This window comes from Acomys minous, assembly GCF_964271855.1.
Source record: "Acomys minous genome assembly, chromosome: 7".
Lineage (NCBI taxonomy): Eukaryota > Metazoa > Chordata > Mammalia > Rodentia > Muridae > Acomys > Acomys minous.
Genome location: NC_140488.1, coordinates 73,767,653 through 74,336,544, shown reverse-complemented (window position 1 = coordinate 74,336,544; position 568,892 = coordinate 73,767,653). Strand labels below are relative to the sequence as shown.

Below are 568,892 nucleotides of genomic sequence, written 5' to 3'. Positions count from 1 at the left end.
AGGAAGGGAGGACGTTTCCCAGAGCAGCATGCCACCTCTTTTCTTTCCTAATTTGGGGATGGTTGGATTTGTCCTAGCATTGGTGGCTATGTATATAAAAAAATCATTATGGGTTTATAATGAGCCCAAAGTCATCTGGAATGTCCGTATGGTGTCCAGACCAGATGGAGCTGGTCAGGAGCATGCTCAGGAACTGAGAAATAACATGACAAATCAGCGTTTGGCAGCTGAGATTGTGTGGAGCAAACCAGCAGCACAGCTGATAGGACAACAGGCTAGCAGGAATATTGGGAGTTCCATCTGGTGACAGAGCAAGAAAAGCTGGGCCCTAGGGCAGGGTCTGGGGTGGCTGGGGGGTGGGGGGGAGAAGACTCTTTGAGGAGAGAGCAGAGGTCTAAAGCCACACAATGGGGAAGTGAAGGGCAGTCCTGTTGTCAGGTGTGGAGAACTTTGAAGCCACACTGCCTGTTCCCTGCTCAACCATCTCTCTCCCAGGGTTGTGCCTGCTTTTACAGACCCACCTCAAAGTGAGTGCTCTGAAGAAGATATTAGCACTCTTAAAATGATTGTGTGTGGGTTGTTGTTGTTGTTTGTTTTTGGTTCTTTTTTAACATTTAATTTATTTTATGTGCCTTGGTGTGGGGGCGTCAGATCACCTAGAACTAGAGTTAGACAGTTGTGAGCTGCCATGTGGGTGCTGGGAATTGAACCCAGGTCCTTTGGAAGAGCAGACAGGATTCTTAACCACTGAGCTATCCCTCCAGCCCCGGTTTTTGGTTCTTTTGAGATAATGTCATTCTGTAGCCCAACCTGGCTTTGAACTCACAGGAACCTTCCTGGCTGAGCTTCCTGAGTGCTGGGATTATCGGAGTGTACCATTATACACAACATTTGGCAGGAGGGTGGGCTGTTCACTGTCCTTGAAATGGGCAAACTGATGTATTCATCCAGCTAAAAACAAGTGGAATTCTACGTATTTTTCATGAGGCTGAATGCAGAGGGACTTATGCCCATGTGGTGGAAGAGGCAAGTAACAGAATCTTCTATATACTTTGGTACCACCTAAATACATGGTACATCACCGCATGAAGCAATAGTGTGCATGCACCAGTGCCAGGTAGTGGAAGCCAGGACTAAGTTTTCTTAGGGTCTTGCTAGGTGACACTGGCTGGACAAGAACTCAGCAGGCTGGCTATAAGCACAGGGATCTTTCTGCCTCTACTTCCTGAGTGCTAGAATTAAAGTTGTGGGCTACCATGCCTGTCTTAAATATGGTTTTTTAAAAAATGTTTTTTAAATGTGATTTTTTTTTGAGACAGGGTCTTGCTGTATAGCCCAGACTAGCTTTGAATTCATGGTCCTAACTGCCTTGGCTTCCTGAGTGCTGACATTAGAGGCTTGAGTCACCACACATTGGGTTGACGCTCAGGTTTCAAGCAAATTGCTCCACCAATTCAGTTCAAACTTATTGACGTGACATGCACCTGCCAAAACTTAATGCCCTTCTCTTCCTATGGATAGATGGGACACTTCTCTGAAATAGCTCGCCCCCTGCAGGGCTCAGGTCACAGGGAACTGAGGTCTTGGAGGAGGTCACGAGCTGTGTGAAAGGAGGGGACCAAGAAGATCCCTGAGGCCAGGCCACTCAGGATATATAGGACTTGGCACTTGACTGTCTGTCGGCTCAGATAAGACAGACACCTGGGAAACACCACAGAATCTCTTTGGTGCCCACAAAGACCATGGTTTCCCCATGGCTGTCTGTGACTTATGCAGATAAGAACAATAACTGCAAAGTCTGTAGACTTGTTCATTTTCAAGGACATAGTCTGCCGTTGTGTTCCTCATCTCATTTTTGGCATTAAAGGCGACTTTTGCTTTATGAACGAAGTGGTGGTGAAAACAGATGCTCATTTTAGTTAGAAATACCGTGTGTTGGCAGAAGCTGGCAATCCAGTGTGTGTCTTCCTGGTGGCCACTGAAATATTACTGCTCTATATGAAGTGTAAAGGTCTACGGACCCCTAGTCTCCTTCCTGGGCCTTAGTCTCCTCATTTGTCTAGGGAAGATGTTCCGCGTCTTCCCAGGTTGCTGCTGGGAGGGAGGGCAGACTGAAGGTCAGGTGTACAGAGCCTTCCTTTCTAAGGCCTGACAAGCTGATGTCAGAATCATGTCCTGACAGACCAGGACAGACAGAGCTTGAGTGACTTGCACAACTGTCAGGCAATTGGCAGCTTGTCTGGACTCCAGGCCTAGTTCCCACCCTATCCTACCTCTGTGATCTCAGTCAGATCAGAACCATACCCAGGCAGTGCCCTCAGCACAGTTGCTCTAAGATGAACTGAAATAACCACAGGCTCAGGCAGCTAGCACTGGGCCAAGGGCTTAGCACAGGTGCAGCTAAGATCCCTAAGTGAGTACAATATAGGCCTTAGAACCAGAGCCTCTTAGAACCTTCCATGCCAAGAGAGCCCGCGATAGAGGGTAGTAGCTTATGGTACACGGAACTGTGGCTGTGGCCAGGGCCAGAGGGCTAGTCCTCCATAAAAGTGATTGCTCCCTGGAGGGAGCTCTGCCAGTTCTAGCCAAATTCCTTGGCTATCCAGCTATGTGACCCTGGGAAAGCATTTCCTCTCTCTGCCTCAGTTTCTTTGTCTGAAGAGTGGGTCTAAGGATAGCATGTGTGTGGTGGGGCTGCCCTGTGGCCTGTACACCATAGGTGTGGAAACTATGTGGCAAAGATGGGTATTCAGTTAGTAGCTCATTCCTCTTCTTCTGGTGTCAAACCAGCTCCCAGGCCTCAGAACTGCAGCGCTGGCCTTCAGCTGTCGTGTGTAGCCGAGATACTCTCGAAGGCTCCTGTGTCACAGAGCTGAGCCAAGCCATCACCTGGCCTTCTAATTTGGTCATTTTCCATCCCAAGAGTAGGCCAGAGCCAACTACCTAGCCCAGAGCTCCAAGCCTGTGTTCCGGTCTCTGGGCCCTCCCTCTTCTGCTGCAGAGAGGGCCGAGGAGGAAGTTAGTCACAGTGAAGCTGCCTGGGGCCCCAGCAGTGGTCAAGGTGTGAAATGTGCACCTGGCTCTTCTTTGCCTCCCCTCCCCCTGTTGTTTTTCGTTCTTTCACACCTCTGAGCTGTGGTTTGTGGAGATAGGAGGCTGGGAGAGAGACACTTTTGTGCCCAGTCCCTCACAGGAAGGAGCACCCCTACACCAGGAACAAGGGCCATTTCTTTTTCTCCTCTAGCCTGCTGCTTCACACACTAGGCCCCCTAGCTGAGCTTCCAACTCAGCTACCAGCCTCAGGCTGTCACGAGAAATCAAAGCCCGTCTCTGGGCATCCATCTCTCAAACTCCTAGGTCTGGAGGCTATCTTCCCTTGGCCTCCAGTTTCCCAAGGGAAGGAGCACTTGAGCTACAAGGAGGGAGACCCAGGAATGGGAGACCCAGGGACGATGGGGATATTGGGTGGTGTGTGTCCAGGGTCCTGTCCTTTCTCCATAATACCACATCCCTCCTGGGATTCCAACCTGTTCGAACTGTGCTAGGGCCCAGGGACTGAGTGGGTCAGGCATTTGGCAGCTGTGCCAGGACTGCCTCTGGCTCGGGAGCTGGGTGAGCCCCAGCAGGGTGATAAGAACATCTGCCGTTTATTGTTCATTTTATTTTGGGTGCTGTTATAAGCAGTTTGCCGTTGCTATTGTGTCAGGTTTGATATAAAGTCTACGTAACCCAGGCTGGCTTCACACCACTGTTAGGTTGCAAACCCTCTAAAATGGCACTGATGTCCCAAAATGACAGTCTGGGCTCAGCTCAGGCTGGACTCTGGCTTGCTGGTGGATAGACAAAAAGCTTACATTCAGCATTCCTCAGAAACCAATGGGGCATCTGATTCCCTATTAGCACGTACCTGTAAACACGCACGAACCCACACTAGCTTTCTGGTCCATCTCACCTCCCCCACTGCTAGCGTAAACCTCCTGGTTGTTCTGGCTTGCACACCTTCCTCCCTGCAGCTACTACCCCTTTATAACTAGCAAGGCATTTTCTACCTTTTTGCTACTCTTGCTGTCCCTGAGAGGTAGCCATAGCAGTGTTGGATTCCCCCCAAGACACTTTTGGCTGTTCTCTGGCTCCCAAGAGGTAGCAATGACAGCTTTGAACCTCCCCAAAGAAACCTTTCTTTTCTCCATGCATAGAGTGGTCAAGTTAAGTGGTTTCACTGTGCCCTCACTTACAACCACCTAGCTGGCTGGCTCAAGACATATGTTGTTGTTGGTGGTGGTGGTGTTTTTTTTTTTTTAAACCAAAAACATAGTTTGTAATCCTGTATGTGCGATTTCCTTTTCTCACTGGTGGTAAGGGACTTCTTCCCATGTCTTCAGTCTTCCCTGCCTTTATATTCTGCCTCATTTGAACTCTCTGAACTGTTGGAAAATGACTCAACTAATCAAAACTAATGACCCACAATCCCAGCCACGCATGGCAGTAGCCTTGGCGACCCTGTGCATGGTGCTGCAGCGCTAGCTCTGCCTCCTGTATCTGCGCTCATAATTTCTCCATCCAGGCAGGAAGTCATCTGCATAGACACAGGCATTAGGGCTGTGTCTGCCAGAGCCCCGCTGTCCCTGTGAGGCCACGTGCTCCACAGTAAGTCCTAGGATTGCAAATCAGATTGAATTGTGTCACTGGCTCTGCCATTTACCAGCGGCACCACCATGCGTAGGTTCTTTCATATCCCCATGCCTTATTTTTGCTCTCTGGGTTGAAAGAGAAAAATATACTGTCTGTCTGTGTCAAGGCACTCAGAACAGTTGCCTGGCAGTCTGCCTTCTCACTGGTGATGGCTGCTCGGCTTCCTACCAGGACTGAACACTCCCAGTGAAACAGCTTCATTTGCCTTGAGGAACCACACGCTGGAAAATCAAAGCCTTGGTTGTAGGCTCAATTTTCTTAACAAATATATTTTATTACGAACTTATTAACCAAGCGTACATCACTTATAACCCGACTAACCTAAACAATAGGAAAAGAGGATTAAAGAATACAATAACAAAACCAGAGGGATATCAGTTCCGAGGAATGATTCTCCTGGCGCAAGCAGCAGGATTTCTTCTGCTGGAACCTGGAGCAACCAGAAGCCGAAACCTCAGCAGGCGCCAGGAGCCCCTAAGCCTTCCCTTGAGTGATTCTCTCTAGGAGCGTCTCGAAGTGGCGATGAACAGCCAAAACTATCCAAAGGCTCCGCCTCTTGTTTTTGGCTCACTTACATATTTCCTTCTAGAGTCTGTTCACAGATCTTTTCAGCTGGCAACAATTAAGCTCCTGCACGAGGTGGTTTGCCTTCTAGTGGATTAACCTCACCTGTTCTCTCACAAGACCATTCCCCAATTCCACACTTGGGATCATAACAAAAACAGGTTTATCTCTCTTTCATCTCCCCTTTCTATTAAATAAAATAAGCTATATACAGCAAAATAAGAATTATCCATTAAGTCACATTTACAAGGACCAGTCCATTTGTAGTTAACAATTTTTAAGAAATTATTCCATTATCCTATGCTACTGATTTTTATCCTAATGTTTAAAGTTTTTTCTTTTCTTTTTTTAAAAAAACTAAACTTATATTAATACTGTGGCTATCTAGTCTTCAACCCCATCAGAGACCCCAGAAAGAGAAACTATCTAATATGAAGGAAGTGCAGGCAAACAACTTCCAAAAGTATTGACAGGACAGAGAGCTGACTGTCTGAATTTTCACAAGTTCCTCTCTATTGTCAGGGCATCTAGTCTTCAGGCAGCCAGGCCAAGGCATCTAACAGATTGCTTCTGGACTGTCACAAGTTTCTCTCCATCGTAGGTGCATCTTGCCTTCATCCTGCCAGTCCAAAGTATCTCACAGACTGCTCTGAGGCAGGAACCCTGAAGGACTGGCCCACCTTGCAAATCTTGGTCTTCTATGAGTTTTGGGACTGTAAAGGCCTTTGGCCTTGGAGCTTGAGTTCCATCTTGAATTTCCATGCCCAAGTTTATGGGTAATGGGATGGGCACTCCTTCCAGCCAGGGTCCCTGACTGGAAGGTCAACTAGATGCTGAGCATAAAGGCAGAGCCCAGAAACTTGGCCTTGCCCCTGGGCACAAGATTTAAAAGGAACTTGAGAGAAAGCCCAAGAGACCTCAACTATAGACAAAGAACTAGCAACTAAGAATACTGGGTGTGGGAGAAAATCAGAGTATACCAACTGGTACCAACCAATACCAATTGGTCAGCCCTGAAATCATACATACAAGTAGTATTATACAGACAGAAAAGGTTGTACTTATGTAGTTAGGAATATATGTACATACACATATACATGACCACAATGAAAAAAAAAGAGAGGCCATGAATTTGAAAGAGCAGAAGGGTGGGTATTCATTGGAGGGTTTTGAGACACAAAGGGCAAGAGGGAAATACTCTCATTATATTATAATTTTAAAAAAATTAAACTACTAAAAAAAACCTTGAAGAGACATCAGATCAAAAGCATACACTCCTCTGTGGCTCCCAAGAGTTTGTCACTCACAGAATTCCAGGTCAATTGCTGGTTTAGCCAAAATGTCCAGAGGTGAGTGGACAGATGGATGGTAACAATAATATTCATCAGTAACATTTATGTAATATTTATCATGTGCCAGCTACTGTTTGAGGCACCTACACCCCCTGCCCCCACACACACCTGTCTTCAGAAAAGCTCAAGGTGTGTTCTGTTTCTTTAAAGACAGGAAACGAGCCGGGTGTGGTGGCACACGCCTTTAATCCCAGCACTTGGGAGGCAGAGGCAGGTGCCTCTCTGTGAGTTCGATGCCAGCCTGGTCTACAAAGAGAGTCCAGGACAGCCAAGGCTACACAGAGAAACCCTGTCTCAAACAACAAACAAACAAGACAGGAAACAAGCTCTAAGAAATTAATTTGCAAGATCCACAGGAAACAAATATCAGAACCAGGATTTCAAGCCAGGCTGGCTTTAAAATCCATCCCTACCCAGACTGTTCAGCTCTGACCAGGGAACACATTTCATCTCGTGAATACTTGATTTGAAATTCAACAGGATATGAAAGGTTTTATGTGAAGTTAAGGAAGAACAGGGAACACTGACAGCTGTGCCTGACATGGGGTGCTGGGGCATGGCTCACCATACAAATCCCCAAAGGGGGCCAGGGCAAAGCAATCCAAAGCAGTCCCCTCCTGGAAGCTGGAGCACCCCTCCCGAGTTCTACAATTAGAGGACCGAATAGTAAGAACAAGAGGCTCTGGAGTGGGAACCCGGAGGTGGTTACCAAGGAAACCAGCAGTGTGGTGAAGCTCAAAACTCAGCCAGGCTGGTTGGGGGATGGGACAGAAAAAAGGAAATTATACTATTAAAACCTCAAGTTGTTTTGGAAGATGGCTTAGGACAGCCTCCCCCTATTCCTCCATACACCTGGTGGAATTCAGATTAATTTTTAGCTTCTTTGCTAGTGAAAAGAATAGTGATCTCCCACAGCTGCCCAGAGTATTTCTAAATCAGGATAGCTTTATGATCTAGCTAAGAAAGGGCTTGCCTGGGAAGAGGAGTAGGAAGGCAGAGCGTGGTGGGTGTACATCTTTAATCCTAGCACTTTGGAGGTGGCCACATGATCAGAAATTCAAGGCTCTCTTCAGATACTCAGTGAGTTTGAGGCTAGCCTGGAATCAAATGAGGCCCTATCTCAGACTCCTCTAACCCCAAGAAAAAAGAAAAGGGGGCTAGAAAAGCAGGAAGTGGGGGAGAGAAAAGGAGAGAAACGTGAGGTGGGTGTGATGGGCTACACCTGTGATCCTAGCACTCTAGAGGCCAAAGATGGGGTTTGCCAGTTCTAGGCCAGCATGAGTTACATGGCCCAGTTTAGAGGGAGGTAGGGATAGGGAGTTTGGGAGGCTGTTAACTGAATCAAGAGTGACAGGGCGAGGGGAGGGAAGAGAAACTGTAATTAGGATGTAATATATGAGAGAAGACTATAAAAGAAAAAGAAAACAAAAAGAGTGACAGGGAAGGAAGACAAGGTGTTTTTCAGCTAAATCCATAGGACCGTGATTGAGCCCCAGCCTGGTCTGCCTTTAGTGGGTGGATCTCCATGCACACATAAAATAAATAATGAATAGCAAATAAAGTAAAAACAATGGGGCTAGGGATAGAGTAGAGCTTAGGAACTGAACAACTTGAAAATGCAAATGATCCTACAATTAATTGTCAAGCTGGCTGCAGAATGGGCGAGAGAGGGCTGGGTATTGACTAAGCTCTGCTGATTCTTTTCACGTGTCAAGGACCAAGACCACCGCATACAAAGATGTGGAGAGGCAATTATGCCCGATGGAGAGTAATGACTACACTGTGCTTCTGGGTCATTCAGCCTTAGGTTGGCTGGGCTTGGTGGCTCTCAAGAGCTCTCCAGGTAATTGTCATGCACATGGAGAGCAGAAAACCACTAGGCAATAGTGGCCTACCAATGACAATCTTACAACAGCTGTTAATGCAGATTATCTTTAAGAGTAGTAACAAAGTTCATAATGTTGACATCAATAATTAACCCTCTTGACCTTCTCAGTGGGCAAATAATGAGGGTAAAAGACCTAGAAGCGGTGGCTGCTGTTGAGAAAAGGTGCTCAGCTGTAGGTGCAGCAATGGGCATATGCTTCCGCCTGAGCCCCAACAGACAGGAACTATAGAGGGGAATAGGTTTGAGATTATTTAAGCCATAACCAGAGGACAGAAGCCATTCTCAGTTTCTTCCCAGCTTGCCTGCAGCAGCATTATAGTTTGTGGAACCTATAACACATCTGTCTAATTAGCCAGGAGAGTTACCAGCACGGTGAGAAGTCTTTTTCTGGGAAACAGTGCTTCTTCTGGCCCTGAGGTAAGATAGAAAGAGAGGGAAAGAAGTCCTGCACCCTGGGGTCTAGTCTCTTTTCCCTGCTGACAGTCAGGCTTAAGTATGGAGAGGGTGTACATTTTCATAGACATCTCAAACAAAAACAACAAATGAAGTGTATTTGCAATTCTGGTTGATTCCAGAGGCAGTAGGCTCATGTGTTTGAAAACTTGAACCTTAGTTGGTAGAACTGCTTGAGAAGGATTAGGAGGTGTGGCCTTGTTGTGGGAGGTGTGTCACTGGGAGTGGGCTTTGAGGTTTCAAAACACTCACCCCTACCTTGCATGCGCTTTCTGTCTCCTGCTTGAGGATAAAGATGTGAGCTCTCAGCTATTCCTGCTTTCATGACTTTGCTCCACCACCATGGACTCGAACTCCCTGAAACTATAAACCTAATTAAATGCTTTCTTTTATATTTTGTCTTGGCCATAGTGTTTTTTTCCATAACAATAAAAAAGTAACCATAACACAAGTTGGTGGTGGTGTTCATTTGTTTATTTATGTTTTTGTGGTAGTGTGGTGTGGGAACTAGAAAAGCAGTTGAATCTAGAAAAGTAGTTGAGTGCTATAAGCAGAGCTTAATGGGCCATCATAATAGGAGCTTGAAAGACAGTAGTGATGAGCACCATGTGGACTATGGAGGCCCAGCTCAACAGACCACAGGGAGGAATATTAGCAGCTGTGTTGGAGACCATTCTTGGGATATTTTAGCAAAGAGTGTGGCTTCTTTCTTCCCTTGTCCTAAGGATTTGCCTGAAACGAAATTGAAAAGTAATGGACTAATTTCTTTGGGAGAGGAGATTTCAAGACAGCCTAATAGTGACTCTGTGACATGGTTACTAGTAATCATTCTTATGCAGGTCTACAATGAAAAAGAGCAAAGCAATAAAGAGCAAGCCAATAAGCAGCTCCTCTCTGGCCTCTACCTCACTTCCTGCCCTAGCTTCCATGGATGATGGACTGTAAGCTTTAAGACGAAATAAACCCTTCTCTTCCACAGCTGATTTTAGACATGGTGTTTTATCACAGCAATAAAAATCTGAAGATATTTACCTAGGACCAAAAGGTTTGGGACTTTGTTTTACCCCATTAGCACTCCTCCCTCATGCCTAAATCTAAGCAGTGTACCCCATAATGTACCTTGCAATTTTATTTCTATAAGCCAGACATAGTGGCTTTGCTTTAGCTTTAAACCTTGCAAAGCGTATCCTTTAAACAACACAACTCAGAAAGCCACAGAATCATTGTAAAACCAGCCAAGCGTGACTCTCTCTAGAATCCTGCGTCTATGCTTTTCATGTGCATTAAACTGTCTTTAGCTCTTCCTTCTCTCCCCTCCCTTTTCCCCTCCTTAGATGTAAAGCCTGTACTTGCCCTTATCTTAATAACGGATTAGCTTTGCTTCCCTCTGGCTTACCCTGATATTCTTGTCTGCCTCCTAGGCAAGGCATAGTTTTGCCAAATGGAGAGCCCTGAGCAGGAGGGGAACTCCTTAGGCTATTGGTGGCATGGAGGCTCAAAGCTGCTCTTACCCCAAACCTTGGCTTTCCTGTAGTTCCCTATCCTTGAGTCAGAGATCCTGACTAGGGCTGGGGAAAGAATGAAGAAATGACAGGAATACAGGCACAGAAAAGCTGGGCACCATAGTTGGGAGAAGCCACAGCACCCCAGAAGCTTAGCATGTTTACTACATACCCTGAACAAAGAAGCAGGGCTTAGGGCTCACAGCTGCACAAGGAGGCATGCTTAGTTACTCTCAGTAGCACAGTCTGTAGAGGAGCCGACTTCAAGCTATACACATCCAGGAAAAGAGAACGATGGAGGACATTTTTCGCACACCAGCTACCAATGTTCACACTCAAATCCCCAGGGAATGCTTTGCCATCACTCTGAGCGTCACTTTGGGGGAAGGGGTGGGGACCAGGGGAGGCCGCGCCATTTTCCTGTGTATGTGTCTGAGGCTTCAGTCTTTGACATGGCTGTGTCCGTGTAAACAGCACACAGTCACTCAGGGCTTCATTGGCTCCCCCTTCTCTGCCGTTCTTACTTCTTACATGTTCAGCATGGATCTTCACACTTAGTCCAGGGGTGATTCGCTGCAAATGGAACACCAGACTGTGATGATAAGGAGGAAGACCAAGACAGCTGCTGCACCCAACAATAACAGTAGGCTATTTTAGCAGGACTGAAGCTGCGAAGCTCATCAAGGATTGTTTTGGCAATATTAGCAGGAGAAACCATTCTGGTCATAAGCCTTTTGCTTTTCTAGGATGTGCTGACATTAACTGGGTCACACCCGCTTTATTATTGTGGATCTAAGCACCCAGGAGGCGGGTCCCAATTAATTCTCAATTACATTTCCTCTCATTATTATTATAGGAGCTGCTGCCACACATGTGTGTGACATATGAAATGCTGTCTATGTTGCAGGGCTAAAACCTGCCCCAAACAGTTGGGTGGAGCCCACTGGGACTCTGGATGGTTAGAAAAATGCACACACACACACACACACACACACACACACACACACACACACACAACACACCCAAAACCCCATAGGGAGTCACTAGTATAAACAGATGTCAAAGTGTATGGCCAGGTCACTGAAAACCATAGGCTCAGCATCTTCTCCTTGACCTGCATGGATACAATTACCAGACAAATTAGGAACAGAGCCACTAGGTTATTTGAATCGGGTTCTTTAAAAATTGCATAACATTTAAAACTACTAAGATTTTCCCCCTTTGGCTACATGCCTCTTGCTATTGGCCTCCTCCTCTCCTTCAGCACACTGCTACCCTCATGGTGCTGAGGCAGCAAGCTAGGGATGACCATCTCCTTGCTGTGCAGGTTCCTATTTCTTTCTCCCCCACACTGGGCTTGCAGCCCTGCCTTCCACCACCTGCACGCTGCTCAGTTTGTTTTTTTTTTTAAACCAAATATAACACTTTGAAAGCAGTTAAACGGAAAGTGAAAATAGGAACATGCTTGAATCCCTCAGCTGTGTGTCCAGCCCTTAGTTTTTCCTCCCCTTTTTCATTTATTTCCAGTATCCAAATTTATCACCCCCTTCCCTGGAAAGCAAGGGTAGGCCTCCAAGAACCAATGAAGCTGAAATGCTGTCAATCCACTTCCAGAGTCTCTCAAAATGTCCCCCACAACTACCGATGTCTGGATCCTACCGGTTCCCCACATCTCTAAGCACTAACGTGTAGCTGCAGATCTCTGAATTCTACTCGTCCAAAGGCTTTTACAGCTGACAAACTGAAGTCCGTGCCCTCTTTCATCTTTTGTTCCTTTATCCTTATTTCTTTCTTAGGTGGCTGTTTCCTCCCTTCTCTTTATTTTCTCACTTCTTACAGGAGTGCTCCCTTGTCTGACCAATCCAAGTTCCCTGTAGTCAGTGTCCACAGTCCTTGTCCCTCTTTGGGTTCCACTTTGTCATGCTCTGCACAGCTCTAGGGACCGACTTAACAGGGACGTTGAGGGAATGATGAGAGCACAGATGCATGTAGAAAATCTAGGACCAGGTAGTCTGGGCTCTTAGACGGAGAAGCCATGGCAGCCTTGAAGCCCAGCATGTTTATTGAACAGAGACTTGCGGGGGGGGGGGGTCACTATACACAGCTGAAAAAGGAGACAGAGTTTGTGGTACACAGCCAGATCTAGGGGTCAGGTTTAGCTAACCTTGGTAGCTAGTCGCTCTTGGGGGGGGGGGCGGGGAAATCAGTTTTCAGGTGATAAACATCTAAGAGGAGAAAGCTATGGTGACATGTCCTATACACATTGTAAACATCCACCACAGACCAGGGGAAGGCTTTGACATGCTCATGGTTCTGACACATTAGTCATTGACGTCACTGTGCCCACAACAATATACACTTACCCAGGACTTCACTTGCTCCCTATACTGGAGCAATTTGAATTCTTTACGGTCTCTGTTACACTGCCTATGTCTGGAGCCACTGATGTTGCGGAAGCTTGGTCATCAACTGGAGACACAGGGCCAGAAGAGGTGCAGACTTAGGGAACCTGCAAAGAGCTCCCAAGAGTTTCTGGAAAAGAGGGAGGGGGGAGGGCACTGAGAAAAGAACACAGGGTCTTATACGTGCTAGGTAAGTATATGCTCTGTCAGCCCAGTTCTTGGCATTTTGTTTTCTTTTATTGTTGTTTTTCAGATATTCTGTAGTTCAGGCTGACCTCAAACTCTCAGCGATTCTCCTGCCTTAGGCTTCCAGGTATTGGGACTGGAGGCATGAGTCCTTGTGCCTGGCTTTTGCCATTTTTATTTTTGGTTTGTATTTGCTTGGCTGGTTTTTGCGATAGAGTTTCACTATGTAGTCCCAGCTGGCCTGGACTTAGATTTTGTAGACCAAGCTGGCTTTGAGTTCAAAGAGTTCCTCCTGCCCCTGTCTCCCAAATGTTGGTATTGAAGGCATGCAGCATCATGCATAGCCCTTGTTTTTTGTTTCTTTTTGTTTTTGAGACAAGGTCTCATATAGCTCAGGGAGGCCTCAAATTCATGATGGTAGTCAAGTTGACCTGGAACTTCTGATCCTCACATACTGAATGCTGGGATTCCAGGCAGGTGCCACCCCACCTAGTTTTATGTGGTGCTGGGTGGGTTCAAACTCTGGGCTTCCTGAAAGCTAGGCAGTGTACGAACTGAGCATTAACACTGCATGCGTGTGTGTGTGTGTGTGTGTGTGTGTGTGTGTGTGTGTGTGTGTGTGTATGTGTGTGTTTTGTATATAGGCATATGTGCCTGTGTGTACTGGGGAGAAGCAGGGCGCAGAGGAGGATGTCAGGTGTCCTTTATAGCTTCCTGCCTTACTCCTTTAAGATCTGGAGCTAGGCTTGTAGCCAGTAAGGCCCAGTGAGCCTCCTGTTTTCACACCCCCACAGCACTGTCTTCATTTTTAGCTTTTTATGTGAGTTCTAGGGATTTGAACTCAAGTCATCATGTTTGTCAAGCAAACACTCTTAACTGCTGGGTGGTTTTTTTGTTTTTGTTTTTGTTTTTGTTTTTCCAGCCCTTGGGTTTTTTGGTTTTTTGTTCTCTTTTTCGTTTTGGACCAGGCTGGCCTCAAACTCATGATCCTCCTTAGCCTCCTAAGTGCTGGGATTGCATACACATACCACAAACCATCCTTGCCTTTGCCCCCATGCCGCAGGGCCTCTTGCTCAGGCTAGCCTCAAATTTATTATGTAGCTGAGGATGACCTTGAACTTCTGATCCTCAGGTCTCTTCTTCCCAAGTGCTGGGTGACAGGCATGTGCCGTCAAACCCAACTCTTTTCATTCCCTTCCTCAGTTTTGTTCAAGAAAAACAAAGCCCTTTGTCTCGCTCAGGGGTCAGCAGCTTCTGTTCTGCTTTGCCCCAGGAGAACCCCGACAGTCCAGCCACGGCAGCGAGGGGCTGCAGAGGCTCTTCAATAGCTTCCCTCTTTGGGAGAAGGTGACCTTTAGGATAGGCCAAATGGAAAGCAGTCAGTGTCCACTTCGAGTTCAAGCTGAGTGTCCTGGGCCCTCACAAAGGGCTCATTTAACCTTTCTGAGGTTGTCGCTTCCAAAGGAGTAGAGCCAGTTTTCCTTATCTGGAGAGTATTCATACCAAGATCCCCACTGGTGCCTGGAACTCCAGAAGCTACTCAGCCCCATGTGTACTATATTTCTATACACATATACCTGTGATAAAGTTAAATTTATAAACTAAATACATTAAGCATGATAAGGAACAAATAGAGCAATTGTACTGATGTACTGTAATAAAAGTTATGTGGATAGTTTCTCTCACACAAGCTTATTGTAATTTTCCAGTAAGTTAAGGAAGGGTTCTAGGTTATCACTTCGGCATATCTAAACTCCCAGCACCACTGCTCTGTGCTCAGAAACTAGAGCCTAGCCTGGCCTAGTGCGGGTCTAACCTCAGTTACTCAAGAGACCGAGGCAGGATGTCTCCTGGGAGTCTGTGGCCAGTCTAGCTGCATGCTGAGTCCCAGGTCAGCCTGAGCCCCAGAGAAATAACAACAGCAATAAGAATAATAAAGGTTGGCAACATGGTGGCTGCCACCTGAGTAACCGGATGAATGCACTGCATGGATTCCCCTGTGAAGATGCGGCTCATGTGCTCAGCAAGGCGGAGTGGCATGAGATTTTTATTACACTACTCTGCCGGGACACAATTTAAAAATTTTAAATTAATTCCTAGTATAACAAGGGGAAAAGGCCAGTAGAAAACCTGTGAATTATTTCTGGAATTTTCATTTTTATATTTTCAGACTGAGTTTGGTTGTAGATAATAGAAATCAAAGAAAGCAAAACTAGGGGTGATTACGGCCCTTTTTTTTTCTCCCCTGAATTAAATTCTGGGTTTTTCTAGCCACTGGCTTCCTACTTCTCTCAGCTGCCTAGGAAGGTAAGGCAGGCAGATTGTTTTATTCATTTAAAAGTATTTCATTATTTTATGTGTATGAATACTTCACAGGTGTGTATGCAATATGAATGCCTGCTGTTTGCAGAAGTGGAAGATGTCAGATCCCCTGGGACTGGAGTTATGGGCAGGTGTGAGCTTCTACATGGATGCTGGGAATTGAACCCTGGTCTTCTGGACAAGCAGCCAGTGCACCTAACCATGGAGCCAACTCCTTTTTATTCCTTAATTTTTGATTGTCAGAAAATATGCATGACATGGGACTTACCATAGTAAAGACTTCTTAGACTCACAGACACACTTTGTGATATCAATGCTTTCTGTTCTTGTAGAATATTGTACTTACCAGCTGGGCGGTACTGGTGGCGCACGCCTTTAATCCCAGTACTCGAGAGGCAGAGGCAGGCTGATCGCTGTGAGTTCAAGGTCAGCCTGGTCTACAGAGCAAGATCCAGGACAGCCAAGGCCACACAGAGAAACCCTGTCTGGAAAAGGAAAACCAAACCAAACAAAACCAAACAAAAAATAACCAAAATAAGAATAGTGCACTTACCTCCAAGTCCAAAGTCAAACCATTTCAGTATATCTTGGACATGACATGGGATAAAGGGTTCAGAGTTGCTTTTTCTAAACTTTAAAATTCTTGATGATTTGGAATAACTTAAATATCAGGAAGAATACACTAGTACATTTTATACCTTATTCTTGCCTACACCTGGGAAGTAGGACAAAGAATAAAATGAGAAGGTCAGTGGCGCAAGTACATTGCCCCGCCGTGAAGCCGTAATCACTGTCCAGTATGAGAATGCTGAAATTCCACATGCATTCAACACTAATTCTTTACACTGGGCATGGTGGCGCATGCTTGTAGTGCCAGGACCGAGGAAGGAGGTTGGAGCAGGAGAATTGCCCATGAATTTGAGAACAACCCATGTTACACAAAGACTGCCAAGCCAGCCTTCGCTGCTGAGTGAGATCCTGTCTTAAAAAAGAAAAAAGAAAAAAAAAAAAGCTAGATATGGTAGTGGAACATGGTTGTAATTTTAGCAGGAGGAAGAAGATCAGGGACTCTCTGCCAGCCTTGGTTACATACTGACATCTAGTCCAACCTAAGCCATATGAGACCCTATTTAAAACAAAACAAGACAAAACAAAAACAGGAGCTGAGGTTGTGGTTCAGGTGGTAGAGTGCTCGTGTAACAAGTGCAAAGTCCATAGCACCGTATAAAACAGGCCTGGTGCTGCAAGCCTGTACGAGCAGCACTTGGGAGGCGGGAGCTCGAGGATCAGAAAGAAGTTCAAGGACATCCTCTCTTGCCTCTAACTTTGAGACAGGATATGTCCTGTCTCAAAACCAGAACCCTGTCACGGTCTTTCACACTTCTGGCCTCTGTCAACCACCATTCAACTTTCTGTCTTACGAATTTGACTGTTCTGGGTATTTTCTTCTGCAGTGCTGGAGATCATACTTAGCGCTTCCCACACCGAAGGCTGGTGTTCTACCACCGAACTTCAACTCTAGGCCTCTGGGCACTTCTTCCACGTGGCACTTGTCCATTTTCATCTGGTTTCTTTCACTTGGTATCATGTCCTTCAGTCTCATTCATGCTGCGGCACATGCCAAAAGTTCCTTTCATTTTGAGGCTTAATCTTCTTCTTCTTCTTCTTCTTTGGTTTTTCAAGACAGGGTCTCTCTGTGTAGCCTTGGCAGTCCTGGACTCGCTTTGTAGACCAGGCTGACCTCGAACTCACAGCAATCCGCCTGTCTCTGCCTCCCTAGTGCTGGGATTAAAGGTGTGCACCACCATGCCCAGCTTATAATGTTGTTAATATGCACTTGTTTGTGTGTTCATTCTTTCAGGGTATGCTTGGGGCAATGAATGGCTTTTATCACTGAGCTACATCCTCAAAAATAGCTTCACTTTTGTTTATGGAGTTATTCATCAGTGGACATTCAGGCTGCTTCCATCTCTTGGCTATCAAAAATAGTCCTGGGGCCAGGGTGATGGCTTAGTGGTTAAGAGGATGTGCTGCTCTTCTAGAGGACTAGAATTTGGTTTCTGGGGCCCACATGGCACAGCTCACACTTGCTCCAGGTCCAGAGGATTTGACCACATGAGGTATACATTCATTCAGACACACATAAATAAAAATAAAAACAAAATCTTGAAAAAAGGAATGTTGGGCCTGGGGGTGTAGCTCAGTGGTACAGCACTTGCCTAGCACATTTGAAGCCCTGGTTTCGAGCCCCAGCATTAGCTAGGTGTGGCAGCACATGCCTGTAATCCCAGAGCTTAAGATGCTGAGGCCAAGTGCTATGAATTTGAGGCCAGCCTAGGATACAGGACAATGCTCTGTCTCCAAACAACGGCAAGGGGCTGGAGAGAGGGCTCACTTGTGAAGCACTTGCTGCTCTTTCAGAGGACCCAAACTCAGTTCCTAGCACCCAGGCCAAGGGGCTCACAACTGCCTGCAACTCTAGCTCCAGGTGGATCTCTGTGAGTTCAAGGCCAGCCTGTTCTACATAGCGATCTCCTGGACAGCCAGGACAACATAGAAAGACCTTGTCTCAAAAAAAAAAAAAAAAAAAAAACCAAAACAAAAACCAAAACAACAACAACAACAAAACAAAACAAAACAAAATAAAACAACACTCAAAAGGCTGAGTTGAGGCATGATTTTAAGGTCAGCCTGTCTCAGAACAAGCACCTACTCCCAAATCCTCAGTACTGAAAATAGAGAAACATTACAGTGAGCAATAAGCAGGGATTATTGCTCTGGAGGTGTGTGTGTGTGTGTGTGTGTGTGTGTGTGTGTGTGTGTGTGTGTGTGTGACACAGCAAGTAGACATTTTGGGCTGGGATTCCCATGTGTATTTCACATAGATCCTACTTGTCAATTGGGTGACGTGGCCTCCAAAGATACACTTGTCCCATTCCTCACTGGTCCACCTTTCATAGCCCTCCATGTCCTGTGAGCTGGCTGTCCCAAGCTCTGGGACAGTGAGGTGTAGCCAGGCCCTGAGTAGAAGCAGGCCTGAGTTCCTCTGCTTAGATGCCATTTGTGTCCTTTTCGGACCAAAGCACAGAGCAGAAGGAAGATGGTGCCCTGCTTCCTGGGGAATTTCAGACACCTTGGCTCCCGATAGAACAGGCCTATTTTCCTTTCTGTTTTTAGAGGCGATGAGCAAACCCAGGGCCTTGTGCTTGCTAAACAAGTGCTCTACCACAGAGCAGAACCCTAGCCCCAGGGCCGACTTGTTTTTCAAGGAGTATCTCCTCTACAGCCCCCAAGGAAGAGAGGCAATTAATTCCTGCTTGGAATTTTCTGTGCTGACTTCTTCCAAGCTGTCTGGTTCTCATTCTTGCATCCTTCCCAGATGCTCCCTGGCATGCTGAAAGCAAGGACCTCACTAAGATTAGCATGCCAAGTGTGGTGTGGTGGCACACATCGCTTAAGCCCAGCACTGGGAGGCAGTAGGCCAGTGATCTCTGTGTTTAAGGCCAGCCTGGTCTACAGAGTGAGTTCCAAGGCAGCTACATAGTGAAGCCCTGTCTCCAAAAATTAATTAGTTAATTAAAATAGAAAAATATGGGCTGGAGAGATGGCTCAGAGGTTAAGAGCACTGGCTGTTCTTCCAGAGGACCTGAGTTCAATTCCTAGCACCCACATGGCAGCTCACAACTGTCTATAACTCCAGTTTCAGGGACTTGGTACCCTCACGCAGACATACATTCAGGCAAAAACACCAATGCACATAAAACAAAAGAAATATTTTTTTTAATTAAAAAAAGAGAAAAGAGAGAAGAAAAAAGAAAAGGCCTTCACATCTAAGCGAATGAGACAGGTTCCAAGGGCCACCCGATTCTTCTGTCCTGCCTTTCTGAAGTTCCAGTCCCTCCAAAAAGAACAAAAGTTAGAGGCAGCGAAATTCCTTCAGGACTGGCATCTTCAGCTAAAAGCTGAAACTGATGTGTAGGCTGTGCCACAAGGCAGGTGGTGCAGCTCCTAAGCTGAGGTACATAGGAAGGAGTGGGAAGCTGGAGTTCCCCTTTCTCCAAGAGGACTTGTGAGTGCTCAGTGTGGAGCCTGGAGGGAGCAGAATATCCCAAGAAAATGCTTCCCTGCAGAGAGATTGAACAGTGGGGTACCTAGCTCACTGCAGTCAGATTGATGTAAAAAGCTCTCATGTGCTGACTCGTGGTGGGGTGCCTGTAGATAATAGGTATTTTAAACCCAGAAGAGGGGATTTTGCAAATTTCTGCAATAAAGAAATGATAATGTTTAGGCACTGAATACATTTAGCCTGATTTAAACAGAATGATACATGAAAACGTTCCATGGTTGCATGTGCATGGTGGTTCATGTGTCTAATCCCAGAACCCAGGAGGTAGAGGGAGGATGATCATAACTCCAAGGTCAGCCTCGGCTATGTGTTGAGTTCAGTGCCAACCTGGATTTCATGAAACCTTAAGAGAAAGTGCTTCCACGCAGACCCAGGCTGGTAGCTGGGCAGACAGTACTTGCAGCTCCTGAGGAGCAGCAACTGAGGCTGACCTTGGCTCCACATGAACTTACACACTTACAGGCCCCCCCCTTCTCCCTCTCTCTCTCTCTCTCTCTCTCTCTCTCTCTCTCTCTCTCTCTCAAGAAAAATAGAATCTCTTCCTTTTTTGGATCTATTTCTTTTATATGTATGAGTGTTTTTTAAACGAATGGGTTTTGTTTTCTATGTATGAGTGCTTTGCTCAAATGTAAATGTATGCCTGTATACCACATGCCCGCCTGGTGTTCAAGGAGGTCAGACGAGGGCAACAGATCCCCTCTAATTGGAGTTACAGATAGCTGTGAGTCACCCTGTGGGCGCTGGGAACTGAAATTGCATCCTGTGCAAGGGTAACAGGTGCTCTGAATCATTGAGCCATCTCTCCAGGCCCCCATACAAATATTTGCTAAAGTTAGACTGCAGCCAGCTATGGTGGAACGTGCCTGTAATCAATCACTAGCCGAGGGAGGAGGACCAAGAGTTCTAGGTCAGCCTGTGCTGGATGATTTTAAGGACAACCTGGGTTCTCCATGAGTTCTGTCTCAGAACAGCAAGAGAGAGAAAGAGAGAAAAAAAAGCAATGGCCACTATTGCTGTTTTCCTTTCTTTTTTTAAAGATTTATTATTATGTATACAGTGCTCTGTCTGCATGTATATCAGGCCATATCACATTATAGGTGGTTGTGAGCCACCATGTGGTTGCTGGGACTTGAACTCAGGACCTCTGGAAGAGCAGCCAGTGCTCTTAACCACTGAGCCATCTCTCCAGCCCTATTGCTATTTTCTGGTGTTGTATCAGTTTTAATTATCCATAGACTGAGGCCTAGTTTTTCTTCTTGTATTTTCCCTTTTCTCCTCATACTGTACTAAAATAAAGCTTGCTTGCCTCAACGGATGAATACATCCTGGCTAGGAAGAGAAAACAGGAGACTGTAGGTTGCATGTTTCCTACTCGTACTCCCAAAGAGGCTCTTGGTTTGTTTAAGGAGATGAACTGGAAGCAGCCAGCCTCCCAACCAACTGACAGATTCCTTTAGCTTTTGGCCAAAACAGTAACGAAACAGGGCAATAAGACCTTTAGCAGAAATTTATGAATAACAGTGACAGTTTATTAGCAGATGTGCCTCTGCCCTGTGTGCACTCCCACCCACATGCCCGGCCCTGTGGAAGATTCAGAGACCCACGCTTGACATCAGGAAGGCAGGAATGACTCAGGCTGAATTTCCCCACACTCCACTGAGATAGGGTACAGTTAAAGTGATTGAAAAACCTAATGTGCTAGCTAGTTTTAGGTCAACCTGACACAAGCTAGAGTTATCTGAGTGGAGGGGACCTCATTGAGAAATGCCTCCATAAGATCCGGCTGTAAGAAAGCCTCTAGGGCATTTTCTTAGTTAGTGATCAGTGGGGGAAGGGCCTAGCTCCTTGTGGGTGATGTTATCCCTGGGTTGGTGGTCACAGGCTGAGCAAGCCACGAGGAGCAACCCTCTATGGCCTCTGAATCAACTCCTGCCTCCAGAGTCATGCCTTGTCTTGACTTCTTTTGATGGTGAACTGTGATGTAAACCAAATATGCTCTTTCCTCCCCCCAAGATACTTTGGTCATGGTGTTCCATTGTAGCAATAGAAACCCTAACTAAGACACCTAGCCAAGGGAGGCATGGCTAGAATAGCCATGTTTATGACTTGGTATGCACTACAAAGAGGCACATGCTTGGGGGTTGTTGAAAGGCTTGGGCACAGGAAGGAAGGTGGAGCAGAGCTTTGCTGGAGGCTTGGGAAATTATGGTTTCAAATGAAGCCTCTGTGTTTTTAATCTATGTCAGAGAAGACAGTCTCTATTCAGGAGGAGTCTATAGCTCACAGCATTATGAGAAGCCCAAGAGAGGTGACAAATAGTTGCTCTTTTTTACAATAAAGATTAGTTTTGGTGTGTGTGTGTGTGTGTGTGTGTGTGTGTGTGTGTGTGTGTGTGTGTACAAGTGCCCCAGCAGGACAGACAAGGGTGTGAGATCCCCTGGAGTGAGACTTATTGTAGTTGTGAACCACCTGACTCCCATACTGGTCTTCTGGAAGCTTGGACCTCCACACACATGCCATGCACATGCATACCCACACATTAGTGTGGTGCGTGAGTGTATGTGTAAAGAAAGTTTTTGTTTGTTTTTTGAGAAATAACTTAGGTGGGTAGGGATGGGGAGAGGATCTTGAAGGACTTGGAGGGGAAGTAAAGGATCAAAATACATTTACATCTAAAAATTGTTTTAAATGAAAAAATGAAGTGGGCTGGAGAGATGGCTCAGCGGTTAAGAGCACTGACTGCTCCTCCAGAGGACCTGGGTTCAATTCCCAGCACACACACGGCAGCTCACAACTGTCTGTAACTCCAGTTCCATGGGATTCAACATCCTCACACAGACAAACATGCAAGCAAAACACCAATGCACATAAAATAAAAATAAATAAAATATGTGAATGCTTAAAATAAGAAAGAAACCCTCACTCAGGAGGCAGAGAGAGGCAGGCAGATCTCTGTGAGTTCTAGGCCAGCCTGGTCTACAGAGCGAGTTCTAAGACAGCCAGGCTATACAGAGAAACCCTGTCTCAAAAAAAAGTCGTGAGAGAGAGAGAGAGAGAGAGAGAGAGAGAGAGAGAGAGAGAGAGAGAGAGAGAATCTTTACTTGGGAGCTGCAGAGCAGGCTATCACCCCGCTGTTCAGGGGGCTGAGGCAGGAGGAGCGCATGTTCAAGGCCAATTTGGACAATTTAGTAAAACACTTATTTTCAAAATAAAAACTGAAAAGAGAGCTGAGGCTGGATGTGGTGATTTTCACCTTTAACTCCAGGATTCAGAAGGCAGAGGCCGGCAGATTTGTGTGACTCCTAGGCCAGCTATACTACGTAGGAAAATCCTGCCCAAAACAATAAAAAAAAAAAAGTAAAAAGAAAAAAGAAAGAAACAGAGGGCTGGTGATGTGAATGTAGTTCAGTGTCCAAGGTCCTTATCCCTATTGCTGCAAACACAAAACAAAAACAAAAACAAACAAACAAAAAAACCCAACAACCAACCAAGCAAGCAAGCAAAAATAAAATAAAATAAAAACAAAAAACAAAACAATGCGCCCCCCCACCCCCCCGGCCCAGCTTTAGTCATGTTGTGGTGCAGAAGGTTGAGGGTGGTATATCACAAATTCAAGGTTTTGCCTGACTACCTAGCATGACCCTGTTTCCAAAAACAAAAACAAGCACACAACAGCTCTTCTGTACGTCTGCTCAAAGCTTCAGAGCAACTAGCAGTCTCTAGGAAACAGGTGCAGCTGCTGTGACTCAGCCGCCTCAAAGGCAGAAGTGCCCAGAAGCATAGCACAAGATTGTCCTTCGACAGCCTCCCTCCTCGAGAGTGAGAGCTGTCCATGATCCAAGCCCCAGTGGGCAGCGTCTCCTACCTGATTTTCCGGGTCCCCATCCTGCCTTGCCAGGGAAAGATTGCTTAGAACACAGGTCCACGTATATCACATCCCAGGTCAAAATTCTCTAGGATTTTCCAATGCCCTGGTGACAGCGCCCCTCTTTCCAAATGTGGTTTTTTTTTTTTCACCAAATGTGTCAGTAGGTTGATCCAGGTGCCTCTGTTGTACCTGCTGTTCCCTTCTGCTTAGGCCCTAACTGCTAGGAATCTCTTCCTTTCAGAAACTGGCCTCGAGCCCCCCAGTGCAGTAGTAGTCATTTGTCTTTGGACTTCTCTAGGACAGGATAGAATAGAAATTGGTGTATCGTCCTGTAAGTCTCTTTAGGGTTCCTCCACCTCCACTCAATGAATCACTTCTGGCTGGCATCTCCCCAGAGTCTGTGTGAAGCTGTGACACATGAAGCGAAAGAGCTCTGTGAATCACCTTGCTGCACAACAAGCCCCCAAAGGACCATTTTAGAGAAAAAATGACATGAAAATGTTAAGTCCTGCCAGACACGATGGCATCCGCCTATAATCTCAGCAATCTAGAAACAGAAACAAGAAGCCAGTGACTTTGAGGCCACCCTGGGCTACATAGCAAGAGCTTGCTTTAAAAAAGATGAAGTCACTAATTTAGGAACTGAACGGGTACAGATGAAATCTTCCTTACTCCCTTAACCAATGTAAATTTAAACTAACTTCGTGTTTAATCACACACAGGACACTGTCCACTCTGCGCGTCGTCTTTTCACCTCATCCCTACGATGCTCCTCAGGGATGGCAAAGCAGAGCCAGGCAAGCATAGGAGACAATTTGGCCTGGGCCCCTATTTGGTTTGGTTATGTGTGCTACCACCCTTTTGTACTAATGTACCCGGCAGCTCTTCACACACTCCTCTCCAAACTGCACCTAGCAACAGCAGCATCCCTTTGGCGCCCACCTGCATCTGCCTACACACCCTCTGGCCTATGAACAACAATATAGATTTCTCTACTAGTAACAACCAGACTTAGACAGTCTCAGGTTTATTCCTGATGCGCTCAGGTACAGGGCTAGAAGGGCTGATCCGTCCTGAAGTGGTTTAGGATACATAAGAAGCACGGCAAACAAACTATGTCCTTTGAGTGAAATTTTAGAGGGAGTATATCCTATTTACCATGCTCTGCTTAGACACAAGTGGGCATGCAAATGATGAAAATCAGACACATTACGGGAAAGGACATGCCCAGCAGGAAAAAAAATGACTATCTGATGTAATCTAGCAATCAAAATGGAGAACCACCCCAAACATTCCCCTTAGCAATCAGCTCTTTCTCTTGAACTCCATAAAGGGACACCTGAGCTCAAATTTCCACTCCAGCACTTCTTAGCTTCCTGACATGCGGGCACTTACGCTTTCCATCCTGTTTCCAAAGTATGCAATGAGGATTACAAGAAACCTTCTAACTGTCCCTTTCTGTCTCAGTAAATTCCATTTTGACTGTCATTCAGCCTCCTACAGCTTGACTTGACTCCAGGGCGGTGCCACCTCTACTTAACTGTGGTTTCATTTTCAAGATGGTATGTGTGGAAAGCCTCTTTTCTGAGCTTAGCCCTCCCACAAGTTCCTTCACTTCTCTTCTGCCCACCAAATCCACCCTTGTCTTCACGGTTCACTTCTAGCCCTACAAAAGCCGTCTTTGTTACGCCAGAAGGTCTTGTCTCCAGCTGCCCCGTTGCCAAGCCAGAAGCTGTGGCCAGCTTCATCAAGGTGCACTCGGCCACCTGGCATTCCCTACAGTCCTCACTGCTCTCCAGGCCTGGATAGCCCTGTTCTCACTGTCTAGGCTTGCAAATTTGTGAGTGAAAAAGTTATTTCCTCCTATAGGGTCACCTTTATCATCAGAGAAGCTCCCTGCCTCTCTCCAGCCTTCTCCTGCTGTGGCTGAGGAGTCCTCAGTGACTGTCAGCCCAGCTCCCAACCCCCAGTGCCTGCTCCAGGCTTGCTTCGGAGACCATCATCCATCTTTTGTCTCCGACCCTTTCTCCGCCATCTTCTTCCCTTTGACACTGAATACACTCAGAGCGCCTTCATTCTTAAACTGCCTTCTCAGCGCTCCACTCCAGACAAGAGTCTATGGCTGACTCATCTCTCCTTTAACTTCAAAGACTAGTCTCCACGGCTTCTCGACCTACTTATTGCCTGCTCATTTTTTTTCCCTTTTGTGGCTTTGAAAAAGAGTCTATTTGCTATGTAGTTGAGACTGGCCCTGTACTTCAAACAGCCCTGTACTTCAGATGAATCTCTTACCTCCACCTCCAGAGTGCTGGGATTAAGCCATGCGTCACCATGGTACCTGACCTGCTCACTTATTTATTTATTTTTCTATTACATTTTTTTTTTTTAGGCCAGCAAAATTGCTCAGCAAGTTAAAGCCTCCAAGCCCAACAACCCATCACACCCACTCCTTCTATTACTGTTCTTTTTCTATCCTTTTCTCTATCTCTAGCATTTTCTCTTATATTTTTATATTCTTTACCCTCTTCCTTCTGCATATGAGAGAAAACAAGCCCAAGGCCCTGAAAATCCCCCTGCTGCAGCCTCCATGTGTGGAGATTACAGGTGTGAGCCACTATGCCCAGGCAAATATACTTTTGTTTTGTTTTTAGATATTGAACCCAGGGACTCAAGCATGCCAGGAAATAGCTCTACCAACTGCCTGCACCCCCACCCCCACCCCACCCCCACTCCATGATGTATGTAGCTTTGATTTGAATTTTCCCAATGGGGCTGTGTGACAGACAAATGCATTTCATGTGTATACTGATCACCTGTTTGCCCTCATTTGAAGAGTGTTGACTTCCACTGGCTATTTTGTTTGTATTGTTTACTATTTCCTTTAGATATTTTTAATTCTCTATTACTATTGTTAATACTGGGGATTGACTCTAGGCCCTTAAATCTTCCAGGCAAGTGATATACCACGGTGCTGGATCCCCTAGCCTTCTTTTTGCTTTTGATTTTAGGACATGGTCTTAAATCTCAAACCAAGGGTCTAGGCAGCCTTTGAGCTTTCAATTTTCCTGCTTTAGGCCCCCCAAGTAGCTCGGATAACAGGCTTGTGCCATCATAACTGGCTTTTAAAAGATTAGTAAATATAAACTGCCTTCAGGTGAGTATCTGGAAAATATTTTTTTTTCCATTCTGTAGGTTGTCTCTTCAATTTGCTGTTTCTTTTGCTGCGCAGGAGCATTTCAGTGATCACATAGACCAGGCTGGCCTCAAACTCACTAGGTAGCTGAGGCTGGCCTTCCTTGAATTGATCCTTCTGCCTCCACTCCCCAGTGCTGGAATTATAGGTGTGTGTCACCACACGGGGCTCTATAAAACACACACACACACACACACACACACACACACACACACGGGGGGGGGGGGAGAGAGAGAGAGAGAGAGAGAGAGAGAGAGAGAGAGAGAGAGAGAGAGAGGGGGGAACTTTTTGGAATAGGATCTATATCTGCTTCCTGTGCCCCTCACTGGCCTCCAATATACACTGTAGCTGATAATGACCTTGAACTTCTGATTCTCCAGCTTCGACTTCCCAAGTGCTGGGTAACAAGTATGAGCCACTGTGCCCGCTTCATGCAATGCTGGTGACCGAACTCTGTGTTCCTGCATTCTAGCCAAACACTACCCACTGACCTACATCACCAGATGGTCTGTAGTATATTTAAGTTAGATATTGACACTGCCTGTATTGCTAATTTAGCTCAGGATTACTTTGGCTACTCCCAATCTTTTATTTTCATATTAATTATCCTGGTTTTATATACAAGGCATACGCACATGCTTACTTGCTCACTATCACAGAGCTAGCACATGGTAGCATCAGACTCTGTTATGCAAGTACAGACACATGCTATATAACAGTGTTTTGATCAACAATGGATCTCCTGTATGACACTGTTCCCATTAGATTTCTATGCCTAATGATGCTGTCGCCCTCCTAGTTTGTGGAAGTGTTTACTTTGATGATTGCACAATGCCCAAATTGCGTAATGACACACGCCTCAGAATGGATCCTGATCACGAGGCAACACATGACTGTACCAGGAAATACAGTCACGATAACAAATATGCCGCACAATTCTGAGGAGCAAAGAGAAAACAGATTTGTATACACACCGTAGGCACATCTAAGTAAAAGAAAAGCTAAAAAGCTCAGAGTCTGAAAATTGCCTGAGGACACTCATCAGTGAAAAACAAGATCGCCTATGATTTTTCTGGAGCCCAGCAGGTTCCACAGCTCTGACTCTTTGTGGCTTGCAGGGCCTATGTTAGTTTGCTGGGGTACCATAGTAAAATACCACAGGCTGGATGAATTAAGCAACAGAAGTTAATTTTCTTACAATGATCAAGCAAATTTGGTTCCCGGTGAAGACCTCCTTCCTGGCTTATGGGTGGTCGTCTCCTCTCTCCCTCCCATCGCCGCGCCTCCAAGAGTTTGTTCTGGAACTCTGGATCCTCCTGGCACCACCTCTCAATGTTGGGACTACAGGCTGTGTACCACCCGCAGTCTGGTATTTCTCCTTATGCCAGTCCTATTGAATCCAGGTCCCTGCCCTCATCAATGACTTTTTAAAAAGCTCTGTCGCCCCTGAGAAGTTAGGCTTTCCACAGTTAGATTTTGGAGACAGACTTTGACCATAAAGGGACCTCTTTGAGACGCCCCCGAAAGCTCTGCACACGATCCCCAGGAGACTCCTGCAGCACCTCCGACACCTGTACAGAATTTCAGGAAGTTCACAGGCCCCAGCTTAGGCCTCCGCCTTAGGCCCATCTTCCTCTTTTCACAGATGCAGAAACGAAGGTTCCGAAAGGGGAAATGAGCTGCAGTGGGTCAGAAAGGAAGCGGCTCTCCTGATTCTCCATCCTGTGCTAGCTTCCCTCACCCTGTCATATTTTAAGCCTGCCAAGAACTTTAGACTAGTGGGAGCCAAGCATACCTGGGCGAGGAGTAAAGCGAGTGGCTGCTTCTGTAGCCGGGACAGTCCCCAGAGTAAACCAGGTGTCAGCTAGTGGACAACACTAACTTTGCTGTTGGTCAGCACAGGGCTTGAGTGTGAGTGGATGAACTGGCTTCTTTGCACCAAAGTTTCGCTCCAGAGCTGAAGCCCTCCTGGCTGATGGTCTGGCACACATCTACAGCATCTTACCCAACATCTTACAGCAGAGAGGCTCTAAGCGGTCAAGGCCATCCAGTGCTACATAGTGAGATACTGTCTCCAAAAAAATGTGGAAAGCAATAAAGGAAGACACTTGGCATAAACCCCTGGCCTCCACGGGTGCATGCACATATATGCATGTAAGCATACATCTGCACATGTAAAAATAAAACAGCAAATCAGAGCCAGGCATGGTGGCACAGAGGCAGGTGGATTGGGAGTTCAAAGTCTTCATCCGTATACTCAAGGCCAGCTTGGGCTACAAAAGATTCTGAAAACAGGGAGAAGGGCAGTTCCAAGGTCAACCAACAAATTGTCTTCTGATCACATAATAGAATATTTAGTAAAAAAAAAAAAAAAAAAGAGAGTGTAGTTTAAAGGGATGAGAAACCTTCAGGAAGAACCTGAAAATACCATTAAAATATTTAACTACTCGTTTAAAATATCTACACAAATGGTTCTTTATTTGTGCCCCGCTGCCCATTCTGAAGCTAGCTCAATTTCTTTCTATTTCAAAAGAAATCTTACTTGTGTGTATGTGTGCTCACAGTGTGTGTACGGAGGTCAGGCCTCTGCTCCACCTGTAAGTACTGGAGATGGAACTCAGGTGAGCAGGTTTGTGTTGCCAGTACCCTTACCCACTGAGCAACCTTGCTGCCCTTTCCCTTTTTTTGGAGGGGGGGGGGCATAGAATCTCATGTATCCCAGATTCCCAGACTGGTCTCAAACTCACTGTGTAGCTGAAGATGACCATGGACTTCTGATTCCTGCCCCCACCCCCGAGCCTCTACCTCCGGAGAGCTGAGGTTACCGAGGTGCACTACCACTTGCAGTTTATGCGGTCCTGGGGATCCAATTGAGATCTTCATGTACCCTGGGCAAGCACCCTAACCAACCGAGGCACACTCCTAGCTCTCGGTAGCTCTGTTTCTAAAAGATGGGGGGTGGGGGGGGGGAGAGAGAGAATGAAGTGGTAATAGGAAATGGTATTTCTCTTTAGGCAAAAGGGGATGGTCCCAGAGAACCACTTTTTATTTCATCAGCTGAATTAATAAGTAATCAGATTTTCTTTCTACTTTCCCTGTTAATGTCACAAATCAGCGTGGGGCCTTCACTCACAACACTGACAGCAAAAGCAGGAGAGACTCACTGTGGGCCTGCTCTGGAAGCTGATATGCCTCTAGCTTTGTTCCCTATAAACAATAAAGCCTTGAAGGAGCAGCACAGCCTGCTGCTGTCTGAGGATGCCTCACCCCTTACCCAGGAAGCAGTAGGATCAGTTTCTGCATAGAGGGAACGAAAAGTTGTCGCAGGGGAAGTGGAAGTGCGAGGCTAGTGTTTTGAACTGTCAAAGGGGCAATCGAGATGCAGCATTAGAACAATGAGCACCGCTACTGCCACCGCCTTCCACTGTCGCCTTTAAATTGGCTCCAGTCAAACTCTCTACCCTCCTCCCCCCCCCCCCCGCAGCCGCCTGCTTTCCAAAGAACAGCCTAAGCGACACTTCCCCCTGCTGGTCATAGACGAGTATTACAAGGCTGACTGACTAGCCAGTGCAAGGCCCTGCTTTCAATACCCAGCACTGCACCCAAAACAATAACGAAAGGCTATTAAAATGTAGGTCACTTTAAAAAATTGACACAGGGGAAACTGATATTTTTCTTTTCTTTCTTTCTTTAATTATTAAATATTTTTATCTTTTTACATATACATTTATATTATTCATATATATACAATGAACTACCTACAGCAAGAAGAACCATGAAACAATCAGGAATTATATAAATGTTACATTCTTAGTTATTTGTCTATTTGTATTTGGCAGCCTTGAAGAAAACATCTTTCCTATCTTGGTGCATCTAAATTCTGAATGTAAATAAATATCTATCATAGCTCATCATTAACTTAAAACATCTATCTAGACCTAAAAACATCTTAACCGCTAAACAACTAAGCTTAATTGTAAAACTAAACTATCTGGTCTTCAACCCCATCAGAGACTTGAGAAGGAATAAAATTGATTGCCTGAGTAAACAGGGGATACAGGTTTTCAGCTTCCCAAATGAGAAGATGACAGAGGCAGTTCGCTACTTGAGCAGTCACCCAAAACCCTATATAACTTTGGAGCATTGTCTTCAGCCTTCTGGCCCAATATATATGATGAACATATTTGTGAGGCAGGAACTATTGAGGACTTCATTACCCTGTCTTGGCAAATTTTGGCCGTCGATTCTGCCTGCATCCAAGCTTGCCCTTTTTTAAGGCAGAATTCTGTCTGTGGTAGAAATGACATTTTTGCCCAGCGACTTGTTTACCACATTTGAAGCCATCTCCGTAAGGAGGTTCTTTGATGCTCATCATCCTCTTTGAGGTAGGCTGGGTGTTGCCAGGAGTTAAACTGTCTCATTGTCCATGAATCTTTAAAATAATAAAAACATCTTTAAATGCCGTATTCTGTATGTTTCTGAGGTTTTTGAAGATCTTATCTAACTATTTCACCTTATCTTTCTTTAGAATCACATCTGTTGCACCTAAGATGTATATTCTTGTGATAAAAATATACTAGTAATTGATATGACCATGATTTGATTAACTAACAATTAACTTGTACTTATCTTAAACAGCCTGCAATAGCACTTTAATTATAATATGTATTATAATTAAGTAATATGGGTATAATACCTCATATTAAAGTAGAAACATATATAATATGTATGAAGAATAATCTTACATTTGAATTCTATACCACTGTATCTAAAATTGAACTTATTTTGCATTTATATACAAAATTCTATACCAGTGAATTAAAAATAACCTTGTGAGTGACAAATAAGGCATTAAGTTTAGGAGTAGATTCACTAATATACTTTTTGTTCTGTCTTCCCTATATATTTCTATATTCCCCCTTCTTTCTTTTCAACCCTATCTCCAAACCTAAGAATGGAAGATAAAGGAAAAGAGAAACATCCCTGACTCCAACCTTATTTTCTCTCTAAGACCAATAATAACTTGTAACCAACTCCCATTGACAATAACCCTCTATAGCCCAAGAAAGCAACCAAAAACTTACCTGACCCCCTTAAAGGAAATGGGGTGTCATTATCTTAAGGTTTCTTCCAGCTGATTTGGAATGAATAATACCTTTGTGGGAACCCAAATAAAATTGTTCTGAAAACATATAATTTCTCACAAGGATTATACAGTCCTGAAATTATAAAAGTATAAGGTGTTCATGATGCACAGAACAATTAAGGCTGGTTTTCTGCTCTTTGTATGAGCAGGGGAAAAAAAGACATCTGTAAATCTTCATTCATGCCATGTGAAGAATGGCACCTAATAGTAATTCATAGGGGTTCTGTAGTCAACAAGAAGCATTGTCTATGCCTAGACATTCACGTTACAGCCAGTCTCAGAGCTAGTCCCATATAGTGAGATTAGCAATATAAGTTACCTGCTTGTTCTGCAGTTTTAATTCTTCTCATCCTGATTGTATCCCCCTCCCTCATCCCCTCCTGATCCCCCTTCCCTCCCTTAACCCCTCTCCTTCCCTCCCCTAGCCCTCAGAAAGGGGGGCCCTCCTCCCCTAACATCTGACCTCAGCCTATCAAGTCTCATCTGTACTACCTGTAACCTCTTCCTCTGTAGCCTGGCAAGGCTGTCTTGCCAGAGGGAAGTGATCAAAGTTTGGTGGCCAGAGTCCATGTCAGAAGTAGTCCCTACTCTCCACATTGTGGGACCCACAAGGAGACTGTGCTGCCTATCTACTACATCTGAGCAGAGCAGGTCCACATCATATATGGTCCTAGATATTTTTCTTTTCTTTTCTTTTTCTTTTTCTTTTTTTTTTCTTTTCTTTTTTTTCAGACACGGTCTCACTATGTAGCTATGGATGTCCTGGAACTCTGTAGACCAGGCTGGCCTCGAACTCACAGAGATCCACCTGTCTCTGCATACCCCTTCCCCCAAGTTCTGGGATTAACGCCGTGAGCCACTACAACTGGCATCTAGAAACTGATATTTCATGTAACAATATGTAATGATAAAATCAAATAAATGAACAATAATATTTATCATTTATTTGTGATAAAACATTCAAACCCTTTTTCTTCTAGCCTTTTTCAGTAATCACTATTAACTGCAGTTATGCTACTGTGGCACTAGAACTTACTTGTGCTATCTAGTGGTGGCATTGTACTGATTACGTAGTCTTTCCTTGTTGCGGGGTATGTGTTAGGGTCTCACTATGCAACTCAACCTGGCTAGGAGCCTGCTGCCCTCCTGAGTTCTGAGGTTACAAACATACAACCCTTAACACAGCTGAACCAGCTTATTATCTCTATCCCCTGTCATCTTGACTGTTCCCAAATTCTGGTAACCATTTTATTATTATTTTCTGATCAGATAAATTCATTTAGAATTCACATATGAGTAAGAACGATTGCATTTGTTTTTCTGTACCTGACTTATTTCATTTGACATAATTTTGGCTTTTTGTCCTTTATTAAAAAATAAAATTAGCAAGCCGGGCATGGTGGCACTTGCCTTTAATCCCAGCACTCGGGAGGCAGAGGCAGGTGGATCTCTGTGAATTCGAGGCCAGCCTGGTCTACAAAGTGAGTCCAGGACAGCCACGGCTACACAGAGAAACCCTGTCTCGAGAAACCAAAATAAATAAGTAAGTAAGTAAGTAAGTAAGTAAGTAAATAAATAAATAAATAAAATTAGCTAGGCAGTGAGGACTCATACCTTTAATCCCAAGCACTCAGGAGGCAGAGACAAGCAGATCACTGTGAGGTTGAGGACAATTTAGTCTACAAAGCAAGTTCCAGAACAGCTAAGGCTACATGAGAAACCATGTCTCAAAAAAAAACCATGGCTCCTTTTCTTGAGTGTGTGTTTTACTGCATGTATGTGTGTGTACCACGTGTGTACCCAGTGCCTCCAGAAGTCAAAAGAGGGCATTGGATCTCCTGTAACTGGAGTTAGGAATGGTTGCAAACTACCATTGTGGGTGCTGGGAATTGAACCCAGGTTCACTGCAAGAACAACAATTGCTCTCAACTGCTGAGCCATCTTTTTGGCCCCCTACATTTCTTTTTGTCAGATTCTTGGCTCTCTGTAACAGGGCCCCAGATCTTAGCACAACTGACTCCATGGTGGAAATAGCATTCAGACTGGAAAGCTCAGCACCACCTGCCAATCCATCCAAGCCCATGGTTCTGGAAAGTCTCTAGATGTACTAACCTTGCCTTTTGGCTGCTGCAGTCTGTTTCTGGCTAACTGTTCTTGTTAACTGAACTATGTCAACTGGTACATGGTTTTTGTGCTTAAAAGCTCACCCTGAGAATGGCTAGGCACTACACTGGGATCCAAAAGCAGTGTAGTCTGTAGACAGCTGATAAAGACTGTCTATTGGCTTAAGGCCATGTCTGAGCGGTCTTCTCTGGTGAGTACCCTACAACATTTCTACAGGTCCCACCAAGATCCGAGAGCAAGACTTCCACATTCCAGGAGTCTCAGGGCACCTTGGAGTGGGAAAGATTGGAGTGCTTAAGGAGCTCCTAGAGGTGTCCCTTTGGTCAGTTGTTGCCTAATGCTTCAGAAAGGTCTGACGCCTCCACCTCAAAAGGAAACAAGGCCTGTCACCTCCAGAGGCGAGTCTGGTTAAGGCAACTTCTGTTTTTGACACATAGGAGGGACTGGATGACACTGCTGATCCAGTGTCCAGAATCCAGGTGAGATGGCACTGGATCCCTCTGTCTGGTCAGGTGTACAGACACGTGGTGGTCACTCTGGTTGTCCTTTCTCTCTGTCTCTGTCTCTCTGTTTGTTTCTCTGTCTCTGTCTGTCTGTCTGTCTGTCTGTCTGTCTCTCTCTCTCTCTGTGTGTGTGTGTTTGGTTGGTTTTTCTTCCCAGCTCCATGCTCCAAGAATGATGACTCATGAGACTCAAAATATTATTTACAAATACCTAGGCCATATAGCTAGGCTTTTCTCAGACTAGCTCATATCTTAAAATAACCCATTAGACTAATCTAAGTTCTGCCAAGTGGCTGGTTACCTGATCTCAGGTTCAATGCGTCTCTCCTCTTCACAGCTTGCTGGCCCAGATTCTCCCTCTCCCCACTCTATCCTAGACTCCTTCCTGCCAGCCAGATAGCTCACCTCCTATTTCCTGCCTAAGTTATAGGCCATCAGATTTTTTTTATTGACAGGTGTTGCATCCATACAACACACAACATATCCTCTCAACATGTGTTTGTCTTTCTATGTGTTTGTCAGTTTTTTTTCCATTTTATTTTATTTTATTTTTTTAATTAATTTATTCATATTACATCTTGATTGTTAGCCCTTCCCCTGTTTCCTCCCATTCCTCCCTCCCTCCCACTTCCCCCCTTCTCCCCTCCCCTATGTCTGTGATTGAGGGAGACTTCTTCCCCCTATGTATGCTCTAAGATTATCGAGTCTCTTCTTGGTAACTTGCTATCCTTCTTCTGAGGAGAGGACATCCTATTGTGTCTTTAGGCGAGAGTAGCATGGAAGAATGGGGAAATAATAGGACCCACAGGGTCCTGGAAACCTACAAGAAGAACTTTATGACAGGTAGATCTGGGTCCTGGGGTCCTCCTCAAACTAAGGCACCAGCCAAGGAGAAATAGGCAGTAAACTTCGAACCCCTACCAAGACCTAGCCGACGAACACGATATTCTCCACTGTTGAGTGGAGAGTGAGATCTGATTCTCACGTGAACTCTGGTGCCCCTTTTCTGACCATGTCCCCTGGATGGGGAGGCCTGGTGTTTGTCAGTTTTGTTTCCCTGTATGGACCAGTGACTTTCTCTGGTATGAGACCCTCCTCTAACCTGACTTAAAATATGTACCTCCTCCTGTTGGGAACCTGAATCTTTTTGGCTCTGCCAGGTCATCTAGGGAAACAAACAAACAAACCAAAATAAAACACGACAAAAGCACCTGTCCCCTTCTAGGAGCAGGGGAGTGCTTGCTTGTTTTGTGCTTGACTCCGGATCACAGTCAGGTTTGGTCCCTGTGTGGAGGTAGATAGAGGCCTTGCCTCTCATCCAGGGCTCCCTGCGGTCTAAGGTGAATGCTCACAGGGAGGGGGAAATGCTTCTCTCAGATGGGCATCCCCTCCCCTTTGGGCCTACTCTAAACAGCCCCAGGGAAGGGGTAAAGTTCTCCTGGGCTGAGCCAGAAATAAAGAAAGTTCCACTCCTTTCTCTTTCATGATTTATGTCTCCTTGTTGACCAATGATCCATAAAAACCACCATTCTCTGAAAAAAAAAAAAAAAGGTAGAAAACTGCCCCTGGGCTGGGCAGAGGGGTCGCAGCCAGACAACACAGGCCAGACAGAATGGATTTTCCCTTCTGTTCAACACTGATTAAGGAGACTTCAAATTTCTTTTTCACTAGGTCCTTCCCCCCCATCCCCCGAGACAGGGTCTTTCTGTGTGGCCTTGGCTGTTCTAGACTCTCTTTGTAGACCAGGCTGGCTTCGAACTCACAGCAGTCTGCCTGCCTCTACGTCCCAAGTGCTGAGATTAAAGGCATGTGCCACCACCAGCTGACTCACTAGGTCCTTTTTAGAAGAAGAAGGCAGCTGTCTGTTGGTCTCAGACATTTTTTAAAAAGTTATAAAAGTAAAATAAAAAAAATAAAGGCATAAATAGGTCCTAGTAGCTGGAAGTAGATCAAAGGGTGTTTAACAATAGAGAACTGATTGGGACTTGATCTTTTGCATAAACTGAAAGCCACTGTCACCTTCTCTGGTGATGAAACACAGTTAGACATACAGATACACAGAAAAATGTTGGTGTTTTAGCCAGGTGTGCTGGCACATGCCTGTAATCCCAGCACTTAGAGAGGCAAAGGCAGAGGCAGATGTAGAGGCAGAGAGGCAGAGACAGAGGCAGAGAGGCAGAGACAGAGAAAAAGAGAGGCAGAGAGGCAGAGAGGGAGAGAGGTAGAGAGGCAGAGAGGCAGAGAGGCAGAGAGGCAGAGAGGCCGAGAGGCCGAGAGGCCGAGAGGCCGAGAGGCCGAGGCAGAGACAGAGGCAGAGAGGCAGAGAGGCAGAGAGGCAGAGAGGCAGAGACAGAGGCAGAAGCAGAGGCAGAGAGGCAGATGCAGAAAGGCAGAGAGGCAGATGCAGAGGGAGAGAGGGAGAGGCAGAAGCAGAGGGAGAAGCAGAGAGGCAGAGGCAGAAATGCAGAGGCTGAGAGACAGAGGCAGAGAGGCAGAGCTAGAGAGGAAAAGGCAGAGAGGAAGAGGTAGAGAGGTAAATGCAGAGAGGCAGAGGCAGAGAGGCAGAGGCAGAGAGGTAGAGGCAGGGGCAGAGAAGCTGAGAGGCAGAGGCAGAGAGGCAGAGAGGCAGAGAGGCAGAGAGGCAGAGGCAGGGGCAGGGGCAGGGGCAGAGAGGCTGAGAGGCAGAGGTAGAAAGGCAGAAATGTAGAGAGGCAGAGACACCTAGAGGCATAGGCAGGGAGGTAGTAGCAGAGGCAGAGAGGCAGATTCAGAGAGGCAGACAGGCAGAGAGGTAAAGGAAGAGAGGCAGAGAGGTAGAGGAAAAGAGGCAGAGAGGCACAGGCAGAGAGGCAGAGAGGCAGAGGCCTAGAGGCAGAGAGGCAGAGGCAGGGGCATAGAGGCAGAGAGGCAGAGAGGCAAAGGCCTAGAGGCAGAGGTAGAGGCAGAGAGGCCGAGGCAGGGGCAGAGAGGCAGATTCAGAGAGGCAAAGAGGCAGAGAGGTAAAGAAAGAGAGGCAGAGAGGCAGACGCAGAGAGGCAGAGAGGCAGAGATGCAGAGGCAGAGAGGCAGAGGCAGAAACAGAGAGGCAGACAGGTAGTGGCCTAGAGGCAGAGGCAGAGGCAGAGGCAGAGAGGCAGAGAGGTAGAGAGGCAGAAGCAGAGAGGCAGAGAGGAAGAGAAGAAGAGATGCAGAGAGGCAGAGAGGCAGAGGCAGAGAGGAAGAGAGGCAGAGAGGCAGAGAGGCAGAAAGGCAGGGGTAGAAGCAGAGAGACAGAGGCAGAAACAGAGGCAGAGAGGCAAATTTAGAGAGGCAGAGGGACAGAGAGCCAGAGAGGCAGAGATGCAGAGATTCAGACAGGCAGCGGCAGAGAGGCAGAGAGGCAGAGAAGCAGAGAGGCAGAGAGGAAGAGAGACAGAGAGGCAGAGAGGAAGAGAGGAAGAGAGGAAGAGAGACAGAGAGGCTGAGAGGAAGAGAGACAGAGAGGCAGAGAGGCAAAGGCAGAGAGGCAGAGAGGCAGAGGCAGAGAGGCAGAGAGGCAGAGAGGCAAAGGCAGAGAGGCAGAGAGGCAGAGAGGCAAAGGCAGAGAGGCAGAGAGGCAAAGGCAGAGAGGCAGAGAGGCAGAGAGGCAAAGGCAGAGAGGCAGAGAGGCAGAGAGGCAAAGGCAGAGAGGCAGAGAGGCAGAGAGGCAAAGGCAGAGAGGCAGAGAGGCAGAGGCAGAGAGGCAGAGGCAGAGAGGCAGAAGGGAGAGGCACAGACGCAGATTCAGAGAGGCAGCGAGGCAGGGGCAGAGAGGCAGAGAAGCAGAGGCAGAGAGGTAGAGAAAGAGGTGCAGAGAGGCAGAGAGACAGAGGCAGAGACACAGAGAGGCAGAGGCAGGGGCAGAGAGGCTGAGAGGCAGAGAGGCAGAGAGGCAGAGAGGCAGAGAGGGAGGAGCAGAGAGTCAGAGGCAGAGAGGGAGAGGCAGAAAGCCATAGGCAGAGGCAGAGAGGCTAAGCAGAGAGGCAAAGAGGCAGAGAGGCAGAGAGGTAGAGAGGCAGAGAGGCAGAGATGCAGAGTCAGAGAGGCAGAGGCAGAGATGCAGATGGCAGAGAGGCAGAGACAGAGAGTCAGAGAGTCAGAGAGTCAGAGAGGCAGAGGCAGGGGCAGAGAGGCTGAGAGGCAGAGACAGAAAGGCAGAAAGGTAGAGAGGCAGAGACGCCGAGAGGCAGAGGCAGAGAGGCAGACGCAGAGGCAGAGAGGCAGACGCAGAGGCAGAGAGGCAGAGAGGTAGAGGCAGAGAGGCAGAGAGGCAGAGAGGCAGAGGTGTAGAAAGGCAGAGGCAGAGAGGCAGAGGCAGAGAGGCAGAGAGGCAGAGTGTCCCGTCCAGCAGGACCAGTAATTACGGGGTCGCGAGGGGAGCCATACCTGAAAAGATGGGACGAGAAAGAAGGAGAGACCAAGTAGAACTCCTATCAAGGTCTGTTTATTGAATCGAAAGCAAAAGCTTATATAGGGTGGAAGCAGGAGCCAAGCAGTAGGGGAGGGGTCTGAGAATGCCTCCAGGTGATCTCAGCAGGGGAACATCCTGTGGTTCATCTTGAAACAATTCCTATCTTATTTTAGCTAATTATCTCTTGGAAAGTCCCGAGCCAACCCGGCTAAACAACATCTGCAGGGGGTAAAAGGAGGAAGTCTGCTAAACAACATCCGCAGAGGTCGAAAGGAGGAGGTTATGCAGAGGCTGAAATGAGGAAGTTTAGCTTTGGATTGGGGCATCAGAATTTTGCCTCAGCCAGTAGATTCTTTTAGCCTTGAATGACCCTGGGCTGGCTCCGGACATCTGCCCCTTCTTTATTAAATAGAAGCAGAGAGAGAGAGAGGCGGGGGGAGTAGAGGCCTGTGTAAGACCCCCTCCCCTGTGCACCCGCCATAGCAAGCATAGCAGCAGTAACGCTATCTTGCAAGGCAAGACTAGAATAATGGGTTCCCGGGATGAGATAAGGCCTGGAGCCCAGAGGAGAAAGATAAAAGCATGCTGAGATAACAGAAACAGTTTGTCCTTGTCAAACAAGATATTTATGGTCGGCCATCTGGCCCAGGGAATGGGTAAACTCCCCTGTTCCCATCTGATGACCGGACCATAACCTCGCTTCATGTCAAACAAGATATTTATGGACGACCACCTGGCCCAGAGAGCGGATAAACTCCCCTGTTCCCAGAGCCCATCTAATGACCGGGCTATAACCTCGCCTCATTTAAATTTACCAATCAGAGCCCTGTAACTATGCTTCTCGCTTCTGTAACCGCGCTTCCCGCCAAAATCCCTATAAGAAGACCCCCGAAAGAGCCGCTCGGCGCGCCAGCCTCTCCAGAGACTGAAACGCCCGGGTACCCGTCCCCTTAATAATAAAGCCTCTTGCGTGTTGCAACCGAAGCCTTGGTCTCGCTGGTTCTTGGTGGGGGTCTCCACGTTAAGACCGCCGAGTCGGGGGTCTTACAGCCTGACCCTCTTGAAGATGGGCGTTGCGTTAAGAGGTCACTGCATGGCCATTTTTTCAGGTCACACATGTCCCCAACCTCCCAGACGCATTTGCGGAGGACAGGAAAAGGATAGTAACATCCTTTATGCGCGTCAGCCTGTATGCAGTCAGGCGTGCTCCTCAGGAACCTACCGAGGTGTCTGGCATGGTTCCCTGCAGTACTTAGCCTCGCACCCTCTCAAGTGAACAATCGACTCAAGCCCTTAGGTCTCAGCTTGTTGAAGTCGAGGCCACTTTTAGCCGCATTATCAAGGACGGCACAGTCTTCTGCCTCAGGGTCAGGTGGTTCGAGCCTGTGGTAATGAACTTCCACATGGGTGGGTCCCTGTATGGCAGAGTCTATTTGGCGTTTGACAAAGTCAGTAATCTTTCTGAAAGCCCACGGTCCAAAAGATATTAGTAACAAGAACCCTATAAGAGGTCCCAGCAACGAAGGAAGGAGGGTAGTCAGAAGAGGGGAAGCAGAAAACCAGTTTTTATACCAGGATTCAGCTCTATCTCGCTCCCGCTTGCGATTTTCTAGACTTTCTCTGACCTTCCTCATGCTATCTTCTACGATCCCGGTTTTATCGGTATAGAAACAGCATTCTTCTTTGAGTGCTGCACATAATCCCCCTTGTTGTAAAAACAGCAAATCTAGCCCTCTCCTATTTTGCAGTACCACTTCTGCAAGGGAGGAAAGCGAATCTTTTAAAGCTGCCATAGCAACCTGTATTTCAGCAATATCCTTATTTATGGCTGCACTAAGCTGGTGATAGTTTTGATTGGAGATCACTAAAGATGAAATGCCCGTCCCGGCTCTGACAGCCCCGAGCCCCAGTAGAACCGCGATGGTTGCGGCTGTAATGGGCTCGCGTTTGACTCTGGATGGTGTACCCGGAGGAGTCCAGAAGTTGAGAAATTCATCTGTAGAATAAACTGTTAATCGAGGAAGTAGCTGAACAAGCACACAGTAATCATATTGTTGTAGGAAAGGCTGTACCACGATAAACGGGGTTAGGCCAGTGGAACATGCCAAATATGTATCATTTGGGGCTACCAGGTAGGTGGAGCCACCACTGACCTCAAGGGTCTGATTACACAGGGGAGAAATAACGGAGGGTAAACGCATCCTGGGTCCCCTGATGCAGAGCCCCAGGCCTGAGACTTGGGCCAGGGTCATGCCTTCCCTGGCCTCTGGGTTCCAGCGAACCAGGGAGGAGTCGTTAGTAGCAGTAAGATTGTCAAGGATAGCAACACCCTCATAAAAGGGTGGGGAAGCATGACAACATAACCAACAATCATCTGCAAGGTTGGGAGGAACAGAGTGCAGGGCAGACCAGGATTCATTAACCATGGTCAGGATAATATTAACAGAAGGTGAGGGACCGGGAGGTACGGTGGGTTGAAACAGGGTGGTATGGGGTGTACCAGTGGCTGTTGGGTGGTGTGAATCAGACCACAGGTTCTGTAAGACCTGATTTGGGCCAATGGCCACCGGTTTTGAATTGGGAATGGTCTTGAGTAGTTTAATTTTAAAAGTAAGGCCAGGATCATATCCAATTGTATATAACCTAAGTCCCCACGCTAGGCCTCGATTCTCCCATGTGGCTTTCTTTCCTTTGTCAGTGAAGGTAATCACAAGGGGGTTGCACCAATTACTACAGTCACGTGTGCCAGAGGGGTCAACTGTCTCTGGGAGATCCTTTCTTTTAACAGTTATATAATCCCAAGAAGATGAAGGTTTCCAATAGGTATCTCCCGTAGTCTCACATCCCCAAGCGGCACAGTAAAAGTCACTAGAGAAGCCGCATTTGTGACCAAGGGAGCGGTCTCTGTGTCCCCCGGGACACACATAAATGGGTATTTCTCCCAAAAAGTACCTGGGCACTTGTCCATCACATCCTGCTTGGACACCCTCAGGCCGAATATCCAGTGGCTTATCTTGGGGCATATAATGGGAGGGGGTTCCCCAGGCCTCACTGGCTCCCAAGGCCAGCATACATAAGTCCACTTCCTAAGTAAGCCAGGGTGTTTGATGAGTGATAGAGGAAGGAGTTAACGATGTCCCTTTCCCCAAATAAGAATAGGGTCAGGACCCTGCCACCGGGAGGTGAATAGATCTTTTCATAAGGCTTGAGTATAAGTCTGAGAGGTTGTACCATGCCATAAGTGATCCACTGCTGATCTGTGATTTTTGTCTAGGGTAAGGAAATTTAAGACAAAAAGTGCATGGCACAGAAGGGTTTTGTTATTGCCCAATGTGGGGAAGAGTGTTCCCCCTGTACCTTGTAATTTCAGCAGCATATTTTTAAGCGTTTGGTGAGCTCGCTCGACAATTCCCTGTCCCTGCGTGTTGTAGGGAATGCCAGTAATATGTTTGATGTTTAATTGGGCACAAATTTGTTTAAAACTGGCGCTGGTATATCCAGGTCCATTGTCTGTTTTGATAGTTCTGGGCTGTCCCATGACAGAGAGGCAGGTCAGTACATGGTTGATGACATTTTTAGTGGCCTCTCCTGTTTGAAGGGAGGCGTAAAGAAAGCCACTATACGTATCAATGGTAACATGGACATATTTTTGTTTTCCAAAAGAGGCAACATGGGTAACGTCCATTTGCCACAATTCGCCTGGGACCAGTCCTCGAGGGTTGACCCCGAAGTGGGCTTCGGGGAGAAAAGTCAAACAACTCTTGCAATTACGAACTATCTGTCTAGCCTGTTCTCTGGTAATTTTGAACCGCAACCTAAGGGTGTGGGCATTAAGATGGTGGAGCTCGTGGGCCTGTTGTGCTTGGGAAATTAGATCAGAGGGATAATCTTGAACCTGAATTGACCCGACCATCTGGGTGGCGGCATCGACTAACCGGTTTCCCTCGGCAAGAGGTCCAGGGAGTCCAGAATGAGCCCTAATATGTCCAACAAAAAAGGGTTTGGTGCGCCGATGGATAAGGCTTTGTAATGCCGCAAATAATGGGGCAGCGTTAGTGGTAGGTTTTATGTGAGGCACTGTTTCTAGCAAGGGGACTGAACAGGCAATGTAGGCGCTGTCGGTATATAGGTTAAAGGAATGGTCTGGGAGGGCTGTAAATACCTGTATTATAGCATATAACTCAACTAGCTGTGCCGAAAGAAAAGGGGAAGACACACGAGTGGTCACTACATCAATGGAATAAGCTGCTATACCATTAGAAGAACCATCTGTAAACACTAAATGAGCCTGGGAGATAGGGGATGATTTTGTACTTTTAGGGAAAATAATAGGCATTTTGTAAAGGAATTGAAGCAACCTATCGGGGGATAATGGTTATCGATTTTGCCTTGAAAATCTATGCAATTAATGGCCCAGATATCAGAATTGATAAATAGCCAATTAATCTGAGCTGGGGTATAGGGGAGGATCAAAATGTCGGGGTCTTTTCCAAAGGTTTTTCTCGATTGTAAGCGGCCATCCTTTATGAGCTAGGCCACCAGAGATGGGTAGGTGGCAAGAACCTTAGATGATTCCGAAGGGAGGTGTACCCAATAAAGGGGGGCGCCCTGCCAAAACACCCGTGGGCGTAAAAGGGGTGGGAAGGACAATGAATTGTAAGGGTTTAGTAGGGTCAAAAAAGGAGATAGTTTGGTTGTTAATGGCAGACTCAACGTGAGCTAGGGCAGCCTCAGCCTCTGGGGTAAGAGCTCGTTGAGAGGTGGGGTTAGAGTCTCCACGTAAAATGTCAAAAAGCGGTTTTAAATCCCCTGTAGTAAGTTTTAGATAGGGTCGTAGCCAATTAATATCACCTAAAAGGCGTTGGAAATCATTTAAGGTATGAAGGGAGTCTCTTCTAAGTTGCATTTTTTGGGATAGGACTTTATGAGGAAAGAGTTCAAATCCTAAAAATAAATGAGGAGGTTTTAATTGAATTTTTTCAGGAGATATTTGAAGGCCTAGTGCCTGAAGGCGACAGGTAAGCTGTTGTAAGGCATTATGTAGAAAGCGAATATCAGGGCCAGCTAGTAGTATGTCATCCATATAATGTATAAAACAAATGGAAGGCCAAGAGCCTCGAAGAGGATCAACAGCCTGTGCAACGAACTTTTGGCAAAGAGTAGGGCTATTTGCCATGCCTTGAGGGAGAACTCTCCATTGGTATCGTCGCATGGGGCCGGCAAAATTAGGAACTGGGAGGCTGAACGCAAAACGTTTACAGTCGTCTGGATGGAGAGGTATAGAGAAAAAACAGTCTTTGAGATCGATAACAATTTTATGATATCCTTTAGGAATTGCTACAGGTGACGGAAGGCCGGGTTGGAGGGCTCCCATAGGCATCATAGTTTCATTTATTTTTCTTAAATCTTGCAGGAGCCTCCATTTACCTGTTCTTTTTTGGATAACAAAAATAGGTGTATTCCAAGGGGAAGTGGAGGGTTCAATGTGGCTGGCAGACAACTGCTCCTGCACAAGCGTTGTGGCAGCCTGTAATTTAGGGGGTGTCAGGGGCCACTGGTCTACCCAGACAGGGGCATCACTTCTCCAAGAGATCTTATCTGCCTGGAGTGCAGGGGATACAGTAAAAAACAATCCTTAAGTCTAATATAAGTTTAAAAACTTACATCTTTGTAAGAAACTTAGCTTATCAGCAGATCATGCTCTGTGGAGATCAGGTTGGAATTTAAGAGTTCTGTCTCTGTTAATCTCCAAGTGTTAGGATTAAAGGTGTGCACCACCATGCCCTGTCACAGAGATCTGCTTGTCTCTGTCTCCCGAGGGCTGGGATTAAAGGCATGTGCCACCGTGACTTGTTTAATTGTTTTATTCTAATTTTAGTAAAAAATTTTTAAACATCTCAAACAAAAATTAATCAGGAAAACAAGAAAATTCTAAGTCCTAGGTAGTTAACTACATTTTCTAGCCTAGTTTAGAAATCTATCAGCCTCCTAGTTCCGCCTCTCCAAATAGCCACGTGTCTGTAGCCATCTCTGCTCTGTAGGAGTCAAGCCCACAGATAACTAGGAGCAGTGTCTGTAAAATTATCTGGCCCAAGGAAATATTAGCCCTGGACTTATTTAGTTAGTTAGATCTAAGCTGGAAACTCTCAGCTGTAAATGTTTGTTTCCAAGGACAAAACTTCTTTATATCTCTTATTTGAGAATCTAAAAATTTTTAGAAATATTTCAAGTAAACATTAAGCAAATAAACAAGAAAATTATAAACACCTTGTAGCTAAGGAATTTGGAATTAACTCTATTTGCTAGGCCAATTAGAAAAACTGTTAGTCACTTATAAGTAAAAAAATTAAGCAAGAAAATTCTAAGTTTTAGGCAATAAACTCTATTTCTTAGACTGTGCTTTTTCAACTTGTCACATGTTTGCAGCCATGCCTGTTCTGTAAGAGGCAAGCCCCACAGGCAGCCATTGTGCCTGGGTTCAGGCCCTGGAAAGGGCAGGTCTGCTCCTGCCTCAGAGGCAATACTCTTACTGCCTCATAGGCTGTGTGTGCCATGTTGTGCTGCACTGTTTTAGAAAATTGGCCAGCGAGTAAAGCTTAGCCCTCTTTCAAGACATAGAAAAATGAAACAGTATTTTAAAAAGTAAACAAATTTACAGACATAGACATAAAATTTGACATGACGATTATAAAGCAATATCCGAGTTCCCTGTGTCCTGAAGGACTGTTTGAATCTCTGTAAGAAAAGCTAATGCTTACAAGGGCTTTTTTAACTCTAACTCCTCTTTCCCTGAGAAAAATTTTAAGGTGGCGAATAAATTACGCCTCCTTTGAGAGACTTTAACCCATCTTATTGACAGAGATGAACACTTACCAAAGTGCGGAGAGATCCTGTGAGCGGCAGGCCCGCACCCGAGACGATCGGAGGTACTTTTGACCTCGGCGACCTCGGCGAGATACTTGACCGCGGCGTTTCTGAATTATTTCCCACGAAGGGTCTCTGTCGTGGTAGAGGGCTCGTACCTCGTGGCCACGTTGGGTGCCACTTGTCCCGTCCAGCAGGACCAGTAATTACGGGGTCGCGAGGGGAGCCATACCTGAAAAGATGGGACGAGAAAGAAGGAGGAGAGACCAAGTAGAACTCCTATCAAGGTCTGTTTATTGAATCGAAAGCAAAAGCTTATATAGGGTGGAAGCAGGAGCCAAGCAGTAGGGGAGGGGTCTGAGAATGTCTCCAGGTGATCTCAGCAGGGGAACATCCTGTGGTTCATCTTGAAACAATTCCTATCTTATTTTAGCTAATTATCTCTTGGAAAGTCCCGAGCCAACCCGGCTAAACAACATCTGCAGGGGGTAAAAGGAGGAAGTCTGCTAAACAACATCCGCAGAGGTCGAAAGGAGGAGGTTATGCAGAGGTCGAAAGGAGGAGGTTATGCAGAGGCTGAAATGAGGAAGTTTAGCTTTGGAATGGGGCATCAGAATTTTGCCTCAGCCAGTAGATTCTTTTAGCCTTGAATGACCCTGGGCTGGCTCCGGACATCAGAGAGGCAGAGTAAGAGAGGCAGAGGTAGAGAGGCAGAGATGCAGAGAGGCAGAGCAGCAGATTCAGAGAGGCAGAGAGGCAGAGAGGCAGAGGCCTAGAGGCAGAGAGGCAGAGAGGCAGAGAGGGACAGACAGAGAGGCAAAGAGGCAGGGGCAGAGCGGCAGAGAGGTAGAGAGGCAGAAGCAGAGAGGCAGAAAGGCATAGAGGCAGAGAGGCAGAGAGGCAGAGATGCATATTCAGAGAGGCAGAGAGGCAGAGCAGCATAGGCAGAGATGCAGAGAGGCAGAGGAAGAGAGGCAGAAAAGCAGAGGCAGAGAGGCAGAGGCAGAGAGGCAGAAACGCAGATAGGCAGAGATGGAGAGAGGTAGAGAGGCAGAGATGCAGGTACAGTGAGGCAGAGAGGCAGAGAGGCAGAGGCAGAGAGGCAGAGAGGCAGAGGCAGAGACGCAGGGGCAGAGAGGCAGAGGCATTGGCAGAGAGGCAGAGAGGCAGAGGCAGAGAGCCAGAGAGGCATAAAGGCAGATAGGCAGAGAGGCAGAGAGTGAGAGACCTAGAGAAGCAGAGAGGCAGGGACAGAGAGGCAGAGCAAGAGGCAGAGATGCAGAGGCAGAGAGACAGAGAGGCAGAGGCAGAGGTAGAGAGGCAGAAGCAGAGGCAGAGAGGCAGAGAGGCAGAGGGGCAGAGAGGCAGAGGCAGAGAGGCAGAGAGGCAGAGTGGCAGATGCAGAGAGGCAGAGAGGCAGAGGCAGAGGCAGAGAGGCAGAGGCAGAGAGGCAGAGAGGCCGATTCAGAGAGGCAGGAAGGCAGAGAGGCAGAGGCAGAGAGGCAGAGAGGCAGAGGCCTAGAGGCAAAGATAGAGGCAGAGAGGCAGAGGCAGGGGCAGAGAGGCAGAGAGGTAGAGACGCAGAAGCAGAGAGGCTGAAAGGCAGAGAGGCTGAAAGGCAGAGAGGCTGAAAGGCAGAGAGGCAGCAAGGCAGAGAGGCAGGGGCAGAGAGTCAGAGGCAGAGAGGGAGAGGTAGACAGCCATAGGGAGAGGCAGAGGCAGAGAGGCAGAGAGGTAGAGAGGCAGAAGCAGAGAGGCAGAAAGGCAGAGAGACAGAGAGGCAGCGAGGCAGAGAGCCAGCGAGGCAGAGAGGTAGGGGCAGAGAGTCAGAGGCAGAGAGGGAGAGGCAGAGAGGCAGAGAGGTAGAGAGGCATAGGTAGAGATGCAGGGAGGCAGAGGCAGAGATGCTGAGTCAGAGAGGCAGAATCAGAGAGGCAGAGGCAGAGGCAGAGAGGCAGGGGCAGAGAGGCAGAGGCAGAGAGGCTGAGAGGCAGAGGCACAAAGGCAGAATTGTAGAGAGGCAGAGATGCCTAGAGGCAGAGGCAGAGCGGCGGACGCAGAGGCAGAGAGGCAGATTCAGAGAGGCAGAGAGGCAGAGAGGCAGAGGCAGAGAGGCAGAGATGCAGAGGCAGAGAGGCAGAGAGGTAAAGAGGCAGAGATGCAGAGAGACAGAGAGGGAGATTCAGAGGGAAAGAGAGGGAGAGAAGCAGAGACAGAGAGGCAGAGAGGCAGAGGCAGAGAGGCAGAGGCAGAGGGAGAGAGGCAGATGCAGAAAGGCAGAGAGGCAGAGAGGCAGAGGCAGAGAGGCAGAGGCAGAGAGGCAGAGGCAGAGCAGAGAGGCAGAAGCAGAGGCAGAGAGGCAGATGCAGAAAGGCAGAGACAGAAGCAGAGGCAGAGGGGCAGATGCAGAAGGCAGAGAGGCAGATGCAGAGAGGCAGAGAAGCAGAGGCAGAGAGGCAGAGGCAGAGAGGCAGAGAGGCAGAGGCAGAGAGGCAGAGGCAGAGAGGCAGAGGCAGAGAGGCAGATGCAGAGGGAGAGACAGAGAGGCAGAGGGGCAGAGAGGCAGATTCAGAGAGGCAGAGAGGCAGATGCAGAAAGGCAGAGAGGCAGATTCAGAGAGGCAGAGAGCCAGAAAAGCAGAGGTAGAGAGGCAGAGGCAGAGGCAGAGAGGCAGAGGTAGAGGTAGAGGCAGAGGCAGAGAGGCAGAGAGGCAAAGAGGCAGAGAGGCAGAGGCAGAGAGGCAAAGAGGCAAAGAGGCAGAGAGGCAGAGAGGGCGATTCAGAGAGGCAGAGAGGCAGAGAGGCATAGGCAGAGATGCAGAGAGGCAGAGGCAGAGATGCTGAGGCAGAGAGGCAGAGGCAGAGAGGCAGATGCAGAGGGAGAGACAGAGAGGCAGAGGGGCAGAGAGGCAGATTCAGAGAGGCAGAGAGGCAGATGCAGAAAGGCCGAGAGGCAGATTCAGAGAGGCAGAGAGCCAGAAAAGCAGAGGTAGAGAGGCAGAGGCAGAGAGGCAGAGGTAGAGGCAGAGGCAGAGAGGCAGATGCAGAGAGGCAAAGAGGCAGAGAGGCAGAGGCAGAGAGGCAGAGAGGGCGATTCAGAGAGGCAGAGAGGCAGAGAGGCATAGGCAGAGATGCAGAGAGGCAGAGGCAGAGATGCTGAGGCAGAGAGGCAGAGGCAGAGAGGCAGAGGCAGAGAGACGGAAGCAGAAAGGCAGAGAGGCAGAGAGGCAGAGGCAGAGAGGCAGAGACAGAAAGGCAGAGAGGCAGAGAGGCCGATTCAGAGAGGCAGGAAGGCAGAGAGGCAGAGGCAGAGAGGCAGAGAGGCAGCGAGGCAGGGGCAGAGAGGCAGAGAAGCAGAGGCAGAGAGGCAGATGCAGAGGCAGAGAGGCCGAATCAGAGAGGCAGAGAGGTAGAGAAAGAGAGGCAGAGAGGTAGAGGGGCAGAGGTGCAGAGAGGCAGACGCAGAGAGGCAGAGAGGCAGAGAGGCAGAGAGGCAGAGAGGGAGGAGCAGAGAGTCAGAGGCAGAGAGGGAGAGGCAGAAAGCCATAGGCAGAGGCAGAGAGGCAAAGAGGCAGAGAGGCAGAGAGGTAGAGAGGCAGAGAGGTAGAGAGGCAGAGAGGCAGAGGCAGAGATGCAGAGTCAGAGAGGCAGAGAGTCAGAGAGTCAGAGAGTCAGAGAGTCAGAGAGGCAGAGGCAGGGGCAGAGAGGCTGAGAGGCAAAGACAGAAAGGCAGAAAGGTAGAGAGGCAGAGACGCCGAGAGGCAGAGGCAGAGAGGCAGAGGTAGAGAGGCAGAGATGCAGAGAGGCAGAGCAGCAGATTCAGAGTGGCAGAGAGGCAGAGAGGCAGAGAGGCAGAGAGGCAGAGAGGCATATTCAGAGAGGCAGAGAGGCAGAGCAGCATAGGCAGAGATGCAGAGAGGCAGAGGAAGAGAGGCAGAAAAGCAGAGGCAGAGAGGCAGAGAGGCAGAGAGGCAGAAACGCAGATAGGCAGAGATGGAGAGAGGTAGAGAGACAGAGATGCAGGTACAGTGAGGCAGAGAGGCAGAGAGGCAGAGGCAGAGAGGCAGGGGCAGAGAGGCAGAGAGGCAGAGGCAGAGAGGCAGAAAAGCAGAGAGGCAGAGAGGCAGAGAGGCAGAGAGGCAGAGAGGCAGGGGCAGAGAGGCAGAGGCATTGGCAGAGAGGCAGAGAGGCAGAGGCAGAGAGCCAGAGAGGCATAAAGGCAGATAGGCAGAGAGGCAGAGAGTGAGAGACCTAGAGAAGCAGAGAGGCAGGGACAGAGAGGCAGAGCAAGAGGCAGAGATGCAGAGGCAGAGAGACAGAGAGGCAGAGGCAGAGGTAGAGGCAGAGGCAGAGAGGCACAGAGACACAGAGGCACAGAGTCACAGAGGCACAGAGTCACAGAGGCACACAAGCAGAGAGGCAGAGGCAGAGGCAGAGAGGCAGAAGCAGAGGCAGAGAGGCAGAGAGGCAGAGGGGCAGAGAGGCAGAGGCAGAGAGGCAGAGAGGCAGAGTGGCAGATGCAGAGAGGCAGAGAGGCAGAGAGGCAGAGGCAGAGGCAGAGAGGCAGAGGCAGAGAGGCAGAGAGGCAGAGGCCTAGAGGCAAAGATAGAGGCAGAGAGGCAGAGGCAGGGGCAGAGAGGCAGAGAGGTAGAGACGCAGAAGCAGAGAGGCTGAAAGGCAGAGAGGCAGAGAGGCAGAGAGGCAGCAAGGCAGAGAGGCAGGGGCAGAGAGTCAGAGGCAGAGAGGGAGAGGTAGACAGCCATAGGGAGAGGCAGAGGCAGAGAGGCAGGGGCAGAGAGGCAGAGGCATTGTCAGAGAGGCAGAGAGGCAGAGGCAGAGAGCCAGAGAGGTAGAGAGGCAGAGGCAGAGAGGCAGAGGCAGGGGCAGAGAGGCTGAGAGGCAGAAGCACAAAGGCAGAAATGTAGAAAGGCAGAGACGCCTAGAGGCAGGGGCAGAGAGGCTGAGAGGCAGAAGCACAAAGGCAGAAATATAGAAAGGCAGAGACGCCTAGAGGCAGAGGCAGAGAGGCCGATGCAGAGGCAGAGAGGCAGATTCAGAGAGGCAGAGAGGTAGACGAAGAGAGGCAGAGAGGCAGAGAGGCAGAGGCAGATATGCAGAGGTGCAGAGCGGCAGATGCAGAGAGGCAGAGAGGCAGAGGGGCAGAGAGGTAGAGGCAGAGAGGCAGGGGCAGAGAGGCAGAGAGGTAGAGAGGCAGAAGCACAGAGGAAGAAAGGCAGAGAGGTAGAGATGCAGAGGCAGAGAGTCAGAGGGAGAGGGAGAAGCAGAGAGCCATAGGGAGAGGCAGAGAGGCAGAGAGGCAAAGGCAGAGAGGCAAAGATAGAGGCAGAGAGGCAGAGAGGCAAAGATAGAGGCAGAGAGGCAGAGAGGCAGAGGCAGAGGCAGAGGCAGAGAGGCTGAGAGGCAGAGACAGAAAGGCAGAGAGGCAGAGAGGCAGAGGCAGAGGCAGAGAGGCAGAAGCAGAGGCAGAGAGGCAGAGGCAGAGAGGCAGAGGCAGAGAGGCAGAGGCAGAGGCAGAGAGGCAGAAGCAGAGGCAGAGAGGCAGATGCAGAAAGGCAGAGAGGCAGATTCAGAGAGACAGAGAGGCAGAGAGGCATAGGCAGAGTGGCAGAGGCAGAGAGGCAGAGAGGCAGAGAGGCAGAGGCAGGGGCAGAGAGGCAGAGAGGCAGAGAGGTAGAGAAAGAGAGGCAGAGAGGCAGTGGCATAGATGCAGAGGCAGAGAGTCAGAGGCAGAGAGGGAGAGGCAGAGAGCCATAGGCAGAGGCAGAGAGTCAGGGAGGTAGAGAGGCACAGATGCAGAGAGACAGAGAGGCAGATTCAGAGGGAAAGAGAGGCAGAGAAGCATAGGCAGAGATACAGAAAGGCAGTGAGGCAGAGAGGCAGAGAGGCAGAGGCAGAGAGCCAGAGAGGCAGAAAGGCAGATAGGCAGAGGGGCAGAGAGGGAGAGACCTAGAGAGGCAGAGAGGCAGATGCAGAGAGACAGAGAGGCAGAGGCCCAGGCGGAGGCAGAGGTAGAGGCAGAGAGGCAGAGAGGCAGAGAGCCAGAGAGGCAGCGAGGCAGAGAGGCAGGGGCAGAGAGGGAGAGGCAGAGGAAGAGAGGCAGAGGTAGAGAGGCAGAGATGCAGAGGGGCAAAGGGGCAGATTCTGAGAGGCAGAGAGGCAGAGAGTTAGAGGCAGGGGCAGAGAGGCAGAGAAGTAGAGAGGCAGAAGCAGAAAGGCAGAGAGGCAGAGAGGCAGAAGCAGAGAGGGAGAGGCAGAGAGGCAGAGAGGCAGATTCAGAGAGACAGAGAGGCAGAGAGGCATAGGCAGAGATAAAGAGAGGCAGAGGCAGAGATGCTGAGTCAGAGAGGCAGAGTCAGAGAGGCAGAGGCAGAGAGGCAGAGAGGCAAAGAGGCAGAGAGGCAGAGGCAGGGGCAGAGAGGCTGAGAGGCAGAGGCAGAAAGGCAGAAATGTAGAGAGGCAGAGACGCATAGAGGCAGAGGCAGAGAGGCAGACGCAGAGGCAGAGAAGCAGATTCAGAGAGGCAGAGAGGCAGAGAGGTAGAAAAAGAGAGGCAGAGAGGCAGAGGCAGAGAGGCAGAGATGCAGAGGCTGAGAGGCAGAGGCATAGATGCAGAGGCAGAGAGTCATAGGCAGAGGCAGAGAGTCAGAGAGGTAGAGAGGCACAGATGCAGAGAGACAGAGAGGCAGATTCAGAGGGAAAGAGAGGCAGAGAAGCATAGGCAGAGATACAGAAAGGCAGTGAGGCAGAAAGGCAGAGAGGCAGAGGCAGAGAGCCAGAGAGGCAGAAAGGCAGATAGGCAGAGGGGCAGAGAGGGCGAGACCTAGAGAGGCAGAGAGGCAGATGCAGAGAGACAGAGAGGCAGAGGCCCAGGCGGAGGCAGAGGTAGAGGCAGAAATGCAGAGAGGCAGAGAGGCAGAGGCAGAGGCAGAGAGGCAGAGGCATAAGCAGAGTCAGAGGAGCAGATGCAGAGAGGCAGAGAGGCAGAGAGGCAGAGGCATAGCGGCAGATTCAGAGAGGCAGAGAGGCAGAGAGGCAGAGAGGCAGAGAGGCAGATGCAGAGATGCTGAGTCAGAGAGGCAGAGGTACAGAGGCAGAGGCAGAGAAGCAGAGGCATAGAGGCAGAGGCAGAGAGGCAGAGAGGCAGAGAGGCAGAGGCAGGGGCAGAGAGGCTGAGAGGCAGAGGTAGAGGCAGAGAGGCAGAGGCAGGGGCAGAGAGGCAGAGAGGTAGAGATGCAGAAGCAGATAGGCAGAAAGGCAGAGAGACAGAGAGGCAGAGAGGCAGAGAGGCAGAGGCAGAAAGGCAGAGAGGCAGAGAGGCCGAGGCAGGAAGGCAGAGAGGCAGAGGCAGAGTCAGAGAGGCAGATGCAGAAAGGCAGAGAGGCAGATTCAGAGAGGCAGAGAGCCAGAGAGGCAGAGCAGAGGGGCAGATGCAGAAGGCAGAGAGGCAGATGCAGAGAGGCAGAGAGGCAGAGGCAGAGAGGCAGAGAGGCAGAGGGGCAGAGAGGCAGATTCAGAGAGGCAGAGAGGCAGATTCAGACAGGCAGAGAGCCAGAGAGGCAGAGGTAGAGAGGCAGAGGCAGAGGCAGTGAGGCAGAGGCAGAGAGGCAGAGACAGAAGCAGAGGCAGAGAGGCAGATGCAGAGAGGCAGAGAGGCAGATTCAGAGAGGCAGAGAGGCTGAGTCAGAGAGACAGAGGCAGAGAGGCAAAGAGGCAGAGAGGCATAGGCAGAGAGGCAGAGAGGCAGAGAGGCTGAGTCAGAGAGACAGAGAGGCAGAGAGGCAGAGGCAGAGAGGCAGTGAGGCAGAGAGGCTGAGTCAGAGAGGCAGAGGCAGTGAGGCAGAGAGGCAGAGAGGCAGAGAGGGAAATTCAGAGAGGCAGAGAGGCAGAGAGGCATAGGCAGAGATGCAGAGAGGCAGAGGCAGAGATGCTGAGTCAGAGAGGCAGAGTCAGAGAGGCAGAGGCAGAGAGGCAGAGAGGCAGAGAGGCAGAGGCAGGGAGGCAGAGAGGCAGAGGCAGAAAGGCTGAGAGGCAGAGAGGCCTATTCAGAGAGGCAGGAAGGCAGAGAGAGAGAGGCAGAGGCCTAGAGGCAGAGGCCTAGAGGCAGAGAGGCAGAGGCAGGGGCAGAGAGGCAGAGAAGTAGAGAGGCAGAAGCAGAAAGGCAGAGAGGCAGAGAGGCAGAGGCAGAGAGGGAGAGGCAGAGAGGCAGAGAGGCAGATTCAGAGAGACAGAGAGGCAGAGAGGCATAGGCAGAGATACAGAGAGGCAGAGGCAGAGATGCTGAGTCAGAGAGGCAGAGTCGGAGAGGCAGAGGCAGAGAGGCAGAAGCAGAGAGGCAGAGAGGTAAAGAGGCAGAGAGGCAGAGAGGCAGGGGCAGGGGCAGAGAGGCTGAGAGGCAGAGGCAGAAAGGCAGAAATGTAGAGAGGCAGAGACGCATAGAGGCAGAGGCAGAGAGGCAGACGCAGAGGCAGAGAAGCAGATTCAGAGAGGCAGAGAGGCAGAGAGGTAGAGAAAGAGAGGCAGAGAGGCAGAGGCCGATAGGTAGAGGCAGAGAGGCAGAGATGCAGAGGCAGAGAGTCATAGGCAGAGGCAGAGAGTCAGAGAGGTAGAGAGGCACAGATGCAGAGAGACAGAGAGGCAGATTCAGAGGGAAAGAGAGGCAGAGAAGCATAGGCAGAGATACAGAAAGGCAGTGAGGCAGAAAGGCAGAGAGGCAGAGGCAGAGAGCCAGAGAGGCAGAAAGGCAGATAGGCAGAGGGGCAGAGAGGGAGAGACCTAGAGAGGCAGAGAGGCAGATGCAGAGAGACAGAGAGGCAGAGGCCCAGGCGGAGGCAGAGGTAGAGGCAGAAATGCAGAGAGGCAGAGAGGCAGAGGCAGAGGCAGAGAGGCAGAGGCAGAGAGGCAGAGGCATAAGCAGAGTCAGAGGAGCAGATTCAGAGAGGCAGAGGCAGAGCGGCAGTTTCAGAGAGGCAGACAGGCAGAGAGGCAGAGGCAGAGATGCTGAGTCAGAGAGGCAGAGGTACAGAGGCAGAGAGGCAGAGAGGCAGAGGCAGAGAGGCAGAGGCAGAGAGGCAGAGAGGCAGAGAGGTAGAGAGGCCAAGAGGTAGAGAGGCAGAAAGGCAGATTCAGAGAGACAGAGAGGCAGAGAGGCATAGGCAGTGATGCAGAGAGGCAGAGGCAGAGGCAGAGAGGCTGAGAGGCAGAGACAGAAAGGCAGAGAGGCAGAGAGGCCGATTCAGAGAGGCAGGTAGGCAGAGAGGCAGATGCAGAGAGGCAGAGAGGCAGAGAGGCAGATTCAGAGAGGCAGAGGCAGAGAGGCAGAGAGACAGAGGCAGAGAGCCAGAGAGGCAGCGGTAGAGAGGCAGAGGCAGAGAGGCAGAGACAGAAGCAGAGGCAGAGAGGCAGATGCAGAGGCAGAGAGGCAGATGCAGAGAGACAGAGAGGCAGAGGCCCAGGCGGAGGCAGAGGTAGAGGCAGAAATGCAGAGAGGCAGAGAGGCAGAGGCAGAGGCAGAGAGGCAGAGGCATAAGCAGAGTCAGAGGAGCAGATGCAGAGAGGCAGAGAGGCAGAGAGGCAGAGGCATAGCGGCAGATTCAGAGAGGCAGAGAGGCAGAGAGGCAGAAAGGCAGAGAGGCAGATGCAGAGATGCTGAGTCAGAGAGGCAGAGGTACAGAGGCAGAGGCAGAGAGGCAGAGGCAGGGGCAGAGAGGCTGAGAGGCAGAGGTAGAGGCAGAGAGGCAGAGGCAGGGGCAGAGAGGCAGAGAGGTAGAGATGCAGAAGCAGATAGGCAGAAAGGCAGAGAGACAGAGAGGCAGAGAGGCAGAGAGGCAGAGGCAGAGGCAGAAAGGCAGAGAGGCAGAGAGGCCGAGGCAGGAAGGCAGAGAGGCAGAGGCAGAGTCAGAGAGGCAGATGCAGAAAGGCAGAGAGGCAGATTCAGAGAGGCAGAGAGGCAGAGGCAGAGAGACAGAGGCAGAGAGGCAGAGAGGCAGAGAGGTAGAGGGGCAGATGCAGAAGGCAGAGAGGCAGATGCAGAGAGGCAGAGAGGCAGAGGCAGAGAGGCAGAGAGGCAGATTCAGACAGGCAGAGAGCCAGAGAGGCAGAGGTAGAGAGGCAGAGGCAGAGGCAGTGAGGCAGAGGCAGAGAGGCAGAGACAGAAGCAGAGGCAGAGAGGCAGATGCAGAGAGGCAGAGAGGCAGATTCAGAGAGGCAGAGAGGCTGAGTCAGAGAGACAGAGGCAGAGAGGCAAAGAGGCAGAGAGGCAGAGGCAGAGAGGCAGCCAGGCAGAGAGGCAGAGAGGCTGAGTCAGAGAGACAGAGAGGCAGAGAGGCAGAGGCAGAGAGGCAGTGAGGCAGAGAGGCAGAGAGGCAGAGAGGGAAATTCAGAGAGGCAGAGAGGCAGAGAGGCATAGGCAGAGATGCTGAGTCAGAGAGGCAGAGTCAGAGAGGCAGAGTCAGAGAGGCAGAGGCAGAGAGGCAGAGAGGCAGAGAGGCAGAGAGGTAAAGAGGCAGAGAGGCAGAGAGGCAGGGGCAGGGGCAGAGAGGCTGAGAGGCAGAGGCAGAAAGGCAGAAATGTAGAGAGGCAGAGACGCATAGAGGCAGAGGCAGAGAGGCAGACGCAGAGGCAGAGAAGCAGATTCAGAGAGGCAGAGAGGCAGAGAGGTAGAGAAAGAGAGGCAGAGAGGCAGAGGACGATAGGTAGAGGCAGAGAGGCAGAGATGCAGAGGCAGAGAGTCATAGGCAGAGGCAGAGAGTCAGAGAGGTAGAGAGGCACAGATGCAGAGAGACAGAGAGGCAGATTCAGAGGGAAAGAGAGGCAGAGAAGCATAGGCAGAGATACAGAAAGGCAGTGAGGCAGAAAGGCAGAGAGGCAGAGGCAGAGAGCCAGAGAGGCAGAAAGGCAGATAGGCAGAGGGGCAGAGAGGGAGAGACCTAGAGAGGCAGAGAGGCAGATGCAGAGAGACAGAGAGGCAGAGGCCCAGGCGGAGGCAGAGGTAGAGGCAGAAATGCAGAGAGGCAGAGAGGCAGAGGCAGAGGCAGAGAGGCAGAGGCAGAGAGGCAGAGGCATAAGCAGAGTCAGAGGAGCAGATTCAGAGAGGCAGAGGCAGAGCGGCAGTTTCAGAGAGGCAGACAGGCAGAGAGGCAGAGGCAGAGATGCTGAGTCAGAGAGGCAGAGGTACAGAGGCAGAGAGGCAGAGAGGCAGAGGCAGAGAGGCAGAGGCAGAGAGGCAGAGAGGCAGAGAGGTAGAGAGGCCAAGAGGTAGAGAGGCAGAAAGGCAGATTCAGAGAGACAGAGAGGCAGAGAGGCATAGGCAGTGATGCAGAGAGGCAGAGGCAGAGGCAGAGAGGCTGAGAGGCAGAGACAGAAAGGCAGAGAGGCAGAGAGGCCGATTCAGAGAGGCAGGTAGGCAGAGAGGCAGATGCAGAGAGGCAGAGAGGCAGAGAGGCAGATTCAGAGAGGCAGAGGCAGAGAGGCAGAGAGACAGAGGCAGAGAGCCAGAGAGGCAGCGGTAGAGAGGCAGAGGCAGAGAGGCAGAGACAGAAGCAGAGGCAGAGAGGCAGATGCAGAGGCAGAGAGGCAGATGCAGAGAGACAGAGAGGCAGAGGCCCAGGCGGAGGCAGAGGTAGAGGCAGAAATGCAGAGAGGCAGAGAGGCAGAGGCAGAGGCAGAGAGGCAGAGGCATAAGCAGAGTCAGAGGAGCAGATGCAGAGAGGCAGAGAGGCAGAGAGGCAGAGGCATAGCGGCAGATTCAGAGAGGCAGAGAGGCAGAGAGGCAGAAAGGCAGAGAGGCAGATGCAGAGATGCTGAGTCAGAGAGGCAGAGGTACAGAGGCAGAGGCAGAGAGGCAGAGGCAGGGGCAGAGAGGCTGAGAGGCAGAGGTAGAGGCAGAGAGGCAGAGGCAGGGGCAGAGAGGCAGAGAGGTAGAGATGCAGAAGCAGATAGGCAGAAAGGCAGAGAGACAGAGAGGCAGAGAGGCAGAGAGGCAGAGGCAGAGGCAGAAAGGCAGAGAGGCAGAGAGGCCGAGGCAGGAAGGCAGAGAGGCAGAGGCAGAGTCAGAGAGGCAGATGCAGAAAGGCAGAGAGGCAGATTCAGAGAGGCAGAGAGGCAGAGGCAGAGAGACAGAGGCAGAGAGGCAGAGAGGCAGAGAGGTAGAGGGGCAGATGCAGAAGGCAGAGAGGCAGATGCAGAGAGGCAGAGAGGCAGAGGCAGAGAGGCAGAGAGGCAGATTCAGACAGGCAGAGAGCCAGAGAGGCAGAGGTAGAGAGGCAGAGGCAGAGGCAGTGAGGCAGAGGCAGAGAGGCAGAGACAGAAGCAGAGGCAGAGAGGCAGATGCAGAGAGGCAGAGAGGCAGATTCAGAGAGGCAGAGAGGCTGAGTCAGAGAGACAGAGGCAGAGAGGCAAAGAGGCAGAGAGGCAGAGGCAGAGAGGCAGCCAGGCAGAGAGGCAGAGAGGCTGAGTCAGAGAGACAGAGAGGCAGAGAGGCAGAGGCAGAGAGGCAGTGAGGCAGAGAGGCAGAGAGGCAGAGAGGGAAATTCAGAGAGGCAGAGAGGCAGAGAGGCATAGGCAGAGATGCTGAGTCAGAGAGGCAGAGTCAGAGAGGCAGAGTCAGAGAGGCAGAGGCAGAGAGGCAGAGAGGCAGAGAGGCAGAGAGGCAGAGGCAGGGAGGCAGAGAGGCAGAGGCAGAAAGGCTGAGAGGCAGAGAGGCCTATTCAGAGAGGCAGGAAGGCAGAGAGGCAGAGGCAGAGAGGCAGAGGCCTAGAGGCAGAGGCCTAGAGGCAGAGAGGCAGAGGCAGGGGCAGAGAGGCAGAGAAGTAGAGAGGCAGAAGCAGAAAGGCAGAGAGGCAGAGAGGCAGAGGCAGAGAGGGAGAGGCAGAGAGGCAGAGAGGCAGATTCAGAGAGACAGAGAGGCAGAGAGGCATAGGCAGAGATACAGAGAGGCAGAGGCAGAGATGCTGAGTCAGAGAGGCAGAGTCGGAGAGGCAGAGGCAGAGAGGCAGAAGCAGAGAGGCAGAGAGGTAAAGAGGCAGAGAGGCAGAGAGGCAGAGGCAGGGGCAGAGAGGCTGAGAGGCAGAGGCAGAAAGGCAGAAATGTAGAGAGGCAGAGACGCATAGAGGCAGAGGCAGAGAGGCAGACGCAGAGGCAGAGAAGCAGATTCAGAGAGGCAGAGAGGCAGAGAGGTAGAGAAAGAGAGGCAGAGAGGCAGAGGCCGATAGGTAGAGGCAGAGAGGCAGAGATGCAGAGGCTGAGAGGCAGAGGCATAGATGCAGAGGCAGAGAGTCATAGGCAGAGGCAGAGAGTCAGAGAGGTAGAGAGGCACAGATGCAGAGAGACAGAGAGGCAGATTCAGAGGGAAAGAGAGGCAGAGAAGCATAGGCAGAGATACAGAAAGGCAGTGAGGCAGAAAGGCAGAGAGGCAGAGGCAGAGAGCCAGAGAGGCAGAAAGGCAGATAGGCAGAGGGGCAGAGAGGGAGAGACCTAGAGAGGCAGATGCAGAGAGACAGAGAGGCAGAGGCCCAGGCGGAGGCAGAGGTAGAGGCAGAAATGCAGAGAGGCAGAGAGGCAGAGGCAGAGGCAGAGAGGCAGAGGCAGAGAGGCAGAGGCATAAGCAGAGTCAGAGGAGCAGATTCAGAGAGGCAGAGAGGCAGAGAGGCAGAGAGGCAGAGAGGCAGAGGCAGAGCGGCAGTTTCAGAGAGGCAGAGAGGCAGAGAGGCAGAGGCAGAGATGCTGAGTCAGAGAGGCAGAGGTACAGAGGCAGAGAGGCAGAGAGGCAGAGGCAGAGAGGCAGAGGCAGAGAGGCAGAGAGGCAGAGAGGTAGAGAGGCCAAGAGGTAGAGAGGCAGAGAGGCATAGGCAGTGATGCAGAGAGGCAGAGGCAGAGGCAGAGAGGCTGAGAGGCAGAGACAGAAAGGCAGAGAGGCAGAGAGGCCGATTCAGAGAGGCAGGTAGGCAGAGAGGCAGATGCAGAGAGGCAGAGAGGCAGAGAGGCAGATTCAGAGAGGCAGAGAGGCAGAGGCAGAGAGACAGAGGCAGAGAGCCAGAGAGGCAGCGGTAGAGAGGCAGAGGCAGAGAGGCAGAGACAGAAGCAGAGGCAGAGAGGCAGATGCAGAGGCAGAGAGGCAGATGCAGAGAGACAGAGAGGCAGAGGCCCAGGCGGAGGCAGAGGTAGAGGCAGAAATGCAGAGAGGCAGAGAGGCAGAGGCAGAGAGACAGAGGCAGAGAGGCATAGGCAGAGAGGCAGAGGCAGAGAGGCAGATGCAGAGGGACAGACAGAGAGGCAGAGGGGCAGAGAGGCAGATTCAGAGAGGCAGAGAGGCAGATGCAGAAAGGCAGAGAGGCAGATTCAGAGAGCCAGAGAGCCAGAGAGGCAGAGGTAGCGAGGCAGAGGCAGAGAGCCAGAGAGCCAGAGAGGCAGAAGCAGAGAGGCAGAGACAGAAGCAGAGGCAGAGAGGCAGATGCAGAGGCAGAGAGGCAGATGCAGAGAGGCAGAGAGGCAGAGAGGCAGATTCAGAGAGGCAGAGAGGCAGAGGCAGAGAGACAGAGGCAGAGAGCCAGAGAGGCAGCGGTAGAGAGGCAGAGGCAGAGGCAGAGAGGCAGAGACAGAAGCAGAGGCAGAGAGGCAGATGCAGAGGCAGAGAGGCAGATGCAGAGAGACAGAGAGGCAGAGGCCCAGGCGGAGGCAGAGGTAGAGGCAGAAATGCAGAGAGGCAGAGAGGCAGAGGCAGAGGCAGAGAGGCAGAGGCATAAGCAGAGTCAGAGGAGCAGATGCAGAGAGGCAGAGAGGCAGAGAGGCAGAGGCATAGCGGCAGATTCAGAGAGGCAGAGAGGCAGAGAGGCAGAGAGGCAGAGAGGCAGATGCAGAGATGCTGAGTCAGAGAGGCAGAGGTACAGAGGCAGAGGCAGAGAAGCAGAGGCAGAGAGGCAGAGTGGCAGAGATGCAGAGAGGCAGAGAGGCAGAGGCCTAGAGGCAGAGGTAGAGGTGGAGACGCAGAAGCAGAGAGGGAGAGGCAGAGAGCCAGAGGGAGAGGCAGAGAGGCAGAGAGGTAGAGAGGCTGAGCGGCTGAGAGGCAGAGAGGCAGAAAGGCAGATTCAGAGAGACAGAGAGGCAGAGAGGCATAGGCAGAGGTGCAGAGAGGCAGAGGCAGAGATGCTGAGGCAGAGAGGCAGAGAGGCAGAGGCAGAGGCAGAGAGGCTGAGAGGCAGAGACAGAAAGGCAGAGAGGCAGAGAGGCCGATTCAGAGAAGCAGGAAGGCAGAGAGGCAGAGGCAGAGGCAGAGAGGCAGAAGCAGAGGCAGAGAGGCAGATGCAGAAAGGCAGAGAGGCAGATTCAGAGAGGAAGAGGGGCAGAGAGGCAGAGGCAGAGAGGCAGAGACAGAAGCAGAGCCAAAGGGGCAGATGCAGAAGGCAGAGAGGCAGATGCAGAGAGGCAGAGAGGCAGAGAGGCAGAAGCAGAGGCAAAGGTGGTGACACAGGCAGAGGCAGAAGCAGAGGGAGAGGCAGAGAGGAGGAGAGGAAGAGAGGCAGAGGCAGAAATGCAGAGGCCGAGAGACAGAGGCAGAGAGGCAGAGCTAGAGAGGAAGAGGCAGAGAGGAAGAGGCAGAGAGGTAAACACAGAGGCAGAGGCAGAGGCAGAGAGGCAGAGGTAGACATGAAGGGAGGCAGAGGCAGAGATGTTGAGTCAGAGAGGCAGAGTCAGAGAAGCAGAGGCAGAGAGGCAGAAGCAGGGAGGAAGAGGCCGAGGCAGAGAGGCAGAGGCAGAGAGGGCGATTCAGAGAGGCAGGAAGGCAGAGAGGCAGACAGGCAGAGAGGAAGAGGCAGAGAGGCAGAGGCCTAGAGGCAGAGGTAGAGGCAGAGAGGCAGAGGCAGGGGCAGAGAGGTAGAGACGCAGAAGCCGAGAGGCAGAAAGGCAGAGAGACAGAGAGGCAGAGAGGCAGCGAGGCAGCAAGGCAGGGGCAGAGAGTCAGAGGCAGAGAGGGAGAGGCAGAGAGCCATAGGGAGAGGCAGAGAGGCAGAGAGACAGAGAGGCAGAGAGGGAGAGAGGTAGAGAGGCCGAGAGACAGAGAGTCAGAGGGGCATAGGCAGAGATGCAGAGAGGCAGAGGCAGAGATGCTGAGTCAGAGAGGCAGAGGCAGAGAGGCAGAGGCAGAGAGGCAGAGACAGAAAGGCAGAGAGGCAGAGAGGCCGATTCAGAGAAGCAGGAAGGCAGAGAGGCAGAGGCAGAGGCAGAGAGGCAGAAGCAGAGGCAGAGAGGCAGATGTAGAAAGGCAGAGAGGCAGATTCAGAGAGGCAGAGAGCCAGAGAGGCAGAGATAGAAGCAGAGGTAGAGGGGCAGATGCAGAAGGCAGAGAAGCAGATGCAGAGAGGCAGAGAGGCAGATTCAGAGAGGCAGAGAGGCAGAGGCAGAGAGACAGAGGCAGAGAGGCAGAGAGGCAGAGGCAGAGAGGCAGATGCAGAGGGAGAGACAGAGAGGCAGAGAGGCAGAGAGGCAGAAGCAGAGGCAGAGAGGCAGATGCAGAAAGGCAGAGAGGCAGATTCAGAGAGGCAGAGAGGCAGAGGCAGAGAGGCAGAGAGGCAGAGGCAGAGAGGCAGAGACAGAAGCAGAGGCAGAGAGGCAGATGCAGAAGGCAGAGAGGCCGATGCAGAGAGGCAGAGAGGCAGATTCAGAGAGGCAGAGAGGCTGAGGCAGAGAGGCAGAGGCAGAGAGGCAGAGAGGCAGAGAGGCAGAGAGGCTGAGTCAGAGAGTCAGAGGCAGAGAGCAGAGGCAGAGAGGCAGTGAGGCAGAGAGGCAGAGAGGGCAATTCAGAGAGGCAGAGAGGCAGAGAGGCATAGGCAGAGATGCAGAGAGGCAGAGGCAGAGATGCTGAGTCAGAGAGGCAGAGGCAGAGAGGCAGAGGCAGAGAGGCAGAGAGGCAGAGGCAGAGAGGCAGAGGCAGAGAGGCAGAGAGGCAGAGGCAGAAAGGCAGAGAGGCAGAGAGGCCTATTCAGAGAGGCAGGAAGGCAGAGAGGCAGAGGCAGAGGCAGAGAGGCAGAGAGGCAGAGGCCTAGAGGCAGAGGTAGAGGCAGAGAGGCAGAGGCAGGGGCAGAGAGGCAGAGAGGTAGAAACGCAGAAGCAGAGTGGCAGAAAGGCAGAGAGACAGAGAGGCAGAGAGGCAGAGAGGCAGTGAGGCAGGGGCAGAGATTCAGAGGCAGAGAGGGAGAGGCAGAGAGCCATAGGGAGAGGTAGAGAGGCCGAGAGACAGAGAGGCAGAGAGGCATAGGCAGAGATGCAGAGAGGCAGAGGCAGAGATGCTGAGTCAGAGAGGCAGAGGCAGAGAGGCAGAGGCAGAGATACTGAGTCAGACAGGCAGAGGCAGAGAGGTAGAGGCAGAGAGGCAGAGGCAGAGAGGCAGAGAGGCAGAGGCAGAGAGGCAGAGGCAGAGAGGCAGAGAGGCAGAGGCAGAAAGGCAGAGAGGCAGAGAGGCCTATTCAGAGAGGCAGGAAGGCAGAGAGACAGAGGCAGAGGCAGAGAGGCAGAGAGGCAGAGGCCTAGAGGCAGAGGTAGAGGCAGAGAGGCAGAGGCAGGGGCAGAGAGGCAGAGAGGTAGAAACGCAGAAGCAGAGAGGCAGAACGGCAGAGAGACAGAGAGGCAGAGAGACAGAGAGGCAGAGAGGCAGAGAGGCAGGGGCAGAGAGTCAGAGGCAGAGAGGGAGAGGCAGAGAGCCATAGGGAGAGGCAGAGAGGCAGAGAGACAGAGAGGCAGAGAGGGAAAGAGGTAGAGAGGCCGAGAGACAGAGAGTCAGAGATGCATAGGCAGAGATGCAGAGAGGCAGATGCAGAGATGCTGAGTCAGAGAGGCAGAGGCAGAGAGGCAGAGGCAGAGAGGCAGAGACAGAAAGGCAGAGAGGCAGAGAGGCCGATTCAGAGAAGCAGGAAGGTAGAGAGGCAGAGGGAGAGGCAGAGAGGCAGAGGCAGAGGCAGAGAGGCAGATGTAGAAAGGCAGAGAGGCAGATTCAGAGAGGCAGAGAGCCAGAGAGGCAGAGATAGAAGCAGAGGTAGAGGGGCAGATGCAGAAGGCAGAGAAGCAGATGCAGAGAGGCAGAGAGGCAGATTCAGAGAGGCAGAGAGGTAGAGGCAGAGAGACAGAGGCAGAGAGGCAGAGAGGCAGAGGCAGAGAGGCTGAGTCAGAGAGGCAGAGGTAGAGAGGCAGTGAGGCAGAGAGGCAGAGAGGGCAATTCAGAGAGGCAGAGAGTCAGAGAGGCATAGGCAGAGATGCAGAGAGGCAGAGGCAGAGATGCTGAGGCAGAGAGGCAGAGGCAGAGAGGCAGAGGCAGAGAGGCAGAGACAGAAAGGCAGAGAGGCAGAGAGGCCGATTCAGAGAAGCAGGAAGGCAGAGAGGCAGAGGCAGAGGCAGAGAGGCAGATGTAGAAAGGCAGAGAGGCAGATTCAGAGAGGCAGAGAGCCAGAGAGGCAGAGATAGAAGCAGAGGTAGAGGGGCAGATGCAGAAGGCAGAGAAGCAGATGCAGAGAGGCAGAGAGGCAGATTCAGAGAGGCAGATTCAGAGAGGCAGAGAGACAGAGGCAGAGAGGCAGAGAGGCAGAGAGGCAGAGGCAGAGAGGCAGATGCAGAGGGAGAGACAGAGAGGCAGAGAGGCAGAGAGGGAGAAGCAGAGGCAGAGAGGCAGATGCAAAAAGGCAGAGAGGCAGATTCAGAGAGGCAGAGAGGCAGAGGCAGAGAGGCAGAGACAGAAGCAGAGGCAGAGAGGCAGATGCAGAAGGCAGAGAGGCAGATGCAGAGAGGCAGAGAGGCAGATTCAGAGAGGCAGAGAGGCAGAGGCAGAGAGACAGAGGCAGAGAGGCAGAGAGGCAGAGGCAGAGAGGCAGATGCAAAAAGGCAGAGAGGCAGATTCAGAGAGGCAGAGAGGCAGAGGTAGAGAGGCAGAGGCAGAGGCAGAGAGGCAGAGACAGAAGCAGAGGCAGAGAGGCAGATGCAGAAGGCAGAGAGGCAGATGCAGAGAGGCAGAGAGGCAGATTCAGAGAGGCAGAGAGGCTGAGGCAGAGAGACAGAGGCAGAGAGGCAGAGGCAGAGAGTCAGAGGCAGAGAGGCAGAGAGGCAGAGGCAGAAAGGCAGAGAGGCAGATTCAGAGAGGAAGAGGGGCAGAGAGGCAGAGGCAGAGAGGCAGAGACAGATGCAGAGGCAGAGGGGCAGATGCAGAAGGCAGAGAGGCAGATGCAGAGAGGCAAAGAGGCAGAGAGGCAGAAGCAGAGGCAAAGGTGGTAACACAGGCAGAGGCAGAAGCAGAGGGAGAGGCAGAGAGGAGGAGAGGAAGAGAGGCAGAGGCAGAAATGCAGAGGCCGAGAGACAGAGGCAGAGAGGCAGAGTCAGAGAAGCAGAGGCAGAGAGGCAGAAGCAGGGAGGAAGAGGCCGAGGCAGAGAGGCAGAGGCAGAGAGGGCGATTCAGAGAGGCAGGAAGGCAGAGAGGCAGACAGGCAGAGAGGAAGAGGCAGAGAGGCAGAGGCCTAGAGGCAGAGGTAGAGGCAGAGAGGCAGAGGCAGGGGCAGAGAGGCAGAGAGGTAGAGACGCAGAAGCCAAGAGGCAGAAAGGCAGAGAGACAGAGAGGCAGAGAGGCAGCGAGGCAGCAAGGCAGGGGCAGAGAGTCAGAGGCAGAGAGGGAGAGGCAGAGAGGCAGAGAGACAGAGAGGCAGAGAGGGAGAGAAGTAGAGAGGCCGAGAGACAGAGAGTCAGAGATGCATAGGCAGAGATGCAGAGAGGCAGATGCAGAGATGCTGAGTCAGAGAGGCAGAGGCAGAGAGGCAGAGGCAGAGAGGCAGAGACAGAAAGGCAGAGAGGCAGAGAGGCCGATTCAGAGAAGCAGGAAGGCAGAGAGCCAGAGGCAGAGGCAGAGAGGCAGATGTAGAAAGGCAGAGAGGCAGATTCAGAGAGGCAGAGAGCCAGAGAGGCAGAGATAGAAGCAGAGGTAGAGGGGCAGATGCAGAAGGCAGAGAAGCAGATGCAGAGAGGCAGAGAGGCAGAGGCAGAGAGGCAGAGAGGCAGAGGCAGAGAGACAGAGGCAGAGAGGCAGAGAGGCAGAGGCAGAGAGGCAGAGGCAGAGAGGCAGAGAGGCAGATGCAGAAAGGCAGAGAGGCAGATTCAGAGAGGCAGAGAGGCAGAGGTAGAGAGGCAGAGAGGCAGAGACAGAAGCAGAGGCAGAGAGGCAGATGCAGAAGGCAGAGAGGCCGATGCAGAGAGGCAGAGAGGCAGATTCAGAGAGGCAGAGAGGCTGAGGCAGAGAGACAGAGGCAGAGAGGCAAAGAGGCAGAGAGGCAGAGAGGCAGAGAGGCAGAGAGGCTGAGTCAGAGAGTCAGAGGCAGAGAGCAGAGGCAGAGAGGCAGTGAGGCAGAGAGGCAGAGAGGGCAATTCAGAGAGGCAGAGAGGCAGAGAGGCATAGGCAGAGATGCAGAGAGGCAGAGGCAGAGATGCTGAGTCAGAGAGGCAGAGGCAGAGAGGCAGAGGCAGAGAGGCAGAGAGGCAGAGGCAGAGAGGCAGAGAGGCAGAGAGGCCTATTCAGAGAGAGAGGAAGGCAGAGAGACAGAGACAGAGGCAGAGAGGCAGAGAGGCAGAGGCCTAGAGGCAGAGGTAGAGGCAGAGAGGCAGAGGCAGGGGCAGAGAGGCAGAGAGGTAGAAACGCAGAAGCAGAGAGGCAGAAAGACAGAGAGACAGAGAGACAGAGAGGCAGAGAGGCAGAGAGGCAGGGGCAGAGAGTCAGAGGCAGAGAGGGAGAGGCAGAGAGCCATAGGGAGAGGCAGAGAGGCCGAGAGACAGAGAGGCAGAGAGGCATAGGCAGAGATGCAGAGAGGCAGAGGCAGAGATGCTGAGTCAGAGAGGCAGAGGCAGAGAGGCAGAGGCAGAGAGGCAGAGACAGAAAGGCAGAGAGGCAGAGAGGCCGATTCAGAGAAGCAGGAAGGTAGAGAGGCAGAGGGAGAGGCAGAGAGGCAGAAGCAGAGGCAGAGAGGCAGATGTAGAAAGGCAGAGAGGCAGATTCAGAGAGGCAGAGAGCCAGAGAGGCAGAGATAGAAGCAGAGGTAGAGGGGCAGATGCAGAAGGCAGAGAAGCAGATGCAGAGAGGCAGAGAGGCAGATTCAGAGAGGCAGAGAGGTAGAGGCAGAGAGACAGAGGCAGAGAGGCAGAGAGGCAGAGGCAGAGAGGCTGAGTCAGAGAGGCAGAGGTAGAGAGGCAGTGAGGCAGAGAGGCAGAGAGGGCAATTCAGAGAGGCAGAGAGTCAGAGAGGCATAGGCAGAGATGCAGAGAGGCAGAGGCAGAGATGCTGAGTCAGAGAGGCAGAGGCAGAGAGGCAGAGGCAGAGAGGCTGAGTCAGAGAGGCAGAGGTAGAGAGGCAGTGAGGCAGAGAGGCAGAGAGGGCAATTCAGAGAGGCAGAGAGTCAGAGAGGCATAGGCAGAGATGCAGAGAGGCAGAGGCAGAGATGCTGAGTCAGAGAGGCAGAGGCAGAGAGGCAGAGGCAGAGAGGCAGAGAGGCAGAGAGGCAGAGATAGAAGCAGAGGTAGAGGGGCAGATGCAGAAGGCAGAGAAGCAGATGCAGAGAGGCAGAGAGGCAGATTCAGAGAGGCAGATTCAGAGAGGCAGAGAGACAGAGGCAGAGAGGCAGAGAGGCAGAGGCAGAGAGGCAGATGCAGAGGGAGAGACAGAGAGGCAGAGAGGCAGAGAGGGAGAAGCAGAGGCAGAGAGGCAGATGCAAAAAGGCAGAGAGGCAGATTCAGAGAGGCAGAGAGGCAGAGGCAGAGAGGCAGAGGCAGAGAGGCAGAGAGGCAGAGAGGCAGAGATAGAAGCAGAGGTAGAGGGGCAGATGCAGAAGGCAGAGAAGCAGATGCAGAGAGGCAGAGAGGCAGATTCAGAGAGGCAGATTCAGAGAGGCAGAGAGACAGAGGCAGAGAGGCAGAGAGGCAGAGGCAGAGAGGCAGATGCAGAGGGAGAGACAGAGAGGCAGAGAGGCAGAGAGGGAGAAGCAGAGGCAGAGAGGCAGATGCAAAAAGGCAGAGAGGCAGATTCAGAGAGGCAGAGAGGCAGAGGCAGAGAGGCAGAGACAGAAGCAGAGGCAGAGAGGCAGAGAGGCAGAGGCAGAGAGGCAGATGCAGAGGGAGAGACAGTGAGGCAGAGAGGTAGAGAGGCAGAGAGGGCAATTCAGAGAGGCAGAGAGTCAGAGAGGCATAGGCAGAGATGCAGAGAGGCAGAGGCAGAGATGCTGAGTCAGAGAGGCAGAGGCAGAGAGGCAGAGGCAGAGAGGCAGAGGCAGAGAGGCAGAGAGGCAGAGGCAGAGAGGCAGAGGCAGAGAGGCAGAGAGGCAGAGAGGGAGAGAGGTAGAGAGGCCAAGAGACAGAGAGTCAGAGAGGCATAGGCAGAGATGCAGAGAGGCAGAGGCAGAGATGCTGAGTCAGAGAGGCAGAGGCAGAGAGGCAGAGGCAGAGAGGCAGAGACAGAAAGGCAGAGAGGCAGAGAGGCCGATTAAGAGAAGCAGGAAGGTAGAGAGGCAGAGGGAGAGGCAGAGAGGCAGAGGCACATGCAGAGAGGCACATGTAGAAAGGCAGAGAGGCAGATTCAGAGAGGCAGAGAGCCAGAGAGGCAGAGATAGAAGCAGAGGTAGAGGGGCAGATGCAGAAGGCAGAGAAGCAGATGCAGAGAGGCAGAGAGGCAGATTCAGAGAGGCAGAGAGGCAGCGAGGCAGAGAGGCAGAGGCAGAGAGGGAGAGGCTGAGGAAGAGAGGCAGAGGTAGAGAGGCAGAGATACAGAGGGGCAAAGGGGCAGATTCTGAGAGGCAGAGAGGCAGAGAGGTAGAGGCAGAGAGGCCGGGGCCTAGAGGCAGAGGTAGAGGTAGAGAGGCAGAGGCAGGGGCAGAGAGGCAGAGAAGTAGAGAGGCAGAAGCAGAAAGGCAGAGAGGCAGAGAGGCAGAGGCAGAGAGGCAGAGGCAGATAGGCAGAGAGGCAGAGGCAGAAAGGCAGAGAGGCAGAGAGGCCTATTCAGAGAGGCAGGAAGGCAGAGAGGCAGAGGCAGAGGCAGAGAGGCAGAGGCAGAGGCCTAGAGGCAGAGGTAGAGGCAGAGAGGCAGGGGCCTAGAGGCAGAGGTAGAGGCAGAGAGGCAGAGGCAGGGGCAGAGAGGCAGAGAAGTAGAGAGGCAGAAGCAGAAAGGCAGAGAGACAGAGAGGCAGAGGCAGAGAGGCAGAGGCAGAGAGGCAGAGAGGCAGATTCAGAGAGACAGAGAGGCAGAGAGGCATAGGCAGAGATACAGAGAGGCAGAGTCAGAGAGGCAGAGGCAGAGAGGCAGAGAGGCAGAAGCAGAGAGGCAGAGAGGCAAAGAGGCAGAGAGGCAGAGAGGCAGAGGCAGGGGCAGAGAGGCTGAGAGGCCCAGGCAGAAAGGCAGAAATGTAGAGAGGCAGAGACGCCTAGAGGCAGACGCAGAGAGGCCGACACAGAGGCAGAGAAGCAGATTCAGAGAGGCAGAGAGGCAAAGAGGTAGAGGAAGAGAGGCAGAGAGGCAGAGGCAGAGAGGCAGTGAGGCAGAGGCTGAGAGGCAGAGGCAGAGAGGCAGTGAGGCAGAGGCCGAGAGGCAGAGGCAGAGAGGCAGAGGAAGAGAGGCAGAGAGGCAGAGAGCCAGAGAGGCAGAGGTAGAGAGGCAGAGGCAGAGGCAGAGAGGCAGAGACAGAAGCAAAGGCAGAGAGGCAGATGCAGAGGCAGAGAGGCAGATGCAGAGAGGCAGAGAGCCAGAGAGGCAGAGGTAGAGAGGCAGAGGCAGAGGCAGAGAGGCAGAGACAGAGAGGCAGAGACAGAAGCAGAGGCAGAGAGGCAGATGCAGAAGGCAGAGAGGCAGATGCAGAGAGGCAGAGAGGCAGATTCAGAGAGGCAGAGAGGCTGAGGCAGAGAGACAGAGGCAGAGAGGCAAAGAGGCAGAGAGGCAGAGGCAGAGAGGCAGCCAGGCAGAGAGGCAGAGAGGCTGAGTCAGAGAGGCAGATGCAGAGAGGCAGAGGCAGAGAGGCAGTGAGGCAGAGAGGCAGAGAGGGCAATTCAGAGAGGCAGAGAGGCAGAGAGGCATAGGCAGAGATGCAGAGAGGCAGAGGCAGAGATGCTGAGTCAGAGAGGCAGAGTCAGAGAGGCAGAGGCAGAGAGGCAGAAGCAGAGAGGCAGAGGCAGAGAGGCAGAGAGGCAGAGGCAGAAAGGCAGAGAGGCAGAGAGGCAGAGGCAGAGAGACAGAGGCAGAGAGGCAGAGAGGCAGAGGCAGAGAGACAGAGGCAGAGAGGCAGAGAGGCAGAGGCAGAGAGGCAGAGGCAGAGAGGCAGAGGCAGAGAGGCAGAGGCAGAGAGGCAGAGATGCAGAGGCAGAGATGCAGAGGCAGAGAGTCAGAGGCAGAGAGGGAGAGGCAGAGAGCCAAAAGCAGAGGCAGAGAGTCAGAGAGGTAGAGAGGTAGAGAGGCAGAGATGCAGAGAGACAGAGAGGCAGATTCAGAGGGAAAGAGAGGCAGAGAAGCATAGGCAGAGATACAGAAAAGCAGTGAGGCAGAGAGGCAGAGAGGCAGAGGCAGAGAGCCAGAGAGGCAGAAAGGCAGATAGGCAGAGGGGCAGAGAGGGCGAGACCTAGAGAGGCAGAGAGGCAGATGCAGAGAGACAGAGAGGCAGAGGCCCAGGCGGAGGCAGAGGTAGAGGCAGAGAGGCAGAGAGGCAGAGAGGCAGAGGCAGAGGCAGAGAGGCAGAGGCAGAGCGGCAGATTCAGAGAGGTAGAGAGGCAGAGAGGCAGAGGCAGAGATGCTGAGTCAGAGATGCAGAGAGGCATAGAGGCAGAGACGCAGAGGCATAGAGGCAGAGGCAGAGAGGCAGAGAGGCAGAGAGGCAGAGAGGCAGAGGCAGGGGCAGAGAGGCTGAGAGGCAGAGGCAGAAAGGCAGAAATGTAGAGATGCAGAGACACCTAGAGGCAGAGGCAGAGAGGCAGAGGCAGAGAGGCAGAGAGGCAGAGGAAGAGAGGCAGAGGTAGAGAGGCAGAGATGCAGAGGGGCAGAGAGGCAGAGACATAGAGGCAGATGCAGAGAGGCAGAGAGGCAGATTCAGAGAGGCAGAGAGGCAGAGAGGCCGAGAGGCAGAGGCAGAGAGGCCGAGAGGCTGAGAGGCAGAGGCAGAGAGGCAGAGGCAGAGAGGCAGAGAGGCAGAGAGGCAGAGGCAGGGGTAGAGAGGCTGAGAGGCAGATTCCGAGAGGCAGAGAGGCAGAGGCAGAGAGACAGAGGCAAAGAGGCAGAGAGGCAGAGAAGTAGAGAGGCTGAGTCAGAGAGGCAGAGGCAAAGAAGCAGAGCCAGAGAGACAGAGAGGCAGAGAGGGCGATTCAGAGAGGCAGAGAGGCAGAGAGGCATAGGCAGAGATGCAAAGAGGCAGAGGAAGATATGCTGAGTCAGAGAGGCAGAGTCAGAGAGGCAGAGGCAGAGAGGCAGAGAGGCAGAGGCAGAGAGGCAGAGGCAGAAAGGCAGAGAGGCAGAGAGGCTGATTCAGAGAGGCAGGAAGGCAGAGAGGCAGAGGCAGAGAAGCAGAGGCAGAGAGGCAGAGAGGCAGAGAGGCAGAGAGGCAGAGAGGCTGAGTCAGAGAGTCAGAGGCAGAGAGCAGAGGCAGAGAGGCAGTGAGGCAGAGAGGCAGAGAGGGCAATTCAGAGAGGCAGAGAGGCAGAGAGGCATAGGCAGAGATGCAGAGAGGCAGAGGAAGAGATGCTGAGTCAGAGAGGCAGAGGCAGAGAGGCAGAGGCAGAGAGGCAGAGGCAGAGAGGCAGAGAGGCAGAGGCAGAGAGGCAGAGGCAGAGAGGCAGAGAGGCAGAGAGGCCTATTCAGAGAGGCAGGAAGGCAGAGAGACAGAGGCAGAGGCAGAGAGGCAGAGAGGCAGAGGCCTAGAGGCAGAGGTAGAGGCAGAGAGGCAGAGGCAGGGGCAGAGAGGCAGAGAGGTAGAAACGCAGAAGCAGAGAGGCAGAAAGACAGAGAGACAGAGAGGCAGAGAGGCAGAGAGGCAGGGGCAGAGAGTCAGAGGCAGAGAGGGAGAGGCAGAGAGCCATAGGGAGAGGTAGAGAGGCCGAGAGACAGAGAGTCAGAGAGGCATAGGCAGAGATGCAGAGAGGCAGAGGCAGAGATGCTGAGTCAGAGAGGCAGAGGCAGAGAGGCAGAGGCAGAGAGGCAGAGACAGAAAGGCAGAGAGGCAGAGAGGCCGATTCAGAGAAGCAGGAAGGTAGAGAGGCAGAGGGAGAGGCAGAGAGGCAGAGGCAGAGGCAGAGAGGCAGATGTACAAAGGCAGAGAGGCAGAGAGCCAGAGAGGCAGAGATAGAAGCAGAGGTAGAGGGGCAGATGCAGAAGGCAGAGAAGCAGATGCAGAGAGGCAGAGAGGCAGATTCAGAGAGGCAGAGAGGTAGAGGCAGAGAGACAGAGGCAGAGAGGCAGAGGCAGAGAGGCTGAGTCAGAGAGGCAGAGGTAGAGAGGCAGTAAGGCAGAGAGGCAGAGAGGGCAATTCAGAGAGGCAGATTCAGAGAGGCAGAGAGACAGAGGCAGAGAGGCAGAGAGGCAGAGAGGCAGAGGCAGAGAGGCAGATGCAGAGGGAGAGACAGAGAGGCAGAGAGGCAGAGAGGGAGAAGCAGAGGCAGAGAGGCAGATGCAAAAAGGCAGAGAGGCAGATTCAGAGAGGCAGAGAGGCAGAGGCAGAGAGGCAGAGACAGAAGCAGAGGCAGAGAGGCAGATGCAGAAGGCAGAGAGGCAGATGCAGAGAGGCAGAGAGGCTGAGTCAGAGAGTCAGAGGCAGAGAGCAGAGGCAGAGAGGCAGTGAGGCAGAGAGGCAGAGAGGGCAATTCAGAGAGGCAGAGAGGCAGAGAGGCATAGGCAGAGATGCAGAGAGGCAGAGGCAGAGATGCTGAGTCAGAGAGGCAGAGGCAGAGAGGCAGAGGCAGAGAGGCAGAGGCAGAGAGGCAAAGAGGCAGAGGCAGAGAGGCAGAGGCAGAGAGGCAGAGAGGCAGAGGCAGAAAGGCAGAGAGGCAGATTCAGAGAGGAAGAGGGGCAGAGAGGCAGAGGCAGAGAGACAGAGACAGAAGCAGAGGCAGAGGGGCAGATGCAGAAGGCAGAGAGGCAGATGCAGAGAGGCAGAGAGGCAGAGAGGCAGAAGCAGAGGCAAAGGTGGTGACACAGGCAGAGGCAGAAGCAGAGGGAGAGGCAGAGAGGAGGAGAGGAAGAGAGGCAGAGGCAGAAATGCAGAGGCCGAGAGACAGAGGCCGAGAGGCAGAGAGGCAGAGGCAGAGAGGCAGAGGCAGAGAGGCAGAGAGGCAGAGGCAGAAAGGCAGAGAGGCAGAGAGGCCTATTCAGAGAGGCAGGAAGGCAGAGAGGCAGAGGCAGAGGCAGAGAGGCAGAGAGACAGAGGCAGAGAGGCAAAGAGGCAGAGAGGCAGAGGCAGAGAGGCAGAGAGGCAGAGAGGCTGAGTCAGAGAGTCAGAGGCAGAGAGCAGAGGCAGAGAGGCAGTGAGGCAGAGAGGCAGAGAGGGCAATTCAGAGAGGCAGAGAGGCAGAGAGGCAGAGAGGCATAGGCAGAGATGCAGAGAGGCAGAGGCAGAGATGCTGAGTCAGAGAGGCAGAGGCAGAGAGGCAGAGGCAGAGAGGCAGAGGCAGAGAGGCAGAGAGGCAGAGGCAGAGAGGCAGAGGCAGAGAGGCAGAGAGGCAGAGGCAGAAAGGCAGAGAGGCAGATTCAGAGAGGAAGAGGGGCAGAGAGGCAGAGGCAGAGAGGCAGAGACAGAAGCAGAGGCAGAGGGGCAGATGCAGAAGGCAGAGAGGCAGATGCAGAGAGGCAGAGAGGCAGAGAGGCAGAAGCAGAGGCAAAGGTGGTGACACAGGCAGAGGCAGAAGCAGAGGGAGAGGCAGAGAGGAGGAGAGGAAGAGAGGCAGAGGCAGAAATGCAGAGGCCGAGAGACAGAGGCCGAGAGGCAGAGAGGCAGAGGCAGAGAGGCAGAGGCAGAGAGGCAGAGAGGCAGAGGCAGAAAGGCAGAGAGGCAGAGAGGCCTATTCAGAGAGGCAGGAAGGCAGAGAGGCAGAGGCAGAGGCAGAGAGGCAGAGAGACAGAGGCAGAGAGGCAAAGAGGCAGAGAGGCAGAGGCAGAGAGGCAGAGAGGCAGAGAGGCTGAGTCAGAGAGTCAGAGGCAGAGAGCAGAGGCAGAGAGGCAGTGAGGCAGAGAGGCAGAGAGGGCAATTCAGAGAGGCAGAGAGGCAGAGAGGCAGAGAGGCATAGGCAGAGATGCAGAGAGGCAGAGGCAGAGATGCTTAGTCAGAGAGGCAGAGGCAGAGAGGCAGAGGCAGAGAGGCAGAGGCAGAGAGGCAGAGAGGCAGAGGCAGAGAGGCAGAGGCAGAGAGGCAGAGAGGCAGAGGCAGAAAGGCAGAGAGGCAGAGAGGCCTATTCAGAGAGGCAGGAAGGCAGAGAGGCAGAGGCAGAGGCAGAGAGGCAGAGAGGCAGAGGCCTAGAGGCAGAGGTAGAGGCAGAGAGGCAGAGGCAGGGGCAGAGAGGCAGAGAGGTAGAAATGCAGAAGCAGAGTGGCAGAAAGGCAGAGAGACAGAGAGGCAGAGAGGCAGAGGGGCAGTGAGGCAGGGGCAGAGAGTCAGAGGCAGAGAGTCAGAGGCAGAGAGCCATAGGGAGAGGCAGAGAGGCAGAGAGACAGAGAGGCAGAGAGGGAGAGAGGTAGAGAGGCCAAGAGGCAGAGAGGCAGAGAGGCATAGGCAGAGATGCAGAGAGGCAGAGGCAGAGATGCTGAGTCAGAGAGGCAGAGGCAGAGAGGCAGAGGCAGAGAGGCAGAGGCAGAGAGGCAGAGAGGCAGAGGCAGAGAGGCAGAGGCAGAGAGGCAGAGAGGCAGAGGCAGAAAGGCAGAGAGGCAGAGAGGCCTATTCAGAGAGGCAGGAAGGCAGAGAGGCAGAGGCAGAGGCAGAGAGGCAGAGAGGCAGAGGCCTAGAGGCAGAGGTAGAGGCAGAGAGGCAGAGGCAGGGGCAGAGAGGCAGAGAGGTAGAAATGCAGAAGCAGAGTGGCAGAAAGGCAGAGAGACAGAGAGGCAGAGAGGCAGAGAGGCAGTGAGGCAGGGGCAGAGAGTCAGAGGCAGAGAGTCAGAGGCAGAGAGCCATAGGGAGAGGCAGAGAGGCAGAGAGACAGAGAGGCAGAGAGGGAGAGAGGTAGAGAGGCCAAGAGACAGAGAGGCAGAGATGCAGAGAGGCAGAGGCAGAGATGCTGAGTCAGAGAGGCAGAGGCAGAGAGGCAGAGGCAGAGAGGCAGACACAGAAAGGCAGAGAGGCAGAGAGGCCGATTAAGAGAAGCAGGAAGGTAGAGAGGCAGAGGGAGAGGCAGAGAGGCAGAAGCACATGCAGAGAGGCAGATGTAGAAAGGCAGAGAGGCAGATTCAGAGAGGCAGAGAGCCAGAGAGGCAGAGATAGAAGCAGAGGTAGAGGGGCAGATGCAGAAGGCAGAGAAGCAGATGCAGAGAGGCAGAGAGGCAGATTCAGAGAGGCAGAGAGGCAGCGAGGCAGAGAGGCAGAGGCAGAGAGGGAGAGGCAGAGGAAGAGAGGCAGAGGTAGAGAGGCAGAGATACAGAGGGGCAAAGGGGCAGATTCTGAGAGGCAGAGAGGCAGAGAGGTAGAGTCAGAGAGGCCGGGGCCTAGAGGCAGAGGTAGAGGCAGAGAGGCAGAGGCAGGGGCAGAGAGGCAGAGAAGTAGAGAGGCAGAAGCAGAAAGGCAGAGAGGCAGAGAGGCAGAGGCAGAGAGGCAGAGGCAGATAGGCAGAGAGGCAGAGGCAGAAAGGCAGAGAGGCAGAGAGGCCTATTCAGAGAGGCAGGAAGGCAGAGAGGCAGAGGCAGAGGCAGAGAGGCAGAGGCAGAGGCCTAGAGGCAGAGGTAGAGGCAGAGAGGCAGAGGCAGGGGCAGAGAGGCAGAGAAGTCGAGAGGCAGAAGCGGAAAGGCAGAGAGACAGAGAGGCAGAGGCAGAGAGGCAGAGGCAGAGAGGCAGAGAGGCAGATTCAGAGAGACAGAGAGGCAGAGAGGCATAGGCAGAGATACAGAGAGGCAGAGTCAGAGAGGCAGAGGCAGAGAGGCAGAGAGGCAGAAGCAGAGAGGCAGAGAGGCAAAGAGGCAGAGAGGCAGAGAGGCAGAGGCAGGGGGAGAGAGGCTGAGAGGCCCAGGCAGAAAGGCAGAAATGTAGAGAGGCAGAGACGCCTAGAGGCAGACGCAGAGAGGCCGACACAGAGGCAGAGAAGCAGATTCAGAGAGGCAGAGAGGCAAAGAGGTAGAGGAAGAGAGGCAGAGAGGCAGAGGCAGAGAGGCAGTGAGGCAGAGGCTGAGAGGCAGAGGCAGAGAGGCAGTGAGGCAGAGGCCGAGAGGCAGAGGCAGAGAGGCAGAGGAAGAGAGGCAGAGGTAGAGAGGCAGAGATGTAGAGGGGCAGAGGGGCAGATTCAGAGAGGCAGAGAGGCAGAGACATAGAGGCAGAGGCAGAGAGGCAGAGAGGCAGAGGTAGAGAGGCCGAGAGGCTGAGAGGCAGAGGCAGAAAGGCAGAGAGGCAGAGAGGCAGAGAGGCAGAGGCCTAGAGGCAGAGGTAGAGGCAGAGAAGCAGAGGCAGGGGCAGAGAGGCAGAGAGGTAGAGACGCAGAAGCAGAGAGGCAGAAAGGCAGAGAGGCAGAGAGGCAGAGAGGCAGAGAGGCAGAGAGGCAGCGAGGCAGAGAGGTAGAGAGGCTGAGATGCAGAGAGGCAGAAAGGCAGATTCAGAGAGACAGAGAGGCAGAGAGGCATAGGCAGAGAGGCAGAGAGGCAGAGGCAGAGATGCAGAGAGGAAGAGGCAGCGATGCTGAGGCAGAGAGGCAGAGGCAGAGAGGCAGAGGCAGAGAGGCAGAGAGCCAGAGAGGCAGAGGTAGAGAGGCAGAGGCAGAGGCAGAGAGGCAGAGACAGAAGCAAAGGCAGAGAGGCAGATGCAGAGGCAGAGAGGCAGATGCAGAGAGGCAGAGAGCCAGAGAGGCAGAGGTAGAGAGGCAGAGGCAGAGGCAGAGAGGCAGAGACAGAGAGGCAGAGACAGAAGCAGAGGCAGAGAGGCAGATGCAGAAGGCAGAGAGGCAGATGCAGAGAGGCAGAGAGGCAGATTCAGAGAGGCAGAGAGGCTGAGGCAGAGAGACAGAGGCAGAGAGGCAAAGAGGCAGAGAGGCAGAGGCAGAGAGGCAGCCAGGCAGAGAGGCAGAGAGGCTGAGTCAGAGAGGCAGATGCAGAGAGGCAGAGGCAGAGAGGCAGTGAGGCAGAGAGGCAGAGAGGGCAATTCAGAGAGGCAGAGAGGCAGAGAGGCATAGGCAGAGATGCAGAGAGGCAGAGGCAGAGATGCTGAGTCAGAGAGGCAGAGTCAGAGAGGCAGAGGCAGAGAGGCAGAAGCAGAGAGGCAGAGGCAGAGAGGCAGAGAGGCAGAGGCAGAAAGGCAGAGAGGCAGAGAGGCCTATTCAGAGAGGCAGGAAGGCAGAGAGGCAGAGGCAGAGGCAGAGAGGCAGAGAGGCAGAGGCCTAGAGGCAGAGGTAGAGGCAGAGAGGCAGAGGCAGGGGCAGAGAGGCAGAGAGGTAGAGACGCAGAAGCAGAGAGGCAGAAAGGCAGAGAGACAGAGAGGCAGAGAGGCAGAGAGGCAGAGAGGCAGCGAGGCAGAGAGGGAGGGGCAGAGAGTCAGAGGCAGAGAGGGAGAGGCAGAGAGCCATAGGGAGAGGCAGAGAGGCAGAGAGACAGAGAGGCAGAGAGGGAAAGAGGTAGAGAGGCCGAGAGACAGAGAGTCAGAGAGGCATAGGCAGAGATGCAGAGAGGCAGAGGCAGAGATGCTGAGTCAGAGAGGCAGAGGCAGAGAGGCAGAGGCAGAGAGGCAGAGACAGAAAGGCAGAGAGGCAGAGAGGCCAATTCAGAGAAGCAGGAAGGCAGAGAGGCAGAGGCAGAGGCAGAGAGGCAGAAGCAGAGGCAGAGAGCCAGAGAGGCAGAGATAGAAACAGAGGTAGAGGGGCAGATGCAGAAGGCAGAGAAGCAGATGCAGAGAGGCAGAGAGGCAGATTCAGAGAGGCAGAGAGGCAGAGGCAGAGAGACAGAGGCAGAGAGGCAGAGAGGCAGAGGCAGAGAGGCAGAGGCAGAGAGGCAGAGGCAGAGAGGCAGAGGCAGAGAGGCAGAGATGCAGAGGCAGAGATGCAGAGGCAGAGAGTCAGAGGCAGAGAGGGAGACGCAGAGAGCCAAAAGCAGAGGCAGAGAGTCAGAGAGGTAGAGAGGTAGAGAGGCAGAGATGCAGAGAGACAGAGAGGCAGATTCAGAGGGAAAGAGAGGCAGAGAAGCATAGGCAGAGATACAGAAAAGCAGTGAGGCAGAGAGGCAGAGAGGCAGAGGCAGAGAGCCAGAGAGGCAGAAAGGCAGATAGGCAGAGGGGCAGAGAGGGCGAGACCTAGAGAGGCAGAGAGGCAGATGCAGAGAGACAGAGAGGCAGAGGCCCAGGCGGAGGCAGAGGTAGAGGCAGAGAGGCAGAGAGGCAGAGAGGCAGAGGCAGAGGCAGAGAGGCAGAGGCAGAGCGGCAGATTCAGAGAGGTAGAGAGGCAGAGAGGCAGAGGCAGAGATGCTGAGTCAGAGATGCAGAGAGGCATAGAGGCAGAGACGCAGAGGCATAGAGGCAGAGGCAGAGAGGCAGAGAGGCAGAGAGGCAGAGAGGCAGAGGCAGGGGCAGAGAGGCTGAGAGGCAGAGGCAGAAAGGCAGAAATGTAGAGATGCAGAGACACCTAGAGGCAGAGGCAGAGAGGCAGAGGCAGAGAGGCAGAGAGGCAGAGGAAGAGAGGCAGAGGTAGAGAGGCAGAGATGCAGAGGGGCAGAGAGGCAGAGACATAGAGGCAGATGCAGAGAGGCAGAGAGGCAGATTCAGAGAGGCAGAGAGGCAGAGAGGCCGAGAGGCAGAGGCAGAGAGGCCGAGAGGCTGAGAGGCAGAGGCAGAGAGGCAGAGGCAGAGAGGCAGAGAGGCAGAGGCAGGGGTAGAGAGGCTGAGAGGCAGATTCCGAGAGGCAGAGAGGCAGAGGCAGAGAGACAGAGGCAAAGAGGCAGAGAGGCAGAGAAGTAGAGAGGCTGAGTCAGAGAGGCAGAGGCAAAGAAGCAGAGCCAGAGAGGCAGAGAGGCAGAGAGGGCGATTCAGAGAGGCAGAGAGGCAGAGAGGCAGAGTCAGAGAGGCAGAGAGGCAGAGGCAGAGAGGCAGAGGCAGAAAGGCAGAGAGGCAGAGAGGCTGATTCAGAGAGGCAGGAAGGTAGAGAGGCAGAGGCAGAGAGGCAGAGGCAGAGAGGCCGAGGCCTAGAGACAGAGGTAGAGGCAGAGAGGCAGAGGCAGGGGCAGAGAGGCAGAGAGGTAGAGATGCAGAAGCCGAGAGGCAGAAAGACAGAGAGACAGAGAGGCAGAGAGGCAGAGAGGCAGCGAGGCAGAGAGGCAGAGGCAGAGAGTCAGAGGCAGAGAGGGAGAGGCAGAGAGCCATAGGGAGAGGCAGAGAGGCAGAGAGGCAGAGAGACAGAGAGGCAGAGAGACAGAGAGGCAGAGAGGCCGAGAGACAGAGAGTCAGAGAGGCATAGGCAGAGATGCAGAGAGGCAGAGGCAGAGATGCTGAGTCAGAGAGGCAGAGGCAGAGAGGCAGAGGCAGAGGCAGAGAGGCTGAGAGGCAGAGACAGAAAGGCAGAGAGGCAGAGAGGCCGATTCAGAGAAGCAGGAAGGCAGAGAGGCAGAGGCAGAGGCAGAGAGGTAGAAGCAGAGGCAGAGAGGCAGATGTAGAAAGGCAGAGAGGCAGATTCAGAGAGGCAGAGAGCCAGAGAGGCAGAGATAGAAGCAGAGGTAGAGGGGCAGATGCAGAAGGTAGAGAAGCAGATGCAGAGAGGCAGAGAGGCAGAGGCAGAGAGGCAGAGAGGTAGAGGGAGAGAGACAGAGGCAGAGAGGCAGAGAGGCAGAGGCAGAGAGGCAGAGAGGCCGATTCAGAGAGGCAGGAAGGCAGAAAGGCAGAGGCAGAGGCAGAGAGGCAGAGGCGGAGAGGCAGAGCCAGAGAGTCAGAGGCAGAGAGGCAGATGCAGAGGGAGAGACAGAGAGGCAGAGAGGCAGAGAGGCAGAAGCAGAGGCAGAGAGGCAGATGCAGAAAGGCAGAGAGGCAGATTCAGGGAGGCAGAGAGCCAGAGAGGCAGAGGTAGAGAGGCAGAGGCAGAGAGGCAGAGGCAGAGAGGCAGAGGCAGAGAGGCAGAGACAGAAGCAGAGGCAGAGAGGCAGATGCAGAAGGCAGAGAGGCAGATGCAGAGAGGGGGAGAGGCAGATTCAGAGCGGCAGAGAGGCTGAGGCAGAGAGACAGAGGCAGAGAGGCTGAGTCAGAAAGGCAGAGGCAGAGAGGCAGAGGCATAGAGGCAGTGAGGCAGAGAGGCAGAGGCAGAGAGGCAGAGAGGCAGAGAGGCTGAGTCAGAGAGTCAGAGGCAGAGAGCAGAGGCAGAGAGGCAGAGAGGGCAATTCAGAGAGGCAGAGAGGCAGAGAGGCATAGGCAGAGATGCAGAGAGGCAGAGGCAGAGATGCTGAGTCAGAGAGGCAGAGGCAGAGAGGCAGAGGCAGAGAGGCAGAGGCAGAGAGGCAGAGAGGCAGAGGCAGAAAGGCAGAGAGGCAGATTCAGAGAGGAAGAGGGGCAGAGAGGCAGAGGCAGAGAGGCAGAGACAGAAGCAGAGGCAGAGGGGCAGATGCAGAAGGCAGAGAGGCAGATGCAGAGAGGCAGAGAGGCAGAGAGGCAGAAGCAGAGGCAAAGGTGGTGACACAGGCAGAGGCAGAAGCCGAGGGAGAGGCAGAGAGGAGGAGAGGAAGAGAGGCAGAGGCAGAAATGCAGAGGCCGAGAGACAGAGGCCGAGAGGCAGAGAGGCAGAGGCAGAGAGGCAGAGGCAGAGAGGCAGAGAGGCAGAGGCAGAAAGGCAGAGAGGCAGAGAGGCCTATTCAGAGAGGCAGGAAGGCAGAGAGGCAGAGGCAGAGGCAGAGAGGCAGAGAGGCTGAGGCAGAGAGACAGAGGCAGAGAGGCAAAGAGGCAGAGAGGCAGAGGCAGAGAGGCAGAGAGGCAGAGAGGCAGAGAGGCTGAGTCAGAGAGTCAGAGGCAGAGAGCAGAGGCAGAGAGGCAGTGAGGCAGAGAGGCAGAGAGGGCAATTCAGAGAGGCAGAGAGGCAGAGAGGCATAGGCAGAGATGCAGAGAGGCAGAGGCAGAGATGCTGAGTCAGAGAGGCAGAGGCAGAGAGGCAGAGGCAGAGAGGCAGAGGCAGAGAGGCAGAGAGGCAGAGGCAGAGAGGCAGAGGCAGAGAGGCAGAGAGGCAGAGGCAGAAAGGCAGAGAGGCAGAGAGGCCTATTCAGAGAGGCAGGAAGGCAGAGAGGCAGAGGCAGAGGCAGAGAGGCAGAGAGGCAGAGGCCTAGAGGCAGAGGTAGAGGCAGAGAGGCAGAGGCAGGGGCAGAGAGGCAGAGAGGTAGAAATGCAGAAGCAGAGTGGCAGAAAGGCAGAGAGACAGAGAGGCAGAGAGGCAGAGAGGCAGTGAGGCAGGGGCAGAGAGTCAGAGGCAGAGAGTCAGAGGCAGAGAGCCATAGGGAGAGGCAGAGAGGCAGAGAGACAGAGAGGCAGAGAGGGAGAGAGGTAGAGAGGCCAAGAGACAGAGAGTCAGAGAGGCATAGGCAGAGATGCAGAGAGGCAGAGGCAGAGATGCTGAGTCAGAGAGGCAGAGGCAGAGAGGCAGAGGCAGAGAGGCAGACACAGAAAGGCAGAGAGGCAGAGAGGCCGATTAAGAGAAGCAGGAAGGTAGAGAGGCAGAGGGAGAGGCAGAGAGGCAGAAGCACATGCAGAGAGGCAGATGTAGAAAGGCAGAGAGGCAGATTCAGAGAGGCAGAGAGCCAGAGAGGCAGAGATAGAAGCAGAGGTAGAGGGGCAGATGCAGAAGGCAGAGAAGCAGATGCAGAGAGGCAGAGAGGCAGATTCAGAGAGGCAGAGAGGCAGCGAGGCAGAGAGGCAGAGGCAGAGAGGGAGAGGCAGAGGAAGAGAGGCAGAGGTAGAGAGGCAGAGATACAGAGGGGCAAAGGGGCAGATTCTGAGAGGCAGAGAGGCAGAGAGGTAGAGTCAGAGAGGCCGGGGCCTAGAGGCAGAGGTAGAGGCAGAGAGGCAGAGGCAGGGGCAGAGAGGCAGAGAAGTAGAGAGGCAGAAGCAGAAAGGCAGAGAGGCAGAGAGGCAGAGGCAGAGAGGCAGAGGCAGATAGGCAGAGAGGCAGAGGCAGAAAGGCAGAGAGGCAGAGAGACCTATTCAGAGAGGCAGGAAGGCAGAGAGGCAGAGGCAGAGGCAGAGAGGCAGAGGCAGAGGCCTAGAGGCAGAGGTAGAGGCAGAGAGGCAGAGGCAGGGGCAGAGAGGCAGAGAAGTAGAGAGGCAGAAGCGGAAAGGCAGAGAGACAGAGAGGCAGAGGCAGAGAGGCAGAGGCAGAGAGGCAGAGAGGCAGATTCAGAGAGACAGAGAGGCAGAGAGGCATAGGCAGAGATACAGAGAGGCAGAGTCAGAGAGGCAGAGGCAGAGAGGCAGAGAGGCAGAAGCAGAGAGGCAGAGAGGCAAAGAGGCAGAGAGGCAGAGAGGCAGAGGCAGGGGGAGAGAGGCTGAGAGGCCCAGGCAGAAAGGCAGAAATGTAGAGAGGCAGAGACGCCTAGAGGCAGACGCAGAGAGGCCGACACAGAGGCAGAGAAGCAGATTCAGAGAGGCAGAGAGGCAAAGAGGTAGAGGAAGAGAGGCAGAGAGGCAGAGGCAGAGAGGCAGTGAGGCAGAGGCTGAGAGGCAGAGGCAGAGAGGCAGTGAGGCAGAGGCCGAGAGGCAGAGGCAGAGAGGCAGAGGAAGAGAGGCAGAGGTAGAGAGGCAGAGATGTAGAGGGGCAGAGGGGCAGATTCAGAGAGGCAGAGAGGCAGAGACATAGAGGCAGAGGCAGAGAGGCAGAGAGGCAGAGGTAGAGAGGCCGAGAGGCTGAGAGGCAGAGGCAGAAAGGCAGAGAGGCAGAGAGGCCGATTCAGAGAGGCAGGAAGGCAGAGAGGCAGAGGCAGAGGCAGTGAGGCAGAGAGGCAGAGGCCTAGAGGCAGAGGTAGAGGCAGAGAAGCAGAGGCAGGGGCAGAGAGGCAGAGAGGTAGAGACGCAGAAGCAGAGAGGCAGAAAGGCAGAGAGGCAGAGAGGCAGAGAGGCAGAGAGGCAGAGAGGCAGCGAGGCAGAGAGGTAGAGAGGCTGAGATGCAGAGAGGCAGAAAGGCAGATTCAGAGAGACAGAGAGGCAGAGAGGCATAGGCAGAGAGGCAGAGAGGCAGAGGCAGAGATGCAGAGAGGAAGAGGCAGCGATGCTGAGGCAGAGAGGCAGAGGCAGAGAGGCAGAGGCAGAGAGGCAGAGAGCCAGAGAGGCAGAGGTAGAGAGGCAGAGGCAGAGGCAGAGGCAGAGAGGCAGAGACAGAAGCAAAGGCAGAGAGGCAGATGCAGAGGCAGAGAGGCAGATGCAGAGAGGCAGAGAGCCAGAGAGGCAGAGGTAGAGAGGCAGAGGCAGAGGCAGAGAGGCAGAGACAGAGAGGCAGAGACAGAAGCAGAGGCAGAGAGGCAGATGCAGAAGGCAGAGAGGCAGATGCAGAGAGGCAGAGAGGCAGATTCAGAGAGGCAGAGAGGCTGAGGCAGAGAGACAGAGGCAGAGAGGCAAAGAGGCAGAGAGGCAGAGGCAGAGAGGCAGCCAGGCAGAGAGGCAGAGAGGCTGAGTCAGAGAGGCAGATGCAGAGAGGCAGAGGCAGAGAGGCAGTGAGGCAGAGAGGCAGAGAGGGCAATTCAGAGAGGCAGAGATGCAGAGAGGCAGAGGCAGAGATGCTGAGTCAGAGAGGCAGAGTCAGAGAGGCAGAGGCAGAGAGGCAGAAGCAGAGAGGCAGAGGCAGAGAGGCAGAGAGGCAGAGGCAGAAAGGCAGAGAGGCAGAGAGGCCTATTCAGAGAGGCAGGAAGGCAGAGAGGCAGAGGCAGAGGCAGAGAGGCAGAGAGGCAGAGGCCTAGAGGCAGAGGTAGAGGCAGAGAGGCAGAGGCAGGGGCAGAGAGGCAGAGAGGTAGAGACGCAGAAGCAGAGAGGCAGAAAGGCAGAGAGACAGAGAGGCAGAGAGGCAGAGAGGCAGAGAGGCAGCGAGGCAGAGAGGGAGGGGCAGAGAGTCAGAGGCAGAGAGGGAGAGGCAGAGAGCCATAGGGAGAGGCAGAGAGGCAGAGAGACAGAGAGGCAGAGAGGGAAAGAGGTAGAGAGGCCGAGAGACAGAGAGTCAGAGAGGCATAGGCAGAGATGCAGAGAGGCAGAGGCAGAGATGCTGAGTCAGAGAGGCAGAGGCAGAGAGGCAGAGGCAGAGAGGCAGAGACAGAAAGGCAGAGAGGCAGAGAGGCCAATTCAGAGAAGCAGGAAGGCAGAGAGGCAGAGGCAGAGGCAGAGAGGCAGAAGCAGAGGCAGAGAGCCAGAGAGGCAGAGATAGAAACAGAGGTAGAGGGGCAGATGCAGAAGGCAGAGAAGCAGATGCAGAGAGGCAGAGAGGCAGATTCAGAGAGGCAGAGAGGCAGAGGCAGAGAGACAGAGGCAGAGAGGCAGAGAGGCAGAGGCAGAGAGCCAGAGAGGCAGAAAGGCAGATAGGCAGAGGGGCAGAGAGGGCGAGACCTAGAGAGGCAGAGAGGCAGATGCAGAGAGACAGAGAGGCAGAGGCCCAGGCGGAGGCAGAGGTAGAGGCAGAGAGGCAGAGAGGCAGAGAGGCAGAGGCAGAGGCAGAGAGGCAGAGGCAGAGCGGCAGATTCAGAGAGGTAGAGAGGCAGAGAGGCAGAGGCAGAGATGCTGAGTCAGAGATGCAGAGAGGCATAGAGGCAGAGACGCAGAGGCATAGAGGCAGAGGCAGAGAGGCAGAGAGGCAGAGAGGCAGAGAGGCAGAGGCAGGGGCAGAGAGGCTGAGAGGCAGAGGCAGAAAGGCAGAAATGTAGAGATGCAGAGACACCTAGAGGCAGAGGCAGAGAGGCAGAGGCAGAGAGGCAGAGAGGCAGAGGAAGAGAGGCAGAGGTAGAGAGGCAGAGATGCAGAGGGGCAGAGAGGCAGAGACATAGAGGCAGATGCAGAGAGGCAGAGAGGCAGATTCAGAGAGGCAGAGAGGCAGAGAGGCCGAGAGGCAGAGGCAGAGAGGCCGAGAGGCTGAGAGGCAGAGGCAGAGAGGCAGAGGCAGAGAGGCAGAGAGGCAGAGAGGCAGAGGCAGGGGTAGAGAGGCTGAGAGGCAGATTCCGAGAGGCAGAGAGGCAGAGGCAGAGAGACAGAGGCAAAGAGGCAGAGAGGCAGAGAAGTAGAGAGGCTGAGTCAGAGAGGCAGAGGCAAAGAAGCAGAGCCAGAGAGGCAGAGAGGCAGAGAGGGCGATTCAGAGAGGCAGAGAGGCAGAGAGGCATAGGCAGAGATGCAAAGAGGCAGAGGAAGATATGCTGAGTCAGAGAGGCAGAGTCAGAGAGGCAGAGTCAGAGAGGCAGAGAGGCAGAGGCAGAGAGGCAGAGGCAGAAAGGCAGAGAGGCAGAGAGGCTGATTCAGAGAGGCAGGAAGGCAGAGAGGCAGAGGCAGAGAGGCAGAGGCAGAGAGGCAGAGAGGCAGAGAGGCAGAGAGGCAGAGAGGCTGAGTCAGAGAGTCAGAGGCAGAGAGCAGAGGCAGAGAGGCAGTGAGGCAGAGAGGCAGAGAGGGCAATTCAGAGAGGCAGAGAGGCAGAGAGGCATAGGCAGAGATGCAGAGAGGCAGAGGAAGAGATGCTGAGTCAGAGAGGCAGAGGCAGAGAGGCAGAGGCAGAGAGGCAGAGGCAGAGAGGCAGAGAGGCAGAGGCAGAGAGGCAGAGGCAGAGAGGCAGAGAGGCAGAGAGGCCTATTCAGAGAGGCAGGAAGGCAGAGAGACAGAGGCAGAGGCAGAGAGGCAGAGAGGCAGAGGCCTAGAGGCAGAGGTAGAGGCAGAGAGGCAGAGGCAGGGGCAGAGAGGCAGAGAGGTAGAAACGCAGAAGCAGAGAGGCAGAAAGACAGAGAGACAGAGAGACAGAGAGGCAGAGAGGCAGAGAGGCAGGGGCAGAGAGTCAGAGGCAGAGAGGGAGAGGCAGAGAGCCATAGGGAGAGGCAGAGAGGCAGAGATGCTGAGTCAGAGAGGCAGAGAGGCAGAGAGGCAGAGACAGAAAGGCAGAGAGGCAGAGAGGCCGATTCAGAGAAGCAGGAAGGTAGAGAGGCAGAGGGAGAGGCAGAGAGGCAGAGGCAGAGGCAGAGAGGCAGATGTAGAAAGGCAGAGAGGCAGATTCAGAGAGGCAGAGAGCCAGAGAGGCAGAGATAGAAGCAGAGGTAGAGGGGCAGATGCAGAAGGCAGAGAAGCAGATGCATAGAGGCAGAGAGGCAGATTCAGAGAGGCAGAGAGGTAGAGGCAGAGAGACAGAGGCAGAGAGGCAGAGAGGCAGAGGCAGAGAGGCTGAGTCAGAGAGGCAGAGGTAGAGAGGCAGTGAGGCAGAGAGGCAGAGAGGGCAATTCAGAGAGGCAGAGAGTCAGAGAGGCATAGGCAGAGATGCAGAGAGGCAGAGGCAGAGATGCTGAGTCAGAGAGGCAGAGGCAGAGAGGCAGAGGCAGAGAGGCAGAGGCAGAGAGGCAGAGAGGCAGAGGCAGAGATGCTGATTCAGAGAGGCAGAGGCAGAGAGGCAGAGGCAGAGAGGCAGAGAGGCAGAGAGGCAGAGAGGCTGAGTCAGAGAGGCAGAGATAGAGAGGCAGTGAGGCAGAGAGGCAGAGAGTCAGAGAGGCATAGGCAGAGATGCAGAGAGGCAGAGGCAGAGATGCTGAGGCAGAGAGGCAGAGGCAGAGAGGCAGAGAGGCAGAGAGGCAGAGAGGCAGAGGCAGAAAGGCAGAGAGGCAGAGAGGCTGATTCAGAGAGGCAGGAAGGCAGAGAGGCAGAGGAGAGAGGCAGAGAGGCAGAGGCCTAGAGGCAGAGGTAGAGGTAGAGAGGCAGATGCAGGGGCAGAGAGGCAGAGAGGTAGAGACGCAGAAGCAGAGAGGGAGAGGCAGAGAGCCATAGGGAGAGGCAGAGAGGCAGAGAGGCAGAGAGGCAGAGACAGAAGCAGAGGCAGAGAGGCAGATGCAGAAGGCAGAGAGGCAGATGCAGAGAGGCAGAGAGGCAGATTCAGAGAGGCAGAGAGGCTGAGGCAGAGAGACAGAGGCAGAGAGGCAAAGAGGCAGAGAGGCAGAGGCAGAGAGGCAGCCAGGCAGAGAGGCAGAGAGGCTGAGTCAGAGAGTCAGAGGCAGAGAGCAGAGGCAGAGAGGCAGTGAGGCAGAGAGGCAGAGAGGGCAATTCAGAGAGGCAGAGAGGCAGAGAGGCATAGGCAGAGATGCAGAGAGGCAGAGGCAGAGATGCTGAGTCAGAGAGGCAGAGGCAGAGAGGTAGAGGCAGAGAGGCAGAGGCAGAGAGGCAGAGAGGCAGAGGCAGAGAGGCAGAGGCAGAGAGGCTGAGAGGCAGAGGCAGAAAGGCAGAGAGGCAGAGAGGCCTATTCAAAGAGGCAGGAAGGCAGAGAGACAGAGGCAGAGGCAGAGAGGCAGAGAGGCAGAGAGGCAGAGGCCTAGAGGCAGAGGTAGAGGCAGAGAGGCAGAGGCAGGGGCAGAGGGGCAGAGAGGTAGAGATGCAGAAGCCGAGAGGCAGAAAGGCAGAGAGACAGAGAGGCAGAGAGACAGAGAGGCAGAGAGGCAGAGAGGCAGGGGCAGAGAGTCAGAGGCAGAGAGGGAGAGGCAGAGAGCCATAGGGAGAGGCAGAGAGGCAGAGAGACAGAGAGGCAGAGAGGGAGAGAAGTAGAGAGGCCGAGAGACAGAGAGTCAGAGAGGCATAGGCAGAGATGCAGAGAGGCAGATGCAGAGATGCTGAGTCAGAGAGGCAGAGGCAGAGAGGCAGAGGCAGAGAGGCAGAGACAGAAAGGCAGAGAGGCAGAGAGGCCGATTCAGAGAAGCAGGAAGGTAGAGAGGCAGAGGGAGAGGCAGAGAGGCAGAGGCAGAGGCAGAGAGGCAGATGTACAAAGGCAGAGAGGCAGAGAGCCAGAGAGGCAGAGATAGAAGCAGAGGTAGAGGGGCAGATGCAGAAGGCAGAGAAGCAGATGCAGAGAGGCAGAGAGGCAGATTCAGAGAGGCAGAGAGGTAGAGGCAGAGAGACAGAGGCAGAGAGGCAGAGAGGCAGAGGCAGAGAGGCTGAGTCAGAGAGGCAGAGGTAGAGAGGCAGTGAGGCAGAGAGGCAGAGAGGGCAATTCAGAGAGGCAGAGAGTCAGAGAGGCATAGGCAGAGATGCAGAGAGGCAGAGGCAGAGATGCTGAGGCAGAGAGGCAGAGGCAGAGAGGCAGAGGCAGAGAGGCAGAGACAGAAAGGCAGAGAGGCAGAGGCAGAGGCAGAGAGGCAGAAGCAGAGGCAGAGAGGCAGATGTAGAAAGGCAGAGAGGCAGATTCAGAGAGGCAGAGAGCCAGAGAGGCAGAGATAGAAGCAGAGGTAGAGGGGCAGATGCAGAAGGCAGAGAAATAGATGCAGAGAGGCAGAGAGGCAGATTCAGAGAGGCAGAGAGGTAGAGGCAGAGAGACAGAGGCAGAGAGGCAGAGAGGCAGAGGCAGAGAGGCTGAGTCAGAGAGGCAGAGGTAGAGAGGCAGTGAGGCAGAGAGGTAGAGAGGCAGAGAGGGCAATTCAGAGAGGCAGAGAGTCAGAGAGGCATAGGCAGAGATGCAGAGAGGCAGAGGCAGAGATGCTGAGTCAGAGAGGCAGAGTCAGAGAGACAGAGGCAGAGAGGCAGAGAGGCAGAGAGGCAGAGATAGAAGCAGAGGTAGAGGGGCAGATGCAGAAGGCAGAGAAGCAGATGCAGAGAGGCAGAGAGGCAGATTCAGAGAGGCAGAGAGGCAGAGGCAGAGAGACAGAGGCAGAGAGGCAGAGAGGCAGAGGCAGAGAGGCAGATGCAGAGGGAGAGATAGTGAGGCAGAGAGGTAGAGAGGCAGAGAGGGCAATTCAGAGAGGCAGAGAGTCAGAGAGGCATAGGCAGAGATGCAGAGAGGCAGAGGCAGAGATGCTGATTCAGAGAGGCAGAGGCAGAGAGGCAGAGGCAGAGAGGCAGAGAGGCAGAGAGGCAGAGAGGCTGAGTCAGAGAGGCAGAGATAGAGAGGCAGTGAGGCAGAGAGGCAGAGAGGCAGAGAGGCATAGGCAGAGATGCAGAGAGGCAGAGGCAGAGATGCTGAGGCAGAGAGGCAGAGGCAGAGAGGCAGAGAGGCAGAGAGGCAGAGAGGCAGAGGCAGAAAGGCAGAGAGGCAGAGAGGCTGATTCAGAGAGGCAGGAAGGCAGAGAGGCAGAGGAGAGAGGCAGAGAGGCAGAGGCCTAGAGGCAGAGGTAGAGGTAGAGAGGCAGATGCAGGGGCAGAGAGGCAGAGAGGTAGAGACGCAGAAGCAGAGAGGGAGAGGCAGAGAGCCATAGGGAGAGGCAGAGAGGCAGAGAGGCAGAGAGGCAGAGACAGAAGCAGAGGCAGAGAGGCAGATGCAGAAGGCAGAGAGGCAGATGCAGAGAGGCAGAGAGGCAGATTCAGAGAGGCAGAGAGGCTGAGGCAGAGAGACAGAGGCAGAGAGGCAAAGAGGCAGAGAGGCAGAGGCAGAGAGGCAGCCAGGCAGAGAGGCAGAGAGGCTGAGTCAGAGAGTCAGAGGCAGAGAGCAGAGGCAGAGAGGCAGTGAGGCAGAGAGGCAGAGAGGGCAATTCAGAGAGGCAGAGAGGCAGAGAGGCATAGGCAGAGATGCAGAGAGGCAGAGGCAGAGATGCTGAGTCAGAGAGGCAGAGGCAGAGAGGTAGAGGCAGAGAGGCAGAGGCAGAGAGGCAGAGAGGCAGAGGCAGAGAGGCAGAGGCAGAGAGGCTGAGAGGCAGAGGCAGAAAGGCAGAGAGGCAGAGAGGCCTATTCAAAGAGGCAGGAAGGCAGAGAGACAGAGGCAGAGGCAGAGAGGCAGAGAGGCAGAGAGGCAGAGGCCTAGAGGCAGAGGTAGAGGCAGAGAGGCAGAGGCAGGGGCAGAGGGGCAGAGAGGTAGAGATGCAGAAGCCGAGAGGCAGAAAGGCAGAGAGACAGAGAGGCAGAGAGACAGAGAGGCAGAGAGGCAGAGAGGCAGGGGCAGAGAGTCAGAGGCAGAGAGGGAGAGGCAGAGAGCCATAGGGAGAGGCAGAGAGGCAGAGAGACAGAGAGGCAGAGAGGGAGAGAAGTAGAGAGGCCGAGAGACAGAGAGTCAGAGAGGCATAGGCAGAGATGCAGAGAGGCAGATGCAGAGATGCTGAGTCAGAGAGGCAGAGGCAGAGAGGCAGAGGCAGAGAGGCAGAGACAGAAAGGCAGAGAGGCAGAGAGGCCGATTCAGAGAAGCAGGAAGGTAGAGAGGCAGAGGGAGAGGCAGAGAGGCAGAGGCAGAGGCAGAGAGGCAGATGTACAAAGGCAGAGAGGCAGAGAGCCAGAGAGGCAGAGATAGAAGCAGAGGTAGAGGGGCAGATGCAGAAGGCAGAGAAGCAGATGCAGAGAGGCAGAGAGGCAGATTCAGAGAGGCAGAGAGGTAGAGGCAGAGAGACAGAGGCAGAGAGGCAGAGAGGCAGAGGCAGAGAGGCTGAGTCAGAGAGGCAGAGGTAGAGAGGCAGTGAGGCAGAGAGGCAGAGAGGGCAATTCAGAGAGGCAGAGAGTCAGAGAGGCATAGGCAGAGATGCAGAGAGGCAGAGGCAGAGATGCTGAGGCAGAGAGGCAGAGGCAGAGAGGCAGAGGCAGAGAGGCAGAGACAGAAAGGCAGAGAGGCAGAGAGGCCGATTCAGAGAAGCAGGAAGGCAGAGAGGCAGAGGCAGAGGCAGAGAGGCAGAAGCAGAGGCAGAGAGGCAGATGTAGAAAGGCAGAGAGGCAGATTCAGAGAGGCAGAGAGCCAGAGAGGCAGAGATAGAAGCAGAGGTAGAGGGGCAGATGCAGAAGGCAGAGAAATAGATGCAGAGAGGCAGAGAGGCAGATTCAGAGAGGCAGATTCAGAGAGGCAGAGAGACAGAGGCAGAGAGGCAGAGAGGCAGAGAGGCAGAGGCAGAGAGGCAGATGCAGAGGGAGAGACAGAGAGGCAGAGAGGCAGAGAGGGAGAAGCAGAGGCAGAGAGGCAGATGCAGAAGGCAGAGAGGCAGATTCAGAGAGTCAGAGAGGTAGAGGCAGAGAGGCAGAGACAGAAGCAGAGGCAGAGAGGCAGATGCAGAAGGCAGAGAGGCAGATGCAGAGAGGCAGAGAGGCTGAGTCAGAGAGTCAGAGGCAGAGAGCAGAGGCAGAGAGGCAGTGAGGCAGAGAGGCAGAGAGGGCAATTCAGAGAGGCAGAGAGTCAGAGAGGCATAGGCAGAGATGCAGAGAGGCAGAGGCAGAGATGCTGAGGCAGAGAGGCAGAGGCAGAGAGGCAGAGGCAGAGAGGCAGAGACAGAAAGGCAGAGAGGCAGAGAGGCCGATTCAGAGAAGCAGGAAGGCAGAGAGGCAGAGGCAGAGGCAGAGAGGCAGAAGCAGAGGCAGAGAGGCAGATGTAGAAAGGCAGAGAGGCAGATTCAGAGAGGCAGAGAGCCAGAGAGGCAGAGATAGAAGCAGAGGTAGAGGGGCAGATGCAGAAGGCAGAGAAATAGATGCAGAGAGGCAGAGAGGCAGATTCAGAGAGGCAGATTCAGAGAGGCAGAGAGACAGAGGCAGAGAGGCAGAGAGGCAGAGAGGCAGAGGCAGAGAGGCAGATGCAGAGGGAGAGACAGAGAGGCAGAGAGGCAGAGAGGGAGAAGCAGAGGCAGAGAGGCAGATGCAAAAAGGCAGAGAGGCAGATTCAGAGAGGCAGAGAGGCAGAGGCAGAGAGGCAGAGACAGAAGCAGAGGCAGAGAGGCAGATGCAGAAGGCAGAGAGGCAGATGCAGAGAGGCAGAGAGGCTGAGTCAGAGAGTCAGAGGCAGAGAGCAGAGGCAGAGAGGCAGTGAGGCAGAGAGGCAGAGAGGGCAATTCAGAGAGGCAGAGAGGCAGAGAGGCATAGGCAGAGATGCAGAGAGGCAGAGGCAGAGATGCTGAGTCAGAGAGGCAGAGGCAGAGAGGCAGAGGCAGAGAGGCAGAGGCAGAGAGGCAAAGAGGCAGAGGCAGAGAGGCAGAGGCAGAGAGGCAGAGAGGCAGAGGCAGAAAGGCAGAGAGGCAGATTCAGAGAGGAAGAGGGGCAGAGAGGCAGAGGCAGAGAGGCAGAGACAGAAGCAGAGGCAGAGGGGCAGATGCAGAAGGCAGAGAGGCAGATGCAGAGAGGCAGAGAGGCAGAGAGGCAGAAGCAGAGGCAAAGGTGGTGACACAGGCAGAGGCAGAAGCAGAGGGAGAGGCAGAGAGGAGGAGAGGAAGAGAGGCAGAGGCAGAAATGCAGAGGCCGAGAGACAGAGGCCGAGAGGCAGAGAGGCAGAGGCAGAGAGGCAGAGGCAGAGAGGCAGAGAGGCAGAGGCAGAAAGGCAGAGAGGCAGAGAGGCTGAGGCAGAGAGACAGAGGCAGAGAGGCAAAGAGGCAGAGAGGCAGAGGCAGAGAGGCAGAGAGGCAGAGAGGCAGAGAGGCTGAGTCAGAGAGTCAGAGGCAGAGAGCAGAGGCAGAGAGGCAGTGAGGCAGAGAGGCAGAGAGGGCAATTCAGAGAGGCAGAGAGGCAGAGAGGCATAGGCAGAGATGCAGAGAGGCAGAGGCAGAGATGCTGAGTCAGAGAGGCAGAGGCAGAGAGGCAGAGGCAGAGAGGCAGAGGCAGAGAGGCAGAGAGGCAGAGGCAGAGAGGCAGAGGCAGAGAGGCAGAGAGGCAGAGGCAGAAAGGCAGAGAGGCAGAGAGGCCTATTCAGAGAGGCAGGAAGGCAGAGAGGCAGAGGCAGAGGCAGAGAGGCAGAGAGGCAGAGGCCTAGAGGCAGAGGTAGAGGCAGAGAGGCAGAGGCAGGGGCAGAGAGGCAGAGAGGTAGAAATGCAGAAGCAGAGTGGCAGAAAGGCAGAGAGACAGAGAGGCAGAGAGGCAGAGAGGCAGTGAGGCAGGGGCAGAGAGTCAGAGGCAGAGAGTCAGAGGCAGAGAGCCATAGGGAGAGGCAGAGAGGCAGAGAGACAGAGAGGCAGAGAGGGAGAGAGGTAGAGAGGCCAAGAGACAGAGAGGCAGAGATGCAGAGAGGCAGAGGCAGAGATGCTGAGTCAGAGAGGCAGAGGCAGAGAGGCAGAGGCAGAGAGGCAGACACAGAAAGGCAGAGAGGCAGAGAGGCCGATTAAGAGAAGCAGGAAGGTAGAGAGGCAGAGGGAGAGGCAGAGAGGCAGAAGCACATGCAGAGAGGCAGATGTAGAAAGGCAGAGAGGCAGATTCAGAGAGGCAGAGAGCCAGAGAGGCAGAGATAGAAGCAGAGGTAGAGGGCAGATGCAGAAGGCAGAGAAGCAGATGCATAGAGGCAGAGAGGCAGATTCAGAGAGGCAGAGAGGTAGAGGCAGAGAGACAGAGGCAGAGAGGCAGAGAGGCAGAGGCAGAGAGGCTGAGTCAGAGAGGCAGAGGTAGAGAGGCAGTGAGGCAGAGAGGCAGAGAGGGCAATTCAGAGAGGCAGAGAGTCAGAGAGGCATAGGCAGAGATGCAGAGAGGCAGAGGCAGAGATGCTGAGTCAGAGAGGCAGAGGCAGAGAGGCAGAGGCAGAGAGGCAGAGGCAGAGAGGCAGAGAGGCAGAGGCAGAGATGCTGATTCAGAGAGGCAGAGGCAGAGAGGCAGAGGCAGAGAGGCAGAGAGGCAGAGAGGCAGAGAGGCTGAGTCAGAGAGGCAGAGATAGAGAGGCAGTGAGGCAGAGAGGCAGAGAGTCAGAGAGGCATAGGCAGAGATGCAGAGAGGCAGAGGCAGAGATGCTGAGGCAGAGAGGCAGAGGCAGAGAGGCAGAGAGGCAGAGAGGCAGAGAGGCAGAGGCAGAAAGGCAGAGAGGCAGAGAGGCTGATTCAGAGAGGCAGGAAGGCAGAGAGGCAGAGGAGAGAGGCAGAGAGGCAGAGGCCTAGAGGCAGAGGTAGAGGTAGAGAGGCAGATGCAGGGGCAGAGAGGCAGAGAGGTAGAGACGCAGAAGCAGAGAGGGAGAGGCAGAGAGCCATAGGGAGAGGCAGAGAGGCAGAGAGGCAGAGAGGCAGAGACAGAAGCAGAGGCAGAGAGGCAGATGCAGAAGGCAGAGAGGCAGATGCAGAGAGGCAGAGAGGCAGATTCAGAGAGGCAGAGAGGCTGAGGCAGAGAGACAGAGGCAGAGAGGCAAAGAGGCAGAGAGGCAGAGGCAGAGAGGCAGCCAGGCAGAGAGGCAGAGAGGCTGAGTCAGAGAGTCAGAGGCAGAGAGCAGAGGCAGAGAGGCAGTGAGGCAGAGAGGCAGAGAGGGCAATTCAGAGAGGCAGAGAGGCAGAGAGGCATAGGCAGAGATGCAGAGAGGCAGAGGCAGAGATGCTGAGTCAGAGAGGCAGAGGCAGAGAGGTAGAGGCAGAGAGGCAGAGGCAGAGAGGCAGAGAGGCAGAGGCAGAGAGGCAGAGGCAGAGAGGCTGAGAGGCAGAGGCAGAAAGGCAGAGAGGCAGAGAGGCCTATTCAAAGAGGCAGGAAGGCAGAGAGACAGAGGCAGAGGCAGAGAGGCAGAGAGGCAGAGAGGCAGAGGCCTAGAGGCAGAGGTAGAGGCAGAGAGGCAGAGGCAGGGGCAGAGGGGCAGAGAGGTAGAGATGCAGAAGCCGAGAGGCAGAAAGGCAGAGAGACAGAGAGGCAGAGAGACAGAGAGGCAGAGAGGCAGAGAGGCAGGGGCAGAGAGTCAGAGGCTGAGAGGGAGAGGCAGAGAGCCATAGGGAGAGGCAGAGAGGCAGAGAGACAGAGAGGCAGAGAGGGAGAGAAGTAGAGAGGCCGAGAGACAGAGAGTCAGAGAGGCATAGGCAGAGATGCAGAGAGGCAGATGCAGAGATGCTGAGTCAGAGAGGCAGAGGCAGAGAGGCAGAGGCAGAGAGGCAGAGACAGAAAGGCAGAGAGGCAGAGAGGCCGATTCAGAGAAGCAGGAAGGTAGAGAGGCAGAGGGAGAGGCAGAGAGGCAGAGGCAGAGGCAGAGAGGCAGATGTACAAAGGCAGAGAGGCAGAGAGCCAGAGAGGCAGAGATAGAAGCAGAGGTAGAGGGGCAGATGCAGAAGGCAGAGAAGCAGATGCAGAGAGGCAGAGAGGCAGATTCAGAGAGGCAGAGAGGTAGAGGCAGAGAGACAGAGGCAGAGAGGCAGAGAGGCAGAGGCAGAGAGGCTGAGTCAGAGAGGCAGAGGTAGAGAGGCAGTGAGGCAGAGAGGCAGAGAGGGCAATTCAGAGAGGCAGAGAGTCAGAGAGGCATAGGCAGAGATGCAGAGAGGCAGAGGCAGAGATGCTGAGGCAGAGAGGCAGAGGCAGAGAGGCAGAGACAGAAAGGCAGAGAGGCAGAGAGGCCGATTCAGAGAAGCAGGAAGGCAGAGAGGCAGAGGCAGAGGCAGAGAGGCAGAAGCAGAGGCAGAGAGGCAGATGTAGAAAGGCAGAGAGGCAGATTCAGAGAGGCAGAGAGCCAGAGAGGCAGAGATAGAAGCAGAGGTAGAGGGGCAGATGCAGAAGGCAGAGAAATAGATGCAGAGAGGCAGAGAGGCAGATTCAGAGAGGCAGATTCAGAGAGGCAGAGAGACAGAGGCAGAGAGGCAGAGAGGCAGAGAGGCAGAGGCAGAGAGGCAGATGCAGAGGGAGAGACAGAGAGGCAGAGAGGCAGAGAGGGAGAAGCAGAGGCAGAGAGGCAGATGCAGAAGGCAGAGAGGCAGATTCAGAGAGGCAGAGAGGCAGAGGCAGAGAGGCAGAGACAGAAGCAGAGGCAGAGAGGCAGATGCAGAAGGCAGAGAGGCAGATGCAGAGAGGCAGAGAGGCTGAGTCAGAGAGTCAGAGGCAGAGAGCAGAGGCAGAGAGGCAGTGAGGCAGAGAGGCAGAGAGGGCAATTCAGAGAGGCAGAGAGTCAGAGAGGCATAGGCAGAGATGCAGAGAGGCAGAGGCAGAGATGCTGAGGCAGAGAGGCAGAGGCAGAGAGGCAGAGGCAGAGAGGCAGAGACAGAAAGGCAGAGAGGCAGAGAGGCCGATTCAGAGAAGCAGGAAGGCAGAGAGGCAGAGGCAGAGGCAGAGAGGCAGAAGCAGAGGCAGAGAGGCAGATGTAGAAAGGCAGAGAGGCAGATTCAGAGAGGCAGAGAGCCAGAGAGGCAGAGATAGAAGCAGAGGTAGAGGGGCAGATGCAGAAGGCAGAGAAATAGATGCAGAGAGGCAGAGAGGCAGATTCAGAGAGGCAGATTCAGAGAGGCAGAGAGACAGAGGCAGAGAGGCAGAGAGGCAGAGAGGCAGAGGCAGAGAGGCAGATGCAGAGGGAGAGACAGAGAGGCAGAGAGGCAGAGAGGGAGAAGCAGAGGCAGAGAGGCAGATGCAAAAAGGCAGAGAGGCAGATTCAGAGAGGCAGAGAGGCAGAGGCAGAGAGGCAGAGACAGAAGCAGAGGCAGAGAGGCAGATGCAGAAGGCAGAGAGGCAGATGCAGAGAGGCAGAGAGGCTGAGTCAGAGAGTCAGAGGCAGAGAGCAGAGGCAGAGAGGCAGTGAGGCAGAGAGGCAGAGAGGGCAATTCAGAGAGGCAGAGAGGCAGAGAGGCATAGGCAGAGATGCAGAGAGGCAGAGGCAGAGATGCTGAGTCAGAGAGGCAGAGGCAGAGAGGCAGAGGCAGAGAGGCAGAGGCAGAGAGGCAAAGAGGCAGAGGCAGAGAGGCAGAGGCAGAGAGGCAGAGAGGCAGAGGCAGAAAGGCAGAGAGGCAGATTCAGAGAGGAAGAGGGGCAGAGAGGCAGAGGCAGAGAGGCAGAGACAGAAGCAGAGGCAGAGGGGCAGATGCAGAAGGCAGAGAGGCAGATGCAGAGAGGCAGAGAGGCAGAGAGGCAGAAGCAGAGGCAAAGGTGGTGACACAGGCAGAGGCAGAAGCAGAGGGAGAGGCAGAGAGGAGGAGAGGAAGAGAGGCAGAGGCAGAAATGCAGAGGCCGAGAGACAGAGGCCGAGAGGCAGAGAGGCAGAGGCAGAGAGGCAGAGGCAGAGAGGCAGAGAGGCAGAGGCAGAAAGGCAGAGAGGCAGAGAGGCTGAGGCAGAGAGACAGAGGCAGAGAGGCAAAGAGGCAGAGAGGCAGAGGCAGAGAGGCAGAGAGGCAGAGAGGCAGAGAGGCTGAGTCAGAGAGTCAGAGGCAGAGAGCAGAGGCAGAGAGGCAGTGAGGCAGAGAGGCAGAGAGGGCAATTCAGAGAGGCAGAGAGGCAGAGAGGCATAGGCAGAGATGCAGAGAGGCAGAGGCAGAGATGCTGAGTCAGAGAGGCAGAGGCAGAGAGGCAGAGGCAGAGAGGCAGAGGCAGAGAGGCAGAGAGGCAGAGGCAGAGAGGCAGAGGCAGAGAGGCAGAGAGGCAGAGGCAGAAAGGCAGAGAGGCAGAGAGGCCTATTCAGAGAGGCAGGAAGGCAGAGAGGCAGAGGCAGAGGCAGAGAGGCAGAGAGGCAGAGGCCTAGAGGCAGAGGTAGAGGCAGAGAGGCAGAGGCAGGGGCAGAGAGGCAGAGAGGTAGAAATGCAGAAGCAGAGTGGCAGAAAGGCAGAGAGACAGAGAGGCAGAGAGGCAGAGAGGCAGTGAGGCAGGGGCAGAGAGTCAGAGGCAGAGAGTCAGAGGCAGAGAGCCATAGGGAGAGGCAGAGAGGCAGAGAGACAGAGAGGCAGAGAGGGAGAGAGGTAGAGAGGCCAAGAGACAGAGAGGCAGAGATGCAGAGAGGCAGAGGCAGAGATGCTGAGTCAGAGAGGCAGAGGCAGAGAGGCAGAGGCAGAGAGGCAGACACAGAAAGGCAGAGAGGCAGAGAGGCCGATTAAGAGAAGCAGGAAGGTAGAGAGGCAGAGGGAGAGGCAGAGAGGCAGAAGCACATGCAGAGAGGCAGATGTAGAAAGGCAGAGAGGCAGATTCAGAGAGGCAGAGAGCCAGAGAGGCAGAGATAGAAGCAGAGGTAGAGGGGCAGATGCAGAAGGCAGAGAAGCAGATGCAGAGAGGCAGAGAGGCAGATTCAGAGAGGCAGAGAGGCAGCGAGGCAGAGAGGCAGAGGCAGAGAGGGAGAGGCAGAGGAAGAGAGGCAGAGGTAGAGAGGCAGAGATACAGAGGGGCAAAGGGGCAGATTCTGAGAGGCAGAGAGGCAGAGAGGTAGAGTCAGAGAGGCCGGGGCCTAGAGGCAGAGGTAGAGGCAGAGAGGCAGAGGCAGGGGCAGAGAGGCAGAGAAGTAGAGAGGCAGAAGCAGAAAGGCAGAGAGGCAGAGAGGCAGAGGCAGAGAGGCAGAGGCAGATAGGCAGAGAGGCAGAGGCAGAAAGGCAGAGAGGCAGAGAGGCCTATTCAGAGAGGCAGGAAGGCAGAGAGGCAGAGGCAGAGGCAGAGAGGCAGAGGCAGAGGCCTAGAGGCAGAGGTAGAGGCAGAGAGGCAGAGGCAGGGGCAGAGAGGCAGAGAAGTCGAGAGGCAGAAGCGGAAAGGCAGAGAGACAGAGAGGCAGAGGCAGAGAGGCAGAGGCAGAGAGGCAGAGAGGCAGATTCAGAGAGACAGAGAGGCAGAGAGGCATAGGCAGAGATACAGAGAGGCAGAGTCAGAGAGGCAGAGGCAGAGAGGCAGAGAGGCAGAAGCAGAGAGGCAGAGAGGCAAAGAGGCAGAGAGGCAGAGAGGCAGAGGTAGAGAGGCCGAGAGGCTGAGAGGCAGAGGCAGAAAGGCAGAGAGGCAGAGAGGCAGAGAGGCAGAGGCCTAGAGGCAGAGGTAGAGGCAGAGAAGCAGAGGCAGGGGCAGAGAGGCAGAGAGGTAGAGACGCAGAAGCAGAGAGGCAGAAAGGCAGAGAGGCAGAGAGGCAGAGAGGCAGAGAGGCAGAGAGGCAGCGAGGCAGAGAGGTAGAGAGGCTGAGATGCAGAGAGGCAGAAAGGCAGATTCAGAGAGACAGAGAGGCAGAGAGGCATAGGCAGAGAGGCAGAGAGGCAGAGGCAGAGATGCAGAGAGGAAGAGGCAGCGATGCTGAGGCAGAGAGGCAGAGGCAGAGAGGCAGAGGCAGAGAGGCAGAGAGCCAGAGAGGCAGAGGTAGAGAGGCAGAGGCAGAGGCAGAGAGGCAGAGACAGAAGCAAAGGCAGAGAGGCAGATGCAGAGGCAGAGAGGCAGATGCAGAGAGGCAGAGAGCCAGAGAGGCAGAGGTAGAGAGGCAGAGGCAGAGGCAGAGAGGCAGAGACAGAGAGGCAGAGACAGAAGCAGAGGCAGAGAGGCAGATGCAGAAGGCAGAGAGGCAGATGCAGAGAGGCAGAGAGGCAGATTCAGAGAGGCAGAGAGGCTGAGGCAGAGAGACAGAGGCAGAGAGGCAAAGAGGCAGAGAGGCAGAGGCAGAGAGGCAGCCAGGCAGAGAGGCAGAGAGGCTGAGTCAGAGAGGCAGATGCAGAGAGGCAGAGGCAGAGAGGCAGTGAGGCAGAGAGGCAGAGAGGGCAATTCAGAGAGGCAGAGAGGCAGAGAGGCATAGGCAGAGATGCAGAGAGGCAGAGGCAGAGATGCTGAGTCAGAGAGGCAGAGTCAGAGAGGCAGAGGCAGAGAGGCAGAAGCAGAGAGGCAGAGGCAGAGAGGCAGAGAGGCAGAGGCAGAAAGGCAGAGAGGCAGAGAGGCCTATTCAGAGAGGCAGGAAGGCAGAGAGGCAGAGGCAGAGGCAGAGAGGCAGAGAGGCAGAGGCCTAGAGGCAGAGGTAGAGGCAGAGAGGCAGAGGCAGGGGCAGAGAGGCAGAGAGGTAGAGACGCAGAAGCAGAGAGGCAGAAAGGCAGAGAGACAGAGAGGCAGAGAGGCAGAGAGGCAGAGAGGCAGCGAGGCAGAGAGGGAGGGGCAGAGAGTCAGAGGCAGAGAGGGAGAGGCAGAGAGCCATAGGGAGAGGCAGAGAGGCAGAGAGACAGAGAGGCAGAGAGGGAAAGAGGTAGAGAGGCCGAGAGACAGAGAGTCAGAGAGGCATAGGCAGAGATGCAGAGAGGCAGAGGCAGAGATGCTGAGTCAGAGAGGCAGAGGCAGAGAGGCAGAGGCAGAGAGGCAGAGACAGAAAGGCAGAGAGGCAGAGAGGCCAATTCAGAGAAGCAGGAAGGCAGAGAGGCAGAGGCAGAGGCAGAGAGGCAGAAGCAGAGGCAGAGAGCCAGAGAGGCAGAGATAGAAACAGAGGTAGAGGGGCAGATGCAGAAGGCAGAGAAGCAGATGCAGAGAGGCAGAGAGGCAGATTCAGAGAGGCAGAGAGGCAGAGGCAGAGAGACAGAGGCAGAGAGGCAGAGAGGCAGAGGCAGAGAGGCAGAGGCAGAGAGGCAGAGGCAGAGAGGCAGAGGCAGAGAGGCAGAGATGCAGAGGCAGAGATGCAGAGGCAGAGAGTCAGAGGCAGAGAGGGAGACGCAGAGAGCCAAAAGCAGAGGCAGAGAGTCAGAGAGGTAGAGAGGTAGAGAGGCAGAGATGCAGAGAGACAGAGAGGCAGATTCAGAGGGAAAGAGAGGCAGAGAAGCATAGGCAGAGATACAGAAAAGCAGTGAGGCAGAGAGGCAGAGAGGCAGAGGCAGAGAGCCAGAGAGGCAGAAAGGCAGATAGGCAGAGGGGCAGAGAGGGCGAGACCTAGAGAGGCAGAGAGGCAGATGCAGAGAGACAGAGAGGCAGAGGCCCAGGCGGAGGCAGAGGTAGAGGCAGAGAGGCAGAGAGGCAGAGAGGCAGAGGCAGAGGCAGAGAGGCAGAGGCAGAGCGGCAGATTCAGAGAGGTAGAGAGGCAGAGAGGCAGAGGCAGAGATGCTGAGTCAGAGATGCAGAGAGGCATAGAGGCAGAGACGCAGAGGCATAGAGGCAGAGGCAGAGAGGCAGAGAGGCAGAGAGGCAGAGAGGCAGAGGCAGGGGCAGAGAGGCTGAGAGGCAGAGGCAGAAAGGCAGAAATGTAGAGATGCAGAGACACCTAGAGGCAGAGGCAGAGAGGCAGAGGCAGAGAGGCAGAGAGGCAGAGGAAGAGAGGCAGAGGTAGAGAGGCAGAGATGCAGAGGGGCAGAGAGGCAGAGACATAGAGGCAGATGCAGAGAGGCAGAGAGGCAGATTCAGAGAGGCAGAGAGGCAGAGAGGCCGAGAGGCAGAGGCAGAGAGGCCGAGAGGCTGAGAGGCAGAGGCAGAGAGGCAGAGGCAGAGAGGCAGAGAGGCAGAGGCAGGGGTAGAGAGGCTGAGAGGCAGATTCCGAGAGGCAGAGAGGCAGAGGCAGAGAGACAGAGGCAAAGAGGCAGAGAGGCAGAGAAGTAGAGAGGCTGAGTCAGAGAGGCAGAGGCAAAGAAGCAGAGCCAGAGAGGCAGAGAGGCAGAGAGGGCGATTCAGAGAGGCAGAGAGGCAGAGAGGCAGAGTCAGAGAGGCAGAGAGGCAGAGGCAGAGAGGCAGAGGCAGAAAGGCAGAGAGGCAGAGAGGCTGATTCAGAGAGGCAGGAAGGTAGAGAGGCAGAGGCAGAGAGGCAGAGGCAGAGAGGCCGAGGCCTAGAGACAGAGGTAGAGGCAGAGAGGCAGAGGCAGGGGCAGAGAGGCAGAGAGGTAGAGATGCAGAAGCCGAGAGGCAGAAAGACAGAGAGACAGAGAGGCAGAGAGGCAGAGAGGCAGCGAGGCAGAGAGGCAGAGGCAGAGAGTCAGAGGCAGAGAGGGAGAGGCAGAGAGCCATAGGGAGAGGCAGAGAGGCAGAGAGGCAGAGAGACAGAGAGGCAGAGAGACAGAGAGGCAGAGAGGCCGAGAGACAGAGAGTCAGAGAGGCATAGGCAGAGATGCAGAGAGGCAGAGGCAGAGATGCTGAGTCAGAGAGGCAGAGGCAGAGAGGCAGAGGCAGAGGCAGAGAGGCTGAGAGGCAGAGACAGAAAGGCAGAGAGGCAGAGAGGCCGATTCAGAGAAGCAGGAAGGCAGAGAGGCAGAGGCAGAGGCAGAGAGGTAGAAGCAGAGGCAGAGAGGCAGATGTAGAAAGGCAGAGAGGCAGATTCAGAGAGGCAGAGAGCCAGAGAGGCAGAGATAGAAGCAGAGGTAGAGGGGCAGATGCAGAAGGTAGAGAAGCAGATGCAGAGAGGCAGAGAGGCAGAGGCAGAGAGGCAGAGAGGTAGAGGGAGAGAGACAGAGGCAGAGAGGCAGAGAGGCAGAGGCAGAGAGGCAGAGAGGCCGATTCAGAGAGGCAGGAAGGCAGAAAGGCAGAGGCAGAGGCAGAGAGGCAGAGGCGGAGAGGCAGAGCCAGAGAGTCAGAGGCAGAGAGGCAGATGCAGAGGGAGAGACAGAGAGGCAGAGAGGCAGAGAGGCAGAAGCAGAGGCAGAGAGGCAGATGCAGAAAGGCAGAGAGGCAGATTCAGGGAGGCAGAGAGCCAGAGAGGCAGAGGTAGAGAGGCAGAGGCAGAGAGGCAGAGGCAGAGAGGCAGAGGCAGAGAGGCAGAGACAGAAGCAGAGGCAGAGAGGCAGATGCAGAAGGCAGAGAGGCAGATGCAGAGAGGGGGAGAGGCAGATTCAGAGCGGCAGAGAGGCTGAGGCAGAGAGACAGAGGCAGAGAGGCTGAGTCAGAAAGGCAGAGGCAGAGAGGCAGAGGCATAGAGGCAGTGAGGCAGAGAGGCAGAGGCAGAGAGGCAGAGAGGCAGAGAGGCTGAGTCAGAGAGTCAGAGGCAGAGAGCAGAGGCAGAGAGGCAGAGAGGGCAATTCAGAGAGGCAGAGAGGCAGAGAGGCATAGGCAGAGATGCAGAGAGGCAGAGGCAGAGATGCTGAGTCAGAGAGGCAGAGGCAGAGAGGCAGAGGCAGAGAGGCAGAGGCAGAGAGGCAGAGAGGCAGAGGCAGAAAGGCAGAGAGGCAGATTCAGAGAGGAAGAGGGGCAGAGAGGCAGAGGCAGAGAGGCAGAGACAGAAGCAGAGGCAGAGGGGCAGATGCAGAAGGCAGAGAGGCAGATGCAGAGAGGCAGAGAGGCAGAGAGGCAGAAGCAGAGGCAAAGGTGGTGACACAGGCAGAGGCAGAAGCCGAGGGAGAGGCAGAGAGGAGGAGAGGAAGAGAGGCAGAGGCAGAAATGCAGAGGCCGAGAGACAGAGGCCGAGAGGCAGAGAGGCAGAGGCAGAGAGGCAGAGGCAGAGAGGCAGAGAGGCAGAGGCAGAAAGGCAGAGAGGCAGAGAGGCCTATTCAGAGAGGCAGGAAGGCAGAGAGGCAGAGGCAGAGGCAGAGAGGCAGAGAGGCTGAGGCAGAGAGACAGAGGCAGAGAGGCAAAGAGGCAGAGAGGCAGAGGCAGAGAGGCAGAGAGGCAGAGAGGCAGAGAGGCTGAGTCAGAGAGTCAGAGGCAGAGAGCAGAGGCAGAGAGGCAGTGAGGCAGAGAGGCAGAGAGGGCAATTCAGAGAGGCAGAGAGGCAGAGAGGCATAGGCAGAGATGCAGAGAGGCAGAGGCAGAGATGCTGAGTCAGAGAGGCAGAGGCAGAGAGGCAGAGGCAGAGAGGCAGAGGCAGAGAGGCAGAGAGGCAGAGGCAGAGAGGCAGAGGCAGAGAGGCAGAGAGGCAGAGGCAGAAAGGCAGAGAGGCAGAGAGGCCTATTCAGAGAGGCAGGAAGGCAGAGAGGCAGAGGCAGAGGCAGAGAGGCAGAGAGGCAGAGGCCTAGAGGCAGAGGTAGAGGCAGAGAGGCAGAGGCAGGGGCAGAGAGGCAGAGAGGTAGAAATGCAGAAGCAGAGTGGCAGAAAGGCAGAGAGACAGAGAGGCAGAGAGGCAGAGAGGCAGTGAGGCAGGGGCAGAGAGTCAGAGGCAGAGAGTCAGAGGCAGAGAGCCATAGGGAGAGGCAGAGAGGCAGAGAGACAGAGAGGCAGAGAGGGAGAGAGGTAGAGAGGCCAAGAGACAGAGAGGCAGAGATGCAGAGAGGCAGAGGCAGAGATGCTGAGTCAGAGAGGCAGAGGCAGAGAGGCAGAGGCAGAGAGGCAGACACAGAAAGGCAGAGAGGCAGAGAGGCCGATTAAGAGAAGCAGGAAGGTAGAGAGGCAGAGGGAGAGGCAGAGAGGCAGAAGCACATGCAGAGAGGCAGATGTAGAAAGGCAGAGAGGCAGATTCAGAGAGGCAGAGAGCCAGAGAGGCAGAGATAGAAGCAGAGGTAGAGGGCAGATGCAGAAGGCAGAGAAGCAGATGCATAGAGGCAGAGAGGCAGATTCAGAGAGGCAGAGAGGTAGAGGCAGAGAGACAGAGGCAGAGAGGCAGAGAGGCAGAGGCAGAGAGGCTGAGTCAGAGAGGCAGAGGTAGAGAGGCAGTGAGGCAGAGAGGCAGAGAGGGCAATTCAGAGAGGCAGAGAGTCAGAGAGGCATAGGCAGAGATGCAGAGAGGCAGAGGCAGAGATGCTGAGTCAGAGAGGCAGAGGCAGAGAGGCAGAGGCAGAGAGGCAGAGGCAGAGAGGCAGAGAGGCAGAGGCAGAGATGCTGATTCAGAGAGGCAGAGGCAGAGAGGCAGAGGCAGAGAGGCAGAGAGGCAGAGAGGCAGAGAGGCTGAGTCAGAGAGGCAGAGATAGAGAGGCAGTGAGGCAGAGAGGCAGAGAGTCAGAGAGGCATAGGCAGAGATGCAGAGAGGCAGAGGCAGAGATGCTGAGGCAGAGAGGCAGAGGCAGAGAGGCAGAGAGGCAGAGAGGCAGAGAGGCAGAGGCAGAAAGGCAGAGAGGCAGAGAGGCTGATTCAGAGAGGCAGGAAGGCAGAGAGGCAGAGGAGAGAGGCAGAGAGGCAGAGGCCTAGAGGCAGAGGTAGAGGTAGAGAGGCAGATGCAGGGGCAGAGAGGCAGAGAGGTAGAGACGCAGAAGCAGAGAGGGAGAGGCAGAGAGCCATAGGGAGAGGCAGAGAGGCAGAGAGGCAGAGAGGCAGAGACAGAAGCAGAGGCAGAGAGGCAGATGCAGAAGGCAGAGAGGCAGATGCAGAGAGGCAGAGAGGCAGATTCAGAGAGGCAGAGAGGCTGAGGCAGAGAGACAGAGGCAGAGAGGCAAAGAGGCAGAGAGGCAGAGGCAGAGAGGCAGCCAGGCAGAGAGGCAGAGAGGCTGAGTCAGAGAGTCAGAGGCAGAGAGCAGAGGCAGAGAGGCAGTGAGGCAGAGAGGCAGAGAGGGCAATTCAGAGAGGCAGAGAGGCAGAGAGGCATAGGCAGAGATGCAGAGAGGCAGAGGCAGAGATGCTGAGTCAGAGAGGCAGAGGCAGAGAGGTAGAGGCAGAGAGGCAGAGGCAGAGAGGCAGAGAGGCAGAGGCAGAGAGGCAGAGGCAGAGAGGCTGAGAGGCAGAGGCAGAAAGGCAGAGAGGCAGAGAGGCCTATTCAAAGAGGCAGGAAGGCAGAGAGACAGAGGCAGAGGCAGAGAGGCAGAGAGGCAGAGAGGCAGAGGCCTAGAGGCAGAGGTAGAGGCAGAGAGGCAGAGGCAGGGGCAGAGGGGCAGAGAGGTAGAGATGCAGAAGCCGAGAGGCAGAAAGGCAGAGAGACAGAGAGGCAGAGAGACAGAGAGGCAGAGAGGCAGAGAGGCAGGGGCAGAGAGTCAGAGGCTGAGAGGGAGAGGCAGAGAGCCATAGGGAGAGGCAGAGAGGCAGAGAGACAGAGAGGCAGAGAGGGAGAGAAGTAGAGAGGCCGAGAGACAGAGAGTCAGAGAGGCATAGGCAGAGATGCAGAGAGGCAGATGCAGAGATGCTGAGTCAGAGAGGCAGAGGCAGAGAGGCAGAGGCAGAGAGGCAGAGACAGAAAGGCAGAGAGGCAGAGAGGCCGATTCAGAGAAGCAGGAAGGTAGAGAGGCAGAGGGAGAGGCAGAGAGGCAGAGGCAGAGGCAGAGAGGCAGATGTACAAAGGCAGAGAGGCAGAGAGCCAGAGAGGCAGAGATAGAAGCAGAGGTAGAGGGGCAGATGCAGAAGGCAGAGAAGCAGATGCAGAGAGGCAGAGAGGCAGATTCAGAGAGGCAGAGAGGTAGAGGCAGAGAGACAGAGGCAGAGAGGCAGAGAGGCAGAGGCAGAGAGGCTGAGTCAGAGAGGCAGAGGTAGAGAGGCAGTGAGGCAGAGAGGCAGAGAGGGCAATTCAGAGAGGCAGAGAGTCAGAGAGGCATAGGCAGAGATGCAGAGAGGCAGAGGCAGAGATGCTGAGGCAGAGAGGCAGAGGCAGAGAGGCAGAGACAGAAAGGCAGAGAGGCAGAGAGGCCGATTCAGAGAAGCAGGAAGGCAGAGAGGCAGAGGCAGAGGCAGAGAGGCAGAAGCAGAGGCAGAGAGGCAGATGTAGAAAGGCAGAGAGGCAGATTCAGAGAGGCAGAGAGCCAGAGAGGCAGAGATAGAAGCAGAGGTAGAGGGGCAGATGCAGAAGGCAGAGAAATAGATGCAGAGAGGCAGAGAGGCAGATTCAGAGAGGCAGATTCAGAGAGGCAGAGAGACAGAGGCAGAGAGGCAGAGAGGCAGAGAGGCAGAGGCAGAGAGGCAGATGCAGAGGGAGAGACAGAGAGGCAGAGAGGCAGAGAGGGAGAAGCAGAGGCAGAGAGGCAGATGCAGAAGGCAGAGAGGCAGATTCAGAGAGGCAGAGAGGCAGAGGCAGAGAGGCAGAGACAGAAGCAGAGGCAGAGAGGCAGATGCAGAAGGCAGAGAGGCAGATGCAGAGAGGCAGAGAGGCTGAGTCAGAGAGTCAGAGGCAGAGAGCAGAGGCAGAGAGGCAGTGAGGCAGAGAGGCAGAGAGGGCAATTCAGAGAGGCAGAGAGTCAGAGAGGCATAGGCAGAGATGCAGAGAGGCAGAGGCAGAGATGCTGAGGCAGAGAGGCAGAGGCAGAGAGGCAGAGGCAGAGAGGCAGAGACAGAAAGGCAGAGAGGCAGAGAGGCCGATTCAGAGAAGCAGGAAGGCAGAGAGGCAGAGGCAGAGGCAGAGAGGCAGAAGCAGAGGCAGAGAGGCAGATGTAGAAAGGCAGAGAGGCAGATTCAGAGAGGCAGAGAGCCAGAGAGGCAGAGATAGAAGCAGAGGTAGAGGGGCAGATGCAGAAGGCAGAGAAATAGATGCAGAGAGGCAGAGAGGCAGATTCAGAGAGGCAGATTCAGAGAGGCAGAGAGACAGAGGCAGAGAGGCAGAGAGGCAGAGAGGCAGAGGCAGAGAGGCAGATGCAGAGGGAGAGACAGAGAGGCAGAGAGGCAGAGAGGGAGAAGCAGAGGCAGAGAGGCAGATGCAAAAAGGCAGAGAGGCAGATTCAGAGAGGCAGAGAGGCAGAGGCAGAGAGGCAGAGACAGAAGCAGAGGCAGAGAGGCAGATGCAGAAGGCAGAGAGGCAGATGCAGAGAGGCAGAGAGGCTGAGTCAGAGAGTCAGAGGCAGAGAGCAGAGGCAGAGAGGCAGTGAGGCAGAGAGGCAGAGAGGGCAATTCAGAGAGGCAGAGAGGCAGAGAGGCATAGGCAGAGATGCAGAGAGGCAGAGGCAGAGATGCTGAGTCAGAGAGGCAGAGGCAGAGAGGCAGAGGCAGAGAGGCAGAGGCAGAGAGGCAAAGAGGCAGAGGCAGAGAGGCAGAGGCAGAGAGGCAGAGAGGCAGAGGCAGAAAGGCAGAGAGGCAGATTCAGAGAGGAAGAGGGGCAGAGAGGCAGAGGCAGAGAGGCAGAGACAGAAGCAGAGGCAGAGGGGCAGATGCAGAAGGCAGAGAGGCAGATGCAGAGAGGCAGAGAGGCAGAGAGGCAGAAGCAGAGGCAAAGGTGGTGACACAGGCAGAGGCAGAAGCAGAGGGAGAGGCAGAGAGGAGGAGAGGAAGAGAGGCAGAGGCAGAAATGCAGAGGCCGAGAGACAGAGGCCGAGAGGCAGAGAGGCAGAGGCAGAGAGGCAGAGGCAGAGAGGCAGAGAGGCAGAGGCAGAAAGGCAGAGAGGCAGAGAGGCTGAGGCAGAGAGACAGAGGCAGAGAGGCAAAGAGGCAGAGAGGCAGAGGCAGAGAGGCAGAGAGGCAGAGAGGCAGAGAGGCTGAGTCAGAGAGTCAGAGGCAGAGAGCAGAGGCAGAGAGGCAGTGAGGCAGAGAGGCAGAGAGGGCAATTCAGAGAGGCAGAGAGGCAGAGAGGCATAGGCAGAGATGCAGAGAGGCAGAGGCAGAGATGCTGAGTCAGAGAGGCAGAGGCAGAGAGGCAGAGGCAGAGAGGCAGAGGCAGAGAGGCAGAGAGGCAGAGGCAGAGAGGCAGAGGCAGAGAGGCAGAGAGGCAGAGGCAGAAAGGCAGAGAGGCAGAGAGGCCTATTCAGAGAGGCAGGAAGGCAGAGAGGCAGAGGCAGAGGCAGAGAGGCAGAGAGGCAGAGGCCTAGAGGCAGAGGTAGAGGCAGAGAGGCAGAGGCAGGGGCAGAGAGGCAGAGAGGTAGAAATGCAGAAGCAGAGTGGCAGAAAGGCAGAGAGACAGAGAGGCAGAGAGGCAGAGAGGCAGTGAGGCAGGGGCAGAGAGTCAGAGGCAGAGAGTCAGAGGCAGAGAGCCATAGGGAGAGGCAGAGAGGCAGAGAGACAGAGAGGCAGAGAGGGAGAGAGGTAGAGAGGCCAAGAGACAGAGAGGCAGAGATGCAGAGAGGCAGAGGCAGAGATGCTGAGTCAGAGAGGCAGAGGCAGAGAGGCAGAGGCAGAGAGGCAGACACAGAAAGGCAGAGAGGCAGAGAGGCCGATTAAGAGAAGCAGGAAGGTAGAGAGGCAGAGGGAGAGGCAGAGAGGCAGAAGCACATGCAGAGAGGCAGATGTAGAAAGGCAGAGAGGCAGATTCAGAGAGGCAGAGAGCCAGAGAGGCAGAGATAGAAGCAGAGGTAGAGGGGCAGATGCAGAAGGCAGAGAAGCAGATGCAGAGAGGCAGAGAGGCAGATTCAGAGAGGCAGAGAGGCAGCGAGGCAGAGAGGCAGAGGCAGAGAGGGAGAGGCAGAGGAAGAGAGGCAGAGGTAGAGAGGCAGAGATACAGAGGGGCAAAGGGGCAGATTCTGAGAGGCAGAGAGGCAGAGAGGTAGAGTCAGAGAGGCCGGGGCCTAGAGGCAGAGGTAGAGGCAGAGAGGCAGAGGCAGGGGCAGAGAGGCAGAGAAGTAGAGAGGCAGAAGCAGAAAGGCAGAGAGGCAGAGAGGCAGAGGCAGAGAGGCAGAGGCAGATAGGCAGAGAGGCAGAGGCAGAAAGGCAGAGAGGCAGAGAGACCTATTCAGAGAGGCAGGAAGGCAGAGAGGCAGAGGCAGAGGCAGAGAGGCAGAGGCAGAGGCCTAGAGGCAGAGGTAGAGGCAGAGAGGCAGAGGCAGGGGCAGAGAGGCAGAGAAGTAGAGAGGCAGAAGCGGAAAGGCAGAGAGACAGAGAGGCAGAGGCAGAGAGGCAGAGGCAGAGAGGCAGAGAGGCAGATTCAGAGAGACAGAGAGGCAGAGAGGCATAGGCAGAGATACAGAGAGGCAGAGTCAGAGAGGCAGAGGCAGAGAGGCAGAGAGGCAGAAGCAGAGAGGCAGAGAGGCAAAGAGGCAGAGAGGCAGAGAGGCAGAGGCAGGGGGAGAGAGGCTGAGAGGCCCAGGCAGAAAGGCAGAAATGTAGAGAGGCAGAGACGCCTAGAGGCAGACGCAGAGAGGCCGACACAGAGGCAGAGAAGCAGATTCAGAGAGGCAGAGAGGCAAAGAGGTAGAGGAAGAGAGGCAGAGAGGCAGAGGCAGAGAGGCAGTGAGGCAGAGGCTGAGAGGCAGAGGCAGAGAGGCAGTGAGGCAGAGGCCGAGAGGCAGAGGCAGAGAGGCAGAGGAAGAGAGGCAGAGGTAGAGAGGCAGAGATGTAGAGGGGCAGAGGGGCAGATTCAGAGAGGCAGAGAGGCAGAGACATAGAGGCAGAGGCAGAGAGGCAGAGAGGCAGAGGTAGAGAGGCCGAGAGGCTGAGAGGCAGAGGCAGAAAGGCAGAGAGGCAGAGAGGCCGATTCAGAGAGGCAGGAAGGCAGAGAGGCAGAGGCAGAGGCAGTGAGGCAGAGAGGCAGAGGCCTAGAGGCAGAGGTAGAGGCAGAGAAGCAGAGGCAGGGGCAGAGAGGCAGAGAGGTAGAGACGCAGAAGCAGAGAGGCAGAAAGGCAGAGAGGCAGAGAGGCAGAGAGGCAGAGAGGCAGAGAGGCAGCGAGGCAGAGAGGTAGAGAGGCTGAGATGCAGAGAGGCAGAAAGGCAGATTCAGAGAGACAGAGAGGCAGAGAGGCATAGGCAGAGAGGCAGAGAGGCAGAGAGGCTGAGTCAGAGAGGCAGAGGCAGAGAGCAGAGGCAGAGAGGCAGTGAGGCAGAGAGGCAGAGAGGGCAATTCAGAGAGGCAGAGAGGCAGAGAGGCATAGGCAGAGATGCAGAGAGGCAGAGGCAGAGATGCTGAGTCAGAGAGGCAGAGGCAGAGAGGCAGAGGCAGAGAGGCAGAGGCAGAGAGGCAGAGAGGCAGAGGCAGAGAGGCAGAGGCAGAGAGGCAGAGAGGCAGAGGCAGAAAGGCAGAGAGGCAGAGAGGCCTATTCAGAGAGGCAGGAAGGCAGAGAGGCAGAGGCAGAGGCAGAGAGGCAGAGAGGCAGAGGCCTAGAGGCAGAGGTAGAGGCAGAGAGGCAGAGGCAGGGGCAGAGAGGCAGAGAGGTAGAAATGCAGAAGCAGAGTGGCAGAAAGGCAGAGAGACAGAGAGGCAGAGAGGCAGAGAGGCAGTGAGGCAGGGGCAGAGAGTCAGAGGCAGAGAGTCAGAGGCAGAGAGCCATAGGGAGAGGCAGAGAGGCAGAGAGACAGAGAGGCAGAGAGGGAGAGAGGTAGAGAGGCCAAGAGACAGAGAGTCAGAGAGGCATAGGCAGAGATGCAGAGAGGCAGAGGCAGAGATGCTGAGTCAGAGAGGCAGAGGCAGAGAGGCAGAGGCAGAGAGGCAGAGAGGCAGAGAGGCCGATTAAGAGAAGCAGGAAGGTAGAGAGGCAGAGGGAGAGGCAGAGAGGCAGAAGCAGAGGCAGAGAGGTAGATGTAGAAAGGCAGAGAGGCAGATTCAGAGAGGCAGAGAGCCAGAGAGGCAGAGATAGAAGCAGAGGTAGAGGGGCAGATGCAGAAGGCAGAGAAGCAGATGCAGAGAGGCAGAGAGGCAGATTCAGAGAGGCAGAGAGGCAGCGAGGCAGAGAGGCAGAGGCAGAGAGGGAGAGGCAGAGGAAGAGAGGCAGAGGTAGAGAGGCAGAGATACAGAGGGGCAAAGGGGCAGATTCTGAGAGGCAGAGAGGTAGAGTCAGAGAGGCCGGGGCCTAGAGGCAGAGGTAGAGGCAGAGAGGCAGAGGCAGAGGCCTAGAGGCAGAGGTAGAGGCAGAGAGGCAGAGGCAGGGGCAGAGAGGCAGAGAAGTAGAGAGGCAGAAGCGGAAAGGCAGAGAGACAGAGAGGCAGAGGCAGAGAGGCAGAGGCAGAGAGGCAGAGAGGCAGATTCAGAGAGACAGAGAGGCAGAGAGGCATAGGCAGAGATACAGAGAGGCAGAGAGGCAGAGAGGCAGAAGCAGAGAGGCAGAGAGGCAAAGAGGCAGAGAGGCAGAGAGGCAGAGGCAGGGGGAGAGAGGCTGAGAGGCCCAGGCAGAAAGGCAGAAATGTAGAGAGGCAGAGACGCCTAGAGGCAGACGCAGAGAGGCCGACACAGAGGCAGAGAAGCAGATTCAGAGAGGCAGAGAGGCAAAGAGGCAGAGGCAGAGAGGCAGTGAGGCAGAGGCTGAGAGGCAGAGGCAGAGAGGCAGTGAGGCAGAGGCCGAGAGGCAGAGGCAGAGAGGCAGAGGAAGAGAGGCAGAGGTAGAGAGGCAGAGATGTAGAGGGGCAGAGGGGCAGATTCAGAGAGGCAGAGAGGCAGAGACATAGAGGCAGAGGCAGAGAGGCAGAGAGGCAGAGGTAGAGAGGCCGAGAGGCTGAGAGGCAGAGGCAGAAAGGCAGAGAGGCAGAGAGGCCGATTCAGAGAGGCAGGAAGGCAGAGAGGCAGAGGCAGAGGCAGTGAGGCAGAGAGGCAGAGGCCTAGAGGCAGAGGTAGAGGCAGAGAAGCAGAGGCAGGGGCAGAGAGGCAGAGAGGTAGAGACGCAGAAGCAGAGAGGCAGAAAGGCAGAGAGGCAGAGAGGCAGAGAGGCAGAGAGGCAGAGAGGCAGCGAGGCAGAGAGGTAGAGAGGCTGAGATGCAGAGAGGCAGAAAGGCAGATTCAGAGAGACAGAGAGGCAGAGAGGCATAGGCAGAGAGGCAGAGAGGCAGAGGCAGAGATGCAGAGAGGAAGAGGCAGCGATGCTGAGGCAGAGAGGCAGAGGCAGAGAGGCAGAGGCAGAGAGGCAGAGAGCCAGAGAGGCAGAGGTAGAGAGGCAGAGGCAGAGGCAGAGAGGCAGAGACAGAAGCAAAGGCAGAGAGGCAGATGCAGAGGCAGAGAGGCAGATGCAGAGAGGCAGAGAGCCAGAGAGGCAGAGGTAGAGAGGCAGAGGCAGAGGCAGAGAGGCAGAGACAGAGAGGCAGAGACAGAAGCAGAGGCAGAGAGGCAGATGCAGAAGGCAGAGAGGCAGATTCAGAGAGGCAGAGAGGCTGAGGCAGAGAGACAGAGGCAGAGAGGCAAAGAGGCAGAGAGGCAGAGGCAGAGAGGCAGCCAGGCAGAGAGGCAGAGAGGCTGAGTCAGAGAGGCAGATGCAGAGAGGCAGAGGCAGAGAGGCAGTGAGGCAGAGAGGCAGAGAGGGCAATTCAGAGAGGCAGAGAGGCAGAGAGGCATAGGCAGAGATGCAGAGAGGCAGAGGCAGAGATGCTGAGTCAGAGAGGCAGAGTCAGAGAGGCAGAGGCAGAGAGGCAGAAGCAGAGAGGCAGAGGCAGAGAGGCAGAGAGGCAGAGGCAGAAAGGCAGAGAGGCAGAGAGGCCTATTCAGAGAGGCAGGAAGGCAGAGAGGCAGAGGCAGAGGCAGAGAGGCAGAGAGGCAGAGGCCTAGAGGCAGAGGTAGAGGCAGAGAGGCAGAGGCAGGGGCAGAGAGGCAGAGAGGTAGAGACGCAGAAGCAGAGAGGCAGAAAGGCAGAGAGACAGAGAGGCAGAGAGGCAGAGAGGCAGAGAGGCAGCGAGGCAGAGAGGGAGGGGCAGAGAGTCAGAGGCAGAGAGGGAGAGGCAGAGAGCCATAGGGAGAGGCAGAGAGGCAGAGAGACAGAGAGGCAGAGAGGGAAAGAGGTAGAGAGGCCGAGAGACAGAGAGTCAGAGAGGCATAGGCAGAGATGCAGAGAGGCAGAGGCAGAGATGCTGAGTCAGAGAGGCAGAGGCAGAGAGGCAGAGGCAGAGAGGCAGAGACAGAAAGGCAGAGAGGCAGAGAGGCCAATTCAGAGAAGCAGGAAGGCAGAGAGGCAGAGGCAGAGGCAGAGAGGCAGAAGCAGAGGCAGAGAGCCAGAGAGGCAGAGATAGAAACAGAGGTAGAGGGGCAGATGCAGAAGGCAGAGAAGCAGATGCAGAGAGGCAGAGAGGCAGATTCAGAGAGGCAGAGAGGCAGAGGCAGAGAGACAGAGGCAGAGAGGCAGAGAGGCAGAGGCAGAGAGGCAGAGGCAGAGAGGCCGAGGCAGAGAGGCAGAGGCAGAGAGGCAGAGAGGCAGAGGCAGAGAGTCAGAGGCAGAGAGGGAGACGCAGAGAGCCAAAAGCAGAGGCAGAGAGTCAGAGAGGTAGAGAGGTAGAGAGGCAGAGATGCAGAGAGACAGAGAGGCAGATTCAGAGGGAAAGAGAGGCAGAGAAGCATAGGCAGAGATACAGAAAAGCAGTGAGGCAGAGAGGCAGAGAGGCAGAGGCAGAGAGCCAGAGAGGCAGAAAGGCAGATAGGCAGAGGGGCAGAGAGGGCGAGACCTAGAGAGGCAGAGAGGCAGATGCAGAGAGACAGAGAGGCAGAGGCCCAGGCGGAGGCAGAGGTAGAGGCAGAGAGGCAGAGAGGCAGAGAGGCAGAGGCAGAGGCAGAGAGGCAGAGGCAGAGCGGCAGATTCAGAGAGGTAGAGAGGCAGAGAGGCAGAGGCAGAGATGCTGAGTCAGAGATGCAGAGAGGCATAGAGGCAGAGACGCAGAGGCATAGAGGCAGAGGCAGAGAGGCAGAGAGGCAGAGAGGCAGAGAGGCAGAGAGGCAGAGGCAGGGGCAGAGAGGCTGAGAGGCAGAGGCAGAAAGGCAGAAATGTAGAGATGCAGAGACACCTAGAGGCAGAGGCAGAGAGGCAGAGGCAGAGAGGCAGAGAGGCAGAGGAAGAGAGGCAGAGGTAGAGAGGCAGAGATGCAGAGGGGCAGAGAGGCAGAGACATAGAGGCAGATGCAGAGAGGCAGAGAGGCAGATTCAGAGAGGCAGAGAGGCAGAGAGGCCGAGAGGCAGAGGCAGAGAGGCCGAGAGGCTGAGAGGCAGAGGCAGAGAGGCAGAGGCAGAGAGGCAGAGAGGCAGAGAGGCAGAGGCAGGGGTAGAGAGGCTGAGAGGCAGATTCCGAGAGGCAGAGAGGCAGAGGCAGAGAGACAGAGGCAAAGAGGCAGAGAGGCAGAGAAGTAGAGAGGCTGAGTCAGAGAGGCAGAGGCAAAGAAGCAGAGCCAGAGAGGCAGAGAGGCAGAGAGGGCGATTCAGAGAGGCAGAGAGGCAGAGAGGCATAGGCAGAGATGCAAAGAGGCAGAGGAAGATATGCTGAGTCAGAGAGGCAGAGTCAGAGAGGCAGAGGCAGAGGCAGAGAGGCAGAGGCAGAGCGGCAGATTCAGAGAGGTAGAGAGGCAGAGAGGCAGAGGCAGAGATGCTGAGTCAGAGATGCAGAGAGGCATAGAGGCAGAGACGCAGAGGCATAGAGGCAGAGGCAGAGAGGCAGAGAGGCAGAGAGGCAGAGAGGCAGAGGCAGGGGCAGAGAGGCTGAGAGGCAGAGGCAGAAAGGCAGAAATGTAGAGATGCAGAGACACCTAGAGGCAGAGGCAGAGAGGCAGAGGCAGAGAGGCAGAGAGGCAGAGGAAGAGAGGCAGAGGTAGAGAGGCAGAGATGCAGAGGGGCAGAGAGGCAGAGACATAGAGGCAGATGCAGAGAGGCAGAGAGGCAGATTCAGAGAGGCAGAGAGGCAGAGAGGCCGAGAGGCAGAGGCAGAGAGGCCGAGAGGCTGAGAGGCAGAGGCAGAGAGGCAGAGGCAGAGAGGCAGAGAGGCAGAGGCAGGGGTAGAGAGGCTGAGAGGCAGATTCCGAGAGGCAGAGAGGCAGAGGCAGAGAGACAGAGGCAAAGAGGCAGAGAGGCAGAGAAGTAGAGAGGCTGAGTCAGAGAGGCAGAGGCAAAGAAGCAGAGCCAGAGAGGCAGAGAGGCAGAGAGGGCGATTCAGAGAGGCAGAGAGGCAGAGAGGCAGAGTCAGAGAGGCAGAGAGGCAGAGGCAGAGAGGCAGAGGCAGAAAGGCAGAGAGGCAGAGAGGCTGATTCAGAGAGGCAGGAAGGTAGAGAGGCAGAGGCAGAGAGGCAGAGGCAGAGAGGCCGAGGCCTAGAGACAGAGGTAGAGGCAGAGAGGCAGAGGCAGGGGCAGAGAGGCAGAGAGGTAGAGATGCAGAAGCCGAGAGGCAGAAAGACAGAGAGACAGAGAGGCAGAGAGGCAGAGAGGCAGCGAGGCAGAGAGGCAGAGGCAGAGAGTCAGAGGCAGAGAGGGAGAGGCAGAGAGCCATAGGGAGAGGCAGAGAGGCAGAGAGGCAGAGAGACAGAGAGGCAGAGAGACAGAGAGGCAGAGAGGCCGAGAGACAGAGAGTCAGAGAGGCATAGGCAGAGATGCAGAGAGGCAGAGGCAGAGATGCTGAGTCAGAGAGGCAGAGGCAGAGAGGCAGAGGCAGAGGCAGAGAGGCTGAGAGGCAGAGACAGAAAGGCAGAGAGGCAGAGAGGCCGATTCAGAGAAGCAGGAAGGCAGAGAGGCAGAGGCAGAGGCAGAGAGGTAGAAGCAGAGGCAGAGAGGCAGATGTAGAAAGGCAGAGAGGCAGATTCAGAGAGGCAGAGAGCCAGAGAGGCAGAGATAGAAGCAGAGGTAGAGGGGCAGATGCAGAAGGTAGAGAAGCAGATGCAGAGAGGCAGAGAGGCAGAGGCAGAGAGGCAGAGAGGTAGAGGGAGAGAGACAGATGCAGAGAGGCAGAGAGGCAGAGGCAGAGAGGCAGAGAGGTAGAGGGAGAGAGACAGAGGCAGAGAGGCAGAGAGGCAGAGGCAGAGAGGCAGAGAGGCCGATTCAGAGAGGCAGAGAGCCAGAGAGGCAGAGGCAGAGGCAGAGAGGCAGAGGCGGAGAGGCAGAGCCAGAGAGTCAGAGGCAGAGAGGCAGAGAGGCAGAAGCAGAGGCAGAGAGGCAGATGCAGAAAGGCAGAGAGGCAGATTCAGAGAGGCAGAGAGCCAGAGAGGCAGAGGTAGAGAGGCAGAGGCAGAGAGGCAGAGACAGAAGCAGAGGCAGAGAGGCAGATGCAGAAGGCAGAGAGGCAGATGCAGAGAGGCTGAGGCAGAGAGACAGAGGCAGAGAGGCTGAGTCAGAAAGGCAGAGGCAGAGAGGCAGAGGCATAGAGGCAGTGAGGCAGAGAGGCAGAGAGGGCAATCAGAGAGGCAGAGAGGCAGAGAGGCAGAGGCAGAGATGCAGAGAGGCAGAGGCAGAGATGCTGAGTCAGAGAGGCAGAGTCAGAGAGGCAGAGGCAGAGAGGCAGAGGTAGAGAGGCAGAGGCAGAGAGGCAGAGGCAGAGAGGCAGAGGCAGAAAGGCAGAGAGGCAGAGAGGCCGATTCAGAGAGGCAGGAAGGCAGAAAGGCAGAGGCAGAGGCAGAGAGGCAGAGAGGCAGAGGCAGAGAGGCAGAGGCAGAAAGGCAGAGAGGCAGAGAGGCCGATTCAGAGAGGCAGGAAGGCAGAAAGGCAGAGGCAGAGGCAGAGAGGCAGAGAGGCAGAGGCAGAGAGGCAGAGAGGCTGAGAGGCAGAGGCAGAGAGGCAGAGGCAGAGAGGCAGGGAGGCAGAGGCAGAAGCAGAGGCAGAAAGGCTGAGAGGCAGCGGCATCGGCAGAGGCAGAAACAGAGAGGCAGAGAAAGAGGCAGAGATAGAGAGTCAGAGGTATTGGCAGAGAGGCAGAGGCAGTTGTAGATTCAGAGGCAGAGGCAGTGAGGCAGAGCCAGAGAGGCTGAGGCAGAGGCAGAAGTAGAGGTAGAGGCAGAGGTAGAGGCAGAGAGGCAGAGGCAGAGGTAGTGGCAGAGACACAGGGAGGCTGAGACAGTCAGAGGTAGAGCGGCAAAGAGGCAGAGGCAGAGGCGGGCAATCTCTCTGAGTTCGAGGCCAGCCTGGTCTACAAAGTAAGTCCAGTACAACCAGGGCTACACTGGGAAACCCTTTCTCAACCATACCAAACCAAACTGAACTTTAAAAAAAGTTGATTTCTTACCCCCTGTCAGAAGAATATTAGTTAGCTGAGAATCCTGCTTCTAATCAAAACATACCAAGATTCCCAGGAGTTTGGTCCCAAACCAACCCCCAGGGGAAGGGCGTAATACCAAGCTCCCAAAATTAAACTACTTAGTTAAATTACCTCTGTCCAGATGGAACAATATCCAATGACCTCAGAAACCAAAAGGGAATTTGCAGTCCACATTGCCTGGCTTAAAGAGATAGGCCTCCTGGTGCCCTGCCAGTCATCCTGGACTATGCCCCTCTTCTCCTGCCTGTGAAGAAGCCTGGGACTCTTGATTCTCCTGAGTCTGGTTCCTTCAGAGAAACAGGTATTCACTGTCTTGGACCTGAAATATGTGCCCTTTAGCCTTCCATTGGAAGAGGTGAACCAACTCATATTTGCTTTAAATGCAGGCCCATCCATGGGCCAGGTTGCCTCCAAAGATTTAAATGCTGACCTCTTGCCCTTCCATCCAAGGTTTCTGGGGGAAAACAGATTATAAAAGGGCCACCAGGGGATGGCTGCCAGAGTGACAGACCTTGGGCTCCAGAATGTCCCCTAAGAAAGGTCAACTTTGTACATCAGAGACTCTTATCTTCATTAGCAGCTGAGGGGAGGCCAAAGGAGCCTGTCTCAGAGTAGGATTGCTGTCAGCATCCTTCAGATCCCAACTCCAGAGACGAAGGGACAGATTCCAGAGTTCCTGGGTGCAGTTAGGTATTCCTGCCTCTGGCTACCACAATTTGTGGAAATAGCAAGGCCTCAAAATATACCAGCACAAGGTTGAGAAGTGAGCCCCTAATCTGGATTGAGACTAAACAAAAGGCATTTGGGGTTTAAAAAAAAAAAAAACAGCTTTGGCTTCAGCTCCAGGCCCTGAATTTCTAGATGTCATCTGTTTGTCTATGAAACAAAAGACAAAAGGGGTTTTAACCCAAACTTTAGGGCCATGGAAATGCCCTGTGACATACCTGTCCAAATGACTGGACCCTGTCTAAGCTGTGGTGGCTTTGCTGCCAGTCTAATGAAAACAAAACAAAACAAGTGAACTCTGGGTTAGGCTCTTCCACTCACAATACTTCATGTCTTAGAGGCCTTCCTCCAAGGAGCACTAGAACACTGGCTGTCTAATGCATGTGTGACTCAGCCCCAGGCCCTAATCAATCCTGCTATTCTCTTGCTTGATGACAACCTACAAGTCCAGGACTGTTACACGAAATCAGGTACGTGGGAGCTGCAGTAGTTACTTTAACTGAAATGATCTGGGACCAAGCCAGGTACCCCAGCCCAAAAAGCAGAACTGCTCGATCTGACCTAGGCTCTCAGATAGGAAAAGGGAAAGTTCACCATCATATACATGGGCAGCCATCTCGCTTTTACTCCCATGCGTATCTGTGGTATGATCTATAGAGAAAGAGGACTTCTCAAGGGGGAAAAAAAAGGCTTGGCTTTCCTACAAGCTATTTGGCTTCCCCTATCAATTGCCGTCCTCCATCACCAGGCTGCTGACCTGGCTGCTTGACAAATGGTCCTAAGACCTATTGACATTCTGGTGACATAACCTGACTCAGTGTTGCCCAGGACTCCATGGTACAACCAAGAGGAAATAGAGGATGGAGATGGCTCAGCGGTTGAGAGCGTTGTCTACTCTTCCAGAGGTCCTGGGTTCAGTTCCTGACAAGCATATGTTGGCTCACAACCATCTATACCCTCTGATGCCCTCTTCTGGCATGCAGGTGTACATGCAGATAGAGCACTCATATACATAAAAAAAAAAAAAAAGAATGGACAGCTCAGACTCACACCAGATGAAGGACACCAGAGAGAAAGATGACTCTCTAGAAGCAACTGGCAAGATTCTGGGAACTAACTGACCTTTACCAGGCTACTCATCGGCAATCCATAAAACTTGCTGAGTTGCTCAGACCAAGGTATGTTATACCCAGTAGACTGGACAGCCTGGCACATCATGTCTCAGCCAGAAGCTGATTTACCTAAGTAAATCCCAAATAGAGAGTCCGTACACAGGAAGGGGGTCAGAATGAGAGCCAAACACCCCAGTGAACTGTGTGAAAACTGCCTTCCCGAGATCCAGCCTGCTGGGGGAGGACAAAAATACTTGCTAGTTTTTAAAGATGTTTTTTTCTTGGTGGGTAGAAGTGACCCCCATCCAGACTGGAACTGCTCAAATAGTAGTAACTGAAAAGTTCCTCCAGGGGGCAGTGGTGGTGCACATCTTTAATCCCAGCACTCGGGAGGCAGAGGCAGGCGGATCGTTGTGAGTTCAAGGCCAGCCTGGTCTACAAAGCGAGTCCAGGACAGCCAAGGCTACACAGAGAAAGCTTCTATCTTGGGGGGGAAAAAAGGATGGTACAAGGTGATTCTTTCCACTTGTACATCAGTGAAGGTAGCCGGCATTATGCCAGCGATCCACCACACTTAGGTCAAGAAAGCAGAAGCCGCAAATGTTGCTGACAAATGGACTGTCTCTGGACTATGAACCCATTGAAATTAAAGTTTGATTAGGCTTTGGGTCCTTCCACTCCCTGACCCTTTAGCTCCTCCTGAGTCTTGTGTTTTGCACTATGGATATGAATACAGGGTCATGATCCAACCCCTGCCCTCAGGTCTGGCCTGGAAACTGAAGAATACAGATGCAGGGAAGGCATTAGCTAGCGTGACCCCAGACCAGCAACCCGTATTCATCCCGACCTTTGTTCACTATGTCCACTTTAAGTGTCTGGTTGTACTGGAGAAAGGAGCGATATAAGAGTTTATCTTTTGAGATAGAAATACAGAGTTTACAATTCTATGCACGTCCTGTAGCTGAGCCCTTTAGTTGCCAGGAATAGGGTAGTTTCCATTGCAAAAAATGAGGTTGTAAAACAAAGGCTACCTAAAAACACACAGATGGTTATATAGAAAGAAATCACCTCCCAAGAAACACACAATAGGAAAATGTAATCCAACGGCCATACAAATTAAACATCTGGAAATTCTTTAAAAAAAAATATTCTGGCCTTTGGGAAACAGGAAAACCCTGTGGAATCAGACTCTATGCCACAGGATGGGACCCAGGGGACAGAGTTAATCATTCCCAGCCAGAAATCGGCCAGGATTGCTGGTTATATTAGACACCGAGCCCGATGCTACATAGGGAAGGGACTAAGCAGCCTGCTAGTCCACTGACTGACAAAACACTGGCATTGGGAGGAGCCCAGATCAAGGTCAGAGGACTCACAAGGACCAGAAAGTTGTCTAATACCCAAAACCTTTAACCTAGGCACCTTCTCTCATTCTGCCTGCTATTCTGCCTTATGGATTAACTCATCTTGACAACAGCAATCTTACTGCGCCCCTGAGACCACTTGGCAGGCATGTACAAATGGTTTGCCTTCATGGGCCTCTTCTGATTCTTTCCAAAGTAAGCAGACAGGTTGATCATTAAACGTTTCAGTTTCAGAGAGTCCTTAAAAATTGTGTTAAAGAGCCGGGTGTGGTGGTTGCACGCCTTTAATCCCAGCACTCAGGAGGCAGAGGCAGGTGGATCTCTGTGAGTTCGAGGCCAGCCTGGTCTACAAAGCAAGTCCAGGACAGCCAAGGCTAACACAGAGAAACCCTGTCTGGAAAAACCAAAAGAGAAAAGAAAATTGTGATAAAGATGCTGAAGTATAGCTCTCACAGTTGATGGCTTCTGTCGAGGAAACGGGGAAGGGCTCCAACGAGTATATGGGCAACACAAATTGGACTTGGTGGGTTTTTTGGAGGGTGAGTATAAGGATTAGGAATCAAATGCGATTGGGGTGCACGAAATTTCTAAATTAAAACCACGGCTAGATTTCCTTACAGAAATGGTCCTACAAAATTGGAGAGGCTTAGGTGTACTTCTCATGAGACAAAAGACAACTATGTATGGTTTGGGAAGAAACTTGTTTCTATCCTAACTGACTAGGAGTAATTAAAATATCTTTTCATGGTTGGGAAAAAGACTTCGAAAGAGACAAAGGCACAAATCAACAAATTGATACCAGCTCTCTTGGTTTTCCTGGCTAGCTAGTCTGCTATCAACACTGCTTGGGCTTTAATTCTCGTTCTCACTGGATAGATGGCAGGCCCCTGCATCTTAAAGTATACAGCCAATTATGTATCGGTTCAGTAAAATTAGTGCTCTTTAGAAGCAACTACATCTCTTTAGAGCAGGATGAGTCCATGATTTGACTCATGTACTAAGAGAAGTGAGGAATGTAACAGGGCCCTGGACCTTAGTAGGCTCCCAGACACTAGCACAACTGACTCCATAGTGGAAGTACCATTCAGGCTGTAAAACTCAGCACGTAGACCGCACCACCTTCCAAACATGAAGCAAAAACCTAATCCATCAAAAAGTCCATAGTCCTGGGAAAGTCTCTAAATATACTAACCTTGCTTTTTAGCTTCTATGGTTCTGTTTCTGGCTAACTGTTCTTGTTAACTGAAGTATGTCAAGCCAGGATATTTTCGTTTTGTTTTCTTTTCCTTTTTTTTTTTTTTTTTTTGAGACAGGCTCTCTCTGTAGCTCTGGCTGTCCCAGACTTGCTTTGTGGACCAGACTGTCCTTGAAGTCAGAGATCTTCCTGCCTCTGCCTCCTGAGTGCTGGGATTACAGGTGTGTGCCACCACTGTCAGTCAGAACATGACTTTTGCACTTAAAAAAAAACTCACCCTGAGAAAGGCTCAGTGTTACATTGAGATCCTGAACACCCAGTGTAGTTGCCTGCAAGCTAATAAGACTTTCTATTGGCTTAAACCCATGTCTGAGCAGTTTTCTCTGGTGTTCAGAACACCTTTGCCTCTACGAGTAAGTAGATGGGAAAATGAAAATTCTTTTTTGAGCTGCTGTACCCAAGAGTAACTCTTCTGGTGAGTTTTCAGCACAAAGTCATAATTATATTCTAAATGAAAATGTACCACTCATATGGGGCATATTCATTGGAAATTGAGGTTGATATTGCAGGCATCATCCTCATTTTACTTTAAAAATCTATAAGTATCTGAAGATAGTCAGTCCTGATGGCACATGCCTATAGTATCAGCACTTGGGAGGTAGAGGCAGGAGGATCAGGAGTTCAAGGCTAGTCTCAGTTATCTTATCAGTTTAAGGCTAGTGTAGAGTGACACTCCTGTCTCCCTCTCCCTCCCCCCCCCTCTCTCTCACACACACACACACACACACACACACACACACACACACACACACACAAATGCATGCATGTGCGTGCGAACACACACAAAACAACCAAACACAAAAAGGAAAATTATCCTTTATCTACAAATGACACAGCATTTTTAATTCTTAAAAAAGATTTATCTGTTTATTTATTATGTATACAGTGCTCTGTCTGCATGTACACGTGCAGGCCAGAAGAGGGCGCCAGATCTAATTATAGATCCTTCTGAGCCACCATGTGGTTGCTGGGAATTGAACTCAGGACCTCAGGAAGAGCAGTCAGTGTCCTTAACCTCTGAGCCATCTCTCTAGTCCCTGTGTTTTTAATATTGATGAGATCTTCTATGAAAAAGGTCATTTTACAGATGCTTTTGGTTATGAAATGTGCATATCTTACAGCGGTGTTGTTTACACTAGCACTACTTTTCTCATTATATTTTTTTCTTTTTGTGTGTATGTATGTGTGTGAGCATGTATTGCCACAGCACACGTGTAGAGACCAGGGGACTACTGTCAGGACTCAGATCTCTCTTTCCACTATATGGGTTCCAGAGACTGAATTCAGATCATCAGGCTTGGCAGCAAGTGCCTTTATCCTCTTTTTAAAAAAGATACTTTTAAAAAATTATTTATTTTTATTTTATGTGCATTAGTATTTTGTCTGCATGTATGTCTCTGAGTATCAGATCTTTCAGTTACAGACAGTTGTGAGCTGCCATGTGGGTGCTGGGAATTGAACCCAGGTCCTCTGGAAAAGCAGTCAGTGCTCTTAACCTCTGAGCCATCTCTCCAGCCCCATCTTTATCCTCTTGAGCCACCTCACCGGGCCTTCCTTGTCATGCCACTTGATAACCACTGGGCTATGAAAATGGGCCAATGTCTTGTACGATTAACTCCTGTTGTTCTGTGGGAGAGTACTTTGTATACCCCTGTCACTGATGCACTGTGACATACTAACAGCCCTACATGAATGGAGGCTCGCGATTTGCCTCAGTGTAGCCTAAACACTTGCTTGTTGGAGATGATGGCTTCTAGTACTCGAGTAGCCCTCTCAGGAGTCCTTTGCTTCCCATTAATACATTTAATGAGAAGTTAGAAAAAACAGCAAGGCTGGGAACAAGCTGAATGGTAGAATGCACCCACCCCGTGTGAGGGGCCCTGAGCTTGATCCCCAATACTACAAACAAAGAAAAAAAGAAAGAAGAGAGACCCAAAGCAATAGCTCAGGGAGGGAGGGAGGGAGGGAGGAGAGCACTATTGCTGAGTGTGGACACAAGTTCAAAACCTAAAGGAGTGCCAGCACATGTTGGTTGTTGTTTCAACCTGGAATGGCAGTTCCTGTTTGTAACCCCAGTACCGGAGAGGTTGAGGCAGGAGGATAGCTGTGGGTTCTGGGTAACAGGATGAAACTCTGTATCAACAAACAAACAAAAAGCAAGAAAGGAGAGATTAGTTGCTTGGACAAAAACAATGAAAGTGGCAAGAGGTTTGGTGAGATGCATGAAGAAAACAGGCAATTGAGAGGGCATGTTGAGGTACATCTATAATCTGACGACATGGGTGATAGCGGGGGCGTGCGGGGGGAATCAAAAGTTCATGCTTATTCTGGGCTGCATAGCAAGTTTGAAGCCAGCTTAGGCTCTGTGATACTGGGCCTTAAAGCAACAACAAAATAAATAAATATAATTTACAAAGAAAAAGAAAGCCAGAGCCAAAGGCAATAGCAGGAAACGAAAGGCCACAAAAAAAAAAAAATTACCACAAAGTATGCAGATAGTAAATTCAACAAGATACCCTGAGGGAACCGGATGCTCTCATGGTATCTATGCAAAATACAGTTGGTGCCTTTCTAAAAACAGAGGAAAAACTGTTCCTTTCCAACAGAGTAAGCTGGACACGCGCTCTGACCACATGGTAATAGCAGCACCAGGCACAAGGCAAAATCCTGTGTCAGGCAGGTGAGAAGAAAGCATGTTACCCATGTAGAAGGCCCCATTTGCTCATGACAGAGCAGTTACACTAACATACCAGGAGGGACTTTCTGCAAAATAATCACAATCGGTCTGCACAAATGTCCCTGTGCTGCAAAGTAAAACCAAATGAAAACAAGCAAATCAGTCATGGCCGCATTCTAGTTTAAAGGCTACTGAAGAGGTGCGGCGGGCAGACGCAGTGCATGGCCTTGCATTGGAAAGAGAGCTTTTAGGCAGCTGCTATGGGGGACAGTACTGAGACGATGAGAGAATGTTTCACGTGGTCACAGAGGGGCTAACTGGACTGTCTCAGTGCTAAGTAGTCAGTGTGATAATCGCATTAAAGCTTTGCAGCAAAACATTCTTTTTCTTGGGAGATATGTGCTGTCACATTTAGGAACAACGTAGCATACTGTCTGTGAGAACACAAATACCTCGGTAGAATGACAAAATGTGCACACACACAAAGCTGGGTGCACTAGAATTTTTTTGTAGTCAAAGTTACTTGGAAGGACAAGGGGAGAACATCGGCTGAAACCCAGGAGTCTGACATAAGATATTCAAATCTAAAACAGAAATGGAATGAGATAAAATTAAAGCAAAAAGCGGGGGGCTGGATAGTTGGCTCAGAGGTTAAGAACATATCACTGTTCTCTCTGAAGACCAGACTTTGATTCCCAGCATCCACATCGGGTGGCTCACAATTGCCTGTAACTCCAGCTCTGGAGGGGGGGGGATTGATCCAACATTTCTGGTCTCTGAGAGGCATCAGCATCCATATGCACGCGCACACACACACACACACACACACACACACACACACACACACACACACACACACACACTGCAGGCTTTCCTATCCTGGAGTTTTCCCCCACTGAGTTCTGACATATGACCCAGAAATAAATACGTTCACATCATACAAACTGCTGGAGACACGTGGACAGGAGGGTCACTCTCCAGCTCAAGTTATCAGATGGGAATGACCAGGATAGCGACTTTGACAAGAGACATGCCCCAAGGCAAGTGTACACTACTCATGACACAGAGGAAAAAAAATTCAAAGGGACTAACAGCAACCTGAATCCTACAAGATGCATTAGGGAAAAAATCCCAACTGAACGGAATTCATTCCAGGAATACAAACCTCCACTCAGAAATAAAATATTGTGCACATTTACACACTAGAAAAAACACTCTTCCTTTCAGAAAAGCTAAGTGAGGACATTTCAGTACTTATTTAAGATGTACTACTTACAGGTTTTGTTGTTGTTGTTGCTGTGTTAAGAAGTCAGAATGCGTGGGCTGGAGAGATGACTCAGCGGTTAAAGAACACTGTCTGATCTTCCAGAGGTCCTGAGTTCAATTCCCAGAAACCACAAGGTGGCTCACAACCATCTATAGTGAGATCTGGCGCCCTCTTCTGGCCTGCAGGTGTACATGCAGGCAGAGCACTGTCTACATAATAATAAATAAGTCTTTTTTAAAAAGGAAGTCAGAATGTGGAGATAACATTTGTTCACAGGTCGACAAGGCTTTGATACTTTAAAAACTTTTATATTTATGTGGATGGTGGGTGTTTGTCCGCATCCACATCTGTACACTAGATAGGTGTCGTATCCTCAGAGGCCAGAAGAAGCCATGGAATCCCCTAGGAACGGATTTACAGACAATTGCGAGTCACCCCTGTGGGTGCTGGGAATTGAGCCCAGGTCTTCTTAACAGTAAACTCATCTCTTCAGCCCCTGAGTTTGTTGTTGTTGTTGTTTCTTTTTAAAGACAGATCTTATGTTGCCCAGGCTGCCTTGAACTCGTCCACTAACTGAGGATGAGTGGGGACTGCTGGTTCTCCCGCTTCTCGCTCCCGAGTGCTGAGATTACAGGTGTGTGCCACCACCACTGCTTTGTGAAGTTTCAGGGGACAAACCAGGGCTTCCTTGTCCGCAAGGCAAGTGCTCTAGTAACTGAGTCACATCCCCAGCACTGGGCTGATTGTTTTGCTGTGTGTGTGTGTGGTGCATGCATGTATGTGTGAGTACTCCTGTGGAAGGGAGAAGCCAGTTTTCCCGTGACTGTTCTCCACTTTATGATTTTTTTAAATAAAGAAGTTGAATTTTTGCTATTTTAAGAGTGTGTGTGTGTGTGTGTGTCTGTCTGTGTGTCTGGCTATGGAATTGCAAATGTACATATGCTCGAGAGCGCGTGTGTGTGTGTGTGTGTGTGTGTGTGTGTGTGTGTGTGTGTGTGTGCTGCCAAAGCCAGAGGTGTCAAACCCCCTGGAACTGGAGTTGCAGGCAGTTGTGAGCTGCCTGATACGGGTGTTGGAAACTGAGCTGGGGTCCTCTGCAACGGCAGTACGTGCTCTTAAACCACTGAACCACCTCCCCAGCCCCCTCCATGTTAGTTTTCAATACTGTTTCTCTCACTGACCAAGGAGCTTGCCAATTAAATTATGCTAGTTTGCCAGAAAGCTCTGGGAATCCATCTGTTTTCAACGTCTTCCACCCAGCACTGTGGTTACAGATGTTTGTTGCCAATTCCTGCCTTTAACACAGGTGCTGCGGATCCAAACTCAGTTCTGCAAGAAAGCGCCATACACTCTTGGTCTCACTCTGTAGACCAGGCTGGCCTCAAACTCACAGAGATCTGCCAGCCTTTGCCTCCCAAGAGGTGGGATTAAAGGCGTGCGTCACCACTGCCCGGCCACTTTGCATGATTTTAAAAACAGGCTTTTCCACCTGGGATGCAGTTCAAGAAGGAGAAGGTTTACTGAGCATGCGAGAAGCACTGGCTAAGATGCCCAGCATGCAGCGAACATGGATGCAGTGAACACATGAATGTCCAGCACTTAGGATGGTCATCCTCCGCTACATTGTCATTGTTCATTGTCATCCTCCGCTACATAGGAAGTTCAACACCAGCCTGGGATACCTGAGATACTGAATAAACAAACAGGATGGGCCTGGAGAGATGGTTTAACAGTTAGGGGCACACAATGCTCTTGTAGTTCTTATTTCCAGCAATTATTCCTGGCAGCTCAAAACCACTTATAACTCCATGAGCTCCAAGAGCTCCAAGCCCCATGGGCCCCTAAGGTACTTGAAGTTACATCCACAAATATACCTTACATGATTTAAAAAATAAGAAAAAATAAAAAGAATTCACTTTATAGCTCAGACTAGTCATTAAATCATGATCGTCCTGCCTTAGCCTCCTAACTGATGATAACATAGGCCCCCACTACCAAGTCCAGACAAGTCTGCAAGATTTTAAAGCTCATACACTTAAAGAAACACACCAACCTCCCCTTCTGTGCAGTGTATCACACACAGGCAACAATATCCGGGAGCAGGATCAACCTGCAACCAGTGGCAAAGAAAATGATCTTATGGTTGGAGGTCACCACAACACGAGGAATAGTGTTACAGGGTGACAGCATTGGGAAGGTTAGGAACCATGGTATTACACTGTCAGAGGACACGGCAAGGTGAAAGGTCATGATTGCAAAGGAGGTCAGAGGTTCCCAGTCCCAGTGGGATGATGATACGGGATGCCCGGTGCCTGAGCACCAAGGGCAGGCACAAGCCCAGCCACCATGTAAGCCCTCACAGAGCCCAGTTGCAGCAGGAGGAAGGCAGAGCCTGGGTGCTCTCCAGAGCCAACCCTCTTCTGGCTGGAGAGGAGGCCTAGAAAGGGTGGGGAATGGAATCAAGGGACCCTTCCTGCCTCCTCCTTTCCAAGGAAGCCCCAACTCTGCTTCAGACCTGAGCCTGGGAATATGCCACTTCCTCCCCTAGAGGCAGCAGGTCCAGCCTGATGTCGCAGCAACAATACAGGGCAGCAATATCAGCCCGATGTCACAGCAACGATAAGGGCCAGGAGGATCAGACGATGTCGAAGCAACAATATGAGGCAGCAATATCAGCCTGATGTCCCAGCAACACTATGGGGCAGCAATATATCAGCTTGATGTCACAGCAACAATACAGGGCAGCAATATCAGCCTAATGTCACAGCAACAATACAGGGCAGCAGCAGGAGTGAATGAGGAGGAGAGAGGCTGTGTGCTCAGAGGGCAGGGGCAGGACTGGCAGGTCATTCTCACAGGGCTGTTGGTGTCTTGCCATGGCTTCTGCGTGCAGCTGCACTGGCGACAGTGGCCCTGAGCCTGCACTAACAGTGCCTGGTGCTGGAATGCGCCACAGCCAGGACTGACTTGTGCAAGCAGCCAGAAGCCCAGCTGCAGGGTCTGTCAGACTTGGCTGACAGGGCTCTAAGCCCTGCCACAGGTAGCCATGTGGCTCAGGGTGAAGGCCACATCCTGAGGAACCCAGGCCATCTTCTCGGGGATGGAGGGGCCGGGAAAGGGGGGGTGTCTCTGAGTAGATGGGTTGAGTCCCCAAATGTCCATGTCCATCCAGGCTCTGAGGTCTAATATCGTGTCCTACCCTATGTAGTGCACTGTCCCCCTAAGTTCATCGTACAGGGTCCTGGGGGGAAACCTTGAGACTGCGGGGCAGGGTGCTGCCATGCCTCACCCACTCTCCATAGGGAGGTGACACTCCTGGTTTGCCCTCTCGCCACACCCATCTCACATGGCTCTGCTTTGACTTAGAGTAAGCCAGCTCCCAGGAAAGTGCCTGCTTCAAAGATAGGCACCGCCCAGCTAATCTGAGAAATGCAGCTTGCATGTCACCCCCTCACCAAGACAGAACTTAAAACACTTCTATTTTCTTTCTTTCTTTCTTTTTCTATTTTAACATTTATTATGTACACAGTGCTCTGCCTGCATGTACACCTGCAGGCCAGAAGAGGGAACCAGATCTCATTATAGATGGTTGTGAGCCACCATGTGGTTGCTGGGAATTGAACTCAGAACCTCGGAAAAAGCCACCATGTGGTTGCTGGGAATTGAACTCAGGACCTCGGGAAGAGCAGTTAGTGCTCTCAACCGCTGAGCCACCTCTCCAGCCACCAACACTTCTATTTTTATTGCGTGTGTCTGTGTGACTGGTTTGTCTGCAGGTGTGCCTATGGCCCACGTGTGTGCTCTGTGCCCAAGGAGGCCAGAAGAGGGCCTCGGGTCCCGCGGGATTGGAGTTACAGATGCTTGTGGGGTGGATGAGGGTGGGTTCTGGGAATCAAACCCAGGTCCTCAGCAAGAGCAGCCAGGGAGTTTTAACTGCTGAGCCATCTCTCCAGCCATCTCTCTTTCAGGAGTCGGCCCAGGCTCCAAGAACCCTCAAGAAAGGATTTTTGGGAGTAGCACTCCAGGGCAGGATCCAGAGCCTACTTTGGCAACTACAACCTCCTGAGAGGCCTAATCCCAGCGACTTCAGTGACTTGCACTTCCTACCGGGCCATAAGCTCCTGCGGTTCAAGACCCAAACACCACCTCTAAGGAAAAGCTAGCCTCAACCTCACCAATGTGTGAGCACTGGATCCCCCACGGGCTCCTGCTGCCACTCACCGAGTCAGCACTTTCCACCCCAGGGACACATGCTGCTTGCACAGACTCACAGGCACGCACACACAGCCAGAGCAAGGGACACACCCTATGGGCCAAGATGGTTTCTCTTCACCAGCCCCCAACATCAAATGTGAAAGGGCACACCTCTCAGGAATGGGAGCTGGCAGAACCCACCCCTGCCCTGTCCCCTAGGTCCTGATCCTGCCTGGCATGTGGCCCTGGCTCAAGAATGGAAGCCATCCTGTCAATCAGGATGTGGGGCCCTGCAGGCAGTAGGGAAGACGGACCTGGGACACACAAGTGTCATGGTTGGAAACATTTGTGCCCCGCGGAGAGGGCGAGGAGGGGGCACTGTGCAAGGCCTTCCATGCCTGGGTGGATGCACCCATCATCTTACAAACCAAATGCACAGGCCAGCAAGATGGTTCGAGCCTGCAAACGTGACTTCACTCCTTGGAACCCACATAAAAATCTGGATGCCAAGTGCCGGGGAGATGGCTCAGGGGTCCAAAGCAGTGTGCTGCTGCTCTTCCAGAAGACAGGAGTTCACTTCCCAACACACGTGACAGGAGGCTCACAGGCTCCTGTAGCTCTGGCGTCAGGGGGATCCAATGACTCTGGTCTCCAATAGGACTTGCACTCACATGGAAACCCACAGCCCTAAGGCCCCACCCGGACCCCAAACACATACGCTCGCGATTAGAAATGATCTTTAAAAAAAAAAACAAACCTGCACCTGATAACACCCATGTGTAACCCCAGATTTCCTACAGTAGGGTCGGGGAAAGAGACAGGAGAGCACAGAAGCCATGGGGCCAGTTAGGCAGGCACACAAAGCACAGGGACAGAAACCAGGGACACCTCGCTTTAACTAGGCTGTAGACCTAGAGAGCTAGCTCCCAAATAAATGCCTGTGCCCTGACCTCCACACAGGTGTCATGGCACTGGAGGCCTTGCCCTCCTCCTCTCCCCACCCCTCTCCCTCCCTCCCTCTCCACAACTCTCCCTCCCACAGACACCCCAAGCTGTTTAAACCCAGAACTTCTCAAGTGGGGGCCAGATGAAGGCACTTGTCAGACCAGGACCCGGAAGACTTGGAGCTGCGGGTCCTAGTCCCTCACTTGCAGTGCCGTGGGAAGGCTCCCCTGTTGTCCCACGGACCCACTCAAGACTCACTTCACCAACAACCCAGAGGGCAGCAGGCACTTTTCCCTGCTCCTGACAGCACGGGTGGACACGACGCTTGCAGCTTCACTTACTCTACCAACCATGTAGCTGTGATCTTGGCCTCCACCCCTCCACTGCAAGCTCCAGAGGCAAATCAGGGGACTTGGCAACTCATTTCAAGGGGCAGAGGAGGGAGGGGTTACAACTCTGCAGGAGATCCAAGAGAAGAAGTGCAAATCCTAGGCCAGCACTCCCTGAGGGCACTGCCTCCCAGGGAGAGAATAATCCAGTCAGAGCCTGGGATTGGGGGAAGACCAGACAAGGAGAAAGGACTGCTGAACGCAAGGGACAGGAGACAGAAACACGGGTTTTATGAGACTGTCCCAGAGAAGGCAGTAGTCAGGGTAAGGGCAGGGTCTTTGACAAAGGGGAGGGGGGGATGCTGGCTGTGTCCCTAAGAACCCTGACCCAGCAGCACACCTGGCTAAGCTTGGGTGCATGGTGCCTGCTCAGAAGCGAGACCACATCCCACTCAACACCACTGCTCTTTTTTCCCTTTCCAAAAAATGCTTTATTCACCTTCTGAAAAGTTCACACACGAGAACTGTATGTGAGGAAGATGGAGCCGAGTGCAAGTGAGGACTGGTGCCCTTAGAGGGGTAGGGAAGGCACAGGTGCCTCATCGCCCACCAAAAGAGAAAGGGCACAACACAGTTAAAAAAAAAACACAAACAACTTAATGTGAAGCAGCTGTCACCAGGGCAGGCAGCGGGCAAAAACAGGGGCACAGGGCAGCTCTGGCTGTAGAGCAGAGGTTCTCAATCTGTGGACAGCGACCCCCACAGGCTCACATATCAGGTAATTATACTACAATTCCTAACAGTTGCAAAACTATAGTTCCGAACTAGCAACAAGAGAATTTTATGGGTGGGGTTAACAGAGCAGAGGGACCATATGAAGGGGCTGCAGCTTTAGCAGGTTGAGACCCCCTGCTGCAGAGTAACTGGAAGGAAGCCGGATCCTCGGGCTGTCCTCTGGCCTCTTCCTCAGGAACTCGGGGTCCAGCCTGTCAAGCAAAACCAGAGTCAGGCCAGGCCTGGCTTCCTCAACAGTCAGGAGGGTGGCAGGGGCCGTGGATAGCGCAACACTCACTTCAGAGATCCTGGAACTTTTCACTGAGGGCCTGCATGACCGCTGAAACACAGAGGTACAAGGGTGTACTCCAGACCGACACACGGGAACTCACTGGCCTGAGCCCCACCCCCTGTCCCACAGGAACTCCCAGCCAGCCCCCTCACTGTCCCCCATCCTAGGAGCCCCTGGACAGGCTCCCCCACCCATAAGCAAGCTCTGCATGGAAACGCTCTCTACAGGAGAACAGTGTGGTCAGGGGGTCCTCAAACGCTGGCCCACAGCAGTGCCGCCCCTACTTACAAAATAAACAAACAAACAAACACGAGACAACAAGCACCCAACGAGACACAGCTGCCAGGACTTCGAGGGACAGCAAAGGAGGACCATCTAACCGCCCAGAGAGGCAGGAGCCTGGGCAGCACAGCACATGGCAGAGCAGAGCCTCTTGGGGCAAGCCCCAGCAGCTAATGCACAGAGGGCTCCCAGCCTGGCCTGCTGGGTGTCACCTCCGCCATGAGCGCCCCACCATCAGCCCAGCACCATCACCTGCAGGCAGACACTAGCCCCCACCCCAGCCTCCCCCCCCCCACGCACTGTCCCCATAGCTTTGCTGCCCCAGGTCGCTCATACCTAGGCGTTCCTTCAGTTCCTCAATCTCATTCTGTAGCAGAAGACACTAGCCCAACAAAGGAAAAACAAGGGTTACCTCCGGGTCCTGGCCTCCTCCTCTCTGCTCCATCCACACTTGCTCTTTGTCCTCACAGAGCAAACCCCACACACGCACGCATGCACACGTGCGTGCGCACGCACACACCCCCCACCGCCCACTGCCCTGGGAAGACTGGCAAAGAACCTCGAACAGGAAGGAGTGCTCCGTGCACCGTGGGACAGGGGCTGGCACAGGAGGTCAGCTGTTGGGTTAACTTTGACACTCAGCTCGGGGTCTAGCTGGGGCCTGCATTTCTGAGAGCTGACAGAGCATTACCTGTTGGCAACCTGGTGATACTGATGCTGGATACTGCCTCTCTCCAGCTGAGAATGGCAGATGCACAAGTGGTTCCTGGTCACCTGAAACACAAAACACACACGCACACACACACACACACACACACACACACACACACACGCAGGGAATGGTGGGTGGGGGTGGGAGGACAGAGAGAACACACAGCATCTGGGCTTGAGAACCATGTGGGGAGGGACTGGTAGGGTCTAAAATGAGGCAGCAGAGCACCCTCTGCTGGCAGCAACTTGTACCTGGTAAGTTCTCAGCTCCACCTAGCTCTGTTTCTGCCCATACTGCAGCCCAGAGGTGGTCTAAGGGTGCTGTGAGCCCCCAAGACTGTGGCCCTGGGCCGAACCTGACAGGACTATCGCCGTGGCTAGCTCCACCATGGGAGCAGCTCAGTGCCTGAGCAGGCCTCACCAGAAAAATCTCTGGTGTGCTAAAAGCCACCCTCTGGAGGAGTAGGAGTTGTCCTGCCCTTTACAGAAAGTGCTGGAGCCCACAACCCTCCTTCCTTCACAGCATGACTCAAGGCCTGCCCTGCCCACACCCAGGCTCCTGGGGACTTCCTGCCTACCTAGACAAGGGAGCCAAAGAAACAAAGGCTGCAGTCCCCCCAAAGGAACAGAGCCTGGGGTTGCTTTCCTCTCCCCAGCTTTCCCCGCTGCTCCCAAACCCCAGAGTCTCACCAGCAGAAAAAGGTGCTCTGGGTCTCACACTTCTCTGGCTCAAAGACAAGAGCTGTGGGCTTCCTGGAACTGGAACTTGGGGTGCTCTGGTGCTGGCGTCTCCACTGCTCGTTTCTTCACGATGCACGCACCCGCAAGGCTGCTCTGCCCTGTGTGTTGGACCCTCACACAACACACTTCTTCCTGGGTATATGTTGTGGAGGGGCTGAGGGGCAAGCGGGGGAACAAAACGGAGGCTTTGTGAGGCTCGTCCCCGTCTGCGCTTTCTGTTCCTCAGTCAGCCTCAGGTCAAGAGGCAGCGCTCAGCCAGGAAGGAGCCCGCAGGCACTGCTGTGGCTTCTCTGGAGAAGAGCCACAGGTCCTGGCCTGGCTTCCTGGGGGAAGAGCTAGGGGGGAATCAGAAGCCCTTGGGACCCACTACACACCCCAGCTGTGCAGCCCACACTGGAGGGGCTCTCTGCACCCAAGTCACCCAAACTGGCAGCCAGGCCCAATTCCCACCTCAGCCTGCTTAGAGAGAGAGAGAGAGAGAGAGGAGATGCACAGGGAAGGGACCAGCAAACAGCATGTAACCAAGTCGCTCTTGACCGGGGGCCACCCTTTCGTACTACAAGGAAGGACCCAGTGCTCAGCACCCTACTCAGGATGAGTGTCCACTGGCAAACGTCCCAGGCAAGGCAGGGGCAGAGGGAGCAGGGGAAAGGGATGTGCTGGGGGAGAGAGTAGGGGAGGGGTGAGAGGAGAGAGGGTGGGGTCTACTCACTTGGGCCTGCAGGCCAGGATCTCTGGTTTGCTCATTATCTTCTTTGGCCCCTGCCTGGGTCTCTCTTGTCCTCCTTACCACAGATTTCTTGCACTCTTTGGGCCCGGAAGGCAGTGAGCATTTACTGGCCTTCCCTAGCAGGGCAACCCCCGAGATTGGGGGGAAAGTGGCTGGCTCTACAGGAGCTGACTTGAGTCTCTGGCCCCATGGTGGGAAGGTTCTCCCCAGGGGCCCTCTTGAGGCATCCCACTGAGTTGGCTTCTCCTGGGCTTGCTTCCTTCTAAGACAGGTCTTGTGCAAGGCACCTGAAGGGGCAGGGGCAGCAGGAGAGGCAGTGGTGGCGGTAGCAGTGGCCGTGGCAGCGGCAGCGCCAGCTGCAGGGCCAGCGGCAGCACCGTGAGCAGCTACTTGGTAACTAGGCCTGCTTCCTTCTTTGCCCCAAACCATACTTGGTTTTTTCTTCAACAAAGAGCTTTCTAGGTCTCCTGCAGCCTGCTTTTCTATGCCTGAGCTGTGGCCTCTTGGAGCAGTGGCCAGCAGAGACGGGGACACTTGCACATAACCTTCCCTGCCATGGACATTAGTGTGTCTGGCTGGGTCTTCCAGCTCCGTGAGGCTACTGGACCTGGCCTGGCCTCCTTCTTTGAGGCAAATGGTCACCCTCATCATTTGTATGTCACCCATCTCATCAGAAGACTCGTAGTCAGAGCACGTATATTGACTGTCATCACCCGTTAGTAGCTCACTTGGGGTACCTCTTCTTGGGGTCACCCAGCCTCTGCCCTGCCCCAGACCCCCGGGGTACAGTTGGCTAGCTGAGTACTGCTTCCCTTCCACAGAGGTCAGAGACCGAGTGCCTCTCCTGCTCGTGCCCGTGTCTGTGTCCCCCCAAATGCCCAAGGGCTCTGGAGTGCAGGTTTGGGGGGATGGGTGTCTATGGATAGCCCAGGCCTCCCGGTTGACCACGTGCTGCCCGAAGCGTGTGCCCTCTACGGTCATCTGCGGCACCAAGTCCAGACTGTCCCCCTTCTCATCCACCGGGGTTCCAGGCCGACCTTCGCAGCCCCAAATGACTGACCGTCCCTCCATTTCCTCGCTGTCCAGCCAGGAGTCATACTGGAAAGTTTGGGAGACAGGGAAACATGTGCTGTCCTCACTGCTCCGTCCCAGCCTCTCGTCAGGGCCTAGGCCGTGTCCCCTGGGGAATCCATGGCCAAAGCGGCGTCCTTCCGAGTGCCTCCCACTTTCGGACCCAAAATTGGTTCCCCGAAAAGACACCTCATCAGGAGAGCTCATGTTTCCAGTCCAGCAGGCGCAGTCTGAGGGGGGAAAAAAAAAACAAAACCTTGTCACCGCACTCTCAGCTAAGTCTTCGTGAAGGTAACGGCTACTGCCGCTCCGAGCGCCTCACGCCTCGGTTCAAATAACGCGAGACTTCGCCCGCGAGGTCCCGCCCCCCGCCCCGCCCTGGCCTCGTCTCACCATTCTCATTGGTCTGTCATTCAACTAGCCACCAACCAAGGCGCCTGCTGTTTGTCCGTTACTCGAGGCCCTAGCCAATAGAAACGAGGATGCTTAATTAAAGGGCAAGGATTTGAATCTGAGTGTGAGGATGTTTCGAGATTTACAAAGTCTCGCTAAATGGCGTATTCTCCAAAGGAAAGACTTGTGGCTTCTGTGGTGACAGGCTTGCTTTCTCAATAGTGACCTAGGGAGAATATCTTCCTGTGTATCTTCTGCTGGCAACATGAGTTGTCCTGATGAGGTATCAACCCATGAGACCTGTGATGAAGAGCACGCCCTTCCTCCTGGCGACATGAATTCCCGAGATCAGGAGTCTGTTCCTAAAGCTGAATTGGGCCAAGAGAGCAGGGAGCATTTAGGAGACCCCCCCTAAGCAGCCCCAGAGTTCCAGAGGGTCTGAGCCTCATCCAAGGTCCTCTGGATATTGGCGAGGGTGACGGCAGCCTCCCAGTCCCTGATAGCCGAGAGTTGGGGTCCAGGCCTAAGTTAGAAGCAACAGAGAAAAGAGAAGGTGTGCTTAGGGGTGCAGGATGCCAGAAGACTCCCCCTGAGGACCAAGAAGTGGTCAGCCTGGACTTCTTGCCCCAGCTCAGTATTGAGGCTATGGCTATAATGCCAGAGCTGACCAAGTTACAGACCAGAAGAGTCTGCAGGTACCTGTCTCCACAAACCTGTGCTGCTGAACTGGAGCATAGATGAAGGCTCCAACAGAGGGGCACTGTCCCAGAGTTGTATGGAAGGGTACAGGACTCTGCAGGCTCACTGTACTGCAGGAGCCTGGGGCGAGGCAGAGCCTGGGTGACCCCAATAAGACGCAACACAAGTAGGATGGTGAGCAGTGAAAGTGTCCAATGCCCCTCATCAAACCTTGTGTCATCTGATGAGTGCAGTGAGACACAGAGGATGAAGGTGACCAATAGCCTCAAAGAGGGAGGCCAGGCCAGGCCCAGTGGCCTCACAGAGCTGGAAGACACAGCCTGACACACAAATGTCCATGGCAGGGGAAGTTTTGTCCACGTGCCCCCCTCTGGACACTCATCCTGAGTAGGGTGCTGAGCACTGGGTCCTTCCTTGTAGTAAGAAAGGGTGCCCCTCCTTCAAGAGTACCTCTTTTACATGCTGGTTGCTGGTCCCTTCCCTGTGCATCTCCTCTCTCTCTCTCTCTCTAAGCAGGCTGAGGTGGGAATTGGGCCTGGCTGCCAGTTTGGGTGACTTGGGTGCAGAGAGCCCCTCCAGTGTGGGCTGCACAGCTGGGGTGTGTAGTGGGTCCCAAGGGCTTCTGATTCCCCCCTAGCTCTTCCCCCAGGAAGCCAGGCCAGGACCTGTGGCTCTTCTCCAGAGAAGCCACAGCAGTGCCTGCGGGCTCCTTCCTGGCTGAGCGCTGCCTCTTGACCTGAGGCTGACTGAGGAACAGAAAGCACAGACAGGGACGAGCCTCACAAAGCCTCCGTTTTGTTCCCCCGCTTGCCCCTCAGCCCCTCCACAACATATACCCAGGAAGAAGTGTGTTGTGTGAGGGTCCAACACACAGGGCAGAGCAGCCTTGCGGGTGCGTGCATCGTGAAGAAACGAGCAGTGGAGACGCCAGCACCAGAGCACCCCAAGTTCCAGTTCCAGGAAGCCCACAGCTCTTGTCTTTGAGCCAGAGAAGTGTGAGACCCAGAGCACCTTTTTCTGCTGGTGAGACTCTGGGGTTTGGGAGCAGCGGGGAAAGCTGGGGAGAGGAAAGCAACCCCAGGCTCTGTTCCTTTGGGGGGACTGCAGCCTTTGTTTCTTTGGCTCCCTTGTCTAGGTAGGCAGGAAGTCCCCAGGAGCCTGGGTGTGGGCAGGGCAGGCCTTGAGTCATGCTGTGAAGGAAGGAGGGTTGTGGGCTCCAGCACTTTCTGTAAAGGGCAGGACAACTCCTACTCCTCCAGAGGGTGGCTTTTAGCACACCAGAGATTTTTCTGGTGAGGCCTGCTCAGGCACTGAGCTGCTCCCATGGTGGAGCTAGCCACGGCGATAGTCCTGCCAGGTTCGGCCCAGGGCCACAGTCTTGGGGGCTCACAGCACCCTTAGACCACCTCTGGGCTGCAGTATGGGCAGAAACAGAGCTAGGTGGAGCTGAGAACTTACCAGGTACAAGTTGCTGCCAGCAGAGGGTGCTCTGCTGCCTCATTTTAGACCCTACCAGTCTCTCCCCACATGGTTCTCAAGCCCAGATGCTGTGTGTTCTCTCTGTCCTCCCACCCCCACCCACCATTCCCTGTGTGTGTGTGTGTGCGTGTGTGTTTTGTGTTTCAGGTGACCAGGAACCACTTGTGCATCTGCCATTCTCAGCTGGAGAGAGGCAGTATCCAGCATCAGTATCACCAGGTTGCCAACAGGTAATGCTCTGTCAGCTCTCAGAAATGCAGGCCCCAGCTAGACCCCGAGCTGAGTGTCAAAGTTAACCCAACAGCTGACCTCCTGTGCCAGCCCCTGTCCCACAGTGCACGGAGCACTCCTTCCTGTTCGAGGTTCTTTGCCAGTCTTCCCAGGGCAGTGGGCGGTGGGGGGTGTGTGCGTGCGCGCACATGTGTGCATGCGTGCATGTGTGGGGTTTGCTCTGTGAGGACAAAGAGCAGGTGTGGATGGAGCAGAGAGGAGGAGGCCAGGACCCGGAGGTAACCCTTGTTTTTCCTTTGTTGGGCTAGTGTCTTCTGCTACAGAATGAGATTGAGGAACTGAAGGAACGCCTAGGTATGAGCGACCTGGGGCAGCAAAGCTATGGGGACAGTGCGTGGGGGGGGGGAGGCTGAGGTGGGGGCTAGTGTCTGCCTGCAGGTGATGGTGCTGGGCTGATGGTGGGGCGCTCATGGCGGAGGTGACACCCAGCAGGCCAGGCTGGGAGCCCTCTGCGCATTAGCTGCTGGGGCTTGCCCCAAGAGGCTCTGCTCTGCCATGTGCTGTGCTGCCCAGGCTCCTGCCTCTCTGGGCGGTTAGATGGTCCTCCTTTGCTGTCCCTCAAAGTCCTGGCAGCTGTGTCTCGTTGGGTGCTTGTTGTCTCGTGTTTGTTTGTTTGTTTGTTTTGTAAGTAGGGGCGGCACTGCTGTGGGCCAGCGTTTGAGGACCCCCTGACCACACTGTTCTCCTGTAGAGAGCGTTTCCATGCAGAGCTTGCTTATGGGTGGGGGAGCCTGTCCAGGGGCTCCTAGGATGGGGGACAGTGAGGGGGCTGGCTGGGAGTTCGTGTGGGACAGAGGGTGGGGCTCAGGCCAGTGAGTTCCCGTGTGTCGGTCTGGAGTACACCCTTGTACCTCTGTGTTTCAGCGGTCATGCAGGCCCTCAGTGAAAAGTTCCAGGATCTCTGAAGTGAGTGTTGCGCTATCCACGGCCCCTGCCACCCTCCTGACTGTTGAGGAAGCCAGGCCTGGCCTGACTCTGGTTTTGCTTGACAGGCTGGACCCCGAGTTCCTGAGGAAGAGGCCAGAGGACAGCCCGAGGATCCTGCTTCCTTCCAGTTACTCTGCAGCAGGGGGTCTCAACCTGCTAAAGCTGCAGGCCCTTCATATGGTCCCTCTGCTCTGTTAACCCCACCCATAAAATTCTCTTGTTGCTAGTTCGGAGCTATAGTTTTGCAACTGTTAGGAATTGTAGTATAATTACCTGATATGTGAGCCTGTGGGGGTCGCTGTCCACAGATTGAGAACCTCTGCTCTACAGCCAGAGCTGCCCTGTGCCCCTGTTTTTGCCCGCTGCCTGCCCTGGTGACAGCTGCTTCACATTAAGTTGTTTGTGTTTTTTTTTACACTGTGTTGTGCCCTTTCTCTTTTGGTGGGCGATGAGGCACCTGTGCCTTCCCTACCCCTCTAAGGGCACCAGTCCTCACTTGCACTCGGCTCCATCTTCCTCACATACAGTTCTCGTGTGTGAACTTTTCAGAAGGTAAATAAAGCATTTTGTGGAAAGGGGAAAAAAGAGCAGTGGTGTTGAGTGGGATGTGGACTCGCTTCTGAGCAGGCACCATGCACCCAAGCTTAGCCAGGTGTGCTGCTGGGTCAGGGTTCTTAGGGACACAGCCAGCATCCCCCCCTCCCCTTTGTCAAAGACCCTGCCCTTACCCTGACTACTGCCTTCTCTGGGACAGTCTCATAAAACCCGTGTTTCTGTCTCCTGTCCCCTGCGTTCAGCAGTCCTTTCTCCTTGTCTGGTCTTCCCCCAATCCCAGGCTCTGACTGGATTATTCTCTCCCTGGGAGGCAGTGCCCTCAGGGAGTGCTGGCCTAGGATTTGCACTTCTTCTCTTGGATCTCCTGCAGAGTTGTACCCCCTCCCTCCTCTGCCCCTTGAAATGAGTTGCCAAGTCCCCTGATTTGCCTCTGGAGCTTGCAGTGGAGGGGTGGAGGCCAAGATCACAGCTACATGTTTGGTAGAGTAAGTGAAGCTGCAAGCGTCGTGTCCACCCGTGGTGTCGGGAGCAGGGAAAAGTGCCTGCTGCCCTCTGGGTTGTTGGTGAAGTGAGTCTTGAGTGGGTCCGTGGGACAACAGGGGAGCCTTCCCACGGCACTGCAAGTGAGGGTCTAGGACCCGCAGCTCCAAGTCTTCCGGGTCCTGGTCTGACAAGTGCCTTCATCTGGCCCCCACTTGAGAAGTTCTGGGTTTAAACAGCTTGGGGTGTCTGTGGCAGGGAGAGTTGTGGAGAGGGAGGGAGGGAGAGGAGGAGGGCAAGGCCTCCAGTGCCATGACACCTGTGTGGAGGTCAGGGCACAGGCATTTATTTGGGAGCTAGCTCTCTAGGTCTACAGCCTAGTTAAAGCGAGGTGTCCCTGGTTTCTGTCCCTGTGCTTTGTGTGCCTGCCTAACTGGCCCCATGGCTTCTGTGCTCTCCTGTCTCTTTCCCCGACCCTACTGTAGGAAATCTGGGGTTACACATGGGTGTTATCAGGTGCAGGCTTGTTTTTTTTTTTAAAGATCATTTCTAATCGCGAGCCTAAGTGTCTGGGGTCCGGGTGGGGGCTTAGGGCTGTGGGTTTCAATGTGAGTGCAGGTTCTATTGGAGACCAGAGTCATTGGATCCCCCTGACGCCAGAGCTACAGGAGCCTGTGAGCCTCCTGTCACGTGTGTTGGGAAGTGAACTCCTGTCTTCTGGAAGAGCAGCAGCACACTGCTTTGGACCCCTGAGCCATCTCCCCGGCACTTGGCATCCAGATTTTTTTGTGGGTTCCAAGGAGTGAAGTCACGTTTGCAGGCTCGAACCATCTTGCTGGCCTGTGCATTTGGTTTGTAAGATGATGGGTGCATCCACCCAGGCATGGAAGGCCTTGCACGGTGCCCCCTCCTCGCCCTCTCCGCGGGGCACAAATGTTTCCAACCATGACACTTGTGTGTCCCAGGTCCGTCTTCCCTACTGCCTGCAGGGCCCCACATCCTGATTGACAGGATGGCTTCCATTCTTGAGCCAGGGCCACATGCCAGGCAGGATCAGGACCTAGGGGACAGGGCAGGGGTGGGTTCTGCCAGCTCCCATTCCTGAGTGGTGTGCCCTTTCACATTTGATGTTGGGGGCTGGTGAAGAGAAACCATCTGGGCCCATAGGGTGTGTCCCTTGCTCTGGCTGTGTGTGCGTGCCTGTGAGTCTGTGCAAGCAGCGTGTGTCCCTGGGGTGGAAAGTGCTGACTCGGTGAGTGGCAGCAGGAGCCCGTGGGGGATCCAGTGCTCACACATTGGTGAGGTTGAGGCTAGCTTTTCCTTAGAGGTGGTGTTTGGGTCTTGAACCGCAGGAGCTTATGGCCCAGTAGGAAGTGCAAGTCACTGAAGTCGCTGGGATTAGGCCTCTCAGCAGGTTGTAGTAGTTGCCAAAGTAGGCTCTGGATCATGCCCTGGAGAGTGTACCCCCAAAAATCCTTTCTTGAGGGTTCTTGGAGCCTGGACCGTCTCCTGAAAGACAGATGGCTCAGCAGTTAAAACTCCCTGGCTGCTCTTGCTGAGGACCTGGGTTTGATTCCCAGAACCCACCCTCATCCACCCCACAAGCATCTGTAACTCTAGTCCCCTGGGACCCGAGGCCTTCTTCTGGCCTCCTTGGGCACAGAGCACACATGTGGACCATAGGCGCACCTGCAGACAAACCAGTCACACAGACACACGCAATAAAAATAGAAGTGTTGGTGGCTGGAGAGCTGGCTCAGTGGTTAAGAGCACTAACTGCTCTTCCCGAGGTCCTGAGTTCAAGTCCCAGCAACCACATGGTGGCTCACAACCATCTATAATGAGATCTGGTTCCCTCTTCTGGCCTGCAGGTATACATGCAGGCAGAGCACTGTGTACATAATAAATGTTAAAAAAGAAAAAAAAATAAAGAAAGAAAATAGAAGTGTTTTAAGTTCTGTCTTGGTGAGGGGGTGACATGAAAGCTGCATTTCTCAGATTAGCTGGGCGGTGTCTGTCTTTGAAGCAGGCACTTTCCTAGGAGCTGGCTTACTCTAAGTCAAAGCAGAGCCATGTGAGATGGGTGTGGCGAGAGGGCAACCAGGAGTGTCACCTCCCTGTGGAGAGTGGGTGAGGCATGGCAGCACCCTGCCCCACAGTCTCAAGGTTTCCCCCCAGGACCCTGTACGATGAACTTAGGGGGACAGTGCATACTACATAGGGTAGGACACGATAGTAGACCTCAGAGCCTGGATGGACATGGACATTTGGGGACTCAACCCATCTACTCAGAGACACCCCCCCTTTCCCGGCCCCTCCATCCCCGAGAAGATGGCCTGGGTTCCTCAGGATGTGGCCTTCACCCTGAGCCACATGGCTACCTGTGGCAGGGCTTAGAGCCCTCTCAACCAAGTCTGACAGACCCTGCAGCTGGGCTTCTGGCAGCTTGCACAAGTCAGTCCTGGCTGTGGCGCATTCCAGCACCAGGCACTGTTAGTGCAGGCTCAGGGCCACTGTCGCCAGTGCAGCTGCACGCAGAAGCCATGGCAAGACACCAACAGCCCTGTGAGAATGACCTGCCAGTCCTGCCCCTGCCCTCTGAGCACACAGCCTCTCTCCTCCTCATTCACTCCTGCTGCTGCCCTGTATTGTTGCTGTGACATCAGGCTGATATTGCTGCCTCATATTGTTGCTGCGACATCAGGCTGATCCTCCTGCCCCGTATTGTTGCTGTGACATCGGGCTGATATTGCTGCCCTGTATTGTTGCTGCGACATCAGGCTGGACCTGCTGCCTCTAGGGGAGGAAGTGGCATATTCCCAGGCTCAGGTCTGAAGCAGAGTTGGGGCCTCCTTGGAAAGGAGGAGGCAGGAAGGGTCCCTTGATTCCATTCCCCCCCCCCCCTTTCTAGGCCTCCTCTCCAGCCAGAAGAGGGTGGGCTCTGGAGAGCACCCAGGCTCTGCCTTCCTCCTGCTGCAACTGGGCTCTGTGAGGGCTTACATGGTGGCTGGGCTTGTGCCTGCCCTTGGTGCTCAGGCACCGGGCGGCCCCTAGCATCATCCCACTGGGACTGGGAACCTCTGACCTCCTTTGCAATCATGACCTTTCACCTTGCCGTGTCCTCTGACAGTGTAATACCATGGTTCCTAACCTTCCCAATGCTGTCACCCTGTAACACTATTCCTCATGTTGTGGTGACCTCCAACCATAAGATCATTTTCTTTGCTATTTCAGGACCGTCAGTTCACTACTGGTTTGAGTCTTAATATAAATATCAGTGTCTTAGGTGACCCTTGTGAAGAATGTAAAAAATTCCAACCTATAGACTGAAGGCCCCTGGTCCTACAATTTGATACTTGCTCAGAAATAATTGTCCACAGCATTATGTTGGTCATACTTGCATCTAAAAGTTAATGAAGAGTATAAGTAGAAATTTGTGAGTAATTTGGGTAATACATTGAATTGACAGTTTTCAAAATGAGAAATAAACGGATGATAAACATCTGAAAACTAGTTCAACTTCCTTGTCTTTCTGGTAAGTGCAAATTAAACTGCTTCGAGAGTTCGTCTGAGCCCTCTCAGAATGGGCTATATAAGAAAACTCAGGCTGACATGTATGGGTAGAAAGAACAACCCTTATTCAGTGTTGTTGGGAGTTAACTGATAATATCCACTCTGGAAGTCAGAATAACATTCCTCCCAGGAAGCTCCTCTAAAACTAGACCTGCCATTCGAGTCAGCTATACCACTCCTTGGTATACATGTGTGTGTGTGTGTGTGTGTGTGTGCATGTGCGTGCACACACACACACACACACACACACACACACACACACACACAATTTTCTCAATCTCTCTTTTTACCCTACAGGTTCTTTGCATATGCATCATGGCTTCCAGTTTAGTGTTTTTATGGGATTTGTGAATGTATGAATGAGTGGGTCTCTGTGTCTATATCTGTTTTGTGTGTGTGTGTGTGTGTGTGTGTGTGTGTGTGTGTGTGTGTGTGTGTGTGTGCTCGCCTGCCTTTTCTTGGGCTCTTCTTTCAGTGTGTTTGTTTTGTTTTATTCTGATGTGTTACTACTTTTTGTTCTATCTTATTTTATCTCATTATCTCTTAGAAGCCTGTTTGTTTTCTAATGAGAGACAGAAAAGGGGGTGCATCCTGAAGGGAGGGGAGAGGAGAGAAGGGGAAAGAAGGGGAAGAGAGGAGGTTCTGGGAGGGAAGGGAAGGGAAATTGTAATCAGGATATATCATGCAAAGAAAGAAAAAAGGGAAATAATGTATAACCATTAAAATCCAACTCCCACATTCCTTCGCCTGTAGCTTCTGGAACCACTATCCTATCTTCTGTTTCTCTTGAGTTTGACTCTTTGAGGTCCTTCATGTAAGTGAAATCATGCAGTATTTGGCTTTTTAAGCAATTTATGTGTGTATGCATCTGAGCACATGTGTGTAGTTATGCATGCCTATGTGTACATGGAAGCCATGAAAGGGAATTGTATCCTTTGTGGCTGGATATAGGCATTTTCAGGGTGCCTGGCTTGTGGCATAGCTGCTTGGATCCAAGCTGCAGACCTCATGACTGCACAGCGAATGCCCTTAACTACTGAACAATCTCTCCAGCCTTAGTATTGGTTGTTTTGAGTGACTAGGTCCCTGGCATAATATCCTCAAGGTTCATCCATGTATATAGCATGTGTAAGAAATCCCTTCTTAAGATTATGATGGGCGGATCTGGGCCCAGGGGTCCTGTTCAAACTATGGCACCAGCCAAGGACAATACGTACAGTAAACTTCGAACTCCTATCCAGATCTAGCCAATGGACAGGACATTCTCCACAGTTGAGTGGAGAGTGGGATATGACTTTCTCATGAACTCTGGTGCCCCATATTTGACCACGTCCCCTGGAGGGGGAGGCCTGGTGGCACTCAGAGGAAGGATAGCAGGCTACCCAGAAGAGACTTGATACCCTATGAGCATATATAGGGGGAGGAAGTCCCCCTCAGGAACAGTCATAGGGGAGGGGAGTAAGGGGAAAGCGGGAGGGAGGGAGGAATGGGAGGATACAAGGGATGGGATAGCAATTGAGATGTAATATGAATAAATTAATAAAATATATGAAAAAATGGCCATACCAAAAAAAAAATCCCTTCTTTCTTAAGTACAAGAAGATTTATTTGTAAAACAAAAGAATAGATCACATTTCTGTTCCTTACACAGCTCTCTCAAAGAATGCTGTTAAAAACAAAGCCATACAATTAATAAAAATTTAAAACTCTGTTTTTAAAAAACAATTTAATCTTCATTTAAATATATGTATGTCTCTGTGTGTGTGTGTCCTATGCATTCAGGGGCCCATGGAGGCCAGAAGAGGGTGCCTAATCCCCTGGAATTGTAGTTACAGGTATTTGTGAGCTGCCTTGTGAGTGCGGGGAAATAAACTCAGATCCTCTGGAAGATCAACAAATGCTCTGAGCCATCTCTCCAGCCCAGATACTTTGCTTTTTAAAAATACATACTTAAAAGCAGAATTTCTACACCAATATGGTAACCTTATCATTTAAAAATATTTTTAGGCCAGGCATGGTGGCACACATCCTTTAATCCCAGCACCCGGGAGGCAGAGGCAGGTGGATCTCTGTGAGTTCGAGGCCAGCCTGGTCTACAGAGTGAGTCCAGGGCAGCCAGGCCTACACAGAGAAACCCTGTCTTGAAAAAAATGTATTTTTTTTTAAATTTCTTGATGATTTTTATTTATATGTATGAGTGCTTTGCATATATGCAGTTGTGAGCTGATGTGTGGATGGTGGGACTCAAACTTGATCCCTCTGTAAGAGGAACAAGCGCCCTTAACCGCCAAGGCAACTCTCCGGGCCCTCACACTAGTACTTTTGAGCAAAGAAATTAATTTTATTTCTTGTTTTCGGTTTTCAGAGACAGGACTTCACTCTGACATCCAGACTAGCCCAAATCTCACTATGTAGCCCAGGTTTGCCTCAAACTTAAGGTAAACTTCTTGCCTCAGCTTTCTGAGTGCTTGGATTAGAGCCACCACATCCAGCACATTCTACTTTTTTTTTTTTTTTTTTTTTTTTTTTAGACAGGGACTTATTGTATAGTTGTCTGAGGCCTGACTCCTGAGTTCTGAGCATATTTTTTATTTAGAATATTTACTAATTTATTTGCTTATTTGGTTTTTGTTTGAGAAAGGGTTTCTCTGTATAGCCTTGGCTGTCCTGGACTCTATAGATCAGTCTGGCCTTGAACTCACAGTAATCCACCTGCCTCTGCCTCCCGACTTCTGGGATTAAAGGGGTGTGCCACCACCACCCAGCCTGGTTTGACTATTTATTTTTAATTAAAAAATAATTTATGTGTATAGGTATTTTGCCTGCATGTACATCTGTGCACCATGTATGTGCCTGGTGCCTGCAGAAACAAGAAGAGATTAGCAGATCCTCTGTAATTGGAATTACAGACAGCTGTAAGCCATGTGGGTGCTGGGAATTGAACCCCAGTTCTCTGGAAGAGCATCCAGTCCTCTTAACCATGGGGCCATCTCTCCAGTCTCTATTTTTGAAATGTGTTTTTAATGTGTATATGTGTGAATTTGTGTGAGTTTTTGTGCACACATGCATGCAGGACCCCTAAAAGGCCAGAAGAGGGCATTAGACTCTTTGGAAATGGATGTGGATTCTGGGACATAAACCCTATCTCTGCAAGCGGTAACTCTTCACTACTGAGCCATCTTTCCAGCCCCTACATTTTACTTTTTAAGTGCAAATATTTATATGTTATGTATAATATGTTCTGAAATATGCATACCCCATACAATTGATAAAATTGAGCTAATTGACATATTACCGTACAGATATGATTTATTTTTAATTAATTTTTTTTCATTTTTTGAGACAGGGTTTCTCTGTGTAGCCTTGGCTCTCCTGGACTTGCTTTGTAGACCAGGCTGGTCTCAAACTCACAGTGATCCGCCTGCCTCTGCCTCCCTGTGCTGGGATTAAAGGTGTGCACCACCATGCCCAGCTTTTTTTTTTTTTTTTAGTTTTTTTGAGACAAGGTTTCTCTGTGTGTAGCCCTAGTTGTCCTAGAATCACTCTTTAGACCAGGACGACCGCTAACTCACAGTCATCTGCCTGCCTCTGCCTGCCTCTGCCTCCTGAGTGCTGGGATTAAAGGTGGGAAAACTTAACAATCTCTCTTAGCACTTTTTATTTTTTATTTTATATTAAAAGTTTAAACTGATACACAAGACATATTATACATATTAATGAGATACCATATGATATTTCAATTCATATATACATTTTGTAATACATGAATCAGATTAAAAATACTGATTTACTAAAATAATGTTCTCATGATGAAAATATTCAAAATATTTTCCTTTAGTTTTTAAAAATCCACATGACAATGTTTTTCATTATGAACGGGTTTTCAAAATTATCTCCTAAATATCTCCCTACAGAGACAAAAACAAGTCTGTTGTTTAACATACTGGAAGTTGAAAAGTTGATCACTGCCTAGAGAAGGGAAAATTGTCTTGAAAACATCCTTCCCCAGGAGGCCAATTCATCACAGACCTCCAATAACATGGGCATGAACATGATAAATGTACTGTCCTTGATCTGAACTTTTATTCACTATCATTTGATAACTGTCTTTAGGTCCAGGTCTGTGAACATTTCTCACCAGCAATCATTAGCTGTCCAAGAAGACTTGCATCAGCATCTTCTGCAGTCTCAGGGAAACAGAGTACATGTTTCTTGGGTATCACCAGAAAAAGTGCTGGTATTTGAGGGCAAAGGTCATGGAAAGCAAGATACTTCTCGTCCTCAGAAATGATTTTCTTAGGAATTCCTTGCAGATGAACTTCCCAAACAGTGTGTTGTTACCCAGGCCAGGCAACCTGACCTTCGCTGTTATCATCTGTCATCTCAGGCTTCCCTGCGGCTCCCCAGGGACCAGGAGAGAAGTTCGCATTTAGCTGTTGAGATAGTCTACAATAATAGTTGTCAGCAGTCACCTGACTATGCAATAAAACACTAGAATTTTCTACTTCTATGTGTAGTTCCATATACATTTGTGCTAGTCAATAAAATTTTATTTAACAAATACCTTAAGTCATTTACAGAATAAAAGACTAATTTTGGCTTACGATTTCAGTACTCCGCTTTCAAATCACATGTGTTCCACAATCCCCCAACCCCGTAGGTCTCTTTCCCTCCCTAGCTCATGGGCCTTTTCTAGCTTCTGACTTCAACAGATATTTGAAGATACAAATCCAAAAAATTTAAAGCTAAGATTCACATATGGGAGAGAACATGAGGCGTTTTCTTTTTTTTTGGCTTGGGCCTAGCTCACAGCACTTAGTATAATATTTTCTAGGTCCATCAATTTTTCTCCCAAAATTTATAATTTTCCTTTTCTTTACAGTTGAGTAAAAGTCCAGTGAGTACTACATCTTCACTATCCATTTATCAGCAGAAGACATCTAGGCTGCTCTCACTTTCTAGCTGTTGTAAACAGGGCAGCAACGAGCTCAGACACGCAAATGTCCCCATAGAAGAATATGGAGTCCTTTAGGCATATGCCTATGCATTGTATAGCTGGATCATATAGTAATTCTATTTTTAGTTTTTTAAAGAAACCTTCCCACTGATTTCCATAGCTATGGTACCAATTACACTTCTACCAACAGTGGACAAATGTTTTATTTTCCTCATATCTTTGACAGCATTTGTTGTTATTTGCTTTGTTTGTTTCTATGATAGCCATTCTGACTGGGATGGGATGGAATTTCTTGTTTTTTAAATTATTTATTATGAGTGCTCTATCTGCATATACACCTGCAGGCCAGAAGAGGGCACCAGATCTCATTATTGATGGCTGTGAGCCACCATGTGGTTGCTGGGAATTGAACTCAGAATCTCTGGAAGAGCAGTTAGTGCTCTTAACCTCTGAGTCATCTCTCCAGTCCAGGACTGTTGGAGGTTGGTCTGATGTATTTTGATGCTAATTAATAAAAAGCCTTCCCACCTGGGCAGGGCAAATGAGATAGGTGCAGCTAAGGTTTCCAGGCTTAGAAAGACAGAGGAATCCTGGGAAGAGGAGAGACCTGAGGAGAGGGTCCTGAGAGAGAGGAAGGCTGCCATGGGTTAGGTGGAAGAAAAGCACGTGGTCGGCATGGATGAAAGATTCAGCCCAGATGAAGAACATTAACAAGTAATTGGATTATGGATGGGAGGTAGCTCGATAGAAATTATTAGAAGCGGATGGCATGGGTTGGGGCAGGGGTCCCATACCTGCCCTACTATGGGAAGTACTTTAGGGGATTAATATCTGCCTTGGCCCAGATTAACTAAGACTAATTTAAAATATAACAAATGTCTGTGTCTTGGCTGATTGCTAGCAGGTTTTACTGAGATAACAATAAGTATAGGCCTGATGATAAACAACTGTTAGGCCTTACTGTTAATTTAAAAACAACACAGGATGGAATTTCAAAGCAGCTTTAATTTGCATTTCTCTTATAGTTAACACTGTTGAACATTAAGAAAGTTATTAGCTATTCATATTTCTTCTTTTGACAACTCTGTTCAGTTCCAAAGCCAAGTTTTAAAATTGCTTTTGTTTGTTTTCTTAACTTTTTGTATATTCTAGGTACTAATCCTGTCAGGTAGATAGCTGGCATAGAATTTCTTCCATTGATGATTTCCTTTGCTTTTTAGTTTCACAAGATCCCACTGGTTAATTGGCTCTCTTTCCTGAATGATTAGAATCTTGTTCAGAAACTCCTTCCATTTCAGTTTTATTCAAAGTTTCAAGTCTTAGGCTGAGGTCCTTGATGCATTTAGGGTTGATTTTTTTTGAAGGATAAGAAATAAAGATTTAGTTTTATTATTATGCCTGTAGATACTCAGTTTTCCCAGCACCAGTTGATGAAGATGTGTCTTTCCTCTAGTGTGTATTTTTGGCATCTATAAGAAAAATTAGGTGAGTTTGTATGTGCATCTTCCCTGTTGTATCTGGAAAACATTGTTTCCTTGGTGTTGTCACCTACATATGGCTCTTAGACGCTTTCCTCCCCATCTTCCTTGAAGATCCCTGAGCCTTGAGCAGAGGAGGGGTGTGAGGTGAAGAATTGGGGGTGTCTGTGAATATGTTCAAAAATATATGGTATGAAATTCTCAAGGGATTAGCCAGAATGTTACTTAAAGAATTCAGGTGGCTGTCGTTGTGTGGCCCTGTATCTGGGTCCTGTAATCTACTCCATTAATCTCAGTGCTTGTTTTTGTGCTGGTCTGGACTCCTTCTCCAACAGTATTCCTTTTTCTCAGGATTGCTTTTTCCATCTAGGGTCTCTTGTTTTTCCGTATGGAGTTCAAGGGGTTTTTTTTGTGTGTGTGTGTGTGTGTGTGTGTGTGTGTGTGTGTGTGTGTGTGTGTGTGTGTGTGAAGAACGTAACTAGACCTTTTATTGGGATTTCACTGAATTTTCAGACTGCTTTTGTTGAGACAGTCATTGTCATAACACCGATTCTCCCAAGCATAGGAAGTCACTGCAGCCGATAGTGGGGTCCTAAATTTCCTTCTTCAGTGTTTTAAATGTTTCATTGTGCAGGGTTTTCAAATCCTTTGTTAGGTTTACTCAAAAGTTTTTTTGGTTTTGTTTTGCTTTGATGCTATTGTGAACGGGTTTGTATTCTAGTCTCTTTTGTGATTTGCAATTGGTATTTAGAGAAAACTAAATGGGGCTGGTTCTGGTAGCGCAGGCCAGTAGGATTTGCTGAAGGAGGAAGAGGCAGGAGGATCTGGAGTTCGAGGCCAGCTTGGGCTACACTTTTAGAGAACGCTAATGGGATTTGCGTGTTAATTTTGTATCTTGCCTCATTGTGGAACATGTTTAGCAATTCCAGAAGTTTTCTGGTGGAGTCTTTAGGGTCTCTTATTCATAGGATTATACCATCTGCATACAGAGATTCTACGGCTTCTTCCTTCCATCCTTTTAAAAAATTTATCCTCTTGTCTTATTGCTCTAGCTAAGATGCCTGCCTAGTACTATAGTGAATAAGAATTGAGAAAGTAAAAAAATAAAAAACAAAGAAGTGAGAAAGTACACACCCTTGTCTTGTTCTTGGTTTTCATGGAGCTGTTCTGAGTTTTCCCCATTTATTATAATGTTGGCTGTAGGTTTGTCAAATCTAACTTTTGTTATTTTGGCATATATTTCTTCTATTCTGAGTTTATTTAGAACTTTTAAATGTGAATTTGGATTTTGTTAAAACCTTTGTCTATGTGTATTGAGATGACCATATGTTTTCTGTCCTTTAGTCCATTTATGTACTTTATAATATTTATTGATTTGTATATAATGAAACAATCTCAGTATCTCTGAAATAATAGTTTTATCACAGTGAATACTCTGTTAATGTGTTCTTGAATTCTATTTCTAAGTATTTTGTTGAGGATTTTTTGCTTTTAAGTTTACTAATAAAATAGGTCTGTAATTTTTTGCTGAATTTTTATCTGCTTTTGGTATTGGTAATGTTAGCTTCAGAAAAAGTGTTTAGTAATGTCTTTTTTTTCTATTTTATGGAGTAGTTTCAGAAGCATTGGTGTTAGTTCTTCTTTGAAGGTCTGCTAAAATTCACCAATTAATCTCTCTGAACCTGACCTTTTATTAGTTTGGAGATTTTTAAGTTACTGCTTTAATTTCACTGGTTGTTATAGATCTGTTTTAAAATATTTATCTCATCGTGGTTTAATTTTAGCATGTCATATACATCAGAAATTGATCCATTTCTTTTAGATTTTCCACTCTAATGGGATTTATGTTTTCAAGGTAAGTTGTAATGGTGCTCTGGATGCTATTTGGTATCTGTTATAATGGCTCACTTTTCATTCCTAATTTTCTTAATTTGAGCCTTCTCTTTCTTTTGGCTAGTTTGGCCAAGGGTTTCCCAATTTTTCTTTTCTTTTCTTTTCTTTCTTTCTTTCTTTCTTTCTTTTTAAATCAATTCTTAGCCGGGCGGTGGTGGCCTATGTCTTTAATCCCAGAACTCAGGAGGCAGAGGCAGGTGGATTGCTGTGAGTTTGAGGCCAGCCTGGTCTATAAAGTGAGTCCAAGACAGTCAAGGTTACCCTGTCTCGAAAAACAAAAACAAAACAAAACAAAAAAAGAAGTCAATTCTTTGAGAATATAATACAATATATTTTGAGCATATTCACTTCTCCTATTACTTTTAGGTCCACCTTTTCTTTATCCACCCAACTTTGTGTTCTACTTAAAACAAACAACAAATCCCTCCAAAAGCATCAAGTGCAGTTTGTGCTGCCCATGCACTCTTGGATGTGTGGCCTTTTGCTGGAGCATGGTTGACTTATCACTCTTAAAGAAAACTAACTTTCCTGTCTCCAGTAGCTGTCAATTGTCAATAGCTCCTTAGCTAAGGGTAGCATTTAAAGTTCACCTCCCATCTGCGTGCTCAGTTTTGTTTGCCCTGAACTCATGTAGGTCATGTGATGCTGTTGAAAGTGCTGTGAGTTCATATATGCTGTTTTTTTGTGGTATGCAGAAAACAGTTTCTTTGTCATCATCCACTGCCCTGGCTCTTATACTCGTTTCACAACCTTTTCTATGATAATCTCTGAGCTTTGGAAAGAGGGGTGTATGGCACAGACATTCAATTTAGGATTGAGCACTCCACCATCTCTTAAGAGCTCCATGTTGGCCATATATGTATTTCTGTGTTAATCTCCATCTACTGCAAAAAGTATGGAAATAGAGGCCATTTTCCAAAACAATGTAAACAAAAATTTGCTAATCAACCGTACTATAATAAAACCCCTTCTAAAATATGCCCAGTATATAAAACATGTTTTCACTGGGCCAGTCAATATCACTCTAGGACTGATGAGAAATACAACTCAATTTTGAGAACCGTGAGAATAAATGAAACAGGCCCTCTTACATTCATTCCTAGCTTGGAATCCTGGTGCTTGGCCCTCTCCAGTACCTTGGCAGGAACACAGCCTGGTTTTACAAGGACTCCGACTCTGCGCTGCAGCAGGCCGCCCAAGTCCATTTACAACCCTCAAACAATGAGAGATTGCAGTACTACTACTAAGAACAACTCAGAATTAAAGCTATCTATAATTAAAGATCTATAATTACATGTAAATAGGCACGGTAAAGAGGCTCTCCACAAATCCACAGGGACCCCTTCTAACAAACTGTTTTGGCATTATTGGTTTTTAATTTCCTTTCCCCTTCCTCCTGTGAAGACTCTGTGGAATTCTATTTCCTCCCATAGAGGTCCCTCCCCCAAGTCCATGTCCTATTTGTAATGCACTATTTTTTCAGATAGAGCAGATAGATCAGGCAAAGGGGCTCCGATGCTGCTGGAATATGGCACTCTCTTGTCACCCATGGAGCAACCATCACCCAGAGGACAGAACTTCTGGCTGTCTTTTCTGCCTTCAAATAATTCCCAGATTTCACCCTTTGGAGTACTAACTGATTCTCAGCATACAGCTCAAGCCATCCCACCCGGGTGTATGTCTCAGACCCCTTCATGTTATCAGTATTGACCTCCATTCAAAGCCGCCTTTGTAGACAGGTTCATTCTGGTTTTATTCAATACATTTGACTTCACCTAGAATTACCTGGCACCGCCCCCCCTCCCAGAAATAAATCATGATGCTGACTGCCCTGTCACGCCCTTTCTGAACAGGCTGTTGCTTCTCATTCCTTCTTTCATCAAGGAGCTAAGGTTTTACAAAAACAATCCCAGTAATCATGGGTGCAAACTCAATAACCACCCTCCCCCCAGAATGTCAATTGCTGGCTCCTACCATCCCAAGATGAGTGAACCCCTGTGCTCTTCATCCTAATGATCTTTGACAAATGGATATGACTCACATAAATGCCTTTGGTAATTTAAAATAGGCTCATGTTTGTATTGATCCCTTTCCAGGCTTTATCTGTTCTACTGCTCAAACACAGACGTCTGTTTGAGCTGTTTGCAGACACACACTGGCTGCTTTCTCTATAATAGGAATGCCAAAATAGATGAAAACAGACAGTGGCCCTGATTATGTATCTAAAACACATATCTCGTTCTGTCAGCGTTGAGAAGTTCATATCACTTGTGGAATTCTCTACAACCCACAAGAACAGGCCTTCACTGAACAAGCTTATTAGTGAAGAATCAAATACATAAACAAACAAACAAACAAACAAACAAGGGGGGAGGTAAAGGAATTGAGTGCTCAGGAGCATCTGGCCAAAGCAACTTATACTTCTAAGTCTTTAAGCTGTTCCTCGGCATTCCACCTCACCCCACAACACCTGAGGAAAAACATCCCAAGAGCAAGAAGTTTTGCCTCAACCCATGGTTTTATATAAACTTTTTTCAAGGTCCCAAGCAGTGGCTGCGTCCTGTTCCTCTCATTACTGGGGCCAAGGCTTCACATCTGTGCTCTCTCTCACAGACCCTCTCTGGATTCCCAGCATTACTCAGGGAGCTGTACCATGAGTTGGCCCCAGAAGACAGCAATTGAACAACAGGGAGGGGTCCAGACGCTCTCCTGAACTTAAATCACATGCTGAAAACTCCATTGCCTGGGATATATGTCTGCAAGAGATGATGTGAACATTACCAATAACTTCAACCTCCAACCCACCATTTGATGTGAAGAAGCATCAAAAACCTCATCAATGTGGCAGAATGTGTCCTTGAGGAGAATGGGTCTGAAAAAAAGCTGGGATTGCTACAATCTCTCTCAACTCCATTAAGGTAACACTCATTATTTTCCTGCCTCCTTACGCTTTAGCTCCACATGTCTACTGGGGCCCTGTGGCTAAAATCCCTTCCCATGGGGAGATGTAAGTGAAGTCTACTCCATCTTCCAAGGTCCCAACAATAAAGCCAGGCTTCATTCCCCACTGCTCACTCTGGGGAGCTGCGGTGGTTTGAGTGAGAATGACCCCCAAAGGCATATGTATTCCAGGATTTGGTCCTCAGTTGGGGCAACTGTTTCAGGCTCTTTTCAGTGTGCCACGTTCTCTGCCTCCTCCTTGCGCATCAAGCTGTAAGCTCTCAGCTGTTCCAGCCGTTATGCCTTTGCTCCGCAATAGTGGACTGCAAACCTCTGAAACAGTAAGCCCCAAATAGATCCTTTCTTCTCTAAGTTGCCTTGGCCTTAGGGTATTAACCACAGCAATAGGAAAAATAACCATGCCAGGAGACAATGAGCTCCTTACAGAACAAAGGTCAGGGGTTACTTAAGGTGATGTGGGCACTCTTCCCCCAACAGGCTTACTCAGGAGGAATGAGGGCTTTCCCATAGCCACAAAATGAAGCCCTGGCCTCTGTATACTCTGACCTCTCCCCCAGGCCATGTTCTGAGTTGTCAGTTGGTAGGGAGCAGTTGGATACTGGGGAGGGGGTTAAACTGTCAGCAAGCCCAGGTGGGGTGATATTTTGCAAAGGGACATAGTTAAACTCTCCCAAATGACAGTTGCTCATCTCACAGGACTGTGACATATAACAGGCCCATATTCTTCAACTCCCTCAACTTAGACCAGTATGTTGGTCTGAACCTGAAACTCCACTAAGCCCCAATGGCACTGTGGTCATCGAAAATACTATCTTTGTCCACTTTGTCCCTTTATCCACTTATAAGATCATATACAGATTCCATGGATTCCCTTGGAAAATGCATGGACTCTTCCCTCTGCAGATGTCCCTATATGTCTATCTACCATATAAAGTCCATTTTGTGCTTATCTGAGCCCACAATAGCATATGAATCTCCTATATCAAAATGACTTCCAGGACAAGATAATAGATCTAATCAAGCCATATATACTTAAGCCGAACAATTAGGCTCCTCGGCTACCCAATCCCTGTTAAAAAAAAAAACCAAACAAACCAAAAAACAAAACAAAACAAACAAACAAAAAAACAAACCAAGCCACTATAATGCCTTCATCCAATCCTAAAAGTGTACTCTTACCCTAGTCTTAATTTGGATAGCTGTACTCATTTAGTTATGAAGAAGAAATATTACTTAGTAAATAAGTGTTAGGGCCAAGTGGTGGTGGCACATGTCTTTAATCTCAACATTAAGGAGTCATAGGCATGCAGATCTCTTAGTTCAAGGCCAGCCTGGTCTATAGTGTGGGTTCCAGGACATCCAGGGCTACACAGATAAGTCCTGTCTCAAAAACCAAATCAAATCAAACCAAATCAAACAAAAAAGTCTTAGGAAATTGTCTGCCTGCTAATCTAAATTTGATACTTTCTAGTGTTGTGTGGGATTATACCATTGCCTTAACATGCTAATTTCTCTGATTTACGTTGGGACCCAGGATTTGTTGGATCCATTCTCTATCTCCACCACAATACCTTCCACTACTCTACTCATAGCCTAAAGAACTCTCTCTAGTGTCTGGCTCTTTCTCTTATTCCTAGGTTGCTAAAGAAGGGAAAGTACTAGCCCTCTAAAATGGGTGTACATCTGGCTATGGAATGAAACTGAGACTTGTGATCTACACCTCCCAACCTTAAATTCTAGCTGTCACATCTAATTCTCACTCTACTTAATTCTTAACCAAACTACTTCTCATTATACTGTGACTCTGTCTGTGAAACTTACTACTTACTGAAATAACTAAATGGATCAACCTTTATAATTGGTTTTCAGGATTAAATTTTATGACGTGGTCTTTCAGTATGGTGTCATGGCACATACCTTTAGTCCCAGCACTCAGAAGACAGGGGCAGGTGGATTGAAGACTTTGAGGCCAGCCTCATCTACAAAATGACTCCAGGACAGCCAGGGCTACACTGAGAAACCCTGTCTTGAACAAAAAAGATGTGGTCTTTTCTACAAATAGCACTCTGTTCGTCTGCATCTTCCTTGAAGTGCTATCATGCTTTGTTCAAGTTTTCAAAAGGACCACCTTGAATGAAGTAATACTGGCCTACAATATCCATAACTTGTCCAAGTCTTCATCAATGACCATCTCCAGTGACATCCTTTTTATTTTAATAAAAAAAAAAGGAGGAGATATCTTTGCTAGGTATAGTAGTCTGAGTTGGCAGTTGTGTTTTAGAAATTGAAATACATCTGTCCAACCCTTCCTGGCTTTTAGAATTTTAGTTGAATAATATTTTGTTATTCTGATGGGCCCCATTTATAATTGACTTGGTATTTTTCTCTTGCTGCATTTAAATCTCTGTCCTTCTCCCTCTCCCTCTCTTCAGCTTTTTTGTTACAAGATTTCTTTGTGTAGCCTTGGCTGTCCTGTAATTGCTTTGTAGACCAGGCTGGCCTTGAACTCACAGAGATCTGCCTGCCTTTGCCTCCAGAGTGCTGGGATTAAAGGCTTGTACACCACACCCAGCTTCAATACACTCTTTGTTCTGTATTTAGTGTTTTTACTTAGAATGTGATAGAGGAGGTTCTTGTCTCTTTCTTTCTTTCTTCCTTCCTTTTTTTCTTTCTTTCTTTCTTCTCTGATATATTACATCCTGATTGATCAGTTTCCTCTCCGTACATTCCTCTGCATCCATCCTCACCTCCTTTCTCCCCCAGATCCACTCTGATATTTTCCACAGAGCTTTTTCAGTTCCAGTATTTCAAATGTATTTTTTCTTTAATATTTCTCTTTGTTGGATTCTGCTTTCACATCTTGTATTGCTTTCCCTTTTTATTAAGCTGTTCGTGTTCTTAATCAGGAGCTTATTTTCTTCTTTGACTTCTTTGAATGTATTTACAATAATTCTGAACTCTCTGTCTAGGATTTCCTTTAACTTACTCTCACTAGATACCATTACTGTAGGATTAGGGATTTTTAAAAAATTATTTTATGTATGTGAGAATCTTGTCTGAATATATGTCTGTGTACTATGTGTGTGCCTGGTGTCTTCAGAAGCCAGAAGAGGACATCTGATTCCCTGGAACTGGTGTTAGAGATGGTTGTGAACTGACATGTAGGTGGTGGGAACTGATCCTGGCTCCTGCAAGTGCTCTTAACCACAGAAGCCATCTCTTCAGCCTGGATTAGTAATTTTAAAGGATTTATTGTTGTCCTGGGTTTTTTTTTCATGTTTCTTGTGTTACCACATTGGAATTTGCATTGTGTCATTTCTTGACTTGGTTTATTTTTTTTATCAGCTATATCTTTTCAATTGAAGTATCTGCAATGTTCACATGGGACTTGAATTGAGTGTATAGTTCAGTAAAGAGGTCTTCAGTCTACAAGGTCAAGGTGCTTGTTATAAACTCTAAATTATTCACTGAGTAGGATATTAACTGTGAGAGCAACCACAACTATTGGTAGTATCATTATGCAAATATTGTAATAACCAATTAATAACAGTGGCCTCTTTAATTTCAGTAAATCTTTGAGAATAACAACAAGGGTCCAGATTTTAGTTAATAAGATTATGAGTGTGAGAGAAGTAAAGTGGGTAAGGATTAAGTATTAGAGGCTGGAAAGATGGATTGGCAGATAGGAGTGCATGCTGTTCTTCCACATAATCTAAGTTTGGTTCCCAATGTTCATCTCAGGCAGCTCATAACCATCTGTGACACCAGTTTCAGGGGACCCAATACTCTTTTGACCTCCAAAGGTACCTTCACACACATGGCTTATACACACATACACATTAGTAACTTTTATTGTTGGGAAGAGGCACCATGACCAAGGCAACTTATAAAATAAAGCATTTAATTGGAAGAACTCATTTACAGTTTCAGAGAGTGAGTCCATGACCATCATGGTGGGGAGTGGTGGCACCAGACAGGTAGACATGGTGCTGGAGAAGTACCTGAGAGCTTAACCCTGATCTGCAAGTTGGCAGGGTGGGGTGGGGGTAGGTCTGGCATGGGAAACCTCAAAGCCCACTCCCAGCGACATGCCTCCTTCAACGAGGCCATGCTTCCTAGTCCTTCCTAACAGCCTACAACTGGGGACCAAGCATGCAAATATATGAGTTTATGGGGGCCCTCCTCATTCAAACCACCACCACCACACACAAATAACCCTTTAAATAAAACATTAGTATTATAGTGACTCTGAAAAGAAAAAAATGGGGGACTCAGGTAGTGGTGGCACATGCCTTTAATCCCAGCACTCGGGAGGCAGAGGCAGGAGGATCGCTGTGAGTTTGAGCCTAGACTGGTCTACAAGAACAAGTCTAGGACAGCAAAGGCTACATAGAGAATCCTTGTCTTGATAAACCTTAAAAAAATTAAAAAAAATAAAAATAAAAAAAGAAAGAAAAGAAAAGAAATGGTGCTAGGTAAATTAGCTTGGAGGGGAAAATTGGGATACTGTTAGGGCCAGCAGATTTTAGAGAGTATTAAAGTTATGGAAAGTTATAATTAAGAAGTAAAAAGAGGAGGGGATAAAGATGCGAGAAAGAAAAGATGTAGGAGTTAAGAGGTAGCCTATATGATATACAGCTGAAGAGTATAGTAAACAATGCTTTTGTAAGGAACTGCAATACACTTGTGATGAGTTGAAAGGTGAAGTTCTTAGATCCCTCTGGTTCTGGCAGCCTCCACGTGTTGCTATGTGAGGAAGGGCAAGTGGGAGCCTTGGTCTCTGCAGTCTCAGTGTTCTTCTGGATCTGGTGAGAGCAGTGGGCAATTGTGTTTTTCTAATGGTTCCCTCCGGCTCCTGCACCATCTGCATCTCCTGTGGTGCTCCAGGCTGTGTGAGGAGCAGTCTTTTCTCCTGGAGAGCTCTACCTAGCAGGAGGCCATGGAGAGGGCTTCTAGCTGGGCTGTGATTCTCAGCTTTCCTGCCTACTTACCTGCAGTGGTCTCATAACACTGTTAATCATCCTTTCTTCATCCCATCCTCCCCACTGTTTGCTGGTAAGTGCCATTCTACTCTCAAATTTCATGACTCACATTTTCAAGTATGCATGATATTATTAATTACAGTGACCTTGCAAAGTGATAGATCTCCATAACATGTTCCTAACTGAATTTTTCTCTTTCCTTTCTTTGTTTTTCTTTTCTCTCTCTTTTTGTAAGCAGCGTCTCACTACATAGCCCTTGGCTGGCCTGTCTTGCTCTATAGAGCAGGATGGCTTCAAACTCAGAGATCCACCTGCCTCTGCCTCCCAAGTGCTGGGATTAAATGCGTGCACTATCACGCCCAGCCAAACTGAAGTGTTTATATCCCAGACAACATTATAAATGTGCCCCACCCTTCTCAAACACATATATGCCACATGTCTGAATTTCTATTTGTTTATTTTTTGTTTCTTTGTTTGTTTTTTCCAAGACAGGGTTTCTCTGTGTTACCCTGGCTGTCCTGGACTCACTTTGTAGACCAGGCTAGCCTCGAACCCACAGAAATTCACCTGCCTCTACCTCTCAAGTGCTGGGCTTTCAGGCATATGCCACCATGCCCTGCTAAGTCTGAATTTTTAAATCTGAGTTTTCAAAAATCTGAAATATGAGCTGGAGAGATGGCTCAGAGGTAAAGAGCACTGTCTGCTCTTCCAAAGGTCATGAGTTCAATTCCCAGCAACCACATGGTGGCTCACAACCATCTATAATGAGATCTGGTGCCTTCTTCTGGTGTGCAGGTGTACATGCAGGCAGAGCACTGTATACATAATAAATAAATAAATCTTAAAGAAAGAAAGAAAATGTTCTCCATACTTGCATTTAAAAAATATCTGAAATACAAACATCCTGAGGAACCCAGACTATCTTCTCAGGGATGGAGGGGGCAGGGGCATCTCTCTGAGTAGATAGAGTCCCCACTGTCCATGTCCATTCAGGCTCTGAGGTCTATGATCGTCCTACCATATGTAGTATGCACTGTCTCCCTAAGCTCAACCTACATTTTCCACAGCTATCCGATCCTTCCCATTTTCTGCGTTCACTGTAGTAATCCTACCCAGTTGTCCTTTAGCATAGGATATGCCTCCTACCCATGATGGCTTCTGCTTCATAAATTAAGCACTAACCAGCTATTCATAGGAAGGCAGCTTGTACATCATTTGTGAGGACAAAAGGCCTTTCTCTATTGCTCTTGACCTTAGATTTTGCGACAGGGTCTCTCCTTGAGCTCAAAGCTCACCCATCAGCTAGACTGGCAGGTAGCAAGCTCTGGTGATAGGCCTCTCTTTTCGTGCCCCTGCCTCAGCTCAAGAGTGGCAGGTGCGAGGTACCAGGCTCAGCTTTTAAGGTGAATCCTAGCCATCAGGATTCAGCTCCTCATGTTTGTAAGGCGCGAACCTCACCAATCCAACTATCACCCCAGGACAAGACTTCTGAGATGTTTTCACCCCAGAGCAGGATCAAGAGTTTACTCTAGGACTTCCAACCTTCTGAGAGCCCTCACTTTTGGCCAGTGAGGTCCTTCACTTCCACTTTCTCCTAGTCCATGCTCACCATGTTTTAGGGCTTCAAGCATCACTCTAGTGAACACCAACTTTGCCTTATGTGCATTTGATCCCTTACAGGCTGGGGCCTCACCCCTTCTGCTGCCACTTCCCAAGTCAGACCTTTCTTCCAGGGTCATCACATGAGCAGCTGGACCAGGAAATAGACTCAATGGCCTTGTGATTTATCTGCACCTGTTCCCTTCATGAAATGAACAGCCTCTTTGTGAGCAGGAGTTGACAAAACCTGCACTTGCTGGACCTCACTCAACCACAGATCTCTGAGTTCCAGGCTTTGCCTGGTGCTGGGGCCTTGGCTCGGGGCACAGAAACCACCCAACTGTCTGGGATGGTAACTTGAGAACATGGGGTTCAGGTAGAAGTCTTGTGGCCTCAGGGGACTGTCTGGAAGGCAGACCTGGGGTATATAGGTATCACATCCAGGAAAACTTGTGCAATGCTGTGTCAAAAGCTGCCTGCAGCTGCCGTCCTTGCATGTGTGGACGTATCATCTTAGCAACCAATGAAATCAGGAGAAAAGTAGTTGGCTGGTCTGGATAAGAAAATGTGGTGGTTCTGGTCCCTGATCCTCCCTTAAGCTGCTAGGGAGCAGTCCCTCCAGGTTGGCTTGGAGGAGCCCCTTGCTTCACACCACAGAGATGAACAGGTGACATTCTGTTTTTCCTCCAACCCATTTCCCCACTGTGAGTTCCTGCAACTTTGTTTTGCTCCACTGCCCAGTGTGATCTTGGTCTTCACCTCAATAATTCAATGGGTCAGGCGTAAATCAGAGGACACAGAAACTGGGTTTCCATGGTGAAGGCTTTGCAGTAGCCCAAGGATAATGTGCAAGTTTTGGTCAAATCCTCCCTGAGTGTGATGCCTCCACAAGGAGAGAATGACCCAGAAAGGATGGATGCTGGGGAAAGGGTAAGATGAGTCCAAATGCTACCCTAATGTCTGCTGCAATGATCCAGAATGGAGGACCCCTTAAGTTCAAAGCAAGGGCTCAGAAGTTTCTACTGAATTCAGGAGACAGCAGGCAGAACAGGTTCTATGACTGTCCTAGAGAAGGGCAGTAGTCAGGGAAGGGCCAAGGGCAGCGTGGGAGGGAGGAAATGCTGGCTGGGTCAGGCCCCACCTCACAGAAGCCAAACCTAGTGCACAAGGACAAATGAGGGCAAAGTGTCTGCTCAGAAGCAGAATTGTTTAGCCCAGGTTACCCTCAGGGCTACTGGGGAAAGGAACAGCTCCCCATTCTTTTGCTGTACCCCATCCCCCCCAAAAAAGAGACTGAGCAGAGTACAGGGAAAACTACTTTAATGTGCAGCAACTGTCACAATGGGCAGACAGGTGAGCGGCAAAAGCAGGGGGCACAAAGGTGGCTCTGGCTGGACGATAAGTATAAGGAAGAAGCAAAGCCACAGACCCAGGCATGCACGGGCAGAAGTGTGGACTCTTCTATAAGGATGCTGGGTCCAGCTTGTCAGGTAGAACAGAATCAGGCCTAGGCCTGGCTTCCTGAAGAGTCAGGAGTGTGGGAAGGGCTGTGGCTAGCGGAACACTCACTTCAAAGGGCCTGGAACCTTTTGTTGAGGGCTCGCCTGAGTGCTGAAACAGAGAAGTACAAATGAGTAATCCAGACAAGCACACAGGACTCCACCCTGATCGCCCACTTCCCCCTTCTGACCACGGGGAATCCCCCAGCCACCCATTTGCCTCCCATTCCCTTTCCAAAAACCCTGGGACTGATTCTGTCACCTGTGACTCGAGCTCCATGTGGAGATGTCCTCTACAGGACACCCGCATGGGCAGGCAGTTGGCAGAGCGGGTGGGAGAGGCCGTGTGCACAGCTCCTGTGGCATGCCACAGTAGTCAACGCACAGAGGACTCGTGGTACCTTCTTGCCTAGCCTTCCCTAGGTACCTGGACCCACCCACATACCTAGCTCCCTCTGCTCCTGCCCTCACCAATCCCTCCCTGCCCAAGGTTAGTCATACCTAGCTGTTTTCTCAGCCTGTGTGCTTCTTTTTCTAGCAAAGGACACTAGCCCAGAAGACAAAGGAGGAGGAAAAAAAAGATTAGTACTCAATGAATGTCCTGGCCTCCTCTCTGCTCCAATTTACACTCCACCAGTCCTTACATAGCCCACCTTCAGTCCTGTGGCAAGACTAGCACACAATCCTGAGCAGCCAAGAGGCGCCCTCTCTGTCTCTCTCTCTCTGCGGAGTGCAGGGCATGAGTGGGCACAGGAGCCAGGTTAGCTTGGACACAGCCTACCGTCTAGCTAGAGCTGTCATTTCTAGTAGCTAAGAAAACTACCTGCTGACATCTCAGTATCTCTGGCGCTTGATGCTGCTTCTCCACAATAGGGAGAGTGGGAGCCACGGATGGCTCTTGGTCACCTGAAAGAGAACACAGGGTGCAGTATCCAGGCTTGGGATCCAGGTGGGAAGGGCCTACTGAGGTCTAACATGAGGCAACATCGCCCTCTGCTGGTAGCGACGTGTACCTCTTGGTTCCTCAGCTCCACCAAGCTCGGAGGCCTGCTTTCCCTGCTACACAGGGACAGAGGCTCTATGGGCCCTAAAAATTTGGCCCTGAGCTGGTACTAGTTAGGGTGTCAGCTACAGCCAGGACCCAGGAGGAGCCAAGTACAGTAGGGCTCACTGTAAAAGGTTTGGCGTGCTGAAAAAGCCGGCTTCTAGAGTTGGAGTTGCCTCATTGTTTATGGCCTTGTACATCACACGTGAGAACATGGCCTGCCCACACCCAGTCTCCCTTGGGCTCTCTGCCTAGACAGGGAAGCCAAGAAACAAAGTTGCAACCCCCAGCGACATTACCTAAAGGTTCCCCCCTCTACCCCAATGCTCTCAAACCCCAAAGACTCACCATAGGGTGCAGATGCTCTGGGGCTGACGCCTCTCTGGCTCAAGGCCAGAAGCTTGGAATTTGTTGGAACTTGGGGTGCTCTGGTGCTGGCGTCTCCACTGCTCATTTCTTCATGATGCACGCACCCGCAAGGCTGCTCTGCCCTGTGTGTTGGACCCTCACACAAAACATTCCTCCCTGGGTATATGTTGTGGAGGGGCTGAGGGGCAAGCGAGGGAACAAAACGGAGGCTTTGTGAGGCTCGTCCCTGTCTGTGCTTTCTGTTCCTCAGTCAGCCTCAGGTCAAGAGGCAGCGCTCAGCCAGGAAGGAGCCCGCAGGCACTGCTGTGGCTTCTCTGGAGAAGAGCCACAGGTCCTGGCCTGGCTTCCTGGGGGAAGAGCTAGGGAGGAATCAGAAGCCCTTGGGACCCACTACACACCCCAGCTGTGCAGCCCACACTGGAGGGGCTCTCTGCACCCAAGTCACCCAAACTGGCAGCCAGGCCCAATTCCCACCTCAGCCTGCTTAGAGAGAGAGAGAGAGGAGATGCACAGGGAAGGGACCAGCAAACAGCATGTAACCAAGTCGCTCTTGACCGGGGGCCACCCTTTCGTACTACAAGGAAGGACCCAGTGCTCAGCACCCTCCTCAGGATGAGTGTCCACTGACAAACGTCCCAGGCAAGGCAGGGGCAGAGGGAGCAGGGGAAAGGGATGTGCTGGGGGAGAGAGTAGGGGAGGGGTGAGAGGAGAGAGGGTGGGGTCTACTCACTTGGGTATAAGGAATGTCCTTGATCTTATAGGACCCTGGTGTTGGGGTCATCACTGTCAAATTCTTCATGGTGTCTTTACATAGAAGGCCCCTGTCTCCCCTGGCCACTGACAGGGTATCTCTTGCATTCTTTGCCACTGCTTTCTTTCTGGATGTACCATATGTGGGCTCAGTGGCTTCGAGAGGTGTTGCGGAGTGCTTCTTAGCACTTTCAGGTGTAGGGGCACAGATTATTGGAGGCAAGGTGGCTGTTTCCACAGGAGCTGGCTTGGGTCTTTGCCCCCACACTGGGACAGGTCTTCGCCCGGTGACTCTTGGGGTATCCTGTAGGGGTTTCTTCTCCTGGGCTGATTTAGTTTTAGCACTGGCCTTCCAAAGCCCGCCTGCAACAGCTTTTGGGTAACGGGGCCTGCTTTGTTCCTTGCCTCTGAATGCAGTTGCTTTTCTGTTAGTACAAGAGGCCCCTCGGTTTCTCGCACTTAAGGTATGGCCTCTGGGGGCAGACAACTGCAGAGAGTCAGTCATATTGTGAAAACTGCCTCTGGGCTGGACATTCCATTTTTTGTTTCTTTCTGCAGGATCCATAGCATTGCCAGATATGATCTGTTCTCCATTCTTGAAGCAGATGGTCACCCTCATCACTTGCATTTCATTATACTCCTCTGATGGTGAATCAGGCTCTGACAATGGCTCTTGGATATCCTCAGGGACTGGTTTTTTACCCTTGGCTCTTTTCTTTTTCTTCTTTGTCCTGCAGGCCCTGGCTCCTTTGCCTGCCCTGTGGTGGACTGGGGCCACAGAGGCCTGCTTTATATCTCCCAACCTCTTGTCCAGACTGCCTCTCTTGCTGCAGTCTGCCTGTGCCTGTGCCTCTGCCTCTGCCTCCGCCCCCGTCTCCGCCTCCGCCTCCGCTTCCACCTCAGCCTCCGCCTCCGCTTCCACCTCAGCCTCCGCCTCCGCTTCCACCTCAGCCTCCGCCTCTGCCTCCACCTTTGCATCTTCCCTAGTGGTAGACTGTTGGGTGGTACAGCTTTTTGAGGATGAGTAGCTTCTAGCATCTGGGCTCACCGGATCGGCTGGCTGTTGGGCCTTTTCCTCAACCTTGTCACTGACAAGAGGCAAGCAGTCCATAACATCCCCTTTGTTGCTGTGTGAGGACACTGACTGCTCTCCATGATCTTGAAAGACCACCCTTCCTGATTCTAGCACCCGTAGTTTGGACCCTGGATCAAACTCAGAGTTGTCCTCAGTCTCGACATCATCCTCACTTAGACTACTCTGTGAAGATTCCATGTCGAGGCTCAGGTTGAGATCCTGTGGTGAGTAGGGGACATTCAGGTAGATGGCAGTGGATTCCCCATCCTTAGGGTTCAAGGCTATGTCTTTAACTGCCACCTTCTTTTTGGAGCTCATGTCTACAGTGCCAGTCTACATGGCCTGGTCTCCGAGGACAAGGATATCCCTAGTCTTGGCTAGACCAGCTAGGCCTTCAGAGACACCGTTACTATAGACACCACAAACACTAGTGCCAAACACAGAGACACCTTCTAATGCCTTGATGTCCTCGCTGTGGCCTTCTCATTGGCCTACCATCCACCAATCAGATCGAGCCTTGTTGGGCCACGGGCCCTAGCCAATAAGAATGCGGATGCTTGGTTGCTGGAAATTCTTGTCCTGGCTGGTCCAAGCCCATGAATGGGTTGTGGGAGTTTAAGGGGCATTTGGGATATGGAAAGTTATGGGGGAATGGGGGTAGAACCTTCACGTTGTGGTGCAGTCTGCCCTTTCTCTCTTTTCCTTAAACAGTAGGCCAGATACCTACTTATCCTCTGAGGAGGGTAACTTACCCTCTGAGGCTCTTTCCCTTTGTAAAGTGGAGAAAATACCACATATAGGCCAGGGTGCTTGTGAAGATTCAGTGTCATGACGGCTATGGAGCATTCAACATAGAAATGATTTGGGAGCCTCTGCTCAACAGGACAGTGGTCAAAGAAGCCCATAGTCAGTGACGAGTGCTCCACAGAAGGGGTGGATACATAGAAGATACTTTGCAAGCCACAGGTTGTGGAGACAGCAACTCTGATCAAAAGGGGCCATGTACCCATGATGCTGTATTGGCAGGCTGCAATTTTTCCACTTCTCCCAGACCCCATCTCATCCTTACCCCGAGTAAGGCAATGAGGAGGGAATCTCCTTGGTCTACGACCAAGACATTTAGTGTCACATCCTGAAGCTACAAACTGGAATCAATGTTCACGTACCAGGTTTGCAAACACAAAAGAGTTTTAGCCTTACCAAGGGTAGGTATGGTTCAAACGTTTAGTCTGCATTCTTCTGAGGTGGAGGGTGAAGCTAACAGAGAGCAACCCCTTGGGTGGGTAACTTGGCAGAATTGGTGGACCACAAATCACGCCACAATCACTCAGATAAATCTTCTATCCTTTCCAAGATATCTTCTGCTGATCTTCCTGAATGAATAACCCACTACTTCAAGGGCAAGGAACACATTCACAAGGGTGTTGATGAAGGTAAGGCTTGGGAGAACTCTCTGAATTCCTCTGAGTAAGGGAACACACAAATGCAGACTGGTCCATTCACCCAGCAGACTAAATGGAGGCAGCCCACACCCTGGAGCTGTGTTTAACATGGTTCAAAAGCAAGCATGACTGTATGCAGAGGGCTTTAAAGGTTCAGAGTCGAAACACAAGGAGGGCCTGGCAGGGATGGGGAGGCGCCAATGTTGTCATACTTTGCCTAAGTCTGTCTGTACCCAGCTTTCCTCAGCTCAAATTGGGGAGCAGTTTCTAGAAGGTTTGAGGGTGCTAGCATTTCCCTTGCTTTCCATTTAATTTTTCCAGTTTTAAAATTGCTCCCTGGGGAAATATAGAGCCAAGTTCCTACAGTTCTCTCTGGTCTCAAGTATTTATCAGTATACTGATCCATAGCGCTAATGTCATGAGCATTTTGTTAAAAGCACTTTGCTCATTCTATACTGTTGGTTTATGGCTGCTGGCTTTGTGGGAAACAGCCTTCTAGCTCTGTCTGAACATAGCTTATCTCACATGCCTGTGTCTGTGTAAAGCACCTCCAGCTGTCTTGTGCGGAAGAACTCCAGACTTCATCGCTTGGGGCCATGTTTAAGGGGAAATCACCAGTAAAGCACAAAAATGTAAAATATGTGACACTAAGAAAAAGATATTTGGTGGTAGCTTGAAAGGGAAGACTGTCCACATTTCTGACCCCAATTGAGAACACACTTGGCCTTTGAGTGACTTTAATTTTTAATTCTATTTGCACATGGTCACTAATGACCCTGAAAGTACACCTGCACTGACACTGGGGTGGAAATAAAGTTTGGTAAATAGTTGAATTAGCAACCATGGAATTGATACATTATCACACTGATCTAATTTTCATTTGTATGCCACTCCATGCCTTTGGTTTGTTTTAAAAATATTTATTTTTATTTTATGTGATGTGTTGAAGAAATATTAATTATTAATATTTGTTCATATTATTAGTAAAGCCTTAATTACTCTTTTTTTTTATTTTTGGTTTTTTGAGACAGGGTTTCTCTGTGTAGCCTTGGCTGTCCTGAACTCACTTTGTAGACGAGGCTGGCCTCAAACTCACAGCGATCCGCCTGCCTCTGCCTCCCGCTAAACAACCACACATAGAGACAATTATTTATTCAAAACTAAGCATAAAATCTAATCTCCTATCCCGCTATCAATCTCTCTTTTCCCACCCAAAGTCCCCGATACTTGCATTTATTATCTTCTCTGCAATTTGTCCTCTCTCCTCTTCTCCTGCATCTCTGTCCTCCTGGTCTCTCTCTCTCTCTTTCCTCTCCCCAAAATGTGCACTTTGGCTCTGCCTCCCTCTCTCTTTTTAGCCCAGGGTCAGCAATTTTATTATCCAACCAGAAATAATTGGGAGGCAAGAGTTACAAATGTCATTTTAGGTGCATGAGTATCTGCTCATAAAAGGCAGCAAGCAGACCTTGGGGAGCAAAATAGTTAACATTAGAGTAAATAGCACCAGAACAACCCCCAACATACATGTATGAGTGTCTGCATGTATGTTCTGTACTATGTGTGTCTGATGCCTAAGAAAGCCAGAAGAGGGTGATGGATCCTCTGGAACTGGATCAGTACGTGCCCGATATAAGTGTTGGTTAACAAATTTGAATCTTCTATAAGAGCAACAAGTGCTCTTAGCTACTGTCTTTCCAGTCTACTAGCCCTCCATATTTTAAAGATGGTTGTGGGTGCTGGGGCCCCTGGGTGATGCTGGGTGGACAGTGAGGGAGGCTTTCATACTGATCTAATGATACGAGTGCCCATGTTGGCTACCCCAGAACTCGTGTTGATTCCCCATTGGTCCAAAGACTATATAAAAATGCTTGCTTATGTGCAATAAAATAGATCTGCACCTCGATGTTGGTCTCTGGGTTCATGACCCCGTCTCCCTCACCCTTTCCTGGCTCCTGGTCACCAAAGCCCGGCAAGGTCAGGAGATATTACACCTAGGAGGTGATACATGTGTTTTGGGCCGTGTTTCATGGTACCCTCGGTAGAGCTTTCCAACTTTTGAGATCCTTATCTCTAAGGTAGCCAGTACCTTCTGGATTTGTTGGGCCTGACCCCAAGCAGCCTTGTCATCTTACGTTTATGAGCCACACAATGGTGGGAAAGCTATGTTTATATCTAGGAGTATGACTGTTGACTTGAAAGACATGTTGAAAGTTCTCAGATTTTCTCCAAGTGAATGTCCTTTTCTCCTAAGCAACTGTCCTTATGCACACCCTTTCAAGGGTATGCCATTTCTCAGCTCTTCTGCAGCCAGCTGGATCAACGTTTATTATGATGAAACCACAGAATTTTTTGCCTCTGGTGATGTAAAGTATGCTATGTCAGTTTTGCTGTTGTTTGTTTTGTTTTGTTTTTATATTGTTTCACTAAGGAACTCAGTCTGATTTCAAACTCTGGCTTGTCCTCTCTTTGGGATTGTATGTATGAGCCATTGCTTCCAGCACTATCTTGATTTTATTTTTAGCTTTAGTGTTTCGAGACACCACTTCACTGTGTAGCCCTTGTATGTAGACCAGGCTGGTCTGAACTCTCAGTGATCTGATGCCTTTTGCTGCCTCCAAGTGCTGGGTTTAAAGGTGCTTGACACCATACCTGGCTTTGATTTTAATGTTGGATTCCTTGAATGGTAGTAAGGTTGAGATTGTTTACATACGCATTGACCTTTGGGACTTTCTTCTCTGTGGTACACCTTGTGCCTATTTGATGGCTTCTGTGCATTTCCCTCTTGTTTGTGTACCTGTTTATATGTGAGAATTCTTCCTGCACTTTAGGCTTCAATTCTTTGATAATTTTCTAAGACTTAAATATCTTTTCATGTGTAGTGTAGTTGGCCTTATTCTATTTAGTGTGTCTTTTAATGAAAAGAAGTAGCTTTTTAATTGTTTTTCTTTTAAAATTCAAAATCTTTACTTTTTTTTTTTTTTTAAAAAGAAAACATTTCACTATGTAGTCCTTAGTTGTCCTGGAACTCACTCTGTAGACCAGGCTGGCCTCGAACTCACTGAGATCTGCCTGCCTCTGCCTCCCAAGTGCTGGGATTAAAGGTGCCTGGCTATGATGTCTTTTAAAATTATCACTGAAAATACTGGGCTAATTTACTGATATATATGTATTTGGGGTTGAAAGTTCATAGGGTTGGATTCTTTTTTTTTCCAGAATCTCTCTCATTTTTAAATTGTTCCTTCACATCCGATATTGCTTGCCTGGTTCATTCAGCTGTTTATTTGTAACCTTTTGAACTCACTGATGATTTTAAGTCAATCTTTGAATCATTTGTCCAGCATTTCATCCACTTCAGTATCTTTGGATTCAATTACTGGAGTCATCAACCTTTGAAGGACTTATATTGACCTTGTTTGTGCATTGAGATCTGTGTATCTGATGGAACAGAAGTCTCATCCATTTTCATATGTCTCCCTAGTGAATAGCTTTCTCTCGGGGGCTTGATCACGAAGACTGCTCTAAGAGGAGAAAAAAAACCCCACAGCGACAATGAGAACAACACATAACCAAACCAGAAGTCCAGGCATAGTGGCACACGTCTTCAGTCACAGAACTTCAGAGGCTGGGGCAGGGGATGCCAAGTATCAGGCTGGTGTAGGTTTCTATTTCAAAAATAAAGAAAGGCTAAGGATATAGTTCAGCATAGAAACAATTTGTTTAGCAATCTCAAAGCCTTGGGTTTGATATTTAGTATTACAAAACAAAACCAACAAAATGAAACAAATTCTCCCAAACTTAGTTAAAAACAGATGCACCACCAATAGCAATAGAAAAGAAATGAGGAAATAGTACAGAGCAAACATAAAGACAAAATGTTAATGAGGGTAAATGAATAATAAAGAATAGAAAAGGCAGCAGGGAAAAGGGAAATAGAATCCAGATTTACAATAAAAATGGAAAAATGTGAAAGAGATAAGTAAAACAATCCAATTAAAGAGTAAAATAAGTAAATAAAGGTAGATAAAAGTGAGAAAATGGGAAGAAAAACTGAAAAAAGAATAACAAGTCAAAAATTTGTCTTTGCTGTGGCACTTGGATTGAAAAAGTCTCTCTCTCCAGGAGTGGGAGGGGCTAGTGAATCACAGCTGAGGCCTAGTCTAATAAAGCTCAGCTCCTGTTAAATAGGCTGGTCTGTACTAATCTGAGCCCTGTTGGATATCTTCCACAAGTCTCTTACATATGGCTCATTTGTTGCAGGGGGTAGATTTGCACACACAAATCTAGAGGCCACTGGATAAGGTCAAGTTTCATTCCTCAGATGCCATGACCACAGAAAAAAATTTGAGATTGGGTCTGTCACTGGCCTAGAACTTGTCAACTAGGCTATACTAGCTGACCAGTGAGCCCCAGGAATCTTTCTTTTTCCACCTTCTCAGTGCTGGGATCACATGCACGTCATCCCATATAGGCCACCATACTTAGCTTTCTTTTTTTGAGACGTAGTCTCAATGTGTAACCTTATTGTCCTGAAACTCACTATGTAGACTAGGACAGCCTTTAACTCATAGAAATCCACCTACATGTGCCTCCCAGGTGTTAGAACTATATAGATGTGCACCATGCTTGGCTTTTTCTTTGACATGGGCTCTAGGAATCAAACTCAGGATGTCACGCTTGGAAGGGAAGTGCTTTATCAATTGGACTATCTCTCCAGATTTTTTTTTTTTTTAGTTTTTCGAAACAGTGTTTCTCTGTGTAGCCTTGGCTGTCCTAGACTTGCTTTGTAGACCAGGCTGTCCTTGAACTCACAGCGATCCGCCTGCCTCTGCCTCCTGAGTGCTGGCATTAAAAGCATGCGCCAACACACCCGGCACTCTACAGAAATTTTTATATATGCACCTAGAGTCACCAGTAGGCTTGACAAATTTAGTCATTGTGGTGTAGGTACATCCAAAGCTCCAAAAGCCCTGTTTGCAGGAAGTCAACAATGTTTCGATCCCATTAAAGCCCCAGTCTGTGTACCCAAGGATGTGGCAAATGTCTAAGTCATGATGTGATTCAGTGTGGAACATCCCCCAGAGACATGTATGTTTGAACACTTAGTCCCCAGATGGTGGCGCTGTTTAGGAAGGTTGTAGAACCTTTAGGATGTGAAGCTTTAGTGGAGAAAGTATGTCACGAGGGGTGACCCTTGAGGCTTCATGGCCCAGCCATGAAACTACTCATTCCAGCTCATTTTCTACTTCCTGACTGCAGATGTCATGTGATCAACTGGCTTCCTGCTCCTGTCACCTTGACTACCCTGCCCTGATGGAATGTATCCCCTGAGCTGTGAGCCAGAATGAGTCCTTGCCTTATGCTGATTCTTGTTACGTGTTTTGTCCTGGTAGTGATGAAAGTAAGTAATATGCATGGTATATCCCCAAATCCCTCCAGAAATAGGAGATGCAAACCGACAACTCGTTTCTATAGTGGAATAGGGGAGCTGCAGAGATAAAAAAAAACTCCACAGGCTTGTCTCTGCTCTGCAGTGTCTCCACAGCCACCCGAAACTAGTCTTGTACCTCTCCATAGAAGCTAGGGACAGCAAATACCATGTGCCTCACAGCCTGCCACCTCCACTGCTTAAAGTTCAGTTTCTGGCAGAGTCTCCCTTTCCCATGACTGCTTCTCCTGTTTGACACTTACAACAGGATTTCCTTTGAATTGTAACTGATCTGTCAGCCAATCCCTAGAGCAATTTAGCTCCAAGCAAGAATACTCTTCTGATGAGGGAGGGGGCTACAATTGGGATGTAAAGTGAACAAATTAAAATATATATATTTAGGGGCTAGAGAGATGGCTCAGTGGTTAAGAGCATTGACTGTTCTCCCAGAGGTCCTGAGTTCAATTCCCAGCACCCATATGGTGGCTCACAACCATCTATAATATGATATGATGCACTGGTATACATAATAATAAATAAATTTAAAAATTTAATAAAAAAGGAGGAAGAGGGCTGGAGAGATGGCCCAGAGGTTAAGAGCACTGCCTGTTCTTCCAGAGGTCCTGAGTTCAATTCCCAGCACCCACATGGTGGCTCACAACCATCTGTAATGTGATCTGAAGACCTCTTCTGGCCTGCAGGTGTACATACAGATAGAGTACCCTTATACATTAAATAAATAAATAGGATTTTAAAAAGATAGCTCTTGGTTATAGCACGCCAAGTTAGGGGGGGGCAGTATGGAGTTCTACTCTAAAGCTAGCTTGTTGTGCTCTAACTCCAATCACAAGGGGTCTGACCCCCTCTTCTGGCCTCAGTGGGCACCAGGCACTCACAGACATACATGCAAGGAAAGCAACCATACAAATTAAAAATATATAAGCAACATAAGCATTTGACACTATAAATTCCTAAGTATGACTCTAACTACAACCTCACAAATGTTTTCATTTTCATTCATGAAAAATAATTCTTTTTTTCCTCACCATGTCTGCTTTCACTCATTGTTTGTTAAGACATGTATTGTATAATTTATAACTATTTGAGGATTATACCAGATGTTATTCTGTTACTGATTTGTAGTTTAATTCCTCCGTGGTCCCAAAACATCCTTTGTATGACTTAAATTATTTTAAAAATTTGAGGTTAGTTTTGTGGTCCAGACATAGTCTATCCTGTTAAATGATGTATCCTTGCGAAGAACTCTTACCCTGCTGGTGACAGGCAGGGACTTCCATCAATGTCAAAAGATGTAAAGTTGGTTGACAATACTGTTTCAATCCCCTATCCCTCACTGACTTTCTGCCTACTTATTTTATTGGTCACTGAGAGAGAAATGCTGACATTTCCGAGTATTATTACAGAATTGACAATCACTCCTTTCAGGTATATTAGCTTGACTTGTTCAAGCATTCTGAAGCTCTGCTACTAGGCTCACATTCAATTTTAATTAGAATGTTTTGTTCATGTTCCAGCTCCTTGAATCTATTGTAACAGCTCAAGGAATACTTCTGGAATCTACTTTCTCAAATAATTGTTATAGCTGTGCTGGTTTTCTTTTAGTTAGTGCTGTCAGAATATAGCTTTTTCTTTTTAAATATTTATTTATTTATTTATTATTTTTTGTAAAGCCTTTTCTTGACTTTTAGATTTAATTTATTCATATCATATTTAAAGTAAGTTTCCTATAGACAGATAAGAATGATTTGGTTTAGTTTTTATCAGTTGGCAAATGCTGTCTCTTAATTGAAATATTTTCATTTAACATGGTTATTGCTCTGGTGACCTTAAGGTAGAGTGCTGTTCTAGCAGAGGGCAATTTGGTTCCCAGAACCCACATGAAGCAGCTAGATCACCATCACCTGGAACCCCAGCTCCTGGCAGGGAGTCTGTTGTCATCTTCTGGTCTTTGTGGGCACCTGCAGTTACATGCACATCCTAACTCTCGTATACACATAATTAAAAACAAATCTTTAAAATATAGTTATTGGGGGGGCTGGAGAAATGGCTCAGAGGTTAAGAGCACTAACTGCTCTTCTAGAGGTCCTGAGTTCAATTCCTAGCACCCACATGATGACTCACAACCATCTATAATGTGATCTGATGCCCTCTTGTGGCCTGCAGTTGTACATGCAGGCAGAGCACTGTGTACATAATAAATAAGTAAATGTTTAAAAATATAGTTATTGACATAGTTCTTCTTTCTTACCAGCTCTTTGACTCAGTAAATGTAATTTACTGTGTTAACACATTGAAGAAAACTATGAAAACCTTAATACATGTATAAAAGTTCTAAAAATATATTATCCATTTATTTTGGTTGTGAGCCTAGCCTTTAACAGCTGAGCCATCTCTCCAGCCCATGTTATCCATTATGATGGAAATCTTCCTAAAAAAAAAATAGGAATTAAAGAAAACTTAGGCCAGGTATGAAACTCACAAGTGAGGAATGGTAGTATATGCCTGCTGTCTCATCATCACCTGGGAAGCAAAGGCAAAGGCAGAAGGAACGTCAGGAGTTCAAAGCCAGCCAGAGCCACTTACACACGAGCCTATCTCAAAACTAAAACCAATCAAAGAACAAAAAATAAAAGAAAAACTATAGATGACATATTGCTGGGGAGACCATGTACTTTTCAGTAATAGGACACTAGACAGTACATACATTATGACTATTCCTATTCACCACAGTATCACATGTCTTAGCTGTACCACAAGGCATTAAAAAAATAAAAACCTCATCCAGATAAGAAGTAAAACTCTTTCCTTGCAAATTGCATACTTGTGTGTGTAGAAAATCTCAGATGTGGCAGGAAGATTACCGCAAGTTTGAAGCCACCCTGGCCTATATAGTGAGCTACAGGCTGGCCTGTCAAGAGAAAGAACAAAAAATTTCAAGGATTCTACAAAATGAACAAGGCCCAGTGAGTCATATTAGTAATTTCCCAAGGTGCAAAAGGCAGCCATATTTTATCAGTGAACAACTGGACACTGAAATAAAAGGTAATAGTGTTCAATCATTAAAAAAAAAACCAAAAAATATTTTAATTAATTAAACACAGGCAAGATCTGTATGGTCAAAATTGCAAAAAAAAAAAAAAAAAAACTAATGAGAAAAGTCAATATACAAAATGAATAGAGACATACACAGAGTAAATCTGAAGCCTCAATGTTGTTAGAAATTAGTTTCTCCCAAATTTGTTTCTAAAGTAATATATGCTACTGGATTGTACACTTGAAATGGTTGCAGTAAAAATTGTATGTTGTAAACTGTTGCCACACTAAGAAGGTGGAAGACAATCCAGTGGCTTTGGGCTGGAGAGATAGCTCAGCATTTAAGAGCAAGTGTATTTCTAGCAGTGGACCTGAGCTTGTTTTCCCATGACTCCAGCTCCAGGGGATCTGATACCTTCTTCTGGCCTTCTTTGCACCTGCACACACAGACACACTGGTTAGTAATATATATTACATGCACACACATATATATGTATACACACACACACATCCAAAATAAGCCAGATGGTTATGGTGCATGCTTTTAATCCCAGCACTCAGGAGGCAGAGGCACATGGATCTCTGAGTTTGAGGTCAGCCTGGTCTAAAGAGTGAGTTCCAGGATAGCCAGGGCTACACAGAAAAACCCTGTCTCGAAAAACATATATATATTTCAATATAACTTCAGCAATAATTGACAATCTACTTTCAAATAAATGTGGAAGAATAGTGAAAGTTGAAGAGTCAGAATAGTTTGAAAAAAGGAACTGGAGCAATCTTGTTATCTGATTTTCAGGCTTATTATACAACTCTGACCAAGACAGTTTGGGCTTGGCAAAAGTATAGACACACAGATCACAGGAGCAGAATTGAGAACTGTTTTCACACTTATCATTGAATTTTCAAAGCGGCCAAAAATAATCCCCGCAATTCAGTGAAGAAACATTGTCCTTTCAATAAATGATGTTGGTATAATTGGACATTCAGATGGAACAAAATGATGATTTATGCCTACATTAACTGTCTGTCACATAAAAAATACCTGGGACTGTCAACTTAGAAATGGGAAAGGATTATTTTGGTTTACAGTTTTTTGATGTTTTTGGTTTGAAGCTTTTTATGTGAAAGATAAAGGAAGGGATTGGGAAGGTCCCACAATCCTCTGATAGCATGACCCCACTAAGCCCCATTTTTTTAATAGTTCAGTTACATCTTATATTAGTTACTTCTCCCATTGCTGTGACCAAATACGTGAGGAGAAGCGGCTTACAGGACAAACTTACTTTGGCTTCTGGTTTGAAGGGTACAGTCCACCGTGGTGGTAAAGGCATGGCTGCAGGAGAGGCTCATAGCTGTGGCACAAGTTCAAGGTGGCCAGGGCTCAGAAAGCAGAGAGCTTGGATAGGAAGTCAGGACCCACTTCCTCTAGCTAGGCTCTACCTCCATAAAGAACCACAGCCTCCCAAAACATTGCCACTACCTAGAGAGCAAGCATTCGAACACTCTATCCGATGGGGGACATTTCACATTCAAACCTTAATGCTTCCAAAAAGCACCAAGTTGGGGGCCAAGCCTTGAACACATAGACCTCTTGAGGTACTAAGGATCCAAACTATAGCAATACCCTAAATAGGACACAAAAATGAATTTTAAATGTACAGTAGACCTTCTCAAAAGAACAAATAATATGATCAAGTAGAAGCTCACCTGATGTTTATCCAATAGCACGCCCTAAACCTGGAGACTTCCTGGTTAGGGCCATGGTACAGGGTGTACAGACCAAAGACACCCCCAGTGCCCACATCTGCAGCTTGAGTGCACCTAGTATTTGGAATTTTTATGTTGTTCTTTTCATTCGGGATGTTTTACCTTCAACAAAACTCAGCATCAGAGCCTGCTCTGCTTTTGTGCTTGCTTAGGAGAATGATACAATCTTACTGGCTTCTATCCCAGCTTCACAAAGAAGAGAAATGATAGAAAGAAATGCCAGGGAGGAGAAAGACGAGGGAAAGAGGGCTAGAAGCTGGGGAGGGGGGCAATGACAGAGGGATGGAGGGAAAGAGAGAGGGAGGGGTGAAAGAAAAAGGAAAAAAATGGAGAGAAGAAGAGAAAGGTGGGTGGAAAGTAACGGGGAAGGGTGGGGCTTGGGGACATTAAAACACATCTGTATTAGGCCTTTTATACCCCAAATGTAGAACATAAAACTGTAGCATTTCCAAGAGATAAGCATGTGTTGGAAATTTTTACTGAGTTTGTTAGGCAAATATTTCCAAGCAGACTACCAAAACACAGTTCCAAAAGGGAAGAGAAAATGCGTTTCAACACAATGAGAATCATCTGTTTAAAAAAAAAAAAAAGATGTTACTAAGAATACGAAAGTGGGGAAGATACTTCCAGAATTCAAAAGTGAGGATGCCTGTAAAGTCTCCTGTTTTAAAAAAAGCAACAGTAGGGATATAGGTCAGTGGTAGAGCATGCTCTTAGTGGGTGTGAGGCCTGGGTTCATACATTGGATCTAAGAAAATAAAATACAAAGAAAAACCTTAATAGAATTGGGAAATTATCAATGGTAGCTTATTTTAGAACTGTGAATTAGCAAAAAGTGTACAACAAACTGAAAGGTAGTTTTCAGGACAGTACTGTTAAGTAGAAAAAGTGAGGCCCGTAATCTCTATAGGGACGATCTGATGCAAGCTGCCAGCTATGTGCTACTGTAGCCAGATAGACAGTGCTGTTATGAGACAGGCTGATCCAGCTGGAAGGGTTACAGAAATGTCCTATCCCTAGGCTTCTGAAGAAAACAATATTTTGGCAAAACAGACGAAACCCAGAGAATATCATCATTACTCTTTGTGAAGCTGAAACATGAACCGGAGCAGTTCAACAACAGTCAGAGATTTCAAAGGAAGCCTGTGGGGTGAACACACAGGGAACTTTGACAGGCTGAATATGCTCCAGGGATCTGCAAAGCTGCACAAATACACAGTTCTGTGCGTGCTCAGAAGGAAGGAGAGTGTCCCAGGTACTGCTACTTTAGCTCAAAGGTAACTCATTGCTTAAAACACCCAGTGCTCAACCACAGGTCTAAGACAAGGCAAGACAGGAAAAAAACAAAACAAAACAGGAAAGTATAAAATGGAGAAGTTTCATTTTTTTAAAAGAAGTTAGGAGGAACTAGTATCTATTCGAGTAGTAAATGGTGGGTATAGTAGAGGCTTTAAATAAGCCAATGAAAGTATTTTTAAGAAAAGAAAGGAAATATGTTCAAAGAATTAAAAGTATTATGAAAATAAAAATTAATAAAGGGGGACTGAAGAGATGGCACAGAGGCTAAGAGCACTGCCTGCTCTTCCAAAGGTCCTTAGTTCAATTCCCAGCAACTACATGGTGGCTCACACCCATCTATAATGCGATCTGATGCCCTCTGCTGGCCTGCAGGCACACATGCAGGCAAAATACTACATTAAAGAGTAAAAAAACAAAAATTATTTTTAAAATGTTTAAATGTTTTGGAGGTTAAAAAGCGCAATAAATTTGGGTGTGGTGGTGCATACCTTTAATCCTAACAGCGGCAGGCAGATCTCTATGAGTTCGAGACCAGCTAGGTGTAGACTTTTAAAACCTCAAAGCCCATCCCTGGTGACACACCTCCTTCAACAAGGCCACACCTAATCCTTCCCAAACAGTTCTACAAACTGGGTACCAAGCATTCAAACACACGAGCCTATGTGGGCCATTCACATTCAAACTAGCACACATGCGTTACTTAATAATTCCAAGTTTGAATTTTGGATTCTCTCTCCCTTCCTCTGTCCCTCCCTCCGCCCCTCCCTCCGCCCCTCCCTCCCTTCCTCCCTTCCTCCCTTTCTTCCTTTCCCCTCCCTGACTTTTAAGCTTTCAGCTTTGAACAGTAATATTGATACAGTTAAACACCCACATAAATTGAATACAATCAGCTCTCTGGCGCTTCTCAAATTGTTCATTTTCACCTTTCATGCAAAGTACGGATTGTCCTTTACGACAATCACTTCTTTGTTTTTCTTTAGAGTCTTAGCAGGAATGAGATGCACTCTTTTAAGTAGTATAGTATTTTTAAACTCGGGATCTTTCATCATGATCTGATTGTGGGGCTGCTTGGGAGATATGCAGAATGATGGCTCCTTCAATGTGTTCACATATTTTCCTTTGAGTTACTGTATTTGTACAATTAATCTTTTTTGCGGGGGACAGGGTTTCTCTAGTAGCCTTGGGTATCCTACAACTCACTCTGTAGACCAGGCTGGCCTCAAACTCAGAGATCCACTTGCCTCTGCCTCCTGAGTGCTGGGACTGAATGCATACACTGCCACCACCACTTGGCTTTCAATATCTTTAAAAAATATTGACAAAGTAAAATATAAGATAAAACAAAAACTATCACATTGAAGTTGGACAATACAAACAAACAGAAGGAAAAGAGCCCATGAGAAGGCACTAGAATCAGGCATTCTCATGCGCTCAGGAATCCCATAAAAACACTAAACTGGAAGCTATGATATGTATTCAGAGGACCTGGCGGAGCCCTGTGCAGGCCCTGCGCATGCTGCCTCAGTCTCTTTGAGTTCATATGAAATTTGCTCATGTTAATTTAGAGGGCCTTGTTTTCTTGGTGTCTCCAATAACACCGGCTTTTGGACTCTTTTCACCTCCTCATCTGAGAGATTCCCTGAACTCTGAGGGGAGGGACTTGTTGGAGACATCCCATTTAGGGCCCAGTGTTCCAAGGTCGATCACTCTCTGCATAATGCCTGGCTGTGGGTCTCTGTATTCGTTTGCTTCAAGAGGAAGCTTCCCTGATGATGGTGAGCAAGATTTTGTCTTTCTTTCTGGCTCTGGGATACCTGACTCAGGACAATTGTTTTCTAGTTCTATTCATTTGTCCCCAAATTTCATGATGTCATTTTTTTTTTGAATGCTGAGTAATTCTCCATTGTGTAAATGTACCTCACTTCCGTATCTGTTCTTCTGTTGAGAGACATCTAGGTTATTTCCAGTTTTTGCTGTTATGAATAAAGCCACAATGAACATGGTTGAGCAAATGTCCTTGTGGTAGGATGGAGAGTCCTTTGGGTATATGCTCAAGAGTGGTACAGCTGGGTCTTGAGATAGATTGATTCCCAATTTTCTGAGGAACTGCCATATTGATTTCCATAGTGGTTGTATACGTTTGCACTCCCACTAGCTGTGGAGGAGTGTGCCCCTTGCTCCACATCCTCACCAGCATGAGCTGACACTTGTTTTATTGATCTTGCCATTCTGTCAGGTGTAAGATGGATTCTCAGAGTCGTTTTCATTTGCATTTCCCTGATGGCTAAGGATGTTGTACATTTCTTTAAGTGGGGTTTTTTTTTGTCCATTTGAATTTCCTTTTTTTTTTTTTTTTTTTTTACTTTTATCTGCATTTATTTTATGCTGAATTTATTCCCGTGCCATCAGTTTTTGTTTCTTCAGGGATATCTTTTCCTTCTGTGAACCTTCTCTTCTGGCTTTGTAACAACTTGTTCCTTTTCAGTGAGGATCATCTCGGTATGGCCGGCAGAGCTCATGTATGAGTTAATTTGACCACGAATTCCCTAAATTCGCTGGCATCCTAGATACTTTGTTCACTAGCTATGTCCAATGACCAGAGAATCTACATCAAAACCCTTACCTTCAGCATTACTATCTGCATTTTTAAGCATGTGTAGCAAAAATTCAGTACTACATTTTTGTCTACCGACCTTACGTCCAGCTCCATTGTTGAGCCTGTGTGCACCTACCAACTTTACCATTAGACCACTGGAGCAGTACACATCACTTCTTTATTTTTTCATTAATTACCTTTACATCTCCATAGGAAATTCCCCTCCCCCCTCTCCTCCCAGTCCCTCCCTCTCACCTTCCCCTGTGTCCTCCCAGTCCCTCCCTCTCCCCTTCTCTCCCCCTGTGCCCTCCTCCCTTTCTTCTCAGAGAAGGGGAGACCTCCCATGGATATCGACCCGCCTTGGCTTATCAAGTAGAACTGGGCCTATCTTCTTCTATTGAGGCTGGACAAGGTTAGGGGAAAGGGATCCAAAGGCAGGCAACAGAGTCAGAGACAGCCCCTGCTCCTGCTGTTAGAGGTCCCACATGAGGGCCAAGCTGTACATCTGTTACATATGTGGGGGGGGCTAGAACCGTCCCATGGAGGCTCTCTGGTTGGTCGTTCAGTCTCTGGGTCCCTATGGGCCCAGCTTAGTTGAGTCTGTAGGTTTTCTTGTGGTGTTCTTGACCTCTCTGGCTCTTTCAGTACTTCCTCCTCCTCTTCCATGAGATTCCCTGAGCTCCACCTACTGTTTGGCTGTGGGTCTCTGCATCTGTTTCCATCAGCTGCTGGGTGAAGCTACTCTGGTGATTGTTATGCTTATAAGTGGATATTAGCCATAAAGTATAGGACAGCCATGCTACAATCCACAGACCCGAAGAAGCTAAATAACAAGTAGGGTCCAAAGGAGGATGCTGAAATTTCACCCAGAAGGGAAAATAAAATAGACATCTGACATAGATGGAGGGAGGGAACTGGGTGAGAGAGGGGGTGGGGAGTGGAATAGGGGTGGGCATCAGGTGTGGGTAAAGTGGGGAAGGGCTGGCAGAAAGAACTGAAGTTGGTGTGTGTGTGTGTGTGTGTGTGTGTGTGTGTGTGTGTGTGTGTGTGTTTAGGGACACACGTGGGTCAGGGGAGGCTCCCGGGAGTCTCTGGTGGTGACCCTAGCAGAGACTCCTAGCAGCTGGGGATATGGAGCTTGAAGTGGTCACCTCCGGTAGCCAGGTGGGACTTCCAGTGGAGGGAGGGGGACACCAACTCACACACAAAACTTTCGATCTAGCCAATCAATGACTGACCCAACTTGAGTTGCAAGCAGAGAGAGAGAGAGAGAGAGAGAGAGAGAGAGAGAGAGGGAGAGAGCGCCCACCACTGATGCTATTAATAATGTTATTTTACTCTTGCAGACAGGAGGCTAACACAACAGTCACGTTGTCTCTTTAAAGTGACATCTTTCAGACACTTGGTAGCTTTCTGGATGTGCATACCCTTGATGGTCTGGGCAGTTTCCCAGGTGTTCTTAAAGTGAACATGAAGATTTGAACCTCTTGATTTGCATGATTTTTGTAAGGTTTTTCTGGGTCACCTCAGACAGCTTACAGGAAGAGAGTGAGCTTCCTCTTTTGAGAATTCTCTGTTTAGATCTGTACCCCATTAAAAAAATTTAAATTCTAATCCTTGAACCTTGAGACAATGCTTGGACGCATGGCAAAGGAGCACTGAGCTACCAGGTGAAATTAAGGCTGCTAATCAGAGGTTCTGAAGGTGGAGAGACTGTTTTAGATGTTCTGCGTGCCTCGATGTAATAACAAACATCCTTAAAAGTGAGAGAGAAGTTGAAGAGGACACCATGTAAATGGTTGAATGCGAGGGACCCAGTAAACACCGCTGGCTTTGAAGGTGGGAGAAGAGGACTCAAGCCAAGAATTGCAGGCAGCGTGTGGAGCTGGAAAAGTCAAGGGAACATATCCTTTTCTTCAGTGTCTGGAAGGAACACAGCCCTGCCAATACCATGGCTTCAGTCCAGCAAGGCTCATTTTGGACTTCTGATTTCCAGAGCTATAAAATAAGATGTTTGAACTTGACACCGTAGTGTGTGCCTGTAATCTCGGCACTCGGGAGCTGGAAACAGAAGAATCAGGAATTCAGTGTCAATTTCAGCTATATAAGGAGGCCAAGGCAAGCCTGGCCTTACATCAATAATCATATACATATGATTATATATTATAATTGTATATTTGTTATGATGATGATATATAATCAGAATAAATTTATGTCAAATGCTTTTATTTGTCATTTATTTGTCCAGTAGGAGGAAACCAGCACAGGCTGCTTTTCTCAGCATCATATTTAGGAGGTTTGTCCACACTGTGGTGGGGACTAAACCTTACCCTTTTCTTCTTGGTTGCATTTTGCTTTCAGAATTCATATGCAAAGTAGTCTGTTCCTGGTATTGGTTTTTCTATGGCTTATGGGATGAGAATGGTTTTGCATTATTAAGCATTTGGGGGAAAATCACAATAAGAATGATACTTTGTGAAATATATATTTTAGTGTCTACAAATACAAACTTATTGGAACACAATTTATTCATTCCTTAATGTATTGTCAACAGAATCACTCCTGCTATTATGAGAGAGTTGAGTAGCTGCAACAACCTGTCTGCGCTACAAGCGCAAAGTATTTACTATCAGGTTCTTTAAATGAAAAGACTACCGAGCTAGGCATGGTGGAGAACACCTGGGGAGGTAGAGGCAGGAGGCTCAGCAGCGAAGGACAGCCTCAGCTTCAAGGTGAGTCTGAGGTCAGCCTGGGCTATATGCAACCATGTCTCATAAAAATAACACTAACAAAAGATTAGTATACAGTCTTTATGGAAAAACACTACAGAGGTACTGTGTTAAAATAAAAGTAGGACCACCAGATGAACATTGCAACCCTGCTTCTGAATATCCATTCAAATCACTATCTCAAGGAGGTATCTGTTCTCCTATGTTCACTCTAGTCTTATTTATTTATTTATTTTCTTTTTGTTTTTCAAACAGGGTTTCTCTGTGTAACAGCCCTGGCTGTCCTGGACTCACTTTGTAGACCAAGCTGGCCTCGAACTCAGAGATCCTCCTGCCTCTGCCTCCCTGGTGCTGGGATTAAATGCGTGTGCCACCATGCCTGGCTTCCAGCCTTATTTATAATAGCCCAAATATGGACCAACAAACATGCCAAGTGACAGATGAATGGACAAATCAAGAGTGCTATGTACATATAACTGTTATCCTTAAAAAGGAGGAGATCCTGTCGTTTATGACTCATGCTTAAACCTGGAGGGGGGACATTATAGCAAGTGAAATAAGCCAGATACAAAAAGACAGATACTCCATGATCTCATTCATGTGAATCTAACAATGTCAAACTCAGCCAAGGGCTGGAGTTTGGAAAACATGGAACAACTATTCAGCGTTGCAGTTACCCAGGATGGAGGATCTTATCGTTTGAACAACAACAAAAAAGGCCTCAGCAGGCGAATGCCTTTGAACACAAGATGCCAAGCTGGTGGCTCTGTTTGGGAGCACACGTAAGGTGGGGTTTCAGAGACAGGCTGGCTCCATTTCCAGTCCAATCTGTCTGTGTCCGGGTCTGCTGGCAATTAGGAGCCCCAGTCTCATACTCCCACTGCTGTGACCCTCCACCTCCCTACCCTGCCATGATGGCCTGCACCTTCTCAAACAATGAGCTGGAAGAAAGAGGGTCCCCCTCCCTTAGGATGTTTCTGTCAGTTCTTTTTTTATTACAGCGACAAGAAAAGTAACTAATATAGATGTATTCTGGGGACCTAATCCCACTATGACATAATCGATGCAATATAATCAATAATGACGTCCTGTATACTTGAAACCTGTGAGCAGAGTAGATTTTAAATGTTTTTAGCATGTACAGTTTACAACTGTTTCAGTGGATGGACACGTTGGTGATGATTTCACAATATCCAAGTTCAGTATATCAAACTGGCACAATGTGCATCTTTATTCAATTTTTATTTGTCCATCATACCTCAATAAAGCTAAGGGAAATGGTCACTATGGTTCCGTATTAGAGCTGACCATTACTGCTTTCTGTGATGGGAGCACTGTACTTGCTGTGGCTTCGATAGGGCTTAGGCATAGCCTCTAAGTCTTCGTGTACTGGAAACTTCACTCTCAGCGTGGCAGAACATCCAAGAGGTGGGGTCAGTGGAGGGAGGCTGGGCTTTGGGGGATACTGCCTTCAGAACGAATGGGCAGTTAGTTCCCAAGAGGATGGATTGTTCCATGAAGAGGCATCCTTGCCCTTAAATCCCGATGGCTTCCTCTCTTTGCCATATCTCAGTATACCAGGCCCAGGGGTCAGGTATACTAAATGCCTCTGGCTCCAATTCCATCAGTATTACCCTCTTACTCTTAATATGCATGAATAGCTATCTAGCGTTCAAGGGCATATACCTGCTGGGGACTTTTTAAAAAAATCAAACTGTAAGATCCTCCATGCTGGGTAACTGCAACTTTGAATAGTTGCCCTGTGTTTTCCCTGCAAATAGTTGACTGAAGAAGAAAACATTTAGGCCTGGTTTAATATAGTTCCACGCATTTTTACAGCACTATAGCTCCTTTCTGCGGCTCACAGGAGGACAGTAGTGAAAGGGATTTTGAGCAGTGCCCCTGGATGTTTGTTTGTTTTGCCTAATGGTGAGAAACATCTATGCAGATTCATGGCCTATGAACAGGGCTTTGTATGAATGATAAGGGACATGGAACACAATTTGAAAATTGGTAGCAATGAGGTCTGTAGAAGAGGTAAGTGGACAGAACTCACCGAGGAAGAGCTCTGTGTCTTGTGTCAGTGCTCTCTGAAAGACAAAGACAGCAAGAACAGAGGCGATTTAATGATTAAGTCTCACGTTTTATGAATACCAGTTCGCTTCTTTCTTCAGACAGATACTCTTGTCATTGTCCAATGGGCCATGGTAGCAGGGACCAAGGTTAGGAATGGGTCCAGCAATGTGGATTCCCACTCACGAAAGGACCTAGGTTTGATTCTCATCACTCACATGGTGGCTCACAATGTACCTGAACTTCTGGGCTATACTAAAGCCTAGTCTGATACATATTACTGCCATTCAATAGTGGACTGCTGGAGTGCTTCTTTTGTGGTTTGCCTAGTTTGCCATGGACAGCTCAGATTGCATGGTAGCGTGGTGAACCATGGTTAAACCCTATCAAGGGCTAAGGGCATCCACAGACTAGTTCTCAAAGTAAGAGTAGTTTTCTGCAATGGATGATAGAACCTTGCTCACAAATCCCAAGTGGCTGCCTTGTGATTCACCTACATGGGCTTGCCAAAGGTTCCAAACAGAAATTTCTGTTTGTCACTGACATTACACTATCATTTGCAGAGTATAGGGCACAAGAGGCAGAGTACTTTGCACAACAGCCCGGATCAATTGAAAAGCTTGTGATATCACTCAAAACTAGCAGTTTTGGGGTCATTTGATCAGTGAACTGAAGTAGCTACCAAAATGAGGCTCATGGTGCTTCCAGAAGACACTTGACTGTGGCAGAATGGGCAATGGTTTTTACTTTATGTCTTGACATCCTCCTCTATTGCACAACTGTCTCAGCCATTTGCTAAGAATAGTCGCTGTTTCCCACACAGCAGATCTAGTCTGCATAGTATTACTTTTAGAAACCAACATGAAATCCTCTGGAAAGGAAAAGCAGTAACACAAAGTAAGGACTGTGAAGGTATATTGTTGGCCCTGCCATTTGCAAGTGAGCCGTCTATGATGAACTAGGCATTGTCTGGTTACCAAACCACAAATGAAGCACTCCATTATCAAACGGAAGGGATATGTATCAGACCAGCTGGCGGTCTTTACTGACAGGCATAGAGAATCAAAAGATCACGACAATAGCTACATCCTAAACCACTAGGAGGAAGAGGACATTTTTTCAAGTAAGAAAACCACATACATGAAAGCAACTGACATTGGAGTCACCACCTGACACACTTTATTGTAATTCTGTAAGACCCACTTGTTTTCTGCACAGGTGAGTCGAATGGGAAAGAAGTGGGGCCCATCACCCTTAAATATTTCAGTCTTGATTTAGGATTGATTTCTGCAGTCCTTGAAGCAGTGGAATGCTGCTTTTGCCTTACTGTTTAGTCGAGGCAGGTGTAATGGTTTCCACCAGGCCTTTTCTACCATAGCAGTCCTCATTCCAAAGGTCAGGGAGCTATGGAGACACAATGCCCATTGTGGAATATGTTTATTCTAAATATACATTCTGGGGGCTGGAGAGATGGCTCAGTGGGTAAGAGCACTGGTTGCTCTTCCAGAGGTCCTGAGTTCAATTCCTGGCAACCACATGGTGGCTCACAACCATCTATAATAGGATCTGATGCCTTCGTCTGTAATGCAGCTGTACAGGAAGACAGAACATAAATAAATAAATCTTTAAAAAATAAATAAATATGCATTCTGAAAACAGGGAAAAGACCACAGGGTAAGTTTGAAAATGCAGTGGGCCACTTGTGAGATAGACTTTGCTGTGATATGGATTGTTTTATTCCCAAGAGCTCATATATTGAGAACTTGGCCCTTAGTGTGGCAGTGTTTGTAAAGTAGTGGGACTCTTAAAAGGTAGAGCTTAGCTCAAGGTGGTTAAGTCATTAGAGAACACTGCTCCTAGGGGAGCTGGCACAGCTCTCGAGGAACCTGAGTTAGTACTTGCAAAAGGATTGGTCTAAAAGAGTCACTAGCCCGTCTCCACCACTTGGCTTTCTGAATACCATGTGATCTTCTCCTGTCACACCTGTTCCCACCATGATGCCATCTGTACAAGTGATGACATTAAAAGGACCATCAATAGACGCTAATTGATGGAGTCACCTAATTATGAACATTTAGCCTCCAACACTGAAATAAATAAACTTCTTTCTTTTTTCCCTCCAAGATGGGATCTCATTATGCAGCCCTGGTTGGCCTGGTACTCACTATATAGCTTTGGCTGGCCTTAAATTCATGGCAATCCTCCCACCTCAGCCTAGAATAACAAATGTGTACCACTATCCTGGGCCATACCTCTTTCCTTTATGGAGTACCCAGCCTCAGATGTTTTTCTTGTAGTAATGGAAAATGAACAAAAACAGGCCTGATCTAAAAACTTCATTAGTTACTTGACTTCCACTAAATCCTAATCTAACGTGTGGACTAATAATGAAATCTGAATCTTTCACACTAGACAGGGAACAAGGCTACTCTTTATTCCAGAGGGGAGATTATCCTTAATGTAATGGACTGCAAGCTCACTTGATTTAGATGACAACATTTTCCACCAGGCTGCAGTAAAAATATTTGTAAAGAGGTAGCATGGCTGATGGCAAGGCCCCATTGCTGATGACAACACCTACACAAGTCATTGAACAAGGAGAGGTCTAGATGGTAACTCCACAGAGCTTTCTCGCCCACCTAAATACTAGCATTTTTAGTACAGAAAGGTACTCTGCATGCTACCAATGCTACCAAAAGAGAAACATAAACACCAACCTAGAAACAAACCTGTTGATCTACATTGGTATTCTGCCTGCAAGATAGGCTAGTGCAATGGTGGCACAAAGCCTGTAGAAGTAACCAATGAATATCTGATTCAATTTAAGGCCGGCTCCACAAGATGGAACCCATACCTGACACAGCTTAGATGGCCACGAACCTGAGACTAGATAGCTCAGAGATGTAGGGTAAAACCAAATACTACTGTTCTACTAACAGAACATATCAATAAAATGATTCCTGGCTCAACCATCATCAGAGAAGCTTCCTCCCACAGCAGATGGGAACAAATGTAGAGACCCACAGCCAGACAATACATAGTGAGAGACCTTGGAACACTCAGCCCTGAATGGGATGTCTCCATCAAATCCCTCCACTCAGGGCTCAGGGGACCCTGTAGAAAAAGAGGCAGAAAGAGGTATAAGAGCCAAAGGGAATGGAGGATATCAAGAAAACAAGGTCCTCTAAATCAACAGGATCGATGCATATATGAACCCACAGAGACAGAGGCAGCAGGCACAGGGCCTGCACAGGTCTGCATCAGAAGGGTGCTAGAACTGAAAAGAGAAATAGACACACGCTCCCATCCCTAATCCAGAAGCCATCTCCAATTGACACTATTTATAAATGAAAATTTAGTTTCCTCCAAGGGAGTCTCACTGAAGGGGAAACAAATTACTCTTAAGGGTAGGTCACATGCCCGGTAGTAGATGGCCAACAGAAAGTGAACTCAGTGTGTTCCTTGTGCCTTTTCTTGGGCTCTTTTTCTTTCTGATTTGGTCCAGTTGAGATGTGTTAGTTTTTGTTTTGGGTTTTGTTGTTGTTGTTGTTGTTGTTGTTGTTTTGGGGTTTTTTGTTTGTTTGTTTCTTCGTGACAGGGTTTTTCTGTGTTAGCCCTGGCTGTCCTGGACTTTGTAGACCAAGCTGGCCTTGAACTCACAGAGATCCACCTGCTTCTGCCTCCCATACACCACCACCGCCCGGCTCTAGTTTTTGTTTTATTTTATCTTATTTTGTTTTGTTTTATTATTATCCCTTAGAAGCCTGTTGGTCTTGTAATGAGAGACAGAAAGGGGGTGGGATCCCGATGGGAAGGAAAGTGGGAAGGAACTGGGAGGGGCGGATGGAGGGGAAACTGTGATCAGGATATATTCTGTGAGAAAAAAATCTATTTGAAATAAAAGAAAAATTAAAAAGATAGTTTGGAACAAAGAGAGTACCTCTGTTTGCAAAGTATGTGGAACATCAGTGAATCAGGGAGCAACATCAATCAATAAGAGGGCTGGAACTGAATCTTGAATTAGTAGGTGAAACTCTTAGGGGGCCCGGGGAGAAGTGGGGTATGACAACATTGTGAAAGTTAAAGTGGAGCAGCGTTTCAGAAGGTGAGTATGTTAGTCACTGAAAAATCAGCAAAGAGATCAAGTAAAGGTTGGAGGAAGTTGTCAAGTTGGTTGACCGCTGACTGAGCTTGGGTCCTCTAAGAAGCGGTTACTAAGACAGGTTAGATGTGTATGTATGAAATGTCTATGAGAGAAAACATGGGGGCTGCAAAAGTGACTAGTCCGTGGTTCTGGTCAGGTATGTGGAATCCTTCAACTGCTGGGGGAGTCCTCAAGCAGTAGTCGGTCACTAGAGAAGTCTCATGTCTCACAGGAAGGGGCCTGACTTAGAAGGACTAGGTTGGGACCAGGGAGATGGTTCAGTGGGTTAAAGTAGTGGCAGTGTAAGCCTTACGACCTGAGTCCAGACCCAGAGAATCCATGTAAAATCCAAACATGGTGGCACAACGTCTGGAATCTCGGCATTCCTACAGCGAGATCAGAGGCAGAGATAGAAGAATGCCCCAGAAGCTCACTGGCTAGCTACCCTGAAATACAGTGTCATGGCAAACAAGTCAAGGCTCTGCGTCCACTCTCCTGGTGGCAGATAATAGTACAGAAATGGTGCTCAGAGTAGAAATGCATATTTGATTCCACCATTTAGGGGGTACTTTACTTATTCCCTTCTTCAAGACTTTATGTCTTTACTTCTTGTTTCTTACAGTCCTGGGTATGGAACTCAAGGCCTTACACGTGCTAGGCCAACACTATGCCACTGAGCTACACCTCCACCCCTGAATTTAAATAGAGAATCATGTTTTTCCAACTCTTAAATGTCACGTAGCCTGGGAGGATAAAACCAACACCCTGAGGATGGGGGAGCATATAGATGGAGCATATAGATGGAGCATATAGATGGAGCATATAGATGGAGCATATAGATGGAGCATATAGATGGAACATATAGATGGAGCATATAGATGGAGCATATAGATGGAGAAAAGCTGGCTCTTCAGGATGGTAACCATCCCAACTCACCAAGCTTAGTACCTGCTGTTTATCTGGGGTGTTTTGTTTTGTGAGGTAATAAATGCCACTGTATAAGTAGCTTGGAATTTTTTTTTTCTGTTGCTTGCAGCCAAAGCATACTAGCAAACAAAGTCACGACTAGGGTTTTTTTTTTCCAGGACTAATTTTGCAAGTGTTTTATAGGCTTATTTATGTTTTTATTTTTACCATCATCATATTTTATATATATGGGCATCTTACATGATGTATGTATACTGTGTTCGTGCCTGGTGTTCATGAAGGTCAGAAGAGGGTTTTACATCTCTTTGAATTGAAGTAAGAGATGGTTGTGAGCCACCATGTGGGTGCTGGGAACTGAGCCTGGGTCCTCTGGAAGAGCACCAGTGCTCTTAGCTGCCAAGCCATCTCTCCAGTCCTTGGGCACGTTTCTTTATTTTTATTTTTATTTTTATTTTTATTTTTATTTTTATTTTTTTGGGGGGGACGTTTCTTAAACTTCCCATGCTATGGTTTCCCTATGCAAATCATCATCCCAGTTAGTGTGCTTTGATAGTGACTGAAAAAAATTGGATCTGTGTCCTTTTGGACTAGGTCATACTTCAGCTTGGTTTTGGCCATGGACAATACTTTCTTGTCTGACATGAGGGACCTTGCAGTTTATAGATAGTGGTGAGATGGCCATTTTTAGTCTAAACATGGAATTATTCTATGGAAGTTTAAATAGTGTTCTCTAGGGAACTCCAGAAAATGAGCTTTTTAAGGAGTTAATCAAATGCCTGTTTGGATGCCCATGGTGACAATTTAATGTTGGAAAGTAATCCATAGCAGAGCCTCATTTATTTAGGGCAAAGCAGAGATGGTTAAAAATGGAGCAAGCCAACCCAGACATATAGAGGCACTGGGCATTGCCATGAGTTTGTAATCTGGTTTAGCCTAGTAAATCCACCTCCCCTACCCCACCCCTTTTTTTTTGTGGAGAAAAGCTTAATAACGAATCTGGAAAATCTGTATCCTCATAAGAAGGCAGTGGGACGGTAAAGAGGTTTGTACACCTTGAGGGGGAGAAATAAGCTGAAACACCTAACTAGGAGGCAGGCGTTGGCAAACTACTAGATGACTTGGTTGGAGTTCTAGGATTCCTGGTTTGAATACATTCTTTGTGACCACAGAAACTTCTAGGCAAGGGCTTGAGACTGTGCTGCAGACTCAGCATCGATTACTCATACAGGAGCTGACACTTCCCGGATGTCCATGTGTTGAACACAGTGCTAAGCTCTCTCTGTTCATTATCTCCTGGAATCCTCAGAACAATCCTGTAAGTACATCCCTTTCTTGCAGGAATTACAGGCAAAAATATGTAACCTATGGCCCAGGTCCTACAGCCATGGTGGACCTGTAGGAGGTCAGTAGAGCCATCCTTATGCACACTAACTCACTATTGACTTTGTCCATCTCTTGAGTAAGAAAACCGGAGCACCGAGAGTTTAAGGAACCTGTTTGGGACACAGCCGTGGAGCTTGGCACTTGATCTGTGCAGCCTCAAGGCCTATGCTTGGCTGTTAGCACTTTGCTGCGCTGCTTAGCTCCCATAGCGCAGGGAAGGCTGATCACACGTCGGGTCACACTTGGGTGCTTGGTATAAAGCAGAGATGTTCCTGACTGAGGTCTGATAGTTTTCTTGATTCACAGAGTCCTTTCTGACAGCGACCCTAGTCTGAATGTTTGATCTATTCCCCCTCCACGTGCCACCAAGTCATGGGTGGAAACCCGATCCCTGATGAGATAGTCAGGTGAGGCCTGTGTGAAGTGGTTCCTTCATGAGGACATTGCCTTCATAAGTGGAGTTAGCTGCCTTGCCTCCTTCCACTCTGTAAGGACACATGGAGATAGGCCTTTACCAGATGCTGAATCGGCCAGTGCCTTCATCTTGGGCTTCTCAGCCTCTAGAACTGGGAGAAATCAATCTCTGCTGTTTATAAGCCACCCAGTTTATGGTATTTTGTTATCACAACCTAAACAGACCAAGACAACCTCCAACTTAATGTTGTAGAATAGGACACGGTTATTACGTAATTCTATCTTTAATATCAAACACACTGAAGGCATGCCACCATGTGGCATACCCAGCCGATCTCAAGGAGATTGAGAGCTGTTTCTGCTTTAGGATTTTGGAGAGAGGCAGAAGTTCAAGGGGGTGGGGCATGGCTGCTAAGGCATGAGTTGAATAGGGAAGGAATGTCGTACTGTGATCTGCCCCCTCCCCAGTAAAGTGTGCATCTTAAAATAAAACTACCTGTTGCTGTGCGCAACATTTGAATAGCAAGGCAGGGCGGCGTAGCGCACGGGTTAGGTAGGAATGAAAGATTGGTAGTGAGGGAGACTCCCCATGTGACATGAGTATGAGGAATGGAAAAAAAAAAATCTGTTCACATATTCTGCTGAAATCTCCCATTGTTTCTTTCAAAATACCACAAATCTTTTCTAGCAGTTTCAGCTGGGGCTCAGAGGCAAGGGCAAAGTTCAAGTAACATCAGAGTTTATTTTTGAAATAAAGGTTTATTTCCTCATGGAATTCTTGAAGGGTTTGCCCTGTGTGTGTGTGAAGCATTGAGTCTGGGCTGCAAGGAATTTATTTTAGGACCTTGAGCCGTCTTTGGCTCTCACGCCTATTGCCCCAGGAGGTGATTGATGGCTGTGTAAGTTTCCAGTCCACCCCTGGAGGCCCAGCTCCGGGCCTGCACTCCTCCAGACTCAAGAAGCCTCTGTTGCCTTCAGGGCAGGGACATACTTTTTTGCCTTGGAGCCTGTAGAATGTCTGCTTAGTCCGCTGGTTTGACTTTTGCCTCACAAACACATAAAACAACACACAGAACCTATTAGATAAGACAACTGCCTGAGAAGTACTGTCAAGGTGAAACCCTGGCATCCTTCCTGAACCACCAAGTCGCTATTTGTGTGTCATTGAGAAGTGGCAGCATGAAGGAAGCCTTCTCTCATCTCATTCTGAGATAAGTGTGGAGGCCATTCTGGCAAACTGGCCAGGTAGTACGAACAGGACTACGGGCCTGAGAAGGAAAAAGGATTTTTTTTTTTTTTTACTTTGCAGCTGTGAAAACTGTCAGCTTAAAGGAAAAAGGACACATCCTATATTACTTGTTCATCCTTTCAAATTTGTTTTGTTTAAATGAAAACTCTAGGTTCCTTGCAGCAAGCTGGGAAAGCAGGATGGACAGTGGAAGGAAAGAGGAGTGGTCCATTTCCCCAACTCCTTGCTTCTCTGTCTCTGCTTCAGTCAAGGCCATGTCCAATTCCACAGGTGGGCCTAATTTAGGCCCAGATTGTATCTCCCAGCAGGATTATGGAAAAAAACTGCCCCAGGCCTAGGAGCCCTGGAGTTGGTAGGGAGTGGGCAGGAAGCACCTAGCACTTTGAGGTGTGGTAGGGTGCAGTTGTTAAGGGCCTCCCCTTCCTCTGCCTCCTCAACTTCCTTGCCTCTCTTGGCTTCTGCATGGTTTGGTGCCAACGTTTACAGGCAAATCAGTGCAACTGTTGAATTCGCGGAGTGCTGCTTGGTAACTCAGGCCTGAGGATGTGGGCACAGATGGTTGCAGCAGCCTGGGTCTCCACATTCTAGATGAAATTCTTAAGTGCCTCCTTCCTGTGTGAGGCAACGCCAGAAACTACAGTGACCCTCCATCGCCCCTTGGCCAAGTTAAATTCTTTAGTAAGGCTTTTACTATCTGGCTCTGCCTATAATCGAGCCTCATTTATTCAGCCATTTAACAGACACTTCCTGAGTAACCTAACACATGCTAGCCACTGGGCTTGGCATTGGACATAGAGCAGCAAACAAGACGAATGTGGGTCCTGCCTTCAGGGAGCCATTGGAGGGAGGAAGATGATAGTGTTACAAAGAAATACTATTACTATTATCATAAATAAACAGAGATGATCATATTAGCATCTGTACGCTGCACCAGATGCTGTGCAAGAGGGTGAAGGAGACCCTTCATCTTAGCTGCTTTTCTGCCTGGTGAGCTTGGATGGAGAGTGGCACTTTTAGAACCCCAGTTGTCCCTCCACAAACCAGCAGGGACCCTGCTTCCCCAGAGGCTGTTCTCCATCCAGTTTCACTTCTTGAACTGCAAGGCAGCCCCTCTCTGGAGGTCTCTGTCTCTCCTGTTGGGGGAAGAGACAGGCTAAGAAGGAAGGTGAAGACTTAAATCCCCTGACCTTCTCCCAGCTGCAAGCAGCCCCCCCCTCCGCCCCCTGTAGTCCTGGGAAGGGGGGGGGAGGGGCTCTGCTCTGAGGTGGCTCCGTTGCAAGTCCTTGATGTTTCCTTGATGAAAGCCAGGACTCTCTCATTCAAGAGGCTGGAGTGAGGGAGCTGACTAGGCTGGGGGGAAGGGCACGGGGCCAAGACTGAGCTGCTTCTTCTGGAGCCCTGAGAGACTTGAGAGTCAGGAAGCAGAGTAGGGGGTTTGAGCGGCTCAACCACCAGCCCCAGCCCCGGGCCTGCAGCACTCAGGCTGCAAAGCTCTGCCCAGACAGTCCCCTTCAACTCGCTCCTACTTCAGTTCTCCTCCTCTGGAGCAGAGATCAGTCTAAACAGTTCATAGGTCAGGGAAAAATATCTCTGCTGAGTAAAGCCAAGTCCCCTACTTCCTGCCAGTCACTCTCTTGGCCGAGGTTGGAGTTCACCCATTAAAGAACTTTGGATTCTCATCCCACAACAGGACTTCACAGTTCAAAAGAGGGCTTATCTTTTGTCCATTTGGTGAGTCCTACTTTAATTAGAAGTCAGCTTTGCTAGTAACTCTGTTTTTATTTACGAAACAAGAAAGAACTATAGACGAGGACAACCGGATTAAGGTACTTTTTTGGGCTTTTTGTTTGTTTGGTTTTGTTTTTTTGAGACAAGGTTTCTCTATGTTATCTTGGCTGTCCTGGACTCACTTTGTAGACCAGGCTGGCCTCAAACTCACAGCGATCCGCCTGCCTCTGCCTCCCGAGTGCTGGGATTAAAGGCGTGTGCCACCATGCCTGGCAGTACTTTGTTTTTTAGTTTCAACTGACAAATAATAGGTAGTTATCTATGTATAGGGTACAGTATTATGTTTTGATATGCACGATGCAGAATTAACAAAGAAAGCCAATAAGCATAGTCATCGAGTCACGTATTAATGTTGTGTTCAGAACATTTAAAACACATAAAATGGTTTAATATAGCATTTATAGATGTTTCTTCTAAATTTTATCTTCTTGTTTTATGTGTATAAGTGTTTGCCTGTATGTATGTCTGTGCACCACGTACGTGCCTGGTGCGTGCAGAGGTCAGAGGATAGCATCAGGCGCCCTGGAACTGGAGTTACAGTCAGCTGTGAGCAGCCATGTGGGTGCTGGGAATTGAACCTGAGTTCTCTGACAGAGCAGCTGATGCCATTGTTAACGACTGAACGAGCCACCAATCACTCCAGCCCCTGTAGAACTTTCTTGAATTGTCGAAGGAACAATTAATTTTCTGAAGCCAAGAATGGAAAACAGTCCACATCATATTCTTCCAGACGCGAGTATTTTGTCCAAAATATTTTGCTAATAGATTCTGTGGGCTTATGCTTAACAGAGCATATGTTGAATGAAGAGTGAGAGAATTAGGCAAGAATGCACACTCCAAATTAAAGTAGATTAGTGGAGAACCAGATATGAGTGCAGTGTGAGAAGCTCTGAGTGGAAACGTCCCAAGTGCACGCAGGCACACAATACACTAAAGGGACTCTCGTTTCCTGAACACATTTTACCTTCTACAGTTGAGAGAAATCGGGATTGTCTGCACTGAAAGCACATCACAGCTCCTGAAACCGCTCTTCTGTGATACTGCAGGAGCTCATTTTAGCTGCCCACCCCCCACCCCCCCACCCCCCGCTCCCCTCCCCGTTCCCAGTAAAGGAAACAGCTCTGGGCCCACTTTTAGTATAAAATGTAAGCGGTGTCTCTCAGTTCCAGTGGAATAGATTATTCCACAAAATGGGTTTGTTTTTCTTCACTCATGCCTTTATAAGCAGGCAGAGACAGTGCTATTCCACAGGGTCACTTCCCTCCTGAACAGTCAAATAAGATACTTGGTTTTCTCCTGTATTCTCAGGATTCTGACTGCTAGCTTGTTGTACTCATAGCCTGGTGTAGGTTGGTGCACAGCACAGAGTAGACATTAGAAGGAAAGCTAGTTGCATAAAGTCAGACTATTCTGTATGTCTCTGCTGTGACTCGCTGGTGTGGACGCCGGTGCATTTGCATTTTTTTTAATTTACAAAGAAAAAAGTTTAAGTTAGAAGAAGAAGAAGAAGAAGAAGAAGAAGAAGAAGAAGAAGAAGAAGAAGAAGAAGAAGAAGAAGAAGAAGAAGAAGAAGAACAACCTTAACCCTTAACCATCAGGACAGGGCTTGAAGCTCCACAGGAGGACAGGGGCACATTCAGCACACGGAACCAAACATCACAGCCTCCTCAACACACGTTCATGCAGACCTCCGTTAACTCTCCGCTTCTTTCTACTCCTCCTCCTACTTCTTTTTCTCTTTTTTCCAGGATCAAGCGTTAATCTGCGAATTTCTGACCGCAAAAGGAAAAAAAAAAAGTGTGTGTGTGTGTGTGTGTGTGTGTGTGTGTGTGTGTGTGTGTGTGTGTAGGGGGGTGGGTGGGGGGAGAATCTCGAAGTAGCCGAGCGAGGGAGGAGGAGGAGAAAGGCAGGGAGGAGGAGCCCAGCGGAGCAGAGTCAGAGGGACTCGTGGCTCCTGCGAGTGTGCAGCCCGCGGGGAGCCGGCGCTGCAGGCTGTGAAGCCGCCTGCCCGCCCAGCCGCCCGGGCCTCTCGCCCGCCAGAGTGCAGGACCCTACTCCGCCCGGACTGCTGCCACCTCTCAGGGGCCCAGAGTGCCACAAGGCTAGCGGGCCGCGCCGGTTCCCGCGCCCGCGCCCAGGATGCCGTTCTACCGGCGCACGGTGGTGCCCCAGCGTCTGTGCCCGCGCAAGCCGCCGCAACCACTGGCTGAACTCCGCGACGTGAGCCACCTGGCTGCGCTCAGCCTGCTCCGCCAGCTCGCAGACCTCTGCGGCCACTCGCTGGCTCTGCTTGAGGACCTCGAGGGGCACCTGCTGGCTCTTGGACGCCGCACCGACAGCCTGTACCGGCGCACCGTGCGTCTCCGCCGCCGCCTTCCCTGTCGCCTGCTCGGCCCAGAGGACGATGAAGAATTGCTAGGTAAAAGACGCAAGGCGCCCGCGACCCACGACCCTCTCCCACTAGCATCTAGGGATGTCCCGATGGGTCTGCCCGTGGCCTCCCCTCAGAGATCGAGGGACACGGCCTCCAGGGCGCCCTCACGCAGTCAGATTCTCCCGGGATCCGCTCGCGCCGTCCCTAGTGGCCCTCTGTGCTCAGGGCTCCGGCCTGGGGGTTTCAGCCACCTCCGGAGGGCTTGGAGAGGGAGGGATCCACAGAGTCCTGGGCGGCGCAGACCAAAGCGTCCCGGTGGCGTCTGGAGCTGAGTGGCCCCGCCAGCTTGTCTCTGGTGATAGGTCACTTTGGAAAGCGCGCCCGAGCTGCCCGCCTGCTTCCCGGGCGGCGGGGCCCCTGAAGCTAGAACCGTGCGACTTCGCGCTGGAGTGTGAACGGGCTTCCCGCGCCCAGCAGCTTGTGAGCGCCCTTCCCGCCTGCTTTTACCCGCATGTTCCGCGTAGCCTCGCCAGGAGTGGCCGGCAAGGGGGAGGGGAGACTGCTCAGGGCTTCGCTGATGCCCCCTCCCTTTGCTAAGGTTCTGCTGCCCAGATTTGCTGGAGAGAACCATTTAAAGAAACTGTCATCGGTTTTCTTAAAAGTGTGTTCGCTTTAAGACCAAGCTCTGCCTGAGAAACGCCAATCCCTGGAGTTTGCTCACTGAACGCTAGGAACCTGTGAGACTGTAGGCGGGCGGGCGGGAGCTCTGGCTCTTTACTACTTTGGATCTCAACACTTTGAATAGGGAGGATCTCCTCTGTGAAGAAAGGCAGCATTTCCTTAGAATGTGGAACTTCTCTCAAAGGGGGGTGGGGGCTGAATATGTTAAAAAAGGCTGATTAACAGAGATATGCCAGGTTATAGGGCCAATTGGCACCTGGGGAAGGTTAGGAAGGAGAGGCGGCGGCGGCGGGAGGCGGGGGTGGGGGTGGGGGTGGGGGCAGTGTGGCCAGAAAGTTTCAGATGGAGGCAGAAGATGGCTACGTGCTGACTTTTGAGTGAGGCCTTGGGAGAGAATTGTGTGGGTCAGCCTTTCTTCGTTGCCGACTCCACCCCTTATAAAATGACAGGAGTCAGAGGCTCAGGCACCCCCGCGTCCTTCACAAAGGTCTCTGACCTTTGAGGTAGATGGCAGAGGTCACTGCTAGAGAAAAATAAACTGAATCCCGTGAGCAAAGGAAGGTGGAAGACACAGATGACTGCCAGATGGAATGTGGACATGGAACCAGAAGCCTCTGGGAGGCAGGGGACCAGGAAAGCTGAGGCCCTGGGTCTGGCTCCTTCTCAGTTAACAAAGAGGGTAAGAAGGTCATTGTTTTTCTTTCCCTAGGGTCCCACTGATTACCAGGGTTAGTCTAGGAGAAATTTGATAAGACAGCTTGGAGAATACATTTCCAAATCCCTGTTCAGCCTGCACGTATGGCCTGCAGAGAGCCACCTACTGAGTTCAGCGGGGGCGGAGGGGGGTAAGTTGAGGACCTGGAGGAAGCTCTGCTTTTCCAACTCATAACTTTGTTTGCTGAGTCAGCCGGCCTTTCCCATGGGCTGCAGTGTTGGGATGGCTTCACCAAGTCACCTAGGGGCCTAACCCTTTCCAGTGATCTATTAGGTAAGAAAGAGATAGTTAGATGCTGTGGGTATTATTATTCAAGGAAGGGGATGATTCTTAAGATAACGTCCCATTGATTTAGCCTCTTGGAAGTTTGCAAGAGCTGGGAATGTGTCTGTCTCTGAATTTTAGTGCACTTGCCTTTGAGAATGTACGTGCTGCTTGGCCCTGAGGTTCTCCAAGGACTATTGCACACACAAATAAAGCTGCCTTCTGTGAGTCTCGAAAGGACTTGGCGTTTCTATTTTCCTGCTATAGACTCTTGTTGAGATTCCCAGTGTACACTTTTCAGCCCTCTCAACGATGAGCCGAGGGTAAGTGCCAAATGCAATGAGAGGTGGGGAGCATATTCAGAGTACCATCTGGTACCCCCCCCCTTGTCGCTGAGGCATAAGCTTCATCAAGGTGTCCAGCGGGCTGGATATTAGATTCTGATCATAAGCAAACAAGCAGACATATGTAGTGGATGTAAACATGTTTTTGTTTTGATCCCAAGTGTGGGATGGAGAACAGACTTGTGATGGAACAGGTGATGTTTATCCACGAGAAGATGAACCACCTTGTGCAGGGGCTTGGTTTTTGCCAGCTGAAACACATCTTAGTACAGACTCATATATATATGAGCCCAAAACAGGAGGCGGCGGGGGGGGGGCTTTTTGGGTCTTGGTATTATTGTTTGGCTGCTCATAGCTCCACTTATCAGGCCTCTGGGCTCCGGCTGCTGTTCCAGGTCCCAGCAGCAACTTTGGTTGAATTGCGGGTCTGCTGAAATCCTGAGGACTAAGCCAGGAGGATTGCTCCCAGGAACTGAGTCCAGAAGGTCTACTTCTCCCGTTCCCAGTAACCTCTTTTCTCTCCTATCTAGAGTAGGTGGGTTGGAAGGGAGGTATAAGCATTAAAGAACCTCAAATAAAGTAGGTTTTGGAAAAGATCGAAGCCTGCAGACATAGTCAGGGCTGGTCCTTTCGGGTTGTTCTTTGTAGTGCCCTTTCCTCCTGGCAATTCTCATTCCTTTATTGACCATCTTGCTGAAGGCTAGCACTTCCGGTTAACCGTTTACCCTGCACGCTATCTACCTAGCTCAACTTGCCCTCATAGTTTTCCTGTAGGTATTTCTTCCAACCATAGTGGGAAAGAAATCTGGGAAGGAAGAAGGTTTGGAAACAGGGCCAGAGTGAATGACAGCTGACAAGCCAGCTTGTAGCCTCCCTGCTGGGACAACTTGGCTGTCACTAAAGGGCTGAATAGTGACAAGTCACACTGGCCCACAGCATGGAGGCTGGGCTGGGGCTCTGGGAAGCACCAGGGGGAGGACAGGACAGGAGAGGAGCAAGTGGATGCTAAAGGATTCCACATAATTCTTTACACTGTCTCAGGTCAAGCTCCCACCATCTTCAAGGTTACAAGGGAGGAACTGGGCTGACCTGGTTGCCTGGCAACACTCCTCCCAAAGGCTGTTCTTTGGTAACTTGAGCCCCTTTGAGACTGCCCTAGAAACTGTCATGGGCTGGGGGGATGAGGGTGGTAGGGAAGAAGACCCCTCAGGTCTGAACCAGGTTTCTCTATCTGTGGATCTTCATACCTCAGGCCTGGCCTTGCCTCTAAATTGAGTGTCGTCCCCCCCCCCCCCCCGCCTCTGCCCACCACATAGGGATTTGAATGTGGCCTGTTCTGTTGCATCCTGTGGCCTTTACTCTGTGTTCTTCTCAAAGTTGTTCTGGTCAAAGCCAGTGGGAAATAGCTCCACGCCTGCTGCCATATGCTGAGTCAATCCAAGCTTTCTTACGCCTCCCTCAGAGATTTGGTTAATGTTTGTAGGTGCTTAGATGATAATTACAAAAGCAATCAGGACATCGGCCTCAGAGTAGAATATCTCCTTTGAGATCTAGGAAGTTAGTAAAACATTGTATAGCTCTAGGTATGTTCTGGCAGTGAGAGACAACTTGTGGCAGTGGCTTCTCTCCTTCCACCGTGTGAGTCCTGGGGCTTGAACTAGGGCTATCAGGTTTAGCAGCAAGGGCCCTTACCTGCTGAGCGGTCTCACCAGGGCCTCTTGTTTCACAACACTGGCAAGCTGTCTGCTGTTTCACGGTAGCCTGTGGGCTTTCTGTGAGAAACATGCTCTGTTGCATCTTTGCAGTTGCCTTGACTTGACTGCAACCTGTGAGATCCACAGCAGAACATCCCCCCCCCCCCCCGCCTTCGTTATGCATCCCTCTCTCGGTTTTCCAACATTGTGGCAACATGGGTTGCAAACCATAAGGAGAGCTGGTGGATTTTTGCTTGGAATTATAATCCTAGTGTGCTATATAACTTTGCATGGGGTGAAAAAGAGGAACACTACAACTCTTGGCTGCAGCCAGTTTGCCGCTAGGTGAGATGTTACACCCTGAGTTTCACTGTTGTTGCTTAGAAGGATCAGATATGACCTCTGGAATCTGATGGAACTTAGGAGATCTTGGGAGACTTGAGACACACTTTGCCAGGACTGATTTTTTTTTGTCTCTGCCCTGCCTGTCATCCTCCGAGGCTCTTGGGACGGTGGGTTGACAGAAGCGGTTGGAAGTGGGAAACAAACCTATTTAATTTTTTTCTTCACTTCCCATTTTCTCTTTAAATACCATGAAACTCTTGGTCTGCTTCATGGTATTTCCATGTGTTGAAAACATCTTCTCAGGAAATTTGAACATCAAAATGTCCACTAGAATTTCCTCCCTTTTAGAAACAAGAAATTTAATCTTCTCCTTTGTGGACACATGGACAGCTAAAGTGGCAAAAATGTCAGGTCGTCAGACTAGTAGAGAAGTAGAAGATTTAAGTTATTGCTTCTGGGCTCACCTTTGACCTGGATGAAAGTGATCAGGTTTCCAGAGAAGAGCGGCACCTTGGCATCGTGTGTCCCTGTCTGTACCTCTCTGGCTTGGGTGGAGTCTATTGATACTATATGAACCAAAAATTCAGTCACTAAACCATTGTGAGCATCATAGCACTTGACAGCTGAGGTCCAGGAAGGGGAAAGGATGTGTCCAAAATCACCCAGATGAATCAAGACTTTTACTCATGTGGGCCTTAAATTAGGCCAGTCATTGGTTGGCCACTCCCACAAATTCTGTGCCACTGTTGCCTCAGCACACCTTGTAGGCAGGCGAGAGAGATTGTAGGTTGAAGATTGAGTGTTGAGAGGGTTTTGGTGCTTTCACATATGTAATTCTATATAAAAAGGGTAGAAGCCTTCAAAGAAAGCATTAGCCTTTGGAAATGACTCAACGATCACTTGCATTTTGCAATTAAAATAGTTTCTTAGTAGATTCTTTCTCTTCCTCTCCCCTCTCTTTTGTATTCTTGTTGTTTGTGATCCACGAATGCATTCGGTCTGCCAGTTTGGCAATGTGGCACTGGCCAAGTCATAGAGAAAGTCGGTGACAGAAGTCCTTGATTCCGAAGGGCCTTCTGATGTTCTAAGCCAGTGTTCTGCCCTCTTCCATGACACTGAGTTCCAAGTCACTTCATTGAGTCACTCTGGCCTTTTCTTTAGCTGGAACTTGTCCAGGATAAGGAATGATTCCCGATTCCTTCAGGCCCCGAGGGATGCTTTAAAGAATGGCCCCTATGCCGTGGTTTGTGGAGTTGGGAAGCAAGCTGGAGCTGGGGAGGGAGGAAGGATGCTCAACCCTGCATGCTACAGAGAGCAGGTGTGAGGCAACAGACTCCCCTGTTAAACCTTGGGAGTTTGGAGTAAAGTTTGCTCTGGAGAAATGATCTTCAGGTGGGAAAGGGTACTTAGCTGTTGACACACTAACTTCTGACGGTCACCTTGCCACCATTTTTTGTTGTTGTTGTTGTTGTTGTTGTTGTTGTTTGTTTTTTACTATTGATCCTTCCACCGTCTTTACAGTGCAGTTCAGTTGAGAGTGTGATGCTACATTTGCTACATCTTGACTATTTTCTGTTGCTGCAGTAGAGCTTAGTTGGCATTTTCGAAAAGCATGTTTATTAAAAACCCCGAAACTCCAGGGAACAAGAAAGCAAAATGATTGCCAGAAATGCATTTAGCATACATGTGTCCAAGGAATGGATTGCTTATCCTTTTGTACATAAGTAGCTTAACAGGCTTACTGGCTTTGCTGTTCTGTACTCTTTCAGAGGCCTCACCTCATCTTTTCTCCAGATTATTACTTTCTAGCTTTGAAGAGTGGGCACAACTTTGTTTCGGTTCTTACTGTTGTGCTGGATTTTAGAGACAGGTGAGTAGCCTGGGTCTCTCCCTCTGGAGTGCTCCTGATCTGTAGGGCCGGGTGCCATCTCTGTTCCCACCACATCAGCATGGGACAGTGAGTGGAAAAGAGTTAAACACACACACACACACACACACACACACACACACACACACACACACACACACACACACTCTTCTGAAAGCTGAAGAGAGCTGGCAAGTAGAATCAAGACCCCAGTTTATACCCTAGAGAGTTCTTCAATTCAGTCTGGTTTGGGGCCCAAGAATGGAATTAGGACCCAAAGCATGAGAGAGAGTGCTTTCAACAATTTTCGCATTAATTTGGACTTTTAGGCACGTGACATTTATGTTCAGATATATGAAGAATAGTTGGCTATTCAGCAGCTAGACAATGCATAGTGGATCTGTAGTCATCATGACCCGCTTGTGTTATCATAGCCTTCTAGAATTTTCTGCTCCTAGTTGGGAATGACAAACGTTATGTTCGTGGTTCAATCAAGAAATAAGCTCTTTGCATAAGTTCATTCAGTCAAATTGGTTTGGAGACTTCAAGAGCCTCTGTTTTTGTTTGTTTGTTTGTTTTTTACTTAAACAATCTTTACTGAGAGCTATGTATGAGAGGCCTCTACTCTTGCATTTTCTTCATTGTTTCTTCCTTGTATTTGCCCTTCTCCTTTCCTACTTGTTGGGACTTGGCTTTCCTTTCCAGTATCCTCTTCTGGTCTTTGTCCAGCTTTAGCCTGGTGATAACCACCTTGCTGGGGTGGATGCCCACGTGGACAGTTGTGCCTTTAACCTTTTCTCACTGCACTCGTTCAATATAGATGATGTATTTTTTTTCTGTATACCTGGACCACTTTGCCAATCTGCTGGCCTCTGTAGTGTCCACAGACAACCTGAACTTCATCGTCCTTTCGAATGGACAGGAACCGGACATTATACTTCTGTCTCAGCTCTTTGGAAAGAAAGAGGGGAAGACATCATCTTCCACTGAATGTGAGAAGGTGCACTGAAATGGTGTTTGTGGTTCTTGCTTCAGTCAGAAGTCACGAAGGGGTCGAACTTCATTTTGGTGCCTGCGATCCATCCATGGCCGCAAAAAGAAAGACTGTTTTTTGGTGGGTTTTTTTTTTTTTGAGGCAGGGTTTCTCTGTGTAGCCCTGGATGTCCTGGACTCACTTTGTAGTCCAGGTTGGCCTCGAACTCACAGCAATATGCCAGCCTCTGCCTCCTGAGTGCTGGGATTAAGTTAAAGGCATGACCCACCACACCCCAGCTGAGCCTCTGTTTTAGATATTTATTTAAAAAAAAATAAAAGGGTTCTTGTGAACTGTAGTTACCCCACTGTGCTAAAGAACATTAGAATTTACTCCTTGTAGATGACTGTGTTTTTTTGTGTATATTGCCCACTTTCCCTGTAAAACCCTTCCTCCCCCCGCCTCCCCGCCCCCATCATTTCTAGCTGCTGGTAACCACTGCTCTACATTTAGCTCAATTTTTTTAAAAAAAGCTTTTACATATGAGTGAGAACATGCAGTATTTGACTTTCTGCACCTGGCTTACTTCGTTCAAGATAATGTCCTTTGCTTCCATGTAGTTGCTGCAAATGACAGTGTCCACAGGACAGCAGCGTTTTAATGGACAAGGCTACTTTGATAATGCCAGTCAGGTGTGATGAGTAAGTATTTGTATAAATAGCTTACAGCAAGGCTTGTGTGTGATAGGCAGTGGGGCTGGACGTGCAAGAGACAACTAGACCCCAGCCCTTTAACTTGCAAAGTTTGTGCACTCAAACAACTCTCCATCCTTCCTTCCCACCCTCCCAAATGCTCACCTCTCTGGAAGTTGTAAGCATTTCAATAAAATGTAAGTTGTTTGCAGGCACAGATATTTGTGCTTTTACTGCCAGTTCTCCAGCTTCTAGGTCAGGATTTGGCACCTAGTGGGCATTTTACTAGGTACTGTAGCTGTCGAGATGAATTCCTTCCTGCCACTTTTCTAGGCTAGCTTGGCTCATCCTGTGATGCTTTCTTGGTAGGTGTAGATGCACTGAACGCAGGTCCCCAGCCCATTGGGAGGAATAGTGAGTCCCACTGCTGCTCAGATGAGTAAGGGCTTCGCTCCGGCAGAGGTGGAAGAGGCACACCAGATTCAGTGCAGAAATGTTTCCAAGAGGATGTGATGTCTGAGTCTGCAGAACAGTGCGCATTATTGTGTCAGGGGAAGAAGACAGTATGCATTTCTAGTTCAGGAAGTTGCCCATACTACTACAGGGATGTAAGAGGGAGCTGATGTGGGGGAGGATGAGCTGGAGAGATTCAGGAGAGAGCATAAGGCTCCACAGCACAGAAAAGCCACCACAGCAGCAGACGCTGGGTGGGGGATCCTATCACATCCTGTTTGTTGGTCACGGAGTTAGAGAGTGTCAGGAGGGTAAAAAAGTATAGTTAAATTGAAGCTGTACCCTTGAGGCAGATGAGGCTGAGGTTGCGTGGCAGAGGCAGATTCTCCCCCCTCCGCAGGTCCATCCCAGCCCCCAAGGAGTCTCCCTGCTGTGTGTGTCCCTGGCACTTAAGACTGAAATCTGTTATCATGCGTGTTTGTCTGTGAGTGGGGATGTTTGAGGTGACTGTATCTTTTATTACAGAGATTCTTTGGAATGGTTTGCAAGTTCTCTATGGGAAAACCAGGGGGAAATTTGTTTGTTTGTTTTCCTCTCTTTTTATTTTATGGTGCTGGGACTTGAACTTATTCAGGGCCTACCTCATGCTAGACAGGCACTCCACCACTGAACTATATACACCATTAGTCTAAATAAAAGTGTTTTTCCTTTGGAAAATGGATTTGAAAGAAGGATGGGTTTTTAAGATCCATTCCTTTTTTTTCTTCCTCTGAGCGGATGGATTCCTTTGCTGCTGAGAGCAGTGGAATTATCCTCCTGACAATTTCTAGTCTGATTCCTCAGTCTAAGTCAAGTACCAAGCACATTATTCTCCCCAACTGGGAGGCTGTGAGGTGACCTAATATTAGCATACTCAGGGGCTCCCTTCCCTTGCAGGAGATAGCACCCAGAGCTGTTAGCAAGACAGCTTTTGTTATTCATGGCATGTCTGTTTTGACCAGGCAATTCCACTTCACGATCTTACTCTAAAGGAAAAAAAAATCAGATATTGTATCAAGAGAGCTGAAAGGATGTTCACCACATAGTTTGTTTTTCATGTTAAGCCAAAAATGAAAGTAACCTAGACATTCATGGACAGTGGAGTGGTTATGTAAAATTTTGCTAGGTCTATGATAGAAGTGATAAACTAGGATACAGCTATGAAGAACCATACTGTGAACAAATACACATCTTAGCCAACTGATGTGCCTGAGTCACAGTTCTTTATATGTAAAATGGGGTTCATACTTATTTCAAGGGATTATTTCTGGGACCTAAAAACGTGTACCAAATGCTTGGTGCATATCCCACAATCATGCGTCCCATCTCCAGATACAATCTAGAAAGATGCAATTCCTTGAAGTCTTTATTTATTTGGTTTTGAACTAGAATCTCACTATGTTGCTTAGGCTGCCATGAAACTTTTTATCCTCCTGCCTTTGCCTCGTGGGTGCTGGAATTACCCCCTTTTGCCATCATGCCTGGCTGCTGTGACACCTTTTGAAACCCTTAGAGGAATATACCTTCCAGTCTGTTCTAATAAAAGTCTTTCCTAGATAGCTCGGAATTGCAGCAATTCTTCTCTCAAACTTGTGGAGGATGTGCACGTGTGCATGGAGGAGTGCGCCTAGCTTTTGAGGCTGTCAGCTCATCTTTCCCCACCCCAGGAGTGTGCTTTCCTTTGATCCCTCTATTCATTCTCTCCCACTGACATTTGTTCACTACCTGGCCGCCAACCAAGGGTAGGGGGCATCCTTTGTAATTGAAGTATGCTCTGCTGAGAGTGCTGGCAGCCTTGGGATGTTTATTGTTACAGACCAATGCCTGCTGACCTCAGACCTTGCCAGGCTAGGACATTGGAGGGGCGTTCACCAAGCAGCAGAGGGTGGATTCTGGCCCATCAGTTTAGTAGCAGTTTTTGCCTTTAGGCAGGGATCCTGTGCAAGTGTCTTGACTAGCTCTGTCCTAGTCTCTTGCTATGGGGAGGGGCATGGCTTCTGGCTTGGCTCACCATTTTTACAGAATCAACTTGGCTAAGGGGTGAAGAAGTTCTGTTTGTTTGTTTGTTTGTTTTCACAAAATGTACAGAGCTTTTTGCCTGGAGGGCCAACAGGTCTATCTTCCACCAGTGCTGATAGAGAGTAAATCCTGATCTCACAGCTGAGCAGCCTCGAGGGCATGGGAACACCTTGGCATTGTCTACAAGATGCCCAAAGCACCAGGCATTGCTGCCATCTCCCTGGACACAATCTTTCGCAATGCTTACAATGCTCCTTTGACTTCATTCTGAAACGTTTAAATTATAGCCACAGAATCTTGTATGACCCTGAGTGCAAAACCAAATCATCTAAAAGGATTTTAAAACTACTGATGACATGCCCCCTTTATAATCAGAAGTTCTGGGGGACGGTGGGCAGGAACCAGTATTTTTATTTTTTTATTTAGCTATTTTTAAAGATTTATTTACTTATTATGTACACAGTACTTTGTCTTCATGCAGGAGAGGGCATTAGATCTCATTACAGATGGTTGTGAGCCACCATGTAGTTGCTGGGAATTAAACTCAGGACCTTTGGAAGAACAGACAGTGCTCTTAACCTCTGAGCCATCTCTCCAGCCCCAGTATTTTTAAAGGTCTACAAGTGGCTGTACTGTGCAGCTGGGGTGAAGACTTGCATTGTGGATGGTTAAGGATGCATGTCACCAAGCTGGAGTTTCTCAACCCATTTGACCACATAGTCTTCATCCTCCGCTTCCTCCTCTTTCTTCTTCCTTGCTGTGCTAGGAAACATGTTGTGCATTGTAGATGCTTCCAGTGAGCTACACTCCCAGTGCTTCATTATATAGTCTTTTATAAATCATATTTGTGGATAATGAGCATGAAGTATAATGTAAGTTTAGGTTAAAACAAGTGACAAAATGGTCCCATGTATGAGTTAATCACAAACAACCATGCCTCTAAAGTTGAATAATATATTTTAAATTTATAAGTAAAGAAAGACAATTAGAAAAAAACATACTTTATGTTTAAAAAGTATATGCTACAGCAAAGTAAAAGATCTTTCATCTTATGTTGTTTTGTTCATGTTATCAAATCCACTAATATTTTAAATGAAGACCATGCTTTTCTTTATGTTATAGCTACATATGGTAACATATTATGACACTGGGCTGGGTCTATACCTTCAATTAACTTTCCAACAGAGTAGAAAAAGTTTGCTCTGTACACATTTTTGGGAATCCAGGCAAAAGGAAAGACATTTTCACTTTATAGTTTCATGCTTCAAATTAGGCCAGGCCAGAAATTACAGACTGAAGTGAAATGGTTGCTTCTGAATTGATGTGCAGAGTAGAAGCCATGCTTCCCTTGTTTGGTAGTCCAGACTAATACATAACATAGGCCAGTGCATTCATACAGCATGATAGAACACCTGTATAAACATGCTCAGTATTTTCAAAATCATATATACTTGAACAGATACAATTCAGCTTTTTCTTGTTTGTTTTTTGAGACAGGGTCTCCTGTAGCCCAGGCTCATCTTGAATTTACTATATAGCTGAGGGTGACCTTGAACTCTTGATCCTGCCTGCCTTTACCTGCTGGGGTTACAGGCATGTATCATTAAACCCTGCTCAAAAATGCAATTTAGAAGACAGAATAGCTGTCATGATACCAACAGAAATACTTTTAGAATATGGATCCTGGCCAACAGCCACCCAGAGAAAGGAAGAAGCCTGGTCCAATGGCATCTTCAATGTTAGTGGCTGTATTTGGGCTTCCCACTTGGAACCTCCTCAGTAGCTATTTTGGAATCCCAAGGCTTAGTTGATTCTGACAGCAGCGCCTGGGAAAGTACTGTGACAAAGAGTATAAGGGGGAGAGGAGGCACTTTAAGCGTGTTCATCTCAGCTGTGATCAGGGACGAGGCGCTATAAAGGCAACCTCCCTCAGTTTGCCTCCCAAGCAGCTCCAGACCCCGAGGATGAAAGCAAGGCAGAAAGAAGGGTCTCCAAAAGTACTTACTGAGAGGAAATGATGACTGTTTAGAGAGACTGAGGCCCAGACTCAGAGATAAAATAGGCATTCCACGCTGTACAGAGATACCACAGCACTTCGTGATACCCGATCTCTATGTATAATTTTTGTGCTTTCATCAGTGAAGAGTTTCAGTGTTCACAGCAAAACCACACACTTTAGGTTTGAAAAAGAGGAAGGATCTATTTATGAAGGCTGGGAAGTACATTTTAAGGAACGGTTCCGCTCAAAGCAATACAGAACAGGTTCGTCACTGAAATGCGGGAACAGTGCAGCTCAGGAAACGGAGCCGGGAAGTAATTTTGTGAGGATTGTAGGCTAGTGAGATCTTGCTGTGATCCAGCTTCTGAACAACATTACCTCTTGGAATAACAGGTTACATAAATTTACTCCCCCTTGTGAAAATGCCCAGTGAAATCTTTTCCTTATAATCCCAAGGTAATGAAAACAGTAGATTTAGGGAATGGGTGTCATTCGTGTGCAGAGAGTTTTATATTTTGTGCTTGGGGCGTCTAGACTACCTGAGGCATGTGAGGGGTGAGAGAGGAGGAAAGGGGTCCTGATAGTTAATCCTTTTGTTACAGGGAACATTGATTGAATTCCCAGAGCCAATAGGAGCTGCTAACATATATGGCAAGTAGGTGTCCCCTATGGGTAGATGGGTAGCAAAACCAATGCCTCCTCTAGGTGGCCAAGTTAGGGAGAGCCATTCTTTCTTGTGGAGCAACTTCTGGCTATAACTATGAAAGAATAGAGCAGCATTTGGGTGGACTTATGTTTAAAAGCTATCTTCTCTGGACTGGAGAGATGGCTCAGAGGTTAAGAGCACTGGCCGCTCTTCCAAAGGACCTGGGTTCAATTCCCAGCAACCACATGGCAGCTCACAACTGTCTGTAGCTCCAAGAGCTGACATCCTCACACAGACATACAAGCAGGCTAAACACCAATGCACATAAAAATAAAAATAAAAATAAACTGTTTTAAAAAGCTACCTTCTCTGTTACAACTAAAGAAAGATACCCTTCCTCCATGGGCAATCAGGCAGGACAACCAACTTCACTGAACTGTGGCCTTGAGACTCCTTTTTCAAGAGACCTCTAGGTTCCCCAGAGCACCAGGGACATGGAGACTGGTTAGAAGTAGACCTTGTTTGAGGAATTCCCAGGCTAACTCCTCCAGCCCCTAGTCTATTGAACTGGCCTGGTTGACTGCCAACTCCACTCCTGTCGATCTTTCCAGGCACACTTTCATTTGCTGCTAGTAAACTGGCTACTCACCCCCCTCTCCCCCAAATGCCCAGATGTTGGCTACTGCTTGAAGGGGCAGCTACCATTCCTCCGCCTGTGGCTCTGCTTTCTAGAATAAACAGCCAGACTTGTTAACTGTGACTAAAACAACACTTTGGGGGTACTGGATGGAAAATGCCACTATCATTTCTTCCTTCACCATAGTTGAAAAACGTGGCTGTGTTTTGTTGAAATGAGCTTGAAAGTGGGAGTTTGGAGTGGGGTGTGGTGGTGACTCATAATGCTATCCTAGCACTTGGGAGGCTGAGGCAGGAGGATTAAAAGTTCCAGGCCAGGCCTGGACTTTATAACAAGACACTGTCTTTAAAAAGGCTGAGTTTGGGCATAGCTGAGATACTTTCCCCTTTCATGTTTTTGTCCCTTAATAAAGGAAAGCCGTTTATCTCTAATCTGGTGATTTAGAGTTGGCTCCAAAGACTAATTCCTACCCTGATCGTCACACTAAGCCTGTGCTGGCCTCTGTGCCAGATATTGGTGATACTTAAATCAATCTTAAGAGTTGCTGTTAACTCTTTGAGTTTCAGCACTTAGGGTGATGGCTCAGGAGATGATGTTACTACAGACAGCTAAGTCCCGTGTGGGCATAAGTCTTAGCGCAGGGGCAGGGATGGCGTCCATAGCCCTTTCCTCTCCTCCTCCTCTTCTAAAACTCCTATTCATCCCTCCAGACTTGCTCTCCACAGCCCTCTGACTCCCTCTGTTATGCTCCTGCAGCACTTTGTTCACTTTCGCAACCGCACTTCCTCCAGGTGGGGGAAGCTAGTCCCGGCAGACGCTGGCAATATGTATTGACCTTTCTTGAATCCACTTGTATTTCCTTTCCTCTCCTACCTCTTGAATGTAACGTACCCCTCGTCTTAGGAACTTGGAAGAACACTCTGGTAACTTCTTTGCTTCAGACGAGCCAGGAGCTGGACATTCAAGCAGTCTCTCGCTAGGGGAGGTAAATCTTGTCCTGATGGTGGTAGGGACTTGGACATAGCATGTAGCTGCTGAGCCCGTCAGATCCTGAGGTGTTGGGATGAATTCCAAGCGTCTCCCAAACCAGACTTTAGTAAATTGCTACGGGTAGTGAGCCACAGACCTTTTGGGGAGGAGCAAGTCCAGGCGGGATAGCTAGCTTGCTTGCCTTTGCTTATTTGGCTTCTGGTAGAGGCTGAGTCCTGGTATCATCTCACAGGAGGAATTTCTAGTTCTGAGCCTCTATTTTCTGTCAGAAGGATCAGAAATGCTCCTATATGGAAAAAAGCTTTGGAAACAAATCCTCATGCCTAAAATGTTTCATATTATCCTTGAGGAAAAGGACAGTGGCTGACTCATCCATCTGTCTTCAGCATCTAGTTTGCAAGTAGGTATGATGCAAGCGTGTGTTGAATGACTAATGGCCTAGTAGGAAATGGTTTTTTTTAAAACTTTTGCTTATTACCTAATAAATACTTTGTATCAATTAATGTTTTCCTTAGCTATAATAGTTGTTACTTTTTAGTTGCTGTGATAAAGCACCATGACAAAGGAAACTTATAAGAGGGAGGATTTCTTTGGGCTTACAATTCTAGAGGTATAGAAATCCATCACCATCATGATGGGGGAGCATGGCAGCCGGCGGGCATGACATGAGAGTGGCGGCTGAGTGCTCACATCCTGATCTGCAGACAGGAAGCAGAGAGCACACTAGGAATGGTATGAGTCTTTATCTTTTTCCATTAACATATTTTTCACACAATATATTTTGGCCATGTTTTTCCCCTCCTCACCTCCTTACCCATCCAACTTCATGTTCATTTTTTTCCCCTCTCAAAAACAAACAAGAAACCTTTCCCTTCCTGGCTCAGGAATATATGTAGAAGAGTAGGTAGAAAGACTGTAAGCTGGGCTGGAGAGCTGGCTCAGAGGTTAAGAGCACTGGCTGCTCTTCAAGAGGGCCTGGGTTCGATTCCCAGCACGAATGTGGCTGTTTTCTACTGTCTGCAGTTCCAGAGGATCTGAACGATTATAAGAGTCAGAGGTAATGGATGAGTCCTAGGAAGCAGCATCATTCAGACACAATAAGACTGATGCGTGTATGAACTCACAGAGCCTGTGACAGCATGCTCAAGACTTGCACAGACTCAAACCGGACCAAATCCCTAGTACTGCAAAGGGGAAGTGGACACTAAATCCCACCCCTAACCAAGAAGCTGTTTGTAACTGATCCCTGCTGCGAAAAGGGAAATCAGTTTCTCCAATGGAGTCTCACTGGGTGTATCAGCCACACTCCAGGGCAGAGCCCATGCCAACGAGTAGTTGGTCAACACAAAATGGGCTCTATGGTTTGTTTTTGTTTTTGCGGTGTGGGCTTTTTGTTTTGAGACCTCAAGCCCACCTCCAATGACACACCTCCACTAACAAGGCCACTCCTCCTACTCCTGTTCAACCCACTGGGCCAAGGTATTCAAACATGGCCAATGGCCCATAGGTCCATTTTCAGGCAAACCACCACAGATGCTTTGCAACTTTTGCCATTACCAATACTGTGAGCCTCACAATACTCCAGGACTTAGGAGGGTATTTATCAGCTCTTCACTATTTTGCCTGAATAATTGGACATACCACTGTCACATTGATGGTGCCTTCCAAGCTGTGGTCTTTTTATTTTAATGTGTTTGAGTATTTTGCCCACATGTATGTCTGTGCACTGTGTTCGTACCTGGTGCCTGCGGAGACCAGAGGAGGCCATTGGATCCCCTTGGAACTATAGTTACAGGTAGTTGCCAGCCACTGCATGGTTTCTTGGAATCGAACCAAAGTCCTCTGGAAGAGCAGTCGGTGCTCCTAACTGCTGAGCACCTTTCTAGCCCCAGCTGTGACCTTTCATGACCTCAGGACTTGCATCAGATTCCTCCAGGCTGGGTCCCTTCCATGCCGGTGTCCGCAACCCAACCCAGTATGCAGTTTTGCTCAATACATACTTGCAGAGTGACTAACAGAGAAACTAAAGGGAGTCCCATGCTTTCACAGTGCTACTTGGCCATTCAAATAAACCACAGTTTATCAGCATGTGGCAGCTAGACTAACCCCCACCTTTGATTGTGCTGGGGATTGAACCTAGAGTCGAACACATGGAAGGCAAATGCTCTATTACCGAGACACTCTCAGCCATTTAAAAACCCTTACTTTTTTTTTTTTTGAGACAAAGTCTCACTAAGTTGCTTGAGCTAATCTTAAACTCATTCTGTCGACCAAGCCATCCTTACATTTCTGATTCTCTTGTCTCAGCCTCTTTAACAGCCCTGCCAGTAGCATGCACCCTATTTTGTTTTTGCACACCTCCATTAAACATATCTTTATGTGTTTGAATTTAGCACAAACCGCTCCCTTTTTAAGTTGGAAAAAAAACCCTTTAAGCATAAAAGCATGGCTCATATTCTGAGGTTTAAGAGCAGTATGTGCATTGCTGACCCATTTTATCCCCAAGGGGTCCATGATAGAGTTAGCTATCGCCATTCCCATCTTGTTGGTGAGGAACGGGCTCAAAAGAGGGCTGAGTGTGGCAGAGACTGTGGAGTATTGTTTTTATTGATGATTGATATGAGAAGGCCCAGGGCACTGTGGGTGGGGCTATTCATAGCAGGTGGTCCTGGGGTATATAAGAAAACAAGGTTGAGTGAAGCACGGGGCGGGGGGGGGGCAGTGCTGGGGGGAAGCCAGCCAGTAGGCATCGTTCCTCCCTCCGCCCTTTGCTTCAGTCCCTGCCTTGAATTCCTGCTCTGACTTCCCTTCATAATGGACTCTAACTTGTAAGGTATAATGGAAACCTGTTCCTCCTGGAGTTTCTTTTGGTCATGGTTGTTTTATCATGGCAACTGGAAAGCAATGGAGAGGACACCATCCATAGGGAACAGACTAACTGGGACAAGAACTAACACAGGTCTTTCTAGTGAGACCTAAGCTGGTGGGACAAAAAACCAGAAGGAGAGTTTCTTGATATGGCCAAGGAGAGAAAACAGGAAGCTGGATTTTCTATGTAAAAGTGGCATTTTTGCACTTCTTTTTCATTTATGAAGCACCTTTGCATATATTTTCTTATATGGTCCTCCTAAGAGAAATGGACAAAATAGATTCAGAAAAATTGAAGGGGGAAGGCTGTGAGGACCAAGAACCATTTTTACTGTTTTAGATGTCAGAGATCAAGTATATATAAGATGAGTACAGATCTTGGTCCTAATAGGGTGTATAAGATAAAGTATTTGTTTCTTTTCATTTACTCTGTCAGGTAAGCAATGCTGATTTTTATCTTGGCTGTGTGTTTTAGAATCACCTGGCATGCTTCCATTAAAATAGAAAACACTGATATCTGAGGGCACATACATGTATGCACTCAGATTTTGCAGCTGCTTGGAAAGGAGTGCGTATAGAACTGAGCTTGAGAAGGATTGGCTCTGAACAGTGATTCCCGGAATCCCCTTGGGAGCCAGGCATGGTGCTGCACACCATAGTTCTAGCTGCTTGGCAGGCTGAGGCAGGCAGGAGGATAGCTTAAGGCCGGCAAGACCTGCCTCAAAGAAAAGACAAGACAATTCGAGTCAGGTACTATCTTCCCAATAATGCAGAAACAACAGGGTGTGCATGGACAAAAGAACACACTTGGCTCCTCACCTCATACCACACTCAACATTTAGCCCAAGATGAGCATAGGGGTTAAATACAAGAGCTGTAATTATAAAACTTATATTAAAAACATAGGAAGAATTCTTTGCATCCTTGGGCTGGGCAACCAAAGAGAAAGAGATAAGTTGGACCAAAGTTAAACCAAAATTAAGCAAGGACCCAAGAAAGGTACCCGTATGAGTCCCTTACCTTTCTTGGGTCCTTGTTCTCTCTCCATAAGACAAGAGACTGGGACATTTCTAAGGTCTATTGCAATTCGGTCTATATCTATAATTCTGCCAGGGCACCTGTGCTGGGAGTGTACATAGTGTACAAGAGTCACTCTTAGACACCTGGGCCTAACTACACATGCCCTTGATACATTTCATTGGAGAGACAGAAGTTTATTTAAAAAAAAAAAAAGATAGACGAGAATGTTTTTCCCCTCATAGTAAGAAGGCAACCTGTAAGGAGCAGGTAGATTTTCTCTCCTCACTAACCTTTTTTTTTTTTTTAAATAACACCTAGGTGACCACACACATGGTTTTCTAAGGGCAGGATCAGAGGGAAGAGCTCAATTGGATCAGATTATGAAAGTCAGAGGAAAGAAAACAAAAAATGTGTGCCTGCAGATAAGAGCTCCGAGAGCAGGGGAAAACAGCCTGAAGGAAAGCAGCTTGCCAGTGTCTCTCACTCTGTGGCTCTCTTGCTCTTACACTTGTGCATACGGAGGCCAGAGGCTGACATCAATTGTCCTCCTCACTCACTCCCTATCTTGGTTTTTTAAAAACATTTTTTATTTTTTACATGTACATTTATATTATTACACATAAATACAATAAACTACCTATAACAAGAAGAAGCCTATCTTGTTTTTTAAAACTCGTGTGTGTGTGTGTGTGTGTGTGTGTGTGTGTGTGTGTGTGTGTGTGTGTGTGTGATGTGTATGTGTGTGTATATATATCACATTTTTGCTGGTACTCTTGGAAGCCAGAAAAGAGTGTTGGATGTTTGGAACTGGATCTACAAGTTGTTGGTTGTGATCTGCCTGCCATGATTGCTGGGATCCAAATTCAGGTCTTGTAAAAGGGGGGGAAGCATGCTCAAATGCTGAGCCCTCTTCTAGCCTTTCTACCTTATTTTCTGAGACAGGGCTTCTCTTTCCGACCCTGGAGCTCATGGATTTAGGTATGCTTGTTGGCCAGGGAGCTCCAGAGATCTGCCTGTCTCCACTCCCAGTGGTCGGATTGCAGGCACTCCCCATTGCACCGGACTTTTTATGTGGGGATTGGGAGACTCAGGTCCTCGTGCTTGCATGACAAGCTCTTCACACCAACGAAGACATTTCCCCAGCTACTGCTTCTTCTTTTCCGTTGCCCTTGTAATTGGTCTAACTGGTGGAAGAAGATGTGGCATGGTTCAGATAGTGTGGTTAAGTGTTTGGGCCTTTGAGCCACCCTCCCTGGGTTTGAGCACTCACCTTGCTCTTTGCTGCACTATGACCCTTGATGAGTGGCCTGGCATCCTTTGCATTAGTGTCTCTGTAAGTCAGGGATCATCACAATGTTGGCAGTTATCTCATAGCCTCACTATGAAGATTATAAGTGTGGCAGGCATTAATTTTTGCCATCTATGTGTACATATAATATGTCTTATGTTACTTGCATTCGCTCCTTAAATCTTTATGTGAAGTAGGTGCTATTTTTCCAATTTAATAGACGAATAAATCAAGGCACAGATATTTTGTCACTACTGACTAGGTCATTCTTGTTTTGTTTTGTTTTTCCGAGACAGGGTCTCTCTGTGTTAGCCTTGGCTGTCCTGGACTCACTTTGTAGACCAGGCTGGCCTTGAACTCACAGCGATCCACCTGCCTCTGACTCCCGAGTGCTGGGACTAAAGACGTGCCACCACACTTGGTTAACTAGGTCATTTTTGTAACTGAAGAAGATAACCTAGTTAGTCACAGAGGCAGGATTTGACCCTAGGATAATTGATTCCTTTATGCTCACTTAAGCACAGGACTGTAAAGAAGACATTATCGTCACCTTGATAGCCACAGATAAAGAATCTGACTTAGTGCTGGGGAGGCTGAACAAAATGTGGGTTCAACCCATGGAAATCCACACTGTCAACAGAGACATAGGCCATGTATGTAAGAAGAGTGTGATAAAATCCATCATTTCACAGGAGTTCTAAGTAGCTTTGTCATGTCATGGTGCCTGGCCTCAGACTGGGTCCTTGACAGACACAGGGAAGGATTTGCTGGCAAGAAAAGTTGCATGGGTGAAATGCAAGGAGGCTAGGGCTCTGTGGGGGCATTATCGGATTTGGGGGAAACACCTCTTATCACATCATTAGAGAATTCTGGGGAGGCCTTGAACACTCAACGGCAAGGTCAGGGAAGTATCTTGTACTATGGGCTGCATTTTGGGACCCCATGGAAGCAGTTAGTCCCGAAGCAGACACTCTGACTGCCATAGCTGCACAGGCTATGAGACGATCCAGAGCAAATTTGTTACAGCACAGATGGGAAATTTGAGACCAAAGAGAAAAGGATGGGGTCTATAAGAAAGCATGATGAACAAGCCATGGGGAGCAAGCAACTCCTGCATCCAGGTTCCTGCTGGGTTGAGTTCCTGTCAATGATATGGAACTGTGAGTCCAATAAACCCTCTCTTCCCCATCTTGCTTTTGGTCATGGTGTTTCATCACAGCAATAGTAACCCTAGCCAGGATACCTTCTATGCCAGCACCTTATTGTTTTAACATCTCTATTGAGATGTCATTTGGGTTTTTTTCAGTTCTTCCATTTCAAGTATATGAACTTAAGTGCCTTAAGATAGTCATGAAGTTGTACAACCACCAGCAGAATCAATTTTTAAACAGATTTTATTTATGCATTTTTATTGTATATGTATGTGTGAATGGCTACATGAATGTATATATGTGCGCCACCTGTGTGTGCCAACACACGCCAGAAGAGAGGGTTGGATGCCTGGATCTGGAGTTTCAAGTGGTTGTGACCTGCTATGTAAACCCGGGTCCTCTGCAAAATCAGAAAGTGCTCTTAACCACTGAATCATTTCTCCAGCTCCTATCAGAATTCATAACACTTTTCATTACCCACCAAAGAAACCCAGCTCCCCTTACACATCCAAGTCCTCATCCTTCTACTGACCCCATGCAACCACTAATCTCCTTTCTCTCTTTTGTGTGTTTGGCAATTCTGGACTTTTTTCATTTATTACTGTTGGTGGTGGTGTTATTGTTATGATGATGGGGGACACACATCCACCATGTATATAGATTTTGTGTATATACCTAAGAGAAAGAATTGCTGGCTCATATGGCAACTCTATATTTAGACATTTGGAAAGCTCCCAGATTGTTTCCCACAGAGTTGGCATCACTTTCCTTTCCTGCCAGCAATGTGTGCAGGTTCCTGTTTCTCTGCATCCTTGCCAATGCTGGTATTATCAATATGTTTGGTCATAGCCATCCTAGAGGGTATGAAATGAGATCTCATTGTGCCTTTGACCTGAATTTCCCTTATAACCATGATGATGAGCATCTTTTCATACACAGAGTGAACAGTTGAACAACTTTTAAAATGAAATGTCTATGTATGTCTTTTGCCCATTTTTGAGTTTGGCTGTTTGGTTTTTTGGTTTTTGTTTTTTTTTTAGTGGAATTATAAGATTTCATTTTTTTGTTTTGTTTTTGTCTCCTTGCTTTTGTTTTTGCATTTGAGACAGAATGTGAATATGTAATCCAAGCTGGTCTTGAATGTGCAATCCTTCTGGCCCAGCCTCTCAAGTACACACCCTCCCTAGCTTATAAGAGTTCCTTGTGTATTCTGTATATTAATCTCTGATCATATATGTGACTTGTTCATGTTTCTCTCATTTAAAGGCTTGTCTTTCCAGCTTCCTGATAATGTACTTTAATGCACAAAGGTTTTGATTTTTTAAAATGACAACCAACTTCTAGTCTTCCCTGGCTGTTCATTCTTTTAGCAGCATATATAAGAAAGTGTTAGCTGGAGCTATAGCTCAGTGGGAGAACACTTCCTAGCATTCATGAAGACCCAGGTTCGATCCTGCACTACAAAGAGTACATTTCTGTCTTAGCCAAGATCATATAGATTTACATTTATGTTTCTTTTCAGAATGTTGTAGTTTTGAACTGTTATATTTTCATCTTTGAGTCCATGCTCAGTTAACTTTTCTATATGTTGTGTGGTCAGTGTTGTAGGATAAGACATTGGGCACTATCATCATCATCATCATCATCGGGTGGGGCATATACTGTGGCATGCATGTGACAATCACAAGATGATTTTATGGATTTGATTCTCTCCTTCACTCTATTTGAGAGTTCTAGGGATCAAATTCAGGCTGCCAAGCTTTGCACAGAAAAAGACTTTACCCACTAAAGCATCTATCTAACCAGCAGCCCCTCCCCTCCCCCGCACCTTTCCTTCACTGAACGATGTTGAGACCCTTGCCAGCATCAGTTGATTATAGCTGTGTGGGTTTATTACTGGACTCAATTCTATCTCACTGGTCCATGTATGGATCACTATGCCAACACCACAATATCAGGATTATTTTGGTTAGTTTTGATTGCTCTGTAGCAGCTTCTGATTGGGAAGTATTAATCCTCCAATCTTGGTTTTCACTGCTAAGATTACTTTGGCTGTGCGGAGGCCCGTTTATTTCTACGTGAGTTCTGGAGCCATTTGTCTGTTTCTGCAATACACCCTTATTTTTGCGCAGTTCTTAGCTGTTTGTCAAGGATATCAACAAGCATTTATAAAATATTGATTGAACACCTTAGGTTTTGGAGTCATTGTGGTGGGGAAAACATCTCTTAATTTTACCTTCAGGGAGCTAAGAATCATATGGGAGAGGCAAACATTAATCAAACAACCACCAAAATAGAGGTGACATGAATAATAAACTGACTTAATCAGAACAGGGTAGGAGCGAGGGGCCGAGCATTGGAACAAAGAAAACTTTCTTAGGGAAATCAGTAACCAAAAAAGTGCCGTCAGCTAGAAGGACTTTGGGAGCAAACAGGGAAGTGTGTCGAAGCACTAGGAAACAGGAGACCAAGCAGCACTGATCTTGTAGTTTCTGGAGCAGTGCCCAAGGTATTTGTCCTAAAAGCAAGCAGCAAGATGGAGATTTTGCTGATCTGCTCGTGATCTGATTTTACTTTCAAAATACTGGCTCTGGGTGCTCTGAAGAGAATGACCCGGAGTTACAGGGATGGTTTGGATGGGGTGGCGGCGGCGGCGGCGGCGGCGGCGGCGGTGGTGGCAGTGGTCAGACTACCAATTACAGAGGCAAGAGAAAGCAAGATTGTAGAGATAGTTTTTGGCTAGAGAGAGGAATGGGGTGGGTGTTGGGAGGGGTGTTTTTTTTTCTTAAACCAAGATTAACATAAAACCTCCAGGCAGTTTTGAGGGGATGAGAGCTTCTGACTTTTAAGGTACCTTCCAGACATCCCTGCAAAGACGTCATAAAAACCTTTTTCTTTTTTTCCCCTTTTGCAGACCAGGAACCTGAGTACCATACGGTTAGGTGGCAAGCTCGCCAGAATGCCATTAGTCTAAACACAGGCCCGCGCTCCTTCTACTCTACGACACAGGAGCTGACTTTTCTAGAAGAGTCCATCTCACACCCTGTCCTCTCAAGCCTCAGAGCATGTGCCCCTAGGGCAGGCAGCCTTAGTTTCTAGCTGTACATTTTGCAGCACAGCAGCCACCCCTCCCTTCAGGACGGAGCTGAGCCCCCAAAACCTTCCGTTCCTGGACCCAAACTGTTGATGAGAAACAGAAAAACACCTGTTCTTTTCTTTCTTTCTTTCTTTCTTTCTTTCTTCCTTCCTTCCTTCCTTTCTTTCTTTCTAGATCATGCTGTCTGAAAGACTTCCTACTTTGTTGTTCTTAGAGACCATTATCACCAGTCTGTGGCCAATGCATGAAAATCTGAGGTGCTAAGACATGAGGCTGGACGCTGGGTAGTAAAAAACCAAAAATAAATAACAAGTCAAGCTGCCCTCAGGGTTTTTGTTTGTTTTAAATAGCTAATGGAGAGTATGCGGATGAGAAAATGAGTGGCTGGTGGAAATGGTATGGATTGCGAAGCTGGGAGAGAGAAAGGCAAATCTATAAATGCAAGGAGGAAGAGGAAGAGAAGAATAAAGTGTCTGAAGGAAGAAGTTGGGGAGGAAACATCCTGCTTCCAAATTAGGAATCTGACATTTACTAGCTGGATGATGTTATGCAAGTTACTCAGTGTCTCGAAGTGGAGATAAAACTGCACTGACTTTATGGGGTTTGTGTAAGGATTATAAGGAAGGCATGTATGTGATGTCCTGAACACAGTGTGCGCCCCGTGATAAGCACTCGAGAACTGTCAGCTGTTACGCAGCCTGGGCCTGCCCTCCCCATTGCTCTTGCCTCTGCTCCCCGCAGCAGTTCCAGGCTGGGCCAGTTCACCTCACCAGGTCCGGATCAGGCAGGACATATCCTGTTTCAGTATACCTAAAAGCTGCAGGACCTGTGATAACAACTGCTATCACCTCCAAAAGTGATCCTTGGACTCCTTGCTGCTTCAGCTTGTTTCTTCTTCCTTTCTTGGTCTCTTTTCTACCACCACCGCCCCCCCCCCCTTGCTGCTGCCACTGCCGCCAGGCTGACTCCTAGTTTTAAACTACCCAGTCACGGTGCTGCAAGACCCCTCTAGGACCAAAGTCCTGTCCTTTTTTCCTGGTTTAGGCAGTGATTACCTGGTCGTTCAACAATCTAACTTGCCGCATCATGGCCCCCCTGGGTAAAGCGTGAAAGCTTGGCTTGTTAATTGTCGCTCTCTTTTTAGAATGGTGGCTAGGATAATTCTTTGGAATCCCAGACTTCCTTAGAAATCAGGCAAAGATGTAAAGCCTGCTCCGGAAATGTGTGTGATTTCACTGTCAGCCAGGAGACACTAAGTCATACTGACAACCAATGTCCAGGGCTTGTTCATGGGGACCATATAGAGAGCTGTACCTCTGACTCACGCAGCGATTCACCAGACTAGTGGAGAATCTATTTTGGACATGTGTTTCCATCATTGTTGAAACAGGAGGAAGGGCTATATGCTCTGAATTCTGTGTTTAAAAGCTCCTCAACTGCTGTGTGGGAGTGAGCCGGGTTGCAGCAAGGGTTGCAGCAAGGGTGGGAGCAGGGAGGCCATTAAGGAAGCTCGAGCCTGGGAGAGGTGTTGGTAATATGAGCTGTACTGGTGTGCGTGTGTGTGAGTGTGTGTGTGTGTGTGTGTGTATGTGTGCGTGTGTGTGCGTGTGTGTGTGTGTGCGCGCGCGTGTGTATGTGTGTGTGTGTGTGTGTGTGTGTGTGTGTGTGTGTGTCTGTGTCTGGGAGGAGAAGGTGATGGATTTGGGACATATTCCAGAAAAAGACAGGCAAGATTTTGTTTTAGATTGGATGTGAGGAGTAAGGAGAATAAGAGTCAAAGATGCTTTTTGGTCAGGGGTTTGGCTTGAACATGTGGATGGATGGCATCCATCTTTAACTGGTATGGAAGTAACAGAATCTGAGTTTTTTGTTTGTTTGTTTGTTTGTTTTTAAGATAAAGCCCAGTGACACCTGAAGATACCTCAGCTTGGAGTTCTTTTTTTCTCAATTAATTAATTGACTTTACATCCCAATTTAGGCCCCTCCCTCCTTTCCTCCCAGTTCCACCCTCTTCCCCTATTTCCCCTCCCCCTCTCCTCAGAAAAGGGGACCCCCTCCCCATACTAACCTGCCCCAACACATCAATATGAATCAGGACTGAGCACATCCTCTTCCGCTGAGACCAGACAAGGCAGCCCAGCTAGGGGAAGGGGATCCAAACGCAGGCAACAGCGTCCATGTCAGAGGCAGCCCCCCTCCCATTGTTAGGGGACCTACTTGAGGACCAAGATGCCCATATGTGTCAGGGGCCTGGCTTCAGTCCATGCATGTTCTTTGGTTGGTGCTTCAGTCTCTGTGAGCCCTCATGGGCCTAGGTTAGTTGACTCTGTAAGTCTTCTTGTGGAGTTCTTGTCCCCTCCCAGTCCATCTATTAGTTCCCCAACTCTTCTACTTGATTCCCCAAGGCTCTGTTTTCATCAGCTGCTGGGTGGAGTCTCTCAGAGGATAATTATACCTTGATCCTGTTTGCAAGCACAGAAAAGTATCATTAATATTGTCAGGGATTGGCTCTCTCCCATGGTGGGGCATCTTAAGTTGGGCCAGTCATTGGTTTACCGTTCCCTTGATCTCTGCTCCTTTTTTATCCCTACACATCTGGTAGGCAGGGTAAATTTTGGGTCAAAAGTTTTGTGGGTGGGTTGGTGTCCCCTCCCTCCACTGGAAGTCATACCTGGCTATAGGAGGTGGCCCCTTCAGGCTCCATATCCCCTGCTGCTAAGAATCTCAGCTAGAGTCACCCTCATATCCTCCCATGAGCCTACCCTGTCGCAGGTCTTGTGCTTGTCATAGTGATGCCCCGCCATAAGTTTTCCTGCTCTCACCCAGCCCTCTCACCTCCCACTCCTGCTCTTCTCATACCAAATCCCCACCTTTGTTCCCTTCCTCATAGTCATGAGGGAAATGCAAATCAAAACGACTCTGAGATTCCATCTTACCCCTGTCCGAATGGCTAAGATCAAAGACTCAAGTGACAGCACATGGTGGCGAGGATGTGGAGAAAGGGGACCTTGCCCCCACTGCTGGTGGGTGTGCAAACTTGTACAACCACTTTGAAAGTCAATCTTGTGCATTCTCAGAAAATTAGGAATAGGGCTACCTAAAGACCCAGCTATTCCACTCCTGGGCATATACGTGAAAGATGCTCCACCGTACAACAAGGAAATTTGCTCAGCTGTGTTCATAGCAGCTCTATTCGTAAGAGCCAGAAACTGGAAAGAACCTAGGTGTCCCTTTACTGAAGACTGGATAAAGAAACTGGTACATTTACACTATGGAATACTCAGCTCTTAAAAACAAAGAAATCATGAAATTTACAGGCAAATGGGTGGAACTAGAAAAGATCATCCTAAGTGAGGTAGCCCAGACCTAGAAAGACACACTTGCTATGTACTCATAAGTGATTATTAGCCATTTAGTACAGGATAACCATGCTACAATCCACAGACCCAAAGAAGATAAGTAACAAGGAGGACCCAAGGGAGGATGCTTGGAGTTCTTTCTATGGGGCTCCCTGCCAGCTATTGCACAATGACTTAAAAGGAGGAAGACTTTTAAAGAGAACTCTTTGATAAAGGACACACACACATGCACAGGCACAGGAGCACAAACACAGCCACACATATCATATGCCACCCACACTGCTGGCCAGACCCTTACAGACCTCACACAAGGTCTCTAACGTCCCATCAATATTTTTGTTTCTGGTGGGAAAGAACATTTTGCTGATGACTTCTAGTTAAAGAAACATGCATGGCTGCCCCAACAACAGTGCTTTCTCTTAGGTTGATGTCTTCCTTGGGGAAGGGGGCTCCTGGGAGTAGGGTCAGCAGTGATGGGTGACCTAGGTGGTCCTAAGGACCTTTTATCCCATCAAAGTGCTTCCTGACCTAGGGAAATATGAAAGCAGTAGTGGTAGCACAACTATTAAACCAAATGTTCGCAGTCCAAGTTCTGTCGCTCTTAAACACAGCTCTTAACAAAACTTAGTACTGTTGCCTGGGTAGCTCATTAGAGGGGATCAGGGTTGTGGAAAACTGGAAATAAAGTGAAGGCGTCTTGGCCACTGACCGGCTAGATCCTGGCAATTGGCTCTGACTGAAACTCACTTTATAGCCTCACTATTTCCAGGGCCCTGGGCTGGACTTTTGCATTGTGGTGTAAGCAGGTGCTGAAGGGTTGCATTCGGCCTTAGGTTGCCAGACTTTCTCCCAGAAATGGCCAGGTGGGCAGAGAGCACCAGGCTATGTGCTTGTAGGAAACAGAGCCTAGGAGCTGAGGGAGCCGGGCTTTATTTCAGGCCAGGCTGGGAAGCAGCCGCATTGTTCAGGGAAAGCCCATGGGATTTGTGAGAGGCTGGAGGCTTCCCTTGGCTAGGGGTCAGGATTGTGGGAAAAGGAATGACTTTCTCTCCTGCCTGAGTAGAGAAGAAGCTTGCTTGCCAGCTGCCTGTCTTCCAGCCTTTATTTGACTTTGCCCTCTAGAAATGTAGAAAGCCAAGTGTCGCTTGCAGTAGCTGCCGGACAGCCCTTGTGAGACAGCATTGCCCACTTTTCAGAGGGATTATGGAGATATGCCACACAACCACCAAGTGGCCGTGGTAGCTTTTGAATCTAGTTGGTACGATCTGGACAAGCGAAGCTGCTTCCTAGGTAGAGGGACAGACTGCCTGTGCTCCTTATGCCTAGAGATGGATCAGAGGGCCACCATCTGTCAACCAGCCCTAGGGCCTCCTGTGACCGGCAGGATTCTTTCCAGGCCTGGAACCATCAGCTCTTTGAATCTCTAGAGCTGTTTTTGATCCAGGAGCTTGGGCAATGGGTCAGTGGACAGCGTGTCTGCCCTGGTGTTCTATAGACCTGGGTGGAGCAAAGCCTACTGGGTTTTAAATTTGTGTGTGTTTAGAGGAGGCTTTTAAAAAAGTTTTCTAAGATAAAATTGTGCTCCATAGCCCAGGTCAACTTCAAACTTTCTGCCTCAGCCTTAAAATTCCCAAGTGTCAGGAATACAGGTGTAAGCCACCACATCCCAGTCTAAGGGGTTTTTGTTGCTGTTTGCGGTACTGGGGACTGAACCCAGTGCGTCATGCATGCCAGGAAGTAACTCCACCAAGTAAGCTATAGCCCAACTTCTCAGAACCATGCTCCTCTCCAGTGCTGAGGAGCCTTGTGCATTCTAGACAGAGTGTTGTTAGCCTGAGCTCCTGCCCGGCCTGAACCTAGCACTTTTCCCCCATGTGATACACTGAGCCCTAGGGAATCCCATAGTGCTGTTTCGAGGGCTGCCATGAGCAACTCTGGCTTCATATCATATATTAGAGATGTACGGGTAAAGTTTTCAAAGGTGTCACTTTTGTTGTTGGTGTTGTTGTGCTGAGGATCAAATCCAGGGCTTTGTTGTTCCAGGTTAAGAGCTCTGTCACTGAGCTGCATGTCCATGTCCAGAGGTGCCTTTCATGATCACAAACGAATAAGTTGCTGTGGTGAGAGGGTGTGTGTGTGTGTGTGTGTGTGTGTGTGTGTGTGTGTGTGTGTGTATACAAGAGTTTGTGTTAGAACAAAAAGAGGAAAACAAAAACAAAAGAATAGGTGTAAAGTTTGAGTCAGTGAGATAGTTGCCATTTTGAAGACAAAACAGTAGAAAAGAAAGGGGAGCGAAGGCTACCCAGGGCCTGCTCAGGATCAGTGTTTCTGTGCAAAGCCTCACTCAAAACCCAGCACCAGCATCCCACCGTGAGCTTTAAGGGCATATGCCACTTGGCTCACCATAGGCTTATGTTCCTCACCACCTGTAATAAGCTGAAAATACTGCAAATGGAAGGTACATTTAACACACCTGATCCTTAGCCTAGCCTGCTTTAAATGCACCAAGACAGTCACATCATCTACGGCAGAAGCTATTTTATAATAAAGTATTGACTGTATCGTGTAATTTATTGAACTGCTGTACCAAAAAAAAAAAATGCTGACGACACGGAACACCAGAGAGTGGCCATTTTTTTTTGCTCTTGTGACCATGCAGCTGACTGGGCTAGGGCTGCCTGAAGCTTCCCAGTATCAGGACACAGTATTGTATCATATAGCACCAGCTGAGGAAATACTAAAATTCAATGTGCCTCTTGTATTAAATGTGTATGTCGTTTTGACTCACTGTAAAGTAAAAATAAAAAATATTAGTCAAACCACTGTAAGTCAAGGGCCATCTGTATTCTGGGCCCTATTTTAAAAATGAAGATATTGAGGCTCGGTGGGAAAAAAAAGACTTAATTAAGATCACACAGGAAGTAAATCATCTTCCTTCAATTCAAGCTGCACTCTTCATCTTCAAAACCTAAGTCCTTTAAAAATATGTTTTCAGTTCACTATTTTGATTTATTTTATGTGGGTTAGTGTTTTGTCTACATGTATGTCTGTGCACCACATCCACGCCTGGTGCCCCAGGGAGAGGGCATCAGATCTCCTGGAACTTGGAGTTCCGGTGGTTGTGAGGCACCATGTGAGTGCTGAGATTTGACCCGGAGTCCTCTGCAAGAGCAAGTACTCAACCACTTCGCCATCTCCCCAGCCCCTTTACTTTTAATTATGTGTATGTATGTATGTGTTGGTATATGTGCATGTCTGGGTACCTCCAGAGATTAGATGGAGTCATTGGATCCCCTGGAACTGGAGTTATGGGCAATTGAGAACTGCCTGATGTGGGTGATGGTAACTGAATTGGTTTCTGTGTGAGAGCGGTACGTGCTTTTAACTTCTGAGTTCCCTCTCTGGCCCCTAAAAGAGATTGCATGAGAATGGGTTGAAGAAACTGTGTGAGCTTTGCTTTTCTTGAAATATTCTAGATGATACTGTTAAGGCACTGTTGGAATCTCTGCCCGTGTCCAAGCCTGATTCCCTTTCTCCTCAGAACGTCACAACTTTCTGTGTGTTTCTGTCTGTTTCCAGGACCCAAAGCGCAGCAGGGCTTCTGGGAATAGAGTTGTTTTGGAGTATCACTTGAGGTCTCTTCTTGGATACTGCTTCTCCCATGTACAATGCCATCTCAGATAACCAGGGAGCTGTTTCTCTTGCGTCTGGAAGAGACATCATTTGACAATGGTGGGATTGCATTCTGCACTGGGTGGTGAGGGGAGGAGACAGACCGCGGTTGAGTCATCATTGTTATTTTTGTTGCATTCTCACCAATCTCTCAAGGCTATTAAAAGAGTTAGTATCTAAATCATAGCTTGACTCTTGCTCTGAAAGTCAACACACGGTTGAAATCATAATGCAAAGCCAGGTCTGGAGATGGAGTAAGAGGAAGCCATTGTCTCTTGAAGCTAGGGTTAGGAAGGTCTGAGCTGATAGGCTCAGGGAACACAGGACCAATGTCCAACAACTGGCTCTGGGATGTTTTCTCAGACCATTAAGAATGGCTTGGAGAAAGGAGAAGGGACAGAGAGAACTCTGGCATGGTTAAACACCCATGGAGCTCACTAAACTGAACAGAGATCATTGCTGTGACAAAATATCCAGATGAGACCTGATTGGCTGTGGTCAGACAGTGGGGGGAATGAGAGTGCCCCTCCATCAGAGATCTAGGGGAGAGGAATAGGGAAGAAGAGGGAGGGAGGGTGGGAATAGGAAGATACAAGTGAGGGGATAACAATAAAATGTAATATGAATAAATTATACTACATTAAAAAACAGGAAAGATATTTTGTGCTTTTAGAAGTGTTGGACCATTGTCATTGGCCCCACTGATTCTGGACCCATGGTGAGGCAGGACATGGTGGCAGGAGCACGTGGTAAAGGATAGTCACCTCGTGTCGAACAGGAAGCAAAGATAAGAAAGAAAAGAGACTAGGGCAAGAGGTAGTCATCAAATGACGTACCTCCAGTGGACTACGTTGTCCAGCTAAGCCCCACCCCTGAAGTTACTTACTGAGTCCTTTTCAAAGCCGTCTGTTTGGATTCCTAAGCCTAGATTTGCCACTAGCTGTTTGACCTTTGGACAGATTCCTTAATCTTTTTTGTTTTCCACGTTCCTTGTGCATAGTCTTTTAATGATTAAGTGAAATAAGACATAGGGAAGACTTTGAAGTGTTTCTGGAGTATGCAAACGGTTGAATCAATGCTAAATATTATAGGTAACAACAACAACAACAACAACAACAACAACAACAACAACAAATAACTTCCATAGAAATGATGGCCAGCTGAGATCTGGGGATCACAACTTCAGGGGTTTTTGGGGATGGAGCACACACATGAAAATTGACTAAGTGGGTTTGAACTCAGGGAGACATTTAGGGCAGGAATAGGAACCCGAGCATGATCAGCTTCTAAATGGCCATAGAAACCTTGGAAGATTTTACAGGGAGAATCTGTAGGGAAATAAAAGATGGCGTAGGAACTGTCAACATCTTAGGGAGGGTCTGAGGCAATGGAGCCTACTGAGGGGGTTGGGCAGTACCCAGAAATGGGAAATTTGGCGGGGGGGGGGGGGGGAGAGGCAAAACACTTGCTTAGCAGGCATGAGGCCCTGGCCTGCATCTCTAGTACTGGAAAACAAATAATGAGTAGAAGTCATAGAAGCCAAGACAGGAGAATGCATCAGCAGAGAGGCAGTGGCCAATTGTGGCCGGGCTTAGGAGAGGCCTGTGTAAGGGAAGAGCAGAGAAACAATACCGAGAATTGGACTTGTGGTCCAGTGGTTTCCATGAAGGGGTAGAAATGGCCATCGAGCTACATGGAGCTGAAGAACGGGAGTGAAAACATGGAGAGCGCTAGTGTAAATGGTCCTTCACGGAAGTTCATGAAAGGGAAATGAGAGAAGAGAACTGAGAGCTGGGAGTGGCGGGGGGAGAAGGCAGGCAGGCCTCGGTGTCCATGAGGAAGAGGCAGTGTGGAAGGAAAGGGTGAGATGCCGAGGTGGGGAGTGGGGAGTGGTGGTGTAGCTGAGACTTGAGATTCCTGGGGCGGGAGGAAATGAGCATAGTTGTGGAGATCAGACCAAGTGAAGGCATTTGGGAAGACATCAAGCCAACTCGGAGGTTAAGCTCTGTGGAAGTTAGTGACAGAGTGTGTGGCAAGGCTAGAAGCCTCCACCCGATAGAGAAGTTCATAGTGCTCCCAGAAGCCACCACAGAAACAGAAGAGAGAGTCCGACAGGGGTGTAAACATACATTGCCTAGCCCTATGGAAGCCCTGGTGCTTTTATGATGGTTCCTATTTGTGTGGTCCTGGGGCAGTAGCAGAAAGTGTGGACATTTTGGACTTTGTTGAAATTTGGGAGATTTGCAAAATGGATGAAGGATGGTCAATGAGACAAGTTGAGGACATTGACAAGTGAGTAGTTTAAGTGACTACTGAAGGCCTTTGCTCTCTGTCTGTCTGTCTGTCTGTCTGTCTGTCTGTCTCTGTCTCTGTCTCTCCCTCTCCCTCCTTGCCTCCCTTTCTCCCTCCCTCCCTTCCCCCCTCCTCCCCTTCTCCCTCTCTTTCCCTCCCTCCTTTTCTCCCTCTCTCCCTCTCCCCCCTCCTCCCCCTCTCCCTCTCCCTCACACTTACTCTTACTTTCCTCTCCCTGTGGCACTTTCAGATTCCACAGGAGGACTGAGCTGAGTGATACCACTGGTCATTACTATTAAAGTTCCAGACAGCCTGCTGCACCCTGCTGGGCAGCACATAGGATTTTCTGTCCTGAGTCAGAGGATTATGTCTGGTCCAGCCAGCTGTACTTGGCATCAACATTCCTTAGAAAGTGTTCTGGGGGCAGAATAGTTAAGAATTTGATTTCTGGATCATCGAGATGGCTCCAGGGGTATAAAGGTGACCGTTCCCAGGCCTGATGACTGAATTCAATGGACTGCATCCATGTTAGGATCCACATGGGTGGGGGGACAGAACTGACTTCTGTAAGTTGTCCTTTGCCCTTCACTTGTACCCTGCAGTGTGTACACATGCGCGCGCGCATGCGCGCGCACACACACACACACACACACACACACACACACAAATAAATAAATAAATATAATGAAAGGTACATTTGAAAGGAATTGTGGTTTTGAGCCAGGGCTGACAGGGCAGGCCTGTGATCCCAGCTCTTAGGGCAATTGAGACAGAAATAAAAGTTCAAACTGTGTCTGAGATAGAGAGTGAGCTTAAGGCCAGTCTGGGCAACTTAGTGATATCCTGCCTCAAATTTTTTTAAATAGAAAGAAGAAGCCAGGTGTGGTGGCGCACACCTTTAATCCCAACACTTGGGAGGTAGAGGCAAGTGGCTCTCTGTGAGTTTGAGGTCAACCTGGTCTACAGAGTGAGTTCCAGAAAAACCAGAGCTGTTACACAAAGAAACCCTGTCTTGAAAAACTAAATAACTAAGCAAATAAATAAGAGAGAAGAGGCAGATGTAGTGGCACACATCTTTAATCCCAGCACTGGAGAGGCCGAAGCAGGTGGATCCCTGTAAATCCTACACCAGCCTGATCTACATGGTGAGTTCCAGGAAAGCCAGAACTACCAGTAAAGGCCTGTCTCAAAAAAAATTAAAAGATCACTCAGTGGTAGAGTGCTAGCTTGGCAAATGCAAGGCTCTAGGTTCAATATATACCCCTCCACACACACACATAATTCGTTCTGGAACCAGACTACTTAAGTCTGAATCCAGGTTGGTCCCTTTAGCATATAGCTTTAGGAAATGGACTTCCCCCTTTCACTCCAGTTTCCTCCTACTAAAATGGGTCAGGAAGAATGCCTGCCTTACCTTTTTGTAAGGGTAAACTAATACATGACTGCATCTCTGGTAAACCTTGCCACCTAATGTCATTCCTAGTGTGACACATTCTCTGAGAAGGAAGTATAAAGGGCCTAGCAGACTTTCAGATAAATCATGGCGGTGGGCCCCACACTCTATTCACACTGAAAGAACTTTCATTTCCAGGAGTCCTTGGCCATTTTCAGGACTGCCTGCCGGCCTTTCCCCAGGGAATGCTATGCCCAGGCTCTAAAGACCTGAAGTCAGTCATGGCCTGGGGACCCAGCTGCTGTGTCTGCTTGTTGTCAACTGTGAAGCAATCTTGGCTGTCTGACCCCTCCAGTGCAGTTCTTGGTATCTATGAGTCACAGGCCTCTAGGCTAAGTGACTCCTTTTAGGAGTCAGGCCTGGGGGCTGGGGAGAAGAAAGGAAGAAAGAAGCAGCAGCCTTGTCTCTCTTTCTGGGAATCTCAGCTCAACGTGTAGGAATCTCCTTTACAGCCATATGAGAGGATTTGGGGCCTCACTGTGTCCAGACTTCCTGTGGAGGAGATATTTCAACTGGTCCACACGGCCCCAGATAGCTGATGTGGGAGCAATACTTTCTCAGGGACCCTGACGTCCAGGACATCCATCTCCCATGCAGTCCCAGAAAAGAACATAAATTACTGACACAGGAAAGAGTGTGAGTCCAAAAGGTACATGGACTGGAGACTGGGCCTCTCAAAGCATCTCCCTCTCACACACTCCCAGAAAGGGTCCCAGGTCATTTGGCCTGAGTTGGTATTTTCCCAGGATGCATGTTTCCAAGATTCTTTGGTTAAGATTGTGCTTGGTGGTTCATGAAATGATTTCATGTGGTATATATACATTCATGTGGCTGAACATATACATTTTAAAACTTTAATAGCTGTGATTTTTTTTTTACTTTATATGCATTGGTGGTTTTCCTGAATGTATGTCTGAGAGAGCATGTCAGAACCCCTGGAACTGGCATTCAGATGGTTCTAAGCTGCCATGTGGGTGCTGGGAACTGAACCGGGTCCTCTAGACGAACAGCCAGTGCTCGTATCCGCTGAGCTGTGTTTCCAGGCCCATGAATTTATTTTAATATGTTTTAGAGTAAAACTTTAACTAGCACGATGAATCTGGGACCTTTAAGGCTAGTATTTGCTTACAAACATGAGGAAGGATTTTTTTTTAAAGCACTTCAAGAAAAACAACTATTAAATAGGCGTTGAGATTATTGTTAAGCATGTGACAAAAGTCATGATGGTGACTGGAGTTTTAGATTCACGAGTCCTAGGTAAATGGCATCTTTTCTTGTGCCTCTTTTGCCTTTACCCCAAAACTTGGTCTATCTCTGTCTCTGTCTCTCCCTCCCCCTCTCCTTCCCCTCTCCTTCCCCTTCTCCCTCTTTTTCCCTCCCCCTCTCCTTCCCCCTCCCCCTCCATCCCCTTCCCCTCCCCCTCTCCTTCCCCCTCCCCCTCCATCCCCTTCCCCTTCCCCTCCCCCTCTCTCTCCCTGACATTCTCCTTCTCTTTCTTCCCTTTCCTCCCTCCCTCTGCCTCCTTCCCTTCCTTTTCAAACTTAGTAGTTGCACTGGCCAGTCCCTCAGTCCCTCTTCATTCCTCCTTTAGAGCGTCTCCTGCACTATGTGTGACCTTCTAGCTGTCATCACTCATCTGAGTCCCACAACCTCACTCCCCAATTAATCTTCCTCCAGGACAAGTTTCAGTACCACCTCCTACACTGGTGCTCCAGTGATTACCCCTGCAGGGCGAGAGCCTGACCTAGCAAGTCTTAGCCTTGGGGTACAGCTCCAGCCTACCATCCGCCCTTATCTTCCAAGGCTTGGAGCCATCTTAGCCTTGCTGCTCCTCAGACACATATACTGTATACACTTCCAGGTTTTGTTCTCCCTATACACCTTGTTTAAGATCCTTTCCTCGGCCCTTAACATTTGTTTCTTATTTTTCATACATTGCTATTGTGTCGATTTTGTTGTTGTCATTTTGAGACAGGGTCTCGTTCATCAGCCCAGGCTGGCCTGGGACTCACTACATAGCATTGGCTGGCCTTGAATGTATAGCACTCTTAGTGCCCCAGCCTTCCAAGAGCTGGGGTTACAGGCATAAGCTACTATATTGGCTGCTTCTTTTCTATCTCTAAGCAGGCTCAGTTTCCTTGCATAAAGAAATTGCTTCCCACTTCTTCTGTGACCTCTTTGGTACTTAGTCAAGTGTCCAGTACACAGTGCAGTTTGCCACGCTCTGTGCTGCAAAAATAACAGAAAACCCAATCTATAGTGCTTTAAATGAATAAAAGTTGTGCTTCTTTTTCATGTAACAGAATTTGAAAGGCAGGTGGTTGGCTGTTCTGCCATACATAGGAAATCAGCTTTTGCTATCATATTTGTTGCCCTGTAGTTGCAAGTAGCTGCTGCAAACTCAAGCATTACATCTTCATCTTAGCAGAAAAAAATTAACATTTTCCCTGTGGACTTTGTTCTGTTGTTTTTAAAGGGAAATTCTCTAAGAGACTGTCTCTCATATTTCATTAACTATAACTGTCATGTGCTCAGCCTTAGATCTGGTTTAGATCAATTTGGGTCTTCCCTGTCTGGTATGAAAATATCTTTATGAGCCACCTGAACAAACTACATGTCTGCTAGCAAGCAAGAAGTAGCAGAGCATGGCTGTTAGGTAAGTAGCCCCAGTGTCTACCACACGACCCAATAGAGACTAGTTCAGTTAACTTCGAACCGTTCTGGTCCAGAGTAAGTAAGGTTCTCAAACTTGCCAAGAGGTTCCAGGGGGAGGGGAAGCTATCTTTTTGTGCCCAGCCATCTGCACCCAAATGTCCCTGACTCCATGTTGGAAGGCCAACGAGGGTTCCCAGCTCTGTCTCTTCCGACTGAGAGGAAGATCTTGAGCAGGTCTGAGTGCTGTCTGTCCTGCTGGATGACTGCCGGGTAAGTGAGCAGCTTCTTCATGTGGCCCGACTACAGAACGAGGCAAAGAGAGGATGGACATCTTGCTTCTTTGTGTGGGACATCACCGCCATCTTTGCCTCTTTGGTTTCCATATACGCTTTTCTTTTCTTTTTAAAAATATTTATTTATTTTATTAGTATCTATACAGTGCTCTGCCTGCATGTTCACCCGCAGGCCAGAAGAGGGCATCAAATCACATTATAGATGGTTGTGAGCCACCATGAGGTTGCTGGGAATTGAATTCAGGACCTCTGGGAGAGCAGACAGTGCTCTTAACCTCTGAGCCATCTCTCCAGCCCTATATATACTTTTCTAAAGTACTTCTGAGATAGAATTTGTGTCCAGTGAAACAATATCAAAGATATTGCTAGAAGAAAGTTATATAGTGCTATTTATTATGACAACAAATCAGAACAGCCAATGACAGAGATCTGAGTAAGAAGACTGTGTGTGTTAGTATATTCGTCTGTATAATATAGCCACCAAACAGCTCTGTAAACTACTGATATGTAAAAATACATGCACAGAATAATGTTGAGTCAAAAGGTAGAACATGATGGTAGGTACATGCTATGTAAAAGGTACATCTGTGCTTTGGCAAACACCAAGGGACTGTCATCAAGTTTGAAATCAAAGCCATGCCGGGCATGGTGGTGCACACCGGTAATCCCAGCACTCAGGAGGCAGAGGCAGCTGGATCGCTGTGAGTTTGAGGCCAGCCTGGTCTACAAAGTGAGTCCAGGACAGCCAAGGCTACACAGAGAGACCCTGCCTCGAAAAACCTAAATAAATAAATAAATAGCAAGCCACATCAAGCTGAAGGTACGGTTGAGGTTTAGCTAAGTGTTTGCTTGGCATGCACAAAGCCCTGGGTTCCATCCTCGCACTGTATGAGGGAAGAAGGCATTAGGCAGCTAAGCCCAGTGTGTTGAGATTGAACAGCAATTCCAAAGCAGTTGGAGGTCACTGATGGGGAGTTCAGTTCAACTGGAGTTTAGAAAATGGGTCTCTAGCTCTTTCCCCTTTCATGATAAAGACAGAGATGTTCACCTAGAGCTTGTAATTGTACGTGGGCTTATTTCCCAGAGCAGGCTGCATTCTGAGTGCGGAGAGAGACCTGACCTCCATGGGCACCCTCACCATGCCTGGCAACTGGGAAGACCCCCTTTCCTTCTCTCCCAGCTGACAAAGCGCTTTGATGACAGTGCCTACTTTGTCATCCCAGAATAGTGTATGTTACTGTGTAGAGAGTATGAGCTGTGCTCCCCGATCCAGATGTCATCCAAGGTTTACACTGTGAATTTCTGGACAGGACATGAAGAAAAGCCAGACCTCCAACTCTGCCTGCTTGGCTGGAAGCTTGGCCAAGGGTGTGGCTTGATACAGAAGACAGCTCTTTCCTAAGAGTTTACTGAAGAGGATTGTGATTTCGCTGGTTCAGGTCTTCCAGCTTTATTCAAGAGTCTGAAGACAGGAGGGAAGGAAACAGGACGGGTGTGTGGAGGTGGGGGAGGGGTGAAGAGTCTTGGTTTTGCTCCTTTCCTGACCACCAGCTACCCAGCAATGGCTGTCATGTATTGAGTGGGCAAGCATTACCCCCCACACTCTATTCCTAGGAAACAAGCTCCAACAGTACTTACCCTGAGTCACTTGCATGGGGGACGATGAAGGCAGGATGCACTCGGTGCAATTTCTTGAGTCACTTACTCTGCAACAAGCCTTCTGCGGGGACTGGCTATGCAGCTGTGGACAAGATCAGGCCGCTCTCCTCAGCAATCTGCAATCAGGGCAGGGGGTATTCTAACAAGCAAGCAGGGAGAAACAGGGTAGGATGAGGCTCTTGGAGCAATGAAGGAGGTCTACCCATCACATAAAGGAATGAGAAGTGGGGTATCAGCAAGGCCTTGGCACGGGATGTGCTGTCTGGGGCTGGATCTGGAAAGAGAAGAGACAGTGAGAGAAGGAGATGGAAGGATAAAGGGGACCCAGGCAGAGAGGAGACCTTTACCAAGGGCCAAAATGAAAAGAGACCACAGAAGCTGGCCATGCTAACACATACACCTGTCGTCCCAGCTCTTGGAGGGGGGCTAAGGCAGGGAACCAAAACTTTGAGCTTACAGTGACATAGGAAGTTTAAGGCCAGCCTGGTCTACATAGTGAGACAGTCTAAAAGAGAGAAAGGTGTGAGGAGGGAGCCTGTGCCTTGAAACACTGTACAGAGCCATTCATTGAGTATGGGTTTGCTGTGAGGGGAGACTGAGAAGTGGACAGGGGTTCCTTTGGAGGTGCCTGTGGACCATAAGGAGTCTGGGCTTAATTTCCAGCTTGATGAGGGGCCACCAAGCAGCTCTGAGCAGGAGAGAGATATGATCTGACTGGCTGCCTTTTTTACTTAGCCCTGGCAATGGTAAGGAGAACAGTTTGTAAGGGACCCAGAGCAGAAGTGGCCATCCTGGTCATGCCAAGGATATCACGGTGGCTTAGTTCAAGGTGGCAGAACCAAGAGAGCCACATAAGTGGTTCACATTTCAGGAGGAGCTATGGACTGCAGGTGGGGATAGAGTCGGGTAGGTGGCAAATCACGTCCACTGGACCTCAGCTTGCTGTTGAGACCCTTGCGGCTTCAGCTTTGAGATCTGGGAAAGGAGTGTGCTCTCCCTGGGCCACTGGAATAGGAAAGAGAGGATGTTGTGCCTGTTGACTTATATCCATGAATACCCTAGGCGCGCTTGCATTTTGTCATGCATCCAGTACAGTTCACATGCTTTGCAGATACTTCACTCTCATAACTGCTTTCATTAATGCGACCTTTCTGATATGAAAATGGAAGTGCAAAAAAAAAAAAAGATTAAATCACTTGACTGAGGCTAACCAGCTGATAAGTGTCACACCGGGGATTCAAACTCCTTTGTAGTCTCACTCCAGAGTTATATGCTGCTCTGTCTGTGGGGCCATTCCGTCATAATATGGTCTAGAACTGGAGACAGAATTATCTGCCAAACAAGACCCGGTCTCTTTCCTCATAGAGTTCACGGTCTGGCGGAGGAGGCACATATTAACCAAATGGCCACATAGACAGACGCATGCTCTCAGAGCCCCCGATAGGGTCTTAGACCTAGTCAGGGAGGTCAGGAGGGGCTCCAGGAAGCAGATACTTGAGCTGATGTGTGCAGAATGCATTGGAGCTACTGAGGAAAAAGGGAAGAACAGACGGAGGAATAGCAAGGACAAGGACCATGTGGTGAGAGTGGCCGTTCTCCTTCCCCTCACTTCCCTGGTTTCCTGCTCCCCCATTCCCTTGGTTGTGCTCCCTTCTTCCACTTGGAGTCTGTGCCCAGCCAGTCTTCCCCAGGTGAGAGCAGGAAGCACGCCTGCATTCTGCTAGCACTCTAGCCACCCCTGGGTTCTTATTTACATTTATGTTTATATTTCATTTGTGCTTGTTTCATTTTTGAGACAAGGACTCAGTCTCCCGGCCCCTGCCTCCAAAATGCTGAGGTTGGCCCTTCCTTGACTTTCTTTTTAAAGTTAAAATTGTATTCTCTCTCTCTCTTCCTCTCTATCTGGGCATGTGTTTGCACACGTGGAGGTTAGAGGACAACATGTGGGAGTGGGTTCTCTTCTTGTCAGGCTTGGCGGCCAGTGCCCCAACCAGCCAAGACATCGCACCAACCCTCATCCTTAACTCATAACTCCTTCAAGGCTTCCTTAGGCTGCGGAGCTCCCTTCCTGGCCTTGCCCCCACAGGCAGATCCCTCTGCTCCCCAGATGTAGTAAAGGCTGGCCTGAACTAAATCAGATGTGAAGAGACACAGTTTGAGGCGCTTTCAGCACTTTTCATACACCGTGGAACAGCTGAGGCTGGGAAGTATCCATGCATCTTGACAAAGGGACTGTTTTCCGTATTACTCCCTTGATGCTTTGAAGAAGGAAAGGCCGTTAGGAACTAATAGGTACTGAAATCTTTTTTTTTTTTTTAATTTTTATTTAAGTAATTTATTCAGATTACATCTCATTTGTTATCCCTTCACTTGTAGATACTGAAACCTTGTGGGGTACCCAGGTTTGTGCTGGATACCTTTCCTAAGCTGTGTCATTGACAGTCATAACAAACTTTATGAGGCAGTGATGCCATTCACATAACCTGACGTGTGCCTCTTCCCTGTGACTTTGCATCTCAGATAGCATGAGGTCTGTGCTTAGTGGGTACTTTGATTTTTTTTTTGTAGTGCTGGTATTTGAGCCCAGGGCCCTATGTGTGCTAGGTAAGGATGCTGCCACTGAGTGATGCTCCTCCTAACACCAGTCCAGTAAATATTTTTTGCAATGACTTGATTGATGACCCTATTGTTTCAAGACAGCATAGGATAATGAAAAAAAAATCTAGGACATGGGGCTCTTCACTGCCTTCATGGCTTAGACAATCAGTTTCATTTTTCTGAGACTATTTTTCCTCAAGTATAAAATGATAGCAACTCTTTTATCCTGGAGGGCTATGAACATGCTGAGGAGGCTTGGTGACCTCCAAAGTGCTTTCCAAACTAGTGGGTGGGACATCACATTTACGCTAAGCTAGGCTTTAAAAAGAAAGATTTATTCTATGTGTGCACATGCATATTTATGTGACCTTCAGAGGTCAGAGGTGGGGGACATGGTTCCTTAGAGTTGCAGGTGTTTGTGAGCCCTCTGGCATGGGTGCTGAGCCACCTCTGCAGCCCCTAAGTTTTTAATCACCCAGTTGTCACCTAGAACTGTAGTTCCTAAATGCAAACTGATGGCCTTCCTTTATAAACCAGCTCTTCTGAGTTAAAGAAGGAGAAGAATAATATGTAGTTTTCATAAAGCCAATTTTTTCCTCTTCTTCCTCTGCCTTTCTTTCTTTCTTTTTTAAGTTCTCACAATGTCCTTCCAACTTGGGGATGCTAAAACTTCCTTTACTGATGACATCTTGGTTTTAGAAGGTTACCGTTGTTTGAAAATGCCACTGCTTAGATGAAATGTTGGCACCACTATGCCAGAGCCCCTAAGGGACAAAGCTAGTACTGCTGCCCAGAAAAAAAAAACCCTGAACTAGATGGTAGAGATGATGGCTTTGGAGTGGACTTTCTGAAGGACCCAGAGAAGAGTCCAGAAGGCTGAGAAGGAAACACAGGGTGAGGAAGACACAGGCAAGAATACTGGGCCAGACTGGGCCTTGGTACCTGCATGCTGTGGATGCCATCCAGCAAGTTGGTTCCAGCTGCCGTTCCAGGTTCCAGCAGCAACTTTGGTTGAATTGCTGGTCTGCTGAAATCCTGCCAACTACACCAGGGGAATCGCTCCCAGGAACTGAGTCCAAAAAAGGTCTACTTCTCCTGTTCCCATTAACCTCTTTTCTCTCCTGTCTAGGGTAGGTGGGTTGGAAGGGAGGTATAAGCATTAAAGAACCTCAAATAAAGTAGTAGGCTTGGAAAAGGTTGGAGCCTACAGGTGGTACCCAATGTGCTTTGGATGTTATAAAATAACCACCGGTGTTTACAGTCCTTTACCTTCAGGTGCAGTAGGAATAATCTTGGGAAGAAGTGGATTAATTTCTCAAGGTTTTATTGTGCATCCAGGTATTATAGATGGGGATTGTAAGGAAGAAATTAAAATCATGGCATATGTAAAGAAGAAGGTGCAGATTAATGTAGGGGATAGAATTGCTTGGCTGTTACTGTTTCCTTATATCAAGGGCAAAATGGCTCCAGTAGAAAGAACAGATGCATTTGGGAATGTGTTATGGCAAACAATGGTTAATGATCAGAGACCTAAATTAATGGTACAAATGAAGGGTGTTGAAACAGAAGGCTTGGTGGATACAGGAGTAGATGTCATGATCCTTTCTCAAAAGTACTGGAATCCAGATTGGCCACGTTAGAAGGTTAATACACAATTTATAGGAATTGATAAATTATCTCAAATAAGACAAAGTGTATGTGGATTAAGTGTATGGAACCAGAAGGGCAAACAGGAAAGCTGAGACCCTATGTAGCTGACATACACATATATGTCTACAGTAGAGTGTTTGGGTGGAAAAATAAGTTGCTGTAATCCAAATACCCAGTTAAGGATGGAAACCTCTAGGCCACTGCATCAGACAACAGCTGAACACTTCAGCTCAAGCCCAAAGCTGGCTGCTCCTGCAGTCCACCCTGGTGGCTGTGGCCAATGTTGCTTCGGATCCCCAGCTCTTCTTTTAAAACAAAATATATTGGATTTGTTAATTATGTGGTATATGGGTGTGTGTGTGTGGACCTGGGCCTGGGTCTGTGTGTGTAAGTGCCCCCAGGAGGTTCAGACCACTAGAAGAACATTAAGCACCAAGATTAACAACTACGGAGCCATTTCACTAGATAGCACTGACCTTTTGACTTCTAGTCTCCTTCTTCCTTGCCCCAGGCAGCTTCGGTGAGGCAGGAATCACCCAGCTCTGTAGAAATGGCAAGAGCTTACAGCTGGAACACACAGGCTCAATAACAAGCTCTGTACAGCCTCTTGCTCACCTTTTACACACCAAAAAACAAACAAAACAAAAACAAAAACACCACCACCACATACACAGAGGAGGGGGCGGACAAGGCTGGCTTCTTGCCATGGAATGCCACATGGCCTGCCTGGGGATGCTGGTGAGGAGGTGAGGTACAAAACTTCCTGCCTGCTGTGTGACCTCTGGCCTTCTGGCAACCACAGGAGGCCTGGCCTGCTGCAGGGGCCAGCACTTTCCATGAGGGCTCACAGTGTTGCTACCTGAGTATGTGTCTTTGCATTCCAAGAGCCTGTCTGGATTATCCATTGCTTAGATTTCTCCAGACCTCTGTTCTAGCCATTAGGATTTTTTGTTCTACCTGGAATCCTTTGGCCAGTGGCTACAGCCATAACTTAGTCCACTAGGGCCATAGGCCAGGTGCCTGCTGGCTGCCCATCTGGCCCAGGCAAAAGGCAAAGGGCAACTACTTCTAGGAGAAAGCCCAGGGGGGCAGGAGTGGAGGGTAAGGCCAAGGCGCTCTAGTAGCTGTGTCCATGCCCAGATCCATGACCCAAGCCTGGCCAACAATACTTGGCAGGCTTCCTGGCTCCCTGTTTAGGGCAGGTTGCCATGGTGCTTTGCCTGCTGGCACATAGAGGCTGGAAACAGAGCAGACGTATGAGCGCAAGGGGGGTGTGTTACAACAGAGGAGAGCAGGACTTCTTGCCCTAGTTCCAGCTGGATTTTGAGTCATCTGCACGGTAGTGTGGCTGCTTTAAGGAAAAGCTCCTATGCCTTTATGGCCCCCAGCATTCCTGCCGCTGTGCGTGTGCATGCCTCCGGTCTTCCCAAGGGCCTGTTATCTGTGCCATGGGCTCTGCTTCCTCCACTTACTGGCAGACTTTTCTTATGCCTAGTAAGCTCTTCCTGCCCCTGTGGCTGAGCTTGGACAGATTTGTTTATCATCCCCACCCCGAGCCAACCAGTTACTTCTGTGGGTGGCTGTCCCCCATACGCTCTCCATATCTGCTCTGGCTTGATGTTTAGAAGCAGCCTACAGAGGGCTAAGGAGAGAGCTTAGTGGCCCTTTTGAAGGAAGCATTAGAGCTAAGTCTAAACTCCTGGGCTTGGTGTTCAAAGACTTCAACAACTAATCTTTATAATACTCAACATTCCAATGCCACATATTTCAACTATCAAGACACACACGTGCACACGCGCGCACACACACACACACACACACACACACACACACACACACACATTCATTACTTGCACATCTGGCAGAGTGTAAAAATATGGAAAATGTGGATAGAATATTTGCAGTTTTCCTTTTGTATTTGATGCCTCGTAGATATACCTATGTTGTAAATTTTTATTTGCAAGTTGACAATTTCCAACTCCGTGTGTCTACTTATGTTTCGTTGGTCAGTATTTAATCTAGAAATTGGTATGTTCACTTCTGCTTTTTACTGTGTTGCTGAGCAAATCCGCATGTCCTCACTGATTTCAGCTATAAAGTTAACATAAAGCACCCCTCCCACAGGAATGGTGGCTCATGCCAGTGACCTCCCTCCACCCTTAGGAATCTGAGGCAGGAGGACTGCATGAGTTCTAGGCCAGTCCAGGAAAAGAGTGAAACTCCTCCCCCAAAAAACCAACTAAAATCACAGACTCCAATACCATCCATCTCTCAATGTCCAACACAAAGGCCCTCTCCTCCTGGAGTTCCTGCAACCTCTTCCAGCTGGGAAGCCTTTCCCCTCCCAGCTGTGCCCTCAGCTTCCTTGGCTTTCCTCCAATGGCTCCAGCACATTCTCCCTGAGGTTGCAGTTAGCAGTTCATTTGGCGCTCTCCCCCATGGCCTAGGCTCCCAGAAAGCCCATGTCTATTCTGGTTCTTTCTAGACACCATCAGCTTTTACAACTGAGTCTGCTCTTGAATACTCCCAAGGATGCATGGCTTGTCTCTATGCAGAGTTTACCTGCATACCACAATTGGTCCTTGAGCTCGTGAGCAGGGTGAAAGCCTTAAGAAACAGAGGTCACTCAGCCTTTCCCTCTATTTGCCTTTAATGCTGTGCAGGGGAGAGGGAGGGACGAGGGAGTGGGGAGAAGGAGGGAGAGAGAGAAAGATTGCATGCTAAACCTAAAATATACTTAAAACTTAGTCTAGGGAAATGGCTCAGTGAGCAAAATGCTGCTGCATAAGTGTGAGGACCCAAGTTCAAATACTTATCATACTTGTAAAAACTGGTAACCACAACACTGGGACAAGCAGATCTCTGAAATTCATTGGCCAGCCAGACTAGCCAACCCATGAGCTCCAGACTTAGGGAGCAATCCTGTCTTTAAAAAAATAAGGTGGAGAGCAAATGAGGAAGACACCTGGCATTAACCTATGGCCTCCAGAGGCAACTGTGTGCATACACAGACACACATATGTGACCACTCAAACATATACATACACCACACGCACACAGGTTATAGAAAAAGAAAACATTAAACACAGAACTTACCTGTTTTTCCATTTTAAGTGTACAGTTTAGATGACATTAAGTATATTTATATAATGTGCAACTATCACTATAACTTTTCTGTCTCCTCAAAAGAAACTGCTCATTCATTAATCAGTAGCTCTTATTTTCATTTTTCCTCCAACCCCTTATAAACCATAATTTTACTTTTTGTCTCAGTGAATATGACTATAAGTATTTCACATAGGAGGAGCCACATCGTATCAGTCCTCTTTGCCTGGCACTCTTTCACTGAGCATCATGTCTTCAAGGCTCATTCGTATTGTAGCATGCGTCATAATTTCCTTCTTTTCGATGGCTGAAGGATGCTCATTGAGTATCCTATAGAATTTATCCATTCATCTGTCACTTGCAATTAAGTAGCATCCATCTTTTCACCATTGTGAATAGGGTTGTTAGGAACCTGAGTAGCTACGTGCTTGCTTTGGACTCTTTTGGGTGTATGTGCAGATGTAGAATTGTTGGCTTTCTTTTACTGCATGTGTATGGGATGTGGCGGGGGAGGGGGGTCAGAAGACAATTTCCTTCTTTCTTTTCACCATGTGCCTTCCAGGGATCCAACTCATGTCATTAAGCTTGGCACCTTTACTTGCTCAGCCATCTCACCAGCCCCTGTTTTTGTTTCTCAAGCTTATAATCGAGACTAGCTTGGAATTGTCTGTGTAGCCCAGCATGGCTTTGAATTCGCCATCTATCTGTCTAGGCTTGCTGAGTGCTGGGAATGCAGGCATACACTACTTCATGCAACCCTCCTGTCTGATTGCTAACCAGTCCTAATCCTGCAAGGCTTCTGGCATCACATGAGATCTGGTACTTTTATGGTGGCATGGCTGCAATTCTTGTAATTCTGTGTTTAAATTTTTGAGGAGCTACCAAACTGTTTTCCACAGTGCCTGACTCATTTTTACAACTCCTCCAGAGATATATAAGGGTTCTGGTTTTCTACATCTTCAAAACACCTCTCCGCAGTGAGGAGTGTGGAGTGCTATGGCATTGTGCTTTGGGTTGGAATGTCTCAAGTGGCTGTTGATGCTGAGCAGTGCTTCTCCTGATTTAGCACCGTTTTTTAGGCACTCTTGGAAGTCAGATGTTGCTGTAGTTATTCAGGCTAGAATGCAATTGACTTCAAGACGTTCTTTGTTGTGTGGTCAGTGGCCTCTGGACTCACTATAGGTTAAAGCCTACAAACCCACAGACCTAGTTCTGCACCTTCTCTCGCTCTCCCCGGCACTCTTTCCCCCTCTCTCCCCCCTCTTCCCCTCCCTCCCCCTCCTTCCCCCTCCCTACTCCCTTCCCCCTCTCCCTCCCCTTCCCTCCCTCTCTCTCCTGCTTCCTTCCTCTCCCCCTCACTCTCTGTGTGAGCATGTGCATCCTCACCAGTGACATGTTCTACCAATGAGCTATATACCTAATATTTATTTTGAGAAGCAGTGTTTTGGTGACTTTTCCTGGCTGGCTTCGATCTTGATCCTTCTGCCTCAGTAGCCAAGGTTCCAGACTCTCGCTACCAGGCTTTGCTCTACCCATTCTTCTGAGCTGTACTTGCCATAGCCCCTGGGTTTCTTCGATTCGGCTTTCTGTTCATTTGATTCACGTGGCCCCACCTTACTGTGATAGCTAGCAAGCCACCCTGAAAAGAAAAGCGTCAGAGGGTGAAGAGGGTGGGAGAGGCAACAGGTGACAGATTTCTTTACATTCATTTTCTGGTAAAAACCAAGAAGCTATGTAAAGCTGCTTCTCTCTCCACCCCAAAGAAAGAAACCCTTCCTTTTCTGCCAAGGTGTTCCATCACATCTTAGGAGCATAGCGCTTCTCCCTTAGTTGAATTCAAGACCAGGAAAAGAACTGAACTGGACAGGAAGTGCCAGCTGCCTGCACTTGTGACTACACTCCATCCAGGAACTGCTTTTGGTTTTTATTCTCTGCGTGTAAAAGAGCTGGTGGCTTCCGTGGAGGGAAGTGGGAAGCCTGTGCTGGAAGTGGTGATGCGGGCCTGTAAGTCCAGCTGCTCAAGAAGCTGAGGCAAGAAAATCGCCAAGTTCACAGACAGCTTAGCGAGACTCTGTCTGAAAGGTTAAAGAACTCCACCCTTCCACATTAAGGCCTGAGGATTTGGATTGGTGGTAAAGCATTGTCTGACTTGCACAGAATGAAAAAGTGCCTCCAGGTTCTTAGCAATGTCTGAATCCACTCAGGCTGCTAGATCAAAATTTCTATACATTTTGTAACTTAGACATAGAAACGTATTACTTACAGCTCTTAAGGTTGATAAATCCAAGAACAGGACATTTGCAAATTTGGTATTTGGTGAGGGGCTGTTGGTCATACGCGGAGTGTTGTCTATGTGTCCTCAGGAGGCGGAGGGCAAACAAGCTCCCTTCTCCCAGGTCTCTTCTAAGTGGACAGGCCCATTCATTAGAGGGAATCCTTAAGAATCTTTCGCTTCCTATAGGACCCACGCTTTAGTGACACCACACTGGGGATTAGGTGCCAGCATCTGAATTAGAGAGCAAGGGATACCAACATTCAGATCAAAGCAGAAATACTGCCTCAGTTTCCCTTCTCTCTTAGAACCCTCATGCTAACCCTTACTCTGCCAAGCGGTGGCCTGCCGACTATTACGTGTTGACCAATATGGAGATCACATCCAGATCCTTCTGGCATCCTCAATAGGGACTTTATGAAATGTCAGGGGCAAATTATTACAGAAACGACAGCAAGGAGCATATGAAATGTATGTCTTCTGAGAGCAGGTTTGGGATCTAATAATGAATGTCATCTGAACCACGAGGAGCCAAGACACTAGGGTGGGTCCTTCACCTGACTTTCTTCTAGCTCGGCCGCCAGAGCTGGGTCCTGTGGTCTGAAAGCAAAATATCACATGTACTGAGACACCTGGTCCTAACCTGGCAGTTCTGTCTTGGAGGTTGAGGAACTTTTGAGACATGGGTCCTAGCTGCTGGAAGCAGGTTAATAGAAAGTACACCTGCTTCCAGTTCTAGCTTGAATTCTTTGTTTCTTCTCCACTAACATGTGAGGAGCCCCTTCCATATGACGTCATTACCACAGAGCCATCCCACCATGCCTTCCCACTTTATGGACTGACATTTCTTGGGAGCCATGAGTCAGAAAAGGCTTTCTTCCCTTAAATTGCTTCTGTGACATAGCTTGTCCCAGTGATGAGAAAAGGAACTACTGCGCTGGGAGGAGCTTCCAGGTCAAGGTCCAGAGAGCTCTTATTTCAAACCTTCTTTTATAACGTCTTGTTGCTCCCTGCATCCCTTTTTGGAGAGGAAGCTGTGATACCAGGGCAGTGTTCTCAAGGCCAGAGGACTTGTCCTCTGAAGCTAGCTTCAAAGTCAGCCCCGTGTACTCCTGGGGAGGTGTAGACCTCGTGCTTTTAGATGATTGGTTTTAGGGCGGTGAGTTTTATTTTGTAGTTTCTTTCCATTTAGTTCATGTGATAGTGGAGTTCATGTGCATACGTGATCTAGACTGTAACGAGTATTGTTTTTCTTGTTGTACTCAAATCCTTGACCAGAGGACCTGACGAGAGGAAGGGTTTCTTTTTGCTCAGAGGTTGAGGGCACAGCTCAGCAGAGCAGGGAAGCCAGGGCAGCCGGAGTGAGGCAGCTGCTCAGGCTGCATCCATAGTCAGGGAACAGAAAGGATGAATGCAGACACCCGGCTTGCTTGCTTCTCTTTATTCAGTTTGAGACCTCAACCCATGGAGTGATACTGCCCAAGTTGGCGTGCGTCTTCTTACCTCAGTTAATCCAGGCTGGCAGCTCCCTCATAGCCATGCCCAGACGTTCATCTTCTAGGTGATTCTTCATCTTGACACATCGACGACAGTAACCAGCCCATATACTCTAAGAGTGAAAAATTGTCAGGCAGTGGTGGTGCATGCCTTTAATCTCAGCACTCAGGACACAGAGGCAGGTGGATGGCTGTGAGTTTGAGGCCAGCCTGGTCTACAGAGAGGTTCTAGGGCAGCCAGGGCTATGTAGAGAGACTATGTCTCAAACAAAACAAACAAAAGCCAAAAGAGCGAAAAATCAAAAGGCGTATGTTTGTGTGTGTGTGTGTGTGTGTGTGTGTGTGTGTGTGTGTGTGTGTGTGGATTTTTTTTTAAATCAGGAAGGTGTCACTCAAGTGGCTAGTGATTACGATGCACTCTAAAACTGTTGAGACAAAGACTCTGTGGCAGGAATTGACAGCAGTCAGTTCCACAGCCCTTCTTCCCATTTCTGAATCTCTGATGAGAGCAAGGGAAGCCTAGAATAAAATTCTCTCTCCTCTTCAAGTACTTCTATGATAACTTTCTCTGTGAGTTTATAGACGGGGCCGTTAACTGTGTGTTGCATCCTGATTAGCTTCCTCTAATGTCATTCTTGCCAAAATTTAAGACACAATTGGTTGAACCTTTCTTCGTCCATTTTCTGCTTCTATAATTGAATGTCAGTCTGGGTGATTATTAAAAAAAAAAAAAGAAATTTATTTTAAAAGCTCGTGGTCCTGGGAGCTGAGGCATCTGAAAACATTGTATCACTATCAAGGGGTGGCCTCTTGATGCATCATAACATGCCAGAGGGCAGCTCATGGCAAGGCATAGCAAGCTACTAGCTCGGTCTCTTCTTACAAAGCCACCAATTCCATCATGGGAGTCCCATCCTAATGATCCCATTGTATAAGTTACTGTTACCTTATTGGGACCAAATACCCAAGAAAGACAGATTAAGAGAGGAAAGGTTTATCTTGGCTCACAGTTATAGGGGATTTAGGTCCATCATGATGAAGAAGGAAGGTGACAGAAATGTGAGGTGGCAGCTCTTCACATGAGGACAGACAGAAAACAAAAATATTGTTCAGAACTAGAAGTGGCTAGAGTCTTCAGAGGCCCACCCTAGTGATCTACTTTTGTCGGCTAGGCTCCATATAGAAGGTTCCACAACCTTCACAATAGTGCCACAAGTCAGAGTCAGAGCATTTAAATTAAAATCCTATGAGGGACAGTCCAGATTCAAACCACAGCACTCACTAATCCCCCTCCAGAGGACACTCCTCCAAATGGCACCAATCTATGAATTCAGGGTTTTCCCACTTCAGTATTAGTTGCTTTTCTCACTGCTGTGTCCAAGTGCCTAACAGAAGCAACTTAGAGGAGGAAGGGTTTATTTAAGCTCAGGGTTCAGAGGGTGGAGTGCAGCATGGCAGGGCAGTTGGTTAGTGGCAGCAGGAGCTTGCTTCTCATGTTAGAGATGAGGCAAGAAGTGACAGATCCCTGCAATCACCCTCACAGCCCTGACCCCAGTGAGCCAACTCTACTATCCATGCCTCCTGCTCCAAAGGTTCTACCACCTCCCAAAACAATGTTGATGGCTCAGAACCAAGTGTTCAAACACATGAGCCCAGAGGGGAACTTTTACATTCATTCATCCTGTAGTGGTCTCTTACCACAAGAATGTGGTGTAGCAATGCCTAAGAACCCTAGAATTACTTGTCTTTGGAAGGGTCTCTTCAGCACAATAGTGCACTTCCATTTGCAGCCTGGCCCTCCAGAAAGAGGGTCCAGGCTGCCTTCTTTACCAACACACTTCCCTGGCCCACAGCCTCCCAAGGCACTGCTTAGAAAGTATTTATACAGTCTCTGTCCTGAAGGAATCCACACGAGATTTATGCTTCTGCTTGTGAGAGTGCTCCCTGCTCCTCTATATTTGGGCGTTCCCTGGGGAGCTACTCCTATGGAGTCCCTACCTTGACCCAGGCCCTGTACTAAGCCTTATGGCTCATTGAACTCTTTGGCTAACCTTATTAAGGCCTCAGGAAATTGCTCAGGTTCGCCAGGCAAGGAAGCGGCTGAAGCCAAGCGAGCATGCCTCATGAGGATCTTGTAGCACCCACAGACCTTCATATCCTTGGACAGCGAGTAACAGTTTCCTCCACATGGGCTGTCTTTGATCCTGTGACAACAGTGAGCTGAAGGGAAAACAGATTGCTCTGAGTCCAATCTGTCCTAGTGGGAAACATGCCAGAGCATGTCTGGAGAGCCTGGGCCTGAGTCCGAGTTACTGTCAGGATATGGCCTAGAGCCTCATTTCCCTTCCTGGCCCTCCCTTTATCTCCCTCTTCTTTTCCCCTGCCTTCTGCTCCCTGACCCCACTGCCCCTTCCATGGGAGCTGCAGAGCAAGCTGCTCAGAAGGAAGTGGCTGTTGATTCTCAACCTGCACAAGTGTTTTAGCATGCCTGTTCTGCAAATCTACTCGTGGCTGAAAAAGAGAACCTGGGTCATCCTGCCGTGGTGTTGGAGACCTACATTCAAGTGAAAGCAGCACCTTACTGCTTTTCTACCTCTTCTGGGCTTTTATATTTGTTGCCCAGGCTTCTTTGGAACATCTGGGTTCAGTCTTCCTGCCTCAGGTTCCTCAATAGCTAGAACCCTATTCTTCTAAAACATAGTGGATGATGAATATGCAGATCCTTAACTGGCGGTTCAGTTACCAACAAGCTGATCTCAAGGAGCCTTGCTAACTTCATGAATTACCAGTTTCATTCTTAGTCATTTCTCGCTGGCCATGTCGACCATACCTGAAACCTGTCCTGCCTTGTCTCCTGTTCCTTCCACGTCTGCTTATTTGACAGCTTCACAGGGCAGAGAGAGAAGGCAAAGCCAGAGCCCTTAGTTGAGTGGCTCATCTACTGGCTCATCCATTAGCAGCCTAAGTTTGCTTCTCTCTGGAATGTGGCTAATGAAATAGCTTTCCCTGTCAAATGGCTGTGATGATAAGAATGATCTGATAACTGTTTTGTGAAAGGTCTACACCATCTAAAAGCCATTTCTTTCCTCCCTCCACTCCCCCTTCCTTTCTCCCTCCCATTTCCCTTCTTCATCCTTCCCTCTCCCTCCTTCCTTCTTTTCTCCTTTTTCCCCCTTGACTAAGAACCTGCCTTTATAGCCCAGGCTGGCCTGACACATAAGTCCTCCTGTCTCAGCTTCCCAAGTGCTAGGATTACAGGCATAGCCATCATGCCCACCTCCACTGCCATTTCTTCTTAGTAAGGAAAGCAGACCCATCCTTCAAGGCTCAGCCTAGTGGTACCTTCTTGATGACTTGGCTGGAAATGAGAAGTGAACACTCCTCTCTCTCAGCAGTTGGAAAGTCTTCACACGGTACATAGCTTGGCATCCAGAGGGAAAGGTGCTGTGTCTGCATATGTCCGGCTCTTCTACGCTAGGCATTCGTGTGGAAGGCAGAGGAATGGCTCAAGCATCTTTCCGTTTTATGGATCCCAGTCCCCACACATGGTCAATTCTCCAAAAGAGTGTGTTGAGCCGGGGAAGCAAAAATGAATAAATAAACCAACAAACAAAAGCCAATTTTGTGGTTTGGAGGCTAATCTTGGCAACATTGCGTGTGTCCCCTCTGTAAGTAATGAAGTGCGGGATAATGACGGAGTGCTGGGAGAATGCCTGTAGAGGGAGGTGATGGGGACCTTTCAAATAACATACATTTTCGTGAACCTATTTTTCTTGAGTCCATCTTTTTTCTCGCTTGTTTCAGCCTGTGGGTTTTGCCAGGATCTCTAAGGAGACCAAAAAAAAAAGTTAGTCCTGACTTATCCCTGCCTTGTCCCAAGTACCACAAAGATAAGTCAGACCACAGGTTACAGAGCAAGGAGCTTGCCTCCATGTACCCCATACTGCACCCACTGAGCAGCAGAGGGTAGTGCCAGCCTCTGGGAACCACCTCCTCTAACATCTCATAAGAGAGCTCCTTTAGGGGCTAGAGAGATGGTTCTGTGATTAAAGAGCATAGACTGCTCTTCCAGAGGACCTGAGTTTGATTCCCAGCATCAATATGGTGGTTTACCACTATAAGTCCAATTCCTGAGGCTGCAACTCCCTCTTCTGGCCTCTGCAGGCACCTAGCATGTATGTGTTATACAGGTATAAGCAGGCAAAACACCCAAACACAGACAATAGAATAAAATTTTTAAAACTGCTTTAAGAGTTAGTGGGAGCCGAGTGGTGGTGGCGCACGCCTTTAATCCCCAGCTCTTGGGGAGGCAGAGGTAAGCGGATCTCTGTGAGTTCAAGGCCAGGTCTACAAACTGAGAAGCCCTATCTCAAAAAAAAAAATAAAACAAAACAAAAAAGTTAATGAGTGCATCCATGAAACAAAGGAAGGAGGGGTGCTGATCTTGAGCAAGGAAGCTACTTGGAGGTCTTATTAGCCCCACTGAGGCATTGTTAAGTTCTTTCTTGGGGTTGCATTTGGGTCCTCCTCTGACCATCCTTTTTTACATTATCAGGATAAAGTTGGCTCTACCAAATGACACGTTTGAATTAGACAGGCTGTTGGGTTTTATTTTACGTATGACTCTGTGGAACATCACTACAGTCCTATATAGCAACCATTTCCATCGCGCTCAACCTTCCTTCTCTTGGTTCACCATTACCTTTCTCTACTGCCTAAGTGAGGAGAGCGAGGGTCTATTGGTGGTGGGCTAGTCTATTCTAGAACATTCTCAGGAGCTCTGGCCTTAGACTTTGAGGACTGGGGCCAGCAGAGCCTTGGCCTTCATGACAGCTTAGTCTTCTAACATTGTGACTTGGGTGGCCTGAGGCAGACCTTACTCTCTATCAATGAAATGAGATGATTAGGCAAGGTGTTAGGATTTTTTTGGCAATCTGGAGCAATGCCCCTTCTGTGACAAAAAAAAAAAACTTTCTAAACAAGCAGTTTGAGTTCCAGCAGTACTAGGTAACTGAGTGAGGCTGTTGGCCAGCCATGACCTTGATGTAACATTCCTGGTCCAGCCCCACCCAGATGTGGTTCCCTCTACCTAGCTTGTAAGGGATTAGTGATGGTGCTCTCCTCCTGGCCCTGCCTGGAGAAGCAAGGCTCACCTCTTCGGGGGAGAGAATAGGGTGAAAAAGGATGGCTTCCTTTGTCCTCCTGAATCACCCAATGATGCCATAGAATGGGAACGATAGCTTTTCTCCAACTGCAGTTTCCAGAAAGCATGCACTCTCTTGGCATATAATGACTGAAGAGCAGGCCACCTCCCTGTACTATGTGGCCATGTCAATGGGCCCTGGTGGTGGGAATACAAGACCATCAGGAGAGGATGGACCTCCTTAGGTGAGAAGGGAGCACTGTCTGGCATACTAGTTCATAGGAGTTGCCTCTGAGTTCAGCCCTCCAAGGAAACGTGCTTTGAGGCAGGGCTAGAGGAAAGAGTAAGGCGAGTAATATAAAACTTTTAAAGAAAACAGAGGACTTAAGGAATTTTTTTTTCTCACTCCCCAGAGGGATCAGTCGCCCCTCCCCTCACACGCTGTTCGCACCCCCTGCCTATCTGCTCTGTCCCAGGAAAAGGTGGGAAAGGAGTGCAGAAAGGTGGTGGCTGAGTTGTGAGCAGGTTCCAGGATTTGCTTCCTCTGTGCTCAGCAAGTGCCCAGTAGGTGCTCAGTAAAGTCTGTTGACAGATGGAAGGTACCCCAATGCCATGGCAGGCACTGGGAGGAATGCAGAGAGAAACTGGCCCCAGTCCCTGACTATGGTCAAGAAGGAGGAATAAAACAGGCACATAAATAACTTTATACTGGACAGACTGTGGTAAATGCCTTGGGAGAAAAACAGTGAGGAGCCAGGGAGGAGGGGCACTCACATCTGGCAGCAGAGGCAGCAGGGCTCCAGAGAAAACCACGGCCTGGTGGTGCCTAGCAGGCTGACCTGGAGCAGAGATGGGGTTTCGACCATGCCTCAGGAATGTGTGTGTGCTGAAGGTGGGGAGTGTGGATAGGCTGCATTCCAGACCCCAGGGGAGGACTGGGGACCTGAAAGTTCCTTAAATGTCCCCAGGAAGCTCAGAGAGAATAAATCACTGACAACCCAGAGCCTTGCTGGAGCTGGGGGTTTTCTGACTTCTCACCTTGCCTTAACCCCCAACTTACACAACAGACTTAGCAGGGGTCCTTGCTGGTTCATGGCTTGGGCAGCTCAAACCATAAGTGATAGCCAGTCCCAGTGGCCTACCAGTGATTTCACAAGCACCTTCCTTCCAAGCTGCTAGGAACAATAAAACTCCTTAACCCCAGGAAAAGACGATGCAAGGTCCAACAGTTGCTGGCTTCCTTCATCTATCATTCATGTGACTGAGATGAATTGTTGCTGGGCAGCAGTGTGAGCAAATGGGGACAGGGGCCACATTATTTTACAAGAGATGGTTTGTCTGCTTATTGGCAGCCCCAAACTGCACAGTGGGGAATTGAGTGGTAACATTCCTGGCTGTGCTATACATAGGCAAGAGTCTGGGTCTATGGGTTGGAGAGATGGCTCAGAGGTTAAGAGCACAGACTGCTCTTCCAGAGGTCCTGAGTTCAATTCCCAGCAACCACATGGTGGCTCACAACCATCTGTAATGTGATCTGGTGCCCTCTTCTGGCCTGCAGGTGTAATGCAGGCAGAGCATTCTATACATTATAAATGAATCTTTAAAAAAAAAAAAGAGTCTGGGTCTAAAAGAGGTCAGTTGCTGTTAACTGATGTATTGAATGATTTCTTTTAACAAGCTATTATTCCGTTCATCGGACATTTTCACATTTATCATCTCAGTGAATCTTCAGAAACAGTCTTCTCTGGACAGACGAGGAAATAGGCTCAGAGTATTAAGGGCCTCACCCCAAAACACACCTAACGGGTGAGCTTTCAGCCCTGGTCTTCTAATTGCAAGGGGCCCCAGCTGCAGAGAGCCTCCAGCCTGAGAGTTTGAAATTAGTTACAAACCATCAAGATCCACGAACTAAGCAAAGGAGAAGCAGAAGTGTAAGAGCCCCCAGACTAGAATGTGCCATCGTAGAGAAAAAGATCCTCACCACAGGAAAGAAAACGTAGCACATCAAGTCCAACCTAGAATTCTCCAGAATATTTGGAAGAGGGTGGAGATGGAGCTCTTCCTCACCTGAGATCTTTCATGCCCACTGTGCTATGGCCATGCAGCTACGCTGATGGGGGCGATGCACATAGGACAGCTCTGCTCACAGTCTCAAGGCCGAGGTGGCCAATAGGGGCCCTAAACCCTGATAAAACCGAATCCACAAACACATGGTACCTGTACAAAAACAAGACTCAAAGTAGATATCGCTGTGTGTGTGTGTGTGTGTGTGTGTGTGTGTGTGTGTGTGTGTGTACATGTGTGCATGTGAAGCCTAAAGGAGAAGCTTGGGTACCATTCCCTCACCTTGGTTTTTTGAGATGGCATCTCTCATTATCTGGAGCTCAGCAGGTAGGCTAGGCTGGCTGGTGTGCAAACGCCATGCATCATTGTGTCTCCACCTCCCCAGCGCTGGGATTACAAACCCACACCATCAGGTTCATATGATTGCATGACAAGTATTTTACCAACTGAGCCATTCCTTCTGAAAGGAGGAACATGTTCCAAGGCAGCCTGGTCTACAAAGTGAGATTCTGTCGAAATAAAAATAAAAACGAAACAAAGGGGGAAAACCCAAATGTTCAATCACCACCGCAATCAATGTTAGAACAGTTGCCTTGCAACGCTCTTTGTTGAAGAGACTATCCTTACCATAGGATGCTGCTGTCACTGTTACCAAAAAATCAATTGTCCATAAATGTATGTGTGTGTCGGGACTTTTGATTTGATTCCATTTATCTATGTATCCGTCTTTGGGCCAGTCTGATATGGTTCTGGTTACTGTTGCTTTGAAATATGGATATTGGTAGATATTGGGGTTCTCTGGGCACCTCCAGAGGAGTTCCTGATTCTTGTGTTCTAGAACAAGAACTTGGACCATATTAATTACTTTTATAGTTTCTGTGATAAAATACCCCAAGAAAAGCAGCTGAATTTTAGTCATATTGAGGCAGGGGAATACAACAGAGAGTAAGGTCCAGAAGACCTTGTCCAAAGGCTTCTGAAATAAACTCAGGCCACAAATTGCTCCCTTACCTGTCTAATCAAATTATGGGTGTTTTTTTTTAAAGTGCCAACTCCCTAGTTTAGTGCTTGCGATTTGTCTTGACCCCTATCTCCTAACAAGCCTATATAGTTTTGCTATAGCCCCAAGACATCCACCATACATTCTCCTAGCCATTACTTCCCCCTCACCTGCCCTTAGTTAGGCATGGATTTCTCCATGGTGTTAGAAATGAAGTCAATTCCTTTGAGGAGTTATTCTGAATTCTCTTCTCTGTGGCCTGCTTTTCTCCCAGGGCAAACAAAATCTCTGAGCTATAGTTTTGTTCTAAGATCAAAGACAATGGCTACTTTCTGAGTGGATGCTCTCCTTCCTCTCAACTTAGGAGCTGAGCACTCACCAGAAGGGGACCACCACTGTTTTGGATTTCCTTGTCTTGCTCTTCCTCACCTAGTGCCTGAGCCCCAGAGGCCAAGGCACAGGACATTAGTAAATTTTTTGGTATTTTATTTTATTATTTTTAAACATATTTTATTAATTTATTCATAATACATCTCAATGGTTATCCCCTCCCTTGTATCCTCCCATTCCTCCCTCCCTCCCATTTTCCCCTTATTCCCCTCCCCTATGACTGTTCCTGAGGGGGATTACCTCCCCCTGTATATGCTCATAGAGTATCAAGTCTCTTCTTGGTAGCCTGCTATCCTTCCTCTGAGTGCCACCAGGCCTCCCCATCCAGGGGACGTGGTCAAATATGGGGCACCAGAGTTCGTGTGAAAGTCAGACCCCACTTTCCACTCAACTGTGGAGAATGTCCTGTCCATTGGCTAGATCTGGATAGCAGTTTGAAGTTTACTGCACATACTGTCCTTGGCTGGTGCCATAGTTTGAGCAGGACCCCTGGGCCCAGATCCACCCGTCATAATGTTCTTCTTGTAGGTTTCTAGGATCCTCTGGATCCTTCTATTTCCCCATTCTGCCATGCTTCTCTCACCTAAAGTCCCAATAGGATGTCCTCCCCTCTGTCTCACTTTCCTGGTAAGTGAAGACTTTCATGGGACATACCCCTTGGGCTAGTGTCTAGATACAAGTGAGTATATACCATTTGAGTCTTTCTGCTTCTGGGACGTTAGTATCTTTAATTGTGCTCCATCCCACAAGAGGGAGCCCCCATCTCTCTGAGGCTCCCTTTACCTGGAACTATGCCTGAGTAACAGGTCACTGAGGATAGGGTGAGAAATGCTCCTGTGCCACTCCTCCTGGAATGATAGCCTTCCCACTGGGAGCAGAAGAGGATTCCAGTGTTCCCTGGGAAGAGCCAAGGGTGGGATTTCTGTCTCTCTGCACTAGAAAGGAGAAGGGAGGGCGTAAGTCTTGTTTGAAATATCCCAGGCTCACTTTCCATACTGAAATCGAATAGATTTTCTTGATTGTTTTTCCCCGGTCGTTGTATGCTTTTAGGGACATTTCCAGGGACTCACACTACTTTATAGAGTGGTTTTAAGGTTCCCACAGAACCCTCCCACATACAGCATGGCGTACCTCCTCCAGTGCAGAGACCACACATCAAAGAACGTTTGTGAAGACTGATGACACATCACTATCACTGAAGTGGGCAGTTTACATCAGGGTTCACTCCTGGCCTCTTGTATCACACAGGGTATCTCCACTACCCTAAACATCCTGTGTTTCACCCACTCATCCTTCTCTTCCTGATAAGACCAGGCAAGCCCTGGTCTTTTTACTGTCTCTGTAGTTTTTTTTCTCCTAGAATGTCGTATCGAGGCAGGATAGAAAGCCAGGGAAAATTAAAGGGATATGGAAAGGGAAAGAAGAGAGTCAATAACTTCAAGACAACTGACAAAATAAAGATCACCTACAGAGACAGCCTTCTCCTTTCTAAGAGATGGCTTCAACAAGAGCAACAGGTAGGGGTTGGGGATTTAGCTCAGTGGTAGAGCAATTGCCTAGCAAGCGTAAGGCCCTGGGTTCGGTCCTCAGCTCTGAAAACAAATCAAGTAAGCCACACTTGTTTTCAGCCAGAACATGTACATCCTTTCAGGTGAGCAGGATCCACACTCCTCCATCCTTAAGCCTGAATAATGTACATCATAAAACCACCTTACACTTTTCACTTACAAAAAGAGAATTCCCTAGGAGAGAAAGGGAACCAGCTCATATATTTTTACTTAATTTTTAAACTTTGCTTGATCTTTGAACTTGGCTGGAAATTATATCCTCTGAGCAATGCAACTTCAAAAGCCATAAAACCTTATGTCTGTAAGTAGCATTAAATGTTAGTCTTTTCTGGGGCTGGAAAGATGGCTCAGTAACTTACAACACGTCGAGTAGACCTGAGCTCACATCCCAACACCTACATGGTGGATCACAATCATCTGATCTATCAGTCATATCTAGTTCTGGGAGATCTGATGCCCTCTTCTGGCCTTAGGGCACAAAGTACATACATGGTGCACAGACATACATGACACAAAACAACCCCACACATTAAACGAATTAATTAAAAATATTGGCCTTTTTCTGTAAAACTTGCATTTACATACAGCAAGAAATTTTAATCTCTCATTTTGTAAGATTTTTATGCCAACGTTTAAGTCCCCAACCCAATGGTAAAACCTTTGTTAACCCAAAACCACACGTGCATTTCAAGGTGTCCTACAGCAGCGACTCCCCTTTTTCTTCCCTTCATTTCTTTTATACTGATTCTTTTAAAACTAGCGAATCAAAAAAAAAAAAAAAGAAGAAGAAGAAAGAAAGAAAGAAAGAAAGAAAGAAAGAAAAGAAAGAAAAGAAAAACCTATGAGGTCAGACTCCAGGCAAAGGGGAATGGATACACTTACTGCCTGTATTAGAATAAACACCTATTTAGTTTTTGCTCTTCTGAGTGCACCCTCCTGGTGAAGAGTAAAGGTTGCCTCTTGAGACAATTCAGCTAGATTGGATGTGTCTCTTTCTTTGTGACCACCAATATATTTCTAACATAGCTATGATTGAGACATTCAAAGTGCATCTCTCTCAATGTCTGCACTTACGTATAAAGCATGTATGATTTCTCTTTCTACTTAATAAACTAACTTTGCTCTACTCTAATTCATTTCAAGATTCCTTTCTGTGGCCTAGGCAGGACGCTGTTTGAATGGAGTCTGCTAAGTGAGACAGCTCTTCAGGCTCCGGGATTGTGTTGCTTCCTGCCTCTGACAATATATACGTTACATGGTCTGTGGCCATCTCAGATTAGCTTCTTTCACTTAGTGATGTGTGTTTACGGTTCTTCCATGGCTTTTCATGGCTTCTCAGCTCACTTCCTTTTTGTCTGTCTGTTTGGGTTTGTTTTGTTGTTTGAGCTTGAGCTGGATAGCTCATCTCTTTCAGCACTGAATGGTATTCTGTTGTCAGGTGGTAGTGTAGTTTATCTACTTGCCTACTAAGGAGCATCTTGATGGCTTCCACGTTTTGGCAATTACGAAGAAAGCTACTCAAAACATACACACGAAGGCTGTATGTAAACACAAGTTTTTCATCGTTTGGGCTAATAGGAAAGAACATGATGCCAGATCATATAGCAAGAGTATGTTTAGTTTTGTGATAAATTGCCAAACTATCTTCCCAACTATCTGTACCATGTTGTATTCCTACCAGCACAGGGTGAGAGTTCCTCTTGCCCTGTATTCTTGGTTGTGTCACATCCTAGATTTTGACCATCATAATGTAGATATTAATATTTCACTATTGTTTTAATTTGTAATCCTCTAATGACATAATGTTAAATATTTATTCTTTTTTTTTTTTTTTTTGAGACACAGTCTCCTGTAGCGCAGTCTGGTCTTACACTCACTACACAGCTCAGGACAATCTTGAACTCCTGATTCTTTTGCCTCTGCCTTTCAAGTGATGGGATTAGAAAATGCCCAGTTTGAAGTTTTTTTTAAAGTATTCTTATTTGCTATCTATACATATTCTTTGTTAAGTGTTCAAGTATTTCATCATCGTCGTCGTGCTCATCATCATTATCAGTGTGTGTGTGTGTGTGTGTGTGTGTGTGTGTGTGTCCCACTGTGAAATTCCAGTATTGCTCTCAAGTGGTGAGGCACAGGAAACCAGGAAATGCTTTATCTGCTGAACCATCTTGGCAGCTACTGTTTGGGTCATTTACCCATTTTAAAATCATGGTCTTAATTTCCTTACAGTCCATTTTTGTGGCTTTGTATATTTGAGGTTAATAGCCTTTATCAGGTATGCCTTTTCTAAACATTGTCTCCCAGTCTTAGGCTTGCCCCTTTATTCTCTTGGCAATATCCCTAGCAGAGCAGAATGTTTCCCCCTTTTCTCCTTTTTTGTAGTACTAAAGTTCAAACTCAGAGCTTCAAGCATGCTAGGTAAGCATTCTGCATGGAGCCATATCCCCAGTCTAGAATTTTTTTTTTTAAGATTTATTTACTTATTATGTATACAATGTTCTGCCTGCATGTACACCCGCAGGCCAGAAGAGGGCGCCAGATCACATTATAGATGGTTGTGAGCCACCATGTGGTTGCTGGGAATTGAACTCAGGACCTCTGGGAGAGCAGACAGTTCTCTTCACCTCTGAGCCATCTCTCTAGGCCCAGTCTAGAATTTTTAATGGATATCTTATCAATGATTTTTTTTCATGGATTGTGCCTTTGGCATTGTATAGCTCTAGTGTGATATGTTGATAGTGGAGGAGCACCTATGAAGGATAGTGGAGCACCTATGAAGGATAGTGGAGCACCTATGAAGGATAGTGGAGCACGTATGAAGAAAGGGCTTATATTGGAACTCCACAAGTGCTACCCTTTTGCTATGGATCCAAAAGTTCTCTGAAAACTAAAGTTGGTATGTTTGTTTGGGCTTTTTGTGATAGGATCTCACTCTGTTGTTCCGGCTGGCCTGGAATTCATTCTTTCTGTAAATGAGACTGCTCTCAAACTTGTGATAATCCTCTAAGATCTGCCCCTTGAGTGCTAGGATTACAGGTGTGAACCACCATACCTCGCTAAAATGTATTCATTTAAGAAACACTGTAGAGGTCTAGGTGAAGAAGGCTGTCGGCATTTTATGTAAACTAATAATCAAGGGGAAACAATTATTGCTGTGTACAACTCATCTAGATTCTGAATTATATTACCATCTAGGAGTTCTGTGGTTTTGCATTTTGCATTTAGATATGTGAACAATTATGAGTTAGTTTTGTGTGAGGTCTATGTTTTCTTTTTTCCTTCCTTCCTTCCTTCCTTCGTTCCTGCTTTCTTTCCTTTGGCATATAGATGTCCACTTGTTTCAGCACAATTTGTTGAAAAGATTTCTTTGCTTTTTTGTTGCTTTGTTCCTTTCTCTTAGCACAGTTGACTATATTCGAGTCGGCTCACTTCTGTACTCCGCTGATCTATTTGTCTATCCATTCACTAACCACACAGTCTTGATTGCTGCCACTTTACATATGGGTATTATAGGGTTGGATAGTGTCAGTTTGGTGATATCCAGAAAATAACTTTCTGGGATTTCTATTGAAATTGCATAGACTTTTTAATCAACCTGGGAAGAACTGGCATCTTGACTATATTGAATTTTCCTGTTGTGAGCAGAGCATATCGCTTTCATTTATTATTGATTTCTATCATCATGGTTTTATAGCTTTCATCAAAACCTTTCTCCTCATCTACTAATATACTGGATTATATTAATTAATTGATTTTTTTTGAGACAGGGTCTCACCATGTAACTCTGCTAGCCTGAAACTCACTTTATAAATCAGACTTGTCTCCAACTCCTCGCTCTGCCTCTAGAGTGCATTGATTGATCTTTGAATGCTGAACCAGCCCTTCATACCTAGCATAAATCTCACTTCATTGTGAAGTATAATTCTTTCTACATTGTTGGATTAGATTTTTGTCTTCGTTTGATTTTAGTATTAGGACAATGCTAGCCACATAGAATGCATTAAGAAATAATTCCTTTGGCTTCTAGAAAAATGGTACTTTTTTCCATAAATATTTGGTAGAATTTACCACTGAAGCAATCTGAACTTGGTGTTTTCTGTTTGGGAAAGGTACTAATTAATGACACATCTCCTTTAACAAATATAGGCCTATTCATGTTGCCTAGTTCTCTTTGTGTGGGTTTGGCAGACTGTCTTTAAAGGAATTGACTGCTTTTATCTAGGGTGTTGTGTTTGAGAGCATAGCCAGTCCTGAATTCCTATTGGAGCATGTGGGATCAGGAGTGATGCCCTCTAGTTTGTCACATTGATAAACCATGCCTGTTTTTTATATAATGTATTACTTTTTATTCATTCACTTACATCCCGATTGTAGTCCCTTCCCTCATCTCCCAGTCCCAACCTCCTTCCTTCATCGCCCCCCCCCAAGTCCTCAGAAAGGGGGAGCCCTCCTTCCCCTAACATCTGACCTCAGCCTATCAAGTCTCATCAGGACTGCCTGTATCCTCTTCCTCTGTGGCCTGGCAAGGCTGCCCCGCCAGGGGGAAGTTATCAGCAAACAGGTACCAGAGTTCATGTGAGAAGTAGTCACTACTCCCCATATTATGGGATCCACAAGGAGACTGTGCTGCCTATCGACTACATCTGAGCAGAGGGTCTAGGTCCTCACCATGCATGGTCCTTGGTTGGTGCCTCAGTCTCTGAAGCACCCTCCTCCTCTGCCCAGATTTGTTGGCTCCATAGGTCTCCTTGTGGAGCTCCTGACCCCTCCAAGTCCCTCTATTCCCCAGCTCTTCCATAAGATTCCCTGTGCTCCACCCTGGAGTTTGGCTGTGAGTCTCAGCATCTCTTTTGATCTCCTGCTGGGTGGAGTTTATGGGAAGCTCCTGTCCTGTTCCCTCTCTTCAAGCACTTTCTGGTGTCTATCCTATTTGCCCTTCTGAATGAGAATTAAGCATCCTTCCTGGTGTCCTCCTTATAACTTAGCTTCTTTAGGCCTGTGGATTGTAGTGTGGTTGCCTTGTAGTATGTGGCTAATACTCTCTTATAAGTGAGTATATACCATGTGTGTCTTTCTGGGTCTGGGTTACCTCACTCAGGACGATCATTTCTAATTCCGTTCATTTTCTTGCAAATTTCATGGTGTCTTTGTTTTTAATAGCTGACTAGTATTCCATTGTGTAAATGTACAACAGTTTCTTTATCCATTCTTTGGTCGAGGGGCATCTAGGATGTTTCCAGATTCTGGTTATTATGAATAAAGCTGCTATGAATACAGTTGATCAAATGTCCTTGTTCTATGGTAGAGCATCTTTCAGGTATATGCCCAGGAGTGATATAGCTGGGTCTTGAGGTAGCACTATTCCCAATTTTCTGAGAAAATGCCAGATTGATTTCCAAAGTGGCTCTACAAGTTTACACTCCCACCAGCAATGGAGGAGTGTTCCCCTTTCTCCACATCCTGGCCAGCATGTGCTGTCATTTGAGTTTTTTATATTAGCAATTCTGATGCGTGTAAGGTGGAATATCAGAGTCGTTTTGATTTGTATTTCTCTGATGACTAAGGACATTGAGCATTTCTTTAAGTGTTTCTGTTTGTTGGTGTTTTATTTCTTGAGTTCTTTATATATTTTGGATATTAACCCTTTGTTGGATGTAGGATTGGTGAAGGTCTTTTCCTAGTCTGTAGTCTGTCACTTTGTTCTGTTGACAGTGTCTTTTGTCTGACAGACTTTTCAGTTTTATGAGGTCCCATTTATTAATGGTTGATCTTAGAGCCTGGTATTGGTGTTCTGTTCAGGAAGTTGTCTCCTGTGCCAATGAGTTCAAGGCTCTTCCCCACTTTTTCTTCTAACAGATCAGTGTGTCTGGCTTTATGTTGAGATCTTTAATCCACTTGGACTTTAGTTTTGTGTAGGGTGATAAATAGGGATCTATTTGCATTTCCTACATGTAGACATCTATTAGACCAACACCATTTGTTGAAGATACTATCTTTTTTCCATTGTATGGTTTGGGTTTTTTTTTTTTTTAATCAAAACTCAAGTGTCCATAGGTGTGTGGGTTTCTTTCTTGGTCTTTGAGTTGATTCCATTGATCCACCAGTCTGTTTCTATGCCAGTATGCCTGTTTTTTTTTTTCTTTACCTGGCTTTAGGGCTTACTGGTCTTACTGCTCTTTTCAATGAATCCATCTTTGGCTTTGTTGATTTTTCTCTAATGATTTCTCAATATCAGTTTCATTGACTATACTCTAATTTTTATTATTTCTTTTCATCTATTTTGAATTTAATTTGGTCCCTTTGTAATTTATAATGTTCTAAGCTTAGACTATTGCTTTTATTCATTATTTCTTTTCTAATACACTGCTTTTGCTGCATATTAACACATTTTAAGAAGTAGTAGTTTCATTTCCACTTGGTAAACGTGTTTTTTTATTTCTTTTGAAATTTCTTCTTTGATTTGTATGTTATTTTTGTGTTTAATTTCAATTTCTAAATATTGAGGATTCTATAGACAGCTTTCTGTGATGCACTTCCGCTGCGGTCAGAGAGTAGGTATCATGTGATTTCTTTTCCATTAAAGTGCTTAATGTATGCTTTACGACCCATGAAAAGTTACTATTAGCTAACCTTTGCCAACTTGTCCTCGTTGAATTTCCAATAATCAGTCGATTATAATTCAGATTTTCACTAGTACTAGTTTTCTGCTTGTGAGGCACCCATACTTACTTCCACACCTAGAACTCTCTGTGTACCTCAGGCCAGTCTCGAACTCACTATTCACCTTCTTAGGTCTTCCTAGTGCTAGGATTACAGGTGTGTGCCATCATCCCAGGCTTTGGTCTTAATTTTTCCTTAAATATTTATAGAAGTTATCTGTGAGGCAACCTAGATAGAACTTTGCCATGTACAAGTTATAAATTTGTTGATTCCATCTTTTTGCTTTAATGCATTCATATTTTCCTTTCTTCTTGAGCCTATTGGTATTTTTTCTATTCATTTTACTTATCTAATTTGTTTCCATATAGTCATTCCTAATATATTCATTTATTTTTATTTTCATAATGTCAGTAGTATTGAGTCTTCTCTGTTTTTCTCCTGGTCTGGTCAAAAATTTGTCATTTTCCCCTGAAATAACTGATTTCTGATTTTGTTGATTTTCTCTATTGTTTTTCTATTTTCTTATTTCCTCTTTTATTTCTTTTTTTATGTTTTTCTTGTTTTGAATTTAGTTTGTTCTTCAGTTTTTTAAGGCCAGTTTTGTTTATTATTCCTTATATGCCACAAGTAATTTTGTTCCTCTGTTCTTTTTACTGACTTCTTTTGTATTAAGTAAATGTTTTCTAGTTCATAATGTAATCCCTTTAGTGATTTTTCAACTACAGTATTTTTATCTAATTTTGTTTTGACATTTTAGTCTTATGTGGGTTTTTTGTTTGCTTGCCCTGGTTTTATTTTATTTATTTTTTGTTTTTTGTTTTTTTTTTTCTCAATTGTTTCTCAATTGACTTGAGAGGTATAATATATATTTTAGCTTATGTATTAGTTGCTTTTTTGTTGCTATGATAAAATACCATGACCAAAAGTAAATGGTAAAGGAAAGGGTTTATTTTGGTTTATGATTACAAAGGAGGAATCTATAGTGATGGAGGAGACATAGCAGCAGGAAGCTGAGCAATCACATCTCAACTTCAAGCAGGAGGCAGAGAGAGCAAACTGGATCAATCTCACCCGCCCCTGGCATACTTCTGTCAGCATTGCTATACCTCCTAAAGGTCCCATACCCTCCCTAAAGCATGCCACCAGCTCAGGGCCAAGTGTTCTAATATGTGAACTCATGAGAGATATTTCTCATTCAAACCACTACATTCCACCCTTGGACCCCAGAGGCTCATGACCATATCATGATACAAAAAGTGCATTTTGGGGGGCTGGAGAGATGGCTCAGTGGTTAAGAGCACTGTCTGTTCTTCCAAGGGTCCTGAGTTCAATTCCCAGCAACCACATGGGGGCTCACAACCATCTACGGTGAGATCTGGTGCCTTCGTCTGGCCTGCAGGCACACATGTGGGTAGAGTATGTATAGATAATAATTAAATAAATCTTTTTTTTAAGTGCATTTAGTCCAACTTCAAAAGTCACTGTGGTCTTTCACACTTTCAACATTGTTTAAAAACCTAAAGTCCAAAGTCACTTATGAGACTCAAGACGATTTCTTAACTGTGATCCCTTAAAAAACAAGAAGCAAAGTACATACTCCCAACATATAATGCACATTATCCTTCCAAAAGGGAGGGATGAGGACATAGTGAGGAAATACTGGGCCAAAGCACTACTGAACCCCAGCAGGGTAAATACCAAGTCCTGTAGCTCCTTGCCCAGTGCTCAGATGGCTCTGCTCCTCCGACTCTGCTGCCTTCCACCTCTCTGTGCAGGCCCCCATCCCGCCCCCTGCAGCTTTCCTTTGCAGATATCTCGCAACTCTGGCATCTCCAGCATCTTGGGGTTTCCATTGCAGCTCAGAGTTCACTATCATAATTGTATACAATGGCTTCTCATGGCCTTCTGGTCTCTCGGGGGCCTTCTTCTCACAGACACTCCAGTATGGCTTCAGTGGCTCTCTGAAACCATGGAGGGAAAATGTACCATTCCTTTATTCCTGTATCTTTTATGCCTCCAAAGCCAATACTGCTAAGTTCAGCCGCCAGCCTGGGATGGACCCCCACCATTTTGAATCACAGTAGCAACTTTCTCATGGTGAAGCAGTTGGTCTCTAGAAGCAGAAAACTTCCTGGGCTTTCTCTTTTCCCAAGTTGGAAGCTAAGTTGGATGGGGTATTACCCTGAAGGCACCCTTCCTGCTCTTCTAGTGCAAAGTAGGACTCCTCTTCTTAACATGACAGCATCTCTTCTAGCACGTGCCTTGGCTGGACCACTAGCCTTCCCAGTGCCTTTTCTCTTCTTTCTGCATCACTTGTTCTTTTTCACGGAAGACCTACATAAGTATTACCAGGCCACACCTTTGACCTTGTGCTGTTTGAAATGTCATCAACCGAAGAAATTAGTCCATTACTTTTTCATGTAGCAAGTTCTTATGACACAGGCAAAAGGCAGCCAGATTTTTTTTGCCAAAGTACCACAGGAGTGGCCCAGTTGCTAATATTATTCCAGTCTGAAACCTCAGGAGCCCCACCTCTATTGTCTGCATTTCTCTCAGTACTACTGTCTTCCAGGCTCCTACTAGAATGTTCCATTAAACTCTGCTTACAGCACTCAACTGATTTTCTAGCCCAGTGTGCCAAAATCTTCCACATTTCTCCCCAAAGCAATATAGTCAGGTTCTTCAGAGCAAGAGCCCACTCTGGGTACAAACTTCTGGATTTATTACTTTTCTGTTGTTGTGATAAAATTCTGTGACCAAGGCAGCTTACAGAAGGAAGAAGGTTTATTTCAGCTTACAGTTCTAGAAGGGAAAACCATAAGAGAAGGAAAGATGTGGCAGCAGGTGACCAAAGTAGGAAGCCGAGAGAGCACATCTTCAACCACAAACACAAATCAGAGAGAGATAGATGGCACCATAAGTGAACTAAAATAATTAGAAATATTATTAGCAGAAATTACAAGTCCAGACAGCACAAATACCTTAACAATTATGAATTTGTTAGAAATTAAATAGAATTTATTACATAAGGCCAGTAAAAATGTTCACTTAATTCTACTTTTCTCATTTAGTACATCATGCAGTATAATACTAGTTATCTGTTTAAATTACTAAAATATAGTCATAATAGATATGTTAATTATACATGTGTATTTCCTTCAGAAAATGTGCCTCTAAAGACCAATGTAATTTGATTTTACTCTATATCAATATATATATATATATATGTTGGTTTTCAATATTAGTATCTTTATATTTCCCAAACTTAAACTCTAATTTTCAAGGTTTTCCCTTGAAAGTGTCATTTATTCTAATAGTTGGCTTGTTCAAACTGTGTACAAATTCGGCATGTATAACCTTTGCAGAATTGGTTTTTACTACTTCATTCACTTTCTGTCACCATAATACATGTTATTTCACTTTGGATTTAGAGTACCAAGAAAAATAATTTTCTCTGGTTGAATGAAATCCTATTTACAGGGTTTCATTTGTCTGTAGGAATAAAAATAACTGCATTCATGTTTTTTTTTTTTAAAGAAGTGAGGCTAGGGTAAGAACTCTCAAAGTATGCCTCCCCACAATGATATAGTTTCTCCAAGACTGCACTTCCTAAAGGGTCCACAACTTCCCAAAACAGCGCTGTCAACTGGGCAAGTGTTCAAATATGCCACCATGGGTTAACAGAATCCACTACAGATTTATACTAGAGCAACAATAATGAAGTATAGGAAGTGCACTTTTATGTAGCTCCCCTTCTTCCTCCATTCTTGTGTTACTATTATTGTCTTCCCATAAATATTCCAAATCTAGCAAGACCTGTTTATAACTGTTACGTTATACAGTCTTATATCTTTTGAAGAAAACACAAGAAGAAAGGAAAAGTCAAATCAGTTTTTAAAGTTTCTAAAATGTCATTGCTGGCCTGTCTCATTTCTTCCTGTACATTCAACTCGACACCTTCAGTCATGTCCTCAGCCCAGCACATAGGCACAGTAATGCTTGTATCCTAACTACCTCCTTTATGCTGAGTCAAAACTGTTTTTTTAATTTATGTATGATACAGAGATAAAATATAATTGTATAGATGTTGCTCATGAATTATTTTTAAAGCAGTTAAATAAAGAATATAAGTGTATTGTTATAACTCTTAAACACATTTCTCCAAGAAATGCTGGGGATTGTACCCAGGGAATGCAGGCCCTTACGGCCGGTTGTGAGACATGGATGCTGAGAACTGAACTCTGGGCCCCCTGTAAAAGCAGCAAGCACTCTTAACTGCTGAGCCATCTTTCCAGCCCCATGATCAAGGTCTTCTGCATACTAAGCAAGTGCTCTACCACTGAGCAACACCCTCAATCTTCATGATATCATCTTATTATTATTATTTACATAATTGCTTTTTCATGGAGCTCCTGATCATCTGTGTGACTGTAGAGTGCTAGTAGATGTCATTTCCTTTCATTGTGAAAGGAATGTGCCTTTAGTATAGTGTTTTTCATCCTGTGGGTCATAACCCCTTGGTGTGGGGGTCAAACAACTCTTTCAGAGGGGTCACCTAAGACCATCGGAAAACACAGACAGTTACATTATTTTTTCATAACAGTAGCAAAATTACAGTTATGAAGTAACAATGAAAATAATTTTATGTATGCTGATGGTGCATGCTTTCAGTGTTTATTTTCCTGAGGTCTTTATTTTGCCTTCGTTTATAAAATGTGGTTTTGTTGGGTTTAAGGATTAACAGGGTTTTGTTTCTTTTCTTTTTTCTTTAACAGTTTGGATACATCATGTCCTCTTGCCCTCTCATGTTTCTGTTGAGAAGTTAATGGTGACAATATTATTGGGGTTTTCTTTTTCTTCCAGACAGGATCTCTCTGTGTAGCCTTGGCTGTCCTGAACACAATTTGTATATTTGGGTTTTCTTATACATACATGATGAGTTAACTTTTCTGTTTTCCTACTTTCAAGATTTTCTCTTTGCATTTGAACAGTTCAGTAATTCAATAATTGTGATCGTTTTGTGCTACTTGGAGTTCATTGACCTGGATGTGCCCTAATATTTTCCATCAAACTAGATTGGGCTTTTTTGTTTGGTTTGGTTTGGGTTTGGGATTTCATACACACACACACACACACACACACACACACACACACACACACACACACACACTGCCTATTCTTCCTCCTTCTGGTGTACATATGCTGCTAACTTAATGGTGTCCCACATTTGTCATTTGTTCAGATTCTTCTCTGACTTTCTTTGTAGGTAGGTAAGCATTCATGTGTATGGTGTGGTTTGAACACTGCCATTGTAAGCCAAGAAACATCGAAAATTGCTTTCTGTTCAGCTGCAAACAAGTAGCTTAAATCCCAAGTCATTCTTGAAAGGGGTGTAATCAGATGCAGTATTCAAGACTGCCAGGGATAGGTGTGGTTTTAACTTTAAGCCTGACTTCTTAAGAGTGGCTCTTCAGTGAAGAGCAGAGGTCGTGAGCTAACAAGGCATCTGTCCTTTGCCATTTCATCTGCACGTGGCTTGGGACTGTTTCCAAGTCTGCGCCATGCCTTGCTCTCATGGTTGCTCACCTGGATGCAGCCTGTACGCGTATACAGCCTTTCAGGTCTATGGGCATGGTATAAGGCCATGAGGTATCTGCGTAGCTGTCTCCCTCCCAGCTTTTCCCTGGTACCTCTCTAGCTGGCCTGATGTCTTAGTTTGGTTTTGTTTGTTTTCCTGTTGTTCTAGTTTCATATAGTTACCAGCCACCTCTTACTTGCTCATGGCTAAGATCTCCATTGTTTTCAATGATACTCTTTCTTTTGCGTGAACTTCTCCATGGTCTCCTCTAAGTAAACAGTCTCTGTAGGAAAGAGCTGTGGAGCTCTCCATCCTCCCACCTGCCTGCAGGGCCTGTGGGCCACTGACACAGGAGACAGTACCTGCATCTCCCAGACTGATACCCCTTGCCTTGTGAATGGGCACCAAAAAGACGATGGTTAGTACCAGTTCTTCTAGCTTTGTCTCTCCAGGTATGGACCTTCCATCCTATGAGCAAGATGGAGTAGAATGGTTGAGGCCAGTGTGCTTGGCCTGCAGGGCCTAGGACAGTACACCTGTCCCAGAAGTTGGATCTGTGTTGGGGAAAGGCTACTTCCACCCAGAATGGAGTGTCTGTTATACTGACCTGGGCAGAAGATGCTCCCAGGTTGGAACTGTCACCTTTAGACTGGGAGGCAAGAAAGAGGGAGCCATGTTGTTGTGGCCTCACCCATGCGAAAGAGTGACGTTGCTGGGGGAAACAGCTGTGGACTGTGGCGCAGATGCCACTGATTTGAGGTCCTTACTGACATTTAGTAGATCTCGTTGGATAAATACTTCTCCATTTGTGTGTACTCTGGGGGCGGTTTCCAGAGACATTAAATACGTGCTTTAAAGTTTTTCACCAGTGAAATGCCTGTTGCCCTGGAGAGAAAAATGAGCCCTTCCCATACAGCCACCTTGGAAGTCCCAAGCCTTAACATTTTTTTCCCAGTGGAACAATGTTTCTTTTGTTGGACAGTCAAGTCCAGAGCTGAGATTTCATGCAGGCAGCGAAAGAAAGTATACAAAATGACAAGACAGTTTTCCAATCTGAGGCTGATTTCAAAAGCCAAGTGAGAAGAAATCGTCTGAGGTGCTTTGCAGAGCAGCTGCTCTCCAGAAATCAGGCGGTAATCAGAGGGGAAACACTAGTAATTATGTGCAAATCACTCTAAACCCAGAGCAGCAGAAATAATCTCATCCCTGGGAACTGCTTGGGGGTTATGTTGGGACTTCTATGCTGTTAATACAACTATAGTGTTGGAATTTCAATTGAATTTTTATGAAGGTGGGAGGGAGAAATTGTCCTTAATAAATATTGGCAAGAACACAAAATCGCCCTCATCTGATTTCTAGAAGCGCATAGGACAGGCTGCAGAGTACAGCACATTGTATGGCAGGTGGGTTGAGCGTGCCATTGCTGTGCCTCTGAACTACCTGACCTGTTGGGAAGTTCATGCCCCTTCCCTCTGCTTCACTTTCTCCTTCTGCAACTCCTGCCTCAGTGGAGCATGAGGAAGCATGGTGCCCCTGGGACAGGTGCCTTCTGACTGGATACCTTCTCCCCAGTTGGACTTCTTAGCCCCGCAATTTATTCAAGAGAATGGCTGGTTGGGATAACAGGCAGTATGTCAAAGAGAAGACACAGGCCTAGTCAGCTGACTTTGCTTCTGTCTCACATCATTCATCCTGTGTGTTCCAGTTCTGAACAGCCAGCATCCTTGATGCCCCGAGCAGCAGCCATTTTTCCCTGGCTTTGGGGTTAACATGGCTAAAGGGATAAATACTGCCTTGCCTGCTCCCTGGGGATGCTGTGTTACTTACCTTTTTAAAAGTAAGTCCAGGATTGATGGCCAGGGGCACACTGAAGACTGGCCACTTGCAGACTGTGACCACTGCAGGGGTGGCCTGACCTTTCCCTCTCTGATCCTGACCTCCACTCATGTACTCTCCCCAGCACATTTGTATCACAATATCCCACTCTTTATCTCTCTATTCCAAGTACAGCCTCTCCTCCCACAGCTTTCCAGCGCATCTGCATGGGGCCTCTCAGCATTTTCCAGAATATCATGAATTTAGACACTGCCTCCTCATGTCCCTGCAGACTATCTCTCCCTCTCCATCTCTGTCTCTCCCCAAGTCCCTGTACCTCTCCCTCCACTGGTGAATACCTTCCATTCCTTGTCTAAAAAGCCCAGACACCGTGATGACCTCACCTCCATGACCTTTGGCCTTCCTTGTCATACCAGTTGTCTCAAGGCTTAAACTGGGCCTCTTTCCATAACAGACTTCTCTCCTCCTCTCTCGGCCCTGACTACTCTTTATAGAGACAGCAAGATTCTCTCCCCTACCACCATCCCCCACCCTCAGTCCAGGTTTGAAGCCTGATACAAAGGTAGGGCTTCTCTTCTCTAGTCCACTGAGAGGCCATAGTCGGTCCTATGGAATGTCCCAGAGTCCAAGGAAAAACCTGCTGCTGGCCCCACCCACAGGGACCTGTTAAAATGCCTCTTTGGTGCTGCTCAAACCTCTGGTTGAATATGAGAGGGAAAAACCCAGGTATTAATGTAAACTGTCCTACTTTTATATGTGGACAATTACTCTCTTTCTCCTCAAGAACCTGGGAGCAGAGCTGGAGAGAAGACTTAGTAGTTCAGAGCATGTCTGCTCTTCAAGAGTTCAGCTCCCAGCACCCACATGGTAGCTCATTGTTCTGGGAGTTCCAGTGCCCTCTTCTGGCTTCTGCGAGTACTGCATACGCATGGTGTATATACAAGAAAACTATTCATACACATAAAATTAAACTCATCAAAAGAACCTGGAAGCAGTAGATAAAACAACTCTGGGGTACACTTAACCATTCACCTTCCACAGTAACCTAGTTCCCAGTCTTAGAAGGTTACCTGCTCAGGGTGATCCATTTCAGCAGCCCACAGCTGAGGATGCTGGCTCACACCTGCAATCCCAGCGCTTGGGAGGCTAAGGCAGGGAGATTGCTGAGAACTCAGGTGTAGCCCGGGCTACACAATTGAGTGCCAGAACAACCTGAGATACAGAGAGTGAGAGCCTATCTCTAAAAAAGTAGAGCTATCAGTATCATAGGGATGTCATAAGAGGAAAGAGTTACTGCATATAAAGTGCTTAGTACAGCAATTGGTACATAGTAAGTCTTAATTTAAATCGCTATCATTAATATAATCAGAGAATGAATTAAGAAATCTGTCTGAAACTTTCCTTCTGGGTTTCCTTTTCTAGCTTCATTCACACTTTCTCATGCATTACAAGGCCCAGCTGGAGTGCATGCCTCAATAAAGGATCCTGCTTCTAGCTTTACCAGCCTCCACCCTTGGATGCTTTACACCCAGCCTCAGCCATGGGGCTCTCACTTGGTGCCAAGACTCTTCGAATGTTTACTTGGAAATCTCCCTCATATTGTCAGGCTCTCAGCTTCACACTCTCTGGGACTAAAAGAAGAAAAGGTTTCCAAGCTAGTGGACGTATAAAATGGGACACATATACCAGATATGAAGTTGTTAGTGCATTCTCTATTCAATACTGGGGCTTTGGCTGAGTGTGGTGGTCCACTCACTGAACCCCAGTGCATGGGAGTCTGAGGTAATGGGACTGTGAATTCAAGACCAACCTGAGCTACAAGGTAAGGCCTAATACCAAAACCCAAACCAAACCAAAATGGCAATGAATGCCAAGGTTTCATTTATGTTGCTACTAAACTAGTCACAGCTCTGGCATCTTTCAGCCTACGCTGGCCTCACATTCTGTCCAATACCAGCCATGTACCATACAAACTATACCCATCCTCCCCGCCATGTGTCTCAAGCACCTATTACTTAACATACACAAACATAAAGACAGTGAGTGCACAGACTCAATGGACAGAATGAGGCCTACTTCTTCCTTTCTGCAACTCTGTAGCACTGAGATTTGGAATTTGGTGATAGATGGGCCCAGTGCACATCTTGGCTCTCTGCCTCTTGTCCGCTGTAGAGCATGAGACAGGTTCTCACTTTGAAACTCAGAGGTAGCATTGATGTATTAGTTACTTTTCTATTGCTATTATAGAACACCATGACCAAGGAAACTGTAGAAGGGCTTATTTGGGCTTATGGTTCCAGAGGGTTAGGTACCCATAAATGATTGAGACAGCATGGCATCATGGGTAGACATGGTGACTGGAGCTGGAGACTGAGAGCAGAGAGAGTGAACTGGGAATCTGGAGGTTTTTGAGACCTCAAAGCATGCCCTTAGTGATATAATTCCTCCAACAAGGCTCTACCCTCTCAGTCTCCCCATAGAGTGTCACCAACTGGGGATTAAATGTCTAGATGCCAGGGCCTATGAGAACAATTCTCATTGTTGATGAGTACCAACAGAGTCCTAGTCAATGGCATTTCCTCTTATTATGAATCATGACTTCGCTTCATACCAATACCCAACTGATGTTATCCAATGGTGCTGGAGCAAGTTCATTTTCTCTGCTGATTAACTCATTAAAAGGCAAGAAAGAAGCATTACTGGAAATTTCGGGGAGTCTTGGTGGAGCCACCATATGATTCCAGGGTAGCCAGAGTCTCATTTTGAGGTTGTCCTGTTGTTAAAAAGACTTTGAAAATGAACTCAAATGGAACCTCAAGGACAATTTATCAGAATTTAAAAAGAAAAGCCTCAGGGCAGACAAGCTGTAAATCTTGCAGCTGCCTGGAGGAGGAGAATGGAGAAGAAAGGGGTGGGGGTTGGAGACGGGGGAGTCCTGCCTTTTGAGATAAGCTGACACAAAGGTCAGCCACATGTCAGGGAGAGAAGAGTAAGGAGGCTCGAGACATTAAGGGAGTTTAAAAGAAAAGCCCTGGTGTAGGCAAGCTTCAAATCTCCCAACTGCCCATGTTGGGGAGAAGAGCTTTAAAGAAAGAGAAAGGAAGCCCAAAGTCCCAGGGCTCTGGCCAACGGCCAAAAGAAAATGACATCAGAGAAGAAAAAGGAAGGTTATACCTTCCCAAGTGAGGACTCAACCCATCAGAGCCAGCTGAACCTCCAGGTGGCTCGGAGGGACAGCATCCGTGAGTGGGAATCCTGGGAAGGAGAAGTACAGTGCCTTATGGTGAGGCCACCCTCCTAAAATAGTGACCCCTTAGGGTAGGTCCTTGACCTGACCAGCTGGATTAGCTCTTAGGGGTGGAAGCAAGAGCATGACTCCACCTAGAGGTAGAGTCCACTCTTCACTGTAACAAAGCCAGGGTGCTGCTCCCAGAAAAAAAAAAAAGAGCATCTATAGGGGAAGGGTGGAGGAAAGGTGGACCCTATGTACAAAAGTTACCTCAAAATGGATTGATCAAAGGTCTACACGTAAGAACTAAAGCTTTAAAAGTCTTAGAAGGTAGCATAAGTCTTCATAACCTTGAGTAGGCATAGACTTCTTAGATATGACACCAAAGGCACAAGTGACAAAGAAAAAGTTACCTACATTGAACTTTGTCAAAAGTTTAATAAAGTGCTTCAAAGGACACCATGAATAAAGGGAAATGATCTCCTAACAAAGAAAAGCCCACAGCTGGATGGCTTCTCTTACTTCTGAATTCTCCCAGACTTTTAAAAGAAGAATTGACACCAAGCTTACCTAAACTACTCAAAGAAACTGAGGGCGAAGAAGTCTTCCAGACTCATTCTGTGAGACCAACATTACCTGGAATAAAAACAAAATATATAAAGACACATCCAGAATTACAGGCCACTGTCCTGAATGAACACAGGAGAAAAGCTTTTTTTTTTTTAACAAAATGCTGCCTAATTCTTCCCAGATGATCAAATGAACACTCACCTTGATCAAGAAGGATTTCTCCAAGCAATGCAAAGCTGCTGCAATGTATGAAAATCAATACAATATCTCCCATCTTTTCATGTGGAAACCCTCTCAACAGAATATCAAAGCAATCAAAGCTGGCACACAGTGGAGGTTCCTGCGTTACCTGTGTTCCATGTGGCACTGTTCATAGAGTCAGCCTAGATAGCCACAGATGGGGAAAAGGATGAAGGAAGGGCAGTGGGCGAATCCTGATGGCCTAGGACTCTAATCCTAGCTATTCTAGGGACTGAAGGAGGAAAATCAAAACCTAGCTGGGCTGTAGAGTGAGTTTAAGGCAAGTCTGAGCCACTTAGTGAGGTCCTGTCACTAAAAGAAAAACACAACTGGTTTATATCCACAAGCGAATATTATTCAGCCATGAAGAAGAAGAAGAACGCCGTTTATTTGTTGGAGAATGGCTGAAACTACTGATCTTCATTTTAGTGAAATAAGGTGAACTCAGAAAGGTGAGAGTCACACGTTTTTTTTCTCATTATGGAATCTAAATAAAGACAAAATGAAAATAGAAGATGATTATTAAGAAAACAAAATGCAGGGGTGGAGAAAGGAAGTAAAAGGGTAATGAGGGGTAAATTCTATGGGTATGTGACAATGTCTCACTAAAACCCACAGCTTACAATTAATTTACTTTAATTATTTTAATCTTGCTTTTAAAATTAGGTATAAGCCAAGAGCAGTGGTACCCATTTATAATCCTCACACTTGGTAGACCAAGGAAGGCGGAGTTTGGGACCACACTGGAGTACCTAGTACCAGACCAGCCTTAGCTACACAAGGAGACCCTGCTTCAGAAGGAAGCTTAGGCTTAATTTAAGTGTTGGTGGTTCATGCCTGTGACCCCAGCAGTTGAGAGGCTACAGCGGAAGAATCATGAATTGAAGGTTAACCTGAGGTACAACCCTCTGCAACTCCAGTTCCAGGGTTTCTGATGCCTTCTTCTGCCCTCCATAGGTAGCAGGCCCACACACGGTACCCAGACATACATGCAGGCAAAACACCTATAGCTATGAAAGAAATGACCCATTTAAAAATAAGGAATCCAAATAGACTATAGCCAAAGAAGAAACACAAATGACCAACACACATGAAAAAATATTCAATATCATTATCCTTGAGAGAAACTTGAGTCTTAACAACATGAGGTACGACTTCACACCTAATGACCATAATCTTTTTTGTGTTGTGGTTTTTTGTTTTGTTTTGTGGTATTGGGGTTTGAACTGAAAGCCTTGTGAACATTAGGCAGGAGCTCTATGATTGAACTACATCCCCAGCCCATGGTGGGTATAATCTTAATAGACAATAAAAGGTGTTGATAGAGATATGGAGCAATTAGAACTCTCAGACATTGCTGACAGGAATGTAAAATGATGCTAGTAATTCCTGAAAATTTTTATTCATATGACCCAGGTTACCTTATAATTTAGATATTCTACTTGTAAATATATTTGAGAAATAAATGCATATGTGCACACATAAACTTTTGCATAAATATTTATAGGAACTTGTGTATAACAACTAGGAAGTGAAAATAGCAAAAATTTCCTTTGGTATGTGAATGGGAAAGCAAATCCTCATGATAGAATTCAGTTAGAAGAAGAAATGAAGTAGTAAGTCAGACATGGTGACACATACCTGAAATCTCAGCACAAAGGAGGCTGAAGAGTGCAGTGAGTTTGGGACCAACCTGAGCTATATAGTGAGTTCAAGGCCAGCCTCAAAACCAGAATGAGACATTGTCTCAAAAACAGAAACAACAAAGCCCCCAATAATATGTGCTTTAATGTGGATAAACTTTGGAAACATTGTGCTAAGTGAAAGAAGCAGATGCCTAGCCTACATGTTTTTATTGATTTCATTTATGAGAAGTGCTCAGATGAGGCAAATCTATAGAGACAGAGAATAGACTAGTGGTTAACAGGACCTAAGAGAGAAAGGGCATAGAGCACAAATAAATTTTGAGTTTCATAAAATGTCTACACAGCTCTGAACACACTGAACTCCACTGAATTATATACTTTAATTGGTGGACTGGATGGCATGCGTTTCCATCAGTTTTCTATCACTACAACACGTATCTGAGATGACCAACTTACAAACTAAAAAGGTTTCTCTTGATACATGGGTTTGGTGTTCTGTCTTTGGTCAATTGGCCTCATTGTTTTGGGTCTGTGGCAGCCTAACATGGCAGGAGAGCAGGGCAAAGCAAAGCAGCTCAGGAGTGGCCAGAAGTCAGGAAAACAAAGGAAGAGACCAGGATCTCACAATCCCATCAAAAACATTTCCCCCATGGCCTGAAGAGTTCCCACTATTTCTTACTCTTGCAGTTTAGAGCATCTCTCAGTGATAAGAAGCTGGGACCAAGCCTTTAACCCAGACATTTGTGAGTATTACAGATCAGGACTGTAGTGGCATGTGAATTACATCTCAATACAATTGCTTTTAGAGGGACAGAAAAAACTATCTGTAGCCACCATGTTCAACTTGACAAGAAGTTGTCAGGAAGCATGTGTGTAGGAATGTGTTCCTTTGGCTATTGTGGCCATATTGTATGTATACACATGTGTTTCAGGTATGCATGTGTGTGTTTATGTATAACTGTGGTCCTGGCCTGGCCCTAGGCCAAACTGTCACATAGGCAAAATTCTCCTTCTGCCTTTCTAGCTAAAGATAAAAATTTTGAATTTACTGCCTTTTGGAAGGTCTTTGCATTCCTGTTGGATACCAAGCTGTACACAGCTCAGGCAACAATGGGTCTTTCTGGTGAGGCAAGTTTGAAGAGATTTTACCATCTATTTCTATTTGCAGGCAGGGCTTCAGGAGAGGTGTGGAGTTGTAAAGACTGTATGTAGCATATACTGACACATCAGAATGTCATCATCATGCTTCCTGGCCAGCTATCATGACCTTCTCATTGTACACAGGACCCAGGGCCAGAATGCTGGGCCTACCCATGGAGATTTTGTCTGATGAAAACCTTCTCAAGTTTGCCTGAACCCCAGGCCGCTGACACCCAAAGCTGGGGCTTCTAGAAGAATTAGCTTTGAAAAGTCCCCCTCCCCTTTTTAGGTTTTGGCCTGCCTCAGATGAGGGACATTTGTGGCATAATAGAAAGAGGGCTGACACTTAGACCTGTGGCACTGATGATATACTAGTGGACGTTGAGTGCTGCCCTAGACTTCAGTATTATTCCTGGCTGGACTTCAAGTAAGTGAAGTTGAACATACTCAGACAAAGAAACAACCTGTGACAGCCCCTCATGCCTGGTTCTGTTTCTTCAAGGCCACCAATTTTAGTTCCTTGTTTCTCTAAAAAAAAAAATTTTAACTGTTGTTTCTTCCTTTACCAATTTGGGGCAATCTGTTGACATCTGCTAAGTTAGCTGAGGATTTGATATCATTATGTCATTCATCATTTGGCATTTCTTTATTGCTCACTGTCGTAGTGTTTGCAGTATACGAACACTTTTATGTTCCTATCATTGGTTATCAATTGGTTTTCAACCCCTACTTGATGAGATACAGGTACCCTTCTCCTTAACTTCAGCTTTCTCTGTCCAGCTCTCTCACTAGGAAGTATTTTAGTAAAGCATTTGATCCTTATTTTATTTCATTTTAATGTTTTTGACATACCCATATTTTCCACCATATAAGATGACCCCCAACTTTAACTTTAACTTTTCCAGTTAAAATATAGAGTTTGGTATATATTCACCATATAAGACCACCCCTCTTCCAACACACACCCTGTGCAGCAGATTCGGGCTGCAAACTATATTTTAACTAGAAAAGTTAAAGTTGGGGGTCGTCTTATACAACAGAAAATAGGGTAAGATTCCATGTAGTCCAGGTTGGCCTCAAACTTGCTATATAGCCAAGGATGACCTTGAGCTCCCAACATTCATGCTTCTACCTCCTGAGTGCCAGGATTGCAGGAGTGAGCCACCACTCTTGTCTGGTTATTTCCAAAAGCACTTGTCTTAAAAGCAGATACGAAGGACAGAAGTGACTTTTCCTGAGCCTGCACTGTTGTCAGGGGCTGCATGCCTGCACTGTCTTATTTAATCCTTGTGGCAATCCCGAGAAGGAAATCACATCATTGTGATTTGAGACATGAGAAAACTGTGACCAAACCACACATCTGGTAGGGACCCAAGCTGGATTTGAACCAAAGTTGGACTCTGAAGTCCCAATCCTTTTCCCAGAGGCCCATGGTTCCTTCAGCTTCGGTTTCATCCACAGCATTTTTGAGTCCCCTTATTATGACTAAAGTTTGAACTGAAAGTTGTTGTCTATTTTTGGAATACCATGGCGATTTTGGCTCATTCACCAAAGGGTACATGAAAGGGCAGCTGAAGAGGGAACTGAAGGCAACTGCACTGTCCCTAGGGTGGAGGAGTGGACCATCTGCTGAGACGGATGGCTTAGCTATAAGCCTGGCAGGCCTCCCTCCCTACCTGGGGCCTAGGCCTTGGCCTTTGGAAGCCAGCACAGAAATCCCAGGTGGTGTCCGAGGCGACACTGGGAGCCATTTGATAGGGACCACCAATGCCTCTCCCAGGCATGCTGCCTTAGATATGGAACAAATTCTGAATTTTGAAGGTTATAGCTGACTCAGACCGTTGCTCTGGCATTGCGGTCATAGACACATGTGGGAAATTCCCAAACTGACTTTCCCACAGAGCTGTTTTGGAGTGGGGGACAGAAAAGAGGCCGGGGGTGGAGAATGTATTTTAGTTATTTATTTGATTAGTATTCGTTAAATTGGCAGACCGTTTCAACCAGAGGCTCCGAGTGGGATTCCCCTAGGGGTCACTTCCGGGTATATAAAAGAGACTAGAGGTTAGAAGGCCCAGGCCCAATTTTCCATACAGGGGGTGGGAAGGGAAAGGCAATAATAGAATAAAATGGACTATCTAGATTCTTTCTTACTCATTTTTATGCTGCTGTCATAGGAAAACATTTGGACATCCATACCCAGTTGCTTCCCCACATCCCTGGACCACTGGCTTCTACCTCTCTCTTGAGATTCTAGTCATCCATCCACCACCACCATACACACACACACACACACACACACACACACACACACACACACACACACACGCACACATGCACACACACACACGCGCGCGCACACGCACACGCACACGCACGCACACACACACACACACGCACGCACGCACGCATGCATGCACACACACACGCACACGCACACGCACACACACACACACACCCCTTGGCTACATCTCAGTCCTTCCATCTCCTTACTTCAATCCTTCTTCTTGACCCTGCCTTACCGCCTACACCACACCTCCGAAGTCCTCCCACCCCACTGCCTAACCGCACTTCATCCTGTCCCCACTGCTAGATGGAGCTGCCCACAGAACAGCTGTCTGGGGACTTCCCCCAAGGCTGCAATGCATCTTACATCATAAAGTCCAGAGGCCTCAGTGTGGCACTCCAGGGCCCCTACTACCTGCCCTCCACCTGGCTCCTGGCTCAGTTCTTGTTGTTCTCTGGTGAATAGAGAGCTTCCTGAAGTTAGAAAAGCTGCCCAGTATACTTTGGGACTCTGGCTGCATTATTTAGGGTGTGGTGGGGCCAGGACTTTTTTGCTGAGGGAATGAAAGAAGGAGTGTGACAAAGACATCATGATCTGGGGGTACGCCTCAGTGGTAGAGTGCTTTATCAGCACACAGAAGACTGTGGGGTCCATCGCAGTGTCACAATAAGATAATTAAAAATCAGTCACATGGTCTTGTATGTGAAAGAGCTGTCATTTGACTTATTTTAGTTAAAAGCTGTGTAGGACCCTCTTTCACAACTTCTTATTTTCTGAGCTTCTTGTCTTTCACAAGAGTCTCAGACTTGCACTCAGGCCCAAGTGGACCACAGAGGTGTTTGTTGATGAGCACGTGAAATTCATTTGAAATGCCTTGTGTCAAACGCATGTGTGCTTTAGTTGTGCACTATGCTACACCCCACCCCACCCCCAACGCTCCCTCACCCCGGCCCATCATTTTCACTAGCTGTTCAGTGCCTGGAGGCATTTACATTTGTGGCTCTGGGATTAGACGGTGTTTACTCCCCTTTCAACTCTGGCACGGCTGGAATTCTGTTTGACCTGCTTTGAAAGGAAACTTGCTAGTGCTTTGCTTAAGCGGTTGGCAATGCTATCTAATATCCAGCAGCCAGGCAGGACTGGCCGGGCCTCCTGAAACAGCCCACAAAAGGACAGTGGTGAGTGCCTTTAGTATTGCTGACTTGTGTGGTCAGCTGCACAGGGAGATGCTAGGCCATTGAAAGGGATTGTTTTTACATAGCCAAGCACAAGTGGTGCCCGTCCACAGTGTAGAAAGGACCAAGCACAGCATGCCATTGGCACTCAGCTGGGCATACAGAGGGCATTGGTTGGAAGCACAAAGTATGGATTTAGCCCAAGTTGCCTGGCAGGGTACTCTCCAGGACAGAGTGTTGAATGGGAGTGTGTGCTGGATGTGGCCCAGTTTATGGAGGGACTCCACAGAGCCACACACAGAGGGCAGAGGGGGACCAGGGAAGCATTTTCCCCACTGAGTTCCTTGGCATTAACCAGTCCCAAGGGCTGCATGAGCTACAAATCGGCCTGGCCACATGCCAGCAGAACACAGCTCCCTGAGAGATCTTAGACAGACACAGCACTGGCTGGAAAGCAGTGGCTCGGCCCTGACAGCAACTGAGCCCCGCTCTTTTGGTCGGCATCGGGGTAAGAAGTTCTGAGAGCCGGGTAGATGGTTGGTGAGGGTGTGGGCCCATCATGAGATGCAGTCAAGCACTGGGTAAAAGCGGAAGCTGCTGATGGCTACAGCCACTCTGTCCACACAGGGCTAGGGCTACTCCTAAACTTGGCATGGGTCCTGGGGAGGGGCCATCCTTTTAGGGAATCACAGTGGCCAGTGCACTGCATGTGGGTAGCTGTAGGCTCCGAAATTGTGGGTGGGGTGGGGAGGGGTGGCAAAGGGAAGAGAAAAGCCACATTTCTGACTAAGCTGTCTCATGTGCCTGGAACAACTCCAGGGTGGTTTCCAGGGAAGGATATAGATGCTGTGTGGCTTGGCCTCCCTGTCTGTTCTTCCCAGCTCTGTTGCTCTTGTACTCGAGATATATCTCCCATAGTCCTGTTTGTCAACATCAAATAGAATGGGGAAGGTAAACTTTGCGAAGCAACTTCATGGAACACATGGCAAAGTCCCGGGAAATGTTCTGACACGCTTGTTGTGGGTGGTTTCTTTTGTATGACTTCAGGCAACTCATGTCAACCAGGCATTGAGTGACACACTGAGGACTGAGGGCTGCGAAGAGTAACAGGCACTTGGGTGGTGGGGCTGTCAAGCGTCACAGGTGCTAAAGGATGATAGGCACTGGGTGTTCAAGGCTTAGTTGTGGCCATGGCCAAAGATTGGGAAGACGGAGGAGTTGAGGGTATGTGGAGACAGGACACAGCTAGAGGATAACTGGGGCGGTTCTATGTGTTATGTGTTTCAAACATAGTTGGAGAGCCTACCTGTAGCTGTGGCATGTAGCTTTCTTCTGAACAGCTTGAAACCAGGATGTTCAGTCACTGATGGGTGGCCAGGGACAAAGCCAGAGAACCCAGTGTCAGCTAGGTAGGAGCAGCAGGAACTAGCAGCCAGAGCTGTGCCTGCCAGTGACAGACCCATTGAGATGTCTTTGCCTCCCCCAGCCAACTTGCAGAGGGCTCACTGGAAGCCACAGAAATGCACACACTAACCTGTACCATTCCCGAAACACTCCGGTGTTCCCAGGGTTCTGAGTGAGCAGAAGAGTTCGTGAAGCCAGTATCTTAGTTGCAGATGTATACCTGAGCCTCTGCAGCTAAGGCTATATCATCACTGCCCAGCCAGCTGCTTGCTGGAATGTGGTTGCTTGCTGAGATAGGAGCTATGGGATAGATTCTGAGGTCCCTGTTGTCTCTCTTTTCAGCACTAAGAGTTCAAAACTTAGTAAAGGTTAAGAGAAACCCCAGGCTCTGCAGCTGCTGCCTATGTCGTGCCCATTTTCCCCATCACTTCCTACTGGGGATACCTGACAGGGTTTTAATACAGGAGCTTACAGGCACTTGGCCCTTCATCCTTATGGCTGCTAGGCAACTGGCCAGACCTCAATGGTGAAGGCATCCATTAAATGAGGGCTCTATGCGAGTGAGCCAAGGACAAGCATCTCTTAAGCAGCAAGACTTCGGTCCAGCAAATGGGCCCTGGACTTCCCTGGCCTGTGGATGCTAACAGATGCATTCAGGACCACATTCCCCACCCCAGCCCTGGCAAGCAGCATATGAGTAGGAGTCGGTCAAGTTTGAAACAACTTGTGGTATAAGCAGCCACAACGCCCGTCTCCTCACATTACTTTTGAAAACACTGTGCAGGGGAAAGAAGGCCAAGCCCAAAGCATCTGTGAACCATATTCAGCCTCTTTGCTGCCAGTTTGTGACTGATGTGAAAAGCACACTGGGTTGCACATCTCTGAGAATTCTTTTTGCCTAGTGAACTGCTTTAAAAAAAAAAAAGACTTTTTAAATGTATGTAGATGTAAGGTAATCGTATGCCCTGTGTGTATGGGTGCCCAAGGAGGGCAGAAAAGAGTATCAGATCCCCTGAAGCTGGAGTTATAGGACATTATGAATTGCCCCCTCACCCCCCAATGTAGACTCAGGTCCTCTGGAAGATCAGCAAGAACTCTTAACCACTAAGCCAACTCTCCTACCCTGAGTTATTGGTCTTCTAAGCCTAGCTCCAATGGTCTCTCTAATTCCTTCCTTGAGACAAATAAACAGTTTTTAATTCACCCCTTAGTATTGCTAATGAAATACACTTGAATATTCATTCATTAATTCAACAAACTTCATAAAGAGATGATGTCTCACATACAGCTACAGTCCTAACACTTGGAGGATGAGGCAAGAGGATGGCAAGTTTGAGGCCAGACTAGGTTACATAATGAAGTTGTTTTGAAAGAAAAGGAAAGGGCAAAGAAAAGAACTCTCAGTGTGTTGTATAAGCTGGTCTTGAACTCCTGCACCCAACGGTCACCGCACTCCAGACTCACACATAGCTGGTATTATAGGCACATACTCCCAGGCCTGGCTTTCAACAAACCTTTATTGATTTCATTGGCAAGGGCAGTGCTGGGTGGCATGGAAGAAGAAATAAACAATACTTGCCCTTAAGAACTAGCTAGTCTAGTAAGGAGAGAAACAGAGAGCAAGCAATGAGTCTTAAGTGTGTATAGGCTCACACAGAACTCCCTGAGAGGGGCAGCCCTGACGTTGGAAACAGAGGAAAGAGATCCCCAGGACCAATAGGATGGAAAGCGAAGGGAACCCAGCTGAGGAACACACAGGGCTTTCCTGGCCTGGAGAACCTTGAGCAGATGCCGACAGCTCTGGAAGTCAATGGCATTGCTCAGGCGTTGGAGAGCAGCCCTGTGATGGGTGTGTGAGGAATGGAGAGCTGGGAGTGGCAGGAAGTGAGACGAATCTTTTGGGGCCTGGTGGGCCATGCTGTGCATCTTGGCCACTTTTGCTCTGGAGGCAGTAGGGAGCCAGCTGCAAGGCTAAAGGGCAGGGGCAGGTCTGTCTGACCTTGGCTTTGGAAGTTCCACACTGGGGCCTGTATGTGTCAGGATAGAAGGGACAATGGAGCCGGGCAGTGGTGGCGAAGGCCTTTAATCCCAGTACTCGGGAGGCAGAGGCAGGCGGATCGTTGTGAGTTCGAGTCCAACCTGGTCTACAAAGCCAGTCTAGGATAGTCAAGGCTAAACAGAGAAATCCTGTCTCAAAAAAAAAAACAAAAATAAAAACAAACAAACAAACAAAACAACAAAAAAAGAAGGGACAGTGGAAAGGTGCTCACTGGGGAGCTGGATCAATCAAGACCTAAAGACTGGGGGGTAGGAGTGATGAGGTGTGCGTGAACTTTCTGTCATTGTGACAAATGCTTGAAATAAACAATTTATAAGGGGGAAAGGGCTGATTACATAAGAGGTTTCAGCAAATGGTTGGCTGGTCCCCTTGCTTTGAGTCTGTGGCGAGGCAGAACATTCCGATGGGAAGAAAAGCTAGTCAGTTTAAGGTAGCCAAGAAGCTAACAGGAGAAACATCCCAGCACCCCTTTAAGGGCGCATCTCCAATGACCTAACTTGCCTCTGGTGGCCTCCCCCTACTGAAGGTCCCCCGCAGCCCAGCAATGCTATCAGCTGAGAGGAAGGATGTGTGAAGCCGCTACTACAGCCAGTCCTGGGGACCTGGCTGAGCACTCCATGGGGCCTGGCTCCCATGGGCATCTACCCTAAGTCTCCACAAGGCACCCCAAAGATGACACATTCAAAAGCAAACTCCTGGCCTTGTCGCCTGCTGTTGCTGTAGTCCTTCCCACCACTGCTAATGTCCAACTGAGCTTGCCAATTGCTCAGAACCCAAATCTCGTCAGTTCTTTTCTCCCATCCTCCCCATCCAAATCACATCGTTTCCACCTTCAGAATACAGCTGGGACCAAGTGACATGTTACCACCTTCGTGGTCTGTGGCCTGTCTGTCACCTCTCCCCTCGAGACCTACAAGCATCCTGTGGGATCTCCTGGCAGATTCCTTCCAGAATCCTCTCCACTATTCTCATCACCACAGCTAGTGTGACCCTGACATAAAGGAGATGGGACCTTGCCTTGGCAAAAGCCCTCTCTAATGGCTCTCCCTTTCAGCTTGTCTGTGAGGTGTCACATCCCTACCTGGGTGACCCTGTACTGACTGCTTCTGGTCAGTCACTGATCCAGCCTCCTTGCTGCTCCCTAGAGCCTCCAGGGCCTTTGCACGTGCTCTTCCCTTTATCTGGAGTTCTTTTCTCCAGATCCCTGCGCTGCTCCCTCCCTCCTTCCCTCCCTCCCTCCCTCCCTCCCTCCCTACCTACCTACCTACCTCCATTCTGAACTCTGTACTCTGCCTCATAGTTAAGCTTCTTTGGCTCGCCTCTTAGAGAGCAGCAGCCCTCCCAGCCCCAAAGTGTCTCATTTGTCTCATGCTTCTCCTATTTTCCCCCCGAGACAGGGTCTCTCTCTGTGTAATAGCCCTGGCTGTCCCGAACTCGCTTTGTAGACCAGGCTGGCCTTGAACTCACAGCAATCCACCGGCCTCTGCCTCCCGTGTGCTGGGATTAAAGGTGTGTGCCACCACGCCCGGCTGCTCCAAACTTCTTGCTTGCTACACGCTCTAATCATTTATTTTATTTGTTCTCTCTCTCTCTCTCTCTCTCTCTCTCTCTCTCTCTCTCTCTCTCTCTCTCTCTCTCTCTCTCCACCAGAATGTCAGCCCTGTGAAGCAGATGTGTTCCTTCTGCTACCTCTCCCTATGGTTTGGATAGTGACCAGGGCATAGGGATTACTCAACAAGGACCTAGTGAGTAGAAGAGCAGAGGAACATCGAGGGTCACTGAGTTGCCCTGGGCCACCTCTAGGCCACGTGCCATCAAAGTCTCGGGAGTAGATGGTTTGAGGGCAGCGGAGAGTCCACTGGATTATAGGAGTTAGCAGGCCTAGTGGGAGAACCCTTGGACTAGTCCCTCCCCCCCCCCCCCCCCCCCGACCTGCAGTTTGCTCATTTGTAAAGTAACTGTAAACACTGGAGGGAGATGGGGAGATGGATCAGAGGGTAAACTTGAGTTTCATCTCTAGATCTATAGTGGAAGGAGAAAGCCAACTCCCGACAGAGTTGTCTTCCAATAGCCTCATGTGCATCAAGATGCACACACACTTACACACACACACACACACACACACACACACACACACACACACACACACACGCACGCACGCGCGCGCACACACACACACACACACACACACACACACACACTAATTCTTAACTAATTAGACTAGAGCATAGCTCAGTGGCAGAGTACCTGCATAGCATGCAGGAAGCCCTGGGTTTCATCCCTGATACTACAAAAACATTAAGTAAATACAATGTAACAGATAAATAAACTACTTTATATTGTGATGTCATAATCTTTAAAAGCCAGGCCTGGCGGCATGGGCCTTGGTATCCTGGCTGCTTAGGAGGCTGAGGTGGGAGGATGGAAAATTTAAGGCCTGCCTGGACTGGGATTCAGAGTAAGATCAAGGGCAGCCTAGGCAACTTAAAAAGACCCTGGCTTAAAATAAAAACTAACGAAAAGGACTAAAATTGCAGCTCAATAGCAAAGCCTTTGCCTAACATGCACACTTAATTTGCAGTACTACAAAAACAAACAAACAAACAAACAAACAGTGATTTGCGTTGTTTGGAGTTGAGATGAGCAACTGACAAGCTGGCCTTGCCACTCAGGCCCTGAGGCAGAAGACAGAGGTTTTCACTCCTGTGATTCCCCATTTCTTCCTTGACCTCTTCTAAAACACAGTCTTATCTTCAACCTCCATCTATAAATAATACTCCATTACAGCTGTTCAAATAATAATGGGAAAGGGGCTGCCAGGCTGCTGCATTCAGCTGAACCAGCAGTGTTCCCTGAAGTGGGCTTGGTCCTGACCAGATGGCCTCACACAAGGCCGTGGTCTGGGAGAGGCCACTGGTGGGATGGCAGTCCAGCCTGTGTGCCCACTATGTCTGCTGCTCATGTGGGCCCACTTCCTCTCCTAGACCTTTCTTATCTAGTCTAGTCGGAGCTTACAGTTTACCAGGTGCCTGTCATTTAAGATTTAATCCTCCCTGTAACAACACGAAATCAGCATCCTTGGGGACCAGTTCTCAGAGAACACAGGTTCAGTGGAGGTCCCACACAACCTCTTCCTTTTGTAGCAATCACCAGATACTTTCTCACCAAAGTCTAGGCTGGAGCTATGAGAAGGATGCTCCATTCTTTCTTTGGCTCTAATGTAGGCTGCAGGTGGAGCCTTAGGGAGGGAAACGCAGGCCAGGCCAGATGGAAGTCATCACTACCCCACTGGCTCCAGGAGGCTGAGCAGAAGGGAGTTGCCTTCTCAGCCTAGCCTCACCAGGAATGCTGAGGTTCCTAAGGCCAATGGGAGGGGGGCAGGTTATGCTAGGTGATGAACTGTTTTCCTTTCTCGTTTGAGCACTTAGTGAGCTGTTCTTTGTTGCAGTAGAAACAGAAAACCAGAAAAGCCCAGTGGGGGTTGGCTAAACTTTGCCTTTGTTCTGCTGAGTTAGGAGGACTAGGCAAAGAGCTGGGTGGGGCCAGCACAAGGGCAAAAAGTCCCCCAGATAAAAGGCCAGGATAGAATTCTAGTGAAAACAATGACAATAACCCAAAGCGAAAAGCACTAACTTCACCCAGTGAGGAAGACACTCCTCCCTCCTCACAGGTCTGAATGTGCAGCCTCCAGCAGGGAGCAATGAAACTCTGGACTCTTAGCATACCTAGCTAGTGTTCTCTTGGCCTAGATGTGATAACAGACCACCCCAAAGAGCCCTGTCCGCCAAGTATCCTTGGAACTCTGTGGTCCAGATGTTTTTCTACCTTGCGAGGAACAAGAACTCAAATGTGCCATTGAGTTTGCCAAACACATTCCAAAGGCATGGTTGCCTAGTTGGTAAGGACACAGGTGCAGGGCCTACTCTTCCTCACTGTGACGTTCCACAGCTGTGTGGTACTGAGCAAGTAATTAAGCCTATGCACCCCAGGTCCCTTGCCTTACGATGGTAATGCTCTTGAAAAGCAGAGATTTGTTTTTTCATCTTTCATTCAGTGCTGTTTCTCTGGGCCTCATGAAATACTGGGCATCTGGTTGGTACTTGGCCTGTACTTACTACACATGCATATGACTTAGGATGGGTGCTGGCAGTTAGTAGGCACCAAAGATGTCAGTTACTATCATGTGAGTTTTTCACATTTTCACCGGACTTCCAAGAAGAGCATTCTAAACTTCATTCATGTCAGTGTTATCCTCTGAAAGGTTCAAATTCTAAGTTCACATTCCCAGAGGAGGAAGCAACAGACTCAAAATTGGGGGGAGGATGTTTGGGCCACAGAAGATTAGGAATGTAGCCTTGAAAACTTGATTTTATTTATTTATTCATTTATGGTTTTTTGAGACAGGGTTTTTCTTGTAGTCTTGGCTGTCCTAGACTTGCTTTGTAGACCAGGCTGGCCTCAAGCTAACAGCGATCTGCCTGCCTCTGCTTCTCAAAGTGCTGGGATTGAAGGCGTGCGCCACCATGCCTGGCAAGGTGAAAGCATGATTTTTAGCATCCTTCCTTTCACTCACTCATCCATTCTATGAATATGTGACAAATACCCCACAGGCCAAGTCCTGAGTTTCTAGAAACTGGAGGAGACAGTGAGAACAAAGCAGGCAAACCTTGAATTTACTATGCAGTGGAGGCAGCCAATGATATAAAGAAAAGAAAGCAGTGTAGTATGGAAGGCTAGAGCCATGTCAGGGGTCTACTGACAGGGGTCTAGGTGGAAGGGTTGGGGAAAGGGAGCACGTGGTATGTATGCAGGAAGGTCCTGGCATTGAGGGTCCTCTAGCAAGAGTGGTGGTTGGGTGGGGTTAAGCAATGATTGCCTGGTTTTCAGCTTGCCTGGAGGTGGTTCAGTCCTGTCGGGAGATACGTCATGGTGATTGTTCTGCACAGCAACCTCTACTTAGTGTTCACGAGGCCTGCTCCTTCACATGATGAGACTCCATCTCATCTTTCACGACAACATAGGCACATCACAGCCTGGGGTGATCACCCTTATTCATTACCTGTTTGGTCCTCTGATGCCCAGTATAGAGTTGGCACCAAGGAAATGCTTATTGAATGAAGGAATAAATGGGAAACTGTTGTTTCCTCTGTTGACTGGGTCATTCCCACTCTTCCACGGACACACAGTTTATCTTTCATTCCATGTGAGAAGCCTCCATCGGCTTCATTGCACCTCCCTGGAAACTCTTGACTATCCTTAGTGGTTCTCTGTGAAGCCTTTCTTGGCTTTTCCAGGCAGGGTGGGTCCCTCCATGCTCTGAACATTCTAGCACATTCTAGCACATTCTATACCCTCCATCCTACCCCTGATCACTCTATGGGGTTTATCTGTTACTCCCATTTCCTCTCTTAACCTGTGATTTTTCTCAATGGTAAGGACAATTTTGTCACTTCTACCTCCAGCACCAGCCCTTAGAGGATGGCCAATGACTATTTATTGAAAAGGGGTTGTGAATGTAGTCGGTAGAGCTTGTACCTAACATACCCAAAGCCCTCAGTTCCATCCACAGCACCCAAAAGTGAAATCATTGGGGTGGGGGGAAAACAATGATGATGAATGACGTGTCAGGTTTTCTTTGAATAGTTGGCTGGAACTGACTTGTAGTGGTTAGTGACAGCCAATTGTTAAATATTTAGGAATGTGTGAGCCAAATAGTAAACATTTCATCTTTTAAAATTATATCAGAAAACAGAAGACAAACTAAAACCGAGGGACAGTCAACCAAATAAATGACCAAAAATGTGCAATATGGGATTCTGGAGTGGATCTTGGAACAGACAAAGCTGTGTAGGGAAACCTGATGGAATCCCAGTAATTTTGTCCTTTAGTTTACAGTGCTGCACTGAGATCACTTCCCTAGTCTCGGCAAATGCTTTGTAATTATGCAAGATGTCAACTGAAGGGGGAACTTGGTGAAGGGTACACAGGGAAGTCACAGTACAGAAAGGAGTCTTGTAAGTCTAAACTTATCCTGGAATTTTAAAATAAACTGTTAAGCAAACATACTAAATTGTATAACCCTGTAATTAAATAAATCGTGTTGAAAACGAAGGTGTTAAGTACAGCTGCTCACTTCCTGCTTCTCCGGCAGCTTTCCGCATTGCTTGACACCCTTGCACTTCTTGCCATCCCTTGCCTATGCATGGCATACTGCACCAGGGCTCCTTGCACTTTGTGTCAAATTCATGTCACTTCGGAAGCTTGAAATGGGCCAAAATGAGTGTATCTATGTCATGGAAATCTAAAGTGCCACAAATCAGGACTTGGGTTCTTGTTCTGGACCCTGTACTGTAGGCTTCAGAAAGTGGTGGACGCTGTGTGGGCTTAGAATGCAGGAGGTCCTGGGCTCCATCCCCGGAAGGAGAGTTCAGGGGGAGAGGAGGGGAAGTGGAAGGAAGAAGAAAGGAAGAGGAAGGAGAGGGAAAGGGGAGGGGGAAGGAAAGAAGAGGAGAAAAGGAAGAGAAGAGGGAAGGAAGGAAGGAAGGAAGGAAGGAAGGAAGGAAGGAAGGAAGGAAGGAAAAATGTTAATAACATACATGGACCTTGAAATGTGATGTGTCTATTACTCTTGACTTCATGCATAGTGCGCAAATAACTGAGGAAATAATGCTTTCAGTAAGCATTGAGCTTCAACAAACAAGTTCACACAATGAGGGATCAGTGAGGGTCTAGTGATTCTTTACCGGTTCACTTTCTTCTTACTCCTGAATATAAATGAGCTGTCTACCTTTCATCTGCGAACTGCACTGGCCTTTCTACCACAAGTGTGATCAATGAAAGCACTATGTGAGAATCAATTTGCCATTATGAAATCTGCAATAAAGACTACCTATCTCAGGCCAAGCATGGTGGCGCACGCCTTTAATCTCAGCACTTGGGAGGCAGAGACACCCAGATCTCTGAGTTTGAGGCCAGCCTGGTCTACAGAATGAGTTCCAGGACAGCCAAGGCTATTTCACAGAAAAACTCGGCCTAGAAAAACAAAACAATCAAACAACAACAACAAGAAAAAAAAATCTCAAAGAATTACCATCTCATCATTGTTTGTGTGCTTTGTCATCTTACATAAGTAAATGTATATAGTACTTACTTATCTACATGCACACAGTTTTAAGATCCTATTGGTGAACATTTTTTAGAACACCGCTAATCCCAAGAGTACACTTTGTCCCCAGCTGAATTGAAGAAAAGAATATCTGCACCTCCCCTGTTCCAGGCCACATCATATGGAGACCTTGGTTGTTCTTTGGCTCAACTGTGTGAAAGCACTCTGGTCTCTATTTTACAAATGGTGCCATTGAGACCCAAAGAGGTTAAGTGAGGCGGCCAGGACTAAAACACTACTCACGCCTGCCTCCAAAGCTGGTTATCAGTTCTTGTTGCTGCTGTAACAAATTACCATCCATGTAGCCACTTAAGGCAACACAAATGTATTTTTTTATGGTCAGAAGTCCAAAGCCATCTAAGCTCTGGTCCACATACTTAGTGGCAAGTATTTACTCACTAAAAAAAAAAACATCTCCCCAGACCTACATCATAATTTTCTTAGCATATGTATACGATGCATGATAGCTTTCATTATTACATTTTTAATACATACATATAATGTTCTTTTATCATGGTCAGCTCCCATTTCCTTCTTCTGTTCCTCTCCCATTCCTGATTATCTTTTCCTGCTTCCTGACCTACTCCCTCTTCCACTTTTAGGCTTCTATTTGTTTGGTTTTAAGGACCCAGTGACTTTCATTAGGATTGCTTATGGGAGTCTTTTTTTTTTTTTCGAGGCAGGGTTTCTCTGTGTAGCCCTGGCTGTCCTGGACTCACACTGTAGACCAGGCTGGCCTTGAACTCACAGCGATCTGCCTGCCTCTGCCTCCCTAGTGCTGGGATTAAAGGCGTGCGCCACCACGCCTGGCTTGCTTACGGGATTCTTACCAGTGGCTACACCACTGAAGAAAATCTCTTTCCCTCTTCCGGAGACTATTAAGTGCCATAGGTTTTCAAGGAAGTGGGGCTCCTCATGATCCCCTGCCCTAGAGCTCCCATTATCTGCCTGTCGGTCCTGAGAGGATGCTTTACAGGCCTTTCTCCTCTCCTAATGGGATGTTTTCTTTTTAATTTTTTTAATTTTTAATTTTTTTGAATTTTAAAAATTTGTCTTTAACTTATATATCCGCTTTACATCCCAATCACAGTCCCCTCCCTCCTGTCCTCCTGGTCCCTCCCTCCTGTCCTCCCGGTCCCTCCCTCCTGTCCTCCCGGTCCCTCCCTCCTGTCCTCCCGGTCCCTCCCTCCTGTCCTCCCGGTCCCTCCCTCCTGTCCTCCCGGTCCCTCCCTCCTGTCCTCCCGGTCCCTCCCTCCTGTCCTCCCGGTCCCTCCCTCCTGTCCTCCTGGTCCCTCCCTCTCATCCTCTTCCCCCTACCTCCCCTCCTCTTGTCCTGAAGAATGTATGTTATAGTTAGATATAATTAAAAAACAATAAACATGTTTAGTTATATACTTTTATTGTTGTTTATTATATCTAACTAGATAATTCTTCAGGATCAAAAACTCTAGGCATTGGAAGTCACTCTCCTGGAAAACAATTGACGAAAGCATCTTATCCCTAAGGGGAGAGCACAGGGCTGGGTGCACGCAGGAGTCGGGAGAATGAAGTGGGTCCCACGGTGGCATATGTGGCCACTAAAACAAGAGGCAGCGTGGAGAAGGATCACAGAAAGAAAAAAAAAAGTACACAGAAACCCAGCTCACAACAGTGCCCAGGTCCTCTCTCCAGAACCTGGCCACGTTTGCTTCACACGGCAAAGGAGAGTAAGGCTTGCAAGGGGGAACAAAGCAGCTACCCTTGACAGAAAGGAGGTGTTTTATACATAGTTTCCTGAAGTTCTGTGTGTCTCTGGCTTTCTAGAATCTCCTGTCCATTCCTTCCTTTCTCCAGTACCAGAGCAGTGTTGGGGACCTCTGGCCACTATGGTGGGTTTTACCACGTTGCTGTTGACCTGAGCCCACAATTCTGAGGCTGCTTCTAGTCACTCACTATGGTCAGGCTTTGTGCATTTTCTTTTCTTCCTAGCTTTTCAAATCACCTTACTCTTGAAAAGGCCTGGTGGCGGTGGCGTAACCAGTCTGTCTGTGCCTAGCACTCTTCTGTATGCTTTTTCAGGCTCAAGCCTCTAAGCAACAGTTGCTTACTTTTCTCACTCTCTGCACAGTAAGCGTCCTGGTTCCAGCCATGAGTAAACGTCACCTACTGAGACTGTGGTCAGAAGTCACTCATGCTCCAAAGCATGACAGACAGACCCGTCACTCTGCATTCTGTCTCTGCCCTTGGCCTTGCTGAAAGCTGCTCCCTTCTATTTGCCAAATTCATAACCACCCTTTGAAGCTTGGCCTGCATTGCACCTTGATATGGGCTCACTTAAAAGTTTTAAAATTTGCTTTTGTTTTTTCACACAGTTATTTGTGTGTGTGTGTGTGTGTGTGTGTGTGTGTGTGTGTGTGTGTGTTTGAGTGTGCACATACCCACATGAGCTCCAGGGTACGTGTGGAGGTCAGAGGGTAAGTGTGGGAGTTGGTTTGCTCCTTTTCCATCAGTAGCACTTATTGTGACAAATATATCATTGATTATTATGGAGAAGCCACAGGCTTGTGACCACTAGGCTAAATAATAGCCACAGAGTGTGTCCCAGAACAATTAGTAATCTTTTCATGTGGTCTGGATTTCTGGCTCTTTTTGAAAAACAGAAAATCTGCATTTCCACAGGACAGTAGGTAACTGTATTGGGATGGTGACTTCCCCTTTAGCTAAAACATGTGCTGCCCAGATCTTTACAGTCCCCACCAGTCCTTATTGTATTGTCCCCACCTTTCTTCACTATCCTGTCTGCTTGACTCTTTAGGCATTTGAGTTGTCTGAACTATTTCATTCATGCCTAAGTTCCTACATATACTACAACCTCTTATGTATGTATGAAAACTCTGGATTTCTTTTGTTTCTCTCATTCTGGTACAGATGGTACAGACACAGCACAACGTTCCATCAATCCTGAGATGAAACAATCTTCCTCTAGGTGTTTTTTTTTTCATTTTAGGTGTATGGATGTTTTGCCTGCATGTATGTCTGTGCGCCACATGTGTGCCTCTAGGTGCTTTTAGAATATGCGCCAATTTACTTTCGCAGCACAAGAAGGCATTAGAAAAGTAGCATTGAGTGAGAGGACCTCACATCCCTGAGTCAGAGGAACTCTGTGTGAGAGGCAATACTGCTTGCGCTTCACCGAGGAATACTGAAGTTCAGAGAACCACACAGTAGGGTTGGAGCAGTAAATATGACAGTTTCTGCCTTTGTTGTAGAAAGAAGCTTCTGGAGATGGAAAGGAACTGCTCCGCCACCCACCCACCCAGAGACCCTCTGAGATAGTTTCTGCACATACTCTGAGAGTTCCTTTTGCTTAGACAGAGATCAGGCATGTGTCACGCACCTGCTCTGCGTGCCTCCTACACTCTGGGGGAACGCCAAGCCTCCCAGAAGCCCACTGCAAAGGTGAAACAGATGAAGCCAAATTGCTGTTGGGATTTAGGGCCCATCTGATGAGTCACATCCAATTGACAGAAGCACCAATGGCCCTCCTTGCCCATGTGTGCTCAGAGCTTGCTACTCCCTCATGCCGTCACTGGCGTGCGGTGTGGGGTGGAAAAACACAGAGAAATTATGCGTGGCTAATTGTGCAGCAGCAAGCAGGAAGGAATGTGCGAATGCCAGAGGCTCCCACTGGGGCAGAAGTCTGGTGTCATGTGTTCCTGAACAGCTGCAGGAAAATTTGTCTGGACCCCTGGATACAGAGGGGTGGGTCTGGCAGACGTGGGTTATATGTGACTTTGGTGGCAGAAAGGATTTATAGAAAGCAGATATTCAGCAATCTAGAAACTTTCCTCTGAAACATTTTGGTCTCCTTTCTTTGCCACCCTTGTCCCCTCTGGTCACCTCCAGCTCTAGCTCTAGCTAAGAAAGGAACTAGCCATAGCTAAGAAAGACCCCCAGCTGCAGGGTCAAAACATTCTTTAACACCTGACATGCCCACGTATCCATCTTAGGGTCACTAAAATGCGCCTGCTCAGCTGGGTGTGGGCACTAAGCCTCTGGACCACAAGCTCCAGGCTGGCCATGAAGTGGAAAAGGTGGGCCAGGATGGAGTGAGGAAGCTAGAGGCTCAGCTAAGAGATTTATTTTGTCTTTCAGCCTCTATTGGAAGCCCAGAATCCATGGCCCAAGTACCTCCTCTGGTGCTACAAGCACAGCCTTAGTGGGCCACTCAGTAAATCCCCATGGCTTACCTCTTTCTGTATGAGAAAGCACAAGGTAGCGTTTGCCTTGTAATGTTTGAACTATCAAGAGGTGAAAGTTCAAGCTCTATAGTGATGCAAGTAAACAACAGTGTGTGGGGGGGTGTGTGTGTGTTTTTTACCAGGGACAGAACCCAGACTTTACAGGTGCTTAGCAAATGCTGCATCTGAGCTATACCACAGCCCTATTCGTTCCTCCTGATTGAGGGCTCCCTGAGAGCCAAGCGCTAGTCTAGGTTATTTAGAGTCATCATTTCTTTAATCCTTAAAAGAAAGATCGAGAACTTGAGTTGAGAGAAGAAAACTAAGTCATCAAAGGTCACCAAAGGAGTAAATGACAGAGCCAGCATGTGCTCCACGCAGAGCCAGCACACCACCTGCTAGTCCCACTTGACACACGAGAAGAAAATGGGACTTTGGAGGGTGCAAGCGTCAGGGGCAGGCCTGGGTTTTCCTCTTCTGTCTCTGCTATTTAGCTTGCTGTGTGATCTTAGGCACATTACTTAGCCTCTCTCAGCTGTCTCCTGCTTGCAAAAAGAGTCAAGAGTTGGAAATGTCATAACTCAAAACCCATGAAAGTCTATAAACTGTGGAAAGCAGTATTAGCAGGAGGCAGCGGAGAGGAGGAGACTCAGAATACCCCAGACGTAAAGAATGAGAAGGCGACCTTGGTGTGCCTCGGCTTTATGAGGTGGAAGCAGGCCTGGAAAGGAGACTTGTCAAAATGGATATTTCCCGCGTGCACGCACTCACACGCGCTCACACACATGCACATGCGTGCGCACACACACTCACACAGAGACTCACACACACGCACATACACACACCACACACTCATCTGTCTGTGTCTGTCTCTGTCTCTGTCTCTCTCTGTCTCTCTCTCTCTCTGTCTCTCTCTGTCTCTGTCTGTCTCTCTGTCTCTCTCTGTCTCTCTCTGTCTCTCTCTGTCTCTCTCTCTCTGTCTCTCTCTGTCTCTCTCTCTGTCTCTCTCTGTCTCTCTCTGTCTCTCTCTCTCTGTCTCTCTCTCTCTCTGTCTCTCTCTCTCTCTCTCCCCCCCCCCCCCTCTCTCTCTCTCTCTCTCTCTCTCTCTCTCTCCAGCCATTCTGGAGTAGTAGTCACATGGACCAGGTAGGCATGATGGTGGCCAGGTTCCGCAGGCACACCTACACAACGGGCTGCTGCTGCCACCTAGGGGACAGTGGTGACCTTAAGCTTGGACTCTGTGAGCTATGATTCTGCCACTTTATTGCTCCTTCCCTGTCCCCTGCTGGTTTCTGAAGTGGAGGGGGTGGCCTGGCCCTGTTCAGCAGTGGGGAGGGGAATGAGGCAGAGCAGCAAGTGCTGCCTCTGTTTGGGGAGTTATAAATAAATCCATCTGGAAGTGTTTGGGGCTGTGAGAGCTGGGGGCTGGCCCTGCAGTTCAGGCCATGTGGCACATATTTCCATCCACACCAGCCCCCCCCCAAGTCCCCAGAGACTGTCTGAGACGGGTAGGAACGTCTCTGACCCCACCTCAACTACCAGCCCCCTCCCAGGCCTCCTCTACTCTTGGTGGAATGCACAAAATCATGGCTGGGCACTATTTTGAACTATTTCAGGGGCTCCTAGATGCCTGATAAATGAATGAATGGTTTTTGTAGCTCAGCATTTAGCTTGCTAGGCAGGGCCTGTGATAGAAGTGATGCACACTGGGGTTTTAGGATTACCTTAGCAGGCAACTAAGGCTGGCCCAGGGATAAAGGCCCTGCCCAAGTGTGTTTGTCCCTTGGTCTCTAGCACCCAGCAGTATGATACTCAGTCAGAATGACGCTATGAAATGACTTATCAATGTCTCAAGCACTTGGTGCACACCCTCCTATGCTAAGCAAGGAGAATAGAAAAGGACAGCCTCAGAGAACTTGAAATCACAGTTCAAGTTGCCCCCTTATCCGTGGGGTGTTGGCTCTAAAGACACCTAGTGGATGTCTGAAGTGGTTTTCTTTCATAAAAGCTCTGTGATGAGACCCAGCTGATAGGCTAGTCACAGATGGAGATTAAGAAACTGTAACTAATAATGAAAAAGAATCATTATAACCATAAACTGCTAGAGAAGTTATTTTTTTTAAACAATAATTGTTTATTTCTCAATTTTTGCTTAAATATTTTCAACCTACAGTTGCCAGTAGGTAGAGGAAACTTCAGAAAGTGAACCCATGGGTGCAATGTGGGGACCACCACACCATTGGCAATTGAGGTTACACAGTTCTCTGCAGCGTGACACTCTCCTTTGCATTCAATGCCCCGACTTCCTGGCCTGAAATGACAGTTGTACTCTGGAGCCATTGTGACAACCAGACATGCCTCTACACATTTCCAGATATATCTTGGGGAGGGGGGGACAGAAGGGACAAGGTCATTTGGAAGAAACTTGACAGCAGGGAGTAGAAAAGACGCTGCTTCTCCAACACGAGCCGTCTATGCTGACAGGCACACTAGTGCTATAGAACTAGGGAGTTGTGTTTGCCCCAAAGGTACAAAATGATCCCTAATTACTGGATCAGATCCCAGAAAACCACAAGACCACAGTTCTACCAAATTGGTTTGGAGCCGAGAAGTGAGCACAAGCTTGGCGGTTAGGGACACGTTGGTGAGATGATTACTTGGGAATGCCCAAAGGCAATGGGTTCCCAGCCCAAAGGCAATGGGATCCCAGCCCCAAGGACAGGTGAGGGCTTGGGGAGGTGGAGCTGGTTGGGAATACACTATGGTAGAAGTTGCACTGGAAGGCCTGAGCTCTATTAAAATGGCTGCAGGTTAAGGTATTGATGTTACAGGGAAACCCGCCCCCTCCCCCCCCCCAGCCCCCAGAGATGAGTACTCACAGTTCATAGCCAAATGAGAGTTTTTATTCCAGCCAGCTGGGACTACACTCAGGTATTTGGGACCCAGGCATAGCCTCAAGTGTTTAGGGTAAGGGATTTTTAAAGGTAAAAACCACATCTTGGTATATCTCACTTGGCAGCTGCAAGAGGAGGTCTGCACAAACAGGCAGTTTAAGTGAGGCTAAGTTAACTGAGGCAGCCTGAGCTTCCGTTTCTAGACTAGAGTTGGGTAATTTCCATAGAATTCACCACCGAGGAGATCAAATTCTAGTTAAAACTAAAAAGGCCTCAGCAAGACTACAAGATGGAGGAGGAACCTGTGCACTGTCCTGCCCTGTCACACTGGGAAGGGTGAAAAGCGATGGCAAGATACAGGCCCATCACACAGCACGCAGGCACTGTGCTGTCTCTTCTCTGCCTCGTGTACCCATTCATGGGGTGAGCATCCTCACCCAGGCCTTCACCTTGTGTTAGGACCATGGCAGCAGTGTCCTGACTGGTCTTTTCTGTTTCTCTGCCTTCTGGAATAATCATTTCAGTTGTGCTGGGGATAGAATCCAAGGCTCCCCATAGCTGGGCAAGCCATGCATTCAGCCAAGATTATCTTGAGTTCTGGCTTTCACCATGTCTACCAACATTCACCAAGTGCCACCTACTGAGCCTGGCAATCTGACCTCCATGACCCAGCCCCTATCAGCTGTCATTCTGGCCAGTTGGCTCCAGTTAACTTTTTCTAGACTCCCTGCTTCCCCCTTCGCTCCTCGTGGGCCTTAACATCCTTCAATGCCCTTTGAACCTTTCTCTTTGCAGAGTGAATGCTTAGGATTCAAGGTGCAGCTGAAGTGTTTTCTCTTTAGGAAAGCCTTCCCAGGTCTCTGATACAAGCAGCCACTCTCCCCACTGTGTGGTCAGTGTACCCACTGGCTAGTCAGGTGCCTAAGGGCATCAGCCAGGCCTCATTTGGCTTTGCCATCCTCCTCATGCCCCAGTGGGGACAAAAGAGAAGGTACAGCTGGCACTGATAAAGTGACCCTGTGATTAGGTTCTCCTCAATTGGGCCATGAGTCCATTTGAGCCACTCTTTATAGCTGCTTCCTTGTGACTACCATATTTGGGTGAGGGTTTTTTGAAACGTGCCAGTGAAGGAGCAAGATGGAGGGCCAAGGCCAGGATGAGAGAGGTGGGGGAGGGAGGGAGGGAGAGATAGGGAGGGAGGGACAGAGAGAGAGAGGGGGGATGGAGGGAGGGAGGGACAGAGAGAGAGGGGGGATGGAGGGAGGGAGGGAGAGGGGGGAATGGAAAAAGGAGGGGCAAGAAGGCTAGAAGAGGAAAGTGGGCAGAGACCCTTTAGCAGTTCCCAGCCAAAGATCACTGTGGCAGCATAGAGTCGGGTAAGGAAGGCCTGAGGTTCTAGAGATGAAAGCAGTTGCTGAGGTGGGTCAGCCAAGTCTACAGTTATTAATGGGCATTAGTGCCCTTCAGTGACAAGCAGTTCATGGAGGCATGTCCTGCTAGGACCAAATGACAGTCAACCAGGACACCTCTTAGTAAAGAGCAGAAACAAGCATCGATGTAAGAGCTGCCAAGCCCTTCAGAGAGCTCTCAAGGGCTCCCAGGGCCACTGGAACCCCAGAATTTCCTCACCCCACACGCCTCACTCTTGCCTAGGAAAAATAGATCCCAGGAAAGAAGAGACAAATGCTGAGCAGCCAGGATTCCAAGGCCAGGGCCAGACCCATGTGACACACAGTTCATTTGACCCGTACTATGACACTGTGAGGTATCAAGTGGCTCCATTTTTAGATCAGAAAACTGAGGTCCTGGCTGGGTTCTTAATATTAAGGACACTCAGCTTGAGAGGGCTGGATTCAGGATGCTATTGTAGGTTAGCCCTCGCTTGATGAGCGGGCCAAAATTCAGAGGCTGGCAGCCATTTGATCTGCAGCATTTCTGACTTTGGCCGCGGGACTCATTTCTTTGGATTGATTTATGTCAGTGTAAACAAAATGCCAACAGCTTGTCCTAGCTTTGGGATGGGCCCTCAGAATCACGTGCTGTCCTCCTTGTCCCAGCTGGGTACCTTGGGTCAGGGCTTCATGAATTTGAAGCAGAGCTTCAAATCTCAGTGTACACTGAGAATCTACAGTGTCCGCAGAAACACGCAGGGTGCTTTTTTGTCCTGAAACACACCCAAACGTGGGCACTTTGCAGCCTGGGGCTAGGCTTTCCAGCCGCTCCCTCTCAGCGACCTCACCAGCATATGATATGGCTGGTGCTTGCCTGGGCTCCCGGTCCCCCCCCCCCTCCCTGCCTTTTAATTTCTTTCAGATGTCTCCTTCACACTGTCCCCACTGTGGCCCATTGCTTTTGCTCAGTGGGTGATGGATGCCTTCTGTCTGTTGGCAGCTGTGAATGACAGGAAGTTGGACAGGGCAAATTGGGACAGCTTTTCTTGGAATTCTGATGTTGACGTGGTTAGGCTAGCTCACGTAGGTAGAGTGGCTGGTGCCAGGGGCCCAGGGAAGGGGGCAAAATGGCATGGAGCATCCCCTCTCCCCAGTAGAGGTGAGATGGGTTCACTTGAAAGCCCATGATGGCCGTTTTCTGGACTTGTTCTAGAGTCAGGAACAGACTAGAAGAATCCTTTGAGTTTCCCAGAGTTGTGTGTCCTGCACAAATGGCAGTATGTTAGGATGCTCCTGCTACACAGAGACCCTCGGAAATCTTGCTGACAGCAGAACTCCCATTGATTAGCACAATAGCAGGTAGAGGAATTGCTCTTGGCTTGGGGCTTGTGCTCTGGCCATCTTAGTAGGGCACAATGCCTCAGAAATCCCTTCAGAACCTATCCACAGGCGAGGTAAGAGAAGATGGATGAAAATGAGCAAGCGTGTGAGATACCTATGTGAAAATTGCCGTGAAGAAGTCTACCATTCTGTACAGTGAATATGTACAAATAAAGTATATGGAAAATCTAAGCTGGCTGTGGTCACTTAGGCCTGTGACACCGGAAGTGAACAGAACCCAAGCAGAAAGCTTGTGAGTTTGAGGCCAGCCTGGGCTACCAGATCCTGCCTCAATATGCATAGGCCCTCTGCACACGTGTAACAGTTGTGTAGCCTGGTCTTCATGTGGAACTCCAAACAGCGGCAGCAAGGGCTGTCTCTGACTCTGTTGCGTTTGGGACCCTTTCTCCCTAGTGGGCCACCTAGTTTATCCTCAGTAGGAGAAGACGCGTCTAGTCCTACTGCAACTTGAGATGGCAAGGCTGGTTGATAATCTATTGGAGGATCCTCCTTCTCTGAAGAGAAAACAGGGAGGGGAGGTGGGAAAGGAAAGGCTGGGAAGAGAGGAGGGAGGGGGAAACGGTTGAGATGTAAAGTAAATAAATAAATAATTTTTTTAAGGTTCCTGGCTTAAAAGTTAAAAAAAAAAAAAGCAAATCTAAACAAGAAAGAATGTGGTCACTTCTTATCACTCTCTTTGGGGGAGAAGTTTGCCTGAAGGAGCGGGGTGCAGCCAACACAGAGGTCCTGCACCTAGAGAGCAGGAAAAGTGATGTCCTCGTCTCAGTTTCTTGTTTTTCTTCTCATGTCTTTCCAGGTGCCTGCCACTGGGTGGTGAACGGGACTCGGAGCCAGAGAGCACGGGAGCTTGTGGATGTAGCCAGCACAGGTCAGCTACCAGGGCTAAACTGGGTGCGGAGGGACAGAGAATATGTGGAGGGGCAAGTAGAAAATGGCAGAGCGGGCTGCCTGGTTGTCACTGCTTTGTCGTTGAGACCTTTTCTGGTGACATTTCGCGGTCCCCACCACCTCACACCCTTTTTACCATGCTGCTAGTAACAGCACTTCATACCACCCAGCAGCTAAGCTGCTCGTGCTGCTTGCCCAGTGCCCGCTCTCCCGGTAGAATGGGGGCTCCGGCAGGGAAGGACTCTGTTTTGAACACTGCGACTGTGGCTACCAGGCACATAATAGGTGCTCAACAAATGGTGAATAGAGAAATGATTGAAAGGATGCGGTGGCCAGGGCTACCCAAGGTGAGTGTGCTCTTACTTAGCCTTTTGTGGTGGGTTGTAGACGTCCCACTCGCACCTGGAGGTATCGATTTCTTTAAAAAAAAAAAAAAAAAAAGCTCGACCGCTGCCGTTTCTTCAGGTTTTCAGGTCTTCAGGGGAAGACTTGGCTGCTCCCAGGATTGTGGCTGCGTGAGCCTCTGTCAACTTTAGCCTTCTAGGAGATGTTGCTATGTGGCTTGCTGTGTGTTTTCTATGTGGTGATTAGCAGCTGTGGGGCATTGGCCCTTCCTCGACTGCTAGTGGGCCTGCCTCGAAATGAGGATCAGAGCCACTCCGTTCAGGCTCAAGGGCAGGAGTCAGGCTGTGTGCCCTGCCACTCTGCTGATTAACCATGTCAAATCCAGATGGGAAATGCAGATTTGAATTCCTCGAACACTGCGGTTGTGTCGAGGATGGTTTTTTATGACACAAATAATATGAATATATTCCCAGAAATGTTTGTATTGTTCCAGCGTTGGTGATGGAAGGCAGCACCTCGTGTGCTAGGCAATCGCTCTGCCAATGAGCCGCACCCCTAGCCCACTGTTCTTGTGAGCAAAATCAATTCGGCTGCTGTTAACATCCTTACTTACCGTGTCCGCTGCACTCCCCAGAGGTAGCCACTGTTCTCCATGTGGCGTGCCCACCTTCTTTCGGGTCGTCATCACTGTAAATAGCTTGGTTTTACATAGAAGCTTAAAAACAATTGGTGGTGCACTAAGCACAGTGATCTGCAACTCGCTTTTCTCACTTAACAATGTCTTGGAAACCTCTCTGTCAGGACTTGTGTCTAATTCACCAGCCTCATAATTAAACTTTCTTTTTTAAAGCGTTGTAGAGTTACCTTACATTAAAAAAAAAAAAATACAGGTGCTAGTCAGAAATCCAGGACAACACACAAGCAGGATGCTGACACCAACTGCCAAGAAACAGCATTTCCACACTACCAGGCCATAACTACCCAATGCCTATTTAACCCTTATCAGTCCCTTTAACAAAAACTTGTGTGTGGGTGTGGCTGGGTGGGCGGGTGGGCGTGCACGCGCATGTGTACATGCTGGAACAAGCCACAGTGTGGAAGTCAGAGGACAGCTTACAGGAGCTAATTCTCTTGTTTCCACCGTGAGGGACTGAGGATGGAACTCAGGTCATCAGCTTACCCACAAGCACCTTTACCTACTGAGCCATTTCACCAGCCCCATCATTTCTTTGTTTTCTTTCATTGACTATATTTCTTGTACATTATGCTATGGTACATAAGGGTATTTTTACACTAATATACGGTATACATTGAACACATATGAGTCCTCCCTACCTTCTTCTTAGTCCCCTTTGGGAAAGTTTTACTTCTACTTCCATGGCATATGTTCATACATGGTGTATGTATCTATATAAAATTTAGGAATCAAAAATGAGAGAAAACATATGATATTTGTCTATCCAACACTGGCTTAATTCACTTAATATGAGTATCTCCCCTTGCATCTATTTTCCTGCAAACAATTTAACAACTTTGTTCCATTTCTTGAATTAGGTCATTTCAACAAAATTACATTTCAAAACAACAACAACAACAACACAGCCATACATCGTGTTACCTTTAGGGATTTCTTTCCATCACCACCATGATCTACAGCAGAGGTTCTCAGTTCGTGGGTCGCGACCCCTTAGGGGTTGCGTATCAGATATCCTGTATATTAGTTACTTCCGTTACAATTCATAACAGCAGCAAAACTGCAGTTGTGAAGTAGGAACAACTATGATTGTATGACTGGAGGTCACCACATGAGGAACTGTATTGAAGGGTCACAGCATTAGGGAGGTTGAGAACCACTGATAAAGAGAGTCATTGTCAGGCTCATCACATGTGTCAATATTCTATTTCGTTCATTTGTTTGTTTGCTCGCTCAGTGCTCTGCCTTTGTTTTGCCAAACAGTTTTCTGTGGTCTTGATACATCGCAGAATGTTTGTCCATGCGGGCACTGGGGGGGCATCTGTAGTGTTTCTTGGGTTTGGCTTTTACGAATAACACTGCTATGGCTTTTGCCTAGCAGCTTTTTAGTGGACTTAGGGTTTAATTTCTCTGGGACAGATGCCTAAGACTGCAGTTGCTGGATCATACTTGCATGTTTAGTTTGTTAAAGAATCTGCCAAACTGCTTTCCAGAATACTCTACCATTTTATATTCCCACCAGCAATGTACGAGGGATCCAATTTCTACACACTTTCATCAACATTTGGTGTTGTCACATTTTAGTACAATTTTAGACATTCAGATAGGTGTGTGGTAATGTCTCCCCGTGGTTTTAATTTGCATTTTCCTGGTGGTTGCTGATGTTGAACATCTTCTCAAGGGCTGATGTGACAACCGTGACTCCTCTTCGGTAAATGTCTATTTATGTCTTTAGCTCATTTTCTGGTTGAGCTGTTTGAATTTTAACTGCTGAGTTTTCAGAATTCTTTGTACATTATGGATTCAAGTGCTTTGTTAGATAAATGTTTTGCAAATATTTCTCCTAGTGTCTAACTTTTTAAAAAGTCTCTCAGTCAGGTGGTGGTGCTCGCGCCTTTAATCCCAGCACTTAGGAGGAAGTAGAGGCAGGCAGATCTCTGGGAGTTTGAGGCCAGCCTGGTCTATGAAGCGAATCCAGGACAGCTAGGGCTGTAAAACAGAGAAACCCTGTCTCAAAAAACAAACAAACAAACAAACAAACAAAAAAGTCTCTTAATAGGGTCTTCCACAAGGCAAAAGTTTTAACTTTGATGAAGTACCATTATTCACTTCCCCTTTTGTGAATCAGTGTCTTAGAATGTAGCCCAAGCAGGTCTTGAATTCAAGATCTTTCTGTCTCAGCGTCTCACTAGCAGGAATTACAGACCTGTTCTTTTATGCCTTGCTATGAACAGGTTTTGATCACCAGCTATGTGGTTTAGCTTATATGCCCAGCTGTAGTTTCAAGTTGAATTTCTCTTCTTTTCCTAATTTTCAGATTTTATTTTCGAGGAGATTGGGTTTCTCTGTGTAGCCATGGCTCTCCTGGACTTACTCTGTAGACCAGGCTGGCCTCAAACTCACAGAGATCCTCCTGCCTCTGCCTCCTGAGTCCTGGGATTGAACACATTCACCACCAGGCCAGGCAATTTTTCAGATTTTTAAAATTTTTATCATGGGTGTCAGAGTTCTCAGTTACTTTTCTGCATTAATTGACATGCTCATGTGATTTTTCTTCTTTAATATCTTAACATGTTGATTATATCAATTGTGTAGAATTAGTGTGTAAAAAGTCTGAACAGTTGAAGGAATTTACCAATAAAACCATTGAACCTGGATATTTGTTTTGAGCTTTAACTTTTTTTAAACTCACTTCTCTTCCTCTCTTTCTTTCTTTCTTTCTTTATTTATTTATTTATTTATTTATTTCAAGCTCGGGGACAATTTTATTATAGCATAAAATTCAGGCAAGCTGCAGCCCTCAGCAGCTTCCCAGGGCGCAGAATGGAGAGGGGGAGCTACTTTAGTGAAATGGACATAGAGATCAGGCATATGGCAGCAGACAGCCACATGGTGGCACAGGGGCCTTACAGAAAGACTGAAGAAACCTGGTATGTTAGGGAAAGCATGTTAGAACAAAGGTAGAAAGAAAAAGGGAAGTTGTGCTTTTCTGAGTAATTCAGAAAAGTGGAGTGGCTTACAAAGTCGTGTGGCTATGCTCTATAAGAGACTGCAGTAGGGAATTCTGGTAAAGACAAATGCAGTATCTCATTAAAGGGACAATTCTTCCCTCTATTTCTTTAGCATGGCTTACAGTGATCCTGCCTTCCTAGTAGTCTTGCCTTCCTGGGGGATGGTCCCTTGGCCAGGTGATTGACCCTGCCAACTGGAATGTTAGCTTTCCATCCAGGCTAAAGATCTCATTCTCTTGATCAGAAAGGATTTCTCTTAATGGGGTCTTTATTGCTACTCCCTAGGAAGAGGCAATCCTAAAGTCGTTAGGACATAGGCTGAAAACAGGATAAAACCCATTCATACCATGAAAACTTAGTTTTAGTTCCAAAACTGTCCACCAGAAGGGGCTAGTGTCTACACTGGAAAAACTCAAGTGTTCTTAATAGCTGTAGAAGTTTCCAAATCTTTTTCTTTTATGTTTTTTTTTCCCAAGACAGGGTTTCTCTGTGTAGCCTTGGCTGTCCTCAATCCAGCTGGCCTCGAACTCACTGAGATCCACCTGCCTCTGCCTCCCTGAGTGCTGGGATTACAGGCGCTCACCACCATGCCCGGTTTCAAATGTATTCCTTATAAGGCAGACTTTGGAAGTCTCTCTCTCTCTCTCTCTCTCTCTCTCTCTCTCTCTCTCTCTCTCTCTCTCTCTCTCTCTCTGTGTGTGTGTGTGTGTGTGTGTGTGTGTGTGTGTGTAAGGTTTGTTCATTTATTCAAGTTATCAGTATGCAGTTTCTCACAGCACTCTAAATGTCTACTGTTGTGTCCAACCCACAATCCATTAAGTACTATGGATTTAATACTTTGTATACTAAATTATCTTTCATTGTATTTTCACTAAAGTGTTTTTAGCAGTCCTTGTGCATGCTCCCTGATTTTAGAATGCGTTTGTTAAATTCACTGAATAATTCCTGTGGCGATTTAGCTAGAATAGCAGCGGGCTTATAGACTACTTTAAGGAGACCAGACATTTTCCTTCTTTCATGAAACATTTTTTTCTCCTTTACAAAGACCACTGGTGCCTTCATGAAAGGTAGCCAGAGCTAAAGCACACAGAGAGCCCACTTCCCTGCCCTACACCCAGGCTCCTCCCAGGCTCCAGAAGTTAAATATTAAATATTTAACAGGCTGTGGGCGCTCGGTCTGTTTAGTAGTACTCTCAAGTAGAGACAATACCTCGTTTTCTTGATCAGACAATCATAGTCAAGTGCATAGCCAAGCACTGTCAGGCGACGGTGGGTCGCGCTTTTCGAGGTAAAACTGACACAAAATCATGATAGGTGAGGTGCATGGGCATAGCAGAGGATGCAGACAACATGAGAGGGGCAGCAGCTTTCCTCTGTGACTCTAGAGCTACACTGTCTGCCCAGCACTATGTCTGGTTGGTGTGGCTGGCTGCTAGAAGCAGATACTCACATGGAAGCCAAATGCACTTTGATGCTTGGGCTCCAGGTGGAGCTGTCTGATGACTCAACAGGCTCCCTCGGGTGCAAACCTTCGGTCTACAAAGGTGGTCGGCATCATGATGAAGCCATTGTTGTTAGCCACAGCCCTCCACAGCTTCCCCCAAAGAGGACAGTAGGGACTGGGTTGGGGTTTCTTTGGCTTCCGCAAATGCTGTCTGGGTAAACAGCTCTGCCCTCCCACCCACCTCTGTTCCATTCAGCCCACAGGATGGGCACTGCCCTCACACATCTGGATTCTCTTCTGCAAGTGTATGGTCTCCAAAGCAGAGGTGGGGCCTTAGGTGCAGGCTGTGCTCTGTGTGCCTTACCATCTAACAAACCCAGCAACCATTACTAATATAGAAAACAAAACCAGCAGTAGCAAACACCAGAGGCAGGTGTGAAGGTGATGCGGACTTGACTCAACTACAGACCCAACCAAGGTTCCAGGGTCACTTTAGTTACCTTTCTTTCCCATCTATTCCAATTCCTGACGCACATTCCTAATTCACAGCTCCTACCACTGTCCCCTGCTCCTTTTTGTTTTGTTTTCGAGACAGGGTTTCTCTGTGTAGCCCCGGCTGTCCTGGGACTCACTATGTAGACCAAGCTGGCCTAGAATTCACAGGGATCTCCCTGCCTCTGCCTCCCAAGAGCTAGGATTAAAGGCGGGTGCCCCTATGCTCAGGTCTGTGCCCTGCTCCTTAACTCAAAACATTGACACACTCAAGCCCCACACCTACCTGCCTTTCTCATTCGGTGCTTTCTTACAGCCTTTCTTTTATTTCTAAAATAGTAAATGTTATAATGCTCAAATTTCTAAGTCCTTTATGACATCATGGGCGGTCTGACCCTCCCTGAGTGTTTCTCCTGTGTGTGAGGGGGGGCGGGGCGGGGGGGGGTACAATTTGATGCTGTGGAAAGCCCATCTCACCGTCAACGTTGGAGTCACACATAAATGAGTCATATAGCCCCCTCCCCTACTCTTTAGCGGTTTGATCCCTACCTTCACCCCATCTTTCTCTGGCCCTCACTAAGTCCCTGGCCCCAATAGGAGTTGTAATGAATCGACGCGGGGGAGTCAGGGGTGCTCATGCGACATTGGAGATGACAAGTGCTTTCTTCCCTAGGAGCTTGAACAGTGCTGGGTTTCACACAGGATAGGGGCACAGGAGGGCAAAGCAGGTGATGTCGTCAGGGCTCAGTATCCCCAGGCTGGTTTGCGTGAGCAGAGCAGCTCTGCACGTCAACTGGCGCGTGCGGAGGCGGCGGGAGCGGCGGACGGTGAGTCATGGTCCCCGCGCACCTCCGGAACTGGAGGCTGTTAAACAGCCCCCGCCAAGCTCTAAGGGGAGGGCGAGTGGGCGGCAGCAAGGCCCGGAACGGGACGGCAGAGGGCGCTGCGGTGCAGCTGCTGGCAAGCCCTCTGCCTAGGAGGGGTGCCAATGCCGGCCCAGAGGCGGAGCGAATGGAACTGAATGTCAGGGCAGCCTTGATTTTTTTTTTTTTTTAAGAGAAAGGAAATGTATTTCAGAATGAGTCATCCCTGCACAGAGTGATGGGGCTGTGGGGCCCCGCAGGAGAATGTCCTTATTGCCTGGCCCAAGTTGTCTAAAGTTTGTAGCATTCTCTCCTCAGAGAGGGTCCCTCATAGAGTGGGCTACCTCTTTTCAAAATGGATTTGCACAGGGGATCCAGCCTTCTTTCCCTCAGATGAATGCTACTTGAGGAAAATGGCGTAAGATCTGAGATGAAGCCCGGACGCGGTGGCACACACCTATAATCCTAGCACTCAGGAGGCAAAGGCAGGCGGATGTCTGTGAGTTCACGGCCAGCCTGATCTACAAAGCGAGTCCAGGCCAAGGCTACACAGAGAAACCCTGACTCGAAAAACTTTATATATATATATATATATATATATATATATATATATATATATATATATATATATATATATAGAGAGAGAGAGAGAGAGAGAGAGAGAGAGAGAGAAGGGGGGGGAGCCAAACGTGAGAACAACGACCCTGCGCAGAAAACAGCTTATGCATAACACAGGGCTGCGCATTCAAGTGTTCCATCATGTTGCTTTGGCCCCTCGTACTATCTGGGGCAATACACCAGCTACTGACATGTGATAGCATTCATTTGTCAAATGAATACTAGAGAAATGCCTTGAATGTTCTGTGGGCTCAGAAGAAGGCATAGAGCCCAGAAGATTACAGACTGAAGACATTAGCCAGGCAGATCTGGGCTATATGGAGAGCAATACAGACCAAGAAGAGCCTTGGCAAAGTACAACGCTCTCCACCCTCACCCCCTCATTCAAGGAGGAAAGCATAGACGTGGATCTGCAATCTCTCACATTCTTTTGGTTTGATTTGGTTTTTTGTTTTTTCGAGACAGGGTCTCTCTGTGTAGCCTTGGCTGTCCTGGACTCATTTTGTAGACCAGGCTGGCCTCGAACTCCCAGCGATCCACCTGCCTCTGCCTCCCAAATGCTGGAATTAAAGGCGTGCGCCACCACACCTGCCTCTCACACTCTTTTAGCTCAAAGACTGCTTCCAGAAATGAACCCAGCTTGTAGGTTAGGGCCTGACCAGAGCTTTTCAGCCTTTCAGCCATGGAGGCTAGGGGTTTGACCTCTGATTTAGCTCATCTTCAGATTACAAGCTTAGCTGTTTCCCATGTTCCTCCGTCCCCTCACTCTGTCTTCCCTCAAACTCCCACAGAATAAATTATCTATGGCATGAAAGTCAGCACTTGTTTGTGTTTTGCCACGAGTTTTCATTGTATTAATTTGTGTTTCAAAATAAAGTCTTTGTTATTTACAGATTTTTAAACTAACACAGTTTCATTGTGGAAAAACAAGTCAGCACTTTTGTACTAAGAATAAAATCAAATCCAACCATAATTTCACCATCCAGTGTAGTTCTTGGATTTTGGAATGCCTTCATTAAGATGTGCACACACTGGCGCTCATCCGGATAAAACTGGCACAGATTGAGTCTTATGTTAGTAACAAAGTATGAGCTAAGGACAGTGCGCTCTTACCCTCTATCAGCTGTGACGCTGGTGGCAGGAGATTTTGGCTGAGGCTCCCAAACTCCTGATCTTTAACCAGCTGAGGTTCCTCATGCTGTCCTTGGGAAAGAGGACTTTCTCTGAGCCAGCTCTACTTCCACAGCCCTGTACGGATGCCTCTCTTAGCCTTCGGTTGGGTTAGCAGTTCCATTGATTTCAGAGGGCCACAGAGACAATGCTGAACTCCTTGCTGGGATGGAGCACTGCGGAAGGCTGCTTAGGTTCTATTGCCCCATTTGTCCAAGGGGGAATCCCTAAAACAAGCCCACAACCCTGCCTGGCTCTGCTTTTCCTAGCTTCTTTTAAACCTCCAATGTAAGAACAAGGACTGTTTTCTGTCTTTAGTCTTTATGCCTCACTGTGTGTCCAGTGACATAAATAAATAGCAAAGTCTTCGAAGGTGGTTTCTATGTTAGAGATTGGGAGACACAGTCAGAGATGGTGTACTCCGGGGGCAGAGGCAGGAGGCTTGCCACAAGTTCCAGGCCAATTAAGGCTACATAGCTAGACCTCATCTCAACAAACAAACAAACAAACAAACAAAAAACAAACAAATGGGATTATGAAATAAAGTGTAGACTCTGTTGTTTTTATCATTTATTTTTTGAGATGGGGTCTTCCTGTATAGCCCAGCTGGCCTTGAACTTGCAACACCCCCTTCACCCCCCACCCCCGACCTCAGCCTCCAGAGTTCAAGGACTGCAGCCATACACCACCACACCTGGCCATATTGTGTTTTATAAGGTGTGAAGCAGAATATAAAAACTTTCATTTTCTTTTTTATGGGCTTTTTAAGAGGGTGGGTCATTTGTCTGTCTGTCTGTCTGTTCACATGGTTGCTCACAGGCACCTATACTGCCATCTGATACCCTCTTCTGTTTTACAGGCATTTTGAAAGTAGAGCATTTATATGTATTCCTTAAAATCATTTTATGGATTTTGGGGGGTTGTTTGTTGATTTATATTCTTGGCTGGCCTAGAACTCACTGCAAGCCTCCTGCCTCAGTCTCCTAAGTGCTAGGACTCCGGTCATGAGTCACTATGCCTAGTTAATTTGAGACAGTGTCTGCCTAAGTTGCCCAGGCTAGTATCAAACTCCTGGGATCCAAGGGTCCTTCTGCCTGAGCCTCCTGAATACATGTGACTTCGGGTGCAGGGCCACAAAGTCATAGCTGCACTTTCCATTTCCTACTACAGTTTCAAGTTGTGGAGGGGAAACATCTTGTCCACAGAGCCCACTGTGAACAGCAAACCTCTGTATTAAATGTGTCCAACCTACAGCCTATAAACTATATGCAGCCAAGGGCAGCCACAAGTGTGGCCCAACACAAAATCAAAAGGCTACTTAAAACATTCTGAGGGCTTTTGTGTGATCTTTCACGTGGGTCTTAAGCTTGGACTTTGTAAATGACAACATCATAGTCCAGTGCCAAAAGGTTGGACATGCCTGTTAGATTCCTTTTGCCCTTGTCTTCCATGAAGGGGAAGGGACAGGGGAGACCTGAGCACTCCATAAACGTTAGAACACACACACACACACACACACACACACACACACACACACACACACACACACACACACACACCATGGAGGTCTATGCTATGTCCTGGGTGTTTGGTGAGTGCTTCTTAAGTGCCCATGGAAAACTGAGGAGTAAGCAGACTTAAAGCAACACTCCTTCGTGTCCTATGATTTGCTTATTCCAGTGGCAATATTGTCAACTTCCTGGTCACCAAATGGATCATTTGACGGTGGTCCTGGCTCTGCCTTTCCTTTTTCAGGGTTGCTGCTCCTACACACATCTCACCTATCACCTGCCTTCTGTCCTTTTCTTATTGAATTTAAAATCACTGGCTGAATGGGTGTCAAGGGAAAGTCAGTGGGCAGAGAAGAAGGAGAGCTTTTCCTTGGGCTTAGCTGGTGCCTTAAAACCTCCCTTACTATACCTTTAGATTGGTCTTGTGAGGCTGGTATCATTATTCCCTAGGTAACTGAAACTCGGAGAAGTTACCTACACGGGTCTCCTAGCAAGCGAGTGATGAGTGGAGATTCGGATTCAAGCATAGCTCATTCCAAAGCCCCACCTTTCAGTGTAGCACCCCTTCAGCTTGCTCGTGTTGAATACAAAGGGCTGGGTGAGTAGTCTAAAGACAGGCAAGGGGTCAGAGGTAGATTTAAGGCTGGAATATCCTTGCAGACTAAAATTTCGACTAAATTTTCCTTAGGCAATTCCTGTTCAGACGCTTTGGGAACACCCTCTTCCCTGTAGACAAGAGTGGATGCTTCTGAGTCTGACGGTCAATGTCCTTCGTGGCCCCTCGATTCAACTCAGCTCTTCTTCTCCCCAGGCTAACTTTTCTCCTCCCAGAATCCTTTTACTCCCTCCCTCCCTCCCACCATGCTTTAGAATTTCCTTGCCACAGTGCCCTAGCTTTCCGAGTTTCTGGGGGACAGGGTGGGAAAGGCTCAGGCTGGCCTTGAACTTGAGATGTCTTTGATGGCTGACACTGATTACCAGCTTGGCAAGATCTAGACTCCGACGCTCGTTCCATAGCAGAGCGCATCTCCAGTTGCTAGAAACATCTGAGTCATGTCCTTCCCTGAGCTGCTTTTTATTATCCGACTCTTGATCCTAAGTGCTGCCTCAGACCTACTCCAATGCCATGGTCTGCTCTGTGACACCTTCTGCTATCCAGCCTGAAGACAATATCCAGGCCCCTACCTGGCCTGAAAGTGAAGTCCAATATGGCTGCCCGGTTCACTGTTCACACAGGCCTATGACTGCATTTCATATCTTGTCTTCATAAGCAAGATCTGGGCTTCAGGAAGGGGACAGGACTATCTTAGTCCTCTCTGTATTCTTCACTAGACAAACAGTCCATCCTCTGCCCTCTCATGGCTTGTCTTTGTTCTATTTTTTTTCAAAGATTTGTTTAGTCAATTAGCTTTTCTGTAAGCAGGTCTCGTGTAGCCTAGGTAACTATGCTGCCAAGGATGACCTTGAACTCTTGATTCTGCTGCTTGACCTCCCAAAGCTCTGTGATTACAGGTGCACACCACCACACCCAGCCTTCATTTGTTGTTGTTATTATTATTATTATTATTATTATTATTATTATTATTATTATTATTATTTTGCAAATCCAAATGTCCTCTTCCTGCCAGGCATGCTACTGAGGGAAGGCAAAGGGCTCTAGAAGATTCAGATCAACAGGGCAGTTCAATAACGTGAGACTGGCAAATTGATTTTGGGCCCAGGCCAGTAGAAATAGTTGTGAAAATGGTTGGCAATTAGGCGGGGCCCACCCATTCCTAGAGCAGATAAGGAGGAGGTCATGTGGTGCTGAGGGTAGCTTGAGGAGTCCTGGGGAGAAGTGAGGGAAGGCAAAGGAGGCATTGTCTGCATTTTGCCAAGTGAGCACATAAGAGGGGAAGTGGTGATTATGTTGCTGTTGAAAACAGCATTTCCACTTGTTACCTGAAACAATAGGAGCTGGGAGTGTAGCTCTGAGAGGTGGTGATGTCATGGGAATAGCACGGAACGAAGCTTCTTGCAGACCATGACTGTTTGACCCTGGGGGGTTTGGTCCAGGCTCTACCTCTATCTTGCTCACTGTCAAGCCTCGATAAGCTATTTCCCTGGCCTTGGACATGGTTTCTTCCTCTCCGACACAGAAGGAGCAGGGAGTAGGGCGATGTGTGAGCAGGTTGAACTGTCAGCTTCTTCCAAGCCCTGGGTGTTTGGAGCATGTGACAGAGACAGAAGCCCAGATCAGGGAGGTTTTCCTGGAAGGCAAGCTACAGACAAGGTAGCTGGAGAGGTGGCAGTGCCTGGAGGCCAGAGCCTGACCCAGGGTGGCACTTGTGGTTTGGTGACTATGAAGTTGACGTGTGCTGACAAGAACTGATTGAAAAAGATCTAATAGGAACTGACAGGAGAAGGGGAGGGGGAGGCAAGGAGGATGGAGATTTCATTTGCCCTCTGAGGGCCTGAGCAAGAACAATCTTGAGTCCCAGGTTGAGCTCTGCCTGCACACTACTAAGTATATTCAAGCAATTCTTTGTCTCCTCTGGGGTCTCTGTTGCCATGTGTGCACTGGGCTGAACAGCTTCTTCAACCCAAGTTGAAGACCACTGCAGCAAGCTGCAGACCTTCAGGTTCCAAATGACCTGTTAGCTTGCAGGAAATTTCTGGAATCTTTCTGGTTTGTCCTGGGCTTTTGTTGTTGTTGCTGTTGCTGCTGCTGCTGCTTTGTCTGTCTCATTTTGGTTTTGAGACAGGATTCTCTATGCTGTGAAGGTACCTCAAGTTCTAAATCTTAAGTGGGAAGCCTAGGACCACGGTAAAGGTTGCAACGAGAGTGGCTAGAGGTGGACAGTGAGGGGAGGCCACAAGAGACACTAGCAGAAACAGCCTTGGGGACTTTCTGAGGTTACACCTAAGGGTGGGGTTGTCCCTGAAACGGTGCTTGCTTCCAAACCAAGCAAGACTTGGCCTTTGCGGTGTTGTAAAAGAGACCTTTAAAGATCCCAGGTCCCCAAACAATACAGGTAGTTTGGCAGCATGCCTGCAAACCCAGGGCCTTGCGTATGCCAGGCAAGCAGTGATGAGCCACAGCATGAGCCCTGTATTGGAAAAGGTCTTTTTACACACAGGAACCTCGCTGGAGGTAGGGCTTTGGGTTTGGATAAATGAACTCCAAGCCCTGATCCATAAAAGCCCTTTTGCAGGTAACAGTAGGAAGACCTGATGAAGGTCTCCAATGACCCGAATGTGGGACTAAGTGCATCATTTGTGTTCATCAACTCATTTCATCCGTGCAGCAGTCCGCACTCTGCAGACGAGGAGACAGGCACAGAGGGGCTAAGGAAGGTGTCCAGATCACACAGCTGCGGCCTGCAGGAGCAGTAAAGTACAGTGCTATTAGCAGCACCTGTAACTGTCACCAGTAGAATTACAGCTATTTTCAGATCCCATTATGGCTGTGGCAGGTATCTCAAAAATCATTTCAACTCATCACTGTGCACTTGGAAATTATGGTAGTCATTAGATCCATTGCTGGATCTTGTTATATTGAATATATTAATCAAGAAGCACACATGACTACATTGTAAATTGCGCTTCAGGAGCCGGTCATCAGTTTCCTTTCTGATCCTAGGTAATTTACTTACTGCACTGGAAAGCATTTTTTCCTGAGAAAGGGTCGATAAGCAGTACCAGATTGCCAAGGCTATGTATGGCATGACCAGGCAGGCTCTTGCTGCTGGATATCCAGGTGCTGGAGGCTGGTAGGTACCACACTGAACACTCCCCCAGGTCCCTCTCCTGCACTCTCACTTTCCCCCAAACCAACAATGACAACCACCAGGGTATCTGGGCTGCCTGGAGTCACTAGAAACCAGTGGCCAGGCTGGGATAGACATGTAGGTCTGTCTAAGAGTTCAGCCTGTAGCCCAACATGGCTTTGTCGTCTCTGGAAGTTGAGTGTCTGCCCTCCGGTACAGTCCCCTCAGACACAAATGACCTACTTAAGAAAGGGGACGCCTGATGGGCAATAGATCACACTGCCTTTGTAGCTGTCCAGTGAGTCTCCATAGCTGGTGTTTGGAGCAAGGTCCTTCTCGGGGAAGAGGCCAGCAGGGGTGTGTAGCCCAGTGGCTGGCAGCCTGCCGCATGCTTGAGTCCATGGCCCAACTACATTGATGCCTGTTTGTGCACACTTAGACCCATGTTAGTGGTTCCTGGGCTATTCTGTGGGCAGCTGTGAAGAGCCTGGGAGATGGCCATAGGCCTTCAGCTGTGCCTACTCAGTGATGTAGTGTGCTATTGCTGTCATGTCCTCCCAGAGACTAATGCACAGAGGGAGCCCGAGGTATCTGGAAGAACTTTGGGAGGTACCGACTCTTCCTCATAGCTGTAGCGGGACTTCCTTGCCCTGATTCCCGGAAGTGTTCAACAGCTGACACTCTTGGCTTCCTGCTCCGTGACTCTGCCTACCAGTCAGAATCACCTAAGGGCCTGTTTCATTTGTTTTGGCTCTACCGTCTTCTTTTGAGACAGCGTCCAGGCTGGCCTTGAACTCTGGATCCTCCTTCGTCAGTGTCCTGAGTTCTGGGATTACAGACATGAGCCACCACACCTGCTTGCCTAAGAAGCTTTTAAAATGGGCCTCACTTCTGAGTGATGGAATTGGCCTTGGGGTAGGGACTAAAAAGAAATATTTCTTCCAAAACTCCTTAGAAGAATTTCAAGAAGAGATAGCAGAGAGTCAGGGCCTCAAATGGAAACAGGCCTGTGTGGTGTTTTGGGGGATGGGGGGCAGCAAACAGGCTAAGGAGCAGAAGTATGGGTATAGGGGGGGTACCTACGTGTATGCTTTAGAGAGGAAGAGTGAGAGGAGGAGCCCACAAATAAGAAAGAACTGGAGGAATCCAGCAGGTTGGGACCTTGACCCCAAGTTCTGCCAGACTAGTGACTTCACTGGGTTTCTGTCCGAAGGAAAAGGGAAATATGGAGGCAAGAGACAGACGGCAATGTGTTTGTAGCTTCCTGCACGCAGAGTGGCAGGTATGAGCAATGTTAACACCTAGTGAAGAACATATAGCCCTGTCAGTTCCGCACCCCCCAAAAACTCCTGCTCCCTCATACACTCACACCCGATGCCACTCTTATGCCAACTAAGCAGAAAACCCCCTTTACACTCGTACATATTAGGTGGCCATAGCGGGACAGCATGCTGAGACAAATGCCAGGCTCCCAAGGGTGTTCGCTGCCTTTTGCTGACAGAAGACTGTGGCACCCTGGGAGCTGGACAGGGTATGGTTGTCTGTTGGTGTAACCAGAAAGGCAAAGGACTGTGCCTACAGTGACACAGGGAGTAAAGCTAGGGCCAGGACTTCTGATCCAGTGATCTTTGTTCAACCCCTTCCCCAGTTCCCTAGCATGTGTGTGCATGCCTGTGCACGCGCGCGCGCACACACACACACACACACACACACACACAGGACTTTCAGCTTTGGCGTCTAGTCTGCCTGTGCTGGGAAAAGTGACCAGTTCCTGCTACAGCCCGTGGTTCTGACTGGTCCTGTGAGGGAGCCTCAAGTCAGCCTCCAGCTCAGAGTGTGGCTCAAGAGCCAAGGCACGGAGAGCATTTTAGGTTTCCCACCTGTGTGGCCTCCACTATAGTTTCCTTTAGGGCATCTTTTGCCCAGGTGAGAGTTGCTTGGCTCACCACTCCCACAGGGAGACTATGACTTTAAGAGAGGACAGAGAATCAGAGCCATAGGGATCAGTTTCAAGCAGCTCCGAAGGCAAATCTGGATTGAGTTTAGGAAGAAGAAAGAAACGGGTTAGTTTTGGTCCTGCCTCCTTTCCCCTCTCCGGCAAGCTTGCCCCTCCTCCAGCCTCCGCCTGGAAATTCACTTCATTTGGCCTGGAGGTTAGGAGCCCGCCAGCAGCCTTGCCCCTCTCACCTGATCCCTCCCTCCCCTAGTCCCAGAGCCACAGCACCTGGAGGACTGCTGAGCTAGTGGCCGCCATGAGGTATGTGTCTGGACTTTCAACTTTCACTTTGTCAAAGGCAGCTGGGGAGAGGTGGGAAGGGTCCCAGGGCCTCAGAGACCCTTGGCAAGAGGTGGGAAGGATGATGAGTGGATTTTGGTGACTCCACCAGGGTTTCTGTGTTCAGTCATCCGTAGGCTGGTAGAAAAGCCTCATCTACTCAGGCTGGCCCGTTTCCCACCTTGAATTGCTTACCAAACCCCTAATACGTGGGAGCTCGGCAGTGTAGAGAGCTCAGCTCCCTGCAGCGGAAACTTCGGAAGACGAACTTCGTTTTTGTTGTTGCATACAAGGATTCACTCCACAATCTCATCCTCCTGTCTCCTGAGTGCTGGGATTATAGGCCTAGGCTATCCTGCCCTGCAGAGGGATTTGTTTATAGGTAGGGTACTGAAGCCCCTGGAAGGTCTGCTTAGTGCTCTAGGTTGAAGTCATGAAGTTCAGCATCTTTCCCCTAGCCCAGTACAGCCCTGAGCATAGTGAGAGCAAGGTGAGCAGGCCTTGCCTTTGGTCTTAGTGCTCTTTTGCCGGTCTCTGGTCCTGGTGTAAGTTAGTGGCTGTAAGAGTTCAGCCTTGAATCTCAAAACTCCTTGGTCGGGGTTAGACATCTTGAGATGCTTTTGCTGGGTCTTGGGGAGGGGGGAGTTCCTAACACACACACACACACACACACACACACACACACACACCACCCCTCCATGACACAACAAAGTTCTCCACAACCAAAGGACTACTCACGAGTCAGTACTCCCAACTGAACCACTTCCTTGAGCATTCTAGGTGGTTGTGATCCCAAACAGCATGTCTTCTGTCCAAGTTATGACAACTCATTCCAGCCACGGGAACCAAGTTCTGAGATGTTCTTGGCAAATACAAGCAATGTTAGCTCCATATAAGATTCTGGTGGTGTGGCCAGGGGCCTTGATTTACCCCGAGTGACCAGAGACACCAGGTTGACCCCTTCTTCGTGAGGGGACTCTGGAGGAACTTGTTGCTCTCAGCAGCTTTTGACCTTGGATTCCTCCTGAGTGCCTGAGGTACTTACTGTTCAGGGGCCAGGCCCAAGTCTCTTTCAGGAGAAACAGCTGTCAGGTAAGATGTACCCACGCCAGTGCCAACTGCATCAGCATCTATTGTGTCCTTATCAGGTCATCTTGGGACACTGGCGGCTACTGCTGCTTCTTTTCTGAAGCAGGCTGGGTGTACAGAGAAAGGCAGAATGGGGATGTGGAGGAACAGCCGGAGTAGAAGAATCAGCTGCCATATTGGGGAGCCAGATACACCAGCAATGGGGACCACTGAGCATCTAGCAGGCATCTCGCCGCTGTATAAGTATGCAAATAAGTACATAATGAATCTCCTGAAGTCTTGAGGGGGGCACGGAGTGGGCATATCAGATCTTAAGAAGTCCTGGGATCCCCTTAAATCTCTATCACCAACTCAGTTTGACTTCTCTGCTTCTTCTTCTTCTGTGCACCCCTCTTGTAGCTAAGAGTGCTGAGTCCCTTTCTGTGCACTATGCCCCTAAGTGCTCAGAAACTAAGGGCCTTGCCTGCAGTCCTGTAAGCAAGTTTAAATCAAACACCAGAAGACTTTGCATGGACCCTGGCCTACTAGGGGTTCAGCTCAAACAGTCTGACACTCATTTGCTTCATCCAAGAGCTATTTGGGTGTCTTGAACCCTTGCCTCCTTGTTGGGGTTCCTAGCACCTAGCTTGTCTAAGTTCTCCCCAGTAGCACTGCTGTCACCCCCCAGTACCCCTCTCAGGGGCATTGCCGCTCATCTAAGAGGTCATCATTTCTGAGCCTGGAAAGGAGTGGGGAATTACATGTCACTTCCCAAGGCTATGGCACTGTTGCACTTGATTATCCTTGTGTACCCTTCCATCCTGCTATGGCTGCTCCTGCCTCCTGGTGATGGCTTGTCACTAAGGAGAACCCTCTAGTTTCTTCAGGGAAGCCTGCTACCCTTGCCTGTGCTCTGCCCACTCCGTAGTGACCTTGGGATTCATCAGTCCTTCTCAGAGTAAAGCAGCACCCTGCTGCGTAGCGGGAAGATGGGGGCAGGGAATGGGAGATTTCACATTAGGAAAGAAGGTTGGATGCCTGCCTGTGTCCTAGAGATCAATACAGAACCTGAGTGATTTCATAGCAGTTCAGTCAAGATTGTTCCGTGTGTGTGTGTGTGTGTGTGTGTGTGTTACTTATTTTGTTGCCTTTTTGTGCCCAACTTTGTTGGTTTGAGGGAAGCTAAAGGTTTCATAGACTCTTTTTATTTTTTTTTAGAAATATGGAAAAAGCCATCCTTTCGATGTAAAGCTGAGTAATTCCAGTAAAAGGATCCAAGTGAATAAGGCTTCTGCCCAAGTATGGGAAAATATCCATCCATCTCTCCCCTTAATTAGAAAAATGGCCTTCCAAGTAGTGAGTCATGCTGCCCGCCAGCAAATTGCACCATCCCTAGCCAGTGTTCCAGGGACAAGAGAGGTGAGAGATGGCTGTGGCTGTGACACAAAAAACAGACAGGAGAAGGGGCTCGAATTCCGGATGCCAGCACCTCTGTGGCCTATTGTTGCCTGCCCCTGTGCCAAAAATAATCCATTCACCTAGTTGCATCATCCAGGATGTTGTCCTTATATCTGGGTTCACCTGTGCATTCTGATAAGTGGGGTGTTGCAAGGGGCACATGGACTCAGGCACAGCTCTGCATGATCTAGGCTTCTGTTTTCTTGAGGAAAGCACATACTGTGAATGGTGGAAAGTGCACCAGGTCATAAAGGTACAGCCAGTGAGCTTTCCCATATGTGGGCATATGTGTGTAACTACAGGATACAGAGAGGGTTTGAACAACCAGAAGGCTTACTTTTGCCCCTTCCATCCAGGGCCTCTCTAGTTACATGTTGCAAGTAGTAAAATTCAGTATTTGTAATTGGTGCTGTGCTGGGAAACGTGTAAGAAGCAGCTCTGGTGTGTGTATGGGGGTACCCTGCCTTGTAGTGTTTCCCAGTTCTTTGTAGTGTAGACATTCCCATCACAGCTGCTTTCAAGCTATCAACTGCTTAACATCTGGCTCAAAAAATTCTGAAAAATGGGAGCAGATGCAGAGACCCACAGTCAAACACTAGGTGAAACCAGGGGGACCTCACAAAAGAGGGGGAGGAAGGATTCTGGGAACCAAAGGGGTTAAGGACACCATGAGAACATGACCCACAGAATCAACTGCACAGAACTCACTGCAGCTCACAGAGACTGTTGCGACAATCAGGGAACCCGTATAGGTCTGAACTAGTTCCTCTGCACATGTATATGGCTGTATAGCTTGCGGATCTTGTGGGATTCCTAACAGTGGGAGTGGGGGTATCTATGATGCTTTTGCCTATGCTTGGGACCCTTTTCCTCCTTCTGGGTTGCCTTATCCAGTCTTATTGTAACTTGTTATGCCAAGTTTGGTTGATATTGTTTTTTTTTTTAATGGAAACAGAGGAGGAGTGGATCGTGGGGAGGGGGAAGGTGGGGGGGTGACCGGGAGAAGTGGAGGTAAGTGAAACTGTGGTGTGACTGTAGTGTATATAAAGAATAAAAAGTAGATAGAAAGATAGATGATAGAAGGTAAATATTTTTTTATCTTAAAAATGACTGTTTGGTTTTGATGAGTCTGAGCAAGCTGACTGTGAAGGGGGGGATGTAGTAAGACATAGTAAGGGGTCTCCCACATACTCTTAGCCCCTTTACTAGGGAAACAATTGCTCACAGGATTTAGAATCATCAAATTCATCTATCTACACAAATGACTCTAGAGTCACAGACATGAGCACGTCATTGTGGCTTTATCACTCAAGACACTATAGTATAACTTAACACTTGGAATACTGGTGTCTTAGTTACTTTTTATAGTGCTGTGATAGCAACTTAAGAAAGGAAGGGTTTGTTTTGGCTCACAGTTCAGGGGTATCATCCTTTATGGTGGTGAGGTCAAGGTGGCAGGAATTCAAAACAGCTGGTCATGTTGAGTCTTAGGAAGAAGAGAACAATGGATGTTAATTCTCAGTTCACTTTCTCCTTTTTTTAAAAATAGAGTCCAGAATCTCAGGCCAGGGAATTGTGCTGTCCACAGTGGGCAGGTCTTCCCACCTCATTTTGTCTAATCAAAATAACACCTCACACACATACCCAGATGTCCATCTTTCAGGTGATTCTAAATGGCATTAAGTTGACAGTTGAGAGCAACCTTCACAAAGGAGCAGCCAAGACATCACACGGTAGTCCCTTCTTAATAGAAAGTGTATTACACAACTCCCTATGGGTGACTGAAACTGCAGATGGTGCTGAACCTTATAGAAATGGCTTACTTGAGTTATCACCAGTTTTACATGCACTCTGAACGTGAGGATGTGTTTGACTGCAAACAGTTTCATCACATTGATCCATTTCTACAGACATCACCACAGTTGAGATACTGAGCTGTCCCTTACCACTAAGAACTGTCCCCTTCCCATTAAGATCTCCCTCCTACTGTCTCTTGGTATTTGCACCCACTTAATTTATTTGGGCTCGTGGCTTAAAGGGATACAGTCCACCATGATGGGAAGGCTTTGTGACAGGAGTTTGGTCGTATCAGGGTGGGTAAGAAGGCAAAAAGAAGGCATGAAGCAGAAGCAGGCTATAAATTTCAAGACTCGCCCTCCACTTCTTCCAGAGAGACCCTACCTTCGAAAGTGTCACCAACTTACAAATACAGGGCTACCAGCTGGGGACAAAGTGCTCAAACATGCAATCCTGTAGGGACACCTCACACTGAAATCATAACAGTCCACCCGTGCCTTTAGAGACGCATGGTCAACTCTTAAAGCAGAATGCCTTCAGTCCAACTTCAAAAGTCCCCATAATCTCACAGTTCCAACACTGTTCCAAACCCCACAGCTTCTTCTGAGGCTCAGGGCACTCAAGCTGCTGTAAACTCAAAAACCAAGTTACAAACTTGCAACATGGCACAGGATAAGTAAGCGTCTTCATTCCAGAAGGGAGGTACAGTTATTGCATCTAGCGGTAATTTGTTCCTTTCATGGCTGAGTGGCAGTCCATGACCCGAATGTAGCTGTTCATTTTAGCCATGCACCTGTGGAAGTCAGCTGGGTTGATTTTAATGTAGGGACATTATGCGATAACACTACTCTGAGCACTCATGATATGGGTTTGTGTGTGAATATGTATTCATTCTTCTGGGACAAATGCCCAAGAGTTCATTTGCTGAATTGTATGGCAATTGCATGCTTAGTTTTTCAATAGCCACACTCTATTCCAGCATTCCTGCTCCATCTCCCGCTCCCACCAACAATGGATGGCTGATTTGCTTTCTTGACATTCTCACCAACATAGTGGCCACTCTGATAGGCATGTAGTGATACACATGATGCTCTTGACTTAACATTTCCTTAGTTGGGAAGACTTCGAAAATATTTTCATCTTTTGTGTGTACATTTGTCATCCATGTGCCCTCTTCAATGGAATGTCTGTTATGCCTTTTGCCCATTTTCTAACTAAATGGTTTGTTTTGTATTTGTTTGTTTTTAGAGACAAAGTCTCACTATGTAGCTCTGGCTGGCCTGGAGCTCTTTCTGTAGACCAGACCGACCTTAAACTCAAAGAGATCCTCCGGCCTCTGCCTCCCCAGTGCTGGCATTTATTTGGCTTTGAGAGCTAGTTAGCCCTTCTTTGTTGGATATGCAGTTTACTTTCTTCTACTCTATTTCTTATTGTATTTATTTTCGTTTATGTGTATGGATATTTTGCCTGTAAGCATATCTGCATACCAAGTGTATGCCTTGTGCTCACAAAAGCCAGACGAGGGCATTAGATCCCCTGGAACTGGAGTTACAGATGCCTGTGAGCTACCGTGTGGGTGCTGGAAACTGAACCCGGGTGCTCTGGAAGAGCAGCCAGTGCTCTTAACTGCTCAGCCATCTCTCCAGCCCAGTGGTTCTCAACCTTCCTAATGCTGAGACCCTTTAATACAGTTCCTCCATAAAATTATTTTCGTTGCTACGTCATAAGTGTAATTTTGCTACTGTTATGAATCATAATGTAAATATTTTTGGAGGTTGAGGTTTGCAAAAGGGGCCGTGACCCATGAGCTGGGAACCACTGCTCTAGCCCCTCCCAGTCTGATTCGTCTTTTCATTCTCTTTATATATGCACAAGAATTAATCTTGAGGTTCTGTTCATCAGTTTTTCCTTTATGGTTCATTGTTTCCCTGGCTTGTCTAAGAACTCTTCATTTCAAAAATCTGTCTCATTCTTTTCCTAACAGTTTGATAGTCTTGTGTTTACATTTTGCTTATCATACATTTTAGTTGATTTCTTCTTCCCCGCCCCCCCCCCCTTTCTGGTGCCAGGAGTTAAGACCCAAGGCCTTGCATATGCCAGATATTCTCCGTCACAGGGCTGCATCGCTAATGCTTTTTATCTTTATTTTGTATTACTAAGTTTCCCGGGCTGGACTCTCCTGTCTTAGATTCCTGAATCGCTGGCATCACCTGGCATCTGCTACCATGTCTGATGGAGTTAATTTTTTTCTCTGAGGCATGAGGTTTAAGTCACAACTCTCTTTTGCCCATGTGTATTGATTGCCTTGGTACCATCTGTTGAATAGACTACCCTTCCATCAGATTGTCTTTGCATCTTAGTCAAACATCAGTCAGATATAGTTTGTAGGTGTATTACTGGGTTTTTCCATTCCATTGATCTTTGTATCTATATATTCTATAATATCACATGGTCCTGCTTAATAGAGCTGTATACTAGGCCTTACCAGTTTCTCCCACTGTACTTTTCTTTTTCAACATTATTTTAGCTATTCTAGGACCTAGTCCCTTTCCACCTAAATTTTAGATATGGTCTTCATCTACAAAAAAACCATTCTGAGTTTGTGATAGGAATTGCATTAAACCTAAAAACAAATTTAGGAAGAATTCATGTCTTTACTGCGTTGACTCCATGAACTTGGTGTGTCTTTTTGTTTATTCACACCTTCTTGCCTTTCTTTCCTAAGCATCAAGTGACATTCAGCAAAATGTACTTTCTGTGAAAGAGAGTCTCATGTATCCAGGCTGGCCTAGAGAGATGAGAAATGCTGTTGAAGATGACTTTGATCCTTTTTCTAAGCTACTCGCCTCTACCTCCTAAGTGGAATGACAGGTACACAGCCATCCCTGGGTCATGCCGAGCTAGGGGCCATAAGTAATAGTCATAAGCATACTATTTTCTTTGGAACAGTTATAAATGGCAGTATGTGTTTTTAAGTTGGCCCCCACATGGTTAATACTAGTATAGAAACATAGTTGTCTTTCTGTGTTAGCTAATAAAAATTCAACTTTGCTGAAATCACTTATTAGTTCTGAGTTGTTTTATGGGTTACTTGGAATCTTCTATGTCAATAATTATGTTGTCTCAAAATAGGGATCCTGTTTTTTCATTTTCAATATATACTCCCTTTATTCCATTTAATTGCATAGCTAGGATTTCTAATCCTGTGTCAGGTAAGAGCGGTGAGAGTAGGGCCAGGGGTGTAGCTCCGTGATGGAGCATTCACTTTCTAAGCATCAGGCCCTGGGATTGACTGAGAAGTCAAACTGTAAGCGAAGGTATTTGTGCCTTGTTTCCGGTCTCCAGGAACACTGACTAGGGGGAGTGAGAGAACGAAGAAAGGACACACTGACACAGACACACTGACAGTAAAGCTAGGATCAGGTGGGGGGGGGGATACTATAGCCACAAGGCAGAACTCTACCTGTTTACTATGCACAGCACAGGGGAACGGATTGGCTCTTCCGACCAGGAGCTCTCTGTAGGTGAGCAGTCTCAGGCTGTAAACATCTGGGGAAGGAGAACTGCCATTGCTAGTCTTTGCACACACTGATCAATAGTGTATAAACACTCAGACTCTGGAGGAAAGCTTTGCCATCCTTCTGAGCTCTGCCTTGCCACTTCCACCATTGAGGCTGAAGCCTTACAGCCCTTGGCATGGGCGTGTCCACGTTAACAACACACGTTCACTCAGAACTTCAGTCACTCAGGGTTTCCTCCACTCTGCACATTTTCTGATCTTCATTAAATTAAACACCATTAAATTCAATGTTAACTGTAGAAGTGTGTGTGTGTGTGTGTGTGTGTGTGTGTGTGTGTGTGTGTGTGTTGGCAGAGAGAGACAGCATTATATTTACCCAGTTTTGTTTTGCTTTGCTTTGTTTTTTGCTTGCCACATTTCCTTTATGTTTAGAGAACTTTGTCTAGCCATTATTTCAGATTTCTATGTTTCTTCAGTGATAAATTTGTTGTTTTCCTAATGTATTAATTTCCCTGTCATTTCTGAAAGATATTCTCACTAGATAGAAAACTCTGAATTGGACATAGCAGCACACCCCTGCTCCTTCTGGGGCTCTGATGATAGAAACGCCAGGTCTTTTGTTATCTTTGTGCAGGCTGATAATGTTTGCTGGTGTTTCAAGCTCTTCCCCCTGTGGTTCACATTTTATAATTTCTGTGGTTCCATCTTGAAGTTCATTTCCTCTGTCATACCGCATTCTTTCAATATTGAGCCTATCCATTGCGTTTTAAACGCTTGCTGTTATATTTTACAGTTCTGTCATTTCTGTTGTGTCTCCCCCCCACACACACACACTCACACCCACACACACACCCTCACCCCTACACACACACACACACACACACACACACCCTCACCCCTACACACACCCACACCCACACCCTCACCCCTACACACACACACACACCCACACCCACACCCTCACCCCTACACACACCCACACCCACACCCTCACCCCTACACACACCCACACCCACACCCTCACCCCTACACACACCCACACCCACACCCTCACCCCTACACACACCCACACCCTCACCCCTACACACACCCACACCCACACCCTCACCCCTACACACACCCACACCCTCACCCCTACACACACCCACACCCACACCCACACCCTCACTCCTCTCTCTGCTTCTTGAATCTCATGGTGCTGGGGACAGAACCCAGGGCTTGGCACATGCTAGAAAGCATTCCTACTGCTGAGCCACAACCCCAAGCTCCCATTAGTTTTTTGAGATTTTGTTTTGGTTGTTTTGTTTTAATCTCCTATTACTTTGGTAAGCCTTTCCCCCTTTTCCAAGAGTATTAACTGAAGCATTTTTGTGATGTCTGTATTAAAATTATTGCCTGGTAATTCTTACATCTCATATCTCAGTGTTGGCCCCAGTAGTGGCCCCCAGTGGTGGCAGAACGTGCTCAGCCTCGCCTTGGTCTCACACTGACTTCCCTTAGGGAAGGCATGAGAGGTACCAGGCTGCAGGGCATTATTCAGTGAGCCACTCACAGCCAGCTTTGTGCCAACAGGGCTTTCACTTAACCACAGCTAGTGCCACCAGGGAAGAAAGGAACAATTTGTCACTGGATAGAGGGCTGGAAAATGCTGATCAACCCTTTTACACAGAATCCAAATCATCAAAAGCTCAAGATTACCCTTTGGGTGTGTCATAGTGGTGACTGTCCATAATCCTAGGACTCTGGAGGCTAAGGCAAGGGACTGCTGGGAGTTTGAAGCCAGCTTTGACTACATGGTGAATTTTAAGCACAGGACTTTTATTCCCAGATGCAAGGCACAGGAACTTGGGGTCTAAACACAGTGCTTTCTGTATAGATTGGTATGAGAGTGACACCTCTTTCCTAGAGCTGGCAAGCTTGAATAGCCATGATCTGTGAGAGGCCCTGCCTGTGGCTGCTGCAGCAGGGCCCTAAGTAATGGGCAAAAGGATGAGCTAAGCAGGGGTGGCCACAAACAGCTTACTGCCAAGTTTCAAAATTATAAACGCTTCAAATGTATAGCAAAGTAGGGAGAAAAACGTCATATCGAAACATTTTGCCACATTTGCTAAAGAGCTTTTCTAAGAAACAGCTTATTACAGATCCAGCTGTGAGCCCCACCCCATCTCAGCTTAGATAGAAATAGTCAGTAGCCCAAATTGGTTGTTTCTAACCTCAATGTCTATGTTTCTTGTTTCATCTCTCTCACTCACACACACACACACACACACACACACCTAATATAGAATATCACCTTGTATGCTTTACAACTTTATATAAATGGCATCATTACTGTGTTTATGTATTCTTCTGCAACTTTATTTTTATGCTTGGACTATTTACCCATGCTGGTGCATGAATTATATTTATTTTAATTGCTGAATGCTGTTCTGAAGCACTGTACCATAGTGTATTCATTCCTACGCCAGGGTGTGACTGAATGGCACAGCTCTTGCCTAGTGCACAATCCTCATCCCTGATCAAAGACAGCAATCAATACTTACACATCATCTAACTCTCAAGCGTTTAGGTTTCCTCTCATTTTCTCACTATGTACTTGCAATGCTAGGATGAACTGCCCTTTGGAGCAACTATACAGGTCTACAACTTCAAGCTCAGTCAAGTTTGATAGCAAGTTCACTTACAACCAACAATCCCTACTTAGTGTCTTTGGGAAATCTCAGAAAGAGCTGTCTGTGGGCTGGCCTGTTTCGGTTGGGTGGGGCCTTGTTATGTCAGGCCAACTGGGGCCAGTGTGAAGTCGGTGTGGATACTCAGGACTCTCCCTGAAAGTCCACACACATTTAAGACTCATGCACATATTCTTTGCCCATTCTCAACCTTGACCTCATCTCACTGCGGCCCTATTGAAATTCCTCTGCCACTTTCAGGCCTACCCTCTACAGTATATGAGACACACCCGTAGAGTCCCACCATTCTTCATGAGGAAGCCTGCAACCCTGGGCCTTATGAGTGAGGAGTGAGTGCAGCTGAGCTCAGCTGACTCGCTGATGGCCAGCAGTGGAGGAATGGAGAATGGCTTTTTCCTTTTATTGGAAGGTACCCTAATCTTTCTTTGAAGGGGTAGCTGAAGAAATGAGAGCTGAATGGGAACACAGATCCTCTGTTCTGGTCTCTGTTTGTTGTTGTTGTTGCTGTTGTTTTTTGGTTTGGGTGCTAGAGATGTGTTCCATCATCGAGCTCCACTCCCAACTCCATGTTGATGTGTTTCACTTGTCACACACAAACTCCTTGACTTACTCAGACTTACAAAGTAGCATAATGGACACTTGTTAATTGTCCCCAGCAAGTCCCTTAGCCTACAGGTACCTTCTTTAGTCCCCATTCACAGTCAGCAAAGTAGAATTTTTAGGTTTGTATGATGATCCTCAAGGAAGGTCACTTGCCCTCAACTCCAGATCTAGGATATGCTGGAGGCAGAGTTGCATGCATGGGATGGCCCTTAGAGCACTCCAATCCCAAAGTAAAGTTCAAGTGTCACTCTGCAAGGTCTGCTGTGCTTCGTTCTTCACTTCCATGAGCATCTAAGCTTTTAGAATGAGCTAAACTCTGTGGCAAGCACTCACCACCCAAAGTATTGGTTTTACAGAGCTGTCACTTGCAGGACATTAGAACTGCTGTGCTGTCACCTCCGTTGCTGGTGGTCCCCGTGGAGGAGCAGTCACTGTTCATGTTTTAGTCCACAAGCATCCAAGGAGAGCCTGTGCTAAGAGCTGCAGCCTCAGGGATGAGGAAGGCCCATCTTTTGGGGGTGGGGGATTCTTTTTTTCTATTTTTAATTATATTTCTTTTTTATATTATCACACATAAATAAAATAAACTACATACAGCAGGAAGAACCACGGAACAATCAGGAGGAAGGCCCATCTTAAGAGCAGAATCATGGATATTATCTTAGTCACTGCTGTACTACTTCAAAAAGACACCATGACCACAGCAACTCTCAGAAAAGAAAGCATTTAATTTGAGATTTGTTTACAGTTTCAGAGAGTGAGTCCATTATCGTCATAGTCGGGAGCATGGTAGCACATAGGCAGGCATGGTGCTGACAGCTTTACATCCTGATACTCGGTCAGCAGAGAGAGGAAGAGAGGGAGCCTGGGCCTGCCATGGACTTTTGAAATATCAAAGCCTGCCTCAAGTGACCCACTTCCTCCTACAAGGCCACACCTCCTAATCCTTCTAATCTGTCTCAAGTAGTGCCAGCCCCTGATAACTAAGCATTCAAGTGTATGAACTGAGCCTCCGGGGGTGGGGGGTGGGGGGGAGGGTATTCTTATTCAAACCACAATATAAACATATCATTGTAACGTGGTGGGTAGGTGACAGTGATGGAGTATTGAACTAGATAATCTGTGATGTTATGATCACAATACCTGGGGGGAAAAACACTTTAAAGGAGGGAGGATTTATTTTTGCTCATAGTTGAGGTTTTAGTGCATCATAGATATGGAGACCTGAGCAGAGAATGAGGGGTTGGGGGGGCAGGAGGGAGGGAATATAACTCAGTCCAGCTACTGGAATGGCCACAGTTGACATGGGGAAGGTGGACCTTGTGATGCTGAATCTTCATTATAAACCTAACTAGTTTAAAATCACCTAGGAGACACACACCTCTGAGTGTATCTGCAGAGGCATTTCCAGGGAGGTTTAACTGATAAGGAAAATCTGCCCTAAAAGTGGGTGGTACCATCCTGTGGGCTGGGGGCTCAGACTGAATAAAAAGAGGAAAAGGAGAAAACTTGATGCATGCCCTGGCATCCATGTCTCTCTGCTCCCTCATCTATCCAGATGTGAGCAAGGTCCGTCTGCCACAGCTGTGAGCTGCTTCTGTTACCATGCCTCCCCTGCCATGATGCATCCCCTCCAATCATGAGCCAAAATAAATGTCCCCCCGCTTGTGTTTAATCAGACATTTGGCCACAGCAATAAGAAGTGTAACTAATACAGCCCAGGCTACATACTGTTTCCTTACTTCAGTTTTTGGTTTGGTTTGGTTTGGTTTTAGTTTTTTGAGACAAGGTTTCTCTGTGTAGCCCTGGCTGTCCTGGAACTCGCTCTGTAGACCAGGCTGGTTTCAGAGATGCACTTGCCTCTGCCTCCCAAGTGCTGGGATTAAAGGCATGCACCACCACATTGTGTCCTACTTCAGTTCTTAACCTGAGCACACCTTATACCCCTTTATATAACCAACTTATTAGCACTTACCATCCTAAATTGAAACTCTTAGGTAATATAAACCACCCCACACATACATGTGACTTTACCCTGACGACAACAGGGTCCTTGCAAACTCTTCAGCATTGGGATCAATCACATCTATACCATATATACCATCTCTTGAGCGTGTCCTGGATGGTACTGGGCACTGTTTATGTGTTTATGTGCTATACTAACTCCAAGAAGTAAACAGTGTCATCATCCTCATTTTACAATATGAAGAAACTGAAGCAATGCAATTCTACCTCAGGAGATTGATTGAAGTCACACAACAATAAGTGACACAGCTGAGATTCTAACCCTCCAACCTCATTTTCACTACCCTTTGCTTCTTCCAAAACAATTGGGATTCCGACCCAGGGGTTTGCCACGCCAGACAAATTCTGGACCACTGAGCTAAAGTTCCAGCTCTTTTCATTTGTTGGCTCTGGTTTTCTTATTGTAGATGATGGTAGTGGTGCTTGAGACAGAGTCTCACTGTGTAGCCCAGGCTGGCCTTGCACTCAAGATCTTCCTGCCGCAGCCTCCTGAGTGCTGGTGTTGCATTTTGTATGTCATCACCTCCAGCTCAGAAACATCTTCTCTCATGTGACTCCTTTCTCAGAGGCTGCCATCCCTCAATGCTCCCATGACCCCGTCTTGGTTATTGTAAGCCCTATCCCTTTTAGGCCACACATGGCTGGTTATTTTGGCAAATATTTACTCTCCATTTCACCTAGGGTCTACATCCTTAGCCCTGCTCCTCTTCCAGGCAAGCAGAAATTCAAATAGGCTCTTATTATCTTGGAAAAAGCTGGAGAGTCTAAAAGTACGATAAACTGACAAAGCTGTGCAGAAACCAGCTTGGCCCTCTACTTGCACCCTACTGTTCTATTGGTTCTGCCCACACTTAGCTGGCCTTTGTGTGTGTGTGTGTGTGTGTGTGTGTGTGTGTGTGTGTGTGTCACACACTCAACACATGGCATAGGGTTGACAGAGATGAATGAACCCCAGCCAGCCCCTGTATTTAAGGAGTTACCAAGTTAATTAGGCAGGTAGTGGAAGCAAATTGATATGTGGTTTGCCCTGTGATCAGTGAACACAACCAGTGAAGAGAAAACAGATCAGGCCTAGACCCAGTGGACTGGGACTCATGGCAGGACTGTTTCATGATGGGCGAAGTGGCTTAGAATCCATACCCCGGCACTCGGGAGGTAGAGGCATAGCTCTGTGGTCTGTGTGCTGAGTTTCAGGACATACAGGGCTATATAGTGAGACCCTATCTCAACATACACACACACACACACACACACACACACACACACACACACACACACACACACACAAAGAATTCAAAGAAAGGTAAGTATGTGTTTAAGAACATGGCAATAGGAAAGGGCATCTTACTTTGGGGATTTTTACATGCTTGGGACTTGCTCAAAACAAGAAACCAGGATTTGGGGCAGCTCAATGAATCTAGACAGATTCCATGTATTCCTGTATTTGCTGCCCTGGTCAGTGATGAGGAAAGTCCTGCTCTCTAAGGAAGAACCTCAGGCCTCCTCAGCATGAGCACCAACCTGTGTCTCTGCTAGATTGCCAGACTGGTCCTCATAGGGTTGGGATCCCAGAGAATGCCAGGTAGCATAAGAAAAGTGGATCAAAGATTCCTCCTAACTGATGGCGTAGTCCGGTAGCACAGTGTGATAGAAGCTCCTACCTGCAGATAGGAACTTATAATGGTCCGTGGTGCACTAATGAAGGTCACCAGGTAGGGACAAGTTGGACACAGTAACTTCCCCACCTTCTAGCACAAAAAGAGGCTGAAGTTAAATAATAGTCATACCAGGGCATGAGAGTCCACCTTTATGTCCACATGTATAAAATATCAAGGGCCAGTGAGGTATTAAAAAAAAGCCTCAAGGTTAATTTGGTCCAGGTGGCATTACCTGGAGAGCATGGCAGAGCAGAGTATATTCTTTGGAATAGGTGAGCATGCCATCACCTATACACAGGCCCACACATGGCCTGTGCGAATAAGCAGAGTCCTTTGAGGGATGAGCTCCAGATGCCCGCTGAGCCTCGAGACTGGATGCAAGTCTTTTTGTGGGGTGGAACTGGCCAAGGAGCCAAGGACATTAACCCACAGACTGGCCAAGAAGCCTAGCTCTTTGCGGTAGCGTGGAGAAAGTGGGAGGCACTCTGTGAGCTGTGAAGCTCGGCTGGCTTTCGTCTTCACGTACAGTGCCCTAGGCAGCTGTGTTAGTTATTCAGCTCATCCTTGCAACTGGGTGCTGGGCAAGAAGCAATTCTAAGAGAGAACGGGTTGGTTTGGGCTCCTAGTTGGTGGGTATACCATGGTGGGAAGGGCACAGTGGTGAGAGCATGAGGCAGCGGGCCATCTCGGTTGGTTCCGCAGCCAGAAGCAGAGGGAGGAGGGCAGGGGGGGGTGTTAGTTCTGAGATGGCTTTCTCCCCTTTCCCTTTTATATGGTCCCGGACCCCAGCCAGTAGGATGGATCTGCCCACATCCTCAATTACACTTTTCTAGAAACGCCCTCAAAAGCACACTCCAAAAAAAAAATGTGTCTCCTCCTTAATGTCTGAGATGTTTCTACATCTAGTCAAGTTAAAAATGAAGATCAACACACACAGCAGGAGACACCATTTGCAATCCTCCTTGGACTACAGGCTTTCGAGCCGAGCCGGGAACTCTGGCCTATCAGGTTAGATTTACATTTCCCTAGAGTTGGGCCTGGTTGAGCAGGAAGAAGAGCTTAGACCATCTGGATTGGAACAGGCTCAAATCAAGCAGGGGCTAAACATCTAAAACTAACGTTTCCTTCACTAGGGATTTAAGATGGCCATGCATGGCTTTTTGTGCAATGCTCTGACCACATGCCTGCAGCTCACAGAATTTGCGTTTGCAAAAGTCTGCTCAACTGCTTTAGTGTTCTGATATGATTAAGAATTTGCAAGTTGCCAGGGACATTTGCTAAGCCCCTTCAAAGACAGGTAAAGATACCTAGACAGAGCAGCAAGCACTGTCCCCCTCCTCCCCGCCTCCACCCTTGCAGGAAGAAGTCTCTGTTCATGACCAATGAGAATCAAGAATGCCTCATGGCAACAGAGGGGTTCACCCCCTATTGGTCCTGGGATGTTGCTAAGCCGCTTCCATTGGTCAATTCTCGAAATTCTCTGGGTCCTGCATTCCTAACCTTTTAAGGTGATCAGAGTGTCTTTGCTGCTAGGCCTCCCCTCAACCTTATCTGATAGGTAAAGGACAGTCTCTTCCACAACAGCTAGCAGCCTGTCCTCCTCCGCAAGCACTGAATGGCCCCGGAGTAGACAAATCCATCTTGAAAATTCGAACAGCTGGAAGGTAATTCTACGTACATAGAAGAGGGATAGATCGGGCCAAATGCTGGAAATGGCAGAAAGTTTACACTTTGTAAATCTTCCGGTCTTCAATGCAGAGAGTAAAGGACTCGCTGTGCCTGCTGAGGGCTGCTGTGAGATGAGAGGCATCCCACAGCACTTGGCCGGTGTGGATGCAAGCTGGCAGTGCTCCTTATCACGGAGGAAGCTGGTCCAGGCCCTCCTCTTCTAGTGCTAGCAAATACAGAAAGCTTATTAAACTTGAGAGCCTGCTGGTGCTAATAAACTGGCAGAGCCATCTGGATTCTGCTCCCAAATCCTGAGCTAAGAATTATGCTCCGGGGGGGGCATTTCAAGGAGAGAGCCTGCAGAGCCAAGGTGCAGGGATCACCTTGGCTACGTGTTCTGCTTCTCGTTGTGCACGGTGCAGGCCAAGCCCCTGGTGCTGGCTCAGAGGACAATTGAGACGTAGCAAATAAACAGGCAAGCCTGTGCCAGACACCGGCTACTTGCTAGCATATGCCTTTTTCCATTTCAGCCCAAACAACATTACCAATTTGGTAATGTTATTACTATCATAAAGGACGTGCAGATGGGAGGACCAAGATGCAGACAGGTTAAGTGACTCATGCAAGGTCACAGAGTTATTAGTGGCAGAGCTGAGATTAAAAGCCCCAGGGAAGCTCAGGGGTAGAAGTCTGCTGTAGAGCAGTTACCTATCACCTGCCAGACCACACGTTTTAGCCCCAGTGCACTCACGTACACACACGTGCGCACACGCACATGACAGACACACAGAGAGTTTATTTAATATAAATTGCAGTATAATGCGCAGAGTGCTGCCATGACCTTGAGGCTGTGAAGCTGAAACGTGACTTTGTGTTTGGTTACCCCAGCCCCCCACCTCACTTCTATATCCTCTTTGCTCACCATCCTGAGACCATGCTGAGAACCCTCACACTTCCCCCAAGGGTCTGTACCATCTGTCCCTCTGCCCTCTGCTTGGCTTTCTTTCTTAGTGGTTTTTGGCAGGGAGAAGGGAAGCCGGTCTTTATCAGTTTTACATAGGCTGCTCATAAATGGTCCCTCGAAGGCCAACAACACTGGGAGACAGCGGATTGCTCTACCCCCTTTCCAGGACCTGTACACTCTCAGGAAGCAATAGCTATGGCCACAGCATGAAACATTTTAAGGATGGGACATTTGCCTGCAGCTCCAAGATGACAGAGGACTCAGTTACTCTAGGGCCTTTCTTCAGGTCCACAGCTTTGTCCTCAATACCAAGACCAGCACCAATGGAAGGTTGTTTGGCTCAATCTTTGTCCCTGAAGACTGGCTTCTAGGGAGTCCAGGAGGGCATCGCAGGATTTCTCACAATTGTGATGAGGCTCAAAATGCTAGGCTGGGAATGGAGAAGGTGTTCCTTACACTCTGGTGCGGGGTGGTGGTACCAGGGCTAGTCCCTAGTGCCAGCAGCCCTTGGGACAGTTTGGTCCGGTCACATCAGTGGGACAAGTGTAAATAGGCTTAAGGGAAATAAGAGGGAAACCAAGAGTGTCGGGAGGCAAGGGCCACCAACTGCCTCATGGAGGAATGTGCCCCAAGGGCTTCCGGAGTCTCTTTTGAGAGAGCCCTCATCATGGGACAAATCCTGTTGTCACATATATCCAACCTGAATGTCCATACTAGTTCAGTGTCATTGTACCTCATACTCGTAATGACAGGTGACACTTATTGAGCATTTACTGTATGACAGGTACCAAAACTAAACACTATGTCGATAAACTCAGTCTTCATGACAACCCTATTAGAGAGATACTCTTTTCTGCCCATGATACACATGGGAAAGCTCATGCTCAGATTAAGTGAGTTCGAGGCCAGCCTGGTCTATATAGTGAGTTTTCAGGCCAGCCAGGGCTACATAGTGAGACCTTATCTAAAAGAGAGGACAGAGACAGAGAGAGGGGGGAGGGGCTGCCATCTCAAGTAAAAAGAGGTTGGGAAGGGTAGTAACTTTGTTGGGGATGGGCAGAGTGGCAGAGCTCCTGACCATAGGCCACCGATATTCTTGAAATCTCAAAACCTTGCTGTTTGTGAAAGGTTGACAAAGCACTGGTGAGGGCCCATCCCTTCTTTGGTACCTCTGATGTCCACTTTGCTTCCCCAACCCCCATCCGCACACCTGTTTGTCCCTGTGTAGACTTTGAGTTTTAGAGGCATGTGTTGCCTAAGCCTTCAGGCTCATGGAGACTCACTTGTCTACTGTCCCATAGCCCTTTCTTCTGCCAATCCCCAGGCCCCAGCCCCTCCCTCAGGCAGATGTAGAAAGTCACTAGAAACATGAATGCCTGCTTTGGCACAACTGAAAATTGTGCTCCTTGGACAACCAAGATGACAGAGAGCTGAGGACATTCAGGTATCCTTCCCCGCCCCCACGCCATGCCATTCACTGCCTCCTTTCTGTCACCGGGCCTGTGCTTACTGAGCACCTGCATTGTCTGGGCTCTTTTCTAGGCACAGGGCCATTAACAAAACAGGCACGTTAAATCTTTCTGGAACTTAAGGTATAGTTCTAGTGAGTCACCCCCCACCCCCCCGTGATCCCACCATCCTTCTTTCTTGGTCAGGTGCCATGGAAGCACTCTTCTCCCTCCCTTCCAGAAGCACCTCTCCCCCAAAAGACTGGACTTTGCTGCTCTGGCTTTAGTGCCAGGACCCTGGTGTCCCCATGTGGGGCATATATGTATAAATTTTGCTCTCCAGGCACCTTTGTATCCCAGCCTGACAAGAGCCATAGAGCACTGGGCTCCACCTTGGGTCACTTATACACTATTTCTTGTTTTCTTGATGGAGCCAGCAAGGGCAGAGGAGGGGAGCTATGGCTGGGAGCTCAACCTCTGTGAGATATGGCATTCATTAAGACCGGCGGGTCACTTTTCCTCTTATCCTTCCTCCTCCTGGCTCTGGCATCCTTCAGAAAGAGACATGGACTTAAGGCTAAAGAGATGGTTCAGTGATCATAGAGCACACGTTGCTTTTGCAAAGGACCTGGGTTCACTTCCCAGCACCCACATGTTGGCTCACAACTACCAGTAACTCCAGTTTTAGGGGCTCAAACACCAGTCTTATGATTTCCTTGGACACCAAGCAAACACTTACACACATAAAATAAATCTAAAAAGATTTTTTTTAAAGAGCCGTGGTTTTAGCTAAGCACGGTGGCACACACCTGTAATCCTAGCACTCAGGAGGCAGAGGCAGGCGGGTCTCTGTGAATTCAAGACCAGGCTGGTCTACAAAGTAAGTCCAGGACAGCCAGGGCTACACAGAGAAACCCTGTCTCGAAAAACAAACAAACAAAATCATGGTCTTATACATGGTCTTATATTTGCTACATGAGATGGTGGCCAGTTCGTTGACTTTATATCCTTCCTTTTTCTTTCTTTTTTCTTTTTCTTAGAAAATGCCAAGAGAAAATGAAAAATAGCAGATGACCACACCCAACATGAACAAATACATGTGTTGTCTGCCTGTGATGTTGCAATACTGTGCATTTAGACGCGGGACCTTCTGCATGTCAGGAAAGTTCTACCAACTGAGCTATGCCCCCAGCATGCCCATGATGTTTTCTAGCAAAACAAAGCATTCTGGGTACTGGCATACTGAACTCTCCTCCCATCCACGGAATGTCCTAAATCCTGCCAGGTCCTGTGATCATCTCCTCGCCAGCTCTCTCCTGTCTGGCTTTCCCCCACACCACCAGGTCACTGTTATTCCAGATTTCTCCCAGCACAACATGTCCAGATCTAGTTCCCCAGCTGGCGTTAAGACCTCTGCAGGATCGGTCCAGGCAAACTGCCAGCATCACCTCCCTGCCCCAGGACACACTCAGGAAGCCCCGGGTCCTTCCAGTGGGCCTCTGACTATAAGGCGCATCCTGTTGTCAGCACACCTTTGATCACACTTAGTCACATTCTTTCCCTCTCACCCAAGAAGACCTTCACTGGATTCCCAAACCTTGCCTCAGTGATACCTTATCTTGAGGCTTCTACCGACACCAACGGACAAGCTGTACCCCCAGCTCAGTCTGTGTTTTCTTCCTTCTTTACTGGTCTTCCATCTCCTACAAGCCAGAGATGCAAAGCCTCTTGACTCTCCTTTGGAAAGCAGCTTTAGCCAACGTAGGTCTCATTTTCCCTGGTTGATGACCATGCCTCCAACAAAGGAAACAAATGCATGTTCCATGCCTACTCGGCCAGGTGAGGGCGCTGCTGTGTGGCACTTGGGATGGGAAGGGAGGAGAGAGAGCACGCAGGGCGAGCAGCCTCTGAGGAGGTTCACCCCTCAGAGCCTCTGAGGTGCCTGGGACTGGACAGGCTGGATATATTCTCACAGTTTCTTTCTGTCTCCTGCACCCAGCCCCAACTAGAAGTGAGAATGAGTTTGTTTTGAGAATGTTTTGCATGGCCAGCAAAACACTGGAAGACTTGGGAAACTGAAGAAAGAAAGCCGTATCTCAGCTCGGTCAGGTCACAAAAGTGCTGGGAGTAGCCTGTGATCCCTAAGCCAAAGGGCTTGGGAGTGGCCTGGGAGGTCCTAGGATTTCTGGAAAAGAGAAGGGTCCAAAAGAGATGGTCTTTTGGAGGGAAAGGGACGGGAGGAGAACGTGGGGGAGGGTCTTAGGTGCAAGTCAGCCTTCTGATTCTTCTCTTTTCAGGCCCCTGTCCCCCTGTCTCTCACCGGTTCCTTGGGGGATGCTCTGACCTCACCTAACCAGCTGGGGCCCCTGTCCAAAAGCTTTCAGACCTGTTGTTCTGTGTCTGTGCAGAAGAGAGGCCCCCCTCTAGGTTGTAAATGGAAAAGGCCGGCAGGGCTTCCTCTAAGCTATCATTCCATCCTGTTCTAGCATTAAGCTGGCCTAGCAAGGACGTCCCCAACCCCACCCTGGCCCTAGACGTTTCCTAACAGGAGACAGCTCTAGAAGGGAAGCACTTTTCGCTCATTAGCACCAGTTGAAAAGGCCTGCCTCTAAAGAGGAGGCTTGGCTTTTAGGTACAAAATCCAAAGCTCCAGGGATGTGATGATAACCTGTTTCTTAATGTTTCCCTGTCATTATTGGGTCACTTGGCACCTTGTTTAAATAGCCACAGCAATATGTCCTGGTGGGGGGAAGGGAAGGGAGAGCACCCTTTAGGATCAGAGGGGGCACCATTGCCTAGACCATGTGACATGTATGATTTTTTTCAGAGGCATCGCTGAGGGCAATGGCATAGTTGAGACTCACAGCCAAAGCCAGATATAGTGGTGAATGCCTTTATACCCAGCGCTTTAAGAGTCCGAAGCAAGAGGATCCCGGTAAGGTTGAGGCCAGCCCAGTCTACCTATCCAGTTCCAGCAGGCCAGGTCTATGTAGTGACATCCTGTCTCATAATCAAAGAAACAAACAAGTGCACAGTAGAGCCAAGCAGAGATCCTCTTGCTTCCGCTTTGCCTTCCTTTGCTTCCAATTCCTAGGCTCACCCCAATTCCTATAGTCCTTCCTACTCAACCTTCAAAGCCCGTTCTAGAGCTGTTTCTTTTATAACATACATATCACCCACCCCTCAACGGGGCCTGGAAACTTTTTATAATAAGTGCCTCTGCTAACTCTTCTCCATCGTCACCTCACCAAGAGCTAAGCAATATTGGCGATGGAAATTAATAGTCCTTCCTAGGGGCTACAGCAACACAGACTAGGTCTGTCTCTCCTGGCCAGAACAAGCGCTTGAGACAGACAGCCACAACGGCTTCTGCTGAGCCTCTGAGAGGATACACCATGCAGACTTCTTGTGGCAGGACTTGGCCCTCAGGACTTCTTGACTTGACCTCATTAAACCTCTGCCTACTCTGTAGTAGGGGCTGGGGATTGGGGATCGATGATCCGCAGCCCTCTCCCCCACGGAGATGCTGGGATGATGACACACCTTCCTTTGAACAAACATCCCTCTATGCATTGTATAGGAAGTGGAGGTCCTCGCTCCCCTGTGTTGGTGGCAGCTTCCAGTGCCACTTTGATAGTCTGTTCTACAGTGATTTTTTTCCCCAGTGGAATAAGATTTAGGAGGCACCCTTCCCCCGTTCCCAACTTCCCAATGCAACAAGCAGAACATTTTCACGCTCTCACTCCCCAGGGCTCCTTTTCTTGGTGGGGGTCACTGGGTGTGGAAGCGAAGACCTCCTGCCTGCTAGGCAACTGCTCTACCACTGAGCTGTAGCCCTGGCCTCCAGGCACTGCAGCAGGAGTCTGAGCCGATCACCTGCCGTTCCTAACAGCTTCCCTTTCTTCTCTTGGTGCTATTTTTTTATGCTCAGAAGAAAGAAAACATGTTTCTTTTTACTTTTTGTCCTAGAGATCATTACTTAAAGCTCTTTGTGTAGTGAAGGTAGTAATCCTTTTTGTCCTCTGCTGTAGACATTATTTGCCAGTTTGCTACTTTGATTTCCAGGACATTTGTACTTTAGGGTGTGCTTTTTTTTTTTAATGATGATGCCAAATATGGTACCATTTTCCTTTGTGAGTTTTATGCTTACAAGTCTGAGTCTTAGAGGAAGAAGAAGAAGAAGAAGAAGAAGAAGAAGAAGAAGAAGAAGAAGAAGAAGAAGAAGAAGAAGAAGAAGAAGAAGTCGTCTAAGTCTTCTCCCAGATTGGATAAGAACCCCTCTGTAATATCTCAGAGTGGTGAGGGTGACATTCACTGCCCCGTTCTTTGAGGAGCCTCCTCTTTTCTAATCTCCAGGCATCCCTCCCCACCCCAGCTTAACACAGCCTTTCTTTAAAGGCACAAAGCAATCAATTAGGCTGGAGTCTTAAATATGCTAATGGGGTCAACCTTTCCCCCCTCTATCCCTGGACTCTTTCAACCCCTTTGAAAGGGGACAGCTTGAGGTAGGTTCTTCTCCCGGTGGCCTGTCTCCTGTCTTGTTAGCAGGAGAAAAGAAGGAAAAGTACAGTTACTTCAACCATTGTGGACTACCTAGCTGCCACCCCATTTCCCCTCCTTTTACCCCTCCTAGGCTAGTTTAGTGAGATCCAAACCCAGAGCTCCCATTTAATGGAAAGTTCTGGGACTCTAACCATTCAGACTTGAACAAAGTCACGAGGCCAGTAGCCCGAGTTCCCCCAGCAACCGCCAGGCCAGGCCACTGCATCTTCTCCTTCCGTTGCCATGGGAACATGAGTGCTAAATTGCTTTGTGAGTGTAGAAGCTGAAGACCTCAGCTTTGACGCACATTGCCCAAAAATCGATTGACCTCCAATTAGGTTTTTGTTGTTTTCTTGAGGCATCTTTCTGTTTCCGTCTTGCCTATGCCTCTTGAGGTCTGCGTCAGAGACTTGAGTATTTGGCTCTTTTTTGCTAAAAAAAAAAAAAAATTATTATTTATACCTTGACTTATTTCAAAAAGGATTTAAGGTGGCTTATGAAGATGCACCCAATACTTGGAGCCAAATTTTGATGCAAGAGCAGGATGGGGCAAAGAGTAAACAAGGATGACTTGGAAAGAAGTAGTAAGAGACTAGATGGCAGGGAGTCCCTATGTGATAAATGAGAGGCCCAAATGTGGCTGTTATGCTTTCATGGTAGATAACGAAAATGGGCAGCAGAATCGTTACAAGATTCACAGATAAAAACAAATCAACTGATTAATAGACGCTCAAGTGTTCCTAACCTTGAAACTAAAAGTTTGCTTTTCTCCTGTAGTCTCTAAAAAGTGACGTCATTTTTCTACCCCCATACCCAGCAGATTATTTAAACCAATTCCAAGTGTAGACTAACTTCAGTAGGTGGCTTTGTTTTTCAAAACATTTCCTCTTTTATTATTGTTGTTGCTAAATGATTAATACCAATTTCTGCTGATGTCAAAAGAGCAGAATGCAATGCAGCTTTAAAATGAGTTGACCAAGGCTGGGGAGACATTTCAGTTGCTAAAGTGACATGCAATCATGAGGACCTAAGTTGAATACTCAGTACCCACTTAGAGATCGGGGTGTAGTGATGCAGGTATGCAATCTAAGTGCTAGGAGGGCCGAGACGGACCCATCCCTAAGGCTCACTGACCAGCTAACCTAGCCTAAATGGTGAGATCGCCAGGTCCCAGTTAAGAAATCCTGTCTCAAGAAGAACAAGATAAGGCTGGAGAGATGTCTTGACAGTTTAGAGCACTGACTGCTCTTCCAGAATACCCAGTACCCACATGGTGGCTCACAACTGGCTCTAACTCTAGTCCCAAGGGACCCAATGCCCTCTCCTGGCTTCCAGTGGCACCAGGCACACACGTGGTACAAAGCCATACAAGCAAACAAAACACCCAAAATACCCATATGCATTAAACAAACAGACAAATACAAGTAAAGAACATTTGAGGTTGACCTCTGGCCTCTACATGCATGTAGACATACATGTGCACATGCACCCATGGATGCATGAGAATGCATACACTCTCTCACACACAAATAAGGTTACTGTATTAAATGAAACATGCAGGGGTGCAGAAGATGTGTATAGTATGATGCTGCCATTGCATTGCTTGCACAGAACATTAATTTAAAAAACAGGGTATCTCCCATGATAGATAAACATCCTATCACTGAGCTATGTCCGTGCCTTCAAAATATTTTTCAATGAGTAATACAATACACATCAACATGTTAAAATAGAGTAGAAAAATATAGAAAGGAAAACCTCTTTCTCTTTTTAAGACAAGATCTTGTTCTTGTATGATTTTGGCTGGCCTGCCTGGAACTTGCTGTGCAGACCAGGCTAGCTTCGAACTCACTGAGATCCTCTTGCCTTTGCCTCTCAAGTGAGGGGGATTATAGACGTGTCCCACAGTGTCCAGCTTTTTAAAAGAGGGCTTTGTACATCCAGAGTACTCAACCTAGAACCTCATATATACTAAGCAAGTGCCCTAGCACTAAGCTATACCTCCAGCCTATTTCTCATGCAACTCAGGGCAGCCTTTCTGTAGGACAATATTGCAGTGTGCTTCAAGAGACTGAAACGGACATGCCCTTTGATCTGGCAGTTCTACTTTTAGAAATGTGTACTAAGGAAATAACCAGAATGAATGACCAAAGATGCATGTACAAAGTTGCACGTCAAAACATTGATTATAGGGGCTAGAGAGATGGCTCAGCAAGTGCAGCGGCTACTCTTCCAAAGGACCCTGATTCGATTCCCAGCACCTCACAGCCATCTGTAACTCCAGCGCCCTCTTCTGGACTCCACATACCAGGCATGCACGTGGTTCACTGACACATGCAGGCACTCACACATACACATAAAGTCATTAATGGATTTAATTTAATTTAAATATAAGGTTATAGGGCGCTAGAGAGATGGCCCAGCAGTTAAGAGCGTGTACCAGTCTTGCAGAGGATCTGAGTTCAGTTTCCAGCACCCACACTGGGTGGCTCAGAACTGCCTGCAACTCTCATTGAAAGGGATGATCCTCCACCTCTACAGGTACCTCCACTCACATACACACAGATGCACATGCATACACATCATTTAAAATAATAAAGTCAGCCAGGCTGTGGTGGCGCACGCCTTTAATCCCAGCACTCGGGAAGCAGAGGCAGGTGGATCTGTGTGAGCTTGAGGCCAGCCTGGTCTACAAAGCAAGTCCAGGACAGCCAGGAGTATAAGAGAAACCCTGTCTCAAAAAACCAAAATAAATAAGTAAAAATAATAAAGTGCTAAAACTACATTTATTTAGCATGTTTGTGTGTGTACATGTATATGCGTGTGTGTGTGTGTGTGCATGCACGTGCATGCGCATGTTTGAAAATCAGTGTGCATATGTTATGGTGTGTGTGTGTGTGTGTGTGTGTGTGTGTGTGTGTGTGTGTGTGTGTGAGAAAGTCAGAGGAGAACTTGTGAGAGCTTGTTTTCTTTTACCCATCAACCTGAGTTGGATCCCCAGAACCTCTGACCACCACACATATGCCACAGCACTCTTCTTTCCTCAAATAAATTTTCAATTTAATTTTAAAAATCACTGGCTATTAAAAAAAATCACTGGCTGTGATGCAAAAGGAGAGTGCTGCCTGTCCTCCAGAAGGATAAGGAAACTGTGGTACATCCATATAGAAGGGACTGTGTAGCTGTTGAAAAGGTATGAAGGCTGTGGGGGAGGGGTCACTCAGTGGTAGAGTGCTTGCCTAATATGTGCAAGGCTCTGGGTTTGACTCCCAGCACCATAAAAAAAAATAGAAAAGAAAAGAAGGTAACTAAAACAAGAATGAAAAGTTTGCTGGGCGTGGTGGTGTTATGTCTTTAAGCCCACCACTCAGAGAAGTGGAGGCAGGTGGGTTGCTGTGAGTTTGAGGGAGTCCAGGATAACCCAAGCTACACAGAGAAACCCTGTCTTGAAAAAAAAAACAGAATCAAAAACAAAACAAAACGAGTGAAAGGTTCTATTTCTCGTCAAGCTCCCCAGACTACACTATAATCTCAGAAGCGTGCCCTCTCTGCGCCCTATCGCTTTCCTTCACTGCAGTTAAGATTTAGCTAATATGTATTGTGTGTTTATCTGATTTACATGTGCAAGTCAGGAAGGTTCATAAGGATGGACGCTAATGCCTGTCCTTATACTCCCTCGCATTGTACACTATCCGACGAAGAAAATTAAGAAAGCTCCCAGTCTAATTGAAGAGTAGCTTTGACAAAGCAATGGGGGGAAAAGTCCATTTTATTACATCGTGACCCTTGAGCGGAGGCCATTTTAATATCCTGTGTGAAGAAACAGAGGGTACGGAAAGCAGTGCTACTGAGAGCACCAGCTGCTCCTCAGCAAGCACCAGGGGTGGCTGAGGCATGAGCGCAACAGGCGTCTCTTCTATGGCACATCCCTTTCAGTTGAAGGAAACAAGTACGGTAGTCTGACTTGGGGATTTGACAGGCATTCTTCTCCAAGATGAATGGAGTGAGCCTAGGGTGTCAAAGAAACATCTGAGGGTATTTATTACCCAAGATAAGGTGTAAACCTTCAACTGAAGAGTCTGAATGTTTGAAAACCAGTTTCTGCTACCGGGGCCTTGGCAGTGTCCCCAGTAGTTAAGAAAGCACTTCCTGCCCCTTAATTCTTTATGACCTGCTGGCCTTCCCAAGTTCCATCCTGGATGCCAGGGTCACTTCTTAGCCTGGCTTGCTAGGGTTCCATGCGTGCACATGTGTACACAGTCTTTGCCCTCAGCACATCATGGAAATCTTGGTCAGAGAGCTTCATAGATGTCAGGCTGATGCATCAGGAAAGCTACCATCGCAGAGCAATGCAGGTGTGCCAAGAAATGACACAAAACTCAGTGTCCCTGCTTCTCTTTCTCGCCAGTACCAGCGTGGGTCTTCTCGTCTGCCGTTAGGCTTCACAGTCTCCCAGGAGCTAGTGATGGCTCTCCGCCTCCAGCCTGGACCCCTTCTGAGCTTCCACTCGCATGTCTCCACTGCCTCTCGGCCACAGGAAGAGCATCCAAGCCCATGGTTCTCCTTCCAGTCCCCACACTGGCCCTCCTCCAGGGCTTCCTAACTCGGAGACATCCTCAGTTCTAGCATGGCCTCACCAGTGACATCTGCTCTTTCTCTTTCATCTTCGTCTCTGTCCCCAGCGCACCGCCTTGCTTCTCATCCCACTCCTCCCTTGGCTTTCCCTTGTCTGCTTTCCGTCTGTCTACCATCAGCCTCCCACGCAAAGCCACCACTGGCATTTGCAGACACTCCCTAACCCTGATGTTTCCAATTATCTTCACCGTGAGATCCGCGCCTCTTCTCTTGACGTCTACGAGCTCGGCTGTGGTCTCCTTTCACCTGCCTCATCTTCCACCTGACTTGCTTACTTCCTCCCCTTCACACCAGGGACCTTCATCCTATTTTACACTATGGCCTAGGAGTTCCCTTTCCAACATTAATTTTATTGACAAATGTGGGTTTTTTTTCATCATTTTTTCTTCGTTTTGAAGGGTCCCCCATCCTTAGATGCCACTCACATGCTAGACAAGCACTCTACCACTAAGTGACATGTCCAGCCCCAAGAACCGATTCTCTATCACCCTGTCTTCATCTTTCTTTTCTTTTTCTTTTTCTGTGTCTGCGTTACTTTATTCAGTATAATATTTTCTTTCTCTTTTGATATTTTAAAAAATAATTTATTCAGATTACATCTCAATTGTTACCCCCTCACTTGTATCCTCCCGTTCCCCCTCCCTCCCTCCCTCTTTCACCCTATTCCCCTCCCCTAGGCCTATGACAGAAGGGGACCTCCTCCCCCACCATATGATCACAGCCTATCCGGTCTCATCCTGGTAGCCTTCTTACCCTTCCTCTGAGTGCCACCTGGCCTCCCCACCAAGGGGAAGTGGTCTTCTCCTTTGCTTTCCTTTCCTTTCCTTCTTCTCATTCTTTTTCTTTCCCTTCTCCTTCTCTCCCCTCCCATCCTCTCCCCTCCCTTTATTTCCTTTTCTTTTCCTTTTTTTTTTCCTTCTCTCTTGTTTGGAGACAGGGTTACACTGTGTAGCCCAGGCTGGCTTGGAACTCACTATACAGCCCAGGCTGGCCCTGTTAGAAATTACAGTGATCATTCTGGCTCAGTTTTGAAGCTGCTGGGATTAAAGGCATGAGTCACTAAGCTTGGCTCTCTATTACCTCTTTACTTTTCTTAAAGATTTAATGGTGTGTGGTGGGGGGGGTGAGTGTATGCACACATATACAGGCAGGTGTGCATGTATGTGCTTGCACAGAAGCCAAAAGAGAGAGGCACTGAATCCCTCAGAGCTGGATTTACAGGCCTTTGTAGGATGTACTGGTGGTGAGATCTGAACTCTAGTCTTCATAATTGCACAGCAAGCACTCTTAACCAGTGAGCCATCTTACATGGCGGGGGTGCACTTGTTCTTTCTTGATGCTTTCACTTCTGATTGATAGAAACATAGAAACTCAACTTTGGGCATTGGCAAGGGATAATCAGTGAATACATATGGCAAGGGAATGAAACTAAATTGTATCAAATGAGGGCTGGAGACCCTGGACCTGCATATTTGGGGGGTTTGTTTTATTGGTTTTTTGAGACAGGGTCTCTCTGTGTAGCCTTGGCTATCCTGGACTCGTTTTGTAGACCAGGCTGGCCTCGAACTCACAGCGATCCGTCTGCCTCTGCCTCCCAAGTGCTGAGATTAAAGGCGTGCACCACCGTGCCCAGCTTGTACCTGCAGAATTGAAGTGGGTACCTAAAGGGAATAATCTGGAAAGGAAATACCATTTACTGAGCCTTCCTTTGTCCAATCTGCAGTACGTGCTTTGTGTGCATTTTTTCCTCTCATGTTGGAGCAACTGGAAACCAGCACAATGCTGGATGTTTGATATGGAAATCCAGGGCCCAGGCACCTCAGTGCTTCCTCGTCTTTGCTGAGTGGCAGCTTGGCAGTCAGCAACACAACACTTTCTGGTCATAAACAAGAGAGCAGGGACAGCATATCGTATCCTTGCAGTGGTATCTATCCCTCCCACAGACGGAAAGAGCCATGTTTGCTCTTAGAAGCTGAGCCTATGTCGTGAGGTATGGAAGCAATCTGTAAAGTCACAAGTCAGTGGAAAAACACTCCCCCGCCCCCACAGACACACACACACACACACACACACACACAAAACCTCAGCACCATCTCATGTAATCTTAAGCCAGTTTCTTATCCTGTGTGAAATGTGAGCTAGTAATAGTGCCCTTGCAGACTTGTGGTACAGGTGAGCTACGGGGAGTGGGAAAGGGTCTAGTGTGGCTCGGCCACAGGCTGGGTCTGCCAGGGATTCACTCGCCTCCCTCCTCAGAGCCTCAGGAAGAACTGTGCTTAGTGAACCTCATCGTGCTCTGTCACAAGTCAAGGAACTGTGCTCTGTCCCTGGCACCATGAAGGCTACATGACCTTCGTCAAGTCACTTTCCCTTTCTGGGCTTTGCTTTCTTTTTATATTTGTAATATAAAGGAGTTTTATTTCACAGAAGTGGGATATTTCTTTTCTTCTTCTTCTTCTTCTTCTTCTTCTTCTTCTTCTTCTTCTTCTTCTTCTTCTTCTTCTTCTTCTTCTTCTTCTTCTCCAGTCACTCAAAAAGCAAAGTGTGGGGCTAAAGAGACGATGGCTCAGTGGTTAAGAGCACTGGCTGCTCTTCCAGAGGTCCTGAGTTCAGTTCCCAGCAACCACATGAGATCTGGTGCCCTCTTCTGACATGTAAGCAGAGCACGGTATATATGATAATAATAAATAAATCTTTAAAAAAAAAAAAAAAAGCAAAGCGGTATAGCCCAGCTGGTAGAGTGTTTGTCTAGCATGTATAAAATCCTGGGTTTGAACCTTAGTACCACATACACCGGACTTGGTGATGCATACCTGTGATTCCAGCACTGAGAAGGTGGAGGTAGGAGGATCAAAAGTTCAAATTCATACTTGGCGCCATAGTGAGTTCAAGGCTTGCTTTGCTACATGAGACCCTGTCTCCTCCCCCTCCCACACTTGAAAAAAAAAAGAAAAGAAAGACAGAAAGAAAGTCAAGGTACGTAAACAGTTGGAGGCCAGCCTGCTCTATACATAACCTTATCTCCAAAAAAAATGAAATGAATGGCGGGAGAGATGGCTCAGTGGTTAAGAGCACTGGCGGCTCTTCCAGAAGTCCTGAGTTCAGTTCCTGGCACCCACATGGCAGCTCACAACTGTCTGTAACTCCAGTTCCAGAGAATCCGACACCCTCTCACAGACATACATGCAGGCAAAACACCAATGCAAATAAAATAAATTATAAAAAATTAAAATGAGATATAGTCTTACTTATAGAACACTTGCCTGGCATTATGTAAAAGCAGAAGGAGGGAAGGAAGGAAGGAAGGAATGTAGGAAGGTAGGCAGACAGGCATGCCTGGAAAGAATATGGCCATCAGGTCAGATGGTTCTAACCTGAAGAACTTAAGAAATATTTCCCAAAGGCACAAGTCCCCAAAGCCTGGTGACCTAAAAGGAAAGTCAGGGCTCCTCATCAACAGATACAACCCAGGCCCCTCCCTCCTGGCCTCCAGAGAGATGCCCCTACAGGCTTGGGCCTTTCTGCCAAGGCAGGCCTGGAGCTGATTCAGGGGCCCAGCTGCCTGTTGCCATGGCAACATTCCAGCACACTTTGCATAGTGACGGGGATGCTAGGTTTTGCTAACAAAGTGCTCTGTAAAGGACTTCATGTCTTTGGCAGGGACAATTCCGCCTTCTTTTTCTCGCAAATAACTGTGGGGGCTGTGAAGAGGGAGTTGGCAAGTCACTTCCTCTGTCTTGGCCTGCGCCCCTGGGCTTTCCTTGAAGGCACAAGTTGGCAGCTTTTTCTTTCTCTAGTTCCAAATATACCATCACCAGCCTCCTCCTGTCCACTCTCCCCCTCCAGAGGAGAGAATGGTTTTTCCCTTAGTTAGAGCCCAACATGTTTACGAAAACAGGAGGAATGCACTGTTCTAATCGCCTGACTCCCCTTGGCTGATTGCTGGGTCAAACAGTCCTCAATCCCCTTTCCTTTGTTCAGAATGCCCAGGGATTTTCAGGATTGAAGCAGGAAGACTATGTCGTATCCTAGGGAATGAGTCCCTAGGGCAGGAAATAGTCTCTGAATTCTGAGTGGACTGGGAAGGAAGCCAGGCAGCTGAGCAAATCCTGAATCTATTTTGTCCAAGAAATGTGATGTTGAACACACATTACCGCTCTGGGCCTCAGTTTCTTCATACATGCAGTGAGGATGATAATCTAGGCTGTAGATGGGCACCTTGGAAGGGATGCTCTGAAGTGTAACTGTATCTTATGCTTGCCTGCTTCTGTTTCCTTTGCTGTCATCTTGGTCCAACATACTGGTGCATCAGCCTCCCGACCTCCTCATAACTATAGCGATCTCCCCCAGCTCAGCTAGACTTGGTGACCATGCCAACCTTTAAATAGCATCCTGTGGCTGGGAATGTGACTCAGTGGTAAAGGGCTTACCTAGCATGTATGAGACTCCGGCCATCCCTAGCACATGGTGAGGAGTGCTGTATATATCAAGCTGATCCTGATGGCACAGCTACTCAGGGTTATTAGTTCATGGCTAGATGGACTACTGGATAATTTATATGCCAACCTGGACAATTTAGTGAAATCTTGTCTCAGAATAAAGAAGTCTGGGCCTATAGTCCAATAGAAGAGTACTTTTGTGCGTAACGGGCACAGAAGCCTGGGTCCAGCCCTCAGTAGTACAGGAAAAAGGAAGAAGAGAAAAAGAAAAAAAAATCGCTGGGAAGCATAGACAGGAAGATTCCCTGTTCAAGGACAAACTAGTCTATATAGTGATACTGACTCTCACTTCCTCCCCAGCAATACTTACCCCGTGTCACTTCACTGCATTCAAACTCCAGTGACTCCTCTGTGCATCTCAGATAAAACCCACCCTTCTCCCCTTGTCTCTGCCACTTTGACACACTAGCCTCCTTGCCATTTCTCAAAGACATTAAGGTCCTCACCTCGGGACTTGGCACTTTCTATTCCTTCTGCTGGTTCATTCCAGTGCTCAGTTCGTAGCTTGAGGAGCCCTCCTGCCCCCACCACCCAGCCATACTGGTTCCACAATCATCCAATGTCACAACTCCTTGCTGGTTTGCACATTTGGTACATCTGCCTTCTTTATCTCTGTATCCCCAGTATGCACAATCTGACATGAGATAGCTTCAATACAACCTATTGAATGAATGAACGAATGAATGAATGAGGCAGTTAAAGCACTGGAAGCAAAGCCTGAAATGCAATAGAGAACAAAGGATATCCATCTTTTTTTTTTCTGTCTTTCTTCATTTTAAGTCTATTTGAGACTACGTCTCACTATGTAGCCCTGACTGGTCTGTAACTCACAGAGATCTGCCTGCCTCTGCCCGCTGTATGCTGGGGTTAAAGGCATGCGCCACCACATCTGGCACACTTACCTTTTCTTTTTGCCACTGTCATCATCTGGCTGTATGGCACAGGGCTCTTTTGATAGACCTGTGGCTTCCAAAGCTGAGAATGCATTCATCTATTAGAGTGTGGGAATAAATATTAGAATTTCTATTAGCACTCATTTTAGCAAATTTTCATTTCCATATTTATCTGTTTTATCATTTTAAAAACCAATTAGCACAATTACATGTATATAGTTTATATATAAATATAACATATCTTGGAGCACAGGCTTAAAAATACTTGGAGACCACGGATGGTAGGAAATAAATAAGCAGACTGTTGGCAGCGTGATACACTGAGCTGGGCCAGCACAGACTTCTAGATCAGAGTATTAGGGGTTGACTTCCTTGGGATTGAGATGGGAAAGGGGGTGGAGATGGCAGCAGGTATATATGCCCACAATTCCCAGCACATATGTTGACCTTCTTCACAAATGGCCCTGCCTGTCCTATCCTCCAGCGAGCTCTCTGCCTGCCCCTTTCTAGGAGAGTTTCTTTTGTAAGACTCTAGAGAACCTGTGACTCTAGAGCTTGGTCTTTTTCCATCCCCCACGGGCAAGTATGTAAGGTAAAGACTGAGGCCCAAGGGCTCCCTTAACACAGGCTGGCATTTCTCCTGTTGGCGTGTCCTCTGTAGGCAGAATGGCACCTTGAATGGGGTCAGTGCTGTACTTGTAGATCACCATCAGAACCCAGTACCCAGCCTCCCCCCAACTGTCTGAGCAGGGAGCAAGAGGCCCATTGTTTCACTGCCAAGATAGAAACTAAATGAGGCTCAAAGAGGCCAGGGCTGGCTCAAGGTCATGGAGCATCCAGTTATCACTCTGTTTTGTGCTCGTGTCTCTGCTTAGGCACCGAGATGAATGCTCTTTTATGACCCTGGCCTTCCTTGGCTCCTCCTCCTTGGTCTGCTACTTATAGCACCCGCTCTCCAAAACTCTCTGGCTCTCTTACTGGGACAGGAGCCAAAACTCAAAATATTCCAAATAACAATTCCACAGCCTCCTGCCTTTACCAAACCACGCTCTATATTTCTGCCCACTCTTCCTATTAATGATGTGTCTACCCTTCTAGTTGCTTTGGCCTCAATTACAAAATATTCAACTTTTATTGAATAAATGCTGCTAGATGCCAGGCACTTTTTCAAAAAAAAATGTGCCTCAATTTTTTAAAGAGAGAGAGTGGGGAGAGAGTGATGGAAAAGGCATGCATGTGGCAGTTAGAGGACACTTTTTTTTTCCGGAGTTAGTGCACTCCTTCTACCCTTGTGTGCTTCTAGGGCTGAAGTTCACCTCTTTCCAGATAGTTTGACTGAGAAAGTCCCCCATAGGCCCAGAATTTTTAATACTTGTTCCCCAGTTTGTGGCATTGTTTGAGGTTTAGGAGGTGTGGTCTTGCTGGAGGAAGTATGTCCTTGGTGGTGGGCTTTGAGGTTTTAAAGCCATGCTGCACTCCTACTTTGCTCTTTGCTTGGAGTTCAAGATGTGAGCTCTCAGCTTCTGTTCCAGACACCATACGCCTTCCTTTTTTTTTTTTTTTTTTTTTTTTTTTTTTTTTTTGAGACAGGGTCTCACCATGTAGCTCTCTGGCTGTCCTGGAACTCACTGTACACATCAGGCTAGCCTTGACCTCATAGAGCTCAGCCTGGCTCTGCCTCCTGATTTCTGAGATTAAATATGAAAACTGCCATATTTGGCGTGGTGGTAACCTCTTATCCCTCTGGTACTGTAAGCCCAAATAAGCCCTTCCTTCTATAAGGTACCTTGGCCATGGTGTTTTCATCATAGCACTAGAAAAGTAACTAATATACCAAGCTTGAGTAGCAAGCACCTTTACTTGCTGAGCCATCTCACCAGCCCTAGAATTTGTTTTGTGCATAATTAACATAAACACCAAAGAGTGCACATATTGACTGATGATCACGAAGTACACATCCTGTACTCACTCTCAGTTCCCTAGCTTAAGAAGTTGAGCAGGACCAGGACTGCAGAGCCCTCCTACCTTTAGGCGTATCGCAGATCATCCATCCAATCCCTCTGTGAGTAGTTTAATCCAATTTACAGATACACATTATTTTTCCTTAAACCAGCTAATTTAATTTTGCCTCAAATATCCAACAAATTAGGCTTTTTGACACACTCAATTTTTCTTTTTGCTATTACTCTATTATATACTAGCATACATATAGAGCTACTAAATTTACAGCGATCACTCATGTACTTCTAAAACCCTCCTCTGTACTATCAGCTCATACCACTTGCAAAGTGTATGTTATATTTTGTGGGACATTGCACAGGGGGAAATTAGTGTAAAGAGAAGTCTGTATCTAGTAGAAAAGTTTTTTAAAAGGCTTTGAATCTGATGGGGCAGCATCTATGCTGGACCTGAACTCTGGCTATGAAGGGGTGGCTTTCATTCCGGTAGCAAGTCTCTGAGAAGACACCCTCACATTACGGCTGGCTTTTCACGAGTGCAGTTGCAAATGGAAGGGAAAGCAATCCTCTGCAGGGACTAAAAACGGGGGAAACTTCATCAGGGCTGAAAGAAAGTACCCTGCTTCAGGTTTAGGGGTTGTGACTGTAGCCCACTGGGACAAAATCCCCCAGACCAGGGCTGAATAAGCTTGGGTCACAGTCCAGCTAAGCCTCAGAATTCAGGCCCTCCAGTGAAACATCAGTCTGAAAGGGCCCCACACCAAAAAGAAATATATGCAGGTCATGGCAGATGGGGCAACAAACAAACAAACAAACAAACACCTGGCCATAGAGTTGGCTTTCATGGGTCCAAGACACAAGCATGTAACCTTCTGGCTCAATCTCTTTACCCTAGTCTAGTTCTCCATCTTCTAATTGGGCCCAAAGAACCAGGGCATTGCAGGAATGAGAACATGACTAAAATGACAGGCTGGCTCTTGTCCCAGCTTTGGGGCCCCAGATGGCAGTCTGGAGATAGCACTGACTCCTGGCCACTTCTCTACCTTTCCTTTAAAAAACAAACAAACAAACCATCTTTGAAGACAAAGGACTCAGCTGATGAGATGGCAAGCAAACATCTCATTCACTTTGGAGACATGGCCCCCAGTGGTGCTTTCAAGCCCCAGATTTCTGTCTCTCCTCTGCTGATTTATCCGAAGTATCAAGCATGGTAAGGCTGGAGAGTGGGGCCTGCTTCTCCCTCTAACCCCCTCCTCTCCAGACTTGGCTGCTCCTGGTTTGTTTGTTTGTTTGTTTATTTATTGGTTTTGTTTTGTGTTGGGGTGGTTTTGGGGGGTTGTTTTGTTTTGTTTTGTTTTCGAGTCAGGGCTTCTCTGTGTAACAGCCCTGGCTGTCCTGGACTCACTTTGTAGACCAGGCTGGCCTCGAACTCACATCAATCAGCCTGCCTCTGCCTCCCGAGTGCTGGGATTAAAGGCATATGCCACCACGCCTGGCTGCTGCTCCTGGTTTGATTCAGATTGCGCTTATGCCAAAAAACTCCTCAAACTCTATATGGTGACACCACAATAGTCAGTCAGTCTCTGTCTCTGTCTCTGTCTCTGTCTCTCTGTCTCTCTCTCTGTCTCTCTGTCTCTCTCTCTCTCTCTCTCTCTCTCTCTGTTTCTCTCTCTCTCTCTCTCTCTCTCTCTCTCTCTCCCTCCCTCCCTCCCTCCCTCCCTCCCTCCATGTTGCACATTGATCAAGGGAGCAGACTTTCCTAGCCCCTCTCCACAGACAGCCACCTCAGACTAGGGGACCAGTCAGAAGAGCTACTCCCAGCCTGTGCAGCTCAGATGTCCTTTTTGATAACGAAGGAGGAGTGAGAAGACTTGAGTATGTGGGGCAGGAGGAGCAGTGTGTGACGCCTTCAGATGAGCCATCAGGAAGGAGGCTCAGGGGAGGTCTGCAGAGCAGGCTGGCTGCTTCCATGGTTCTGCTAATGCTTCACTAGCTACTGGCAGGGTGGTCTCTTTTCACTGGCAGAAGCACATTGAGGCATACTCTATGTCAGGCCAATCCCAAGACACAGCCTCAAGCCACTGCTGCCCAGCCCCTGAGGAAAGCTATCACATAGGGCTACCACATAGAAAGACCTCTTGGAGTTGTGGAACAGTTCTAACACAGCTAGTGCTTAAAAGATGCTGAGACTCACAGCCAAGCATTAGGCAGAGCTCGGGAGTGCTGTGGAAGAGTTGTGGGGAAGGATAGAAGGATCCAGAGGGGACAAGAAGCCTTCAAAAAGACCAACAGAGCCAACTAACCTAGACCCATGGGGGCTTACAGAGATTGAAGCACCAACCAAAAAGCATGCATGCTCTGGACCTAGGCCCCCTACACATATGTCACCAATGTACAGTTTGATCTTCATGCAAGTTCCCTCGTAAGTTGAGTGGGTGCTGTCTATGACATGGACTCTGTTGCCTGCTTTTTAATCACTTCACCCTAACTAGGCTGCCTTGCCTGGCCTCAGTGGATGAGGATGAGCTCAGTCTTGATGCAACTTGATGTGCTGGGGTGGGTTGCGGGTGGGGTGCTCCTTTTTCTGAGGATAAGGGAAGGAGGGTGGGACGGCGGGACCAGGTGGAAAGGAGGGAGGGGGCTATAATCTATATGTAAAGTGAATATGTAAACTAAAAAGAATACATTTTAGAATAAGATAATCAAAAAATGAAAGTGTTCAGACAGAGAATGTGAGTAAGGAACAAGGCTTTGGGGAGCGTAGTGGCATTTGCGTTAGAGTTTGAGGAACCGCCTGTAGGGCTTGGCCGTTAGTCTTACAGTCTTTTTTGTTTTGTTTTGTTTTGTTGTTTTTGTTTTTGTTTGTTCGTTTGTTTGGAGACAGGGTTTCTCTGTGTAGCCTTGACTGTCCTGGATTCGCTTTGTAGACCAGGCTGGCCTCGAACTCACAGAGATCCGCCTGCCTCTGCCTCCCAAGTGCTGGGATTAAAGGCGTGCGCCACCACCGCCCGGCTCAGTCTTACAGTCTTATGAAGCAGATAGATGGGAAGCACATCTTAGCACGCACTTCTTATGTGCCTGATGTCATGCCATAGAAGTCTTCATGTACAATGGTTTCCCCCTCTGTATGCGCAGTGAATGAGTTCCAGGGTCTAGAAACTACTGATAGGACTGGACCATGAAAATAGACTAGAGTTTTTTCCTCTTAACTACCTACCTACATGTCTATGATACAGTTTAATTTATAAATTGGGCACAGTACGAGACAAACAACTATAACCAGTCATAAAACAGACAGTAACTATAATAAAGTTATGGGACTGCAGGCTCTCTGTATCTCGACACACCCTGTTGTGTCATGTTTACCTTTGTTCTGATCATGTGAGATAATACAAAGTCCATGTGATGAGATGCAGTGGATATGAACGATGGAGATGCTATGACAGCATCAGATTGCTTATGACCTGACAATATGCCAGAAGGGCTGGGTGCGTTGATTCACTCCTGTAATCCCAGCACTTGGAGACCGAGGCAGGAAGACAACTGTTAAGAGTGAGACCCACATGCAATTATCAGGAGAATTAAACTATGGCAATGGGAATGGTTGGGTGTCAGGAGATGATGACAGTAGCTGGGATATTTCATAGGCGAAGGGTTTTTTTTTTAAGGCATTTTAGAAAGAGTTTGAGGTTAGAAGTTGCTCTCTTCAGTTTCCAGGCTCCAATAGTTGTGTTACATTTTTTTTTTTTACCAAATGTAGATTCTATTGGGTTTGTTTGTTCAGAAGGGGGTCTATTGAAGGCTCGGCTGGTAGCACAATGTGTGAGCACTTGCATTACCATTCACAGGGTCCTACCTAGGCTGGATCCCAAGCACCTCAAAACACACTTGCTTCGGTTGGCGTCCTTTCTCCTGAATCAACTTCTTCAACACTGCTTGAAATGTGACAGCAGCTTCTTCTGTGGCACAAAACTGTCCTAAAACTTTTATAGTTTTCATCCACCCCAAACCTATTCTTGAGCCTGTGTATCCAGCCCTTACCAGGGATCCATGGCTTGGCATCGTTCTCTTCCTAGCTCCCTTGCTGGAGTTTTCTTATATGGTTCTGATGGCACATGATGCCAGCAACAGTTGGAACACATCTTCTGTTCATGTCTTCCACCCACAAATTTCATCCCTTTTGCGTGCATTTCTCCTTTCTTCACAGTTTTGCAGATAGATTTGTTCTTACCATAGTCTTAGCAACCTTGGCACACAGCTCCTCTTTCCCTCATTAACTTGAGAACTTTCACTTCACGGAAGCTCTTGGTGGATTTTCTTTGGCATAGCCAAATTGTTAGGTAGCTAGTTGGATATTAGCAGGATTAGAGGAATTGGGGCTGGACTGCTTTCTCATATCAACAGCTTGTAAAATTAAGTTCTCCAACTGCAGGTCTGATCATCTAAATGAGACCTGACATTTTCCCCCCAAGGCAGGGTTTCTCTGTTTTAGCCCTGGCTGTCCTGGAACTCAGTCTGTAGACCAAGCTGGCCTTGAACTCACAGAGATCCTCTTAGCTATGCCTCCCGAGTGCTGGGATGAAAGGTGTGCACCCAGCTGGCACCTGATTCTTATCTCTGGCCTGGGATGAGGAATGCCATCCTGAACTAACCAGAAGACCATCAATTGAAACTGTCTAAACTTGGTTCCAGGATGCCTGAAGCTCATAAAATTATTGTGTGTAGGAGGTTTTTTGATAAAGAGCAGAGGTATATTATTGTACCCTCTTGGAAGAGTCCAGACGGGTCTGTCAATCATCTAGACAGGAAAGCACCCCTTAGGAAAGCTGTTCCAGAGACAGCTTTAGAAATAATATAGTGCCTGCCTAAAATGTAATTCAGCAGGATAGTCTCTCTTACTGTTGTCACTCCTACTACTTGAGAGGGTGTTTACAAAACTCCCCGTGGTCACTGCCCTCTCAGTGTTACAAACTGGATCTGCCTACCATATTACATTTTGTGCATCTCACCCAAATTCTTTTGATGGAAAGTATAAGGACAGAGAAAGGAGCCAAAGGGTGGATGTGGGTGGACCTAAGTGACCATCCCTCTTCTTGGTATTTGGGGCCATTATTAAGTAAACTTAGGTTTACTTGAACCAAGATGGCTAAGTGGCCAAGGAAGTAGGTAGAAGATACAGTGTGTGGACAAAAGATTAATTTAAGTCCCCAGTGGCTCAGAGTACTATGAGGTGAGCTTCCATCATGCTAACTCAGAACGAGGCACAGTCTAAACAACAACTAATTGTTGATTTCTGGAATTTTCCAGTTCATGGTTTTGGGCTTTGGTTAACCGTGGGCAATGGAAGCTTCAGAAAACAAGATTAGATAAGGGGAGACCACTGTAGCTTACAAGTCAGGTGTTTGTTATTGCCTTCCCAGTACACCAATGAGAAGAGCCAGGGCTGGGGTTGAGTGAAGAGGGCCAGGGATGCAATAGAGTTTACAGAAAGCAGATGATCATGTGGTGTAGGCACTCCATATGAAATGAGACTTAAGAGGAATGATGCGGAATGCAGAGATAGAGGAGGGGGTCCTACCTCTGCAGAGCTCTGTTGTTGTTTTCTAAACTGGTAGCAAAGTTAGTTAATGTAGAAACCTAAAGGAATAAGAAACGACTAGGTGTTTCTAGAGATTTTACAGTCAAAGCCTGGGTTCTGGCAGCCATAATAAGCTAGGCTCAGCTGCTGGTCCTCAATAGGCCAATTAAAAAGACAAGCAATAGGACCCAGCATGGTGGCACACACCTTTAATCCCAACACTCTGGAAGCAGAGGTAGGAGAGATTCTGTTAGTTCCTGGCCAGCCTAGGGTTCACTGACTCCCAGGCTAGTCAGGGCTACATAGTGAGACTTAGTCTCAGAGAGGAGAGGTGCAGAAGAGAAGGAAGAGAAAAGAGGAGAAGAGAGGAGAGAAGAGAGATTATGAATTACTGGTTAAAAAAAAATAGGGGAAGATGCTGTGAGTTCGAGGCCAGCCTGGGCTACAGAGTGAGTCCAGGACAGCCAAGCCTACACGGAGAAATCCTGTCTCAAAAAAAACCGAAAGAAAAAAAAAGAAAGAAAGAAAAATAAAAACAATTTCAGTATGACCTCACAGGGAAGAGGAACAAATAAAGGGGTCTACTGTATTCAAATCCATCTTCAGGGTTCTAACATAAGTTTTAGGTTTAAATAGAGGGCAAGAGGTATGTATAACTGTCCTAATTAGATTTTTATTGCTGTGATAAAACACTGAACAGATCCACCCTGGGGGAGGAAGGGATTTATTTGGTTAACACATCCCAGGTCACAGTCCATCACTGAGAAGTCAGGGATGGAGCTGAAACAGGAACAGAGGCAGGAACCACAAAGGAATGCTGCTTACCGGCTTGTTCCCCAGGGTTTGCTCAGCCTGCTTTATTATCCAACCCAGGGCCACCTGTCCAGGGGTGTCACTTTCCCTAGTCAATTGAACTCACCAACATCAATCAAGAAAATGCCTCCACAGACAAATCTGACGGAGGTGCTTCCCCAAGTGATGTTCCTCTTTCCAGGGGTCTCTAGTTTGTGCGAAGTAGACAAACCAACCAACACAATAACTAGTCAGTCCTGGTCAGAGTGTGACCCCACCCATCACTGACTTATAATGGTCCACTCTCTGTCTATCCAGCAAGGTAGTCTGGTTAGTTGTGAAAAGTGTGTGAATTTTTCCCCTGGGAGGCAAGTTCCTCCTCTGGCTGGCACCAGCATTTCCATCTCTTGGGGTTATTATTTCGCTAATCTGATAGCCAAGGGGATGGGCCCATGTGTCTCTTTTAAATATCTTCTTTCCAACCAGGATGGTTCTAGAGAGATCTTGAGCAAGCTGCCTCCCCTCGCTTGCATATCTATAGACTGAACTGGACTCCACCTGTTTGACGGGGCTGTTGTGAGGAAAGTCTGTAACGATGACCTTGAACTGTGCTTTGAAGAGCTGGAAATACAGATCTGAGGGGGGCTTCTGTAGCCTTAATCATATTCAACTTACATTTGTTTACATTTGTTCATTTTATTTATGTATGTTTCGCCTGAATGGATGCATTGCGCTACATGTGTTTGGCACTCAAGGAGGTCAGAAGAGCACATCAGATCCCCCAGAGCTGGAGTTACAGATGGTTGTGAACTATCATGTGGGTGCTGGGAACTGAACCTGGGTCCTCTGCAAGAGCAGCAAGTGCTCTTAACCGCTGAGCCATCTCTCCAGCCCCATAGTCAACGTCTTGGCCAAGACAATGTGTGCACAGATCTGTCCAGTTCATTCGTTCCTCATCCTCTCTTGCCATCTTCTTTCTCCACACTTGGAAACTCCACCTTTTCTTGCTCACGCTCCCTCATCTCGCCGGGGACAGAAGCTAGTGTCCCATGTGTACAGCTCAATTGAATTTTATTCTCTTTCAACTTTCCAAATGTCCCACACTCTGGAATCACCTCACAGTACCACCAGTATCTTTCTAGGTTTCTCTGACCTTTATTTTCATCCATTTTTACAATATTGAACCTTCCAAGTCTCAGACTTAGGACCTAGCATAAAGAGAGAAAAGATGAAGAAGCGAACGTTCCTCAAACTTCAGTTATTCATTTATTACCTTCAAGATTTTTACCAGGTTCATGAATCTCCATGATTTACCAAAAAAATCCTATTCATATATCTATTTTCCCAAAATGCTTCCCCTCTGGGTACTTCCTGCTTGCTCTGGGGCTATTTCCCAATTCTTTATTTTGGTTTCACATTGGTGCCATTGGGGACTTCTTGTCACATTCCACAGTGAGCTGCAAAATCCAAGTAGGGGTCCTGCCATCTTGCAGCTTCCTTGCCATTTCTCCCTCATGAGGCTGGGACAGCTGGTCACTAATCTGAGGGATGTGTGTAGATTTGTTGAAAATGGAAGAGACCCTGGACAGCTGGGTCCCTGGAGCTTGCAGTCCCTGAAGTTACCAGTGTGCTCTTTCCTTTTTTTGTCTAGCCAACTCGTCATTCTGCAATGACCCAGTCCACTGGGAAGTACTCCCCTCCAGCCCTCCAGACAGAAGCAGGTTTTTTTTTAATTCGCCTTCAACACTTTTAATTCTTCTCTGTATTGTCATCACCTTTGGATGTGACAGTCACCCCTCCTACAAGGTGACTTATGTCCCTTGCTCCTACCACTAAACTAGCACAGGGCTTGGGCAGAGCAGATCCCTGGGAACTGTTGGCAGAGTGTCTAAATGACCAGTGGATGAGGGTGTGTGTGGATGGATGTGTGAATGGATCTCATTTTAGACCTCTTGTCCCCAAATCAGAGAGCTCTGACCCACACCCACAATGCTCTGTGGCTGTGATTATGACAGACACAGACAGGCCCCCTGTCCCTGTGTCTGATGACATCAGCACTGAACAGTCTCACTACTGGCCTAAGGGAAGCCGCTCAGGGCTGTCTGTCTCCAGCAGACTTGATTCCAGGACCGATGGCCCTACCTTCCTGCCAGGCTGTTGAGACTGGAACAGGCTGCTGAGCCAGCACCACCTGCCCCTTGTCACTTATCCCACAGGGCTGCAGCACTCGCGACAGGCTGCTGCATGTATGTGAGAGAGAGGGAGAGGAGAGAGCGCGCGCATGCGGAGCGCGCATGGATTTTCTGTGGGACACGAAAAGAGCCTTCTCATTGGCTGCCGGGGGTCCCAGTTCCAGTCTGTGAATCTCTAGGCTGCTGGCTCTGCCCTCCCATGGGAAGGCAAAACAGGCAAGGGAGGGGAAAGTGGAGTGAGGCTTCAGGTGTGTCTGACAAGGAAGCAGGTACGCCTGGTGGCCGCATTGGGCATTCCAGAGGCATCTGGACGTGCTAACGCCAAGCCTGCAGCCTGGAAGCCTCGTGCTCTGCCTAAATTTCTTCAGGTTAGGACTGGAGCCCAGAACCCACTGGCAGCTGTCACAGAACTGGATCCGTCCCCCAGTGGAACAGGGAGCTGTGTCACTTAGAATTCCTGGGTAGCACATTCCTTCACTGGTCCCTGTCACACTCATGGATGAGGCTCTGTTATTGGCCCCTCGCTCCTGCAAGCTTCTGCAGATCCAGAGAGCAAACGGCAGCAGGAATGACAGCTCTGAGAGCAGAGGCAGCCAGGGACAGTAAGGGCAAACGAGTCGGGTCCCGGGGGTTGCGGGGGCTGGCCCCATGTGCCGCCTCAGATGAGGTGGGGGTTGTACACAGGGTTTGCTAGGGTTCTTTTTTGGAACCTGGGCTGCTAGACCTGACAGGAGCGCTGAGCAAGGGGGAGGGGATAGAGAGGGAGGAAGGGAGCGAGGGAGGGGAGAGGGAGGGAGGGAGGGAGGAGAGAGAGAGAGAGAGAGAGAGAGAGAGAGAGAGAGAGAGAGAGAGAGAGAGAGAGAGAGAGAGAGAGCCCTAGCAGGCTCTAGTCCAAGTGAGAGGTTCAGATCTGGACAATACTGTGCCAAGGGCACAAGTGGGATTTGGAAGAGCCATGTGTGTAAAAAGCAAAGCTGAGGTGATGTAAGCACCTGGGGAGGAGCACAGGTCGAGGAGGAGGAAGAGGAGGAGGAGAAGGGGAGGAGGAGGAGGGGGAGGAGGGGGAGGAGGAGGAGGAGGCGCGGCGCGCTGGCCGCGGTGGCTGCCAGTCCAGAGCAGAATGATGGGCAACTCTCACTACAAGCAACCGAGGAGTAAGAGCCAAAGCAGCAGGATGCATTCAGCAACAGGTACTCTCTTTCCTTCCCTCCTTCCCCCCCCCCGTACCCCCCCCTCCGCCCCCGGGCTTCTCTAGCCAGGGCCTCCCTGGCTCACAGGGCCCCTGACCCTTGGCGTGACTTGCAGGGGCTGCAGGGGGGCGGGGAGAAAGCCTGAGGGAGATGCGGGTGAATTCCCAGATCCCTTGCTCCAGTGCAAGGCTGAATTGCATAAGTCTGAGCTCCCTGAGCAGGCAGGAGCTGGTTTCTTCGCCAGCAACTCTGTGTAGCCTCTGGAGGGTGGCTGGAGCGCCAGCTACTGAAGTTTATTGCTAGCACGGTGCTTTCTCCCTGGAGCCATGCACAGCTTACCCTTCAGGAGTCTCCTTTGTTATTCAAACCTCAGGCTCTCCCAGCCCCCAGCCCCGCCCCACACGTGTACACCTACACCTCTCAGGGCTCCACCTCGGCTGCCGCCTGCTCAGAGTAATCCAGATGAAGCTGTTTCTTGCTGTGTAATGCCCTACCCCCCACCTCCGGGCCCCAGCCCTGACTGAGCTCCTCTCCCTGCAAGGACAGCTTGGAGTCTGTTGTCCTCCTACTTTTCAATGTACTCTTCTTTGTCCACTGTGCCCCTCCAGAGGTGGACTCAAGGGTGCTGCCATAGTTTCCCCCAACAACTTCTTCCTAAACGCCCCGCAGTGTGGAGAGCAGGGTCTGGAGACAACTTTTGCTAGCTTGCCTTTGCAAGGTAGTGCAAGAGCACTGGGCAAGGAACCCGCCACTCTCATCCTATTCATGCCAACTTAACTTTTATCCCCTTCCCCCGTTTTGAAACCTGGGCCTCAGACATTCCAGGAAAGGGCACCACCACTGAGTTACATCTCCAGCCCTCCTCTCTTGGCAGCACCCCATTTTTTCTGCCCCCCCCCCCCGCCCTCACACAGTCGCAGGGGTGCCCAGAGTTCTCTCTGTGCCCATTTGGGAAGCTTTCGTCCACTATCCAGGTCAATGGGAAGGAAAGGGATGTTTCTGCCAAGTGTAAGGCAAATTTACTGCAGAAAGTAGTAGATGGGTCAGTGTCATTCTGAAAGCATGTCATGTTCCAACACAGAGGATGCCTCTGTCTGTTTCTGGGACTCTGCTGGCCAGGCATTTAAGGGTAGTTGTGCAAGGCTAGTCATAGTGGCAGCCCTGGAAGGAGAGGATCTCACAGGGTGTTTGGGAGGGGCAGCTGGAAGAAGGTCACCAGGGACGTGCTGATGAGGCACCCCCCAGCCCCCACCCCCCACCCCTGTTCCTGGGACCCCCCTCCCAGGAGTATTGCTTTGGACTTCAGAGGAGGCTGAATTGGCTCCTTTGGTGGACTAACTCAAGGACAAGATTCTGAGTATTGGAGTTTCTCTGTGATAGTCTGAGAGCACACTCTTTTAAGGTTACTATTAGTAAGTAAGTGGCCACCTTCTATCGTCTCCTCCTCTGGCATGGAGATAGCGGCTCAGGCCCTGCTGGTGATCACAGCGATACTTTGTTCAAAATTTGGGCAGTTGCTGGCTGTTGTTTCATTTCTTAGCAATTGTTTTGTGGTTTCGGTGCCTGCCCCCAACTCAGGGCCTTCCTGGAGGCCGGAGCTCCTAGAGCAGCCTCTCAGAGCATGAGGAGGCCTTGGCCTCTTGACCATTTCTCCCTTCCCCAATCAATACCTTCCACCTCCTAATCCAGCAGCTATGCCTGCTCACTTAACTAGCTCTAGGCAGCCCCAGAAGCCCCCAGGATAAGCCCACTCCCATTAGGTAGACCTAAAGAGTGAGTGTTCAGGTCCCCATCCCTGGCAGTATACCCCCTCACAGGCTGTTCAAAGAGGGAGAAAGGAGCAACCAACCAACCAATCTACCATGCTCTCAGAGAAAAGCCAAGACCCTGCCTGGCTATGGGAAGTCCTGCAGTGACTAGGAAAGATTTCCCATCATTAAATGCAAATGTCCTGTCCTCAGAGGTCTCAGCCCCGCTTCCCCCTCGCTGTCTCTGTCTCTCTCTGTCCTCTCTGTCGGTCTGTCTGTCTCTTTGTCTGTCTGTCTGTCTGTCTCACTGGCACCTCTCCCTTAACAGTCTACCCTGAGGAAACCACTTCTCTAGGCTTGACCTCTGGGCTGCTGTCTGCCGCCAAGACTAACATATATAACCCAGGGCTCCGGCTCCAAGCCAATGTCCCGTGAGTGCCCCACACTCAGCTGAGCACAGCTTGCTCCATCCTTTACCTTCTTGCTTTTCTTTCTCTCTTCTTTCTAGAAACCCAAACTAAGAACCTAGGAGTTATCCTTCACTCTGCTCCCTCCTTGATCTCACACAGCTTTCCCCTGTGCACCCACCCGACCCTTCATCCAACAATGATTTGTTACTGAGGCTTGTTCTGAGACATAGCCCCCTGCTCCTCTGATCCAATGCCAACGCCTGTTCTAGACCTGACTCCCGGCCTCTGTCTTCGACCTTCTCCTAGCTAACCTAATAGCCACCCTAGTGTTCGTCCCTGGTACTTTCTTGTTTTGCTGACTTGGTTGGGGTGGGAGTGTCAAGACTGTAGCTCAGCTGTGGCAGCAGATCCTGAGTGGCCTTAGATGTATTGTAGACGGCGGAGAGAACACTTCTTACCTTTCAGTTCTGTATGTATTCTAATGCCTAGGAGGAAAATCTACATAGTATATCAAACCCAGGGTGTCTCAAGAGTTTTTATTAGGGTAAGGTTAAGTGCTTTTCAAGTGAGTCTCTCTGGATGAAATGATTAATAGTATGCTTGCTGCATGAAAAAGGCAAAAGTTGAGAAGCTGGCAAAACAGTGCCTGAGCTTTGGGGTGGAAGACAGTTTCTGGAATAAAGTGTATGTCCCCAGCACATTTCAGTGATCTTCAAGATTGGGCCCTTCCTGCTCCACCAACCTCACCTGCTGTCATTTCTCACCCTAAACTTGATGATACAATCATACTGAATGGCTTCTTTTCTAAAACCACTCATTCACTATTTCTGTGGTTTCCTCAGCCTGGGGCATATCTTCCACCCCCTCCCCCTCTCCCCAACCCCTCCACCCCCATTGTGCTCTGGCAACTTTCTATTTGCCCTTCAAAACCCTCATCCAGCGTCATCTCTTCTCTGACATCTTCCTCATCTAGGCTCCATCCTGCATCACTCTTTATGCACATTTGATACATTCTCATAATTTTTACCAGTGCAGATGCTGCTATTTTTGTATTATTGACTTTTGAAATGTAGTTTGATTTTGTAGTTCATGCTGACTTCGGATTCCTTTCGCAGCCAAGCATGGCCGTGAACTCCTGCTCTTCCTGCTTCAGCCTCCCCAGTGCTGCGATCACAGGTGCACGCCACTGCAACTTGGCATTGTAGTTGCGGTTCGTTCGTTTACTTAATACAGTGCTGGGGGCTGGACACAGGGCCTTGTACATACATACTCGGTATTGCAGCTCTACGACTGAGTTCCACTCCTAGAGCTGGGGTTGCCACTGCGCACTTAAATGGATTTCAAGGACTACACATCTGAGAGGATAAGACTGGACCCATGACTAGGCTTCCCGGCTTTCCTGCCCATGAGCCTGCTGGTTGACTTTAAGCAAGTCACTTGCTTTTGTCACTTGCATCTTTTGGCTGTAAACAGTCGGGGGTGGGGGTGGGGGGTTGGAATCCTTGGTGGGGACGTGGAGGGAGTTGGGAGAATGCACTATGAGCTGGCTTGGAAAGCTTTTTGAAAGTTCACGTTGCTTTTCAAATGGGGGAAGGGTGCTGATCACAGAATGGGGAGCACTCCCAAGCTGGAGGCAGCCATGGGCCCTGCATGTTTGAGAGAAGACCAGGGGCAGACACTAAGCTCAGCAGTTGGTCCAACTGGATGGGGGGAAAGGTGGGGTGGGTAGACACAGCAGCAGCATGTGCAATCCCAGCAGGACTTAGAACATAGTAGGCTGCTTTGAGGGGCGAAAGCTTGTCTGCCAGCTTCACAATCTGGAAATGGTTTCTCACCAGCTTCCAAGCCTGTCACTTCGTGAGCAAATGTGGCTCTGCCACCCTGTTATTCTGTATGTAGTGTGGCAGTTAATGTGTGTTTATGGCACTGTTACTACCTAGCATATGCATAACTTTCCGTATGGCTGTAACAGTCGGGGGATCCTTGGTGGGGACATGCAGGAAGTTGGGAGAATGCACTATGAGCTGGGTTGGAAAGCTTTTTGAAAGTTGACGTTGCTTTTCAAATGGGGGAAGGGTGCTGATCACAGAGGACCTTGCAGAGAAGGGAGAGTGACCTTGCGTTCGTCATACACCGACTACATGCCAGCACTTTACATCCACTGCTTAACCCTTTGAACAACTGCCAGGAATGGATTGTTGATGCCATTTTACAGACGAGGAAATGAGAACCAGAGGGAGGATTGTCCTAGTGTCTGATGACAAGGAAGACGTAGAAGAAAAACTGGAGCTCATGTCTGTCTGCCTTTGGAGCTGGACCTATTATGGCATGGCATATGTTGCTTCTCAGCATCTTTGTAGTTGTGGCAGGAGTTAGTAACCCTGGAGACTGGGTGCTGTGGAAGGAGGAGGCCATGGCTCCGTTCTGGTAGGATGAACAAATCTCTATAGCAACAAAGACTGCAATGCCCAGCTTGGTAAGTCCCACCATATGTCTGTTTGATAGCACGTTTGTATTGTTGGAATAATTGAGCTCTGTGTTGGGCCCAGAAGCTAGAGCAGGGGACGCCTGTGCTATTAAGAAAGTGAGACTCATGGACTTAAACTAGGTGTTTAGAGAGGCTTCGGGTCCAGAGACAACTGTTATCAGGTTGTCTTCCAGAATCCCCCTGCCCCACAGGTGTGGTGCTGTGGGCAAGGCGACCCATGCTTCAGGCTGAAAATGAGTACACTGTTCTCTTGTTCTCTGTACCAAAACAGAGTGAAGGATTCATTTGATTACATTTTGAAGGCATTTTTATAGTTGACCTGGCCCTTTCATCTTCACAAATTTATTGAATTTGCAGCATCCTTGCTATCATCAAGATGGAAACTAGATGACAGAGACTTAGGAGGAAGTCAAACCTCACCTCCCCATCCACGACTTCTTCCCAAAGACATATTTTCTAACCAGACTTAATGGTTTCATTGGAACACAAGGGATGGGTTAAAATTCTAGACCCATAAACAAAAATATTTCCCAGCACCCCTTGCTTCCGATAACTGGCAGATATCCTTACAGCAGAGGTATGGGCCCTAGAGGTCAGGACCCATCATCGTACTCACGCTGTATTAGTTACTTTTACACATCTATGACCAAATACCCAAGAGAAAAACTTAAAAGAGAAAGACTTTGAGCTGGGCTTGGTGGTGCATGCCTATAATCCCAGCACTCAGGAAGCAGAGGCAGGCAGATCACTGTGAGTTCGAGGCCAGCCTGGTCTACAGAATGAGTTCCAGTACAGCCAAGGCTACACAGAGAAACCTTGTCTCAAAAACAAACAAAAAAAGAGAGAGAAAAGACTTCTTTTAAAAGAGAAAAGAGTCACAGTTCGAGAGGGCTCAGTCATGACAGAGTATGACGGTGGAAACATGTAGGGAGTAGGTTCTCCACTTATGGGGGCCAGAACACAGAGCACAGAGAAAGGACTGAGTGGGGACCAGGTAGAACTCTCATCCCAGTAACCTCCCCCTTCTAAAGTCCCCACTGCTTTATAAAATAGCCCTGTGGACAGAACAAAACACATAAGCCTACAGAGGACATGACATAGTCAATGACGCCCACATATCCTGGACCAGAACTGGAAGAAAAAAAAAAGATGAAAAACAAAAACAAAAAAAAAACAAAGCCAAACTAACAACAAAACATAGTGACCATCATAATGTCAAAATACAGGGAAATGACTAAATTTAGAGCATCCAACTTCACTGAACCATGGTGGAGTCATGTGAGCACTGATGAAGAAAACTATTGAGGAACATGAGCAATGCGTATAAAAAAAATAAAACATAGAGAGGAAAGGGAAGGGAGAAATGTTATAATTATAATCTCAAGAATTATAATTTTAAAATGTGGAACATAAAAACGCAAAAACCATCTCTGCATGTGGTCAAGAGTGGGAACAGAACTGTGAAGAAATGAAAGCTTGATTGATGTGCAATGCAGGGTGGGTGAATCTTTCTTTGGCTTAGATTTCCATTAATACTGATGCATGGTCTGTGCAAAGAATAATATAAACCATTAACACATAGAGCAACTACACTAGCAAGTCTGTCATATAAAATCAGGTGTCTTTTGGGGTGGGGGTGGGGGTGGGGGTGTGGCATAGAGAATGTGGTGGAATTAGTGAAGAAAGCCCATGTTTCAATAGAAGCTCAGGTCCTCATGTTGCATCTTTGGAGGAAGTTGTTTATCTCAGCCCTCACATTCTCAATTTCTTTGTTGATAATATGAGAATAAGAATAATATAACCAAGCTCGGTGGTGGTGGTACACACCTTTAATCCCAGGACTCGGAGGCACAGGCAGGCAGATCTCTGTGAGTTCGACACCAACCTGATTTACAAAGCGAGTCCAGGATAGCCAAGGTTAACACAGAGAGACCCTGTCTCAAAAAAACAAAAACCATCCAAACGAGGTTATGGTCAAGAAGAAATGATCCAAGATGTTTCAAAGGACTTTGTAAGGTATAAAATGCTGAACAGTGTAAAGCAGCAATTCTCATCCTGTGGGTCATGGCCCTTTGGGGGTCAAATGACACTTACACAGGGATCATTATCAGATATTCTGCATATCAGATATTTACATTATGATTCATAACAGTAACCAAATTATAGTTATGAAGTAGCAACAAAAATAACTTTATGGTTGGGGTCACCACCACATGAGGAGCTGTATTAAAGGGTCACAACATTAGGAAGGCTGGGGGCCACTGATGTAAAGCCTTACCATGTATATATCATATACATATTTTGAAGAAAAAGTGCTTGGAACTGTTGTCTTTTGGATATGTTTTAAATGTGTCACCTGAAGGTATGTGTGCTAGCAGCCTGGTCTTCAGTGTGGCGATGCTAAGTCAATAGAAGTGAGACCTGGAGGAAGGTATGTAGGTCGCTGGCTGGGATTGTGCCCTCACAAGAGACTACTGGAGTTCTCTTGAGACCCCAGTTAGATCCCACAAGAGCAACTTGTTATAAGAGCAAGTCTGATCTATGAATTTCACAGACTTTCTGTCTCTCTGTGTGACCTAACCTTCTCACACACAAAGCCTTTTGCCATGCTGTGATGTAGCTAAAAAGTCCCTTCCCAAGGCCAAATAGATGAGACCTTCTAATCTTAGATTTCCAGCTTCCAAAAATGTGGCTTAAATAAACTCTTTTCTTTTAGCAGTATCCACCCTTTGGTACTTTGTGATAGCTATTGAAAACAGACTAGTACAGGTATTGTTTCCCACTGTGCCCCTCTATTGACCCCAAAGCCATTCTGGGCCCAATGCTGCTAGTGGCTTCAGATGGTGGGTTCCTTTTCTTGTGTGAAGTTTGATCAAGCAAATGAAGGTTTTAGTCTTGGAGGAGGAATAACCTGGAATATGTTATGGTAGGTTGTTTTCCTTTCCTGAAACACTTAAATTCTGTCGAGAGAAGTTTAGAATAATTGGTGAATGGCATAACAAAGACTTCCTCAATTTATTGCTTCCTGAGCCAGAATTGACCAGTTCTGGCTTGTGTCCTTAGGGAGGTGACCTAAGTTCTTAGAGTTCTCATGGCCTCCTTGGTCAGTGCCTCCCTCATAGGATAGTAGTAAGAATGAAGCAAGGTGCTCCATTAAAGCACCTGCTGTGTAGTAAGTACTATTTGTGAGCCGCTTACTGCTTTTTTTTAAATATTTTAATTTTTGCTTTATTTTTATGATGACAAATAAGTTTCAAGTTTATTTCCTTTTTTGTTTGCTATTTAAATACAAAGCTAAGCCACAAACAGGTACAACCAAGACATTATCTCACAGTTACACCCTCCCGGCGGATCCTCCTCCAAGTCTGGCCGCTGACCGGGCTAGCAAGGGGTGTGGGGAAGACTTTCTCAGGTAGCACCATCATGAGGCTCGGGGTGGGGGAGGTGGTGGGGACAGGGGACCTGGCTCCTGAGCCGCAGCCCCTAGGCTGCAGGTGAGTGGTGAGAACTAGCTCTTCCTAGGGAGCGGGAAGGCAGCTACCTACTCTTGCTATCACAGGTCAGAACTTAAGTCACCCTGGCTCTCTGGCTGCTAAGCACCCTTCTGATGCCAGCAGGGGCCCTAGACTGGCAGCATCTATCTGCACAGGACACTAGGAGTTCTGCCTTGACAGCAAGTAGAGAACTTTCCACGCAGCAGAATTGGGGTATGTGGGGGGTTGGGGGAGAAGGGCTTAATAATTTCTGGTCCCGCTACAAAACCTCACTTTTGATTAGAATAGGGTACCATCTCAAATCTTCTCTACACAAACCAGCCAGCCAAGCCAAAAAGATAAAAATAAAAGAACCCCAGAAGAAAAAGAAAAACGCATTCACTTCACTCCCTTCAAAACCTATATACATATAAGTTGTTTTCTGTGATTTTTTTCTCTTTTTTCTTTTTAATTTTTTTAATGTTTTGTTTTTTAAATTTTTTTATTTTTTAAAATAAATTCAGTGTTCACATTTCTATAAAGAATTAATGCAGTTTCAGGAGACCTGCCCTGCTTGGGCAGGACAACAGTGCTTTTCCCGGCCCGCCTCTAGTCTGACTGCCCACCCTGATGCTTCGAGGTGCCTGGAAAAGCTGTAAGCCCGTGGAGGAGGTCTGTTCCCGCGGGGCTTCCGAGCCCCAGGCTCAGTAAGCTTTGGAGAAAGCAGAGGGGAAGACTAGCTTACTGCGAAACTTTGTTTAAAAATATTCATACACATCAATGTGTAGGCCTGTCAAGACGCCAAGGAGAACAAGAGCTTGGAGACATCCTGTCCAGGCTGTGCGTGGGGGGCGGCAGTACCCTCACACCCGCCTGTCCTTGGACGCGGGGTGTGGGGGAGTCCTGGCTTTCATCGCGGGCAGAGCCCGGCTTCCTAGTTCACGTTCAACTCCATTCTCTAAAACCTGTGCCGAGTCCTAGGCTGCGCGGGAAGCACGAACGCTCAACTTGTATGCAAAAGGTACAAACCAAGTAGAATATAAAAGTTTGGGTAATATAAGGGTGAGCTGCTTACTGCTTAAGACTCCCAGAGTAGGATAGGTCTCCAGGGGTTTCCTGAGCTCAATAAGGGAGTCGTGGAGGGGCATAGAGTGTTATATAGCCCTAGCTATCTTATTTATTTATTTATTTTAAAAATCCATGCAGCCATATATTATATGCTGAGAATGTAAGACTGAGACCTCTAGAGAGATCTCTAGCTATTCTCGGAGTTCCTACTGAGAGACAGGGTCCATTGTTGGTGCAAATGCATAGGAATTTATTGAGCCGATGTGAAGGGGTCTGCCAAGCTCTTTTGAGTTGGAGACCCTGAGAAGCAGAGGCATGGGCCTTTTATAGGTTTTAGACAAAGAAATGAATTTTACAGTATGTGATTAGTTGAAGCAGTCACAGGAGCGTTAGGAACTTTTCTTAGTTGGGAAGGGTGAGCACATTCCTGGGAAATTGGAAATTTTAAACACAAGCTGTAACACAAACTCACTGTCTTTGAGTCAAGCTGGACTCTGCCACATACATAGTGACATTGCTGTTTGTCCTTGGTTCAAGCTGGACCCTAGACAAGCTGGCTGTCCTTGGTTTAAACTAGACTCTTTAAGCAGAGGAGATTTACAGACTTTGGTCTTAATGGGGGTCCTTAAGGGAGGACTGGGTAGACCAGCTTTTACATTTTCCCAGACTTTGACCTTAATGGGGGTCCTTAATGAGGGGGAGCTGGTTCCTTCAAGAACACCTCCACACCTGCCCTTCCTTTTCTAGCCCTTTCCCTGCTCCAGTTTGTCCCCTCATTCCTTACGATCTCATGTGACTGTAAAAAATGTAGGAACCACGATTGAAAGCTGGTTTAATTGGTTTATTGTGGCTATCTCTAGTTGCATGCAGTTTCCCAACAAATGACATGACTTTGCTCTTCTTTATGGCTGAAAAGAAACACCATTGTGCCAGGAGCAGTGGCGCCTCCCCCATAATCCAAGCACCCTGGGAGGCAGAGGCAGGAGGATCTCTGTGAGTTTGAGGCCAGCCTGGTCTACAAAGTGAGTTCAGGACTTCAGGACAGCCAAGGATAAAGAGAGAAGCAAAGCCCTGGCTTAAAAAAAAAAAAAAGGAAAAAGACAGAAAAAGAAAAAGATGCTCCATTGTGTCCATATACCACATTTTCTTTCCCTCCTTTGTTTTGACACCTCGGTTAGTTCCATAACTTAGCTGTTGTGAGCAGTGTTGCAATAGAAGTTTTTCTGTAAATACTTATCTTTAAAAAAATATGTTTAGTGCCAGAGTGGAACCCAGGGCTTGTGCCCCACCTCATGATTGTTGTATCTTTTCATGTCAACATTGAAGTATCTTTCATGGAAAAACAGACATTTGCGCTCTTACCATGTTGGTTTTGTTTTGTTTTTTGGTTTGCTTTTGGTCAAAGTTTTACGTCTTTGTTTTTGTTTTTTGTTTTTTTGTTTTTCGAGACAGGATTTCTCTGTCCTTAGCTGTCCTGACTCACTTGTTGACCAGGCTGGCCTTGAACTCACAGCCATCCATCTGCCTCTGTCTCCCGAGTGCTGAGATTAAAGGTGTGTGCCACTATGCCTGGCCTTTTACCATGTTGGAACCCAAGCATTTTATTGTGTTTATTGAAGAAGTGGGGAATCTAGATACTTTAATAAACATGAGGTGTGGGTTTGGAAACTACCAATCTTCCATAAACTTTTCATTTATAAAGACTCACAGAACTGAGGTGACATTGCCAAGGTCACTCAGTTCCAGAGATCAATTTGGACAACAGTTCAGCTGCTCCCTTACTGCTGCCACCCATGATGCACTAGAGTTGTCCCTTTTGACCTCTAGGATTTTTCTAAGGACCACAGTGCAGAGCACCTTGGGTCACACAGCCATGAAATGTAAGCATAGTGCATCCACACAGGAGAAACTAGAAGGGCCCTCACACTGGAAAGATGATACTTGAAATGACCATGAGGTCCCTGGTAGAACTTGCATGCTGACAGGTCAGCTCTTTGTCACCCTTGTCAACCCTTTGTCACCCAAATGATTTGGGCTGGTACAGCCTGCTAAGTGCCATCTGTGCCCCTATTAAGTACATGTACTTTGGATGCAACCTTCATTTCTCTCAACAGCAGATTTCCTATTTCAGAAGTTAGTCTCCTGCTCAATTGTCCATGAACACAGATGGAGGGTGTGGGGTCCTGGGTGTATTTTGTTCCCTGTCACTTGCTATTGGGGAGGGTGACACAGGGCCATCTCTGGGAATTCCCCGTGGGATAAGGACAGTTAGGGTGAGGAGTGCTATTTCCAGCCCTTAAAGCTTGTCTCAGAAAAGATATGCTGTTACCTTGGCTACGCAGGAATAAGAGATGTCCACCATCTAGCTTACAGCTCCTTTGCAGTGCTTTGACCCACCTCAGAGTGAGCCAGGAAGACGCATGAGCTGCCAGCATCTTCTTGCGGAAGACACTTTGGAGACCCTATTCCTGCCTCTGGGCTCTGGCTTGGGGATATCTGGCTTCCCAGTTATTTATCTTCACACTTCTGTCCTCACCTCATGGCTGCACACTGTTGCTTCCAGTGCAAACCAAGAGTATGGCCAACAACAGTGTAAAAGAGAAGCCTTCCTGAACCTTCAGTAGAAGCCTAGAGATGACATAAAGCCCCAGGAGGAATACCAGGCAACATAGGCAAGCACTAGCAGTTTGCATTGAGCCAGGCAGTGTTTTGCAGCCATTAGCTCAGTCCACACAATACCTGCATAGTATAAGTGCTTTTATTGTCTCGAAAAGAGAAGACATAGATTTGCAACCGTGCTTTCTGTAATTTGTGGCGGCCTAGAGAAATTAAGTAACTTATCCAAGAGCACACAGGCATTTAAGGAAGAGGCCGGGTGACTGGGCGCTATAAAAATCTGCCCATGTGAGGGAAGTAAGGTAGTCACCGTGGCTTTACCCTCTGAAGTAGCTACACATTACCGTTGAATTTCAGTGTCTCCCAAGAATTCCCCCAGCTCGGCCTGAGTACACGGCTTGTCATCCCAGCACTTAGAAGAAGGATCCTGAACTCAAAGTGAGCTTGGGCTACGTAATAAGACACAGTCTGGGGGAAGAAATGTGTGATGGTTCTCAGCCTGGGAAGATTTTAAACTATGCCTCGACTCTCTACCCTTCCAAAGTCTTGGTCTTATTTGTTTCACATAAAGCACAGGCTGCAGGGAGCAGGGAAACGGTAGACCAGAAGGCTGCAACGGAACACGTCAACCCTCCAGACCTGCACCTGACACCCATCTGCCATTTTACCTGTCTCTCCATCTATGACTGTAGCTTTTTCCTCTCTAGCAACAACCAGACTTCCAGAGAGAGATAGCCCCAGTCCTCTTTCCTTCGTTAGCCTGCTGCAGTGTGGCCTCTACAAAATCCCCTTCTCCAAGTTCGCCCGCTCAGTGTTGCTAAAGTGAACATCACTGCTTGGGTACCAGCCAATGCCATGCTTAGATGTAGTCCCTTAGTCTTTTTTTTCCAGTGGCTTTAAAAAAAAAAGCATGCGATAGAAATTTGTCCTGAAGGTAGGACCTCTCCCCCAGAAGCTCCTACCCTGTGCTGAAGGAGTTGAAAATCTTGATACAGGTGATTTCTACCCCCACACTCCCAACCCTCAAACTGCATCCCCATCTCTGTGTCCCTGGCAGAAAGAGAGGAGAGCCCAGCCCATGCTGAGTCTCCTCCCATGCTGCAGGCAAGAACCAGTCATGCATCCTCCTCTGATTAGAAAAACTGGCTAGCGGGACGCAGACTCAATCCCTGGCCCGTACTCATTTCACCAGTAGAGCCCTTTAGCCATTTAGTACTGGGTAACAAAGGAGTCCATTTGTGGTCGGCTCCTGGCCCACTTGTCTTGCTTCTGTGTCCTTGTCCTTCTAAACATACAGAAATAAATTTGGAAAGTTGCGTTTTCACTACTTTAAAGCCAGTGATTCTTCCATGCATGGTGCCCTGGGAAACAGGCTTTGTGAGGCACTGTGTGAAGGAGCTAGGCGAAGCATTGAGGAAGGCTAGCATTCTTCTCCCGATGCCCCAGAGAGTGGGGATGGACTCCAAGTCTCCTTGTCCTCTGGCATGTGTACCACTGAGCTTCACTTTCCACCCCTGTGCACAGGACCTGTCATCTAGTTCTTATGTCCATGGTGAGGGTGCCCTACACTGTAGAGTCTTGACATGGCTGTGGAGTAGATCCTTGCTGAGAGCTGGAGACACCGAACCGAGTAACACCCAGCTATAGTTTACAGACTCATTGCAGGCCCAGAGGGAAAGTGTGTGTGTGTGTGTGTGTGTGTGTGTGTGTGTGTATGTGTGTGTGCGCGCGCGCGCGCTCCAGAGATTTGCAAAAAAAAAAAAACAAAAAACAAAAAAAGCAGGGCCTATCTCTGCGCACGTCTCTCCTGTGGGAAGGAAGGGGCCTGCACGGTGACAATGGACCAGGGCGCTGACTCAGATAGCCCGGTTCCTGTTCATTTCCCCTCCCAGCAGGACAACCACTGAGCTGAGCGGGGAGGTCAGCCCTCCAACGAGGCCAGGACTCAGCCTTTGACTGAGAGCTGAGATCCTTACATAAAGAAAGATAAGCCTAAGTCACAGACAGCTCCCCTCACTGTCCGTCAGCTAGGAGTTGGGACGAACAGGGCCATTGAGATTGTGGGTGGAGAGCCAGGGGTGCGAAAAGAGAAAGGTGAAACTTCCATTTTGAATCCAGAATTGCTTTTCCTGGACTGGACTGCCCAGGAACTCCACAGGACAATGTGATTGATGGGGCCAAACTGATCCAGCCAGCGTGTTGGGAACTAGCTAAGGCTGTGGCCCTGGATGCCCTACTGAGAAACCTAGGGACAGGTTTGGAACAGCGTGGAGCCCCAGGGCTCTGTGTTCCCAGCGTGAGCCTGACACACACGTCTCTGTTGTGTGAGGGTTGGCTGGAAGTGGAAGCTTCCACTAGGATGGAGAGAGGAGAGTCTCTCACCCTCTTCTGGAGCCGGGGAGGTGAGTCATTGGGAGAGGAGGGGTGGATGGCCAAGTTGGAGAGGGGAGAAGGGAAGGAATTGTGGGCTCGTGGTGGGGGTGGGGGTGGTGATGGGGTTATGCTGTGGTGATAACCTGGGCTGCCTCAGAAGGGAGGGAGACCCTTAGTTCTAGAGGTGTGCAGAGACAGGCCAGACAGAGACTTGGACGACATGCTCTACAGAAGCTCTAAGATTGGGCGGTTCCGGATCTAGAAGGGATGGAGGCGGTCACATCCGAACCCTGATATCTTACGGTCTTAAGGGATTGTAAAGGTGACTGAGGAACTGTGCGTGCACGTGCCTCTCTCATTTTCTTCCAGTCAACTTAATGTAGATTCTGAGGCTTCGTCTTTCAGCTGAATCTCAGTCAGTTTGGGGGCTTACCCTTTTGCCTTTAGGCTTGCACTAAAATGCCGGATTTGCTTTTGCAAAGCACGGTTGCTGGAAGAGGCAGGTAAAGGGTACTGTCACTGGCCATTTCCACATGTGCTTCCTAGTGCTGTCTAGACTCAATTCAAGCCAGACCTCCTGGCAGTAAGGTAAGTTCAGGGTCCTGGGAGCTTTGTCTGGCTTCTGCAAGGAGTTCCAGCCAGGATGGGGGGTGGGGGGGGGGTGGGGGTGTAACACGACAGGTCTGTGTCTGGAAACATCTGGGAAGCCGCTGTTTTGGTGGAGGCAGCTGGCAGGACAGAACGTGAGTCCGTGGGGTGCCTCTGCGGCTCTAGTCAGCCCTTTGTAGCTGGAGTAGGCTCAAAAAGTATTTACGAGCTCTTAAAGTGATTAGAAAAGCAGAGAGACGCAATCAAAACGAAGTAATGTGAGGACCATGCATTGCAAGCTGCCATGGAGAGGAATTAGAGGGAAGTGGTGTTTAGTCTTCAGGTCTTTGAGGGGTTGTCATGGGCTGACGGGACTAGATGGGGGTCTGTGTAAAGTCTCATGTGGCATAGCTGGGGCCGGTAGACAGGGAGGCGTTTCCTACCAGGCTCTGCACAGACGCGCTGGGCAGCCTAGAGCAGCCCTGATGTTCAGCAGCCTTGGAGGGAGAGTGTGTCTTCTCTCCAGTCAGAGTGGGATCCTTTGATGGGAAGCAGGCCTGGGGCGGGCCTTCCTCTTCGGCTAGAAGGAGAGATGGGAGGGAGGGGCAGCTGTCACCTTGGGATGTTGGCCTGGCCCCACCTTGCAGTTGCCTCCTCGCCCCCCTCCTCCCTCCACAGCTGCTCGGCTGGTTGCAGCCCCCTCAGTTCCCCTCCCTTAAACCCGGCTCCCTGCCTCCACTCTTCCCTCACTTGCCCCACTCTGCAGCCAAGGGTGGCTTTCAAAATCTCCCAGCCACCTCCCATCACCCCCTGGTGAAAGTCCCCATTTCTTTTTTCTTCTCTATTGCCTCCTTTCTACTCTAAAAACAGAACAGAGATAAGATTATTTCTCACTCTAATACCACTCTGACATTTCATAAATCTATGTCCTAGGCGACTGGAAAGGGCTATATTTAACCTTGCATCTTGTAGCTTTTAATGGAAGGCTCTGCCTTCTAACGCCACAGGAGACCCAAGGCCTGGCTTTCTTCTCTGCTAGCCTAGCCAGCTGCCTGGAAGGTCAGAAGCAGTCTCACCTTCCGGTGAGACGGCCATCCCTTCATCCTCAAGCACCTACCACCCCGTCTGTCCCTAAGTGAAGAAGGCCCCTGTCCCATCTTCTAGAGTGTGCCCCTTAGCTTTCTTATCTGCAAGTACTCTCACTGACCACAGAGGTAACACAAGTGGCTGCAGCTGGTGAGCAGAGGCTAGAACACACAGCCTGGAAAACATGGGCTGGGAGCTGGGCTAGGAAACAGAGCCAGGAGAAAAAGAAAATGTGTTGTCAGGGGCCTGGTTGGGCCACAGATAGGGAGGAGAAGTGATGCTAAGTAAGGTGGCAGGCTTGGTACCAGAATCATTGCCTGATGGGACCGTCACAACAGTCCTGGCATTACCTACATTATACCCCAGTGAGGAGGCTTGGACTAAAGGGAATTCAGTGACTTGTCCAAAGTCGTATCTGTTGAGAAAATGGCAGCTGGAGTCAAACCCAGGCCTATCAAAGTACAAAGTCTGGTTACTTTAGCCAGAGCCAGGAGATCCGTGATTGGCTTGGGCTTGCCCTTTGGAGCAGTCTTATGATTGCTCCCTGCTGGAGCCTTGCTAGACTCTTGCTGCACTGCCAGTCATTTCGGCCCAGGCCCACCTCAATTTCTGCCGCAAGCTGAGGAGTCCAGCCCGGTTAGTTGGGTTTTCTTGTTGTTGTTCCATAGTTATTTTTGGTTTTGGTTTTGTCTTGTTGGGCAAGAATCTCACTGTGGAACCCAGGCTGGCCTCAAACTGAAGGGTCTCCTGTGTGCTTGGGGTCGCAGGTATGTGGCTTGGTGCCTGGCGGCTTCCCTGCTCTCAGGCCTTGGAACTGGCTTTTCTCATACTGTTCTCCTCTGCCTTGCTGATAATAGCTTCTTGGATCACTACAAAAGCAGTAAGCTATACTCCAGTTTTCCATAGCTGCCGTCAACACTGCTAACACTAATGCTTTCTCTGGCCTCTGGGACAAATTGCATCCCCCATTTTGTCTCAGGTTCCCCAGCTGCAATGTGCGATGGAAGAGATTCTCTAAAAGCATTTCCAGTTCTCCAAGTCTAGGATGCCCAGGGTCCAGTTCCCTGGCCAGCCCTACCCCTGCTGCCTGCCGCCTTCTTCTTCTTCTTCTTCTTCTTCTTCTTCTTCTTCTTCTTCTTCTTCTTCTTCTTCTTCTTCTTCTTCTTCTTCTTTTTTCAAGTTTCTCAAGACAGGGTTTCTCTGTGTTAGCCTTGGCTGTCCTGGACTCACTTTCTAGACCAGGCTGGCCTCGAATTCACAATGATCCACCTGCCTCTGCCTCCTAAATGCTCAGATTAAAGGCATGTGCCACCATGCCCGGCTCCCTGCTGCCTTCTTAGTGGTGTTGGAATAAAGCTCACCACAGCTGTAGACTTGGAAAGCTTTGCTGAGGCAAGTGATTGCTCCAGAGCCGATCCACAAAGCAACGGCTCAGGGATAACAGCCCCATGTGCAAGCCCTTTTCTTGTTTACCAACTTTCCACAGTGGCCAGTGTGTGTGGTGTGTGTGCAGGGGGCTTCCAAGGCAATTTTCAGGGTACACAGTACTGCTGTAAAGAACACTGAATTACGTGGTGAGAAAATGACTCTCTCTCCCACTCTCTGATTACCTTAAGGAGAAAGTTTCCGTGTGGTACTATGCTTCAACCTCTATAATGCTTGCTAATCTCCTGCTCTAACAAAGGGAGACCTGCCTCAGGCTCAAAGACAGGGACAGGCGACAGTATCTACTCAGAATTTTAATTACTGTGTTCTGTTTCTATTGCAATTTCTTTTTACAGTTGCTTTCTAATTATGGCAAGCGATACTTGTTTGCTTTCTGGTTCTGTGTTTGTTTGGGCAATGCTGAGGATCAAGCCAGAGCCTAGTGTGTACATGCAATCCATCACTGAGATCCAGCCCTTTGTTGCCATCCTTGTTTTGGGAGGTTGCCATTTAAAATTGATTTCAATATAATTTTATCATTATTATTTTATAATTTTTTGAACAGATAGAATGTAGACTTATTAGTGAAAAACAGAAAGAATCCTTAAGCGTGGGAGGGGTTCCAAGAGAGAAATACCTTATTTATTTCTTTTGTTTTGTTTTTGTTTGTTTGTTTGTTTGTTTATGAGACAGGATCTCATAATGTAGCCCTGGCTGGCCTGTAAATTGATATGTAGTCCAGGCTGGCCTCACATTCACAAAAATCCCCCAACCCCGTGCTGCCTCCCAACTGCTAGGATTAGAGGATTCTGAGGCAGTTTTATGTACTCCATCCAGTCTAGCCTCAAACTTGCTTTGGAGACAAGGATGCTCCTCCTGCCTCTACCTCCTGAGTTTGGGATTTTTTGTTCTTTGTTTTTGGTACCTCTGTGTAACAGCCCTGGCTGTCCTGGAACCCACTCTGTAGACCAGGCTGGCCTCGAACTCACAGAGATCTGCCTGTCTCTGCCTCCTGAGTGCTGGGATTAAAGGCGTGCGCCACTACCACCCGATCTGAGTTTGGGATTTTGTGTACTACCATAACCAGATCTATATGAATGCAGTTAAATATATATTATACATATATGTATATACACACACACACTGGGTTGGAGAGATTGTTCAATTCCAATAACAGCATCCTAGCATGCTGTTTTCCTGCCTAAATGCTTGGCATGCAAGTGTGAGGACTACAGTTCAGATCCTCAGATGCATGTAATGTTGGGAGTGTGGTGGTCCACCTATAATTTCAGCCTCAGAAGGCAGGACAGGGTTCCCCAGAGCAAGGTAGTTGGCAAGACTATTCATATTGGTGAGCTCTGGATTTGATTGAGAGACCCTGCCTCAATAAAGAAAATTGATCAAAGCCTGGCGTGGTGGCACATGCCTTTAATCCCAGCACTTGGGGAAGCAGAGGCAGGCGGATCACTGTGAGTGCAAGGCCAGCCTGGTCTACAAAAGTGAATCAAGGACAGCCAGGGCTGCACAGAGAAACCCTGTCTCAAAAAAGAAAGAAGAAAGAAAGAAAGAAAATTGATCAAAAATGATTCCTAACATAGACCTCAAGTTTGTGTGTGTGTGTGTGTATGTGCAACAAACACACCAACACACACATACATACACACATGAAATGAAAAAAGGAAAAACATTTTAAAAAATTTTTTTCAGCATGCCTTTAATCCCAGCACTCAGGAGGGCAAAGCAGGAGGATTTCTGTGAGATCGAGGCCAGCCTGATCTACATAGTAAATTCCATGACAGTCAAGGATATATAGAAGGACTTTTGTCTCAAAAAGATAAATAAAGATAAACAAACAACATAATTTTTTTAACATTTTCAAAAAAATATATAAGAACACTTAGAGGAAAAAGACAAAGTAAATAGAACCGCTGATCCCAAAACTTGCGGGAATGGGAACAAGATGGCTGCGGCTTGAGCCCCTACTGGAACGGCGTAGGCACTCCACAGCCTCTCTTGGAGTACCAGCTATAGAAGGCCTTGCATGACTTTCCTCTGCTGTCCTAGACGTTAGTGGCCCTATTCTCTCCAACCGTAGACTCAGTTGTGCACCCTAGCTTGCTGCTCCCTGACTGAAATGCCTCACGCCTCCCTGTCCTTCTGCCAAACCTCAGCTCGTGGTCGTCGTCGTTCAGGCCTTGAGCAGCTCCTCTAGGAAGCCCCTTCTTGGAAATGCCTGGGTTGAGTTGTGCTTGTGGGCGTACACACACCTCTACTGTAGCCCGTCTCACCACGGTGGACTCGTTTGTTTGCAGACTTAAGTTGCCTGCCCTCTGGGTTCCAAAACACATTTCCTAAGGAAAACTTGGAGGGTGGGGGTGAGGATAAAAATGTAACTGCAAGTGAAGCCTGTGACAGTGACTGGACCCTGGGGACTGTCCTGCTCCTGGGATCATTTGGAATGGAGACTTCCCAGATTCGGAGCCAATGCTCATGCAGGCCACAAGTCCAGTCTCAGGAATGCTTTTGAGAGTATTGGGGTGTCTTTGGGAATTGCTATCTGAAGTCAAAAGGACAGCACAGTTGCTTTAAGGAAGAAGTGGGCTGCGATAGCGTTTTAATGACAGCCTCAGCCAAATGTGGGGGCTCTGGTGCTGGGGTGGCTGGTCACAGGTGTTCCAAGTTTGGCTGAGTCATTCCTTGGGTGCAAGGTGTCCCTGCAGCTGGAGCTGGTGGAGCACAGCCTTGGGCTAGGCAACTCTGGGTGGAGAGGGGACCTTGCAGTTCCCCAGGAGGGCTATCAACTTGCAGCAGGCTTGCTGGGAATCTGAATGGTGCATCGCAGTGTCCACCACAGAGATCTGGTCAGGCCCCCTGAGGCTCGAGTGCTCGGGAAGCAGTAAGATGAAAAGAGCAGTGGTTTGGAGTACAGACTGGCCAAGCCTGCTGGTGCGGGCCGTAATCACAATTACCGGAGAGGCTGAGGCAGGAGCATCACAAAGACAGAAACAGTCAGGACCACCTAAGAGAGTTCAAGTCCAGCCTGGGTAATTTAGCAAGACCCTGACTTGTAAAAGACCCATAACAAGTTTAAAATTTAAAAAAAAAAAAGGCCAGGATGTAGCTCAGTGGTAGAGCACTTACTTGCCTACTATGCATGGCATGAGGGAATGAGATCAATCCCAGTACTAAAATCACCTCCCTAACAACAACAAAAGCACGTGGTGGCAGGGCTTGGAACCCCGGGTATGCTATTCCAGTCCCTGGCCTTAGAGGACACAGAGACAAGAAAGTCACAAGGAGCTCTGGTATAATTGGTGCAAAAAAAAAATATGTAAAGGGACTATTGAGAGCAATGTGCTAAGTGTTCCTCCTGTGATATGTACCAAAAGACCAGGCTGCCTTAACACTCTGTTCTTGCCTCTCTCTTGGAGACCTTATTATCTGGGTCTTCCCTTAACACATGATTATGGGCCTCAGTGTACACAGGTGAAAACTGAGATCTGGAGATTTGCTTCAGTCCTCACTGCAGGTCAGATTTCCCCCAAGCTGGGACGCCTCCGGCACAGTGTGCTGTCACAGCCTGTGCCCTCTCCCCAGCACCGCCTGCCCCCTCAAAGATACATGCAGTCCTCGGCAGTTTGCAGAGTGCTTATTACATATTTTTCATCTTGACACAAGCCTGCAAGATAGCAAAATAACGGTGTCAGAAGAAAGTAGACTTCTACCTTTGTTTCCTTAACCTGCCTGATACGCAGTTCAGAAATAGATGTATTCAGATCATATTTCTATCGGTGACATTCTTTTTTATTCCGCTTTTCTTTTTCCTGCACGTTCTTAACCACCTGTGAAATTCTTCCATTGCATTCATCTGTTCTTCTATATCTTGTCTCAAAAGTGAGAAAATTGTCATCAAAATCAAGTTACTTCCTTTTAAGCTGTGAGGGGAGAAATAGAGGTTTCATAATTTTTCAGCCTTCCCCAAAAGCAGATGTTCTTGGTTTGAAACATGAAAAATATATGAGATCAAGAATACATCTGATTTTATGTGTGATTAGTACTCTGTGAGAGCTTTTTCTCATTTTTCTTAATTTTTTTTCACATTTTTATTTCATGGGGCTTGGGGATGCTGTGATACACACGTAAAGGACAGAGAGCAAACTGTGGGTGTCGGTTCTCTCTCTCTCCATTATGTAGGCTCTAAGGATCAGACCGGGGTCATCAGGCTTAGTTGCAAGTGCCTTTCCTCACGGAACCATCTCACCTGCCCAGGCTAGCTTTCTTGTTGAGGCACTGTTTGAGGCACTGGGGCTCTCTCAGTGACCTCCCCATGGCCCCTTGATCGTGCTCTTTTTTCTGCATCCAGCCTCCTCTTTAGACCCCCGGCCAAGTGTATTCCTTTCTCTTCATTCCCCGTCTAAAAGATCCCTCCGATCCTCTGTCTTCTCCCATCAAGTGCCAGTGAGCATCAATTTGGAGGTGAAACAGAAAGAGTCCACACATCTCCTCCAGTGGGTTTGATTGCAGTGCGCCTGGCCTCAGAGTTTATCTAAAGCAAAGCTTTTCTCTAGAGTTTTCCTAGCAGACAACCACACTGGCAGTGGCTCCGTGTTTACAGAAGGAAAATGCTCATGTTCCCAGCAGAAACAAATGCACACGGTCCGTGGCCCTGCCTGAAGTTCACATGACTTCATTTCCCATCACTGTCACAGGACCCTAATTTAAATTTCCTTTCTCTTTGGAACTACCAAAATACTCTGCTGGCCTCTTGGGTTAAACAGGGCGGGCGGGATGGTTCATTTCCTCAACTTCCTTGTAGGGAGCATGCAGTAAGTAACCGGGGCCAAGGTGGAGATCAAGGGTCAGCATTTGGCTTTAGAGATTAGCAAAGTAAAGATCCTTATCAAAGTGTAATCTTCAAAGAGTTAAAGCATGAGCTCCATCAAAAATATATTGTGATCAGATGTCAACGATTTCTTTCACTTGCTGATGAAGGAACCAGTATTACATTAAAGCTGGTTTGAAGAACTACAGAAAGGCTGGAGGGATGGTGCAGTGGGTCAGGTACTCAGCATGCAATCCCCAGCACACAGATAAATGCCAGGAAGGTGTGGCAATGTGTCGCAGAAATCAAGGAAGACACCCAACTTCAACTTCTGGCTTCCACACACACGTGCATACATGTATGTACACACTCCCACCCACATGGCATGCACATGCAAAAAGAGAAACACCTGGGAAACAAGCATAGAATTACCTCAAAAAAGGGACTCTGATGATGGCTCAGTGGCTTAGAGCATTTGCTGTTCTTGCAGAAGGTATAGATTCCATTCCCAACATCCACACAGGGGCTCACAGCCATCTGTAACTCTAGTTTCAGGAGAGCCAGTGCTCCTTCTGGGCTCTCTGGGCACTGCACATAAGTGGTGCACAGAGATCCATGCAGGTAAACATCCATATATTCATTTTTTAAAAGAATTATCTCAAAAAATTAGTAAAGAATTACCATGTAACCTGGAAGTCCAACTTGTAGGTACAGACTCCAAAGGACTAAAAACACTTGAGCAGATACCTGTGCACGAATGTCCATGGCAGCAGTGCTTAGGATGGAAAGTTCAAAGAAACCCAGACGGCTATCAGTGGGTGAAGAGAGAAATAAAATAATGTGCCCTATGCAATAAAATGGATTGTCATTTGACCATAAAATAAAATTCTAACACATGCTATAATATGGATAAGTCTTGAAATTACTCTAACTGAAAGAAGCAAGATACAAAGAATAAATTTTGTGTAATCTCATTTTCATGAAGTATCCTGAATAGGCAAATTCATTAGGGCAAAACATAGATTAGAAATTACCGGGGCTAAGAGGAGGCAAGTAATGGGAAAGTAAAAGAATAATGGGGAATTACCACTCCTTTAAAATGCAGATATTTATTTATTTACTTATTTAGTGTGTGTGTGTGTGTGTGTGTGTGTGTGTGTGTGTGTGTGTGTGTGTGTAAATCAGAGGACAGCTTGTGGTGGTCAGTTCTCTCCTTTCTCTACTTTGGGTTCCAGCATCAAATGGAGGTCACTAGACTTGAAGCAGGAGCTTAAACTCACTGAGTAAACTCCCCGGCCTTGAATTTATTGCTTCATAGATACATAGTTTCAGCTTAAGATGATGAAAAAATAGGTATAGATAGCACTAGTCACTTTACAGCATTGTGAATATAATTAGTGACATTAAATTCTGCACTTAGAAATACTAAAAAAAAAGTGGGGAAGGTGGGCTAGCCTGATATGGCTCAGCAGTTAACATAACATACTGCTGTTACAGAGAGCCTGAGTTGGCTCCCAGCTCCTACAATGGAATTCCAGTTCCAAAGGGATATGACACCTCTGGCCCCCATGGGCACCTGCACTCACGTGCACAGACCCAAGTACAGACACACATACACAGATCTCACATGGTGGTTCACATACCCCTAAATCCAGGTACAAGCAATCTGATATGCTCTTCTGACTGCTCAAGGCACCAAGTGCACATGTGTTACAAATACATACATGCAGGCCAAACATTCAGACAGGAAAAAGAAAAAGGAAATTAATACATCTAATAATTTTTTTAAAGAGCTAGGATGTAGCTAAGTGGTAGAAGTCATGCCTACCTAGCACCTCAACACAAAATATTTTTAGAAATAGATATGAGAGTCTTCAAAAGAAAATTGAAGTACAATTATAAAATGGGTTGTTCTATGAGGTAATATAACTATAATTTGGGGGGACCGCTTTTCCTGCTGAACAGAATTAATTTTAATTGCTACCGGACAAAAATCACTTGCAGCTTATCATTCTCCTGAAGGTTAACTCACAGCTTAGCAGAGTCTGGGCCTTAAGCAATAATGGCTAATAGTCTAGGTCCTGCAGATGGTGTTTTCATCTTTACCGAAAGATTACTCAGTGATCTTTTCTGCCTTGTCATACTTTACGTAGTTTTTAGGCCTTTCTTTCCCTTCCTTTCTCCTTCCTTCCTTCCTTCCTTCCTTTATTCCTTTTCTTTCTTTCTTTCAGGTAGGCTTCCCCATATTCCAGGCTAGCTTCCAGCTTCATAAGTAGCCAAGGATGACCTTAAACTTCTGATCCTTTGACCTCCACCTCCACCCTCCGCCGTGCTGGAGTGACAGGCATGTGCCCAACCACACTCAGTTTATGCAATACTAAGGAGCCACTCCAGGGCTTCGTGCATTCTAAACAGACACTACCAACCAAGCCACGTGCCCAGCCTATAGTGTTTTTCTTAATACCTTAAATAATGCATGACAAAGAGCAATAACCGTGCAAGTCTTCATGAAAAAGCTCTAACTTTATAGTTTCAAGGCCTGACTCTCGTGGGTACTAGCATCTTGGTGACATCTCCTGGTGTCACATTTCAGGCCCACTTGGGTCCTTACTGATCTTGAGCTGCTGTGCTGAGCATAACCTGATGCGCCACCCACAAGGCCAGAACCAGAATTTAACTCTTGATCTACCTCGAGGGTCCTAGGACATGTTACAGAAGCACTTGGAATCTGGCTAGAGTTTGGAAGAGTATTCTCCAGTATCCTTCCCCTTGGGGCTAGCCAGAAGGTATCTCCCCATCCCTGGCTGAGCCTGTCCTTGCCTGCATCCACTGATATTTCCACTGAATGCTATCCGCTCTTTCAGCTTCCCTGGCCCATGGTAGCGTCTCCTGAATTTAAGTCATCCATGTACAGGAGCCACCCACTTCATTCACTATTTGTACTATTTTCTTTTTCTGCTTTTGTGTGTTTTGTTTTGTTTTTCCTGAGATAGGATTTTGCTGTAAAAAAATAGCCCTGAGTGCTCAAGTTCATGATGTAGCTCAAACTAGCCTTGAACTCTCATACTCCTGCTCTAGCTTCTTAAGTGTAGAATCAGCCATGTGCCCTCCGTCCAGCTTAGCTATACTATTATACTATTTGGTAACTTTGAAAACACCTTTTTTTTTTTTTTTTTTTGGTTTTTTGGTTTTTCAAGACAGGGTCTCTCTGTGTAGCCTTGGCTGTCCTGGACTCCCTTGGTAGACCAGGCTGGCCTCGAACTCATGGCAAACCACCTGCCTCTGCCTCCCAAGTGCTGGGATTAAAGGTGTAATGCCACCATGCCCAGCTTGAAAACACCTTTCTTTTTAAAAAAAAAAAGTTTTTACCTTCTCAAAACTGAAGATAATACACTGCCAAGTTAATAGTAATGCTAAAGAAAATGTTCAGTAAAGTACCTCAAGACACTCCCACTTCCTGCTTGATTCTGTTTTTTGAAAGTGATGTTCTGTGACAAATTCATGTATGTGTGGAGACTGAGTTTTGAGCGTTTTCACTTCTCACTACCTTCACTCACCCCCCACTCCCCACCATGCTCAGCTGTGACAGCATTATTTTTTTTATATGTGCAATGTAGGTGTATGTCTGTGCATGTAGGTGTTTGTGTATGTAAGTATGCACATGGGCACACAGGTGTTTGTGTATATGCACATGTGCACACATGAATATGGAGGCCAGAGGTTAATGATCAATGCCCTCCTTTAGTGCTGTCTACCTTTTTTTTTTTTTTGAGACAGGGTCTCTACTGAGCCTAGAGCTTGCCACTTGGCCATTACTGGCGGGCTAGCAAGTCATGGAGCTCTGCCCATGTTCATACCACCTTCCTGCAGCACTGAGGATACAGACATGCCACCATGCCTGGCTTTTTACAATGGTCCCAGGGATCCAGATTCGGGTCCTCATGCTTGTGTAGCAGTCACATTATTGACTAAGCCATCTCCCAGCCCCCAATATTGTTTTCAAGAGAGTGGGGTGGGGCGAGCGCAGGAGAATAAATAAAATTGCACATCGCAACAGTGGAATGGTACACACCACCAGCTTGCCTGAGCAAGCAGCACCTGGATCCGCATGGCTATCTCTCGCAAACATACCATGAAGCAAAGCAAGTAAACTGCAAAAGGTTACGTACAATTCGACATGATTCAGAATACACAAAGCAATATGGACCAGCTTAAGATTTGTGAGCACACACGCGGCACCTTTTTAAGTATGCATGTGGCACAGAGACATCCAGTTCAGGACGACGCTTCCTCTGTGCAGCTGGGGAGGTACAGAAGCTTCAGCTGGGGCAAGTATAGGGAAAGAAATTTGTTTCTAATACTACTTTTGCAAGGCTTGAAATAGCTCAGCATCTAAAATGAGAGCAAGGCAGAGGTTGTTTCTGCTGCTCTTTTTTTTTTTTTTTTATCTTGGATAGGAAACTAAGGCACAGGTTCATGAATATCTGGTACCTTAGAGAAATAGATAATCTTCACAGGAAGAGGCCTCACTCTGATTCACTGAAAGCCTGCTCTCCCCAGACACCAGAATAAACCCTTGGGATGGAGTATTTGGATGATACAGTTCTCACCTTCCTAGTCCACATGGATGATGGTGACTCCTGGGATTTGCCACTGTCACCCTCATATTAGAGCCCATTTGCCCACTGGGAGAGCTCTGACTATATTGAGCCAAATGTGAAGAGTATTTGGGGCAAATGTTCAGTCCAGCCTTAGATGTAGTCACACCTTTTGTTGTGAGTCTACCACTGCACGGTAAAGCAGGAGCATCCCAACACTTTCTAGGACCAAAATTTTGCCATGATGCCTCTTGCAAGCAGTGCTGCTGCTTAATTAAATGATATAGTGGAGACATCAGGCCTTATCAGTACTCCTTGGTCTAAAGCAGAAACTAGGATGGGTGGGGAAGGCTGTCTCTCAGTGCTTGGCCCCCGTTGCCATGGCCCCTGTTGCCATGGTTCCCAAGCAGTTTCACTTATGATTTCCCTCAACCATTTGCTTATGGCATCCATCAGCAAGCAGGACCTAGAAACCTGCTCATGCAGACCAGGAAGCAAGCTGATAACAGAAAAGATGAGTGAGGAAGGAAATAATTAAGCAAATAACATAGAAAGTGGAGGTGAAAGGAATTTGGTGTGAGGCCCAGAAACGGTTTGTTGTTGTTGTTGTTTTTAATCTTTTTGAGATGTAATGAGCTGAAGAAGCTGGTCAGAAGTTGCCTACAAGTCCCCATAATGTAGCTACCATGTGGCACAGGTATCGCAGCTCCATGACCTGGATTTCCAGAAAAGTCCTAGTTTTAAGTATTCTATTCTCTTTGTCAGACCAAGAATCCTGGTTTTTTGATTCAGAAAATAAGGTCACTGTAGTTACAGTGGCTCTCTAAGTCATCCAGGAAAGCCTGATTTAGAATCCCTCCCCTGGCTGGTTGGCAGGGAGTCCCCACAGGACCGGCCTCTGGGCCCTAAAGGCCTGAGTGAAGTGGCCTCTTATTCAGCCAAGAAATATCAAAGTGCACTGCCTGCGTGCTGCTTTCTTCAGCTCTGTAGTTCTCTGAGGAGACAGAACCAGAAAGGCATGGCATTGTGACCCCTTCAGAGCTGGATTTCAATGCATGCTGCATTAGCTCTCGTTGATGTAGGCAGTGCTCTGAGCCTTGCTTTCCTCACCTGTAAAATGAGAGCAGAGAAGGGCTGCAGCAGCAGGGCTGTTCTGAGCATCAGCTGAGCTGTTGGCTCCCTTTAGAGTGCAGTGAGAATGTTGGCTGTTAACATTCACTTCTTGAAGCCACGCTAGGTGGCTCATGGCTGTAGTCCCTATACCCAGGAGGCTGAGGCAGGAGGAATGCCAAGAGTCTAGGCTAGGCTAGGCTTTATAGTGAGTTGTTCAGGTCAGCTTGAGTTGCAGAATGCGACCTCACCTCAATAAGAGAAAAAGAAAAGGAAAGGAAAAACAATCTACTCCTTCATTCGACAAATAAATGTGTCCTCTATGCCAGGCACAAGGCCAAGCCTGGGGACATGAAAGTGAGCAAAAATCAGACAGGGTCCTGGCTGACATGATGGTTTCTAACCAGAGAGGTAGGCAGACTTTGGTCAAAGATTACCTCATGCAAAATCCAAGCAGAAGAGAGAGATGGCAGAAGAATTCTTTTCTTTTTATTTACTTTTTGAGACAGAGTCTCAATGTGTAGCCACGAGTGACCATTGACCAGGCTGGATTTGAACTCATTAGAGATTGTGTTGCCTTTACCTATAGACTGCTGAGATTAAAGGTGTGCACTACCATGGCCAGCCTGAATTCTTCGATTTGTGCTCACCTTATAATTGATTTTTAGGTTAGCATACAAAGAAATTGTTTCATTGTGAAATGTTCGTGTATGTGTTGTTGTACTTGGTTCTCAGTCCTTCTCATCCCCAGTGCGCTCCTCCAATGTCTCCTGCCTATCTCCAGCTGGGTCCCCCACTTGACTGTTTGTGCTGGGGGGCATGGATCATTGGTCGAATGCTTGTCTAGCATGAGAGTAGCACTGGGTTCCTATAAACAAACAAACAAATGATTGCAGCTCCTGGGTAGAATCAGAAGGCAGGAAGAGCTTTGGGAGACTTCTGCCTGCCCATGATGGCAGCTTACACTAAGTGATGCTGGTAGTGCCGGTGTGAGAAATGATCAGATGTGTGTAGATTTTAGAAATAGAATCAATGGATCTGAGTGAGGGGTTGATTGTGGGGTGAGGAACGGACAGTAGATATCTTGACTGACTCTCTACATGCATGACTTAGGTCGCTTGGAATGGCAGCCAATCCCAAAGCTGCAGAGGGGCACTGTTTAAGGTTCCATGTCCCTTTTGGAGAGCAGTATGATGCCAGTCCCTCAGTGCTGAAATCAGCTGCTAGACTTCCTCGTCAATGGACGGCCATTTAGCATTTAAAAGAATTTGCTTTTGTGAAGAATAATAAAGCCAGATCTTCAGCGGCTTTGTGTTTGATGCAGATTTTCCTGTAAAGGTAAATCCTTCACTTCCAAGGTTTGAATGGATTACCTTAAAAATAGCATAGTTTTCATTAAGGGAGACTGTAGAAAACATTCTCTAGCCTATGGTCTCCCGAGGACCAGTATATGTTCTTTGAATTGGATTCCTTTCAAACCTTTAGCCCAGGAGCTTTTGTTCTGAGAGGCCAGAAGACAAGAGGGGCTGAAAGGGGCGGCCATGGAAAGGGCCAAGGACAAACTTGAGTCTCATAACTGTAGGTAAGCATTCATTTGAGTTCTCTAGGGGACTCAAATGATTTATTGTCATATTTTGCTTTTTTTTTTCCCTCCTCGCTGCATTAGCTCCTTAAACCTTTCTTTTAAGCAGGGAGGGAGTGGGGTTCAAATAGGCACCCAAGGCCCCTCTTTATTTGAAACAGTTTGTTTCATGTGCATTGAGAGTGAGGGCAATAAAAAAAAAGTGTGCTGTTTTCCCACACCACTTGTCCTCCACTCTCATCAGCAGGGCTTTCATTTCTCAATCCATACAGGCCCGCCCTTCAGAAGCTATTATCTGCTGACAATTGGTGGGGATCTCTTGTCTTTTCTTCTTCTCTCAATTAAACTCTAAGGACTGAGATTCCCATCTGCCTTGGAGCAAACAAATCTCTTGTTACATCTACTTCCAGAAGCTGGAGAGCTTTTCTCCTTTCTCCAACCTCTATAGTTCTCTTTTTCAGAATGCTTGACCCTCTTAGCGATTTTTAACTGCAGGTGGCAATTAAATTGGTTTCCCAAAGTTGGACCAAGCCATCTTACCCCTTACATTTAACCCATCCCTGGTGACCCTTGAACCAGAAAAGAAAAATAAATCATTTTCTGGCCTGCTATTTTTCTCTCCCTAAGCAGGCCCATGCAAATCTAAATATGACACAATCACCAGGCAGGATGCTTTCGCTCTACATGGGTCTTTGCTGTCTACTTTCCATAGGGCTGGCCATGCTAGCGACAAGGGCACGGTGACCTGCCCCACGCTTTCTAACATAGAGGTTAGCCCTGCTTGAGGAGAGCCAAGGACCAACAAAAGGGTCTTCATTCACAGATCCTTGTGGGGTTTGAAAGTGGAAAAGGAGAAGAAAAGGGACAGAAAGGGGAGAATAAGAAAGAAGAAAGGAAGAGGGGTGTTTACAAGCACGCAAATAGAAGCAGCTGTGAAAATAGAAACTGGTTTATTTTCCCTTTAAGAGTCTGATTATAGAAACTATTCTAGTATGTTGTCTTAATGTATGAAATAGTAATGTATTTTATCTGTTCTTGTTCTTACGGTTTCCATTGGCAAAACCTCACATTTGTTAACATTTCAAATAGTACCTACAGATCTCAAAGGGAGAGGACAGGTCACAGTCATCCCCACCCCACCCCCACCCCACTCTCAAGTCCTCCACACACTCCAAGGAGGCCAGCAATGACAACAGAAGCTTGTGTGTCACTGCAGGCTTGTTCCCTACGTACACAACTCTGGGTGTGCTTTGCATGTACATTGAAGATGGCACTATACATTCTGGCCCTTGCTTGCTTGTTTGTTGGTCAGGGTGTTATTTGCTTTTGAGACAGCATCTTGCTATGCAGCCAAGGTTGTATTTCAACTTGTGCCCCTTACACTTCAGCCTCTAGAATGCTAGGATTACAGATGTACACTACCACATCCTCCATTTGCACCACGCCCCCCACACTTTGTGGTCCTAAAGACTGAATCTAGGACCTCACATATGTTAGGCAAGCACTGTGCACCCTCCTACTAAGGTGTATCCTCAGCCCTCTTTTTCTTTTTTTGAAACAGGATCTCACTGAGTTACCCCATCGATCTTGAATTTATCCTGTAGCCAGGCTAGCCTTGAGTTTTTGATCCTCCTCAGCTTCCTGAGTAGTTAGAATTCTAGGCATGCCCCACCATGCCCTGCCTTGGCTCTCCCTCACCCCACAGCACCTCGAGCCCTGCTTTTTAATTTACTGTTAACTCTGATGTTTTCCAACTTCCTCTTCCTTATTTTGTCTGTACTAGGGACCCAGGTCCTTGCATGTGCTAGGAAAGTGCTCTATCACTAAGCTATAACCCCAGCCCTCATCCCATTGTGAGTATGTACTATGATGTATGGAACCATCCCAAATGATGGACATTCACTTAAAATAGAAGATCCAGCACAATTCTCCCCAAGAGAAACGTTATGTGAACCACAAGAACAAGCCACATAAGATATTTAAGATTTTCTAGTAATTCTCAATTATTACACATACACATACTCTGTTCTGTTTGGTTTGGTTTGGTTTGGTTTGGTTTGGTTTTTTGAGACAGGGTTTCTCTGTGTAGCCCTGGACTCACTCTGTAGACCAGGCTGGGCTCGAACTCACAACGATCCGCCTGCTTCTGCCTCCCGAGTGCTGGGATTAAAGGTGTGCGCTGCCACGCCCGGCCCAGTAGTCACACTTGAAAAGCAAATAGAGGACTAGAAGCAGAACTCAGCAGTTAAGCACTTGACTCGCTTGTGTGAAGCCCTGAGTTCTACCCCTAGCACCACAGAAAAGTAAAAGAGATGAGATTAATTTTAATGATATATTTTATTTAATCCAACATCAAAAAATATGACTACATGTAATCAACATTAAAATTGTTAAGGCATTGTACATTCTTAGTCAGACTTTTAAATCTAGCGCATACTTTACAATGCCATCCAATTTCAAATGCTTAAGAGTCACATGTGGCTGGTGGCAGTGGCAATGGGCCGTGGAGGTTGAGCAGGCAGGAAAATCTAAAATGTCACCTCTGTGGTGAGCCTCTGTGGTTGGCAGGAATGGATTAGGAAGTTGGATGCTGCGACTTCTGGGACCTCTTCAGCTTTGAGTTGTGAGCAAAGATACCTAAAGGTCCTTTTCTTCTCCGTGAGCTTCAGTTCCACTGGCCAGAGATGAGAAAAAGCCTTGCTACTCAAGGGCGTTTTCGAGGCCCAGCACAGGTTCCCCTTTTTCCACCTTCAGAGGTGTTTGTGCTCAGAACTTCTTACAAGTTTCATTGTACTCAAGACCCAGTGCCCATTTCCTTTTTTTTTTTTTCAAAAGCTGAATCGTGTGGCAACAGGGCTTTGAGTAAAGCCCTTGCTCTGAGGTCAGGGGAGGGTGTGGTGGGAGGAACCCACATTGTGGCTTACTCAACTGTGAGATCTTAGCTCGGGTGGCCCACAGCTGCTGTGGTCCTGTGCAGCGGTGGTGGCAGCCATGGCATCACAGCCTGGAGCATGGAATGGTGAGCAAGGGCGCGGTTGCTGAATGTAAGGGGATTTGAGGTTCAGGTTTGGTACCTGATGGTGTTGGCACTGTGGAAGGAGACTAGTGTCTGGAGATGAGCCATCATCTCCAGGGGATGAGACATCTAGCTTTGGCCAAGTCTGAGTCCACTAGGCCACTTTTGGGAAGCATGTGGACTCTACAGTAGTCCACAGGGCTGCCCCTGCCTGACCCCCACCCCCCAACGGGGCTGGCAAGATGCTGAGAAATGGGATTATCCCTTACAGGGCCACATACTTTCCCTGGGCAAAAGCAGTGGCTCAGTGCCAGCTGCTTGATGATTTCCAAGCCAGCTCTCCCCCCTTGCCTGCTCTCCCTAACTGGCCAGCTACCAGAACAGAGCCTGGGGCTAGCCAAGGCTCAGAGCAGCTTTGCTGCAGGAGAAAATAATTCACTCCTGTGGAAGCCTGGGAGGGAAGCTCTTGGTCACCAGAACCGCCTGCAGTGTCCCCTTTGCCTCCAAAGTGCCTAGGGTGGAGTGCCAGCACTCTTCTTTCACCCTCACTGATCCCTTTGTCAGCCCTGCAGCCAGAAACTCGCAGTGGCATCTGACTCCTGAAGGGCCAGGCAGCAAGCTAGCTTCTTTCTGCCTGAGCACACAAGCTGTAACCTCCCAACCAACCAACCTAAGCTAGTAAAACAGGATGGTTTCATGGCAACGCAAAATGCAGGCATGATGGCTTTCTGGCTTCCAACATCCTGGCCCTTCACTTGGCCCATCCTGGCCGAGACCCAGAAGCCCTGTTCAATATACCTCTGCCCCAAATGTCCATAGCACAAAGGCTCACAGAGAGTCTGGCATGTCTGTGGGAACTACCCAGTAGTGGCCTCAGATGGGTGGGTGCATCCATGAATATGGATTTATTCTTCCATGGAGTCACATGACTTGGATGTTGTTTTTGGTTGTACCCCTCACTCTCAAGGTCCTCAAGCTTAAACTTGTCACCTGGTCACTTTGGAACATTGTATGTAGACACCTGGGTGCCCACTGATCTCTTCCACTAAGAAAAGGTCCCAAAGTAAAACTAGCTGGGAATTCTTGAGGGTAGGCTTAGAGATAGTCTTGTGGCCCTGCCTCTCCCATCATTGCTTCAAGACCCTTTCAAGCTGGAGCATCCTACCTTGAGACTCAAGAGCAGGAGGGTTGCCATCCATTGGACTTAGTTCAAGTCTTAAGCCTGTTGTCTCCTGTATATCCTCAATCAAAAAAGTCTTTTCATCTCCACTCTGTGAAATGGGGCTAAGAACATCTGAGAGTTGCATCAAGAAACAAATGAGAACATGGAATAGATTGAACCCTGTGAAATTACCCAAAGTAATTTTCTGTGGTTCCATATAATATAAAAAAAGTACTTTATCAAAGAGAATACACTATAATAAATAGTTCTGAGTATGTATTCTTATTCTTAAGAGATACAATTTCAAAGTCACAGAATATTGCCTTTTGAAGAACTAACTAACCCTTTCTTTGATCACAGTTATGGGCCATAGTGACAGAAACCACCTCTCCACCAACACAGGATTGCAGGCATTCTCTGGGGCATTTGAGCTAAGGAAAGAGAGGACCAGGTATTTTTCTAAAAGATCAGACTGGCTCATGGAAAGCCTAAGATATGGGCAGGAGGCTAGCTCCTGATAACTCCTGCCTATGAACAATTTTTCTTAAAAGCATCCTCTTGCTTGGAATGGGAATGCTCCCTCCATGGATCCAGTTGCAATCTGGAGGCTGCTAAAAAGACAGCCTTTCCTTCCCATGGCACAGAACCATAAGGGCCCCAAGTGGCAGGGACCTAGCCTCGAACCTTGCCCTCCCTAATAGCGAGCATCAGACCTGTGTAGAGCCTTTTGACTTTTTGGAGTCCTGACAAAACTTGCATTTGGACTCCAGTGGGTGAAGCCAGGGAGAGAGAGCTCTCTCACCTTCTATGGCTTGGTGGCAATGCAAGTGGTAAAGATGACCTACCTTTCAGGCCAGAGGGGACTGGGAGGGGCCTTGAGAAACAATTACAGTTTGGATTCCTATTGTACATCACTGTCCTGGGCTCTGCAGGACATTTCATATGTGGTAGCAAAAGAAGGATGGAAAGCCCCTTGGAAGCCCGAGAGCCCCACAGTCTTTTAGAATCCTAGAATGAATGCTTCACTAGGGGTTCCATAACCATGAACAACCCCAGGAACTTGGTACCTGGGGAGGTTTTTTTTTTTCTAAAAAACTTTTTTTTTTGGGGGGGGAGGGTTTGAGACAGGGTTTCTCTGTGTGGGCCTGGCTTTCCTGGAAACTCATTCTGTAGACCAGGCTACAGAGTGTACGGGTGTTCTGCCTGCATGTATGCATGCACCACATGCATGCCTGGTACCCTCTAAGGCTAGAAGAGGATGTCAGAGTATCTGGAACTGGAGTTCCAGAAGGCACCATGTAGGCACTGGGAATCGAACTCTGGGGATTTTTTAAAAAATTATTTACTTTTATTTTGTGTGCATTAGTATGAAAGTGTCAGATCTCTTAGAACTGGACTTACAGACAGGTGTGCGCTGCCCTGTGGGTGCTGGGAATTGAAACCGGGTCCTTTGGAAGAGCAGTCAGTGTTCTTAACCACTGAGCCATCTCTCCAGCCCCATCTGGGGATTTCTTGATTAGGCCAGTAGAGGCAAATAAAGTCACTCAGAACCAGAAAGTTCTGGAACCAGAAAGTAAGAAGGTCAATGAAGATTACCCCACTCACCTTCCCCACCCCAGAAACTGCCCACGTGGGCTCTGCACTAAGCAGGCAGTGAGCTGTGCTGCTCTGGGCTCTGAGCCCTGGCAGCCTCTGGCGGAAGGGCTACACAGAGAGCAGTGCTTTGACCATGATGGACAACAGGCTGCATGCCATTTGTTCAAGGAAGTACTAATATCCAATCATAGCTCTGGTTAGAGCGCCTGTAGCACAGATGTGTTCAGCCAGATGACCACAAACCTCTAATTGGAATTTAGCCTGTTTTCCAAGCAGTGCATTACAGTAGCATTAGCGGTGTCTAAGCCTTTGTCTCTAAAGAAACCACAGATATGTCTCTGTGTCACTGAAGCTGCTGCAGATATCTTGAAAATTTGTTCCACCCAATGACTACTTCAAAATCATGGTAGTTACCAGAGCCACTGCTAAATCCTGTTACTTAATGTGTTAATGATAAAACACAGGTTGCCTCCCACTCACTTTAAATCCAGCTGACTTCCTTTGCCATCCTATGTGTTTTATTTTATGCTTGTGAAAACATTCTCAGAAAAGGTCTATAGATATTGTCAGATTCCCAAAGGAACCCAAGCCATAAAAATATTAAGAGATCAGAGCTGGAGAGATGACTCAGAGGTTAAGAGCACTGGCTGCTCTTCCAAAGGACCTACTTTGATTCCCAGCAACCACATGGTGGCTCATAATTGTCTGTAACTCCAGTTCCAGGAGGAGCTGATGGACTCTTATGGCCTCCTCAGAAACCAGGCTCACACATGATATACACACATACATACAGTGGTTTTGTTTTGTTTTGTTTTGTTTTGTTTTCATTAAAAGCAGGGCCTGGAGAGATTCCTCAGGACACTGAATGCTATTCCAGAGGACCCAGGTTCAATTCCCAGCACCTATATGATAGCTAAGAACCATCTATAATAAACTACAGTTCCAGGACATCCAACCCCCTCTTTTTTACCTCTACAAGCACCAGGCATGTGCATGGTGTGCACGCGTGCGCCCCCCCACACACACACGCACACACACAGACACACACAGACACACACACACACACTCAAAACATCCACATACATAAAGTTGTTTTATTTTTAATTAAAAATATTAAGAAACTGTGTAGGAGGCTTGACAGGAAAGCTGTTGATTGGGGCCAATGGGGATTGGCCTCAAATGCAAAGATTGCAAGTGCTACTAGGATTCTGTAGGTGCCAGAGGTTCTGCAGGGTTCTGAGCAAGAGGTTGCCGCAAATGAATTCTGAAGGCTCTCTCCAGCGTGGATCGGCAGTAACACCAGAGACTTGCGGGGACAAGTAGGCCAGTGAAAGCGAGCTCTGCCTTTCCTATGTTGAATTTGAGACTAAACACTTAGATACGCAGGTGAAGATGTCTCCCAGGCTCTGGGAAATGCAAGTGGGCAGCTTGGGAGTGCAGCCATGGCAACAGAAAGATTTGGGAGTCATCCTTCATTTGAGTTGATCAAAGAAGGTCTGGAGTAATTGAAGTCCCCAACAGAAAAAGGGCGGGAAGAGAAAGGCTAAGACAAGGGCTTGGTTTCTCCAGGGACCACATTTCCAAACGGATTTGTATGCAGACGTTTGCCGGTGACCGATTGCTGTTTGAAGGGAGAGGGGATCGGGAGCATTGTTTGTTTCTGTTTTGTTTTGACAAAGGGTCTTACCATGTAACCCTGGCTGGCCTGGTGCTTACTATGTAGCTCAGATTGGCCTTGAATGCACAGAAATTTCCCAACTCGACTTTTTGTCCAACTTGAGGGGGAATACTTTGTAGAACAGTCCCCTTTAGTGAGTGACAGTGACAGGAGTCAGAGATAAGAGTTGAATTCTTTCATACTCTTGCATGAGAGACCTCGGTCCAGCCTGTGGTCCCAACAGAAGCCAGACAGCTAGACCTTCCTTTTATTGCCTCAACAAGGTGTTGTCTAGATTCTGGGTGCAGACAAGGGGACAGGCTCAAATGTGAGCCTCCTATCAGCCCCGTGCCAGTTTAGGGATGTGTGCCCTGGTTCTGAACCAGGTCCAGGGAGCAGCTCAAGGTCTGTTGTCTGAATGTTGCAGAAAATGCAACTTCCCTGCACAGACCGCTGAGGAGTGAGCCCCAGATGGAACTGTGGGACCAAGGAGCCTTGGTACATGTAATTCTGGGTCCTCAGTATTTCCTCCCGTTTAGAGCCAAGCTACACAGCATGGGTTCAGGAAATTAGAGGGATTGGAGCTTCTGCCATTCTCAGCATAGTTTGTGCTTAAAAGCTTACCAAACTAAGCTAGTCAGTGGCACAGAAGCAGGTCTGTGGTCTCTGTGTTCCTTCCTTCTGGGGTGACCCGTATCTCAGAAAGAGAGTGTGTGTCACCACATTGAGGTTACAGCCCTGTTCTAAGGCCTGTAGGTTGCCTGGGAAACCTGATATTGTTACAGCCACCAAGGAAAAGGAAGCTGAGCTTCATTTTAAAAGACAGAAAAAAAAAAGTTGGCTTTTGATTTTGACTTTCATGTCCTCAGACGAACAGACAAGGCACAAATTCTTCCCAACACTTGAAATTTAGAGTAGCTCTAGGAAGCTTCAATGTGTGCACACACACAGAGACACAGACACACACAGACACAGACACACACACACACGGTGGTGGTGGTGAGTTCCAATTTGGTAACTGATAGGCTAAAAGGCCAAGTGTAACCTGACAATCGTTTCTCATTCTACACAGATCTTAAATAATTTAAGGGCCAGGATTTTGGGTATATGCCTGTATTAAATACTTTGGAGTCTGAAACAAAGGATCTCACGTTCAAGGGCAGCCTAGGCTACATAGTGAGAGTCAGTCCCTTCCACTCCACCCCCCCAAATGAATGTCTGGGCATTCAGCTCAGAAGTATAGCTCAGTGTTAGAAGGTACGTCTCACGTACATGTTCAAGGTCTTAGATTTGATCCGTAGCACCAAAATAATTGGGTGGTCAATGGACTGGTTTTATTATTTCTTTTCGGAGCCAATGTACTGGTTTTGTTTCCTTTCTGAGCCAATGTACTGGTTTTGTTTCTTCTTTGAGTCACTCTGTAGCCCAGGATGGCCTTGAGCGTATATCATTCCTTCTACTGAGATTGGACATTCAAACCAACACACCAGGCTGCCAATGCACTTCTTAAAACTTAAGATGTAGCTGTCATGGAAGCATCGGCTAGAACTGAGGAGTGCTGTCCCCCCTCAGGCCCCATTTAGCATGCATCTCTCGTTAGCACTGGCTGCCTGAGTCCTGTCAGCTAAGATGCTCAGGAGCCTTAGACTTGCAGAGCTGCTGCTTGCCAGAGCTGTGATGATGCTCTGTGTTGTCACTTTGCTCATGGTGGGCGGGGGGTGGGGGCTGTCTGTCCCCTCCTCCTCCATAGGCACCAATGAACAGGAGACACTCTTTGGGAGTTTGGGGAGGAGTGATAGGCATTGTCGGGTGAAGTTGGGGAAACGTCACCAGAGAGTCTAAAAGGCTGGAAGAACCTGCTGCTAGAGATAAAAGGGAGTGTGGGGCGAGGGAAGGCAGTCCAGGGCAAAGGGGGGAGGGGAACAGTGCTAAGCATGTGGAAGAGGCGTATGTGAGACCGAGAGAAGGTAGAGGTCAGATCTCGGGGTCTTGACTGCTACGATGAGGAGCTTCTGGCTGTGGTGGTTTGCGGCAAAAGGGCGAGCTGATCTGTGGAGTCCAGAAGAGGGGCATGGGAGCCCCGTGCAGGCTGGACTGCAAACGAGCAAGATATGATGGGAGGGAGGAAGAGCAGCAGGTAGAACGTTCTTGCAGTTACTTAGGTGAGAAGTAATAAAGCTTCGGTTGGGCAAGGTGCCAGGGAATGGCAGAAGGAAGGGAACGGGATTTAGAGAGCACGCTGACTGGTCTTGGTGACTCCTTAAAGTAGGAGAGGAAGTCTGCGCAACCTGGCACATGAATGTTCTCTCTGGTCCCAGCCACAAATTAGCTGTTGTATTTTCAGGGTTCTGTGCCAGCCCTTACCCATCCATTAACTCACCAAAGATCACCTATCAACTGCCTGGCCAGCGGGCTCTTGTCATACTCCTTAGGCACCAGGCAGAAGGAAACCCAGTTTTCACACCTACCCTGGAAGGTACATACCCCCCACACACACACACACCTTTGGCTATAACATAATACATTATGCCTTAGTGTACATCCTTACTAGGTAAGGAAACTGAGGCTCATCCATTATGACAATATGATTTTCTCAGAGTCTCATAGCTAAAATTAGTGGCAGAGCAAGGATTTGAACCTGTGAAGTCTGCTGCAGAACAGAGGAGCTGCCCAACACACGGTCCCTATTGACTAATCTATGCTGGTTGTAGCAGGCTAGTAGCATGTGCACACCACACACTGCTTCTACACCCAAAACCCTGAGTCTGCTGGTGGCCCTACAAGTTCAGGGGACCTCGCTACAATCAGGTAGAGAGGAAAGTAACACTGAGCATAGGCCCCCAGCACTACAGGCCATGAAGCAGCCAGTTTGAATCATATTGTATCTCATTCCTGCCCCCAAATCAGTCCTTCCAGTAGCTTCCTGGTTACGCTAGGCACCGAATCTAAGTTCTTGACCGATGGTCTACAAGACCTTGTGGCAACATGGCTCTTGCTCACCTCTGCAATGTCCTTTAAAAAAAAACTATACTCTCCCTCAGTCACACGCCAAAAATACATTGACCCGTACAGTCATTCTTTCCCACTCCAGAGCCTTTGTATTTGCCATTTCCCTTGCCAGGAATGCTATTTTTTTCCTCTTTTGTATGACTGGTTTCTTATTGTATTATGTATTTCCTTTGCTTAAGTATGAACTGCATCTTTACAGTTCTATCTGCCAGTGTCTATGTGACCAGTGCACAGAAGGAATTCTGTAAGCACTCATCAAATGAGTTAACTCATGGTCATAGCATCAACTATGTCGTGGGCCCTTTACAAATATTATTTTAGTGTTTAAAAACATCCCCATGAGTTAGCTGTGAGGCTCTCCATTATGTAGCTGGAGCACAGAGAGGTGATGTGACTCAAGCTGCCTCCCCTGTAACATCACTTCAAAGCATGCATTCAAATGTGGTCTTTAAAAAGAGGCTTCTCTTTTTTTTCAGATTTACTTATTTTATGTGTATGGGTCTATTTATGTGCACCAAATGTGTTCCTGGTGCCCACGGGGTCAAAAGAAGGCATCAGATTCCCCTGGAACTGGAGTTATACATGGTTGTGAGCTGCCATGTGGATGCTGGGAACAGAACCCAGGTCTTCTGAAAGAGCAACAAATGGTTTTAACTGCTGCGCCATCTCTCAAACCCCACTAAGTGGGGTCTTAATTGAGAATACTCTGGACTCTTTCTTTCTCATACCATGTCGGTTGACTGACCTGAACTTCCTCAGGAAGGAACTGAAGCAATTCTGGCGGTCACTAGCTGGGGTTGTTTAAGCACGCTGGTTGTACTGTGTTTTCATTTTTGTGTATTAAAGACCCCAGAAATACCTTGGAAAGCAAAACAGAATTCCCCACTCAAGTGAAAAAAAATTAGCTCTACTCCAGTGGGAAATGTGGTTGAAACCCACAGGACTGAGCGTCCTCTGGAGGATGCCAGGAATAGAGGAGAAGATGCTTCCTGCTGGCCCGGAAAGGTTTTTCTCTTGCAACTTCTAATTTGCTTAGCTCCTTGCAGCTCAAAGCAGGACATGCAGAATGCAGAAGCTCTATGAGCCCCTTCCAGCCTACTGCATCCCAGCCTGCATTTCCGTGAGGTCCCTGGGGACTTGGGGATTCCTAAGCACAAAACATTTTGGGAAGCGGGTGTCATAGAAGAGCAGCCCCTGAATACTGGACTGGGACTCCCCAAGGGCTGGAAGGAATGCATGCCCAAGACCTCTGTGCAGGCCTGATCACAACTGGCCTCTCAGTATCACTTGCTGAATCTGACCACCCATAGCCAGCCACCGATGGAATAATTAACCAGGCACTGTCTGCAGCTCTGGTCTGTGCGCCCCTGAGGGAGGTCCAGCAATATGGTGTTTCTATATGGAAGCCCTAGACTTCAGAAAGATCGTGAACAGGCTTGTCAGTAACCCCTTCTTCTAGCCTTACACCACAAATGCCCCCAAGAAGAAACAAACATCTAAGCTATCAAAACTGTTGCTCTCCTTGCTGTGGCCTCTTCAGCTTACCTGGCCACTGGGCTCCCTATGCCACTTCTCAAATGCCCCCTGGAAATTCCAGCCCTTCCCAAGGTGCAGAAGGTGTTGCCAAGTGCTGGCTACCAAGCCCTCGCTGCACACAGAACCAAAATAAACCCCCGTTGATATGGAAACGGGTCAAATTATTTTAAGAAAAAAAATTACTCCTTCATTAAGTCGTGTTGTTATAGAAACCAGAATTAGGAAAGTAACTTGGCCATGGAGGTTAGGTACAATGTTTAGGGACAGGAGCTTTTCCAAATAGTGGGAAATGATTTGTGAACATGTTTCCCTGGCTTTTGTCTCCATGCCAGGAATAAGGGTGAAGGTCAGTTTAGGATCCCTTTGCCCCATCTGGATAGATCACTGTGTGTAGGGCCTTGCCAGTGGGTTACACCAAGGCCGACTTATTTAAGCTGGAACTAATTGAAGGAGTGTCCAGAACAATCCAGTATGCAAATTAGCACACATACACACCCACTCAGCAGGAAAGTGAGTGTCCCAACTTTCTAGAATTAGAAGAAGGTAGCTAGACCTGAAAGAATTAGCAATACCGATTTTTCATTGTTTGTTTGTTTAAAGACAGAGCCTCACTTTGTAGCTCTAGCTAGACTGGGACTCACTATGTACACCAGGCTGGCCTCAAGCTCACAGAGCTCTACCTGCCTGCTTCTGCCTCCTGAGTGCTAGGAAAAAGTATATGCCACCACATTGACCATAAATGTAATTTTTAAAAAAGATTTATTTATGTATTACTTATACAGTGTTCTGCTTGCACATACACCTACACACCAGAAGAGGGCCCCAGATGTCATTACAGATGGTTGTGAGCCACTATGTGGTTGCGGGGAATCGAACTCAGGACCTTTTGAAGAGCAGACAGAGCTCTTAACCTCTGAGCCATCTCTCCAGCCCCATAAATGTAATTTTTAAAATGTGAAAGAAATCCTAGCTGAGCCTAGTGTAGTGGTACATGGCTGTAATGCCAGCACTCAGGAGGCTGAGGCAGAAGGATTGAGACTTCTAGGCTAGCTAGGCTACACAGCGAGCCCTGACTCTATCTCAAAAAATAAGTGTTTTTAAAATGACTGAGGATTTAGTTTGGTGTTAGAGTGCTTGCCCAGCACATGCAAGCCCCTGAGTTCTATCCCTGACATCACGTTTCTGAAAAGTTGAAACCTTACCAGTTTTTTCACATGGTTTTTAAACTTGTAATTTATATGTATATGTATATATAATGACACACATACACGTATATAGTTAAAAATCCATGACTAAAAGATTCTCAAAGAGAGCTTTTTTAAAAAAGATTTATTTAGTATGTGTACAATGTTCTGCCTGCATGTACACCTCCAGTCAGAAGAGGGCATCAGATCACATTATGGATGGTCATGAGCCACCACGTGGTTGCTGGGAATTGAATTCAGGACCTTCGGAAGAACAGCCAGTGCTCTTAACTTCTGAGCCATCTCTCTAGCCCTCAAAGAGAACTTTTAAAATGCATTTTAGCCAATAAATACAAACATAAAAATTACATGATTCAGTGGGGCAATATTTCCATGAATGTATATATCAGGTGATGTTTAAGTCAGGTTAACAATCAGCTCTTCAATTGCGTATCTTAAAACTGTATGTGCCTTTGCAGAATGTGTTGGGAAATTAACTGCTACAGGGATCTGAATTTTAACGTGGGTCTATTGTTTACCAACTGTGACCTGAGCAATTTATACAGTTTCTCTTGGCCTCATTGTTACAATGAAAATGTGTTGTGGGAATTAGAGATAATGTATGCACAGGCCTTGTCCGGTAACTGTCATATAGTAGAGACCCAGTAAATGCTTTTGAAAGCTTTTAAAATCAGTTCGTGTTGAACCTGACTCAGAACAAATAAGTCAAATGTGAAGCTCAGAATGGGTATTTGGATGTCCCTAGATAGTTCTAAGGTTTAGGCGGGGTTGGGAACCCTTACCTAGCCCACCTTGGGCTAGAATTAGAAGAAGGTAGCTAGGGGCTGGAGAGATGGCTCAGGGGTTAAGAGCACTGACTGCTCTTCTAAAGGTCATGAGTTCAATTCCCAGCAACCACATGGTGGCTCATAACCATCTATAACAAATCTGGTGCCCTCTTCTAGCCTGCAGGCAGAATGCTGTATACATAATAAATAAATAAATTTAAAAAAAAAAAAGAAGAAGGTAGCTAGACCTGAAAGAATTAGCAATCCCTATTTTTCATTGTTTGTTTGTTTGTTTAAAGACAGAGCCTCACTTTGTAGCTCTGGCTGGACTGGGACTCACTATGTACACCAAACACTATACTGTTTGGGCAGAAATAGAAACATGCTTATAGAGGAAACAGTACTGAATGCTCAAGCATACAAAAGCCATCACGTGGGTATCTCCCTCTGGATCAAACTATGGGGTTCCAGAAATTATGACTATGGCCCCTTCCCTAAGGAGGGTCTTTAGTAGTAGAAAGGACAAAGGTTTGCAAGCAACCAACAGTATTTATGGTCAAGTCTGCAGTGGGGATGCTGCGTGTGTGACGGGATGTCAAGCCGTAAACTCTGAAAAGCTGGCTGGAAGAATTGCAGGACTAAGCATGAGAGTGCCATTCATCTCAGAGCTAGGGAGGCTGAAGTGGAATTCACGCATTTGTTCATCCCACAGGCATTTACTGAGCACCTATTATGTGCCTCAGACTATGGCTATGCTGGCAACCAAGATAGACAAGGCCCCTGGCCTCAGGGGAAGGCAAGGAGTCTAATAAGGCAGCCAATAAAGAAGAAAAGCTTTAAGTGGTGGTAAGGAGTGTGAAGAAAAGTAGAGCAATACGGCTAGAGTGGTGATTAGGATAGGGCCACCATAGCAAACATTACAGACAGCCTTTCTGAGGGGATAGCTGAGCCCACTCAAATGATGTATCTGGCAGAGTGTATAGTGAGGCAAAGGTCTTAATATTGAAATTGGCCTGGCATATTTGAGGAGCAGCAAGAAGGCCTCCGTGATGAGAAAAAGATACAAGCAAAGAGAGTAGTGAGCATTGAGGCCAGATCCAGGGCAGGGAGCGGAGGCCAGCTCACTCAGACCCCGGCTCTTGTTAAGAACTTGCATTTTAGTATACTATGGTGAGAAGGAACAAGAGAACAGTGGGATGTGCTTACCTTTCTCTTTACTAACAGCTTGAAGTAGAGTTTACTTGCCATACAACCTGCCTATCTAAAGTATACAATCCAATAGTTCTTAGCATATTATTCCCAGGTATGCTCAACTGTCACCACATTTGAGGCCGAGATGTTTATTACCCCCAAAAGGACATATTTCAATCATAAGTAGTCACTTTCTACCAGCCCCTCTATTCATCCCTACCATAAGGCAATCACCCTTCTATTTTCTGTCTATTTTGGATACTTCAGATAAACAGAATCATACAATGTGGGCCCTTTTGCGACTGACTTCTGGTACTTAGCATGACATCTTCAGGGTTCCCACATGTTAATGCCATAGAGCAGCACTTGGTTCTTTTCATGGCTGAATAACGGCCCACTGTTTTACTTTTTCTATTGACATTTGATGAACACTTGGGTAGTGTATTCATTACTTTTCTATTGCTGTGATAAAACACTATAGCCAAAGCAACTTAGAGAAGAGAGAGTTTATTTGGGCTTACAGTTCCAGAGGGTTAGGGTACATGATGTTCAATGGAGAAAGCAGGCACGCGTCTTTAAACTCTCAAACCCTGCCTCCCATGACATATTTCCTCGAGCAAGGCCACACCTCATAAACCTCTCAGTGTCATCAATTGGGGACCAAGTATTCAAATACCTGAGACTCTGATGGGGGACACATCTCATTCACACCAACACAGGAGGTTAATTGTCTTTGCCTATTCTACATAATGCTGCTCCAAACACTTTATAGGTTTTCATATCTTTTGCGTAGATGCCTGGCGTAGGTGGCCAGGTTACATGGTGATTCTGTGTGTAAATTCTCTGTTTAGTCATTTGAGGAATTGCCACGCTGTTTTCCATAGTCACTGCACCATTTTTCTCACCAACATTGGTATCAGCTGTTTCCTGACGCTGGCCATCCTACTGGGTAAGAAGTGGTCCCATAGTAATTCAGTTTGCGTTCCCTTGTGGCTTTGAGCTTCTTGTCATGTGTGTTGGCCATTTGAAACAAAGCTTCACTTTGTAGCCCAGAGCAGCCTGGTACTCCCCGGATACACCCAGGCTGATGTCAATTGGCAGCACCATGCCCAGCTCTTTCTGAGTGGTTTGCCTGCCTCTATAGCTGTACCACGTGGATCCAGTGTCAGAAGAGGCCAGAAGATGGCATTGCATCCTCTGGAACTGGATGTGAGCTGCCATGTGGGTGCTGGGAATTGAACCTGGGTCCTCTGGAAGAGCAGCCAGTGCTTTTAATTGATGAGCCATCTCTCCAGCACTTCCTTTTTATTGAGTTGTCCAAAAAAAAAAAAAATACAATACTCTGGATTCAAATTCCATATCAAATGCATGATTGGCAAATATTTTCTTCATTGTTTGAGTTGCCCTTTGATTTCCTCCTTTTTATTTGCTATTGAGAAGTTCACATATGCATATAATGCATTTTGTTCAAATCCAAGCCCCAATTTCCCCTTCAGTTCCTCCCCTCTCCCTGCCCACCACTTTCCCCTCCCATCTTAATGTGTTCCTTTTTTAACCCCACTGAGTCCACGTAGTGCTGCCAGTGTGGATGTGGGTGTAGGACTATGGCTGGAGCGTGGGCAGCCTAGCAGGAACTGCATCTAAAGTAAACTGACCGTCCCTCGGGTAGCAGCCTGGGTTACCCGTAGCTCCTCAGCTAAATGGGACCTCATGAGCCCCTCCTCCCCTGTCCACGCTGGGAGTTTTGACTGCCTTGGTCCCATGGTGAACCTCGAACCTCAAAAGTTTGTAACCTCAATGAAGTCCGGTTCGTCTATTTTTTTTTTATTTCTTTTGTCCCACATGTTCCCTTTTGGTATTGTATTAATTAAGTCACAGCCTCATTCCTAAGTGAATTTCAAGAAGAAAATTTCTTTGGGCTGCAGTGCCTCCTTTGATAGGAGGCAGAGCGAGTGACAAGGGACCAAGCAAGAGAAGGGACAGCAGGAACAGAGACAAGCACTTTGTCCACGGCTTTCTGACCCTTCTGAGAGCTCCCCACCTAGCGTCAGATTCCTGGCTGAGGGCGGAGCACTGGACCCAGGCACGCTGGCGCTGGCGAGCCAGCCTCGGTTTCTTGCAACACTTTTACAGACGTGTCACTTCCTGCTTTTCTTTCCCGCTTTGAACCTTGTTGGGCAACTCAGACATTTGAAAAGACACAGGCCAGGTCAGAAGGTAATTTTGGGGGCTCTCAAGTGGCTGGAGAGGAGCCTTTGTCATGTTCACTCGGTATAGGACCTAAGGAGAGCCCTTCCTCGTCCAGGACCTCAGTTTCCACGTCTGATGCTTCCTTCTGACCTCCCACAAGCCTCTGAGCCTTCACTTCTTGGTTCTCACAAGGTAACTAAGCAATAAATATTTATCATGGTAGCAAGGGAGAAGCTACACAAACGCAGACTAATGTTTACAGTATGATCGCATCTTTGTTTGACAGAGGAAAACGTCCAGAAAGATACACCCAAGGGATCAACAGTGCTGGCCTCTCATGTCACATTAGGATTTTCCTTGTTCAGTCTGTTTGCTTTGATCTCTAACCGTGATAAACTTGTCTTTGAAATGAGAATAAAAAGAAAAGCATGACAGATAAAAGTTGACAAAATTTTAAAGAGAAAAGTTGTCTAGAAACTATTAGCGGACGAAGGGAGTGGGAAGGTGGCGGTGGCCTGTGTCGTCTGTCAGTGGTAGAGGTCGCCTCACCCCACAGACTTTCCTCCACGCGGAGTCAGCTATACTGACAGTGGTGCAGGAGGGTTGGTGTGTGTGTGTGTCTGTGTGTGTGTGTGTGTGTGTGTGTGTGTGTGTGTGTGTGTGTGTTGGGGGGGGCTCTTGAGAGTCTCATCTGTGGAAAGTGGGTGTGCCAAAGGGCTACTGTAAACTCAGTGCTGTCAGAACAAGCCTCCTCCCCAACACCCCCTCAGTGCAGGGTGGGGAGGGGGAGTGGCTCTGGAGCTGAGCTGGATCCTCTGTGTTGCTCTAAGTTGGAGATGAGGTCACAGCTGGAGAAGGAGGTGTGACATTAGATAAAGCAACCCTCAAAGCGGCTGGATAATAAAATGCCTTCTTTTGGCAACTCCAACATCAGGAGGGTAATCACTTATTCCTGCAGAGAGACCTGGGTGGCTCGTCAAAGCACCCACCACTTAGCAGAGGTCACCTCCATGAAAGTAGATATTAGGAGTTTGCTTGCTTGCTTGCTTGCTTGCTTTTTTCCCCTCTTTCCTCTTTCTTTCCCTTCCTTCCTTTCTTGCTTGTACATACGTGTGCCGAGAATTGAACCTAGGGCCTCACACATACATACTCAGCAAACTTTCTTCTGCTAAGCTGCAACCACACTGAAGGGATTTCGAGAAAAGAGAGAGAAAAAAAACATTGTTTAACTGCAGTGAGTCCTGACTGCATCTCCACTCTAGGCACTGGTCTCTGTGCAGACTCACTGTCCTGGGGCAATGAACAGTCTTTGCAGGTCTGCGTGGGCGGGTCCTTAGTTTAGGTGCTTCCCGGGATCCAGGCGCTGCTTGGGGCCCTATAATCCTTTAACATCTCTGGAAGCTATTAATGAGGAAACCTAAGGTCAAGGAGTTCACACACCTAGGTTAGGTAGAGGCCTTCTCAAAACTAGATATGTCCAACTCCAAGGTGCCATTCTCTGTCTCTGTCTCTCTGTCTCTGCCTCTCTGTCTCTGTCTCCTCTCTCTTCTCTCTTCTTTCTTCTCTCTCTCTCTCTCAGAACATAACTGCCCAAACTTCCTAACTATTTGTTTCTTGGTCAAATGGACAAATTTTCCCCCTTGTTAACACTGAGCCTGTTGGTTGTCCATGTTCACAATCAATGTTTGCTGCTCTGGGCTCAGTCAGCAGAACCCTGAGCTGATCTTAGTGAAGCCCTTACTTTCCTATAAGTCTGTTCCTTTTGTAATGATAGCTTTTTTTTTTTTTTACACCATGAACAAGCCTGAATTTTCTCAAGTTTGGGGGACAGAGGAGGTTGTAGGCAGTCCAGCTGAGTTAATCTTGAGTTAATCTTATTAGCCTGTGAGATCAATTGGCTGCAGGCACCAGGCAAGTGACAGCACGGGCATTAATTCAGCAGCAGTTGGAGCAGCCTCACAGCCAGGGACTGATTTATCAATTCCTTTAATGGACGGGATCCCATTTAGCTAATTGTGTCAGAGGCTGCCACGAATAAGATGGCCTCCTTGTGATATGGGTCTCCTGCAAGGATGAGGGAATGAGAGAAGAGGGTGGGTGGCAAGTCAGGCCACCTTCCTGGCCACTCCTGTTTGGGTTCCAGGTGTCCCTGAGCTATGTGTTACTGTCAAAGGCAGCATAGTGTAAGGCAGTGCTTATCAAAGTATAGTCCTTGCACCAAGACCATCAGTGTCCCTCAGGAACCTGTTAGGCATGCAGATTTCTGGGTTCCATCCCTCAGCTGGAATATCTGAAAGTGGTGCTAAACATTCTGTGGTTTTATTTACCCCCAAAGAGTTCTGAACACCAACTCTGGTACCAGGAAGCCTGGGTTATATCTGTTTGATCTTGAACAGGCTCTGTGACCTCTCAGTGTCTCAATTTCTTCATCGGTAACATGAGGGAAATAATAGCATCTGCGGGGCTGGAGATGTGGCTCAGAGGTTAATAGCACTGGCTGCTCTTCCTAAGGTCCCGAGTTCAATTCCCAGCAACCACATGGTGGCTCACAACCATCTATAATGTGATCTGATGCCCTCTTCTGGCCTGCAGGTGTACATGCAGGCAGAGCACTGCATACATAATAAATAAATCTTAAAAAAATAATAGCATTTGCTTCACAGGATATATATATATATTATATATATGTGTATGTATGTATATATTCCTTCAGCATGGCAGTGGTTTTTAAATGGATTGAAAGTCCTTCGATTTGCTAAATAAAATTCTATCATTACTGTGGTGGTATATGTGTATGAATGTGTGTGTGTGTGTGTGTGTGTGTGTGTGTGTGTGTGTGTGTGTGTGTGTAAATGGCCAAGGTGAACTTATGAATGATTTCTTTCTATGGCTGCAAACTTTTGAAATATGGTTAGAGATAATATATCTTTAGAATCTAGTGAGTACACGCTGATGACGTAAAGAAGCATAATAGTTGATGAATAAGCAATGGGCAGAATGGAAGTCAAGATGGCTACTGAAGACTAGGGTGGCGTGACCGCTATACATGGATCTCTTCCCCATCTAAGCACAGGAGGCTGGTGACGTTGCCATAGAAGCGAACTGAAGGGTCCGTAAGTTTAGATGGGGGAAGACATGAACAAATGTTGATTGCACCAGAGGAAGCTTCACCACAGTATTTAAAATGGCTGGGCCAGGGAGGTCAGCGGGGGAATGGCTTTGAGACTAAAGGGTGGACATAGCAGAGATCGAGAGAGTCCATTAAAGGTGCAGGCAGGTCTTAGAGGCTGTGCAAGTTCATTGATTGCTGCGGCAATGTCGGAAACTCCTGATGAGAGCCCAAGTAGATTTTAATTTTCAAAGGTATCCAGCTAGTCAGTGGACTCTTCTCACTGCCATCTCCATTCCCCTAAGTTCCAGCATCCTGATTGGGCTGTGAAATCTGATATGGGGCAGAGAGAGCTGATTGTAGGACCAAGATCCAGCTCAGGGAATTGGGGTAAGAATGTACGGGGGGGGGGGGCGAGCTTGAAGCTACAACCGCATATGCTACTTCCAGCTCTACCTGTCCCTTTTAAACTATGGTCCCCAGAATATAGGCACTAGTAAGAGTTTAGTATGGTGCTGCCTCTAAAGAATATTTCTTTGCATCCCAATAAGCGCTTTAATCCTTGATGGAGCCAATGCCTATTAATATATGGTTCCTGCCTGGGCTTTACTGAGATGCACTGGGATTGTTGCAGTTTGTCATGTTTTCCCATCTTGTCTTGATGTTTCAGCACATTTCTGCTTTGTAAGGCTTGTTCGGTTGTGGGGTTTGCTTGTTTGTTTTGTTTCAGAATAGGTTTATTGAGACAAAGCGTGAACTCACCATGAAATCCACCTGTTTCCAGTTGTGCAATTCAGTGGGCTTATACTACACTGAAGGAACTTCAGGGAGTAGGCAGTCATCACCCTTATCAATTTTAGAGCATCACCCTAATATGCCTATTATCAGTCACTCACCATTTCCTCCCAAGCCTCTCTCCAGCCGTAGGCAAGCATTGATATACTTTCTGATTTTATGAATTTACCTGTTCTGGATGCCATGAAATGGGATCATTCACTATGTGACCTTTTGCAGCCAGCTTCTTTCCCACAGCTTGATATTTTCAAGCTCTATCAACACTGTAGAATGTATCAGTACTTCTGTTTCTTTGTATAATTCGTTGGTTTATGTACTTGCCAGTTGATGAACATTTGGATTGGTTCGCTTTGAGGCTAGGGTAAACAGTTCAGCTGTAAACATTCATGTTTACATTTTATATGGGTATACATTTTCATTTCTGTTGGGTATATTCCTAGTAGCAAAATCGTGTTTGACATCTTTGGAGATTGCAAGGGTGGTTTCCAAAGTGGATTCATCAGCAGTGTATGAAGAGAGTAGTTTCTCCACATCTTAAACAGCATGTATTATTGTTGTTGTTGTTGTTGTTGTTGTTGTTATTGTTATTAGTATTATTATAGCTATCCTAGTGGATGTGAAGTAGTATTTTTTTACTTCTGTTTCCCTGATGATTATTTGTGCATTGAACATCTTTTTGTGTGTTTGTTGGCTATTTATATATCTTCATTGGAGAGAGATGTTCTAAGCTCCCCTGCCAATATTTGATCCAGATTATTTACCTCATTGATTTATAAGAGATGCTTAAACATTAGGTGCAAGTCTCTTATCATATACATAACTTGCAAATATGCTCTCCGATTCTCTAGGATGCCTTTTCACTTTTCACTTGGAATTATTTGTGACAAAATGTTTTCCATTTCATTGAAGTACAGTTTGTATGTTTTTTTCTACTATTGTCATATCTAAGAACCCATCTAATCCAGGGTCTCAAAGACTTATACTTATGTTTCCCAAGTTGTATAGTTTCAGCTGCTATGTATAGGTCTTTGATATAGTTGGCTTTACTTTTGTGTGCACATAAGAATGGATTTCAGTTCCATTTTTTTTTTTTTCATTTACCTAACCAGTTGCCCTGATACCAGTTTTTGAAAAGACTGTTTCCCTTGAGTGGAATTGGCACCTTTGTCAAAAGTCAGCTGGTTGTAGACGAGCGAGGCTTGTGTCTGGACTCTCAATCCTGTTATATTGCTTTATATATTCAACTGAGTTTGATAATTAACAACTTAATTATCAAAAGCTTATATAAAGTTTTGAAATCAGTAAGTGAGTCCTCCAACTTTTTTTTTTGAAGATTGTTTTAGCAGTTTTGGGATATCTTAATTGTCATATAGACTTTAGGGTCCCTGTGTGAATTTCTACAAAGAAACTGAAAGTGTTAATAAGAATTGTATTGCATCTCTATACCAATATAGGTAGTGTTTGAGTAATATTAAGTATTCTGATCAATAAACATGGAATGTCTTTCTGATTGCTCTCATAGTTAACTTTTTCAGCTTGTAGCTTCCAGTATACAAGTTTTGCACTGCTTTTGTTATATGCGTTCCTGTGTGCTTAATTCTTTTTGGAGAGGAGGTGTTGGTACTTCAGATCGAACCTAGGGTCTTATAAATACTGATAAAGTGAACCTCTGAACACTATTCTCAGTCCTCTTTTTATTATAATTCTTTGGAATTTTTGTGTTTTAAGACAAGGTCTCACTGTGTAGCCCTGGCTGGCCTGCAGCTTGCTCTGTAGATCAGGCTGACCTTGAACTCATAGAGATCTAAGCTGCCCCTATTTCTCAGCGCTAAGATTAAAGACTTGTGCCACTATGCCCTGCTATAAATATATTTTTAAGAAGAATAAAGAACCTGGGACAAGTGGTTCCAGATTCTCTGTCTCAACACCTACAAAGTGTGTGTGTGTGTGTGTGTGTGTGTGTATTTACTTTGTGTGAGAGAGAGACAGAGAGTAGGTAGGTAGGTAGGTAGGTAGGTAGGTAGGTAGGTACATCCATATTGTGGTACACATGTGGAGTTCAGAGGACAACTTTTGGGAGTCCCTTCTCTCTTTTCACTTTGTTGAGGTAGTATTTATCTTGTTTCTGTTGCTGAGCAGTGAATTCCAGGATAGCTGGCCCACAGATTTTCAGGTGATTCTCCAGGCTCTGCCTCCTGTGTCTCCATAGGAGGAGTACTGACATTACAGATGCTCACTACCACATCTGCTTTTCTTGTTTGTTTGTTCCTTAAGACAGGATTTCTCCTTGTGGCCCTGGCTTTCCTAGGACCCACTGTATAGACCAGGCTGGCCTTGAACTCACAGAGATCCACCTGACTGCCTTCTGAGTGCTGGAATTAAAGGCATTGAGCTACCATGGCCCAGCCACATCTGCTTTTTACTTATATTTCAGACATGGAAGCCAGGTCACTGGGTAGTGATTTTACCCATTAAGTCATCTCTCTATCCCACATTGCCTTATTTTTTATGATGTTATTATAGATAAAATTGGGTGTTTTTAATTAATGTTCAGCACTGGATAACAAATGAACTGTATATGCCAGGCTGGAGCTCTTCCATTAAGCTACATCCCTAACTCTTTTTTTTTTTTTTTTTTTTTAGAATTTTTGTTTGAAAATGTGGCCTCACAAAGTTGCCTAGGCTAGCCATGAACTTGATAGCTTTCTGCAGATGCCTTTTGAATAGCTGGGATTATAGGCTTGCAATATTTATCATTCCTGATTTCATTTCAGATTTTTGTTGCAAGTATTTAATAATACATTTTTATGATTCATATGAAACACACTATTTCTAATAGATTTCTAAGAATCTTTCATGCATGAGATCATGTCTTTGAAATTTAATTTACTTCTTCCCTTCCAATCTGTACATATTTTATTTATTTTTTATTTAATCATTCTGGTTACAACCTCTATGTATTAGTTACTTTGCTGATGCTGTGATAAAATATTATGATCAAAAGGAACTTAAGGAAAAAGGGATTTATTGTAGCTTATGGTTTCAGAGGGATAGAATCCATCTTCATAGGGAAGGCATGGCAGCAGAAGCAGGAAGCAGAGAGATCACATTTCATCTGTAGAAGGGAAGCAGACAGCTGGAATAAGAAGTGGGATTAGGGCATAAAACCCTCAAAGCCTAACCCCAATGATGAGTGATGCCTTTCCTCCAGGGAGGCTCCATCTCCAAAAGACTCCATAACTTTCCCCAAACAGCATCACCAACTGGGGACCAAAGTTCATATGTATGAGCCTGTGAGGAGATTTCTCATTCAAATCACAACACTCCAGTATAATGTTGAATGGAAGTAGTAAAGAGTAGACACCCTGCTCTTGTTTCTGATCTTAGAGGGAATGTATTCAGTGTCTCAACACATTAAGCGTGATGTTATTGTTTCTTTTACATGCCTTTTATCTATTCTTAGTTTGTTTGCATGCTTTTGACATGAACGGAGAGTGAATTAATACGATGCATTACATTGATTTTCAGATGTTAAGACAATCTTGCATTTCTACAATAAATTCTACTTGGTAGTAGTATATGATTACTTTTATATATTACTTGATTTGGTATGCTAACATTTTGTTGAGAATTTTTACGTTTATATTGATACGAGATAATGGTCTGCACTTGTGTCTTTTTTTTTTTTCTTTTTTTTTGCCTGCAATAGTGTCGGAGTAGCACTGGCCTAATGGAAAACTGTTACATTCTTATTGATCTTTTGAATGAATGTATAAAGAATTGGTGTTAGGTTTTCTTTAAGTATTTGGTAACTTAAGCAGAAAATCCATGTGTTTCTGACCTTTTCCTTTTTCAAAAAAAAATATCATATCATATGTATGTATTGTATTATATTTGTTCATTCGTTTTTTAAAACATTTATTCATTCGTATTTTATGTGTATGGATGTTTTCCCTGCATCTAAGTCTGTGAACCACATACATGCAATGTTCGTGAAAAGCAGTAGAGAGAGTCAGATTTCCGGGACCTAAGCTTCCCTATGAGTGCTGGGAACTGAACCTGGGTTCTCTACAAGACAGGCAAATGCTCTTAACTGATAAGCCATCTTCCCAGGCCCCCGGGCCTCTCTTTGTAGATAATTTAATCTCTTTAATTATTATAAGATTATTTGAACTTTCTATTAGTTCTTTAGTCACTTTTAAAAGTTTTTTTTCAGTAGTGCGTGTGTGTGTGTGTGTGTGTGTGTGTGTGTGTGTGTGCAGGCATGAGCCTGCCACAGAGCATGTGTGTCTTAGTTATTGTTCTATTGCTAAAAAGAGACACCATGACCGAGACAGCTCTTATAAAAGAAAGCATTTGATCAGAGACTTTACCTTTTTAGAGGCATAGTCTATTATTATCATGGCAGGGAGCCGCATGCATGGCTCTGGAGCAGTAGCTGAGAGCTTTACAAGCTGATCCAGAAGCAGCCAGAGGGGTGGGGAGAGGGAGTGAAGGAGGGAGGGAAGGAGAGAGGGAGCAACAGACAGGCAGACTAGACCTGGACCTGACATTGGCCAGTGACATGCTTCCTCCTATAGGATCACACCTCCTAAATCTCTCAAACAGTTCCACTTCCTGGTGACTGAGCATTCAAATATCCAAGCCTGTGGGGGCCATTCTTATTGGAGCCACCACCATGTGTGGAGGTCAAGGAGCACCTTTCTAGAGTCTAGTCTCTTCTCCTTTTACCATGGAGATAGAGCTCGGGCCATCAGGTTGCACAGTGAACACTTGTATCTGCCAGGCCATCTCGCTGGCCTCATCTTGAGTCACTTTTGAGAGTTTGTGACTTTCCAGGAATTTAGTCATTTCATCTAGGCTGTCTTTTGGGTACACAATTGTTCACGGTATCTTCCCTTCTACTTCTCTTGTTTCTATAAGGTCAATTATAGTGTTTCCATGTTTACTTCTGAGGTTTAGTCACTGAGAGCCTTCTGTGTCTTATTCTTGGTTAGTTTAGCTGAAGTTCTTTTGAAATCCCATTTGGGCTCCTTCCGCCTGCGTTTGGGCATCTAAGAATGCCATATGCATGCCCTTTACAGGCAAGAAAATAAGTCTTCTCCTCCTTCCTGCATGTGTAGCTTTCAGCCTGAGTCCCAAAGCATTCTTTTCTGTTCCCTGTGCTAACTGAGGCAGACTTATTCTAAAGCAGTGTCTTTAGTACCCAGTGACTGTGGTGCAGAGGGCCATCACAGCCCTACCTCTCACTGTGGGAATTAAGCTGCAGCTTTTTAGTACATGGCCCTTAGCCAAAGCCACTCATTTCTGAGTAAGTATGAGCGCCTGGAACAGTGCCGAAGGCATCAGGTTCTGACCAGCAGGGCCCCTCAAGCAAAACATTGTGGCTAGCCCTGGGCCTTGATCTTATAGAGCACTGTCTATGTTGTGTCCTGAATGAGAGCAGAGGCAAGGAAGGCCTCCTACCATTGTGACCATATGTCTCCATGGTCATAGTGCCCAGTGCTGTGCTGTCCTGGTTGGCAGGGATTCAGGTGACAAGTGAGACACTCAGAAAGGCAGGCAGAGGCATTTGAGATATGAGACTAGGGTGGATTCTGCTTGATGATCTAGGGTGACTGACCCAGTTGGGAGGTTCTCCCCTTTTCTCTGCATGCCCCCAAGCCTGCCCCAGGTCCTGTGATAAAGCATTCATTAGCTCAGAAAATATGTTAGAGTCAATAACACGTCTACTTTGCGATTATTTTCCAGACTCCTAAGGAGACATCTGTTTCTCCTGCAAGTAGGTCTCAATTTTAAAACAGAGCAAAACCCCACAGACATCTCTTTGGTGAGAAAATGAAGGAGAGAGTCAACTCTCTGGGCTGGGTGTGCAATGAACAAGAAACCCAAACCAACTGGGACAGCATCAGCCCCACCCTGGGCTGCTGACTCAGGACCAAGAGGAAGAGGGAGCTGCCAGACTTCATGATTTCTGTAAACAGTTCTTGAAAGAGAAACCACACACTTGTCCCTCTGCCAGCCCACAGCTTGTCCTCACAGCTGACAGGGCAGCCATTGTCTTTTCTCTGATGCCCTCTGGCAAGGCTCCTTAATTGGATGGAACTCCCTGGATCACCAACAGGTCTGCGGCTAGAATTTAGAAGATCTGAGAACTGGGGTAGAAAAATGATTTGATCTTTCCCCCCACTAACCATGAACAGACTTTTAGCATTTCCTCGAAGTATGAGTGGAGGCCACAAATCCCGATGATATTAGCTGTATTGGGACTTTCTCACCAAGAAAAATCACAGCTAGTTTCGTATCGTGTTACAGTTGTTAAATCTCAGAAACTACCAGACGCTAATCTCTAGATTTGCCATTGGGCCTTGTGATTTAATTTGTTATTAGGGATAGAATCGGACCACAAAATGATTTTCTAAAAATTATGACAGTTTCATCTGCTTGATCTCCTTTGTCATACTATATATTTTATGCATGTAAGGCAAGGAAGACTGCATCTCAAAAAATGTTACAATAAGAAAGAATCTGGGTTTTCCAAACTGACAGAGGAGTCCACACGTGACTTGCCAAAGATTAAGACTCTGCCTGAGATCTTAGAGTAGTTCTGCTTCTTGAGCCTAGTTTTGTTGTTTTGTTTTGGTGTTGGGGTACTTTCGTTTGTTTACTGAGATATTTTTGGGGGTGGGGGTGGGGGGAGGTGTCTCAGTATGTAGCCAAGGCCAGCCTTAAACTGGAAAGTTTATCAGGTGCTTGGCTTAAAGGCATGAGCCACCATGCCTGGGTCCTGGTTGTGTGTCATTGTTTTGTTCTTCTTGAGACAGGGTCTTACTAGGTAGCCAAATCTGGCCTGGAATTTGCCACCTGTTACAGGTTACAGGTGTTACAGGTGTGGGTGTAGGTGTGTGCCTAGCTCTCTTGGGCCTCATTTCGAGCCACAAAACTTTGCCTGTCTGCATGACATTGGTCAGCTTCACCTCCGCGCTATGTGTCTTAATCCACTAAAGCCGGACTGCTAGCGCTACTCATAGGAGTGTTGCGGTGATTACTAAACGCAGAGCATCTGGGCTTGACTCACGGTCAGTCCAGCTACCTAGGTCTGGGCTATTATCACCTATCAAAGATGATAGAACATACCAATGAGCACATTAATGCGTTCTCTTCTCGCTTCCAGTTTTAGAAAAAGGGAAGCAAGACACAGAGAAGCACAGTGATCACCTCAAGAATGGCAGAAGCTGAGGTCCAGGGCGAGTCTCTATAAACCTAAAGCCCAGTGGAGGTCACTCTTCACAACAGAGTGAGAGGACGTCACTGCCCTCAGAGAGAACATGGACATTGCCAAGGATCTCAGCTAAGAAGGAGGGAGCAGGAGGAGCTGGAGAGATGGCTCAGAGGTTAAGAGCACTGGCTGCTCTCCCAGAGGTCCTGAGTTCAATTCCCAGCCACCACATGGTGGCTCACAACCGTCTATAATGTGATCTGATGCCCTCTTCTGGCATGCAGGTGTACATGCAGGCAGAGCACATTAAACAAACACATTTTTGAGCCAGGCATGGTGGTACACGCCTTTAATCCCAGCACTCTAGAACAGAGGCAGGCGAATCTATGTGAATTCAAGGTCTAAACAAACAAATTTTTGAGCCAGATGTGGTGGCATACAACTGTAATCCTAACACTCAGGAGGCAAGGACAGGTAGATCTCTGTGAGTTTGAGGCCAGCCTGGTCTACAGAGTGAGCTCTAGAACAGCCAGGGCTGCACAGAGAAACCCTATCTGTGGGGAGAGGGGGAGCAACTAGCTCCCTGGCCGTCTGAATAAGCTAGGCTTTGCCTCCTGTCCTCAATACACCAATTAAAGAGAGAAGTAATAATGAAAACCAGATAAAAGTGGTTTTCAGTGTGGCCACATTGAGATGAGGAACAAATAAAGAGGTCCAGTGACTCCCAAGTTGGTATTTGGGGTTACAGATGTGGAGATGAATCACTGACTCACTACAGTCTGGGCTCTGATCTGTCCTGCAAGTTGGTTTGATAAGTTGTCAGGCCTCTTCCTGGGAGGCAAGTTCCTCCTCTGGGTGACACCAAGGCTTCAACCTTTCCCTACTGCCAGCATGGGATTCCTGGGAAATTTTTAATTCTTTGGGCTCCATTGTTTCAGAAGTCTGATAGCACAAGGGAGGAGCCTGAATCTGTCATTAGAATATCCCCGCTCCTGCTTAGATGGTTACAATTCCTATTGTCTCCCCTCTAGCTTTTTGTGAGGACTGCCCCAGGTTCGCATGCACACCACCAGCCAGGTCTAAAGGGCCAGACCTCCTTCGAAAGGCGCTACTAATGCAGCATCCATAGTCCGTGGGGGGAAAGTCCACGTTCTCACAGTGCACAGGCACTGTAGCTATGTGCTCATGTTACAAACCCAGAACACCCTTGTTCCTCCTAAGTGGAGTTCCAGCCTCATGGTTCGACGGGGCCAAGAGTTCAGGGTGCGGAGGAGCTCAAAAAGGCAAGGCTGCTTGGGAGCAGAGGTGGTTTCATGAAGGAAGTCATCTTGGATCTAAGCAGATTGCCACTGGAATGGAGCCAGGAAGGTTTGTGAATCCCACCCCTTTCCCCCTTCCCTTCCTTCCCTCCCTCTTCAGAAGGGTCTCACTATAGCACATGTGTGTGTGTGTGTGTGCGTGTGCACACACGTGGTAACCTCACCTCAGATGCAGAGAAAATGGGTTGATTAGTAGAAGCAGATAGTAGAGGCTGCTTCGACCAGCGAGGAAGCACAGCAGTAGTCTAAGGGAGAGATGACAGAGGCTGGACTGGCTAGACTGTGGCTTATTCCATACCCGAGCCGGGTTTTATTTATGTGCGGTAGGTGGGAAGAAAGACAGGAATTGCAGGGGAACTGACCCTCCTTGTTTCTGCCGCATGTGGGTCCTGTAAGATAAGACCTGCCTCACTCCCCGCCCCAACACCCCAGCCGTGACCAGCACTTCACACCTCCCACTTTAACCTTTCTCATATTACCATCCTGGGCCCCCATGCCCCAGCCCCACCCTACTCACCTTCGGAGTGCTGCTGAGGTAAGGGGCCCCTGCCCTACATCTGTAAGAGACTGGCAGGAAGGGAAGGGGGTGCAGGGAACAGGTCAGAGCCTGCTCACTGTCAAAGGAAATAGCCACCCTTTTAAGCCTTTAAGAAGCTGTTTTCTTCCAAGTAGATCCCCTGTTACCAAGGCAACTTGAGAAGTCTGGGCTTTTGCGTTTCTGCCCAGGGTCCCTGGGGAGAGATGGCCTGCTGTGCTTTCCCTAGTCTGGGCAAGATGGAGGACCTGCTAACTGGAGGTCCTTGTAGAGTAGTCTCAACCTCACTCCTTAGGTGGTTGTCCCCAGGAGTCCACACTATCTCTTCCTGAGCCCCAGAAGCCAGTTTTGGGCACAGAGGGCAAAGGCTTCACATCGATAGGCCCAACTTCTCTAAGACAAATGTTTGCACACCCACCCTATGGGACTTTCCCTCTTAGAATCTGAGGCAGGGGTCAGGGAGGGGTCAGCTTACACCAGCCCATGGTATATGCAGGGGAATCCTTGTGGCATCTATTTCTCCAGTTTGTACTATTTATTAGAACCGTACCTCTGGCCTGGTGCCCTCTTTGGGAGCTGTATGGAAAGGGTTGGGACTGGCCAGTGAGTGTCATCGGACCTACTTAGTCCCCACAGCTAGACTGGCCATTAGAATTGCCTAGGAAGCTTTTCAGACATAGGAATCCCAGAGACTGATTCTATGGGCGGTGTAGGTAGAGAATGGGAGCACAGATTCTGGATGTCACCCTGTTGGGGTCACCTTGAGCCAGCTGTGTGAACTTTCAGATCCCAGTTTCCTCACTTAAAGATCATTTAAAGGACAGAATGAGTATCTGTCTTCCTCCATCTCTTGGGAAGATGGTTTGGGGTGATCTTTTTCATCCTTCTACCCCCCCCTCCTCCTTCCTTTCTTCTATTCTGGCATTTCCTTATTCTTGGCATACAAAAAGGCTGCTGTGAGGTTCAAGGTTCCTTTAGGTTGGGTGCCCAGGATTCCAAGTGGAGCCTGTCTATCTTTGGGTGGCAGCAGCAACCCAGAAAAGCAGTGACATCTTTCTATAGCCTGCCAGCTTCTTCAAGCTATATCTCTCACACTCAGGCTTTTGTGAGGCAGGGGGAGGGGTGTTTTCTTTTCCTAAAGCCTGGTTGCATTTTCATTCTTGAGGTGGGCATCCTCTAGTCCCCTAAGCATCTTGACACCTACAGGGATCCTCAGCAGCTACTCCTAGGTCTCCACCCAGAGGCTGATTTATACACCTGCTTTTTTCAATTATGGACCAGACTGCGCTGCTGCTGTTCTGCTGTATCCCATGCCATGGGCTGGTTCTGTGAATTAAACAATTTCTAAACAAGCAAACAAGGTGTGCCCAGAGAGAGGATGGGGTTGAGGGCAGGCCTGGAAGCCCACAGGACAGGTACACAGTTGACCCTTTTTCCTCCTGTCCTTCACCTGCTCTCATTAGTCTTTATACAAACTGACCCCAAATTGCCCCTGCCTGCAACATCATGAGAAATCTCTAGGCTAATGAGTGTCCTGTTGGACTCCCTAAGGCCTGAGAAGGAGTCCCAGTACCCACTGGGACAGCTCACAGCCTGTATAGCCCCGTCCTTCCCCAAGATGAACATCAGCCACGGGTTCAGCACTGCCTCTGGGTCAGCCTTGCTGGCTTTCTCTACAGAACAGACCACCACCTGGATGCTACCCTCAGAGCCCCCAGATACAGTCCACTTGACGCAGAGGCCCCCATCAGACCTAAGATTCCTGAGATTTGGCTTCCTCAGTTCTGAAAAGAGACAGCATTGCCTGCCTGCCTGCCTGTCTGGATTGCAGCAGTGTTGGGTGAAATGGTTCTTTCTCTTCCCTTTCTTCCTCTCAAGGGGTCAAGGGCAAACATGTTTCTGTTACTAGGACTGTTTCTCCCCTAGAATCCTGTAAGGAGGCAGAACAGGGCAGAATCAAGAGACAGACTTGCCTTGTTAGACAGTAGGCCCAGTGGAGTCTCAGGGCAGAGAAGAGCTGCCCCAGGAGCTGCCTACCAACAACTACAGGGCCTTAAAGAAGCTGCTCACAGTCACCCTGTAGGGCAGTGGCTTCTAAGCCTGTAGCCTTACCTTGAAGAGGGTGAGACCAATAAATAACCTGCTGCCCAGGGTGCTTATCAGGATGTAGGATAATGGCAGAGCCTCAATGCCTAGCCCAGCACTCACAAGTAGCAGGGGTTCAAAGGGGAAAACGTGTTGAAACTAATGCCTGAGAAAGCTAAGCAAGTCCCAGAATGGGGTGCAGTCTGCTAGAAAGAAGCAGGGAAGTCTTGCTGGCCCCCCTTGGCCTGCTCTGGGAATTTGGTTCCAGCTAGTTCACTGGAGTCCCATAGCACCATCTAGTGTCCCAAAGTAGAAGGGCCCTCCCTCTCCACCCTGCCTGCCTTTACTCCTTCCTTCCAAGAACTGCGTATCATTGCTGGACCTTTCCCCCCCCCCCCCCCCCCGCTAAAGGATTTCAAGGCTTCAGGCTACCACAGATCAGTTAAAGTGCCTGGGAAAGGAGGTAGCACAGATGCCCATCTATGTTTGTTCAGTAACACAGACGGACACAATCTTTACACACCCTTATGTTTTTTTATTGAGGAGAGAAAGCTTTGGCATACAGAACAATTTCTCTTCACAACACAATAATACAACAGTAACAGTAATAACAATAACACATTTACTTCTCCAGAGCCTTTGGATATCCTTAGGCTACCCTCATACCCTGCATGCACCCACCCCACCCCACCCCACCCCACCCCCACCCCCACCCCCACCCCTTTAAACCCCGAGGAGGCACTCAAAGCTTCGGGACAGTTCCTGTAGCTGTCACATCACAACAAATATTGAAGATCTGGGAAGGAAAGGGAAAGGTCAACAGAAGTTCAAGGCCTCTCTGACCCCAGAGGCCCACAAACCAGTTTAGTGCCCATGTGCTCTCTCCCTGGCTGAAGCATCAAGTGTTCAGGGTAAGAAGCACCATGGGGCCAGGCAAAGCCTGTGCCAAGGCGGTCTGTGGAATTTGCAGTACAAGCCGCCTGCTCTTTGTACTTCTCCACAAGCACACGGGCAGCATGACCAGCATGGTGACATCAGCAGACAGGGTCCATAGCTTCGAAGAATAATGTTTTTCCCCCCTCGGGAACGCTCGCCTGAGGAAATAAGCTGGAAAAAAAAAAGACACAAACCAGTGTCTTCACATGATTCTTTACTCTTGCCCTGCTGGGATCGGGGAAATCAGACAGCTGAAATGTCTAACACCTCGGGACGGTGAGATGGCTCTGCGCCACACAGATGATGGCCACTTCAGTCCTGCTGCTGGCCCTCCAGCAGGATGGCCTCAGCTTTGAGAAAACGCAGTGAGAACCCACTAGAAAGAAAGAAACCAGTGCTGCTCCTGTGTGGCGAGATTCTGGATGTTTGTGAGGGGGCCTATTTTGTCCTTGCGATGTTCTCTGCTTCCCAAATGTTCCACAATGACTATATGTTAACTCCTCTCCTTTGGGGGTGGAAACCATTGTAAACGGTAGCAACAGGTTCTAGGAACCCCGTTCCACTGAGCTTCTGGCTAAGAGAGACAAAAGTGCTAAGCAAACAGGCCCCTTACCTCTGGCTGATGACTAGTGGTCTCACCGTAAGCCAGTCTGAGGACTGGCTCTGTCGAGGACTCCCGTTCCACAGGTTCCTTCTTCTGGCCTTAGATTCAAATTCTAGGGCCGGCCTCTCATCTTCAGACTCCAGTGAGGAAGGCATGCCGTTTCCTGTTCTCTTCCCACCGCTGGCCACAGACACTTGGGCTGCACTGTCCCCAGCTGCTAGGCACTACACAGGAAGTTCACTATGCAGGGACAGGCTGGGCCAGCAGTGAATTAGGTTACCGTGTTGTGGCCCGCATTGATAGAATACATGTGGAGTTTTCACTGCAGAAACAGTATCTCCTGGACCCAAAGTGAACCACAGGTCTCTTTCTAGAGGCACCTGAATTTGTGCCCAAAAAGTCCCTGGAGTATATATAGGAGGCAGTCACCCCTTAAGCCACCCTGGCTAATTGAAGTTCAACAACAGGCCTGGGAGAGAGTGACCCTCACGTGACAGCCGTAGAGGTGCCTAGACAGCAGTGCTACAATGAATGTAGTCTCTGGAGAGCCAGCCCTGGTTTCTCCTTTCAGAACTGAGGACTCCTTAGAGTCAGAGGGGCTTAAAGAGCAGGCCAGCAAGGCCACCTCCACAATCTTGAGCACAGTCTCCTCAGAGGCCTCTGGCTGAGGCTACAGCCCAAAGCCTAGCCAAAGAAAAGAAGGCCCTGTTCCCGGTTCACTCTTTAGGATGTCACAGAGTTGTGGTATTGCTGCCACCTCGGGCCGCCTTCTATCCATAATGCCTTTAGGCAACATCAAAGGGAAACTGGCCAAAGGCTGTTCAAGGGCCCTGGTGCAGGAGTCTGAGGGAAGGGTAAACCCCAGTGCTCAAAGTGAAGTCAGTTTGCCACCTTCAGCCAAAGAGAGTCAGTCTCCGTCAAGCCGTCCACTGTACATGTGCTTTGCATGCTCTCACTGCACCGGCTGGAGGCTCCTCTTCAGGCCCTTCTGCTGGAAATAGGGCCAGTATATATGTCTTGGTGTTGTCCTATTCATTGTCTAATAAGTGGCCTCAGCAGCATTAAGAGTTTAGGGTAGCCTGTACTTTACATCACTGACTGGGGCAGATCCACGAGGCCCAGGGCAAAGTCCTGTTGAACCAGTCAGGATAAAGGTGTAGAACACAGGGCAAAGATGCACAGGAGAGGCAAAGATTGGGGACAAGTAGAGAAGACAAAGGTGACCAGTGCGTCTAGAAGAACAGGCCCAGAGACTTGCTTTCCAACTAGTACGAGGACAGAGCTGAGGACATGGCAAGAGGGCTTCCAGTACTGACCTCTCCTTTCCTAAATGGCCTTGGTTGGGCACATTTCACTCTCTGGTTGTTGTTACAAAAACAGTCTGGCATTCTGCAGGTCTTCTTTGAGGTCTCCAGGGCTGGAGTTTTCTTAAGGACTGGGCAGTAGATGGGGCACAGACAGCAGCAATAGCAAGGTTAAGGGGTGCAGTAGAAGGGTGTGTTCCCCTATGGCCGACTCACCCCAGCATTCACACTCGGATTCGGCCTTGAGTAGCTCGGTGGCTCCCCTGGCTAGGAGGGAGGCAGAACAGCACCCCCGAGGAGGCACGTCTTCGCATTTGGCGTTGCCCCAAGCGACCTGCATGGCCAGTGAGTGGTGGTGGGCTGTAGAAGGGAGAATTGGTACCTGGAAGGCCCTCCAGAGGTGGGACTGGAGTCTGGTTCCTCTGTCTCCTAGAATGGATTGTGGAAGGCGGTACGCCCAAGTGATTCTCAGCATGGTAGCCTATTGCTGAGCTAATGGTCTGGGTTGAAGTGTCAACAAGGAGAGGTTCCTCCATCTCCATCAGCTCTCCATGTAGGCCGTGGTGGTGGGCAGCAAGTGTATACATCCGTGTATGGATGTGGTCATGCACATACACATGCTCATAGTGGATCTCCTCCCTCCCTTCCTCCTGTTCTAGTTCCAGGACCCTAAGCTCTAATTCATCTCCTTCCTCGTACTTATTGTCATCACCATCCTCACTCCTCCTCATCTCCTCCTTGTCTTCCTCCTCTTCCTCTTCCTCTTCCTCCTCTTCATCCCCATCTTCATCTTCATCTTCATCTTCCTCCTCATCCTCCATCTCTTCTTCCTCTTTCCTCATCTCCTCCTCTTCCTCCCTCATATCTTGTGGGAAAGCTATCATGTGCTTCCTCTGGTCCTTCAAATACAGCCTGTACCTGCCTGCCTCTTCCCCCTCATCCTCATCCTCACTGTAGCACTCTATTCCTTCATTGTCATCCTCATTAGGAATCAGATCTAAGGGGCAGAAGCTATTTTGAACTCCAGGAAGTGAGATTGGCTTGGGGACGCGCACTTTCCTTTCTATCTCCACACACTCAAGAATCAGCTCATCTAGGTCTGCCATTTCAGTTGACCATAAGAGTTCTTTTCGGAAAAGTTCTGACAAGCCTTTGCGGAATTGGTTTTGGAGGCGACAGTCATCCCAAGACAAGAACTGGGCCAAGAACTGAAAAGCATCTGCATAGCTGCCCAGGGTACAGTCTCCCTGCTTGAGCTTGCGGATGGCCTTTTTAGCCACATGTGAGGGGATGGGGCCACAGAATTCCTTACGGAGTTCATCCAGGAAGCGCGGGAAGTTGGCACACAATGAGCTTCCTTCCTGGGTGACTGAGATAGCCCAGTCTCTTGCCTCGCCTGTGAAAAAGGAGATCAGAAAGGCCACCCGGTCCGCGCCCCCAGGGAAGTGGTCTTCATGGTCTGCTATGAAGGTCTCTAGCTGCATCAGAAATTCAGCCAGGTAGACTGGGTCGCCTGAAAAGGGTTCTATGTCTGGCCTCTCCAGCGGTGGCAAAAGGACCTCTAAGGGTGGCTCCCTTGAGGTAGGAGAGTGCAGCTCTGCTTGGGACAGGCTGGGTGACAGAGGAGGGTCAGTGGACCCCTCGGGGTTGGTATAGTCCTGGACCACATTAATCAAAAGATCATCTGAGACATAGTCAGGATCTGTGCGTGGAGGAGGCCAGCACAGGAAAGGCACTTCCTCCACCGGAGTGGGATCGGTCTCATGGAGCAGGAACTCAAAGTTCTCCTCCGCAAGAACCGGCACTATTGGCACCGGCCAGTGGATGTAGCTCGAGGCATTGCCCCGCAGGGAATTAACCTCGGCCAAGGCTCTTCCGAGCTGCAGGCCCAGATGGGCATTTTCTCCTCGAAGGGCATTTAACTCCTCTCGCAGGGCCACATTCGCCAAGAGAAGGCTATTGAGATTTCCCGCCGCCTCTGACATCGTGACTAGTTGGGGGGTAGGGAGTTATGGGGACTGCAGGAGGAGGCAGAAACGCGGAGGTGGGCGCAGGAGGAGACCAAAGTGCTGTGACAGGGCTACAGGGTGCAAGTGAGCCCCGGCCACACCCACAGGGGCTCCGTTCGGGACCCGTTACCTCGTGGCAGGGGTCGGAGAGCGCCGGCAGCGGCACGGGACCCGGAGGCGGTAGGCGCAGGACACGGACCAGACGCTGGCAATGGTGACGCGGACAGAGACAGGCAGAGTAGAAGGGAAGGGACCGCTGCAGGATCTGTCGAGGAAAAATCTTGCGGACAGCGATCTCTCGCCTTTTAAGCACAACCACAAGCGCCCCCAGCAGGGGCGGGCCTTCGGGAACGGAGGGAGCCCGCTGGCTCCCGCGGCTGCGCTCTCACTCACTCTCTCCTTCCCTAGCTGCAGCTAACTCAGGTCGGGAAAATGCGACAGCGACTGCCCACTCGAGGTCGTCATGGCGACAGCCAGTGAACGTGTTCCTCTCCTCGGGCAGGCCCCCGAGTGTAGAGGAACTGCTTCGCGAGGCGCAGCTCAATCTCCAGAGCCTGTTGCAAGGTACTGCGAGGGAGGGGGGCTGCCTCGAGGCGGCTGCGCAGCAGGAGGGAGGCAAAGAAGAACCTGGGAGCAGCTAGCAAGCAAGAAAAACACTTCCAGACCATCTCTCTTTTCACCTTCCAGACTGATGATGCTAAGATTCTGTCTCCAGGGCTGTTGCTCTCTCCCTCCCTTTTTGATTCAGTAGTCCATAAGGGGGAAACATCCAGGCCAAGGTGGGGTAGTGGGTCTAGCAAATTCAGAGAGAGGGATGGAAGACTTCCCCCAATGGGGACCCACATTACCTCCAGCTGTCCTGTTGGTCACTCATACTTGGAATTCTGGCACAAAAAAAAAAAAAAGGAGAGGGGAGACATCTGTAGGGTCTCCTAACCTGGACTCCACACACTCTGCTGTTGTAATAATCTCCCAGGCACAATGAGCTTCTCCATAGAAATCACATCCCCAAACTGAAGGTGTAGCTCAGTGGTAGCCTGTGCAAGGCCCCACACTCTATGTTCAGCACCATACACACAACACACACACACACACACACACACACACACACACACACACACACACAGCCATCTCTTGCTACCTTTGCGTTTCTCTTACTACTCAAGATTTTTCAGAAACACTGGACACAGAGCTGGATCCCCCAAGAGGTGCCTAATGGAAACTGAATGTCCAAGGGGCCTTATCAGTTCTTATTTCTCCATGCCAGCAAACATTAACTCCAGTGCAGTTGGGCCTCCCAACTGAGATGCAGCTGAAACCCCTAACTCTCGGCAAAGAGCAGTAGTAACCGTAGAGAAGCAAGATGCTGAGAGATAGCCATGAACCCTGTGTCCAGCAAGGAAGGGCTACCAGGCAGGAGGAGAAAAGAGGGAATGTGCGCAGAACCAGTACGCAGAAACTCAGAGAGGCACATTCTACTTCTGACAAAAAAGAACTTCCCTGACATGCCCAGGAGCCATAGCCCAAAGGAAGGAGTGTTCCTTAGGTGTCTGCCCTGACACTGAAAAGGCACCTGGAAGGGCTTCTGAAGAGAGTCTGGGCATAGAGGAGGGGCTCTGCTGCAGAGAATCAGCCCTGAGAGCGAGCCCCAGTACCAGATTCAAGCCCTCACGTTAAATGCATTTCATCTAAGTCATTGCTTGGATCAACCCCTTTCCAGTCTTCCATGGACTTATGTCCTCATGTTGTTTGTGAACTGTCTTCTAGCCACCACCGCCTTCAGCTTCCTTACTTTTAGCCTCCCTAGACCTGACCCCATCCACAGGGGAATCAGATCTAGAAAACATCAAGTATGAGTCCTTGCAGCCAGGTATGGTGGCAGAAGCCTGTAATTCCAGCACTCAAGAGGCTGAGGCAGGAGGATCTTGAGTTCTGAGGCCAGCCTGGGCCACATGCAAGACTTTATCTCAAACAAAACATGAAGTTCTTGCAATCCAAGGCAGAGTTCCAAACTGGCCTTCTCAGTGTGGATCTCTTCTTGCGTCATGCAGTGTTCCTTAGAACACCTGAGGAGATGCAGGGCCTCAGAGAATGGAAGGTTTAGCAAAGGGTGTCTATATCCCGAGTGTTGGCTCCCAGTTGAGTGCTTAAGGTGGGGACCACTAAGAAAGGGCATGGTCCTCAAAGCAGCCCAGCCTGGATTTACTGACTTTCTTTCCTCCTGTGCCCTCATGGTCCTGGGAACCAAGCACTTTTCCATTTCTGAATCCAGTGGCCAGAAAATAATGCAAAGAAGCAATGCAAGCCGGGCTGGGCAGCTTAGTGCAGCAGCCTAGCTAGCTCATGGTCCTCCCTGAGCCGGGCACTTGGCTGAGGCCCCCTAGAGTGTGTCTCCACTCTGCTGTTTTTCAGAAGACTATGAGGAACAGTATTCAGAGGCCAGACTTCTGGGGCAGACCTTCCGCTCTTCTGATGAGGCCCCTGAGCCTACTCCCAGCCCAAGGCCCCAGTCTGCCAAGCGTCTGGAGTTTGTATTGATGGTGAGTTGCCTCTTCTCCAACGTGGGAGAGCCAGCATGCACCCACCGACAGGGGATCCTGAACTGCTTATGTGATCCCCACCCCCTGGAAGCTGCTGCTGTTCATCACTGCTCTCTAGCAGGGCTGCCTTGAGGTCCCACTGGGAAGGGTCCTGCACAGCGGGGGCCTAGCCTGGCAGCCTGTACATGCTTTCCTGCCTTCAAGAGGACTCCAATCATTCTGCCTAAGCAGCCATCCTATGGGCACCAGCTCCTCACCACTCAGAAGCACACTCTTTCCATCACCCTCTCTCCCAACAGCCTACAAAGCGGCAGCTGAGCGAGGATGAGACCACAACCCAGGGTGTGAGGGCCTCGGAGGCCTGCCTGAGCCTGTCTCCTGCCAACAAGCAAACTGCCTGGAATGGCCCCTTCCCTCTGCCCATCCTAAAGGAGAAGCGCTGGCTTCAGCCCTGCTCCACGCAGTCTGACCTTGTGCCCATCAACATCTCTGGTAGAGTTGCTTAGCACCACCTGTTTGCTTCCCTTCATGCAAACATCCTCTCCAAATGCACTGGGTGCTGGGGAGGGAGGGCCACTCTGTCTGCTATTGGTTCACCCTGCACTGTCCAGGCCATGACTCCCAGGGAATGGAGGTTTGCTAAAGAGGGGACTGTGATTCTTCCCTCACCCCAATCCGCACTGCCACTATAACTGATACCGTGTAATAGCGAACACCGTGTAATATAGGATGTGCCAAAAGTTTTCTGAACTTGGGTATTCCTTTGAGCTCGTGAATTTTGTTGGTTTTTGGTAAATATAATATTAGAAAGCCAAAGTTTGGAATGTACTGATAATAGACAGAAGGAGAGGGAAATCAGAGTCTGTGTGCTTTCATTGTTTGTTGCAAGTAAAGGCTGGGTCTGGAATACACAGATTAATAGGCAGAAGGAGAGGAAAGTCAGAGTCCATGTGCTTTCATCGGAGTGTGACAAGAGACACAAAGGGCACAGAGACAAAAAGACAGAAAGACCAAAAAGGGACCCAGGATGACCTTGAAGGGGGAGGGATGCTTGCATTTGTCTTAGCTTCCTTTCCCATTGCTGTGATAAGATACCCTGACAAAAGCAACTTAAGGGGAAAAGAGTGTATACTGGTTCACAGCTCAAGGTGCAGTTCATCAAAGGCAGCAGCTGGAGCTTGACAGCAGCTGCTCACGTTGTGTCCATAGACAAGAAGCAGAGGACAATGAATGCTTGTTGCTGCTAAGTTCCCTTTCTCCATCACTAGGGTCTGGGATCCCCTGACCAAGGAATGGTCCCATCCACAGTTAAGTTGGGGTTTCCTTATGTAAGTTAATCAAGTGAATCCCCCAAAGGCATTATCTCCCAGGTGGTTCTAAGCTCTGCCAAGTTGACAATGCTATCTCAGTCTCCAGACTGGGGCCACATGGAACTCCTGTTTCCTCCTCCAGGGGCTGGAAAGAAAGCGGTCAGTTGTATCAGGAAACCAGGAAACCAGGCGGGGGCCGGATGAAAGCCAGACCTCAATGATGTGAAGGAACCAGAGGAAGCCTGGAACCTAGCACAGCCCCTGTTATGTTGGAAAACGTTGAAGGCCATGAGGGCAGCTCTGGCTTTGTGTGGTCATGAGGCTTGGGTTCATCCACTGCCCCTAGAGTCATCATGAGAAAAAGAGGGATTAATATAAGTTAAATATGACTGTAACAAGGGAAAGCCCATGGCCTAAGGAATTTTGCCAAGGGAAGTAAAACTGTGATGGGAGACTCACAAAGCAGCATCGGTGGGCTCTGTCTAAACAGCTCTCTCTCCCTTTCAGGCTGTTCTTGAGTTTCTCCTGCAGAGCCATTTATTTGCTGGGAAGGGGCTGCAGCAGGGTGGCTGGGAGGGGAAGGTCTGCTCAAGCAGCCACCAAGTGAGAGACAGGGAGGAGAACTGCCTGTCCAGCCCCATGGACCATCTCACCCTGACTTTGCCCCCAACAAATTTCCAGAACTCAAGGCTGACCCAGCACTTTAAAAGAATTAGACAGGCCTCAGGCGACACAAACTGCCCATTGTGGTTATATGTGGCCAAGTGGCTATACGATAGACTATCGGGCTGCTTCCCAAATGTTGAGGTCAGTAGGACAGCTTCTTGGAGATACCATCTTCACCTGGCCCCTATGAAGACTTTGAGAAAAGATCACAGTCAATCCAGGCATGATGACACATACTTAATAATTGCAGCGCTCTGGAGAGGCGGGGTGATGAGGTCAAGTGCGGGCTGGATAACCAAGCGAATCCTTTGCTCACAAACGCAATGCCCAGGAGTACAGTGGTAGAGTATTTGCTTTGAATATAGAAGGCTCAGGGTTCTCCTCCGCTGCCCCCACCCTCCACCCCACCCCACCCCCGCAGCACAGGAGAAACTTAATGGTTACAACCAAATACCATTTAGCCTCAGTCCCTGCTCACCCCTGGCTATGCATCTGGTAAGGACTCCTAGGCTTTAAAAATGTCTACCTAGGTCCCTTCTCCCAGAAAGCTGAATGTTCTGGAGTTCAGGTCAGGGAGTTTTTTGGGTTTTTTAACACATTCTTATTGAAAAATAAAATAATTCATATTACATCTCATTTGCTATGCCATCCCCTGCATCCTCCCATTCCTCTCTCCGTCCCTCTCTCCCTCCCTCCCTCCCACTTTCACCCCATTCCCCTTCTCTATGACTGTGACTGAGGGGGACCTCCTCCCCCTGAATATGATGCTAGGGTATCAAGTCTCTTCTTGGTAGTCTGCTATCCTTCCTCCAAGTGCCATTGGGCCTCCCCAACAAGGGAACATGGCCAAATATGGGGCACCAGAGATCGCAGGTCGCGGAGTTTCAAAAGCTACCCAGTTTATTTCAGTATGGAGCCAGAGTTGAAAAATGGTGCTTCCCCCAGTAAATCTAAGAAGTGCAGGTGAGCTAGGCATAGCCTGTAAAACCAAGTGTGTGTATCCAGGAGCAAACGGGGAGGGGAAGAAGTGCTACCTGCCTGGGCGCTACTCATGTATCTTGCTACTGCCATCCTCCCTTCTCTCTATCTCAAACCAGTTTCCACTGAACAGTAAACAGAAACCAGGATGCACCCAAGTGTCTTTATTTTGACTACAGGGCAGCAGTTTGATAGACATGCAAGTTTTCGACACTCGCTGTTTAACACTGAGACAGCTGTGAACCCCAAGTCCACCCTGAGGCGGAGGCGGACCATTATTGGATTCTCTAACTTTTCTCAGCGAGACCAAGGTGACCCCAATACAGTTGATTCCTTCAAACCTTTTCCCCACTTCCCTGCTACTCCTTGCCCTGCAAGTGGCAGTTGGCAGCAAGGGACTGGAATAATTCTAGGGAGAGGGACTTGGGATATCTTAAGAAAGCCAGTGTGGTCATTAATGGTAACCAAGGGCTCTTGGCAAGACCAGCAATTGAGTATGGAGAGCAGGTATCTCAGGCTAATAAAGCCACTGCATGATTGTTTTCCATTACAAATGTAATGCAATTTAGGGATGAAGTACACACCTTTAATCCCAGCATTCAGTAGAAGAGGCAGGAGGATTGTCTCTAGTTTAAGGCCAGTTTGGTCTCCATGAGTTCTAAGCCAGAGAAGAACTACATAAAATGAGGTCTTGTCTAAAAAAATTCAATGTCACCATATATGCCAAATTTAGGCAAAGAGAAAAAAGTGGGGTATCACCAACCCCCCTCAACCATCATCTGTGGTGACCCAACACGGTCACTATAGGAACTAAAGTCTGCCTGGGATTTAGTTAACGTTCAACAAATGCTGGCTATTATGAATTGTTACGTTGGTAAAGTAATAATAATAGTGATGTTATAACAGTCATTGCTGTGGATATGAGAAAACTTCTGGAGATTGAACATCTGAATGGTGTTGTAAGCCTTTTATGTTCAAAGGTTAAAAAGTGACAGATGTGCCGGGTGATGGTGGTGCACGCCTTTAATCCCAGAACTTGGGAGGCAGAGGCAGGCAGGCAGATCACTGTGAGTTCGAGGTCAGCCTGGTCTACAAAGTGAGTCCAGGACAGCCAACACTACACAGAGAAACCCTATCTCAAAAGACCAAAACCAAAACAAACAAACAAACAAACAAAAAAACAACCAAAAACCAAAAAGTGACAGATGCCAGAAATACAGCATTCTGGCAAACGCCAGATCCACCGCTGGGGCTGTGAGCCACATGGTGCTGTGGTTTTTAGTTAGTTTAGACACTTCTGCTCCAATCTCAGAATTGATGAACCCTGAGGTCCGCTGGTCTCATGAGCCCTGGGAGAAAATACGGGGGAAACCCGAGGTAGTCCTATATGACACTTCTACTCTGAAAAGAGCCACCAAAGCTTGAAAGCCTTTGGCAGCCATATGGCCAATTCAAGGGTACCCCTGTGACTCACTGTGTGGTGATGGGCGAGAACCCAACTTCCCCCAGCATCCTCATCTGTGAAAAGAACCAAGGAATTCTGACAACGCTGTTGGCAAATGCTGCTGGCACAAAGTTGATGTTCTTGTCACAAAACAGCTGGTGGGGGATCACTTTCTATACCACTAACATGTATTTTCCACCTCCAGGTCACAGCAACAGCCCTGCAGGCAGCCTGGCCCACTCCACCGCCTCAGACATCAGGCCTGGCCACTCAGCCCCACACGTCGTTCAGGGAAGAGTTGCTGTTGGACAAGAAGCTCGGCTCCCAAGTCTCACCTCACCAGGACTGAGACACTCTTCCAGTGAACCCGGAGACGCTCACCAGGCACGCAGTGGCCCAGACCCTCCTGGCATGGAGAGCATGGCAGTGGTATACAGTGTCCCCAGTTCTTGCAATGGACCAACGGAGTCAACGTTCTCTGCTTCCTGGAAGGGAGATGCTTTCACATACATGACTCCAAGTGCCAGCAGCCAGGGCAATCAAGTCAATGAAACTGGAAGGAAACCTTCCTCGGGGAATTCTTGGGTCTCTCTGAACACACTCCCACCTCTGGTCCCTAAGGAGGCGGCTACTCTCTTCGTTACCCGTGATAACCCAGCAGGATGCACTGGGCTACCCAGCTACTCTGAGCACCCCACCCAACAAAGACAAATACCAGAAAGACCTCCCAAGATTGGCCTTCTTGCCCGTGGTACCTCAAGGCTAGAAACAGGCCCAGGTGGGACCAACAGGTTCCGGGAGCGGTCACTGTCTGTGCCCACAGACTCAGGCGTTATCTCAGTGGACTATAATGAAGAACAGAAGGCCAGTGAGGTCCGTATCCTGCCTTATGCCAGTACAAGCTCTGAGGGTAGTAACAGTACTGACAACATCGTGGCCCTCAGCACTGAGCAGGAGGCACGGCACCGAAGGCAAAGATCCAAAAGTATTTCACTCAAGAAGGCCAAAAAGAAGCCCTCTCCACCCATGCGAAGTGTTTCACTTGTCAAAGATGAGCCCGTCCTCCCACCAGAAGGGGAATTGGTACTGCCCAAGGACCAGAGGCCGAGGAGCCTTTGCCTCTCCTTGGAACACCAAGGGCACCACTTGTCTCACCCAGATGCTCAAGGTCACCCAGCTGTGCCAACGCTCAAAGATCCAGAAGGTACGCAGTTCTCTCACCACTGGTATCTCACTGACTGGAAGTCTGGTGACACCTACCAATCCCTATCCAGCTCCAGCACTGCCACTGGCACCACAGTCATTGAGTGCACTCAAGTTCAGGGAAGCTCGGAGTCTCTGGCCTCCCCTTCCACCTCCAGAGCGACAACACCCTCCCAGCTCTCCATTGAGGTGGAAGCCAGGGAAGTAGCCTCCCCTGGGAGGCCCACTGGGCTGATGTCCCCTTCCAGTGGCTACTCCAGCCAGTCAGAGACACCCACACCCACTGTCTCCATGTCCTTGACCCTGGGCCACTTACCCCCTCCAAGCACCGGTGCCCGAGTCCGTCCAGTGGTACCAGAAAGGAAGTCCTCACTGCCCCCGACATCGCCGATGGAGAAAATCTGCAAGTCACGGTTATCATTTGACCTACCACTGACCTCGTCAACCACCCTGGATCTCTCGGGAATGAGTATCTCCATCCGCAGCAAAACCAAGGTGAGCCGCCATCACTCTGAAACCAATTTTGGGGCCAAACTGGCACAGAAAACTAGTCCAAACCAGCCAATCATGCCTATGGTGACTCAGTCAGACCTCCGTTCCGTCCGCCTGAGGTCAGTTAGCAAGTCTGAGCCAGAAGATGACCTGGAGAACCCCGATTACCCTGAGGAACCTGGAACAGAAGAAGTCTTCACCTTGCCAGAGAGAAAAGTGAAACCTCCCATAGCCGAGAAACCTCCACTGGCCCGAAGGCCTCCAAGTTTGGTCCACAGGCCGCCCTCTCTCCCTGGAGAGTATCCACTCACTTCTCCTACTATGGCTATGACACCTAGGAGCTCCGGTCCACACGTGAAGCAGCTCCCTCAAGACAGCTACACAGTGTTGCGGAAACCAAAGTCACCCAGCTTCCCTGGTGGCAGGAGCCCAGGGGAGTCAGCAGCAGCCTCCACCCTTGTCTTCACACCTCTTGCCAGTTCCTCTGGTGCTTTCTTCTCAGGAACACAGCAACCTTCCCAGGCCAGTGTAGAAGACGGGGGCCCCAAGGCGAGAGCCCTGCCTGAAAGGATCAGCCTCCAGAGCCAAGAAGAAGCTGAGAAAAAGATGAGCAAGATTCCACCTCCAGTACCAAAAAAGCCTAGCGTGCTCTACCTGCCTCTCACCTCCCCCGTAGCGCAAATGGATGCCTGCATGGCAGAACCAAGGCTGCCTTTCAGCCCCATCATCACCCTGGAGGAAGATGCCAAGTGTCCCTCCACTGGTGATGACCTCAAGTCGCCTGGTAAAAGGATGACTTTGGCTCTTCACGTTGACAGTGAAAAGGAGACCATCTCTCCAGGTTAGTAGGCTGTCTTTTGGCTTTTCCCTTCTTTACTTGGAGGAGGGATGAAGGTGAAAGGCTGGAGTTCAGAGTCAGAGCAAATGCCCCAGTATGACCAAGTGAGTAGGAGACACATCTAGAGGATTCCAGTTAAATCTGAAAGGGAACCGAGAATTGGCCCTAATGTCCTAGGAAACAGGCCTGACCCAGGACAGATCTCCAAGGCTAAGGAAGGCTGGGAAATCTACCCTTGGCTCAGGCACGAGGACAACAAAATCCTCTGATTCCAGACCCCATCTGCCCAGCCATGCTCACAGCCCCTGCCCAGCTCACCAGACAGTAGTTATTTTTTCTTCCTTCCTTCCTTCCTTCTTTCCTTCCTTTCATCCTTTCTTCCCTCCTTTATTTATTTGGTTTTTCCAGACAGGGTTTCTATGTGTAGCCCTGGCTGGCCTGGGCTCACTTTGTAGATCAGGCTGGTCTCAAACTCACAGAGATCCACCTGTCCCTGCCTCCCCAGTGCTGGGATTACAGGAGTGCACCACCACGCCCGGCTTGATGGTAGTTTTCTTTAGCCACACTAAATTTAGATTAATGCACAGGACACAGTATTCTACAAGACCAAGTTCAAGTTTCCTGGAAGGCTTGCGGAATTCTAAAGCAATGTGCTGTGATATCCACCTGCACCCTTTCTCACTGTCTCCCAGAAGAAAGGGCACAGTCTTCCTTAGATGGCTCGATTCTAACTCTTCCCATAAGGCTAGGGTAGTTAATGATTCTTCTTTTTGGTTGATGTTGTTTCTGTGGCTTTTTGTGGTAATTGTAAGATACAGACACACTTCTATTTCGACCACTTCCAGGGGGCAGGTAGGCCCCCAGTTGTATTGAGTGTCTTCCACTATATCTCTCTACCTTACTTTTGGAGACAGAGTCTCTTACAGAACCCAGAGCATATTTATTGGCTAGACTGGCTGGCCAGCAAGCTCTGGGCATCTACCTGTTTCCACACGCCCAGATCTGGATCACTAGGGTTGCAGAATGGTGTCTGGCTTTTACATGAGGGCCAGGGATCAGAACTTAGGTCTTCATGCTTACATAGAAGCTGCCTTACTAACCGAGCCTCCTCTCTGGAGGCGGAGTTTCACTGTGTTACCTAGGTTGCCCTGAAAGTCACAATTCTACCTCAGCTTCCCAAGTGCCAGGGTTGTAGATGTGAGCTACCATCCCCAGCTTAATTTTTAGCCATCTTTAGCTATGTAGTAACCCATCTCCAGAGTGTCTGCACCCTTGAAACAGCCTTTCCTCCTCCCCTGCTGCCCCGGCAACCACAGTTCTGCTTTCAGGTCTGTGGCCCCGACTGCTCTGGCTACAGAGTGGAACCATAGATTTGGTGTCTCATTTGTGACTTGCTTATTTTCATTAATGTTCTCAAGGCTCAACTGTGGTTTTCATCCCTTCGAAACTTTAATACTGAGCATCACAAATCTCCTGACCTTCTTTAAGCTGATTTAGACTTTCAGTGTAAGTTAATCACTGTGACAAAAGCAAGTGAGCATGTCAAAGCCACGGGTTATTTTCAAATATGCATCGTCTGACTCCACAGGCTCCCTCGGATTCAAACAGGTCCCATCCCCTGCCTCCCACTGGGTGAGGATAATTGCTTTACCCTGCTCTCAGTATCTTGAGTTTTTTAATTATGTATTTATAACAAGGGGGTGCGGGGTGTAGCTCAGTGCTAGAGAGCTTATCTAGTGTGTGCAAGGTCCCGAGCTCCATCCCCAGCACTAATTTTTGTCTCAATAAGTAAGAAAACAAGAACATGCTCAAACAACCTGTTTTAATGAAAATCGTGCCTGAGACCAGGGCTGTGGGCCATTCTTCACCATGTGGGCACTGAAAGGCCTGGGACTAAACCATTAGCCTTCTGAACTTCCGGTTCCTCTTAGGAAAATGGAGACATCAGAAGTCTCCGCTCTGCTGTCCCTCCTGAGATGTTTTGAACATCAAGCGAAATAATGAAACTGAGTGTGCTTTGTCCTAGCTATGAGAGTCGAAGTCATTGCTTTTGGTTCTTATGCCTAGGGAGGTCTGTGGAACCAAGTACTGAAGAGAAAAGTTTAATCAGTGATAAAACAGCTGAATGGATTGCGGAGGAGGATGATGACGTGTTTGTGGCTTCCCGCACAACTGAAGATTTATTTACTGTGATACACAGGTCAGGATCATTTTCCTTCTTCGTAATTGCAATTGCTTTCCCCTTTTCTACTTGAAGAAAAACTGCTGCCTCTGAGTAGCCATTAGAGTTGCAACTGGATTTTAAGTTGGGGTACCTACGTATGTGAGCACAGTGTGGGACCTCACATCTCAAATTCACTGGTCTTTGGGTGAAGCGGAGGAGGGGGAGGACCAGGTGCTGAGAGATGCCTCTGTCTCCTAGCAACTGCCTGGCCTATTGTGTCTCCATCTGCTCCCTCACAGCTCTGCCTGCAGTCAGAGACATTTAACCCTTCACAGAATCCCTTGCACCACAGAATTCTATCTCAAAGCGACATGGAGCACTGAACAATATATGCGAGCAGGGACTTAGGCCGAGGGGGAACAGAGGTGGGCATAGAGGCATGAAGCAGGCGCTTGGTGATGAGGTGCCTGGGTCTATGAGCTCGGTTACTGGAATGGAGCACCAGTTCAAACCAGTTCCAAACCACTGGCTGTCTTCATTCAGTCACTGAGCTACTGGCCTTGACTATTTGAAGTTTGTTCTTGATCTCAGAACGAATAAGGACTGAACCTGTAGCATAGGGCCAGTGCCTCTGGTTGTGGGCATTGATAAGCATGTGGAGAAGGGACCTGGGGGCTAAAGAGGTGAGGAATAGCCCGTCAGTACAAGGCTGTCTTATGCATGCCCCTGAACACTTCCCTCCCTGGCAATACTTCAAAACGTTGCTAGCTTGCTGGTCCCTGAACTCCCTGGATTCACTCAAACCCATCTTTCTCTCATTTAGGTCCAAAAGAAAGCTATTGGGCTGGAAAGAGCCTGGGGAGGGCTTCGCGGGAAGCAGACCCAGTTCCCATTCGCCCGTGAAGAGCACAGCTGATTCTCCCACCAGTGAGTCGGCTGCTGCTGCAGGGCCAAGTGGCAGTGCCTGCCTAGATGCTGGCAGAAATGATGATTTCAAGGCTTTGCTCCAGAAGAAGGGAAGTAAGGCAACTCCCAGGACCCGCCCCTCAGCGGCCGAGCTGCTGAAGACCACTAACCCCCTGGCACGAAGAATTATTGCACAGTTCTCAAAAGACTATGAACCCACTGACAACCCTAGTACCTAAGCCTGCTTCTTACTTACTAGACCTGAGAAGAGAAGGGGGAAGATAGAGGGCTTTAGAAAGGAATCAACCACAGGAATGACAAAAAGAATCTATGTCTTTGACGTTAACTCACACTCTGGACAACAGAGAGGCCAACGCAACACCACTGAACTCGCCGGGCACTGGGCTAGGCTTCAGACCGTCCGCTTTTCCATGCTTCCATCCTTGGCGGGGACTGAACACTGAGGTCCTCATCTTCCAGCGCTGTGCGCTAAGAAGAGATCCTCAGCTTTGAGAGCCTGTGTGCCACCTTTTCAATGTCCTAGCTGCTTTGTCCATTGGCTCCTGTCACTGAGAGGCACCGTGGGAGAACAGATTGGGGACTTCCAAACCAGGGCTGGGGACAGAGGGTGCCAATTCCGACGATTATCTACCCTCCCGGGGAGGCCTTAATGGCTCTATGTGAAGACACAGAAAGACACGGAGGCCTCCTCAGACCACAGTGTGGCTTTCCTCCAGAGCGAGTTCTGCAGGTGTGCACTAATTTCAGCATGGGGTTGATCGGATGGCTTTTGTGGTGCAAAATATGAATGTGACTCTTGCAAAACTTCATGCCTTTTTCAGTTTGATTGTCTATGCGGAGATCAGGGTGATGAGTTTTAATAAACTTCTAGGACTCCCCTCCCCCCCATTAGCTAGAAAAGATGGGACTGGGTGGCTTTGGCTGAACCAAGCTCAGCAAACGAATGGGACATTTGTTCACTCCCATCTAGCCAAGGTAACGTGCATGTGTGCCTTGAGGTCTTTCAAGTGTCTGTCAACATGGGTAGCCCAGCTCATGCTGTCTACTCCAAGAACTCTCATTTCACTCGCATGTACCGTTCATCACAGGAAGTCATTAGGTGAAGGACTGGCATCATCAGAGGCTCCAGAAGTAGAAAGGAAGAGTCTCTTGCCCCACGTCATTCGATTCCGGGTGTGCTTTCTGTGGTTGTTTGGGTTTTTGTTGAAAGGAAATCTGACTTCGTTTCAAAACTCGAGGACCTATAGACTGAAAAAGATCTTCTCAAAAAGCAAAAAGGCTATGGCCCAGAATACAAAAGGGCTACGTTTTTGCCATTTTAGGTACCTGCTATTTGGCCAACTTTCAGCTAGCCACGTGGTGGGGGAGAGCAGAGCAGCTAGGATCAATAGGACGCTGAAAGAGTTCAGAACAATGCAATTAACCCTTCCCTTCCAAAGCCAACAAGCACTGGCTGTTCCTATCAACTCAATTTTGTAAGCAGAGCAAGAGTTCCCGATTGCCGTGCACCTGGTCTCTGAGGGGCTGCGGAGAAGATCGGCAAAGCACTGAGCTGAGAACCTGCTGGCCAGCATTGGGAAGTCCATTGTCTTCTGGTTCCAAGGGGCCAAAAGGAAGTGAACTTGGAATATGCTTTGAGAAAAAAAAAAAAGATTCCCTGGCCCCTTCCTCCTGCACCCTGTGCCCTACCAGAGTCCTTGCTCAGCCTCCGGGGGGGAGCTGTAAGAGATCCAGGGCCAAGCAGATCTTCATTGTGAAAAGGCATACTCCTTACCAATGGGAAGCAAGCTCTTAGCTCAACTGCCCATACTCCAACAAGGCAACGTGGCTGGAAAAAAAAAAACCAAAACTACCCCAGGTGCTGAGAAGACGCAGGCCCCTGGCGTAGAAGCCCTGGGCGGAGATCCTTACTTGGTTTTGTCAGGTTTGTCTAGACAAACTCTTACAACTAGCACGCCCCAGATGTAGAAAGAAGCCGCTTAGATAAAAATAGACAGTTGGGGCAACTCTAGTTCTTTGGAAAGTGTTTAAAGCCTATAACATGAAGATCTAAACAAAGTTTCATTAATGTTGGCCTGAATTTAAACAAGAGTCAGGCAGGAATGTGGTATACCGTTTTGATCCCAGCACCGGGGAGATGGAGGCAGGCCGATTTCTGTGAGTTTGAGGCCAGCCTGATCTACATAGTTAGGACAGCCAGGGCTACATGGTGCCACCCAGACTCAGTCTCGGTGTTGGTTTATATAGAAGTATCATACCTGGCCTGAACTCAGAATTCCAAAAGACAGAGGCACGGCCCTCTGGAGGGAGATGAAGGAGCGGAGTGGGGTGCCCATGCTTGCTGTCTCCCTGGGTGTCTGCTCCTCACAACCATTGTGAATTGTCGAATGCTAAAGTATGATCGTATGGGACTCTGTACAGGGCTTGCTACTTTTGCGGAGTTTTTGTTTGTTTGTTTGTTTGTTTCGTTTTGTTTGGGAAGTGTCTTGTTTGTTCCTTCTCATGGGTTTTGCCTCTCCTCTCGCCTTGCTACCTCTGGAGGTGTCCCCCCAAAAGATTGTAAAGCTGAACGCTTAGACCGCTTGAGGTTGTTTCAGTTACCCGAAGCCTTGCTTTCCTCTGCAAAATTCTGTGTGTGCCTGGGATGTTCAGAACTCTTCTCCATCTCTATGACCCTCAGAAGCCTGTTAGCACAGAGGGCGTGGGGCCGAAACTTTACAGTCAAAAAAACAAACAAACAAACAAACCATTTAGGACTGGGGCTGTTCATTCAGTGTTTGCAGGGAGCAGACCTAGTCCTAATTATTATTATTATTATTTTTAATCTACCAGTCATTGATTACCACAACACCAAGCATCTTTCTAATACTTAACCTCTCTCCTGTCCTTAACATCATAAGCAGCAACTCTGTTCCCTGGGCACAAGGTGTGCTGCCTGTGAGGCTGGGGGAGAGAGGGAGAGAAAACCCTTCAGAGAGGTTCTCAGGGAAGTTGCTCCCAGAGTACCCACTACAGATAGCATACACTGTAAGTTGTGGGGGGGGAGGAATGAAATTGGCCCCACGTGGTCTTTTTCAAGCTGTTGCTATCCTCTTGTTTCCCTCCAACTCCAACCCTTAGTGGCAACTGGCTCTGTTAGGGTAGCCTAGGTGTAGTCAAGGATGGGGGAGACACCTTCCACCCACCCCACCACCACCACCACTGCCAAGATGCAGTTACTGCGTTGCACTTGGTGGGTATATGTCTGCGGCTCAAATGTGACTGGTGGAAAGCAGGCTAGTCTTAGTACAAAGGCTGACTTTGCGTGTGGCTCCTCCCTCTGCTTTGCCTAGATTCCCCGGCCTGCCTGGGCCTCTCCCACCTGCCTCCAACTTGTCCTTCAGTCCTAACAGCATGAACTGCACCTGTACCAACAACTCAACCACAAAGGAGTCAAGGCCACAGGCAGCCAATGCATTCATATTAGTTTCATGACCATAAGGTTACGGTTCCCCACCCCCACCCCACCCCCAACAAGCATTCTGCCTGACAGCTACTTTATCTAGACAACACAGATCCAGTTCCTGTCTTGGTGTACCTCTCCCTGAGCAGATCTACCCATTGCACCTGCCCCTCGCCTCGCCTCAGAACCAGTCAGGCAACCAACACCCGTCAGCGCTCACTGCTTCCTCCCTCTGTGTTCGCCAAGTCTGTGGCACAATGGTGAAGCTTTTCCTTTGATTTGCCAGGGCCAAGAGTAGGGTGAGGCAACTGGGGAGACACCCACTCTTAAGGCCCCCCCGTTAGTGCCTTACCCTTGCCACGTGGCCCTGTGATTTGCACTCTGTAAAGTAGTATCACATGCTCTTCTTCTGAGCGTAGTTCTGATTTGGGGGTGGGTTGCTTGCTGTTTCTCCATTTTTTTCCCCTCTTTTTTTTTTTTTTTTTTGCCAGAAGCCTTTGTATGCCTAAGCATTAAGGAATCTGAAGTATTATCATAAACATTTCTAAATCCTCCTGCTCCAGCTGGCAAGTTACCACCCTGGTCAGGAGGCACACTACGGCCAGAGCCCTTCCACAGTCATCTGGCGGTCTGCCCCTGTGACCTTCTGTCTGTTCTTTCTGCTTCGTTGTCCCTCGTAATCCTTGTGGCCCAACACCGATTCTCCTCAGTGCCTCCTACTTTGTTCTCCTCCTAAGAAAAAACATGCTCTCAGGAAAGGGATGGATCCATTCGCTTTGAGACTGGGAGGCTTAATGCTACCTTTTCCCGAGGGTTGCTTGCATCTGAACAGGGGAACAGCCTTAAGCCAAAGGAATGAAGTTAGTGCAGACTGTTAGGCATCAACTAGCCGTACAGGTTCTTTTTCACCACGGGAAGACCAGACTCCCTGACAGCTGGCTCCAGAGTAGAGAAAAATTCCAGTTTTCTCCTAGAATCATTGTAGTTAGTAGCTGATGGTCAATTAACTAGATAATAGCCCTGTGCTATTTTCCTACCAAGAGACTCTGAGAAAAAGCTACTTAAAAGCCTCTGAGAAGGCCTAGATCAATCGTTCCTATTGTACATTAACATGTCTGTGTAAATGGAATTAATACTACTTACCATTTAGGTAAAAGATGCAAAGATTTAAGGAGTTTGTGAAATGTGTCTTGTTTGTGCAAGGTGACTCCGTTGAATCCATTTCTTACTGATGTCAGTCGTCCAATTGCCAGTGGTGATTATTAGGTTGGTTGGAGGTGCACTTACTAAGCACAGGCCTCCACTCCCCCTCCCGCCATTCTGTCTCTGTTGTGTGCTATGACTCCGGCTTGGTGTGAGAATGAGACCTTATCTAAACCACAGCCCCCAGTCCCTTCAATGCCTTTGCATGTATTTCAGCTATAAGTGACCAAGATAGTAAGGACTTAAAAGGACAAGAGAGTAGAAAAGAGGTACAAAACAGTGCCTTTGTCAAAGGTCAGCAAACAGTACGATGATTTTAAAATGACACAAAATAAGCCAAGTCAGTGTATGGAGGACTATGGTGGCGAATGGTTTTCAGACATATGTTGGAGGCACTTTAATAAGATTAGCAAAAAGATATTTGCCTAATGAAGAGTGTGTGAAATAAGTGTATACCTTTGTTCAATACAGGCCTAAGTCTAGGCCTCTGGTTCTCAAAGTGTGGTCTTGAGACCACCAGGAGCAACATATGAGAAGAGGGGGAGGAGAGAGAAAGAAAGGTTACTCCTTTAAGCCCCCCAAAATCACCAGAGCCACGCCTCTCCAACAGGTTACCAATCTTTCCTACTGTCATCGTTATCAGTCTCTGGCAAAGAGGGGTGTACCATCTTCTTGGTCATCTAGCCCTTTGTTTGGTGTTTATATGCAATTGCCAGATTGAATCAGGCCCATCTGGCCTGGTCTGTGTTTCTTAAATAGTAGCAACAACAACAACAACAACAACAACAACAACAAAAAGATGATGGCAGTTATGTTTGGTATTACCAGCCCTTCAATAAATGTCCTCATCATGGTGGCTGGTCTCCAGGAGGGCTCTAGCAGAAGAAACACATTTGATTTTGAGCTTCTGCCTAATGGAAGAAGTGTGGCATTTGAGAGTATTGACCTCCCCCCTACAGGGAGACAAACTTCGGAACCAGAGCAACCAGTTAACCCCTCTCAGCCTCTTTGTAATGCTAAGCTTTATAGAAATTTATTCCGTATGTGGTCTTGAGATTTTTCTACGTCCAATTTTATAAAATGTTCTGCATGCAAACAAAGCATTGTGGTCACTGTACCAGTCGCCTCAAAGCCATTCCTCTTCCATGCGTGTGCTGGTGAAGAAATACCAACATGTATGTTCTGATGTTTCCTGATCAACTGTAAATTACATTTTCATTAATTTTTAAATGAGATATATTTACTCTGGCTAGCAGTTAAAATTTTATTCTTTTTATTATCTTTCATTGCTACCTTTTTCTACTGACTCCAAGGCTTACTTTGGGGGGGATTTCTTATTTCTAGAGTGTTGTATTTCTCTTATTTCTATATTTATCTATTAATCACAGAATGTAAGAGCTGAAAGGGACCAACCTCCCTTGTTTCATAGAGGAAATTAAGGCCCAGAAGGGTCAGGTGGCTTACCGAAGGTCACACAATGAGTCTGAGGCAGGGCCCAGCCTCAATTCTAGGTCTCCAGCCTCTGGGATGAATGTCTTGTCATTTAAAGCACTATATTTATGAAGGACCCATGACTGGCTTCTACTTGTCTGACTCATTAATTTCCCAGGTATTTCAGTGAAAAAAAAGTATATGCTTTAAGGGAACATGCGCAAGCGTTCTTTAGTTAATCCAAAGAAAATCTGGTTTTTAGTTTAGAAACTCATTTTCCTCCATGTTTGCTATCTGTGCCCTACTTTGTAGAGTGGATGTTTTTCCTAAAAGCTATCTGGGAAAAATTGATTTATATAGAACAAATTTCACTTTGGTAGGGGAGCTTCCCTATATAAGGGAGACTTCCAGGGGCTTCTTTTGGAAAAACAAAACAAGACTTTTCTTGTCTTTCGTTCCTTAAAGTCTTTAATTACCTATTAGTGTGAATTTTTGTACTTGCTGTTTACTTCAAGTAGGGCAAACCAGTGTTAGCTTTCCTAGAATTTACTAGAACCTTACCTTCCTAATCTTTTTGAGAAATCTTGAGACTGTTAGATGCTTATGAACTACTCAATTGTATCCTAGAAACTTCACTTTACTTGCTATTTTACCAATCCCTGGGCTCAAATTCCACCTCAACCTGATCAAATATAGCAGAGTTCCCTAATCAGTACTTATCTATATATGTGGTCTCTTTTCCAGAGCATTCGTTGCCCAGTATTCCTTAGTGTGCTCTTAATTTAGCCATCTCAGGCCTCCTTTCATAAATCACACATACCTCACTGTCCTATGGACTTGCAGACACTATATACCTTGTGTGTTGTACTAGTCATACTGAGCAATATTTTCAGTTCCTTCCAGGTTCTCATGTCTCTTGGCTCTCTTCTGACCTCCCTTTCCAGCCTCAAAGGCTTCTCTCACCAGAGACTGATGGGATTTTCCCCCCCATCATTTCAGGAAATCAATAAACGTTTTCTCCAAAGGGCCTGAGAATAACTGTTTTAGGATTTTGTGGGTCACATATGGTTTGTGGCAGATTCTTTTTTGTGTAGCTGTTTGTTCGTTCACTTGTTTTACAACCCCTGGAACATATGAAAACCAATGTCAGCACACAGGCCATGCAAGGCTGACTTCTGATCCACACTATCATTTATGTGACCGACCCCCTATGAAAAGTTGGGGAGGGTTGGCACAAGGGCTCAGCATGTAAAGGTGCCTGCCCCCAAGCCTGATGAGCTGCTCTAAGTTTGAGGAGAACCCACAGAGGAAAAGGAGAGAATGAGCTCTGGCAAATTATCCCCTGACCTCTGCACACATGCCAGCACACAGGCTCACACATCCAAACAGATACATGTAATAATTTTAAAAGGGTTTTTCACAAGTGAGTCTTGTACCAAAGGCTGCCACTAACTGCTTCGTGTATACCATACCATCAGACTATCTGCCAACACTGGGACAGGAACAGGTGAAGAGGGGATGCATATGGCAGTATGTCTCTGTCCCTCTATATTGCTATAGAACACCGAATTTCTGTCTGTGGATCTGTCCCATTCCTTATGTCTTTGTTTGCCCAAGATTGATGTAAACTGGTCAGAAACTTAACTTAGAACTTTTGTCCTATCCTTGCTCTCTCTGTGCTGGGATACCTGGTCATATCCCACACTCCTATCTCCAGTTTAGGGTGCTCTCATTCAAAAGTCTTATAGCATATTCTATAAGATTGCAGTTCAGTTTACGATTTCCTGGGGGGGGGGGAACCTACCAGCTTCCTGATTCCACGGGTTGTTTTGAAAACCCAGAAGATATACATAGCTCTGTCCAGTGCAATTGTAACCTGTCACTAGACAGCATGGAACCCCAGCAAGAAACCAATGGGATGCAGGAAGTATTTGTGCCAGTGTCCCCTGCCTCCTGAGTCCCCATCCCTCAGAGTGCATCATCCCATCCCTCTAACCAATAGGCATCCAACATACCATGTCCTGTTTTCTTCACTCCTCCCTCTGTCCTGGTCCCATCCCAGCCCTCACACTTGTCAGGAATTGGAGTTCAGATTCACAGTTCTCACATTTCCTGTGTACAAACTGGGGTAGACCAGTGGCTGCAAAAGTATACACCTGTATGAGTGTTTTCTGTACCTGGCTGCGAATCCCACTTGAGCATGCACAACATACAGTGCTCTCATTGGTCCTCTGGTCCAGGACCAGATCCCATGAGACTGGTCAAGGAAGGGAACAGCAGAGAAGAGGGGCCCAGAGGCACCACTCCTTTTTGTCTTTGGAGAGCTGCTTTGCCTTGGCTTGTGCTGGCTCCTTTCCCATGGAGCCATGTAAAGGAACTCCTCCGTGTCATTCCTGGCAGGCGGCCAGCAGCCATGGAGCTAGGACTTTTATTGCATGTGGATTTAGTCACTGGGCCATAAGCTGTGGCTTTTCAATGGCAACAAACTCACTTCTTAGGCCCTTTAGCTTGATTTCTGTCATTTGAGCCCAGGGATCTATCTATTTCCTGAAATCTAAATTTCCAAACATCAGATTCAAGTAACTTTCAGGGTTTCCTTTTTCAAAGCACCCATGAAATGGTTCATTTCTGCCTTCTGTTTAGGATTTCCAGAATTAGGAAGGGAAGGAAAAGAGGGTTGTGCCTTGGACCCAAGAGGAGCCCAAATAATACCCCGGCTCAAAAGCAGATTGAGGACTCAGAATGGGTCAGCCCTGCCTCATAGCCCGGGGTTGTGCTGCCTTGGTGGTGCAGTCAGTGCTCCTGGGCCCACTATGCCCTGAAGACAAAAGCCAGATGAGAATGCACAGAATGATGGCCCTACACTGAAAGGCAGGGGCAATGCCCACCCCAGGGATGGGACTGTATCCTGGATTCTGATTCCAGGAGAAGCAGTAACTAGGAGAGATCACATACCCAGTCTTTGTAGGATTCCAACACAAACTAGAAGGGAGTCTTCTGTGGGGTGATATTACAAAGGTAGCTTCTTGTCTTTCTTTTCCTTGTTGGTTTTGTTTTTTTCCCCAAGATTCCTTACTGGCTTGCTACCAGCAATTGAACTGTATTCTTTATAGAGCTAGAGCTGTTTGTGTCTTAAAATAAACTTTTTCTGTTAAAACGATTTCCTGCTTCCCTCCCTTGATTTCACTGGACCAATGCCTTAATTCTGGAGCAGGGCCAATGCATGCGTTGGTTTTACTAGCTACAATTATGGTACTGAAGCAACCCACTTTCCCGACTCACAATATGTCAACTGTGGAGACACGTTTTTGTATTCATGAGGCAGGTAAGAGGCTGGTTGTTATTTTCTTCTTCATGACGCTTTGTTTTTTGCTTCGAATCAATCCCAGGGCTTTACATATGCTAGGCAAGTACTATACCACTAGGCTAGGATTCCAGACCCAAAATAGTGATTTTTAAGTTCTACTAAAATCATAAGCTAGAAAGTTTATTCAAGTCTTCCCTCAGCTTCACTTGGGACTCACATACATTGCCTTTGGTGCGAACAAACCCTACAAGACCCTAATAAATATGCAAGCCACAGTTTCTTCCAGAAACATGCCTTAGGCCCTAAGGCTTAGGGTATCTGGGCAGGTTATTCGTGTTCCAAGACTTCTATCTGAAAGAATCAAGTTCAGCTGGTCACAGAGCTTACATGAGCTGTAGATGTGGGTAGCAGTCATTTGCTACTTTGTGGGTTCCTTACTCTTTTCCATCTTTTTCTACCCTTTTAACCCCCCTAACACTAGATAAGAGAGGGAAAAGGGGATGAAGTTATTGTTACTTAAACTACTTCCTGCTGATTAGGAGCACTGAGTTCCTTGGGGCAAGTTTGATCTTTACTATCAGGATATTTAATTTCTTCTACTTGTTTCTTTGTGCATGACTACTTGGCAAACAACAATCAACAGCATCCAACCACCAGCCAGCCAACAAACAATAGCCACCCTGCTTCTGGGGGGCCTTAGAATTTATAGATCTTCTGAAAATTTCCTAGAATTCCAAATGTCACACACTCACAGAAACTACCTGAAGCTGGCAAAATCATGCTGCTGCTAGAGCACGAGGCAAGTCATAGTCACCTGCTGTGAAGCCGCCTCTTATTCCCACACCTGGGATTAAAACAAAAACATAATTCAAAAACCAAAATTACTCCAGCACTTGGGAGGCAGAGGCAGGCGGATCGCTGTGAGTTTGAGGCCAGCCTGGTCTACAAAGCAAGTCCAGGACAGCCAAGGCTACACAGAGAAACCCTGTCTCGAAAAAAATCAAACAAAAAACCCAAAATTACAAAATTCTCACTACAGATGTATATAGCACAAGAAATCGGGCAACACTGTCTCCCTGCTTTGTTTTCTGGCTCGATAAAGCCACTCAGCAAGGGGAACTACAGGGACTGACCAAGAGCAAAACATCCAGGCCACATCTGACCCAAGTCATTTCTGGCCCTCAGAGAGTATACTCCCACCATACAGCTGTGTGGAAACAGCTATATATGAGTCAGCTCCCATCTAAAATGAGTTTCAAAAGTAGGCATGGTATGGCACAGACCTGAAGTCCCATCATTTGGGAGGCTGAGGCAAGAGGGTGTCAAGTTCAAGGCCACTTTGTATAGAGATACCTTGTCTCCAAACAACAAAAGATAAAGAAAATTTACTCTTTGGTGTTTTTCTTTCTTTCTTTCTTTCTTTCTTTCTTGCTTGCTTGCTTGCTTGCTTTTTTTGAGGGGTGGGTAGGTGGGTTATGATCTCACTATGTAGTTGTGGCTGGTTTGAAACATACAGTGTAGAACAGGCTGGCCTCAAACTCACAGAGATCCAACTACCTGCCTCTGCCTCCCCAAAACTGGGATTGAGTTGTTCTTTGGCTTTTAAGGCTGAGTCCCTTGCAGCTCCACATCCCTGTCTTTCCAGAGCCCAGTGCTACCTCATATTTCCTGATGCCACCAATTTGTTCTTCCTAAAAGATACAATAGAACTACAAATCACCTACAAAAAGCCAACATGGCAAGGGAGAGGGCAGAGCTATACTCAGCACAGCAGCTGTTCAAATTGATGATAGAAGGTACAGTAAGACAGGTATAGTAAAAGGGCCTGCCCTACTATGTGTAAACGACATGCCACCCAGGCTCACAGATGGCTCCCTAGGACCCACACGGAGAAGGGAAAGAACCTAGTCTTGCAAAGTGATCTGTGATCTCCATGTGCGCCCTGTAGCTTGTGTACCCCAAACAAATGAACTGAGACCTGTGTAGCTTGGGACCTGGACCCCTGACTAAGGGTGTCAAGGGAATGAAGAAAGGACAAACACATAAAAACAAGTACAGTAAGGTTAGAGTTGGTGGAACTCTGCTACTACCTCAGCCCCAAACCTTTGAGTTTATTATGTACCACCCAAGGATATGGGTTGGCTAGTCATCATAGGAGGTCTCTACTGAAAAGCAGTCCTGGCCTTTATTTTTTTTTATTTTTTATTTTTGGTTTTTTCAAGACAGGGTTTCTCTCTCTAACCCTGGCTGTCCTAGATTTGCTTTGTAGACCAGGCTGGCCTCGAACTCACAGAGATCCGCCTGCCTCTGCCGCCTGAGTGCTAGGATTAAAGGCATGCGCCACCACGCCCGGCTCAGTCTTCGCCTTTAAATATCCCTAAGGAGGAAGCTGCAGATGCTAGTCTTTGCACACACGCATCAGCCATCCATAAAAACATACTGGGACTCCTATGGAAAGCTTTGCCGTCCCAATAAAGCTTGCTGGAAAGGCTTTTCCACTGCTGTGGGGCTGAGGCCTTGGAGTCCTTGGCATAGATGTCTGTGCCCATGTCAACAATGCATATAATTGACAAGAGTACTTGCCTAGCACATGTTAAGCCCTGGGATGGACACAAAGCAAGAAAAAAAAAAAACAAGAAACCTTGATTTTAGAGGACTTGCTCTGTTCCCTACACATACACACATGCACTAAATAAAATATAATTTTAAAATTATATAGAGTTGATATATATATATGTATATACACACACTGTAGTTCAGCATCTGAGTTTCACTCTGGTAGGCTCAGAATCCCCTGTGACTACTTCACCAAGAGTTAGTGATACTTTTAGGGATTCACCTTCACTGACCAGTCTCCCCAAAGGCAAGTCCTGGTATAGTAATTAGGAAAGAGAAAGAACCCCCTGGAACTCCACCACACAACAAGGACATATGCTCAACCATGTTCATAGCAGCCTTATTCATAATAGCCAGAACCTGGAAACAGCCTAAATGTCCCTCAGTTGAAGAATGGATAAAGAAACTGTGGTACATTTACACTATGGACTACTACTCGGCTATTAAAAACAAGGAAATCCCAAAATTTGTGGACAAATGGATGGGACTAGAAATGATCATACTGAGTGAGTTAACCCAGAAGCAGAAAGACTCACGTGGTAGGGGCTGGAGAGATGGCTCAGTGGTTAAGAGCACTGTCTGCTCTTCCAAAGGACCCGGGTTCAATTCCCAGCACCCACATGGCAGCTCACACCTGTCTGTAACTCCACCTTCTGACACCTTCACACTAATACACATAAAATAAAGTAAGTTTTTGCCGGGCGTGGTGGCGCACGCCTTTAATCCCAGCACTCGGGAGGCAGAGGCAGGCGGATCGCTGAGTTCGAGGCCAGCCTGGTCTACAAAGTGAGTCCAGGACAGCCAAGGCTAACACAGAGAGACTCTGTCTCGAAAAACCAAAAAAAAAAAAAAAAAAAGACTCACGTGGTATATACTCACTTATAATTGGGCACTAGCCCAAAAGGCCCATCCCCCGAAAGTCTTCACTTACCAGGAGATTGGGATAAATGTGAGGACATCCTACTGAGACTCTAGGTAAGAGAAATATAGGAGGTGGGGAAATAGAAGGACCCAGAGGGTTCTAGAAACCTACAAGAAGAGCATCTTGACAGATGAATCAGGGTCCAGGGGGGTCTGCTCAAACTATTGCACTAACTAAGGACAATACAAGTAGTAAACATCAAACCCCTACTCAGATCTACCCAATAGATCTCCACAGTTATGTGGAGAGTGGGGACTGACTCTGACATGAACTCTGGTGCCCCATATTTTACCATCTCCCCTTGGTGGGGAGGCCTGGTGGCACTCAAAGAAAGAATAAGCAGACTACCAAGATGAGACTTGATAGCCTATGACCACATAGTGGGGGAGGAGGTCCCCCTCAGTCATAGACCTAGGGGAGGGGAACAGGGTGAAAGAGGGAGGGAGGGAGGAATGGGAGGATACAAGTGATGGGATAAGAACTGAGTTGTAATCTGAATAAATTAATAAATTTGTTTTAAAAAGAACCCCCTGGACACAGGACAGGAGTGGACCTCCAGCCTGAGTAGATTCACAAACATTGTCTGAAGCACAAGGTTGTTTGGCATGTTTCAAAATTTTACAGAAGACAGAACATCTCCAATTTACATCATTCCCAGAACTTGGGGATGTCTTCAATTCAGCCTGCTCCTCAATTTCCTGAAGGTATTTTAATGTGTGACCCTTGCACAAAGGGTGGACTTCTTGGTAGGCAGCCTCTAAGTTGGCACTTAATCACTGCTCACACATTTCCAGGGAATGCCTTGGGGATCCATAGGCGTGCGTGGGGGAAGAAAGGAAGCAGGATTAGGCAAGGGCAGATGGGAGCAGGCACAGCAGTGGATCAGCTCGCTTGGTGGCTTAAGGCGGCCTCTGAAGCTCAAGTGACTTATTGGACTACACAGTATAGCTTGGCATACTGACAGAGTACTTGTCTGGCCCTCAGGAGGCTCTGGGTCCCCTTCCCAGCACTACTAAACAAACAAACATGGTGCTAGGCCACCGAACAGACCCTTATAGCTCTGCTTCAGCAGGACATTGGTTCTGAAACACAAGGATACGACCTTGGATGTCTCTCTAGCTCTGAAGGAGCCAATGGTTAAAGAAAGCCTTTGCTACTGCACTCCCAGTAAGCTGACATCAAGTCCTCCTGGGAGGCCATCTTGTTTACTGTTCTATTGCTTGGGAGAGACACCACGAGCAAGGCAACTTATAAAATGAAACATTTCATTGGGGTCTTGCTTACAGTTTCAGAGGGTGACCCCATGACGATCCTGATGGGGAGCATGGCAGCGGGCAGGCAGACATGGTGCTGGAGCAGTAGCTGAGACCTTCCATCTGATCCACAAGCAGGGGGCAGAGAGAGACAAAGGCACTGGGGCCTTGAAACCTCAGATCCCACCCCACCCCCCAGTGACACACCTTCTCCAACAGGGCTACACTTAGTCCTTCCCAACAAGTCCACAAACTGGGAACCAAACCTTCAAATATATTAGCCTAATAGGGAGGGGGGCATTCTCATTCCAACAACTGCAGAGAGAGATCCAGGTGACAATGTATACATTCATCACAGGCATCTTTCTCTGCAGAATACTACATGCTACACAATGACAAATTGCTATTTTCTGACACTCCCTTTCATAGAGCTCACCCAGTCGACACTCCAGATCAATTAAGGTTCATTTGATTATGTTTATGGCTTTTTAAAGTTGCAATCACCATCCGGGGACACATGCCTGCAACCTTCATTAGACTTGGTATTTCCTGTGCCCCACTACTATCCCTTAGCAAATTCTTGCCAAAGGAATGGCATGTAACGTCAGCACATGACTAATCTATCCGTTATGGAATAAAATGATGCTAATATCTACCAAGCACCTGTGATGGCCCAGGTTCCATTTGCCCACCATTGCCTTCTCTTATTCAGCACCTGTGTGACGAGCTCCTGCTACACAGCACACACAACACTGGGTGCTGAGGAGAGGCATGGTGTTTGCCATGAGCTGAGCCATCCCCAGGGCCAGAACTAACAAACCCACCTTCCTGTTAGTGCATAATCACCACTCTAGCTCTGTGCTCCTGTGGTCACCTTTCCTCTCTCAGCATCTTTTCATCAGTGCCCACTGGAGCCTCAATTCTGCGGCCTAATAACTAACTCCAAAGGCCCAAACAGAAAGCCTCCCTCAGTCCCTTTCATAGCTACCTGGCTGGCAGGTTCCTGAGAAATTTCTCTGGTAGGCCTCTCCTCAGGGCATCCTGCCCTCCTATAATCCTCAGCACATGGGAGGGAGCAGACCCCTCCCCTTCCTCATTGCACCTTCCAGTTGTTGAATGCTGACGGGATTCACATCTCAAGGAGCCAGCAGTTCCACTCCAACATGTATATCCTGGGAAAATGTGCATGCGGTTCCTAAAGGCATAGGCGGTCTGTTAACAGCATTGCGCACAACAACCCGAATTGTCCAATTGCCAGCAAAAGCAGAATGGAGCTGGGAACCATGACACATTGAAAGGTTGTGGGGGGGGGAGGTAATGGAATTTGAGGCGAGCCTAGACTACGGAGTGGAACCCCATTTTTGTTGTTGTTCTTGTTTATAAAGTAGATGGGTAAGTAGATGGCTTACAGTTCAAGAAGGATAAGAATCTGGCATAGTGGGAAAGCATGGCAGCAAGAGGCAGGCATGGCAGTTGAGAGTGCAAACCTTCAAACTCGAGCAGGAACCAGAGAGGGTGACCTGGAAATAGAGCAAGGCTATAATAAGCTCCAATCCCATCCCCAATGACATACTTTCTCCAGCAAGGATGCCCCATCTAAATCTCCCCCATTTAAGTGCCACAAACTGGGAGCCAAGTGTTGAAATACCTGCACCTATAGGGGATGTTACTCATTCCACCAGCACAGCAAGTTTGAGGCAAACACAATGCGACAAAGCTCAAAAAAAAAAAAAAAAAAAAAAAAAGTAGCTGACCAACTCATGGTCATGTCAATTACTAGTCTATTTTATCGCAAAAATATACACCCTAGGTTTAACAGATAGATATGATTCTATAGATAGATAATGTAAAATAATAAGGTCTTCACAAGCTGCAGAGACCTATAGAATATGACATTTAAAGATGTTTTCATTGTTTTAAAGATTCACTGACAATGAGACATGTTAACTCCTGGCAACACCCAGCCTACCTCAAAGAGGATGATGAGCATCAAAGAACCTCCTTATGGAGATGGCTTCAAATGTGGCAAACAAGCCACTGGGCAAAATGTCTTCATTTCTAACACAGACAGAATTCTGCCTAAAAATAGGCAAGCTTGGGTGCAGGCAGAGTTTTGGATGACTGTTCAGGCAGCAAACTGTCTCTGTCATTTTTTTCATTTTGGAAGCTGCTAACCTGCACTCCCAGCATACTCAGGTAATCAATTTTATTCCTTCGTAAGTCTCTGATGGGGTTGAAGATCAAATAGTTTAGTCTTACAATTAAGCTTAGTTGTTTAGGGGTTAAGATATTTTTAGGTCTAGATAGATGTTTTAAGTTGATAATGACGAGATATGATAGATATTGATTTACATTCAGAATTTTAGATGCACCAAGATAGGAAAGCTGTTTTCTTCAAGGCTGCCAAATACAAATAGCCAAAACACTAAGAATGTAACATTTATATAATTCCTGATTGTGTCATGGTTCTTCTTGCTATATATATTTTATTGTATGTATGTGTAATAATATAAATGTTTAAAAGAAGAAGAAAAGTAAAAAATAATAATTTCAAAACTGAGCCAAGCAAGCATAGTAGTACACATCTATAATCCCAGTATTGAAACAAACCAAAGTTTGTGAGTTCAACAAAACACATGAAAGAGTCCTCAAGCAAATGTCTATTTCCTGAGTGGTGGCCACAACGTTCATTCGTAACTAGTTTTATAAGCGTGCCAATTAAGTGGACATCTGGTTAAGGTACATGGTGTTTATACATGTGTGCTGTGTAATGTAATTAAATAGTCTCTCTCCCTCCCGCCCCCCGTAGTGCTGGGGATAAAATGCAGAACCTCTAGCACCAAGCTACACATGCCCAGCTCACAACTAGACAGGTTTTTAAGACTCAGGATACATTTCTGAGTCACCCTAAATTTCAGATCCAGTGTAGCGGGGTGGAGATGTGTCCATCGGAGAGAGAGATGGGGACGACACAGCCGGGGGGTGGAGGGGGGAGCTGCAGAAAACTGGGAAATCAGCATGGCCTGCTTTACAGAACGCAGAGGAGGGCCGAGAGCTGCTTATCCACGTCCTTGTGCCCTGATGAGAACACTCTTATACATTAGGAAAAATGAGCCGAGACACAAACAGACAGGAAACAATCGTATCAGGAGGCAAGCATGTGGGGAACAGTCTCTGCTCCCTAATGAGCAAAGACATACGCAATTCAATTGGCCTTTTTTTGCCAATTATAGTAGTGAAAATGAAGTGGGAGGCGGAGGGAACGGCAATGTGTCAGGCTGCGTAGAGCACTGAATGGATGCATGGTTACTGGCTGCTAACACTAAGTAAATACCAGCCTTGAAAAGAAAATCTGGCAGTATGCTCTGGGGAATTTTAAATGCTCATATCATTTTACTCAGTAATCCTATTTCTGGGAGTCTATTCTAGGAAAATTAGGTAAAGGAAAGAAGAGGCTATATAAATGAGTCTAGACATGATTCCCAAAGCTCACTTTTCACCCCAACCCCTGTGGTGGGGCCAGTGTCTGCCTGGCATCAATGCTCAAGGGGCTCATATGGTTAAAGCAGAATCGAGAATTCCTCGGTCCTTCCCAAGGCAGCTGTTTCCCACTGTCCCGATAAACCACTACTCTCTTGGCCCACAGAACCTTGCAACGGTCTCACAGTCTCCCATCTGCCTTCAATCTTGCTTCTCCCCAGTCTGTTGTCCACACAGCAGCCAAAATAGTGTTTTGTCTAGTTTCTTAGGCAAACATGCTACAATGGCCCCTTGTTTAGTTTTGTTTTGAAATAGGAGTCTTGCTATGTAGCTCGCGATGGCCCTGCTAAATTTTAGAAATTTTAAAGCATTCTAAAGATAGGTGTGCTGGCTCACGCCTGTAATCCCAGCACTGTGGAGACTAAGGCAGGAGAATTAAAAGTTTGAAGCCAGTTTGGTCTTTAAAAATAAACAAAAAGACTTTGTCCAGAGCCATCTAAAACTGTATAGTCAGTTCCCTCTGTTTGCTGAATAGAATCTAAACACATCCACAGCCACTCTGTTTGAGCCCACAGTGGACGTGTGTGTGTGTGTGTGTGTGTGTGTGTGTGTGTGTGTGTGTGTGTGTGTGTGTGTGTGGTTTTTCAAGACAGGGTTTCTCTGTGTAGCCTTGGCTGCCCTGGACTCACTCTGTGGACCAGGCTGGCCTTGAACTCACAGTGACCCACCTGCCTCTGCCTCCCAAGTGCTGGGATTAAAGGCGTGCGCCACCACACCACCCCCACCTCTGGCTCACATTGACCTTCTTACTCTTACTGTTTCTTGAAAACAACAAATTCTCTCCCTCCTCCATGTCTTTGCACCTGCCACCTCCTGCCCAGAATCTTCATCCTCCCTCTCGGCTTCTTGGATCTCAGTCCCAGGCTTGCAGAGGAAGGTCTGTGACCTAGCCTTCTAAAGCAGCGGTTCTCAGCCTCCCTAATGCTGCGACCCTTTACTACAGCTCCTTATGTTGTGCTGACCTGCAGCCACAAAATATTTCCATTGCTAGTCATAACTGTGATTTTACTACTGTTATGAATCATAATTTAAATATATGTGTTCTCCCATGGTCTTAGGTAACCCCTGTGAAAAGGTCATTCAACCCCTCCCTTACAGGGTCACGACCCACACGTTGAGAACCACTGTTAAAGCTCCCACCCTCCCCAGGTCCTATTATCACCCCACCTGGCTGACTCTTACAGCACTTAATGGAACCTGAAACAATTTAAGGTATTTATTTGCATGGGGCCCCGTTTTCTGTGTCTCCTAACTGGAATGCAAGCTCCATGAGAACGGTGCCCATGTGTTCACAGCTGGATCCCCAACACCTTAGGGCCAATGTACAAGTGAAATGAATGACTGTATAAGAAAAGTTCACCCAGGTGTCGTGGTAATCCCAGCACTCCGGGAGGCAAAGGCAAAGCATCTCTGTGAGTTCGAGGCCAGCCTGGTCTACAGAGTCTAGGACAGCCAAGGCTACACAGAGAAACCCTGTCTTGAAAGAAAGAAAAAGAGAAAGAAAGAAAGAAAGAAAGAAAGAAAGAAAGAAAGAGGAAGCAAGCTCTGCCAAGGTTTGTGGTAAAGAACCTTTGTAATGCTACATTTGTCGAATATATTAATGATGCCAGTTTAAGGGGAAGATGCCTCAGGAAACACCAGCAGAAGTAGTGTCTTTTCCAGCTAATGTAATGAAAATAACAGAGGCTTCATGTAACGGCAAACGTATACTCCAGTCTTGGCTCTGCCCCTTACTCCCTATGCTATCTATGACAGATGATTTGAGTCTCTGAACGTCAGTGTCTTCACATATGAGGTTTTTATTTGTTACACATGCATACGTGAGGACAAACTTTTGCACACATAACATGAAAATAAAGAAATAAGGACAGATGTGTTATCTCAGCAGGTAAAGGACTTGACACCAAGCCTGATGACCTAAATTCAATCCCAGGACCTCTATTATAGATAAAAAGAGGCCAACTTCTACAAGTAGCCCTCTCATCTCCAAAGTTATGCTGTTGTGAACATAAACCTAAATAAGTGCTGGGTGTGGTGCACACCTTTAGTCCCAGCACTTGGGAGGCAGAGACAGGCAAATCACTGTGAGTTCGAGGCCAGCCTGGTCTACAAAGTGAGTCCAGGACAGCTGAGATTACACAGAGAGACCTTGTCTCAAAAAAAAACAAAACAAAACAAAACACCAAATCCGTAAATAAGTATAAAAACAAATCTTTAAAAAAAATTTGCGTCCCACAAAAGTCTTCACTTACCAGGAGATGGGGATAGATGTGAGGACATCCTACTGAGACTCTAGGTAAGAGAAATATAGGAGATGGGGAAATAGAAGGACCCAGACCCAGAGGGTCCTAGAAATCTACAATAACATCTTGACGGGTGGATCAGGGCCCAGGTGGGTCTGCTCAAACTATTGCACTAACCAAGGACAATACAATAGTAAACATCGAACCTTAACTCTGATCTACCCAATGGGCAGGACATTCTCCACAGTTTAGTGGAGAGTGGGGACTGACTCTGACATGAACTCTGGTGCCCCATATTTGACCACCTCCCCTTGGTGGGGAGGCCTGGTGGCACTCAGAGAAAGAATAAGCAGGCTACCAAGATGAGACTTGATAGCCTATGACCATATAGTGGGGGAGGAGGTCCCCCTCTGTCTTAGACCTAGGGGAGGGGAACAGGGTGAAAGCAGGAGGAAAGGAGGAACAGGAGGATACAAGGGATGGGATAACAATTGAGTTGTAATCTGATTAAATTAATAAAAATTTAAAAATAACAGCAATTGTTAGTAATGCAGTATGTAATTCAAAATAATTCTCCATGTTTCCTTTAAAATCCTGGGGAGCATTCCTGGCCTGATTATTTTTGTTTTGTTTTGTTTTGTTTTTTTTAAAACAGAGTTTCACAGTCTATCTGAAGCTGGCTAGGAACTCACTATGTCACCCAGACTGGCCTGAAACTCACAGCAATCCTCCTGCCTTGGCCTCCTGTGTGCTGAGATTCTGGCACTGGCTCCGTGTAAGTTTGACTCTATCCAGTTTCATCAACAAATACTTACTCAGTCACATCTAGCCTGTGGACGTTCTGGAGAGTATTGCGGTTAATTTACCAGTATGGCCTAATAATGTTTATTATTAGGCCTATAATTATTATTATGGCAGTATTTTCTAACTCGCTAACAATCATGACACAGATGCCTGTTATATTTTTAAATAGCCTTAGTTAACATGGGGCAGGGCAGATATTAATCCCCTAAACTACTTCCCATAGTGGGGCAGGTATAGAATACCTGTCCTAATCCCATGCCATCTGGTTCTAATGATTTCTATCAAGCTACTTCCCATCCATAATCCCATATACTTGCTAATGTTCTTCATCTGGGCCAAATCCTCCATCCACGTCGGCCATGTGCTTCTCCTCCACCTAACCCATGGCGCCATACCTCCTTCTCTCCTCTCCTCAGGTCTCTCTTCCTCCCAAGATTCTCTCTGTCTTTCCAAGCCCGGGGAACCTTAGCCACGCCCATCCCATTTGCCCTGCCCAGGTGTGATGGCCTTTATTGGTCAAATAGGTTAGGCTCTTAGGCAAGGTACAGGTGGGTCACAGAGACTGCAAGCAGTAATTAGCATCAAAATACATCAGACCAACCTCCAACAGGAGAAAGTTCCTTCGGGAGTCTCTAGCTATAATGTTGCTTACAAGCCAAAGAGAGACAGGTATGTAAACGATGCACAGATTGCTCACACACACTGTGCTGGTTGGTTTTGTCAACTTGACACAAACCTAGGCATTTCTGAAAACATGGATTCTTAACTGAGAAAATGCCTCCATAAGATTGGCCTGTAGGCAAGTGGTGGGGCATTTTAAAATTATTATTATTATTATTATTATTATTATCATCATCATCATCATCATCATCATCTTGGTTTTTCTGAGACAGGGTCTCTCTGTGTAATACCCTTGACTGTCCTGGACTTGCTTTGTAGACCAGGCTGGCCTCGAACTCACAGCGATCCGCCTGCCTCTGCCTCCCGAGTGCTGGGATTAAAGGTGGCCCGGCCTTTTTTTTTATTAATGATTGATGTAGAAGGGCCCTTCTCTCTGTGGGCAGTGTCCCCCTTGGGCAGGTGGTCCTGGATGGCATAAGAAAACAAACTGAGTAAGCCATGAACAGCAAGCCAGTAAGCAGCACTCCTCCATGACTCTGCCTCAGTCTCTGCCTCCAAGTTCATGCCTTGCCTTCTTGTCTCTACTTCCTTGAGTGATGGAGGTGACTTGAGAGTTCGAAGAAGAAATAAATCCTTTTGTTCCCAAGGTGCTTTTGACCATGGTGTATAATTATAGCAATTGAACCCCTATATGTATGTGTGTACACACATACACCTATACACACACACACACACACACACACACACACACACACACACACACACGTCTTTCCTATCTAGGTTCTGCCCCAATTCTAACTCTGTTTGCTTACACCTTCCTGCTTCAGTTCAGGTCCCTTCAGCTTCTGGATTTGGCCCCAACAAATCCTTGGAATAAAAGATTCCCCTGGGGGCTGGAGAGATGGCTCAGTGGTTAAGAGCTCTTGCTGCTCTTGTGGGCAATCTGGGTTTGATTCCCAGCATCCATATCAGGCTGCTCACAACTGCCTGTAACTCCAGTTCTAGGGTATCTGAGGCCCCCTGGGCTCCCAGGGCACCAGCATGCATGTGGTACACATAAATAAATTCAAACCGATACACATGCACAAACAAACAAACCTTTCTTTTAGGAAGGTTAGCTGGGTGGTGGTGGCGGCATGTGCCTTTAATCCCAGCACTTGGGAGGCAGAGGCAGGCAGATCTCTGTGAGTTTGAGGCCAGCCTGGTCTACAAAGTGAGTCCAGGACAGCCAAGGCTATCATAGAGAAACTCTGTCTTGAAAAAAAAAAAAGGAAGGTTCCAATGGAGTCCCCATCACAAAGATGATCCCTCTGTGTGCCTGGGTAGACTGAGTGGACACCGGCTCAATGCCCTTATCAAGTGTGCATGTGTAGACGTCTGCTAATGTGATGCCTCTTTCCCTTAGTGGTCTAAAGCAGCTCTGGCATAGGGTTTCTGAATGTTTTGCTAGAAGGGGATATCTTGCACTCACACACAGACACACAGACACACACACACACACACAGACACACACACACCATCATCTACCATGCCATCATCAGCTTGCAGTGCCTTCATTATGGTATCAATGCATTTTTTGAAAAAAGAAAGGCTATTCACCTCTCCAACACACCATGGAAGACAGAACCATTTAGTCCCTGGAGAGCGTGCGCGCCACCCTAGAGGCTCTGTTCAGATTAACTTGTTTCCTAAAAACTCTATGAGGAATACACTACCATTGCCCCTGTTTTGCCCAAGATTGTTACAAATACTAAGTGACAAAAGTGAGACTCCTGCCAGACATGGACAAAGGTGAGATCCTTCCAGAAACATTCTCCCTGCTGTCTATGGTGCATTGATATTTGTATTGGTTTAAGTTGCCAACACTGCTTCCTGCATGGGTCACATAGCCTCCCAAAAACAAGGCCAACATCAGGTTAGAAGCAGGAAAACTCTAAGACACCAAAAATTATCCACTAGAATCTAGTGACTAGTGAGTAGATCAAGGAAGCCTCATAGTCACTGTTGGGAAAAGTGTTTTGTTGAGCTCACAAAAGAATGGCATGGGTGACGTGGCTGAAAGACATGCTGTCTTGAAATACTGTACAGCTGGCCGGGTGTGGTGGCGCACACCTTTAATCCCAGCACTTGGGAGGCAGAGGCAGGCAGATCACTGTGAGTTCGAGGCCAGCCTGGTCTACAAAGTTGAGTCCTGGACAGCCAAGGCTACACAGAGAGACCCTGTCTTGAAAAACCAAAAAAAAAAAAAAAGAAAGAAAAGAAAAAGAAAAGAAATACTGTACAGCTAATCCTGACCCCTAAAGAGATCAGGAATGATTGCAGATTTCCAATCTGGAACAAGCTCCCCGACCCTACCCTAAGGGCCGTGACTAATTTAATTCATTTTAGGATGTCATTTCAGTGAAGCAAAGGCCTCTGCCTCAACATGGCACAATGCTCAGTAATGGCAAACTGGGGACTTATGCATTGTTGTGGTCAGTGTTAATTGTCATCTCAACAGGAGGATCTGGAACCACCAAAGAGACAAGCCTCCAGGGACACTGGTGAGGAATTATGTTGATTAAATTAATTGGGGTCAGAACACTCATCCTAAAAGTGGGTGATGTCTAGAAAAAGGAGAAAGTGGATCGGTGAGGAAGTCAGTTTTCCCATGTGTTTTACTAGCACCTGGGCTAATAGCTGTAGGCAGGGCCAAGCCCAGTGTGTGGATTCCTTGGCCTTGCTGATGAGTATAATCATTTCTTTGGATTTCATGCTCACAGCTTCCTGTCCTCTGCCCTTGGCTGTATGATCTATATGAGCTATAGGCCATGCCTTTATAGCCATCAGTGGAACCATATGGGTGCCGTATAGAACGCAGGACCTCTGGATGGAAGCATTGAAGAGGGACCTTTATCTCCCATCTGAGGCCTTGGCTGAGGAAAGAATGGGAGAGGGGAGTGAGTTGGGCACAAGCATTCATCCCTTCTGCTTCCTCACCTTCTGCTTTAAGCTCCATCACTCCCACAGTGCTTCATTTTGTCCTGCTGGGCCTTGAACCCCGAATGTCAAGGGTGGTGGGAAACTGTTTTGTCACTGAGCCACACCCTCCCTGCTCCTAAAGGAGCTATCTTGGTTACTGAATTAGCTCACAGTATAGCAAGACCTACCAAGAACACTTGTGTCTGTAGCTAGGCCGCAGGATTGTCTTAGGAAGGGAAGACCCCACCTAGAAGGGGATTGAGCACTTCAGAAGTGTCTGTCTTGTGAGTCCTCTCCAAGGCCTGATGCCAACTTAGCTCTACTGGGTGCTTTCTGACTCAGGCAAAAAAGACATGACCTTGCAGGTATAACTTTTAAGAAGAGAAAAGGGGGAGGATAAGCTAGGATGTGGTGGTGTATTAATATGCATATATAGTTTTCTTTTCTTTTGTTTTGTTTTTTCTCTGTGTAGCCTTGGCTATCCTGAAACTTACTCTGTAGTCCTGGCTGCTCTCAAATTCACAGAGATCTACCTGTGTCTGCCTCCCAAGTGCTGGGATTCATTCCAAGGACTGACTCGGGTATGGCCACAGTTAGGGTAAGTGTCCTGTAGCTGTTTCCTGTGGGTGGAAACATTCTTTTCTGGAAGCAGTGCGAGGCTTACAAGGCTTCTGAAATTCACAAGAAATTTACAAAACAAAGCCTCTCTTTGAGGCTTCTTAAAAGGTGTTTTTTTAAATGTTGTTTACTCAGTGTGTGTGTGTGTGTGTGTGTGTGTGTGTGTGTGTGTGTGTGTGTGAGACTCTTCTGTGTGGCAACAACTGCAAATTGTGTAGGGGATTCCACTGATGTGGCTTTGTGAGTTGCCACCCATGCTGGAGTAGGCTTTTCAGTGATGCAGTAGCCTGAGGCACCTATGTCAAACTTAAAAAAAAATGATAAGAGTTTTGCAGGGCATGATGGCACATGCCTGTAATCCAAGCACTCAGGAAGCAGAGGCAGGCAGATCTCTGTGAGTTCGAGGCCAGCCTGGTCTACAAAGTGAGTCCAGGACAGTCAAAGCTAACACAGAGAAACCCTGTCCTTTTCAAAATAGAGTTCATGAAGCTATAACATTCTTGGAATAACAAACTGATCATGATGGGAGACTAGATCAATGGTTGTCCAAAATTAGGACAAGGAGGAGGGAGGGTGGTGCTGTGGCTATCAAAGAACAGCAGAAGGGATCCTTGTCAGTAGGACTATTCTGTGTATTGCCTGTGGCAGAAGTCATACAACTCTGGAATATGGTAAAACTCTTTGGAATTAAACACACACACACACACACACACACACACACACACACACACACACACACTGGAAGGGCATTAAAATGGGTGTGTTGTATCAAGGTCCATTTCTTCATTTTGATATTATACTATTGTTTTGCGTTCTGTTGAATGAAACTGGATAAAGGGTAAATATGTTTTAGTCTCCTCACCTCCCACTCAGGGTTTTTTTTTTTTTTCTGAGAAAAGGTTTTCCAAATTAGCTAGAAACTCCCTGTGTACCCAGACTGGCCTTAAACTCACAGCTATCCTGCTGTCTCAGATTTCTACATGCTGGGATTACAAATCTATCATCAAATTGACACACAAACAGGCAACTTTAAGACATGACTTTCCAGCCCTTGTCTCAAAGTCTCATGTTAATATCCTAAAATAAAATACTGTCCAATTTTAAAGTCTTTCAACATTTCAATACTTTAAAAATCCAAATTCTTTCTGAGCAGTGGTGGCACATGCCTTTAATCCCAGCACTCAGGACCCAGCACTCGGGAGGCAGAGGCAGGTGGATCTCTATGAGTTCGAGGCCAGCCTGGTCATAAAAGTGAGTCCAGGACAGCCAAGGCTACACAGAGAAAGCCTGTCTCAAAAAACAAACAAACAAACAAACAAAAATCCAAATTCTCTTTAAAAGTCCAATGTCATTTTAAATGTAGGCTCCTATAAAATTTTTTTAAAAGTTACATAAACACCTTTATTCCAAAAGGAAAGAACTAAGGCATAAAAATAATCACACCAAAGCAAAGACATAATCTAGCAGTGTAAATCCAGATCCTATAGCTCAAAATCCAACATCTGGGCTCAAGGAGGCTTGAGTGACACCCCTTTCCAGCTCTGCCAACCTGAGGTAGATATGGATACGTTCTTAGGCTGTCTCCACTCCACACCTGAGGCTATCCTTGGCAGATATCCTATGGTGCTGGCATCATCAAAGTGAGGCTTCACCTCACCAATGGTCTCCCAGGGCCTCTCTGCAGGAACTCTGACTCTGCCATAGGGTGCCAAACCTTGGCGCTTCTCCATAACCCCTTCAATTTTGCATCTTTTGTGCCTTCAACTAGTACCATATGGATGATGTTTACACTGAGAAGTTTAGCTTGAGATGTAGCCTGACCACCTTGGACCACAGCTGTGTCCCTTTCCTATTGTCTCAGGAAGCACAGGAAGTTCCACTTCAAGGATGCTATTCTCTCTAACAATCACAGCCACCAGTGTAATCAGCAAACATGGATTCTTCCCTGCCCCCTTGGGTTTTGTTATTGGTTGTTGCTTGTTTTTTGTTTTTCCAGACAGGGTTTCTCTCTGTGTAGCTTTGTAGACCAGGCCTTGAGTCACAGAGATCCACTTGTCACTGCCTCCCAAGTGCTGGGATTAAAGGCGTGGACTACCACTGCCGGACTGCAAACACGATTCTTATATATAATATCACACAAATGGCTGGTGGCCTGATCCCTGATAAGATCCTTGCTCTCTTCTGAAACATTTGGTCCTTCATTATTATCTGTGTTACTCTAAATCTTCAAAGTCCCTGCAAAGATGGCCATTAAGCCCTGCCTGCAGTATACAACAGTTTTTCCAGCCCATAATTCCAAGTATATCCATGTTCCTTTCATAAAAAATCGTCTAAGGCAATAAAAACTGACATGGTCAGGTCCATCACAGCAAGACCTCAATTTCTCTGTACCAATTTCTGTCCTAGTTTCATTTCTGTCGCTGTGATAAAATACCCTGACAGAGAGCAGCCTAGGGGGAAAGGGGACTTTATTTGGCTTACAATTCCAGGTTACAGTCCATTATTTCAGGGAAGTCAAGTCAGGAACATAAAGCCGCCCGTCCACAGTCAAGAGTAGAGAGAAAATAAACATGGATCTTTACTTGCTGGCCACTTATGCTTGCTCGGCTGGCTTTCTTCACCCTTATACAGTTCAAGATCCAGCCTGTGAAGTGCTGCTGTCCACAGTGGCCTAGGTCTTAAACTGTAAAAGAGATAGATAGATAAATAGATAGATAGACAGACAGACAGATAGACAGATCAGTGGGTGGGTGGATGGTTGCATGGATGGATGCATAGATGGGTGAATGAATAGGCAGACAGATATGGAAATGCAGGACTAACAAGGTGCTTGCTAGGAGCTGCAGAGGTGGCTCAGGGGTTAAGGGCACTAGGCTGCTCTTCCAGAAGGCCCGCCCAGAGTTTGATTCCCAGCACCTACATGATGGTTCACAACTGTCTGTAACTCCAGTTCCAGGGCATCTGTTCCCCTCCTTTGGCCTCTGAGGACACCAGGCATGCAAATAGTACACAAACATACATGCAAGCAAAAGACTCTTACACAAGAAATAATAAAATAATTTAAAAAATTAAAACAATGAACAAAGACAGCTAGGCACAGTGGCACATGCCTGTAATCTCAGCACTCAGGAGGCAGAGGCAAAAAGATCAGTAGTTCAAGGCCAACCCCAGCTGCCTAGCAAGTTTGAGTAAAGCCCATGCTACGTGAGATCCTGTCTCAAAACAAACAAACATGAAAGATGTTTCCCTAGCCAGGCATGATGCCATGGCACCTTTAATCCCAGCACTAGGAGGCAGAGGCCAGCGGATCTCTGTGAGTTCGAGACCAGCCTGGTCTACAAAGCAAATCCAGGACAGTCAAGACTACACAGAGAAACCCGGTCTCAAAAAAACAAAGAAGCTGAAGTTGTCTATAGATGGCAAACACATGAAAATCCATTCACCATCACTAGTCTTATTGCATAACTAAAGAAAAATACACACAAGTTAAAAGTAAAATGACAGGGTACAGAGGGCTGGAGAGATGGTTCAGTAGTCTAGAACTTCAGCTTCCCAGAATTTGATGTCTTCTTCCGACCTCTATAGGCACCAGAACACATGTAAGCACACTACCACAGAGACAGACACACACATACACATAAATAAAAAGAAACTGTTAAGCCCAGTGTGGTGGCGCACACCTTTAATCCCAGCACTCGGGAGGCAGAAGCAAGTGCATTGCTGTGAGTTCAAGGCCAGCCTGGTCTACAAAGCAAGTCCAGGACAGCCAAGGCTAACACAGAGAGACCCTGTCTCAAAAAACAAACAAACAAACAAACAAACAAAAAACCCAACAACAAAAGAAAAATAAAAAACTTTTAAATTTCTTTGAAGTCCTTACAAAGAAATATTTAAAATTCTTTTTTAAAGTAAAAAGTGGCCAGTGCCTTTAATGCCAGTGCTCAGGAGGCAGAGGCAGTGGGGAATCTCTGTGACTTCAAGGCCAGTCTGGTCTACATAGAAGAATCCCAGGCCAGCCAGGGATCCACAGTGAGGCCCTGCCTCTGGAAGAGCAGCTTCTTTCCAGCCTAGTTGAGAAAACATAAGCCCTGGGTTCAGGGAGATGTGTTGCCTGGAAGGATGGCTCAGAGGTTAAGAGCACTGCTGCTCTTCCAGAGGTCCTGAGTTCAATTCCCACCAAGCACATGGTAGCTCACAACCATCTATAATTGTAGTCCCATGAGATCCATTGCAGCCTTCTGGTGTGCAGGTGTATATACAGGCAAAATATCCATATTCATAAAATTAATTAATTAAAAAATATATATATATATAAACAACTCTTTGTCAGTGATGGTGCACACCTGTAATCCCAGCATCAGGAAGCAGAGGCAGGCAAATCTCTGAGTTCAAGGCCAGCCTGGTCTACAGAATGAATTCCAAGATAGCCAGGGCTACACAGAGAAACCCTGTCTCAAAACAAAAAGCCCTCAGTTTGTAAAGGTAAATAGAGTTACCCAGATCTGTCTGACTTGCTATCACAGAATGGCCATCTGAGCTTCTAGGAGGCAGAACGGTAGGGTCACAAGTTGGAGTCCAGTGTGGGCAACATTGAATGTCCCCCCCAAAAAATGTAAAACATGAAAAATAAAGAAAAGAAAGCATCACAGACAAGGACACCATCCTATAAGATAATGGGGGGGGGGGACTGAAGGCCTCAAATAGGGTTTCTGTACCTAAGAGCTCCCTTTTTTTTTTTTTTTTTACTTTTTTAAAGTTTTATTTTTATTTTATACGCCTTGGTGCTTTGGTTATGATGTTTGTGTGTGAGGGTGTCCGATCCACTAGAACTGGAGTTACAGACAGTCGTGAGGTGCTAGGAATTGAACCAGGGTCCTTTGGAAGAGCAGCCAGTGAGTGCTTTTAACCACTGAGCCATTTCTCCAGCCTGAGAGCTCCCTTTAAATGCCACTGGTGGCTTAAGGATCAATGGTGAGTATATAAAATGTGCAGGAAGCCGGAGCAGCAAGGAGGAGGGTAAGGGATGGTACCTAAGACCATTAGTGAGGAAGCTAACAGTATGACTAATGAAGTGTTCAGGAACGGAGTTCACTGAAGGCTGTACGGCATTTTGAAATGTTACAAAAAAGGCTAGCAAGGCGAATCATCAGGTAAAAGCCTAATGACCTGGGACTCACATGATGGAAGGGGAGAGAAAACTCCTACAGGTTGTCCACTGACTCCAACACTTGGTGTGGTACAGAGAGGGGGGGTGGGAGGGGGAGGAGGAAGGGAAGAAGGGCGACAGGAGAGAGAGAGAGAAAACAAGCAAATAAATACATGTTTTCATTTGCGGTATTTGCTTTTTTTGAGTCATGGCCTCCTATATAGCCCTGGGATGACCTGGAACTCCCTATGTAGACCGGGCTGGCCCTGAACTCATATAGATTCATCTGCCTGCCTCTGTCTCCTGACTGCTGAGGTTAAAGGTGTACACCACCAGGTCCGGCCACAAAAAAATATATCTTTTAAAAATAAATGCTACAACAACAACAACAAAAAAAGATGGATTGATGGGGGTATGTATGAAAAGATAAATCTAACACGTTCACTGTTAATGATTGGTTCATAGCAGAACCATTGTGGTGATGCATGCCTGTAGTCTCAAGTACTCTAGAAGTAGGAGGATCACTGGAGGCCCAGAGTTCAAGACCAGCCTGGGTAGTATAGCAAGATCCTGTCTCAAAAAGTATGGGTGGGTGGGGGGTATAGAGGGAGCTCAGTTAATAAAGTGCATGTCATACAAGCATGAGGATTGAAATTCAGTCCTTGGCACCCATGTAGAAATCTTGGTATGGCTGGGCATGGTGGCGCACGCCTTTAATCCCAGCACTAGGGAGGCAGAGGCAGGCGGATCGCTGTGAGTTCGAGGCCAGCCTAGTCTACAAAGTAAGTCTAGGACAGCCAAGGCTACAAACAGAAACTCTGTCTCGAAAAACAAAACAAAACAAAACAAAAGCCAAAAAACACAAAAACAAAACAAAACAAACAAAAAACCCCACACAAATAAATCTGCCAAGGAAACAAAAAGAGGTGTAGCTAAGCAGTTGAGAGCATGTGTGAGGTCCTGAGTTGAACTCCCAGCTCTACACAGACATAACCAAAACAACCAACAAAACCAATAAACCAAAACAAAAGCTATGCGGAAGCTGAAGAGAAAGCCTCTGGCTCCTAGAACTATGCCATTGATACGGATTGTTCTCGACTGTCAAATCAACACTACCTCTGGGAAAATCCACCCCATAGCTATATTGCTTACATAATGCTGAACAAACATGGATGGAGGGCTTCCTCTCTGAAGCCCTCTTGAAAAATCAGTTACTCTCTGCCAGCCGGTGGTGCCGCACACCTTTAATCCCAGCACTCGGGAGGCAGAGGCAGGCGGATCTCTGTGAGTTCGAGGTCAGCCTGGTCTGTGAGTCCACCAGGAGAGCCAGGGCTATGCAGAGAAACCATGTCTCGAAAATCCACCCCCCCCCATAAAAATTCTTCAGCCAATGTCTGTAGCTACAAAGACACATCAGTCGTAAGAGCAATGCCCCTGCATCCGTTTCCTGTGATGGCTGATCTCTGTGGTGGCTCTCATCTCTCCTGAAATGATTTTCTTTTCCTGGATTCAATCATCAGATGTGACTCTTTTCTACTTAGTTACTTAGTTTGGTTTGGTTTTTGAAACACTGTTTCTTTATGTGGCCCTGACTGAGCTGGAACTCACTCTGTAGCCCCTGCCAGCCTCTGCCATCCGAGTGCTGGAATTAAAGTCCTGCGTCACCACAGCCTGTTCTTTTCTACTCTTGATTGCAGCTGTGGGGCCCAGAGAGCCCTATGCACCTGCCCACCTGGGATGAGATCAACGGGATCTCTGTGTTGTCACTTTTCTTTTCAGAGTCAGTATTGCTGGGATCACTAAAAGATGAGAAACCACAGCCTCTTGTTTCTGGCGCAGGTGGAGTGGGCAGTGAGACTAGGCCAACGTTGGTGTAGCTTTTTTTTTTCTGGGAAGAGAGCTGTCAGCTTCCCTTCCTGAGTTCCCTTGTTCAAGAAATCCGTAGATGCCTCAGTCAGAGGAGACAATTACCAGACAATACAGCTAGCAGCCATTAGTGGCTCTGAGTCACTCCTGCACCACAGCAGATGTTACCATGGTTTCCAGGCTGAATCTTCCTCCTCTCTGCTCCCTCTGCCCTCTATTCAGTTAATTTGTCACTCTGCTGCACGCTCCTCCACAGTCGGTCTCCACAGATTGATGCACACTTAACCCTGTAGAGAAGCAGGCTCTTTGGTTGCTTCTTTCCCCGATAACATTACCCTTTTCTTTTTGTAGTGGTTTTGAGATAGGCTCTCATGTAGCCCAAGCTGACCTTGAACTTGCTAGAGGGCCAAGGCTGAACTTGAATTTTTTATGTTCCTAACCAAGTGCCAAGAATTCAGGCATGTGTCACTATACCTGCCTATTGCCCTTTTTTTTTGGAGCTACTGGTCTTCAGGCACTGCTTTAGACTGAAATCAATCATACACACAGGCTCGGCTATTGTCTTCATAGCTGCGATTATCTACTGCAATACACAGAAGGTTTACAATGGTCCAGGCCAGATGCATCATCCATTCCCTTTAGTTCTTTGCTTTGTCATGTCCTGTATGTGTGGGAGTGCATGCCCATGTCTACGTACATGACTGCGGGCATGCGGAGGCCAGCTGTCAACCCTGAGTGGCACTCCTCAAGAGTTCTCCACATTTTTGAAATCAAGTCTCTCATTGGGGACCTGGGACTCACTCTTTTAGATGGACTGGTGACCTTTCTGTGACCAGCTCCCTAGCACTGGGATTAGAAGCACACACCACACCGCGTCCAGTACTCTACACAGGTTCTGGGCATCAAACTCAGATCCTCCTGCTTGCATGGCAGGCACATAGCCTGCTTTTGACCCCACCCGCTCTGAGATATTCTGGCTGTGTAGCCCAGGGTGACCTTAAACTTTGGATCTTTTTGCCTCAACCTCCCTAGTGCTAGTGTGATGTGTCCCGCCATACTCAGCTTTCACAGTGACTCTTCCTCACTGGGGTCTGATCCCGGGCTTGGTTCATTCCGATTGCAACACTGTTGTAGCCACCGCTTACAGGAAAGGCCCCTTCCAGTTAAAAAACAAACAGACAAGCCAAAAGCAAAGACAAAGAGGCCATCTGGTCCACCTGGACCTAAGTAAGAGTCAACACTGTTATTGTTCACTTCCCCACCCATCCCCCCAACCAGATATGGGAAGTCAGTGGCAGAGGATGGTGGGGGGGCAGGAGGGGTGAGGAGGTAGGGAGTGTCTCATGTCTGAAGTGGAAAATCAATGACTCCCTCCAGCCATAGGGCATTCTCCACAGTGGACACTGCCAGTCTGAAACAAAGAGGGGTCTAGAAGTCACAGCCTCACAAAACAAAGGGGCCCCTCCTTATGCCCTGTTTGATGAGGAGCATGGCCTGAGAAATACCTTAAGTCCTCTCTAGGGCATGAACCACTTCCAAGGCCCACAGAGATTGGGCAAAGATTCAGTTTAGGATTAGTTGGTGGTACAGGGCTGTGGTCTAGCATTCAGGAGGCAGAGGCAAGAGGACCAGACATTTAAGTCCAGTTCAGGCTGCAGAGGGAGAGTCTATTAAAACAAACAAACAAACAAACAACAACAACAAAGAAAAAACTAAATTGTGGCCTGGGTGGGTTCAACGGTAGAGCTTTTGCCTGGCCTTTGGAAGGCCATGGGTTTGATCGCCAGTATTGCAAAATCTAAGCTGAGTCAGATGGAACAGTGATCTCATGGGATAGGAGAAAAAGATGTCATAAATAAAAATCATTAGTGGAAGAGGGAAGAATTGTGGGTAAAAGGAGAAAAATATATCCAGGTGGCACATGACTGTGAACCCACGATTTGGGAGGCAGAGGCAGGAGGATAGTGGAAGCTGCAGAACAGTCTAGACCCTCCCTCTCTCAAAAACGGAGACTAAGTATGAAAGGGATAATGAGAACACATTGAGATGCAGTCAAAAGCCATTCATCTTAAGCAGACAGCCGAGTTGGCCGTTGGCTATGAGTTCATTCTCATGATCCTCTACAAGCAGAGAGTGAGCCTAAGAGCTTGTTCATGGTCACAAAGCTAATAGAGAGGGGTTAAAAGCAGACTACGCACTTCCAGAAACCAAGCTTTAAACTGCACTATGCTGTGCTGTCATGTGAATTTCAAGCCAGGTGGTGGCGGCACACACCTTTAGTCCCAGCAATTGGGAAGGGGAGGCAGATTAAGCTCTGTGAGTTCGAGGCCAGCCTGGCCTACAAAGTGAGTTCCAGGACAGTAAAGGCTACATAGAGAAACCCTGTCTCGAAAAAAAAACAAGAAAAAGAAAAAGAAAGAAAAGAAAAGGAAAAAGGAAAAAGAGGGCTGAAGAGATGGCTCAGTGCTTAGGGGCACCAGTTCCTTTTCCAGAGGACTTGATGTTACCATAGAAACAGCCTGCCCCAGGTTGCTTAGCTGCCAATGCCAGGGACACAGGATAAAAAGGACAAACCCACCACCCATTGCTCTCTTATCCTTACTTTGTCTCTTACTCGGTCTCCCTCTCTGTCCCCCTGGGGCACTCTCCCTTTCTTCTCTCCCCATGCTTCTACAATAAATCTTATAACATGTATGTTGTGTGGTGCATATTTAACACCTGAGTGCAAAGACCAGTACCCACATGGCAGCTAACAACTGCCATGAGGACTAAAAACCCTCACAGACAAAATGCAGGCAAAAAATGAAACAAAAATAAAAATTTTTTTCAAAAGGAAAAAGAAAGACTATCATATAAATTGACTGCAGTGGTCACATGCAGTCCTGCTGTACAGTATTAACAGCTTGTCTGTCTTTTAGGTGCATGTATTATGTAGTACATGATATATAATTTTTAAAAGCACGTTCTACACCTTGGTCTGTAACCTTCCTTAAGGCGATTTCTGTACACACAGCTTATAATAGTTACTTTAAAATCAATTTAGGCTGCTTCCAGTGTTTCTCCACGACAGACTCCTGCCACAGGCAATGGGGTGGTAAGTTCCCCCCGCCCCCATCTTTTGTACCCTGTCAATTACTGCTGCAAAAATATAAATAAAGAAACAAATGAAAAATGAAAAGCCACTGCGGAGTGCAGGCCTCTGTAGGAAACAGGACAGAAGACAGCTATCACCTTAGCTGTCCCTGATTTCCCTTTGTCTAGCATCCCCAAGGGTTTAGCAGGAGACCACGCCAAGGACCTGCAGTGGCCTGAGGCTCACATTGCGCATGCGCGGGGGACGTGGGCGGTTGCGGGGGAGCACGTGAAGGGGGGTGCTGGGGGTGGGGGAGACAAGAGAACACAGAGCGGGGACGCAACAGAGGAAGTGTGAAAGGAGTGAGGAAAAGCTAAGGGGCAACCTTTGTCTCCGCCTCTCCGTAGGGCTTCAGCTTCTTATTGGTCAAGCAACTCCAGCTCCGATTGGTCAAGGAGCCAAAAGCTTGAGTCTGTCCCAAGCTATGCCTTTCTCCAAAACCGCGGCGGAAATGGTTGATTGTGAAGCTTCCTTCTGGCATTATTTAGGACATACCTATGGGGCCTGAAGGGGCCTTTTTCTAGCACCGGACCGGAACAGTTGCGAATTCAACGGCAAGCTTAAGAGATGCCGCCGAAGGGGAAAAGTGGTTCTGGAAAAGGGGGGAAAGGTAGACCGCCCGAGATAATCCGGGAGCGTCGGGGGTGGATGAGGAGAAGGGCAGGAGTAGGCCGACAGCTGTGGGGGTCAGAAGGCGAGCAGCAAGTGACCAGGAGCCCTCGGAGACGCTACGGTTTATGTTTGGGCGGGCCGCGGGTGAACAGGGACCTTCCTAGTCGCTATGGTTATGTTTATTTGTTTGTTTTCCTCCAGTAAATCAGAAAACGCGCGAGGGGCTGCTACTTGAGGTTTCAGTGCAGGGACCTTGGTGGCGGATAGCAGAAGCTGGTGGGGATGGTTTCTCGCCACCTGGAACTGTTATTTTAAGGGTTTATTACCACTAAAATGTAATCTGAATCGCCAGCAATAAAAGGAAGCCGACACTAGTGGTCCGTGTAGGTCTCATGACGTGCACCCACCCCACTGAGGAGGGTGGTAGGCACATCGCTGTGCTGTCAGGCTAGAAAAATAAGACACAGCTCTTAGTCATCCCTGGAAGAACTGGGGAAGATAGTAGCCAGAAAATACTGTGCTGAATGTAGTGCTGAGAGATAGTGTGTTACAGAAGGTGGAGAACGGGTAAAGAAACAAACTGGAGACACTTCAGGCAGGCCAAGATAAGCAGCGGCAATAGAGTAAAGCATACTTGACCCAAGAGCCCAGCCCTAAAAGCACCGATGGGAAACAGCACTGTTTGTGTGCTAGAACATTGCTGAAGTAAAACTTCAAGACAAATTATCGATAATTTGGGCATAATTAAGGCAGAAGCCTAAACCGTGGGGAGTGTTGTATATGATGTTAATAAGGTCAGTTCGGAGCCAGGAAGTCCTTTAAAGAAATCATTTCAGAAGCCTGGCAGTCTTGGCACACGCCTTTAATCCCAGCACTAGGGAGGCAGAGGCAGGTGGATCTTTGAGTTCGAGGCCAGCCTGGTCTACAAACCGAGTTCTAGCACAGCTAAGGTTACACAGAGAAACCCTGTCTCGAAAAAATAAGAGAGGAAGGAGAGACAGAGAGGGACAGGCAGGCTGAGGCACGAGGATCTGAGTTTGAGGTCACCAAAAGTACCTAGAGACCCTGTCTCAAAACAAAAACCAAAATAAACATGAAGATAGGATTATGCACACATACCCTGCCCCCCAGAGCTGGAACTTTGGAAATATTTAATAATCAGTTGTTAAGCTGAATACTTAATCCAGGTATAGTCCTTAGCTACCTTGGCCACTAAACAGTTAATATGCTGCCTTTGACATAAAACTTGAGAGTAATAAGATATGCTACCAGTGCTTGCTAACTTGAATGTCACAAACTCTTGCCAGGAGGACATTGGTAGGCATTGTGGTAGACTGCAGAAATTGTGGCATGAATGCATTCTTTAGACATACACACATTGTAGTATATTTTTAAAAAGACAGCACTAGCAAACACTCTACCCCTGAGATACAACTGAAGCTGCCAAAATACATTCTTGGAGATGTTGCATGTTAGAATTGAAAGTATCAAACACATTGTCACAGAACATAACAAATTATATAATTTTATATAATGGCGGTGTTTAGTGTTCTGCCATTAGAAGGCAAGCTTTGGAAGTCTGGAGAATCCAGGCTTCTGGAGCTTATTCATCTATGCCCACGTTCATGTCTTTATTTTCTGTGAAGTATTTTGGAAGGCACATTTCCTGTTGTTAGAGGTGAGTCACAGGTAGGTTAACTTGACTCTGTGAGTCACCATGTAGCCTATTGGAGCTTGGAGCTGTAACAGAAGGCTCACCATGTATTATGAGTTGGACCTATCTATAAATGTCAAAGTACAGCTCAAATGAGTTTCTCTCTCATTATTTAAAGGAGGTGCAGCCTCTGGGAGTGACAGTGCTGACAAGAAGTCTCAAGGCCCTAAAGGTGGTGGCAATGCTGTAAAGGTGAGTTGTCTTACTTGTCCCCTTTTTCTTTGAAGTTTTTTGTTGTTGTTGTTGGTTTTTTGTTTGTTTGTTTGTTTGTTTTTTGGTTTTTTGAGACAGGGTCTCTCTGTGTTAGCCTTGGCTGTCCTGGACTCCCTTTTATAGACCAGGCTGGCCTCGAACTCACAGCGATACACCTGCCTCTGCGTCCCGAGTGCTGGGATTAAAGGCTTGCGCCACAATGCCCGGCTCCTTTGTGAAGTTTTAAGGTGTGAGTGTAGGTACATATAAGAAGGCAGTGTGAGTAACTTGTTCCTAAGTTAAAGACAAGATGAGACAAAACTAGAAACCAAAGACCGGTCTCACTTTTTTTTTTTTTTTTTTTTTGGTTTTTCGAGACAGGGTTTCTCTGTGTTGCCTTGGCTGTCCTAGACTCGCTTTGTAGACCAGGCTGGCCTCGAACTCACAGCGATCTGCCTGCCTCTGCCTCCCGAGTGCTGGGATTAAAGGCGTGCGCCACCACGCCCAGCACCATTCTCACTTTCAAAAGGTCGAATTTTCACGCCTTTAGCACTATTCTTTAAAATGTGTTAATTTAGGGACAAGGTGATAGCTCAGTCAGCAGAAATGACCTAAGTTTGATTCCCAGAACCCACATTTAAAAAGCTGGGGATAGCGGCACACACTTAAAACTCCAGCCCTGGCTAGCTAACCAGCCTAGCCTAATTGGTGAGTTCCATGCCAGTGGAAGACCTTATCTCAAAAGAAAAGACAGGGTGGATGGCACCCTACAAAGGATCATTTTCTGACCTTCACACACACAGATTTGTTACTTTGGCCATGGATGAGAGACAGCAAATAGTTACTTGAAGCACTTAATCACACAGTCCCAGAGGAGTGTCTGCAAACAGCACTGTACTAGCACAGTCATGTAACAAGGAGTTTCTATGTTGGGTCAAGATACAGGAGGTTAAAATAAATGGATTTCCTTGCCTCTACCTATAAATGTAACCATACACATCCAGCATAAAAGGAAGAGAAGGATGGGGCAAAGTGTGATCTGAGCTGTTCTATTCAGTACACCTATGTCCCTGAGAGACAGTCGGAGATGAGGAACAAAGATCTGGTTTTCTGGGCGTGTTTTGGATGTCTGTCTGTCTGTATTGTGTGTGTGTGCAGTGCCCAGAAGGAAATGTTGGATCCTTTGGAACTGGAGTTGCAGATGGTTGTGAGCTGCCAGCGTAGATGCTCTTAACCACTGCGCCACCTCTGACCCCTGTTCTCTGACCTTGTGTGAGCATTTACCTGTGTCAGCTGGGATTCTGGTGTCCCAAGAAGAGTTTTCATAAAGCATGGTGTAGCCCAGCTATGTCGTCTTGTACTCAGTTGCAGAGGTAGTCATTGTTACAGTCTGGGATGAGGGCCATCTGGCTCTGTGGGGCTTCATGAGAGCTGGCACGTTGGTCTCCAGCACGGCCTCTTCATAAAGGATGTTGTTGTAGGGTCATTTGGGCTGTGTGTGCTCTTTACTGGATATACTGTGCTTACTATCCAGACCCCAACCTAGGAGAGTACTCCAGTGCATAGAGCTTGAAGTAGCTCTATGGGACTGGCATGTAAGTAGGTAGGACAGTAGATTGGGATTAAAATTTTATTAAGCTTTTTGTTTAATGCATGTATTTTATACCCTGATTACCTCAATAGTAACATTTCAAAAACTATAGTTCAATAGCATGGTCAGAATATTAGCTACACCCCAAGACTTCTACCCTATGTAAAGACCACTCCTGCTGCCCTTTTATAACTAGAGCCCCCCCCACCCCACCCCCCGCCTTCCTCGCCTTCTATCTCCCCAACACATAGACTTTTTCTTTTTGAACAGTCTTCTTTGGTCAAGGCTGGCCTCAGGTTCATTACATAGCAAAGGGTGGCCTTAAATTTCGGATCCTCCTGTCTCTGCCTCCCAAGTGCTAGAATTACAGGCTTCTAAGGTGTCCCCTTTTTTTTCTATCCCATTTTTTAATGTTTTGTTTTCTTGTTGTTGCTGTTGTTTTGATACATGGCTTCACTCTGTAGACCAGCCTAAAACTCATAAAGATCTGCTTGCCTCTGCCTCCCAAGTGCTGGAATTAAAGGCGTGAGCCACTATGCCCAATGAGTCCTACCCCATTTTTAATTAAAAGCAGCAACTAATCGGCTCTCTGATCATGTACTTTACTGATTTCAAGAATGTTAAATTAGAGCCAGGTGGGCACAGTGGCGGGTGCCTGTAACCCCAGCACTTAGAAGGCAGAGGCAGGTGGATCTCTGTGAGTTCGAGGCCAGCCTGGTCTTCTTACATAGTCCAGGACAGCTCAGGCTACACAGAAACCTGGCCTTAAAAAACCAGGGGGAGAAAATGTTAAATTGGATGGAATCATGTAGTTTATAACCTTAGGGGACTGTTGGGCTTTTTTGTTCAGTGTAATTTTCTGGTAGGTTCATTCAGATTGCTGTGTGTTGCTAAGTTCTGTTCCATAACATGGAAGTGCCATGTGTGTTTGACTATTTACCTGCCAAAGGATATCTGAGTTTCTGATGTTTCTCAAAGGCCCTGGCACCAGAACTCTCTAGAATCAACCACACCTCTGTACCCGCATATTGCTCCCGTTTCACTAAGAGCTGAATCTGAGTCACCCCTGCTGAGCCTCCCTCTTCCTGTTCTCCATCTGTTCTCCTAGGCTTCAAGTTCTCGTACCCGCGCTGCTGCCCAGCACCTCCTAGGCTTTCGTATGTTCTATCCTCCACATCTCCTCAGAAAGGGAAGGGCCTCTAAGGGCTTCATCCTCACATTGAGGAGCCCTGACTGCTTTTCCTCATACTCATTCCCCTGTCAGACCTCAATGTGGGGTCGGCCACTTTCTCTGCATTGAACCCAAACTGCTAGGTCCTGCTCAGGAGACTCAGTCTTGGTGATGGGAGCCCCAAACCTGACCTGTAATCTTAGCATGGCTCTCGGTGCTGCTGCTCAGCAGCCCTTTGCAGCACTGCACTGCAGTCAGCAGGCAATTTGGGCCAGTGGTTCTCAGCCTAGGTGGTCAAGGCTGAGCTCACCACACCTGCAGAGCTCACCACACCTGCAGAGCTCACCACACCTGCAGAGCTCACCACACCTGCAGAGCTCAAGCCTCCAGTGCCTGTGGGCACTCAGGTCTGCTGCATCAAGATCTCTAGGCCCAGGGCCTGCACCTGAATGTCTTCTTGAGAAGTCTGAAGGTTTTTCAAACGTCCTGCCAAAGTTAAGCAAACACCAGTGTAGTCTCAGGGGTTGGCGTGAGGATTTAATGAGATCTATGTGTGTAAAGCACTCAGTACTTCTGTTGTTGTTGTTGTTGTTTTGAGACAGGATTTCTCTGTATAGCCTTGGCTGTCCTGGGATCACTTTGTAGGCGAAGCTAATCTCAAATTCACACCGATCCACCTGCATCTGCCTCCCTGAGTGCTAGGATTACAGGTGTGTGCCATTGCACCAGCTGTATAACTTGTTTTTAATTCAAGGAGAGGTAAAAGAATAAAGGGCTAATAGCACAACTGGGCTAAGCACCTTTTTTTGAGAAAGTGCTATTTTCAAAAATCTTGAACCCAAATGACCTGAATGAACAGCAAAGGAGTCAAAAAATTCCTTAAGTGGCCGGGCGTGGTGGTGCACACCTTTCATCCCAGCACTCGGGAGACAGAGGCAGGTGGATCTCTGTGAGTTCAAGGCCAGCCTGGTCTACAAAGCGAGTCCAGAACAGTTAAGGCTACACAGAGAGACCCTGTCTCGAAAAACAAAACAAAACAAAAATTTTCCTTAAGTGAAAATTTACTGACTTCACAATAAAAATGTTTGTGTTTTCATAATAATATTTGATAATAGTTAAATTACTTAGCCATTAAGTGAATGAGTTTGATAATTGGTTTCATTGTTGACTATTAAATTTAATAATTTACCAGCCAGGTGGTGGTGGCATACACCTTTTAGTCCCAGTACTTGGAAAGCAGAGGCAGGTGGATCTCTTGTCAGTTGAGGCCAGCCTGGTCTATGGAGAGAATTCTAGGGCAGCCAAAGATACACAGAGAAATCCTGTCTTGAAAAAACAACAACAAAAAAAAAACCCCACAATTACTTAATAATATTTTCACAAGGAATAGAAGGCTCTTTTGTTTAGGGTTTTTTGTTGTTGTTGTTGTTGTTGTTGTTGTTGTTGTTTGAGACAGGGTTTCTCTGTGTAGTCTTGGCTGTCCTGGACTCCCTTTGTAGACCAGGCTGGCCTCGAACTCACAGCGATCCACCTGCCTCTGCCTCCCGAGTGCTGGGATTAAAGGCATGCGCCACCACGCCCAGCTTTTTGGGGTTTTTTTTAGACAACGGTTCTCTGTGTAGCCCTGAATGTCCTGGACTCGCTTTGTAGATCAGACTGGCCTCGAACTCAGAGATGGCCTGCCTCTGCTTCCCTGAGTGCTGGGATTACAGGTGTGCACCACGGCTGCTCCTCAGCTCCTATCAACAGTTACCTTTCTTGGTGCCCTGGGTTGGAGCCCCAGCATCTTCTCTATCCTCTCCTTCCCTTTTTTGTTTATTTATTTACAAACGTGGGCTAACTCTATAGCCCAGGCTGGCCTTGAACTCATGATCCTCCTTTGTCAGCCTCTCAGGTGCTGGGTTTATGGGTGTATCCCATCATGCTCAGTGAAAAGGGCAGTCTAGAAGCTCTAGTTAAATCAAATTGAGACCTGAGCCATTCTTGTCCCCCAGGAGGCTGTCCTTTGCTGTCCAGCTTGTGTACGTGTCTCCTCTGAGTGGGACTAGACACATCCTACACAAGGTGCTTGCTACCAACTCTTACACATTCAATCGCAAGAGCCCATGTGGTAGAAAGAAAAACTGAGTCCTGCAATTGTTCTCTGCCTTCCTCCTGAGCAATATGGCACACATGCATCCTTACACATACGTACACAATCAATAACAGGGATCGGTTTCTATTAACAGGTGTTTGCTGGGCTGGAGAGATGGCTTTGCAGTTAAAGATATGTGTTGCTCTTTTGGGGGACCTGAGTTCAGTTCCCAACACCCATGTCAGGTGGCTCACAGCTGCCTATAACTCCAGTTCTAGGGAATCTGATTCCTTTGGCCTCTGCGGGCACTTATTATTTATTTATTTATTATGTATTTTCTTTATTTATTATGTATACAGTGTTCTGTATGCATGCACACCTGCATACCAGAAGAGGGCACCAGATCACATTATAAGTGATTGTGAGCCACCATTTCATTGCTGGGAATTGAACTCAGGACCTCTGGAAGAGCTCTTAATTGCTGAGCCATGTCTCCAGCCCCACAGAACTTTAAATCAGTCTTAAAGAAGTTTGTCTATCCAAGCCCTGTTTTTATTTCTATATTCTGTGTGTGTGCACATGCATATGTTCATGCATGCATACCATGGCTCATGTATGAAGGTCAGATGACAACTTGTGGGAGTTGGTGCTCCCTTTTCACCATGTAAGTTCCAGAGCTCTAACTTAGGCCATCAGGCTTGGCAGCAAGTGCCTTTGACCCTCTGTGCCCCGTTTTTGATGTGTTTGTAGCTCCTATGTCCCTCCACTAGTTGTCTGGGCCGGTGTTTTTTTTTTTTTTTACAGTCCAGGTCCTATATTTCTTTTTGTACATTAGGCCATGAATTCATATGGAGTGGGCTCCAGCAGCGCAGGCTCCTTCCCGTCAGCCCTCACAAAGTGAGCTTCTCCTGGTGGCGCAGGCTGGCACACCAGCTGAACCCAGGTGCCCTTCTCCCTGGCTTCCTCCTCCTTCTGGTCATTCTCCTGCACGTGCTTCAGGAAGCTGTCCCTGCTCTTACAGTGCTTGCCATGCTCAATGCACACATTGATGCTCTTGGTGAGAATCTTGCCCTTAACCTGCTTGTTCAGAATGATGCCCACAGCGTGCTGGGTGACGTTGTAGACCCTTCTGAGTTTGCTGGGGTAACACTTATGGGGCATTCCTTTCTTCTTCTTCTTCTTCTTCTTCTTCTTCTTCTTCTTCTTCTTCTTCTTCTTCTTCTTCTTGTTTTGTTTTTCAAGACAGGGTTTCTCTGTGTAGCCTTGGCTCTCCTGGACTCACTTTGTAGACCAGGCTGGCCTTGAACTGGCCTGCCGCTGCCTCCCGAGTGCTGGGATTACAGGCATGCGCCACCACGCCCGGCTGGGGCATTCCTTTCTCAACAGTGCCCATTCCCTTGATGGCTACTATATCTGCCTTTCTGTAGAGTCGCATGTGTGTGGCCAAAGGAACAACTCCATGTTTCCTAAAAGGCCTGGAGAACATACAGCAAGTGCCCCGCTTTCCCTTTGTGTTTGTCATTTTGGCAAGTTACTGCGAGATGGCTATCGGGGCTGAATCTGGGGCCAATATTACCCCGGATTTCAGTAGTTAACCCTAAGGATACTTGGCTCTTAAATGATAAGGGAGAAACTGGGTGGCGTAGGATATTCCTGTAGTCTAGAACTTGGAAGAGACAGGACAAGGGCGTCCTCAGCTACATATTGTGTTCTGGACTATATGTGAACCTTGTCTCAGAGGGGAAAGGAGTATTTCCAAGCAGGTTTTATTTTCACTCTGATAAGATAAAATAGGCAGCAATTTGTTGAGTGCTGGTTGCATAGCTTCCTTCACAGTCCCATGGGGGATAGGCTTGGAGGCTCAAAAGCCTGCCCAAGTTCATACAACAGAGCTGGGATTGGACCCTAGGACCTAAACACTCAACCAGCTCCATACTTCTTCCAGTTACCATTGAAATACATGGGGAAGGGGGCGGTTCCCACCGGCTGCTGCCCACTTGCCATCTCAATCAGGGTTCTGAGATACTGTTTGATTCAGAAACGGGTTTGTGGCAGTCACTCAGCTGTGCAAACTTACGGGATGTTCAACGACTGTGAGTCAGTGTGCTGTTTTATAGTTACCAGGGATAGTTCAGATGAGACTCCTGCACCAAGAAGAATCATTTTCCTCTAACTGGACATGCTTTTCCCTTGTAGGTCAGACACATTCTATGTGAAAAACATGGCAAAATCATGGAAGCCATGGAAAAGTTAAAGTCTGGAATGAGATTCAGTGAAGTGGCCTCACAATACAGTGAAGATAAAGCCAGGCAAGGGGTATGTTGCTCGCTATCATTTCAGTGTTCTGTTGTCATGCTAGGGGAATGAGGTAGCATTCATAAAACCCTGAGTTTAAGCCCTAGCATTGCAAAAAAAAAAAAAAAAAAAGTTTCCACCACAAAGAGAATACTAAAGCAAAAACTATTTTCTACATCTGTCATTAAGTTGAGCCATATCTTTGTTTCAAGAAAAGCAGAAGTGAGCAGCTTGTAGAACTAAGGATGTAGGTAAATGTGTGGCATATGTGAAGCCCAGGTTTGAGCCCTAGTCCCCCCAGTGTATAATCTATGAGCAGTTGCATAAGAATCATCAGTGTTAAGGGGAAAGCGTGGGGAGGGGAGACTACGGTCAAAGTACATTATAGGCTTGTGAGCATGTCCTTGGTAAACCAAGCACCAAGGACACAGAGTCCCCTATGTCTAAATGTGGGGCATGACCAACCTTTCACAGATCACCTCAAAATGCAGCGGTATTCTGAGCACTTGCCCTCCATCCAGTCTTAGACTTTTCCTCCTCCCGGTTGAGACAGCACCTACGTAGCCCAGGTGAATAATACAGCCCAATGAGCCATTGCAGTCATATTGGGAAAGCTCTCTGAAGCTACAGTACAACTGTTCTCTTTTTAAGGCCACTTGATATCCTGTATCTTTTGGATTTTTCAGGGTGACTTGGGTTGGATGACCAGAGGGTCCATGGTGGGACCATTTCAAGAAGCAGCATTTGCCTTGCCTGTAAGTGGAATGGATAAGCCTGTGTACACAGACCCACCAGTTAAGACAAAATTTGGATATCATATTATTATGGTTGAAGGAAGAAAATAAAATCACATGAAAGACTGAATAAGTGTTTTATATTTTGTTTAGATCTTTAAAAGGTATGAAATAATCCTCATGTCTTGTGAACTGTCAGTGTGAGTTTGTAGGAAAAGATCAGGTGGCCATCAGTATGTTCTGTAGTCACTTTCGGTTATCAGTTCTTAATGAAGACTCATGCAAACTCCTTTTAACTTGCGTTCCCATTTTTCCCAGACTAACATGAACCCTCAGCATGTGTCATAAATTAACTCTGAAACCATGTTCAGGAGTCAAATCTTAGGCCCCTGAAAACCTTGGCATGTAGTTAGTAGGTGAATTGGCACATGAAAAACATAACTCAAGTTAGTCAGCTCTGATCTGCATGGCATGTATTGTCTTAATATAGCACATGGTGGCCAAGCAGCCTTTCAACATCAACTTTCTCCTTAAAGTTATTTTTATTATTAAGGTGCATTGTGTGTTTATGAGTGTGTGCATATGTGTGTGGGTACCCACAGAGGACAAAAGAGGGCATCAGATCCCCTGGAGCTTGGGTTACAGATGGTGTAAGACTTTTGACATTTGTGCTAGGAACCAAACTGGTCCTTCACAAGAGCAGCAAGTGCTCTTCAACTTTTGAGCCATGCCTCCAGCTTCTCAACTTTTTCTTTAAATAAATGTCTGTCAGGTGGCTCAGCAGGAAAAGGTGCCTACTGCCAAGTCCGGTAGCCCAAGTTCAGTCCCTGATACCCACATGGTAGAGAGAACTGGTAACTGTAACTTGTCCTCTGCCTTAGTTAGGGTTTCTGTTGCTGTGATAAAACACCACGACTATAAGCAGTTTGGGGAAGAAAGAGTTTAATTTGCAAAGGGATGCAGGCTATCTAGTTGGGACCTGATAGGCTGTGGTCAGACCTTCAGGGCAGAGGACCCCACCAGTCAGAGGTCTAGGGGAAGGGAATATAGCAGAAAAGGAGGAAGGGTGGGACAGGAGAAGCAAGATGTAATGTGAATAAATTATAATTTAAAAATTAAAAAAAAAAAAGGAGTTGGGCCTGGAGAGGTGGCTCGGTGCTTAAGTGCACTGTCTGCTTTTCCAAAGGACCCTAGTTCAATTCCCAGCACCCACATGGCATCTCACACTTGTCTGTAACTCCAGTCCTAGGGGATCTGACACATTCATACTAATGTGTATAAAATTTAAAAAGGGGGCTGGAGAACTCAATGGTTAAGAGTACCGCCTGCTCTTCCAGAGGTCCTGAGTTCAGTTCCCAGCAACCACATGGTGGCTCACAACCATCTATAATGTGATCTGATGCCTTCTTCTAGCCTGCAGGTGTGTATGCAGGCAAAACACTGTATACATAATAATTTAAAATTTTTAAAAGAAAGTAAATACATTTTTTAAAGTTTATTTTGCTTATAGTTCCACACTACAGTCCATCATTGAAAAAAGCAGAGCAGGAACCTAGAAGCAAAAACTGAATCAGGCCGGGCGTGGTGGCGCACACCTTTGATCCCAGCACTCAGGAGGCAGAGGCAGGCAGATCGCTGTGAGTTTAAGGCCAGCCTGGTCTACAAAGTGAGTCCAGGACAGCCAGGGCTACACAGAGAAACCCTGACTAGGGGGGAAAAAACCCAACAAAACAGAAAACTGAATCAGAAGCTATGGAGGAGATACTGGCTTTCTCAGCCTGCTGGGGGGTTTTGTATTGTTTTTGTTTTTGTCTTTGTTTAGAACCAAGGACCACCAGCATAGGGGTGGCACTACCCACATCGAGTCAGGCCGTCTGATGTTAGTCATCAATGAAAAAAATGCACCACAGGCTTCCCACTATTGATTTGGTGCTGGTATTTTCTCAACTGAGGTTTGAACCTCTTCTCAAATGACACTTGTGTCAACTTGACATAAAACTAGCTAGCACACCCTCTGACCTCCTCATGCATGCTGTGGCACACAAGGACACACATAACTAAGTGGTATAATTTAAAATTAGAAAAAAGGCACTTAATTCTCCCATGCGGTTATTTGAACTAAACTCAGCAAGTATTCTCCAATTGGTGGCTAAAGGGACAGAATTTAGCAAAGAAACACTTTTCCTAGCCAGGCTGTGGTAGCATACACCTTTAATCCCAGCACTCCAGAGGCAGAGGCAGGTGGATCTCTGTGAATTCGAGGACAGCCAGGGCTACACAGAGAAAAACTGTCTGGGGATGGGATAAAAATAAAGAAAAAAACCAATACTTACCCTTTAAGCTCATTGTATGCAGTGCTGGTTGGGATTTGTTTTATCAGATTGCCTGTAGGCAAGTCTGTGAGACACTTTTCTTAATTAATGGTTGATGTGGGCTCTAACACACAGACATCCACCTGCCTCTGCCTGAGTGCTGGGATTAAAGACATATGCCACACCACTCCTGGCCTAATTGTGTGTGTGTGAGTGTTTAGTCAGTCATGCGTGTAAGTGCAGATGTTCTTCAGAGCTGTCCACCTTAGTAGGTTGTTTGTTTGTTTGTTTGTTTTGAGATTGGGGGGGTTGTAGTGGATGGACATGTATTTTTGTTTTGATCCCAAGCGTATGATGGGGAACAGACTTGTGATGGAACAGGTGATGTTTATCCACGAGAAGATGAACCACCTTGTGTGGGGGCTTGGTTTTTGCCAGTTGAAACACATCTTAGTATAGACTCTGAGAGGATGCGCGTGTGTGCGTAAACACACACACACACACACTTTTTGGGTCTTGGTATGGTTTGTCTGTTCATCGCTCCACTTTGAGACTCTCCTAGAGAGAACCACGCCAGAGACCACTTCGGGGCTCCAGGTTCCAGCTGCTGTTCCAGGTCCCAGCACCAACTTTGGTTGAATTGCTGGTCTGCTGAAATCCTGCCGACTATGCCAGGGGGATTGCTCCCAGGAACTGAGTCCAGAAGGTCTACTTCTCCCGTTCCCAGTAACCTCTTTTCTCTCCTATCTAGGGTAGGTGGGTTGGAAGGGAGGTATAAGCATTAAAGAACCTCAAATAAAGTAGTAGGCTTGGAAAAAGTCAAAGCCTACAGGAGTCTCTTACTGGCTTGGGGCTAGCTGGTCAGCAAGCCATAGGGACCTTCTTTTCTCTATCTTCCTAACACTGGGATTAGGAACTCTTGTTACCACAAGTTTGGGGAATGGGGAATGGCCTCAGTCTTCATGCTTGCATGTGCCATGGCCACATAGAAAGTATATGGAGGTCAGAGGACAACTTGCCAAGCTGGTTCTTGCCCCTGGGTCCTGGGGATCAAACTCAGGTTCTCAGGCTTGGCACCAAGTGCCTTTACTCATGGAACCATCTTGATAGTCCTTTGTATCTATATTTAAATTTTTTAACTGTTGTATTTATGACATATAAAATGTATAATGAATAAAACACCATATTGCTTCAAAAATAAAAATTCGTTGATTGTTTTAAATTAAAATTTTAACTAGTGTGATGGTATATATGCATGAAATGTGTATGCACACTACATGTAGCATCACATAAGTATGGATGTTAGAAGACATCTTTTTTTTTCAAGACAGGGTCTCTCTGTGTAGCCTTGGCTGTCCTGGACTTGCTTTGTAGACCAGGCTGGCCTAAAACTCACAGCGATCCACCTGCCTCTGCCTCCCGAGTGAGTGCTGGGATTAAAGGCGTGCACCACCATCGCCCGGCTAGAAGACACCTTTTAAGAGTCATTCACTCACGGCTGCAGAGATGGCTCAGAGGTTAAGAGCACTGTCTGCTCTTCTAGGGATCCTGAGTTCAATTCCTGGCAACCACATGGTGGCTCACAACCATCTATAATGTGATCTGATGCCCTCTTCTGGCCTGCAGGTGTACATGCAGATAGAACGCTCATATACATAAAGTAAAAAAAAGTCATTCACTCCAGCTGCCTTTACATGGCTTTCCAAGATTGAGCTCAGCTCTCCTGGCTTGCTCAGTGGTTAGTCACTGTTCTATTGCTGTGAAGAGACACTATGACCAAGATAACTCTTACAAAAGAAGCATTTCATTGGGGCTGGCTTACAGTGTCAGAGCCTTAGTCCATTATTATCACAGCAGGAAGCATGGCAGCACACAGGCAGACATGTTGCTGTAGAAGTAGCTAAGAGTTCTATAACAGGATCATCAAGCAGCAGGAGACTTAAATTTTTTGTTATGAAATCCTTTGGCAGTATGCCAAAGCTATGTCTCCCTTCCCAAAGTTTTGTCATTGTTGATTTTTAGTTTAGGGTGTGTGTTTGTTTGTTTTTTCAGTTGCAGCCTCTCACTATGGAGCCTTAGCTGTCCTAGAACTTGGGATTAAAGGTGTGTGCCCACTGCCTCGCTATCCTGGAACTTGGATCTGCCTGCCTTTGCTTTCTCAATGCTGGAATTAAAGGTATGTGACATCATGCCCTGTATTCGGAAGGCTTTTTGTTATTTTTAAAAATTTTTTCATTACGTATGTGTGTGTGCCTGCTGCATCTATTTGTAGCACATGCATGCAGGTGCCCTCAGGCCAGCAGAGGCCCCAGAACCCCTGGAGCTGGACTTACATGCAGTTGTGAGCCACCTGATGTGGATGCTGGGAATAAAACCTGGGTCCTCTGTAAGGTCCAATCAGAGCTATCTCTACAGTCCTGCTTCTCATTGTTTTAATTAAATTCATGAATAAAAACATAAGATTGGGGGTTAAAGAGATGGCTCAGTGGCATGCGCCACTGTGACTGGCCACATTTTGTTTTTCTCAGTGAAAACTGTTACTTATGATTTGTCTCACTCTTCAGACCAAGTGGATATTGACATCTAAAACCTCAGGTAGACAAATAACTCATATGTTGATTTTTTTTTAACATTAGGAAAGAGGAATTTGTTAGTTGGGTTTCCACATATACTTGTATCCTTAATGGAAGGGACTAAAATGTAGGAGACTTTATTTGCATGGTTATGGGAACTCTAGGATTAGGTGCAGACTGAATGCTGACTCACCAAGTGGCACATTAATATTTTCAAAGATAAATGATTTAAGGGGCTGGGCTGATGGCTCAGTCTGTAAAGTGTATGCTGTGCAAGCGTAATGACCTGAATTGGGTTCTCCAGAACCAACATGAAAAGCACTCTAGCACCAGGGGCAGACAGGGAAATACTACGGGCTTACTGGTCTGCCAGCCTAGCCAAAATAGGAAGCTCCAGGTTCATTAAGATAAAGAGCTGGGCGTGGTGTCGCATGCCTTTAATCCCAGCACTCAGGAGGCAGAGGCAAGCAGATCTCTGTGAGTTCGAGGCCAGCCTGGTCTACAAAGTGAGTCCAGGACAGCCAGGGCTGCACAGAGAAACCATGTCTTGAAAAACCAAAAAAAAAAAAAAAAAAAAAAAGGGGGGGGGGTAGAGAACCAATTGAGGTGTCAACTTCTGACCTCTACACACACATTTCTATATCTCACACACATACACACAGAGATACATAGTAAAAACTTTACAGTGGCCAGGCAGTAGGGGTACACACCTTTAATCCCAACACACAGAAGCACAAGAGGCAGGCAGATCTCTGAGTTTGAGGCCAACCTGGTCTAGAGAGCAAATTCCAGGACAGCCATGGCTACACAAAGAAAATCTGACTCAAAAAACAAAGAAAACTTCAAAATGATTTATATTCAATCACATTACCATAAAATACTCATAATAACTGTTTTCACTAAGCAAAAATTTGCACCAATAACCTGTTTTAATTTTAGCTTATCTTTCAAACATCTTTAATGTTTATTCTTTCTTGGGGGTTTGTTTGTTTGTTTGTTTGTTTTTGGTTTTTCGAGACAGGGTTTCTCTGTGTAACCTTGGCTGTCCTGGACTCGCTTTGTAGACCAGGCTGGCCTCGAACTCACAGCGATCCGCCTGCCTCTGCCTCCCAAGTGCTGGGATTAAAGGCTTGCACCATAATGTTTACTCTTACACATAACAACAACAGTGTGTAAATAAATAGTAAGGAAACTTCTGTTTTGAGAGGACCTTGGTATTTAGCCCAGGCTGGTCTGGACTTCCAGATAGTCTTGCTTCAGCCTCCCTACTGCTGGGATTACAGGTCTGCATCCCCACACTCAGCTATGGGCTGCTGGGAATGCAAACCGGGGTTTTGTGCATGCTGGGCATGCCCTCTACCAACAGATCTCCATCCCGGCCCTGTTTTCCTGCTTCATGAGTTTTCTTTTCAGACAGGCTCTCACTAGGTAGGCTTGGCTGTCCTGGAACTCGTTCATAGACCAGCCTGGCCCAAAATTTAGAGAAATCTGATTCCTCTGCCCTCTGAGTGCAGGAATTAAAGGCATGTACCCCCAGCTGGGCTTGTTTCCTGGGTTTGTTTGTCCTTTGTTTAGTTTTGTTTGGACAAGACCTCACTGGATAGCCCAGGCTGGCCTGGCGTTATTCTCCACTACTGCCTCCCCAATGCTTTAGACTTGAGTCACACCAACAAGTTTTATTCTGTTAAAAACAATTGTTTATGAGACGGAGTTTCTTTGTGTAGCCCTGGCTAGGGAGACTGTGGAGCTAGTCCCAGGCCAGCCTTGAACTCACAGAGATCCTCCTGCCTCTGCCTTCCAAGTGCTGGAATTAAAGGTTTGGGTATTTATTGTTTTGTTTTTTTGTTTTTGCTGTTTCAAAAAGCTTTATTTTTACTTGGTCAAAGACTTGGGAGGGGCTGCAGGGCAGTTACGAAGCTGTCTAGTGGCTTGAGAGGTTCATTCAGGTGGAAGTGCTAAGGCTGGCTGGTGTGGAGCTGAGGAGGGAGCCTTGGAAGGTGAGGAGATCTCCTAGTCGTGCTTGAGAGTGAGCTGCTCAGAGACACTTGCCCAGAGCCACCTGTGGGCTGCCAGTCTGCGCTGGCTGCAGCCTAGCCAGCCGACGGATGTTGGTCAGATGGTTGCCCTATCCTTGAGGAGCTTCACCTCCCAAGTGGATTTCCAAGGAATAACAGAGGTGAGGTCTGTGCGGGCAGAACCCAGGGAATGAAGAACCAAGAGGGCCTAGTTCAGGTTCTTCTCCAGGGCCAAGGCCTCTCCCATGGCCTCCTGGGTTTCAGCCCACTCATCTTAAGATGGCTTCTGCACATCCTGGAAGAGTGTGCCTGCCTCCGCGCTTGTTCTGCAACTTGAGGAGACTCCTGCCCTCCAGAGCCGTCCCGATCAAAATAGTAGCCCAGAGAGAGGTAGGTGTAGGAGGCCACAGGTGCAAGTTGACCAGGAGGTTCATGTGGAGTAATTCTGACAAATCTGGGAGGTCATGGCTGATCCGCAATATGGAGTTAACTGCAAAGAGACAGGGCTGGCTGGTCCTAGGAGCTGAGGGCGGCCAGGAGCTGGAGAGACTGTAAGGTGGATGGAGGCTAACAAAGAGGGAGTCCCTGGGTCTGTTCTGTTCATTGTTGAAGCAAGACACAGATCCACAGAACCTCCTAGGTACTGCCTAAAGGCTTGTTCTAACCAGCCAGGTGAGGTGGCACACACCTGTGATCCCAGCACTTGAGGAGGCAGAGCCAGGCAGATCTCTGAGTTCAAGGACAGCCAAGGCTACACAGAAAAACTGGCTTGGAGGCGGAGTGAAGGCTTATTCTTTTTTATTATTAATTTTATGTTGAATGCTATTTTCATGCACATCAGAAAAGGGCATCAAATCACATCATAGATGGTTATGAGCCACCATGTGGTTGCTGAGAATCGAACTCAGGACCTCTAGAACAGCACCCAGTGCTCTTAACCACAGAGCCATCTCTCCAGCCCCTTGTTCTATTTTTTGAATCAGGGTCTTATATGTTCCAGGCTGGCCTTGAAATCACTATATAGCAGAGAATGACCTTGAACTACTCCTGATCTTCCTGCCATTACCCCCCAAATCCTGGGATTACAGGTGTGCAGAGGTGCCATAGCACTAGCCACCCCCTGGCCACTTTTAGAAATTGAACAAGCAAAGAATAAGCAGGCTACCAAGATGAGACTTGATAGCCTATGACCATATAGTGGGGGAGGAGGCCCCCCTTGGTCATAGGCCTAGGGGAGGGGAATAGGGTGGAAGTGGGAGGGAGGGAGTAATGGGAGGATACAAGGGATGGGATAGCAATTGAGTTGTAATCTGAATAAATTAATAAAAATTAAAAAAAAAAAGCTACAGGACACCCTGGGAGCAGTGGGAAATGCAAAGGCAGAGGCTCTGTGTGCTGAGCAAGGCTAGGAAGGAGCAGGGCTGAGGCCATGGTGGGTGATATGGGGACCAGAATTTGGAGTGCAAATGCCTTTGTTTTCCCCTTAAATCTTGAATGTGGTAAAGAGGCCAGAAGCTAGACATTTGGAGAAGTTATTTTCTCAGGCTTGGAGACCACTAGTAGGACCCACTGGTTTCAGGGGACCCAGGAAAGACTTTCTGTGAAGTCACTGATAAAGTCCAGGTGGTAGCAAGCTGAAGTGGCCCCCAGAGGTCAAGCCCAAGTGCCTTCCTCTGAATACTTGACGTGCACAGGTTTCTGTGAGAGCATCTAAAACAGGGGCAGTGTCCTGTCCTCACTTAACAGCCTTGGTGGGAATAGGTACTCAACAAACCTTTAAGTGATTCTTCATTTTCAGATGTTTATTAAACATTTGTCAACTAAATTGACTTCTTCTAGACCCTGGGGATACATTAATACACAAGATAAGGTGAGTCCCTGCATGCACGGAACCAAATAGTGGGGCAATAGTTAATCCTGTACAGTGTGCTCTTTTAGGAGCAAGGTTGGAAGCTTGAAATAGGGTGAGCTAGGAAAAATTAGGCTTTGTTCTTGGCTCCTGGCACATACCTCTTAAAACCCTGAAAATCTCCTGAGTGTTTTTGCTGATGAAATGGTATGATGGCTACACCCCCCCCCCCGCCCCTGTCCCAGCTCTGGAATGGGGGCAGGTAGCCATAAGACCAAAGTTTCATTTGAGGGGTGTGGCTGCCCAACTTCAGGGCTATAGCTTTGAGTTAAACACTAATGGCCAACTACTTAATCAAGTGTGCTTACTTAATTCATTAATTGTATTGTACAAAAATACCCCAACACAGATCCCCAGCACTGCATAAAACACTGGAGTTTGGGAAGGTTTAGGTTAGCACTTCTCAATGTGTGGGTCGTGACCCCTTTGGGGTTGATCAGCCCTTTCATAGGGGTTGCCTAAGATAATTGGAAAACATTTATATTACAATTCATAAATAGCAAAATTATAGTTATGAAGTAGCAACAAAATAAGTTTATGGTCAGGGGTCACAACACAAGGAACTGTGTATTAAAGGGTCCTAGCATTAGGAAGGTTGAGAACCACGGGTAGGTTAATGCACCTAGTTGCTGGCGATTGTTGTTGTCTGGAGCTATGGGAGCTCCCTGCAACCTCCTTCATACCTGTACCTAGTCATCCTTTCTATTCCCTGTTCCTAGGTTTATTGTCCTTAATAAACTAAGTATAGTAAACTGTGAACTGGAGGGAGATACAAACTCTCTTTGTAGGCATGTGTTATTTAGCCCTGTCCTTTGAGCAGAATGCCTGCCATCGTCTTAAGAGCAGCTGCATATACTTGCAAAAGATCACAGCTGGGCTTGCTGATGTCCCCTGTCACCCCAGGAGGGGCAGGGAGGTTCACCTAATCCTTACCCAAATATTCACAGCTGCTCTAACTGTATGTTGGTAGCCACTGGGTCTCATGGAGGGACTACAGAATATAGGCTGGGAAGGATTAGGGAAGGGGGCTCCATTTTTGCAACCCAGGGAAAGCCATCATCCTGCTGGGTGGACTTTTCCAGTGTGACTGTTTTGCTCACTCATGCTCCAGTCAAAAACCCCTCAGCTATGCATCGAAGGAAACCCATAAACTCTTTGGTTCCCCAGGGTGAATTGTACTTTGGTTTGCCATTAGGATCTTTGGAGATGTGATAGACACTGTTTAGTCCTCCCACACTAGGAGAGAATTCTTTTACACTACCCTGTGAAGGCAGTCTTTGTGGAACCGAGGCCTAAAATGTGTAATCTCCCACTACTTTGGGTATAGTCCAAACTGAATTGCAGGGCACTGGTTGGTGTCCAGAACTGTTTTGGTAGGGACTCTCAACCACCACACTGGGTGTCACAAGTGATGAAAGGATAAAGCGCTCAGTGTTATATAGTTGCTTTTCATTCAGTACAAGATTGTCTTGTTTCATCATGAGTAGGTCACCCTGAGCCTTAGCTGTTTCAATTCAAACACAAAAAACACTACCTTCCACCTCAAAGGTTACGGTAAGGATTAAACAAGAGGCCTGTGCAATGTATTCAATATCCATTTGCTGGGGGCCATAAGCTAGTTCTTTGGTGACAGCATATACTATGCTACACTTGATATTTCTGAGGGTGAATCACATTCTTATCTAGTCTACAACCCAAAGAGAGGATGTGATAGCATCAAAACACCAGCATAAGTGGGGCATGGTGTTGCACACCTTTTAATTTCAGCTCCTCGGAGGCAGAGGCAGGCAGATCTCTGTGAGTTCCATGCCAGCCAGGGCTATGTAGAGGCTTTGTCTCAAAAACCTGAAGAAAAAAAAACAGCATAACTTGTTTGAATAAAAGCAGACAGTCAAAGCTGAGTGAAGAATGACTAACCAGTTGGAAGTGACTCTAGGGCAGGTTACAAGTGCCAGTAGAGGTATTGTCTGTACCTAAGCTGGAAGTACAAACTCCACACTGCTAGGAATGTCTTAGAGGTTATTGTAACTAAAGAGTTTCTTGTTAGCAGACAGGCAGTTCAGCTGGCCTGCCTTCAGGATCCTAGCAATTGCTTATGTCAACATCTGCCACCACTAGATGCACCAGAGGTGTGACAGATCTAAGGCCCACCTCCTATTCCCAACTATGTGCTTTCTCTTCCTCTGTCCCCCCTGCCCCCCTGGTTTTCAGCTTCTGTCTGTTCTCTGTCCTAGGTGCCCGCTTTCTCTCCCTCCCTGCCCCCTATCTCTCTGCCCCCATGGCTCACTGTCTCTATCCCTTCTCCAGACCCTCCCTCCTCTCCCCTCCTTCCCTCCCACAATAAACCTCCTTATACAAGCCCTGTTGCATGGCATAATTCCTTAGGGAAGTACACCTTGACAAGGGCCCACCATAGTGTCCCCCCAAACATCATCATACATCATAACATATCTGCTTATCTATCACCTTGTGAAAGAACATAAATGGAAAACACTTGAGAAAATTTATTTTCAGATCTGAGCTACTAACAGACAAGATGGTCCTTTACAGAGTAAAATAGAATAGTTTCACAAAAACTTTAGGCACTATCAATTAAAAATAAAAAACACTTCTGAATGTTTGCAAAGTATGCCTAAGGGGGGAAAAGTGCAATATTCAAGGGAAGAACTACTGAGCAAAACTTTTATATACAGTTTCATTTTAGACATAAGTAGGCTATAAAGTTCTCAAGTGTTGTTAAGTTGCTTATACAAACTTAAGGTCATGAGCATGACCTCAGGATCTGCACTTTTTATGTCAAGTGCTTTAACTAAGCAGTTGAGAGCCTCCTGGACCTTCCCACACTCTTTCAGCTCTTTTCCACGAGCTACGAGAGTCTCATAGTCATTAGTAGCCTCCGCTGCTGGATCCTGGGGAAGATCAAGCAAAGGGTCACTTGACAAAGGTTCAGAGGCACAGGGAGAACTCTGTGGGGCCAGAGAACTGGGCTCAGACACAGGCAAGCTGCTGGGCTCGTTTCTTGAGGCCAGCGTTTCCCCAGAAGGCTTCTCTTCCGTGTGTTCTGAGGCTTCTTCACCACTGTCTTCTGAATGACCTGGAGCACTCTCCTCCTCCTCTTCTTCCTCCTCACTGCTGTCATCAAGCCTTTCTGCCATATCTTCCACATCATCTAAAACCACATTGATTAGAGACCTCCTAGAAGCCAGAGATCTCCTAGAATTTAGGGACGTATTTATATTATCAGGTATTTTAGGTGAAAACCTTCCAGATAGATTGGTGTCATTTTGGGGAGTTGAAGCATCAAATTGTTTCACAGATGAGAATGGAAGGGGAGACATACTAAATGAACTTGTGCTGGAAGTACCTTTAAAAACATCATCTTCATTTTCGTCATCTGAGAGGATCCTTCTAGCTTTGTTTCTTTTTTTCACACTCATCATTTGTAGTTCTTCCTCACTCTTATTAGATGAATCCAAACTGAGATTAAGTGTTGACTCTGCCCTGGAGTTAGCTGCAGGGCTCTGCAAGTTATTTTCTTTCTCAACACCTTCCAAAAACTTGCTAGAGAGATTTTGTCTAATGTCTGCAGAGTCCTCCAGGAAAAGATTGAAATCACATGCATACTGTGGTGGTGATTCTAAAAGGTTTTCTTCCAACTCCAACTGGGGCCTTACTTCCAACTCGCCCTCCATTGCTTGAGCACCCTGCAGTGCACGAGGGGATGCTGACAAGTCATCAGATATTTCAACCACAGGTTCATCTGATTCTCTGTTTTGATTTTCATTTGCTGTGGGACTGCGATGATATGAAACCACACTATCCTGTAGATCTAAATTTGGCCAAAGAGCAGCCTTGCTGGATTGTCCAGGAAAATCATTAAAACTTCCCGGGAGGTTCTCCGGCAGGGCCTCTTGCCTAGGCGATGCTTGTAATGCCTTCGGCACGGCTTCATTTTCAGCTGCAAAATCTTCTGCAGGTCCCACTGAAGAGTCAGTCCAAACTCCTCCTGTACCCCCAGCCCCCTGGGGTGAAGTAGCTACAGTGCCAGTATCAAATGTAGTTTCGCAGTGGTGCTGATCACCTTGCAGCAAAGTAACATCATGTGCCTTTGAGTGCTCTTGGGGCTCACTCTCTACAGATTGATCAGAAATGTTTATACTGGCCATTTGAGAACTGATAGCCTCTACCTGGGTAGGATAAGTCAGAAGGCGTGATGGTCGAGGCTGGGGTTTGTTCAATTCGGGACCTTTCTTCTTCTGTTGATAAGGAAATTCCTGTGCTTTGAGCCAGGCCTCTTCACTGCCAGTTCTTTGTCTTTCCATTGTATATTGAGACTCAGATTCAACAAGGAATTGAGCTTTCTGAACTCTCTGTTGAATATACTGAGAGTCTTCTAGCATGGCAAGCTCTTCTTTAACAGACAGATCATGGGTGAACATCAAATCATGGTCTGAGATTCCTGCTATGCCCAGCGAGTGCAGGAAGGCAATATGCTCATCTAGTTTCTCATCAGATCTCCGATGAGCAGAATGCAGAGGCTGAAGCTGCATCTGGGTTGCCGAGTTCTGCAGATCCCCAACTGTGAAGAGCTCTCTTAACTCTTGTTTGGTGAAATAGCGGAATGGATTCTTCTTATCACCAGTAGTTTGTCTGATTAATGAGTCCTTGAAAACCTGTCTTCTATATATCTTTTCTTCTACAGTTCCACAGGTGATTAGCCGATAGACCACTACATTTTCTTTTTGTCCAATTCGGTAAACTCTATCCACAGCCTGAGCATCAGTTGCCGGGTTCCAGCTAGGGTCAAAAATGACCACTCTAGTTGCTGCAGTTAATGTTAGGCCAACACCACCTACTTGAGTGGTAAGTAGAAAAACCGAGTATTCTTTATTTTGCTGGAATAACTTAATTCTTTTTTCTCGTTCCCAAAGATGGGTAATTGTGCCATCAATGCGCAACGTCTTAAAGTGCTTATTCTTTAAGAGGCGCTCAATGATGTTGAGAATTTTTCTCGACTGAGAAAACAGCAGAGTTTGATGTCCTTCATCTTTAAGTCTCTCTAGCAGGGCCATTAAGAATATCATTTTTCCAGACTCTTGCATCAGTGTACTGTCAGTTAAGTGATCAATGCTGTCCACATCTGAGGCATCTTCTTGCTCATCTTCATCTTGAGCAGAGAATGTGGCAGTCCCTAGATTCAGCAAATTACAAGCTCGTGCAGATAGCAGCCTAGGGTGGTCACAGAGCTTCTTTAAGACACCCAGCTCAGCCAGAGGTGAACGTGTCTCTGTTAACAACAACTTGATGTGATCTAAAGACACAAACTTCCGATAAATTTCCTCTTGTAAAGGCACAAGACGTATCCACACAATTAAATCATTTTTCCTGGTGAGGGAAAGCATCTCACAAATGGTTTCAACACCTGGATTCTCTTTGCTGAGTCTGGCCTCTGGGTTGTCTGCCTTTTTTGTCAGTACTTCTTCTTTGGTCCTCCTGAGAAAATAGGGTTTTATGATTTCCATTAAGTTTTCAGATATCTTTAATCCCAAGGCCTTCTCCCCAGGGGTAGCATCTTTCTCTCTTGCTCTAATAATAGGATTTTCATACTCCATTTTGAAAGTTTTTAATGTTCCTAACAAGGAGCCTTGGCAAGCAAAATCAAATAGGGACCACAGTTCTTGCAAATTATTCTGGATTGGCGTTCCTGTGAGAAGGAGGCGATTACTTGCAGGAACAGCACGAGCACATATTGCTGACTTGGTAGAGGCACTTTTGATCTTATGGGCTTCGTCAAGGATGACATAGTCCCATACAAATGCTTGTCCATTAAAGCTTGCAAGTTGTTGCCAATTATTGATTAACATTTGATAGGTAGTGATAATGACACCATTCCTTTGTTGAATCCGTGTCAGGCTTCTAGTACGTTCTTCCTTGCTGGAGCCATGAAAGGTTTTGACTCTCATTCCTGGAGTCCACTTGGCAAATTCTTTGACCCATGTATTAATGAGATTGGTTGGCATGATCAATAGCACATGATTCACAAGTGAAGCATCAAACATGCCAGACAGGAAAGCAATGATCTGAAGAGTCTTTCCCAATCCCATATCGTCTGCTAAGATGCCCCCTTTTCTTCCATCCTTATACAGGCTGTAGAGAAAGGCGATGCCTTCCTTCTGGTGCTCAAAGAGTTTCTCATACAGCTCTCGATAAAGCAGCAAGCCAGAGTTGCACACATCTGTAAATTCGTCATCTTCTTCTTCTGCCAAATGCTCCAAAGCTTCTTGCAGTTTTTGGATTCTGCTCATCACCTTTTTGGTGGGAAAAATGTCCTTTGCCAAGCTGAAAAGTTTCAATGCTTCTTCCAGATCTCCATTCTTAGCTGCTACTTTGGCTTCTTGCACATATCTGTTTTTTTTAAAGGTAAAAAAAAAAATGATATGGGATTAGGAATGTAGCTCAAGTAGTAGACCACCTGCTTGGCATGAAGGAGGCTCTGAGGTCAAGTCCCAAGAATGGAAACAGACTGAACATTGAATCTATGAAAGCCTAGAGTCCATTTTAGAATCCAGACTGTAGTTGGGCTTTTTTAAAAGAAAGTCTCAATATCTCATGCAGTTCTTCCTAAACTCACTATATAGCCAAGTTGTCCTTAAACTATCCTCTGGACTCTACCCCACTTAGCACTTCATGAGTGCTAAGAATTTTAGGCATGTGCTTTGCCCAATGTTATGTGTGGTGCTGAGGATTGAACTCAGGGCTTTGTGCATACTAGGCAAACAATGTACCAGCTGAGGCTCATCCAGCCCAGTCACTGAGTTGGGTTTCTAATGCCCTCCATTCAGAGTGGCAGAGATTAACAAAAAAAAAAAAATAAAAAGCATTCCATTGTACTTGGAGTCAAGCACTACAGAGGCTGAGACAAGATTATTAAAAGTTCTAGGCTAGGGCAGGTGAGATGGCTCAATGGGTAGAGGGGCTTGCCACCAAGTCTGATGACTGAGTTTGATCCCTGTAACCAAGAGCTTGAAGGAAGCGAACTGAATTCCCCAGGTTGTCATGTGGCCTACAAACATGCTGTGCCATGTGTATCCACCCACCTACACTGACATAGATGGAAGGATGTAAAGAAAGAAAAACCTTGTTAACACTCTAGGCCAGCCTGGACTACAGAGTTAAGACCCTGTTTCAAAACAAAAAGAAATACAGTTAGACATGCTAGTATATGCTTATAATCTCAGTACATGGAAGGTAGAGATGGGAGGATTAGGAATTTAAGGCCAACCTTACCTACATAGCAAGTTTGACACCAACCCAAGTTAGATAAGACTGTTTCAAAAACCACACAAGAAAAATAATGGATAATGGATTATAGGAATAAATGCTCAATATTATTATTCCCCAGGGAAATGCAAATCAAAGCTATAGTGAGACTCCATCCTGGCCCAGCAAGATAGCTTAGCCTGTAAAGCACTCTCAGCACTAGCCTTACAACCCCTGGAAGCCATGACAGAAGGAAGGAAGCAAGTCCCCAGAGCTATCCTCTGACCTCTGCACACACATATGCACAGCTATCGCACGCAGTTAACAATAAGTAGACAATTAAAAGAAACTCTAGCTCATTCAACTTAAAATAACTAAGACAAGTGCCGGCAAGAAGACAAGAATTTGGGCTCAGAGGTTAAGAGCACTGGCTGCTCTTCCAGGGGGTCCTGAGTTCAATTTCCAGCAACCACATGGTAGCTCACCACCATCAATAATGTGATCCGATGCCCTCTTCTGGCATGCAGGTGTACATGCAGACAGAGCACTGTATACATAATAAATAAATCATTAAAAGAAAGAATATTATGAAAAAAAGACAAGAATTTGAATTTGAGGAACAATCTTTACATACTGTTGAAAATATACATTAGTACAGCCTCTATGGAAGACAATATGGAGGTTTATAATCCAATTACATCACCTCTGGGCATTTACCCACCCAAGTCAGTCAGCTTACTCTAGAGACTCCTTCATACCCATGTTCATCACAATGCTATACATAATACCCAGGTCATGGACTCAGCCAGGCTTCCCAGCAACATGATTAGAGAAAGTGTAATATAAATACACAATTGGGTATTAGTTGACCATAAAAAGAATGAAATTAGCAGGGCATGGTGGTACACACCTGTAATCCCAGCACTCAGGAGGTAGAGGTAGGTGGATCTCTGAGTCAAGGCCAGCCTGGTCTATAAAGTGAGTCCAGGACAGCCAGGGTTATTACACAGAGAAACTCTATCAGGATAACATAGTGTTAAGAACAGACTTAAACTGCTCAAGATTGTCTTGTAAAGCTTTATAAACAAATATAAAAAGAGTCTCAGTTATTTGTGTGATAGCCGGGTTAAGAGAGGAATTAAGAGAAACAAACGCAGATATATAAAAATAACTTTAACACTTAGGTCCAGAGGCAGGGCAAGAAACCAGCTAACAGGTATTACATAGAAAGGAGAGACTTGGAAGTACATTTAAGACAGTGTGGAGAAGAAAGAGCTTTTTGGCATTTAGTTTTTGGTTTTTGGCTTTTTCCTTTAGGACATGAACTAAGTAGAAAAGTCAGCTGGATGCTTCCTCTGCCTCTCTGAGCTAGCAAGTTTTCATCTTAGCATCTGACTCTTGAGTCTTTATTGGTAAAATCAAATAATTGGGATTTTTTAAAACAATATATGTGTGTATGTGTATGTGTGTGTGTATGGCGAACGTGATAAATATCTGTGCATCTATTAATTTGTATACTTACTATGACTTAAAAATTATATATATATATATATTTTAAATATTTTTTGTTTATTTATTATGTATACTGTGCACATCAGATCACATTACAGATGGTTGTGAGCCACCATGTGGTTGCTGGGAATTGAACTCAGGACCTCTGGAAGAGCAGTTGGTGCTCTTAACAGCTGAGCCATCTCTCCAGCCCCAAAATTATATTTTTAAAAAAGATAAATAACATAAAAAAATGTTCCAAGTTAGTTATCAGGAAAATGCAAGCCAAAATCAAAGAGATACCACTTTATAACCCCGTAGTGGTACTGGGGTAATGACTAAACAGTTAAGAATTTCTTTGAGGGGCTGGAGAGATAGCTTAACAGTTATAAGAGCTGCTCTTCAGAGGACACAAGTTCAGTTCCCAGCACCCACATGGCAGCACACAATTGGCTGTAACTCAAGTTCCAGAGTTTCTGACTCCCTCACACAAACAGACATACATGCAAGCAAAACACCAGTGAGCATAAAATAAAAATAAATTAAGCAGCTGGGCACAGTGGCACACACCTGCAATCCCAGTACTCGGGAGGCAGAGGCAGGATGAGGAGGAAAGAAATGTTATTTGCACACACACAAAAAGATTGCACTACAAATCGTTTTAAATATGGGTAATGGTGAGATAAATACCACCAAAGTAGTTTATACACACACACAATACATACATACAAACAAGTGTCATAATGAAAGCTACTATTTTATATAATACATTCTCAGTAAAAAAAAATTTAAAAAGATACAGTTCAGGCCTTGCTTAAGGTTCCTTTCTGACCCCGTGCTCCAGGTAGATCTGTTGTTTTTGTTCAATATTCCAAATGAGTGTGCTTGGTGTGTCTTAGAGTTGTTATTGCTGTGATGAAACACCATGACCAAAAGCAACTTGGGGAGGAAAGGGTTTGTTTGGCTTCCACTTCCACATGGCTGTTCATCATTGACGGTAAGTCTCAAGGAGGGGAGGAACCTAGAGGTAGGAGTGCTTCAGAAGCCATGGAGGACTGGCTGCTTATTAGCTTACTACCATTGGCTTGTTCAGCCTGCTTTCTTATACTGCCCAGGGCCACCAGCCCAGGGATGACACCACCCACAGTGTCCTGGGCCCTCCACCATCTTTAAGAAAATGCCCTGTAGGTTCGTCTACAGCCTGTGAGTTCCAGGACAGCCAGATAATCCCTGTATAAACAAACAAACAAAACAACAACAACAACAAAACAAAATAAAAAACAAACAAACAAAAAAGATGCTCATGCTGGTCTTGAACTTGGGTATTCAAGTATTGAGTATCTTAATGAGGCTCTATTTCAAAGGTTTTTGTTTATTGGTTGGTTGGTTTTTTGAAACAGAGTTTCTAAGTGTAACATTTCTGACAGTCCTGGAACTTTCTCTGTAGACCATACTGGCCTCGAACTCATAGTGATCCACCTGTCTCTGCCTCCCAAGTGCTGGAACTAAAGGAGTGCGCCACTACCACCTGGCTCAAAGTTGTTCTGTTCTGTTCTGTTTTGTTTTGTTTTATTTTAAGTGAAAAAGAATGACAAAGCACTTTCCCAGGAAGCATGAGAACTGGGTTCAATCACTAAGACTGGAGGTGGGGAGGTGATTCCATTAATGAAGTGTGGCTGCAATTACAGTTAATTTAACTTCATTGGATTTAGAAATGCTTAGCAAGTTAGTAAAACACACCTCTGGGCTTGTCAAAGAGCAGCTGCAGGGACAGTAAGATTCTGAGGGCTCTGACATGAGTGATCCTTTAATGGACGCATACTATGATAACATTATTGGAAGTCTCTTCTGGCCTACATGTTACCCTTGCCCTCTCCTGTTACTGCTTTGCTTTGTCATATCCTCCCTGTACTGAAACCAATGGAAGCATGAGGAAAAATAAATTCTCCTAGCACTTGGGAGATAGAGGCAGAAGTTCTAGGCTAGCTTCAGCTACATAGTGAGTTCCAGACCAGCCTGTGCTACATGCGACTCCAGAGGCAGGCGGATCGCTGTGAGTTCGAGGCCAGCCTGGTCTACAGAGTGAATCCAGGACAGCCAGTGAAACACAGAGAAAGCCTGTCATGAAAAAAACAAAACCAAGCTGGGCGCAGTGGCTCACGCCTTTAATCCCAGCACTCGGGAGGCAGGGGCAGGCAAATTGCTGTGAGTTCGAGGCCAGCCTGGTCTACAAAGCTAGTCCAGGACAGCCAAGGCTACACAGAGAGACCCTGTCTTGAAAAAACAAAACAAACAAAAAGCAAAAAAAGAAAGAACAAAACAAACAAAAAAGACAGCAGAATCCACGCAAGTCTCTGAAAGGTGGCAATACAGAAAGGGCCGCAGTAACTTGTAGCCACAAGGCATGCAATATAACTGATATGTTAAATGATGTAAAGGGAAAAGATAACTTCAAAAAAGGAGATCAAGGAACTAAAAGGTCTCTGTGAGTTCAAGGTCTACAGAGTGAGTTCCAGGACAGCCAGGGCTACATAGAGAAACCCTGAGTCCAAAAAATAAAAATAAAAATAAAAATAAATAAAAAAAAGGAAAGAAAAAGAAACTGAAAGGGCAAGTACTGGTAAAATAATCTGTACAAACACCAACACTGAAAAGACTGTGATATGCCTTCATGCTATACACTACGTCTTCAACAGCTACACGGTAACCCAATGTATGGATATGGGTGTACTGGTAGTTATTTCACAGTTGCCCTGTCACGTATGTAGATTGGGCTGAGATGTAGCTCAATGAGAAAACACTTGTCTAATATGCAAAGTGCTACCTAGGTTCAATCTTCAGCACAACCAACCAAAGAATGTAATTATTGTCGCCTTCTAAAAATTCCTACCACTAGCAATAAATACAACAAAGCATGCAATGCATCTATGTGTACACACACACACACACACACACACACACACACACACACACACACACAAATGATACCCCGGTGTATGAGGAAACAAAACAAAATTTAAAGAATAAAAGGCAACTTATATAATTGAGGAAAATATCTGATAATATGACGAGTTAATGTTCAGATATCTAGTTTGCCCTTTCTGCTGATGGAGCACCAAAAAGTTCAATACAGCTGGGTTTGGTGGCGCACCCCTTTAATCCCAGCACTCAGGATATAGAGGCAGGCAAATCTCTGTGAGTTTGAGGCCAGCCTGATCTACAAAGTGAGTCCAGGGCAGCCAAGGCTACACAGAGAAACCCTGTCTTGAAAAAGGAAAAAAAAATTAAGCTCAACACATTGACAAAGCCAGACTTTCTACAGAGTATGTGTCTTTCTAAATATATTTCAAACAAAGATGTTTTAAAAAATAACAAGTAAAGCCGGGCGTGGTGGCGCACGCCTTTAATCCCAGCACTCGGGAGGCAGAGGCAGGCGGATCGCTGTGAGTTCGAGGCCAGCCTGGTCTACAAAGTGAGTCCAGTCCAGGCTACACAGAGAAACCCTGTCTCGAAAAAACAAAAACACAAAAAACAAATAAACTTCTCTCTCTCTCTCTCTCTCTCTCTCTCTCTCTCTCTCTCTCTCTCTCTCTCTCTCGGTTTTTCAAGACAGAGTTTCTCTGTGTAGCCTTGGCTGTCCTGGACTCACTCTGTAGACCAGGCTGGCCTCGAACCCACAGTGATCCACTTGCCTCTGCCTCCCAAGTGCTGGGATTAAAGGTGTGCGCCACCACGCCTGGCTCAGCACTCTTTTCATCCTGAAATCTAAACAATGAACCTCATAAAACGACCTTAGAATTTCAATTGCAAAAGAACATTCTTCCAGAAAAACAACTAAACCAGCTCATATATTTTACTTAATTTAATTAAGCTTGATTAATTTTTAAACCTTGTTATAAATTACATACTTTGGGATATGAAGTTGGAAAGTCACAGACTTTTATAGATAGCCATTGTGAAGACACCAGAGCTTCGACTCTTGTGACACATACACCCATGTACCATCCTTTGACCCAGGTCTAAATATTTATAGATTCATTAACTTTGCTTCACTCTGGGTAGTCTTGAAATTCTTTTCTCCGTTTTTATCTAAAAGGAGGTCCCTCGAGGGAGAACCTCTACAGGAATCTCATCAGAATACTGGTCACACTGTCCACTGCTGACACTAGCTGATCTTTTTTTTTTTTTAATGTGCCTGCATGTATCAGTATGAGGGTGTCAGATCTTGGTGTTACAGACAGCTGTGAGCTGCCATGTGGGTGCTGGGAATTGAACCTGGGTCCTCTGGAAGAGCAGACAGTGCTCTTAACTGCTGAGCCACCTCTCCAACTCCCACTGGCTGATCTTTAATTCAGTGGGACATGGTGATACACACCTGTAATACCATCACTCTGGAGACTGAGGGAGAAGGATGGGGAGTTCAAGAGCAGCCTGGGCTTCACATAGTAAGGACCTTTCTCTAAAGAAAACAAAACAAAAGTCCATGCCTAACAGTGGTGGCTAACACCTTTACTCCCTGCACTGGGCAGAAATCAGAGGCAGATGGATCTCAGGAGGCAGACGTGGGTGGTTCCCTGAGTTCAAGGCCAGCCTGGTCTACAGAGTGAGTCCAGAACAGCCAGAGCTTCACAGAGAAACTCCATCTCAAAACAAAACAAAACCCTACAATTCAACAACATAAATCTATATGCTATAGAAAGACTCCATGGTTAAGAGCACTGGCTGCACTTCAGAGGACCCTGGTTCAATTCCCAGCACTCACATGACAGCGCTCACCCTCCATAATGCCACATACCCCATTGCAGTTGTAAAGTTGTAATCTTTTCCCCCCTCTACTCATGAGTCATCGTTTTGAACATCTTTTCGTGTACTTGTTTGCTCTTTTTTTTTTTTTTTTCTCAAGAAAGGGTTTTGCCCTGTAGCCTTGGCTGTCCTGGATCACTGAAGACCAGGGTGTTTTGTTTGCCATTATTACTGTTTTTAAGAGAAATGTCTACAAGTCCTTTGCTTATAATTTCTGGAGATTTTCTTAAATTTAATATTATTTAGTTCCATTTTTATAGGTGTGGGTGTTTTGCCTGCATGTGTGTCAGCGCACCACACGGGTACAAGAGCAGTCAATGCTCTTAACCTCTGAGTCACATCTCCAACACTGTACTATAATTTTTAATAGTTAAATATTCCTCTCCACACTACCAAGCTCCGACTCAGCCATCTGGTGGAAAAGTATTCATTCACAGGGCTTACTGGCTTCTTTTCTCCTGTTTTTCTTTCAGCCACCGCCCGTTATAATTGGCCAATCTTTCCTTTAATGCCAACACTCTGGTCAGGAAATGGAGCATTTTACAGCATATATTATTTCTTTTTCAGATCCCCGTTTGTATTACCTGACTACTAACAACTTGGGGACTATTTTCCTCTCTCTTTCCCGCACAGGCTAGGACTTCATTAACTAATTAACTAATTGAATTAACTAAGTGAAACTCGGCCTCTTAAAGAGTTCATACTGAAGTCATTTGACTAAGGTGGCAGGGCGCGCGGAGGCAGGGGGGCTCCCCAGGTTAGAAATCGGGTCAAAGCCACAGGTGATTCCTAGGGGACCGTGGGCATGGGAGTCATTACCGCCCCAACTCCAGGCTAGGGACTGCGAGCTAGGCCGGTTCGCAGGCCCAAGCATACCTCAGGTAGTTCGCAGCTAGCTGTGGACTCAGTGTCTCGACTTCCGCTAAACCTTGGGAAGCCTCCATGGCCAAGGAGACGGGAGGGATTTCCAGGAAGAGCCGCTTTTGAATTTCGCTCGCTGCCGCCTGACACAGGCCCGGCGCGCTACCAAGACCGGAAGAGCCATCCGTTGGTCTCCAGGCTGGCCAATCCAGGATCCGGCACTCCGGAAGAGCGTCTAAGCCCCGCCCAAGAAGGTCTTGCGCCTGCGCCCTGGAGCATTGGTGCTAGCTGGCGTGGTGCTTGGTATTGGGCTGCGTGTTCACGTGACGGCTGGCATTTTCAGTTCCGTCAAAACTACGGCGGTGAGTTTGAGTGTTGAGGGCGAAGGGAAGGGGTAGAGAGAGTGAGTAAATTGCATGCTTGTTTCTCTTGTCCTTGTGAGTGGAGGATATTATATTGTAATGTTCCATAGAGGGCTCCATTTCCCCTTTCCCTCCCTGCCAGTGCTTGGCGCTTAACGTACTTGGAATTCAAACACCCAGAGGTGCAATCCTGCAACCTTAAGCTGACTGAAGAAAGGTTTTCAAAAGACAAAGCCTAAGCCCCTCATGGTGGTGCACACCTCTGATCCCAGTGTTTAGAAGGCAGAGGCAAGAGGATCTCAAGATCCATCCAACCTGAGCAACTCAGTGAGACCCAGACTTAAAAAATAAAGAGTGCTGGGGCTGTGCCTCAGTAGTAAAGCACTTGCCTAGCATACATGAGTCTCTGGGTTCTTTAGTATTGTAAAGATAAACAAACACTAATTTTGTAGACCAGGCTGGCCTTGAACTCACAGAGATCTGTCTGCCTCTGCCTCCCAAGTGCTGGGGTTAAAGGCATGTGCCACCATGCCCAGCTGATTTTTATGTTCACACATAGAATCTTTTGTGTGTGTGGTTTTTTTTTGTTTTGTTTTGTTTTTGTTTTTTGAGACAGAGTCTCTCTGTGTTAGCCCTGGCTGTCCTGGACTCTCTTTGTAGACCAGGCTGGCCTCAAACTCACAGTGATCGGCCTGCCTCTGTCCTGGATGCTGGGATTAAAGGGGTGCACCACCATGCCCGCCTCACATATAGAATCTTACTATGTAGCCAGAGCGGGCCTTAAACTCTCACTTTTTGTTCCTCGGCCTCTTGAGTATTAAGATAACAGGTGAGCACCTGTGTCAAGCTTTGCTTTTAAGTACTAGTTGATTTTTTTTTTTTTAGTGAAGTAGGGTCTTAATCTGCTCAGGCTGGCTTTGAACTCTTAACATTCCTGCTGGAGTCCTGTGAGTTCTGGGATCCCAGCCTTGTGCCATACATCCAGCTTGTATGATTTGAACTCATATTTAAGAGTTCAATTTCTCTACTGAGAAGATCTTTAGAGCCAGGGTGGTGGCACATGCCTTTAATCCCAGCACTTGGGAGTGCTCAAGATAAAGGAAAACAGGTTTCTAGTTGCTATTGCAGTGGGCTGCCCCATATGTAAATTGTATGTAGAGGTTGCCACTCAGAAGCTGATGTACCCCTTCTTCTCTACCTTCCTAGCTGCAAGTGATCCCCAAAAGGCCCTGACCGACTGGAAGGAAGGACTAACCCTCCTTGCATCCTGGATATTTTCTTCAATTTAAAAACATTTATATACCAGGCATGGTGGCACACACCTTTAATCCCAGCACTCAGGAAGGCAGAGGCAGGTGAGTCTCTCTGAGTCCAGCCTGGTCTACAGAGTAAGTTCCAGGACAGCCAGAGCTACACAGAAACACTGTCTCAAACAAAACAAACAAAACATCCACTTATTTATTTGGTATATATGTGTGTGACCGTGCTGTGGCAAGTATGTCCTCTTCCCCAACCTTTGGGCCATTTCTAGTGCTTTCTGGAGCCCCATTTGCTCACCCAGGGGCTCTAGTGCTCCAAGGAACACCCCACCAGAGCTCTAAATCCTTCTGGCCTCACTCAGCGGCCAGAAATAAGACAGACTGAAGGGAACCATAGAGTGGATAAGAGATTCACAAGAACAGCTCTGTATCCCACTTGGCATGTGAAAGGAAGGTACTGTTCAAAACACTTTACATACTCAAACTCTTGCTTATCCCCATTTTTAAATTTACAGTGAATCAAGAATCCCTGTTTCCCCAGTATCTCTCAAGGAAATGGGGTTTCAAAAGCTGTCCCTAAGCTAGGCATAGTGTCACGTGCCTTTACTCCTAGCACCTGGGAAGCAGAGGCCAAGCCAGGGCTAGGTAGTGGGGCCTTATCTTGCAAAAAAAAAAAAAAAAAAGAAAGAAAGAAAAGAAAAACCCCCTAATCATTATTCATTTTTAAGTGTGATATCAGTATTAGTGTAATTTCTAAGTCCTTACCTGTTAAAGAAGCATAATGAGGTATTTTTAAACAAAAGGATGGGCCATCTGGAACTAACATTGAACTCCTGCGGTAGGGATGCAAAGGAGAGGGGCAAACAAAGATTATTGAGAATTTCTGAGGCTCCTTAACAGAGGTTCACGATGATACTCTCCTCTGGATGTCTGCGTGTGTTTGAACTTTTCTGTACCAGAGGCATTTAAAAGCAAAACAAAACAAAAAGTGATCTGTAAATTACACCGAGTGTCACCTATGCCCACAGAGTGGAAATAAAATAATGAGGCACAGTGGGAGAGTTCAGAATGGGGACGTAGAGAGATGAGGCAGAGTGACAGCAACAGTGCTGGCCAGGCCCCGTCCTACACACTCTACCTATACTAAGCTTTGTACTCCTTACATGAGTTTTCTGGGTATTATTATCATCATCACCCCTTTGCAGATGAGAACACTGAGGCACAGACAAGTTAAGTTAAACAGGTCTATGGGCTGAGACTATGACTCAGTTACTACAGTGCTTGCCTAGTATGTACCAGGCCCCCCGGTTCTATCTGCAGCACCCCACATAAAAGTAGACGTGGTGCGCACGCCTTTAATTCCAGCCCTCGGGAGGCAGAGGCAGGCGGATCGCTGTGAGTTCGAGGCCAGCCTGGTCTACAAAGTGAGTCCAGGACAGCCAAGATAACATAGAGAGACCCTGTCTCTAAAAACAAACAAACACAACAAAAAAGTAGGTATGGGGTTAATCTGTGACCCCAACACCTGGGAGGTGGAGGTAGGAAGATCAAAGTTCAAGGTCATCCTCAGCTACGTAAATCTTAATCTCAAATAAAACCAAACAAACCATCTGGGCGCAGTGGTGTGGGTCTGTGATCCCAGCATTGGGGAGGCAGAGGATCTCTGTGAGTTCGAGGCCAGCCTGGTCTTCAAAGTGAGTCCAGGATAGCCAAGGCTACACAGAGAAACCCTGTCTCAAAAAAAACGAAAAACAGGGCTGGAGAGATGGCTCAGAAGTTAAGAGCACTGGCTAGTCTTCCAAAGGTCCTGAGTTCAATTCCAGCAACCACATCGTGACTCACAACCATTTACAATGAGATCTGGTGCCTCCTTCTGGTGTGCAGGTGTACATGCAGGCAGAATCTTAAAAAAGAAAAACCAAAACCAAACAAACCACTAAGGGGCTCTAAAACCAAAACCAAAACCCACCAAATAACAACAACGAAAACTTTCTTTCCTGGGGTATGGGACTGGTTGGTGTGCAACTGATTTTCTGTTCCGCCAAATGCCCCTCAGGTTCTGTCTCTTCCATACCCACACTTGACCCTTCCAGTTTCTGCCTTGAGGTAAGGAAGGAATATCAGGTCCTCACCAACAGCTGGGCTTTTAACTCCCCAGGCTCTAGGTGCATGAACCCAAACGGCCTCTCAGTCATCTTCCTCCTCTCTCACTCTGATAGAATCTTCCTATGTATCCCAGGCTGACCCCAAACTTGAGCGCTTCCTCCCTTAGCCTCCTGAGTGCTGGGACTACAGGTGTGCACCCCAGAAGACTGCTTTTCTTTATAAATCACATAGATTTATGCTGAGCATGGTGGCACATGACTTTAATCCCAGCATTTGGGAGGTAGAAGCAGACGGAGCTCTCTGAGTTCAAGGCCAGCCTGGTCTTCTATATAGCAAGTTCCAGGGGAACCAAGCCTACATAGTGAGACCATGTCTCAAAAACCCAAAATCAATTACGTAGATTCAGGTATTTCAGGGTAGCAATGGCAGAAACAAACAGAAACTCGCAAACAACACAAATACCATAAAAGAATGAACTGCTTGATCAGTGTGATGATTTGGGTGACTCTCATAGGCACCAAGTGAGATAGGCCCGTCTCCAAATGTTAACAGTGCTTAATTTGGTTTCTTCATAGTTCAAGGACAATCAATATGAATCCCTAATGGAAATCAGTACAGTACAGAGGTTGCCTTTCGCAGGGGTCAGGTGAGGCAACCAGAAAAATGGAAATGTGTGTTTGTTTTTTTAAGATTTATTTATTTATTATTATGTATACAATGTTCTGCCTGCACATAACACTTGCAGGCCAAAAGAGGGCATCAGATCACATTACAGATGGCTGTGAGCCACCATGTGGTTGCTGGGATTGAACTCAGGACCTTTGGAGGAGTAGTCAGTGCTCTTAATCTCTGAGCCATCTCTCCAGCCCTAAATATGTATACTTTATTTTTGTCTTATGTTCATCAGTGTTTGACTGCCTGCATGTCTGTATAAGAATGTCAGAAGCCCTGGAACTGGAGTCGCAGGCAGGGGTGAGCAACCATGTAGGTGCTGGGAATTGAACCCATGTCCTCTGAAAGAGCAGTCAGTGCTCTTAACCACTGAGCCATCTCTACAGTCCAATGGAAATGTTTTTATTAGGACTCTGTCTTAAGGTTCCTGCTGAGATGAAACACCATGACCAAAAGCAACTTGGTGAGGAAGGGTTTATTTGGCTTACATATTCTTAATCACAGTCCATTGAGGGAAGCCAACGCAGAAACTCAAAGCCATCAGGCACCTGAAGGCAGGAGCTGACATACCTCCCTCAGCTTGCTTTCCTATAGAACCCAAGACCACTAGCCCAGGAGTGAGCTCTCCTACAATGGGCTGGGTCCTCCCACATCCATTATCAATTAAGAAATACCCTACCAGCTTGCTCCCAGATCTTTTTGTTTTTTTCTTTTTTTTAAAGATAGATTTATTTATTCTGCCGACATGTGTGCCTGCACGCCAGAAAAGGGTACCAGATCTCATTATAGGTGGTTGTGAGCCACCATGTGTTTGCTGGGAATTGAACTCAGGATCTTTGGAAGAACAGACAATGCTCTTGGTCTTTCAACCATCTCTCCAGTCCCCCTTCTTTCTTTTTCTTTTTCTTTTTTCCTTTCTTTTCTTTTCTTTTCTTTTTTTCTTTTTTTTATTTTTTATTTTGAGACAGGGTTTCTCTGTGTAGCCTGGCTGTTTTGGAACTCATTTCGTAGACTAGGGTGGACTTAAACTCACAGAGGTCGGCCTGTCTTTGCATTTGAGTGCTGGGATTACAGGCATGCGCCACCACACTCAGCTTGTTCTGGGATTTTATGGAGTCATTTTCTCAATTGAATTTCCCTCCTTTCAGAGGGCTCTAACTTGTGTCAAATTAACATAAAAGTAGACAGGGTAGGCACTTAATACCTATGCATTATAGCCGGGTTTGGTGGCGCACACCTTTAATCCCAGCCCTTGGGAGGAAGAGGCAGGCAGATCTTTCTTAATTCCAGCCTAGCCAGGGCTACCTAGAGATACTGTCTCAAAAGAAAAAAAAAATACTTGTTCTCAGGTATGTATAAGTCCACTGTGAGTTCGAGGCCAGCCTGGTCTACAAAGTGAGTCCAGGACAGCCAAGGCTACACAGAAAATCCCTGTCTCTAAAAACCAAAACAAACAAACAAATAAACAAAAAACCAAAATGTTTCCTAGGGAATCTGCTTAGAGAGGGAGAGCACTAGTTTAGGATGTGTAAGGTCTTGGATTCAATCCCTAACATAAAAAAAATAGACGTATTTGTTAAATATGCGCCACACAGCATACATGGCCCTACATGGTATAAGATCTTTTGTAGAAGCATGGGGAGAGAAGGAAGGAGGAGGACGTCCCAGAGAGAGAGGGGGGGGGGGAGACCGTGTAAGAGACAATGTAACAGTAAGAGTAAGAGAGCAACTGGTGGTAGGTTTGTCCTTTTTATCCTGTGCCCCTGCTAGTGGTGGCAGGTGATAACATCAGAGGTCACTAAGCAACCTAGGGGCAGGTCCCATCTATGCCAACATTCCTCTCTTTTTCTATAATTAAAAATGAGGGCACTGGATTGCTTTTTTTTTTTTTTTTTTTTTTTTTTTTTTTTTTTTTTTTGGTTTTTTGAGACAGGGTCTCTCTGTGTTAGCCTTGGCTGTCCTGGACTCACTTTGTAGACCAGGCTGGCCTCGAACTCACAGCGATCCACCTGCCTCTGCCTCCCGAGTGCTGGGATTAAAGGCATGCGCCACCACGCCTGGCTTCTTTTTCTTTTTCTTTTAAGGCCCCGTTAACTTTAATTTTTGATATAGTGGTAGCGTGATTTTTTAAAGTAGCATTTTTTTTTTACTTATATTGAATGTCTATAATTTACACGCATGCACCAAAATCCCTCTCCTCCCCCCAGTAAAGTAGAACAGACAAAAAAATCTTGTCACAGAAACGGTAGTGTATCACGTGGTATAGCCTTTTGTCCACATATGTTTACTTTCAGATGTTCATTGTTATGAGTCATAGGTCTGGTTGGAGGCCTACACTATCGTTACCAGATCCTCACTGGGACTGCTGTCTGATATCCTGTTGTTGCCGTGTGTCAAGGAGATTCTTAATCTTTGAATCTGCAGGTCCAGCCCCTTCACGTGTTCCAGCAGGTTATACATGGGGTAGATGTTGGGGTGAAATTCACTCAGAGCCCTGGATCAGGGCCCACTCCCTTGTCATCATGGCAGGGCCTGCTCACTCTCCTGCTCCCATGGATTGCTTTTCTTGCAAGGTAAGTTAAAGTATATAAATGTAAGTTTATTGGAAGCAGCTGCCATGTAAGAGGGAAGAAGAGGGAGAGAAAGCAAGGGCAGCAAATGTCCAGATTATACGGTGAAGAGGAAGGAAAAGCTCTGTCCTGGAAAGGTCAGGGTATGTCAGCCATGTCCTGTAGCAGACAGGGACCAAGGAGCGCTGGGAGAACCTGAAGCTGTTTGTCCCGGGCCTCAATCACATCATTCCAGCATTTTGTAACTGGATAAGGGGTGAAGAAATCAATGTCATTGACTGCTTCATGCTGACAGTGGGGCAGCAATAGGGGGTCAAAAGACTGAAATGTTGGCCAAGTCCAGAAAGAGTGGGATTGGCTGGCGCTAGGAGGGACAACTGACAGGATCTGTGAGGTTGGGCTGGAAACCCTGTGGTAGCTGCTTTGGCGCTGTCTTAAATGTAGGAAACCTGGCAAGATACTGGAACATATATGTGAACAGAAGACAAAGTCAGGGAGGAAGCTTCTTTCGGTGCACATTTGAAACTTTGGGGAGAGCGAGCAGAGACGGACGTTTTGGAGTGAAGAAGAGAGAAGCCTGAACGTGGGAAGTTCCTCCCATTTACCTTAGGTGCACATTTGAAACTTTGGGGAGAGCAGAGAAGAGAAAAGCCTTGAACATAGGGAGTCTCCTTCCATTTACCCGATTGCTGGTGGTAATTGAAAGTTTTGTTTTGGATCTTTGAGTCTGTCATTTAAGTGATGTTAAGGCCAAATTCGGTTGCAGAGGCCTGTAAACTTAGCAGCCCTTAACGCAGGCGTAGGGATTTGAAATTCTCCAGAAGGCAGCCCGGAAGACAGCGACTGGACTGTTCCCATGGGGAGAGTAGAAATCAGTGACCTGTCAGGGCATCCTCTGAGCACGGTTTGACTTGACAAGATTGGTGCAATCTATTCCAGCAGCTTGTCAGCACTGGTCAGAGACCAAGGGCATGGCCCGAGCAGACTCGTCACCTAGCACTGAGATTTGGGACAGGAACAAGAGAGGAGGGACAAGGAACCATGCTGGCAGAGGGAGGTCTCACCCAAGGGAGAAGGCCCTAGATGAAGGGTTTGGATGTAGGGTGGCAAGAATGAGAGGACGCGTTTGTGTCAACCAGAAGAGAAGACTCGGCCATCAGCCAGTGTTGGGTGCAAGAATGTCGGGATCAGCTAGTTAGGGGAGTCCCAAACCCAGGGAAAGGGGGGGCAGTCCCGCCCTCTGAGTTAGGCAATAGGTAGGAAACTCCGGCTGTTGGTTGGCGGTACTTATCTGGATTCATTTTGACCTGAGAGATGGGTCTCCTGTAGCTTGCAAGAATCCTTTTTCTTCTTTCTTTCTTTCAAGACAGGGTTTCTCTGTGTATCTTTGGCTGTCCTGGACTCACTTTGTAGACCAGGCTGGCCTTGAACTCACAGTGATCCTCCAGCCTCTGCCTCCCGAGTGCTGGGATTAAAGGCAAGCGCCACCATGCCCGGCTTACAAGAATCCTTGTAAGTTTGCAAGAGTAGATAAATTTTAGACATGTTAGCATTATCATGTTTTGCAATCTTCAGTGAAATACACATTGTAGAAAAGGGCAGTAGACATATACTTTTGTGTTATAGTATAGCAGAGGCTTATGGAAAAACTTTGGGTTAAAAGCATGAGTGCTCAGGCTAGAGAGATGGCTCAGAGAGGTTAAGGGCGCTGTCTGCTCTCCCAGAGGTCCTGGGTTCAATTCCCAGAAACCACATGGTGGCTCACGACCATCAATAATGAGATCTGGTGCCCTCTTTTGGCCTGAAGCTGTACATGTAGGCAAAACACTGTGTACATAATAAATTTAAAAAAAAAGAAGCATGAATACTCTTTGATCTTATGGATCTTTTTTTTTTTTTGAGCCAGGGTTTCTCTGTGTAGCCTTGGCTGTCCTAGACTCACTTTGTAGACCAGGCTGGCCTGGAACTCACAGAGATCCGCCTGCCTCTGCCTCCTGAGTGCTGGGATTAAAGGCGTGTGCCACCATGGCTGGCTGATCTTATGGATGTTTCGACATCTGTGAGAAGGTAATATGAGGAGGAAAGAAACCATCTGTAGGGCAGAATAGCAAAAGCTCACTTGTTCTTAATTTTTTAAGATCAGTACACATCATGAAAGAGGGGCTTCTTCCCTCTGTCCAGAAGTCTAGATGTATATAATTTAAACACAGTGAGAAACGTTTAAAGTCTATACTTAAAAGACAAATGAAAGAAAATTTAAAATCTTGAAATTGGAACTATGATAATGGATCATATAGTAGAATGTTTTTTTCCAGAGTTATAAATCAGAGCTCCATTAGTTAATGTCAAAGCTTTAGACAGTTAATATAACAATAGCATAACAATAGGAAGAAATATGAAGCATTTTTATTGATTAGGATACCTTAGGAAACATTCTTTAGATCCTCTGACCCTTTTTTATTTTTTGTTTTGTCAAGACAGGGTTTCTCTGTGTAGCCCTGCCTGTCCTGAACTTTGTAGATCAAGCTGGCCTTGAACTCATAGTGATCCACCTGCCTCTGTGATCGCTGGGATTAAAGGCGTGGTGCACCACCATGCCCAGCTCAGATCCTCTAACCTTTATAACTTGCATTTACTAACCTTAAAACACCTTCTTAGACCTTTAACATTCATAACTTGCATGTATCAACCTTAAAACATCTTCCTAGAGCCTCCAACATTCATAAAACATCTTCTTGGAAGATTTAAGATAGAGGTGAAATTGCTGTGAGCAGTCACTGCCCTTTAGTTTAAAAAAAATCATAGCTGGGCGTGGTGGCTCATGCCTTTAATCCCAGCACTCGAGAGGCAGAGACAGGTGGTGAGTTTGAGGGCATTCTGGTCTACAAAGCAAGTCTAGGATAGCCAAGGCTACACAGAGAGACCCTATCTCAGAAAAAAATGGCAAAAAGATTGTATCTGAGACCTGTCTTTACGTCTTTAGATGACCTGGCAGTAGCGGTTCTAGAACTGAGATTTAAGGTGGTTTCCTGTGTATAAAGAGGACTGGGAAGGTATTTGAAGCATGGTTATCTTTAACATGAGGTCTGTGAGTAAGGCGAACCTGTTTGCTTTTTTAAGTAATGTTGAGGTTGAAATACCATTATGGCCTAATAAAGCTTATCATTAGGCCTGTAATTATTATTACAGCAATATTTTCTAACCTGCTAGCAATCAATCACAACACAGACACCTGTTATATTTTAAAATAGCCTTAGTCAACCTGGGGCAGGGCAGATATCAATCCTCTAAACTATTTTCCATAGTGGGTAGGTATGGGATCCCGGTCCCAATCCCATGCCATCTGGTTCTAATAACTTCTATCAAGCTACCTCCCATCCATAATCCCAAATGCTTGCTAATGTTCTTCATCTGAGCCAAATCCTCCATCCACACCGGCCATGTGCTTCTCTTCCATCTAACCCATAGCAGCCTTCTTCTTCCTCTTCTCCTCTTGTCTCTCTCCCCCACAAGATTCTCTGTCTCCCCAAGCCCAGGAATCGTATGTCATGCCTATCCCATTTGCCCTACCCAGGTGTGATGGCCTTTTATTGGTCAAATAAGTTAGGCTCTTAGGCAAGGTACAGGTAGGACACAGAGACAGCAAGCAGTAATTAGCATCAAAATACATCAGACCAACCTCCAACAAAGTAAGAGATCTAGTATCTAGTAATTTTAACTAGCTAATAAATTGACTAATGAACTAATATGGTAAATTACTTTGGACTAAGGAGCTAATTGTCTATTTTCTGGCTATCAAAGTAACATCAGCTTAACTGTCAATGTGATCAAGGACCTAAGAAGGATAAATTGTAATTTAAATGAATCTATGTCTTAATAAAAATGACAGAGATGACTTAGTCATTTCCCACTACCTAGACAGTTCTCCCAGGCTTCTGTGGCAACATGGCACAGTAGGCAAAGACAGTCTGGCCATCAGGCACAAAGAACAAAAGGCTGTTTCTGTGAAAGGAGAACACATGAGAGACTGACCTCACCTTGTTTTCAGCAATGTGAGACAATAACTCTCCAGGTGTCCAGTTTGTCTGTAGTTCAGGCTGGGCCCTAGAAGAGAGCGAGATGTTGGGTGTAGTCTTGTGCCATGCCACCTCCAGTAGAGTCCATGTGACAATGCTGTTCCATGGGCCTGAGGCTACGACCCCAAAAGGCAGAGTCTCCTGGAAAAGGCCATGGTGTTCTTTCCCTTGGAGTGTTGATAGCAACCTACTTCCTGGTATTCCTTCCTATTTGCTCTTTTATTCTTCTCACTCATAGTCAAGGCAACAACAAGGTGACCAGGGATACAGTGCCAGGTGAATTGGACAAAGTGCCAGCCTAGAAACTGCAGAATGTGCGATGCCTCCTCCAAATGCGCCTGATTTATTAGTAGTCATCCTGAAAGTTCTTAAGAATAATAAAACAATGGGGAACTTTTTCAATGAATTACAGCAAAAGGAGGCAGTTGAAAAATCCCCTCAATTAAATGAAGGGTCATTACCAAAGGTGGAGCCCATCTAGGAAAAAGTAACTCGGATAAGAGTGAAAGTAAGAGCCGGGCGTGGTGGCGCACTCCTTTAATCCCAGCACTCGGGAGGCAGACGTAGGTGGATCGCTGTAAGTTCGAGGCCAGCCTGGTCTACAAAGTGAGTCCAGGACGGCCAAGGCTACACAGAGAGACCCTGTCTCGAAAAACCAAAAAAAAAAAAAAAAAAAAAAAAGAGTGAAAGTAAAAACAGAATTTTAATTCCTTTCCTACCATACAAAACTCCATATGGCGGGACATATGTATTGAGGGGCAGTCTCTGATGTTCTCCTAGATACAGATTGGCTACTACACCTTGTCCACCTCTCTCCTATACAGGAATGTGTGAGGGAAGGGATAGATGGGTAGTCATCAATGGGGAAAAGGTGTCAGACATTGACTAACAGCAAAAAGTTACTTTTACAGAGGACTGTCTCTGGCCCCTGGCTCAATCTGAGAATGTAACATCTGCCTGTGGCAAGTTAATGTCTTAGAAACAGTGACATTACTATGTGCTTTGTACTGTGTATTCTATATGCCTGATTGCTTCACTGACCCCCTTGAATCTACTCCATGGAAAACGTAACCACAACGCACTCCGTTCCAAAATGTGTACAGCTGGGCGTGGTGGCGCACGCCTTTAATCCCAGCACTTGGGAGGCAGAGGCAGGCGGATCGCTATGAGTTCGAGGCCAGCCTAGTCTACAAAGGGAGTCCAGGACAGCCAAGGCTACAAAGAGAAACCCTATCTCGAAAAAACAAAACAAACAAACAAACAAAAAACCCCAAAATCAAAATGTGTACAAAAGTCTAGTCTGATTGCCTACAAAATACACTCAGATTCAAACTGCCTCTCTATTTGTCTCTGTCACCGCCGAATCCTTGCCCACCAAATCTTCTAGGACCCTTGTCCCAGGCACCCTCCCATACCTGACTAGGATGGTCTGTGGCAGTCTTGTCCGGTGGTTTGCATATCATAGTCCAGAATAGAAGACATCTGCTGTTGTGCCCAAATCTTCCGAGACCTTGATGGGATGATTTGGGGACTCTGTTTATTACAATAAGTTTATACATGTTAAATGCCATATTCAGCAGATCTTTGACAGGCTTGAGGCCTACTATATTTGAGTTAAGCAATCTTTATCTGTAGTTATCTGCTCTAAGCAACATCTTGCAAACATGTTATATATACAGTGCTCTGCCTGCATGTACACCCGCAGGCCAGAAGAGGGCATCAGATCTCATTATAGATGGTTGTGAGCCACCATGTAGTTGCTGGGAATTGAACTCAGGACCTCTGGAGGAGCAGTCAGCGCCTTTAACCTCTGAGCCATCTCTCCAGCCCCCATAACATTGATTTTTAGTATGACTAAAAATATATTCTTGAATATGTTAAAGGATTTGATCATTTATAATATCTTAACAATTAAAGAATAGGACTTTAGGTTTTATCTCTGTTAAGTTGAGGTCTTTTTTTTTCCCCCGAGACAAGGTTTCTCTGTGTAGCCCTGGCTGTCCTGGACTCACTTTGTATACCAAGCTGGACTCCAACTCACAGAGACTTTCCTGCTTCTGCTTCCCAAGTGCTAGGATTACAAGTGTGCACCACCACACCTGACAAAGTTGAGGTCTTAAAAATCATAAAAATAGTCCATAAACAGAGAACAGTTTCCTGTATGATTTAGTCTATAAAGATTCCATAGCTTATAAAAGTCTAAAGCTATATTATAGATTAGGAAAACCAAGGGTAAATATATTTCTGAGAGTGTTTCTTAAGCTATTGAGAATGATAATTAAATTCCTAAAGTGTAAACAAATGGATGTTCACAGAATTAATATATTTCAATATAGTAATATAGCAGAACATTATAGAACAATTTAGAAAGCGTATTTGGGGGCTGGAGAGATGGCTCAGTGGATAAGATCACTGACTGCTCTCCCAAAGGACCCGGGTTCAAATCCCAGCACCTACATGGCAGCTAACAACTGTCTGTAACTCCAATATCTGACACCCTCACACAGACATAAATGTAGGCAAAACACCAATACACATACAATTAAAAAAAACACATAAAAACTGTGTTTGAATTCACTGTATCAAACCCACTAGCCAGGAAGACTGTAGTTGAATCCAGAGCATCTGGTGACAGGAGGAACAGTATTTACTTATTTGTCTAGGAATTAGTAAAGGCATAGGTAAATTAGCTTGTTTGTCTGAATAGACCTTTATTATCTTGAAATAAAGCATATAAAATATTTTTATGCTTAATTTTCTCTACATTTTTATTAAATATTTTACATATGCAGTTATATTATTACACATAAATACAATAAACCACCTACAGCAAGAAGAACTACAAAAAAAATCAAGAATTATATATATATATGTTACATTCATGGTGTTTTGGCTATTTATATTTGGCAGCCTTGAAGAAAACATCTTTCCTATCTTGGTGAGTCTAAAATTCTGAATGTAAATCATAATTTTATTCCTTCTCAAGTCTCTGATGGGGTTGAAGACCAGATAGTTTAGTTTTATAATTAAGCTTAGTTGTTTAGGGGTTAAGATGTTTTTAGAGCCGGGTGTGGTGGCGCATGTCTTTAATCCCAGCACTCGGGAGGCAGAGGCAGGCGGATCACTGTGAGTTCGAGGCCAGTCTGGTCTACAAAGTGAGTCCAGGACAGCCAAAGGCTACACAGAGAAACCCTGTCTCAAAAAAAAAAACAAACAAACAAAAAAGATGTTTTTAGGAGCTGGGCGTGGTGGCGCACGCCTTTAATCCCAGCACTCGGAAGGCAGAGGCAGGCGGATCGCTGTGAGTTTGAGGCCAGCCTGGTCTACAAAGCGAGTCCAGGCCAGCCAAGGCTACACAGAGAAACCATGTATCGAAAAACCAAAAAAAAAAAAAAGATGTTTTTAGGTCTAGATAGATGTTTTAAGTTGATAATGATGAGATATATAAAAATATTTTGAGCCAGGGTTGAATTGAATATGTAGCATATTGTAAAAATATAACCTTGAAAACAGAAAATCAGAGCCTAGATAAAGCTTAATCCTGTATTTAATTGCATCAGCAGAAGTGTAAAAGACAAAAGTTATATCTGGAGTTTAGCAATGATTTGAACAGGGCTAGCAGCCCTTAGTAAAGATGGCAGGCACAGCCAAGATTTTCTCAAAACAAAGATGGTGGTTAGTCATGTCCTTGCCCTCAACCAAGATGGTGACTGGGCAAGAGCTCCATCCCCTTTGTCCCAAACCCAAAATGCCAACTCACCAAGTGTTGTGAGCTACCTGTAGTGGGCTGATTTTAAAAGGGCCAGAGGGCCCCGCCATGGCTTCTAGCTGCTGCCACCACTTCTGTTGCATTTGAGGTTGCTACCGCTGCACTGTAGCCAGAGCCATGGCGGGAGCTGGAGCTGCAGTAGCCGCTGTCACCAGCACCCGCTGCATGGGTGTGGGTAGGTGGGACCTGGAACCTCTTGTGCCGAGGGCAGCTGCGGGAAATGGAGGAAAGCTGGAGCCAGAGCTACATGGGAGGATCTCTAAGTAGAATTTAGAATTAAATTTACCTCAGCAGCGGTGAAAACCGAAACCATCACTGCCACCGAGCTCTGGCAGGGCAGGGCAGTGGTGACAGCAGCAGTTTAAAACCAAGTTTTGGAGCGTGAGAAAAAGGCATAGGAAAGTAAAGTTTTTATGTTCCCCAATTGCCTTGCCAGTGTGGCTTGGGGACTTCATTCCCATGGGATGGTGAAGAGATGAATGCATCCCAGAAGGCTCCCAGGACTAGAAACGAGCTGGCACACGCTGGTCAAATGTGTCGTCACACTGTTTGCCAGTGGCCAGGGCAGACACCTGGGTGGCACGATTTCACCTGATTCCAGGATTTTGAGTGTTGGAGAAAGGGGGAAAGAAACCAGTACAGGTAGGAGAAAGAAGTCTCACCTAGGGAAGGTGTCCCGGCAGAGGTCAACGGAAACAGCCAGCGTTGCCGTTTATACTGGCCAGGAAGGGAAAACCTGGATGGAGGTGCTGTTAGCAATAGGTTGAACAGGAGGCAAATTGTTGCAGGCAGTGTAGCAGACTCCAGAGTGCCTCAGCAGTACTGGAAAAGCCCTTCCCAGTATGGGAATGTTAAATATGTGCCACACCCCATATATGGTATATTTGTTGTAGAAGCATGGGGAGAGAAGAGGGGGCGGAGGGAGGGGGCAGGCATGGTAGCACATGCCTGTAATTCCAGCACTTGGGAAGCAGAGGCAGGCAGATCTCTGTGAGTTCGAGGCCAGCCTGGTCTACAGAGGGAGTCCAGGACAGGCAGTATTACAAAGAAACCCTGTCTCGAAAAACAAATGAGAGAGACAGAGACACCTCCTCTGGGTGGGGATGCCTGAGGGCACTCAAAGAAAGAATAAGCAGGCTACCACGATGAGACTTGATAACCTATGAACTTGCCTTTTTTTTTTTTTTTTTTTGGTTTTTCAAGACAGGGTTTCTCTGTGTAGCCTTGACTGTCCTGGACTCGCTTTGTAGTCCAGGCTGGCCTCGAACTCACAGTGATCCACCTGCCTCTGCCTCCAGAGTGCTGGGATTAAAGGCGTGCACCACCACACCCGGTGACCTTGCCCTTTTTATCCTGTGCCCCTGGGGGCAGGTCACTTCTATGCCAATAGTCTTATTCTGGTGTGATGGTTGTGTTATCCCAACACACAGGAGACTGAAGTAAGAGAATTGTGAATTTGCCGGGTGTGGTGGCGCACGCCTTTAATCCCAGCACTCAGGAGGCAGAAGCAGGCGGATCGCTGTGAGTTCGAGGCCAGCCTGGTCTACAAAGTGAGTCTAGGACAGCCAGGGCTACACAGAGAGACCCTGTCTTGAAAAACCAAAAGAGAGAGAGAGAGAGAGAGAGAGAGAGAGAGAGAGAGAGAGAGAGAGAGAGAGAGAATTGTGAGTTCAAAGCCATCCTGGACTACAAAGCCTACTTAGCGTTCTGGTACAGAGTGGTTGGAGCAAGCCAATATGGATCTTGCTGTCTTGTTTTCAAAAACCTCTGACAAGGCTCTCAGATTTGGAGGATGGAGAAGTTGGAGATGAAAGGGTTATTTTCCCAGCTCCTTGAAGAGAACAGAACTGAATTTAAGCCTAAAGTCTGGATCTGGCTAAGCGATTAGCACAGTCTTACCTATTCAGTAACTGGTTCTCCTTGACTAAAAGAGCTCCTTTGAATTCTAGTGAGTCATTGCAGGCGATAAAGCAGCACTTCTTTGTCAATAGTCTCTGCTTCAAATTTGTCACTAATTCCAGCTGGCCTCGTCCCAGCAGATCTGAACGACTGGAAGGCAGAGTGAATAGAATTTGATCAGTGGCTCGCCCCCGCAGGATGAGCCTGAGGTTATCTCTGTGGGCCTTGCCCTGAAAAGGAGACCCAGCGGTGATGAGTTTTGTACAGAAGCTAAGAGAGCTAGCAGGGGCCTTGCTCCTGCTGTGTAACAATGGCAGGCTGTGGCGAGACCGGAAGCGGAGAGAAGCAAAGAAGGCAGCTCCAGGGAAGTGATAGCCCAGGGAAATGGCTGTCTATTGTAATGCTAGCAGGCCTTTGTTTTGCAGTTTACAGACTTATCGGGACATCAGCAAAGAAACTGGGGCGGGTGAGGTGTCAACAAGGGGCAATGGCCTCCCCTGCTTCCAGAGTCCTTGATCCTGCAGGTGAATTAGTTTAGTAGCACCGCAGCCCCTGGATCTCCAGTACTCACTGAGCCCAGGCAGCTGCTGCATTGGTTCCCTGGCAGGCCAGAGATGCCCGCAAGCCATTATGCCAATGAACCTGTGGGAGACTTAGCCTTTAGGAAAACAACCTCCAGTTTACTAGCAGTAATCACCGCCCCCAGGAAATAGCCTGTGCCCAGACAGGTGACAAGTGGGCCCCAGGGGAAGGGAAGGACTTGGAGAGAGGAAAGCAGGCATACTAAGCAAGTGGCCCTGCCAGGGTTAGGGTGTCAGGGAGGGGCGGGAGTGAAACAGACACTAAAGAGGGCCCTGTCCTGTTTGTCTGGAAACTGGAATGTTCTTCTGGACAAGCCTAGCAAAGCGTTTCAGTCATTACATACTGGGCTCCTTTGGTAGTGGGCACTTTGCTTGGTCCTGGGAATGCAGAGCCAGTGCATGTCAGTTCCCGTCCATGGAACGACCCAGAGCCTCCTGGAAGAGGGACTGGAGAAAAAGATCCAGTCAGAAGTGCTATCATTCATTCGGTCAGTTATTTACTTGGTTTTGGTTTAGAATTTTGTCTTTTAAAAAGGTTCGCCCTAGCTGGGCCATAATGGCAGACGTTTTTAATCTCAGCAGAAACAGAGGAAGAGAGGGGAGAGAGAGGTAGAGAATAAAGAGAGAGGCCACAAGGAGGGTTTGGCCTTTTACAAGGCCCTGGGCGGGGTCACACCCCCGTGGCAGGTAAGCAGTGACATCACAGGTAGGCAGACTGAAGCAGAATCCTAACATCTCTGAGTTCAAGGCCAGCCTGGTCTACAAATTGAGACAGGAGATACTTAGAATAAGCATCACAGTGCAATGTCGAGATTGATCCAGAGAGTCCGGTAGAGAAATCAGCATTAGAATGAACAAGAGTAAACTGTACACAGTCCACAAGAACATTATCCTAACACCTTAATAATATGCTGCCAATTGTCTCTCCATAGCCTCACCTCTCCCGCCCCACCCCACCCTTCACTTTTGCTCCCCAGACCTTCTCGTTTTCTCATTTTCTGCTCTCTTCTTGGAACACTTTTTTTTTCCACTATCCACTTATTCTTCCCGTACCTTTTTGTCTTGCTACCCGACCCCAGACTAGTGAAGATGGCCAGTATGTGGGTCCCATGTACAAGCTCTTCTTCATAGAGCATCTCCCATGCCATATTGTAATCATTTACTTGTTGGGCCCTTGGAATTACGGTCATCAGTTTGATAAGGAGTTGGCTATCCTGCTTTGTTTTCTTTAGATGGGATATTGCTGTGTTAGCTAGCTAGATTAAGTGCAAACTCCTCCATTCAAGGGATCCTCCTGCCTCAACTTCCAGAGTAGCTGGGACTACAGATAGCAGCTAAGAATTCTTTTCCACCATAGTCAAGCTCTAAGCACTCTGCTGGGCCTATAGTCCCATAAGGGTTAGCGAAGTGACCAGGAGATCCTCCTGGTAGTAAGCAGTGCTCTTCCTTAGTTCACCTCCCTTCAGAGTGTCCCAGGCCCCAAGGCAGGTGTCTTTGAAGCCAAAAGTAAGACAAAGTGAGACTAAACAAAGGTGGATGGGTTAACTACCTGGTCACTCTTAGAACTTCCAGTATCTGTCCAAATGTTATATATAATTGTGTGTAAGACAGGATCACAAGTAGCCAAGGCTGGCCTCAAACTTTTTTGTTTTGTGTCCCCCCCCCCCCCCCCCGACACAGGGTGTCTCTGTGTTAGCCTTGGCTGTCCTGGACTTACTTTGTAGACCAGACTGGTTTCGAACTCACAGCGATCCACCTGCCTCTGTCTCCTAGAGTGCTGGGATTAAAGGCGTGCACTACTGTACCTGGCTGCCTTAAACATTTTAGGAAGCTGAGGATGAATTTGAAAGTTGATTCTCCTGCCTCTACCAAGTGCTAGGATTCTAGGTGTGCACCACCATACCCAAGTTTATATGGTGCCATGGATCAAATGCAGGACCTCATGCATGCTAGGCAAACGCTGCCAGTGAGACATTCCCAACCCCCACCCCAGAGGTATTTCTGTCCTTGAGTTTATACCCCTCTCACTCTTAGTGAAAGAGTGGATATTTTTTTTATCTGTAAAAAGGATTTCTTGTAGGGGTCTTCTTGGAGATTCTGAGGTAAAACACACCGATGCTTTGTAAGCTGCAGAGGGCTGCATGTAGTACTTACTGGTAATCAAATAGAAAATGTGTCCTTTAGCTCACTTCTCTTCAAACCCCCATGCAAACACAGGCTGTCCTGTTTTTGCGATAGTGTCACTCGCAATCTGGTTACAATTGATTGACATTATCACTTTCTTTATATCTGGCAGGCTCCCAGCCTGCAGCAACATGCTGATCACCACAGAGATGAAAAAAAGCACCCCTGTCTCAGGGTATCATATTTACAAACAACCCTTAAAGTGGATTAATTTGCAGATGGTTAAGCTCATCCTTTCAATCCTGATTCGATTAGTTCCAATTTCAGAGGGTGACATTTTCCAACTTTGTCCCCTTAAGCGCAAGCAAAAACTATGGCTTTCTGGTTTTGTTTTCAGCAGCTAGAAAGCACTGGCAGCACAGGGAAGAAAACATACAAATGGAAGGGAAGACTTCTGGGGGAAATGCGGGATGTGCCTCTCATTCGTTCACTCACAAACTCCTCTGCTCAGATCGAGTGTGCCAGTGAGTGAACTGGTGCTTGGGATAGAGCTGTGGACAACATTGGTCTTATGGACCTCACAGTCAGTCATGGGAGACAGACTGGGGAGTTTGCCTTTGTTAAATTGTTTTTGTTTTTGGTGTTTTGTTTTTATTTTTTGTTTGTTTGTTTTTCAAGACAGGGTTTCTCTGTGTAGCCTTGACTGTCCTGGACTCACTTTGTAGACCAGGCTGGCCTTGAACTCACAGAGATCCACCTGCCTCTGTCTCCCAAGTGCTGGGATTAAAGACCTGCGCCACCATCGCCTGGCGCTTTTGTTAAAGTTTTTAAAAGATGTATTTATTTATTGTTTATACATAATATTCTGCCTGAATGTACACCTCCATGCCAGAAGAGGGCACCAGATCTCATTGTAGATAGTTGTGAGCCATCATGTGGTTGCTGGGAATTGAACTCCAATACCTTTGGAAGACTAGCCAGTGCTCTTAACCTCAGAGACATCTTTCTAGCCCTTGTTAAATATTTTTAAACAAAGTCTTATGTAGCCTAGCCTGGCCTTGGCCTCTCTAAGTTGCTAAGGTTGGTCTTGAACTCCTGATCTTCCTACCTTCATCTCTCAAGTGCTAGGATTACTGGCATGTACCACTCAGCTAAACAGACAATTGTTATTGTGGGGCAAAAATCCATGACGGAAGAGCAGGAAACTGTGTATGGCCCCTCATCTTCCAGAGATTTGCCAGAGTAAGCAGCATCTTAGTTGAAATCTGAAGGATGCTTGAGTCAGCTGGAAATAAAGTTAAGGGAAGTGGGCAAGCAGGAGAGGTGAATGAAGACAGAAGGGAACTTGGTGAACATTGAAGCCTACAGGAAATTAGGAGCCAGGTGTGATGGTATCCACTTTGAAATCCCAGAACCTGGAGGCCAGAGAGGTAGGAGGACAAGTTCAGTGTCATCCTGAGCTACATAGTGAGAGCCTGACCAATAAAGGGAAAAAAAGAAAAGAAAAAGAAAAAAGAAAGGAAGGGAGGGTGTTGGGCCGGGCGTGGTGGCAGACATTAAGTCACTCAGCCCAGCAAGGTGGTGCACACCTTTGATCCCAGCACTTGGGAGGCAGAGGCAGGTGAATTGCTATGAGTTCGAAGTCAGCCTGGTCTACAAAGTGAGTCTAGGACAGCCAAGGCTACACAGAGAAACCCTGTCTCAAAAAGAACCGAAAAGAAAGGGAGAGTCTTAGGCGTGGTGGTAGTGCACACTTTTAATTATAGCCCTCAGGAGACAGAGGCCTGTGCATCACTGTGAGCCTTCTGCACATCACATTCTAGGCCAGCCAGAGCAACAAGTAGAGACTCTGTCCTAAAATATAAAAAGAAAGAAAGGAAGGAAAATGTAAAAGAAGGGGGTGAAATAAGTAAAAGAAGAACAGTCAACGACTACAGGAATAGAAGCATCATGGAAGCAGGATGGAGGAGGAAAATGATGAGTTCTGTTGATGGTATGCTGAATCTTAGTTGTTTGGGGACCATTCCAGAGGAGATGTCACTGGGCATGGATGGAGCACATCTTTGATCCTAGCACTTGGGAGGCAGAGGCAGGTGGCTCTCTGTGAGTTCCAGGACAGCCAGGGCCACACACAGAGAAACCTTGTCTCAAAACACAACAAAACAAAAACGAACAGGATGTATCCAGGTGTTAGGTGACTATGTGGACTTGAAATTAAGATGGGGGTTGCATGGAGGCTGGAGAAATGAGTCAATGGCACCCACAGAGCAATTAAACAACAACTGGCCAAGTGTGGTGGCGCACGCCTTTAATCCCAGCACTCGGGAGGCAGAGGCAGACGGATCACTGTGAGTTCGAGGCCAGCCTGGTCTACAAAGCGAGTCTAGGACAGCCAGGGCTACACAGAGAAACCCGGTCTTGAAAAAAAAACAACAACAACAACAAAACCCAACTGTAACGACATTTCCAGGGGATCTGATGCCTTCTTCTAGCCTCCACGTGTAAAAGGAACATTTATTCTCCTGGCTCAGTAGTTGTCTGGGGGGCTCACTGCCTCCTTCTTCTAACCTAGGCCTAGTCCTGGAAGCTTCTAGCCTCCATACAATCTAACCTAGGCCTAGAGTGTTTTCAGCCTCTGAGACTTAGTGCTTAATATGCTTGCCCTTTCTTGTTCTTTCTGAGCTCTGGCCTGGCTGGTTCAACTCAGCTGTTCTGGCTCAAACTCCTCTCCCAGCTGACTTATTCTATCTGGCTTCTCTAGGCCTGGAATTGCTCTGTTTGGCCTCAAACTAACTCGGTAATCTGCTCTAATCTTCTGACCTCTTCTCATTTTCTGTCTCATTCTGTCTTCACTTGAGTTCTCTCTGCAACTCGTCTCTCTATTTCTGTCCTGGTAAAACTGCCTCTTAAGTAGCTTCCCTTTCCTCTCTCTTTTCTTGACAGTTGGGTGTATTCTATTCTGCCAAATCTTCTCTGATTCATCATCACCTTTTCTGCTAATCAATTAGATATCACTTTCAAATATGGGTGCTTTCTTCTACAAACTAACTTTACCTACATTTGGGATTAAAGACATATACCACTACGCCTGGACCTAAGCTTTTCTTTTCTTTTAAAAAATATTTATTTACTTATTTATTTTATTATGATGTATGCAGTATTCTGCCTGCATGCCAGAAGATGGCACCAGATCTTATTATAAATGGTTATGAGTCACCATGTGGTTGCTGGGACTTGAACTCAGGACCTTTGGAAGAACAATGATCTTAACCTCTGAGCCATCTCTCCAGCCCCTAAGCTTTTCTTTACCAGATACTTGCTCTATACCAGGCTGGCCTTGAACTCAGATCTGCTTGCCTTTGTCTCCTGGATTAAAGGCATGTTTGAATTCCAGCTGGATCACACAGACCTAAGAGGTCTTTAGATGTGATCTCTTGCCCGAACAACCATGTTCTGAATTGACATTTCTCTATATCCACCGGCTCCTATATACATATTGTGAACATGTATTCACACAGACTTACATACATGTACATAAATAAAGCATTAAAGTAATCATCTTTTTTTTTTTAAAGAAAGAAAATGTGAGCCGGGCGTGGTGGCGCACGCCTTTAATCCCAGCACTCGGGAGGCAGAGGCAGGTGGATCACTGTGAGTTCGAGGCCAGCCTGGTCTACAAAGCGAGTCCAGGACAGCCAAGGCTACACAGAGAAACTCTGTCTCGAAAAACCAAAAATAAATAAATAAATAAATAAATAAAAAGAAAGAAAGAAAGAAAGAAAGAAAGAAAATGTGGTAGGAGCAATGACTTCAAAGTCGGACCCTCTGTATAGTCAGTCCTGGATAATGTAGCTTAGGAGCACTGCCAGGAGGCCTTGCAAGAAGACCAAGGCATTTGCATTGTCTTTGTAGTCAATGCCTTTGAACCAAGAGATGTTTAAGAGCAAGTAATGGGATTCCAGCTTAGTTCCAGGGATGGCGCCATAATGTAGGAGAGAGACTGGGTTGGGGTCAGATGAAGTAGCTGTCTCCAGAGCTCTACTGAGCCAGGGAAAGGTGGAAGGCCCTCCTGAAAGTTACTGAGGTAGTACACTGGTCAGAAGCAAGACAGGCTGCTGGGCCTTGTAGCATGAGACAGCGCAGTATACCGTGACAGGCTTGTACAGATGGGCAAAGACAACTGTTCGTTTTTTCAGGTATGGTGATGTGTGTGCTTTTAACCTCAACACATAGGACAAAGAGGCAGGGTCTTACTATTTTTTTTGAAAAAATGGCAGTCACTGCTTTAGAAACAGCTATTATCAAAAATTGAAAATATTAGACATTTAAAAATTTTAATATACAAATTCAAGATTAAATAAATTATGTTAAACACAAAAATATTAAATACTGGAAACCTATTCTTTTCTGGAGTTGAGTGTGAGGCTCAGTGGTACAGCATGTGCTTAATATGAAAGAGGCCCTCAGCTCAGTCCCTAATACCGGAAAAAAAACAAAACAAAAAACCATCCCAAACCAGGCCGGGTGTAGTGGCGCACGCCTTTAATCCCAGCACTCAGGATGCAGAGGCAGGCGGATCGCTGTGAGTTCGAGGCCAGCCTGGTCTACAAAGTGAGTCCAGGACAGCCAAGGCTACACAGAGAAACCCTGTCTCGAAAAACAAAACAAAACAACAACAACAACAACAAAAACCCCATCCCAAACCAACAAAATTAAAAACAAACAAACAAACCCTCCTCACTTCATTTTTATATTGCTACATTTTACTATTATCTGTGCCTCCAAGGTTACTTGTCCCTGTTATACCTGCGTGGAACCACAAGGGATCTCTTCCCAACCCCCTGTTTAATGAAATCACATCTGTAACTGTGAAACATTATAAATCAGGGCTTGGCTAATTATTTAGAACAGTGGTTCTCAATCTGTGGGTTACAGCCACTTTAGGAGTTGAATGACCCTTTCATAGGAGTAGCATATCAGATATCCTGCATATCAGTAGCAAAATTAGTTTAAAGTGGCAATGAAAATAATGTTATGGGTTGGGGGAGGGGGTCACCACAACATGAGCAAGTGTATTAAAGGGGCCACAGCATTAGGAAGATTGAAAACTGCTGATCTAGAAGGAAATGGAGACTGTTAAAAATGCAGATTAGGCCTGTGGTGGTGCATGCCTGTAATCTCAGCACCTGGGAGGCAGAGGCAACGGGATCACTGTGAGTTCGAGGCCAACCTGGTCTACAAAGCAAGTCTGGGACAGCTAAGGCTACACAGAGAAACCCTGTCTCAAAAATAAACTAACTAAACAACAAAATAATAAGTGTATTTGTTTTGTAACCATTACTGCAAATGTACAGAAAATTAAGGAAACATTCATACAGGGTTAACGATTGATACAGTAAAGTTGTTTATATCACTGAAAATGTGTGAAGTTCTAACATTTGTATCTTTGTTTTTCTACATTCCTCTTCTTTTTGTTTGAGACAGGCTGGCTCAGAGTCTGCCTGTCTTGGCCTCCTGAGAGCAGGAATGACAGTGTTAGCCAGCAAGCCAAGCTTTTATTTTGTTAATGCAAAAAACAGGAACCAGTACACGAGCTGAAACTCACCTTCGTTTTTTATTTATTTTTGTTTTCTGAGACAAAGTTTCCACTATACCTAGGTGGAGTCAGGTACTTCCTTTTTCTTTCTTTCTTTCTTTCTTTCTTTTTTTTTTTTTTTTTTTTTTTTTGTTTGATTGTTTTTGGTTTTTTTGTTTTTTGTTTTTTGAGACAGGGTTTCTCTGTGCAGCCTTGGCTGTCCTGCACTCACTCTGTAGACCAAGCTGACCTTGAACTCAAGTGATCTGGCTGCCTCTGCCTCCCAAGTGCTGGGATTAAAGACTTGAGCCACCACTCCCCCCCCCCTTTTTTTTTTTTTTGAGACAAGGTTTCTTTATGTAGCCCTGGCTGTCCTTGAACTTGCTCTGTAGACCAGGCTGGCCTCGAACTCACAGAGATCTGCCTGCCTCTGCTGGGATTAAAGGCGTGTGCCACCACCGCCTTGTTTATTTCACTTTTTCATTCAAGTTCAATGCTGGGAACCCATATAGTGGAAAGAGAGCCAACTCCTGCAAATGGTCCTCCGACTTCCACATGCTTGCTGAGGCACATGGGCACACACATAATAAATAAATGTAAAAATGTTCAAAAAAAGAGTTTAGCAAAAATCAATGAAAACATCCTGAAAAGGCTGGGCCTCGTGATGCAGGTTTATAATCAAAGTAACTCAACAGCTTGAGTAAGAATTGCCAGCTGGGCCATGCATGGTGTCACCCTCCTTTAATCCCAGCACTCAGGAGGCAGAGGCAGGCGGATTGCTATGAGTTATGAGGCCGGCCTGGTCTACAAAGTGAGTCCAGGACAGCCAAAGCTACACAGAGAAACCCTGTCTCGAAAACCCTACTACCCCCCCCTCCAAAAAAAAAAAAAAAAAGGAAGTAGGGCTGGCTGGGCATGGTGGTGAACACCTTTAATCCCAGCACTTGGCAGCTGGGTCTCTGTGAGTTTGAGCCTAGCCTGATCTACAAAGCGAGTCCAGAACAGGGCTTTGTGTAACAGAAAACACTGTCTTAAAAAAAAAAAAAGGAGGGCTGTTGTGGAGATAAACTTAACTATGTGGGGTTTAGGCCTTTAGAGATGTTTAATGGCTGGGATGTGACAGTTTGGAACTTTGGATTAGAAAAGCTTACCAATGCTGTAAACAGGTCTTAGTGGGACATTCTAGCAGGAGCTTGGAAGATAAGAATGCTAAGGGAAACACAGATAGTAAAGGCCTGCTTCAGAAGGTTCTAGAAGGGAACAGGACTCTCAGGAACCTGCCTAGTACATCACTTATGTAATATTTTGGCAAAAAAACCCAATCCACCCTGGCTTTATTTTACCTGTGTCTTGAGAACCTGTGTGAAGTCGAATGTAAAGATAACAGACTGCTTTGTTTGGCAGAGGATATTTCAAAACAGGAGAGCCTTCAGGTTAGTGCACAGAAACTAGCTGTAATCGTTAAAGATTTAAAGAGACCAGTGCCACGGAAGAGAGACCACCCATGCTTTAGTAAGGCCTAGCAAAGGTGTCCTGAGGGCAACCCCCACCGAATCAGAGGCTCCATCTTGGGAGGATCCAAATTCATTTACAGGAAGAAAGCCCAAGTTGAAGGGTCTCCTTACTCCTTAAAGCAACTGCGTAGGAAAGTGCTTCCCTAGAGCCCACTTACACAAGCTGGAACAGCATCTTCTCTGTGGTCCTGTTTTTACTGACATGGAAGGTGCAAAATGGAGAGCTCATAGAGTCCTGCTTAGTGGTTTCAGGGACCAGCTGAAGCCAGGTGATGTGTGGCAATCCATAGGCAAAGATGCTCCGGAGGTAGCTGCGTGTGAAGCTGTGGAGGTGAGCTTAGATTGCAGTAGAGAGTCTAGGATGTTGGAGAGGCCAGGGCCATGCACTGAGGAGTAAAAGCCAGCTCAGGAAAGAATCTGTGTGTGGTGAGGGCAGCAGAGCTGGAGAGAGTGGGGCCACACAAGCCGTTTGGGGCCCAGCTAATTCTATTATAAGCCCTCAATGTTGGACATACAGTTGTAGCACTTGGTGTCTTCCATGCCAAATCTTGTTTTCGTTTTTGGTAATTATTTCTTTTCTTTTTCTTTCTTTCTTTTTTTTTTTTTTTTTTTTTTTTTTTTTGGTTTTTCAAGACAGGGTTTCTCTGTGTGGCCTGGCTGTCCTGGATTTGCTTTGTAGACCAGGCTGGCCTCGACTCACAGCGATCCGCCTGCCTCTGCCTCCCAAGTGCTGGAATTAAAGGCATGTGCCACCATGCCTGGCTGGTAATTATTTCTTCCTATGCCTCGCTCTTCTGTTTTGGAATAGGAATTATTATTCTGGGCTATTATATGTTGGAAGTATGTAACATGTTTTTTATTTTATAGGAGTCACAGTAGAGGAATTTGGACAGTAAAATTTTTTCATTCATGATTTTGGTGTGTGCATGGCTGCACATATGGAGGTCTGAGTCAGTTCTATCCCACCACCTTTCTGAGTTCCAGGCCTTGAACTCAGGACATCAGTCTTGCACAGGAAGCACCTTCACCTGCTGAGCCATCTCCCACCCTGAGAGACTGGGCTTTGAAACTTTTGGAATTGTTAAAGGTTATAGGACTTTTAAAGTTGGAATGAGGAGCTGGAGAGATGGCTCAGAGGTTAAGAGCACTGCCTGTTCTTCCAAAGGTCCTGAGTTCAATTCCCAGCAACCACAGGCTACAATGAAATCTGCTGCCTTCTTCTAGCCTGCAGGTGTACATGCAGACAGAACACTGTATACTAAATAAATAAATCTTGTTTTTAAATGTTGGAATGAATTTTATATTATAGCGCGGTCATAGCCTTGTGAAAGGTTTTGGATTAAAAGTGATGTCTTTCAAGCAGGGCATGGTGGCACACACCTATAATCCCATCACTTGGGGAGGCAGAGGCAGGCAGATCTCTGTGAGTTCCAGGCCAGCCTGGTCTACAAAGCGAGTCTAGGACAGCCAAGGCTACACAGAGAAATCCTGCCTTAGAAGAAAACAAAGTGATGTGTTTGGGTGCCAAGTTGATGGGGTAGACTTGTGATGGTGTTAATGTACTTTGTAGTATCTAGAATCATCTGAGAGATGGGTCTCTGGGCATGCCTGTGGGGGATAGTCTTGATTGTATTCATTGAAGTGGGACGATTCGCCCACTTAAACAGTTCCCTAAAAGTATGGGTGGAGAAAGAGAGCCGAGCAGCAAGCAGCGGATGCATTCATCCCTCTCAGGGTGTGATATGACTAGCTGCCTCCAGCTAATCTTGAGTTCCCTGCCATGATGTATGTACCTTGAACACCAAGCTAAAAGAAACCTTGTCTCTCTTAATTTGCTTTTGTCACAGCATTTTATCACCTTAACAAACAAAGAACTGAGATACTGCTACAGAGTGTGTCTAAGGTCAGTATGAACACTTTTGGACAATTTATGGAGGCCTTGTCTCAAAATAAGGAAGAAAAAGAGGTCTGGAACCTGGGAGTATAGTTCAGTCATAATTGGGCTGGGGGATGTAGGTCAGTTAGTTGGTAGAATGCTTGCCTAGCATGCACAAAACTCCGGATTCAGTTCCAAGCATCATATGTACTGGGTATGGTGGTGTATATGTACAATCCCAGCACCTCGGTGGTAGAAGCAAGATCAACTGTACAGCAAGCTGGAGCCCAGCATGAGCTACATGTGACTGTGTGGGGGGAGGGGGGCTTGGGGGAGAGAACACAAGTGTGAGTGAGCCGGGGATACAGCTCAGTAGTAGCCGCCTTGTGTAGCATTGCTTACTATGAGTATGTATGTTTACCTACATGATTGTATGTGTCCCACAAGCAAGTGAACTGCCATGTGGGTGCTGGGAACTGAACCTGCGTTTACTCCAAGAGCAGTAAAGTGCTTTATTATTTATTTTTTTTGACAGGGTAGCTCTGGTCTGGAATTCATTATGTGGATCAGGCTGGCTGTGAACTCATAGGGGTCCTTCCCTGTCTGCCTCTGCTGGCATGTATTCTTAACTGCTGAGTCTTATCTCCAGCCTTGAGTGTTCTTTTAATCTTTCTTTTCTTTGTCTGTTTCCTTTTTGGCAGTACTGGAGCTTGAGCCCAGGACCTCATGCATACTGGGCTCATGGTATTTAGTAGCATGCTGTTTTATGATTCTGGCTAATGGCAGCGAGCCCAGTTTCCATTCAGCCATATGCTCTCCAGAGGAAGCAGCCAGTACTCTGTAAAGTGTTCTGTTGCTGAACTATAGTAGCTTATAGGTTAATGTTATGTATTTACTTGAGGGTTTTTGAAGCAGGGTTGCATGTAACCCAGAGGGGCCTCAGGCTGTGTAGCTAAAGAGGCCCTTCAACTCCTAAACCTGTCAGAAGGGCCTCAGGCTGTGTAGCTAAAGATGCCCTTCAACTAACTCCTAAGCCTGTCAGAAGCGCCTCAGGCTATGTAGCTAAAGATGCCCTTGAATTCCTAAACCTGTCTCCAGTTCCCTGAGGGCTAGGATAACGGGTGTGAGCCACCACTTGTTTGTTTTGTTTTTCGAGATAAGTGTTTCTCTGTATAGCCTTGACTGTCCTAGACTCGGTTTTTAGACCAGGCTGGCCTCGAACTCACAGCTATCCACTAGGGTGGCTTAAATCATAAATGCCCTGCTTCCTTGTCTAAAGACACGTAGCATAGGGTTCATGTTTACTAAGCGCTCTTCCTCAATGTAAAAATCCTTTCCCCTATGGCACTTGAAAGTTTTCTCATGGTAGCCTGAACCAGCTTCAGACCTCAGCTGTGCAGCCAGTATTAATAAGAGGTGTTTTTGTTTGTTTTGTTGCCTGAAGAGAATTCCATCTTCAAAGCTACATCAAACTTTCACAAACATTTCCCACGTGGAGGATAGCTGCTTCAAGGTTCCTAGGTGGGCCTGGTGGCACATACCTGTACTGTCAGATATGCAAAGGCTAAGACAGGAGGCTCGAGGGACGGAGAGAGGGAGACATAATGAAAGGAGTGGGAGAGATAGGAAGGCAGTCAGGTGTAGGGTTGACCCCTGTAGTGCCAGCTGTCCTGGCCAGCCTTTGAAAGCCGCGAACACCAGTGTGCTAACTTACCACTTGAAGCCCATGTAGAATAGTAACAGGCAGAAATGGAGCGTGTGCTTTCCTAGGTGACTTGTATCTGACACTCTGACCTTTTTGGTCTGTTTGAGAAGGTGTCAAATATAACATCTCCCAGCACACCAGTGTAAAGTGCTGTTGATGTAAAACCACAGCTCTAACCTCAAAGAGCAGAAGAGGCACTTTATTCTGGATCCAATAGAGACAACGGCCGAGGAATTCAGGTTTCCCCAATACCATTTCCAAGTGATAACAGTTCCATAAACAGAGAGGCATGAATGAATGAATCAAGACACTCAAGTCCTCCTTTAGTTAACCATCCACTTCCCAAGATGACTTGCAGCTGGAGGGTTGGCAGGTATCATCAGCACAAGACTAGCCTGTATTTCCACATCCATTTCCTAATTCCTTAGGTTACTTAATATAAAACTGCTTTGTAGCTACGCTGGTGGTAGTAGCGCTTGCCTTAAAGTCCCAGCTCTTAAGGCAGGCAGTTCCAGGACAGCCAAGGCTATACAAGGAAACCCTGTCTTGAAAAAACAACAAAAAACCCTACTTCCGAGTAGACTTAGCAACTGCTCCTTAAATCCTACTGCTGACAGGGGTATAAAGCCCATGCTGCTGCTGGTGCAGGGACAGAAGCATCACTGGATAAATTCCTGTTTGTTTTGGTCTCTTATCTCAGGGACACTTGTCAGCTCCACTGTTGACGTGTGCTTTCTTTAGAATTCACACCAGAAGGCCCCAAGAGACCGATAAACTTAAAGCTGCTGCTTAAGACTGGCTGGCTGCTCAGTAATATATATCTGGGAAAAACAGGCTGATTGTGTTCATGACTGCATTTATGACCTTAGTGCCTGGAAACTTTCACTCTATATATACATGGTTGGGGGACAGGAAGAAACCATTTTATTTTAAAAGGCAAAAGGTGCTCAGCTTCTTAAGTCCACACCATATTCAAGTGGTGAATATACATACCAAGGTCCTGGGTTAGAGCTTCAGTATTGCACACTGTGGCTAATCTGACTCACCCAGTAGGACTCATTAGAAGCACCCAGACTTGCTAGGCACTAGATCTCAATCAGCCTCAGAATGATTATTCAAATTTTAAACCATCAAATTCTGTTTGAACAAAGTGACACAAAAACACAAGTAGTTTCATCATGCTGTTTAATCTAGCATGTTGCCATGAGAGGCTTGAAATCATATCCCCAGCATGTCTCCTAGAGACCACTTCACCCACTGCTCTGTTTGGCAGCTAGCCTCTTGTCTCTCTCTTCAGCAATGGTGAGGCGGATCCCTTTTCCTCGGGGAAGAGAAATCCATGGTTTGTTGCCCTAAAGGAAAAAAAAAAGAAAACTCCATTAGTAGGATAGCACAGGACACAAGTGTCATGTTCCTATTGCTGTGGCTATTTTACTCAACCACAATACCCAACACCACCTGAGTTTGCGGGATAGTAGGCATACTTAAGGAACGCCTAGGAAAAGCACCCTCAAACCACTCACTCAAGATACACCCCATCACTAGCACTGCTCAGGAATCAGTGATAGATAGGGTGCCTTGGTTTTATGGCAAAGATGCCCTGCACTGTCTACTCTCCATGTTTTTATGGACTGCTGGGAAGGGAGACCCAGACTTACCTTGCCAATAACAAAAATGTTGGAAAGCCGAGTGGCAAAGCTGTTGCCATTGGCATCTTTCACATGAACCACATCAAAAGAACCGGGATGTCTCTCTCTGTTGGTGATCACACCAATTCTTCCCAAGTTAGCACCTCCAGTCACCATACACATATTCCCTAGGCAGGAAGAAACAAGCTGTCAAGCAAAGCACACTGCAACCCAACCACCCACTAAAACTTGCACCAAGTCCCAGGCTCAATCACCAGCAGCTGCAACCCCTACCCCAGACAAAAGCCAATCTAATTTCTATAGATCTGTAGCTTCAAGATCTGCCCCCAACCCCCAATTACAGCTAGTGTAAACCGATGATCTCTTGCCTGGATAACCTCTCGTCCCAAGGCAGTTCTGTTGCTATGGCGATACTCCAGGGATCATGTTGCCTATAATTTTGTTGTGCTGGAGATTGAGCCCAGGACCCTGAGTATACCAGGTAGGCACTCAATCACAAGGCTACACTTACAGTTCTCTTTTATTTAGACTAGTGAAAACCGAAACCTTTCCCGGGGACAGAGGCGGCTTACCAGTGTCAAACTTGATGAAGTCGGTTATTTTGCCCGTCTCCAAATCAATCTGAATGGTGTCGTTCACCTTGATGAGGGGATCAGGGTAGCGAATGGTGCGAGCATCATGGGTCACCAGATGTGGGATTCCCTTTGTGCCCACAAAGATCTTCCTCACTTTGCACAACTTGTACTAGAAATATAAAAGGGTTAAAGACGTTAAGCTAGCTCCCGTACACCTCATTACTGTTGTTTTTAGGTCTCGTCCCTGGCTTCAAAAACCCACAACTGCACTTTGTGCATTCTGCTCCAAACTAATTATATTAGCAGCTTGTCTAGCAACAATTATTCTACCTGGTATTTCAATTTGCTGCACTACTTGATAAGCTTTAAAGAAATCAAATTACTAGAGGCCACTGGGCATGTCCTCTAGTTTGCTGATAACGGGCAGCATGCAAGGAAACTGAAGCCACACCTATTGAATTAACCTTCATTTATAGCCAATTAAGTCAAGAAGCCCTAAACGTATGTGAAAAACCATCTAAAATCAAATTAAGCAAAGACAGTAATTAAAAAAGGCCCACCTCAAACCAATGCCCTAAATATTGTCAAGTCTCTAACCCACCTAAAGTAAAGCCAGACCTACAAATGGAGCTGTGGCAACAGGACTACATGGAGTCAAGACCCTTTCTACTCCCTTAGGTTCAAAGAAATACTTCAAAATTAACCCCAAGAAATGATTCTCCCTGTTTCCAAGACACCCAAAGTCACTGCTCTGCCACAAAAAAAAAAAAAAAAAAAAAAAAAAAGGGCTCCAAGACACCTAGCAACAGACCTTACAGAGACTGGAGGGACTGGGGACCTAGGCCAGTGACAGCATGTGCTCACCATGTGAGAACTGGGCTGAGTACCCAGCACCAAAAGTCAAGGCACACACCAGGACTCACTAAGCCGCTAACTCCTTTCCAGGCAGTTTGAATGAATTCCCACTGCTCTATATCTCACCATGCTCTAACTTAGAGAACAAGACCTAGCCACACTTACCTTGGCCTCCTCAGGTGTAATACGATGAACAGCAAAGCGCCCCTTGGTGTCGTAGATCAGCCGGAAGTTCTCTCCAGTCTTGTCAATGCTGATGACATCTGATATCAAAAAATAAGGAAACCAGTGACCTCACTACCTCACTGTTGAACTGGGGGGGGGGGGGGGCGCCCACACCATTTTTATTATGGTTCCACATAAAATGTAAAGTAAATGGGAATTTGGTTTTGAGAGGCTATCCCTGTAACATTTAAACAAAAATACCAAGTCTGTCTTTTTAATCACTGACCCATAAACCCAGCAGGGTAGGTGATATCGGTCCTGACTTTGCCGTCAATCTTAATGAAGCGCTGCATGCAAATCTTTTTTACTTCATCTCCAGTCAGGGCGTACTTAAGTCTGTTCCTTAGGAAAATGATCAGAGGCAGACATTCCCTCAGCTTGTGAGGACCAGTGGATGGACGAGGAGCCTGTTGAAAGTGTTAAAACCGTCATTTTACACAGGGGTGACATTTAGAAACTTAAAATTCTGTAGCATTTTCTCCTCCAAAGGATGGTCTGCTACTTGAGACCAGAGTCTGTGTATCCACTTAAGTGTACCATGTAACACGTGTTGTAAATTAAACATATATATCAAAGTTGAGGGATACAGGTCTTTGAGACAAAGATCCGCCGCATTCAGCCCCGCGAATAAATAACACTAAATGTCCACCTTTTACAACACAATACTTACAAACACGCCAGTCAGTTTATCCAGCATCCAATGTTTTGGAGCCGCTACACGTTTCAGATGTTTCTTGGGACCACGAGCCTGAAGGAAGTTTTAAAGGCAGTACTGTTAAATTGTTTCAGGTCTTTTAAAGAAAGCCTATGTAAATTCTTCTATGAACCGACTTTTGTGTTCTCCTGGTCAACAAATGTGGGCAATATTCAAACCAAGGGTCCAAGTAGAAAAGGCAGATACGCATTGCCAAGCTATACCCAGCGTTAGCTACACTGCTTAAAAGTGTGCCTGCTCACAAAAAAATTAGGTTCTTTCTACGGCACCATGCTTGTGAATTGCCCAGCGACTCGAATCCTAGACGCACCGGCAGACACAACATAAAGTCGCCCAGGACCTTATCTCAACTGTCAATCAAAAAAGTGTAGTATTAGCACACAGCTATCTGTTTCTGGTACAAAAATCAAATCTAACCTAGGCACTACCACGTGTACTGCTCCTTTGCATACTAAATGGCTGCTACCGACTTTCACATTCGAGAGCGGAAGAAGCCTTTTTTAATGCTTTGTAACCTGCTAGACAATGTAAAGTCTGTGTGCCAAAAAGACAAACGGACAAGCTAGTACCCATTCTCCACGCAGACCCGGCGCCCACCTGCCCCGGGCTTCGGTTTGCACTGCCGGTTACTCGCAGCTGCTGCCCAGTACAAAAAGCACTTCTCCCAGGGCTAGGAGGATGATGTGTGATCGAGCCCAAGGCCTTGCCCTCTGCGGCAGACTTTCCAATCTAGCTCTAGCCAGTAATCTCTCTCGCCATGGAGCCCATCTCCGCCAGCCTGCAGTAGCGCTTCCTCCGTTTCCACCCTGTAATCAGCCGCGGGAACCCTGATACCCGGACCAGCCTCGGTCAGGGAGGATGGAAGCCGATGCAACCCAAGAGCTCGCTATACCCCTGCCTTACCATGGCTGCGCTGGGAACGGAAAGAGACTCGCCTTCTTCCGGCGAATGAAGAAATTAGGGTCGGAGGCTGCGCGCGCCGGAGCCTGAGATGCTCCGCCCAGCTTTAGCCTTACCCAGCGGGCGGGTACTCTCTCTTGCCATCTGCTGGTTGGAGGTCAGAGGTCCCAAGCTGGGAAACCGAGGCTGAGACTCTCCCAAAGATTCTTGGGGTTTTCCCCAAGTCCTTCCTCGTCTATGTGCTGAGTGCCTTCCCAAGCTGAGTGGTGAGAGCTGGAGATGCTCAGACCAACCGGTCCAGACATCTGCCGGCAAGGAGAGTGCTCCTAGCGATGGTTGGGTGATAAAAATATACATTTTAACACTTGAAACGTTTCTTATACTTGGTTGCTTTCATTTTCCAGAGTTACTGAGCCCGTTAGTCAGCCTCATACTAAGAGGGTCAAAGACACTTCTTTTTGCTTTTGTGTAGATTGCTGAGGTAATGGAACATCCAGGGTGAGAGGGTAGGATCTCTGCTTGAACCTGGCACTCCGTTCCTGTATATGACACATTTGACGTTTGTCGCACTGTAAGGGAAGAGAGGGAACATTAGAGAGCGACTGGTTAGCTAGCCAGCATAGGTCTGCGTTATTCTGCTTTCCTGCCGTGAAGCTGTCCTTCATTCTCCGTTTCCTGCTCTGAAGGAACAGAGCCCTCTCAGTTATCTGTGGTTTTTCCCAAGTGGATGAACTCCACCCATCCTAAAGCTCAAAGATCCAGTCCTTTTAGACTGTTATGAAGGGGAAATTCTCTCCTCTCGTCTCCTCTTCCTCTTTTTTCTCATGTGTTTGCAATTATGTAAATATATATAATTTATTGGCATTAATGCGTGCTGGGGGAGGAATCACATATATATGAAATACACACACACACACACACACACATGTATCTTGAGACAGAGCCTCATTATATAACCCAGGCTAACCTCAAATCGATCGATAATTCTGTTATAACCTGCTGAGAGTTGGGTGTATGGGCACACACCCCTAAAGTCTATATAGTTAGTGGGTTTTGTTTTTCTTTTTTGGGGGGGAGGTTTTTGTTGTTTTGGAGACATAATCTCTAAAGCTAGCTTTTAACTTTTGGACTCAAGCAATCCTCCTACCTCAGTCTACCAAGTGCTGGGGACTACAAGCAAGCAGACTATATCTATTTCTATTTAATTTTTGAGACATGCCTCATCTTCCCAAGTGCTGGAATTATAGGCATGTACCACTATGGCCAGCCTATAGCTTTATTTTTAATTGATAGATAGTAATTGTAGTTATTTACAGTACAATTTACTGGCCAGTATTATATGGCTATGCATGTCTATAATGTTTAATAATCAGCTCAGAGCAACTGCCACATCTTCACCTCAGACCTTTATAACTTTGTGTTGGAAGCATTCAGTATCCTCTCTACTACCCATTTTGAAGCATTTAACCAAATTATTTTCTTTTTTCTTTAAGCCCAATATTTTCAACCATCACTACTGCACACCCATTAGCCATCTTCTTTCCATCCTTCCCAGGTTTCTATTAACCACTATTCTGATTAGCTTTTAATGCAATTAATTTCTTTTTAGGTTTATTTGTCTTATTTTTATGTTTATGAGTATTTGCTGGCACATAGTCTGTGTACCACTTGCATGCCTGGTGTTCCCAGAGGTCAGAAGACCTTGAATCCCCTGGAACTAGATTTATGCATAGTTGTGAACTGCCATGTGGATGCTGGGTGTTGAACCCAGGCCCTCTACAGGAACAACAAGTTCTCCTAACAGCTGAGACATCACTCCAGCCCTTTTATTTTATTTAAAAGGAAATAGTGTTGTATTGATTCTCTGACAATTTCCTGCATATGTATGATGTATTTTAGTCATATTTACACACTTCCATTTCCCTTTGCTACCCCGCTTCTGCTCCCTCTGGAACCCTTCTCTTCCCAGCATGCTCCCTTTGTACTTGAATGTATTGGGTCCCCCCCCTGTCTTGCTTTGTAGGCCAGGATGGCCTTGAACTCAGTGATCTACCTGCCTCTGCCTCCCAGTGCTGGGATTAAAGGCGTGCACTACCACGCCTGGCTAGTTGTTTTGTTTTAAGGCTGGGGCTCACTATATAGCCCTGGATGGCCTGGAACTCACTACAACCTGTCTGCATTTGCCTCCTGAGTGCTATGATTAAAGGCTATTTTTTTCCAGACAAGGTTTCTCTGTGTAGCCTTGGCTGTCCTGGAGCTCTCTTTGTAGACTAGGCCGGCCTTGAATTCACAGAGATCCACATGTCTGGACCTCCCAAGTGCTGGGATTAAAGGTGTGCCCACCACCACACCTGGCTTACTGTTTTTTTGTTTGTTTTGTTTTTTTGAGACAGGGTTTCTCTTTGTAGCCTTGGCTGTCCTAGATTCACTTTGTAGACCAGGCTGGCCTTGAACTCACAGCTATCCACTTGCTTCTGCCGAGTGCTGGGAATAAAGGCATGGGTCACCACCGCTTGGCTGCTTACTTGGTTTTTGGAGACAGGGTTTCTCTGTGTAGCCTTGGTTGTTCTGGAACTCACTTTGTAGACCAGGCTGGCCTCGAATTTACAGAGATGTGCCTGCCTGTGCCTCCCAGAGTGCTGGGAGGCCTGCCCCACTACGCCCAGCTCTTTCTTTTTAGGCCAGCCTGGTCTACAAAGTTAGTCCAGGACAGCCAAGGCTACATAGAGAAACCCTATCTCGAAAAACCAAAAAAAAAAAATAATAATAAATAAAAATAACTCACTGAAGTAGCTGAGAGTAGTGACACAGGGCTACATAGTGAGTCCAAAAAAAGGGGGAGGGGCGGAACTCCACAAAACCCAAGCAAACAAAATTAAATTCGTTTGTTTGAACTTCAGTTTTGTTTGCATGTGCTTGGGTGTGGGGTTGTTTACTGGGTCATGGGCAACTTAACAGTGACTACATCTCTGAAGAAAAAGGGCTCTTCAGTAGCCATTAACAGCCTAACAGCTGAAAGCTCTCCAACAAAGGATGGGTCCTCACAAGCTCCTCCCTCTTCCATGCTGGAATGTTAATGACTGGGTCTTTCACAGGTCCTGTGGCGGAAACCACAGACGCTGAATTCACTGGCCATGTTGTGTCCAGAAGTCAGCATTCCTTCCCATCCTTTGGCTCTTAAACTCCCATCCCTTAACACCCGGGTTCCATTACCTTGGGAACTCGTGTGTGTGTGTGTGTGTGTGTGTGTGTGTGTGTGTGTGTGTGTGTGTGTGTCTGTCTGTCTGTCTGTCTGTCTGTCTGTCTGTCTGTGTTAAGGAGGCTGGCGCTTTTAACACTGCCTGTGGACCCCATGATTCCTTAGCTTGGAACTGCCATCAACAGCTCGACTTTCTTCTACTCTGAACTGTATGGCCCAGGGGGCTGGGCTGCTCTTCCGTATGAGTGCACCGTTTTGGTTACCGCTCTTTTTGTACCTTTGGGCCTCCTGGCTGCAGCACCTGGTTTCCCTGCTCTCCCTTCCCCTCCCCCCTGTCCCCACATAGCCCAGCCCAGTCTACTCTGGGCTCCTTGATGTCACTGCTTTTGCCTATGTTTTCCCACATATCTATAGTAAACTTTCTCTTCCACCATCTAGGAGCAGTCATGTTCCTTTCCCGTCCGTCCCTCCCTCCCTCCCTCCCCACCCCCCACCTCTCTCTTTCTTTCTTTTCATCCACTGGTAAATACCTCATTCTCCCTGCTCCAAAGCTTAACTACATACAGCACTTAGCTCAAAGGGCAGGAAAGGGTGATTGACTTGCTTGCTGTCTACTAAACTGAACAGCCCCAGGAAAAAGAGCGGTCCTAACTCATTCCAGCAGGCCCTTCGCCACTAACAGGGAACTTGGTACTTCATCCAACACTTGGTAAATCATTGCTGAATGAACAAATTGAGTCAGCAGCCTGCTCATCTTGCTGTCCTACTAAACTTCCTCCCACTAGGAGCCTGAGCTCCTGACTCAAGAGGTTCCATTTTACAAATCTTTGTCTCTGCGTTCTCCTTACCCAGTAGCCATCTGCAAAGGAACAGAAGAAAAAGAACTTCTTAGCTCTCCTCCTTGGACAGGGTTAAGTAGGAGGGGAAGGGATGTTCTTTATTAAAAACCAAGGCAACATCTATAATAAATTATAACTAATTATTGGAAAGGGGCAATTAAGTTGGGTATGGTGCCACACACTTGTGATCCCAGCACTCTGCAGGCTGAGGCAGACAGGAAGATTTCGAGGTTGAGGCCAGCCTGGGCTATATGGTGAGACTCTGTGGCAAGAAACAAACGAAACAACCTGGCACAGTTGTTTGAAGGGGGGCGGTGGTGCCTAGAAAGAAAATAGAGAGGGCAAGACACTGAAGGTTTGTTTGAGTTTTAAAGTCTTAGGATCACCATGAAGAGAGTGGTGCAGCTAACAGGATCCAGGGAGGACAGTCCAACAGGGTAGAGCACATCTGTAATCTTGGCCCTTGGGAGGCAGAGAAGGGAGGGTCACGGTGAGATCCAGGCCAGCCTGGTCTACAGAGGGAGTTCCAGGCCAGCCTGGTCTACAGAGGGAGTTCCAGGCCAGCTAGAGAGGAGGAGGGGGTGCAGACAGGAGGATAAACAGTTCAGTGTTATCCTTGTCTGCTTAACAAGTTCGAGGCCAGCATGGATATGAGACCTAGCTCAAGAAAAGAGAAAAAGAAGAGAAAGGAAAGCAAGAGTTGATCTTGGGAGTGAGGGCTGACCACGGGCTATCCATTTAGAGAGGACAGGAGAAATGGCTGCCTGGAGCTGCACTCTAGCCCATTAGAAGTGTGGGGAGATGAACAGCCTGATTTCTTGCCTCCCAGACTGTTGGTTTCTTTGTTTTTGTACCGCAGCTTGTCAAAGGACTTGAGGGAGTCAAAACATCCTTTTCAATATTTTCTCTTCTCTCTCAATTTATATTTATACACAAATGGCATCATAACAATAATAAAGGGAATTTGGAACATGATACGTAAATTGCAAATAGAACATCCCCAAACACCCTGAACACATCATCTGTCTTCATTTGTTCCCTCTCCTGTTCTTTTTCTGATCGGTTTGTGAACACGCATACTTTTACTTAATTTTAGTCCTAGCATACAAACCATTATGCATTCTGATTTTATTATATTAGAAACATGTTCTGAGTCAGTAGGTAATTTCCATAATTATCATTTTAACAGCTGCATCATATTCCACTAAGTAGTTACCCCATAATTAACAAAGTTCTCTATTGTTGAACATTTAGTTTCCTTTGCTTTACTTCCTTACTTTTTCTTTATTAGGAATATTGCTATAGTGGACAAACTAGTTTCTTCCTCTTCCTTCTCTTGCTCCTCCATTTTGATTTTCCATGACACGATTTCACTGTGTGGCTCCAGCTGTCCTGGAACTCTCTCTTTAGGCCAGGCTGGCCTCAAACTCACAGAGATCCACCTGCTTCTTCCTCTCCAGTGCTGTAACTAAAGACATATGCCACCACTACCCAGCAAGATTTATTTTTTATGTGCATTGGTGTTTTGCCTGCATGTATGTCTATGTGAGGGCATCAGATCCCCTGGAACTGGCGTTACAGATGGTTGTGAGCTGCCATGTGGGTGCTGGGAATTGAACCTAGGTCCTATGGAAGAGCAGCTAGAACTCTTTTTTTTTTTTGGTTTTTCGACACAGGGTTTTTCTGTGTAGCCTTGGCTGTCCTGGACTCACTTTGTAGACCAGGCTGGCTTCGAACTCACACTGATCCGCCTGTTTCTGCCTCCCGAGTGCTGGGATTAAAGTCGTGCGCCACCACGCCCGGCTATAGCTAGAACTCTTCACCATGGAGCCATCTCTCCAGCTCAGCATGTACTACTGTGTTTTTAGTTCTCAGCACCCATGTTGGCTGGCTGACAACCACCTGTAACTCCAACTCCAGGGGAACATCCCAGTGCCTCTACTTGTACGTGGACTCAATTGCTTATACATACATACACATAATTAAAAGTAATACATTTTAAAAATCAAGAAACAAGCTGAGTGGTGGTAGCGCAGGGAGGCAGAGGCAGGTGGATCGCTGTGAGTTCGAGGCCAGCCTGGTCTACAAAGTGAGTCCAGGACAGACTCGGCTGTTACACAGAGAAACCCTGTCTCGAAAAACAAAAAATAAAAATCAAGAAACCAACAAGTAAGCAACAAGAAAAATCCACTCCTTCAACCACTATTTGTTGAATGCCTACTCTGTGTTAAGCTCTACATTATGAAGTAGATAGAGATGGTGAGGTGACTAAGACTTTCTTGCAAAGAGCTCACATTATAATGGTAGAAGCAAGGGAAGGGGGAAAACTGCTGGAAAGCTGCTGGAAAGGTGGCGAAGGAGGTTGGATCTTGGATTGGAATTCAGCCTGAAGGGACACAATGCTGAGCCAAGAAAGGACCACAGAGTTCAGGAGCAGCTTTGTACTGTAGAAAGGTAGATTCCCATCACTGCCTGAAGCATGGCTCCTAGGAAATGTAAACGGCACGGGAGGAGGCAGCCTCAGGGGAATTGCCACTATTCAAGCAAGCAAGAAGCCTGTGAGACCCAGATCTGTGACTATGGGACTAGTAAAGCAGGGTGGATTAAAAAGTCCCAGCAAGCCGGGCGTGGTGGCGCACGCCTTTAATCCCAGCACTTGGGAGGCAGAGGCAGGCGGATCGCTGTGAGTTCGAGGCCAGCCTGGTCTACAAAGTGAGTCCAGGACGGCCAAGGCTACACAGAGAGACTCTGTCTCGAAAAACCAAAAAAAAAAAAAAAAAAAAAAAGTCTCAGCAAGTGGAATAATGACAGGATCTGACTGGGAAGGGATGGATGGGGGGCGGCAGAGGTGGGGGGTGGGGTGGGGATAGAGGGTGAGGGGCAATTAAGACGATTGCTGTGTTTCTGTTTTGTTGTATTTACCTGAGCCAGAAGGTGACAGAGCAGCATGCTTGGGAAGAAGGGCAAAGGTCTGTGTGAGATGTGGGTTGAAGGGTGGAGGAACTCTTAGCTGGGAGGTATCTTATATACACAAGCCTGAACATAGATGTGTGATCTTGGCCAGAGGCTTGGGTTCAGAACTGCTCCATCTATGATGTGTTCACAGGAGTGACAGGCAATAACCAAGCATTGAGGAGGAGCAGTGGGTCTAGGGCTGTGGTTCTGCAGAGGATTCTTGGCTAGCATGTGCAAGGCCCTGAGTTCTATCTTCAGGACCACAAAACCAGCCAGAATCCAAATTAGGAGTGATAATGCTAAAAAAGTTCCTGAAATGTCTTTGAGTAGCATCTGTGTGTTGCTAAGAGTGGGTCCCAGAGGGTCTCTGTGAGTCTCCCACACTGGTGCCAGCTCTGTACTAGCTGAAACTTTTGCTAATGTAATTTGTTTTAATTTGCACTAAAAACCATGCCCATGACGTTGTACTTTCCACCAGATACTTGTTTACTCATTCCGTCTTCTCCTGTGTGGAATGTCTCTAGCCATTTATCTCTGGGAAACAAGGAAGGGGCTTGTCCTATTTTCATGAGTGCTTTATGAAATACCGAAGTAAATATTTTGTCCCATGTCAGATTTAATAGATAGAGGATTGTATCTTTTTTTAGGACACTGATTTAAAACAGTCTTACTAGTAGCCCACCTCACCTCCTGGGTTATGGAATTAAACACCACTTGCAACTCTATCTTAAAAATATTTGAAATCTTTATCAACTGAGGGTTGACAATGAGTATTTTTGTATTGTATTATTGTATTGTAAAGTATGTATAACAAAGTTAATATTTTCCTATTAAAATATCATTTAGAGCCAGGCAGTGGTGGCATACACCTTTAACCCCAATACTAGAAAGGTAGAGGCAGGTGGATCTCAGTGAGTTTGAGACCAGCCTGGTTTATACAGTGAGTTCAGGACAGCCAGGGCTGCACAGAGAAACCATATCTTAAAAAAAAAAAAAAACAAACCAGCCACAGCTGGGCAGTGGTGACCCATGCCTTTAATCCTAGTGCTCAGGAGGCAGAGGCAGGTAGATCTCTGTGGGTTTGAGGCCAGCCTGGGCTACAGAGAGAGTTCCAGGCTTTTTTTAAAAACAGGGTCTCTCAGCCGGGAGGTGGTGGCACATGCCTTTAATCCCAGCACTCGGGAGGCAGAGGCAGGCGGATCATTGTGAGTTCGAGGCCAGCCTGGTTTACAAAGTGAGTCCAGGACAGCCAAGGATACACAGAGAAACCTTGTCTTGAAAAACCAAAAAAAAAAAAAAAAAAAAAAAACCAAAACAAACAAACAAACAAACAAACCCCAAAAACCCTATAAACAAACAAAAAAAGAAAAACAGGATCTAGCTGTTTGGGGGAGCCTAGCTAACTGGCAAGCACACCCTAGAGCTCCTAGAGTTGCCTGTCTCTGCTTGCTCACTGATGTGCATACAGATGTGCACCACCACACTCAGCTTTTACATAGGCCATCCTGCTGCTGTAGCAAGTACTTTACCACCGAGCCATCCTCCTCAACCCCACCCACTTTTCTATTTTCTTTTCTTTTCCTCTCTTTCTTTTTTCTTTTTGTTTTTTTGAGACAGGGTTTCTTTGTGTAGCCTTGACTATCCTGGACTCGCTTTGTAGACCAGGCTAGCACACCACCACCACCCAGCTTCTTTTCTTTTTCTTTTTCCTCCTCCTCCTCCTTCTTTTTCTTCTTCTTCTTTTTGTTTTTTTTGAGACAGGGTTTCTCTGTGTAGCCTTGGCTGTCCTGGACTCACTTTGTAGACCAGGCTAGCCTCGAACTCACAGCGATCCGCCTGTGCCTTTGCTTCCCGAGTGCTGGGATTAAAGTCGTGCATCACCACGCCTGGCTCATTTGTCTATTCTTTTTTTAAATTTTTATTTATTGTATACGAGTGCTTTATCTGCTGAAGAGGGCACCAGATCACATTATAGACGGTTGTGAGCCACCATGTGGTTGCTGGGAATTGAACTCAGGACCTCTGGAAGAGAAGCCAGTGCTCTTAACCTCTGAGCCATCTCTCCAGCCCATTGTCTATTCCTAGTTATAGCATTCAGAGGCATTAAATGCATTCACAGTTTTCGCAGTCATCACAACTGACCAGTCCTGGAAATTATTTCATTTTCATAAACAGAAAATGTATCCATTAAGTTCCTGGTACCTCTTCTTCCTTCCTTTCTTTTTTTTTTTTGTGTCTTGTATTCTTTGATAACTCTGCATGTGTGACAATGTATCTTCATCATGCCCTCTTCCAACTCCTCCCTCTCATTACCTCCCACACCCGCCACACCTCCTTTACCATAACCTTAAAGTCCTTTCCTCTACTTTTTTGTTTAAACCACTGACTGAATGAGTCCAATTAGTGCTACCTACGGGAATGTTGCTTGGTCTTGTTGGTTTGTTCTCATGCAGGCAAACGTAAGTGCAGTGAGTTTCTGAAGACCACAGCCAGAGGCTCAGGGCCCTTTTCTCCATCCCCTCTGGCTCTTACATTCTTTCTGCCTCCTCTTCCATGCTGTTCCCTTAACCCCGAGTGAGGATTGACATAGATGTCCCATTTAGAGCCGAGCACTCGGCAATCACTTATTCTAAGCACTCTGGAAAGTTTTAAGTCCTCGCATTAATTGCTGCCCACTGCAGAAGAACCTTCTCTAGCCAAGGCCTGAAAGCAGCACTAATCTATGGTTATGAACGTAAACATTTCAAAGTTAAGTTAAGAAGATATCCATTTAGCGGGCGGTGGTGGCGCACGCCTTTAATCCCAGCACTCGGGAGGCAGAGGCAGGCCGATCACTGTGAGTTCAAGGTCAGCCTGGTCTACAAAGCGACTCCAGGACAGCCAAGGCTAACACAGAGGAAGCCTGTCTTGAAAAACTAAAACAACAACAACAACAACAACAGTTGATACATTTCATCCTGGAGGGAACTGGTCAAGATTCAAGAAGTTTTTTTTTTTTTTTTGTGGGGGGGGTGGGGGGGGCAGGGGTGTTTCGAGACAGGCGATTCAAGAAGTTCTAAAGGAAGACTACTTACGACTCAGGAAGTAAACAACCAGGATCCTCAGAAAGTTCCTGAAACTGAGAAGATGAACTGTTTTTTTTTCTCTCTCCAAGGTTAAGAACTGTTGAAGAGATCAGATCAGTCAAGCAGTCTGAGTCAGGCCAGCTGAGCACTGCCTCTAAATCAAGCTTATCTCTAAATCCTACAGTGTGAGCTGGGCATGGTGGCGCACGCCTTTAATCCCACACTCAGGAGGCAGAGGCAGGTGGATCTTTGTGAGTTCGAGGCCAGCCTGGTCTACGGAGAGAGTTCCAGGACAGCCAAGGCTACACAGAGAAACTCTGTCTCAAAAAAACAAAAAGGAAAAAAAAAAAAACCTTAACAGTGTGTTACAGTTTTCCGGGTTTCCTGAGAGGTCCGCATGCTGGGTTGGGCTTTTGGTGATGACTTTGAGTCATTCTTGCTCCTGCAAGTTATCCCTCACCCGTGCACCTAGGACCCTAATAAACTCATTGGCTCACCAAGTGGGATTTTGGTGGGATCCTTATTTTGGTCTGTCATTAATTCCTATACCAGCTAGTTTTATGTCAACTTGACAAGCCAAAATCATCATAGAGGAGGGAGCTGCAGTTGAGAAAAATGCCTCCATAAAACCAGACTGTAGGCAAAGCTGTAGGACATTTTCTCAGTTAGTGGTTCATGAGGTAGGCCTCAGGCCATTTTGTGGGTGGTGTCATAGCTAGACTGGTGGTCCTGGTGTCTATACGCTGGCTGAGCAAGCCAGTGAGCAGCATTCCTCCGCAGCTTCTGCATCAGCTCCTGCTTCTAGGTTTCTGTCATGCTTGAGTTCCTGCCTTGCCTTCTTTTGATGATGAACTGTAATGTGGAAGTGGAAGTGTAAACTGAATAAAGACTTTCCTTTTTTTTTTTTTTTTAGACAAGATTTCTTTATGCAGCTTTGGTTGTCCTGGATTCGCTTTGTAGACCAGGCTGGCCTCAAACTCACAATGTTCCACCTGCCTCTACTCCGGCCCCCTGGCCCTGTTGCACCCCGTTTCTGGGATTACAGTCATGTGCTACCACACCCAGCTACCTTTTCTTTATTTTCTATTTTTTGCTTTTCAAATATTTATTAAATATTTTTGCATATACATTTATATTATTATACATATATACAATAAACTACCTATAACAAGAAGAACCACGAAACAATCAGGAATTATATAAATGTTACATTCATAGAGTTTTGGCTATTTGTATTTGACAGCCTTGAAGAAAACATCTTTCCTATCTTGGTGAGTCTAAAATTCTGAATATAAATCAATATCTATCATATCTCATCATTATCAACTAAAACAGCTACCCTTTCTTTTCAAGTTGTTTTGGTCAGGGTGTTTTATCTCAGCAATAGTAACCCTAAGACAGTTCCCTATCTGAGGTGAATTGACATTTGTTCACCTCTTCCCAGGAATGGTATCACACAATAATTGGCAATAGCCTATGGTGTTTTGGGGGCCCTCCCTGACAAATAACTCAGCATAAGGTATCCTACAGCTGGCATTAAGATTTTCATTTAATAGCCCATGATTCCTGGAGAAGCATTGTCCATCCATGCAGAGTACCCACGTGCAAAGTCCTTCTTTAAAAAAATTATATTGAGCCGGGCGTGGTGGCGCACACCTTTAATCCCAGCACTCGGGTTCGAGGCCAGCCTGGTCTACAAAGTGAGTCCAGGACAGCCAAGGCTACACAGAGAAACCCTGTCTCAAAAAAACAAACAAACAAAAAATATATATATTGAACTGGGCGGTGGTGGCTTACACCTTTAATCTCAGCACTCAGGAGACAGAGGCAAGTGAATTTCTGAGTTTGAGCCCAGCCTGGTCTACAGAGCAAGTTCCAGGACTGACAGCCAGGATACACAGAGAAGCCCTGTCTCAAAAACAACAAAAAACTTTTTTTAGTTTTATTTTTATTGAAATATTTTTCATGTAATATATTCTGATCACAGTTTCCCTCCCCCATCCTCTCAGATTTTCCCCACCTTGTAACCCTCCCAGCTTAAAGACTTCTTTCTCTCCCTTTGGAAAACAAACAGGGAAACAAAAAACAAACCAGAACTAAAAAAAAAAAAATAACAGGGCCTGGAGAGATGGCTCAGAGGTTAAGAGCACTGGCTGTTCTTCCGAAGGTCCCAGGTTCAATTCCCGGCAACCACATGGTAGCTCATAATCATCTGCGATGAGATCTGGTGCCCTCTTCTGGCCTGTAGGTGTACATGCAGGCAGAGCACTGTGTACATAAGAAATAAATCTTAACAAAGAGAAAGCATAAGAAGCACACACACACACACACACACACACACACACACACACACACACACGCACACACATCTAAAATAAAAACCTGTAATAGATAAAGCCAGGCAGTGGTGGCACAGAGGCAGGTGGGTGTCTGTGAGTTCAGGGCCAGCTTTGTTTACAGAGTGAGTTCCGGGACACCCAGGGCTACACAGAGCAACCCTGTCTCAAAATACCAAAAGCCAGTGAACCAACCAACCAAGCAAACAAAACAAACTATCATATATAAGCAAAAAGCAGTAAGACCAAAAATATCCAAACAAAGCAATATGAGACAAGAAGTCTGCAAAAATACTATTGAGTTCATTTTCTGTTGACCATTTACTGCTGAACATGAGGTTTACCTTGAAATGTGTAGTGAATAATACACTATACTATACCTGGGGAAACTTTATTGGAGAAAACTAGTTTTTCCTTTGCAAGCAGGTATCAGTTGTAGATACCTGGTTAGGGGTGAGAGGCCATGTCCACTTCCCCCTCTCAGCACTACAACCTTGTCTGGCTTGAACCCATTCAGGCCTTGTGTCTGCTGCTACAATCTCTGTGTGTTCATATGTCCATCAGTCCTGTTGTTTCTGGAAAACAGAATTTCCTTGGTGTCATCCAACCTCTCTGGTTCTTAAGATCTTTCGGCATTCTTTTCCACATAGCTCCCTGCGGGGGGGGGGGGAGGGCGTGATGAAAACATCCCATTTAGAATTGAGTCTTCTAAAGTCTTTCATTCTCTGCATATTGTCTAGATGTGAGTTTCTGTGTTAGTTCCCACCCGATGATAGCTGAGTAAGACACTGGTCTATCTATGGGTATAGAAGAGTGTCATTAAGAGTCATTTTATTTGCTATGTTTCTTTAGCGGAACAATAGTATTTGATTTTCCCCTTGACACATAACCTATCTAGTCTCAGGTTCTTGGAGCCACCTGGACAGTGTCAGGCACAGGAGTTCCATCTCATGGAGTGGCCTTTGAATCCAAGTAGAGAGTGATTGGTTGCTCCCATGTTTGTACCACTATTGCACCAATAAAACAATGCAGGCAAGTAACCATTGTGGATCACAGAGTTTGTAGCTGGGTTGGTAGTTACCTTTCTTCTCTGGTAGCATGCAGAGTACCTTCCAGTACCATGAACACTACTCAGTAGGGATGGAGGCTTTTGTTATGCACCAGGTCAATTTCTTCGAGCTCAACGAGAGATGTAAATGTTATTTTCAGCAATAGGACCTTACCATAAGTTTGTGGAGAGTAAACAATACCTTTGACAATAGTCTGAGTTTTTGGGGATTTCCATGAGGCCTCTTTGGCCAATGACTCAACTAGATGTAAACTATTCCTGATATTGAAAGTACCATGTGGTGGCAAAAGATGTTTGCCCTGTTATTTGGTGACTTCATTTACATTTCTTTCATATATGTATGTATTTTATGAAGCTTGTACAGTATTACGTTTTTATATGATCCCTGAAATGGCCCTTAGTGTTAGTTGACCCTCCCCATATTCCCTTCTTTTTTTATGTTATACAGAGTTTATTAAATGAGCATGAGGGGGGGCTGGAGAGATGGCTCAGTGGTTAAGAGCACTGACTGCTCTTTCAGAGGTCATGAGTTCAATTCCCAGCAACCACATGGTGGCTCACAACCATCCACAATGAGATCTGGTGCCCTCTTCTGGCATGCAGTACATGCAGGCAGAATACTGTATACATAATAAATAAATAAAATATTAAAAAAAAATAAATGAGCATGAGGGGAGAAGGAAAGGGGGGAGGGGTACCCCAGGAAGAGAGAAGAAGAGGGAGAAAGTAAGAGGGTAGAGCAAGTAGGGGGGTAGAGAAAGAGAGGGGGAGGAGAGAGCATTAGTGTTAGTTGTCGCTCCCCATATTCCCTTCTTAAGGCCCCTTCTCCCTGAATCCTCCTGCTCCAGTCTCCCTCCACTCCCATCTCACCAGAACTATAGCTTCTGTTTCCCTTTCCTTGGGAGATCCTTTCTTCCCTTACGCTCACTCCCTTACTCTATATCTAACTTCTGTGGTCGTACAGATTGTAGCATGCCTAGCAAAGCCTTAAAGGCTAAACACGCATATAAGAGAATATACCATATTTGTCCTTTTGGGTCTGGGTTATCTCACTTAGGCTGTTTTTATTTCTACCTCCATTCATTTACCTGTGCTTTCTTTCTTTCTTTCTTTCTTTCCTTTTTTAAAAAATATTTTATTTAATTTTAATTTATGTGCATTGGTGTGAGGGTGTCAAATCTTGGAGTTACAGACAGTTGTAAGCTGCTATGTGGTTGTTGGGAATTGAACCCTGGTCCTTTGCTTCTGAAGCAGGTGGTGCTCTTAACCACTGAGCCATCTCTCCAGCCCTCTTTCTTTCTTTCTTTCTTTCTTTTTTTTTTTTTTTGGTTTTTCGAGACAGGGTTTCTCTGTGTAGCCTTGGCTGTCCTGGACTCACTTTGTAGACCAGGCTGGCCTCGAACTCACAGCGATCCGCCTGCCTCTGCCTCCCGAGTGCTGGGACTAAAGGTGTGCGCCACCACCGCCCAGCCTGTATTTTTGGCTTTCTTATGAAAAAATCAGGCGTCCATATTTGATTTCATTGATCACTGTGTCTGTTTCTATGCCAATACCATGCAGTTTTTATTACTATAGCTCTGTGGTTCAACTTGAAATCAAGGATGGTAATACTTCCAGAAGTTTTTTTATTACTCAGGATTATTTTAGCTATCCAGTTTGTGTGTGTGTGTGTGTGTGTGTGTGTATGTGTGTGTGTGTGTGTGTGTGTGTGTGTGTGTACATATGAAGCTGAAAGTTGTCAAGGTCTGTGAAGACTTGTGTTGGAATTCTGACGGTGATTGCACTGCACTTGTACATTGCTTATGGTAAGATGGCCATTTTTACTATGTTAATCCTACTGATCCATGAGTATGGGAGATCTTTCCATCTTCTAATGTCTTATTTAATATCTTTCTTCAGTGTCTGAAAGATTTTTATACACGTCTTTCACTTGCTTGGTGAGTTACCCCAATATATATGGCTATTCTGAAGGATACTATTTCCATTTTTTTTTCTCATTTGTCATTTGTATATAGGAAGGCAACTGTTTGTTCTGAGTTAAATTTATAAAAGTGTTTATCAGTTGGAGAAGTTTCCTGGTGGGATTTTCAGTGTCTTTTATGTATAAAATTATATCATCTGCAAATAATACTTCAACTTCTTCCCTTCCTATTTGTATCCCTTTGATCTCCTTCAGTTGTGTTTTTCCCTCTGGCTAAGACTTTAAGTACTATACTGAATAGGTGTGGAGAGAGTGGACAGCCTTGTGTTGTTCCTGGTTTTAGTGGGAATGCTTTGCGTGTTTCTGTGTTTAGGTTGCTGTTGGCTGTGGGCTTGCTGTAATTCACTTTTATTATGATGGTGTATGTCCCCTGTATCCCTGGCCTCTATGACTTTTATCATGAAGGAATGTTGGATTTTGTCAAAGGCCTTTCTGCATCTAATGTGATGATCATGTGGTTTTTGTCTTTCACTCTGTTTATGTGATGAATTACATTTATTGATTTTTGTATGTTGAACCATCTTGCATCTCTGATCATGTGTAATTTTGTGTGTGGGTGGGTGTGCATGCTCTGGATTTGGCTTGTAAGTATTTTATTGAGAATTTTGCACCTATGGTCAAAGGAATATTTATGTGTAGTTTTCTCTTTGTTGGGTCTTGTGTGGTTTAAATATCAGGGTAATTGCAGCCTCATAAAAAGAATTGGGCGGGAGCTGGAGAGATGGCTCAGAGGTTAAGGGCACTGTTTGCTCTTCCAGAGGTCCTGAGTTCAATCCCCAGCAACCACACGGTGGCTCATAGCCATCTACAATGAGATCTGATGCCCTCTTCTGGTGGGAAGGTGTACATGCAAGTAGAGAACTGTATACAAAAAAAAAAAAGAATTAGGCAATGATCCTTTTTTTTTTTTTTATTATCATGTATACAGTGCTCTACCTGCATGTACAGGTGCAAGCCAGAAGAGGGCGTTAGATCACATTATAGATGGTTGTGAGCCACCATGTGGGTGCTGGGAATTGAACTCAGGACCTCTGGAGGAGCAGGCAGTGCCCTTAACCTCTGAGCCATCTCTCCAGCCCTAGGCAATGATCCTTAAGCTTCTATTTTGTGGAATAATTTGAGAAGTATTGGTGTTAATTTTTCTTTGCAAGTTTGGTAGAATTCTGTGCTGCATTTGTCTTGCCTGGGGCTTCTTTTGATTGGGAGACCTAATTATTGCTTTTATGTAATTTGGGTTGATAGGTCTGTTTAAATTGTTTGTCTGATCTTGATTTAACTTTTTTAAAATAAAAGATTTATTTATTATGTGTATAGTGTTTTGTCTGCATGCGGGCCAGAAGAGGGCACCAGATCTCATTGTAGATGCTTGTAGCCACCATGTGGTTGCTAGGAGTTGAACTTGGGACCTTTGGAAGAGCAGCCAGTGTTCCTAACCTCTGAGCCATCTCTCCAGTCCTTGATTTAACTTTTTTTTCTTTAGTTTTTCGAGACAGGGTCTCTCTGTGTAGCCTTGGCTGTCCTGGACCCGCTTTGTAGACCAGGCTGGCCTCGAACTCACAGCGATCCGCCTGACTTTGCCTCCCGAGTGCTGGGATTAAAGGCGTGCGCCACCACGCCCGGCTGATTTAACTTTTATAGGTAGTATATATCAAGAAATTTATCCATTTCCTTTAGGTTTCCCAGTGTGGTAGAATACAGGTTTTAAAAGTATATCCTTATGATTATCTGGATTTCCTCAGTGTCTGTTGTGACATTGCTATTTCTGTCTATAATTTTATTACTTTGGATAGTCTCACTCTGTCCTTTAGTTAATATGGCTAAGGACTTATCAATTTATTGATTTTCTCAAGCAATTCTTCATTGATTTTTTTTCTCTTTTTTCCTTCCGTCCTCTCCTTCCAGTCCCACTCTCATCCTCCCTGCCCCCTACTTCCTCCCTTCTTCTCAGAGAAGGGGAGGCCCCCAAGGGGTACCAATGGACCTTGGCACCTCAAGTTGCAGCAGGATTAAGTGCATCCTCTCCCACTGAGACCAGGCAAGGCATACAAGATAGGAGAAAGGGATCCAAAGGCAGACAACAGAGTCATAGACAGCCCTTACTCCCATTGTTAGGGGACCCACATGTTGACCAAGCTGCACATCTGCTACATATGTGTAGGGGGCTTCGGTCCAGCCCATGCATGCTCTTTGGTTGGTGATTCAGTCTCTGTGGATCCTCGTGGGCCCAAGTTAGTTTACTCTGTAGGACTTCTTGTGGTATTATCCTCAGCCCCTCCAGCTTTCTCAATCCTTCTTTCTACCCTTCCATAAGATTCCTCGAGCTCAGCCTATTGTTTGGGTCTCTGCATCTGTTTCCATGAGCTGCTTGATGAAGCCTCTCAGAAGACAGTTATGCTAGGCTCCTATTTGCAAGCATAGCAGATTATCATTAATAGTGACAGGGGTTCTCTTTCCCAAGGGGTGGATCTCAAGTTAGGTCAATCGTTGGTTTGCTATTCCCTCAATTTCTGTTCCATCTTTATCCCTACACTTCTTGTAGGCAAGACAAATTTTGGGTCGAAAGTTTTATAGGTGGGTTGATGTTGCCCTCCCTTCACTGGAAGTCCCACCTGTGTTACAGATCCCATTATGATCCCTGAGATTGTGAACTGTAAAAACCCAGCTGTTATTTGCTGCAGTTGAGCCCTAGTACACATGTTTAATCCAAGAGCTTTCTGTGCACAGGTTTTAATAAAATGAATCCTAGGTCAAGAGGCAGGGCAAGAAACCAGCTGGCAGGGAATAAAGAGTAGGATGGACTTTGAGTTAAGGGGTATTTAAGACAGCCTGTAGAAGTAGAAGGGGCTTTTAGCGCTTGAGCTCTTCAGTTCCTTGGCCTTTGGCTTTTTAAGCTTTGAGCTAGCAGGCCTTTGGCCTTGGGTTTTTTGGCTTTTTCCTCCTGGGCTGTCTACTGAGCTTGTGAGCCTTTTGGGTCTTTTCTATCTGGACATGAACTGAGGAGGAAGGTCAGCTGGGTGCTTTCTCTGTCTCCCTGGCATCTAGCTCCTGATTTTTTTTCTTTTCGAGACAGGGTTTCTTTGTGTATCCTTGGCTGTCCTGGACTTGCTGTGTACACCAGGCTGGTTGAACGTGTGGTTGAACTCACAACGATCCACCTGCCTCTATCTCCAGAGTGTTGGGATTAAAGGCCTGCGCCACCCCACCCGGCCGCTAAACTCTTGAGTCCTTTTTTAAAACCTCATAGATATTTATTTTTTTAATTTTAATTTTACTAATTTATTCAGATTACAACCCAATTGTTATCCCATCCTTTGTATCCTCCCGTTCCTCCTTCCCTCCCGCTTTCACCCTATTCCCCTCCCTAGGTCTAAGACCGAGGAGGACCTCCTCCCCCACTATATGGTCATAGGCTATCAAGTCTCATCTTGGTAGCCTGCTTATCCTTTCTCTGAGTGCCACCAAGCCTCCCTCCCCACCAAGGGGAGGTGGTCAAATATGGGGCACCAGAGTTCATGTCAGAGTCTTTATTGACAAAATAGAATGTTTGGGATTTTCATTAAAAAAACACACCTGGCTACAGGAAGTGGTGAGTTTAGGCTCCTTAACACTCCCCCCTCCTGTTTCTAGGAGTATCAGCTACAGTCATCTCCGTAGACTCCCAGGAACCTCCCCTGTCTCAGAGATGCACCTACCACCGATTTTTTTTTCTCTTCTGATCCTCCCCACCTCTTCCCATATCCGATCCTCACCCCCTGTCCCAACCAGATCCCTCCCTCCATCCTCTTCTGAGTGAGATTCAAGCAACCCCCCTGGGCCCTGCTTGGATTCTTTGGGTCTGTGGATTGT

At 47.6% G+C, this 568,892-nt stretch overlaps 8 protein-coding genes, 2 long non-coding RNA genes and 1 pseudogene across 33 annotated transcripts; 4 read left to right on the top strand and 7 right to left on the bottom strand.

The window, feature by feature from the left end:
- Positions 1 to 131,663: 131,663 nt before the first annotated feature.
- LOC311602640 (uncharacterized protein CXorf49 homolog) lies at positions 131,664 to 135,768 on the bottom strand. Of its 2 annotated transcripts, XM_084790984.1 has the most exons (7): positions 135,629 to 135,768; positions 134,351 to 135,466; positions 133,588 to 133,792; positions 132,878 to 132,960; positions 132,523 to 132,568; positions 131,911 to 131,952; positions 131,664 to 131,824 (listed from the first exon to the last, which is right to left on the bottom strand). In XM_084790984.1, exons 1-6 carry the CDS (start codon positions 135,644 to 135,646, stop codon positions 131,912 to 131,914), a joined length of 1,509 nt encoding a protein of 502 aa, XP_084647110.1. In that variant the 5' UTR covers positions 135,647 to 135,768; the 3' UTR covers positions 131,664 to 131,824; position 131,911. The 2 variants fall into 2 exon arrangements, with proteins under 2 accessions (XP_084647110.1, XP_084647109.1); XM_084790983.1 differs by having other exon boundaries at positions 134,351 to 135,768.
- A 1,589-nt stretch (positions 135,769 to 137,357) lies between these two features.
- On the top strand, positions 137,358 to 139,813 carry LOC311601802. Its single transcript, XR_014780657.1, has 5 exons — positions 137,358 to 137,554; positions 138,158 to 138,240; positions 138,550 to 138,595; positions 139,166 to 139,207; positions 139,294 to 139,813. It is a non-coding gene; the product is annotated as an uncharacterized lncRNA (long non-coding RNA).
- Positions 139,814 to 163,059: 23,246 nt separating this feature from the next.
- On the bottom strand, positions 163,060 to 166,881 carry LOC311602639 (uncharacterized protein CXorf49 homolog). Of its 4 annotated transcripts, XM_084790979.1 has the most exons (6): positions 165,350 to 166,881; positions 164,599 to 164,797; positions 164,029 to 164,111; positions 163,707 to 163,752; positions 163,468 to 163,562; positions 163,060 to 163,317 (listed from the first exon to the last, which is right to left on the bottom strand). In XM_084790979.1, exons 1-6 carry the CDS (start codon positions 166,760 to 166,762, stop codon positions 163,168 to 163,170), a joined length of 1,986 nt encoding a protein of 661 aa, XP_084647105.1. In that variant the 5' UTR covers positions 166,763 to 166,881; the 3' UTR covers positions 163,060 to 163,167. The 4 variants fall into 4 exon arrangements, with proteins under 4 accessions (XP_084647105.1, XP_084647107.1, XP_084647106.1 ...); XM_084790981.1 differs by lacking the exon at positions 163,707 to 163,752; XM_084790982.1 differs by lacking the exon at positions 163,468 to 163,562 and having other exon boundaries at positions 163,183 to 163,317.
- A 31,803-nt stretch (positions 166,882 to 198,684) lies between these two features.
- Positions 198,685 to 455,118, top strand: NHSL2 (NHS like 2; the record flags this gene model as incomplete). Of its 12 annotated transcripts, XM_084789438.1 has the most annotated exons (9): positions 198,685 to 199,153; positions 305,248 to 305,319; positions 433,729 to 433,884; positions 435,733 to 435,860; positions 436,160 to 436,352; positions 438,994 to 439,125; positions 440,464 to 442,794; positions 444,859 to 444,991; positions 445,779 to 455,118. In XM_084789438.1, 9 exons carry the CDS (start codon positions 198,874 to 198,876, stop codon positions 446,098 to 446,100), a joined length of 3,747 nt encoding a protein of 1,248 aa, XP_084645564.1. In that variant the 3' UTR covers positions 446,101 to 455,118. The 12 variants fall into 12 exon arrangements, with proteins under 12 accessions (XP_084645564.1, XP_084645568.1, XP_084645573.1 ...); XM_084789442.1 differs by lacking the exon at positions 433,729 to 433,884; XM_084789443.1 differs by lacking the exons at positions 198,685 to 199,153; positions 305,248 to 305,319 and adding an exon at positions 366,580 to 366,689.
- LOC311601754 (large ribosomal subunit protein uL24-like) lies at positions 205,594 to 206,082 on the bottom strand (annotated as a pseudogene). Its single transcript has one exon. The product of its transcript is annotated as a large ribosomal subunit protein uL24-like (transcript).
- Positions 429,188 to 433,707, bottom strand: RTL5 (retrotransposon Gag like 5). 2 transcript variants are annotated; one of them, XM_084789457.1, is made up of 2 exons: positions 430,017 to 433,707; positions 429,188 to 429,574 (listed from the first exon to the last, which is right to left on the bottom strand). In XM_084789457.1, exon 1 carries the CDS (start codon positions 433,294 to 433,296, stop codon positions 431,536 to 431,538), a length of 1,761 nt encoding a protein of 586 aa, XP_084645583.1. In that variant the 5' UTR covers positions 433,297 to 433,707; the 3' UTR covers positions 429,188 to 429,574; positions 430,017 to 431,535. The 2 variants fall into 2 exon arrangements, with proteins under 2 accessions (XP_084645583.1, XP_084645584.1); XM_084789458.1 differs by having other exon boundaries at positions 430,043 to 433,707.
- Positions 455,119 to 481,426: 26,308 nt separating the features above from the next.
- Positions 481,427 to 491,494, top strand: PIN4 (peptidylprolyl cis/trans isomerase, NIMA-interacting 4). The gene is made up of 4 exons (XM_084789468.1): positions 481,427 to 481,598; positions 483,433 to 483,506; positions 490,539 to 490,658; positions 491,324 to 491,494. The coding sequence occupies exons 1-4, from the start codon at positions 481,556 to 481,558 to the stop codon at positions 491,480 to 491,482; spliced, it is 396 nt and encodes a 131-aa protein (XP_084645594.1). The 5' UTR covers positions 481,427 to 481,555; the 3' UTR covers positions 491,483 to 491,494.
- On the bottom strand, positions 488,658 to 490,527 carry LOC311601756 (large ribosomal subunit protein eL21-like). The gene is made up of 2 exons (XM_084789469.1): positions 489,727 to 490,527; positions 488,658 to 489,515 (listed from the first exon to the last, which is right to left on the bottom strand). The coding sequence occupies exons 1-2, from the start codon at positions 489,862 to 489,864 to the stop codon at positions 489,174 to 489,176; spliced, it is 480 nt and encodes a 159-aa protein (XP_084645595.1). The 5' UTR covers positions 489,865 to 490,527; the 3' UTR covers positions 488,658 to 489,173.
- An 11,175-nt stretch (positions 491,495 to 502,669) lies between the features above and the next one.
- ERCC6L (ERCC excision repair 6 like, spindle assembly checkpoint helicase) lies at positions 502,670 to 531,426 on the bottom strand. Of its 7 annotated transcripts, XM_084789452.1 has the most exons (5): positions 530,072 to 530,257; positions 529,418 to 529,620; positions 527,056 to 527,173; positions 525,602 to 525,668; positions 502,670 to 506,585 (listed from the first exon to the last, which is right to left on the bottom strand). In XM_084789452.1, exon 5 carries the CDS (start codon positions 506,483 to 506,485, stop codon positions 502,907 to 502,909), a length of 3,579 nt encoding a protein of 1,192 aa, XP_084645578.1. In that variant the 5' UTR covers positions 506,486 to 506,585; positions 525,602 to 525,668; positions 527,056 to 527,173; positions 529,418 to 529,620; positions 530,072 to 530,257; the 3' UTR covers positions 502,670 to 502,906. The 7 variants fall into 7 exon arrangements, with proteins under 7 accessions (XP_084645578.1, XP_084645580.1, XP_084645577.1 ...); XM_084789454.1 differs by lacking the exons at positions 529,418 to 529,620; positions 530,072 to 530,257 and adding an exon at positions 531,309 to 531,426; XM_084789451.1 differs by lacking the exon at positions 529,418 to 529,620.
- Positions 521,168 to 525,278, top strand: LOC311601758. The gene is made up of 2 exons (XR_014780645.1): positions 521,168 to 522,552; positions 524,563 to 525,278. It is a non-coding gene; the product is annotated as an uncharacterized lncRNA (long non-coding RNA).
- A 14,425-nt stretch (positions 531,427 to 545,851) lies between the features above and the next one.
- Positions 545,852 to 549,727, bottom strand: RPS4X (ribosomal protein S4 X-linked). Its single transcript, XM_084789599.1, has 7 exons — positions 549,606 to 549,727; positions 548,658 to 548,735; positions 548,214 to 548,394; positions 547,928 to 548,025; positions 546,905 to 547,076; positions 546,342 to 546,499; positions 545,852 to 546,035 (listed from the first exon to the last, which is right to left on the bottom strand). The coding sequence occupies exons 1-7, from the start codon at positions 549,606 to 549,608 to the stop codon at positions 545,934 to 545,936; spliced, it is 792 nt and encodes a 263-aa protein (XP_084645725.1). The 5' UTR covers positions 549,609 to 549,727; the 3' UTR covers positions 545,852 to 545,933.
- Positions 549,728 to 568,892: the final 19,165 nt, after the last annotated feature.

Excerpts from the sequence above, each read along its gene's own strand:
- LOC311602640 (XM_084790983.1), bottom strand. The coding sequence starts at position 135,646 with ATGAGCTCTCCTGATGAGGTGTCTTTTCGGGGAACCAATTTTGGGTCC. Across the intron at positions 133,793-134,350 it reads ATCCTGGCCTGCAGGCCCAA|CCCCTCCACAACATATACCC; the intron begins GTGAGTAGACCC and ends CTTGCCCCTCAG. Across the intron at positions 132,569-132,877 it reads TATCACCAGGTTGCCAACAG|TGTCTTCTGCTACAGAATGA; the intron begins GTAATGCTCTGT and ends TTGTTGGGCTAG.
- LOC311602639 (XM_084790979.1), bottom strand. The coding sequence starts at position 166,762 with ATGAGCTCCAAAAAGAAGGTGGCAGTTAAAGACATAGCCTTGAACCCT. Across the intron at positions 164,798-165,349 it reads AGGACATTCCTTATACCCAA|CCCCTCCACAACATATACCC; the intron begins GTGAGTAGACCC and ends CTTGCCCCTCAG. Across the intron at positions 163,753-164,028 it reads AGATACTGAGATGTCAGCAG|TGTCCTTTGCTAGAAAAAGA; the intron begins GTAGTTTTCTTA and ends CTTCTGGGCTAG.
- RTL5 (XM_084789457.1), bottom strand. The coding sequence starts at position 433,296 with ATGTCAGAGGCGGCGGGAAATCTCAATAGCCTTCTCTTGGCGAATGTG.
- PIN4 (XM_084789468.1), top strand. The coding sequence starts at position 481,556 with ATGCCGCCGAAGGGGAAAAGTGGTTCTGGAAAAGGGGGGAAAG. Across the intron at positions 481,599-483,432 it reads TTCTGGAAAAGGGGGGAAAG|GAGGTGCAGCCTCTGGGAGT; the intron begins GTAGACCGCCCG and ends CATTATTTAAAG. Across the intron at positions 483,507-490,538 it reads GTGGTGGCAATGCTGTAAAG|GTCAGACACATTCTATGTGA; the intron begins GTGAGTTGTCTT and ends TTTCCCTTGTAG.
- LOC311601756 (XM_084789469.1), bottom strand. The coding sequence starts at position 489,864 with ATGACAAACACAAAGGGAAAGCGGGGCACTTGCTGTATGTTCTCCAGG. Across the intron at positions 489,516-489,726 it reads CCATCAAGGGAATGGGCACT|AAGAAGAAAGGAATGCCCCA; the intron begins GTTGAGAAAGGA and ends AAGAAGAAGAAG.
- ERCC6L (XM_084789450.1), bottom strand. The coding sequence starts at position 514,678 with ATGGAGGCTTCCCAAGGTTTAGCGGAAGTCGAGACACTGAGTCCACAG. Across the intron at positions 506,586-514,610 it reads CTAGCTGCGAACTACCTGAG|ATATGTGCAAGAAGCCAAAG; the intron begins GTATGCTTGGGC and ends TAAAAAAAACAG.
- RPS4X (XM_084789599.1), bottom strand. Across the intron at positions 548,395-548,657 it reads ATAAACTGACTGGCGTGTTT|GCTCCTCGTCCATCCACTGG; the intron begins GTAAGTATTGTG and ends CACTTTCAACAG. Across the intron at positions 548,026-548,213 it reads CTACCCTGCTGGGTTTATGG|ATGTCATCAGCATTGACAAG; the intron begins GTCAGTGATTAA and ends TTTTGATATCAG.